Here is a 484049-nt window from a genome sequence, read left to right as displayed (position 1 = left end):
AAAAAACCACCACCACACACCACCACGCCCCCCCTCTCATCTCCACTCCCACCTGTCAGGCTTCTTTGGGTCAGGCCTCTTTAGCTGACCTTGGAACGGAAACTCACTTTGTAGAACAGACTGACCTTGAACCCACAGAGAGCCTTTGGCCTCTGCCTCCAGAGTGCTACATAGGGCAAAGGAAAATGCCAGCTTTTCATCTTGACAGAAGGTATCACATAACCCAGTTTCACCTTTTCAAGCCTGCTTCCCACCTCTCCCAAAGTTTCAGGCTCTTAAATTGTCCTGTGTTATCAGAAAATCAAGCCTTGAGATCTGCAATCCAGTTAGTTAGAAAATGAATCCTTGAGATCTGCAATCCAGTTAGTTCCTCACATCCGGAGGTCAATTTTTACTGTTTTTGGAGGGAAGGACACGTCTTCACACTGTAGTCCAGGCTGACTTCAGATTGCCCAAGCAAGCATCTTGGTATGCAGGTATTAGACTCACCTGGTATTACAGGTATTAGACTCTAGGCCCGGTTTTCAGTTCCCATTCTTAAAACTGTCACCTCTTCAAGAAAGCCTTCCCGCTGATGCTCCTTTTACTAGATGGCTCTAACTAGTTGCATAGAACTTTATTACGAATATCCCGTACCATAATTATTTATTAGTTTATTTTGTGTGAATGTGCCCATGTCTATGTCTGTGCACTATGTACCTGCAGGAGCCTGCAGAAGTCAGAAAAGGGTTTTGCATCACTGGGAACTGAAATTATAGGCAGTTGTGAGCCTCCATGTAGATGCTGGGAGCTGACCTAGGGTCCCCTACAAGGGCAGCAAGTGCTTTTCACCGCTGAACACCTCTCCAGTTTCATAAATCTTGCTTCACTTACTGCATCCCTTCACCCTAGTGTTTTTTTTTTTTTTTTTTAAAGTCAAAGAGCATGTTTTGATGTTCTGTAGCAGGTGCACAGCCCACAACAGTGATTAGGTAGCAGGTTTTCCTGGGGCGTGCTAAACATATTGATGCCTCAGAGTCTTCCGGCTTTCTGTTTCCTGTGACTGGAATGCTCTCCTTCTAGGTAGTCACGAACAGGTGTGTCCCTGTTCAAATGGCATCACGTCAAAGAAGCCTTCTTTGGTCACTCAGCTTCCCAGTCACTCCCCCTAACGGTGCCTCGTTTAACATTTTCTTATGTGGATGCTATTGTCATCTGATATCATATTAAATATTCCTTTGTTTATTGACCATCTGTTCTACTATCATGGAAACTCCAGGGTGTTTTTTTTTTTCCTCATTCAGCACGGCGCCCTCAGTGTCTAAATTGTTTGCCCAAAGTAGGTATTCAATAAATACTTGTTATTCAATAAGTGATCTGCAAGTGAGTGGCTGAAAGATTCTGGACTATAGCAGTGGAAAAGAAGAGTTGAAAATACAGTAAAATAAGAAAAGCCATGCCCCATCCCCGCCCCAAGTCGCCACTGGGCCCTGACAGGAATGGTGGCAAGAACAAGCCCAGATTCAACAAAGGAGAACCTGAGAGGGGAGTGAGCTGGAGTTCTGCCTCTGTGTCCTCAGGCAGCACAGCCCTTCCGAAAAGACTCCAGGACAAGAAGAAGAAGCCAGGTAAAGGAAACGTGGGGACTCGCGGGCAACCTGTTCACTCAGAACTAAAGACATCTACCCCCAAGCCCAGGCCCCGCTTGACCAAATGGTTCCGGAGAAGCCTTAGCATCTGTCTCTCCATAAATTATCCAGTTCTCCTTCCTGCCAGTCTTCTCTGGTGACAGCCGGAACAATCGTCCAGGAATTCCATCTGCTACTCCTGCGCTGGTCCCCTCTACAGCTCATCAACATTTCATAGCACAGAGGTATCCCATTTCCCTGGCCCAAGATGGAAGGAAGCTGGGTCAGTCCCTGGGTGATGCGGTATCCAGTGCCCTCCCCCATCAGTACACACAAATAAAACCTCCCAGAGGATCCCAGGTCTCTAGAGGACAGAGCCCCACATATTTTTTTCTTTTTGTTTGCATTGTTTTATTATTTAAACAGAAACAAAACAAAACAGAGCCTCTCTACAAAGCTCTGACTGTCCTGGAACTCACTATGAACATCAGGCTGGCTTCAAACTCAGAAGTACACCAGCCTCTGCCTCCCTGGTGCTCGAATTATAAGCAAGCAGCACAACCAGCTAGAGCCCCACATTTTATCCCCCCTCCTTCTACCACATATAGTTTCAAAAACAAATAAGATTATGCTGACAAAATTGATCACATAGGGTTTTTTTTTTTATGAAACTCAAAAAAAAAAGAAAGAAAGAAAGAGAGAGAGAAGGAAAGAAAGAAAAGGGCTAGAACACAGGGGTAGCTATCATAGCAATTATAACTTGGCATAATTAAGGAGCTGTTCTAATCCTTCCCACCAAAACAGGACAAACTGACTCCTGACCATTATGCAGTTCCTCTCTGGTCCCCTTAAACTGCTCCCTCAGCACTTTTAAAATGAGCTGCTTGCTGGGAGAGGATAGCACAGGCTCAGAATAAAGATAAATTAGCTTTTAAAAAAAGAGTTTAAAAACAAAACTTTTACCCAGATGATGGTGGTGCACGCCTTTTATTCCATCCCAGCACTCAAGAGGCAGAAGTAGGTGGATCTGTGTAAATTCAAGACCACTACAAATAAAGTGCAAGGACAAGCAGGGCTGTTACTTATACAGAGACAACTTGTTCTGAAAATAAGCAAATAAACTAATAATAATAATAATACCGCAAGCTCAGAATTTGAATCCAGGAGGCTGCAGTCCCACTCTTTGTGACCTTGTGAATTAGTTCAGTGCCCTGCTACACAGAGGTATTGAAAATTGTTTCGGAGCCAGGGTTTGTTGCTGCATCCCTATAACCATACCACCTGGGTGGGGGAAAGGGTCTGGAGGGCATAGACATGGGACAAAATGTTCAAGATCGCTCTAGGTTACACAGTTGAAGGCAAGCCTGAGCTACATGAGCCCCCATCTCAAAACCCAAAACACAACAAAAAAGACCATTTCAAAACTTCAAAAGGTGATGATCAGTTAATTTCTTAAAGTTTCAATTATCCCCATCTCCTTCCTAACTTCCTTCTAATGAAATCTAAGGCCACCATTCTGGTTCATTAAGTTTTGCTACATACACTGTCTTTCTTCCAGTCTAAGAATATTGAGTAATATGGAAGGCTAGGAAATATAACTGTAGCTGGGTGTGGAGGTATTGCAGCACCTCAGGATGTAGAGACAAGAAGATCATAAGTTCAAGGTCAGGTCAGGCTATAGAAAGACCCTCTATCTCAAAAGAAAGCAAAACACAAAACAGGAGAAGGGGCGTGGCTAGAGAGATGGGCTCAGCGGTTAAGAGCACTGACTGCTCTTCGGAAGGTTCTGAATTCAAGTCCCAGCAACCACATGGTGGTTCACAACCATCCATAATGAGATCTGACGCCCTCTTCTGGTGTGTCTGAAGACAGCTACAGTGTACATACATATAATAATAAATAAATATTTGGGTCGGAACTAGAGGGACGGGAGCAAGCAGAGGTCCTGAGTTCAATTCCTAGCAACCACATGATGGCTCACAACCACGTGTACAGCTACAGTGTACTCATTTACATAAAATAAATAAATCTTTAAAAAAAACAAACAAAGCAGGAGCAAGGAAGAAAGGCCACAGTGCCTCAGGAGCCCAAGTGACTTTCTTAGAGAAGACTAAAGATGTTTTCAGGTGTGTTGTTTTGTAATCTCAACATTCAAGAGATGGAAGCAGAAAGACCGCCGAGATTTCAAGGACAGCCTGGTTTCCATAGACAGCTTCGGCCTGTGCTATGCTGTGAGGCCCTGATGTGTGTGCAGCATACACAGACTTTGAGGACATTATGACAAGTAAAACTAGCTAGTCAAGGACAGCAGGAGCCCACTCTGGTGGCGCTGGCCTGTAATCCCAGCTACCCGGGATCCTTAAGAATGGAGATCAGATCATAAGGTCAACGGCGGCTTGGTGACTCAGTGAGACGCGGCCTACAGCAGAGGACCAAGCCTTAGCTCAGTGATGGGAGGCTCCCAGCACTACAAAAAAATAAAAAAGCATAAAAAAATACATGCTGGCTATTATCTTAGTGACCTAGTAGCGACGTTTCCGGAGATAGAAATGAGTCCCCTGCAGCCAGCAGTTGGGCTGGATGAGTCTACAGTCCTGTCTTTTCCAAATCAGCAGGCTGTCCCCCAGCCATTCCAGGTTAGTGTGTAGGATTTGGCTCTGGGCGTTCTGCTGGCTTGCAAACTAAGCAACTCTTTCTATAGGAAAGGCAGAAAAAGGAGCTCCGGGGTCCAGAAGCATCCAGAAATGAACCCTGGGACAGCTCCTAGGGAGACTGAGCCAGGCCCACCTGGGGCCTGCCTGGGTTACCCCCTCATCCACCCGAGGCAGTGCAGGTGAGAACGACTCACAGCATGTGAACACTTGGTCTGGCTGTCCCTGACACTCACTGTCTGGAGGAGTGACTTCTCGTCCTGCCGGTCTGTGTGCATGTGTCTCAGCGTGCCTAGGGTCTGAATAGACCCTTCTTTCTCTTGCCATTTTAGAAAAGAGCATTTTCGGCGGTCATCGGGCATGATTCTACTCCCCTATCACTCCTCAGCACCCACACAGAGCATCCACCCCAGCTTCCCCCCTGCCCCGGGCAGGAAGTTCCCATATCCCAGGCATGGCGTCCAGGGCCTGAGACTTGGCACAACAGGTACAACAGTCCTTGAGGCACACAATGGGTTCCAGCAAAATCTCTCTCTCTCTCTCCCTCTCTCTCTCTCTCTCTCTCTCTCTGTCTCTAGCTAGCTAGCCAAAGTAGAGAACAATGGCTGGACTTGGATTTCAGCTCTTGAACAGCTGGCTCTGACACAGCTAAGGTAGGATGGGGGTGGGCGGAAAACAGGAAGCAGCCAAAGGGAGGCTGCTTATATTTGTTCTAAGACCCAAGGGCCCCTCTGCTGGCACACTGCCCTCTGAAAGATGTACTCCCTGGGTAAGCCTGCCTCCCTCCCAGCACCAGCTCAGCACCCCCACTCGAAGGTCCTCACTGCACTGGGTAGAACTGGCTTAGAGAAAAACAGGGCAGCACAAGTAGATAAACTGTCCTAACTTGGTGAGAACAAAGGCCTGATCTACAAGCCCTCAGGACTCCTCCAGGTCCGGAGCCCACAGCAGCGTCTATCCCTGTTTATTGGGAATATGTGGGCAAGTGAGAGGGTGTGTCTCCTCTTTTAGACTGTAAGAAGCTTGGGAGTCAGGGCTCATTGCTTTTCCCTATTTGTATTAATTCCTTCCCTCACTAAGTTATCATTTATCACCAGGAGTGACAGCTCAGGCCTGTAATCGCTTGGGAGATGCAGGCAGGACGACCAGGAGTTCGAAGTCATCCACAGTTTGAGACCAGTTTGAGCTATGTGAGACTTTGTCTCAAATGTGTGTGTGTGTGTGTGTGCCTGTGTGCGTGTCTGTGTCTGTGTGTGTTGGGTGTGTAAACAAGGGCTAGAGGCACAGTTCATTTGGTACAGTGCTTGCCTAGCAGCCACAAGGCACTGGGTTCAACCCCCAGACTGTATAAGCAAACCAGATGTGGGGTCAATGCCTATAATCTCAGCACTCAGAAAGCAGAGGTAGGAGGATCAGAAGCTCAATTCTCCTCAACTACATTGCCAGTTGGAGGTCAGCCTGGGTTGAATAGGATTTAGCCTCAGAAACAAAATATATAAGTCATACTCATTGGGCATCTGGCACTGAGTGGGGGTGGGGGAGTGGGAGGGTGGGGGTGAGGGTGGGGGTGGGGTTTCCCTCTCTGGTCCTACCTACAGAATCTACCATCATGTAAGACTCTGGCAGCTAAAGAGAAAAAAATCTTCCATGGGTAGGTCAATGCAAACAAGAATGAATGAATAACAGGTTCTTACTGTATCTGTAGCTCATTTGATAACTAATATACAAGACTTTTCCTGTGAAAGGGATCCTAAGAAGAGAGACAGCAAACTCAAGACCCCTCCTCTCAGTTGGGAGTTTGAGAGACCTAGAAGGATGAAGCTATATTTCTGAGGGCCAGGAAAGACAGATACTCAGAAAAGATATTGGCTCAGGGGCTGTGGAGGTATCTTGACTGTTCTAGAGAACTATAGCTATCATCCAGGCCTGGGAGCAAAGCCAGAAATGAGCCAGCTTTGACTAGTGATCACCACTATGTCCCAAAGTCATCTGGTTGCCAGCAAAATCCGTTCCCAGGTCCACCAAAGAACAACTACTGAGTTACAAATTCGGGTTTCATTCTCGCTCAGAGACCAGCTAATCTCTGTATCGTTTAAATTTTACTATATGTGCTGCTAAAGTGAACACATTAAGTCATACAGCAGAAATTCAAGCCAAGAGTTTAATGGGCATCAACCAGGAAGCTCCCTTACCAGCTGAACCTGTCACTTTCCCCTAGCATAGGTCAGTGGTAAGACAGTCCTAAACAGAGTGCCTGGGGTCAACTGCAGCTGTGGCCACCACCTAGCCTGACCAGAGCTAAATGTCTGAAGCTCTATGTCCAGTCCCCATCTATAAAAGCAGACTAAAAATAGCATCTAGGTCAGAGTTGTGGGTCAAATGAATTCATGAACTGTCCCAATATTTTTCCTGTTCCTGTGATGATTTATCCTGACAGAGACAAGTTAAAGGAGAAAAGGGCTTATTCTGGCTCCCAGTTACAGGTTAGAGTTCATCATGGCTGGAAAATCACAACAGTGGGAGTTTGAGTGAGTTGATGACATTGTATCCACACTCAGGAGGCACAGAGCATGTGTTCCTCTAGCTTTCTCCCTTTGTACAGTCCACAGCTGAGGAATGGTGCCAACCACTTCCACTGTGGACCTTCCCAAGGAACCTAACCAACATAATCCTTCACCCGCATGGCCAGAAGCTAATGTCTTGAAGTGTGTTTGGAGACTTGTCCCTAGACCACCGCAGAGCCTAGCAAGTAACAATTAATACTAATCATCACACACACACACACACACACACACACAGTGCTCAGACTAGTGCCTGGTACATGGGATGATCTCTGACCAACAAAGACTCTAAGGCTCTGAAAGGTCACTGTATCGCCTTCCTGCTGCTGGGACAGAATACTTGTGAGAAAAGCAAGTTAAGAAAGGAGGAGTTGATTTTTTTTACTCGAAGTGTGAGGGGGATACAGTCCATAATGGAGGAGAAAGCACAGCGGTGAGAGATTGAGGCAGCTGGTCACACTGAATGTGTGGTCAGTGTGTGAGTTAGAGTTCTCTAGAGTAACAGAACTTACGGGACGAATATATATGTGCATGTTTGTATTTGTGTGTGTATATGTATAAATACACATATACATATATACATATACACACATATATACACATATATACATATACACACACATATACACATATATACATATATACACATATATACATATACATACATATATATACATATATATGTATATATATATATATATGGGAGATTTATTAGAATAACTTGAAGTCTGTGGTCCTGCTAATCCAACAATGGCTGCCTATGAATTTAAGGTCCAAGAATCCAGTAGTTATTCGGTCCACGAGGCTGGATGTCTTAGCTGGTATCTGCTGGCAACCGAAAGAAGTCCCCTGCAGTGCCAGTGAGGTAAAGGGCTTGCTAGTAGGGGAGAGCAAGCAGGCAAGAGAGCTCCAAGTTCTTTCTACGGGCTTCCGGCCGCTGTGGTCCAGAGTAGAGGATTGTCTTCCTACCTCAGAGATCTAGATTAGAAGTGGAGCTTCCCACTTCCAATGATTAAGCAAAAGCCCCTCACAGGTATATTCATGCATTTAGGGTTTAGTCGGTTCCAGGTGGAGTCAAATTGACAACCAAGAGTAGCCATCCCAAGGTGGCCTCCTGCCAACTTGACACAACAAGGTCATCATTATACCTAACATGATATGACTATCTGCCAAACAATTGCATTAGAAGTTTAGAACAGCCAGGCAGTGGTGGCACATGCCTTTAATCCCAGAACTTGGGGAGGCAGAGGCAGGCAGATTTCTGAGTTCAAGGCCAGCCTGGTGTCTACAGAGTGAGTTCTAGGACAGCCAGAGCTATACAGAGAAACCCTGTTTCAAAAAACAAAAAACAAAAAAAAAACAAAAAAAACAAAAAAAAAAGTTTAGAATAGAAAGCAATGTCCCTTAAGGGACATTTTTCTTTTAGTATTTCAAGCATAAATATGTTAACCATTGATATTCTCTTAGTTGCTGTTACATCGCGTATGATAAAAAAAAATTAAAGGCTGGAGAGATGGCTCAGCAGGTAAAAGCACTGATTGCTCTTCCGAAGGTCCTGAGTTCAAATCCCAGCACCCACATGGTGGCTCACAACCATCCATAAAGAGATCTGACACCCTCTTCTGGTGTCTGAAGACAGCTACAGTGTACTTACATATAATAAATAAATAAATAAATAAATAAATAAATATTTTTTAAAAATTTAACCACAAATATCTGTATAAACATTTTAAATATTTAATAATGTATTTAATTTTATTTTATGTGCATTTGAGTGAGTGTGTCAGATCCCCTGGAACTGGAGTTACAGACAGTTGTCAGCTGCCATGTGTGTGCTGGGAACTGAACCTAAGTCCTCTGGAAGGGCAGCCAGTGCTCTTAAGTGCTGAGCCATCTCTTTAGCCCCCCACACGCATTCTTAACAAAATACAACAGGGGCAGTGGTGGCACACGCCTTTAATCCCAGCACTTGGGAGGCAGAGGCAGGCAGATTTCTGAGTTCGAGGCCAGCCTGGTCTACAGAGTGAGTTCCAGGACAGCCATGGCTACACAGAGAAACCCTGTCTCGAAAAAACAAAACAAAACAAAAATACAACAGAATGGTCGGAGCAGGTCTTGGCTCTTTTCCTGGAGGAGTGACACATACTTGAAGGGCCTGTGCCCTTTCTTATCCTGTCTGGATTAGGCTGTTGTAGTTTCACATTGACTTTAATCACAGGACACGCAATCCAATTCTCCACAGTAATCTGATCTGTCACCCCTCCTAATACCATTCTTCCTTCCTTAGCCTGTTGGTTTGAGGGCATTCGGAGCCCAAAGGGGGAAGACTGAGTTCAATAGAATGTTTGTCGTGGCTCCTGGCAGTAGCAAACCCCTTTCTAGTGGAACCAAAATGTTTAGGCCAGATGAACTTAAGATCGTGGGAACAGGAAGCAAAAATTCCCTAGTGGGTCACTAGGAGTGATAGAGTGGAATTATTCCCTGTCCCACACATTGATTGATTCCTGGCTATGGGAGAAACCATACCATATGTTGGATACTGATTCAAAGCATATACTGCCTTTTGGAGAAGTGTGCCCCAGCCCTCCAGGCTGCTGCCACCCAATTGACACTGTATACATCTTCAATAGGTGGTTCTTCCCCCCTGTATGCCTCACTGCCTGCAGCAGGCGGGAGAGGACCCTGAGGTCATGAGGACTGGAAAGCCATCTCTGCCCCTTACTGGCTGTAGCACTAGGGAGAGAGGGCCCTGCACCTTGCCTGGTAGCAACAGCACGGGTGAGCCAGCCCTTAGGGATGAGAGCAGGAGAGCAGGCCCTGCCCCTCAGCAACTGTAGCACTTGGGTGAGCTAGCCTGGGCTGTGCTGGAGAACTCACTGTAGCAGGCTGACCAACTCAGCCATCACTGAGACCAGATTCAGGCCTTTGAGTTGGCTCACCCCAACATCTACCTCATCTGTGAACTCCTGACATGCATGAAGGAGCAGGTCCTGCAGAGCCAAAGGCACAGGATCTCCATGACACAAGGCAACAACTGGATATCCTAGAGGAGTGTTGTTGAGGATTCGATATTCATGGTATAACAGAAGCCAGAGGCCTCAAACCAGAGCAATGACTCACTGCAGTGAACATTGGCGAGGAGAGCTGTTTGGGCGAAAGTGTGGACTGTGGGACACATGGTGATTCAATGCAGCCTCCACAACAAGAGTTTGTTTTGTTTTGCCAGAGAGACAGCAAGGGCAGACGGCAGACATAAAGGGATGGGGAGACAGATGGAATTGGAGTCCATGACATGAAATTCACAAAGAATCAATAAAAAAAAAATTTAAAGACCATTCCATATTTCTATTAGGGCAGCTGCTTCAGGAATGTGGGGAACATGGTAAGACCAGTGGATTCCATGATCTTGGGACCACTGTCACACTTCCTGGCTGTGAAGTAATTTCCTTGGTCAGAAGAATACTGTGTGGCAAACCATGACAGTGGTTAAGATATCAGGGATGGTGGTTCTGGCAGAAGCATTCCAGAGGAAAGACAAAGCCATAACCAGAATAGGTATCTTCTGTATCTTCAGTAATGGCAAAGCGTTGTCCTTTCCATGGAGGAAGTGGTCCAGTGTAGTCAACCTGCAACCAGGTCACTGGCTGATCATAAAGATCACAACTAGAAAGTTGGTGAGAGCTGGGCGGTGGTGGCGCACTCCCATAATCCCAGCACTTGGGAGGCCGAGGCAGGTAGATTTCTGAGCTCGAGGCTAGCCTGGTCTACAGAGTGAGTTCCAGGACAGCTGGAGCTACACAGAGAAACCCTGTCTCAGGAAAATAAAAAGAAAGAAAGAAAGAAAGAAAGAAAGAAAGAAAGAAAGAAAGAAAGAAAGAAAGAAAGAAAGAAAGAAAGAAAGAAAGAAAGAAAGAAAGAAAAAAAGTTGGTGAGAAAGATGCCGGAGGAAGAAGAAGCAGCGTGTGTACGATCTCTCCGAATGGGTGAAGGATGTAAGGATGCCTGTGTGCCCTGCAAATGCTCATCCAAAGGTGACTTCAGCTGAGGAGGAGTTCAATAACCAAGGAGACAGGATGATCCCTCTGTGGACAGTCAGCCTCTCTCCCCAGCCATCCCTGTCACTGCCTAATGGGCCCAGGAACAAAGTGGCCGTGGTGGCAGAGATGGGGGTTCTGCACGGGCTCAGCCACATGGGCTGCCACTCACCTAGGCTAACCTGGCGACAGCTGCCCACAGCGGTCACTGCAGTAGTCACTCAGCCAGGAAACAGAGGGGGTCAGTGCCGACTCCACAGTCCTCTTCTTTCCCCTTTTTATTTAGGCCAGGACTCCAGCTTGTGAAAATGGTGCTGCTCACTTTAGAGGTGGGATTTTTGCTCCTTAGTTAAACCTCTCTGCAAATGCATACGTAGAAATGACTAGCACTGCTCCTAGGTGATTCTAAATCAGCAAAGCTGACAAGGAAGATCTGCTACCACAGGCACCCAGCAACAGGGAATAGAGCTATGAGGTAAAGGAGGTTTTAGTACTCTTTGATTTTTAAATTACTTTATTTGTGTGAGCGTGCATATATACAGGCGTGCATGTGAAGGTCAGAGGACTTTTTTTTATTATGCATTTATTTTGTTGTTCTCTACAATGGTGATTTGACTGCGTGTATGTCGTGTGAGGGTGTCCGATCCTCTGGAACAGGAGTTACAGACAGTTGTGAGCTGCCATGTGGGTGCTGGGAATTGAACCCTGGTCTTCTGGAAGAGACCAGGCTCTGGGTGTTAAGAGCACCCAGCCAGTGCTCTCAATAGCTAAGCCATCTCTCCAGACCCTCCATTGATTGTTTTGATGGGATTTATTTGTTTATTATTTAATGTATTCATTTATTATTGCACTTATTTATCTACTTGTTTATTTCATGCATATATGTGTGTGGGGGGGTCCACATGTCCCACCTGCATGTGAAGGTCAGAATATAACTTGCAGGAGTCGGTTCTCTCCTTTCACCACGTGGATCTCCAGGATTGAACTTATGTAGTCAGCCTTCATGGCCAGTGCTTTGATCTGCTGAGCCGTCTCACTGACTCACTACAATCAGGATTTAGTTTTAGATACTGAGTCACATTTGCTGCACTTACTTTTATCAGCATTACCATGCCTGATACATGATCATAGAGGACTGTTCTGGGAGGTTGCAAAATCTCAATGAAAGGCAATGGTAGTGGGCCCATGAGAAGGCTCAGCAGGTATAGGTGTCTGTGGCCAAGTAGGACAATCTGAGTTCAATCCCTACAACCTACATAGCAGAAGGAGAGAACTGACCCTGGAAAATTCTCCTCTGACCTCCACATGTAGGTTGTCGCACATGCCCATCCATAAACATACACAATAAATTATAAATAAATAAAATTAGGGGAAAAAGTCAAAAGTAACAGTGGCCTGAACCAGGTGTTATAGTCAATTTGTGAAAAGCAGCAAAGCAGCAAATGCTTTTTTGTGATTGTTGTTTTGGTTTTTTGAGACAGGATTTGCTGCCTTGGAATCCACTTTTTAGAGCAGGCTGGCCTCAAACTCAGATAGCCTCCTGCCTCTGTCCTTGGACTTCTGGCTTTAAAGGCATGTGCTACCATGTTTGGCTAAATTCTTGATAGATTCAAAGGCAGAATCTGCAGGATATGGATTGTAAAATAAAGAAGGGGGTCTGGGGCGACAGCCCGGCGGGTACAGGGTTTGCTGAACACCTAAGTGGGGATCCCCAGACCTACACAGAGCCAGACATCCTGCACCTATGCCATCCAGTGTTTCCATGGCGATGCCTCTCTCTGGAAGCTAAGGATCAGTTTGTCTGCCATACTAAGTGTACTAGCAAGCAACAAGGATATCCTTCCTCTAACAAGGTCTCCTCTGACCTCCATATGCAGCAGGTATGTGCCCCCACACATGCATGCACATGTCATAGATATGCACACATACACACATATCACAGATACACATTCATGCACATATATGTTATATACACACATGCATATATACACATCTTATGTACATTTGCATGCACATACTATACAAACATCACACATCCATCATACATACATTTGTATGCACATACTATACATACATCATACATACATATGTAATACACACATATCACACACTATACATATACATGCACACACATCATACATACACATATATGTACCATATGAATATATATCATACATTCATTTGTATGTACACACTACATAAACATGCATTATGGATACATGTGTATATACACATACCATATATACACATGCATAGCTACATCATGCATACACACACCATGCAATCATATATCATACATACATGTGTATGTACATACATCATATATACACATGCCTTTATACACACCATGCATGCATGCACACCAAACAAACATATAACATACATGCATGTGTGTGTACATATATTATACATGCACATGCCTGCATACACACACCATACATACATACATACACAGTATACATACTCATGCATATATAAATCATACATACACATGCACACATATATCCTACATACACATACATCACACACACACACACACACACACACACACACACACACACGCACAAAGATAAAAGAGAAAGAAAGAAGAAGGCCGGAGAGATGGCTTAGTCAGCCAAGTGCTGTCTATGCAAGCATGAAGTTCTGAATGAAGTTCTGAGTTTAATCCCAGAACTCATGTAAGGAAGTCCCATGTGGTAGCAGGTGTTTGGATTCCCTGGGCTCACTGGCCAGCAGGCAGCTCAGTAAACTCTAGGCCAGTGAGTAACCCTGTCTAAACAACCAAGGTGGATGGATAGCTTCTGAGGAGCTAAAGGGTTGGTCCACTGAACTCCACACATGTCCAAACAGGAAAGACAGACAGGCAGACAGACAGACACAGACAGACAGACAGACAGAGAGATCAAACATGACATGATTGTGATGACTGTGGCCTAACATTCGACAGGTGGAGGATCCACTGAGACAGGTAAAACTGACAAAGGAAAGCTGTTTGGAGTGTAGTGGAAATCTGGACTTTGCATTTGTGAAAGTGAAGTCCATTAACCCATGGGGAGGGCCTAGGCAGACAGACGGTCTGGGAGTTGAGAGCGACTGTCTTGACAAAGCTAGATCTTCAGAGTCACTGGGCAGAATGGCATCAGGAAGAAGGAAGGAATAAAGACAGAAAAGAGCCTGGGCATGGAATCCCAGGAACGCAAAGACGTTTCCTTCTTCCCTTTCTTTCTCTCTCTCTCTCTCTCTTTTCCACGTCCTATTGTGTAGCCAAGGTTGGCCTGAAACTTACCATGTAGCCTGTGCAGACTAAGGTACGCAGCAGTGAACTTACCTCGGCCTCCTGAGTGCTTGGATCACAGAGTCGAGACACCATAGCTAGCTTAAACAAATATTTTTGAAGCATTTGTAATAAAGGAGATCGTTGTGGTAAACAGTATTCCGGGGGAATTTCTACTCCACTTAGATCATTTAGTTCCCAAAGAAAAGACACAAGGCTTTTATGTTTATAATAAGCCTTAAAGCACTAGGGCTGGGCAGATATCAGCTCTTTGTGCTCTTTTGTCTCATTCCCTGTCAATAACCCTGAGACATCACTTGCTGCTTCAGCCTGGGCTTCTCCTGCTCTGGCAGGCCAGCCCTTGTGACCATGTGTTCACGTACCCACCTACCCCAACGTGGCTCTCTTCTTCCTCCTCTCCTTTCTTCTTCTTGTGTCCCTGCCTGAGACCCCAAATCTGAGCACCTGTGGTTTTCCCCCTCTCTTCTACCCAGCCAGGCTATAGACATCTCTATTAAACAATCAGGGATAAATTGGGGGACAAGGTTCATACAACAAAAACTAGTACACATGCGGTCTTGCAGCAACCGGGGCTTTGGGATACAGTATTTAGCATTTGAGCACACAGCAGCATCAGACCAGGCCACTACAAGGGAGTAGTAAAACATGTAGCTGGTATCTGTAGAGAAACAGAAGGTATCTATTTTTTTTCCCCTAATAAAATTAAAAGACAGAATCTCACTGTGTAGCCCTAGCTGGTCCTAATCCCCTGCCTAGGGAGGTAGACCAGGCTGGCCTCTAACTCATAGAGATCTGCCTGCCTTTGCTTCCCAAGTGCTGGGATTAAAGGTTTCTGCCACCGGGCCTGGTTCTGAACACGGACTTCTTTAACTGATGTTGGAAGGATTCTAGGAGGACCAAGGTCAGCTCCCTCTGGAGACCTAGATGACAGGGACTCCCATGGCTCATCGCCATTACATTCTGTTAGTCAGAATCATAGAGGACAGCCTACGTGTAAGGGACTCACCTGCTGTGAGGGGCAGCCAGGCTACTGGAGTGGGACAGGAGGTGATGTAGTGGCCATCCTTACAAGCAATCTACCAGCCATGCTAGGGAGTTGTTTCTGTCGCACTGAGTTACCAGGAGCCAGGAACAAAAAGGCAAAAAATCATTGAGAGTTGGAGGCATGGGTAGAGAGTGACAATGAGCCAGCTGCCGAAATCTTCAAAGAACAAGGGGGAGGCAGGTGATGTATCAACTGCAGAAGCTGCGCACGCTTCACAGTTGTACCAGATGATTTTAATACATTCCATCAATGAGCTGGGGGTGCTCCTTCCTTCCATCTTCAGTCAGTCACTCGTCAGCAAGAAGGATGCTTTTCCCCTGGCAGTGTTAGCTTCTCCCTGTGAGGACCTGGGGTCCGCCTCCAGGATTGGGGGTGTGGGGGAGTGGGGGATGGAGGCACTGTTTCTCAGGAATCTCAGTTCCTGGTGCCTGGAATGACATCTGCCACCTGGCACTAGCATGTATGTGCTCAATACCTATTTGCTGAATGAATTTATAATGACACAAAAGAGTAATATATATGAAAAAATTCAGAATCTTTGCTTGCTTTGATTGATTGATTTCTTCCTTCCCTTTATTTCAAAAAGTATGAATATATTATAAATATAAGTATTAGCTATATATAATATATATTATATACTTCACAAAGAACATTATACATGTGCATTGTGAGGAAAATAGAGATGATACACAGTATCTTAGCCAGGTGTGGTAAATGCACACCTGTAATTTTGACACTAAGGAGGGTCAGGAATTCAAAGTTATCCTTAGCTACATGGTAAGTTCCAAACCAGCCTGGGCTACTTGAGACCTTGTTGAGAGAAAGGGAAGGAAAGAATCAATCAATCAAGAAGGCAGGCAAAGATTCAATCCATCTTATCCACGGAGAGAACTATCTTATCACACACACAGAGCTACTGCTAACATTGGAGTCCACTGTTTCTTTCCTCACCTCCCCACTCTGGGTTTCTCTCAGAGAGAGGAGGAGGGAGAGAGGGGGGGAGGGGAGGAAGAAGGGGGAGTGAAGAAGGGAGAGGGAGAGGGAGGAAAGGGGGGGGGTCTTCTTATGTAGTCCAGGCTGCTTTCATCTTGAAATCCTCATATTTTGGAATCCTTTAGACTTCAAAAAGGTGATTTACTAGTCGCATTATGTTAGCATGCCAGGCTTACGTTTTCTACACTATTGTTGATGCTTTGGGTTTGCATTTTTGCTAAAAGAAAACAGCAACACAACTTAGAACACAGGAAATGAATGCTAGAAACCCACTCGTGACTCAAATCCAGAGAGCCCCCAGGCAAGAGGAAGTCAGCTAGCTAGCGAGCTGGGACTGGGCGTGGGTGTTGCCCTGTGCCTCTCTTCTCCGCAGTAGGAAAGCCACTTTGTGCATTTAGGGAAGTTACCTTCCAACGTTTTCATCTTAAAGACAGGAAAGTTCCATAGGATGACCTAGAGACCGTGGGCGGTCTTCCCCTCTGCACGGTTATCTAACCAAGCAACAACAAATACACGTTTTGGGTTTTTTTGTCTTCCTCAGATTTTGGAGTCATAGTCTCTGAGGGGTAAGGAGGCCTACAAGGGCAATGCTCCCCACCCTTTCTCAATATAAAACTCTCTCAGTCCGACATGTGCAGCTGTGAACACACGCGGGGGCTGTTCAGTGGCAGGGACTTGTGGGGCAAGTGTCTGATAGATAGGCGGTGTCTGATCCAGGCAGACTTCCCAAGGGTGGGCTTGGAAAGGAATGGGCTGTGAAAACTGGGAGCCGAAGGGAGGAAAGAACGAAGTGTACACTGGGATGACATTTATGTAGATATGCTCCATCCTGAAAGAGATAACGAAGAAAGAAAGAAAGCCACAGAGAGCAGGCGCTGACCTACGAAGCCATGATGAAGGCTCTGCAAGCCGGGGAGGCGTGGGCTGGTGACAGGAGGAAGGTGGCAGCAAGCAAGGCTTCAGTGTGCTCGGGCTAAAACATGAGGACCGTGAAAGGCTGATGAAAATCATGATGCGCACTAGACTGGGGCGTGCAGAGGGGGGCGTGGGTGAGGGGCAAAGTGAGGGGGGGCGGGCGCGGTGGGGTGGGGTCGGGGAGAAGATGGGAAAACAGCAGGGCCCGCACCTTCGGCCCGCGCTTTACTGCGTGTGCCCAGTTCAGTTCCTTTGATTTTCTAATTTCGGAGGAAGAAAGCGAAGCTTGGGGGCTGGGGGCCGCGAAGGGAGGGGCTGAGAGGGCTGGGGGTGCCAGGGCCGAGTGGCAGCGCGAGGTGTGGCCGTGCGCAGCGGGGGTGGGCGCGGGGCGCAGTCGTGCGGGGCGGGCCGCGGCGGCGGGAGGGGAGAGGCGGGCTCCGCCGGCACACGCCGCCCCTGGCAGGGGGCCGAGCGCGCGCGAGGAGCCGCTGCCGCCGCTCGGGGTCGCCTGCAGCCCCAGATTCCCGAGTGCTCTGCTGGCATGGCAGCCACCTCGGTGCCGAGCCCCGCGGCCAGTTAGGGGCGGCCCCCCTGGCCCAGTCCGTCGGATCCCCCTTGACTCTGCGCCCTGGGGACGCGTCGCCTCCCAGCCGGAGGTGAGAAGCTAGGAGGACGCGGTCCCCCGGTGGGGACCTCAGGCCGAAACGAGGCGAAACGAGCCGGGGGGTGGGGGGGGGTTGTGAGAGGCAGGCCTGGGTGGGCGGATGTCGGAGGACCCGGGCCGAGATATCTTGCAGCCAGGAGCTGGGAGCCGTTCCTCCCCACGCTTCAGCCCCCACGTCCCCATCCCTATGGACCCCTCCACCTGGATCGCGATCGCAGCCCTGGCTGTTCCCGCGCGGTGGCCACGCTCCCTACTGCCATCCTTTGGCCTCTTTCCCGTAGACCTGGCTAGTGGGTTCCTGCCTCCAGTCCCTTCGCCTGCTCGTCCCTTCCTCGCACTCGCCCTTCCACTCCCCACCCGGGGAGTCCCTCTCCTCTGGCTCCTGTCACTTGGAACCCGTATCAGTGCCGCTATCTCCGTGTCAAGCCGCTTCCCAGCTAGTGCCATCCCACAGGTGTCTACACGTCTGGCCGTTCATCCGTCCGTCCCTCCAGAGGCCGGAACTGACCATGCCCAGCGGCTGCCGCTGCCTAAATCTCGTGTGCCTGCTGTGCATCCTGGGGGCAATCAACCAGCCTGCCAGAGGTGAGCCTGCCCGAGGGATTGGGTCCCGGCTCTCCTCAGCCGTCCTCGCTGGCACGTTGACCTCTGCCGGCTAGAGACGGCACTGCAGCCACCCCGTTCCATCCGGCTGGTGAGATCTAGGCGCCCTCATTGGAATGGGACGCCCATGAGTTGAGTCCTTCTGACTACTGAAACCTCTGCCAAGTCCTGCGCCTGGGAAGCCAGACTCGGACCCAGACTCACTCCCACTACACCAATCTCTTTCAGCGGATGACTGCAGCTCCTACTGTGACCTGGCCCACGGCTGCTGCGCTCCTGACGGCTCCTGCAGGTACTTCGGCTGCACACGTGCCTCAGATCCTTTAGTCCCCACTTTCCTGTCCTCCACATCCAAGAGCAGGTCAAAAGCCCGCAACAGTGTCTAGGTGCTTAAGACCCTATTGTTTGTTTTTACGCAACAGATGACCAGTTCCCTCCACTCCCTTCCCCTCCCCGTTTCTCATTTTGCCGCTTACTTAAGAGCTTTTCTATCCAACTCTTTATTCTCTTGAGGGCTTCTGTCCCTCAAGATGCACTAGAGACATCTGAAGCTAGAGAGATTAGGGACTGAGAGCCGCAGGAAAGAGGAAACAGAAGAGAAGAGTTGCTTGAGAAGGACTGCAGGGGAAGGGGGCTGCTGGGGGAGGGCGCAGCAGGGGGAGGGGCTGTTTCTTGGAGAATTCCACCATTAACTCGCCTTGGCAGACTAGGCAAATTCTGTGGCACAGAAGGGGTTGGAGATGACAAGGGAGCCGGCAAGGGCAGATACTGGGCACGGAGCTGGGGTATTGGAGACTAGACATCCTCGGTGGGCTTATAAAGAATAAGTCACTGGGCAGTGGCACCTTTAATCCCAGCTCTCCGGAGGCAAAGGCAAAGCAATCTCTGAGTTCAAGACCAGCCTGGTCTACAGAGCAAGAGTCCTAGGACAGCCGGGGCTACATAGAGGAACCCTGTGTTGAAAAACAAAACAGCAAAAAGTCATAGATCTGGTGTGGTGACACATACCTGTGACTTTAGCGATTGTGAAGTGAGGCTAGGGAGGTCAGGATTCCAGGTTAGCCACTAGAGAAAAAAACAATCAAACAAACAAAAAACCACTATCCCCCAAACAAAGCAACCTGGCCACTTGTTCCTGAGTCTGAAGGGAAGAAGGTCCTGGTGACCTTAGAAGGTCACTCACTCTTTCAAATGTGCCTAACCAGACACTCCAGGGATGGCACCAGAAGCTTTACAGACATTGTTTTATTTAAGAATACTCTTCAAGGGAGGCATTTTTTTCTGTTCGGGTGAGAAAACAGACTATGAAAGGCTAGACAAAATGCAGATGTTAAACTTGAAGGCTGTGGTCTGTCTGATTGCTTAAGTGTCCGTCTGCCCAGCCCTGCACCTACCTGAGGTAGATCTGCTTTTCCTTGAGGGCTGTTGTATATCCTACCAGTTTCTAGAAGCTCTGATTCATTCTCTCTCTCTCTCTCTCTCTCTCTCTCTCTCTCTCTCTCTCTCTCTCTCTCACACACACACACACACACACACACACACACCGATCCTGTGCTTTCTCCACCAGGTGTGACCCAGGCTGGGAGGGACTACACTGTGAACGCTGTGTGAGAATGCCTGGCTGCCAGCACGGGACCTGCCACCAGCCCTGGCAGTGCATCTGCCACAGTGGCTGGGCAGGGAAGTTCTGTGACAAAGGTAGGATGGATGTACTATTGGCCAGAGAGCCCATGCGTTCTAGAACGTCTATCAACACTTTCTATTTACAGAGCACCTGCTGTGCATGCTCAAATCCTCACATATCTTTCTTATCTGACCCTTCCTTGGTGTCTGAACGGAGATGTCAGAAAGGTGGCTACTAAAAATTGTATGCATTTTTTCAGATTTATTTATTTTTTATGTATATAGGTGCTTTGTCTGCATGTAGGCCTGCAGACCAGAAGAGGGTATCAGATTGTGAGCTGCCATGTGGGTACTGGGAATTGAACTTAGGAAAAGTAGCTAGTGCTCTTAACTGCTGTGACATCTCTTCAACCCCAAATTGTACCCATTTTAAACATGACAGAACTATGGTCCACAGAAGAGCCATAACTTGTTAAGAGTCAGCTCGGCCCAGACTACCAGAGCCAAGAGCAGGGGTTCCAGAACCCTGTGTCAGCATACTCGCCCCAGCCCCTGGCCAGGGGTAGGCCTGGTGGATGAGCCACCTTCACAGAGCTTTGGAGCTGGACCACACAGGTCCTGGGGACCAAGCACGAGGGCATCTTCTTACCCCCTTTCCAGATGAGCACATCTGTACCTCACAGTCACCCTGCCAGAATGGGGGCCAGTGTGTGTATGACGGGGGCGGTGAGTACCACTGTGTGTGCCCGCCAGGCTTCCACGGACGCGGCTGTGAGCGCAAGGCTGGACCTTGTGAGCAAGCAGGGTAAGTGCTGGGCCCTGGGGAGGCTAGACCAGAATCTGGTGCCAAGGAAAGAGGCAGGACTGTCAGTAGAGTGGAGGACTGAGAGCAGACCCACACAGGGACACCTCAGGATAAAAACCTCCGTGGCAGTGTGCCCGAGCTATTTCTTCTCTGCAAATGGTGTTTTGGTGGAGGAGGGTGACGTGGGAGGGCAGGCACCAAGGACTCCCTTGCTTTCATACAAAAGCAGACATGCAGCCTTAAGAGCTAGTTGCTCTTCCTGTGCGGATTATGAAACGGCCGCAGGGCTGGACTTGCCCCACTTCCGCTAGAAGCCCGAGAGTGTGTGGGGATGACGGGCAGCTCTGCTCTGAGCCCTGAGTTGGGCCCAGGCCGCGTGCACACTGCTTGACATCGGGTTCTCTCATTGAACCCACACGATTTGGCTATTTTTATTCTCATTTTTAAAATAAGGTTATTTGAAACTCAGAGAGAGAGAGAGACAGAAACAGAGAGACAGAGACACAGAGACAGAGAGAGAGAGAGACAAAGACAGAGAGTCAGTGAGTGGCCAGGACACCGGTCAGCACATTGATACCAACGCCCTCTCCCATTCCCGCCCCAGCTCCCCGTGCCGGAATGGAGGGCAGTGCCAGGACAACCAGGGCTTTGCCCTCAACTTCACATGCCGCTGCTTGGCAGGATTCATGGGTGCCCACTGTGAGGTCAATGTGGATGACTGCCTGATGCGGCCTTGCGCCAACGGCGCCACGTGTATTGACGGCATAAACCGCTTTTCCTGCCTCTGTCCTGAGGGCTTCACTGGACGCTTCTGCACCATCAACCTGGATGACTGTGCCAGCCGCCCGTGCCAGAGAGGAGCCCGCTGCAGGGACCGTGTCCATGACTTTGACTGCCTGTGCCCCAGTGGCTACGGTGGCAAGACTTGTGAGCTTGTCCTACCTGCTCCAGACCCTGCCACAGTGGGCGCCCCACAAACGCCCACCTCAGCTGTGCTTGTGCCTGCTACGGGGCCAGCCCCTCACAGTGCAGGGGCCGGCCTGCTAAGGATCTCAGTGAAGGAGGTGGTGAGGCGGCAAGAGGCTGGGCTTGGTGAGTCCAGCCTGGTCGCCCTGGTGGTGTTTGGGTCCCTCACTGCCGCTCTGGTCCTGGCCACTGTGATGTTGACCCTGAGGGCGTGGCGCCGAGGCATATGCCCCGCTGGACCCTGTGGGTACCCAGCTCCACACTATGCCCCGGCTAGGCAGGACCAGGAGTGTCAGGTCAGCATGCTGCCAGCAGGACTCCCCCTGTCACCAGACCTGCCCCCTGAGCCTGGTAAGACCACAGCGCTGTGATGGAGGGGGCTCTTTAGCAGCTGCCCTCACCTTCCCACCTCAGACTGTCACCAACCCTCAGCTTTGGTGTCCTCATCCAGGGGATTTCAGTCTCATACCAGAAATATTATTTTTTTAAAACACAGAATGTAAAATAGGAATTTTATCAAATAAATTTATGAAAATGCAAGTGGGCTTCTATGGAAGGAAAACTGGCCCAGAATTCTAGGCAAAAAGGCCCACATGGGCTGGTTCTGAGGAAGCCTCAGCCTTCGACCCAGCGAGGAGTGGTTTTCATGAGGAAGCCAGGGTGCTGTGTCCCCTCTGAGGAGGTGGAGGAAAGGTAGAGCGCACAGAGGAGGAGACCGTAAACCAGCAGCCCGGTGGGGAGCAGCATACGTCCCAGTGGGAGGCTCAGCATCCTGCAGGAAGGGACTGGGCTCCCAGCTGGCTGCTCTGCAGGAGCTGCTGGAACACTGAGTGGGGCTGGCTGCGCAGGGCTGAGGGGGAGTCCAGCTCCACCACCCTCCCGGCCTGGAGCACCAGCACCCGGTCAGAGTTTAGGATCGTGTTGAGCCTGTGTGGGAGAGGGCTGTCGGTGAGGATGGAGTACAAAGCCCTAAAAAAGAAAGCTGACCTCATCTGCTTCCAGATCCTCCCTCCAGATCCCTCCAGACTGCACAGGTCTGCCCCGCACAGGTTTGACTCCCTGGGTCTGTGCTATGAGAAGAACCACGGTGTCCCTCCATATGAGGGCTGTAATCCCCTGCCTAGCCGAGCCTGTCTCTGGGGGTCTGATCTCCCTCTGGGGGCCCTTACAAGGGTCAGAGGTCTATGTCTCTACTGTCCCTGAAGATTCTCACACCTGTGGGCGATGGTCAGCACTGTCTTGTTGGCAAAGCGTTTACAGATGGTTTGCTGGAGCAGCTGGTCTGTCTTCTGGTCCACACTTGCCGTGGCCTCGTCAATGCACAAGATCTGGACAGTATGCAGCAGGGAGGGGAAGCGAGAGTGGAGACTGTAACCTCCCGACCCTCCCCACCCTCCGCTCTGCCCCCTCCTCCCTCCACACATTCCTGCCTCCTGCAGGTCTATTCCTCCCATCTTACTTTAGCATCTGTAAGGAGAGCCCTTGCCAGACACAGCAGCTGTCTCTGTCCTAGGGACAGGTTCCGGCCTCTTTCACCCAGCTCTCCATCCAGGCCACCTGTAAGCAGAGCACCTGCTTTGCCAGTGGCCATTCTTTGCTTCCTGCCTGCTCTTCCTGCGTGTCAGGACTTACCCATGGCGACGGCCACTTCACTCAGGTGACACTGTTCTAAGGCTTGCCACAGGGCCCTGTCCTCGTGTACGCCCTGAGGGTCCAGGTTTTCCCGAACAGTCCCACTGAACAAGAAAGGGTCCTGGGGGATGACGGCCAGCTGGGATCTGGGGAGCAAGGACATTTGGGTCAGGCTGGAGATGCATCCATCTTCCTGTGGTCCAAGTTTACCTACTCGGCCTGGCCGAGATCCAGGGATGAGAATCTTCTGCTTCTAAATCTACTAAATCCTCAGTGAGTCAGCCCCATACCTAGGACAGCAAGGTACAGTGGGGAGCACCAGAGAGATGAAAGGCCTAGACCCTGGCCGGAAGGGGCGTTCAAAGCCAGAGAACAAATGGCTGAACTATGGTACTGACCCCAGAGACAGCAGTGTCGAGGCAGGGAATGAGGAGTGTGGGAATGGGGTAGAGGAGCAGCTGGAGGAGTATTCCTGTGACATCCCCAGGAGCCCCATGGCCAGCCACTGCAGCTGGGCCAGGGTGGAGGAGGCCAAGGAGCTGTGAGGTCAGACCATGGCAGCCTTGGACGGAGGGTGGAAAAGGCAGGGCGGGGCAGCCAAGTGGGACTGAGAAAGTGATAGTAAGGTAAACTGCAATGGGTGGGGAGATCGCTCAGATGAGATTCCTCTTGGCCAAGTACAACTGACCCATGTGCTGCCTGCTGAGCCTGGGGCCTGGGGCTCATGGCATCTGGGGATACAGTTCCCAGGAGGCTCTGATTCAGTAGGCAATGGCTAGTATCTGAGCAGGAAAGGGTCTAACCTGGGGCATGGAAGATCCAGTGAGCATCAGCTGGGACGGTGGCCACAGTTTACCTGTCCTCACCTGTCTGCCTCCTCCTCCTTGTCTGCCATTGGCCCTGGCTGCCTCACCTTGTCCTAGACGACTGCCCTCCTCCCTCCTCCCAAGTCTCTGAGCCCCAGACCTGAGCTCAGCCAGCTCCAGCTGACTGGTGTCCACACCGTCCAGGAGCACTCGCCCTGCACTGGGCTCCAGCAGCCGGAAGAGCACCAGAAACAGGGAAGACTTGCCGGAGCCTGTGCGGCCCACAATGCCCAGCTTCTCCCCGGGCTCCACACGGAAGGTCACCCCGTCTAGGGCATTTGGCAGCCCTGGCCGGTACACCAACACCACGTCCTGGAACTCCACACTTCCCCGGGTCAGCCAGCTGACGGGCTGGTGGGGCGACTATGGGAAAGGGGTGACGGAGAAACGGTGGTGAGAACGGGGTTGGACTGATGGAAGGAGAGAAGTGGGGAATGGCTGGCGTGAGGGCAAAGGCGGGGCGTGGGGGGTGGGGTGATGGTAAAGGACACGGTGTGGGGGGGGGCACAGTGAAGAATAGCAGCAGTCAAATGAAGAAGCTCAGGGATGTGGAAAAGACGGTCGGGGCCAAAGGGAAAGGACTGGGAGGGTTGAAGGACGCCATGGCTGGCAGCCCTGGCCCAGGGCGGCAGAACAGACGCACCTGCAGTGGCTGGCCCTGGGGCTCCTGGGGAATGTCGCAGGAATACTCCTCCAGTCGCTCAACGCTCACCATCATAGCTTCCGTCTGTGTGAAGCTGCTCACCATGCCCGAGAGCAGGCTCGTCAAAGACAAGGCATAAGAAAGCACGAGGCCCACCAGCTCTGCGGAGAGGAGTACCAGCTGCTAGGGGACCCTGGATCCTGAGAAGCGTGTTGGGGAGAATCCCAGCTTTGGCCTGTGCGTGTTCAAGGGCGGAGGAGCGGGCCTACGATGGGAGCCGGGCCAGGGCTGGGGCAGGCCAGCTGGAGTAGGCCTGGAGAGGGAGGTCATGAGGGCTGGCAGGCAGATGGCTAAGGTGGGATGGTGGCCGAGTAGAAGGGCTATGGACAGGAGCAAGGGAAGGATGACGTCACAGGTCTGGGTCTAGTCCCAGATCCACTGCCTGTGGCTTTCTTAGCACTAAAATGAGGGTGATGATGGTACTGATGATGCATCCTCACAGGGACCCCTGGGTAGGAGGTCATGGCGGGGTGGGGACGGGGTTAGGAGACATGCAAGGGGGTCTGGAACAAGGATATGGGATGACTTGCTCCTAAAGTAAGGGTGATGGGTCCCAGGTCGGCACCTGGGTTGGCCAGGCCCTGCTGGTGCTGCACCAGGGCAATGCCCGCAATGGCGCTGACCACCGCCGCCCCCATGAGCTGCAGTCGGATGTCCAACCACTGCATTGTGGCGTAGGAGGCAAACTGACACCTCTGGTTCAGCTCCAAGAGTCGTTGGTTCTCCTCCTCAAACCTGGAGGCCAGGAAGGAAGGCAGGCCAGTGCACCGTGGAGTGGGTCTCACCCCTCCCTGTGACACACATCCTTCCGGGAAGCTGACCCACACACCCGCCTGACCCACCTGACCCACCTTCCTTCCTTCCGGTTTGCACATCTCCTGAGTGTCCTCCTCGTCTCCCCAAGGAGACTGGACTCCTTTACTTGTAACCCCCATTTTGTACGCTCCCCATCCCCTCGCCCCCATCCCGCCCCAGACTCTGGCTGGGGATGTACCTGTGAGTGGCCCCCGCAGCCCGGAGCACAGGCAGGCCTGCCAGGGTGTCGGCCAGGTGGGAGTAGAGCGGAGACAGGGTGAGGCTGCCCAGGCGCCGCAGCTCCCGGAAGGAAGCTCTGTAGAGGCTCTGCACGCTGTAGTAGATGAAGCTCAGAGGCGGCAGCAGGAGCAGCAGCCAGGGCAGACCAGACCCGAGGACAGCGAGGAGGCCCAGCAGGCCCATGGAATTGGACAGCAGGATGTTGAGGAGGAAAGGCAGGCTGTCATCTACACAGGCTACGTCTGAGGAGAAGCGGTTCAGGACCCGGCCAGAAGGTGTGGAGTCATAGAAAGTCACCGGTGCCTGGAGAAGGGAGGTGGTTGGGCAGGGGGGCAGGGTCACGGGCTGAAGTAAGAGCTGGCAGACAGGTGGGGGTGGGGCAAGGTCCGAAAGATGGCCTGCAGTAGGAAAAGGAATAATGTATCCCAAAGCTGGGCGACCAAGGAATTGGTAGAACTTGGAGACAACTATCTCAAGGTGGAAAAAACCCGAGTTCCTCAGGCCAGGGGCAACCCTACAAGACCTGCTAAACTTTCACTACCCTCTGGGTAGGCATGCTTGCTGCTTCTTTAAGAGCAGAGAGCTAATCTTTCTCCACAAGATGGACAATTCAGGCAGCAAGTGAGACTTAGATGTCTGGAGGGAAACTATCTGCAGCTGGAGTTCAGCTCTGCCCTGTCAAAGGACTCAGATTCTGGCCCTGGCGGTGTAGGCACAGGTGCAGAATCCCAGCATGGGGGGCGGGGGGAGGTGGGAAAATTAGTTCAAGGTCATTGTCATGGCAACAAGAAACCCAACCTCAAGACCACAGATCAAACCAAAACCAAGAGGAAGCTCAGGTGGAGTCAGGTCTTGAACCCCGGGCCTGCGTCTTGGGAAGTGTGAGCTGCAGGCAAGGCGCTTGCTTCTCTCGCCAAGATCCCTGATCCTTGTCATAGAGCAGAAAGACAGGATCTTTCTACTCCGGGGAGTGCTTACTTTTCTGTAAGAAATCCATGCTCACTCCACTTAGAGAAGTGTGGGGACAGTTGGGCTTGGTGGTGGCACCTGCCTTTTTTTTTTTTTTTAAAGATTTATTATTTATTATATGTACGTACACTGTAGCTGTCTTCAGATACCAGAAGAGGGCATCAGATCTCTTTACAGACGGCTGTGAGCCACCATGTGGGTGCTGGGATTTGAACTCAGGACCTTCGGAAGAGCAGTAGGTGCTTTTACCCACTAAGCCATCTCTCCAGCCCGGTGGCACCTGCCTTTAATCCCAGCATTTGGGAGGCAGAGGCAAGGAGATTTCTGGGAGTTCAAGGCCAGCCTGGTCTATATAGCAAGTTCCTGGACAGCCAGAGTTACATGGTGAGGCCTTGTCTTAAAAAATAAGCAGCAGTGGTGGCGCACGCCTGTAATCCCAGCACTCTGGGAGGCAGAGGCAGGCGGATTTCTGAGTTTGAGGCCATCCTGGTCTACAGAGTGAGTTCCAGGACAGCCAGGACTATACAGAGAAACCCTGTCTCAAAAAACCAAATCCAAAAAACAAAAAACAAAAAACAAAACAAAACAAAAAAGCAGAAAGTAAGGACAACAGTAGGACTCGGCCTCACCGGGCTGTGAAGTGGGCTGTGCTGTGCTGTGCTGTGCTGTGCTGTGCTGTGCTGTGCTGTGCTGGGCTGTGCTGTGCTGGGCTGGGCTGTGCTGGGCTGGGCTGGGCTGTGCTGTGCTGTGCTGTGCTGTGCTGTGCTGTGCTGTGCTGGGCTAGGCTGTGCTGTGCTGGGCTAGGCTGGGCTGTGCGACCAAGGGCTTGCTGCTCGGACTACTGTTGGAGTAGAGCCTCAAATACAGCAGCATGTTCTCCATCTTCCCTGTCCATGCCTTCATCTGCATTTACTGTGGAAACAGTCCTAGGTGAGGCAGTGGACTAAGTCGAGTGACTCGGAAGGCACACTTAGGTGAACTTAGTTCCCTCACAGCCCAGGGTCTCCTCTGTGGCTCATGGCGGAGAGGAGAAGAATAGTGGGTGACCATTCCCTGGCGGCAGCAGGGAGATCCAAACAGGGATGGGTCTTTCACAGATCTAGACTTGGCAAGGCCATCTCGATGCTCAGAGCGTCAGTTCCCTTGCCTGTAAAATGGGGTGAGGGTACCTTGCAGGGTTAGTGTGAGATTATCACGGACTAATAAAGAGCGTGGGAGTAATAATTGCTAAAGGAGCCTGAGTGTGGTGATACACACCTATATTCCCACTACTCAGGAGGCAGAGGCAGGAGGACTGAGTGTTGGAGATAGAGCCAGCTGCTAATGAATAAATTAAATAACAATTAACTGAGTGCTTAGCAGGTGCGGGCATTACCCTAAACACTTTCCATGTATCAACCAACTCTGCATCAGTCAACTCAACATACATATGAGAAAGCAAAGGATAGAATATACAACAGCAGTGCATCTTAAGTTTACCTTTTTTTAAGGCAAGGTCTTACAAGCTGTCTTTGAGCTCACTATGTAGCCCAGGCTAGCCTCAAACATAAGAGATTCCTGCCTCAGCCTTCCAAGGGCTAGGCTTATAGGTGTGCACCACCATGCCTGCCAAGAGTGGATCTTTGAAATAGTTCTAAATAAAAATTGTCAACAATTAGGATTAAAAATACATGCACAAAGTCAGGTGTAGCAGCACTCAGAGGCAGAGGCAGGCAGGTGGATCTCTGTGAGTTCAAGGCCAGCTTGGTCTACACAGTGAGTACCAGGATATCCAGAGCTGCATAATGATATCCTGCCTCAAAAACAATAATATGGGGCTAGAGAGATGACTCAGCAGTTAAGAGCACTGACTGCTCTTCCAGAGGTCCTGAGTTCAAATCCCAGCAACCACATGGTGGCTCACAACCACCATCTGTAATGGGATCTGTAATGTGATCTGATGGCCTCTTCTGGTGTGTCTAAAGATAGCTACAGTGTACTTACATATAATAAATAAATCTTTAAAAAACAATAATGCATGCACAAGAAAAAAATTTAAAACATTTAAGCACATAAAACAGGCATTCTGCAAAAAACAAAAAGATAACAGAACCCTTAGTATTAATTGACAGATTAAATACCCATAGTAAGGTTGCTTATCAAGGAAGGAAAGGGAGATGGGAACGGTAAGACATGAAAGGAAATAGAGAACACTAGGAGAAAACAGTTCTTACAAAGTCGAGCCTTAGTACCTCAAGTTCAAGATGGAACTCTAAGGAATTTTCTCTTACTTGCCCTGTTTCTAGATGACAAGCTACAGGCTTAAACCATTAGATGCAAACCCAGGCACTCTTGGCTCCGGAGCTCCAGGTCTGAGAGTACTCCACGCAGCCTCGTCTGTGAGGACCTAGTGTGCTGCCTGGGACCGTGGAATGCAGGCAATACTCCGGAGGCAGACAAGCTGGGCTATCCTGCACCCACCCACCCTCACCGTGAGGAGTCGATGCAGCAGGCGGTGGTGTAGGCTGGCAGCTGCTTGCAGGGCACCGGCTGCAAAGAGCACAGACCGGAGGAGAGTGCAGAGGGAGTTGAGCCCAGCAATGGTTGTGTACACGGTGAGGTAGAAGTGAACGTCTGAGGAGCCGTTGGGAGCAGCTTTGTACAGTGGGATGCTGAGCAGTGGGGAGGAGACTGCAGGTAGCCCAAGGAAGGGCCTCTGGGGCGCCCCTCTGTTCTCTAGGCCCACCTTTTCCCACCCTCTAATATGCACACATCCCACCGCTGTGCGCCCACCACCCCGCCCCCAGAAGCTACTGGAGAGCACCAGGCCTGCTCCCAGCCTCCTCAGTCACTCACTAGGAGCTTCCAGGGGAGAAGAGGAGCAGCCGTGGGGAGAAGAGTCCTGTGGAGCCTGGGCTGGAGGAAGCTGGATCCTCCTTGGAGCCATTTCTGCCTGCCTTCAGCTGGGACAGCCAGTGAGCGAGCCACCAATCAGCACCATTGCGTGTGGCTGGATGGAGATGGAAATGGACAGGATGCAGAGACTCATCTGCTTGGCTCTACCCATATCCCCACATTCTCAGCCCTCTGCTGAGCCTTCCCTCCTCTGCACTCTGCCCTGCGCCTCGGCATCATACCACAAACCTCCGTCCTTCCTACTACACATGTCCCCAGACCTATCACTCCTCAGCTCTGTGGACCATGTGATCAGTCTTGTAGAATGGAACTTGCCTGGTTGACAGATGAAAAAGGTAACCATGGAAACCAATTTGTGGTGGTGCACACCTATAATTTCCACATTCAGAAACTGAGGCTGGGGGACTTCAAATTCGGTCTAATGAAACCAGCCTAAGATGTACAGTAAAACCTTGTCTCAAAACAAAAACAAACCCATAACAATATATTTTATAAAAAGATGATTGTGCTGGAGAGATGGCTTAGCAGACAGGGCATATGCTGCTCTTGCAGAGGTCCCAGGTTCAATTCTCAATACCCACATGACTGTTCGCGACCATCTGTAACTCCAGTCCCAAAGAACCCGATGTCTTCTTTGAACTATGTGCACCAAGCACACACATAGCACACAGACATACATGCAGGCATACACAGTACACACATAGTACACACATAGTGCACAGACATACATGCAGGCATACATAGTACACACATAGTACACACATAGTGCACAGACATACATGCAGGCATACATAGTACACACATAGTACACACATAGTGCACAGACATACATGTAGGCATACATAGTACACACATAGTACACACATAGCACACAGACATACATGCAGGCATACATAGTACACACATAGTACACACATAGTATACACATAGTGCACAGACATACATGCAGGCATATGCAGTACACACATAGTGCACAGACATACATGCAGGCATACATAGTACACACATAGTACACACATAGTATACACATAGTGCACAGACATACATGCAGGCATATGTAGTACACACATAGTGCACAAACATACATGCAGGCATATATAGTATACACATAGTACACACATAGTACACAGACATACATGCAGGCATACATAGTACACACATAGTGCACAGACATACATACAGGCATAATAGTATACACATAGTACATAATAGTACACATACATGCAGGCATACATAGTACACACATAGTGCACAGACATACATATAGGCATACATAGTACACACATAGTACATAATAGTACATAGACATACATGCAGGCATACATAGTACACACATAGTACACACAGTATACAGACATACATGCAGGCATACATAGTACACACATAGTGCACAGACATACATGCAGGCATACATAGTACACACATAGTATACACATAGTGCACAGACATACATGCAGGCATATGTGGTACACACATAGTGCACAGACATACATGCAGGCATATACAGTATACACATAGTACACACATAGTACACAGACATACATGCAAGCATACATAGTACACACATAGTGCACAGGCATACATACAGGCATACATAGTACACACATAGTACATAATAGTACACAGACATACATGCAGGCATACATAGTACACACATAGTACATAATAGTACACAGACATACATGCAGGCATACATAGTACACACATAATGCACAGACATACATGCAGGCATACATAATACACACATAGTGCACAGACATACATGCAGGCATACATAGTACACACATAGCATACACATAGTACACAGACATACATGCAGGCATACATAGTACACACATAATACACACATAGTGCACAGACATACATGCAGGCATACATAGTACACACATAGTATATACATAGTACACAGACATACATGCAGGCATACATAGTACACACATAGCACACACATAGTACACAGATATACATGCAGGCATACATAGCACACACATAGTACACAGACATACATGCAGGTATACAGAGTACACACATAGCACACAAATAGTACACAGACACACATGCAGGCAAAACACACAAAAAACGAGTGATTTTTTAAAATTAAAATCAGGACTGTGGTAGACTATGATATCTAATTGACCCCCCCCCCCGGAATCCTCAAACTTGGGGTATCCTTTTGTCCCAGCTGTTGTCTCTGCTTGGGAAGGTTCGGAGTTTTGTGGGGATCCCACAGGGTGACTGTGGTCATGAGCACCTGGACGCCGTGGCGTGGCTGCGGACTCGCTGCGGGTGGGTAGGAAGGACTTCCGGGGACACCTCACCTTGCATGAGAAGCAGGGAGATGAGGATGGCGGCGGCCAGGCCATGGCCCATGGCCCTCCAGTATGCTCGGTAGACATGCAGGGCCACGGCGCCCTCCCTTTTGCTTTCCTCCTGCACGAGGCGGCCGGATGTGTTCTGCTCCACCTCCAGCTCCTTGGTGGTTCTCTCTAGCTCGAGTACAGACAGGGACTGGCCTGGGAGAGTCAGGAAGGCCTCAGAGGGATTACATGTGAAATATGAGTGCTTTACAGGAGCAGGCAGGCTTTAAAACTCATTTCCATTGTGTGCCAGAGAAAAGCAAGACTGGTTGGTGTGGGCCCCACAGCGCAGCCTTTGATGTGCACCCGCAAGGCCCTGGCTTTGACTCCTAGGACTTTGAGGGAAACTAAACCCAAAGAAACAACAAACTTTCCGTGTGTGGTGGCACACCTGTCAGTGCTTAGTAAGACTCTGTGTTTGAGGCCAGCCTGGGCTACTGAGTAAGTTCAAGGCAGCCTGGGATGTATAATAAGACCCTGTCTCCCACCTTTGGGCCATACCTGAGTCAGTTACTTGTTCCTTCTCAGCCCGGGGTGTGGGGACAGCTTGTACCAACGGCAGGATCTCAGAGGGAGGCCCTGGACAGTAACAGAGGAGGAGGTGTTAAGGGTCTACATCATGCCTTTGTAAACGTGTGTGTAATCCCACCTTCCCCTCTCTGGCCGTCCTCCCTGGCCAGCCGAGTGGACTCGTTAGGCCCATAGCTATGAGTCTAACCAGCAGAAGTTCTGAGGAGAGCCACAGCGGAGACCCACCACCACCTGCACGGTATCATCTGTCACTACTACAGGAGCCTGTTCTCAAGTTCTAACTCAATTCCTGACCTTCTGACTGGGCCTCATGGTTTCCTGTAGCTCCGTTGAGAGCTCTGTAGGTGGCCACGCCCCTCTGGATAATAATCCATCAGGGCTTTGTGGCTCTTTTCTTTACCAGAAGATTGTTCCTGCAGGCCACTGCTCACTTCTGGGAGGCCACATGCCTGCTCTTGAGGTTCTACGAGCTCAGGCTCACTGCCACACACTCCCTTGTCCCGGCACCTCCCGCTTCCTCATGCTGACCCTGCAGGGGCAGGAAGAGCTGAGAGCGGCACTCAGACCACGAGGAGGGGTGGCAGGAGCTGCTAGCACTGCACGTGACACTCTGTCCTTCTATCGCACCAGGGCAAGTGTTTTCCCCACTGCATTACCTGTCCTGACCAGGTGCCCGGCCTCCATCAACAGTACCACGTCAGCCCTCTCCAGGTACTCAGTGCGGTGGGTGCACAGCAGCCGGGTGGTGTGGCTCAGCACTCCCAGGATGCACCTGTGTAACAGGTGGTTGGCCACATCTGCGTCCACAGCAGCCAGAGGGTCATCAAGGAGGTAGAGTGTTTTCTCCTAGACAGAAGGGACAGCAGGCACCCTGACCCCAGTCCTCTGGCTCTGCTCGTAGGCTCTCCTAGACCCAGGTGTCAGGGCAACCAGAAAAAGACAGGTGCAAACAGCTCTACAGTGGCAGGAGGAAGATGAGATGTGAAGGTGGACTTCCTACCCACGAGTGTGAAGTCAGACCTGGGTCTGATGCTTTGCTGGGCCCCAGTGCCCCAGACCTTTATTTTAGCCTTGAACCTGAAAATGGGGTGGGGTGGCCAATAACTGGGAACGTGGTGGAGGGAGCAACTAAACCCGAGGGAAATATTCCTAGCCCTTACTCAGCAAGCCCCCCAGCCCTGGAGCACTTCCCCGACCTACCAGCCTACCAACACCTGCCCCCTTGCCCCTTTAACTCACCTGGTAGACAGCGCGGGCAAGTGCAATCCGGGCCCTCTGTCCCCCACTGAGGGTCACACCCTTCTCTCCAACCTCTGTCTGGTCTCCAGCAGGCAGAATCTGAAGGAACAGACACCCAGTGGTTAGCAAACTCCCCACATCCTGTCTCCTGTTCGTTTGTAGGAAAAGATAATGTGGAGCTCAAAAGGCTTCATAAGCTTGAGACTGTATTTCAGTCTGGGACAGGTGATTCAGAGGCTCTCAGCCCGGATTCCAATCCCCGGCAGCTACTGAACAATCAATGCCTTCTAGGCTGTGGCAGTTTAAACTAGAATGGCCCATGGTCTTGTTAGTCTGAATATGTGGTCCTCAGTTAGTAGAACTGTTTAGGAAGGTTAGGAGGTGTGGCCTGGTGGAGGAGGTGTGTCACTGCAGTCTTTGTTCTTCTCTGTCAGCTCTCTTTGCTTTGTGACTATTGCCTCAAGATGCGAGCTTCCAGCTACTGCTCCACCATATGCCTGTCTGCTTGCTGCCGTGCTTCCTGCCACAATGGCTACAGACAACCCCCAATAAACTCTTCTTCCATAAGCTGCCTTGGCCATGGTGTTTATCACAGCAGTAGGAAAGCAACTAAGGCACAGGAATCATCTCATTTGAAGCCAGGAGGATCTCATAAATTTGCATTATTTGCTCTTAACAGATGGGACCAGAGCATAGGTAGGTGAACTACCTTGTCTATGGGATGTGAAGTAAATGATAAAGGGACACAAGATGCCCCTTGATCAAAATCAAATGCCCTTCTGCCCCAGCAAGCTTCATATTTACCTGGGTAGGTCAATGGTAACCATAGTCCTAGAGTAAACATGGGGTCCTAGAGTAGACATGGGATCTTAGAGTAGACATGGGTTCCTAGTGTAGACATGGGGTCCTAGAGTAGACATGGGTTCCTAGCGTAAACATGAGGTCCTAGTGTAGACATGGGATCCTAGAGTAGACATGGGTTCCTAGTGTAGACATGGGGTCCTAGAGTAGACATGGGTTCCTAGCGTAAACATGGGGTCCTAGTGTAGACATGGGATCCTAGAGTAGACATGGGTTCCTAGTGTAGACATGGGGTCCTAGAGTAGACATGGGTTCCTAGCGTAAACATGGGGTCCTAGTGTAGACATGGGATCCTAAAGTAAACATGGGGTCCTAGTGTAGACATGGGATCCTAAATAAACATGGGGTCCTAGTGTAGACATGGGATCCTAAAGTAAACATGGGGTCCTAGCGTAGACATGGGGTCCTAGCGCAGACATGGGGTCCTAGCATAGACATGGGTTCCTAGCGTAAACATGGGGTCCTAGTGTAGACATGGGATCCTAGAGTAGACATGGGTTCCTAGTGTAGACATGGGATCCTAAAGTAAACATGGGGTCCTAGTGTAGACATGGGGTCCTAGCGTAGACATGGGGTCCTAGCGCAGACATGGGGTCCTAGCGTAGACATGGGGTCCTAGCGTAAACATGAGGTCCTAGCGCAGACATGGGGTCCTAGTGCAGACATGGGGTCCTAGTGTAGAAATGGGATCTTAGTATAGACATGGGGTCCTAGCGCAGACATGGGGTCCTAGCACAGACATGGGGTCCTAGCATAGACATGGGATCCTAGCACAGACATGGGGTCCTAGTGTAGACATGGGGTCCTAGCATAGACATGGGGTCCTAGCGTAGACATGGGGTCCTAGCATAGACATGGGGTCCTAGTGCAGACATGGGGTCCTAGCGTAAACATGGGGTCCTAGTGTAGACATGGGATCCTAGAGTAGACATGGGTTCCTAGTGTAGACATGGGATCCTAAAGTAAACATGGGGTCCTAGCGTAGACATGGGGTCCTAGCGTAGACATGGGGTCCTAGCGCAGACATGGGGTCCTAGCGTAGACATGGGGTCCTAGCGTAAACATGAGGTCCTAGCGCAGACATGGGGTCCTAGTGCAGACATGGGGTCCTAGTGTAGAAATGGGATCCTAGTATAGACATGGGGTCCTAGCGCAGACATGGGGTCCTAGCACAGACATGGGGTCCTAGCATAGACATGGGATCCTAGCACAGACATGGGGTCCTAGTGTAGACATGGGGTCCTAGCATAGACATGGGGTCCTAGCGTAGACATGGGGTCCTAGCATAGACATGGGGTCCTAGTGCAGACATGGGGTCCTAGCGTAGACATGGGGTCCTAGTGTAGACATGGGGTCCTAGCGTAAACATGGGGTCCTAGCGCAGACATGGGGTCCTAGTGTAGAAATGGGATCCTAGTGTAGACATGGGATCCTAGTATAGACATGGGGTCCTAGCGCAGACATGGGGTCCTAGCGTAGACATGGGGTCCTAGTGTAGACATGGGGTCCTAGCGCAGACATGGGGTCCTAGCCTAGACATGGGGTCCTAGCGCAGACATGGGGTCCTAGCGTAGACATGGGGTCCTAGCGCAGACATGGGGTCCTAGTGCAGACATGGGGTCCTAGCGCAGACATGGGGTCCTAGTGCAGACATGGGGTCCTAGTGCAGACATGGGGTCCTAGCCTAGACATGGGGTCCTAGCGCAGACATGGGGTCCTAGCGTAGACATGGGGTCCTAGCGCAGACATGGGGTCCTAGTGCAGACATGGGGTCCTAGCGCAGACATGGGGTCCTAGTGCAGACATGGGGTCCTAGCGTAGACATAGGGTCCTAGCATAGACATGGGGGTTGACTGAGAATCCACAGGACAAAGCTGGTTTGTCTCCCATGCTTTCAGTACCTGGCTTGTGTGTATGGGGCAATTTAATGGGCCTGACAGCTTTCTCAAGGATTCTAAACAAGACCTTGACTCTTCTGAATCTTCCTAGTTAGGCAGGGTTAGAGGCCTCAGGGCTCTTCTAGCTGCTGTGAGTAACACCTCCCCATCCTCCTGTGAGCCTTAGAGGGAAGTGGGACCAAGCACCTGAACACTCTAGGAGGCCCAAGGGCTGACTGCTTGCCCTAGGTGAGTGACACCTGTGTAGAAGCCCTTTCTGGAGAAGCAAGTGGAGTCTGGAGCGTTAGGGACATACAGGGAAGCGGGCGGTGAGGGCGCCACGCCAGGTACTCACGCTGAGATCATCATTGAGGGCGCAGGCCTCCAGCACCTCCCTGTACAGCTGGGCATCAAATGTCTTCCCAAAGAGGATGTTGTCTCGGATGGTGGCACACTGGATCCAGGGCTCCTGGGTGGCCAGTCCGAAGCCTTTGGACAGGTCTGACACTGCCACCCACCCACAGAGCCTGCAGAGTCAAGGCAGCATGGGGACTAGCTCCTGGCTGGGCCCTTCCATGTCCAGGCTCGGTCTCTCAGAAGCATCCTCAGATGTGGCTGACGGCCTCTAAGGTGAGGGGATCCTAGCTGCTCACTATGGCTGGAGGAAGCAGCTCTTTGGTTCCAGCCCAGCAGCTGTCCCATAGACACATTGTAGAACTCAGGGGTGGCTTATCCTCACCTGAGAACATGGCCTCCCTAATTCTTCACTGTCTCTGGGCCTCTTCCCTAGGTAGCCACACTTCCAGGAAGGACAGCTGACAGCAGACTTGAGTTTTCTTCTTGTTCTAACTCTATGACCCTACCAGTGTATTGGTTCTCAACCTGTGGGTCGCAACCCTTTTGGAGTCAAACATCTTTCACAGCGGTTGCCTAAGACCGTCAGAAACCACAGATATTTACATTACGATGCACAACAAAATTACAGGAATGAAGGAGCAATAAGAATGATTTTATAAATGGGGTCAGCACGCACGAGGACCTGTATTAAAGGGCCGCAGCACTGGGAAGGCTGAGAACCGCTGCTCTCGAACAGCGCTGATCTCCCCCGCTCCGTTTATTTAGCTAGCTTCATCTTCTCTGACACAGTATCTCATGTATCCCAGGCTGGCGTTGAATTCGCTGTGCTGGCATGGATGGCTTCTCTGCTTATGCTCTCCCTTCCTCTGTCTCCGAGTGCCAAGGGGACAGACTTACAGCACTGAGGCCAGTTTTACACTAAGGACCGAACCCAAGGCTGGGGCTCACGTCGGGCAAGTGCTCTACTAATCAAGCTCCACCCTAGTCAGATTTACTTCGTCTCTCTCCCCATCTCCAGACTGAAAGCTCCCTAGAAAGGGCTGAATTTCACCCTTTTCGGTACATGTGTTGCCCCCCTCCCCCGGCCACTTACCCAGTGCATTCTCACACCCAGCAGGAACCCATTAATGGCTACTAAGGGGTGAAACCAGAGTCTGGGGCACATTGAACATTCATTACCTGTGGAGCTCCCCGGTGATGGCGGCCAGCAGCGAACTCTTCCCACAGCCCACCTTCCCCACAATGCCCACCAGCATACCCTGCAAGGAAGCCACACAGTTAGCACCGCCTGATTGGAGAGGAAGGGCAGCCCCAACCGATGCTTCTCTGAGCCTCAGTTAGGTCTTCAGAGAAAGATGTCTCCCCACCCCAGTGCCTGCCTGTATCTACTCCAGGACAGCTGTGAGCTTTATTCTCAACTGCACACGGCCTGTGAGGAAGACAGACCTGCCAGAGAGAAGAAGAGTGTCTAGGAACTCCTGAGGTGCATTGAGGCAGGATTGGGAAGAGGGATTCCTGTGTCTGGGGGCACTGGGCTGGGTGACATTTCCCAGCACAGTGGGTAAAAGGCAGCACTCTGCAGAACGCCCTTTCCTGAGATCTGCAATGCAAAGCATTCTGTTCTTCCTTTATTCTTAGTTGCTATGGACATCCACAGAGCGATTCCCTGCCTCGAGAAGAAAACTTAATGCTCAGGGATCTTGCTAGCTTTGTCCATGATGCCAGCACTGTGCCAGGGCTGACCTGCCCGCAAGTAAGCAACAGGCAGGTCTATGATCTCCCTGGCACTAAGGGATCAGATCTCGGGCAGCTTCGTCCTTGGTGGCTAAAGCCTGCAAGCTGGAAGACCGATGCAACCTCACTCCTGCTCCGTGCAGAGCCCGCAGACAGCACGAGGCAAGCACTCAGAGAGGAAGGCCGAGGGTGCCACAAGTTGAGGCCTGGCTCAGACCTGTGTTCTTGCTCTGGACTCTGATTCATCTATGTATTCTTACTGCACGGTCTTGTTTGCTTAGGCTAGCTCCAGTGGGTTTCTATGACTCCTATCTATCTATTTATATAAAACCCCCAACACATTAGTAAAATTCCTTTGAAGAATTCTAGCCTTGTCTTGCCCAAACTAAGAATAAAGACAAAACGTCCAACAAAAGCCAGAAACATGAGCCAAATGTGGTAGAGGCGATTCAGCCATCGCTGGAGAGCTGTGGGTTGAGATGCGGGGCAAAGGGTTGGACAGAGGTCAGGAGAGTCAAGATTTAAAACCAGGGCGAAGAAAGGTCACCAGCCTGGTCGGCATGTTCCCACTGAGTTCTCTGACTACATATGCCATGTCAGAAGCCACATGACTAAACGGGGGACCACCTACGCTGCTAGTGAAAGCCGGGAGGGGCTGCTGCCCCGGTCTCCCAGTTTCCCAGCCTCAAAAGATGGTGGACAAGCCCTGGGCTCTGTTCTGACCCTTCAGCTGGAAAGGGACATTGCAGGGGGAATCAGACGGCACCTGTGGGACAGGTGGGTGTGAGCGCCTAGAGAGGTGTGAACAGTGGAAGGCGGTGAGGAGGAGCAGCAAGCACACATAAGGGGTCATCTCTTCTCAGACGGGAACCCGCACACCGAGCCCCACCCCCACCCGGCAGAGCTGCATCCTTGTGTATGGATCTGGGCACCCTGCTTATCTGGGAACTCTCCCAGGGTGTCTGTCCCACAGACCTTCTTCACATGGAGGTGACTGATGAAGGTCTTCTGGCTTGCTCCAATTGGGTCCCAGGAGAAGAGGGCTTCGTGCAGCTGCAGTGCTGTGGAGGGCTCTGTGGGGGGATCTGAGCAGGGAAGGCGCCACTCACCCTTTGCCCCTCACCTACCACTCATCTGCTGGGATCCCAAGGGCCTAGCAGTAGCATGTCACCAAGTCACCTGTCCCTTATCTACCCGCCCAGAGCTGATTCAGCCCGAGTCTGTTATGTCAACTTTGTCCCTGACTTCTCTGGAAACATCCATGCATAGTGTCCAGCAGGCTAGGCTGGAGTGATGATCCGTGGCTATGAGCGCTCTTCCAGAGGTCCCCAGATTTGCTCCCAGACTCCACATCATAAGGCTCACCCTTTTTTTTTTTTTTTTTTTTTTGGACTTTGGTTTTTTCGAGACAGGGTTTCTCTGTATAGCCCTGGCTGTCCTGGAACTCATTCTGTAGACCAGGCTTGCCTCGAACTCAGAAATCTGCCTGCCTCTGCCTCCCAGCATGCTGGGATTACAGGTTTGCTCATACTTTTTAACTTTAATTCTAAGGGATCCAATGCCCTCTCTGGCCTCCATGAGCATCTGCACACACGTGGTGCACATACACACACTCAGGTGCACACACATATACATAAAACAAGTCTTAAAACAACAAAAAAGATTACATTCCCATCCTTACTGCATTCTTCCCTCCAGCCTTCCTTACCGGGGCTGTAGTAGGCCTCAGGGCTGTAGCTTGGAAGATCAAGGAAACGCTGGATCCGGTCCAGGGATACTTTGGATTCCAAGAGCCCATTGATCACCCAGGGGAAGTTGTTGAGAGGAAGAATGAGCATGCGTACAAGTGCCAGTGCTGTAAACACCTAAGTGGGGTGAAGGAGGGGCATAACCCCGAGTCTTGCTCTGGGGTTACCCCTGTGATGGGTCTATAGAGGCAAAAACAGGCAGGCAGCCAACCTGAGGGGCTGGCTGGGGTGCCCTGTGTTAGAAATGGTAGAGGCGGCCACTCTACGAGTCCTAGCAATTGTAAGTGCCCCTTAGGGAATGCTGGCTGCTGGTCTTAATGCTGGAGACAGACCCAGCACTTCATACTTGGTAAACACTGGTTCTGATGCGGAGCTACATAGAAACTCCCAAGCGTCTCTTGTTAAGCACACAGCTAGGCCGCTCTGAGACTTCCTAATAATCTCTGAGTGAGAACAAAGGTCACTAGCCCTAGCCAGACGCAATAGTAGATAGTGGATCCCCCACCCTAAAGACCTCTTTATCAGCCCAACCCCAGTTAGACTGGCAGCCAGGGTTACTCAGGGAGACCTTGTCTTAAAAAAGAAAGAAAAAGCACTTTTCCATAAAAGGACTTAATCCCAAGTCTGGGCCTGAATGGAAGTTGAAGATAAAGGGAGAGGAAGAAAGAAATTCCTTTACAAACATACAAAGCTATATATCCAAGATAATTAAAGAAATCCTTCAGAGAACACTCTCTTAGCTGGGAAAAGACAAGGTAGCCAGAGGTCCTCTTTCTTTCCCCTACCCCCAGCTAACACTAAAGTCCTGAGCCCACACTTCTACCCCATAACAGTCCTGGCCCATTCTCTCCCGCTGTGCTGGCTGGTTTTATGTCAATTTGACACAAGCTAGAGTCTTCGAGAAGAGAAAGCTGAACTGAGAAAATGTCTCCATAAGATCAGGTTGTAGGCAAGACCATAGGGTATTTTCTCATTACTGATTCATGGAAGAGGGCCCAGCCCACTGTGGGTGGGGCCACCCCGGGAATGTAGTCCTGGGTTCTATAAGAAAGCAGGACATGAGTACGTCAATAAGCAGCAGCCCTCCAAACCTCTGCATCAGCTCCTGCCTCCAGGTTCCTGCCCTGACTGAGTTTCTGCTCTCATCGCTTTGGATGATGAATGTTATATAGAACAGTGAGTGAAACCAACCCTTTCCCTCCCGCTTGCTTTGGGTATGGTGTTTCATCACAGCTCTCACCTTGGTGGCAGTGAGCTGGTGGCCCATGAGGACATAGGTGATGAAGATGGCGACAAAGATGACCACCGGCAGCGCAGCCCAGAGGTACACACAGACTGCATCCAGGTATTTGACGACGCGGAGTCGTCCCAGCTCCTGAGTCCGGTGAGCCTTCACGCGGTCCCCCAGAGCCTGCTCCCACCTGAAGAACTTGATGACTCGAATGCCACTCAGCAGCTCTGTCATGAGCTGGAGACGGGGACAGAAGAGTGGCGTGGAGCTGAGGCATGGCTCACACTCCTCTGCCTGCTGCTGGCCGGGACCCCCATCCGGCTGAAGGACCCCAAAAGCCCCTCACCTTCACCCGAGCATCCTTGTGCCGGAGCATCTCCTGGTTGCTGGTCATGATTCGGGTGGCAATCACTTTGTTGACAGGTACCAGCAGCAGTGCCAGGACCAGCCCGGCCAGGAAGGCCGTGCCCACTTGCTGGTAGAGCAGGTAGAGGGTGATGGCCAGCTGCAGAGGCAGGCCCCAGGCCTCATGGAAGCTGCCCGCAAAGTTAAGCAGCCTCTCAGAGTCTGTGCCTAGTAGGTTCAGGACCTCCCCAGTTGGAGGGCGGCTGGGCCCAAGCCTCAAGGCCTTGCGATAGAGGAGGCTCAGGACAGCCACCCGTGCCTGAAGCGTCACTTTGCGTATCTCATACCCATACTGATTCTGTAGCACAGCACTCATCACAGTCCCACTGGCCAATCCCAGGACATAGAGCAGGCCGTGGCTTAGGGGCTCTTGCCCTTCCTCCAGGAAGCCCACCAGGAGGGAGAGCAGCAGAGGCCCAGAGAATCCCAGCATGGTCCCCACCAACTTCAATAGTCCAAGGGCCAGGTAGCGACATCCAAAGGCCCCATACAGGGCCCTCCACAGCTGGGCCCCCTCCTTCCAGTGTGCTTGGAAGGCTCGGGCCAGATAGGCAGGATGCAGCCTGCGGGGGAGGCGGCAAGTGTCCCGGGGCTGCCGCAGCTCTCCTCGGAGTCCACGAGTGAGCAAGGGCGCCAGCCAGGCATAGGAAAAGCGTGACAGCCAACTCTCTCCATCTTCGGCTACCTCTGTTTCTTGACTCTCAGAGGACAGGAAGAGGTCATGAGTGCAGGGCTCTCGTGGTCCCCCAGGGGCTGCCCAGCCCAACCCATAGGCCAAGACTGCCGCTAGCTGCAGAATGAGAAGACATGCGCGGCCCAGGGGTCCTGGGAGGAGTGGGGGCAGAAAAGTACCTCGCTGGCAATGCCACAGCAGAGTCAGTACCAGGGCTGGGGTTGGTAAAAAGGCCGCCAGAGCCAAGGCCAAGGGGCCACGGGAACGGCTGCGAGGGGAATGAACCAATGCCCACAGGGCCAGGCTGTGGGTGAACCAGGCCACAGTTGTCACACACCCAGCCAGCACCTCTAGCCATATGGGCCCTGGGCGTGACCCTGGAGGCAAAACAACTGGAAGGAGGTCTAGCAGCGGGAAGATGGAGAGAAGGAAGGAAGCTGTGAGGCGGAGGCGCCAGCCAGGATTGAGAGGTGGAGTGTTATTGGCGGTCCTGGGGAAGAGAGAAGAAAAGAAGACATTGTGGCTGACACAGGACTCAGACACGCCCATTGCCTCAACAAGCTAGAGGAGGTAAATTCGCTTTCTGGTCTGCACATGGCACTCCAGCCCTACTTTACCCTGGACCCCAAAGCCTCTCCTTCCAGGAAGTCTTCCTAGATTGCCCAATCCATTTTCTAACTTGCCCACAGATTTTGTGACCCATTCTTTTGCCACAGGTACAAACAAGTCTGAGTTAAGGTTGTATGTACCATGAAGATCCCAATTAAGAAAAACCTACGCATTTTACACAAAGATAAATACTTTTTATAAAAAGGGTCCACAAGAAAGTATTTGAAAGTCATCTGAAGCCTCCTGGGGGCTTATCTGCTTATCTGCAGTTCTTGTCCTCTAACAGGAGAGCCTATGTTTACAAGGTCTCAGAATATTCTACTCCTGTCTTTTCCCTAACTGTAAGAAGCAGTGTGCATCATTGTGTGACCACCCAGCTCAAGAGAAACTTCTTTCAGTTCTGCCTATATCCTCTTAACATCAAAAATGTTTTTCATAAACAACTACAACAACACAAAAAGGTTTACATTAAGAATAAAAAACAAAGCCAGGCAGTGGTGGCACATGCCTTTAATCCCAGCACTTGGGAGGCAGAGGCAGGCAGATTTCTGAGTTTGAGGCCAGCCTGGTCTGCAGAGTGAGTTCCAGGACAGCCAGGGTTATACAGAGAAACCCTGTCTGGAAAAAACAATCAAATACAGGGGTTGGAGACGTCTCAGTAGTCAAGAACACCTGTTGCTCCTCTCAAGAACCTGAGATCGGTTCCTGGCAGCTCACAACTGCCTACAACTTCAGCTCCAGAAGATCCTTTATCCTCTTCTGGACTCCATAGGCATTTGTGTGTGCACGGGAGCACACATGTGTGTGCTCACTCAGAAACACACATACACACAAAACACACAAAACGTACCACACAATACACTTGAACAATGGAAACAGCTAGGAGGTGCACACCTTTAATCATAGCACTAGGGAGGCAGAAGCAGGTGGTCAGTTTGAACTCTGGGAGTTCAAGGTCAGCCTGGTGTACTTAGCAAGTTCTAGGCCAGCCAGGGCTACATAGTAAGATCCTGGGGAGGGGGGACCTCGAATATTTCAAATGTAGGCTGGGTATGGTGGAGTACACCTGTAACATCAGCACTTGGGAGGTGGGTCAGGAGGACCATAAGCTTAAGCCAAAATTGGGCTATTTAATACCTCATCTCAACACCCTTCTCCCCTCAAAGAGAATCACAGGGTCAGCCATGATGGTACATGCTTGTAATCCCAGGGCCAGGTAGGGTGGAGATGAAAAGATCTTTATGGGTTGGGGGTCAGCCTGGTCTACATAAAGAGTTTCAGGCCAGCCAAGGCTATATAGCAAAGCTTTGTCTTTAAAAAAAAAAATCAAAGTGAAAACAGTTATAGCAGTGAACATCAGAATGCATCTCCATATAAAAGAAAACTGGGCAGGTAGACATGCTTTGCAGAGGATCTGAGTTCCATTCCGAGCACCCACATGACAGCTCACAACCCTCTGTGACACTAGTTCCAGGGCACCCAATGCCATCTTTTAGCAGACATGTATGTGGCCCATGTGAATCCGTGCAGGTGAACATTCTTATGCATAAAACTCTTACAGCACTTTTTAAAAAGAATGAAATTGGGGCTAGAGAGACAGCTGAGCAGTTAAGAGCACTGGCTGCTCTCACAGAGGACCAAGGGTACAGTTTCCAGCAACCATAGGTGGCTCATGGCTGTCTGAAACTCCAGTTCCAGGAGATCTGATGCCCTCCCTTCTAGCCTCCTCAGGCACTGCACCCAAGTGGTGCACAGTCAAACATTCAGGCAAAATCAATCAACCAATCCATCAAAAGAGCAAAGGGTGAGGCTGGAGGCCAACTCCTTTAATCCCAGTACTCAGAAGGCAGAAGCAGGCATACAGAATGACACCCCATCTCAACAACACAAAACAACCCATCTGAGTCTGTTATGATTTTTGCCATGCTAACAATGTTTAATTGTAAACTAAATACTTTAGTTCCTTTTGTTCTCACTCGTGTGTGGTTCAAGCTGAGATCCTTCTGTCTCAGCCTCCAGAACAGCTTAGACTATATGCACTGCCACTTTGCCTAGTTTTTTTGTTTGTTTGTTTTGAGACGGGCACTCTTTAAATAGCCCTGCCTGACCTGGAACTCACTATGTAGACGAGGCTGGCCTTGGACTCAGTCTACAAGGCAGACTCACAGATATCCACCTGCCTCTGCCTCCCAAGAGCTGGGATTAAAGGAGTGCTTCACATGCCTGGCCTGAGCAGACTTGCTGTAAGTATGTGTGCTAACCTCTTCTATGCTTTGCTTCATTCTGCAAAAGAGACAGGATTAACTTGGCCATCCAAGAACTAGATATGAAATCAAGGCGAGTGCAGCACCAACACCTTACAGCACAAAACCAAGTTAGTTCTAAGGTTTTGACTTATTTTCCTCTTCTCCTTACAGCGTCCCTTCAGCAAAGATTGTCTGCTTCGGCTTTTAGCCTAGGGATAAGAGGGCTTGGTGGATGGAAGTGGTGAGCCACTGGCCCTAATCAAACATCTTTTTTTTTTGTTTTTTTTTTTTTTTTAAGCTTAAACTGAGTTAACTCAGAAACTTTAAAAGGGTCAGGGGCTGGGTTGCATTCCTCAGACCATAAGAGGGAGGAAGAGACTGACCTAGGGGTGAGGACACATTCCAAAGGATTGACCCGACTGTTGGCCACTTACCTCAATTCCCTAGCGACCAATCTGTTTAGAAGTATCACTGTTCTGCCAATCACATTGTGCCTAATGGTGTCTGCCCTGGAGACTGTATTAAAGGTCCGCTACGGGGACCGCTCGCTCTTTATATGCAGAGCGTCCCGCGTCCCTAGCATGCTAGATTTTTAATAAAAATTTCCTCATGCGTTTTGCATTGATTTTCCGTCTCCGCGTGGTCCCCACAGGGGGTCCGGTATGGTAAGACTGGTCGAGTCTTTTTAAATGTTTATCTAAGTTTGCCTCCAATTCATGGCAGTTCTGTTCGACATTTAAAACTCTGCAAGAGAGATGCGTTGGCGACTTTAAGGATGTGCCAGGTGCTGCCCTATATATTTAAACGCCTTGGGTCATTAAACACTCTCAAAACTGCGGTGGCTTGCTCAACTAAGTGCGAACAGTCAGCTTTTATTCTGCCCTACTACAGAGACCTCGCAATCCCAGTGACATCCGGGAGAGATGTGAGAGAGGTGTCTCGTTGCAGTCTCACCTTGGGGTGCCCAAGTGGCAAGCACTGAGGACAGCGAGGAGCACGTGGGGAAGGACGCTGAGCACCAGTTGGGTGAAGCAGTGTCCCGTGGTGTCCCCTTCCCACAGCGGGAGCGGCCGCGCCGCGTCCGTGCCACACAGCTGGGCCAAGAGCCCCTCCATAGACGCCTCACCTAGGCGGAAGCCAAGGGTGACAGGGCTCGGGACCAAGTCCCCCAGTTAAACCCCGCCCCTTATCCCGGCCCGCCCTTCACTTCCGCCTCGAGCTAGAGCCCGCCCATTCTGGAGGTACTTCCGGGGCTGGAGAGGAAGTCTTAGTACTCGGCGCTGGCCAGTTTCTAGATCCTGGTGCTTACGCTGACGCTTCTGTCTCCTGCGCCTGGAAACCTGAACACCTTTGCGCTCGGTTTTAATATCTCAAGTGTTTGTGGGTGAGAAAGAACGCGCTGGCAGGTCAGGGCGCTGCGCCACGACGCTAGGGCCCTCTAGAGGCAGGAAGACCTGCCAGCGGGTGCTGCTCGCCGGTTTTGGTTTTTTTTTTTTTTAAACCGAGGGGCTAAAAACCTCTGCGCGTGCGTACTGCTCTCAGCTGCCCAGCGCCTCGGGGAGCTGTGGCCGGAGCTGATGGCTGTCTTTTTGCTTGCGCAGTGACCCAGCCCTGTTCTTGTGCAAATTCATTTTTAAGACCCGGTCGTGTGGAGCGCTCGCTCTCACTTACCTATTGCATACTAGGTGACACATGCACAACATCTCTAATGTTTAAAGAACTGGAAAGCCAAACATTCCTGCCGCGCTGAGGAACAAAAGGCCATTCCTGTATCCTAAGGCTACACTATTTTGAAAGTATCCAATTTATTTGAACCTCGTTTTTTGGCTTTTTTTTTTTTTTTTAGACTTTTTTGTTTTTGTTTTTGTTTTTTTCGAGACAGGATTTCTCTGTATAGCCCTAGCTGTCCTGGAACTCACTCTGTAGACCAGGCTGGCCTTGAACTCAGAAATCCGCCTGCCTCTGCCTCCCAGAGTGCTGGGATTATAGGCGTGCGCCACCAGCGCCCAGCAGGGCTTTTTTTTTTTTTTTTTTTTTTTAAAGATTGGGATAATTATACCTACCCAAGCATCGTGAAGTTTGTGAAGTTTGTATAAGTAATTAAATGCTTACGTGGCGGTGGCTCAGAGATTAAGAAGAGTGCTTCCCACTCTTGCAGAGGACCTGGGTTTGATTTCTAGCATTCATGTTAGAAGGCTTCGGCTCCAGGGATCCAAGGCCTTCTTGGCCTCTGTAAGCACCCGCACACACATACATATAAACTTTAAAAAAGAATGTTCAGGACCGGGCAGTGGTGGCACACGCCTGTAATCCCAGCAGAGGTGTACAGGGTGAATTCCAGGACAGCCAGGGTTACACAGAGAAACACTGAATCAGAGAAAAAAAATTGGGATAAAGCTTTTATCATTATCAATTGGCTCTTAAATTACTGAATTGATATCTTGTAAATTGTAATATTCTTTATATAAATCTGATCGGTTAATTAAGCTTTAAGAGTTTTACTTTACTTGGTTACTGTAGTGTAGGTCTGCCGATGGCAGAAAGGGAACACAGCTGAGTTGCTGTGGGAGTAGCTGGGAGAGAACAGCTCGGCAGTGGGGAGAACACGCAGAACGCGACCCCACTGGGACATGGTATTGTGGCTGGCAGGGCGGGAGAGATGGTGGCATTATTTTTAATATTTCCTGCAGCAGATCTCCCTGAAAAAAAATAGCTCAACAGATAGATACTTGTGATGGTTCCCTTTAGGTCTCAATAAGAAGCTCTACTTTTTTTTTTCTTTTTAAAAATATATTTGTTTTTAGCCAGTCAGTGGTGGCGCATAACTTTGATCCTAGCACATGGGAGGCAGAGGCAGGTGGATCTTTAAATTCGAGACCAGCCTGGTATAGAGTGAGTTCTAGAACACCCAGAGCTACAAGAGAAACCGTGTCTTAAAAATTTACTTGTTTTTGTTTTTTGCATATGTGTGTGTTGCTTGCGTGTATAACACATACAATCTGTACAACACCTTGATGCATTTCCTGTAAAGGCCAGAAGAGGGAACTGGATCCTCTGGTACTGTACTTATAGATAGTGGTGAGCTGCCATGTGGGTGCTGGGAACTAAACCCAGGTCTTCCTCAAGAGCAAACTTCTCAACCACTAAGCCATCTCTCTAGCCCAAGCCAGGATTGTCGTCTTCCTCCTCTTCCTCCTCCACTTCCTCTGCTTCCTCATTGTACTGGCTAGTTTTCTGTGTCAACTTGACACAGACTGGAGTTTTCACAAAGAAAAGAGCTTCAGTTGGGGAAGTGCCTCCATGAGATCCAGCTGTGGGGCATTTTCTCAATTAGTGATCAAGTGGGGAGGGCCCCTTGTGGGTGGTACCACCTTTGGGCTGGTGCTCTTGGGTTCTATAAGAGAGCAGGCTGAGCAAACCAGGGGAAGCAAGCCAGTAAGAAACATCCCTCCATGGCCTCTGCATCAGCTCCTGCTTCCTGACCTGCTTGAGTTCCAGTCCTGACTTCCTTTAGTGATGAACTGCAACGTGGAAGTGTAAACTGAATAAACCCTTTCCTCCCCAACTTGCTTCTTGGTCATGATGTTTGTGCAGGAATAGAAACCCTGACTAAGACACTCCTCTTTCTCTTCTTCCCCTCTTCCTTCTTTTCCTCCTCCTTCTCTTCTTCTGATAATGTTACAGAAATTTAGAAAATTTAGCCAGACGGTTTAGTGGATGAAGTCACCTACCTTCAAGCCCGAGGACCTGAGCTTAATCCCCAGGCCTGCCTTGGATGAAAGAGAGAAGCAGCTCTGACAGTTGTTCTCTAACCTGTACACATGCAGAATCACATGTGCCCTTGCGTGTGTGTGTGTGTGTGTGTGTGTGCGTGCGCTCACACGTACACACACACATGTACACACACACACGTACACAAACATACAAAATACATTAAGAAAATAGAGTGAGGCTAGACAGACAGCTCACCAGTTAAGAGCATCAGCTGCTCTTCCAGAGGTCCTGAGTTCAATTCCCAGCAACCACATGATGGCTCATGACCATCTGTAATGAGTTCTGATGCCTTCTTATGGCATGTAGGTGTACATGCAGATAGAATACTCATACATAAAATAAACAAATTTTTAATAAAAAGAAAAGAAGCCTAAATGAGCCATAATATTAAGACTCCTGAAGGTCTTCTCTTTTCTACCTCTTTAGCATTCAGCACTCAATACTGACTGGACCAGGGTCCTGCTCCCCTCCCCAACTTCCCTGTTCTCCCCTCCCAGGGTCTGTAGAACACAATACCACAGGGAACTAGGCTGAATGTTTCCAAGTTCTTAGATTCTTATTCACAGGACTGAAAATAGGAGGTCACACAGACTCACAGCAGTAGGAAGGTAACTTTATTCAAAGGGAAGCAATAATACATGTAGGAGAGGTGTACCACATCCACATCGATTTACCACGGGTGGAGGTACACAAGAGTCCTGCGTATGCATTGACATTTTTAAAAGGAAGCTATTTTCCTTGGCTACCCATCACAAAATCTCGCCTCAGTGTTATCAGTGCATTCTACACATCCCATGGCAAATTTAGGAGTGGTTCTACCCACACAAGGAAGAAAAAGAAGAAAGTTGCCAAGCAGGACTTAAGAAGCAATGGGTTGAGCTGGAGAGATGGCTCAGCGGTTAAGAGCACTGACTGCTCTTCCAGAGGTCCTGAGTTCAGTTCTCAGCAACCACATGGGATTCTCACAATCATTCATAATGGGATCTGATGCCCTCTTCTGGAGTTTTATGAAGACAGCTACAGTGTACTCATATATATATATATATATATATATATAATAAAAAAAAGCAATGGGTGGTTTTCTTGAAAATTATTAAATTTGATCCTTCAAAATTATAAGAGAAAGATACATTTTCCTGGGCTCACTGAACATACAGCTTATCATTTGGCTAAATTGTCTGGCTAGAGAGCTTCTGGGATTTCCCTGTCTCTATATGTCCCTCAGTGCCAGGGCCCAGCCACACCCAGCTTCTGTGTGGGTCCAAACTCAGGTCCTTATGCTCATGTGACAAGCACTTCAGTAACTGAGCCATCACCCTAGCCCCCCAGACCCAGACACAAGCTTTTCAGTCAGAATGTAGCAGTCCCACAGCTAACACACATTTCCCTCCAGTATTTCTGGCTCAACACCTAAATCTGTATTTTATCTTTGCTGCCCTGTTACCTTTTGAGCAGCTCCCCCACCCCCAATAGGGCCGCTTTTCCTTTCCACCTACATTGCTGGATGATTTTTCTCTGGCAGCTCTTAAATCTCATCCCCCTGCCTCTGAGTCACGGACACTCTCCTCCTCCTTTCCTCTCTCCAGTCCCTTGCCCACACAATCTTAAAGTCCTGCCTCAATCCTTTTGCTCAACCATTGGCTGTACTGCAATTCTTTATTATCAGTTGAAGCCATTTGGGTGCAGGGACCCTCAGGTCTGGAGGCGTGGCACTGGGAGCCAATTCCCAGCACTTGGGTAAAATTCCAAATTGGATGCAGGAAAGGCTTGGTTGGAACATTCTTTTCCCTTGGCTGTAGGAACTAGCTCAACGTGTCGAAGATGTATTACAGAAGAAGCAGTGTGGGACCACAGAGATGACTCAGAGGTCGTCTCACTGCTTTTGCACAGAATCCAGTCCCCAGCACCCACATGGCCGCTCATTACTCCTATAACTCCAGTTTCAAGGGCACCCATCACCCTCTGAACCCCTTGGCTCCTGCATGCTCATGGTGCCCATCCTTCCACTCAGGCACATACATCCATGTGAACATCCACACGCACTAACCAGACCAAGGTTAGCTGTTATGACTGGTCAAGGAATTAAGCCAGGCTCAGTTACTGAGAGCAATCAGACTTTTTGTACCCTTATCAGAAAGAAACTATGGTGGTGATTGCCAGCAAGAATCCAGGTGTAGCTGCCAGGATGTAATGACATTCACAAACTGTACAGAATACACAGATTAATGTCTAAGACAATTGTCCTGTCAATGCTTCCATGTTGCCTTGACTTTTAAGGGAACATCCAGAGAAGCACAAAGCAGTCTGAATGCTTCTCGGCCTGAGGGAGTGCCTTAGTTTCTCAGGGACTGAAAGGGGCATAGTGCCCAGGAGCCATAGAATCTAACTGGAAAAACCTGTAAGGTATACTGCTCAAGGCAGTTAGGTGATAGAGCCCCGAGACCTTAGCACAACTGACTCCATGACAAGTTCCATTCAGGCTGTAAAACTCGGCAGGCAGACAGCACCACCTACCTGCCAAAACTAAGACGAAGGCCTAATCTACCAATGTGTATACAGTTTTGCCAAAGTCTCTAAATGTACTAACCTTGCTTTTTAGCTTCTGTAGTTCTGCTTCTGGCAATCTGTTCTTGTTAACTGAAGTATGTCAATCCAGAACATGGTTTTTGTGCTTAAAATCTCATCCCAGGAAAGCCTCAGGGCTACACTGGGATCCCAAACACCCAGTGTAGTTGCTGGCCAGCTAATAAAGACTTTCTATTGGCTTAAACCCATGTGAACAGTCTTCTCTGGAGAGTACACCACAACAGCTGGGCCAGGCCAGACTCATGACTCCCCACAGGTATACATAAACTACATGATCATTTTTAAATGGGAGAGGGAGTGCCATCTCTCTGGGAGAGAAGCAGCAACTCTTTGCTGAATTTGAACCTCGGACTTTGTGGCCTTGTTGGAAGAAGTGTGTTACTGTGGGCGTGGCCTTTAAGACCCTCATCCTAGCTGCCTGGAACTCAATTTTCTCCTGTCTGTCTTTAGATGAAGATGTAGAACTCTCAACTTCTCCTGCACCATGCCTGTCTGGAAGCTGCCATGCTCTCTGCCTTAACAGTAATGGACCTGTAAGCCGAACCCAATTAAATGTTCTTTATAAGAGTTGCCTTGGTCATGGTGTCTATTCACAGCAGCAAAACACTAATTAAGATACCCAGTAACCTCCTTAATGACCTTTTTCCAGGCTTATCAACATTTGGAAATATATTTATTTTTAACCAAAGAATGTTCATATCACTTACATTTTTTTCATTTACTATTCTGTGTAGTAAAAGTATTTTAAAAATTCCAGTGTGGGGTTTCTTCCTGCCTTTGACCATGTATGTTCCCAGATGAAACACACACACACACACAGCCTTTATATTTTAATGTGCCTGAAGCAGCACAATAGCTGGGCAGCTGCCTGCTCTCCATGCTGTTAGAATCTCCTTTCTATCCATAACCCCATTATTACTTTCTATATTTCATCTGAGCTGCTCCTAGCTCCAGCTGAACAGCCCACATGGCCAGGTGTTACAGCTGTGGCTAACCCACGGTGGCTCTCCTTTCTCCTGCACGTTCTTCTATCTTTTATTTTATTTATTTTTTTTTTTATTTTTTTTTTTTTTGGTTTTTTGGATTTGGCTTTTTCGAGACAGGGTTTCTCTGTATAGCCCTGGCTGTCCTGGAACTCACTCTGTAGACCAGGCTGGCCTTGAACTCAGAGATCTGCCTGCCTCTGCCTCCCAGAGTGCTGGGATTATAGGCATGCGCCACCACTGCCCAGCATATTCTTCTTCTATCTGATGGTGGCTTCTCTTCCTTTCTCTCCTCAAAACCTAAACAATTCTGCTGTAATCATTTTAAGCCTACAGATTTAAACTTAATAACTTTTTTTTGAGACAGGGTTTCTCTGTGTAGTCCTGGTTGTCCTGGAACTCACTCTGTAGACCAGGCTGGCCTCGAACTCAGAAATCTACCTGCCTCTGCCTCCCCACTGCTAGGATTAAAGGAGTGCGCCACCACTGCCCAGCTCTAAACTTAACTTGATTTAGCAGCTGCATTAGAATCTTAGAACAGTTGCTGTTAATTATAATTTTATAAGGTGTTCTCCCCTCTCTGATGTCACATGCTAATCTTTCCCAATGTCACTTCTCCATCTCTGGGTCTTCCATAGTAACCGGGTACCCAGCAAGTCAATTCACATCACTCCAGCCTGGGAAGCCTGTGGGTGAGGGGCCTTCTCCTGACTGCTCCTACTTCAGATGGTTGATACAAGTATTTAGATACTTACATTTGACTTGATTACAGTGTTGAGGAGGTCCCATGAGTCCCCATGCCAGCCCTGCCTTAGGTCCTAAAAATTACTAGAAGATACAATAACAGATATAAGGGGTGTGTTTGTACGTGTGTGTGTGTGTGTGTGTGTGTGTGTGGTATAGTTTTCATACTTTCTCTTAGGACATCATCTTCCCTGAACATTAGCACCTGGGCACATAGCTAAGCTAGTAGGAGGGCTTGCCTAGAATTCATGACTTTACACCAGCACCTCATAACTGAATGTGGTGGCGCAGACCTAACTCTCAGGTGGGGAGACAGAACTATCAAAAGTTCAAGGTCATCCTTAACTACAAGGTATATTTAAGGCTCTGCATGGATATCTGCAGCTTTGACACAGGCAGAGGAAGGAAGGAAAGAAGGGAGGGAGGGAAGGTAGAGAGGGAAAGGAGGGAGGGAAGGAAGGGAGGGAGGGAGAAAAAAAGGAGGATTGGAAGGAGAGAGTTATTGTAAGTTATTGTAGAGCCAGGCAGATGTGGGTAGCATAGGTCTGTAATACAGCACTTTAGAATCTGAGGCAGAAGGATTCAGTTTGTTTCCAGCCTGGGCTGCATAAGACCCTTCTTTAAAATGAAAATAGCTCACCAGATAAAGCACATATACAAACCTGAGTTTGATTTCCAGAACCCACATAAAAGCAGAAGGAGAGACCGAGCTCCACAGTCACCTGCTGACCTCTGAGTGAACACACGTTGCATACACACAGTGATTTCACTGAAATCAAAAATTTCAGTGAAAATGAAAAATTTAGAAAGAAAGAAAATAAGCTACAGAATTCAATCTCCAGCACATTCCCCCCCCCTTTTTTTTTAAAGAAGGCATTGCTGTATAGCCCAAGCTGGTCTCAAATTCATAATCCTCCTGCCTCAGTTTTCTGAGTATGAGCACTGGTTGGTGTGTAAGGCTAAAAGTTCTAACACTCTAAGCACATATTTAGTCTCTGGATGGAACTCAGTGTTTGGGATTTTAATCACAGCATCAAACAAACTTACAAAGTAGCAACCACATGCTGGTCAATGCTTGTTACTACCTTTTAAAAATTTTGGCCACCATAGAAGTAGAAGTATCTTTTGAAGTTAATTTGTATTCCCTTAATGTCTAATAATACTGACCATTTAAAAATATATATATACATTTATTATGTATTCAGCATTTTACCTGCAGGTATGCCTACAGGCCAGAAGAGGGCACCAGATTTCTTTATAGATGGTTGTGAGAACGCATGTAGTTGCTGGGAATTGAACTCAGGATTTCTGAAAGAGCAGACAGTACTCTTAACCGCTGGGCCATCTCTCCAGCCTCATACTGACCATTTTTAATACTTGCTTTCCATTTGTACATTTTCCTTGGTGAAATGGCTCTTCAAATCCCTAGGATAGATTTATTTTTAAAAATATTTTATTTTAGAGGTCAGAAGAGACCACGTATCAATTGGAACTGGAACTACATGCAGCTGTGGTAAGAAGCAAACCTAAACCATCTGCATGCACACAGGGCTTGTGACCACTGAGCCTTCTCTCCAGCCCCAGGATAGACTTATTTCTAGTTAACTCATATTCCATGATTGCAGTCCTTTAGGACTTTACTGGGACTGTCTAAACTTTATTGGGAGTGACTTTTGAATTTCTACTGCTTTGGGCCAAAAGATTGTGTGTGGTGTGTGTGTGTGTGTGTGTGTGTAGGTATGTGCACATGAATGTGTTTACCCAGGATGCCCCTGCAATTGGAGTTTCAGGCAGCTATAAGCAGCCAAATGTGCGTTCTGGGAACACAACTTGGGTCCTGTGCAAGAGCAGTTTGTATACCCAATCACAGAGCTTTCTCTTAAACCCCCAATGTCTATGTTTGAAAGATCCTGTATTCTGTATGGTCTAGAGGGTAATCTATAATGGCCAAACTTTTGTTTTGAGTTAGTGACTTTATTTACTATACACCAAGCCAAAGAAAGATAATAAATAGTGTAATTGAACAAATTTTAATTCATCCAAATATAGATTACAAATAAATGAGACTTGGACTATGGTTATTTTATTTAACTTTGACAATTACTGGTGGGTAACCCCTAATTTACTTTTCTAACTACTGGAATGGTTACTGTACCAGCTGTGTACCCCAAATACTTGCTGTTTCTCCTGGCTGTGTACCATGGTCCATCTCCTATCATGGTGGCTTCCTCCTCCCTCAACCACCCTCCCTTTCTTTCCTCCCTCCCTCCCTCCCTCTGACCCCCAACCAGGTCACTGAAAACCTGTCTACCTCTATTCTCTCTAGTAATTGGCTGTAGTCATTTTTTTTTATCCAACCAATAGTTTTAAATTAAGGAGCAAGGTTTGCACAACAAAATTTTGTGTACATGAGAATTCACTCATCTTGAGACAGCTAGACCTTGTTTTCTCTGTTTATGATGCTTGAGAGTTTTGCTGGATATAGTAGCCTGGGCTGTCATGTGCATTCTCTTAGGGTCTGTATGACATCTGTCCAGGATCTTCTAGCTTTCATAGTCTCTGGTGAGAAGTCCTGGTGTAGTTCTGATAGGCCTGCCTTTGTATATTCATTGACTTTTTTCCCTTATTGTTTTTAAAATTTTTTTTGTTTAGTGCATTTGGTGTTTTGATTATTATGTGATGGGAGGAATTTCTTTTCTGATCCAATCTATTTGGAGTTATGTAGGCTTCTTGTATGTTCATGGGCATCTCTTTCTTTAGGTTAGGGAAGTTTTCTTCTATAATTTTGTTGAAGATATTTACTGGCCCTTTAAGTTGGGAATCTTCACCCTCTTCTATACCTATAATCCTTAGATTTGGTCTTCTCACTGTGTCCTGGATTTCCTGGATGTTTTGGGTTACAAGCTTTTTGCATTTTGCATTTTCTTTAACTGTTGAGTCTATGGTTCCTATGGTACCTTCAGCATCTGAGATTCTCTCTTCTATCCTTGTATTCTGTTGGTGATGCTTGCATCTATAACTTCTGATCTCTTTCCTAGGTTCTCTACCTCTAGGATTGTCTCTATTTGTGATTTCTTTATTGTTTCTAGTTTCATTTTTAGATCCTGGATGGTTTTGTTCATTTCCTTTGCCTGTTTGTTTGTGTTTTCCTGTAATTCTTTAAGGGATTTTTGTGTTTCCTCTTTAAGGGCTTCTACCTGTTTACCTTTGTTCTCCTGTATTTCTTTAAGGGAGTTATTTATGTCTTTTTTTTTTTTTTTTGGTATTTTTTTGGATTTGTTTTTTTTGAGACAGGGTTTCTCTGTATAGCCCTGGCTGTCCTAGAACTCACTCTGTAGACCAGGCTGGCCTTGAACTCAGAAATCCACCTGCCTCTGCCTCCCAGAGTGCTGGGATTACAGGTGTGCGCCACCACTGCCCGGCTCTTTTTTTTTTTTTTTTTTTTTAAAAGATTTATATATATATATATATGAGTATACTGCCACTGTCTTCAGACACACCAGAAGAGGGCATCTGATCCTATTACAGATGGTTGTGAGCCACCATGTGGTTGATGGGAATTGAAGTCAGGACCTCTGGAAGAGCAGTCAGTGCTCTTAACCTCTGAGCCATCTCTCCAGCCCTATTTATGTCCTTCTTAAAGTCCTCTATTATCATCATGAGAAGTGATTTTAGATCCGAATCTTGCTTTTCCGGCGTGATGCTGTATCCAGGACTTGCTATGGTGGAAGAATTGGGATCTGATGACGCCTATATTGTTGCACTGAGCCTTTCCAGGACCAGGGCCCTCTCCTTCCTTCTTTTTGGGAATCATTTGATATGTTAATTGTGTCTTGGGTATTCAGAGCTTCTGGGCTAATATCCATGATGATATTTTTCCAGTTCCAATCATTTGCCTAAGAATTTCATGAATTCATTGTTTTTAATTGCTGAGTAGTACTCCATTGTGTAAATATACCACATTTTCTGTATTCATTCCTCCATTGAGGGATATCTGGGTTCTTTCCAGCTTCTGGCTATTATAAATAAGGCTGCTATGAACACAGTGGAGCATGTATCCTTATTAAATGCGGGGGAATCCTCTGGGTATATGCCCAGGAGTGGTATAGCAGGGTCCTCTGGAAGTGTCATGCCCAGTTTTCTGAGGAACCGCCAGACTGATTTCCAGAGTGGTTGCACCAGCTTCATCCACCTCAATATAAGGGTGATGGTCTTTTTCTAACTATTTCCTGCTGAATTGAAGGGAGAAATTTCGTTTTAGGGGCCCAACGGTAATTGGGACAGTGGTCAAGTCAAAAGAAAGCTAGCTGGCTTTTATTGTCCAGTCTCTGAGGGCTATGAAGGTTCAGGCTGAAGTGAAGTCCTGACCATGTCACTCACAAGGCTGAAGTTTTTCTAGGAAACAACACTGAGGCATCTTGGTGTGGGACCGGGTGGCTCAGCCTCTCTGCAGGTGGATCTTGTCAGGACTCTTTTCGGGTCTGGTTGCCCCATTCTCTATTATGAAACCCTTTACAAGCAATATATAGTTCTGTAAAAACATCTGCATGGAATGTTCAAGGTACATAGATAGACCAGTTAAGGATGATTTTTCCACTCTCTGTCTGAGCAGGTGGAAGACATATATCTGTCTTTCTTTTTGAGCTAGCATGATTATATAACCCAACAGCAATATAAGTCTCCATTTGTGCCATCTGGAAAGACGGCATGTAATAATAAGTCATAAGAATTCTGTAGCCAACAAGATTTATTGGCTACACACAGCTGAAGTTTTGGCTGGAGAGATTCTTATGTCCCAGTCATAAGAATTAGACTTGTTAAGTCATTAAGTCATTAGAATTGTTCCCAAATAGAGAGAACAGCAATACATCACCTGTTTGTTTGGTTCTTCTGATTTTCTCCTTCCTCTCTTGTAGCCAGGATCTTCAGGGTGCCTTCCCCAGTCAAATCTGATTTTTATCAGTTCGGATGGAATCCATAGTTTTCCTTCTCCTGTGTGAACATATGCATCACCCCTTCCCCAGGGTAACACGTTTCCTGCCTTCCATTCTGAGATCAGGACATCTTTAATATAAACAGGAAAAGAAACTGAGTTCACTACAACTCTTTTTTTAAATCTCCTCTCTTCTGTTTTTAAATAATTAAATTTATTGAGGTGTAATCTATATACCAATATTTGCCAATTAACTGTATGCATCAATGTAACTCTTGCTGCCACCAACAGTAGATGATTTCCACACTCCAAAAGTCATATACCTTGTGGTCATTCTGTCTCCTTACTCAGGTTCAGGCATCTGGTGCCCTGCTATTGTTATGTATGTATATAACAATATATATATTGTTATATGCACATGCTATATATTTGACCTTCCCAAGAGTCTATGTATTTTGCCTGCATGCCCATACCACTTGCATGACTGGTGTCTGCATAGGCCAGAAGAGGACACTGAATGTCTTAGATCTAGAGTTAAAGAAGTTTGCAGACTACCATTGTGTCCCACCATACTGGGAATCCAGCTGGGGTCCTCTGGAAGAGCAGCCAGTAACTGCTGAGCCATCTCTCCAGCCCTGTGGTGGTTTGTATATGCTTAGTCCAAGGAGTGGCACTATTAGAAGGTGTGGCCTTGTTTGAGTAGGTGTGTTACTGTGCTATAAGATCCTCATCCTGGCTGCCTGGAAGCCAGTATACTGCTAGCAGCCTTCAGATGAAGATGTAGAACTCTCAGCTCCTCCTGCCCCACCCCTGCCTGGATGCTGCCATGTTCCTGCCTTGGTGATAATAGACTGAACCTCTGAACCTGTAAGCCAACCCCAACTAAATGTTGTCCTTATCAGAGTTGCCTTGGTCATGGTGTCTGTTCACAGCAGTAAAACCCTAAGACAAGCCCCATATAGGTAATTTTTGTTTTGCTTTGTATTTTTAAGACAGTGTCTCACTTCTTAACCCTGGCTGGCTGAGTTCCAGGCTGGTCTAGAATTCACAGAGATTTGTCTGAAGAGTGCTGGAATTGATTAATTACCAGACAATGCAAGGATTAAAAAAAAAAAAAAGAAAGAAACTGCGTATGTCAGAGCAGAGAAAAAGTAATCAGTAATTAGGAGGGGGAGTTGATGATGTGGAAGTTTGATCTGGAAAGTTCTTGCTATGTATTCTGTGTCAAATAAATATTCTCCATCTTTTTTAAAAAATCAAATCTAAAGGCCTAAATTTTCTATTTTAATATGGACCAATAAAATTTCATAGCCTGAGCTGGGTGGTGGTGGCACACGCCACCTGTAATCCCAGCACTTGGGAGGCAGAGGCAGGCGGATTTCTGAGTTCGAGGCCAGCCTGGTCTACAGAGTGAGTTCCAGGACAGCCAGGGCTACACAAAAAACCCTGTCTCGAAAAAAACAAATCCACCCCCCCCAAAATTTCAGAGCCTAGCCCCCTTTCATTGAAGCCACACAATGAAAAATATTGTCCCCCATTATAAAACTAGTTCAGGGCTGGTGGAGCAGGTCTGTCGCTAGAGTCCTTATCCCAGGACATTCAAGACTGAATTTGATTCCAGCATCACAAGGGAAAACAAAATGAAGAAGAGTTCAAGGAATCAGATTTGGCTGAGGATGTAACTCAGTTGTAACAGCGCTGGGTTACAAAGCCCTGAGTTTGATCCGCAGCACCACATAAACCAGGTGTGACAGTGCAAGCCAGTTAAGTCCTGGCACTCAGAAGGAGGAGCAGAACAATCGGAAGTCCAGGGTCATCCTCAGGTCGATTACAAGTTTTCCACCAGCTGGTAAGACACAAGAGCTTGCCTGGAAAAAAAAAAAAAAAAGCAAGGCCTGGAGGAATGTCTCAGCAGTTAAGAACGCTGGCTACTCTGTTACAGAGGACCCAGGTTCAGCTGTCAGTACCTGCATGGTGTGGACTAAGAAAGCCGCTGCCGTGCTGCTGGGGAAGCCAGTCCAAGGCAGGAGAGCCATCGAGACTCATCCAAACCCAACATCCTGAGGCAGGCAGGGCTAGGACTGCTTCCTCCTTGCTCAGGGCCTGCTCATCTCAGCCTGCATAAGCCCTATGACCCCCACCTCCACCACCCTTGAGGTAGTCACTTAGCCTGGTGACCAGGTTAAAGTTCTTCTCTCCATATAAGGACTTGTCCAGCTAGCACATGGACTCCTCTTCATGCAAGTGAAGCATTCGCAGCATCTCAGTCCCAGTCAATGACATACACTCGCCCTGGAAACCTCTACCTGCTACCCAGGGTTCATATAACCCTTGTGAACCCCCTTTAAAGAGAGCTGTTTCACTGAAAACTGTCTCCGGAGAAGGCTTTTTCTCCTGCACTTGGGTGGACCAAGGTCCTGCTGATTTACCCATACTTCCATCCAGCCGGGTGCACAATGGTGCCTGGGTACTTTTCTGAGGGGAAAAGCAGACCCAGGCCAGCAACACATGGCTCACAACCACCTGTAGCTCCAGTTCCAGGATACTCATTGTCCCCTTCTGCAGGGACCAGGCATGCACAGGGTGTACATGTACACGTGCAGGCAAAACCCACATGAAACAAGATAAATAAACCTTAAACCAAAGACCGCCCAGAGAGCACAAACAACTGTGGCAGGCGGCTCCCTAGAAGTGAGAAAGTGTGACAGTCATTGACATCTGTAACAACGGCACCCATACTCAAGTTTTACAAACGTGATGCCAGGAATAGCTGTTGTCCTCCGTCACCCTGCCACCAGGCCTGCTTGCTACCTTACCTTGATAACTAAGAGCCTTTCCAGTGTTTTGGTCCAGACTGTTTCTCACAGAACTATTCCTTGACCACTCTCTGGTCGATAGACCGCTCTCTCATCTTTCTTTCTCTCTTGTTTTTCTCCCAGGACTGCATATGACAGGGTTATACAGGGGCTCACTGTGTAGCCCTGCCAGACTGGAACTCCATATGTAAACTAGGCTGTTTCTGAACTTCTATTTATTCATTTTTTTAAAAAAAAATCTTTCGGGTGGTGGTGGCGCACGCCTGTAATTTCAGCACTCTGGGAGGCAGAGGCAGGCAGATTTCTGAGTTCGAGGCCAGCCTGGTCTACCAAGTGAGTTCCAGGACAGCCAGGGCTATACAGAGAAACCCTGGCTCAAAAAAAAATCTTTAACTTACTCTTTGACAGTTTTGTACAAGTATTCAATTATCTTGACGCTATGCACTCCTGACTCCTCTGAAGTGGAAACTTAGGGGTTCTTTGGAAAGCAGGTTGGATTGTGTTTTGCTGGGACACACAGGGGAAGGAGTGTTTTTCCTGAAGTGGACACAGGTGAAAGACTAAGGCAGACTCATGAAGGAATGTTTTTGTGAAGCAGACACAGGAGAAAGGATGTTCTGCTAAAGCAAGCACATGGAAGGACACGTGATGGAGGATTCTTTGCTAATGACAGGTATGTCTGCCTTTCATTGTGTAGTTGCGCTGCATTTGTCGGGACTCCAGAGAGAGAAATGCACCAGAAAACTTCTGGTGGTGTGCTGCAGTTTCTTGCCGCTTCCACAGAACTGGGCTGATTGGCAGAGTGGTGTCAGCTGAGACAGGTGCGTGTGCACGACCCATGGAGGACGCATGATGGTGTGACGTATAACTAGGAACCGCAGAGCTCGGCTTGCTTCCTGAGCTAGCTGTGCAATGCTCGAGGGTCTCCTGTCTTTGCTAATCCAGGATCCTCCTGTTGACTCAAACCGAGGCTGAGGCCCAGCTGATAGAGCCATCGCTGCTGATTCATGTTTGCTGTCCCGACTCTACTGTACTGCACTGTTGGTGAATCCACGAAGTGTTTGTGAGTGGATGGAGCTGCCGTGGCTGACCTGTGAACTGAACTGCTGATTTCCAGACAACACAGATCGGAGTTGCTGTGAAGAACCCTTCTAAACAGCTTCACTTCCTCTTGTCCTTTCTTTCTTTCTTTCTTTCTTTCTTTCTTTCTTTCTTTCTTTCTTTCTTTCTTTCTTTCTTTCTTTTTTTCTTTCTTTCTTTCTTTATTTATTTTTTTTATTTTTTATTTTTATTTTTTATTTTTTGGTTTTTTGAGACAGGGTTTCTCTGTGTAGCCCTGGCTGTCCTGGAACTTACTCTGTAGACCAGGCTGGCCTCGAACTCAGAAATCCGCCTGCCTCTGCCTCCCAAGTGCTGGGATTACAGGTGTGCACCACCACCGCCCGCTCCTCCTGTCCTTTCTTTCCCACTACCTCTGCTGAGTGATGGGCTAAAAGGGGGGTTACAGTGTTTAAGAACCATCATTAAATGCAGGATTTGAGAAAATTAAAGTCACACTCCTAACCATCCCCACTTTCCCTGAACGCCCTCTAACTCAGCATCCCTCTCTCAGCCTCCTGTCTTTTTTTTTTTGGTCTGCTTTTGTTGCTGTTCCCTCATTGAGTTCAGTCAGTGTTACCTACTGAACGCTGGCTAACTTTGTTGGCTTGACCTTGTGTGGTAGCCCTAGCTGCAGGTAGTCCTGACTGGAATGGCTGAGTCATGTGAAGACAGCCCTTCCCAGCACTCCTCCTTTCCCCACCCTCCCAGCACTCCTCCTTCCCCACCCTCCCAGCACTCCTCCTTCCCCATCCTCCCAGCACTCCTCCTTCCCCATCCTCCCAGCACTCCTCCATTCTCCCAGCACTCCTTCTACTCCATCTTCCCAGTAGTCCTCCTTCCTCATCCTCCCAGCAGTCCTCCTTCCTCATCCTCCCAGCACTCCTACTTCCCCATCCTCCCAGCACTCCTACTTCCCCATCCTCCCAGCACTCCTCCTTCCCCATCCTCCCAGTAGTCCTCCTTCCCCATCCTCCCAGCAGTCCTCCTTCCTCATCCTCCCAGCAGTCCTCCTTCCTCATCCTCCCAGCACTCCTCCTTCCCCATCCTCCCAGCACTCCTACTTCCCCATCCTCCCAGCACTCCTCCTTCCCCATCCTCCCAGAACTCCTCCATTCTCCCAGGACTCCTTCTACTCCATCCTCCCAGCAGTCCTCCTTCCTCATCCTCCCAGCACTCCTACTTCCCCATCCTCCCAGCACTCCTCCTTCCTCATCCTCCCAGCACTCCTACTTCCCCATCCTCCCAGCACTCCTCCTTCCTCATCCTCCCAGCACTCCTCCTTCCCCACCCCCCCCAGTTCCAACATTCTTTCCACCCACTCTCTGACATGCCCCCAGAGCCTTTGGCAGATCTGTGTGTGCGTGTTTGTGTGTGTGTGTGTGTGTGCGCGCGCGCGTGGCATAGCTGTTATACTTAAGTCTCTGAGCACTCAGGATCACTCAGACTCAGCACTTTGGAGTCTTTCTGCATTTACCGCTGCCCACTCCAGAAGATGCTTCTCTCACCAAGGCTGATGGCAACCCTAAGCTACTTATGTAAAAGTGAATGCTTAGAAGGCCAGTGGACAATAATATGTCCACTTGGCAGGACAAAGGAGCGGGTTCCTCCCTCGAGCCTGTGACCTCCTGGAGTGCACGGCCTTTCCGCCAGGCCCACAGTTTATCAAGGAGCGATGGGAAAGCACGACCCACGCCTTTCCTGGGTTTCAACTGAAGAAAATGCAGTGTGGACAGTAAATAGCTGAGGATTGGCTATTGTGCATTACGCTGGGACTCTGGAACATAGGAGTAGTGTGCAGTGCTGGGTGCCTGGCCCTGCCCTAAGACAGAGGAGACGTCAGTGTGGAGTGTGACAGTAGATATGGAAACTCACGTTATGGGCGCAGGCTTGATGTGGGGATTTGTTTTGTTTTTTTCTTTTCTGCCAGCAAAAGCAGGATCCAGGGATGAGTTGTACATCATTTGGCGCTGTGATTAGAGCATGCCAGAGTGCGCGTGGATACAGAACAGCCCCTCACAGACAGACTGGGATAAGGAAAGGGACCATAACAACTTGTGGCTGGGACACGGGGCGACTGTGAATCCTGACGATGCAGGGAGATAACAGTCAAGAGCAGGGGAAACACGGATTTCAGAGCCAAGGGTTGAAGCAAGGGTTGCAATCCCAGTACTCGGGTGTGTGTGTGTGTGTGTGTGTAGGCAGGAGAATCACAGCAACTTCCCCACCAGCTTGGTCTCCACAGTGAGTTCCAGGCCAGCCAGGGCTGCGCAGTGAGAGCCTGTTTCAGGCTTGGTGGCTGTCAGGTCACCCTTGCCTCCTAAGCCATCTTGCCTGCCCCTTGTTTATAAAATCTGTGCATCGGGCACATTTGTGTATGCTGGCATTACCTCCTATGCAGTTGGCATCCCGTTTGGAAAGTGTTGGAGTGTGTTTCCAACTTTTTCTTCCAGCAGTTTCAAGTTTTACATCCAGGCATTTGATCCATTTAGAATCAACGATATTGATTGATTAATATCAATCAATGTAGATTGATATTTCTATCAATCTACAAGCATCGAGGTCCTTCGGCCTTCTTCAATTTCCTTTTTATGAGAGATGGGGGTGTGACTTCATCCTTGGTCATGTCAGGGTCTGGGTTTCCCAACTCCATCTGTTGGAGATGCTATCTCTCCTCCAGTGATGATTTTGGCATCAAAATGCATTAAAATTAAGTGGCTGTTATTGTGTGGACTTAAATCTGAATGTTTACCTCTGTTCCATTGATCTACTGTGGATTGTTGTCTATGTGCAGGTGAGGACAAGCCCAAGGTAAGGCTGGAGCCTGTGATTGGGCAGTGGAAAAGGAAGGCGGGCTGAGAGTTTTAGAGACGGGATGGATAGGAACAGAGAGAAAGGAAGGACAGAGAAAGATGGATAGAAAGATGGATGAAGAGGAAGAAGCAGACCCACGTGGCTTTAAAGAGCCATCGGTAGCCATATCAAAGAAGGGATGGATTAATACAGGACAATTCTTCCAGTCTAGATGGGCAGCTTGTGTCAATATCAACTGAGTTCGTTGCGTGGGTGTTGTGTGGATTGAGAATTTACTGATATAAATCTGACTGATAAATTACAAGCCTCTAGAGTTTAGATATTACTGGGTTGTGGGGATTTGTGTCAGCTAGCCACAGGGGCAGATGGCTGGGGAGATGTGAGCAGAACGGAGGCAAGTGAGCCTCAGGAAGTTGGGCGGACACCACGTGGGGACCCCAGGGGCGGGGAGACTGAGTAACTAGAGCATAGCCAACTATAGCATAAATCATTTTTTAATATTACACCCAACAATCTACATGTCTCTGTGCCAGGATCATGCTGGTTTTATTACCATAGCTCTGTAGTATTGACATCAGATACGACAATGCTCTAGCATTATAATTGGCTCCAAATTGCTTTGGTTATCTGGAGGTCTTTGTGCTTCTATAACACTTTTAAAATTTTTTCACCTATTTCTTTGAAGACTATCATGGATATTTTGATTGGCACTGCATTCAATCTGTAGATTGCTTTTGGTAGGCCAGTCATTTTCACATTATTTCTATCAATCTACAAGCATTGGAGGTCCTTCGACCTTCTTCAATTTCCTTTTTATTTGGGGAGAATTAAAAGTCTTTACTAGCAGCTGGAGAGATGGCTCGGTGGTTAAGAGCACTGACTGCTCTTCCAGAGGTCCTGAGTTCAATTCTCAGCAACCACATGGTGGCTCACAACCATCTGTAATGGAATCAGATGCCCTCTTCTGGTGTGTCTGAAGACAGTTACAATGTACTCACATACATTAAATAAATAAATATTTTAAAAAAGTTTTTCCTGCAGAAGTCTTTCATCTTCTTGGTTAAGTAAGAATTTTTATTTGTTTTGTTTTCTGTTTTAGTTGTTACTGTTTCCACCTTCATTTTGGGAGTGGGGTGAAGCAGGGTTTCTCTGTGTAGCCCTGGCTGTCCTGGAACTCACTCGGTAGACCAGGCTGGCCTCTAACTCAGAGATCCCCCTGCTTCCACTTCCCGAGTGCTGTGATAAAAAGTGTGAGCCACCGCTGCCTGGCCTCTCATTTTCTTTTTGAAAAACAAATTCATATAATATGTTTGGATCATGGTTTCCCGTCCCTCAGCTCCCCCAGATCTTTCCGACCTCCCCAACTTCAACTCGTGCCTTTTCTTTCTCCCACTCTTTTATTTTTCCCTATTAAAAAATAGTATTTATTTCTCTTAAGGCCTATCAGCCCGGACTTTCGTTTGCTTTTGTTTTTGTTTCTCTGATTTCCCTGTGTAGCTCTGTGTGGCCCTGGTGTCCTGGAACTCATTCTGTAGACCAGGCTGGCTCAGATTCACAGAGATTCGCCTGTTTCTACCTCCCAAGTAGAAAGGCATGAGCCACCACTGTCCGGATCAGCTCTGAACTTTTAATTTGCTTAATAGAAAATGATTGTCAGAAGCCAATAAAGCTTCATCTTTGATCAGTATTTTAGGATTTACAAATTGCTTTCACCAATGACAGCTTGCCTTCACCTTTTAAATATCTACAATTTAGTAATGATGGTGATGATGAGAAAGCAAGGAAGAACAGCAAAGAGAGTGCCTGTGCCTGACTCGGAGCTGGGCCACACCCCTCTTACATCAGAGCATCTGCAAGAAAGCCAAGAATGCTGACAATTGCATTTCCAGCAGAGTATGTTTTTTATTGATCATTTGCATTTCCCACAATGCTTGCTTCCCATTCCTCCCCGCCCTCTCACTCTTGTGCCCCTCCCCTGAAAATAATTAAGAGGAGAAAAGAAGAAAATACACCAAGCCCAATTTGTGCTGCCCATATACTCATTGCAGCGTGGTCAGACCCCCAGTGGTCAGTCCCTTAAAGATGGCCGAGTCCTCCCCAGCTTTCTCCTCACCTATCCCACCTACACCGCTGAGCAGCCCTCAGCTGTGAATAGCTACACTTCAGGAACTTTAACACAGTTTTAAAGGACTCTCTTCAATGGCTTTCTGTCTAGACTGTTTCTGTTTTGGAAGGTGGGGGTGGGAGTGGAGTGGGAGGTTGGTGCAGACGCCTTCAATGTCTCTCATTCTCAACTGTGAGTCTGGAGTCCCCGGTGTTACTGCAACAGGCACCTCCCTACCCATACCAGCCTGCAACAGCATGGATCGCAGACTTCCACATTGCTTTCCCATGGCTGCATGGACCACAGACCACGGATGTCCATACAGTCTCTGACGGTGTCATGGACCTCGGACATCAACACAGTTGCTGTGGCAGCACGGACCACAGACAGCAGCGTGGTTCCTGTGCCCGCAGGGACCACAGACAGCAGCGTAGCTCCTGTGCCCGAGGGGACCACAGACAGCATGCTTTCTCTCACTCTTTAGAAAGCTAACAAGCAGGCAAACCAAAATAAATTAAAAAAATAAATAAATAAAAAACCAAGAATAAACAAAAAAACAAATCAAAAAAATTAGGCAAGACACAAGGAACAGACACACATAAACACACACACACTTGAGCCTGCACACACATGCACATGAACACATTCGTGCAGGCATGCACATGCACACATGCATGCATACACACTTGAGTGTACACAATCCATAAAAAACACAAAATCGGGAAGTATAAGACACAAGCAAAAAACCAGTATGACCAAAAAAGAAAAAAAATGCCCAAAGTAACATGAGACAAAATGTCTTCAAAACCACCATTGAGCCGGGCAGTGGTGGCACACGCCTTTAGTCCCAGCACTTGGGAGGCAGAGGCAGGCAGATTTCTGAGTTCGAGGCCAACCTGGTCTACAGAGTGAGTTCCAGGACAGCCAGGGCTACACAGAGAAACCCTGTCTCGAAAAAACAAAAAACAAAAAAACAAAAACAAAAAACAAACAGAAAAACCCACCACTGAGTTCACTTCATGTTGACCACCTACTGCTGGGTACGGGGCCTGCCCTTGAGTACGATTAATATACCCAATATTCTCCACCGGAGAAAACTACTGTTTGCTTTGCAAGTAGAGTCAATAGCAGGGAGCTTCTTGATTGGGAATGGGAGCCCATGCCCACCGCTGTCTCTCAGCACTGGGTCTGACTTAAACCTGAACAGGCCCTGAGTGTGGCCACAGTCTCTGTGACTTCATATGTTCATCTGTCCTGTCATGTCTGGAAGATCCTGGTTTTTTTGGAGTCAACCATCCGCTTTGGCTTTGGCTGTTCCGTTTTGCTTTGTTGTTTTGAGACAGGATCTTTCTATGTAGCATTAACTGTCTTGGAACTTGTTCTATAGACCAGGCTGGCCTTATATTCAAAGATCTGCCCGCCTCTGCCTCCCAAAGGCTAGAATTAAAGGCTCCCCGGCTCTTGGTCTGTCTTCCTCCTCTTCTGGGCAGCTCCCTGAACCCTGAGGACGGGTGTATGAGGACTTCCCATGGAGGACTTAGTCTAAGGGCACCCACCCTCTGCACATTGTCCAGTGGCGGATCTCTGTGTGAACTCCCATCTGCCTGGACAGAAGCTCCTCAGAGCACCGATCTGAGTCCTATCCCCTGTGGCCACCGAGGGTCCCAGCTAGAAAATGCTACATATCTAAGGCTGACCCATAGGAATGCGGGGTTGGAAAGGCAGGCTGGGAGGGCCTACAGGAAATGCTAAGCTGGGTCCCCATTGAGAGGTAGAGTGGGAGAAGGGCCACCTGCAAGCCCTTTACAGGACTGTAAGGGAGACTGGAGAGATCAGAATGGAGGATAGGGAGGAGAGTGACACGTGCCTGCCAGAGCCCCAGCTCAGTGTGGTCACTGGGATCTGGTTTCCAGTCGAATGGGGTGGGGTGACATTTCTGGGAGTAGCCAGAGACCTGGGACAGCAGAAGCTACAAAGAGTCTATGGGGGCGGTGATCCTAGCTGAGATTTCTAGCAGTTGGGAATATGAACACTGAATAGCCATCTCCTACAGTGAGGCAGGACACCAACCCACCAACAAAACCTTCTACCCAAGATTTATCCTGCCTACAAGATGTACAGGAATAAAGATGGAGCAGAGACTAAGGGAATGGCCAACCAATGATTGCCCAACCAGAGACCCATGCCATGGACAGGACGCAATCCTGACACTATTAATGAAACTCTGCTATGCTTACAGACTGGAGCTTAACATATGTCTTCTGAGAGGCTTCATCCAGTAGCTGATGGAAACAGATGCAGAGACCTATAGCGGGCATAGAATTGAGGGAGCCAGAGGGGTCAAGGACACCACACAGACCTACAGTGTCGACTAACCTGGACCCATGGGGGCTCACAGAGACTGACCCAGCCAAAGAGCGAGCATGGGCTGGACCTAGGCCCCTTACACATTTGTAGCAGATGTGCAGCTTGCTCTTCCTGTGGGTTCCCTGACAACTGGACCAAGGGTGCTGTCTCCGACTCCATTGCTGATCCCTAGCTGGGCTGCCTTAATCCTGTTGCAGCTTGATGTGCCAGGGTAGGTCCATACTCCTCAAGGTCTTTCCCTTCCCTAAGGAAAAGGGGAGGAGTAGTGGGAGGATGGGCTTGGGAGGGTGGGGCTGGGAGGGGAGGAGGGAGGGGCACTGTGATTAGATGTAAAGTAAATACATACATAGATAAATAATAAGTAAAAGCTTCTGCTCTTTCAGAGGGCCTGGGTTTAGTTCCCAGCATCTGTATGGAAATAACAGTAATTCCTTTCCCAAGGATCCAATACCCTCTCTGGCCTCAGTGAATATATATAATATGTGTGTGTGTATATATGTATATGTATGTGTGCAAATAAAAACATTCATACATACACATAAGCTAAAAATAAAAACATCTTTTTTTTTATTCGATATAATTTATTTACATTTCAAATGATTTCCCCTTTTCTAGCCCCAAAAACATCTTTTAAAGCCGGACAGTGGTGGCACAGGCCTTTAACCCCAGCACTTGGGAGGCAGAGGCAGGCAGATTTCTGAGTTCAAGTCCAGCCTCGTCTACAGAGTGAGTTCCAGGACAGCCACAACTGCTCAGGCAGTTAGGAATTGTTCTTCTGCCTGTGGTGGTGGTGGTGGTGGTGGTGGTGGTGGTGGTGGTGGTGGCACATGCTTTTAATCCCAGTACTTGGGAGGCAGAGGCAGAGATAAGTTCGAGGCCAGCCTGACTTTTAACTATCAAAGGAATTGAGTCTTAACAAACTCAAAGTGTGTTCATCTGCATCTTTCTTTCTTTCTTTCTTTCTTTCTTTCTTTCTTTCTTTCTTTCTTTCTTTCTTTCTTTCTTTCTTTCTTTCTTTCTTTTTTTTTGGATTTGGTTTTTTCGAGACAGGGTTTCTCTGTGTAGTCCTGGCTGTCCTGGAACTCACTCTGTAGACCAGGCTGACCTCAAACTCAGAAATCCTGGGATCTCTAAATACTATGAGCACATCTCTAAAGGCATGTGCCACCAGGCCCAATTGCTGTTAAGAAAAAGATCAGAAAATGAAGCTTGTTCCATAGACTGATAATAGATTTTCCTATTTTCCAATTCTTGGCAAAACAACTCTAGCTGTAAAGTAGTGTCAAAATTTATTTTTAATTAAAATATTTATTTTATCTTATGTGTATATATGTTTTGTTTGCATGTCTGCCTGTGCTTCGTGTTCATGAAGGCCAGAAGAAGACACTAAATCCCTGAAACTGGAACATAGAAGACTGTGAGCCACCATTTGAGTGCTGGGAACTGAATCCAATTCCTCTGCAAGAGCAGCAAATACTCTTAACTGATAAAGCATCTCTAGCCCATAGCACTTAGAGAGCCACTTAATGGCTGTCCCCATCCATTCCTTCAGAACGCAACACAGACAGCACCCAAACTGGATTCCAGTCATACATTATTTTCTCCATGTTCAAAGGGTTACAAGCACAATCAGACCAGTGTTCCAGGATGCTCCAGCATGGCTTATCAAAACTATTAATAATTCCAACAGAGCTCTGTCAGACATCAGAGACAACAGCAAGCATTCTTAAATGGGAAAGGAAAGCAGAAGCTACAGTGCTCTGGTTTTTTTAGGGCAAGCTGATGGGGAGTTCAGACTTGGGAAAGAGGAAGTCCTCAAGAGAAATCATGTGACAACCACTATTAAGTCCCTGTGCAGTGTAGGCTGACGTTATGTCAACTTGACACAAAGCAGAGTCATTTGGGAAGAGGAACCACAGTGAGGAAACGCTGCCACCAGACTGGCCTTTGTCATTTTCTCGATAGCTGATTGATGTCGGAGGGCTCAGTTCATTGTGGGCAGTGCCACCTCTCTACCCTGCTGGAGGTCCTGGGTGCTATAAGAAAGCAGACTGAGCGGGGTGGTGGTGGTGCATGCCTTTTTAATTCCAGCCCTCGGGAGACAGAGGCAAGTAGATCTCTGAGTCCAAGGCTAAAAGGGGAACTCTTGGGAGATGGTTTCATTCAGTGTGTATTAAGATGCTGATTATTGAGCCTAGTTATCTGGTGCGGTCCCGATGTTGGCATTGTCATGATATTTGGAGCATGTTCTGCCTCAAATATTGTGTAAAAATTCTTTTCTATCACTTCTGATTGGTTAATAAAGAGATGAGTCAGCCTATAGCTGGGCAGAAGACAATAGGGCAAAACTTCCAGTCCAAATCAGGGGGTCCCAAGCAAAAGGAGAGAGGAGGGAAGGACCTGGACGATTCTTGATGAGAGGTCCCAGGGGAGCCATCATGAGAACACGTATGGGACAGAGTGACCAGGACAAGACTCAGAATGCAGGTAAAGAACTACGTGGCTGGGAAGGCAGCAGCCAGAGAGGGTGAGAATAGATTGCAGTTTGTTACTAAGTTTATTAGGTATCCGTGCCATTTATTCAGGAGCCAAAACAGAGCTGACATAGAAACACCCTGCTGTTATTTGGGAACAGAGTAGGATGGTGTAGAAGTCCCCTAGGCCCCAGAATTACATCTATACTCTGTGAGTTCGAGGTCAGCCTGGTCTAAGGAGTGAGTTTCAGGACAGCCAGGGCTATACAGAGAAACCCTGTCTGGAAAAAAACCAAACCAAACCAAACCAAACCAAAAACAGAAATCCACCTACCCTTACCTCTGAAGTGCTGGGATCAAAGGCAGGCATCACCATGCCTGGCACTGATGTGGTTTTGCCTGTGTAGCATTGTTGTGATAGACTGTCCTTCAAGCTAAGCCATGGCCATCTTGGGAAGTTTAGCTGTGCCTATTGTAATGTGACTATCTCAACTGGGCTTGACTGTTTATATGCCCACACAAGAGGAGGATGAGAGTGGGAGGGAGGAGTCCTAATGCCTGTCTAGACAGGAAACTTAAAGACCCCAGACTAGAAGACTATGAAAGTTGTGATTCTTGTCGCTGTGATTAAACTCCATGACCAAAAGCCACTTACAGAGGAAAGTGCATGTTTCAGTTCCACATTAATCCATCACTTAGGAAAATGGACAGGAACTCAAATGGGGCAGGGGCCTGAAGGAGGGAACTGATGTGAAGGCAATAGAGGAACACGGGTCTTTGAGGCTTGCCCAGTGGCTCCCCCTGGAACTCACTCCTTAGACCAGGCTGACCTTGAACTCACAGAGTACAGATGTAATTCTGGGGCTAGAGGGCTTCTACACCACCCCACTCTGTTCCCAAATAACAGCAGGGTGTTTCTATGTTGTGAGATCCTCAACAGACCTGCCAGGTCTCCCTATCTGTTGTATGTAACTCTACTTGAAATGCTGGTGTCCTGGAGAAGACACTAGTAAACATGGAGGAAAGACTGGAGTAGGAGGCTTCATCTATGCTGTTGTGGGGACCCTCATCTCTACTAGGTGAAGGCTTTCAGTGTGCTGAGTGTCTTAGGAGGAGCACCCACACCCAAGTAAGAGAGTCCTCACCTATGCTCTATAAGGAAGCCCCAATAAAGTCATTGGTTTCCCAGAGTGAATTTAAGCAGAATTGTGTCTTTGTCACGAGAACCCAGATAGGAGGGTAGCCATTGCTTCTGTCTCCTGGAGAGCAAGTTTAGTAATAAGCGTATAATTCACTTGAGCTCCTTCTACTTCAGTCTCCTGAGTGTGGGCATTATAGGCATGACCTCCCATGCCCTACTCCAGCCCTCTTTCCTTCCTTCCTTCCTTCCTTCCTTCCTTCCTTCCTTCCTTCCTTCCTTCCTTTTTGACACTGTCTTTCATCTAGAATTCATGAATTTTCCTAGACTGGCTGGATAGCTAGTCCCAGTAATCTCATTTCTAACTGTCCAGCCAGCACTGGGATTACAGGTATATACTGTCTTGCTCAGTGTGTGTGTGTGTGTGTAGCAGGTACTGGGGAATCACAGGTCTTCGTGCCTTCATAGAAAGCACTTTAGAAGCTAAGCTATCTCCCCAGTCCCCACCACATTTCCTGACAAGCAGAGGTTAATTTGAATGAAGTGAAGTATATGAATATGTTCTTATTAGTGTACTACCCTAGATGCCCCAGTCATTAGAGCCTGATTTGTATAGGGGCTCCAAGGCACAGGTGGTGGTGGGGAACAGGGGGACAGGGATGGGGAGAAGGACACCAACAGAGAGGCAGGGAAAGGGTAAGGGGCATGATGATGCTTTGACATTGACTCACGGCAGTTAAACTTGCTCAATCTGAGGACTATGATGTCACTAAACAAACTGCATCTTAAGGCTTTCCTGGGGACATGAGCTAGGGGAGGAACTAACTCCTGCTCTGATGTCAATCAAAATTTCATCCTGAGGAAGTGTTATCAGTCTCACACTACCCAGTTGGATATGTTCCTTTATACCGGTGTGAGTGTGTGGTCTAAAGTAGACTTTGTAACTGCCTTTTGTTAATATGTATGCCTTTTGTTAATATGTATGCCTTTTGTTAATATGTATGCCTTTTGTTAATATGTATGGCAAGAATTACTTTCCTTACTCCCAGTCCCAGGTACAATCTCAATCGCAGTCAGGCTGTCGGTGAGGGGTTAGGGTGAATGCAGGCCCGTGGCTTCTTCAGGGCAGGTGGCTTAGACTCTGATTGTATCTGCACTGCTTCAGGGCCTCACTGAAGCCCATAGGGCTGGGTCATTCTGAGTGGCCCCATCTCGTGTGGGTGAGCAGCAGGACCAGCAGGGGCCTGCTGGAAGGCAGGCTGGGCAAACTGTGAGCTTTCCCCCACTGAAGCCACAGTCAGGGTGCTACCCAGGACATGCCCTACTGCTGAGCCCATGCCCATGCTTGTGATCAGTGGACACGATCTGACCCAGAAGGCCTGGCTGGCCCCAAGCAGTAGGAGCCACGGCAGCCGGCAACCACGGAGGGTGGTGAGTGTGCCAAGAGGGTGGGCTGTGCAGCTGAACTGAGACGCGACAGCGGTGGGACCAACGAGGAGCAGAATAAGAATCAGGGACTGTAGCAGCTGCTCAGTGCAGAGAACTCGTGTTTACACTTTTAAAAACAGATAAATAAGGGCCGGTGAGGTGGCACTGTGCATAATGTGCCTTCTGTGAAAGGCTGAGTTTGATCCCAGAGTCCACACAACAGTAGAAGAGCGACCTAACTCCATAAAGTTGTCCTCTGACCTCTACAAGTGTGCTTTGGCATTTATGCAACCTTTCACATGCCACACACACACACACACACACACACACACACGCACACACTATTAATTAATAATTTAGATTTATAGAAGTCTGAAAACAGCTCCCATAAAAACAAACAAACAAACGAGTGAACGCCAGCTCTTTCTGGGCGGGAGCTAGGGCCTTACTGGACTGAGCCACCGAGTTTAACAGGAAGACACGCTCTTGGCTTGTTTTGTTGGTGGCACCCAGAGCCCATGGTGTCGCTGTGCTCATCACTGGGCAGGGCGTGCGAGACTTCTCATTGCTGTGAAAACTTGTCAGGGAAACCCGCGAGGGTGACTTACGTTTTCAGTCAGCTGTTTACTGGCTCCATTGTTCTGCTGACCTGTGATGAGGTAGGATATCAGGGCAGCAAGAGTGGGTGGCAGAGCAGAGTGGCTTCCACTGTGACAACCACCACAGGAGAGAGGAGGGACAAGGAGAGGAAAGGAGAGCCCACACAGGCAGCCAAGAGAAAGATACGCCCTTCCAGGCGACCTCCCCAGCGAGACTTCCTTCTTCCAGGTGGGCCCTGCCTCCCCAAAGTGCCATCCTGTTAGGAACCTAACAAAGTATTAACCCCCTGGTCAGGTTGTAGTGCCAGGGAAATGTCAGTGATCTCCCCAGACCAGACAGGAGCTGATCCGATGCGACCACAGTAGGCCCTTTTTATTTTATTTAAGCTAGCCTAGGTCCCTCAGTGCTCTGCTGTCATAAAGGACAGTTTTAGTGATGGGGAGCTCTGAATGTTTATGGGGCAAGACTTTATAGTAAGCAGCAAGTGGGGATTTAGTGTGTAAGCATCTAATTGGGAAGTTGCTATGGCCTTTAACATAATTGACTGGTGCTGGGAGTCATATCATAAACCTAATTTCTGCTTCCTTCTGCATTGGTGGTCGTTAGGCAACAGGCCGGCTTATAGCCTGGGGGTGTGTGCAGGTTTGTTGGGGGAATAATCTGGAGATGCTGGTCTTGTTGGGGGTTAGCCTAGAGTCCAGAGCTAAGCTTTGGTTTTTGTTGGGAGGTAACTTGGAAACTAACGTTAGGTAGCGTCCTGTTAGTTTGCCTGAATTCAAACTTTGATCAGGTCCTCTAAAATGGAGTCTGAACTTAAAAGGTTTGGCCTCTCAAGGTCAGAGACAGGATCCAATCATGTCTCCAAAACTCATCAGCTAGCGACCACATTTTAAATACATGAGCCTTTTGGAGGCTCTTTTTTTTGTTTTTTGTTTTTTGGAGACAGGGTTTCTCTGTATAGCCTTGGCTGTCCTGGAGCTCACTTTGTAGACCAGGCTGTCCTCGAACTCAGAAATCCGTCTGCCTCTGCCTCCCAGAGTGCTGGGATTACAGGCGTGCGCCACCAGCGCCCAGCCACTTCTAAGCTAAGCCATCACACAAGAATCTCCTAGGCTCAGCTCTCTAGAGACCGCCAATGTTCTCATCCTCCCTCTCACGTGGCACGTGGCTCTCGATAAAGGTTCAGCCCCAAGCAGAAGGTTGGCAACTGTCTCGTTCATCCTGCAAGTAGAGGTGCCCTTGATTGTAAACTGGAACTCTGGCTCAAGTCCTATTTCTAGGGCTGGCTTACATCTACACTTCCCCCTGGGGAGCCACAACCCTGAGTTCTTAGTCAAGCAACCCCTACTTCTAGGCTCACCCTAGAGCCCAGGCAGGCTGTAGCTTCTGTGTGTTGGTTGTGCAGGGGAAGGGGGTCTCCTTTCAGAATGTGTCCACCTGCTCAGGCTGTGTCTTAGTTTGACCTTCTGTTGCCTGAATAGCAGCTCTAGAGAGGAAGATTTATTTAGGTTTAAGTGTCAGTCTCTAGTCCTTTGTTTTTAACAAAATCTCAAAAATCCAACTTTACCAATAAAGACTCAGGAGCCAGATGCTAAGGTGACTGTCTGCCCAGGGACACAGAGAATGCACCCGGCTCATAGTCCTCTCAGCTGTCCTAAAAGGAAAAGGAAGCTCTCCTCGCTGTCTCAAACACTCTTCAAACCGAGTGTTTTCCCCTTTGGCTTCTTCTTGCTGTCCTCCTGACTTCCTCTCTCTATGGCTTTTAACCTATGTTCACTCCCTGTCAGCTGGCCTCTGGCTTGCTTGGCCTTTTGACCTATGGTAGACTCTATTTAATGCTGTTTACAGTAAAGAGAGAGCTTCAAGGTGTGTGCTAGGGGTTGAGCCTTACCACAACTAGAAACAGGGTTTTCCAGTAAATGGCACAAGCTCTGGGTTCACAGTGTGATCAAATATCCTGCAACATCTCTCCTTTCTTTTCTTTCTTTCTTTTTTTTTTTTTTGTCTGAATAAAAAAAGAAAGATTTTAACTCTAATACAGTAAAACTATTTACAGCGATGAAGCTATTTCCGCCAAGTTCTCCACAATGTCCAGCTTGGTTGTACTTGCCAGTTTCAGGGTTAAGTATTTTTTAGTTCAAAGTTCTGTGGAATGTTCGTGTCAGTCTCCTCTATACTAAGCAATTTGAATGTCCTGAGCAGTTTGTAGTCGGAAGCTGATCTTTTTAGACAGTGTTTGTCAGCTTAGTGGCAGTCCTGGCTAGGTAGATCACCGCAGTCAACTGAAAGGTGTCTACTTTGCAGCAGATGAGGCACGGGGCAGTTTTCCCCAGTGGTTAGTGTTACCACAATCCAGGTGGATTCATCGCTGCAGGGCCCCATCATCTTCTCAGAGACCTCAAGGTTACTGTTAGGAATGATAGAAGCCTTAAGCACGTTAAATGCCAGGCATAGCAGATCTCAGAAAGCTTTGAGGACCACCATCTACTAAGTACATCCAAGGTACTCAAACTTTGTTCCCAGTTACCTGCTTCAGACTCAAACCTGGAAATGCTTAGAGGAAACTAGATGAATCTTATTTCTGGAATTTGTTAGTATTCTGTAGTATCACTACCAAAAATTTATATATACATAATAATCTTAGAGGTTTTGATATTATTTTTAAAGAGTCAAATGAAAACCGAAAGAGAGAGAGAGAGAGAGAGAGAGAGAGAGAGAGAGAGAGAGAGAGAGATTAGTGGCAATAGAATATTCCCTTACTTTTTGTTTTGTTTTCTTCTGTCCCATCCAGGTGGCTCTTCTGACATGAGAGAGAAGTTTTGGATTTTCCTTTAACAAGTATATGTGGGTTTAGACAAGGAAATAGTCACGCTCCAACCAAAGCCAGCTTTAATTTTTGGTTGAACTGGGACCACATAAAGACCATTTGCCACTTATGTCTGTAGAGGGCAGCAGAGAAGAGCTGGGGGCAGGTGATACCCCTTGGCCAATTTACTCTGCTTCTTGGGACATATTGTCTTGATGGTTCGTGCTTTCTTTCTTTCTTTCTTTCTTTCTTTCTTTCTTTCTTTCTTTCTTTCTTTCTTTCTTTCTTTCTTTCTTTCTCTCTCTCTCTCTCTCTCTCTCTTTCTTTTCTTTTCTTTTTTCTTTTTTTTTGGTTTGGTTTTTTTTGAGACAGGATTTCTCTGTGTAGTCCTGGCTTTCTTGGAACTTACTCTGTAGACCAGGCTAGCCTCGAACTCAGAAATCTGCCTGCCTCTGCCTCCCAAGTGCTGGGATTAAAGGTGTGCACCACCACCGCTTGGCGTGTATTTTTTTTTTTATCACAAAGGACATTCACTTTGAATTTCACCTTGCCTTTTGCAAGTGGCTTTTAAACTTAAATCACTGTAATCTGATTTGCCTGCCTCCCAAGTGTTGGGATTAAAGATATGAACCACTGCTTGACTATAGATTCCATGTAATAGTCTCAGAGTTGTTGTCCTCATGACTTGATTTGGTTCTTCAAGTTCTCTTGTTTTTTAGTGTTAGTGGTAAACTTTCACATTTTTCAAATGGGTAATCTACCACTCTTCCTGATGCATTCTGAATTTGTTCCCTGGCAAGTCTTAATATTCTAGTCTTAATCAAACATGATGTCAATGTGTCCACTATTTCATTTTCAGACAGTTTTGTCTCTCTTGTCTGTGTGAGCCACATAAAATTTGATGTCTTTGCTAAGTTTCCCTAGGTTTTGCCATTTCCATTCACGCCTCCCAGGACCAAGTAAGTATCTTTGCCATTTATCTGCCAGTTAGTGGTTTTCCATTTTGATGACCACGTAGCTACACCATGCACATACACCATGAATTAGAGATGATAGAGATTTTCCTTTTGCTCTCCTTTTTTGCATGCCCTTCGGACCATGACCACATTAGCCTCCCTGAGCATTTGAGCACAGTGACGTGTGTCCTAGAAAGGCAACTTCTCAGCATGTGAGCAAGGTGCCCTGGAGATGACCTTTTCCCCAAGGAATAGGCTTTCAATGACCTTCCTCTTTCTTACTCTTGAGTTGGTAATGGGTGAAGTCTGGAAATTTCTTGAGATTCCTTGGACATGTTTCCTAAGTTCTGATGCAAAATATTTTGTTTCTTTTTTTAAAAAAATACTTTTATGTGCATGAGCATTTTGCCTTCACCTATGCATGTGCACCACGAGTATATCTGATTACTGTGGAGGCCAGAGAAGGGCCTTGATTCCCTGGGCCTGGACAGCTGTAGACTGTTGTGAACTGCCCCTTAGGTGCTGGGAATCGAATCTGGATCCTCTAGAAGAGAAGCTAGTGAGTGCTCTTAACCCCTGAACCACCTGTCCACAGGTGCTTGCAGTGTGTTGTTGACTTTTTTGAAAAAAAAATCAAGCTGTAAACTTTATTACGAATTAAAAATGAAGTTCTTAAAAATCTCAACTTGACCAGATATGAAACAATTTAAAAACCATTAAAGGTGTATTGAGAAAAACCAGGCCTTTTTTTTTTTCTTAAAAAACACGTTTGTCATTACCAAAAAGAAACATCTTTAGGTAAAAATAATAAAACCCCATGCTGCATAGATGATGCAGAGTTTTCAAATGTTATCTGACCAATGGGCAAAAAGCAAGCACTTAAGGCCTTCAGCTCCAATCTTTGTCCATTTCTTATTGCTGGGATTTCATATTCATTTCTTCTTGTTGGATAACCAAACCTGATGACGGTAGATAAGGTAGGGAGGATTTACTCAGCCCCGCCCTGCTCAGCCTTGGGAGCGGAGGAATTCTCAGTTGGTGGATCAGCTGCTTTTGTCTCTGCCATTTTTTGGTTTAGGGTTCTCTGGGCGTCTGCCTGGTAATTGAAGTTGCGGCAACACCAACTGACCTTGGGTCTCATCTCCTTGATCTCGTCTGTCCTCTCCATGGCCATCCTCTCTAGGCTGTCTTTGGCAAGGAGGGCCCCTGTGGAATCGTGCTCTGTAACCCCATACATACTCTGTCTCACTGGTCTACCCTGCTCTCCTGCGCCCTGGTTGTCAGCACCCTCCATCACTTCTTGCACAGGGGGGTTGGAATACTGTGCTCTACCTGCCTAGGGTCTCTGCTTGTAGTAAGGTGGGAACCTTCGCCTTCGATGGGGCCTGGCCTTCAGGAGAGCTTTCTGATCCATTGTTCTTTTCCCCACTCTCACTTCCTTTTGACATAAGGCCCCACTACATAGCTCTGGCTGTCCTTGAATTCACTCTGTAGACCAGACTGGCCCTGAAATCATGGAGCTCCACCTGCCTTTGCTTCCCAAGGGCTGCTGGGACTAAAGGCCTGTCCTAACTACCGTGCCCAGTCCTCTTTTGAATAATGCTGAGCTCTTCTCGTTTTAATGAAAGTACAAGTGTCTCACATTCCTCTTTATTTGCTTTCTGCTCTGGATTCTAATTGTAAGTCTGACTAAAAGTAGACAGAAGCAACCACGTCACATTCTGAGCACGCAGACTGCTTTAAAATGTCCTCTACCAGATGAATTTGTCACACTTTGACTCAGCCTCCTATGAAGTCTCAGGATGTAGATAGAATTTAGACATGTTTCTTTCCAGGATGTAACATGAGTGGCTTCTAGACACTGGTTCACAACAAAGTGCTCATTTCGACCTGGAATCTCATGAACACAGCCTTTTCTGTTCATGGTCATGCTAGGATTCTGGTCTCCTGAGCTCACACAAAAACCACTCACTAAGTGAAACAGTCTAGGGTTTATTTAGTCTGAATTTTCAAATTCCTCCAGAAAAATCAGTTCCAAGGTTTAAGACCCACAGGATGAAGGTGACCAACCCCATTATTGACTCCACTTGTCAGGTACCCATTTTCTGAGTTGGTCGGCCTCTCATTGCTGGGACAGATACCTGAGCAGAGACGCCTTAGGTAGGAATTTTTTGTTTTGGCTCAGTTTTAGAAAATTTAGTCTATCGTGGCCTAAGGAATGTGGCACAGCAAAGAGATCAGTAGCACAGTGCAGGAGAATGGAATGCAGGAGGGATGAGGCAAGCTACAGTCTTCAAGGCCATGCTGTGGGAGGCAGCTTCATAGCAGAACCAATAACAGAACGCTACGGCAATGTACCTTGTCCGAGCGGCTTAAATAATAGGTATTTAGGCCGCTGTGGCAACTTACACCTGAAATCCCAGTATTTGGTATACTGAAGCAGGAGAGTTGCTGTGATGAGCTCAAGGTCAGTTTGGGCTCTACAGTAATTTCCAGACCTACCCAGGCTACAGAATGACACTCTCTCAAAAAGACAAACGGCCTTGTGTGCTACACATGCCTATAACCCCAAGCACTTGGGAGGCAGGAAGATCAGGAATCCAAGGTCATCTTCAGCTACATAGTAAGTTTGAAGTCAACCAGAGCTAAGTGAGACCCTGTCTCAAAATTCTAACAGACAGTTACTGTTAATTCTCATACTTGCAGAGTCTGAGGGGCTCAATGTCAGGGTGTCGGCAGCAGCCCAGGCTCCTTTTCTCATTTCTGCGTGGCTGTCTTTTCTGTGACCGCACACAGCAGAGAAACAGACTTCCATGGCTCTTTCTCTTTCTATAAGGCACAATCACATTGAGAGCCTTACCTCCTTCTCTAACCGTGCATGTCTTCTCCAATTCATCACATCAAGGACAGGAGCTTCATCAAGTGACTTGGGTTCCACAGTACAGACCATGATGTGTGAAAGCTCTTAGCCATTTTCATCAAAAGTCCATTAAGAATGCATCGAACTGGTGACAGACAGCAGTTGGGAGATGTACTGGCTGGTTTTGTGTATCAACTTGGAGTTATCACAGAGAAAGGAGTTTCAGTTGAGGGAATGCCTTCTTGAGACCCAGCTGTGGGGCATTTTCTCAATTAGTGATCAAGGGGGAAGGGCCCCTTGTGAGTGGTGCCATCCCTGGGCTGGTGGTCTTGGGTTCTATAAGAAAGCAAGCTGAGCAAGCCAGGGGAAGCAAGCCAGTAAGAAACATCCCTCCATGGCCTCTGCATCAGCTCCTGCTTCCTGACCTGCTTGAGTTCCAGTCCTGATGATGAACAACAATGCGGAAGTAGAAGCTGAATAAACCCTTTCCTCCCCAACTTGCTTCTTGGTCATGATCTTTTGTGTAGGACTAGAAACTCTGACTAAGACAGGAGGTATTTTTAATTAGATTCTTCCTGTTGTTTTCGGCCTTTCAGCAATGGCCTCAAGGGCAGAAAGCAGCCTAGTAGGTGCCAGGTACTCCGTTTCTTCACCTCAGAGAGACTGGTGAGAAACAGGGCCCCAGCCGCTCGCTAGCACTCCTGGTACAGCCTGTAGAGGAGAGGTGAGGGCTGCGTTGGAGAATTACCTTTGGACTCTGTGTTCTCTCCCCACCATTCCACTCAGGGAAGAAGGAGTTTCCACAGAAGTCTAGCCCACTCCCTAATCTTACCAGGTGTCAAGTGTGGAGCTGTTGTGTGAAAGGAAGTTTAAAGGTTTGTTTGGTTTTGAGCCTGGGACTCTGGCAGGCTATGAGGATCACTTCGTGTGCTTGGTCACCCAGGTGTGTGCCTAGGAAAGGCTTTGTGACCCTGGACCGGATATTTGCATGCTGCAATGATTCTGCTCATGATACCGAAGAGTGCTTGAAAGCAAAGGGCTCTGCAAAGACGTTCATTCAGGCACAGAAACAATCTGCACAGGGCAGGCGTGGAGGGCAAGGAGTTTTTTTGATTATATATTGTAGAGACTTGCCCCTTCGTTTTGTTTAAAAAAAAATACTTATTACTGGAGAAAGACAGAGGAGACAATGTTAATACTAGAATAGCAAACCCCGATTTAAATTGTATTGATTCTGGTCAGTCAGTGGTGACATAAACCTTTAATCCAAGCACTCGGGAGGCAGATGCAGGTGAATCTCTGAGTTTGGGGCCAGTCCTGTCTACAGTGCAAGTTCCAGGACAGCCAAGGAAACTCTCTCAAAAATTTTATATATATATATAAATTTTGATTCTAAGTAACAGCATATCTGTGCTCCCAGCATTTACGAAGTAGACTCAGAGGAATCAGGGGTTCAAAGTCATCCTCTGATACATATTGAATTTGAGACAAGACTCAGGTAACTGAGAGCATAGAATGCACAATAAGCATTGACTTCAAGGAAATATACATAGTGATTTATCTTTCCTCATCTACTTAGATTCCATGGGAGTGTGGATAACTAAATACATAGTATGATAAAGACAGGGCACATACCTCTGGTAGATTAACTTTTTCATCAAAATAACTTGTATATTTAAAAATTATATCAATAACATAGGATAAAATAAGCAAGTGTTAGGGAATATTGCTAGTAAAATTTTTATACTGGTGCCAGGTGGGAGGCTACATGATTTCAAGGCTAGCCTGATCTACATAGGAAATTCCAGACCAGCTAAGGCCTCATAGTGAGATTTAAAAAAAGAAAAGGAGGGAAGGAAGCAAGATTTTATACTGAAATATGAAGCATATGATATTCATAGATATGTATATTGGCTTATACTTTAAACCTAATTCAAAAACAAATCAACAAAGAGTAACTTTTTTTCTATTCAGAAATCTGATTTTTGGTGTCTCCCCCCCTCCCCCCCGCAGGGTTTCTTAGTATAGCCTCTGTAGACCAGGTTGACCTCGAACTCAGCATTTCACCTGAGTACTAGGATTAGAAAGCTAGTGCCACCACTGCCTGGCTCAGAAATGTGATTTTTACACAAATTCCAGATTTGTGTTTAGCTGGTGAAAAATATGAAGCTATTGTTTAGGGTCAACATATCTCCTTATTTTTTTTTTTTTCTTGGTGTGAGATCCTCTGGAACTGGAGCCCCAGATGGTTGTGAGTTACCACGAAGGTGCAAGAGACATCCCGAACCATCTCTATCCAGGCCCTATTTTCCTGTGTTTTGATTGACCCTTATCTTGTTTTTTTCTTTTTAAGGATTTATTTCTATTTTCTGTGTATGAGTTTTTGCCTCCATGTGTGTCTGTGTACCCTTGATATCTCAAAACGCTTGCCGGGCCTGTCACAGTATGGGATGCTCCGATGGTGGCCTCCCACCACTATTTACTGTAACACTTGGCCAAAACGTCTGGAAATTCTACTGATGTCTGTTAATGTTTGACTTTCACCTGCACTTTCTCATTTCTCGATTTAAACCTCTATAAACTATTGAACTGGAAAGTCAACTGACACCATCAAGCTTCCTCTGTGGTGAAAGGATTTCGGTGGGCACTCGTTGAGGTTCGTAGCTTCTGACAGGGCTTAGGTGTGAGTGTAGGGGTCATTTGCATTCTCACCATAATCATTTGTATAGATCAGATAGGTTGTGGTGGACACGAAAAGCACACATGCTCCAGTGGCCTGGGAACCAACCCACTGAGGCCTCTGGGACACACCTGGCCCCGCCCACTCACCCGGCTCTTCTGCCCCGCCCACCGTGCCGGGGTTGATGGGGGGGGTCTTTGAGTCACGTGGTCGCCGGGGGAGGGGAAGTGGGCGGCTCGCCGGTCGCCATCTTGCTGGCCGAGAGGCGGGGCCTGCGCACCTCAGGGCGCGCGTCCCTGGTGCTCGCGCGGGTTCCGCGCTCCTCCCCGCTGCTCCCCGCTCGCGCGGCCGCTCTCTGCGTCCAGCCGCGGGAGCCTGGGAGGGCGGGGGGGGGGGGGGGTGTGTCGGCGCGTGCCCGCGCCCTCCCAACCGCTGGCCGGTGGGGCGCTCTCGGCCGGGCCTTGGGGGCGGGGCGGGGCCGCGGGAGGGGGCTGCTCCGTCCGCGAGGGCGGCGCGCTGCGGTCTTGGCGGCTGTGCCTGCAGCTGTGGCGGCACGCTCCGGGGCCGCGTCCGCGGCGCTCCCGGTAGCCATGTACCGCAGTGGCTCCCGCTCCTCTGTCTCTTCGCACCGGACGAAAGACGGCGGCGCGAGCGGCCCGCCGCCGGGCCGTCCCGTGGGCGCCTCGTCAGGCTCGGCACGCCGCCCCTCGTCGCCGCCGCCCTCTTGCTCCTCGCTGCGGCTCTCCGCCCGCCGCCACCGCTCGCCCTCAGGCCACCGCGGCCGCTGGGCCTCGCCGTCCCCGCCTCGGGGTGGTCGTCGCGGCTCCCCGTCCCCGCCCCGCGGCCGCCGGGCCTCGCCGTCACCGCCCCGCGGCCGCCGGGCCTCGCCATCCCCTCCGCGGGGTCGTCGTGTCTCCCCGTCCCCGCCGCGCACCCGTCGCGGCTCTCCGTCGCCACCGCGGAGCCGGCGACACTACCCACCTGGCCTGGGTGGCTTCCGAGGCAGCATTCGAGGCGAGTCCCGCGCCGACTTCGCCCGGGACGGCCGCGGAGACCATCCAGGCGACGGCGGCAGTCGGGTAATCCCACCCTTCGCCCATGTTGCCCCCATCTCCCCAGCCCCCGGGCCTCACGCCAGAGCCCGAATGTCCGAGTCCACCCCGCCACTGACAGTCCCGGGCGCCTCGTTTACACAATAACGGACTCGGGACCCGTTTGGTTGGAACAGAACGCCCGGTTTCTTGGAAAGAGGCTTTCACTCTTGCTATGTGGAAAAGTTCACCAAGGCGAGGGGAATTTCATCCACACTGATTGATTGGGGCTGTGGTGCTTCCTTTAGGTTTGGTCAAATTCATCCCCTTAAGGCCCGTGTTGAGCAAAGCATCTGAAATGCCTGGTGGCCAGTGAGAAAAGCTTGAACCGAAGCAGCCTAGATGCTTTAGCTGTCATGGAGTCTCAGTTGGAGCTATTGCTCCGACGAGAGGTGTGCATAGTCAATCGTTGTGATTGCTGCCACCAGCTAGCGACGGCAGCCTTTGGGGGTTCACGGTCCGTTGGGGTAAAGCATTAGCAATAAGTGTTACTCACCACAGCCAAGGAACCAGCTCAGAGGGGTTTAAGTAACGATCAAGGTGACACACAAGTGATGGAGCTGAGGTTCAGTTCACATCTTTGATTCTCACAGCCCGCGATTTTACATGTTAAAATGTGCTGCAAGAGGAACAGAGCGTGGGGTTAATTTATGATTGTGGTGGGTGTAACTCAGTAGTCGTACTCTGTGGGGCTTACAAAAATGTAAAACACAACTTGGATCCTTAGCATCCTAATTTTTAAAAAAGGTGGAGGTGTGATATTGACCTCTTAGATGACACTATAGTATCCTAGTGTTCTGGCCATAAACTGATTTGTCACATTGTGAAGTCCTCACAACAGAAGAATAGAATACTACAGCCTCCCCCTTCTTCTGGGCACGGTATTGACTCCAGTTCTTTGTCGCTTAGGAAAATGTTTTTCTGGTATCATCCAAAGATTTACCTCATCTAACCTGTTGGGTGTAGCTTCAAGGGAAACCCCAGGCTATCCTATCATCTCCCAGCACTCTGATGACCCTGTTACCTCTTCCTTGGATTGTTACATTGCCTTCTTCATAATTTAGCCTTGCTACTCACCGTTTATTTATTTTGTGTGTGTGTGTGGGGTGTATGTGTGTATTCAGCCATCAAATTGATTTTTTAAAATATTTTTAATAGTGTGTATTCAGGTATACCTGGGAACGAGGTATATATGTGGGAGTCCAGATGCTGGTAGAGACTTTGGATTCCTTGGAGATAGTTAGCTGCTGTTGACAGAGTTCTGTGATCCAAAGTCTGGTCCTTTGAAGGAATAGTACTTTTAACTGGAGCCTCCAAACTCATTTTAAGCCTTCATTTTATACATTTAATAAGCATATATTGAGCATCTTCCATGAATTAGATAGTTATAAATAGGTGAAGTTAGAAATTCTGTGGTGTGTTAAATGTGATTAAGGGCTAAAAACAGAATTGAGTTACAATTACAAGGAAAAGAGCCTCATGAGAAGTGAGTCTTGAATTAAGACCATAAGAGAATGAGAGATCAAGTAGTCCAAGCATCTGGAAGAAAATTGTGGATGGATCACGTGACTTTAATGCTTAAAACCCTCCTGTGGCGCTTATCACATTATCAAATCCAAATTACCTAATTTTGTCTCTCTGTCACATTGCTGCAAATGTCCTGGCCTCTTTTATGCCTCTTACCCAAAGCATACTGATTCATTCCTGAGATGTGTCCTTTGGCCTGAAACATCTGATTTTCTTTGAAAAACCTATGTGGTCCCATTTTGTGGCAGCATCCCAGAAGTGCTACCTTTAACCATCCTATCTCAAGTGATTCCTCCTTTTCCTTGTCTTTTAAAGTTCATTTTTTTTAGTGACTGTGCAATTTATTAATACCTTCTGAAGTACTTAAAACGTAATTGGTTTTGCCTCTCCTTCTTTACTTGTGTGTGTGTGTGTGTGTGTGTGTGTGTGTGTCCTGAGAACAGGGATTTTTATTTGGCTATTCCTGTGTTTCATAAGAATAAGAGGTCTTGGTTTTTGAGACAGAATCTTTCTGTGTAGCCTCTGTTACACAGTGGACAATTTTAGAAACAAGTGGAGCATAGAAACTCTCATCTCTCTGGGTGGTGGTGGCGGCGGCGTACGCCTTTAATCCCAGCACTCAGGAAGCAGAATGACAGATGGATCTGAGTTTGAGGCTAGCCTGGTCTACAGAATGAATTCTAGGACAGCCAGGCCTACACAGAGAAACTCTGTCTCAAAAGAATTATTTCCTCTAAGGAAACTTCTAAAATTCATTTTTAATTGTAGAATGCTTCCTTACCCTGATAGACAACAATTTTATAAATAGGGAGAACATTTGGGGCATAGAAATGCATTCATGTTGACTACCATATGGTTTTTTTGTTTTGTTTTTGTTTTAACCTTGTGTAGAGACGTTCTCCTGGCCTGTGTTCTGATTCTTCTTTGGAGCAGAGTTTAAGGATCACAGTTGGCAATGACCACTTCTGTGTTAGCACACCAGAGCGGCGGCGGCTCAGTGAGCGGCTGGGATCTCCAGTGGATGGTCTGGAGGACATGGACAGGTAGGCTTCAGCTGAGGCAGGCACACCATGCTAGTTCTGGAAGACAGAATGATGTCTTTGAAAGTTGAAGTCAAATGGTGTCTGTGTCCAGTGGAAGATACAACACTTGGAAAAGGCTTTCTGAGTGGGAAGAGTATGTTGATATAGATTCGGTTTCTGAATGAAATGTGTGCCAGAAAAAGAACATCATAGTACAAGTGGAAAGAGAAGCTTTGACATAATCAAATATTAGATTAAAATCTAAGAAGATCCCCTTATACAATGAAGGTTTTGGACAAAATGGGAAGTCTTTTTTCCCCGCTCCTCTTCTTCCTCTTCTTCCTTTTCCTCCTTCTCCTCCTTTTCCTCCTTCTCCTCCTTTTTCTCCTCTTTTTCTTCTTTTTTTTTTTTTTAAGAGAAGGTTTCTCTGTGTGTCCCTGTCTATCTTGGAACTCAGTCTGTAGACCAGACTGGCCTTATACTCAGAAATTCTCTTGCTTCTGCTTTCCAAGTGCTGGGATTAAAGGCATGGGCCACCATATACGATGTTTGAAGTTTCTTACTGATGGAGGATTTTTTATTTGAGATAATTTTACTTTATAGCTCTAAATGAGTTTGAACCTAGAGTTCTGTCTCTGCTTTCCAGTGCTGGGATTAAAGGCTTGTGGTAGTCTACTTGACTTTTTTGAGGGGTGTGGGCCAGTGTATATAGCCCTGACTGGCTGATCTGGAACTCAATAAAAATCTTCTTGCCTCTGCTTCCTGAGTGCTGAGATTACAAGCATGACCCCAACATCCTACTACAAAATTAGCTTTTAATGATTCTTTTTTTAGCACAATAAGGCCAGAATATAGATACTGAAAGCATTTAAGTAAATAATGCATGTGTGTATATTAAATGTATGAAGCAGTAATAGAAAGCTAGAGATCTTTAAATTTTTTGTGTGATTAATGCTCACAGTTCTTGAGTGCTAAGGAAAAGTAAATAAACTATACATTGTTTTTTGTTTGTTTATTTTTCACCCCCGAGACAGGGTTTCTCTGTGTAGCCTTGGCTGTCCTGGAACTCACTCTGTAGACCAGGCTGGCCTCGAACTCAGAAATCCACCTGCCTCTGTCTCCCAAGTGCTGGGATTAAAGGCGTGCACCACCACATCTGGCAACTATACACTGTTGAATGTAGACCTTAGTTACTGAAAGTTACATATGAGGATTAAATAACTTTATTACCTCACAAAAGGAAAAAGGTATGGATGGGAGTGCAGGACAGCCTGTTCTCCATCCTCGAGCATGTCTGCCATAGGCTCTGTCTAACACACTGGGGTTTTCATAAGTGACTCATAGTAATTAATCAAGGAAGTACCGTTTATCACAGGTAGTGTTGAGTATTGTATAGTGTATAGGCAGGTAGAGTGGGACAGCTGGGCTGGAAGTCTGAGGACTGGTATTTACTTTAAGCTCCAATGGCTATGGATGCAGTGAAGCAAGGGAGGGCAGTCTTATATAGCACCTTAGCTTCAGAAGGTTGTGCTTCGAGGTATATGACTGGATTGCTAATTGAGTCAACAGTTCTTGCCCTTCCGTCTGTTTCTATTTTGGGAGATGATTGAGTAGGTGGATTGGGGTGGTGGTACAGGGTGTGAGTCTCTTCCTTCCTTGCTGGGTTTTGCGGTGCTTTGACTGACATTTCCTCTTTGTTATGCATATATGCTCTGATAACAACTCTCTTTTTAAGTTATAAAAAGTTAATTTTCCTCTTAAAGTGTTTAGAACTGTACTGTTCCTAGAATCTAGTGTTTTAGAGAAAATGAGATAAGGGTCTCCACAGGAGCTGTGAGGCTGTTTTTTGTATTTTTATTACCTGCATATTTGTGGTTACTTTTTTTTGACTTTTTTTTTTTCCAGGACAGGATTTTTCTGTGTAGCCTTAGCTATCCTGGAACTCTGGACCAGGCTGACCTCAAACTCAGAGATCACAGTGCAACATACTGCCAGGCTGTGATTACTTTTGTATGGATTGTTGTCCAGTAAAATCAGGTTGTAGATCCATCAGAATATTCAATATGTTTCCTGATGGTGGGTCTAATCTTCAGCTAATTGAACAGACCATTTTTAGGGCTAGAGAAATGACTTGATGGTTAAAACCACTTGGCTGCCCTTGCAGAGGACAGGAGTTCAGTTACAGGAACCCATGTCGAGCAACTCACAACCAGCTACAGATCCATAAGTCCAGTTCCAAGAATCCAGTGTCCACTCTGGCCTTCAATGTCACTTGTACTCATGTGCACATAGCTATGCATAGACACAGAAACACAAACACAGACACATATGCTTTTTAAAATCTTTCTTTTTTTTTTTTTTAGTTTTTGTTTTTTTTTTTTTTTTTTTAGTTTTTTCGAGACAGGGTTTCTCTGTGTAGCCCTGGCTGTCCTGGAACTCACTCTGTAGACCAGGCTGGCCTTGAACTCAGAAACCTACCTGCCTCTGCCTCCCAAATGCTGGGATTAAAGTGTGTGCCACCACCACCCGGCAAAATCTTTATTTCCAACAGACCATGTTAAATTTTTTTCTCGAGACCCCCCAAATTTTTCCTCTTTTAGTGAATCTGTCACTAAATAACAAGTCTTGTTATTAGGCTTTTAGGTAACAGCCAAGTTACCTAAAACTTAGTTTTAGTAGTTTAGTTAATCTACTTAGTTAGATTTCTATCATTATGATAAAACATCATGACCAAAAGCAAAATTGGAAAGGAAAGGATTTTGCCTACCTTTCCACATTGTAGTACATCACTGAAGGAAGTCAGGATAGGAACTCAGAGCAGGAAACTGGAGGCAGGACCTGATGCAGAGGCCATGGAAGGGCATTACTTTCTGGCTTGCTCTTTATGACTTGCCTAGTCTGCTTAGCCAGGACCACCACCAGCACCACACACAATGGACTGGACCCTTCCCCATCAATTACTAATTAAGAAAATGCTCCACATGCTTGTCTATAGCCCAATATTATGGAAACATTTTCTTAATTGAGGCTCCCTCTTCTCATGACTCTAACTTGTGTCAAGTTGACATAAGAGTAGCCAGCACACCAAGTTATCAAGATTGTGGTCTTACCAGTCTTCTAGAGGACTGATTCTAAAAAGGGAGTGAAAACAAGTTGAGTGAAAAATTCAAAGACACTTGGACACTAAGACACATATTTACAGAGTTGTGTATCTATCACTACGGTACACTATAGAACATTTTCTATAAGGAGGAATCCTTAGACACTTAACCTTACCCTTATGTCAGTTCTAGGCAATCTTTAAGTTTTCTGCTTTATTAATTTGACTATTCATATAATATATGATTCTTTGTGACTGGCTTTCACATATTTTAAGTTCATCATGTTTGTGGTGTTTTTTTAATTGCCATTAATATTTCATTGGATGCATATACCAAATTCTGTTTATTCATTTTGAATAAATGGGTGACTATCATTGGGTTGTCTTTTCCTTTAGCTGTTATACATAATTCTACTATGAATGTCATTATACAAGCTTCTTTGTGGTTCTCACCCTTCCTAATGCTATGACCCTTTAATGCAGTTCCTCAGGTGACCCCCAACCCTACAGTTATTTTTGTTGCTACTTCATAACTGTAATTTTGCTACTGCTATAAATTTTAATGTAAATATCTGATATGCAAGATACTAATTTTTCGACCCTTGTGAAAGGGTCATTCAACTCCCAAAGGGATTTCAGTTAGGATCTGGATCCCATTACAGATGGATATTTTATTTTGTTTTACTTTTGTGGTATCCTCTTGATACTGCAAAACTAACCCTAATGTCTGTGTATGCTTGGCAAATACTCTGTCATTGAGCTATACTTCTAGCCTTTCATTTTAAGTTTCTTTAATGAAAATTTGTAAACAGACACAAAAAATAGAATAGTATTTGGTACTAAGAAAGGATCAGTAGGAAAGGTGAAATGGATAAAAAGGGGCAACGGGGGAAATATAATCAAAATACATAAAGCATATAGGAAATGTCATAATGTGTTAATTTATACAACTAATGTATGCTAATAAAAATAATTTTTAAAAATAGAGAATGAAGTACAGTGAGCCCTCCTATTTCTATTACCCACATGTAATTTTTTTCCAAGTAGCCCTGACTGTCTTGCAACTTGATCTGTAGACCAGGCTGGCCTCAACTTACAGCTATCTGCCTTCTAAGTCATCCTGAGTGGAATAAGGTGTGTGACACCACTGACCAGCAAAAACTTCTTGCTTTTGCATAAACTTCTATTAGCCTATACTTCTGAACAACTTTATGCGCACATAAGAGTCAGCTGGGTGGTGGTGACTCACACTTTAATCATGGCACTTGGGAGGCAGAGGTAGGAGACTTCTGAGTTCAAGGCCAGCCTGGTCTACAGAGTGAGTTCCAGGACAGCTAGAGCTACACACAGGGAAACCCTGTTTCAAAAAACTAAAACCAACATAAAACAAAACCAATAGGTCTTAGCCAAGGCGGCTGCTGCTGCTGTTTTGAAACAATCTCATTGTCTAGTCCTGGCTGTGTTGGAACTGTGTAGTCTAGGCTGGCCTAGAACTCACTTAGATCCCCCTACTCTGCCTCCCAATTGTTGGAATTAAAGTTGTGTGCCACCATGCCCAGCTTAGCCAAAGCTTTTAGAGTGTCTGTCACTATGTCGGTCTAGGCTAAAGGCGATTGTGATTTTTTTGTTCGCTTGTTTTTGTTTTTTCATGACAGGGTTTCTTGTGTAATCCTGGATGTCTTAGACTAGCTCTGTAGACCAGGCTGGCCTCAAATTTACAGATCTGCCTGCCTCTGCCTCTGTAGTGCTGGAATTAAAGCTGTGTGCCACAACTAACTGTCAATTGTAATTCTTTTTAGTCCTTTTTTTTTTTTTTTAGTTTAAAATTCTGTGTGTCTTGAATGTCTACTTGTATGTCTACTATATACATATGTACTACTTGCATGTCCAGTGTCCATTTTGGATGTCCTAGAACTGGAGTTTCAGATGGTGTGAGCTTCTCTATAGGTGCTGGAGACTAAACCCAATCCTTTGGAAAAATAACAAGAGTTCATTGCACCATCTCGTTAGCTCTGGAGCTATCTCTTATGACAGCTTTAATTCCCTGGGAGTCCTTAAGAAAAAGGATTGAAATTTTGAAAAGCAGTCTTGACTGTGGACTATATTTACAGGATAACTTCTGGTTTTGTTTTTTTCCTAACTTTTCTGTCATATCCCCTTTTGCTGGACTTTCTGAGTCTGTACTGAGGCTTTTATGAGGGCCATCTTATCTGTAGCTTCTTGATAAGTAGTATCATATTAGATCTTGGTTTATGCTTCTTTTGGTGGTGATATGTCTTAGTTCTAGTGAGAAGTAGAACATAGGTGACCTTGCTACTCTACATATACTTTATGGGGTCTTTCTCCTGTACTAGTATGAGACTTGTTGGTTGATGGTTTGGGGATAGTCAACTTGTAAACATATCTCCCTGGAAATATGTATCTTTATAGTTGATAGAGTAAAATTTTTATTTCAGTGGTATTTGATTTCAGAGGTCATTCTTAGTTTATTTTGTTTCATAATACATTAAGACCTCAAAATTATCCATATTTCTTTTTAAAAGTAATTTCTGTGGGCCTAAAGAGATGGATCATTGGTTAAGAGCACTGGCTTGGGGCCTGGAGAGATGGCTCAGTGTTTAAAAACACTGACTGCTCTCCCAGAGGTCCTCAGTTCAATTCTTAGCAACCACATGGTGGCTCATAACCATCTGTAATGGGATCCAATGCCCTCTTCTGGTGTCTCTGAAAACAGCTACAGTGTACTCATATACATAAAATAAATCTTTGAGAGAGAGAGTGTACTGGCTTTTCTTCTAGAGAACCTAGGTTTGATTCCCAGCACCTACATGGCAACTCACCACTATCTGTAACTCTAGTTCCAGGGCAATTGATGCCCTCTTCTGGCCTCCAGTGGTACCACGCTTAGATTTGGTGCATAGACATACTTGAAGACAAAACACCTATGCACATAAAAATCACATTTTTTTAAAAGGTCATTTTTAGAAACACAAAAGTTATTAGAAACAATAATACAGGGCAACTGGAGAGAAGACATTGTGGTTAAGAACCTACACTGATTTTTTTAGAGGACCTAAGTTAAGTTTCTAGCTCTCAACTGCCTATTGCTCTAGCTGCAGAGGGTCCAAAATTCTGGCTTCCTGGGGGTAATAGAACACATGAACCCACATAAAAAACAATATAAATATTTTTTAAACTTAAAAAACAAACAGTTACTAATTATTTTCTCTGGATGGTAATTCATTCTGGATTTTTTATAATATTTCTATGATTATTTTTATTTTATGTGCATTGATGTTTTTCCTTCATCTATGTCTGTGTGAGGGTGTCAGGTCCCCTGAAATTGGTGTTACAGGTAGTTGTGAGCTGCTACGTGGTTGCTGGGAATTGAACCCATGTCCTCTAGAAAAGCAGTCAGTGTTCTTAACCACTGAGCCATCTCTCCAGTCTCAGATTTTATTTTATTTTATCTTATTTTATTGAGACTGGATTCCACCTTAAAACCCAGCCTGGCCTGGAACTCATTCTATCCAGTCTGGTTTCAAACTTATGGTGATAATTTTGCCCCAGCTTCCTAACTTCTGAGATGACCTGGTTTCTTTTTCCCTTCCTGCCTGCCTGTCTTCTTTCCTTTCTTCCTTTCTAGATAAAATTAGATTTCTAAAATTCTAGAAGATCCCCTGGCAAGGAAGACAGCTAAACAGGTAAAAGCACTTGCCAATAAGCTTGAAGACCTGAGATCCTTAGAACACATATAGTAGAAGGAGAGAACCAACTTCCACACATGGTCCTCTGACCTCCACATATGTGCCACAGAACACATGTGCCCAAATACATACAGACATGTACACATATAAAAAAAATTTAATGCAATTAAAAAAAATCCTAGAGGAGCCTGGCAGTGGTGGTACACATATTTAATCCTAGCACTTGGGAGGAAGAGGCAGGCAGATTCTTATGAGTTTAAGGCTAGCCTGGTCTACAAAGCTAGTGCTTTGACAGCAAGGGCTACACAGAGAAGCCCTGTCTTGGAAAACAAAACAAAAAGTCCTAGAGGACCTTTATTTCCATCTACAATTTATATCAGAATCCTTGTGGTTTGGATCTTAGAAGCTCTGTGGTCATAGTGCTGCCAAGTGGCTAATTTTTTTATCTGCCTCTGGGCTAGAAGTAAAACTACTTCATCCTGAATTTTGACTTTTATGTTGCAAAGGTCTCAAACCTTTGTATTTCTGAACAATAAAAATACACAGTGAGCCAGAACATCACTTATTTCTAAGTCCTGTAGTTATCCAGGCAAGGCAGGAAGAAACATGATCAAACAGTTCTTAGTTATTCTGATAATGAAACTTTTCCCCCAGGAGAAATAGGTCAGGCTTGAGTGTGTAGACATGAAGTTGGGACTGGTCCACTTAGATGAGTGGGGAATCCAGGACCTTTGCTTTCCTAGCATCTTCCTTTAGGAAGCTCCTAAGTGCTTTGTAAAATCTCTGTGGGCTGGAAATACATATGCTCAAGTGATAGGTACTTACCTGTTAGATGTGGAGGCTCAGATTCTATCCCCTGCACAGCTAAGAAAAGCAAAACAGATTAAGAAACAAACCTAGGGCTGGAGAGATGGCTCAGAGGTTAAGAGCACTGGCTACTGCTCTTCCAGAGGTCCTGAGTTCAATTCTCAGCATCCACATGGTGGCTCACAACTATCTGTAATGGGATCTGATGCCCTCTTCTGCTGTGACCAAAGACAGTGACTCATGTACATAAATAAATAAATCTTTGAAAAAAGAGAAGTAAAAAAGAAATAACCCTAAACCATGGAACAAAGCTTGAAAGCCATTGTTCTTGAATGTTGTTTCTCAAACTTTGTGGCATATACAAATCACTTAGAAATCTCATTAAAATTCAAACTCTAGTCCAATAGGCCTGGGATAGAGCCTAAGAATCTGTATTTCTTGTTTTTGAGTAGAGTCCTCTAGCCAATCTGTCGTCAAAAGACAGATGGGCCGGGGGTGGTAGTGCATGCCTGTAATCCCAGCACTTGGGAGGCAGAGGCAGGTGGATTTCTGAGTTTGAGGCCAGCCTGGTCTACAGAGTGAGTTCCAGGAGAGCCAGGGCTGTCAGAGAAACCCTGTCTCGGGGGTGGGGTGGGGGTGGGGGGGGACACAGAGACAGATGGACTCTGTTGCTAGAGTCCAGGTTGGCTCTGAACTCAGTATCCTCAGTTGTATTACAGATACTCACCGTCATGTCTGCTTAAAATTATTAGTGTTTAATAAATTTCCAGGTAATACCAGGGCTGCTAGTCCTGACAAAGAGCTTGAATTTATTAGCTAGTCAGCTAATTTTTTGTTATTATTTTGTCTTTAAATTTGATATTTATGTATATGGGTATATGTCTGTGTACTACAGGCATGCATGGTATCTGAGGAGGAAGCCCGAAGAAGGCATTGGATCCCCTGAAATTGAAGTTATAAATGGTTGTGATCCGCCATATAGGTGCTATGAATTAAACCCATGTCTCTATGTGCTCTAGAAGAACATCCAGTGCTTTTAACCAATGAGCCATCTTTCCAATCCTTTTATTTTTTTGTTTTTTCAAGACAAGTGTTTGAGTTTGTAGCGAAGGAATTCAGAAAAGTCCACCTGCCTCCCTGGTGTTGGGATTAAAGGTATAGGCTCCTGTACCTGGTCTAGCTAGTCAAGTATCAATTAAGACTCTTTGTGGATTTTAAGGTTTATTTTTATTTTTCAGTTATGTGTGTGTGTTTCTGTGTGAGTGTGTTCATGTGAATGCGGGCATCCTCATAATCTGAAGACGCTGCCCAATCCCTAAGATTGGAGGAAGCCACTGAACATGAGTACTGGAACTAAACTTGGATTTTGTAGAAGATACTATGCACTCTTAACTGCTAAATCATTTCTTTAGCCTCTTTGTGATCATTTTATATCTCCTGAGTTCTAGTGTGTGTGATACTGTGTCCTCAGACTAATTTAAAAGTAATTAGCCTAAGAATTCTGTTAGATGTATTAGTAGTAGCACCTCTTGATGCGAGTCTAAAGCTGCTTGTGACATTTCCTGACCCTGAGAAAGGGAAAGGAAATGTTCCATGTGTAATCTGCCTTTGGATTTCATAATTGTTTACTATTGCTTTAAGAATTCTATGGGGCAGATCTCAGAGTTCTAGGCCAACCTGGTCTACAGAGTGAGTTCCAGGACAGCTAGAGCTACACAGAGAAACCCTGTCTCAAAAACAAACAAAAAAGAATTCTATGTCCACTTCCTAATTTATATTATCTCAGCATTGTCTAGCCTTTCTCTCTCCAAGGCCAACATATTCATTGATGCTTGTTTCTTTTCTCAGGGATGACCTGACTGATGATTCTGTCTTCACTCGAAGCTCCCAGTGCTCTCGGGGACTTGAACGATACATTTCTCGGGAGGAGGGGCCCCTTAGTCCCTTCTTGGGACAACTTGATGAGGACTACCGAACAAGAGAAACTTTTCTGCATCGATCTGAGTATAGTCCCCAGAGCAGTTGTCATGACGAACTGTTAAGGGGAACAGAACGGAATAGAGACAAACTTAAAAGCTCCTCCTATTCCATACGATCTGAGGAAAGAAGCCGGGAGGCCAAAAGGCCCCGTTACGATGACACAGAGAAGGTACACAGTACAGGAGGGGATCACTCCAGCTTTACATCTGGGACTCGGAACTATCGACAGCGAAGAAGCAGCCCAAGCCCTAGGTTTCTAGACCCTGAGTTTCGAGAACTGGACCTTGCCAGGCGAAAGCGAGAGGAAGAAGAGGAACAAAGTAGGGGCTTGAGTCAGGAGCTGGTGGGCGTTGATGATATTCAGACTGGCTGTTCCATTCCTGGCTTGTCAGGTGTCCTAACGACATCAGAGCCTGGATATTCTTTGCAGCAGCCTGAGGAAGTACCCGTGATGCCCAAGAAGTCCATTCTGAAGAAACGAATTGAAGTGGAAATGAAGTCTTCCTTGCAGGTCTGTTGAATTTCTGTTGTAGCCTGTGTACCATTGCTGTATAACACTGGTAGGCCTAACAGCACCCCCTTTTAAGATTCTCAAATTGAACTGTAGGCTCATAGCACATAAACAAGGGCTTCTGTTGCCAGATTACTTTCTAAATATATTTTGCAGAGTATCTGCCTTGATTTTTTTTCTCTCTTTAAATTGAATAGCCCTATAGTAATCTTTGAATGTGAATTTCTTGAAAATGAAGCTTGAGGGCAAAAGGAGAAATAATCCTGATTTCTTTTTCCATCTCTTTAGAAGAAGACAACTTCTGAGTTATAGAACATTAGACTAGAAATGAAATTATTCTGTTCTGGAATCATCAACCTCCTGTGTAATTTTTAGAGAAATCCTAACTTTCCTGGCCTGTTTTTCCTTTCCTGACTAGATGGCCAGGCAAGAGTACTAGTTTGATTAAAGGTTTCTGAGCAAGTACTGAAAGCACTGAGAGAAACAAAAGGAGGCCAATTAGTTAGAGTTCTAAAGTTTCCTGTCTTCACAGTAGTCTGACTTGTGTGTGTTTTCTTTTGGTCATCAGTAGATATGAAAGCAAGTTGAGTGGGATGGTACACACCTATAATCCCAGCAGCTAAGACTCTAGTATATTAGGATTCAAGTCCTGTTAGAGCACAGTGAGAGTTAAGGCCAGCCTGAGCTACATAGTTAGACCCCTAGCAAGGCTGGGGTCAAACCTGATGACCTAAGTTTGATTCCCAGAACCTGACTCCTGAAAATTCACACATATACAGTGCTCATGTTTGCCAGTACATTCACCCACCTCTTCCCTCCCCTGCTCTCCCTTCCCTTCTTCTCTCCTGCCCTCCCTTCCCCTCCTCTCTCACACACACATTGGTCATATGTGTGCATATATTCACACACCTCCCCTCTCCCCCAACACCATGCTTCTGCGTGCCCATATGTTCACATTCTTCTCCAGCACACACTGCTCATGTGTGCCCATATAGTTGACACCTCTCACTCCCACAACTGCCACAACAACAATAATAAATGTAGTTCTTAAAACAAGAAGGAAAAGGAAAACAAGCTAGGGAAAATATCTAAAATCCTTTTGAATTCAAATTCCTTGATAAGGAAAAAAAAAAAAAAAGCACACCAGTAAAAGGTCCAGACCACGTAGTTACTGAGTTCCTCTTTCTCCTTCTCTGACAGAGACCATTGGAGAGAGGACTTGTTTCTTGAACTTAGCTAATATCACTTTTCGTTTTGTCTATACATATCTCCCCTATTCAAGAAATGTTTATCTGAGTTGCTAGTGCTTTGCAATTTCTCATAGATGCTAAATCAGCATGTCTGTGTTTGCAGCTTGAGAGCTTTTCCAGCAGTACCAGTTCCGGTGAGGACCGCTCTCTTTATTCTGAACATTCACCTCTTCCACTAAGTGGTGCTATTGCTGCTTTTACTTCAGAGATTGAAAACAAGGGGACTACAGTGGAGGCTGACATGAAGGATCCTCAGAGTAACCTATACCAGTGGGGTCCCCTCCATGAGATATCTAAAGACAACAGTGAGAAATTTGACAGTTTTCTGTGCTTTAAGGAAAAATTAGATTTGAAGGCTGAGGGACTTGAGCAACAGACAGACTTCTTACTGCCCCATGAGAGAGCTAGCCAGGATGGCAGTGGCTTTTCTCGAATTCTGAGCATGTTGGCTGATCCTACCAATACACAGGAAAAAAGAAGACGTAGCTTCCCTGATATTGAGGATGAGGAGAAATTTCTCTATGGGGATGAAGAGGAGGATATAAAATCAGAATCTCCACCTAAGTCCTTGGAGGACCCCGAGAGTACAGGTACAAGACAGAAGGCAAGCTCTCTGCCCTCAACTCCAGCTGTAAAGCTAGAATCACTAGAAGAAAGCAATCCAGAATATGCCAAGATTCATGACTTGCTTAAGACCATAGGGCTGGATATTGGAGTAGCAGAAATTGGTAAATTGGCTGCACGCACCCAGGAGAGACTTCATGGCAAGAAGCCATCATCACGCCCCTTAGCTGACCGACGTTCGTCAGCTGACCGACACTTGTCTGCTGACCGACACTTTTCAGCTGACCGCTGTTCCTCAGTTGACCACAGTTACACAACTGATTGGCGCTCATCAGACCCTCACAGACTGGAGAGTAGGGAGGTACATCATAGCAATACCCAGTCCCCAGAAGTATCTCATCCACACCCTTCTTCCCCAGTGGATCCTTACTTGTGCACAAAAAATAGTCCTCCATTCCTAAAGTCTGACCATTCAGTGGGTCATGTTTCAGGACCAGAGGTAGTTGGCAGTGGGTTTCAGTCATCTGTTGCTGTTCGGTGCATGTTGCCATCAGCCCCATCTACCCCAATTAGACTTCCTCACTCTGCTACATTATCTCAGTTTCATATACCAAGAGCCTCTCAGTTTGCTGCAGCTCGGATACCTCCTAATTACCAGGGATCTGTCATTCCCTCCTTTGATGCTTATAGGCACTACATGGCATATGCAGCCTCAAGGTGGCCCATGTATCCTGCCTCTCAACCACCAAGCCACCCTTTATCTGACCCACACCGGCTAATACCAGTAACCAAACAAGCTACTCGGAGTCGTCCCAATCTCCGGGTAATCCCCACTGTGACTCCTGCAAAGCCCAAACAAGAAATACCAGTACTAGGCTCAATTTCTGTGAAACGAATTCCTGTTCGGGTGTCCATTCCATCACTCATAAAATACAATCCAAAGAAGATCTCTGATGAGAAGAACCGTGCCTCCCAGAAGCAGAAGGTGAATATGAGCTCTGGGTATCGCATGCCTTGGTTTGCTATTTTAACATGGTAATGTATTTGTACCTTTTTTTTTTTTTTTTGAGGTGGGTGAAAATTTGTAAGGTATTTGTTTTTTGGAGGTTTACATCATTATCCAAGTAATGTATGTAATAGCCCCTCTGAGCTCCTCATCTTTGTCAGCCAAACAAAAAGTCTGACTGACTGTAAGGTTTGTTTATTTCTGTCATGAATGATCTGAAAATACTGCTGGTAGAAGCTTCAAACCTTAAAGTATCTTAGAGTCTCTTTTATCCATTTTAAAGATAATTTAATTCTTGAAGGACCAAAAATTTTAATTTTCAATGGTATTCAAATATTTTGGACTCCAGCCTTAAGTTTCATTGACAATCTTAACTTTCAATGAAAACAAAACTTAAACTTTAAGGAAAAAAATGTTTAGAGACTGAGTGTCCCCCCTGCCCCCAACACACACTCATAGGATTTCTGTGTAGTCCTAGTCCTAGAACTTAATCTGTAGACCAGGCTGGCCTTGGACTCACAGAGATCTGTCTGCCTCTGCTTCCGGAGTGCTGGGATTAAAGGTGGGCTTGAAAAATCAGTATGAGAGTAACACTCAAAAGTCTTTTCTTGAAGATTCTATTCCATTAAAAAAAGAAAGAAAAAGAAAAAATCTTTCTTTGGATTTATTTATGTATGCATAGATGCATATTTCTGTCTGCATGGGTGCTTATGTCCCAGAAGAGGGCATCAGATCCCATTGTAGATGGTTGTGAGCCACCAGGTGGGTACTGAGAATTGAATTCAGGACCTCTAGAAAAGCAGCCAGTGCATTTAAATATTGAGCCATTTTTCCAACAGTGAGCACTTTCTCTTTAAGAGCCTTAAACTAAATCAGGGCGGATAATACATGTCTTTTTTCATTTGCTTATTAAAGACAAGCCATATTTGCTTTTTTTTCTGTTAGCTGGTAGTAACATGGTTAAAAGATATTTAGGATAGCTATATCTGTTTTTTGTTTATTTATTTTGAGACCAGGATTTTGCTATATATTCCTGGCTGGCCTAGAACTCTTTATGTAGACTAGATTAGCCTCTGACTCAAAAGATCTACCTGGCTCTGTCTCCAAGTTCTGGGAAATGCATATGCCACCATATACAATCTGTATCTGTATTTTAAATTTACTCTGACTTGTGTGACCTTGGGTAACATCTTTTTAAAAGATTCTTTATATTTTGTTTTGTTTTTCTTTTTTCTTTTTTCTTTTCTTTTTTCTTTTTTTTTTTCTTTTTTTTTTTTTTTGAGACAGGGTTTCTCTGTGTAGCCCTGACTGCCCTGGAACTCACTCTGTAGACCAGGCTGGCCTTGAACTCAGAAATCCACCTGCCTCTGCCTACCAAACGCTGGGATTAAAGGCATGCACCACCACCGCCTGGTTTATAGTTTTAATTTAAGAATTTATTTATTTTATGTGTTTGTTTTGTCTGTATATATGTGTTGCACTATATTCATGCCTGGTATTTTAGAGACCAGAAGAGAGAGAGCTTCAGATCCTCTGAAGTGTAGAATTAGAAGCATAGTGACCCACTATGTAGGTGCTATCAATAGACAGAACACAGGTTTTCTAGAAGAGCAGTCAGTGCTTTAACCACTGAGTCACCTCTCCAGCTCCAAGACTTATAATTGTGTATGTATGTTCCTGCCTGTATGTGGACTTGTGCACATGTGGATAGGTGCCCAACAAGTCCAGAAGAGGATGTGGGACGCTCTGGAACTATAGTTACAGACAGCTGTGAGCCACCTGATGTGGGTGCTAGGAACTGAGCTTAGGTCCTTTACTAGAGCTATACCTGCTCATAACTGCTGGGCATCTCTAGTCTGCCCCAAGAGAGTTGATCACTTTTTCTACTGTAAAATAGAGAAAATGTTGTGAAGTTTAAATAACATGAAATATATAATACAGCTAATACAAGTCACTCAGATCCACATTTTAGTCCTTTTCTTTATGTTTCTGCTTAGGTTCAGAGTCTCTATCCAATGGTGCTGTCAGTGGCAGTAGGTACTTTGTGCTTGAAACCTTCTTGGTAGTATAGTTCTAAAGAAGAGGATAAAATTCTGGTTTTGAACTTGTATTTGAATAAAATGTCACTTTGACTACAAAGCTTCCGTGTGCAGGCATTTGAACTTTGGGTGAAGGTAAACTTGTTTTGAGGCTCCTACCTTTCCTAGAGTTTTTTATGTAGACCAGGCTGACCTTGAACTTACAACAGTCCTTTTGCAAAAGCCTCCTGAGTGCTAAAATTTAGAGGTGTGTGCTCCTACACTGGGCTTTAAGGTTCAAGCATAAGTGCTAGATAGGTAGAAAAGAAGGATGTTGGAAGCTGAGAGACTCCTGTCAACACAGAAACACAGTTTTCAAAAGGAATCATTTGCTTTATAACCAGAGTGAGTACCATGGCCCAGGAACACAAGTACCAGGTTCCACTGTGGATATAGATACATCAGATGTGTGTTTTTATTTTTATTTTTGTTTTTGTTTTGTAACAGCCCTGCCTATCCTAGAACTTGCTGTATGGACAAGGCTGGCCTTGAACTCACAGAGATCCACCTGCCTCTTCTTCCTAAGTACTGGAATTAAAGGTGTGTGCCACCACTGGTTGGCTTCAATGATGTTCTTAGCATTTGAACTGATGAAAACTTCTGGTCTGCTAAGAATACATTGTATGGTTTTAGGAGTTCCAGGATGTTAGAACAGATGGTCCCATAGGTGTAAGCTCTAGTTGACTTTATTTATTTATTTATTTATTTATTTATTTATTTATTTATTTATTTTCTCTAGTTGACTTTCAAAGGAAGTGAAACTGGCTCACAGTGGTAGAGTTCTGGTCTTAATGGTTTAACTCTGTGGTCTTGACGTTTAGTCATGTGATCTTATAGAATCTTTAACACAGGTATAGCTTACATATCTCTCTCTCCCCTACTCCCCACCCTCTTTTGGGAACTTCAGATCACACTCTTTCCATTTTGTACTCTGTAGGTTATTGAAGAGAGAGAAAAACTGAAAACTGAACAGGAAGCCCGGCAAAAGAAAATGTTTTATCTCAGGACTGAGTTGGAACGGCTCCATAAACAACAAGGTATCAGACAACTCCTTTGTATGGCTGCATTGTTGAGCAGTAAAGTCAAGTAGAGAGGTATTAGTACTTAGAATCAGTGAAAACAATTTGGGCATAAACCTAGAGAAAAGTTGTAACAGTCATGCAAAGAATCCTCAGGCAGTCCTCTCACTATTATGTTTTGCCATATTTTCTGTTCTTATTCTCTCTCTCTTCCCCTCTCTTCCTCTCTCTGTATCTGACTGTGTAATTTGTTGTTGTTGCTTTTGTTTATTGAGACAGAGTTTCTCTGTGTAGCCCTGGCTGTCCTCGAACTCACTTTGTAGACCAGACTGTCATTGAACTTAAAGAGAGTCTCCTGCTTCTGCCTCCCAAGTGCTGGGGTTAAAAGTGTGTATGCCACTGTGCCAGGCACTAAGTGTGCAATTTTTCCTGAACTCTTTTTAGAATAAGTTGTAGATATGATACCTTTGAGAATTTTAGTATGTATTTCCAAATAAGAGTTCAAGTATGCAATATACTAATCAAAACTAGAAAATTAGGGCTAAGATGATGGCTCAGGGCCAAAGCAAGTGTAAGGATCTGAGTTTAGGTTCTCAGAACCCACAGAAATTAGATACAGTAGCATACAGCTATAATCTCAGCATTTCTATATCGAGATGGGAGGCAGAAACAAGAGAATCCCCAGAAGCCTGGTGCATGTGGCAGCAGATGAGGTCCTGCCTCAAGCAAAACGGAAGATGAGGGCTAACACCCAAGGTTGCCCTTGGACCTCCACTCCAGTAAGATGTGTGTGCCTGTGCTCACACATGTGAAGATAAACACACGCACATACCCACGTGTAAAAAGTTTGTGTGGTGGTTTTTTTGTTTTGGTTTGTTGAGACAGGATTTGTTTGTGTAATAGCCCTAGTTGTCTTGGAACTCTCTTTGTAGACCAGGATGACCTCAAACTCACAGAGATCTATCTGCCTCTGCGTCCCAAGTGCTGGAATTCAACATGTGTGCTACCATACCCAGCTGCAAAAAGATTTTTTAAATTAGGAAATTAATTGTATTGTCTAGTCTACTAATCTTATTTATATTTTACTAATTGTTTTATAACTGTCCTTTATAGAAGAAGAAATTGAAAGGTTATTTATCACATTCAGTCATTATTCTTTTAGTCTTTTACCTTTTGATAGTAATAGTTTCTGAGCCTTTCTAGTCATAATTTGATATTTTAGAAAAGGTTATATATTTTATACAGTATCTCTTCATTTTAATTTATCTGATGTTTATGATTGACTTTAGCTTATTCAGTTTTGGTAAGACTATGTCAAAAGAATTTCAAGTTCATGATAGGAGTATCTCTCAGGAAATCTTTGAGACTGTGGTAAAAGTCACTCGTGAAGCTTCTTCCCACCACTTTAATTAAAGTTTCTAGCCTTAGAAACTTGCTTTTGCCGGGAGGTGGTGGTGCACACCTTTAATCCCAGCACTTGGGAGGCAAGTGGATTTCTGAGTTTGAGGCCTGCCTGGTCTACAGAATGAGTTCCAGGACAGCCGGAGCTAAAAAAAAAAAAAAAAGAAAGAAAGAAAGAAAAGAAAAGAGAAACTTGCTTTCATGGTTGTTGAGTGATTTTTTTTTCATTTTTGTTATTCCTTCTATGTAGTGGGGTTTCTGTTTCAGTGAGGAACTTCTAACCCCTGCCACAATTTGTTTAGTCATTTGTATGAGTGGATATTCATTCAGTGACAGTAGGTTATCATTTGTCATTGTCATTATTTATTTCTATACTCCGATTTTTTCAAATGCAGCTGGTAGGAGCCATGTTGAGTTGGCTGTAGTGTCTTCTCTATTCCCTTGTCACTTTTGAGAGTTTTCTCTTTATCACACAGTGTTCTAGGATACCTTACTTTTTTATGCTGTTACCCTCTCCCCTCTCCTCCTTTTAGCCTTAGAAACTTGCTTTTGCCGGGAGGTGGTGGTGCACACCTTTAATCCCAGCACTTGGGAGGCAAGTGGATTTCTGAGTTTGAGGCCTGCCTGGTCTACAGAATGAGTTCCAGGACAGCCGGAGCTAAAAAAAAAAAAAAAGAAAGAAAGAAAGAAAAGAAAAGAGAAACTTGCTTTCATGGTTGTTGAGTGATTTTTTTTTCATTTTTGTTATTCCTTCTATGTAGTGGGGTTTCTGTTTCAGTGAGGAACTTCTAACCCCTGCCACAATTTGTTTAGTCATTTGTATGAGTGGATATTCATTCAGTGACAGTAGGTTATCATTTGTCATTGTCATTATTTATTTCTATACTCCGATTTTTTCAAATGCAGCTGGTAGGAGCCATGTTGAGTTGGCTGTAGTGTCTTCTCTATTCCCTTGTCACTTTTGAGAGTTTTCTCTTTATCACACAGTGTTCTAGGATACCTTACTTTTTTATGCTGTTACCCTCTCCCCTCTCCTCCTTTTATTTTTGTTGTCTGTCTGTCTGTCTGTCTGTCTGAGACAAGGTCTCTCTGTGTAGCAGCCCTGGCTGTCCTGGAACTCCATTTGTAGACCAGACTGGCATTGTTTTCTATTTTTTTTAATCTGGAAACAAGGTCATGTAACCCACACTAGCCTCACATTCACTGTGTAGCTTAGGAGGATTTTGAAATCCTGGTACTCCCGTCTCCATCTTCAAAGTAGTGGGACTCCAGATATGTGCTGCTATTTCTTTTGTTTCTTCATTTGTGCTTTTAAGAATTCACATAATGCAGTGAAAGAAATAAACAATGTTTCTAAATACTGCAGTTGGATAATAGTGTGAAAGAGTAGAGAACAGAAAAGGTCATTGTTTCTGTCTGAACCTGTATCACTTAAGAAGAGAAGCTTACTTATTTTGTTCCATAAGGTTGAAAATAAGGACATTAGGCATAAACTCATTGCAGAAACTGGTAAAATGTTCTTAAGTTAGATAAAGTCAGACAATCTATTTAGGTGACCTTCTTTTGTCACCTGGGAGAGTTTACAGAGCCCCTGAGGTTCTACCTGTAGAGTCCTACCTGATTATCATTATACAGAAGAGAATATGGGGCTGGAGAGATGGCTGGCTCAGTGGTTAAGAGCACTGACTGCTCTTCTGAAGGTCCTAAGTTCAAATCCCAGCAACCACATCCGTAATAAGATCTGATGCTCTTTGCTGGAGTGTCTGAATACAGCTACAGTGTACTTATATATAATAAATAAATAAATAAATATCTAGATAGATAGATAGATAGATAGATAGATAGATAGATAGATAGATAGATAGAAGAGAATATGATCTTTTGCCTTTCACCTTTACTTCTCCCAAGCTAACCACATATGGAAAGAGACTGTTACTTGCTTTTAAGGTTTTTTTTGGTGGAAAATGATTTTGTAACCATATAGCTCTATAGATTGCTACTTATAAATATAAAAAATGAAGTCTCCTAGTTTGTCATTCCTTAGATTTCTTTTGGTAAACATTTGACCATTCAGGGGAGATGTTGCGCAAGAAGCGAAGGGAGAAGGATGGTCACAAAGATCCACTTCTGATGGAGGTGAGTCGACTTCAGGATAGTATTATGAAGGACATTGCCGAGCTGCATAAAGAAACAGAAGAAGCAGAAAAGAAGCAGTCTGAACTGGACAAAGTAGCTCAGATCTTGGGAATTGACATCTTTGATAAATCCCTGAAGTCTTCAAATGACAGTAAAGAGTCTACAGAGAAGCCTGAAAAAGAAAAATCTAAGAGCCCAGAAAAAGAGTTGTTACCTTCAAACTCTTCCTCTAACAACAAGGTAATGACTAACTTTTGGTTATTTTTTCCCCCATATGGACTGCTGTAGAGGGTTTTTTTTTTTTTTTTTTTGAGGTTTTCACATATGTTTTTGAAAGAGGATCTCACTAAATAGCTCTGGCTGGCCTGGAACTCACTATGTAGAGCATGCTAGCCCTGAACTCACAGACATCCCCTTGGCTCTGGGGTGCTGGGATTAAAGCATGAACCACCACACTCACTGCTACAGCATTCTCAGTCCTCTCTTCACACACAGCTAGTTATTGTGATATTTACCCCCCTACTTAGGCCTCACTGCATTCCTCTCTGCTCTCTTGTTCACTATACTCCATCTAACCAAAATTCTCATTTCCTAAATGCCTTTTCCCCAACCCAGTGACTAAGTCACATAAATAGAAGCATTTATTATTGATACCTTACTATTTGGGAGTTACATTTTAAGAGAATTCAGGCTGGTGAGATGGCTCAGCAAGTAGAAGAACTTTTATAGAAGCTGGGTAACTTTAGCTCAATTCTCAGAGCCTATAAAAAGTAGGATTCAGTAGCATGAGTCTATAAATCTAGCACTTGTAAGATGAGATGGGCAGAAACAGAAGAATGAGCCAGAAGCTAGAGGGCCACCCAGCCTGTATATACATCCTAACAGCAGAAACAAAAGAGTTGCCTTAATAAGGTAGAAGGCAAGAACTGACTCCAAGAAGTTGTCCTCAGATCTCCAAACACATGCCCTGGTACACATGAACCTACCTGCTCACACACACACTAAAAAATTAGAATTGGTAACTCTGAGGTGTTAACTTCTATTTGTGACTTTTAGGCAGTTTAGGAATATGTGATCTTACTCCTTTCGATCACTCAATGGAAATTACTGTCTGCTGTATCCATGTGCAGCACTGGCTTTCCAGGACACATAAGAAAAGTGATTTGATTTATTCCTTATTTATTCTTATTTCTTATTTATTAACTTGCTGACTATCTTTTGTTTCTCCTTCTAGTCATCATTTGATTTTTAAATTTAATGTATTTGTTTGCGTAGGTAATATATTCAGCATCTACTAAAGGGTATAGTGAAATGACTCCTCCCTATGGTTGTTCGTTCTCCAGTTCCTTTCCACATTGTTCTCCAGCTTCTTTTCTCCAAAGCAGTCAGATCTTTCTACAATCTTGAATACCCTCTCTAAAAGCATTTTATACATGTGTGTATAATATATATAATATATATGTATGTACATATATAATTACATTTGTTTCAATGTGTATATACATATATTATGTGTATGTACATATATACACATATAATTAGGTATGTATATGTAGTGTATACGTGAATATTACATACATAGTTATATTTATTTAAGTATGTGTGGGTGTGATAGCACATGTGAGGTGGCAAGAGGACAACTTTTAGGAGTCCCTTCTACCACTTTGTATTTTAAGTAGGGCCTCTTTTGATGTTTCTGCTGTGCTTGGATTTACAGGCTACCTGGTGCCCATGAGCATGGCATGTCTCCTCTCTACCTCCCCTCTCACCTTGTGAGGGCTGGGATTACATGTGTATGACACAAAACCTAGCTCTTTACATGGATTCTGGAACTCAAAGTCAGGTGATCAGCTTAAGCTTAATCAGATCATCTCACTGTCCTCATATGATCTTGATATTCTTTTAGAGAAAATTTTTAAAATATCTCTAAAAATCTCTAACATATATATATATATATATAAAGAATATATATAAGTAGCTATGTATTTTTTTATTTAATGTTCTTTTTTAAATGTCTATGGGTATTTTTGCCTACATGTATGTATGTACACCACATGCATACAGTGTCCACAGAGGCCAGAAGAGGAGTTACAAGCAGTTGTAAGCCACCGTGTAGCTACTGGAATTGATCCCTGGTCCTGTACAAGAGCAGCTAATGCTCTTAAAAGCCATTTCTCCAGCCCAGTCGTTATATTCTTTTTTGTTTTTGTTTTTTTTTGGATTTGGTTTTTTCGAGACAGGGTTTCTCTGTATAGCCCTGGCTGTCCTGGGACACACTCTGTAGACCAAGCTGGCCTTGAACTCAGAAAACCGCCTGCCTCTGCCTCCCAAAGTGCTGGGATTACAGGCGTATGCCACCCATCACTGCCTGGCTTTATATAGCTTTTTATATTACACACTAGACATGGTCATAATTCCTATGGTTGAGATTCCTGTGGCCATGATTGCTATGATTGTGTGACCACCAGCTTTTTGGGGAGTAGATAAATCTAGACTGCCTTGAATTTTTTTATAAATGTAGTTTTTCTCTCTAGGAATCAAAAGTAAATGAAAAGTCCTGTATTACGAGCCCTAGTTCTACTGAAAGCCTCCAGCCAACTGCTAAGCCGTCTGATCAGCCTGTTGCTGCTTATGAGTATTATGATGCTGGCAGTCACTGGTGCAAAGACTGCAATACCATCTGTGGGACCATGTTTGACTTCTTCACCCATATGCACAATAAGAAGCACACACAGGTAGGTATCCTGACCACTGTTATTTCTATCACCTCATTCCCCTCCAACCTCTGTGCTGCATTACAAAGCTGGAAAATGAAACATTCTCAAAAGGGCAGGAGCCCATTCTGAAGAGCCAAGAGTTACCAACAAAGGAGATACTATCCCTGGGGCTCAGTTCAGGGGACCTACTGTAACTAAACACCATACAAGTGTAAGTGAGGCTTCTCTCTCTTGATTCCTTGAGTACCTGAATTTTTATTTATCCATTTCTAGTACTTGAGCTAACATGTTTTTACCTTCTCCACAGGTGATTCCGTTTAAACAGTTGGCAGAGTTGGTGGGTGGGGGTGGATAGCTAAGAACTGCTGGTTCCCTGGTCTGATATTTAGGGGAAGAAAAAGAGAGAAAAGTGGGTCATTGAGATTTTAGTGCTGTTGTGTGAGCGCCTCTGCCTCTTGCAAATAGACACTGGATCCCTACAACAGACCTTGGGCTTCAAAGACCCAGAGTGAGGCTAAGCAAGACACTGTAAAGCGAACTGACAAGATAACTGTTCCTGCAAAAGGTAGGTTCCCTCCCTCCCTGCTTTTCCAACTAAATTTTTATTAAGGAGTAAATTGAGAAGTTGAATATCTTTAAAATTTTATTTATAAGTCGTCAGTGCTGCATGTAGCAATGATCTCTAAGTACTTACTTAGTACCTACATGAGAACTCTCATGCAGATACGTGAATTTACCATTGAGGACTATGGTTTCTAAATCTCTTCTAACATGCTTGGTGCATGATAGGCCTTAAGGAATGGATCTGGCACAAGGTACTGCTGGATTAACCAGTGAGGCAGTGTTCCCAAGTGGTAAAAGAATAGCTGCATAGAAGTAAGAGGTTAGAAAGGTTAGAAAGAGTATGTCCTTGGGATTCATCTAAATGCCACTTCTGACTCCAAAGTGTGTATGGTCATCTTATTGCAAAATAGTGATAGCATTTGCCTCTGGTTTCTGGCATCCTTGATGGAAAAGGCTTGCTTCCTCTTTTCTATTTCTTTTAGGCTCTGAGTTTCTGATTCCTATCACTGGGTTTTACTGCCAACTTTGTGAGGAATTTTTGGGGGATCCAATTTCTGGAGAGCAGCATGTCAAGGGTCACCAGCACAATGAAAACTACAAGGTTGGTCTTTGAAGTCCCTGTAGAGCTCCTTACTTTCTGTACTAATTCCTTTGGTCATGCCAAATATCAGAGTTAGCGGCCAACATTTTTCACATTCCATCTAACATTAGGAAGTTCTCGGTCCTTATTCTTGAAAAGATTGTTCCAGTGATATGTTCTTAAATGAGTTGTAGCTGTGGCAAGGGCCAAGATTTTTCTCTTATATATCAATTTGACAACTTATTAAGCCTTTATATGTTCTCTTTCCAGAAATATGTGGAAGAAAACCCATTGTATGAAGAACGAAGAAATCTGGACCGCCAAGCTGGCTTGGCTGTTGTCCTAGAGACAGAGCGGCGACGGCAAAATGAGCTCAAACGCAAACTTAATGAGAAGCCAAAGGAGGAGAAGATAGAAAAAAAGGCAAAAATTGTAAAAGAAGCAAAGGAAGATGACAAAGCCTCTGGAGAGCTAGAGGACCAACTCTCTGAGGGTGGGAATTCCCCTGAGAAAGGTGAAATTAAAAGGAATGCTAGCCTCAAACCCCAAGTAAAAGAAGAGGTAAAGAAGGATTCATCAATAGCATCTTCTTTTGGAAAGTTCAGTTGGAAGAAGCCAGAAAAAGAAGAAGAAAAAAGTTCAGTGATAACCCCAGGTGCCCCTAAGGAAGACACCATGGAAACCAGTAAGGACAGAGATGAAGGCAAAGCTGAGGTTGGAAAGGCAAAGCCCATCAAAATCAAGCTTTCTGGAAAAACTGTCGTTGCACAGACCAGTCCCTGGACACCTGTCGTTACAACTTCAACACAGACTAAGATCCGACCCAACTTGCCTATCCCATCCACAGTACTCCGCAAGTCAGGTTCAGCCGCAGTGAGCAAGCCTGCTCCTCTTAACACCTTTCTGTCTATCAAGTCCTCTGGGACCTCCACCAAGCCTTTGCCAGTGGTTAAAGAGTCTTCATCAGATCTTCTCTTGCCTCCAGATATCATCTCCAAAGCTTTTGGAGGAGAAGAGGTGGTTCTAAAAGGGTCTCCAGAGGAAAAAGTGGAACTGGCTGAAAAGAATGAACCATCCCAAGTACCTGAGCAAATGCTGGCTCTACTTCCACCGCCACCACCTCCACCCCCACCACCTCCACCCCCACCTCCACCACCCCTGGTTGTACCTCAGCTATCTGCCCCATCTCCTGCTCAAGCAAATGTTGTCTTAACTCCAGGAAAATCTAATTCGGTGGTATCTCAGACTTTCAATCATGGGTTCCAAGGTCCTAATATTTTGAACCCAGGGTTGCCTGTGGCCTTCATGGCCTCAGAACAACCAGCTGCAATTCCTTCTGATGAGACAGCTCCTGGGGTGAGTGAGAGTGACCAGGACCAGACCCTAATGTCTATGTTAGTACGGCCTCCACCACCCCTTTCAAGTGTATTCAGTGAACAGGCCAAAAAATTAGAAAAGCGAAATTCGTGTTTAGCCACAGCCAATGCTAAAGACCTATATGACATATTCTATAGTAGTGGTGGAAAGGGGGCCCATGAGACTAAGCTGAGTAGTAGTCCATTAGCCAATGGGGAAAGCAACAGCCTTTCTAGAACAGAAAGTTCAGATATCTCCTCCACTTCTGCTTTGAACAGTAGTTTATCCTCAGAGGACCTGCCTCAAGGTAGTGCTTTGGTCACTGCTACTGAAGTCAGCAATCTTGAAAATCCTATTTCAAAAGATATGGAGTCCATAGGGAAATGGTCTGTTGTAGATCAAATAGATCCCAAAAGCAAAGACAGCACCTATAGCTTCCTACAGCCTCTGACAAGATTATACCAAAATAAGCCTTATGAGATAGTTTCCCCAAAGACAGACACTTTGGTCATGTGGACTTCTGGTTCTTTCCATAATGACACTGATAAGGATAGACCTCCAGAGGGGAAAATCAAATTTGACCTGGGAGAGCCAGGGCCACCTGGTACAGACTCAACTTCTCATCTGTCAGATAAACACTGTCAAACCAATGGATCTCAGAAGTTGATAGAAATTAACTTCATAGATAATCAAAACAAGAACCAAGAGGTGTACCAGTCAGAGGATTGCAGAGAAAGTGAAGTGAAGAGAAACACTGAACTAAAAGGAAAGGCAGCAACTGAAGAAGAAGGTGCCAATAGCTTAGAAGATTCTAATTCAAACCATGTCAACAGAAATACATGGGAAGGAGAAATAGGACAACCCAAGTTGTCAACAGTTGACAAAGAGGCAGAACAGTCTAGCAAATTGATGACAGGACGTGAAAATACAAGTAAAGTAGTAATTGAATTGAGTCAGTCTCTCCCTTCCAAAAGGACAAAAATAGATTCATTTCCATCATTGCTCCAGAATCCAAAAGGCATGCCTGAACTACTACTGCTGTCTCCAGCTGGATCAGGTATGTGTTTAAAGAGACAAGAGACGTGGGAGAGGCCAGAGAAACCAGGAGTGGAAGATGTGGAGCTACAAGGTACCTGTCCAGAACTAACTGTAACAATAGAAAGCAAAGTTTTGGAAAACTTTGATGCTACACATTTAGAGGTAGAGGGATTTGCAGCTCTGAGGAATCTGGGGGATATGCATGCTGATTTCAGCAATAGTCAGATAGAACAAACACAGAGATCACCAACTGCCCTGTCACAGAAAGCATGTGAAGAAAATTCTGTGTCATCTGTAATGTGTAATCCTTCCAGTCTCAGTGACATTGAACCTACAATACCATCTTTTTCTGGATTTCCATTAGAATCTCCCAAAACTTTGGTGCTTAATTTTGAAACAGAGGGTGCACATAGCTCATCTAATTCCAGAAATGGGAGAATCACCTCTAGCTCTTTGGAAACTGGACACCCTATGGAAAATGTTGACCATGACTTAGGAGGTGAGAGAACACACCAGGCCCTTGACCTCTTGGCTGGAGGAATGTTGTCTGAGGAAGTAAAAGAAACTTCACCACTACAGAAAGATTTACTCAGAATGGAATCCACAACAGTCAGTCCTTCAAGCCTTGGACCATCTCCTTGCCTTCCAGACCTTGTTGATTTTGTCACACGGACACCTGGAGTTCCAAAAGAGAAACCATGTTCTCCACTTTCTGAGCCAGATGACTTTCTCAAGTGTAGTTCCTTGGAGATAGGATCACCACCTCCAGAAATTCTGAATGTGTCTGTCTCAGAGGTAGCAGTTCCTCAAGTAAGTGAAGACAATGACAATGCTTTGAATTTGGTAAAAATTCCAACCTCAGGCTCCCCTTCAAGGGATCAGGTAGTTGGAGGCAACTCGAGCCCTCAGGAAATGCCTGAACAAGAAGCTGCAGTTGATGTCATCCCAGACCACACAAGGTCCAGTGTTTATGACTCTTAACAGTCAGGACTACTTAAATGGATGAATCATTGGGTTTTAGAAATTGGATCCCAGGACTAGTTGGCAATCTCATCTGGAAACCGTCACAGTAAATGTTCATTGGAGCTAAAACAATACCGTCTCCTCCCTTTCTCTTTAAAATATTAGATAAAATAAGTTTTAACAACTTCTCTACATATCTGTAAAAGAAAAAAAAGTATTTTCTGTTAATTTTTTAAATTTTTGGCCAAATTATTTTTTCTTTGTCATTAAAGTCAAATGTCTATCTGGCTCACCACAAAGTGTTCTTTGATTTTGACTTTGAGGCTGCCATTTCTAAAATGTGAGGGGGTGTGGGAAACAGCTGACTTCAATTACTGCTTGTATACCTACCTTTCTGGGCAACTGACAGATCTCTGGAAGAAACACCAGAAAGCTTGCTGAAATGGAAAGCTTTTGAAGAAAGAATTGTACCTCCCTTAGGTTCCGTTCATTCGGATGGGCCTGCCTTAACATTGTTAGGATTGCAGCGTGAGTAGCCCTGCTTGCTGTTTTAACTTTCCTCACCTGGCACATTAGCTCCTTATTTTGTTGCCTTTGCTTTAAATGGTTCTAGTCACCTACAGACTTGTTTGGAAGTGGCCTCAGTAAATGACAGAAAAACTGGCAGGCTCAGTTTTGGAAGACAACAAACTGGTAAGGCTTATTCCTGGCTCAGTGCCAGGAACATTTGTGTTTTGGAGTTCACTTTTAGTTTTGAAATGGCCTTTGCCCATTATATTGTACATTTTATGTTAAATTGTTTATCAGCCATTTCTGTTGTAAACTCTAGAAGATCTAAAATGGGATTGGACTCACTCTCTGTTCCACAAACATAGATGTAACCCTCTACCTCTCCTTACCCAACTTATTGCCACCATAGTGTGATGTTTTGGGTTGTACATTTTGTTTAATAAAAGTTTTAAAGAATTTATGAATTGGCTTGGATAAGTTTAAATCCATTTTTAATGTGTTAATTTTTTTGGAATAAATGTATTCATCTCCTACTTCTTTCTGTATGTTTGTCTTGACACCACACAAATTTGAGCTTCAAAAGAAACTAGAGTAATGAGTGGCAGCCTGCTGTCCACCCCAGCCTGCAGCTCTCCTTCTCCAAAGCCACTTCCTTCAGAATCAGAGATTGTACTGTCTAACCTGTGCTGCCTGGGTGTAAAAAAGAAGTTGGCTCCCCCTAGGTGCTTTGGGAAATGGAGCTCTGAATGGATATTCAGGTGCTTGGTGGGGTGCATTCAGGAGTCAGGGAGCTCAGCACTCAGGGTTTCTAAACTGTTCCAGTTTCCTTCTGATGTTCCTCCTTTGTTAGACGTGTGTAACCTGGTTCAGCAGAGCCAGCCTCCACCTGCTCCTCAGCATTCCTTCAAGTCCTTTCTGCAGGATTCCTGCCCCGTTTCCTTATCTACAGACCCCTAGATTGAGTTGATGAGAATATCTAGTTTTTCTAGAGTCTTAATCAATTCCAACTTATTAGTCCTGGTCTCCGTTGTGAAAAGGAATGGATGGATATGAGAGACCAAGATCCTTGACTATGTCTCGGCCATTTGCTTTCCCATGGTTTTGGATGAGTTTCTTAAATCATTGTGTTCTAGTTGGCGTGTTGTCTTTATTCCTTTAAAGATGAGGGTTTTTACTTCATCTCTGAATCAAATATATATAGAATCCTGAGTAGCCTTGGTAGGAATGGGAGAGAGTGAGTGTGAGAACGCATGCTCATGGGTGTCAGAAGACAGCTTTGAGGAGTTGATTCTGGGGACTGGACATGGGTCATCAGTCTTAAGTGGGAAGCACGTCTACATACAGATCCTCAGGTGGTCTTAAAGTTTGAGTTGAGTATACTCTTGGCCTGAAACCCATAGAGTGACTCAAAAAAATTGCTCTTAGAAAAGCTTAATCTCCAGTGGGTTTCAAAAGAGATCACTTCTTCCAAAAATGGCTCCCTTGTTATAGGAGGTTATCTATGGGAATTTAGGGAAAAATAAATTTAAATGCCAGTTTGTACTGACTTTCAGGCTTATGTTCCACTTCTTTCTTGGAGAGAGGGATTAAGCCTAGATTTAACTTCACTCCCTAGGTTAGGAGCCCCTCCTTCAGTCTCTCGGTTAGGAGGGGCTACTTGAGAAGAGTAGGAAGGGACAAGGAACTATCTAAGGAAGGCAGACCTACCATAGGCAGCTGGAGCCTAAAGCTCTGCGGAGAACATTGAGCCTTAACTTTCCCTTATAATTTCAGAACGACTTCAGGGCTTATTCCAAAGTTGTCTGTAATCTAGGATTTCTTCTGTATAGTCCCTTCCGAGAGTTAAAGGAAAGGCATTCTTCAGCTCTACCCTAAACCAGCAGAGGGAACAGCTTCTAGGATACTAGTTGTAAGAAGTGCTGCCATCACCCTTTGATAAATGGCATCTAGCCTTGGAGCCCATCCAGAGAAGCCACATGAATGTTCAGAACTCTGGTCCAGTAGTTGGTACTTAGACATTTTAAAGGCTTATCACGGTACTAAAATTTTGGTCATAGGACTGGAGAGATGGTTCAGGGGTCAAGAGCACAGACTGCTCCTCCAGAGGTCCCAAGTTCAGTCAGGACCCAGCACACCTGCATGGCGACTCACAACCATCTGTAATGGGATCTGACGCCCTCTTCTGGTGGGTCTGAAGACAGCTACAGTGTACTCATATAAATCTTTTTTTTTTTTTTTTAATTTTTGACCTTGGAGGTGAGGAATGGGCTCTGGCTTTGTTGCAGTAGAATTATGTTTAAGTCAAGAACAATACTTTTCTTAATCTATCTTTGTTCATTGGTGTTTTACCTGCATATATGTCTGTGTGACCATGTCAGAAGCTCCAGACCTGGGATTACAGGCAGGTGTGAGCTGCCATGTGGGTGCTGGGGACTGAACCCAGATACTCTAGGATAGCAACTAGTGCTCTTAACCGCTTAGCTATCTCTTTAGTTTCCCCTTTCCTCCTAAACAATTTTTACTGAATGACATCAGCAGTAGGAAATTAAACAGTAGTGTTTAAATATGGACAAATGCCTACTTTCACCCAGTTCCTTTAAATTATTCCCTGAAAGTGCCCTATGCTTTGTGAATGCTTTTTTTTTCTGCCATATATGGCATCTTTTCCCTATTTACTACTGGTCGCACAGAGCCTATAATACTCTAGTGTCTTTCTGCTAACACTACTGAGCAATATAGCAAAGTACTCTTCACCTAACTACTCTACTTTGTCTCTCAAAAGGGGGGGGGGTAGGTTTGGCAGTAAAGCATACAAAAATATGTCTTATCCAATTGTCAGCTTCTGGGACTGAAGAAAACAGACATCCAAGATATAATTAATTATAACCAGTCTATATAATTATACTTGTATGTCTGTTTTCAGGGCTTTATTTATATTAATCAATTGATGTGCTCTTCTCTGGAGAAGACTGTCCGCATACCTTGGCTTCCTATAGTTCCTTGTGTAGGTTGAAGCTTCATATGTGGGTCTGTTGGTATCTTCTTTGGTCAGCTGATGTTTAGGCAGTCAAGATGGCGAGACTGTATAGGTGTACCTCCTGGTATTACTAGGAGACACAATCTCACAGCAAATTCTCTGGTCCTTTAGCTTTTACAATGCTTTCTCCTCCCTCTCCACATGTTCCACTTAGGTGCAGGAGTATTTTGTAGCTATATCCATTGGGACTAGGTAGAGTTTGATTTTTCAATTATGTTTATTTAATTTCATTTTGGTCTTGTATGATGTGTTTTATCACTAGCCCAGGCTGGCCTAGAATTAACTGTGCAGAAAAGGCTAGACCTAAATTTGCAACAGTCTTCTTGTCTTTATCTCCCAAGTGCCAGGATTGATTACAGACATATTCCAGCATATCTGGCTTGCTTATATAATTTTAATTCTGTATATAATAATAGTCTCATGGATAATACAATTTTTTTAGAGTTTATAATCTTAAAAAAATAACCAGTATCCAGATATCCTGGCCCATATATACTTCAAAGAAAATATCCATAAATGTGTGCACTTATGTAGAAGCATTTAACATGGTTATAATCTATTTCTATATGTCTATTGGCTAATACACGCCCACTAACTGCACTATAAGAGAAGTCATTTTTTTGCTTACTGTGCTTTTCCCCCTTTGTATTCATAGTGCACAACTGCCTAGCAAATAGAAAATCTCAATAAAAATGTTGTTGGAAAAAATCAGTGTGGTAATAGCTATTTTCCTTAACTGATTGTTAATACTTAGCAATTTGTATATGGATTAAAACTCAATTGCTGCCTGTGTCTGCTGAGTACTTAGCATTCTAGAAGCCAACTGTCTTTTTGTTCTCCTGCCCTGGTTCTTTGTGTACAAAGCTCTGTGGCAGTTAATGATCAAGTTCACAGGTGGTCCTCCCTTTCAGTAACCTTCTGGAGCGGTGGTCCCAGGTTGGGTGGGGGCCACTGCCTTAACACCTCCTGGAAAAGAAACTGAGATGTAAAGAGGTAAACTAAGAGCTGCTAAGGAAAGGCTGGAGGCATTTTGAGAACTCTGATTTTTCAAGTGGCCTCTTCTTTCCTTCCAGCCAAATAAGCACGCTGATGTCAGCTGGTCAGACTCCAGAATTCCTGTGATCTAGCTGAAGGAGTATTCAATGTTTTATGGCCTAACATCTTCTTGACATTTCAGCAAAACTAAAACTAACTGTTTCATTTATGGGTAGAAACAAAAACATAAAAGATCTTTCAGGAGGAAAAATAATTTTATTTGTATTGTCTGTTGTATTTCAACCTTCTGACATTGAAAATGCATTTTATATAAAAATACTTTATATATGTATGTATTCATACAAGACAAGATTATGTTGGAGTTGTCTGGTACTAAAAAAAAATTATAGGTCCGGGTTTGTTTGTTTGTTTTTTAATCCTTCTATGCACTAAAAACCATTTTTTTTCCAAAGCAGTGTCTTTCCTACATAGTATATCCCTGAGTTTAACCTCTGTCATTTATTTTCTTTCCATCAGTACAAATAGATCCTGATTGTTTTTCTCCTCAACACTTAATAAATTACTGCCACTGTTCTCAGGGCAATATACCTTCTTTAAGAATCTCCAACCATTTTTTTTATTCTACTTATGTACAAACACTTGGACATTAAATGTTAAAAATCAAGACATTTGTCTTCACAAAGCTTACTTTAATGCAGTTCCACAACAGATATCAAAGTTGTTGCTATAGACAATAGAACGGAGGATAATGCATATCTAGATGTGACAACTTAGAGCTTTACAGGCTTTTGTTATTTCCATGAATGAGCCAGCCCAATAAATACAGAAAGGTTGGGGTTGGTGAGATGGTCAGCAGGTAAAGGTACCTGCTGCCAAGTGTGATGATTCAAGTTCAATCCCACCCATATGGTAGAAGAAAATAACCGACTCCTATAAGTTGTCCTCTGGTTTCCACATGTTTGTACCTGCATACATACCCCCCATACACACACACAAGGAGTTTTGCATAAAATAAGTATGTTTAAGGTAAGTGAATGAATGAGTAGGAAGACATAGAAACAATTATACAAGGAAAGAACAAAATATAATGAATGTAAGGAAGGGTTGGAGATGTTTAGAGGATAGGAATGTGTACTGGTTAGTTCCCAGCATGCACATCAGGTGTCTCATGACCACCTGTAACTCCAGCTTCTGGAGATTTGATGCTGCCTTGTGGCTTCTCTGGGCACCCTCACTCATGTGCACCCCACCCCTACACACACACACACACACACACACACACACACACACACACACACACCATTTAAAAATCCTTTAATGGGCTGGAGAAATGGTTCAACAGTTAATAGCACTTACTGTTCTTCCAGAGGTGAGTTCAATACCTAGTAACCACATGGTGGGGTTCGCAACCTCTGTAATAGGATCTGATGCCCTCTTCTGGTATGTCTGAAGACAGTGACAGTATACTCATATATATATAAAATAAATCTAAAAAATAATGTGAAATATTTATTTATTAAATATCGAGAAAGCAAAAACATAAAAACAATGTTGAAGAATTATTGCTTTTTTCCTCTAATTCTCTGTTTAGATTTTATTCAGCTTTCCTGTACCTACCCTCATAATAATTACGATCACACTGTTACTGCCTCTCACTGATCTATCTCCTTTTCTTTTCAGGGGCAGTCCCGGAAGTCTTCACATTTTCAAAAGGAAGGACTGAAGCAGACATTTCTGCTCCGGGAATGCGGGGATAGAAATCACAGAGATTATGGAAATAATGTGCGTCCTTGTGGCCAGTAGACAGTCCCCCTTAGGTCTGATTTACAGAAGGTGGGTCTGGCTGTTTACAACTGTATGGAGAAAGTCTTTTCATTTTAGCTGCTAGGAGCCAGTAATTGGGTAAGTAAATACATGTGTTGTATCCTTATATCTAGAGTAAGAGCAAGCTAAAAAGAGACATCTTATCTAGCATTGAATACATTACTAAACTCCACTTCTGATATTAAAATTGTAGGAACTGGTAAGATGCTCTAGTAAAGATATTTCCTGCCAAGCCTGATGCCTTGAGTTTGATCCCTGGAAAGATTGATTGATTCCACATCATGGAAAGACAGAACCAATCCCTACAGGTTGTCTTCTGACTTTACATATACCATGGCATGTGCATTAATAAATAAATGTAGTTATAAGAAAACTGGACTTCAGGCTTTCCTATTCTTTCTGAGTCCCAGCATCTTCAGGTGGAATCCACCTTGATTCTAGCCTCCCCTTACTGTAGTTCATGTGAGAATACAAGTAAAGTGGGTGTGGTCTGAGGTAGATGGGATACAGTGGGCAGAGACCGCTCAGGGAGGAGGACAGTTGCAAAGGGGATGTTTAAAGTGCTAAGCTGGGTATGTGGGATATTCCTGTAACCCCAGCACTCAAGAGCAGAGGCCACCCTGGGCTATATAGTGAGTTCGAGGCCAGCCAGGGCTACATAGTGAGACCCTCTTTCAAACAAAGGGGTGGGGAATTAACCTCATGCACACAGGCCTGTGGAGACCAGAAGAAGTTATAAGGCCCTCTGAAACTGGAGTTACATACAATTGTGAGCCACTGTGTGGGTGCTGGGAATTAAACCCAGGTCCTCTGGAAAAGCAGCCAGTGCTACTAACTGCTGAGCCATCACTACAGCCCCCCTAGTCTTATTACCTCTCTAGACACTGAAACCCTGGTTGGCGCACAGGGACCCAAGTGTTCTTATTGTTACTATACAAAGTATGGGAACTGTTACTCTGCTCATCTAAAATGCTGCTTAAATGGAGTTTTTATACGCTTGCCTTAGGTATTGTGGGCTGAGTACCACAGTGGGAAGGACAACCAGAACTCAATGAAATTTAGCTTAACTTACCCCTTTAAACACCTGTGATCATTGAAGTTTCATCTATAACAGGTACAGACTATCCAGAAAACTGTTAGCCTAATTTTGCTGCTGATTTGTACATCCTTTTAGAGTCCTGAACATGTAGTTTACTGCCCAAGTCTATGTAGTTGTTAGCTTTCAGAAATACAACACTATAAACATTAACCTAAAAAGAACATGTATATCTGAAGCCATAAGATAAGAAGTCAAGTATCTTGGGGCCTTTTGCTATAGAGAGGTTTCTAAAGCATGACCTGCTTGTAGCCCGTGGAATACGACCTGGAGCCAAGATGGCCGCCACTTTGTCATCACTTTCTCTGCCACCTGTTACATTCTACTTCCCAGGGACAGTCAAGTGTTTTGGTCCCTAGCCCTCATTTTAGATTGTGATTCTTGTTACATGCCAGCTCATTGGCTGTTACACCCCAGTTCTCCACTGGTGTCCAGACTCCATGGCTGTGCTAGGCCAAGGGAGTGAGAGCATTTCTGAATAATGCTTTCCCATTAGGTTCTTATTTAATATGCTGGAATCCACATATATGAAAGTGATAAACGGCATCTGGGCAGTGGTAGTACATGCCTTAATCCCAGTACTCGGGAGGGAAAGGCAGGTGGATCTCTGAGTTTGAGGCCAACCTGTATACAGACTGAGTTCCAGGACAGCCAGATGGACACAAAACCAAAACGAAACCAAAACAAAACAAAAGTTTGTGAGGGTGAGATGGTGCTGGAAAACAAGAGAAAGATGATATGGGATCAACCATGCACTCAAACCCTCTCCAAGTTAGGGATCACTGTTTGTAAGGAAGCAAAGTCAGTCAGTCAGTCAGTCAGTCTTTCTCAGTCTGTCTCTTCCCCTTTTTCCTCCCTCTCTGTTGTATGTGTGTGTGTGTGTGTGTGGTGGGGTAGGGTCTGTGTCTGATGTGTGTGTGTGTCTGGTGTGGGGGGAGGGGTGTCTGTGGGGCAGGGAGGGTAATGGGGGTAGGGGGTTGGGGGGTGTCTTTGTGTGTGGTGAATATATATCTTTGTGTGTTATGTCTGTGGGGTGTTTGTGTGTCTGTGCATATATGTCTGTATGTGTAAAGTGTGTGTGTGTGTGTGTGTGTGTGTGTGTGATGGATATAGGAATGCTGAGGATTGAGCCCAGTACTTTGTGCACATTAGGCATGAATCCTCTTACTAAGTGACATTCTCTACTCCTCTTTATTTTTTTTTTATTAAGGAATATAAACTACAAAAAAATAGAGCTTTCTAGTTTAAGAGCTAATACAGTAAGAAAACACAAGTAATATTGACAATAAGAGTTTTTAAAAACAGGTAACTTTTCAGTAGCTTACTAGAACTGAGTTATTTTCCTTTCAAAAGTTTTTTAGTCAATTGTTTTTTGATTTATTGAATATTCATGAGTATGAGTGTTTTACTTGCATGTATGTCTGTGTACTGCATGTGTGCCTGCAGAAGGCAAAAGCGGGCATTCAGTACCCTAAAACCAGAGTTGTGGGTGGTTGTGGGCTGCCATGTGGAGGCTGGAAATTGAACCCCTGGAGTCTACTAAAACAAGTGACCTTAACCACTGAGTCATCTCTCCAGACCTCTAGTCAATTAAAGTTTTAGAAAGTTACCTAGAACAAAGATTAGTGGCTGTTTGTTTTGGTTTTGCCTAGGGGCCATGCTGTTGCTGTGCTGTTGATACACAGGATGTCTTATGTAGCCCAGACAGACCTTAATTCACCATTCTTCTGCCTGATAAGCCTTTTGAATGAAGGGTTTATAGGTGCTTGCCACATGTCTAGTTCAAAGTTTGGCATTGCCTTAAAAGTCACAAGCATGTGGTCATATGTGAGCAAGTAGAGAGACATAAAATTAGTAGGTTATAATTGTAATCAGACTGCCTGCAGAGCTAGCAAGATGGTAAGAACGGCAGTGTGCGCACAGCTTTGTACTTCTTATACTTTGCACCACACTTCCCCACATTCTCCAATTTGCCACATAGTTAATGAGACACATAATTTGTGCTACACTGCTAATTAAGTTTAATTAGTTGGTCTTGTGAATGACTGTAAATAGTAGGAATGGTTTGCTGCCAAAGCAATTCTCAGGGTTTTTTTTTAATTAGTTACCTGATTATTTTGTTTGTTTGGGGGTTTTTGTTTTGTTTTATTTTGTTTTTCAAGACATGGTTCCTTTGTGTAGCCCTGGCTGTCCTGGAGCTTGCTCTGTAGACCAGGCTGGCCTCCAACTCAGAGATCTGCCTTCCAAGTGTGCTGAGATTAAAATTGTGATGTGGCACATGCCAGCACTCAGGACACAGAGGCAGGCAGATCTCTGTGAGTTCAAGGCCAGCCTGCTGTACAGAAAAAAGTCCAGGACAGCCAGGGCTCTGATATACAGAGAAACCCTATCTCCAAAAAAACAAAACAAAACAAAACAAAAACAAAAACAAAAACAAAGGTGTGTGCCGCCACAGCCCGGTGTAGTTACTTGGTATTTGTAATCTGGCTTAGTTTATTCATATTATCTTGCATGTTGATAGCCATCATGTAAGAAATTAGCTGCATAGTTGGGAATATAAATCAGTGGGAGAGCACTTACCTAGCATGTTCAGTCCCTGAATTTACTCCCAAGTGTAGCCATAAAGAAAAAAGGAAAAGAAACAGAAAAAACCTTGCACCTAGGCAGCTGACCTTCCCTCGCTCTGTGGCCTTTCTTGTCTTGAGTCCTCTTGGTCCCCTTTCCTCCAGATCTCTTCCAGTAGTCCCAGCATTCACACCCAGGGAACTTGCGTGTAGTGTTCCACCTTCATTCACCAGCGGACATTATTCATTGAGCATTAGGTGCGAGGCATTGAGCAGGACTGGAAATGCTGCTCTGGTCCTGACACTAACGAAGCCCTCTGACCAGGGGATGGACAGCTTACATTTGTTTGTGTGCAGGGGTGTGAATAGGAAGTTGGCGGGCCTATTTTACTTCTAGAATATAATGTAACTTTTGATAAAGATGATACATGAGGCTCCATTTGCCTTTTTATTTTTTAAGCATTCAGGTTTAGGGGGTAGGGCTCTGTCTCCCCTCCAGTAGAGGATGGTGCTATAGGAGAGTCCCTAGTTTCATAGCCTGGCATCGGCTACATGGAGGGGGAGCTGAGGTCAGGCAGGGCTGGTGAGGAGGTATAACTAGAGGCACGCGGCACGCTGCTTCTTGGTGTTTGCATGCTTCATCATGCTGCAGCACGCCTTAGCGCTGCATTCCTTGTTACCACTGACTGATGTTCTGTGCTATGGCCACTGCTCTAGCTTGCGTTCTATTGCTGTGATAAACATCAGGACCAAAAATACCAGGACGAGGAAAGGGTTTATTTCATCCTAGAGCTTTTATAGTCCTTCATGGAAGCAAATCATGGCAGGAACTCAGGCAGGAGCCTGGAGGCAGGAACTGACGTAGAACCACAGAAGAATACTTCTTAGTGGCTTGTTCTTCATGGCTTCTTGGCCTGCTTTCTTACTCCTCAGGACACCTGCCCAAGGATGCCAGCACCCAAGGTGGGCTAGCCCTTTGTGTAAATCAGCAATGAAGAAAGCATCCCAGTGGCATGACTACAAAATACTCTAATGGAGGCAGTTCTTCAGCTGAAGCTCCATCTGCCCAGGTGGTCCTAGTTTTGTGTCTCTAAGAGGGTTTCAGGTGTGTGCCGTGGCATCTAGGTTCTAGAGATCCAAATTCAGGTTCTCAGATTGCAAAGTAGGGCTGCGCTACAACCCTTAGCTGTCTGCATTTTTAGTTACACTGCTTTTATGAATCTTTTTTTTTTTTCAATCTGAATGGGGCTGGAGAGAGGCTCAGCACTTAAGAGATGATGTCACAAACACTTGCAGCTCCATTTCCCCGGGATCCCACACCCCCTTCTGGTCTCAGTGGGCACTGCATGCACACAGTGCACCAATATACATGCAAGGAAAACACATTTTAAGACATCTTTTTTAAAAAAAAAATCTCATCTGAATAACTACATAACTGGTAAAAAATAATATCTATAATAAAGTCTGCTTTAAAAGTTAAAGTGCATTCTACAACTTAAATTTATTCTATCAGTGATTTGGGGGCAGTGGTTTCTAAGGGGGTTTTCAGTTTTAAATGAATTTTGTTAATTGTCAGTTTCATACATGTAGTCTATAATGCAGTCTGATTTCTGCCAGCCTACACACCATCTCCGGTCTCTTTCACCACCACCACCTGGGTCCCTACTAGTTAGTCCCTTGCCAGGTTCATCATTTTCAGGTTTGGGTTTTGTTCTGTGACCCATTTAGTTTAACCCGAGCCATCTGTGTAACCATTGGGTTGGAACTGTCCATTGCATTCTGGTGTGGTCATCGGTGACTCCACATTTTAAACTCTTAAACTGAATTAGAAATATGTGGCTGTTGTTTAACTTACACCTTAAAATTTAACAAATGTGATGATCTTTGAGCACGCCGTAGACTGACTGCATGTTTGCAGAGGCACATTTTAGGACTTAGAGACTGGGTTATGAGCTCATGTATGGGAGTCTTCATACGGCTTGCATAGCAGTGGAAGAAGCAGCTGTGCCAGGTGCTGTTGAGATTAACTTGTCAATTCTCATTACAACCCTGTGCCGTGGAGGCTGTTACCATGTTACTACTTCAGTACAAACAAAAAATACAGTTTAGCAGGGATGGGCTCTGCATTCCCTTGCTCTGGGCCCTGCTCCACTAAGAAGGAACTAAACCACTTAAAGAATGCCTGCTTGTGCCTTTCTTGCTTCTCACTGACCAGAACCGCCATTGAACTCAGGGCTCCTTCTCTCCCAAGTCTGTATCCTACTTTAAAGTAAGTTGCTAAGTCTCCTCCGTCCCTCAGGTCTAAGTTTTTTGTGCCCAATGAGCAGCCACAACTCGAAGGGCTCAAAGCTGAATAGTGGGCGGGGCTGGTGGAGGGGCGGGACATACCTGCGGGCGCCTCTAGTTGCCGCTTGGACTAAGCTGTCTCGTGAAGAACCATGAGCTGGACTTGTCCGCGTTGCCAGCAACCTGTTTACTTTGGTGAGGCTGGGACCTAGGAGGAGTAAAGACAAGCGTGAGCCCCCGGGGCCCCTATACATTTAGTGTGTGTGTGTGTGTGTGTGTGTGTGTGCGCGCGCGCGCGCTTGAATACACACTGCCTGCCACACCTCCAAGAGCACTAGGCAAGAGGCACCAGGGCGGGCTGGGTGGAGCTTCTTCCTGGAGAGAGCAAGGCTGGCTGGGCGGGTTTTCCCAGAAGGTTGGAAGGGCAAAAGGAGGGTGTCTGGCGCTGGGTCGGACTCCTTGCAGCCCGGATCCACCTTGTTCCCCACAGCTGAGAAAGTGAGCTCCTTAGGCAAGAACTGGCATCGCTTCTGCCTGAAATGTGAGCGCTGTCACAGCATCTTGTCCCCTGGCGGGCATGCAGAGGTGAGGCCTGACCAGGGTGACAGCCCTCTGTCACACCCCTACCCCCATTAACCCCAATGGAAACCTGCCTTGGAAGCCTGCCAAAGGCAACCTCAGCAGATAAGCTTGGGGGATCCACCCATTGAGCCTCCTATGAGGCAGAGTTTGGCAGGCTCAGTGCTGCTGCTGCCCCCATGGTTTTGAGGGAGGGGTACACAGCTGCTCTGTCTCCCCCTGTACCTTCATTGAGTGTTATAGATCACAATGGCAATTCTGACATGCTAGCCTATCGCCCACCCTACCAGATCCATCAGACTAGTTGCAGTGCACATGTGCACCTGACAGCCTGTATTGAGAAGGCCGATACAGGCATGCCCCTTTGGCCCTGAGTGACCCTTCCCTCTGCCTGTGCTTGTGCCCAGCACAACGGGAGGCCATACTGCCACAAGCCTTGCTATGGGGCTCTCTTTGGACCTAGAGGTAAGTTCCAGCCTAGAAGGGGCCAGGGGCCACAAACTCCCTGTGCTAGCAACTAGAGCTTGCCCTCCATCATGGTCTTCTTTCTGCAGGGGTCAACATTGGCGGCGTGGGCTGCTATCTCTACAATCCCCCACCGCCCCCTCCTGCCAGCAGTGTTTCCCTCAGCCCCAGCAGCTTTAGCCCCCCCAGGCCAAGGACTGGCCTCCCCTGGGCCAAGAAAAGTAAGTGAAGGCAGGCGTTAGTTGTTCTTCTGCCCCTTCCTCAGGCTGTAGCGCCCACTGTGCCTGCATTTGGCAGCTGTTGCTGGCCCTGTTTTTCTGCTCTCGTGTGAACTGAGTTTTAAAGGTAAATTGGACAGATAGAATGATCACCCTCATTTTACAAGAGATGCCCAGAGAAGACATGAGCACAAAAGCAAGACTGGCCTGGAAACTGGGCCCCTTCCTCCAGCCAGGGCCTAGAAGGAAAGACCTAAAGCGCTGGCTCCTTAGGATGGGGCTAAGTCCTCGGATCCTTCTCTAGTGCCTGTCCCTTCCCCATACTCCTGTAGTGGACAGTGACACCATGCTCCTCAACACCTGACACCGCTGCCCTGGCCGGCTCCTATGTCAGCTCAGGTTCCCTAATGCTTGAGTTACTACCAGCACTGAGCCTTTGAACTGGTGGGCTCCTGAGGCCCTGGGAGGAAGACAAGGAGGCAGGCGATCCCTAGTGAAGCTGATGAATGGGGTGGAATGAGTCAGAAAGGACTATGTGCAGAGCTCATGGTTGCCTGGGGTGGGGGATGGGGTAGGGGTGAGTACAGTGCTATATACAGGCTGGGGTAGAGGGCCCTGCTCAGGGTCTGGCCCCACCACAGCCCTGTCTGGAGCCTCTTCCCATTAAAGGGCCTCCCTACTTGAAGATATTCACTGGTGAGACTTCATTGTGCCCTGGATGTGGGGATCCTGTCTATTTTGGTAAGTGACGACAGAAAGCTCGGAGGGGAACGGTTTAGGCAGAGGGTAGGGAGGTGACTCAAGGCAGGTAATAGTCCCTGCCCTGCCCCTAAATGGAAGGACCACCACTGTTCTCCACCAACAGCTGAGACGGTGATGTCTTTGGGCAGAAATTGGCACCGACCCTGCCTGAGGTGCCAGCGTTGCAGGAAGACCCTGACTGCTGGGAGTCACGCGGAGGTGGGCAGGGCAGGAAGGGGTCATGCAGGGAGGAGGACGTCTAGAAGTAGAGGAGAGGCTGAGGGGATCTTTCTCTGTGTTCCAGCATGATGGCCTGCCTTACTGCCACATCCCCTGCTATGGATACCTGTTTGGCCCCAAAGGTGGGCAACCTGACCCCAGACACTGGGCCTATGAAAACCTGTGGACAGCTTTCCTTATGGTCGGACAGCTAGGACCCTCCTGTCCCCCCTCAGTCTTCAACCCAGCTCCCTTTCCACCAAAGGCCTTGGTGACCTGGCTTTCTCCTTTAGGTGTGAACATTGGTGATGTGGGCTGCTACATCTATGACTTAAGATCCAAATGAGGATCACGGGAGTGATTATCTTAACTCAGGCCTCCCACCATCTCCTCCACGGCTCCTGGAAGCTCTGGAACTCCCTAGTCCTTTGGGAAGGAAGAAGGTGAAATCCTGGGGACCTGGGTCTAGACTCCGTGGTAGATCTGAGTCCACACCGTCTCTGCCAATTCTTTGTCCCCCATTCCTAGGGTTGCCTGGGCCCCAGTTCCGTCTCCAGCAGGGCTTGAGCTTCAGAGATTCCATAAAGGTCATTGAGTTCTCTGGCTCCTCTAAAAAATGTTGACTGATTCCCATACCTTCAATTCTTTTTTGTTTTGCTTTGTGACCGTTTTGTTTTTCTAGACAGGTTTTTGTGTGTGTGTGTAGTCCTGACTGTCCCGGAACTAGTTTTGTAGACAGGGCTGGTCTCAAACTCACAGATCCACCTGCCTCTGCTTCCCAAGTGCTGGAATTAAAGGTGTGTGCCACCACCCACTAGCTCACCTTCTTTAGGTATGAAGCCTAGACAGTGATTGGGGGAGGGGTACAAGTGCTGCTGCAAAGATTGTCCTGGCAATGAGAATATCTATTGGTCCCCTGGCCCTGGAATTGGACAGATCCTAGCCTTGCACTGTAGACAGCACACCCACCGGCCTCGTGGGTACTAGAAATAACCATAGGACTGTCTTCAGCAGCCTTATAGGATGGCCTTGTTCAGTTTGAGCATGACAGTAAGCCCTGTCTACTCGGACGCCTCACTATCCTCTTGGGAGATGAACAGTGGTAAAGCTGGCATCAGAACTGAGGATCAAGTCATGCTTCCCGTCGGAGGCTCTCCCCCAATCTCACTGCTGCCCCAGCCCATGAGCGTCTATCTTTATTTACAGAAGGCTCCCCCACCTCCCCGCCATGAGAAGGGTGCCCAGAATCCACAGCCACCCAGTGCTGCGGGAGGTTGTCCTGTTGTTGGAGGCTGGATGAACACAGGCAGACGGTACCGGTAGCAGCTCCATCCTTAGGCAGAAGAATTTGATGTCCCAGTCACAAGAGCCTGCCTTCTGTGTCCAGCTCCTTGGAGAGCTGTCTCTAGTCCAACTCAGTCCTGGACCTGTGTATCTTCATCCTGAATACTAGACAGGACAATAAGGAAGGTGTCAGGAACCGGGTGAGGGGTTAGTCCTGGAGCCTAGGACTGGCTCAGGGCTGTCCCAGCTCCTCAAATATAAGCACACATACTCCCACAAGTCACTTGTCTAGACAATTTCTTGATGTATAGGCACAGCTCAGTGTGCACATGCACATCTCATTTTTGAGCATTTGTGACTACATAAAGGTATGGGCACACTCAGATATGATTTTCTATAAACTATACATACCAGGGTATTCACCCGAATACTCACCTGTGTACATATGAACATATGTAGTTCTGCAACTGTCTTCCTAGGCGTAGGCATCTGAATTTACAAATACTGCCCCCCCCACACACACACCTTTTTCGTTCCACATCGTGGATGGTCTCTGGCAGCTGGGCCATCTTCGTCTCAGGCAGCAGGAGGGCAGTGCAGGCGGCCAGCAGGGCAATCCCCCCGTAAGCAAGTTTGGGCAGCAGCAGCCACACTCCATCCAGCAAGGCCGCCAGTGGGGCCAGAGAGGCCCCTAGCCGGCCCATGAGCGAAGTGGCTCCCAATCCTGTCTGTCTGTCCAGGAAAGGATGAATGAGCCCTGCGTCACGAGGCTCCCCTCCTATGCGGGCAACCCCAGAAGATAAAATTCCCTACACTCTTCTAGATTTGGGCAAGCAACCATGACGTATCTGGCTGTAGCTAAAGAATGGCTGGGCAGTGTGTGAATGCAGACACCTAGGTTAAGGCAGGCCAGTCACCTGGGGCCCGACTTACCTGAGCACAGTGGGGTACAACTCGGACGTGAACAGGTAAGCTGTGGTAAAGGCAGCTTCAGAAAAGGCTTTCCCCATCACCACCAGAGCGGTAATCCAGGACTTGGTCTCTGGAGGGAAAGGGGTTCCTTAGTGAGGGGATGGAGCCAGGAACCCCCTGGATGCGAGGCAGAGTCCTGATAGAGGGCAGAGTCAGACCCCCACAGAGGGCACAGCCAAGCTGCCAGACCTGGCCTACCTGAGAATACCAGCAGGCTGATGCCAAAGGTCAGAGCAGTGCCCAGCAGCGTCCCAGCCTGCGTGAGCCGGCGTCCCACATGATGCACAAGGAAATAGACCAAAAGTTTGGAGGGCAGCTCCACAGCCCCGAACAGCAGCTGTGTCTGGTACACGTTCAGCCCCAGCTCTGACACGTCCAGAGTCAGGCCATAGTAGGAAAAGTTCACTCCAAACCTGAACAGAGTCGCAGAGCCCTTCATGAGCCCTCTCCTGACCTGCCTCTCCTGCCACTTTGCTGTTCAGAGACTGCAGCCTAGGACCACCCCCTCCACACACACCCCCAGCCACCCATAATCCCCAAGGAGATACCAGTGGCCAAAGTGCCTTTATCCCGATCTCAGTAGCAACTCTGACATGGGAACTAATGGCAACTCGCTCATTTCAGAAAAACAGGTATTAAGGATCAGAGTGGTTAGACAGTTGTCCAGGGTCACACGGTAAGGAATTCATAGAGCCTAAAGTTGAGCCATTGTGTTTCTGCCCCATTGGACGTGTGGTAGTCAGATCCCCTCCACCCCAGGGTGATCTTCCCACCCTCCCCAGTCACACTCTTGGCCCCTCACCTATCTCGCACTCAGCCCCTCTGTCCCACACCCTCCCTCCACCAGACACACTTCTTACCCCCTCTTACCACATCACCATGCAGCACAGTGAGATACGTCGGAGCTGCGATGTCCGGAACAGGTCTAAGTATGAGGGTCTTTTCGACACCCTTTCCATGGTGACCACTTTGTTCAGGGCCTGGTTAGGAGAGAAAGCAAGATTTCATCCGTAGAGCTTGTCGCGGGAGCCGGTGTGTTCTCTCTGCTTCTCTGGGTTGGAAGTACACATGGAGGGCAGGGGGTAAGGGATATGGGCCACCAGAGCTGGGCGGGGTATTCTGAAGCTCAGAGCTCTCCACTGGAGAGCTGGCCTTACATGGCAGGGCCCAGGAGGAGGGGCACTCAGACACGCCCTCCACCCGTCCCTGTGTACTCTCTTGCACTCCTGGCTCAGGCTGTCCTCACCCACGGGCCGCCCATTGAGCTTGGCACAGCTGGACAGGTACTTTCTTGCCTCCTCCACACGACCCTGGGTTAGAAGCCATCGTGCAGACTCAGGTACCCACCTGGGTGAGAAGCCAGAGGACCTTCAACCAGAAGTCAGCCTTGCAGGCCACCTCTGCCTCCGGAGATCATAGGCTCTCAGTCGTGCGGTCCCCTCAGCCTGAAAAGACATCTCTCCCCCAAGTCTCCTACCGTCCAGCCCTGTGACCTCTGCCTGGTTCAGGCCTCGCTTTCCCCAGTCCTCCACGGGTCTTATCCTTGAAACCTTAGTTCCCAGCGCCAGCCAACACTTCCGGCAGGAGGATGCAGGATGGAGGCTGGGCACACACACTGACACACCACAGTTCACCTTTAGGAGCTCATGGGGAACCCGCCTTGCCAGGCCCTCCCTTCTCCACCTTAGTTCCCACCGCCATGCTGACTGGGTGCAGCCTGGTTCCTCTAAGGCAAACCCTAGCCTCCTCCGTCTGACGATGTCTGGTTCTCTCACCGTCTATCACTGCAACACAGAGCTTGCCTTTTGGTTTCCATCTCTGTCACTGCCTCTCTCTGGTCAGTCTCTGTCTCTTCACATCTGTTTCCTGCTTCCCTGTCCTGCGCTGTCTTCATTCTATTGGTTTCTGTTTTCTGACTTGTTATCGTTTTTTGATTCTTTGTCCCTGATTCTGCTTCTGCGGCTCTTAGACTGCTCTGTCTCTGTCTCTATCTGTCTGTCTCTGTCTGTCTCTGTCACTGTCTCTGTCTGTCTCTCTCTGTCTCTGTTTCTCTGTCTCTCTCTGTCTGTCTCTGTCTCTGTCTGTCTCTGTCTGTCTCTCTCGGTCTCTCTCTGTCTCTGGTATGAATGTATGCATGTTTGTATATGTGCACACATGTACATAGAGGACCAGGTGACATCATGTGTCTCCCTTAGCCACTCCCCACCTTACAGTGTTGGGGCAGGGTCTCCCACTGGGCCCAGAGCTTGCCTCTCCAGCAAGCCAGGCTGGCCAGCAAGCCCCAGGTCTTCCCATCTCACCCTCCCAAGGGATTATACGCGCATGTCCCTGTGCCATGCTTAAATATAGGTGCTGGGGCTCTGAACTGGGGTCCTAATGCCTGCTTGCCAGGTCTTTACCAACTGAGATACCTTCCAAGGCGTCCACATTTTTTTCTTTCCTCTTTTTTTTTTTTTTCCAGACAGGAACTTATGTAACTCAGACTGCCTTTAAATTCCCTTTGTAGCTGGGCATGACCTAGAACTGCTGATCCTCATGCCTGTACCTCCTAAGTGTTGTGAATAGAGACGTTCACCATCCCCACTGCCTGTTCAGTACTGGAGATAAGCCAGGGCTTTGCGTGCAGCAGGCAAGCACTTTACCAACTGAACCAATCCCCAGCCTGTCGCTCAGTCTTCTTGTTCTTTGTTTGTTTCTATTATTTTTATTTGGGGGGTGGTGGATGTATGTATCTGTGTTTGGGTGTATCTGTGTGTATCTGTATATGCCTGTGTGTGTCTCTGTGTGTTTAGATATATATATCTACATTTGGGTGTGTCTGTGTCTATGTCTGTGTCTGTGCCTAGGTGTGTATCTGTGTCTGTGCATGTATGTCTGTGTGTCTTGGAGTATGTTTGGATGAGTGTGTATGTGTCTGTGAGTCTTTGTGTGTGTTTGAATGTATGTATCTGTCTTTGGGTGTGTCTATGTGTGTGTCTTTCTTTATGTTATGTGTATAGCTGTGCCTGTGTCTGTGTGTCTTTGAGTGTGTGTGTGTCCCACAGGGGCCAGAGGTGTCTGATTTCTTGGAACTGGACTCCCGTTCCTCCTGACACGGTCCTCCAGAAGAGCAGGGTGTGCTAGCAGCTGAGTGATCTCTCCAGCCCCGGGGTTCTGAATCTTAGACTCTAATTGTGCCTTGGCTGTATATATCTCCCACTCCCAGCTGCTCCTCATTCTTACCAGATGCTGATGATGCCTGGGACACAGGGCAGGGTGGCAGCCAGCAGGAGCCACCGCCAGCTCCGTATCAGGTACCCAACCAGGGCCAGCAGTAGCACCCCTCCTGTCCAGAAGATGGTGCTAATGACCCCAGCCACAGTGCGGTGTTCCACATCCAGCCACTCTAACTCTGGAGACAGGGAGACAGTTAGCAGGGACCTGATGGGCCCATCTCGCCCTGGCAGCCTCCCTCCGGGTCTTGCCTGTGTCTGTCTGCCTCACCCAGAGGTAGCACGATGATGGTGAAACCAGCCAGGGCTAAGCCGGTGAGCGTGCGGGTGATGACAAACATGACGTAGCTGACCGAGGCTGCAGACGCCAGACCCAGAGCCAGTGAGCTCACGTAGGCCACCAGCAGAAGCCGGCGCCGGCCAAACCTGCCAAAGGCCAGGTCAGGTCCCCATGGGGCTTCCTGAATACAGATGATGAGGCCTGTCCCCACACTGAGTCCCTTATTTCACCTGTCAGACAAGTATCCATACACCACAGCCCCGACCAGCACACCGATGAAGAAGCAGGTGGATGTCATTTTGTTCAGGCCTCTCTGCTGACACACCAGATCCCACTGCAAAGACAGGCAGGGAAGGCGTCCTGCGGGGATGAGCCCCTCTCCAGCCAGTACTGGTTCCTCCTCTCCAGGTTCCCAGGCAACTCTGACGTTCCAAAAGATACCCCATCCCTAGCTATCAACCTCAGCACTAGAAAGGGAAGACTTTGCCTCTCCCCTAGTCCCAAAGCTCAGCTTTTTCCCATGGAGGTCCATCACCACAACCACCAAGGAATCCTGTTTTCTCTCCTCTGGGGAATTCCTCCCACCCTTCCTCTCTGGATGAAAGAGGTAAATCTCAGACCTGGGGCAGAAGCGAGGAACAAACAGGGGAGGAATGGAGGCTTCTGCAGTTTCTCTATCTCTTGCCACAGAGATGCCCTTCTCAGCCTCCGTTCCAAGCCCCTGGAGCTGCCTTAACCCTCAGGTGAATTTTAGCAAAGGAACTAAATCCAGCTTTAAAGCCACAGGCTCTCTCCACACAGGAAACAAGAGCTCTCAGAGCACAGGAAGGTTATCTCAGGGCCCACACCACCCCCAAGGTAAATGGCAGGCCCGACCCGCTCACCCTCTGGGCTCAGGTACCTCAGTTGCAATGGTGGAGGAGAATTCTGAGTGGTCGTACTCCCAGCCCTGAGAGCAGGGCACTGTGAGGGGTTCCCCCTCAGGCTCCCCAGAGTCGTACACCTCTGTCCCCAAGGTGACGTTGGGGAGAGCCTGGGGATAGGCAAAGCGGAGGCAGGAGCTAAAGCTGCCGTCATTCTCCAGGGGTAGATGGGCTTTCAGCCACAAGTCCTGCTGACTGAGGTTGGCTGGGGCATCAGGCAGGGCACAATGGTGGGTAGGCACGGCAGCCATGAAGATGGGCAGGAGAAAGTGCATGGGGATCAGCACTCGGGGCAGGGCCAGCAGGACCAGATTCCGCAGTTGGAAGGGCCCAAAGCCACCCACCTGACACAGCAGCTCTTCGAAGCCCATGCTACCCACCCACCAGGTGTGCCTCTATAGCACCTGGGACTGTTCAACCTGCTTGCCACATGGACCCTTGGACTCTGGAGGTGGAAATGGTTGTACTGATGAGTGGAGAGTCTGTAGCCAGAATCCAGCCCCTCAGGGGCTGGCCCAGGCCTGGGCCCTCCCACACCACCCACAACTTCTATGGATCCTACTTAAGGGGGAGGGCCGCCATCCATCAGGGATCATGGTGTCTACAGCTCTGGCCTTTACACATTGGAGCTCAGAGAACAGCTAGGGGAGCCACGGGCTAGCATAGGAGGGCAGCTGGGTGTGGAGAAAGCAGTGAAGCTGGAGCTACTTATTAGACTGTCAAGGCTGTGTAAGGGGACCAGGTCCCCTGGGCATAGTGCCTGCTGTCCTGGATGGCCTTTGTCCTGTGAAGCTTCAGGTCAACCTTGTCTATTTGCAGGCACAGCACGGTTTGGCCTGCAGCCCAGGACTCAGGATGAGGGCTGGACTCTCCTTGGGTAAGGGAGCCTTCTGATAAACCCCAAGCTTTCCTCACAGCCCTTGCCTGTGTCTGGAATGGATGTCCTGACCTAAGTCACCTCTGGGACTGTGTTCATTATTCATAATTGCCCTGTGCCTAGTTACCACCAGAGTGTTGGGATTCCCAATGACTACACGGGAACTCATGCATCGAGGATCTGTCTTGTTGGTAACATTGGCTAGCCATCTTCTTTGATGATGGGGCTTCTCACAAAGCTAAAAATGTAACTGAAGATCAAAAAAAAATTTCACAAGAGGAAGGAGAGGAGACTGCCTCTCCTACTGCGGGTCTACGCTGAGATACCGGAGCTACAACAGCAAGGAACCACACCACCGTTCACTCTCCATCTCCTCCCAAAAGCCATTCTGCCTCTTTAAGAGCGCCCGGATGGCCCTTGGAGTAGCGGCTTCCCAGGGTTGCCAAGAAGTACCTGGAAGGATTTGTTCCTTCTGATGCTCTGTTGACTCTCAGTCACTGTACCAGTTAGTTTTATATCAACTTGACACAAGTTAGAGTCAATTGAGAAAATGTCTCATGATTAATTAGCTATGGGCAGGAAAGTCTGTAGAGCATTTTTTCTTAATGATCAATGTGGGGAGGGCCCAGCCACAGTCACCGCTGGGCTGGTGCTCCTGGGTTCTATCAGAAATCCATGAAGAACCAGCCAGTAGGAGCACCCTCCATGGCCTCTGTATCAGCTCCTACTCCCAGGTTTCTGCCTGATTTGAGTTTCTGTCCTGATATCCTTCAATGATGAACAGTGACGTGGAAGTGTCCAGGAAATACATCCTTCCCTTCCCAAGTTACTTTTGGTCACGGCGTTTCATCGCAGCAATAGATACCCAAGGCACTTACCGTGTAGTAAAACTCTCACAGAAGCCACGAGTGCTAACATTCTCTAAGCTGATTTCCCAAATGCCAAAGCTCCATTAGGTGTTCTTTGAGAAAAGCCTACAATAGTTTTTAAAACATTGAAAAGCGCTGATTTGATCTGTCTCCCACTTTGAATAGATAAAGCGGGCAAGATCATGGTGGGCACCTACCGAGGCTGGATACTGATTAGGCTTCAGAGCCAAGAAAGCACCAGGAACCAGGACACACACAGGCACAAGTTGCTGGCCAGATGTGTCGCAGTCAACCCCAACTGCTCCAGACTCTTCCAGAGAAGGCTCAGAGGAAAGGCTCTGTCTGCAGTGCTCGGTGTATTGAAGGAGGGCACGTGGCCAGGGCCAGGTGGTTTGGTGTGTGCTGGCAAGCATGTGGTGACGGGAAAGAGGAAGTGCTGCAGGTGCAGGGAGTACTTATTCCAAAGCAGCTGGGCACTCCACACTCACTGAGATGCCTCGGACCCGGCTCCTACCCCGGGCAGCCCACGGCAAGGTCCAAAGAGGTTGTACAAACCCGTGTGTGTGTGTGTGTGTGTGTGTGTGTGTGTGTGTGTGTGTGTGTTGAAGGGGAGTTACAAGTGTGCTGGGAGAGGAGCTGGTCTTGGGAGGCCTAAGAGACTCTGTTAAGGACCAGGATTCCCCTCCCCCATGGTCCTCCCTACCCCCCACCCCCTAACCACCCCACCACCACCACCACCACCCCCAGCCCCACAATGGAAGGTAGCAGAAGGGTTTTAAGCAGGAATGTTTTATTATTTTTAGTGTTTTGGTTTGGTTTTGAGACAGGGTCTCATGTAACCCAGGTTGGCCTTAAACTCACTGTGTTCCTGAAGATAACCTTGAATCCATAATGCGTGAATGTGTGTAGGTATGTGTGAGGCTGTGTAGTTGTGTGAGTGTGCATGTTTGTAGGTTTGAATGAGTATGTGTAGGTGTGTGAATGCATAGATGAATGTGTGAGGGTGTGTAGGTGTGTGTGAATGTGTGTGAGTATATGAGTGTGCATAGGTGTGTTTTCTTGTGTGTTTATGTGCATGTGGAGGCCAAAGGTCAACTTAGGAGCTACCCAGCTTGGTTTCTGAGACCAGGTCTCTCACTAGGACCTGAGACTCTCAGGTTGGCTATGCTGTCTGGCCAGCAAGCCTTAGGTACCTGTCTGTCTCCCTAGCACTGGGGCTGCAAATACGCATGACATCTAGCTTTTTTTTTAAGATTTATTTATTATTATATGTCAGTACACTGTAGCTGTCTTCAGACACTCCAGAACAGGGCGTCAGATCTCATTACGGATGGTTGTGAGCCACCATGTGGTTGCTGGGATTTGAACTCAGGACCTCTAGAAGAACAGTCAGTGCTCTTAACTGCTGAGCCGTCTCTCCAGTCCCGACATCTTTGGTTTTTTTGAGACAGGGTTTCTCTGTGTGGTTCTTGCTGTCCTGGAACTCACTCTGTAGACCAGGCTGGCCTCGAACTCAGAAATCCACCTGCCTCTGCCTCCCACGTGCTGCATGCGCCACCACGCCTGGCGACATCTAGCTTTTTAAAAAATAATTTTAAAGCCAGGCAGTGGTGGTGCACATCTTTAATCCCAGCACTTGGGAGGCAGAAGCAGGTGGATTTCTGAATTCGAGGCCAGCCTGGTCTGCAGAGTGAGTTCCAGGACAGCCAGGGCTACACAGAGAAACCCTGTCTCGAAACAAAACAAAACAAAAGAAAGCAAAACAAAAACATGGTGTGGGGGTGGGGGTGGGGGAGTGGTGTGGGGATGGGGGAGTGGTGTGGGGGTGGGGGAGGGGGAGTGGGGATGGGGAAGTGGGGGGACTGGGAGGTGGGAGAGTAGGGGGGAGTAGTGTGGGGGTGGGGGAGGGGTGGATGTGGGGGAGTGGGGTGATTGGGGGGATTGAGAGATAGGAGAGTGGGGAGGAGTGGTGTGGATGTGGGGCAGTGGTGTGGGGGTGGGGGAGTGGTGTGGGGGTGGGGCAGTGGTGTGGGGGTGGGGCAGTGGTGTGGGGGTTGCAGGAGATGCCAGCTGGAGCTGCTGAAAATGCACTAGGATCCTATTTCCCTCTCAGCCAAGGCTGAGGTCTTAGAGCCTTGAACACTCTTCTGATCACTTTGTGTAATGTCTGGCCTCAGGGCCTCTGAGACATTAAACAGGCGCCCTGACTCTCCTTTAGCCAAGGGTTGGTTGGTCTCGGCTGCCCTTCCTTCCTCCCTCCCTCCCTCCCTCCCTCCCTCCCTTCCTTCCTTCCTTCCTTCCTTTGATCCTTATTTTGAGAGAGCACTTCACTCTGTAGCCCAGGCTACCCCTGAACCCAGGCCAATTCTCCCCTCAGCTGCCAAGTACTGACTGGGGTTATAGGTGTGAGAATCCTGGGTTTCAGGCCTGGCTCTTGTTCTGGCCTTGATCGTGAGAAGCCAATGGAAAATTCTCAGCAGTCTCTGCATTGGATGATCAGAGACATCAGTTTCTTCTCTGTGGTGTCCCCTCCACTTGACAGGCGCTCCTTCTGGGGCTGGAGAGATGCTTAGTACCTAAGAGCACGTGCTGCTTTTGCAGAGGACCCGGGTTCGGTTCCCACTACACACAGGGTGGCTCACAAACACCTGTGACTCCCGTTCTAGGGGATCCAACGCCCTCTTCTGACCTTTCCAGGCATTGCATGTACATTGTGCACATATTCAGATCCAGGTATTAATATTCACACATGCAAAATACAATTCTTTTTTAAAACCCCACATATTGTTCTTTGTCTCTAACCCCCCATTTAGACTAACCCTCCCAACTAAATGACCTTACTTCATTAAGCCTCTTCCTTCTCTCGGTCTCTGTCTCAGTCTTGTCTTTGACCACAGAACAGAAAAAAGAAAGTTTTCTTGTAAAGAGAAGTGAGGAGATAAGCCAAGGGGACGGTCAAATTCTTTCTTTTTTCTTTAGTAGTAGTCGTTTGGTTTTTGAGACAGGGTTTCTCTGTATAGCTGTGATTGTCCTAAAACTCACACTGTAGACCAGGCCACAATGAACAGTTATCTATCTATCTATCTATCTATCTATCTATCTATCTATCTATCCACCCATGTATCTATGGGTCTGTCTGTCCGTCCATCTATTTATGTATTTATCCACTCATCTACCTATCCATCCATCCAACCATCCACCCATCATCCATTCTTCCATCTATCTATCTATCTATCTATCTATCTATCTATCTATCTATCTACCTCAAGACAGGGTTTTTCTGTGTATATGTAGCTCAGGCTATCCTGGAACTCACTCCGTAGATCAGGCTGATCCTGAGCTCACAGAGATCCACCTGTGTCTGCCTCCTGAGTGTTGGGATTTAACGGTGTGCACAACTGACTGGCTTTGATGAGCAGATTGTTATCCATGGACATCAGGTAATTCCTACAACCAAGCTGGACCTCAGCAAGCGAGTTTGGCATGTCTTGAGCTCCTAGGGAAGAGGCTGGGCGGAGGGTCTCTGCAATCCCGTAGCTGTCTTACATGGCATACAGAACTCTCCCTTCCAGGGCCTGGCCTGCTCCACTCTCTGCTCCCCATTTTGTCCTCCCTGGATTTTGCCTGTGACCAATGAGCCACACTCCCTTGTACATCTGAACACTGCCCGCGGCTCTTTCAGCTGGCAATGCCCTGGCCGCCTCAGCTGCCCACACTCGCCTTCCTGGAATGGGGAAAGAACACACAGTGTGCTCGCAGGACGAGGGGCAAGGGGGACAATCTGTGACCTCATAGACCGATCAGGCAGAGCCAGCCTGCCTCAGGAGGAAGGAGCCTGTGTGTGGGACATTATATAGTCGTAAAAAGAAGACAGGGGTCATTGCCAACTTGGGGACAAATGGGGGGAAATGGATGTCTGGTGATTCATCAAAACGTTAACCATGGCGTTGTGTGTGAGTTCAGGCACATACGTGGAATTCAGAGAACCGCCGCCTGAGACATTGCTCCTCACAGCCCGTCCTGATGGAGAGGAGGTGCTCTTGTGTGTGCTGGGCTAGCTGGCCCAATATCCGTGCAGGGAGCTGAGATTGCAGGTGCTCAGCAGGGTTCTGAGGACCTGACTCAGACCCTCAAGCTTTAGTGGAGACCCCTCTACCTGTCTCCACAGTAGCATACACACACATACACATATACACACATACATTCACACACACACATACACACATACACACACAAACACATACACACACATACACACATACACAAATACACACATACACACACAAACACATACACACACATACACAAATATACACATACACACACAAACACACACATACACACATATACACACATATACAAACCCATATACACACATACACACACATACATAAACATATACACACATATACACACATACACATATACACACAGAGAAGTAATGAAACACGTAAGAAACGTGTTCTAGTAATATTTGTAATATTTGCAATAATAAAAAATAGCTCATCAGTTTATGGGTGGATAAGTAAGTTGGTGAGTGTCCAAAAGGTAGACTATTGTTTGTTAATTATAAAGGGAGAGAAACTGTGTTAATCAACTAGTCACAAGGCCATCCTACATATGTATATATAAAATGTATATAAAATGTCTAAAGTAGGCTGTTGTGGTTTTGTTGTTGCTTTGAGATAGTTTCCTGTATCCAGTCCAGCCTGGCACTCACTGTCTGGGAATAACTCCGAATCCTCCAGCCTCTACCCACTGAGCCCTAGGATTGCAGGCTGTGCCAACATAGGCAGTTTATGCAGTGTCAGGATTCAAACCCACGGCCTGGAGTTACAGCTCTTCCCAGAGTTACATTCTCAGGACCCCAGATAGGTGGCTCTGTCCGTGGAGAGTAGACAGGGACGGCTGTGGGGCTCCGTGCCAAATGGGTGAATGGGGGAGGAGTGTCACTGGGACGACGGGAATGTTTGTTCTACAACTGATTGTGGTGACCGTGCCGTCATGTCACACTGAGTTGTGTAAGATGAGTTGGAAATTATGTAAGTTATATGACAATTGCATAGATTATAGAACAACAAAATTAAAAGGTGGAGGAGGGGCGGGGAAGATGGCTGGGATGGAACAGGCGCTTCCTGCGGAGAATAACCTGAGGTTATAAATGCTCAGGACCCACATGGTAGAAGGAGAGAACTGGCGTCTGAAAGTTACACGTGACATATGTTCATAAACCGAATAATTAATGTATAAATTAATACATGAGCATGCATATATTTTATAGCTTAATATGAACAGTTTTGAAACGGAGGGGATCTGGCGACTGTTCAGGGGGCGCTTACATGCTTGGCATGCACACGACTCGGGATTTGATCCCCGGCACTCGGGGTGGGGCAGATCTGTATTTCAGTGCATAAAGCCGCATTTCTGAGCTGGGCAGTGGTGGCACACGTCTTTAATCCTAGCACTAGGGAGGCAGGGGCAGGCGGATCTCTGTGAGTTCCAGGACAATCACAGCACAGCTACACAAAGATTCCCCGTCTCGAAAAGCTGGGAAAAAAAAAACCAAAAAAACAAAAGCCACATATCTGAACAGTGGGTATAATACGCTCCTCTTTTATTTATACGAAATATATATGGACAGAGAGAGAGAGAGGCATTATTATAAACATAAAAAAAGGTCTGTGATGGTGCATACCAAGCCATTCACAAGTCACCTCCCGACGGTCGGAGTCATGCACAGGGGTTTGTCTTTTATTTGATATGCTTTTAGCATTTACTACAAGTATGTCCTGCTCAGGACATGTTAAATGGGGTGGAAGGGATGGGACACCGGGCCCCACAGAAGGCCCCGAGCCCACTGGTGGTCAAGTTAGAGGAAAGGGATCCCAGGAGGCTGAGGCTCTGGATATCCAAGGGCAGCACCCCAGGAGGGGGTGGGCTTTCAAATCCAGGTGGTCTCACTTCCCACCCCAGGTGTGGCCCAGGGCCAGGCCTGGGGGAGAAAACTGGTTTTGGGTCCGCCAAGTGAAAAGATTCACTTCTAGTGAGTTTAGGATTCAAAATACAAAGATACTTCCTGTTCCTCTCCACAGCGGCTCCTTTCATCCAGTCACCCCCTGTGGGCCACAGACACTCTGGTCCACCTGCCTCGCTGTACCCTTCACGCACGGCTTCTTAGTTGTGGAGACTGGCCCATAAGAACACAAAAGGGCCACTTCCTCCATTTTGGGTCCCCATGGTGGAGTCCCCGTCATAGGTATGAACCTCGCTCTGCTGACCAGCCCCAACCAACGGCCATTAAGACTGCTCTTGGGCCATTTCTTTTTCCAGTCCACAACCTCTTACTAAAACCATTCACATCACAGAAGATAGAGAGATGAAATACTTTTTTTTTCTTAAGAAAGGAAAGTAATTCCATGCATAGTCCATATATTATAAATAGGGGTCAAGAGCAGTGTCTCATAATCCAAGATATTAATATCTCCATCTATCTAAGCATACTGGTACACTCCTGTTATCCCAGCACTTGGGAGTTTGAGGCAGGAAGATGGCACATTTGTGGCCAGCCTGGGCTACCTGGAAAGACCTTGTCTCAAGTTTTTTTTCATTCCACTGAAAACGTGTAAGTGAAATTAGTGAGTATAAACAGCTTCCCACGCCTTTTAGTTTTCTTTTTTTTTTTTTTGAGATGGTCTAACATTTAGCCTAGGCTGGTCTTGAACTTACTATGTAGTCCAGGCTGGCCTTGAGATCTCCAAAATCCCTCTGTTCTAGGTCCTGTGGCTGCTAGGATTACAGGTAGGAGGCCACCCAGCCTCGCTTTCCCTTTGGGCTTTGGTACCACATGACCATGTACCGGTCTCAAGAATGCGGACCCGGCTAAGGGAGACGCTCGCTGTCTTCAGAACTTCTTGTGGTTCAGGTTTGTACACAAGGCTCTGGTGCTTTTCACAAGGGCATCCACAGGATACACATGTACAAGCGAGCACAGAGACTGTGCCACAGGGTGTGGGCAGGCCGGGCTTCACTCCGCCATCACCATCGCTGCCTGTGACCTGCTGCTATGCTTTCTGCTTCTCCGGAAACACTCTGACTCTATAGGCTCCCTTCCGGGAAATGCCGATTTTGCTTCTTTCTCTCTGTGCCGAGCCAGATGGAGATGATGCTACAGCCCTCAGCAAGAGCAACCGAGGAGCTCAGTAGGGGCTTGGCCAGGACGGAAACCTGCTGAGCGAGACCCTGACCAGATCACCTGTACCCGTACCGGAGGTGAACTTCCTTCTCCTCCTCTGTGGGGAAGATGCCTCTGCCCACCTGACACCATCCTGAATCTTCTCTCCCACCCACCCCGCCCTCAGGGGCTGGGTTTTGCCCTGCCCTCCCTAAAGGGAAAAAGAGTCCAGGCCAACAGAAAGGTCCACAGGCTTTTTAATGGTGTGATGGCTACTTCCCTTCTGAGATCCGATCTAGTTGTGACAGCGACTTGCAAGGTGTTGGTGTCCGGGGCGTGGGCAGGCACAGGGTGGGCAGAGGCCATGCAGTGACTGGGAGAGCTGGGCAAGGGCTGTTACATTCTGTATGGCATGTAAACATTCTTCTGTTGCTTCCCAGGGAGGGGGAGGGCAACTCCCTGCCCCTCAACACCTGCCCAAGGGACTCAGAAGACTGAGCAAGCCAGGCCCCTGGGGAGGAGCTGAGAAGCGGTGGAGCCGTGTGCCCGGGGCAGGGCCCTTCTCCTGCACCCTCTGCACATGGCACGGCTGGGGAGGGAAGGCGCATTAAGGTGAGCATACCCCACATCTGAGCCAGTGACAGGCAGTCAGACAGGGTCGTAAGAGATGGTGGTGGTGGTACTGTGCCACTCTCAGAGAGGAGGGGAAGGAGCCTGAAGGGCCTAGTGCAGGGGACGGATGATCCTCAAGGAAAGGGCAGCAGCTTGGGCGTGGGGCATCGGGAGATGTGGATTCCTCTGCCCTGGTTCCTTCCTGGGGAGAGGAACCACATAGCCCTGTCACCCACCTCTGCTGGTCCTCTGTCCTCCTTCCTCCCGGCCCAATGACATAACTGACTCGGAGGCCTGAGGTCAGTTGGAGCCCTCTGTAGGTCTGGAACCCAAGGGTGGGCCACTGCATCCGCTCTGTGCCAGCTCCAGCATGGGCTGTAACTGGGGGTGGCATGAGCCCGGGGCTTTCCTAGGCCTCCCCTTCTTCCAATCTCCAGACCTAGGTGTTATTGGTCCTACGGAAGAAGTGAGACTGAGGGGGGGACCTACATTCACAGTTCGGTTGGTGGCAAGGGGCAGGCCCAGGGCCTGGGCACTGGGGTCATGCCCTGGTCCCCACCTGTCATGAGCTGATTGTCATTCATGAAAGCTCTGGGTGAGAGGAAGTGAACCCTCTGCCCCTTCGCTGGGCTAGGGGGCAATTAGAGAGCTTTGGGGTGACAAAGATAACTGTATCCAGAGAGGTTTCCTGAGTGTTCTGGGAGCTTCTGTGTCAGCGTGGGATACATTGCAGACTGCCCTCCCTGGTGTCACCCCCAGCTGGTCTGAAGAGCTGCCTTCTTGGCATGGAAGCCGTTGCCCAAACCTGCCGACCCTATGCGAGGAGTTCAGCTGGCCTGAGCTGCTCCCAGCCAGTCACCAAGGGTGTAGACATGGCCAGGCTGTGGCACACTAAGGCCTTCCTTCACCAGAATATGGTTTGCTCTCTGTGGCTCAGGGAAGGAAGGACACAGGGGCCAGAACAGGAGGTATAGGCTGGGAGTGCTTTCTAGGAGGTCTGTGGGGAGTCCCTGTCCCAGACAGGAGGGGTTGCCTGTCCCATCAGCAGCCAGGATGCTGTCTGCTCCAGATGTCAGCAGCTGCAGCTCCTGATGAGGTGGGCGAGCTTTGCAGAAGCCAAAATGCAGAAGGAGGCCCTGTGTCAGGTACCAAGCAGCTCAGCTGTGGGGGCTGGCTCAGAGCAAGAAGGGCCCAGGGTGAACTGGGTGGGGGTGGGGTGGGCACCAGCTTTATCTCACACACACTCTAAAGTTAGAAGGGCCTTCTGCCTCCCGGAGGAGCCGATCTACCTCACCCTACCTCCTCTGCCCACTTAGGAGGATTGATGCCAGCCTATTCCCACAGCAGAGAAAAAGTCAGGAAAAAGGACAAGAGCCAAGCCCCCAAATGACCAACACACAGAAGGTGCGAGCCAGCCACTCTACTCCTGTGTGGGACTTGAGAGAGGGGAGTTTGCTGAAACTGCAGCATGCAGAAGTGAGGCTGGACAGCAGGAAGGAATTCCTGATGGTAAGGGGTCCTGAGTACCAGACCAGAGGGCCAGAGAAGTGAGTGACCTTCTTAAAGCCCCATTCCAAATTCCTTCTGGGAAACACCTGCCCAGGAGGGCAGGCGCTTTCTTCCAGAAACTCCATTCATTCCTATCCAGGAGAGGGGTATCTGCTCCCCCAGAGACTCGAGGGAATCACACACCCTGTGCCTTTCATAGAGCAAGGCCGGAGGTGTCCCCTTAAGTCTAAATAGACCAATCACCCCTGGGTCCCACTTCCCAGATCCCAGCTTGGCCCTCTATGGTCACCATGGCTCCTAGGAGACTGGGCGGGCCAGAGCCTGCACACTTTGGGAATTTGAGGCTGTGTCTCCGGTTGGGTAGGTTTGGGGGATGGCTACAAGAAGGTGGGGATGGATGAAGAGGACCAGGTGGATGGCAGGAGGTGTAAGCAGGTGTAAGCCTCCTTGGTTGGGGGCCCAAGAGATCAGCCAAGACCTGGTGGGCGAAGGGGACGGGCTCCAGAGGCGGAGTCCGGAGGCGGTGAGTGGCTGAGCCTTCCCGGGGCAGAGGATCTGTTGTGAGCCTGTCCCTGCAAGAGGGGGCGGCAGGAGGGAGGCTGGACGCAGAGACAGACAGACAGGCAGACGCACCCTCCTGGGTCAGTGGGCTGGCTGGGCTGCTGGGCACATGTGCTCACGTGCGTCCTGATGGGTGCAGGCGGGAAGCTGGGGCCGCGGTGGCGCGCGGGCGCGTAAGGCTGTGCTGGAACTGCTCCAGTGTGGCCGGCTGCGGGTGGGGACGGGGTGAGGGTAGGGGGCGACGCAGAGAGCCGCGGGTGGGTGTCATTATCTGGTCCCGGACCGACCCTCTGAAACCGCCGCCCGGCCTTTGGTTGCTGCGCGCTGAGTCTGCAGTTGTTTCCCCCTGGGTCCTTTCTTGGGGGCCCCCGGGGAGGCCTCCGGCTGAGATCTAACTTGGAGGACCCCCCGGGATGGAGGGACGCCAGGCCGGGCTTGATGCGAGGGGGAGGAGCTCTCTTTGCGGGACAGGGACTGGCTCCGCGGGGAACCGCTGGGGTGGCGCGCGGTGGAGGCGGGGAGGCCGGGACTGCGGGGTGCTGCGGGCTTGGAGACTTGGGCGCGACCTGGGCCGGGACCCCGGCTTGCGGACTGTTTGGGACGGAGGTCAGCAGCAGGGGCCAACCCTGAGGGCTTCTGCAGCTGGAGCCTGCGGAGGGGCAGAGGGCAAGAGAAAAGGTTCAGGGGAAGGGGAGGGGGGTTGGGAGGACAGGGAGGACTTTTTTTTTTTTCCAGAATGCCTTTGAGCACTGAGCCCTAGAGATCTGCGTTCTCAGATGATGGAAGAGGCCAAGGGCTGAGGAGTAAACAGAGGCCTGGCGTTCCATCCTGCATTGCAGGGCCTTTTGATAGGAGTCTGCTACAGATTTTCCTTAAGGGTCATATCTTTAAAATTCCCATGAGTTTTGCATTCTAATCTAGAACGCACCTGTGTTAATATTAATACTATTACTGAATGCTTGACCTTTTGGCTTCAAATGTCCCATGGCCTACCATCAGCTTTTCCGGGGGGGGGGCACCTCACCATGTCCCCTCTAACCATGCTGTTCTTGTTCCCTCGAGCCCAGCGACAGAGGTGGCAGTTGAACCACAAGTGACACAGTGCCCGACTGGGCGATGATAGACCAGAGAGGTATCTGAGTGTGTCACAGCCCCTAACATTGGCTCTGAGAAGTCCCTAGAGGCCCTGTGGCCACTCTGCCCACAACCAGTGCTGCCAAAGGGTCTCTCACCTGCTGGTGATGGCCGAGTCGGTCGCCGAGGCCGCACCGTGGGATCTGCCAGGAAGCTGCTGGCCTTCTGCAGGCATGGACACACTGATGGGACGGGGAATCCGGCTCCTGGTGGTCGCTGCCCGCCCAGCCTTCCTAGGCAAGGCTGTTGTGGGCTCCGAGGCAGGTGTGTCCTCCTCAGAGCCGGTGCCTGAGAGCGTCTCAGAGGCTCGCCGCTGCTCCTCGCTAGAGGAGGAGGAGGCTCCTGAGGCCAGCCGCAGCAGCAGCCGGCCCTGCCTCTTCTCCATCACCAGCCGTGCCAGGTCCTGCTGTGGCCGAGTCCTCTTGCTCCACCGCTCTTTGGCCGACAGCGAGCCTGAAGGCTCTGAGCCTGTATCCTCTTCAGACAACAAGACAGGAATGCGACTCCTGGGGCGAGATCCCGGCATTGCATGGTGGCTGGGGAAGATGGTGGTCCCTTTCTTGGTTACTGGCTCTTGTGGAGATGCTGGAGCAGGTCCATCGGCAAGGGCCGGGCCATTGGGCAATGAGTCTGTGACTACTTCTGAGGGTGTTTCCCCGGGTGGGCCAGACAGGGCACAACTTTCCATCTCAGTCCCATGCAGCCCTGCCAACGCCATGCCATTCTCCAGAGGCGCGGGGGCCCCCTCCTCTGCAGTGCCCCCCTCAGAGAGCATCTCCAGGCCCAGCTCGCCCCCAGCGCTCAATTCCTCTGGCCTGGAGGCCTGACATCCAGAAGACATGACGTTGAGGTGGGATTTCTCTGCAATGTGAACAAAGGTCCTTTCGACTTTGGTGAAGGGGGAGGTCACTGCTGTGACCCCAGCCCCAGGGGCCACCAGCCCAACCCCAATCCCTGCTCCGGGTCCCAAGGGCTTAGGTTCAGACTTGAGGATGGAGGACAGGGTGCCCGGCTCGGACACATCCAGCTGGCTTCCAGTGGGCTGAGGCCGCTCGTGCTGAGGGGTGAGTGCAGCCAAGGTGCCCAGATCGGGGTCAGGGGCCAGTTCGGCAGTGACCGGTGACTTCTTCATGTCACCAGGGGAGACGAGCACCAGCGTTTTGGAGCCCTCCTCAGGCTCCAGGTCCCCATCAGCCATGGAGGCCCGGCCCCTGGCCTCTTTCTGGTCGTCAGCCAGCAGTGTGGATGGCGCGCCCTCCTGGCTCCGCTCACTACCGTCACTGCTAGAGCCACTTCGAGGCCCCAGCACCTCCCCAAGAGCTCCTGCCTCCTCCTCATCTTCATCTTCCTCTTCCTCCTCTTCCTCCTCGTCGTCGTCATCATCTTCTTCTTCTTCCTCCTCTTCCCCTTCCTCCTCCTCTTCCTCTTCTCCCTCTTTCCCATTGGCCTGAGGCTGAAGGGGAGCCAATGGGACCTGTGGGGCAGCGAGCAGCATGTGCGAGAAGCCCGCCCTCCGGACCCTGTTGAGCAGTCGCGCCCGTTCTCGATAATCAGAGAGGTCTCTCTTGAAGTCCTGGTAGGGCAAGCCCAGAGGCACAGCTCGTGGAAGGCCATTCACCTCAAACGGGGGCGCCACAGAGAACACCTGTAAGGGGCACACACAGGGACCGCTGAGGTCACCCACCTTCCTGGACCCCAGGAGGCCCCACCTTCACCCTAAGCTAGGAGACTCCCACCTCCCCAGGGGCGTCTGTCAGAAGGTAAACCACGGGTCTCTTTCGGTGGTATCACGTCCCTCTCAGGTCCTAGAACGTTCCCTGGTACCTAGGAAGGCTCAGGGAATCCTTGAGGTCCTAAGGACAGACCTAGGTCCTAGGTTCTGCTGTCTCCCTGCCCTCTCTCCTCCCCTCACCAGACAGAGTCAACCTCAGAGAATGACTGGTAACAACAAAGAACCAGACAGCAGTAGAATTTCAAAAACCCTTCTTTTGTAGGTGATCAGGCAGGAGGGGTACGCACACAGTTGCTAGCCTGCTTTAATCCCTCTAGCTGGGTGCAGGGCCTCTGTAGCTGCTGCCCAGAACCACAGGAGCCTGTTAGGGGTGTCCTCGTACCCTAGAGCACTAGCTGAGCCAGGGGAGCACCAGCCTTCTTCTCTCCTGTCCTCACCTGGCCTGTCAGTGACACCAAGGTTATCCAGCCCTCGCTCTCTGAGGAACTCCATTAAGTTTTCCCCTTTGAAGCTGTGTGTGGTACCCTTGGCTGTCGCATCATGGGCTGAACCTGTTCCTGCTGTGAGACTCTGCTCCAGCCTCTCTGTCTCCACTCTTCTAGACTAGAAAGGCCTGAGGCAGAACCAGCTGTCTTCTACACATCTTGGTCCATTCTCTGTGCCTCAATCCACTCTACAGACATCCTCAACACTCCATCAGGCCGATGGGTTTGTCCCATGGTGAGGGGCGGGGCTCAGTGTCTGGCACTTTCTTAGGCTTTGGGCCTCTGCCTTTCTAAATCAACATGATATAGTCCATCCAGATCAGAAGCCCAACGTGGAAATAATTGTGTCACCTCCAGCAGCACAGTCCTATGTCACCATCACAGTGTCTGCTCTCCCGCGGCTCCGTGACTTTACTCTACCAGCCCCCAGCCTGCTGTCTCAGTCCTGGCCCTGCGAGCCATCCTGCTTATACTGCCTGACTAAACTTCCAGAAGTTCAGATGCCATCCTGTCTCTCTGCAGTGGTCGTCACAGTGAACACGACATAGAGCCCATCCTTGGCTTGACACTTCAACAATCTCTTACCCCTACCGCTTCCCGCCCTCTCCCTCCCTACCTCACCTCACCAGAGTGTGTCATGCACCTCACACCTGGACCATTACCCTCTCTATTTGCATGAAACATCCCTGTTGGCTTTCAACATTTCTTCTGCGAAGCCTTCCTGTACACTTACTAGGCAGACTTCACCATCTTCCCTTTCTACCTGTTTACCAGATCCTTCTACTTCTATATGTTTATCTGGAGCGCGCTCTCTCTCTCTCTCTCTCTCTTTCCCTCCCTCCCTCCTTCTTTTGTAAAAGAAGTGGATAGAGGGTTGTTTTCATCCATCCATCCATTCATCTATTCATTCATTCAAGAGGTCCTTGACTACCTGTGGTAACACATACTGGTAACACTAGTTCTTGGGAAACAGTTACAAAGGTCAGGAATTCAATGTCAGCCTTGGCTACAGAGTAAATCTGAGGCCAGCCTGGGTTATATAAGACTGTTTTTTAAAAAGAGCAGGTCATGGGGATAGACCCCTAAACAAAGAACTACAAACAACTAAGAACTGCTAAGAGAGGGAGACTTAGTCTTTCGGGGTATCAGTCCCCAATTGCCTATCTAATACAAAGCAGTCAGCTCTGAAATCATAAACATACAATGTTAAATGAACTCAGCAGGCTGTGTTTATATATTTGTGTGTATATGTGTATTTGTGTGTATAAAATAATAATAATCAAAGAATATAGGCCATCAACTTCAGTGAAGGTGGGTAGGAGAAACTGATGGGAGGGAAAAGAAGGGGGAAATAATGTAATTATATTTCAATTGTTCTTTTTCATGAGCAGGGACTTGGGGGGTGGCTTAGTTGGGAGGGTGTTCGTCACCTGAGTTCCAGCCTGATGTGTGACATGTGCTTGTAATCCCCCACACTGGAGAGGTAGAGACAGGCAGGTTTCTGGAGCTAACTGGTCAACCAGCCTAGCCTGACCTGCAAGCCCCAGGTCCCAGTGAGAAACTCTGTTTAAAGGAACAGAACAGAGCCTGGCGCTCTGCTTTAATCCCAGCACTCGGGAGGCAGAGGCAGGCAGAGCTATGTGAGTTCAAGGCCAGCCTGGTCTACAGAGTGAGTTCCAGGACAGACAGGGCTACACAGAGAAACCCTGTCATGCAAAACAAACAAACCACCACCACAACAAAACCAAAGTTCAGTAATGATGACTGAGGTTGCTCTCCGGACTGCCTATACACAAATCTACGTGTCAGGAATTTAATAAGGCAGACATGCATTTATTTGAGTGGAGCGAGGTATCTCTACATTAGAACAACTGGACCTAATGCCCACTCCATGAAGGTCCTAATCATAAAAGGAGATCACATAAGCAATGGGTCTGGAGAGGGCTCAGAGTATTCCTGCCCCCTCTGCTCTGCTCACTGCTTTGGAGATCACTGCCTCTTCCAACCTCAGCGGAGCCTGGATACCTTTTGGAATAAGCAAAGGAGGTAAGCGCCCAGCCAGGAGCTTTAGTGCGCACGGCTCTGAGGCTGGTAGAGAGTGAGACCGGAATCTCCAAGGCTGAGCATCTGTCAAACTGGTGACTTCAGGTCTGCAACATCTCCCATCTCCCACTGAGAGAGACTCAGTGTGGGAAGGGGAGTAATGGCAGGTAGGAGAGCCTAAAGCCGAGGTGCTGGTAGGAGCCTGTAACCCTGCCAGCAAGGAGACAAAGGCAGGAACATGGCTGCGGCTGTTCCATCAGTCTGGGCTAAACTGAATTCAAGGACGGCCAGGGCTCTATAGTAAGACTGTCTCAGGAAGACAGAAGAAAGGCAGCGGTAGAAGGGCATGGCCGCTGATTTCAGTGGGAATGAATGTTCTGGAAAAGGACCTTGGGGTCCAGCTCACTAGCACCCAAATAAAAAGACAGCAGGTAGCGGGGCACGCATCTGGGGGGCTGACACAGGGAAATTTCCCTGGCTTGCTGGCCAACCGGTCAAACCAGTTGATGAACTCTAGACCCTGTCTCAAAAATAAGGTGGAGGGTGTGGCGGTGTGGCGAGCTGGTTCAGCAGAGGACCCAGGTTTGTCTCAGCTCTCATGGGTGGCTCCCAACCATTAGCCACCCATAACTCACATCCCAGGGAACTCTGATGCTCGCTTCTGACCACACGTGTGAAACACAGACACATATATACAGGCAAACACACTCAAAAACAAACCAATCAGTTTTTTCTTTATTTGAAAAGTAAGGTGGATGTGAAACTCAAGAAGAAGGAAGACCAAAGTGTGGGTACTCTGGTCCTTATTGGAAAGTGGATCAAAACACAGCCAACCAATGGACTGAGCAGAGGGTCCCCAATGGAGGCGCTAGAGAAAGGACCCAAGGAGCTGAAGAGGTTTGCAGCCCCATAGGAGGAACAACAATATGAACCAACCAGTACCCGCAGAGCTCCCAGGGACTAAACCACCAACCAAAGGGTACACATGGAGGGCTCTAGCTACATATGTAGCAGAGGATGGCCTTTTCAGACATTAGTGAGAGGAGAGGCCATTGGTCCTGTGAAGGCTCAATTCCCCAGAATAGGGGAACGAAAGTCAGGAAACTTGGGGTGGAGGGGGAGAGCAGGAGGAGGGGGGAAGGGACAGGGTATTTTCGGAGGGGTGACTCGGAAAGAGGATGCCATTTGAAATATAAATAAAGCAAATATCTAATAAAAAGAAAAAAAGAAGGTGGAGAGTAACAGAAGATGCTGGGCTGACCTCTGGTCCCCACTACTCTACATCTGATGTCCCTGGTAGCCATTTCTTTTCTTTTCTTTCTTTCTTTTTTTTTTTTTTGATTCTGTGTTTTTGCTCTTTCCTCAACCATTCATTCAGCAAACATTAAGTTACTGACTGTGTGCTGGACCACCTTGGTGTGCCTTGCCTGTGTTACAGCCACAGAAAACAGCTGGCCAAGTGGGAAAGGTGGCTTTGAGTGGCAATGGGGACGATTTTGGGGCGACTGCACCAAAGACAGGCGGACACTTGAGGGCTTTGCCCATGCTCCACATGCAGCCCCAGAAATGCCCACTCAGCACGGCCCCTGGACCCACCTCAGCCCCGCTCAACTGGCTTCTCCTTTGCCCACACCCACCAAGTCCTGGATCTCTGCCTAGAAGCCCATGCAGAGGCTGAGACCAACCCTTCCACCAGCTGGGAACCACAAACAAAACCTTCCATCTGGAGATGGTGTCTCCAGTCTCCAGTCTGATGGTGTCTCCAGGACACAGTCTGTGTGCTTGGTCCTGGAAGCCCGAGGGACACTGGGAGACACAGCAGAGTGACCAGCCCCCATCCCAGCTGTACGAAGTGCTAGTGAACCGTGGCTGACCTGGAGGAGGGCACACCTTTCCCCAGGGCAGTGACCTCGGTGAGTTTCACTTGTTGGTTCAGGCTCCCGAGCCTGCCTTGGCACGACTCACCGGAATGTTTTATAAAAGTCCAGCTCGAGTTCCTGCCCCTCAGTTCCTGCCCCTCAGTCTGCGGGTGACGCAGCTGAGAAAGCCCACTTAGTTTGAAGTTCCCTGGTTGCTGTAACCGCAGCACTCAGGAGCCAGAGGCCAAGGGGCTCTGTTAGGGAAAGGCCAGCCTGGTCTACACAGTAACTTTCAGAGCGAAACTGTTTCAAAAAATAACAAAGCAAACAAAACCCCACCTCCTTTATTTGGAAGCTCAGCAGACAGATGCTGGTCTGAGCCGCTTTATGACCTGAGGGGACAAGGCAGGCCAAGCTGAGGCGCTCAGAGAGAGCAAAAGCCCACGGACCCGAGAGGCCTGAGTCCCTCTGAGCTTCAAACCCTCAGCACCCTACCCACCTGCTGCAGAGGGAGACGACCGGCCCAGCCCGGGGGCTCCCCTTGCTGCTCACAGGGGAGTCCTCTCAGGGAGTACTTGTGACAATGATGCTGGCCATCTACCTCACCCCAGTGCCCACACAGGGAGCAGGAGGTGACACTCTGGCCTGGTCCTCCGCCAAACCTAGCACCTGGAACCGCACCCCAGCTCAAAGTCCCAAGGTTATGGGGAATGGGATGGCATGGGTGACAAGAGTGAACGGTTAGCTGGCACTGCCCACACTGACCAGGGGAGGAATCTGTGCCTATCAGGACGGCCTAGTGCCCTCCCAGTCCTTCCTCTGTTCTCAGCCTGCTCCTCACCGTGGCCCCCAGCCCTGCAGCCATGCTAGGCCTGAGAGGAGAGGTCTTGGGGACCAAGGGGCCCCTGGTAGTTTGTCCTCCTCATCTGCCTTATTCCCCTGTCAGTCTCCCGGCTCTCCCTCAGAGGGTTTCTGTCCAACCAAGAGACCACCCCCATCCCCCGTTACACCACCACTGTCACCCGAAGGAGAAATCCCCGGCCCCTGCCTACAAAGTGGATACTCTCTCGAGGAAAGAGGAAGGTCGGAACATGCTGCCAAGCAGTCTACCCAGACCTCACACATTGGATTCATTTCCCGGACTGCAATGTCTCCCTCCCCACACATGCCCCCTTCATCTGTCCTAGGCCGCACCCCCACCCCCACCCCCGCAGAGCTAACAAGTATGTTGGGGAGGGGCTCCCCCACCCCACCCCCAGGGAACTAGCAACTATGTCTGTCTATTGGTCTTGGCCCTATGGAAAAAATGGCTTCCTCTTCAGCAGCTGGAGGGACTTCGTCCACTAACAAGGACCTGCCCCAAGTCCATTCCTGAGTCGCCCGTATTGTAGCTCCTGCCTTTTGCCCAGCCAGGGTGAGGGACTGACTAAAGAGGGTCATGATACAGAGGGGCAGTCTCCAGCCTGCTCAGCCTGCTTCTGTCGGTGTCACCTTAAGGTCCCAGCCCTTTCAGGGCCTTCATACCCTGAGCTCAGTCTGCTCTGGCTATCCCTTCACGGGCCACCTGCTTCCTCCCTCAGGCAGTGGAGCAGCAAGGCCAGTGGCAGCGCAGGTCCCACGCGGGGCCTTCCGACCTCACACCACAGCCTAACCTCTACTTTACTGCATTCCTCTCTGTCCACTCGCAACGGAGTTGGATCTCAGAGATCAGAGTCCACACATCAATCACCTTCCCCCATGAAAGAAGACCCAACAGCGGGAGGGAGGAGAGTTCCAGTCCAGCTGGTCAGCGCTCCAGCTCCTCAGTCAGCTGCAGTCCCAGCCCCTTGCCCTCTGCCCAGCACCCCCCATGCCCCCACCCCCACCCCCGGGAGCTGAGGTCATCCGGGACCAGGGTAGGGCGGTGAAGAAAGCAGGCCAAGGCACAGATTCCTGGAAGGCGTCTTTAATCAGGATTTGGTAGTGCACAAGCGCTCCGGATTGTCTGCATGAACACACAGGGACTTTAAAAAGGCACAAGATCCCTTGCACAGCGACGCCTGACGGCGGGGCGCCCCCACCCCCGCCAATGCACGGCCGTGTGCGTGTGGGTGCGTGTCCGTGTCCCACCCCTGTGGCGGCGCCGCGCGTGTGCGTGTCGGTTTCAAGTGTTGGATTTGTACAGTACTCGCAGTCTGGGGTGGGGTGGGGCTCAGTGCGTGCTTCTCTCCCCGGGTCCGGTCCGGGGCCCTGACGCCACTATGTACACTAAGGAGGACGCAGCCCGGAGAGAAATAGGAAGAAAACGGGGTGGGGTGGGGATGAAACAAAACAAAACAAAACAAACAAACAAACAAATAATAAAAGAGAAAAAGGGGAAAAAAGGAAAGAAAAAGAAGGAAAAGAAAAGAAAAGCGTCCCGTCTTCATGTGTGTGTGGTTTTGAGTTTCTCGTGCATGCGTAAGCTGGCCGGGGTAAGGAAATAGTGCAAGCGTATTATACAGTATTATTGCAATACAAAAGGGGGTTGAGGAAAGACTTGGGATTGGGGGGAGGGACACTCAGGAATAAGCTGGCTGGGACTGGAGACCTCCGGGAGGGTCTTCTTGCCAACCACCCTCCCATTCCACCGTCCCATGGGGTGGGGTGGGGGGGAGTTTCTGTAGGGAGGGGGCTCAATTCGGTCCTGGGGCTGAGTTTCCCCACACCACCAGTCCCACCTTTTAGGGGGCAGGGGCCAGCCCCTCTCTGCGGCAATACTGTCAACTCAAGGGGCCCTGGAACCCGCCCCTTCCCCCACGGAAGCCCCTCCACCTGGGGGGAGGGGTCGACGGAGCAAGAGCAAAGGAAGCAGATGTTGGTCCCTGAGTTTTATTTTCGGGGATGGGGGTAGGGAAGAGTCGGAAGTGGGGGCATGTTTGAGGAGCCCCCCAGGGCCCTTAGTGGCGGATGGGATGGGACAAGGGACGCGGATCGGAGCACGGGCAAAAGGGAGTGGGGTTGGGTAGCTCTGAGAGACCTAGGCTCAAAGTTTGGCTCTCCCTCAACTCTGGGCTCTTTGGCATCCAACTGCAAGGCCAAGGGTGGGGGCAGCCCTATGGGCGGTGAGGTAACCGGGATGGGGGGGGGGGGTCGGGCTCTTGGAGCCAGCTCCTCCCACGTCCCCCCGCCCCTGGTCTGCACCCTAACCCTGGAAGCACTGAGGGGCGAGTCCCCCTCTGGTCCCCACCTTGCCTCCAGGTCAGGCACCCAGCGGCCGCGAGCCGGCAGAAGGGAAAAACAAACTCAACCGAGCGCGAAGGCGGGCGGCGGGGGCTCTAACCCAAAAGAACAACTTTAGCAGCAGGCAGCTTGGCGGGGCGGGGACCAGGGCTGGGGTCTCGGCTCAGCGGGCGCGGGGTGGGGCGGGGCGGGGCGGGGCCAGGACTCCGAGGCCGGCGGTACCAGGGGCACGCCAAGTAGCAGCCGGTTAAAAAGACCGAACGTACATTCGTGGTGTGATGGCTGCAGGGGTGGGGTAGTGGGAGGACGGGCCCTGGGGCGGGGACAGGGCTGGAGTGGGCAACAGGGGTCCCTAACAGTTAGAAACCTGCGACAGGATCTCGAGCGCGCTCTGGGTTTGGGCTGCTAAGTTTGGGTTTGCGGTCCGGAGAGTGGATGAAATGTGCGCGAGGCTGCGGGGTGTGCGCGTGCGTGTGCGTGGGTAGTCAGTGCCCCAACCCACAGCCTGTGCAGGATCCGAGGGCAAGTGGTTAGTGATGGGAAACCCCAGGGGAAGGAGAGAGCTAAGGAAGGGTTCACAGTTCCTTCCCCACCTCTTTTTGCGTGGGCTCAGGGGCCTCCCAGGCTGGGAAGTCCACGGAGGATGTGTGGGGTTATCTGAGGGAGATGCTCCTCAGCGTGGGGGCCTCTCCCTTAGGGAGAAGGAGTCCTTAAAAGTCAGACGCTATGGGGTGGGCACGGCTTCTGCCTCTCTGGTTAAGAGTGTCCGTATCTAAGTGGAGACTGGGGTACAGCAAATGTTACAGACCCTTAGATGTCTAGACTTCCCCTAATTGTCACATCAACTCAAGGACAGCAGCGAACACATCATCTGTGTCCCCAGCCGAAGAGGGCACCCCGACCTCCAGTGGGAACCACATCCTCCTCAAGCACGGTGCCTTCCCCAAACCACCCATTACAACACCAACACAGCTCCTGCCAGCCTCCACAGTGGCCCAGGCTCCCCCAACCACTGCCTGAACAGACAGCACCGCCCTGCCCCAGAAAAGGAGACCAGGGCAGGGCAGAAGACAGAGGTAGGAAGGCGGGAGCCAGGACCTGCCTGGCCCAGAGGTGCCGCCCACAATCCACTGGGAAGGGCTGTTTTCCCTCAAACTAGAAATTCAGAGAGAGATTACTTGGCTCAGGGTTAGTGGTTGGGATGAATTCTGAGCAGTTATTGCTATGACCCAAGCTGCCTTGAGTATATGGGATGCATATTAATTATGAAGAATTTAAAACAGCATTTTCCACCGATCTAGAATCCTCAGGACACATCCCTCTCCGTCTAAGAAAATACTGGCCCTATTAGGCAGCCCTAGTCCACACACAAGGAAAAACTCCAATAGCTCCACATACTCACCACAGCAACATGCATACTAACACACATTCACACAAACACACATACACACACCACCACCACCATCATCACCATCATCAACACCACCACCACCACCATCATCACCACCACCATCACCACCACCACCATCATCACCACCACCATCATCACCATCACCATCACCACCATCACCATCACCACCACCACCACCATCACCACCACCACCATCACCACCACCACCATCACCATCACCACCACCACCATGCCTCACTAACAGCTGGCATCCTAAGTTGCTGCCTGGTGGCGTGCCTGCTGAAGAATGGCCTTGCTTTGAGCCTGGACAGGTGATGTAGTGAGCCTCAGGGTTAGGTCACCAGCTCTTCCCAGAAACTGCCATGTGTGTATGTATGTGTGTGTGACCAACAATTAACAATTTGGAGAGCTCACAAAAAAAAAAAAAGAAAGAAAGAAAGAAAGAAAGAAAGAAAGAAAGAAAGAAAGAAAGAAAGAAAGAAAGAAAGAAAGAAAGAAAGAAAAAGAAAGAAAGAAAAAGAAAGAAAGAAAAAGAAAGAAAGATTGTAGCAAGGACTGGTTTTAGAGAGTGATTGGAGTGGGGTTTCCCTAACAGGAAATTTACTATCTCTGTTTGGTCTCTTTGTGTGAGTTGGTGACACCCTCACAAAGTCCCCCATCGGTGCTCAGCAAGTGATCTCTGCTATCTGTGAGCCTGACCCCTAGGAGCCTCCAGAGGGGCCGAGGTCAGGATTCCAAGCACCTGCCATCTGAGGTGTCCTGGTGAGGCCTCTCCAGCTCCAGTGCTGCCATACTCTACTCAGGCCATGTGAGACCAAGGGGTGGTCACAGTCCAGCCCATCTAGCAGACCCAGGTCTCCAGGTGCTGATTATCTGGCTGCAGTCCCTGACAAGGAGGGACTGAGAAGGAGGAAAATGAGGGTCCAGAGACTGCCCTCCTCTTCCAAAAGGGGACTAGCAGAAAAACCACGCCCAGACAGAAACATTTAACAACTCCTGTGGGAGGAGACCACAGTTACTCAGCACCGGCAGCTTTTCCACCAACTCATGTTCTTGTAAAGGAATATCTGATTCATCCATCAAACGCAGTAGCATTGGGATCTCTCACAGGTTAGTCAGTGTGGGGGTCAAGTGAGTTAATTCTGTCAAGTGGCCTGCCTCACAGGTAGAAGTGTTGTTTGCCAATGGGGAGATTACAGGATACCTGAAGACACCCTTGTGTGCAGCGCAAGTGTGTGCCAAGTTTGAAGGTACCGTGCTTCAGGCCTGGCCAGGAGCACTGCCTACCGGCAAAGCTGTCTCTGAAGAAGCCATGTGCTTCTCCCCCCAGACAGAGACACTCACTTCTCCACACACTTCAGTCTGCTCTCTAGGAAACTACAAAGAAAACGGGTCTGCGGGCAGGGCATGCTCTTGGACAGCCCAGCCGCACCAGGGAATCAGAGACTCCGCCCTGAGCCGTGCAGAGCCCCACCCAGTTCCACATGATTGTGATGGCAACTGGAGCAGTTTGCAAAAGTTATCATGGCCCCTCCCCAAAGACAAGTCGGTCAAGATGACCACCCACTGCCCTTAATGGCTTACAAACTCCTAGACCACAGAGGCCAATCCAAAGGGATGCCTTCTGGAGAGCCAGCCATTTTGAATGTTTTAAAAGAAGTCCTATCTTCCCACGGGGGTCGGGGAGGGGGAGGTTGTCCTTTGTGACTGAGAGGTGGGGTGCAGTTCCCCCATTCCTAACAGCTTGAGAGACAGCAATATGTATAAAATGCTAAAACTGAGGCTCAAGCCAGTGCCATTATCTTTGATAAGTCATAAGGCACTTGGGGATCTCAGAATAGCTCGGGGACAACGTTAGCCACTCAGGTGGGACTCTGCTCAGGTCAGGTGGTGGAACTTTCCAGAAAGGAAAGCCAGATAGCAGAGTGCTTGGTTCCATGGAATCCCAGTGCTGCCGACTTATGGAATAGATGAAGAAGCCTTGTTTTCGCACAGCAGAGGAGGGCAGAGGGTGGGGCGGGGCAGTGCTGAAGCAGGGAGGGGCTGCTGAGTGTCCCCACCCCTCGCCTTTGTGCTTTGTGTTTCTGTTTTTTCTCAAGGAACTCGGTGGACAACCCCCACCCCCACCTCCAGCCTGTGCAGAGCCATCCACAACAGCCCAGAGGTCAAGAGAGACCTGGGACTGAGGGCCTTCGGAACAGAGAAGCCGGGCTTAAGAAGGGCATACGGTTAGAACACAGGTCTGGCTTTGGTTGCTACATGGGGAAGATGCTCTTAGCCCAGGCATTGGTGTTAAAAAAGGACAAAAAGTTTTAGAGAAGTAAGCGGTGAGTGTAGGAACTGACTTGCAGAACTGCTGGGCCACATCCCAATGCTGGCCCTGTGCAGAGCTTGGCTCCTGGGCACAGCCCACTAGGTGTAAGCATCCCCATGCTGGTCCAGGGCCCTAAGATCTCCACTGAAATCAGGGATGTTTGGGGCAGTTGATGAGCCAACAAAGGTCAGAGGGGGAAATGAATAAGAGGGAGAGCACAGCAAGACCAGGAAACTCCCAAGGACAGCTCAGACACACATGTACCTGCACACGCATGCACACACACACACACACACAAACGCACGCACGCACTCACACACATGCACACGCACTTGCACATGCACACGCAAGTGTTCACACTAACACACACACACACACACACAGAGATACAGCACCGTTTAACTTCAGGAGGTGCTGGTCATACCAGGGTCGGGTCTATGTAAATGGTGTTCTCTGGAATTGGGTACAACAGAGTCTGAGCCTCCATCCCTGACAGCCCTGTTGTGTGCACGGCCATGGGTACACACACTTAATATTCACATGGATGCCAGCAAGCTCGCCAAAACACACGCAAGCTCTAGTTCCTCCGCTCTGCAGGTGGGCACGACCGTTTCTGGTAACCTCCTCCCACCACTCCCCAAGCCTTGCTGGTTGGCATGGGCAGGAATGAAGAGAGAAAAAAGTGGAGTCCCTGCAGTGACAGGTTGGGAAACTGAGGTGGTCAGAAGAGAGGGAGCAGTCAGGTATCTGCCCACTAATCTCTGGATCCTCTCTTGACCTGCCTACCTTGTGTTCTGTCTACACCACACCCTGCCACACCCAGGGTAAGTCCTCCCCTGAGAGTGGCAGATCTGAGCAGTCTCTCTGGTACTTGTTATGAAAACGTCACTGTGCCCAGGGTATGATAGGTCCCGCTTCCTTTATCATTCTCCATATTGCCTGCAGGCTAGGTCCTGAGAACACCGCTATCTATGCCCAGCTCCTGAAGGCCTTCAGGACACTCAAGCCTCTTGGTGAGTGACACACGGGGACTGCGGGGGGGGGGGGGTCTTGGGGACGCTGTGAGTGACCGTGACAGCGCATGCGCTTGTAAGATGTGGCAGGAAAGGGGCTCTGACCGCGGTGGTGGTGGCATGGGAAATGTTCACTAGGTCACAGGGCTGCCCACTCCCCGTCACTGAGTACAGACACCCTCAAATCACACCCAAGCCGAGTTTGACCAGCCGCCATCACATTCCTACCCAGGCCGACTAGACAGACACAGACGCACACCTGCCACCAACCCAAGCCTTCAGGGGTGGACCAGACCAACTCACCAAGACATCGCAGAGTAAACAGAGCCTGACCCCAAGCCACACTGCCCCAGAACACCTCAGCTCTCCTACACCTGGTTTCCCCTGGATTCTGGAGCCCCTGGTAGCTACACCCCAGGGCCCCTGGTCTATCCAACTGCGCCAGCGCACCACCCCTGCCTGCACCAGTTTGGTTGGCCCCTAGCAAAGGAGCCCACCGGAGACCGAGAGCCTCTGAGGACAGAGCCTCCGGTGGGGTGGGAGTTTTACAGTATCACCGCGGGCCAACCTTCTAGGGGGGCGTATTGCACGTGGGTGGGATGGGCTGTGTGGCCTGTGATTATTGCGTCCTGGGAAGGAACCTCGGTCTCTGTCTGCTCCCCAGCCCCCCCCCACCTGCCCCCTCCAGGAGGGGGGGGAGCCCAGCCTAGGTCTTGTGGGTGAACCGTGCCCACACCTGCTGCAGCTGGGACCGCGAGATGCGGAGCACCGAGGGCACGAGTCTGTGGTTGCCGGCGGCCAGGGGCGCGTGGCGCCGGTGGGGCGCACGCACGGGGCTGCTCTCAGCCGAGCGGCTGCGCTGAATGAGGGAACCGGAGGAGCCGGAGGAGGAGCCGCCGCCGCCGGGGTGAGGGTAGTGCTCCGTCTCCAGCGTGGAGGAGGAGAACACGGAGGACGCCAGTCGTCGCAGGGGGCTGTACCGCGGGAGGGAGTGCCCCGAGAGTCTGTCCTCCTCCAACTGAAAGAGACCAAGAGAGTGGAGGAAAAAGAGGCGTCAGGCACAGACTGGACAGCTCTTCTCGGGGGCCACCCACCGCTCACAGCCCCTGCGGCACCGGCGTCCCTGGCAGGAGGCGGATGGCGCAGGAGGAAGGGGCTACAGGCTGCCCACCCAAGGTCCAGCCTCGGAACCTCCAGCGCCCTGCCTGCCTCCTCCTCTCACAGCACGGTCTCTGGGCGAGAGACCTTGGTCACTCACCTCGTCCGGGAAGCCTTCCGGGCTTCGTTCCATCTAGCACGGGGCTCCCTCTGGGCTGGTGCCTTCCTGTCAGGAAGGCCCCTCTGTCGCTGCTCCTAGCCAAGTGCGGCCCCTTACTAACCCAGACACACTTCCACGCTCTACCAGATCATTTTTTAAAATATATTTGCTGTGCTGGAGCTCAAAAATCCGGGATCTCCTGCTGATTAATCAAGTGTTTTGCAGATGACCTGGGAAACCCCCCCTCCCCCATGAGATCTAAAGCAGCTGTGCTCCTCCCTCCTTAGCGCCCTCTGCCTCCTTCTTGGGGGCATCAGGGACAGTGGTTGGACTCTGAAGTCCAAGTACTCACGTTTTATTTGCAAGAAGTCAAGAGAACCATGTTTAATCATTTGCCTTGCTGTTCTGGGGTTGCGATGTTCCCCACCAGGAGAGCTGTTTTTGTTTGGTTTTGTTGAGCTAGCTCACATTGTCCTAAAACTTACTATGTAGCCCAAGCTAGCCTCTAACTCTTAGCATTCCTGCCTGCCTTCCAAGCCCTTCATTACATGCATGGGGCCTCCCTCCTAATGCCAGCCCAAAGATGCTTCTGTCCCTTACCTCAGGGGTGACCCCTGACCTCAGTTCTTGGCACCTCAAGTTCTTCCCCTGTAAAGTGGGTAAAGGTGGCTCCTACCTCCTAGGGTTGGAGGACTGGATATGCAGAGCTCTTCCAGCACTGAGGGGCTCTGTGCTCAGGAGAATGAAGATGGGCCCAGACGGGCTGGGGTGGGGATGGGGCAGCTACAAAGCTAGTGGTAGCCACAGGAATCCTGTCTTTGTGCCCTCCTGTCCCCAAAGGGACAGGGAACACTTGCAGAGCACATGGGGATGGCATGGTACGGTGCCTGGGGCCCACAGACGCCTGTCCTTGTCTCTCGCTCTCCCTGGGACGGGGCCACCTTAGCTCATAGTGTGGCCCTGAAGACTGGCTGGACCAACTCTAGGGTATTCAAAAAGGGACTGGAGCCACCGAGCACCAGCTGGGGAGGTGGTCACAAGAGACCTCCTTCCGGGAGGGAGCAGGGAGAATGTCTTCACACCTTCATGTCCCCCAACCTATGACAGTTTTTCTGTCAGCTTCTCTTGAGGCAGGGTTGGGACTCCTTATTCCTTAGCTGATTCTGTTTGCAAGAGGGGTGGGGACTAAGACACACCCAGAAGGACCAAAGGCCCCTCTCACAGCACAGGGGGGCTTGAATTCAACACTTTGCTTTGCTCTCCATCAAAGAGATCTTAGAGGCTGAATTTGGATTTCGACATGTCCCCCACCCCACCCCCGCTAGGCCAGGCAGCACTTGTGAGTGACCTGCTTGTCCCCAATACCCAGTATGAAGTCACCTTTGTACAGACATCCCAGTCTCCCCCATAAGTCCCTAGAACAGATATAAGTGCTTCTGTTCTCCTGCTGGCCTATTTTGGTAAGTGCCCATTGTCCAGACCCTGTGCCTCCCAGCCCACTCTAATCCTGTGAGCTCTGAGCTGGGACAGAATGAAGCTTCCATCATCTTTGCCCCCCCCCCAGCCCCCAGGCCTAGCCCACTGTCCAGCTTGTAATGAGGCAGTGTTTGGTGGTTTTCTAGCAAACCTCTGTGTGTTTAAGGAATGCTCGCCTGCCCGTTGTCCTATTGGCTGCAGACAGCCTATAAAGACTGCAGCCACCACTAAGATCACACAGTCTGCCTGTATTCCCTCTGCCCAAGCTGAGCTGGCTCCTGGGCTCCTGCTAATTTGCACCTGAAGCACCCCCTGAGAAGAGCCAGGTATTCGCATATGCACACCATTGCACACCAGGGAGCAGCCCAATGCCTAGCCCCACACCTGCTCCCAAGCTGTTCACACATCAGACTTAGCTTGTAGCACCAGGTCGAGGAGGGATTCCTCAAAGAAAGGTGGTGAAGAGTGCAGGGGGGGGGGAGGGGAGGGTCCTTTCTACTCATCCAGGAGTGGAGAAGAGTTTCACTGGTGCAAGGTGCCTCAAAGCATGCAGCCCCTCCCCCCCACCTAACCCAAGGCCACCCTCAACAATGCCGGGAACACAAGCCAAGTTTGCTCCCTCTGCCTCAGAGAACAAAGGTCTTGCCTCATCCTGTACATAGACTATGTCCTAGCCCATCTGTTTTGTCCATGGGCACCCAAAGGCCACTACGTACACTGACATGCCATCAGGCACATCTGGCCGCGAGGGCCAGCCAGCTGGTGTGGCAGACTATGCACGGGCACACGCACGGGCACACGCACGGGCACACGCACACATTTGAATGCTCTAGGCTCTCTGACCCTGCGCAGACTGTCCTCTCCTCTGATCTGCATTTGCTACTCTGTCTTCAACACACACGCTTTAGATCTGGTGACTCCCAGCAGAGACCCTGATCCAGCTGCCTGGTTTCAAGTCCAGCTCTACCAATTGGCAGCTGCAGCCAGAAAGCTTGCTTATTAATTTTTGAAGCTGTTCCTCCACCTTGTAAGTCAAGGTTGCTTGCGTATAGTGTTGCCACTTAGGCCCGGCTGGTCACATCCATCTGTCTGCAAGCGTATCTTCCAGTGTCCCCTGTCGGTAGCCATCACTGATGGCTTCCCCATTAGTCATTGTTCTCCCTGGTCTAGCCCCTGCACAAGCTCCCAGACATGATCCACACCCCACACAGATGCAATGGCGTGTGCACGGATCTCCCTGTTCACACACTCATGCACACTCAAGATCAGTGGGCTCAGAAAAGCACACACAAAATTTAGAACAACCCCAGTGTGGGGAAACTGAGGCTGGCACACACACACACACACACACACACACACACACTTTACCCCACAGACAAAAAACTCCCTTCTTGTCCATGTCACATGCCACTACTGCACAACAGGCCTGCCCCTGGTCCAGAAAGAGTCCCCAGTGTTAGCATGACACTTAGGATACACACACGAATTGGCAAGGCAGAACAGCCTCACAGGGAGCCTGGCTCTCTTGTTCTTAGACCCAGCAAGGACAGTGGCTGGCTCACAGTGACCAGGAAGGAAACCAGAACAGAGAAGCAGTGTTTCTCTCCACTCCAGCACCACAGTCTGTGCTCCCCACGCCCAATTCTGCATTTCCTGGGGTCCCACCCCTTGCGCCTGTCCCTCTGGTTTCTGTTACTGGGGCAGATAACAAATGCTCTGGCACTGATGAAGAAGAAAAGGAAAATAAGTCCCGAGAACATCTTGCTTGCCTCTCAACTTCCCCAGAGCCATTTGTGGAAACAAGGACTGACTGGGTCACAGCCTAAGCATATCACCGGCCAGAAAGACGCCTCCACACCAGGCCAGCCAGGGTCTCTCTGGGTGGGGACTTGTGGTCCCCAGTTTTTCATTACTATTTTCAGTGTAGAAGGTAAGGCCAAATACATAGTCTCCAGGACTGTGGGTCACAGTGCCACCTCTAGAAAGCATGAACAAAGCCACCGCACCCTCACCCACAGCTGCCCCTACACCCATAGGTGGGCACCACACAGAGCCCCAACGTAAGATCGTCAAGCGGAACAAGCTGCAGACCCCCCCCACCCCCGAGTCCCTTTCAGATTCAGTTCAGCACACAGTGGAAGAACTGATGCTCACTGCCCAGTCAGAGGTCAGCGGGTATCCCATGTAGACAAGCCCGGCCAGAGTAATGGCTCACAGATCTATTCTGACAGAGTCGTCCTTAACAGGAAACAAGCGCTCATACACACACGCTCACTCACATACACATTCATGCTTTCCCCCTCTCTTCCTCTCCCTCCTCCTCCCCCTCTGTCTCTCTCCCCCCTCCCTCTCCCTCCCTCTCTCTCTCTCTCTCTCTCTCTCTCTCTCTCTCTCACACACACACACACACACACACACACACACACACACCACCCCTCCTCCTCTTGTTCCTCCTCCTCTTCCGTGAGACACACTTCAGATCCTCAGACCAGCATTTTCACTCCATCCTTCTTCTCCCTCTGCCTTTGCAGACTGTTCCTAGATCTTCATACAAATGTCCATTCTTCTAACTAGGTAGAAGGCGCAGACCTAGTAATCTCACATGCGCTGAGGGCCGAGACAAAGGGGTTAGAAACTATCCTAAGCTACAGAGGGGGACCCTGCCTCAGAAAACCAAGGAAGAAGGAGGAGGAAAGGAAGGGGAAAAGTAGGAGGAGGAAGAGGAAGAAGACACCACTGAAGCCAGACAGGGCCCCCCAACATGCCTATTGTGAACCCACTATGCGGTTGAAGGTGGCTTTAAACTTCCCATCTTCCTGCCCCACCTCCTAAGTATTGGGATCGCAGGTGTGTGCACCAACCTGTCTAGTTTTATGAGGCACTGGGAATGGAACCCAGGGCTTTGTGAATACTTTCCTCCCCAGAGCCTTCCCTGACTGGGATGGTGGGCTGACCATCAGCCCTGTCCCTCTCTGAGTTTGTCTGCCTCTCTAGACCCTCTCCCATGTTCTGATCTCTCCTGGGTCAGGATTAAGGACCCCCCTTTCCTCTCAGCAGTCTATGTGTAAGCATTTCCTAGCTTCTGCCTTGACTCTTGAGTCTCCCGACCCCGCACGGTTCTCCTCAGTGGCATCACCCACTCCCACGGCTCCGACGGATTCAGGTGAGATCTCTCTCCAGAGCAGTGGATAAAAACAACGTGCTCATCCTCAGCTATCAAGAGGTCACCATGTCCAACCTGAGTCCATGCACAAAGCTGCGAAGCCACTCAGCTATGGTGTCGCTGCCATCTAGAGCCCCAGGCATAGGATCCTGGCCACCCCGGGCCACCCCACCACAGGTCACAGCCTGCTGCCTGGCCCAGGTCACCAGGGCGCTCCTGCTGCTGCCTCATATGAGGCCTTCCTGCTTCTACCCTCTCAATACATTTCCTACCAAGCAGTCCAAGGAACGACCCAAGGGTCTCAGAGCCACCACAGCGCCATACTCCTACTTAAAAATCATAGGTGGGGTACCAAGTCATTAGGATCCAGTCCTAACCCTTCAGTGTACGGTCAAGGCTTCTGTGACAGCCCTAGGAGCTGCTTCACAGCCTTATCTTCTTAAATCAATACTGTACTGAAGACTGTCACCACTGGGCTCTGTACACATTGTCCCCAGGGCACCAAAGGCCTTTCTCCCGCCTTGTCACCTAGTTGAATTACTCACAATACAAGACCACGGCTTGGGTCTCATCAATCCCCACATGTGGCATGGGGCCTTTACACCTGTCTGTCTCCACCATGGCCTGTCACTGTTGGGTTCCCAGACCTGAGGAGTCTGCCTCAAGATGGAACACACCAGGCCTGCTTGCAGAACTCTAGGGATCTCTGGATAGGGGAGTAATGCATAAGCCCAGTCTTACCTGTCTCTGAGGGCCCGTGGGATCCGACTCTCTCCGTCGAGGGCGGGGTCCCGAGTGCAGGGGTGAGTGGGAGGGGCTGCCAGGCGTGGGTGGCTGTGATGTCTCTGACCGGCCATCAGCCTGGCTCAACTGAGGTGGTGCAGGCTGGGGCAGCATTTGCCGTGGGTCCTCCTCTGCCAGAGTCTGCATCCCACGTCCACGTGGCCTGACAGTGGGCTCTGTCCCCAGACGCCTCCTTTCCTCGCCCTCCTCAGGCAAAGGCCGAAGCTCCTCAGGTTCCTCATCGGTGGTGCCTGATGTGCTAGGCTCAGCCCCAGGAGGGAAGTCCTTGAGCTCTGTCTCCTTGTCAATAATGACCCACTCCTTGCTGTCAAAGTCTTCCTCCTCAGCCAGCGGCACTGAGCGGAAGGCGTTGCTCAGGGCCTCTTGCTCCACAGAGGCTGACACGTCCATGCGGCCACTGGCTTGCCTGTCAGCGTGGCCTGTGTCCACTGACAGCATCTGAGCTGGTTGTGAGGAGCAGGCCTGGCGGGAGGGTGATCCAGGCAGATCCATCCGTGACCTGTAAGAGCCACCCACATGGAGTTTAGTGCGGGCCTCTGAAGCCCCCGGGACGGGACGTCAAGCCAGTGGCAGGGTAGAGCGGGAGGCCTTCAGCATCACCTACTAGAAAGACTTCACTTTATCTCTCCGCTTATCATGCATTCATTCTACAAATGTCCAGGAATAAGAGGGAGCAGGAAATGAGCTCGCCCTCTCCTCTAGTCTTGCTAACCATTGGGCACTCACACTGCATCTGTGGGGGACCTGCTGCATCCGGGGCGCAGGCGCCAGCTGGTTCTTGAGTTTACAGATGGCTTCTAGCTCCACCATTGACACCCTCCAGCTGTGCCCAGCTGGCACTCTTTAACCCCAGACAGGCAGGGCTTTGTCAGTCCCCGGGTAGAAGCCGAAGGCTGCACTCCTGAGCCTGAGCCCAGGGCCTCTCAACCCTTTCCCTAAGCAGGGCTCTTTCAGAACTTCTTCTCGAACTGTCCACCCTCACCCCCACAGCCTGGACCTCCACCCTTTGCTCCCTGAACTCTACTCTGACGTGCTTCCTGTAGTGAGCCCTCCCCTTCCTGCGTGGACATTTACTTGTCCCCACAAGGCACCGGGAGCCCCCAGCAGACTGTGGACCTCAGATCTGTGGGTGCATCTGTCTCGTGGACCTACAGACTGTGTGATCTCTGCTGGGCAGGGCCTGCCCTCCTCTAACCTTTGACCTCAGGGCACAGATCCTGCCTGGGACATCTGTTACTCCCCTGAACTGTGCCTGTGACTCTCACACGACACTCAAATCTCTGTTTGCCATGGCTCCAGCCCCAGAGTGGACATGCTTCTTGTACAATGTGGCTGGGCTGTGTGTGTGTGTGTGTGTGTGTGTGTGTGTGAAGGAAGATGCTACAATGGGGAAAGTGTTGGTTCCTGAACCAACCTCCAGGTCTAACTCATCTGGAACCTGGAACCCATCTCCGGTTTGGCTACGGACAGGGGGCTGACTGGTGCTGGATGGGTGACTCAGCTGCAGAGGGGAGATCTGCAGAGAGGAACTTCCGGTCAGTCTTTCTCAAAAGACCCCGCCCAGCCCGCCCAGCCTGCATGGTGACTGTCTAATCGAGGTCTACACCATATCTGTATTGATTTGTTAGTAAGGCTTGAAATAAAACACCGTCGACAGGGTCGCCCTGGGACTCCCGGTAAATGTCTGCTCACGTTTCTTTTCCTAAGGGCACACCTTGTTCTGAGGGACACAAAGGACAGAGGGTAACAAAACAGGAGCTGAACTGTGCACACGCACATCCCCGTGTGTGTGGATGGCAGAGACCTGGGCCACCCCAGCCTTGTCTGCTCCATACTTTTGTGCCCCATGTGCCACCAAGTGCCACCCTACCCTGCTTCCCTGTCTGCAGCACCCAGAGCCTGCTGTAGCAGACACTCTTTGGCCTGCCTCTTTCTGCCATTGCTGAAGTGGTGCTGCCTGCGAGACAAACCGACCTGCTCAGAGGTCCTTCTGAGTGGGCAGCTCTTCCGAACTGTCCTGCTCAGAGCACTTGTCCCTCTGGTCTCCAATCATCCCTTCCTTCCTTCTCCGTGTCCGGAACCCTTTGTACCGAGGGACTCCATGCTGCATGGGTGAAGACGCGGCCCCTGGTGCCTGGCAGGACAGCCCAGGTGAGTGTGAGCTGACACACTCAGGGACTCAGACCTGTCTTAAGTTTGTCTACACACACACACACACACACACACACACAGCCCCAGCAAACTGGCATTGTGTTCACCCTAGGACTAAGACAGTTTAGGGTAGAGTCTGGGGCAGGGGCCATGGCTAATGTAGGTCATTACAAAAGACACTGAGAGGATATCAAGAAGATTGCCCTCTTCCTGCAGGACCGAGAGAGAGCCTCTTCTATATTTCCTAGTTCAGACAAAGCCCTCGTCTACTATGGAGCAAAGATCTTTGGAGGCTAAGGGAAATCAGGGACATGTCATTTTCCAGGTGACCTCCTACCTGGTGTCCCATCCACCCAAGTGTGACTTGATCTATCCCTGCCCGCTCCACCTACCCCGTGTCCAACTGTACCCTCCTCCTACCTCCTAAAGGCCAAGTCCCCGAGTCCCCCCCTCAGCCTGCCTCTCTCCAGCCAGGTTGCTTCAGGGTCCCTCGGGCTCTCAGTTCATATCATGTCCCTTAGACCCCCAAAACTTTGCCCACCAGCGGTTCCTTAAACCCCTCTCTCAGCTCTCTGCCTGCGGGCCAAAGCAAGCCTACCTCTGCCGCTCTCCGGGCATCGGTGAATTGCTATCTAGGATCATGTCCTGGGTCCAGAAACCGACCTGTCCCATTCTTTCCTCTCTGGATGCCCCACCATAGGCCAGTACCTGACTCCAATCTATGGGGCCAGACCCTCGCCATACTTTCTAGGTCCCCTCTACGCCTCACAGATGCCCTTTCACAGAGCAGCCCTGCTGAGGAAGGCAGGCTTCATCAGGAGGCCTTTGACACGACACCCTGAACCCCTGTATCCAAACTTACCTCCTCTCCTGCAGCTCTACCCGACCATCAGCAGCTGTAGACAGCCTCTCCGACTCTGGGCTGTTGACCCTCCGGTAGCGTAGAGACCGCACTGGGGTTGTTGGGGAGTCTGGGGGGGCACGCACTGGGGAACTGGGGACCCCTACTCCTCGACTCTGCTCTTCCTCCACACAGGGGGTCTGCCGAAGAGAGGACGCTGTGAGCTGGGGTGGACAAGCTGGCTGTGGGTGAGAGGCTTTCTCAAGGTGAGAGACATGGGGCAGGGGGTGGGAGTCAGGGTGGGCGGGGCCTGGGCGGGGCCCACGCCTGGGAACCCCGGGTGGGGAAGGCAGCCCACACCCTTCCCTTCCACAGGATGCTCTTACCTTGCCAATGTTGATGCGCAGCTTGTTGCGGTTGACATCTGTCTCCTCCCACAGGTCAGCCTCAGGACCTCCAGGGTGGGGGACGAGGTGGGGACCAGGGCCCAAGCCCTCTGGAGGCCTTCCAGGCAGGATTGGGGGTGCGTTCTCCTGGTCACTCAGGTGCTCTCCCTGCAGTACATCCTCAGTGTTCTCACGAAGCAGGTCCCCGGGCACCGGTGTCACATTGACCACTCTGGGGAGGCCAGGGAGAATCATGGGTAAGGCTTGCAGGGGTCAGGGTTAGGGGACCCACCCGAGAGGCTTGCAGGGGTCAGGGTTAGGGGACCCACCTCGGAGGCTTCCTTTCTCCCTAGCTCCTTTACTGTCTGCTAGCACAAACCCTGGGGCCATCTTCAGAGTGGGCACAGAAGAGGCCCACTGCCATCCCTGGCCCACAAGGCTTCTGAGACCAGACCATCCTCAAGGTGGCAGGGGCTATGAGGAGATGTGGCCAGCAGGGACTGGCACATGCCCACTGAGCCCCGCTTTTTCAGATCTGTGGGTTTCTAAGTCCTTGCTACAGTCCACTGTCCGGGTCGATCTTCCTTTAGAACCCAGAACAAGTCTAAAAAGACTCCTTTGAACTGTTTCTGTAAACCTCTTAAAAAGAGATTTATTTATGTTTTATGTATATGAGTGCTTTCCCTGTATGTGTGTGTACATGTGTATGTGTGTGAGAGTGAGTGTGTGTGGTGTCTGAAAAAAAACCAGAAGAGAGCAATCAGATCCCTTAGGACTGGAGTTACAGACAACTGTGGATAGCAGTGTGGCGCTGGGACTTGAACCCTGATCCTCTGCAGGAGCAGCCCGTGTTCTTACCTGCTGAGCCACACTCCAGCCCATCTTTTAACTCTTTAGATAATTCCTTTCCTTTCTGGGTTTTTTGTTTTGTTTGTTTATCTTTGTGTACATATACACAAGTGTACAGGGCACAGTACGCCCATGGAGATCAGATGACAACCTCAGCTGTTGATTCTTCCCATATCAAGGCTTAGTTCTGCAGTGTGTGTGTGTGTGTGTGTGTGTGTGTGTACACACACACACGTGTGGAGGCTTGGGGTTGATGTGGGTGTCTTCTACAGCTCTTCACCTTGCTTTTGCTTCTGTTCATTTGTTTGCTTTGTGTTTTGAGGCAGGATCTCACTATGGTGCCCTGGCTGGTCTGGAACTTGCTCAGCAGACCAGGCTGGCCTCAAACTCCTAGAGATCTGCTGCCCCTGCCTCCTGAGTGCAGGGCCCAGAGGGGTACCCCAGGATGCACTAAGCTAAGGTTCCCTCATGCACCAGGCAAGCTGACCTGCAAGCTTCCAGGGGTCTCTCTGCTTGTGCTTCCCATGTCACCCAGAAACACAAAGATTACAGAGACCTACTACTGTGAACCCCTTATGCAGGCTCTGGGGACCTGAACTCAGGACCTTGTGCTTAGATAGCAAATGCTCTTTCCATGGAGCCTTATCTCAAGCCCCTTCCTGTTTTTAAAACCAGGTCTTCCTATGTAGCTCAGGCTAGTAACAAACGAATGCTCCTCCTGCCTTATCCCTCTACTGCTGGAATGACAGACAGAAACACCATCACGCCAGGCTTCCCTCTGCAGCCTCATCACAAAACTGGGCCACCGCAGTATGCCCGCAATTTCTGTGGCATCTCCTTCCTAAAGATGGCCCTGGATTGGGTGTGGTGTGATGCCTAATCTTGGCCATCAGCATCTGGAATCTTGGTTGACTACATCTGGAATTAACTAAAACCCAAATGGCTAAAGGCACGTTGTGAGGGATATTTTTTTTCTCAGTTAAATCATTTAAAGGGGGAAAGAGCCACTTCTAATCTTGATATCTGAGAGGGAAGATACACCTTTGATCCAGATCTTTTGAAGTCAAAAAATCCACACCTTCCGCCGGCAGCCTATGTAAAGGGGCAGGGATGAAGGAAGCTTTCTCTCTTCGCCTGCTTCTTCTCCCTAGCAGATCCATTCCTCCTCTGGCATGACAGCCTACTTCAACTCTCTGGTGTATCTCAAAGAGCAGTTGAGGCATCCAGCCTCATGGACTGAACAACTACTAATTCTTGGATCTTTCACTGATAGGCAGCCATTGTTGGACTAGATGGACCACAGTCTGTAAGCCAGTCTAATAAATCTCCTTCTACATAGATATAAATTGATTCTGTAAGTTCTGTCCTCTGGAGAACCCTGACTAATACAGGTGGGAGCCCTTCTGAGGCAGGATCCTCCCCAGGTCCTCCTCTATGCACCTCACGTGGTTTAGAAACTCCTGGCTACATTGTTGCAAACACCATGAGGTCCTCTGAGGACAGGGGTTAACGTTTCCCTGAGCCCCCGTGGTGTTTAGATGGTATGAGACATGTTCATTATTTACAATGAGAGACCGTGGAGATCAAGTCATTTCACCCAGGGTTTCTTCCTTAATGAAAAGCTCTAAGTGAAGAGGATATCTACTCCATTCTCAGATTCCAGGTAGGGCTGGGGTGGATTATCTCAAAAATCCAGGACTCTGCTGTCCAGCATGAGGAGTAGGAGACACCCCAGTGGGAGGAGAGGGCTGGCTTCTCAGGGTCCCTGGCCACCCCACCCACCATAATGCCCTCGCTCAGACTCACCCAAACATGGCTGCAGTCTGCCGTGTGTTCTGCTGGGGCGGGGTGGAGGTGCTCGTGGACAGGAGAGCATCAGTGCCCGCCTTCTCCCAGTCAAAGGCCTCGTTCTCGGCAATGCCTCGTTCCTTCATGCTGTTCTCAAACACCGACATGATCAGCTGCAGGGGATGGGGAGGGCAGGGGGACAGAGAGGTGACCCCAGGGCTAGAGGTGGAAGAGACAATATCTGAAGATGCAGGGGGAGGGGGAGGGGAGGCTTCCAGGTCAGGGACGGCCCTAGAGGGGACACTGGAAGGAGAGGCGCACACTGATTTTAAATGAAAACATAACACAAAGCAGTATGCAAATTATCGTCTTGGATTAAGTCCTGCCAGATGGATCCTAGTCCTCTGAGACCTGCCCCTCCCTCGATGACAGTCTCCAGAGCCTTTAGCCATTTCTGTCATCTTGACAGGCACATCAGTAGCTTGGAACCACTGGGGTTTCCTCACACTATCTCCTCTCCTCGGGCAACTGGCTCTGGTGGGCTCCTCTCCCACGGTCTTCCCCTGCCCCCATGGTCCTCCCCTGCTCCCACGGTCCTCCCCTGCCCCCATGGTCCTCCCCTGCCCCCATGGTCCTCCCCTGCCCCCATGGTCCTCCCCTGCTCCCACGGTCCTCCCCTGACCCCACGGCCCTCCCCTGCTCCCACGGCCCTCCCCTGCCCCCACGGTCCTCCCCTGCCCCCACGGCCCTCCCCTGCTCCCACGGTCCTCCCCTGCCCCGGACTGCTCTCCCATGTGGCTTCTGGCTCATCGCTGGGCACAGAGCATCCTTCTTGCAACACTTCCATGGCTCTCTTCCAACTCTACACCTCTAGCAGTCACTGCAGGACTGGGCATGGAGGTATCATAGCTGTGTGGACCAGGACTCCACAAGGCTGAGCCAGGACAAGGAGTGGGGTGTCAGCCCGACCAGCAGCTGGGATGCTGCGTTCAACAGGTATTAGGTGGCTACCAGATCTCCGAGGAGCCTGGGCTAGCCAGTGTTGGAGCCCGGGGCAGGCACTCCACTGACAGGACCCGCTTGTTTTGGTGTCTGCTGTGTGATGGACATGGCCCGATTCCCTACTGTCTCCTCAGAGTGGCTTCCTGGCTAACACTGACAGCATGTCTCTCCGTGCTCCACTGTCAGTAGGTCCCGTGGGTGCTGTGATGAAGCCAATGGAGAGCAGTAGATCTAGAGTCAGTTCAGTGGTCCCTCTCCAGAGTGGCGGATGTGAGGGCGGTACCGTGAGATGGTTGAGAAGTGGAAAATTCCTGTCACCTGGCCATGTACAACTTCAGTGTGTGGTGACGCTGGCCTGGCCATAGACAATTATGTGCGATACATAATACTGTGTTTGAATTAGGTGTGTGTGTGTGTGTGTGTGTGTGCACGTGTGTGAGTATGTGTGTGAGTGCAGGTGCCTGTGGGTTCCAGAAGATGGTGTCAGGTCTTCTGGAGATGGAGCTGCATATTTGGTTGTGAAATTCCTGGCATGGGTGCTGGGAACTGAACTTGGGTGCAGGTCAGCACTTGCTGTTGATCACAGAAGCATTTCTCTAGCCTTAATTTTGTTGTTGTTGAGACAGGGTCTCTCTATGTAGCCCAGGTTGCGCTCACACTCACGGCCCTCCTGCCTCTGCCTTCTGAGCTCTGGCACTGTAGCTGTGCACCACCACACGGGTGGGGCAACAGTATTTTTTCCAATCACTATTTCAGAGCATGCAACCTCTACTGCAACAACAACAAAAAAATTAGTTTCTTGAGGTTGGCTCCATTAGTAGAATGTTTGTTTGCCTAGCACATAGAATGTTCTGGGTCCAGTCTCAGGCCCAGTGGAACACCAGTGGCACATGGCTATAATCTCTGCTCTTAGGATGTAGAGGCAGGAGGATGAGAAGTTCAAGGTTATCTTCAGCTACATAGTCAGTTTGAGGACAGCTGGTCTACATAAGACCCTGTCTCATAAAAACCAACAGAAAGTGTAATTTGCTAAGCATGCTGTGTTAGGCCAGGGGAGTCTTCTGTTTACTCTGTCTCCTGTCTGAGCCATTATCTCTTGAGTTTGATCTAATCTCTTCTAGTCCGGCCACACTGAAGGACAGGGTGTGAAGGGGAGGGCCCGTCCTGGCTCAGGAAGTGAACTCTACAATGGTCAGACAGTGACATGTTAAGGACAGATTTCTTAGTCTGTAACCTGTCACTAAGTGACACGTGGCTGTCTCTGAGCACAGCCACAATGTCTAACCTCAGTGTTCCCATCTATGAACCAAGAACAAACACCCGAGTGAGCCTCCTGCAGAACTCTGCTGTCTAATCTAGTATTGTGAGCCTTAGAGGCTCCTTTGCTTTGTTTGTTTGGTTGGTTGGTTTTTGAAGACATTTTCTCTGGCAGTCCTGGAACTCACTCACTCTGTAGACCAACTGGCTTGGAACTCACAGAGATCCACCTATCTCTGCCTCCTGAGTACTGGGGTTAAAGACAAGAGCCTCCCAGGCCACGCCTACTCCAGCTACATCATAGTCCTCAAAAGCTCCTTTATTTTTTCTTTTACTTTTACTTTAGGTTTTTTTTTTTTAAAACAGGGTCTCCCTAAATCCCAGATGCCCTGGAACACTATGCAGAACAGAGACTAGGCTGTCCTCAAACTCACAGAGACATCTGCTTGCCCCTGCCCTCAAGTCCAAAATTAAAGGTGTGCTGTGACCATGCCCTGCCTCAGATCCTTATTTTGAAGCTTGAATTCCCTAACACAGCACTGATACTAGGAAGGGCAGCTTTTGTGAAATCAGCACAGTGACTACGGTTTGCAAGGGCAAGAACAGGTTGGTACAGTTAGAAGACCAAGGGGGCAGACTCAGGGGCTATCTTGAAGTATGCCAGGCTGTGGGGGGAGGGGGGAAGCCACAGCTGGAGGGTCAGCCACTCCCAGGGGTGCCCAGGCTGGGGGGTCACACCTGGTAATCGGGCTTGGTGAAGTAGTCCAGGCTGGCGATGTGGTCCAGGAAGAGATGGAACTCGGACGGCATGTGCTTCAGCAGCAGCCGGTGCTCGTACTTCTCCTTGATCATCCCCACCTGCTCCTGCGGGGCAAGGGGACAGGGGATAGGGGACAGGGCACGGGGCACAGGACACAGGGACAGGGCACAGGGACAGGGTATAGGGGACAGAGCACAGGCACAGGGCACGGGGACAGGGCACAGGGTACAGGGCCAGGGGATAGGGGACAGGGCACAGGGACAGGGGATAGGGGACAGGCACAGGGGACAGGGGACAGGGATAGGGGATAGGGGACAGGGCACAGGGACAGGGGACAGGGCACAGGGACAGGGGATAGGGGACAGGCACAGGGGACAGGGGACAGGGATAGGGGATATGGGGACAGGGCACAGGGACAGGGGACAGGGCACAGGGACAGGGGATAGGGGACAGGCACAGGGGACAGAGGACAGGGATAGGGGATAGGGGACAGGGCACAGGGACAGGGGACATGGCACAGGGACAGGGGACAGGGCACAGGGACAGGGGATAGGGGACAGGGCACGGGCACAGGGGACAGGGCATGGGGACAGGGGATAGGGGACAGGGCACAGGGCACAGGGGACAGGGCATGGGGACAGGGGACAGGGCACAGGGACAGGGGATAGGGGACAGGGCACAGGCACAGGGGACAGGGGACAGGGCACGGGGACAGGGGATAGGGGACAGGGCACAGGGCACAGGGGCACAGGTCACGGGGACAGGGGATAGGGGACAGGGCACAGGGGCACAGGGCACGGGGACAGGGGATAGGGGACAGGGCACAGGGGACAGGGCACAGGGGCTAGAGCCGGGCTGCTCTACTCTCTGCCTTCTCCACCCAGCTATGGGGACCTCACCTTGTCCTTGATCTTCCTCCAGGGCAGCTGGCCCACAGCAAACTCCACCAGCATGTAGAAGAGGGACCACAGGTCGTCATGGCGGCCCATCTCCTGGGAGGGAAGGGGGGAGTCACCGGGAGCTCTCGAGTCCTCCCCTGGGGATAGATGGTGGACCCTTTTCTGGGAGGCTTCTGTCAGAGAGTCCTGATCACTGGACCCGTATAGACAACACTGGGGTCTCTCTGAAGCTGTGGCCCATCCTATACCTTAGCATACACAGAACACCACAGTAAAAAGTTCTGATTAGGGACCTGGAGAGATGACTCAGCGGTTAAGAGCACTGGCTGCTCTTCCAGAGGTCCTGAGTTCAATTCCCAGCAGCCACATGGTGGCTCACAACCATCTGTAATGAGATCTGATGCCCTCTTCTGGCATGCATGCATGCATGAAGGAAGAACACTGTATACTAAATAAATAAATAAATCTTTAAAAAAAAAAGTTCTGACAATGTTTTGTCCGTTTCCCAGGGATTTTCAGTGGAAGGAGAGATGACAGAGGCCCAGGGCTGCAGCTGAAGCCCTGTTCTTTTCCCCACCTCAGCACCCACAGCCTGCTCATTGGCCGACTTTTTCTTTCTGCCCTCAGCCCTTAGCTCGGGCTGTGTTGCTCGCTTACCCTGTTCTTGTGAGCATTGACCGAGGCGTAGCGGACTGTCCCCCGGAAGCCGGCCACATTCCGAGGCTGCAGAGAAGAGACCACACCTCAGCCACACTGTCGACCACCACCACCCGGCCTAACTGGCTACCTCACCCTGATACCCAGGAGCCCAGGCAGGAGAGCTGGCCAGGCTGTCACCCCAGGGCTGGATGCACTGACACTGAAGGACAGACAGGCCTGCTGAGGTGGCTACAAAGAATGAGGTACCCCATACCAGAGCGTGGGGAGAGGCCGGCCACCCTAGTGCCCAGTGGTACTCACAGGCCGGACATCCCCAGTGGTGTTGGTGTACTGCCGGGCCAGCCCAAAGTCCAACATGTAGCATTTTCTGTAGGTGGAGGGCAGCCGGCCCATGGCGAAGTTGGACTGTGGGAAGACAGCGGCCGTGAGCCGGGGTCCAGCACCTCAAGCGTCACTACGGAACTGCTTTGCCTGTGCTGAAGGGCGCCCCGCTCGTGAACTCTCACGTGTACCCAGTCACACGAGCATGGCCGACTGTGGCATCTCGACAACAGAGCACGTGTGACTATCCTCAAGCTAGAGATACAGAATTTGGGTGGCGTCCAAGGCTGACGGGGCCTCTCTGAATCTCAGAACTGGACAGGACCAGCTTTGAGCTCTGCCCCGTCCTGCTCTAAAGTCCTCAGCTCCCCAGCGGGCAGTGGGGTCAGAGTGGCCCTGCTAGAAATGAGCTGCCCTGTACCCTTCTTGCTGTGTGTCGTTGGGGCCATTTACCCTGCCCCTCCCCCCACCCCGTTCCTCTTCTTACCCTTTTATTCCTTTATTATCTTTCTTTACTTTTATTTATTTGTTTTGATTTTTTCAAGACAGGATTTCTCTGTGTAGCCCTGGCTGTCCTTAAACTCACTCTGTAGACCAGGTTGGCCTCCAACTTATAGAGATCCACCTGCTTCCTGCCTGAGTGCTGGGATTAAAAGTGTGCGCCACCCCAACTCCGCCCACGCCCCAGGCCTTTTCTTTCTTCTTCTTCTTTTTTTTTTTTTAAGGATTTTACTTTGTCTAGCACCAAGATACCACAGAAAGTTAGGTGTCCTCTCCTGACCTCATCACCTCTGGACTGAAGAACCTCACAGGGTCACAGCTGAGAGAGTGACAGACGGAGAGCTGTCACTCAGCCTGGGGTGGCCAAGAGTGAGAAAGAGGGGCTGTGGCTCGGTGCAGATCAAGTGGTGTTCTCAGGCTCAACCACGGCAGGGGAGAAGCGAGGACCTAGAGACCACTGGAGCACTCAGGGAGCACTCGGGGAGCACTCAGGCGCACTGCTCACCGGCTTGATGTCACGATGCAAGAAGCCCACGGAGTGAATGGCTTCAATGGACTCCAGGATCTGCTTGCCCAGCCGCAGTGTGGTGCTCAGTGTGAAAGTGCCCCTCGGCTGGCTGCGGCGCAGGTCGGCCAGGTTCCGGCCCTGCGGGGTGAGCGGGATGGGTGGGAAGGGGAAGACGCATCTCAGCCACACTGACCACCCAGCCTTGCCCCACAGTGTACCCATCCCACCAGGGACGGATTCCCCACCACCACATGCCCCACCCACACTGCGCTCCAGCTCTTGGGCAGAGGCAAGGGGGTGGAGCCCAAGGACGCACCTGGAGCTGCATCACCACATAGTTAAACTTCTCGTTCCTGCCACAGCCAATGAACCTGCACACATGGTCCTTCCCTGGAGGACACAAACACAGGGGCCTCCCCAGTCCCACTCGTTCCTCCTCAGCAGCCAGCCAGGCTCTGGTGCGCTCTCTCTCTCTCTCTCTCTCTCTGTCTCTGTCTCTCTGTGTCTGTCCACCTGTCTGTCTGTCTCTGTCTCTCTGTCTCTCAGTGTCTGTCTGTCTCTGTCTCTGTTGAGCTCTCTGTGAATGTGTGTCTCTGTATGTCTGTGTTTCTGTCTGTCTCTGTATGTGTATCTCTGTCTCATCTGTCTGACTGTCTCTATCTCTGTGTCTGTCTCTGTTTCTCTCTGTGTGTCTGTCTCTCTGTCTGTTTCTCTCTGCACATATATCTGTCTGTCTATATGTGTGTGTCTGTCTCTGTTTCTCTGTGTCTGTTTGTCTCTCTGTGTGTGTGTGTCTGTTTCTCTCTGCATGTCTGTCTGTCTATATGTGTGTGTGTGTCTGTCTGTCTGTCTGTCTCTCTCTCTCTCACACACACACACACACACAGACACACACACACACTTGCTGTCTGTGGCATGGCATGTATGTACACCATACCCAGTCCACCTAGCTCTTCCATGGGTTCTAAGAATCTGAACTTCAGAACTCCTCCTGCTTGCAAGGCAAGGGCTTCAGTCTTGGAGCCACCGGCCACCCCTCTGGCACACTTGAGCCACGCCCCCAGCTCTGGCTCCAGGAATGTCTGTTATAGCCCCCCAGCTCCCTGCCCGGAGCCCCACCTCCTTCCCGACACTCTGGCTCAACTGCCCATGATCCACTTCACCCTGCCTCCACTAGCCCAGGGCCTCCCCGCTCTCCAGCGTGCTGGTCCCATCTTTTACATCTTTGCTCCACCCTCCTCCTTCCCACGCCCAGACCCAGGGTGGTACCTTGAAGCTTTTTGAGCACAGCCACCTCCATCTTGAGGACCTGCTTAGGCTGTTGGGCTGACTCCACCTTGAGAGCCACGTTCTCCCTGGTCAGCAGGTCCATAGCCTCGTAGATCTCACCGAAGCCCCCGCCCCCGATCTTTTTCAGCTGTGGGTGGGGGGAGAGTGGTGCTCAGGAATCAAACAGGACAGCTCCTCAACCCACCTCCACCGACTGTGTCCTCCACTGCTGGGCGGTGCGCCAGTGCCCACTCCTCTCCTCTGAAACAGACAGCTCAGCCCAGAAGCACAGATCCCTTCCAACACACAGCTCCAGACAGATATCTGAATAGGAGCAGAAGATAAAAGACACCTGGCTTCGATCAGACATGGAGACAGCCCGAATGACACAGGGTTCTAAAGAGCCTGCCATCTTTTCTTTTCTGAAAGGAGAGCATGGCCAAGGATGTCACTTGGTGACTAGAGTGCTTGCTTAGCACACACAAAGCCCAGGTTCAATCCCCAGAGCCACCCCCACCAGGCATGGTGGTACACACCTATCATCCTCAGCGCTGGGGAAGAAGGCAGAGGCCAAAAGATAGAAGTTCAATACCAGCCTGGGCTTCATAGCAAGCACTAGCCTTGGGTATTTGAGACCCTGCCTCCAGAGAAAGGATGGGAGGGAAGAAGAAAGGGGACGCATGGGTAAGACCTTAGCAGGGGAAGGCACTTGCTGCCAAGCCTGACATCCAGAGTTCGATTCCCCAAGGCCCACATGATAGGAGAGACCTGGCTTTCCAAGTTATCCTCTGACATCCACACACATGCTGTGACACACAAAGCCATGTCACACATCAATAAATGTCAGAAATAATAACAATAAAGGACAGGAGAGAAGCCAGAGCTTCCTGAGCCCAGAGTTTCTTGAGCCAAGGAGTGAAGGAAGGAAAGAGAAACTGGGAACCTTCCTCCTCTGGATGGAAGCTAGTCGGGCAACCTTAGAACCAGGCGGGAGCAGACCCAGACTCCAGCCTGTTGTCCTGGGATAGCTCTAACCATGGAGACAGTAACCTCCTCCACATCCTTTTACAGCTTGCTGTGTGTGAGCACAGAAGACAGGGTAGGCGAGTGAGGGACTCACAGATACCGCCAGTTTCCCAGGCTTCACCGCACAGGTGAGGAAACTCACCTTCCTCCCTACAGTGCACCGAGGGAAAGTCACACGGCACAGGGCCTGAAACCCCTGGCTGGGTCCCAGCTAGAAAATAACTGGGGGCAGAACCTTCTGGTGTAGAACCCATGAGGTTGCAGGACATTGCTGATGCACAAGCCATCAGAAAGAATCCCTGCAGGCGGGGTCTTCCCCAGCATCTACCCTCCCAACTTCCAGCAGCCCAGCCTCTCCACAGGCCTCCCCCACGCCCCCCAGAACGGAGTCTACTTCTTTTGCTACTTGTCCTATACCCCCAGAGCAGGGGTCTAGTCACCTGCTCGCATCTAGCATTCATCTTCTCCTTCTGCCCGCCCTGTGATGAAGGGCATACTTTCCACTGGCCACAGTGACCCTCACATTTTGGGGGATTCCCTGAAAGCATTTTAACTTGTTTTCAGATCAGAAGATAGTTATCAGCTTTTAGATAAAAGAGAAAAAAGCCTCAGTCTAGAATATGAATATATGACTCTCTCCATACCAATGCAGTCATAAAATGCAATTGTTAATGCCCTGTTATAGGAGATATCATCCTAGCAGAAGTGTCCAGGGCTTGTGAATGTCACAAGGCCGATCTGCTCGGAGCTCCCTTGACAGAACACCCTTCAAAGGCTTTGCAGGCCTCATTTCTCCTCTCCTTCTGTATGTTTTAGTAATCCCAGCCCCTAAACCAGAGAAGCTACACCACCGGAGAGTCACAGTTTATTTGGAATGGACACCCTGTTGGCCCCACTCTGGACAGCCTAGAGTAATCTAAGTCTCTTAAACTTTTGTTTTGTTTTGTTTTTGTTTTTGTTTTTGTTTTTGTTTTTTTGGGGGAGTTGGTTTTTTTGAGACAGGGTTTCTCTGTATAGCCCTGGCTGTCCTGAACTCACTCTGTAGACCAGGCTGGCCTCGAACTCAGAAATCTGCCTGCCTCTACCTCCCAGAGTCCTGGGATTACAGGCATGTGTCACCACCGCCCGGCTTTTTGTTTTTTGTTTTGTTTGGTTGTTTTTTGTTTTGTTTGGCTTGGTTTTTTTTTTTTTTTTTTAGCCTTTGGGTTTTTTTGTTTTGTTTTGTTTTCTATTCAATAACAGAAAATCAGTTTGGAATGAGTCCTCAGGACCTGTCAGCCCTAAGGCCCCAAGTCTCCGATGGGCTGATCTTGCTGACGGTGTTGGTGCCACAGACAGACCAGACCCTGTCTTCTGATCCTGGGAACTTAGCAGGTTAGCTAATCACACCTGTGAAGCCGGGCTGTGCTGGAAATTGCCGTAGGTGCTCCATCAGTTCCTGACCTAACCCACCGGAGGCATTTTTACATACTCAGACCAAGAAAGGCACAGAAGAAACACTGATAAACACTATTACTACTGTTGTTTGCTATGCTGGTTGCAAGGACCCACCCCCCCCACCCCCGTGAACAACTTACTATTTTTACTTTTCTAAGGACAAAGACATTTTCATCCTAGTATGCTGGCCCTTGTTTCTCCTGGCTGCAGCCCATCTCTGGTCCAGGATTCCTGGTTCCGTCAACCCTACCCCTCCCTGAAAATGGCTGCATAGGCTACCTAGTCTCCCAAGGCCTTCAGGGAACAGACAGGAGACAGTCCTAAGGAAAGTCCAGGCCTGACATACATGCGCCCCTCCCCTCCAGCTCCCTCGCCATTTCCTTCACAAAGCACAACAAGGTCTTAGTCTAAACGCAGTGTGGGTCAACAGTCCTTTTCTTGCCTCTCAGTACAAATGTTATTCAGCCTCCCATCTGCCAGACTTGAAGCTCATGTGCCAGGGACCAGGGGGTCTTAAAGGAGCGGTTCTCACTTTGCCAAGCACCCCTTCCTTCTATGGCTGCCCCGGATCCTCTTGTCTTTCTGTTCAGCTATTCTCTCTCTCCCTCTCTCTCTCTCTCTGAGGATGCCCCCCTTTCAGGGGCCCTAAGAGTCTCTTCTTTAACACCCTCACTCCCAATTCTTGAAAATGCTACCACTTTGCCTCTCTCCCTGGACCTCTAAGGGACCTAGCAGCCAGCCGGAGGACTGTTGCCATGGAGATCTGCCTGCACCCAGGCCCCACCCTCCCTCTCCAATCCAGCACCCTTAGTGAGCTGAGCTCCCCACACCAAAGGACACAGACACGCACACGCGAACACCACGACTGCACACGGTCTGTGGTTCTCTCTTCCTGTCCGCATGCCCTTTTCCGTGAGACCCACAGTCGCACACACTTTTCCCACACTACACTAGCCCGCATTATCCCACCCTACAATAAAGAGGACACTAGGGTGCTCTGAAGCAACGAGGGGAAAGCTTTAGACGGAGGCTGACGGACAGTAAACCGGGTTCCCTAGACACAACCACCACTCCAATCCTAAGAGGGGCCCCTCTCATCCATACTCCCCAAAGGAAGAGACTGGGACTACAACTCCCAACAGGCCAAGGAGCCTGAAGTCCCGAGTTAGAGAAACAAGGCACGCTGGGAGATGGAGTCTCAGTGTGTTGCACCTGCCGCAGGAACCCGGGAAGGGAGGAGGGTGGATGGAGAAGATGGAGTGCGGATGCGGTGGGAGCATCCTGCAGGGCATCTTTCCCCAGACCCAAGCTTTTCCGTCCTCTGCGGAAGCCGAGGAACACATGCTCACTCAGTGTCCTTCCCCAAGGTGCGGCAAAGAAGGAGCCCCTCCCCCAACGCCCTCCTCCGCACCCGGGGCTCTGCAGGAGTTGCTCCGGCTGGACTGGACCAGCACGACCTAGCCCGGGAAGGGTTGAGAGGGAGCTGGTTTGGAAAGGGGTAATGGGAGAATGTGCGGGCAAAAATAGCCTTTAAGCAAGCATACAAATAAGCTCGGGGACACCTTGCACTTATGGTAAGGGCTCCAAGGGCACCAGTCTTAGAGTCTCCAGATCTCTTCTTCTCCCTTCCCAGACCTCCCCTCCTCTGCCCGCTAGGTCACTCACCACCTTCCAGCGATCTTTGACCACGTAGTTGGCCGGCAGGATGTCGGCCTGCTCCCCTCCCCCACTCATGTTGGTTTCGTCCTTAAGAGCAGCCGCTAGGCACTGCATCCGCCAGCCGGAGGGAGGGGTGCCCGCAGGGCCTGCCCTTGGGGGGCCATCTACCTGGGGGAGTGAGGAGGGGCAGTGAATGCCTGGATGCCACCCTAGACCACCCGACAGCTCGAAAGGGAACCCCATCCTGCTGGCAGGCACCCTTCCTGAGCCCACTGGGCAGATGCTCCAGAAGTTATTGGGGAAAATATGCTTGGTGATGGGGGTCAGTAGAAGAGAGAGTTATAAACCACAAACAGGAGGTGTGAAAACAAAATCAGCAGCAGGACACACACGATGAAAACAGGAGAGGGCAGTGATAAGTGAGTAAGTCAATGGGGGAACCGCTTACCATAGAGATATTCCAAACTAATGAGGGAAGGTGTGTTAGCCAGCCGGCATCCTAGCCTGAGACCCAAGAATGACTAGCCTGAGTCACTCTACCTGCTGAGTAGGGTAAGCCATGGGAAACCCCACATCAGAGTGGCCAGCCAGCCAAGCAGAGAGATGTGAGTGTCAAGAAAAAATGATGACACTCACGGTAGCCCCTAGAGGGTGGTGTGTAGGCAGGTGGCCTGTTGAGAGGCACACACTACACTCAGTGGGAGCTGACCCCGCTGGCTGCCATAGGACCGGGGAAGCCAGGGTGTGTGCCAACCGTGAACACAAGCTGTGGATTTCGGAGGGATGGAATCCCAGTGGTTACTCCACAGTGGCCAAGGTAGACTGAACTGAGGAAGAGGAGAGTGGTGGGTGCTGTCTGAGGGAATGTAGACTCTTCCTTTACCATAGGTCTGGGTAGGCGGGATGAGGAAAGCTCTGAGCAGCCCTCTCTAGGTCTGTCAGGATTCCGCCAGAAGGAGTGCAGCTTCTATTGGGCTTAGGTGGCTACTGGAGACAGTATCCCAACCACAAGACCCACTAAAACACACGTTATCTAAAGAAATGTGTATGTGTGTACATCTGTGTGTCTGGGCCTCTGTTTGTGTGCCCCTCTGTGTGAGTGTATGTTCGTGTGCACGTGTGTATGGAAAGGACCAGAAGAGATGAATTTGTGCTGAGCCCACACAGGATTTGGAACCAGCATCCTTTCTTTTCATCTTTCCTCTAGAGATACCTTATGTTCTCTCTGCCCCGCTCCAACCATGATCCTGGAGACCCACACACAGGATTGGAGGAAGCCAGGCCAGGGACTGGGTGTAAGAGAGAAGGAAAGAAGGTGGGAAGGCATGAGCCTGACTCTCCTTGGGATGGCTAACTTCTTAAGACTTGTATCTAGATATCCTGATAAGGGCAAGGTGGTTTGCGAGGGCACTGAGACAGCCTTCACCAGGTCACTGGGGTACCGCAGGGCATAGGATGAGAAAACATTTCCACAAGGAAAGACACTGTAACTCTTTATAGCTTTGTTGTGAAATGACTGAACTGAGTCTTCCCCTCCGATCCTTACAGAGCCAGGCTCTGGGGTAGCAGGAGTTTGGAAGGCGCTAGGGGCATGAGGAAGATGGAAAGAGATGGAGTGTAGCTCTGGACTCTAGGTCAGGGACAAGACTGAGGCAGCTGGCCACGGTGCCACACACCTGGGATCCCAGCACTCTGGAGGTAGAGGCGGAATGATGAGGGACTCAGAACTAGCCTTGGCTACACACCAAGTTCAAAGACAGCCTGGTCTACAAGATACCCTGACTATAAACAAGAAAAACAATTTAAACAAAAAAAGACTGGAGAAGCAATGGAATTTATGTGCAGGAGACCTTAAATGGAACCAATTGTAGCTTCATCTGTAGTGTGCAAGAGGCCATGGGTCCCAGCCCCAGCACAGCGGGGAGGGGAGTTAGGTTCCGGCTGGGGAGGAAGCTCACTGGTTGATATATACCTAGCATGTTCAAGGCTCCAGTTTCAACTCCCAACATAATTTTTTAAAAAATTAATAAAAGGGGGGCTGGAGGTCTCCCAAGCCCATGGTGCACCATGGTATGCGTATACCCTCTACCCACAAGATAAATAAAATGTGATCAAAAGTGGGGGTGGGGGATGAGAAATAGCTCAGTGGTAGAGCCCTTGTTAACAAGAAGTACAAGAGTACAAGGCCCTACCTTTGGTACCCAGTACTGAAAAGAAGAAGAAAGAAGAAAGAAGAAAGAAGAAAGAAGAAAGAAGAAAGAAGAAGAAGAAGAAGAAGAAGAAGAAGAAGAAGAAGAAGAAGAAGAAGAAGACACATTTACAGCTCTGCAGGTGGATGAGAAGCAATGTGTGCTGTTCACACTTTGTACGTGGGGAAATCTTAAAGGAATGGGTGAGGAGAGAAAAGTAGGACCCGGTCATCCTGTCTACCTCCCTTCCCAGGGGATGCTTCAGAGAAGCCCACTTAGCCCAGACTCGTGTGTGTGTGTGTGTGTGTGTGTGTGTGTGTGTGTGTGTATAGGCATGGCTGTGTGCATGCATGAGAATGTGGGCCAAGTGTGGAGAGCAAGCTAAGTGCTTCGGAGCTCCTCGTGGTGCATCTAGCAGAAGAGTTGATGTGCAAGCTATTCAAGGCGTGAGGCCGGTAAGTGTGGGAATCTCAGAGGCCAGGTAAGGAGAGGTGAAACCACGGGGAACAGGAGAACCGAGGTCTGGAGGAGAGTGCAGCGTGCAGGGCAAGTCGGAGTGCCAGGATGAGGGGAGGAGGGCGTAGGTAAGTAAGACAAGAGACCGGAGGAGATCATGGTGGCAGGGACAGTGACAGGACCACGGGAGGGGCTTTCTGGGCACAGCTGGGAAGTAAAAGAGGAGGCTGGTGGGATGAAGGGAGGACTGAGGGCGGAAGAGGGGGTCTGGAGACATCTGAACGACCTGTCATAGGTGACAGGAGGGAAATCATAGAGATGAGGGACGCGGGTCCGGGGAGGGTGGGTCCGTGCGGGGGCTGGGAGCAGCTCCAGGCCTCAGGCTGTGGCCCAGGCAGTGTAGGCCAGCGTCCGGGCTCCTAGCGGCGGTGGCGGCGCCCGCTGCGGGACCGGAGCTGAGCCCTGGGAGGTGAGCCCGGCGGGAGGCCCGATGTACCCCGGGAAGGACCCCCGGTCCACCCTCCCGGCCCCGCCCCGCCTCACCTGCTCGGTGTCCGCTGCGGCTGCGGCTGCGGCTGCGGCGGCGGTGAAGGCAGCGGCGCGGGGCGGCGCATCCCCCCGGGGCCGGGGCGGGGCGGGGGCGGCTCAGTGCGGCGCTGGGCGGCCCACTCCCTCCGGCGGCGGCGGTGGCGGCGGCCTCCCGACCCCGACCATCCCGGCCCGGCCCGGCCCGGCCCCGATCCTCCTCGGGCGACGGCGGCGGCGACGGCGGCAGCAGCAGCGGAGTGGGGAGCTGCCCACAATGCACTGCGCCGCCAGCATCAGCACCAGCCCTGACATCACTGCCCCACCGCCCTGGCCCTTACATCACTGCCGTTTTTTTTTTTTTTCCTGACATCATGTTCCACTCTGCCCCCCTGGACCCTGCCTGGGAACTCTCCTATAATCCCGTTACAGCTACAAGGTTCTCTTAACTGATCTATGCTGCACAGGCTTACCTTCCATACCTGTTCCCAGAAAGCTCTCTTGTCTCCATCACTTTTTATCGCCGCCGCCCCCCCCTGCAGAATATCCCCTCTACTCCTCGCCTGACCCCACTCACCTCACCTGATCTCCGGTTCCATTCTCCTCATAGCCACCGCGCTTCCCTCTTCAACCTGTACCCGCCCTTCCCAGACGGCTCAATCACAGTGTCCCCTAACCCATCCCACATCTGGACATCCCACATCTGTAACCCTCCTTGCCGTCTCTCCTGGTTTACCTTCTCTTTATTTGGCCCTTTCTTCCAACTGTTGACAGACTCAGTCACTGTTTCTTATTGCTTACCAAATAAGATACACACTCTTTACTGTGACATTAAAAACTCTCTCCAACATGTGCCCATAAGGCCTTTACTCTCCTGACAGATGGGGATTACTCAATATTCTCTGAATATACTCTGTGCTTTGCCTCTCTCGGTTCCTTCCCTGTTGCTTATACCCTCAACAAATGCACAGGGAGCATCTTCAGTAACAACAGTAGCAGCAGCAGGTACACCTGACAGACACATTAACTTACAGAGTCTCTGAGTACCCTAGGAAGAAAGATCACTTACTGTGCAAACTTAAAGACCCACATTTGGGACCTAGCACCAGAGTCAAAGGCCAGGAGCTGTGGTGGGTGTCTCTAGAGCCAGCATGGGGAAGACAGTCAAGTCCTCAGAGCTTGTTGTTGGTCAATCTAGCTCTGGGATCAGTGAAAGAAGAGACCCTATCACAAAGCAATAAAGAGGAGAACACACACACACACACACAGAGAGAGAGAGAGAGAGAGAGAGAGAGAGAGAGAGAGAGAGAGAGAGAGAGAGAGCTGGTGAGATAACTTGATGGGATAAAAGTTCTATTCATAGAACGCACGGACACAGCCTGCCATGCACAGGTCCACACTCATATGTACAAATCATGCACACACATGACATAGCAGTAATAACACATTTTAAAGGGAAAACGAAACATTTTCAGGAAAGCAGATGCCACTGAGATCACTGTGTTTTTTCTTTTTTTAAGATTTTATTTATTATTATATCTAAGTACACTATAGCTGTCTTCAGACACACCAGAAGAGGGCATCAGATCTCATTATGGATGGTTGTGAGCCACCATGTGGGTGCTAGGATTTGAACGCATGACCTTCGGAAGAGCAGTCAATGCTCTTAACTGCTGAGCCATCTCTCCTGCCCCCAGAGATCACTGTGTTAATCGAGTAAGCGGACTCAAAAAGGCAAACAAATACTTCACGTTCTCTGTCAAATGAGGCAGGACCCGGTCTGGCAGTGTAGGAGGGAGCCTGAGGCCAAACCAGGGACTAAGGTGGAAGAAGAGAAGCAAGTCCCAAAGGTTGCCCTCTGACCTCCATACATGTTCCATGGCGTGGAAGCACATGTGCATGCTCACACGCACATGTGAAAATATTTCTAAAATTGTGTATGTCGTGGAGCTAGAAAGCAGTCCATGACAGAGGTGGAAGAGATTCTAAGGGATCCGGGGAGCAGAGAGGGTGATGGAGTGGGTGTATGTGATAAGGAAAGAGAGGGAATTGGAGGGAGCCAGGCAGTGGGAGACGGTGAGGGCAGTGGGGCAGATACCAAGCAAGAACAAAATATTGTCACACATACATGCACAAAAGCGACGTCATGCGATCTCTCCCTTCATATGCTAACCTTTAATAAGAAACGGCGCGGCAGAGACACAGCTGGCCAGATGCTCGCTACCCAAGCAAGAGAACTAGAGATTCATCACATTCAACCCCCACATGAAAGGCAAAACAAAGCTAGATCTACAGTGTGGGCTGGAATGCCAGAGCTGCTGCAGTGACAGGAGGGCCCCTGGGGTTTACGGACTAGCGGACTAGCTAGTCTAACCAAAGGAGACGCTCTCTTAAATAAGATGGAGAGCCGTTGAGGAAGACGCCTGATCATATCAACCTCTGGCCTCTACAAGAGAGCATACACACACACACACACAGAGAGAGAGAGAGAGAGAGAGAGAGAGGGAGAGAGAGAGAGACAGACAGACAGACAGACACAGAGACACAGAGAGAGGGAGACAGAGACAGACACACAGACAGGTACACAGATACACAGACAGAATGAGAAATAAAAGAAAAAAAGTCTAGGCCAGTAGGCTTTACTCCCAGCACCCAAAAGGCAGAGGCAGGTGGATCTCTCTGAGTTGGAGGTCGGCTGGTCTACAGAGTGAGTTCCAGGACATCCACGGCTACACAGAGAAACCCTGTCCTGAAAACCCACAACAAAAAAGTCTTCTATATCTTGTGGGGTGGGGCCGGGATGCAGCTCAGGTGGTGGGGAGCCTGCTTCGCAAGCGCCAGGCTATGGTTCTACTTAATATGTTCAATTTTTCTTGTAACTTTCAAAATATGAAATAGTTACAGTAACTTCTTTAATGTACTTGTTTGTTAACTTCATTGTCTGAGTGATTTCTGGGTAATTTAATTTTAACTAATCTTCTGAGCCTGGGTCATGTTTTTCTGTTTATTTCCATACTTAGCATTTTATCAACATTAAAAAAAAATTTTTAAATACAAAAGAAAACAAATCTCCCAAATTTTGTGCCAACTTATTGGGTGTCGAATGCGGTGAGCCAGCCTCGCGGACGTCTCAGTTCATCTTCGCCACTCCCGGGTCCTGCCAGGCACAGCCTGAGCAGTTCCTCTGCAGGCAACGAGCCGGGTCAGTGTCAAGCCCACTGCGTTGGCATCGTCTTCCCCCGCACCTGGCCCTATGCTGACCAACACCTGTTATTCGAGCATATTCAGTCCGGCTCTTCTACCTGGATACCTCCTGAATGAGATCACATCTGGTCTGAGTGTCGCATGGCAACAAATGTGGAGGTAAACGGGAAGGAACCTTCCAGGGGCTTTACCTCTCGGGAGCGTCCGTGTTCGACACGTCCCTGAACAGTGATGAACCCGTTCTTTCCCGGTGCTGGACCTCCGACTCACTCTTTCCAAAGCTAACCAGAGCCTAAAGGCTCATAGTCCTCACTGTTCCACTGTTCCTCCAGAGCCCACAGAGTATCCTACACAAAGTAAACACACGGAAAATGTGCCCCAACTTGTAGATTAAAGGAGACTTAAAAGACATGAGGTTCCATGAGATGGCCCAGCAGGGCAAGCCCAACAACCTGAATTGGAACCCCAGGACTTACACGGGAGGAGGAGAAAATGTAAAGTCCCACAAGTTGTCCTCTAAACTACACACACACACACATGCGCACAAGCACACACAGGAATGCACGCACGCGCACTGGGAGGGACTGGCGGGAACCATGCTGCTCCTCCTCGGGGAATCTGGCTCAGCTATATCAGCGCTCACATCCCGCTGTTGACAGCTGCCTGTAATTCCAGTTCCAGGGGACCCACTGCTGGTTTCTGGTCTCTCCAGGCACCTCGTGTATGTGATGCATATATGCACATTCCAGCAAAACACTCACACACATAAAACAGAAAGAAATCTTAAAACAAAAACACGATAGGATCTTACTCTGTAGCCATGGCTGGCCTGAAACTCAGAGATTTGCCTGCCTGTGTTTCCTGCATGCTGAGACTAAAGGTGTGCGGCCATCATGCCTGGCAAGAAATCAATCTTAAAAACAAACAGGGAGAAGGGGGTTAGGGAGGGGATGATGATGAGGGTGGTGGTGGTGGTGGTGGTGATGAAGGTGGAGCTAGAGATGGCTCAGCAGTTAGGAGCACTGGCTACCGTTGCACAATACCTGGGTTTGTACCCTGCATGGTATCTCACAAGTGTCTCTGAGTCCAGGTGCACAGGACCCAGCGTTTTCTTGTGGCCTCCTTGGGCACCCACGTGGTGCACAGACCCAGCCAGATCCAGGTCAAACACCCATACACATAACATTGGAAAAATAAATGTTTTTTTCAAAGATAACCTTTAAAGAAAGATACAACCTGAGTGAGTAACGCTTGGAGTGTAGCGTGCTGTGCTAAAACCTTTAGTTCCGCGGAGTTTGGGTCCTTACTACGGAAATAAAGGCAGTGCTTATTTTTGGAGGGATTGGATGGTGTGAGGGGTTGGGGGTTGGATGAGGGTACAAACTGTGGGGAGCTGGAGCTCCCTTTTGTGTAAGGGGTTGGAGGAAGTGGGGGTTGGGGGTGTGCAACCCAGAGCCTCCAGCACCTCTTCTTGGTATAAGCAGCAGCACCGAGAGTGTTTGTACTAAAATCCTTATTTATTTCAGGTAATTTTTTTTGTAGGCGGGTTATTAGTATAGTTAAAGCAAAAACTTGGGACAGGGTCCGGGCCTGGGGTTCTTGCCTGGAATGTATCAAGCCCCATGATTCTGTGCAGCTGCAAACACATTCTTTTTGTTTTGTTTTGTTTTGTTTTGTTTTGTTTTGTTTTGTTTTTTTGAGACAGGGTTTCTCTGTGTAGCCCTGGCTGTCCTGGAACTCACTCTGTAGACCAGGCTGGCCTCGAACTCAGAAATCCACCTGCCTCTGCCTCCCAAGTGCTGGCATTCTAAAGGATTTTATCAGGCAGGCACAAGGATGTCAGACCAGACCCAGAAGTGGGCAGGGCAAGGCCAGGAAGGGAACTGAAGATAGCCAGAGGCACTGTGGCTGCCAACTTGCACAATTCCAACTCTCTGAAGTCCTCCTCAATCATCCTTGGAGAAACTTTAACACACTATGGCTTTTTCTGCAGAATTTTACTTCACACACCTTAACAAAGTTTTCCTCTTAATTCAGTTCTTTGGCAGTTTCACACCTGTATGTACTGCATTCTGGTGATTCTCTTCCCCTAGTCTCTCTCATCTCCCCCTCTCCCCTCCCAGTTGGTAGGTTTTGTGACCCATTTAGTTTAACCAGGGCCATCTATGTGACCCTTAGTTTAGTACTGAGTGGGGATTGGTGCGGTCCCCAGTGGGTAACAACCTGTTTTTGTAACCTTTTAGTAAGATATAGTTCAGCAGTGAGGGTAGGGGTGGAGCGGTCCCTTCCCTCCTTCTGTCCCTCCAGGCTTGGCTGTTGATAGTTTCTTCTCTAGACCGAGGGCATCTGTCTATGTCCTGGGTAGAATATGGCATCTCACAGCATTTCTGTAACGTTTTTCTTTTCCCTTCTGGGTTTTTTTTATTTTTGTTTTTTGTTTTGTTTTTTGTTTTTTGTTTTTTCAAGACAGGGTTTTTCTGTATAGCCCTGGCTGTCCTGGAACTCACTCTGTAGACCAGGCTGACCTCGAACTCAGAAATCTGCCTGCCTCTGCCTCCCAGAGTGCTGGGATTACAGGTGTGCAGTGGTTTTATCCCAACTAATATGGGGTCACTGAGGGGGTTCCCATCTCCTCAGAGCATCTAGCAGACTGTGGTAGGAAGACCTGAGTTCAGGAGATCTGGAGAGGGGCGGGGCCAGAGCGGTGGCCTTGGAACTGGCTGGAAGTCAGAGTCCAGAAAGTGTCTTGCCCAGTTTCGTAGCTCTGTACCCATAAGTTAGAGCACCCCTTAGCCCTCTCAGAGTGCTTCTTTTTGCAGATTAGTAGAGTCCCACACCTGGTCCTGAGACTGTAGAGCGGTTTGACTGTCAATGGGTCATCTCCACGCCCCATGCCCCTCCCTCCACTCTTCATGGTTTGTCCTGGAAGAGGGTTGGAAGACTGAGGGACTTCGGTGAAGCAGTATTCCTGGATGCGACAGCGGGGTTACACACGTGAACTCACAGCAGCTGTGACCATCTGTGCAAGATCAAGCTGGTGCAAACCCTAGCCAGCGTGGGGAAGAGCCCCGCAACAACTGACAACCGCGGTAGCTGAGGAGATGCCGACGGTGAATGGCTGCCGGGGCAGACAAGGCCCCTTTTTCTTCAGGGATGCAGGCTCTGAGAGGCTGCCTGTACTTGCCCCAGTGGATGGCTCCACACGGTGGGAGCTGAAGAGATGGCTCGGAGGTTAACAGCTTAACAGCCCTGGTCGGCTCCCCCAGAGGACCCAGGCCCAGCACGGTGGCTCATTGTGTTTGTAACTCCAGTTCCAGGAGAGCGCACTGTGCTCTTTTGGCCTCTTGGGGCGTCAGGCATGCACATGGTGCATAGACATACACTCAGGCAAAACACCTATACACATAAAATAATAAAATAATAAAAATGATTATTTTAAATACTAAATAAAAATAAAGTTGGTGTGAGGAATAGAAGAGGGATTGGAGGGGAGAGATTGGAGTAGATTTGATTAAAACACTACATACATGTGTGAATAATAAAATATTTTAAAAATAAATTAATTTTTTAAAAAATTTGGAGAGATTAATGAGAACCAATCACAGTTGCCCGAAGATCCGTACAGAGCTTGAAAGCACGGAGGTCAGTACTGAACTACTTGCATAGCTTGGAGCCTGGGAGGCGCAGGTCACGGGGAGGAGTCACGGCTAGTGAGCGGGTTGGCTCAGGAAGAGCCTATCCAGGAAGAGCGAGCTTGCAAAAGGTCCCCTTTCCTCCGGGAGCCGCTTTCCCGGATCACGTGGTGGTGGCAGCTCCCCCTGGCGGCGGCAGTTGCGCGCACGCGCATGGCGATGGCGGCATCCGGGGAGCCGGCTCTCCGCTCTGTGTACTTCTGCGGGAGCATCCGCGGCGGGCGCGAGGACCAAGCACTGTACGCGCGGATCGTATCGCGGCTGCGGCGCTATGGGAAGGTGCTCACTGAGCACGTGGCTGATGCTGAGCTGGAGCCGCGTGGTGAGGCGGCGCGGGCTGGAGACCTGTAGGATGAGGGGACTGGCTGACTGGGGACTCGCGGGCTAGGGGACCCACTGGCTAGGGGACCTGCTGGCTAGTAGACATGCAACCTAGGGAACCTGCGGCTCAGGGGGCTTGCAAACTAGAGGAACCGCAGTCTAGGGGACCCACAGGCTAGGGGACCTGCAGATAGGACCTGTAGGTTAGCGGACCGGCTGGCCGAGGAAGGTCCTGGATTATATATGCACGCCCCGTGTGCGGGTCATATGTCCCGATCCAGCGCACTGAAAGCAAGTGAGAACCCAGACCCAGCATCGGGCTAGCAAGGCTTACATGAGCTCGTCTGGATTTAGCACTCCTCCAGTAGGAAAGTTGTACCTAGGACTCTTGTATTTCTGCTCCAAAAACTTTCAAGTAGTTCTCCCTTGCCCCATGCAAAAACAATCTCCTAAGCTGTGGGCTCTAATGCAGTCCTGGGAGAATCTTTAAAAGACAAAGAATCATAGGCAAAAAATGCCAGGGGATTGGAAAGAAACTGTCTGTGCTTACGGATGGCTAGCTCGTGGTGTGTTTGGTTGATAGCATTCTGGAAGCTGAGGTAGGATGGGTTCCTGGCTAACCTGGGCTACAGAGTTAGACCCTGATGTCTCAAAGAAAAATGAGACAAAACACAGACTACCAAGTGCAATAGCCTGGGGAAAACCTTTGACTCTGGTTTTTCTCCCCTAGTTACTTTCTTTTTGAAATGGGCTGTCATGTAACCCACAGTGACTTCAGACTTGCTGTGTAGCAGGGAATGACCTTGACCTCCCCATCCTCCTGCCTCCACCTCCCAAGTGCTAGAATTACAGGCATCCTCCGCTACACTCAACTTGTTTGTGTTTTGAGATAGGGTCTCTCTACACCTACATATCCATGGCTATCATGGTACTTACAGTGTAGACTAGACTGTATTGGAACTCGGAGATCCCCCAGCCTCTGCTTCTGGGGCAGGGCGGGGCTGGGATTAGAGGTATGCGCCACCATCCTCAGGCTCACAAAAGAACTTTTACGCAGTGTGGCTCTGCTCCGCCACATGCAGAGCCGTACCATCCTGAACAGCAGAGTTTATTCACACTGTGATCCTGGCTCTCTGACCCCAGGCATGTCGCTTGGATTCAGAGTGAGTCAGACCTTCCCCCACACACACACACTCACCCAGCCCCACCCGCGCGTGCCACCTTCAACACGATTGCATTTTTCTTGTGGCTGTTTGGTTCCTCACCCCTTTGACAGATGCTTCTCCTGGGCTGTCCTTTGTAGGTGCCGGAGCACGGGTTTCCTCTCTTTGCCCCTCCCTGGGCAGGGTAGATATGAAAAGCAGTGAGAACATAGAAGTTACTGGGTCCTGAACTGGGGTGGGGAATATCTTTGACCAGCTTGCCCTCCGCCACAGGGGAAGAGGCCACTGGGGGCGACCGGCTTATCCATGAGCGGGACCTGGCCTGGCTGCGGCAGGCAGATGGTAAGTAGTCCTCCCTCCTGCATGTGGGCTCCTCTGTGATGTCAAAACGGGGATATCCCTGGACTTAATATCACACACACGCACACACACACACACACACACACACCACCTTCCTGTCCTTACAAGTCCCAGGTATTGAGTCTTATTTTTTTTTTTTTCCGTCCAGTGGTCGTGGCTGAAGTTACACAGCCATCCTTGGGCGTTGGCTATGAATTGGGCCGGGCAGTAGCTCTTAGTAAGCCAGTTCTATGCCTGTTCCGACCGCAGTCTGGCCGAGGTGAGTATTCCAGCCCCGGGGTAGCATTACTCCTCCAAAGCATTGCCTGACTTTCCGGCAACCCCATACCCATTTCTTCCTTTCCGGGTGGGCTGGAGCAGGGAGCGGAGTGGGGAGCACGGAAGAAAGTCAGTTTCACGTTTCTCCCCACCCCAGTGCTTTCCGCCATGATCCGGGGAGCAGCTGATGGCTCGAGGTTCCAGGTGTGGGACTACGCAGAGGGAGAGGTAGAGACCTTGGTCGATCGGTACTTTGAGGCTTGTCTTCCTCAGGAGATGGATTCCTCCAGTAACCCAAGTGCCTGACTTTAACCCTACTGTATTAAAAAAAATTTAAGATTTATTTTTTACATCTGTTTTAACTGCATGGATGTGTGTAACCACATTCATACCTTGTGCCCAGAGGTCATAAGAGGGTACCATATTCTCTGGAACTGGCATTAGAGATGGCTGTGGGTCTCCATATGGGTGCTGGGAACTGAACCCAGGTCCTTGGCAAGAGCAACAAGTGCTTTTGGCTGCTGAACCTTCTCTTTGGCCCTGGCCCAACTTTATTAAATGCTGACCCCTGATGTTTCTCTGGATTCATTCCTGCTTCAGCCTCAGTGGTAAGAAAAGGTCCGTTTAGCTGGCTATGGTGACACTACCCCAGGAGGCACAGTGGTTTGAATATGCTTGACCTGGGGAGTCACACTATTAGTAGGTGTGGCCTTGGTGGAAGTGTGTCACTGTGGGGTGGGCTTTGAGACACTCCACCTCGCTGCTTGAAAATAGTCTGCTGGTTTCCTTTTGATGAAGATGTAGACCTCTCAGCTACTGCACCATACCTGTCTGGATGCTGCCATGCTCCCACCTTGATGATGATGGACTGACCCTCTGAACCTGTAAGCCAGCCCAACTAAATGTTGTCCTTATAAGAGTTGCTTTGGTCATGGTGTCTGTTCATAGCAGTCAAACTCTAACTAAGACAGAAGTTGGTACCAAGGACTGGGGTATTGTTTCTGTTTGGAGGGATGTAGATTTTGGGACTTTGGAAAGCAGTAGAATGCTTTAAGTGGGGTTAATTAGCCATCCTAGTAGGAATATGGAAGATTTTGTTGCTGAGAGTTCTACATCTTCATGGAAAGGAAGGCAGGAGTAGACTGTTCTCAGGCAGCTAGGAGGAGGGTCTCAAAGCCGACCCCCACAGTGACACACCCACTCCAACAAGTTCACACCTCCTAATAGTGCCACTCCCAGGGCCAAGCATATTCAAACCACCACACACAGGCAGGTGGATTTCTGAGTTCAAGACCACTGTGGTCTATATATATAGTGAGTTCGAGGACAGTCAGACCTATGTAGAGAGACCCCATCTCTAAAACAAAAACAAAAAACTCTTGTCTATACTGGCAGTGGTAGAACAGGCCCTGGCTTTTCCATTCCACTTCCCTGTAGAAAATAGAAGGACCTGGACTAAAGTAGGTCACTGGGGACACTCACGCACGGAAGGGGCCAGGTATTGCTGGGTTGCATTCTTTCCATCTCTGAACCTAGACCTGTGCTTCTGGTTATGACTTTAAGTCAAGTGAGTCTTCTTTGGCTTTCTCAGAGGACAGGAAAGTCTGGATGCCCAAAGAACACAGTAAAGATAGAGGAGGGCTGGTGAGCTGGCTCAGCAGGTCAAGGTGCTTCACATTGAGCCTGAAGACCCGGGTTTGATCCCAAGCACCCACATGGAAGAGAGAACCGACTCCTGGATCTTCTCTGACCTCCATACATGCACACACACCATGGCATGTGCGCAGATGCACAGGCTCATGTGATCTTTGAGGAATGTGCGTTGTGAGGAAATACGGGGGGGGGGGGAGGGGGGAGTCGGAATGAGGGGTGCTCCGCCTGAGAAGTGTGTGAAAAAAGACGTTTATTCAGTAAACAGAAGGTGCTTCAGACACTGGGAATCCCCTTCACATGACACCCTGTGGCCCTGCGGCTCCAGGTGTTTCCTGCCCCTCCCCCCTCAGTCATAGGACTCATCATCGTCATCTTCATCACCAAAGAAGAAGGTCTCTCGGTCCAGGTTCTCCGACTCCTCGTCGTAGGAGAAGCTGTCGTTGTCTAGCTCCTCATCAAACTCGTGCTGCCACTCTGGCACATCCCCCTCCTCCTCCTCCTCTTCCTCCTCGTCTTCCACCTCCAGCCCTGAGGAGCCCTGGGGCCTAGGAAAGCGACCACACTCAGCCCGAGAGCCTGCACCCCTGCCGCCCTTCCCCGGCTCCGCCCAGCCTACTCACTGGTCGCTGGGCACATTGGACGCCTTCACTTCCCGGGTCTCTACTGAGGGACTCTGCAGTCCAACCCGGAAGTCCTGACAAGGAGACAGGAGGGTCTGAGGAGCAGAAGGGCAGAGGCTACCGGGCCTGGGGCCCATCCTTTCCCTGAGGAGTCCTGAGAGCCAGACTCCAGGAGCACTCCATCCGACCTTCGGAAGGCTTCAGTGGCCTGCACTGCACAGCAGGCACCTTCCCAGTCACTGAGCCCTCAGCAAGGAGCCCAAGAACAAGGCTCATGGTTTGGGCCCCACACCCGTGCTCCAGAGCTGGCAGGAGCCCTGCAGTTCCCTTACTGCCAAGACTCCACCCAGCCCTGACCCGCACCCACGCGCTGGAGTACGGCCTGAGAAGGTACTGCCACCCCTGAGCACCTGGCCCCATACCCCTGACCAAGCGGGAAACCCGCTCCTTTGTAAGAACCCCTCGGGGGGTTAAGTGTCACAGACTGGCTCAGGCCTCCGGACTCCACCACATCCCTTGCTTTTTATTTTTCTTTCGAGAGACAGAGCTTCTCTGTGTAGCCCTGGCTGTCCTATGTAGACCAGGCTGGCCTCAGACTCAGATCCACCTGCCTCTGGCTTCGAGTGGTCTGATAAAGGCGTACTTTAGTTAGTTAGTAGGTGGGTCATGGCAGTACCTGTGTCGAGTGCTGCAGGATGGCCAGCAGCCTCTCCTGGATCCTCCGGAGCAGCTCCGTGCCCGTGCTGAGACAATCCGCCCGCAGGAGGCGCAGGGAGGAGGCCAGGTCCTGACAGCGCAGCAGGGTCTCCTCTGCAGGAGCAGCGAGCCCTGGACTTGCTCTCTTCTCCCGTCCCCTCCCCCCTCAACCGTCTACGGAGCATCCACCAAGTACCGGGCAGAGCTGTCAGAGCTCATGCTGCTCCCCCACCAGGTGCACATGTGTGAGCCAGGCCCTTAGGGGAAGGCTTAGCAGAATGAAGGGGAGAAAGGAACGGGGCGAAAGCAGGGGCCCTGGACAAGCTGTCTGAAGGGCACTGGCGCAGGGCTCACCGAGGAGGATCTGCAGGGCGTTCGTGTGCAGCTCCAGGTTCTCCGTCTGCTGCTCTACCACATCCATGTACTCCGTGTCCTGACTGTAGAAGCTGTAGACACAGGCATAGGCCAGCACCTAGGAGAGCCCCGGTCAGCACAGCCAGCCTGAGTCCAGGCATCTGCACCTCGCTTCCCCTCTTCTGGGTTCCTCCATCCAAGCCCACTCAGCCACGCCCCCGCCATGCCCCCCCCTATACCCGCCACACCCCTCCCCCCTTGCCTCCCCCACTGCGACAACCTTTCGAGCCTGCTCAAGGGCCCGGCAAGCATCTTGCAGGAACGTGAAGGATTTGGGCGGAGGCACCTCATGGATGGCAGAGGCCTGGTTCCGCAGGTTGACTGCGAACTCCTGTATGAGGCAAGAGCCGCCACAGGCCGTGAGGTCTGCACTCCAGACAGCTCCCCCTGGGCCGCCCTCTGGTGACCCGCCCTCTGGTGACCCGCCCACTGACCGCGGCTCACCCGGGCCTGGTGGTGGAAGGTACACCTCTCGTTATAGTCCTGAAACCGCTTCTCCTGGCGAGCTGCCTTGCTCACCTGGTGAGGACATGGAGGGATGGCTGGGCGCTCGCTCTGACAGGCTGGGTTCTTACCCATGATGCCTCTCTACACTTCTCCCAGAACGTTCATGTGAGCCTGGCTGAGTCTGCGCCTTTACATGGAGATGCTTATGCTTGTCCCCAGCCACAGTGTTGGGCGGGCCCGCTCCATACTCCTTTCCCTGCTCTGGTGCCTGCCCACCCTGCCTATCCCCGCTGAACCTTTGTCCTGACTGCCCCACCATTGTTCTGGGGACAGGACTCCACCTGTCTTGGCTGGCTGGGCCTCAGACACGCCCAGCCCCTTACCATGGCAGAGCAGTTGTAGTAGTCCTTGTGGCTCGGCTTCCAGGACTTGAGACAGCGCCAGCAGAACCCGTGGTTACATCTTGCACAGGTCATGCTATGGAGGGTTTGAGCTGATCAGAGGGCGTCTGCCTCTGGATAAGGGGGGCCAGGGTAGCCGAGGCTAGACACCCCAGTGACAGGGTGGCTTTTCCAGCTGCCCCCAGTCTCCATCTTCCCAAGTCCTGCTAAGTATACCCTTGCTTTGTGCTTCCCAACACAGCCGACCTAAAACCTGGGTGGAGGAATCCAGGAGGTGACCCTTGGTGGACGCTGAGTGAGGGCAGTGGACGTGTTGAGCTTGCACAGGAAGCTTACATTCCTTCCTTGCTGCCCGGCCTCCCCCACACTGTGCTCCCAGAGCCCCCTGCACCCCTTCTTACTGCAGACACCCCTCGTTCTTCTCAATAGGTGCCTGACAGCTGGGGCAGCGCTTGGAGATGAGCTTGGCCAGGTGCTTGCTCTGGGCCTCCACGCTCATGCCGTCATAGTAGCCGCCATCATCAACCCACTGGGACATGTGGCCACAGCTGGCAGGATAGTGTGCCTAAGTGGAGAAGCAAGAGGCACAGGCGGCTTAGCCACCTCACAACTGTGTGTGAGAGGACAGACGCTGGGCAGGGAGGGAGTGCGGCCCCTGCAGGGGCCAGGGTGCGCACCCACCTCAGGAAAGCTACAGCTGAAGCACGAGGCCCAGCCGCACTTGGAGCAGGTGGTCCCACTGCCCAGGCCCTGGCGGCACAGGATGCGGTCACAGCCCTGAGGGTTGGTACACCACGTCAGGTTGGAGCAGCTCTCCACATAACCTCGCAGAAGGGCCTTCTCATACTGTGGGCAGAGGCAAGTGCGGCTGCTATGAATGATGGGAAAACCAGACTCTCCAGGAGGCGCTGAAGTCTCTGAGTGCCAGAAAGCCAGCCTGCCCTCTGGGTCTGTGGGGACAGGGTGTACCTTGGAGATGACCTCTGGGGAGGAGACAATGTTACGGATGAAGGCTCCAGTGGGCTGGGCAGGACAGTCGGCGATGGGGCAGGTACAATTCAGCACAAAGTTCTGCTCTATGCGAGTCGTCAGGTATTCATTCCAGCAAGACTGGCAGGACAAAACGGGGGCGAGGGGGGGGGGGGCTGATCAGAGACAGACAGCCTGATCACCATCTAGACACTCACCCTTCCACGGCTTCCAGGAAAGTCAGAGACGGAGGGTTCCAGGGCCTACCTCACTGCTGACCCTGCCTTGCAGACATCTTGGATTTCTGGGATGAGGCCAGATTGTAGTTGTCTCTGAGGATGCATGGGGCTCAGGCACTGGCCTAAATACAGTCACTACCAAGGAAGTAACAGTCAACCGAAAGGATCTGAGCTATGGAAGCAGCAGTGTGTGTCGCCTTAGATAAGGGTCCAACAGAAGGCTGGAGTATGGCAGGTGTGGTCCCCAGTGGAAGCAGTGTTTGGTGTGGGGCTTTCGTGGAGTGGTTGGATCATCCGGGCTCTGCCTGGACCAATGACTTATTCCACTACTGGAAGATGGTGGACAAAGATCACTGGGAATGGGGCTCTGAGGCTACCTTGACCACCTAGAGGTAAGCAGCTGTCCTCTGGCCTTCCGCCATGATGTTCTGCCTTGTTACAGGCCTAGAGATGATGAAGACAACATGGAGACAACCGGCTGCAGACAGATGAGCCAGACAGATCCTTCCTCCCTTAAGCATCTCTCAGGCGTTCATCACAGCAATGCATGGTCAGCACCAGTGAGCTGAGAGTGGAGCTGGGGCGTGGCTAAGAGCACCCGTTGCTCCTCTAAAGAACCCAGGTTCGATTCCCAGCACCCACGTGGTGGCTCATAACTGTGATTCCACTTCCGGGGATCTGATCCTCTTCCGGCCTTGGCAGGACCAGGCATGTGTGCAATGCAGGCAAAACACACGCACAAATTAAAGGTAATAACGTTTTCTTAAAGGTGAGAAGGAAGGGAGCCTGGGGACACCGCCTTTCCTCCTGGACTCGGGGCTCCTGCATGCCAGCACCGGTGCGGATGCCAGCGCCTCTAATTTCCGCTAGTCCCCCCCCCCCAGCTTCCTCAGCCTGAGGCTCTAAGGCCTCCACCTTCCAACAGACTCGGTCTCTTCCCCACAAAGCAGACTAACCTGAGGTGTCCCCATGTCCTCCCCACAGCACAGCCATCTCCACCCCACCCTCGTCACCCCTGCCAGACTTTTCCAAACGCCTCTGCTGTTCCTACCACCTCACCCTAAAGCAGGTCATTATGTCTTCTCCCTAATACCCAGGAGCCTCCTGATCAATGGCCCTTTCTCCCCTCCCCTCTCAAAACAAAGTCCATGAGTCTGTTCCACTAAGCACCCCTGGTCCTCAGGCTATGATCAAGCTCCGAAATGATCAATCAAAGCACCAGGGACACCAGGTGACAGTACTCAGGTGAAGAACCTGGACCATCCCTGTTAGGGTTCTGTCTAAGCTCCACCCACCATTACCTGGCAACAGCTAGGTAGGCCTGCCCACTATAAAAGGGGATGCTCAGCCCCTCCCCGCCTCTCTCCTCTCTGCCCTCTTGGGCTCTCCTCCCCTCCACTTCTCTCCACATGGTCATGGCCGGCCTCCATGGTCTCCACTTCTCTACTCTCTCCGCCTTTCTCTCCCTCCACTACCCCATTAACGCCCATCCTCTGCCCTGAATAAACTCTTTTCTATACCATGTCTGTGTGTATCTGGTCCCTTGGGGGAAGGGATGCCTCGGCATGGGCCCGCGGAGGCACCCCCTTCACCACACCACCGTATACCATAGTCTCTAAAACTTCTTTCTCTTTTTATGATCACAACAATCCGTCACCGAATCAAACACTTTACATCTTGAAACAAATCAAGACAAAATGGGAAGCAGACTAAAACAAAATCTTGCATTATTTTAGGTAAAGCAAGGGGCAACTTTGGCAAATGTAGACTCTGAGCTTGCAGGCATGCGGTACCTCAGGATTCCCCACAGTCCTGAAGGACAGAATCCTGGAATTTGAGTCTGGCTGCCCCTGGCCTCTTGGCTTTTGCCAAAGCCACTGCCCAGCCCTAGGGGAACAGGGCCAGTTCCCGCCCTTTGCTCGCCCTGCGTGCCAACAGGCTCAGGCTGGTGGCCGGCCTCCCACTGCTCCAGGCCTGGGGCTGTGCTGTGGCTTCGCCATTTCTGCCTTATTCACAGGCTGTTACTCCCCTGCTGTCCTCTTTGAAGGCTGAACCTGGAGCTCACAGATTCTGACTGGTTTGGCTAGTAGGTCTGCCGCGGGGATCCTGGATCCTGTCTCTGCCACTGGAGTCCTGATAACAGGCGGCCACCATACCTACACTCGCTTTACCTATACTGGCTTCTACGAGGGTTTTGTCATCTGAACTCTGTCAGGCGCTCATGTTGCACGGTCAACACTTTTAGGTACTGAGCTCTCTCCCAGCTCCCAACGAAGTTCTCACAAGTGTAAACCAGACCGCATCACCTTGCTTGAAATCCACAGTGGTTTCCCACAGACGCCATCTATCTCGACCTCCTCCTCCTTCCCTAACGGACAGCCTCAGTCGCCACACTCTACTAAGCCTCTGCTAACACTCCCTCCCAGGATGCCACGTGGGCAGGCCTCTCTTGACCTCCCCAGTATAAAGGGGAAGCCCTAATCCCTATGCAGTCACTTCCTGTGACATCACCCAAGTGCATCTTCTCCCCAGAATTTATCATCAAAGTTTGGAGAGAGGTTATGTTTGCAGTAAGGCTGCCAAAATTCAAATTGTAATTCAGATAAATGCTATCAGCTCCGGGTGTCTCCATCTCTCATCCGTAAACTGGAGCTAGCAAGGCTGGAGAGGCAGCTAGGTGGTGAAGAGCAACTGCTACTCTTCCAGAGGACCTGGGTTCAGTTCCCAGCTCCCAGATGGTGGCTCGAGACCATCTGTAACCCCAGTTCCAGAAAAATCTGATACCCTCTTCTGGCCTCCATGGACACCAGGCACACACGTAACACATACCCATATGTGCAGGCAAAGTACTGATATGCATAAGGTTTACATAAATAAATAACCCTTTTTTAAAAGCAGACAGTGAAGCGAACTATTCGCCAGACCCTCAGCAAGCAGTCAGAGTAACTAGGAAATGCAAGCAGACTGCATGGTGCTGGCCCTGGGCCCTCGAGCAGGGCCCTGAGGTGTGAGCCACCATTGTTAGCAGCTCTCAGATCCCACCCCACCCCCTGCCCCCTCGCAGGCCTAATTCACACAGGGTCTCCACACTATACATACTGAGTCCCTGCCTCTTTCCATTGAATGAATATATAAAAGTAAAACCTAAAACAGTGGGGAGAAGGGAGCCCAAGCAACTGTATCAGAAGTGTCTAGGAGCAGAGAAAGAGGGAGAGAGATGGGGCTCCGCAGAGCCACGCGCGCGCGCGCGCGGCACCCACTCCTGGGAGACACTTGTGGAAGAGGCCTCTGGCGTTCCTGTCAGCATGCAGTGCCCCTCATGCTCGGGCGCTGTGTTAGCTTGGCCTGGGGCCTGCAGATCTGGGTCCCAGCACCTCAGCCCCAGCCCTGTCCTCTGATTCCACGCTGATGACACACACACACACACACACCCGCACTCCTCAGGACCAGTGGCCGCCTTACTTGCTCCTCCTCACGCCCGCTCCTGGCCTGTATATTTCTGTCTGGGAGTGTATCAAGTGAGAATTCATGACAAAAGATTTGCTCTTCTGAAATGAGCGAACTTAAATGTTGATAAGAAAACCATGAATTATGGCTAACAGTAATGGCAAGTCCTCCTATTCTGTCTTTGTGAGGAGTGTGGCAGGTGGTCCCACTTACAGAGAGACATACCTGGGCTTGGGGTCTAGCTCAGCAGTGATTCTGGGCTAGGCTCCGCCCTCAGGAGGGAGGAAGAGAGACCCCCACTCACCCAGGTTAGGAAATGGTTTCCAAGGCTGTAATCAGGTGGAAAGGCCAGGTGAGGAGAGGCTCACCTTACAGCAGCCGTGCAGGCAGCAGAGGGAGGGCGAGTCGTCGTGGGGCCCTAGGGGGCTGACACACACAGGGCATTGGTCAGGGCGAGTGGGGACCGCCTGGGCCTGGGGTACTCGCAGCCCCGCCGCAAGGAGCAGTGGTTCGGGGTCATCGCTGTAGCTCTGCAGCAGCTGCTCGGTGCCCCAGTGGGAGTGGGCCAGAAGGTGCTGAGCCACATCTGGCTCCAAGTTCAGCGTCTCCTGCACCTGCCGCACCGTCTGCTCCATCAATCCTTCTACCTCCTGGGGACTCATGGTACGGCCTGCGGGCAGCTGGAGAGATGCCAGGGCCACCACAGCTTCTGGGCTTAGGGAGAGAGAAGAGACACCGTTTACCCATCGGTAAGCTCCCAACGGCCCCCCAGCTCCCCAAGTATGACCGCGTGTGCCAGCTTGCCACAGTAGCCTGTGTATAACTACCTGGATCGACCGTGGGGACAGAGATAGGCTAGACACGTGAGTAAATGTGGGTGGAGGCTGGGTGGGACACTAACTGGGGCACTGGAGGCCAGTGGGTAGGTCATGGTGCTATGTGACTTATAACGCACGGGCCTTGTTCAAATGGTCGCAGCATGTCTAAAGCCGTCCTATGCAAAGTGTAACCTGTGGGCCAGCAGCATGGGAGGAACAGAGTCGGCTCTGCCCTCGGATACCACATACACACAGATGATGTGCGTGCACACTGAGGCCTGAGCCTCCAGCAGATTGACTAGTAGAACCAACTTCCTGGAGCGCGGCATATTCCCAAGGTAAGTGCACAGCGAGCACTCCAGATGGATCTACAGCGCAGACCGAAGTCACTCAGAAAGAGCACTGTCTGTGCATCTGGGTCTCCTGCCTAAGGACTGGCTCTAGGAGCATGGGGACATCAGGACCCTTGATTAGTAAGGCATGAGGTAGAAGAGGGTGGGGAAGAAGAGGGTGAAGATTAGCAAGGAGCAGAAACAATCGAAATCAGGGAAGTTGGCAGAGCAGACAGGAAGTGGGATTTTGTTTGGTTAGTTTTGGGTCTTCGGAGACAAGTTCTCTCTGTGTATCCCTGGCTGACCTCAGACTCACAGAGATCAGCCTGCGTCTGCCTCTCTAGTGCTGAGACTAGCAGGAAATGTTTTTATATACGTGAGTTTTGGGCTCAGTGGTTAAGAGCACTGACTGCTCTTCCAGAGGTCCTGAGTTCAATTTCCAGCAACTACATGGCGGCTCACAGCCATCTGTAATAGGATCTGATGGTGTCAAGACATAGTACTCATATATATAAAAGTTAAATAAATATTTAAAAAAATAAATGAGTTTTGCAGAGCATTGGTCCCACAATCCCTCTCATCCACAGAAAAGGGTGGCTACCTAGGTTTGGAGGTCTCAGTGCTCTGGGTGCCACAAAAGGGGACATCTGCCTGGCCCCGGCAGGGCCCCATGGGCTCTGGGGTGGCATACATCAGGACCTGGGGCCGGTCGTCACGCCGTTCCACATAGCCCTGGCCCAGGAGATGCAGGATGCACGAGAGGACATCAGTGCTGGAACAGGCCACACCCACTGCAGCGGCGCTGCCCAGGCGCCCCGGTGGGTTTGGACCCTTCTGCCAGGCCTCCAGCACCTGGAGGGAAAGAGAGAGAGCAGCAGGCTACTTAGCCACAGGAGCCAGGCTGCAGGGCTCAACGCTGCCTCAGCCACACCTGCCAGCCACGAGACCAGGTGGCTACCTCCTCAAACCTCATTGTTCTCATCTGTCCAATGTTTAAAGTTAGTATTTATTAATATCATTAATATATTACTTTTATTTGTATCATTGTTGATTACTCAATCGCACACGTGGTGAGCGCTCAGGTCACCAACAGAGAACCCAGACTAGGGGTGAGGAGGTGGCTGCAGAGATGGCTAAATAAAGTGACCACTCACGGGTGTGACCCACCCGCGTTTGAATCCCTAGATTCCGTACAAAGTCAGGCAAGAGGAGTAGCGTGTGTCTGAAACCCAGCTGCTCTGATGGAGAGAAGGGAGGCGCAGACAGGAGAATTTCCACAAGTTCAGAAGTCAGCAAGCCTCTCACATGCAGCACAAACAAAAGACCTCATGTCAAGAAAGGTTGGGAGGGAGAGGACAGGCACCCAAAGTTGTCCTCTGACCTGTATACACACACACACACACACACACACACACACGTCAGATACACATAACAAGAAAAAAAAAACAGGTGGAAATGTGACCCAGAGAATGTTTCACATGGAAAGAGGCTAAATTTTCTTGAGATGAGCCAAGCAGGACTCCTTCTCCCTAGGGGCATGGTCCCTTCTGCTTACCAGACAAACCAGCTGATCAATGTGCAGGCCTTTGTCCCCGTGCGCTTTGAGTATCCGGACAAGAAGGCAGCTCAAGAGGTTCCTCTTCTGCTCCAAGGTCCGGCCCTCATCCTTTTCCACACTGAGGTACGTCTGAGGAGGTATCAGCCACAGGACCTCTTCACGGGTCTGGGACCTAGGCTCGCGAAGCCGCAGCACCCCTGGAATCCAGTCCCGATTAGGTACCCGAGGACAGGGAGGGGACACGTGAATGAGGATTCTACTATGCTCTCATCCCTGGGACAGTCTCCCCCACCCCCTGGGCCTCCCGCCATGCCACACCACGGGAGGCTCAGCACAGACCCTGCTAACTTACCCCCCTGTGGGAAGTTCTGAGCCTCCACCAGGGTTAAAGGGCCATTGCCAGAGATGAGAGGCAGAAGGGCCTGGTGCAGGAGCTCTGGGGAGAGGTCAGAATCCCTCAACAAGGCCTCTACTGACACCTCCTGGTGAGGAGAAACAGTGCCCATCAGACAGGAAGAGAGAAAGGGAGGGAGCAGAGAGGCAGGTAGAGAAGGAGGCTGGAGGGCCAAGGGGGCGGCAGAGGCACCTCTGTCTGGTTGAGATTCAGCAGCAGCCACATCTGCACAGTGGACACGTGCAGGGTCTGGTCCCCAAACTGCAGCTCAGCCCGGCCCAGCCATGTCCACTGAAGTCGCCGATGTGGTCCCATGTCCAAGACCGGGTAGTTCTGACCTAGGGAAGTGTCAAGGAGACAGGCACAGTCAAAGAGGAGGGGAGTAAAGGGTGGCAGTGTAAGGAAAATATAAACTATAAACGGTATGTTTATGTTTGTGAGTTGTAATGATGCTGGTATATATTTTTAAAATGTCACCAATCATCTCTAGAATATTCTAAGGAATCAATTCAGACTTTTAAAAGCAAGCAAGCAAGCAAACAAACAAACAAAAATAGCTGTCAGCTGTGGTGGTAAATGCCTTTAATCCCAGCCCTTAGGAGGCAGATGCAGTAGGATCTCTGTGAGTTCAAAGCCAGCCTGGTCTACATAGAGCAACTCTGCAAGCCAAGGCTACATAGTAAAAAAAAAGCAAAACAAAACAACAAAAAAAAAAAAATAGAAATCCAAAACAAAAATGTATCTAGAGGGGAGAAGGCAGATTCAGCCTTTCCTGTAAAAATTACTTCAAGAGAGCCAAGCAGCTGGTGGAAGCCTCTCTCTATAGACAAAGCATCCTGCTAACACACGAAGTCACAGTGACACATTAGTTTCATTATTTCCTAAGTGCTAATGAAGTGACAGGCATGAGGAGATCAGGACGGTGCTTGGTAGGTAGAGTGCTGGCCCTGGTATACAGAGGGCCCCAGGTCCCATCCCTATACCACATTCATCAAACACCTGCAACCCCAACTCGAAGGGATCAGAGTTGAAGGTCAGCCTTGGTAACCTTGGTAACAGTGAGTTCATGCTCAGCCTAAACTACAAGTGCCCCAGGCTCAAGGAACCAAAATCCCCAACATCAAATAAAAACGGATTGTGCAGAAGAGCCTGGTGATCCACAGGTCTCTCCTAACAGCACAAAGGACAAACCAGAACTGAAGGAAACCTGCAGCCCCATTTCCTCCCCAAACAACTGAGAAAGGGACCTCGGGACTGATGGAGTGTTAGAGCTACCGCCAGATGCACCCTGTGGGTCTCGGTTGGATGCCCATTAAGCAAAGCGAGCAAGAATAAGACAGCCGGTCAGGACAACCAGGGAAATAGGACAAGTGTCTAGCGGGTGACCCTGGGAAGGTCTGTAACTTCTAAAGTATCTGATTGTAGCAATGCCGTGATCTTCAAAAAACCCACTTCTTTTAGATATGGGGTAGGGGAATGTGGGGCTGAGCCATATGCTGGTATTCTGGAGTTTGTATATATTTGAAGTATCTTTGTAAAAATTACTTTAGAAGTTATGATTTTATGTGCAGGAGTATTTTGTTGCATGTATGTCTGTGCACCACTTTGTGTGCACGGCGTCCTCACGAGGCTGGGAGGAGCATCATATCCTGGGGAACTGGGGTAACAGATGGTTCTGAGCAGCTGTGTGGGGGCTGGGAATTGAACCCAGGTCCTCTGTAAGAGCAGCCAGTATTCTTAACTGCTGAGCCATCTCTTCAACTTCATTAGCAAAACTAACTTTAAATAAGTCAAGCTAGGGACCTAGTTTAGCTGGTAAAATGCTTACCTACCATGCACAGAGCCCAGGGCTCAATCCCCAACACATCATAAAATGAGCATGGTAATGTATGCCTATAATCCCAGCAAACAGCAGGTAGAGGTGAATGGTGAAAAGTTCAAGGTGATTCTCAGCCACACGTAAAGCCTGAGGCCAGCCTGGGATACACAGAACCTCATCAATACAATAAAAGGCAGTGGGGGTGCACACCTTTGATCCCAACATTCAGAAGCAGAGGTAAGCTAATCTCTGAGTTCCAGGCCAATCTAGATTATAGAGCAAGTTCCAGGACAGCCGTGGTTACACAGGGAAACACTGTCTCAAAAATAAATGAAATGAAGTAAAATAAAACAAAATGCTTTGAGAATTGCTAGCCTCATTTTGACATATCACCTCTACTCCTTATTAATAGTGTCGAGGGAAAAATAACAACTGTACTTGACCAGGTTGTCAGAATTAACATCACAAGTGATGGGATATGTAGTTTAGTGATTGAGGACATACTTAGCAACTAAAAGTCCCCAGTTTAAATCCCAGAACTGGGACAGTGGGGTTGTGGAGAAAGGCAGGGGGTGGATAGATGGACAAAAAGAAAAATGTTCTGACAGTTACTACTTAGTGACCTGTGAACACAGAACACGACCAATGCTAAGGAAATACCAAAGCGAGCAACCATTTCAGGATTTTAAAAGACTGCATTCTCCAAAAACTGTCAATGTTCAAAGATAATGATGACCATTGAATGGTTAGAATGAAGACACTGGACACTTAAACCAACAGGTGACACATGGTTGGATCCTCTCCCAGACAGAAAGCAATGTCACAGAAGCCAGTATGGGTCAGCAGACAAAACCGCAATATGGAAGGTAAACTAAGGTAGTATTAGAATACCTCTATGTAGTAGAGTATTAGGAGACCTCTTCACCTAGGAAGCATGAACTAAAGTATTTAGGAACAAAGAAATAGGGTATAGATGATTTCCTCTCAATAGTTCTGAAACTGTGTGTGTGTGTGTGTGTGTGTGTGTGTGTTTGCACAGACACACACACTCTTATGTACATATGTGCATATGGAGAACAAATGAGTTAAAAATGCTGCAACACACCTGCAATCCCAGTACTCAAGAGGTAAAGGCAAAATGTCTGGGAGTTGCAGCCCAGCCTCGGCGATAGAGGGAAACCTTGTTTTAAAAGAAAAAATATGCCAGGCTGTGGTGGCACATGCATGGAATCCTAGCAGAGACAGGTGAATCTCTGTGAGTTTGAGGCCAGTCTGCCCTAAAGAGAGAGTTCTAGGACAGCCAGAGCTACACAGAGAAACCCTGTCTCAAATCAAACAAACGAACACTAATGCTAACAATACAATGCCACAGCCCAGCACAATAGCCTATGCCTGTCAAAGAAGCAGGTGCCAAACCGCCTGCCCCATACAGCCAGTGCCTGGCCAGCTCTACACTGAGACCTTTTTTCAAATTAAAAAAAAAAAAAAAAGCAAACTGTTCACAAAAGGTAAACATGGATAAAGGTTGTATGAGTGGTTATTGTTACAATTTTTTCTGATAACTTTATTTCTAAATTAAAATCAATTAAAGAAGGGTGAATGAACTGTATACATTACAGCTGTTAAACCATCAAATGTTATATTAGACATATTTCATCACAAGAGGGAGAGAGACAGACAGACAGACTCAGGAGGCCTGGAGAGATGGCTCAGTAAGGACAGTGTATGTTTTACAAGCACAGTGATCTGAGTTTGGGTCCCTGGCACCCATGTGAGATCCAGGAGAAGGAAGTGCCTGTGATCCCAGCATTCGGGAGGCGCCGAGACGGAAGGGATGGCTAGGGCTTTCCTGCCAGCCAGGCGAGATGAACTGAACTCTGGGTTCAGTGAAAGACCCTGTCTCAAAAAATAACGTGGAGAGTGACCTCTGCTTTTCACATGCACCTGCACACACACCAACATGTATACACACACACACACACACACACACACAACATATAGGGGAGGTAACAAAGGAAAGAAACGAAAAAGAAACCTAAGGACTGTCAATACAGCCCACTTAGAATGGATATGGCCTGTGTGAAGTCCTAGGTTTGAGCCCAAAGGCACGTAAGCCAGGCCCTGTGGTACCAGTGATTAATCCCTGATCACAAAAGATGAGAAGATAAAGGTTCAAGGCCCTCCTCTGCCACCTAGCAAGTTTGAGGCCAGCCTGGACTACATGAGACCTGTCTCAAAAACAAAGAAACCCAAACAATTAAGGACTTCTCTCAGTGTGAAATCAAGAGGAAGAGGATAAAGAACTATTAAGTGAAACACACAGGCACGTGACTTCCATCAGGGAAAAGACACAAACGACAAAACAAAACAGAAACACGTGATGGAAACAAAGTCAGGTCATAATAAAAACAAAGTTTAATTACCACAAAACTCTATAAACCTATGTAGTCCTTGATGGTAGACACTAGCTACATGTATTCCAGTTTTACATTTAAAATGATTAAAATTAAATATTCACTCCATCCGTAAATCAGTCATAAGCTCAAGTGTTTAAAATGGCAGAAACAGTTATCATATTGAAAAGTGAAGGAAAAACTTTTTTGTTTGGTTTTGTCCAGACAGGGTTTCTCTGTGTAGGCCTGGCTGTCCTGGAACTCACTCTGTAGACCAGGCTGGCCTCGAACTCAAGAGATCTTTGTCCCTCTGCCTCCTGAGTGCTGGGATTAAAGGGGGTGACAATTTTCTTGTCTTTACAAAAGTTCCATCGGATGGTGCTTCTGAATGACTGTAAATGTGCATCTACGGGTGGAGCCATGGCAGCAGGAAGCAATAGAGACATGCTACAAAAATTTTTTTTTTAAGCACAGCAGAATCTGGGAGCTGGCTCAGTGGTTAAGAGCGCTCGTTGCTCATACAGAGAACTCAGGTTCGATTCCTAGCACCCACATGGTAGCTCACCACCACCCACAGTCCCAGTCCCAGCAGATCCGATGCCCTCTTCTGGCTTTGTGCTTGCAGCGTGTGGTGCACAGTCATATATACTATACACACACATAATAATAAAACATGAAAAATCACAGCCATAAGGGTAAATTGGAGCCACATCTCTCAGCAGCAGGTGAGGCAGACAGGGTTAGTAAGGCATAGAATATGGAGAAATGGAAGGGATTCACGAAATATGAATCCAACGACCAAACAACACATCTTCTCCTGATCACCGCTTGTAAAATCCTATCATCCACTGGGTCATAAATGAAGGATCAATAAATTAAAGAATCAGAATAAAGCTAGCAGAAACGATCTTCTTTGATCACAATGGAATGAAGGCAGAAATCTAAAATTAAATAAAATGAAAAACTTATTTGAGCTAGCTGGGTTGATTTTCAGACATGGCCTCTAGCACAGGCTGGCTCCAACTCCCTATGTAGCGAAGTATGTCCTTGAACTCCTCATCCTACTGTCTACACCTCCTGAGGGCTGGCATTGCTGGCATGGTCCACTAAGCATGGTTTGTGTGATGCTGGGTTTGCATCCTGGGTCTTTTGTGAGCTAGGCAAGACCGTACTGACTGACCTACATCCCCAACAATTTTTTGGAGGTTTAAAAAAATATACTTTTTGTAAACTAATAAAGCCAAGAAGTGGCCAAACAGCACACACCTTTAGTCTCGGCTCTCAGGCTGAGGCAGGAGGATGCCTGATTTCTAGACCAGCCTGTACACAGGGTAAGTGCCATGTGAGTCGGGGCTACACAGAAAGACCCTATCTAAAAGAAACAGTAATAAAAATTAGAAAATTATTAGAAGTGAACAATAAGAAGCTAATAATATACAAAATCCTATAGAAATGCTGGAGAGATGGCTCAGCAATTAAGAGTATTATGGATGCCCCAGATTCAGTTCCCAGCATCTACTCGGTGACTTGACCATTCCATAACTCTAGTCCTAAGGGACCTAAAACCCTCTTGTGGCCTTCACAAGCACCAGCCATACACGTGGTACACATCCATACATACAGTAAAATGCTCACATAAAATAAATATTTAAAAATTACACATAGTGCTGGAGAGATGGCTCTGTGGTTAAGACCAATGGCCTCTCTTCCAGAGGACCCAGGTTCTGGGTCAGCCACAAGGTGGTTCGAATTGTCTGCTCCAGTTCCAGAGGGTACCAGGCATACATGTGGTACACATGTGTGTGTATATATATATATATATATATATATATATATATATATACATATATATATATGCAAAACACCCATATGCATAGTAAAACAATAAAAATAAAAATTACATACAAGAATCCTATATATGGCTTGTCCTCAGTGCCCCATAAGAACAGGAAAGAACACTCATTCACACAATGAAATAAGACTCAGCAAACCAAAGAACAAAAACTAATGCTTCAGAGGCCATCCTCACAGACACCAGGCTATGTGCAAGAAAGCAGACGCGCGCAGCATATACGCCATGGTCCCATCTAGATAAAGCACAGGTACAGGCAAAAGTTGCCGGTGACAGGAGAGACAAGGACATACTGACTGGAAAGGATAAATGCGGGACAAGCCTGCTGGGTGCTAAAATGCTCTGCCTCTTGATCTGGGGACCACCTTGATTATGGCTGCTTTGAGGTATCTAAAGCCTTCTACTGAGTACTATATACTGAACACTTCTAATGAATACTGCTTATATACTGACAAAAATGTAGGAGAACAAAAACCAAAACAACAACAACAATAAAGCCATGGGATGTAGTAAAATGATGGGGATAAATAGCCTTCAATATTTTTATTTGGAAAGATGTTCCCATGACTGAACGTGAAGCGAGCAGACAACGTGAAGACAGAAAACGCGAGCAGAGCTGGTTCCCAGGGCGCTGCGGAAGAGCGCAAGCATCAGCGTGGCTCTCCTCACACTTCTGCACCCTCCCACAAGACACTGCCCGGCCTAGGAAGCCTCTCATCCTATGTGCACACTCCTGCCTGGCAGCCTCTCCTTCTCCTCTGCTGCCACCCGGAGCGCATCCCAAGCTCCAGCTTCCTGTCCCCAGCTCCTCACTGTGGCTGTAGAAGCTGGAGAAGCGGTCGAGGGCATCGCAGAACTCCGGGGGAAGCAGCTTTCTGGTGTGGTGCAGGTAGCACAGTGGGGAGACCGGCCAGCAGCGCGGCGACAGAACCAGGACAGAAACGGCTGGCCCCGGCTCTGTAAAGGGTTCCCTTCCAGTCTCCTGTCCCTCATCTTCCTCCTAGGGGACCAGAGGGACCCATGAAGCTCTCTTAGCGGCTCCGTGCCCTCCTTCTGCCCTTCTCTCCTCCCTAGTCCTCACCTCCACCTTCTCCGGCTGCCACTCCTCCTGGTCGCCCTGCTCCAAGAGCTGCCTGTCGAGCTGCTGCAGCTGGAAGAGGTGGAAGCGCCGCTGCAGCTCCTCTGAGATGCTCAGGCTCTGCAGCATCAGCTGGGGGAGGCGGCTGGGGAAGCAGGGCCCGATCTGCTCCAGCACGGCCCCCTCCAGCCAGCTCGAGCCCAGGTTCAGGAGCCGGTCCGCCATGTAGTGCCTGCAGCACACACAGCCAGCCCAGGGCTCAGGGTGGGCACCAGCGTGGATCAGGCCCAGCCTTCTCCTCCAGAAGGTGAGTCTGTTACAGCTCACATGAGTCACAGGACCCCCTCATTCCTACCAAGGACACGGCTACTACCCTGGTCTACTCCCCACGACAACTGCCTCATCTCCCCTTAACGCTCAAATCCTCCCTTCTCTGGCCTCTAAGCCTCCTGCTGCTGACCACTCCAGAATGTGACTCACTGATAGAAGTGTTCAAACGTGGTGGCCAGCTCAAGGCCAGACAGGACCATGATGGGCTCCAGATGCCGCTGGAGTCGCGCTAGCATTTCCACTCCAGCCGCTCCGCCGAGCAAACCGCCCTGGATTTGCTGGTCAATGTGCCTAGCAAATTGCTCGCTTATCTGGGGACAATAGAACGGACATCAGACAGGATGTGGGGAACAGTGGGAGATGGCAAAGGGCGGCAGCCAGGGCCTGGCACTTGGCAGGACTCACATGAGCAGCGGTGAGGAAGGACTGCTGCAGCAGCGCTCCCGAGAAACCACTGCGCAGAGCCAGGGTGAAGGCCGCACGGGGCCCGAACAGCTCTGAGCCCGCTCTCTGCAGGCGCTCGTAGAGATCACAGTAACGAGGCACAAAGTCTGAGGCCCTCCAGGCTGCGGCCAGGAATCTGCTGACCTGAAACGACGGAGTGAGAGGCGACATAAGGGATAACTGTGTGTGCCGTCCTGCCCGCCAGGCTTCTGTCAGCCTACCTGTCCCTGCACCACGCTCAGCCAGCACTGGGTGATATTCCGAAGACTGGTGCTGGGACGGACCGGGGCCGGGCTTCCATCGTGACCCTTACTGTTCTTGCTGACTGTGGAAACAAGAGGGCAAAGAAGTGACTTTCACTCGGTCGGAGTGGGCCCCGGGTCTTCAGTGTTCATCTCCTGGAAAGGTCACAAAGCTCCAGAGGCCTAGAGAAGCAGAGGAGGAAGGAGCCAGACAGCCCCACAGCACAGACTCTCAGCCCAACAGGCTGCACTGGACTCACAGGGCTGCGAGGACGGCTCAGGAGAAGGCCCGGGAGGGGCTTCCACGTGGACCAACAAGCGGCACAGGCGCCGAACTTGAGAAGCAAAGTCCGCTGCCTGCCGCTGGCAGCCCCTGTGCTCCAGGTACTGATCCAGGAGCCATCCCAGGGAACTCACGCCCCCTGCGTCTGAAAAAAGAGAGGTCACAAATGAGTGTCTGTGAAGCGGGGTGACAGAAAATCAAGGTGCAGGCCCCGTTAGACAAAAGATTTGAGGGAGGCCGAGCCCTAGTCCTCCATCGCCACAGCTGGCTTCAGCCAGAGCCCAGGGACATGGCAACAGGCAGGGCTGGTGTGGAAGGGAAGACTCGAATCCCAGTGTCATGGAGCAGTGGGGTAGGAAGGAGAGAGGAACATTGAGGAGACAGGCTGTGAGGGACAAATCCAGGAGACAAGAGAACCAAGAATACCAACACGAGTGACCCCTGAGATTTGTGAGAAGCTGGGTGTGGGTCAGGGTGAGGGTGGTTACCCGGAGAGGTGATGTTCTGCACCAGGGGGCTGACCAGCGCCTCCCAGCAGGTCTTGCCCAGGGCTTGGGCGGCCTCGTCATCAGGGAGGAAGCGATCGGCAAAATTCTGTTCATGGCGCAAAACTCTGTTCAGTCTGGAAATAAAAAGCATGTGGCCAGATTAAAGGCAGACTCCCTCTCCTCTCACGGCTCAGGCTCTAAGGCCCCTGCTTCTCAGTGTCCGCCCCTGACTGCCTTTCTTCCTGAGCCGCACCCACCTAGGATAGAGCTGCAGGAGGCGCTGGCGGTCCTCTGCTATGTCCCGGCTCCATGCTTGTGCCCGAATTGTGTAGAAGAGACAAGTACGTCGGCAGAGTTGCTCCCGGAACAATGGCCAGAATGTGGGCTTGGGGCCCAGCACCTCCACACCCCGAACTCGAGTGTCGATGCCACCCTGCAGCATACACAGTTGTGTTACCTACGCCACCTCGCCAGAGCCAAGCACCACACCTCGAATTCCTCAGAGTTTTCTGGGACCCCCTAGGTCCCCGGGCAGCTCCAGGCTACCCAAGAAGGAACTCTGGCTAACGGCCTGGCTTGAAGCTGTTGCTAAGGAGACTCTAGGCTTCCTGGTCCTACCTGCTGGCATCGCTTTATGCGGATCTGGATGATGGGCCAGAAGCGGGTCAGGTTCTCCAGGAGGATTACCCGGCTGGCAGAGGGCATCACGTTCACCTGACAGGGTAGGCCAGAGGAAGCAGAGATCACTGAAGAAGTGAGACAGGATGGAGAGGGTCTCGGCAATTACAAAAGCATACTGCTCTCGAGTTTGGTTCCCAGCACCCATGGCGGGTGGCTACCAGCACCTGTGATTTTAGCTCTCGGGATCTTTTGGTCTTTACGATCACCTGTACTCACACACACCCAGACTACACTTAGACATATAAAACTAAAGTGGGATAGAGTGAGCAGGGCTGGGGGGACCGCTGACAGCCATTAGGACCAGCATGGCCTGTACGCTTGCCCAGGCACACTCCAGGGGAGGTGAGACCTTCCCAGAAGGAACTGAGAGCCATTCCCCAGAGATGGGTCTTCCCCACAGGTCTTGAGAAAAGTGGGGTGGGGGGATGGGAGTGCACAGTAATGGGGAGGTACTGTAAAGGGTCCCCACCGTGTTAAGTTCGGTGCTGATGGAGCCAACATTGTCACCTCCAAACACCACCACCCGGGCTGGCATATAACTGGAATCCTCACTGGCCACAAGCAGGGTCAGCTGCCTGAGGGAAGAGAAAGAAGGCAGTAAGAACCAGGCTGCCTCCTCCTCCCCCTTCTCTTTCTCCTCCTCCCCCTCCTCCTCGTCCTCCTCCTCCTCGTCCTCCCCCTGCTCCTGTCCTGCCCATCTTCCCCAGACCCCCAGATTTCCCCTTTATATTTTTTAAAGTTGTTTTATTTAAACCCCTAGATTCTGGGCTGTAGAGATGGCTCAGCAGTTAAAAGCACACTGACTGCTCTTCCAAAGGTCCTGAGTTCAATTCCCAACAACCACATGGTGGCTCACAACCATCTATAACAAGATCTGATGCCCCCTTCTAGAGTATCTGAAGACAGCTACAGTGTACTTACATATAATAAATAAATCTTTAAAAAAAACTAAATTCAATAACAAATTAATACCATCCTGTACACGTAATAGACTTTCCCATGTCATGACCAGCAGATTTCTCAAGGCCAGCATGACAACATGGGACAATCATCTGTCCATAGGACCTCACCCCCTTCCTATTTCTGTCCCCCATGGAAGAAACAGGCCACCTACCTGGTCACTGCTTCCCTCACCAACCAACATCAAGTCCTGTAGACTCTCTCTCTCTTAGCATCTCACAGTCCACTCTGTTCCCTCAGCCCCTTCACTGGACACACTGCACACTTCCTGACTAGACCACACACGCCTTCCAACCCCCATAGTCTGGCCTCCAGCCCTAATCTTCTACCCAAGTACCAACTAAAAAATGAAACTAGTTTCTTAAAGTCCTTGGAAGAATCCCCAAGTTTCAGAACTTGTTCAAAGTTCCTCCCAACTCTACGGTCTGAACGTGCCCGCTCTCCTGGCTGCTCCCTGCCGCTGTGGCGCACCCCTCATGCCACCTAGGCAGCATTTTAAGACCTGCAGCGCAGCATCCTGTGTCTCCCATTCTGCATGCTGCCTCTCCGCCTGAAACAAACAGCTCCTGGAAGGAAGCCTTCTCTGAGCCCCGCTGGCCCCAGCATCCTTTCTCCTGGCCCTCTACCCCCCAGTAGGCTCTTCTCTTCACATTGACCTGACCGGCTTAGACTGGTTCTACTGAGCCTCCTGCCCAGGGAGAAAGGCGACAGCAGGCCACTGTGCCTGGACTGTGACACTTTCTTGTTACGCTGTTTTATCTCTGTCTCCTCTTTTATTCCCCACCTTGACGCAGGCATCAATATGGAGCCTGGGCTTGAACTCATCATCCTCCTGCCTCAGCTCCTGACGATAATACGCATGCACCATCAAGCCTGATTCTCTTGACTGACGCGAGCCTGGCTCCCCTTGTCTCTTACTGCCCCTGTACCCTCGGAGCCTCGTACAGTGCTTGGCATACTTGGTCTTGAACTAACACGCACTAGGTAAGCGGACTGTTGGTCTCTAAGCACGAGATGGTGGTGCGTGTGTCTGTTAGGATCTAGTGAGTGGGTTCAGACAGTAAGATGTCCACACAGCAGAGCACAAATAGGCTGATGTGTCAGCCGGGCTTTTGCTGCACAAAATGAGTTTGAAATGTCCCACGAGGACAGAGTTTACTAAGGGCATTGTGGGACAGTGCTCTGTGGGAGATACACTGGTGCACAGTAGGATGGCTTGTGTGTGCATGTGTGCAAACGAATGGGCTCACACCTGATAAGAACACCACGGTGCATGTGCAAGGTGATGGCGTGGGAGCCGGTGCTGCCGTTGGACTCCCAGTAAGTCTTGGGATTGCGGTCCGTCAGCTTGCTGGCCCGGTGTGGGTTCGAGGACACCTCCACCTTCTCCCAGCACCTGTCTTCCTTCACTTCCACACTGGAGCCTGGGGGAGGGGGGAAGGGGAAAGGGATGGAGGATCACAGCGGGGTCAGGGAGAAGGGAAGGTCCTGGAGAGTGGGAGGGGGAGAGCAGAGGCAGGGTGGGAGCCAGGGGCGTGGCTGAGGGTACTAACCCTGGCAGAGATGCCTGAGGAAGACATCAAAGAAGGGGATACTGATGGGCTTGTAGGTTCGCCTGTGGTCTTCAATCTGGCCCAGCACCATCTGCAGCCAGGACACGGGGCAGAGAAGGAATGCGGAAGCACAGTCAGAAGCATGCACGGAGGAAAGAAGGCCCAGAGGGACCAGACGGGACCAGAGCGCTCAACCCTTCTCACCAAATTCTGATGGGACCGCGTAGGGGGAAAGCTTGGGGACGAGTGTCGAGATCTGCCACTGCTGCACTTGGGATCTCAGAGATGGACACATGAAGGCCCCGCCCCTTGCTACTTTTCTTCTCTCAGCTCTGCACCGCTGCCCCTCCTCACCTGGATGCAGCCGGCCAGGATGCTGGAGGTGAGGTTGCTGTAGAGCTGGGCGTACTTCTCGCACTCCGTCACCAGGTGGCGGAGCTCTGAGGCCAGCAGGAGCTGAGCGGAGTGCTTGTCCAGGACTTTGGAGAGGGCGTCCTTGGCTCCCAGGCAGCAGAGCACGACTGCATAGTCTTTGTGCATCAGAGCCAGGCGGTGCAGGAAACACGTCAGCTCCTGGACGACCTGAGCCCAGGGCCACGCGGATGAGTTTCCAGGAAAGCAAGGATAGAGAATGTAAGGGCGAGGACTGGGCCCACTGAGGGAAGAGTGACTGGGACTGAGGAGTCTGCAGGGCCAGGAGAGGACCAAGGAGAGTGGAACAGTGTAACTCAAGTGCTGGGACTGAGTCAGCGGCAGTACTGAGTCAGTTCCCGAGAGCTAGCTAGCGTTTGTCTGACATCGCTCCACGATGTACAAACCCTGGCTCGGAGATAGTGAGGCCTGTCTGGCTTGCTGAGTGGCACCAGCCTTCCTGTCCTTCCTCCAGAGGCCACCATGCCCCGAGACCCTCAGATCTACAAGGATCTGCTGAACCTCTAGAAGGTCACTAGGCAGGTAGCACCCCAACTTCTGCTTTCCCTCCCCAACCCCTGCCGGGGATCCGGTACCTCAGAGTCACTGCTTGGCCCATTCAGGCAGTTGAGGCAGGGCTCCAAGACCTCATGCCAGGGGAGGACCGTTGTCTCAGAATAATCCAGCAGTCGCGTCATGACCCTGGGGAGGGGAAGGGAACAAATCAAGCTCCAGCAGTGGTTCAGTCCCTGTGCACGGAGCTGGACGGACCCTTTACCTGAGTACCGTGAGCAGCAGAGTTCTGTTGGGCCCAGGGGCATCCAGAGTCCGCAGCAGCAGGAGGAAGGGCTGCGTTTCCTGCTGGAGGCGCTTGAGGAGGGGCCTCATGGCACTCTGGGGGCTTCCTTCATGGCACAGCACGCGCTCCAAGTCCAGGAAGAGCTCTGCCGACGGGTCCCCCACCAGGGACCGGATGAGTGACTCGGGGGACCCATCCTGACCCTGTGTGCTGGGAGTCTCCAGTGCTGCAGGGCAGACACACCAGAGGGAAATGTGCATGAGAGGCATGTTGTAAGTCAGTCAAACCAACAAACGGTGCAATCCGGAAAGCCCCCCCCCCCACATCCCACCCCGCAAACTTTCTTTCCACCTCGTGGATGTCTATATCATAGTTTATCAGAGTATAAGAAATTTTCTTTTCTGGTCCCCAGTGTAGACCTAACTATACTTGAAAAGCAATACAGTGTAAGGGACATTGCTGTGTTGACCCCCTCAGTCGCCTTCCACTATTAAATGCTAGCGATATATAAACAGTACTGCAGTGATGGGATCGTCTCCAAACTGCTGAGTGTGGGGCTTCAGACTCACAGACTCACGGACGCATGCCGCTTATTGCAGTCCGTGTCCATATGTCTGCGTTATTACCTAATTTTTAAAACATAAAAGATGTCTTATGACATCCACAGTCCTCCTTTTGGTCAACAAGTTCTGCTTAAGATCAGACATGCCATGGAGATGCACACGGGTCCTGCTGACACCTGGGAGACCGAGGCAAGAAGATCTAGAGTTTGCGATTTGCCTGGGCTCCATGGCCTCGGACTTATTACACTTCCTCCCATCCCCGCAAAAAACTCTCTGGCTTGAGCCCTAAAGATTCCCCTCATTTCCTGACGATTCCTGCACCTTCACTAAGTGACCAGAATGTACAGTTTGACTCCTGGCTGCAGCGGGGCTCCGGCGCTCCTCAGCAGAGCATCCGTCCACCATGGTACCTGCTCGCTCCGGACTCGCCCAGGGCTCTGAGTAGCGACTGAGAAGCATCATGAGGATGGTGCGCGTGGTGGGCATTGGCTCTGTCCCCGGCGCTATCCCCGAGTGCCTGAACAAGGTGTCCCTCAGCTCCTGGGTGATGATCTGGTCTCCCAGCGTGTGGTGATTACACAGAAGCAGGTTGAGTAGAAGCAGGCCGTTCCTCACCGCAGAGGAGCACCTGGCAGGAAGGGATGACCCGAGAAGTTGACAGTGAGTGCAACACAGGCGAGAGGCAGGGGCAGCTGGGCGGTCCCTCTGAGGAAGGACTCCTGGCCATCGGACCTTGAGCCACTACCTTAACCCCATGACAGAGAGTCAGTTTTTCTGCCTCCCCTGGGAACCACCTACATCCACTTGGTCTCTCTTCTAGTGACATTCTGACAGGGCCACAGTGTTTATCCAGAGGGGACAACATAGGTACAATTTCTGTGAAGCACATGAACCCGGAGGAGTGGAGTTTTAGGGTACAGCAAGGATTTAAGAGTCTGGAGGGTGACGTCTGACCCCTCAGTGTTCAGCATCAGGATCACAGCTGCAGGAACACTGAGGAGCAAGCTCTCAGAGCCGGGACGTGTGGCGGAGTCGATGCTGGCGAAGATCTCTCTGGTCATCTGGGTATCAAACAGAGGCTGGATGGGATCTCGGCTGGTGACGAAAGCAGGGGCCTCAGAGGAATTAGCAATGGCTAGCATCTTGAGCGCCTGAAAGAAAGATGCAGGGGTAGTTAGGGTGTGGGCAGAGCTATCACTAGGAATACAGCCTAGTGGGAGAGTGCTCACCCAGCACAGAAGGCCCTAGGTTCAGCCCCCAGCCCCACCCCAAAGGGAAAGAGGACACTACTGTCATCACTCTAGACCCCAAACCCTGGAGCAGCAGGACTGTTGGCAGACAGGTCACACAAGAAATGGAAATGGAACAGAAGGTGAAGGGACATGAGGGGAGGGGAAAGGAGGGGAGGAAAGGAGAGAGGAGAAGAGGGGAGGGGAGGGGAAAGGAGGGGAGGAGGGGGAAAAGGAGGGGGGAGGGGGAGGGAAAGGGAGAAGAAGGGAGGGGAGGGGAGGGGAAGGGAAGGAAAGGAGCAAAGGCAGGGATGTAAGGGCACATTCTAAGTCTACAGTTGCTGCTCTCTACTCCTAGGCTCCCCAAACCAAGGCTTCTGAAGGGGGCACACCACCCTTTCTGAATCACAATGGCCTGCAGCTATCTTCTGAGGCTTTCCTTGAAGCTGCACCCCCACCTGTCGACCACCCCTACCTTTCCCGAGTCCTGCCTCTGAGCAGCACCCTGGCATCCCTCCTATCTTTCTATATTTCTCTGCCTGGTCCTCAACTACAGTCCTCTGTCTCCTTCTCCCCTCCATCGCTAGGCAATCTCTTCTACTCCTGTGGAAAAGTGTTTATAATGTGAAGTTTTACCTTCTGGTATTACAGAGGCAATGAAATGAGAAGCAAACATGATACTTCCAAGGGAAAGGTATCTCTACCGTAAAGCTGTCTCTCTGAAAAAAATACCCGGGGAATGGACTGGCCTCAAGGTAAGATTCAGGATGACTCAGGTGAGGCTCAGACACACCAAGAGAAGCATTTTCCTGTGATCACCAGAGTGTACCCTGGGTAGCTAGGCTCTATAGACTTCAAGCTAGAAACAAGAGGCTGTTAAGTCTGTCCGGGGCAAGGATATGAATTTCAGAGTAAATGTTATGTTTTTTGGTCATGCAATTTGAGAGGATCAGAAAATAGTTTTGCATACTGATGGCTTACATAATGTCTGGCTACTCTTGGAAGGCACAGACCCCAAGCAACGCTATAAAGGAACTAAATCTGGACCTCCCAGGTCAGTCTGCTCTGAGCAGACATGTGGGCATGTCTGCTGAGAGAGAGAGAGAGAGAGAGAGAGAGAGAGAGAGAGAGAGAGAGAGAGAGAGAGAAGAAGAAGAAGAAGAAGAAGAAGAAGAAGAAGAAGAAGAAGAAGAAGAAGAAGAAGAAGAAGGAGGAGAGGGAGGGAGAGAGAGAATGTGAATAAATCCATTTTCAGAACTGCTCTGGATGAGGCTTCTTTCCTTCAGGGACACTGGGCTACACACAGCCAAATGCCCATTCCATACAGCACGGACCTCTATCAGGAGTGGTCGGGAGCTGACTTCCTGTGAGCGAGCTCTCTGGGCATCGCCTTCCTTCCCTGCTGTGTGGCTGAGGTGGCAGGGCAATGGCAGAACAGTCTGCTTTACTCAAACCCAGAGGGGCTATGTCTATACACTAGCACACACTGTCATATCTGTGATGGTAGTCTTTGGCCTCCACCTACCTGGAATTTAAGTGAGGGACAATGAACACGCTGAAAGACTAAACTCCTGCCCTTCTCCTCAAGCTGCTCTTCCTGTCACATGCTCCCAGTTAGCAGCGCTCTCGCGACCCAGCCGCTTAATTCTAAACCTAAGCATCTGTGGTGGAACAGGAACGGCCCCATAGACCCATGTGTGTGAAGGCTTGGCCCAGAGGGAGTGGCACTATGAGGAGGTGTGGCCTTGTAAGAAGCGTGTCCCTGTGAAGGCAGGCTTTGAGGTCTCCTATGCTCAAGCTATGCCCAGTGTGGCACGGTCTCTCGCCTCCTGTGGATCAAGATGCAGAAGGCTCAGCTCCAGCACCAGGCCTGTCTGGACAATGCCATGCTCCTGCCATGCTGAGAGTGGACTTGTTTCCTTCTGAAACTGTGAGCCAGCCCCAATTAAATATTTTCCTTTATAAGAGTTTCTGTGGTCATAGTGTCTCCTCACAGCAATAAGACCCTAAGACAGTACCTGTCAGTCTGTCTATCTATCAAGTATCTATCTATCCATCTGTCTGTCTGTCTGTCTTTCTTTTTTCAAGTTGTCGGCTCTTTCCTTTCACCATGTGGGCTCCAGGGACGGAGCTCAGGTTGTCAGACTTAGAAGCAAGCACCTTTGCCCAGAGCTGCTCACCAGCTCTTGATTTCTTAAACACTCCGTCCTACCTCCCTGCAGCCATGCGCCCAGCTCCATGTCCACCCAGCTACAGTCCATCCAGCTCCCAAAGCAAGCACATTCTTTTTTTCTTTTTTCTTTTTTTCTTTTTCTTTCTTTCTTTCTTTCTTTCTTTCTTTCTTTCTTTCTTTCTTTCTTTCTTTCTTTCTTTCTTTCTTTCTTTTTTGTTTTTTTGGGTTTTGTTTTTTTTTTTGTTTTTTTGGATTTGTTTTTTTCAAGACAGGGTTTCTCTGTGTAGCCCTGGCTGTCCTGGAACTCACTCTGTAGACCAGGCTGGCCTCGAGCTCAGAAATCTACCTGCCTCTGCCTCCCAGAGTGCTGGGTGATGCATGCGCCACCACCGTCCGGCCAGATCACATTCTCTTTTAAACAAGAATTATTTGTGTTATGTGAGTATCTTCAGATACACCAGAAGAGGGCATCAAATCCCAATACAGATGGTTGTGAGCTACCACATGGTTGCTGGGAACTGAACTCAGGACCTCAGGAAGAGCAGCCAGTGCTCTTAACCACTGAGCCATCTCTCCACCCCCCAGATCGCATACTTAAAGTTCTCTATGTCTTCCTACTTCACTACCCAAGACCTGGTCTGAATCAGTACAGGAGGAGCCCTTCAGGGTCTGTAGCCACCCCCCTACCTGTCACTCACTAATTCTCTGCCAGGCCCCACCCAGTGTACTCACTGCCAGTCCTGCCTGCTGCACCAAGACAGATGTCTTGTATTCTCGCATGCAGATCAGCACAGCGTAGATGCCACCCTCCCTGGCGAAGAGCGGGCGCCATTCGTGCTTGGTCATGAGCAGGTAGAGGAGGCGCAGGGCTAGCGCCACCACCATCTTCTCCCCCACCTGGTTGGTCAGCAAATCCACCAGCGTCTTTACGAGCTTCTCTCTGAGAAGAGAAAAGACACTGGGACTCCCCACACCAAGGAGCCTTGCGTACCCCTCCCCCTCCTGCTCCCCAGCCTCAGTCTCACTCCTGACCCTTCCTTTCTGTATCCTAACTGCCCCTGCTTCCTCTTTCCAAATAAAGCTATAGATTTAAAGTCATTCTAATCAAATGGCTTAAAAGTTTAAAATAAAATAGCAGGCAGATCCAGGAAGGGGAGGGGGAATACATAAATATCTGGAAAATATAATGCTTCTAGTTAACCAAAAATAACCAAAAGCATGTAAGAGATAAGGAGGTAACAAAAGAAGTAAGGGTAGATCTCAGCCAGGGAGCAAGAATGGGCCACTGGGAAACAGATGGCGGCTCTGGGCATGGTGGCTCATGTTGTGAGGCCAGCATTTGGGAGGGAGACAGAAGAACTGCCAAGAACTGCCTTAAACACAGTGTGACACCCTTTCTCCAAAAGTTAAAAAGCCTAAACACAAAATAACACAAAAACCCTGCAAGCAAACAACAAGCCCAGAGTGCTCTTGGGCTGGGGTCCGATGTAGTTCAGAGTCGGCACACCGGTGGCACACCATGTTGGGTGAAGCCTTGGGTTCAGTCCCTAGCACCAAAGAGAGATGGGCAAATGTGACGCCATCTTGCCTGCCTGAAGAACAGAGAGATTTGAAATAGATGTTAAAAAACAAAACAAAACAACAACAACAAAAATCAGAAGTAGTAAGTATTGTTAGAAAACAAGAAAATATTTTTCCGGAAGCTGGATGGCTCAGTCAGTGAAGTACTTGCTTTACAAACATCAAGACTTGACTCTAAATCTCTAGAATCCACATGAGAAAGCCTGTGGCTGAGGAGGCAGACAGGAAGACCCTCGGGCTGAGACCCTCGGGCTGGCGGCTGGTCAGCCCACCTCACCACATTGGTGAGCTTGTGGCTGGCCAGCAGGCCTCGCCAGATCCATGAGCTCTGGCTTCAGTGAGAGACACTATCTCAAAAGCTCAGATGAAGAGAGATTGACGAAGACCCCCAACATCTGACCTCCTTGTAAACATCCCCCCCCCACAAGTGTACAAACATACACCAAAAAGCGATATATTTTTCTAACCCTAAAATAGATGGACTTTTTTAATTAAGATTTTATTTTTATTTTAAATTGTGTGTGTGTGTGTGTGTGTGGTCACATATGCAAAAGCCTGGAGGGGGCACTGATTCCCTGGAAGCTGGAGTTTACAGGAGTCTGTGAGCCTCCTGGTGTGGGTACTTGGAGGTAAACTGAGTCCTCTAAAACAGATGCCTGAGGCATCTCTTCAGCCAAGAATCTTCCTTCTGATAGGGCAGAAGCTTTTAGAAGCTATAAAACGTTGAAAACTATAGCAACCTAAAAACCTTGGCACATTGAAAGTCACTACAAACACAAGAGGCAAACAGCAGGAGCTGGAGAAAACTGGCAGGAAAAAAACACTGTCAGGGGGTGGGGGTGGGTGAGATTGCTGAGGGTAAGCCTTGCTGTGGCCCTGAGGACCACACATCCTGAGGACCACGCCCACACGCCCTGATGACCACGCCCACAAGTCCTGAGGACTTCACACTGTTACAGAGGTCTGCTCCACTTGCTGCCCTCAGTCCCTCTTGATCAAGAATTAGATGAAAATGCTTGCTAAGGGTCTTCCAGCCCCTCCCTGGGAAGCATCTCTGCCCCTCCCTGGGCAGTATCCTTGGCACTCACAGTAACAGTGCTTGATCTGTCTGGCACTGCTGCTGGAGCAGAGTAATGATCCTAGCACCACCCTAGAGAAGGACTTAGAGACACAGATGGTCAACAATGACCACCACCCTTAGAAAACATTTGGTAACATCATATTGTTAGTGAAGGTAGGCTGAGATGTTTTTGCTACTGGCTCTGAGGTAGTCAATCTTAGGGAACAAGCTGAAGTTGAGAAAGGCGCGCTCTCACCAGTTAAGCTGGGAGCTTTATGGTCAGGGAGCAAGAACAACGCAGCCCTGGCTGACAGGATTGTCACTGAGGCGGGACTGTGACCACTGACTTCCTATACGCATTTTGCCCTCAGCTTCCTGATGTGATTTCTTAAGAATGGATGATGAGTAGATACACAGTCTGAGCATTTAAGGTAGATAAGGCTGATTTTTATATAAAAGTTAAGACTTGTAACTCTTTTATAATTCTTACAAGATTACTTTTAAAGATAAATAATTACTCCTTTCTTTGTAACCACAAATTGCCTCCTGCCTGCAAGAGAAGCTGGCTGAGAGAACTGCCCTGCTTGCTTACACTGTGGTAATCTATAACAAGTCGCTTAGTTACCAATGTACATGGATTTGGGGGAATAATCTGTTTTCTTTACCTGTACTATGTAATGTTATTTCTTGTAAACACATTGAAGAATACATTGTTTTTTTCATAATCATTCACTAGAAAAAAACCAAAATGTTACCATACTGTAATTTTATACTGCTTGAAAGATTTTGCTGGGATATATAAGCTATGGAAGAAAGAATAAAGTGTGGAGGGCTGGACCATGGCTCCTTCCATCCATTAACTGTGTGCATGCATGTATATGTGTAGGGTTTGTATGAATGGGGTTGGCATGTTGTTCCTTCCACCCATTAACCATGACTATGTGTGTGTGTGTGTGTGTGTATGTATGTATGTATGTATGTATAGATATGTGTAAAGCTTGTCCAGGCACGTGTTGGAGCTTGCTCCATGCATCAATTGTATATATATGTATGTATATATGTATGCATGTATGTATATATGTATATGTGTATGTATGCATGCATGTATGTACGTATGCATGTATGTATACATGTATGTATGTATATGTATGTATGCATATATGTATGCATGCATGTATGTATGTATGTATGTATGTATGAATGAAATGCTTGGAGCCTGCGTGCTGGAGCTTTGCTCTAACTATTCCATGTGTGAATGTGTATATGTCTGTCTGTACTTCTGTATTATGTATATATGTATACATGTATGTATATATGCACATCTGTCTGTACTTCTGTATTATGCATGCATGCATGTATGTATGCAAATAGGACATATTTGTGTGTATGAAGTTATTGAACTCTACCTTTTGTTTCAGCCATTCAGTGTGTGTGTGTGTGTGTGTGTGTGTGTGTATTTTTTCCTTTTCCTTCTTTCTCCCTGGCCCCAAGGAGTTAAAAGTTCATAGTTTTCCTTTTCTACCAGCCACAGGGAGTGCTAGCCCCAGCAAACTAAGCTTTGTTCCCTCAGAGAAAAGTCTGCTGAGTAGCTTCTCTACTCTCTGGCTGCCTTTGACAGCAGTCCCTGTAGGTATCTGGATCCATACCAGTCAGTGGCTCTAAGCACTGACCCCCAAAGGCTGCCTGCCTCAGTTTACCCACCACATGGATACCAAGGCCAATAACTGGCATGGGAGGATCACAAGTCAAAGTCAGCCAGGCAATACAGTGTGAGACTCCATCTCACAATAGAACCTTCCCCTTCACAAAAAAGTGCTGGTTGTGAGTGAGGGTGAGAGCAGGCACTGACACTTTGTCATTGTCGCCTAGGGAGGTGGCTGGCATCCACTCAGAGAAAGAACATAGCAGAGGCTGACCCTCTGGGGAAGAGCTCAGAGGCAGAGTTCTATTCTGATCTATTGCCTCAGAGCCTATGACAAGTGGGATTAAACAGAATAAACGCTCAGCTGGGTTTGCAGTACGAGCTCACTGCTTTTATTTGATATCACATTCTCCTGCCTCTGCTTCCCAAGTGCTAAGATCAGAGGCGGGCTTCGCCACACACCGCTGCAAACCAGGACTGGGTGTGAACTACTTACTCTAATAGGGATAGTGGCTATGACCAAGGTAAAGTGCAAGTTGAAATGTTCACCAAAACATTAGCACTGAATATCTGCAGGGAAGCACTTTTGGATCGTTTTTTATCTCTTTCTAGCTTTCCTTTTCCTTCCTTCCTTCCTTCCTTCCTTCTGCTCTTCCTTCTTTTTGTAGACAATGTCTCTCTATGTAGTCTTGTCTAGCCTGAAACTTATTAGCCATGACCTTATAGAGACATGCCTGGCTTTGCCCGGAGTGCTGAGATTAAAGACACCACCTTTACATCTATGCTCTTTTTTTTTTTTTTCTGAGACAGGGTTTCTCTGTGTAGCCCTGGCTGTCCTGGAACTCACTCTGTAGACCAGGCTGGCCTCAAAATCAGAAATCCGCCTGCCTCTGCTTCCCAGAGTGCTGGATTACAGGCGTGCGCCACCACTGCCCGGCTCACATCTATATTCTAACTCTTTACACGAACTATTCTCTTGTGATCACAAAAATAAAGTGAACACAATTTTTTAAAATATGTAAACAAAATGTTTTAAACACAGATAAAAAAATAATGTAAGAATGCCTTTAAATCTATATGAAAAAGGCAACAGCTCGACAAAAGTAGAAAAAAGATATTTATGGAAATACAACAAAGTTAACACAGACAAGCACTGTGGGTAAAGACCCTGTTGCCAAGGCTGATGTCCTGCATTTGATCCGCAGAAGCCACACAGTGCATCGAGAACCAACTTGCTCGAGTTGTCCTCTGTTCTCCACAAACATGCCACAGTATATGCTGGCACACGTGCACATGCACACACACACACACACACAATGTGCCCGTCTGATCCATTAAGAAGGAATACTATGGGCTGGAGAAATGGCTCAGCAGTTAAGAGCACTGACTGTTCTCCCAGAGGTCCTGAGTTTAAATCCCAGCAACCAGACTGTAGTTTACAATGATCTGTAACGAGATCTGACACCCTCTTCAGGTGTGTCCGAAGATAGCTCCAGTGTACTCACATACATGAAATAAATAAATTAATCTTTTAAAGAAAAGCAGCAGTAGTGTGCTGGCCATGGTAGAGGAATGGAGACAGGAGAGTCGTGTACTTGAACTGGGCAGAAACCACATCACAGTTTTACACATCGATGAAAACAATAAATGGCTCTGTGAAGACCGACACTGAGAAATTGCTCTAACAGACACAGAGTGGGCACAAAGAAATTCCACAGACGCTAAAACACACATTAAATGCTATTTCCACTTACATAATATACACAGTTTTAATGCTTTTATGCATTAGGGTTTTAAAAAGACGTAATTTACACTTTTTAAAATACTATAGTGCGCGTGTCTGTCTGTAGATATGTACCTGTGCAGCTGACTGTGGAGGCCAGAAGAGGAATCAGGTCACCTGGAGATGGAGTAACAGGTGTTTGTGAGTAGTAGCTGCCTAACGTGGGTGCTGGGAATCGAACTCAGGCTCTTTGGACCAACAGCAAGTACTCCTAACCACTGAGCTGTCTCTATCCCCAGACAGCAATTACAAACTAAACCTGTTGGCGGTCTGCTTGGTCCGTCCGACAACAGCCATAGAAAGATAGGAAGCCCCCCCCCCCACTTCTTTTTTCTAAGCTTTGATGCAGGATCAGAGCCCTAAGACAGCACAGAGCTGACTCCTGCTTCTCTCTCCTCTTGTTTCTTACTAACCCACTCTAATTTTTTTCCTTTCTTTCCAGACTGACCTCAAATTTGCTTCCAACTTGTGAGTTCTGTAATTATAGATAGGTATGACACACCGCCACACCCCGCAGGGCTTTTCAGTCAGTAATTTTATGTGAACTGTTTTAAGAATGAAAGTGCACTTGTGTAATAAAGAAATCAGATTTTTAAAAAAAAGTTTAAAATACAAAGAAAGTAGGGACAGAAGAAAAAGGAGAGAGAAAAAGTTTAGGCGAGCTAGCTTCGAGCTCAGAATCCTCCCAAGGGTTAGTATTAGGCATGTGCCACCATACCTGGCTTGAAAAAAATTAAAAAAAAAAAACAAAAAAAAAAAACTAGAGCTCAAAGGACCTAGTTTTGGAACCTGGCTCTGGCTCTGTAGAACTCTGAGCAAGTAACTAAAATTCTCAGTTTTCTCTGAAAACTATAATAATGATATTAATAATACTGGACTAATGGCTTCATGTCTGTGCTGGGAGACAGACTTAATGGGTGCACACATGTGAATTCTCGGGAGTCCTTCACCCTTTGAGCCCGCCCACCGTTTGAGCCCACCCACTCTTTGAGCCCGCCCACCCTTTGAGCCCGCCCACCGCCAGTCCTCGCCTGCCCTTCCTCCATCCTCCATCCCCTGCCTTTCTACCTCTTGATTTCACGGCTCTCCCCTCCCCCCATGGCCCTGAATGGCTCAGCTGTGACCCAAGCCCTTCCCAAGCAACACCGCCAACCTCAGTGATCTGTCAGGACGGACCAGGGGGTGGTCCCGCTCAGTGACCTCCTCCACAGCCTGGGACAGGGCACCGAGCCCCGAAAGCTGCAGGTTTGTATCCAGGCTGGAGATCTGCACAGTGGCCAAGACCGCTGCCACATGCTGATCCAGGGAGCTGCGTGGACCTGGACCCCGCAAGGCTCGGGCCATCTCTGCAATTAGTGAGGGAAAGGCAGTGGCTAAAACAGTTGTCATTCCTCTAGGCTGCAAGTTCTTACAAATCAAGTCCAGTATGGTATCAACAGTATTCACTACTGTAGCTCAGCGTTCATAGCTTTTCCAATGGTACATGAAGGATCTAGTTACACATTCAAGATGGAGATGCCTGTGAAACAGACTCTCCTCTCCCAAAGAGAGACACGTGGGTGTCCACAGGCTTTTCCCCAGGAAGGACCCTTCCTCCCTGGCTTGCCCTCCCTCTACCCACGAACACTGGAGCAATCCAAGTCTTCTAACGTCCTTGCCTTCCTTCCCAGAACCGAACTCACCAGTAGCTGCCTCCTGTGTTTCAGGGGACAGGGCCATCCCCTCAGCCACCAGAAGCTGATTAAACAGCTGGGAGTCGCTCTGAGCTTTGGGGGACTCCATCTTTGCACCGATGGGCTCCATCTCTGCCTTTAGGGGCACAGCTTTCACATTGCAGGGCTCCTCCTCTGAGAAACTGGCGGCAGACTGTGACCCCTCCTCTGGCTCTGGGGTGCAGGAGCGACTCTGTGAGGAAGGCACGCTCCCCAGTTCTGTGGGCGGTAGCCCATACTTGGCGTAGACATGGGAGTTGAGCAGGTCGCAGCGGTTGCCACCCTCTAAGCGGTTACTGAGAACCTGCAGCATGCCCTCAGCCATCTCCACAGGCACGGAGAGCTCTCCCAGAGCCTTTTCTCCCAGGGCCTGCCAATACAAAAGTCCCGTTCAGGGACAAAGAGGCACAAGTTCCTAGGAACAGCCAGGGAAGAGTCACCCCTGCAGTTGCTCACACCCCAGCATACTAGAGCCTCAGAGCATGCTGCCCACCAGCAGGACCTCCACAGGCTTCAACCGTTAGCTCCTCCTCCTCCTGAGTGACTCATTCCACAGTCAGAATTCCCCCTGGAGTGCCTAGCTCTAGCCCCACCTCTCAGATGTCTGGTACCTCATCCAGTTTCTCGTGCAGATTCTGGAGAATTGTTTGCTGCTCACACAAGTCCAGCTTCTTGATGAAGAAAAGTAGCTCCCACCACTCTGCCTGGCTCAGGCACCCTGGCTCCTCATTCTGCTGTGGTTCAGGCTGGAGATACGGCAGTGAGTACAGGCCATGTGCTGGCTTCCAGTCCCAGGAGGGACACGCTGAGGAGAGGGGAACCGTCAGTTTCTGAGCCTCTGGAGCAGCCTCTGCTCGGCAGTGGTTTAGCTCCTCTGTTTCAAACGGTCTATCCATCCATCCGCACCCTCTCCTGGGCTCACCTGGGCCCAGTACAGTTGCCCCTCCTCCCTTCTCCACAGCTGCTGGTGCTGAATCCCCAGTAGCTTCCTCGGGCCCCAGGATCTCTAGCATGTGCCAGTGTACCCAGTAGGTACGGCCAGTTGACTGCCAGAAGACCTGGAGGAAAATGAAGGGTAGGAAGGCTCTGAGCTCTGGGCCCGACCACAGCTGGCGAGGCCTAGACTGCTCTCCACACAGCTCAAGGCTTCCTGCCGCTGTGGGAGTCAGTGGGCCCTGCCTTCCTTCCTAACCTTCACGGCACACTTGCACACCCTCACATCTTGCCCTGTTGACCGCACTGGAGGCATCTCAGGCTCTCACTTTGGCCTCCTGGGTATGAGTTCCTGTGACCTCACAGCCCACCTACCGCCACCAAATTTTCTCTGCCCATTAAAATTGAACCCTCAGGCCGGGCATGGTGGTGCATGCCTGTAATCCCAGCACTTGGGAAGCAGAGGAAGGCGGATTTCTGAGTTCGAGGCCAGCCTGCTCTACAGAATGAGTTCCAGGACAGCCAGGGCTACACAGAGAAACCCTGTCTCGAAACCCCCCCCCAAAAAACCCAAACAAATAAAATTGAACCCTCTCTTGTACTGATTCTTTTTTATAACAACTCCACAACTGGAGGTTTTCTTTCCTCTTCTTTATAGCATCATCATCATCGTTTAGATAGGTTCTATGTAGCCCTGGCTGTCCTGGGGTTTGTCATGTAGCCCAGGTTGACCTCAAAACTACAGAGATCTGCCTGCTTCCCCCTTGTAAGTGCTGGGCTTAGAGCCATGCCACCACGCCTGGCTCTCCTTTCTTTCTGTCATTGAAACAGCTACCCTCAAGCTGGCTATCTAGCCAAAGATGACCGTGAGCTGTAATTCCTCTCCAGTTCTGAGATTTCAAGCCTGTGACAGCAGGCCCTGTTTTATGTGGTGCTGGGCTCAAACCCAGGGCCTCCTGTATGCTGGGCAAGCATTCTATTGACCGAGTTACATCCTCGGGCCACGCCTGAGGGTTTTCTCCTTGGGTGGCACATCGGAACCTCCGAGCTCCCCAGCCGCCCACAGACTGGATCCCTCGGAGCCCAGCAGCATCCAAGCCCACCTGCACAGGGGGCACCCCATTGTTGCTTTGCTGGAACTCGCCCTCGTCCCCAGCACTGATCTCCTCATAGTCATCCAGGATGCGAACACGCATGCCGGGCTGCACCGTCTGCTGGACATATTCTCCATAACCACTGCGGCTGGAAAACTCAGAACGACTGCGGAAGGTCCGCCCTTGCTTCCTGGGTGTAGTGACCACGGTGGGCAGCAGCAGCGGAGGGCCCGAGAGGCACGGCTGGAAGATGGACCGGGATGGCCGGGGCGGCGAAGCGCCCTGCTCACTGAGGTTCCGTGCCCAGCCCATGCTCCGCACCAGCTCTGAAATGAGGCTGCCCACTGCCATACTGAACTCCAGCTCCCGCTGACCCCGGGTCTTCTCCTTTGTGAGACATGGGGAGCTCTGGTCCCCAGCTCCTGACTCCGGGCTGTTATTCAGCTGATCCAGCAGGGAGGTGACACAGAGGTAGCGCTTCACCAGGGAGAAGAGCAGCTTTCCGGGGATCTGCAGGAGAGATCCAACCCTTGGTTTAGGTCCACCTCCCCCTGCCTTCCACCCCCCAGCCCCTCAGCATCTTCCTCTATAGACCAATGTGAAGGCCTCATTGCTAGGCCTATGATGCTCAGATGTGTCTAGGAAACGCAATGGAATCTCTTTTAAAAAATTATGAGCGCAGGTGTTTTACCTGTGTGTATGTCTGTGTACCACATATGTGTCTGGGGCCTGTGGAGGCTAGAAAGGGCAATTAGATCTTTTGGAACTAGAGTTACAGATGGTTGTGAGCTGCCATGTGGGTGCTGGGAATTGAACCTGGATCCTCTGGTAGAACAGCCATTGTTCTAAGCTGCTGAACCATTTCTCCATCTCTAGCCCATAAAGGAATTATCTTAAACCACAGATTCTTATGTTTGCTTTTGTGTATACTTTTGTGTGTGGTATATGTACGTGGTACATGTGTCTGAGGGTACAAGCGCACATGTGTGCACACAGGTATGGTGGCCCAAGGTTGGTAGCGGCTGTCTTCCTTCATCTCTTTCCACCTTACATACCAAGACAGACTCTGTCGCTGAACACAGAGCTTACCATGTTAGCTGATGTGGCTGCCTGCCTTGCCTGGAAGATCCCTTCTCTCTCTCTCTCTCTTGCCTGCTAGGACTGTAGGCAGAATAAGCCACCCAGTTTAGTGTGGGTTCTGAGGATCCAAAATCTGGTTAGCTACTTCTATGGCAAGAGCTTTAACCTGCTGAGCCATCTTCCCAGATCCTATTCTTGGGTTTTGGTACTAGACGTTCTAAACCGAAGAGGTTGAAAAGGGGTCATGAGCCTTTTTTTTTGGTTAGCTCTCCGGGCTATTCAGAGGCTAACCTGCAGTCCTGAATCACAGTGGTTTGAGAAATGGTACTAATAGAATATCCAGCATCCCTGGGTACACAGCTGGCAGAGTACCTGAGGAAGGGGGACGCCTTCCAAGGCCATGCAGTGTTCCTCCGTGGACGTGGTCTCTGCAAACAGCTCCAATAAAGTGTAGCGGCTGTCAAAATCCATGTGCTGCTCGATGCCCTCGTGCTGGCTCAGCGACAGCAGGACGTGAGCCCGGCTCCCTGCAAGCCAGACCGGGTCCAGATCTCCTCCTCGTTGCTTAACACCGTCCCCTGCCTAGCCTAGGCCTTCTCCTTCCCTGGAGGCTTTAAACTTCTCTGGGGCCAAGAACCAAAGCAAGAAATATACTTTACACGTAATCTAGCACAAGCACATACACCCAGAGAACTGAAACATAACGCCATGCTACTAAGCTTTGGAGGGAGAATTCTGGAATTTTGGTTTCTTTAAAAATCACAGAAATATCCTATGTTTCCTTTTTAATCTCAGCTGTGGGATCTGGGACTGCTTTGCAGCATCTATGATTTGCCTCGTGATCTAGCAGAATCATGGTTTTGTCAGCTCCTTTCTCTGACTGTGATATTTGGAATTCTGGGAACTTTTCAGAGGCTGTATAAATGCTTGACCCCCAGTAGGTAGGGTGAGTGGTTGTTGGTCATACTGGGGGGTTAGCTGCAGTTTGTTAGTAGTTGTGCTCAAAGAAAAAACAATAAATTAGATTTGGGGGTCTCTCCCTGTTGCCCCCATCCTTCTTTCTTATCTAGTGATAGAGGGTAAAACGGGGAGGGGGCGTAAAAGGTAAGGAAAAAGAACCCACAAATAGAAAAAGTCTGGCTACAAGATTTACAATTACTATATCTGTGTACTGATTGCTTTCTCAAGACAGGTTCTCACTATGTAGACTATGCTGGCTTTGAACTGGCAGAGCGCTACCTGGCTCTGGCTCCCAAGTGCTAGGATTAAAGGCATGCAACTGTGAGGATATTTTAATTTGTTTTTAAAGTTGGCTATAACACTCCCCATACTAATTTCACAACCAAAAAACACATCTCAGACATTCAACTGATGCAAATCTGCGTGCTTTATTCTCTACCATACACGCCAGTGGCAGATAAACCCTGAGCTTTTAGTCCCGTGTGTACCAGGAATAACCCGTTCATCTATGTTTCTTTTACCTTGAGTTGCTACTTACTAAGTAACGGTTGGGAACTCTCCGCTATCTCTTTTCTTACTCCGTGTGCCCCACCCCCACCTCTCCACTGCTCCCCTCCCCCCTCCTCTTACCAGCATCATGGGCTGCCAGAGCCTGCAGCATCTTGCCCGCACTCCGACGGATCTGAGGCTCGGGATTGCACAGCATGTGCATGAGCAGATCCAGGGCTCCTGTCTCCCTGAAGACTCCAGTGAGAGGCCCGATGCTGGCATAGGCACTGAGCACGTGGATGGTGTGAAGCACTGCCGCCGTCAGGCTCGAGGCCCCGCCCTCCGCCAGCTGCCTGGCAGCCCTGCGCACCAGCGAGCGCACATCGGCCTCCATCTCGGCCATTGCCAACTCATCCAGGCCTCCAGGGTCCCGGGGGAAGCCTCCCACCTCTCCGGCGGGTTCGTACTGCGGGCCTTTAGATAGCGACCGCTCCCGCAGAAGCATGGGGCAGTTGGCGTAGACCTCTGGGGCTGACAGCCACATGAGGAGATGCTCTGTCTTCTCCTCCTCTAAGCTGGCTTTGCCCTCTTCACTACACTTGAGGACACTCCAGCGGATCAGGTACTCAGGATGGCCGTCATGGCCAGGCCTCTGTCGAATGAGTTCTTCAGGGTATGCCTGCAGCCGAGGCCCCAAGGGTACCATAAGGTCCCCTGCTCGCCGTTCCCCTACCATCCTGATCGCCTGGGATACACAAGGAGACAGATAGGCAGTATGTGAGACGACTACATGGAGTGTGGTAGTGTCTTGAGGCATAAGTGAGGTGGGTGGGAATGGGCGGGTTGCATGGTGGAATTTAGAGCACAATAAAAGAGAATAGGATGGAGTAAACAAGTATTATATTTATATAACATACATATTATATAAAAGAAGAACGGCATGAACAGAGCTAGGAGATGCAATGAAAGCATTTCAGGAAAGGTAGGGGGCTGGGCGGGCAGTAGTGGGGCACGCCTTTAATCCCAGGAGGCAGAGGCAGGCGGATTTCTGAGTTCCAGGCCAGCCTGGTCTACAGAGTGAGTTTCAGGACAGCCAGGGCTACACAGAGAAACCCTGTCGTGAAAAAATCCAAACCCCCCCCCAAAAGAAAGCCAAGCACCTTGTGAGAGAGTATGTGAGAGAGGCCCTGAGTGTAATCCCTAGCACTGTGGGGGGTGGGGGTAGGAGGTGGGGTGGGGGTGGGGAGGTGTAAGCTGGTCTTTGCTACTTTGTGGGTTCTCCTTTTTCCTATGCTTTATCCGGAGTGCCCACCCCCCACCCCCACCCCCCGCCTCCATTTCATCTCCTAACACTAACTAGATAGAAGAGAAACGAGGATAGACAGGAAAGAGATCCCTGAGTCGAAATTCTTTCCTTTTGTTTCTTCTTTGACCTCTGGCTACTAACAAACCACAGCCAACCTCCTTAATGGCCAACAAGCACTCCAGGGGCCGTTGGGAGACCCTAGCACTTATGTACTTTGCACACAATCACAGAACTTGTCTGTAGCTGGCAAAACCACCCTTCTGCTGGGGCACAAGGCAAATCACAGTCAGTGGGTGCAGACAGTCTGAAGCAGCCCCCACCCCCCACCCCACCCCACCCCACCCCACCCCACCCTGGCAGCTCTACACCTGGGATTAAAACAAAAACACAGGTTTTTTTTTTTTGTTTTTTAGTTTTTAGTTTTTAGTTTTTAGTTTTTCGAGACAGGGTTTCTCTGTGTAACCCTGACTGTCCTGGAACTCACTCTGTAGACCAGACTGGCCTTGAACTCGGAAATCCACCTGCCTCTGCCTCCCAAATGCTGGGATTAAAGGTGCATGCCACCACGGCCCCTGCTATAAAAGCACATTCTTTTTTTGTTTTTTTGGATTTGGTTTTTTCGAGACAGGGTTTCTCTGTGTAGCCCTGACTGTCCTGGAACTCACTCTGTAGACCAGGCTGGCCTTGAACTCAGAAATCTGCCTGCCTCTGCCTCCCAAAGTGCTGGGATTATAGGCGTGCGCCACCACCGCCCGGCTACAAAAGCACATTCTTATATTTCTGTCTTTTAAAGAAACCCAAATTCCAGAATTCTCACTACAGGGGAGGGGGCACTAAAGAGATGATTAGGGGCCAACAAGATAACCAAGGGCCAATCCTAGCACCAACATGGCAGCACCAACATGGAAGCTCTAGACCATCTCTAACTCCAATCCCAAGGGTCTGACACGCTCTTCTGACCTCCAAGGGCACTGCACATACATACAGACAAAACACTCGTGCACATAAAATAAATAGTTTTTAAATTTACTTTAAAATAAAATATATGTATGTATTTTGTTTGTGCATTTGTCTGTGCAGCATCTGCATGCTGCTCTTGGAGGCCAGAAGAGGGCATCAGATCCCCTGGAGTGAGAGATGGTTTTAGCACTCTATGGGTGCTGGGGATTGAACCCAGGGCTTCTTGGGTGCTAGGCAACACTCTACCAACTGAGCTACATCCCCGGTCTCATAAATATCCTTTATAAAGGCTATGAATTTAAGCCCGGTGTGCTAGCACACGCCTATAATCTTGATATTCAGGAGACTGAGGCAAAAGAATGATCACAAATCTCGAAGGTCCAGCTAAGCCACACACAGAAAATTCCCGGCTAAGCCCAAACTACACAGTAAGGCTGTCTTTAAGGGCTGGAGAGATGGCTCAGCAGTTAAGAACCTGACTGCAATTCTAGAGGTCCTGAGTTCAATTCCCAGCAACCACATACCATGTTGGCTCACAACCATCTGTAACTCGATCTGATGCCTTCTTCTGGAGTATCTGAAGACAGTTACTCATATAGATAAAATACATAAATCTTTAAAACAGTAACAAAACCGAACATCGTCAGCACAGAAATGCTCAGTAAAGTATTACAACATAATCTGGGGACAGTAGGTTGCAGGCATCAGATAAGAGAGATTATTAAAGCAGAATATTAATGAAAATAAAATGATCAGGGGAAGGTATGTGTGATTTGAAACAGTGCAATGGAGAGAGTAAAATAGAAGGTGTACCTAGATAAAAGAACCCCGGTGATCAGAAAGATCGGGGCAGGAGACACGTCAGGGCGCATGGATAGGAGGTAAGCAGAAGAAAGGAGGAGGAGTCAAATAAGGTGTGAACCTCTGTGCGGTTGGGATTCACTTAGCATGGAAGGAAGGCTAGCAGATAACCATTGATGCTCTTATAGCTGTTGACAAACATGCCGCCAAGCCAAACCATCCCCTAGGCCTGGGGGGCGGGGACGGCATAGGGAGAGCCTAGACCAGAAGCTGTAGAGTCGTGAAGGAGACGCCTGGCTGCGGGGACTGAACAGAAAGCAGCAGCATCGCGTCCAAGCTAGACTCCAGAGAAACAGCGGAGGCGGCCCAACACCACGCGGGGAATGGCCGGGGCGGGGTGGGGGGTGCGGGGATGGCGGGGCGCGGTCGCGAGCTGACAGGACCTGCTTCCCAGACTTACCCCTCCAATCCGGGAGGAAGGGATAAGGGACTTGGAGGGGGTTGGGAAAGGAAAAGAGGAGAAGGGATGGCTAGGCGCAGAGCTCTCTTCTCACCTCTCACCGCCCGGCTGGACCCTCGCTGTCACCCAGCAGCGGGTCCCGCAGCTCGGCCCGCCTCCTCCACGGCTCCTTTCCGGGTCACACGCCGGGCGCACGCACGGCCCGGGCGACTACGGGTCCTACCGTGGCCCATTGCGAGCGTGGCAAAGCGACGCGTGAGTGGAGCATGCGTATTAGCCGCGGGTGTCCGCAGCCGGTGTCCTTCCCAGGGAGCCCGGTATCCTGTGCTTCACCGGGTCCACCTTCCTCTTCCGCTCACCCCAGCACCCATTCCTGCATTACTTAACCCATACTCCCATCACCTCATAACGTGTGTGTGTGTGTGTGTGTGTGTGTGTGCTATTTCCCAGCACGCCCCAAACCCTGAAGTATTTTAGGTCATTGGACCATTTTGACTTTTAAGTAAAATCTTTCCTGAGCTGCTGGCAAAACCACGCATGGCGAGAAAGTCCCCAGCCCAGATCTCTTCAATCACGTAGGATTGAACAGTCTTGGGGCAGACTTTAAGGGATTGTGTTCCCTCCTCCCTCCCGATGCTGAAAAGATCCCAAAGACACAGCCAAAGACCCCAGTCTGTGCACAAAAATGATACATTTATTGAAAGAGTATTTTTTTTTTAATACAAAAGAAAGCTCTGTACAGAGGATGTGGCCACGTCCACTATTCCTGGGTCAACATCCCAGGAGAAGCAGAAACCACGGCTATAACCACGCGCACTCCACATTCACACAGACACACCCAGGCACAGGCACACACCCCCCCAGAGCCACTTAGGAAGGGAAACACCAAGGGTCACTGCACATAGAAATGCCACCTCAGTCCTGACAAATAGGTTCTCCCAAGGCCACAATCACACAGCACACATCGTGGTAAGCACTTTGCCTGATTCACTCGCCCAGGCTCTATCTTTTGTGAGGAGGAATCAACACCACCTCCGTGTTGGGGGAGGGGCTGAATGGGCGGCAGTGGAGTGAAATGAGCAGAGAAGGGGGCTGGGCAGTTACAGACCTGAGTCCCAAGCCCCCAACTCTGGCCCCTGGTTTACCATGCCCCAGTCTTGAAAGCCACCCAAACGCCCCAGCAATTTCCAGGAGAAAGGCCAGAAAGGTGGCATCCCAGGTGGGGAAGGCAGCAATGGGGATTAGAGGTTGAGAGGGCTCTCAAACGTGTCAGCAGATCCTCCCCAGGATACATAGCCTGTGCAAAAACCTTCCCTACCCCTTACCTAACCACAGAAGCAGGCTGTTCCTACGGAAGGCAGGAGCGAGGGGTCGTAGCTGCTGCCCGCCTCAAAGCTCCTTAACGGATACAGGTGGTTTAGGCTGGCTCTATCACAGGGTAACACACCCTCCCTACGCTAGCCCACCCTCAACGTCCCCAATGGGATCTTAAGGGATGGGACATGGCCCTGTACAAATTACATAAATACTGAGGTTACACTTAGAAAAATAAAGTCATTTTCTTCAAGGCTTTTTGTCTTAATTTAAAAAAGTTACAGTAGCTGCTCACTCCCTGGGAGAGCTGCCCGCTCTGGCTCCCCATTGCTGCGCTCAGCCCAAGAGCTGCTCCAACCTCTGACCCCCATTCCTGTGTCTCCCTACCTCCTGAACCCCATCCTGCTCACTGCACCTTGGGCCCCAGGTGCCCAAGCCCAGGGGAGCACAAGGCTGCAATGATCATGCTGTGGCACAAAGGAAATCAATCTCCTCTACCTGACCCCCCCCCGCCCCACCCCCACATTTGGTCTCCCTTGTCCCTCTTCCTAGCAACAACCCTAGAGGGCAAAAGAGGCCTAGAACTGTGGGTCACCCTCCCACCCCCCTTTTGTGGCATGGCCTGAGGGCCCCTCCCCCAGCTTTCTCCTGGAGAGAACCCAGGATGTGGAGCAATCCCAGAATCTTCCACACAGACACTGGTGGTCCCGAGCTCATGGGGTGGCTGTCCCCAGGGGCTCAGACAGTTCTGGGGAGCCCAAGAGCTTCCCCAGGAACGGGGAGTGTGGGCAGAGAGGGGGATGAGAAAAACGCCATTAAAAAAAAGTTAAATATTTTAAAAATATATATTTATAGATTTGTTTTCACTTCATCTCCTCAAATAAAAAGTTCAAAATCAACTTTTAAGTAAAGCAGCTGGGAGAAGGGGAAGCCCAAGGGCAGGGAGGGAACGCTAATGGTGGTCCCTCCAACCCAGGGCCCCTGGAGGTCCATGGCGACAGAGGCAGGGCAGGCCGGCCGGCGGGCGGCCCAGCAGCCTGCCCAGCACAGGCCCGGCTGTTTCAGGAGCTGGAAGGGGCAGAGGGTGAGGGCGATGTGTGAGGAAGAAGCCCATCTCTCCCAGCTGGCTCCCTGAGGGGCAGGGGCAGGGCTCTTTTGACCCAGACCTTGGCAGACACAGAGCTAACCAGAGGTCGCCAAAGGGGCTGGAGAGAGGGCCCCAGATGCTTCCTCTGAGAGGACCACTGTGCCCAGTCCCACAGAAGGCCTGTGAGTGGGAAGGCGGGCACAGTCCCGCTGGGTAAGCTAATACTCAGCAAACATTGAGCCAAGCTGGCAGGGGTCTGAGGAGGGAGAAACTCCACCATCAACAGCATGACAGGTAGAGCAGGAAGGAGGGGCTGGGAGGGCAGGCAGGCCCGTTTCTTTGGCTGGAGTGAGAGGGCATAGTCCTGTGGCTGCCCACTCCTTCTCCCCGCCTCCCTCCTTCGGCCAGTCAATGTGTGTGTAAAGAAACCGTGAAAAGGCAACAATAAATAAGTGGTGCCGTCCCGTGGGCCGTCTGTCCAGGGTGGCGGGCGGATCATTCACTCTTGGTGCTGTGGGGGGCGTCCAAGTTCACCACCTGTAGCTCGGTAAGGTTGCTGCTGCTCCCAGCTTGCTGCCCTATCACAGCCATCTGTAAGGAGGAGGAGTGTGAGGACAGGAGGAGAGAGACAAGCAGGCTTGGGCGCCCCCTGCTGGCCGGCTGTTCCGGCACTGCGTAAGCAGAAACAGCCGGCCCTTTGCTAGGGGAGACTGGCTGAGCTGGGCGGGACAGGTAGGAGTCCACCATACCTGGTGAAGCTGAACTGCAGAGACAGGGATCTGCACGGTCCCAGACGGTGCTGTCAGGAACACCTGAGGGACACCACCTGCATCGGAAAGCACGGGAGACACTCACTCACTTGCTCAGGAGGAGCTCGAGATCTCAGAGGAGCATGATATGCACAAGTGTCTGGGAAGCCTCCGACACGAGCCCAAGGGTGTGTGCCCCATAGTGTCTCACGCACACACAGCATGGGGGTGCCTGTGGTGTGAGGGTTTACATGCGTATGAGTATCCAAACGAATAAGGGCCCTTGTCCATTGACTGTGAGAATGCCCAGATCCGTGCGTTTGTGCAGGAATTCGTGTGGGCATCGGGGAGAGGGAAATGGGGGCGAGGGTGCGTGTCAGTGGAGCTGGGCGCACAGTGCCTGTGAAAGGGAGAGATACATGGTCCTTCTTTCTTCAGCCCTTCCCTCACCTGGCTCCTGGACCTGGCTGTGGGACACCTGCATGGTGGATGGTGCCTGAGAGAAGGCATTGAGCACGGTGAGGCTGCCATCAGCCAGGCCCGAGGTGGGGGCATACATCACTGCATGGGGACTAGGGTACATCATGTGGCCACCCACAGTTGTGGGAACAGACGACGTCATGATGGTGGCGGGCAACGTCACTGGAAAACACAGACACACATCAGGGAGCTGATCTCTCCCGGCACCTCTCGTTCTGCCCCCGGATGCCGAGCTCAGGATCTTTGTACCATGTCCTATGGCACAAGGTTTTCAAAAGCTTGTTTCTTTGCTCCTTGTCAACAACGACAATAAAGCCTAACTTTTTCTTCTGAGCACAACAGCCCACTGTTCTAGTGTGGACTGGGCATCCATCAAAGTGTCTGTGCCCAGACCCTAGGATCCCTACAATGGCCTCCTCTCAGGAAAGCCAGGGCAGTCTCTTCAGAAACTCCATCGCTCATATCCTCCTCACTCTTCCTAAACTTACACCTAACAAGTTCATCCTTGAGTCAAGCACATCTCAAATGTTAACATGGGAACTGACTCACTGGAGACTCCTGCTTGTCCCCCAATTCCCAGGTACTCCAGTCCCTAGACCAGAAGGGATTCAGCTAATGTGTAATAGCCAAGATCGGAATGGCAGTAACTTAAATGTGAGGGTTCACTACAATTCCTGGAAAGACCAGCAGCAACTGAGAGGAGCTGGAACTGTGTGAGACTCAGTGTCTCGGATGGTGAGAACTGCTCTTGGTCCTCCCTGGTTACTGAGCAGATAATTTTTAAATGGTCCCTTATTTCTTCCTCGATTCCCCACTACAGAGCAGGGTTCAAACCTCAGCCACGCTCACCTAGCTTTCCTCAAAGGATGAGGCCAGAAGCCCCAGTTTCTACCTAGTCAATTTCCTGGGGTCCTTGGACCAAGAGAGACATGCTGCTAAGTATCTACTTTTAGGCTTCCTGTGGGAAGGCAGGACATTGGGGTGGGGGAGGAGAGTGGCAAAGTCATACCTGTCCCACTGGAGGAGGTCTGCGTGAGGTCTGTGCTGCTGTCACGAGAGGGAGACGCTTGCTGTGAGGCCTGGTGCACATGAATGGCCTGCACAGGGACCTGCTGGGCCACTGCCCCACCTACAAGACACAGTGTTTTACTTTGGTTCCATCCTATGCAGCTGTCACCTTCAAACATGTTGGAGAACTATATTCCCAAGGTCCCATACACTGGCTCTCAATTCCTGTCACTTTCCCCTGGGACCTGAAGAAGTTCTGCATGCTCTGAATGAAGTGATTTCCCTCTTCCTCCTGCCCCGAGCTTTGCTCCATCTTCAGCTGACAGGGAGCTAGCCTTAATCCACCGAAGCCATAATCGGCCCCCAGTCACAGCAGATAAGGAGGAGAGACATCCCCACAGCAATGGAGGTACAAGGGCGAGCTGGGCACACAAGACCAGTGTGGAGACGAAACTTATACACCAACAACAGGGATCTATCCCACTGGGCAGAGCATGCCTTCCAAAGGGAGATGAGATGATTCTCTTTGGCTCCGACCCATGGTTACCCTCCTTCTTGCCAAAGAAAGAGGTCCTTCTGGTACTAGCCCTAAAATCACTCAACACCCTCAATTTGTCCCAGAGAGCAGACCTCTCCCTGCCTGTTGTGACTCACCAGGCATGAGGGTGAAGCTGGTGGGCAGCTGCATAAGGCCCCCGGAGGACACAGGCCCGCTGCCTGTGCTCTTGAGCACAGTCCCGTTGGCACTGCTGACAGCGCTGGGGCTGACACTAGCAGACACTGGTGCCAGGTAGTTGGTGATGGGGAAGGAGGGGCCGCTGCTGACTTGCATGGTGGTAGAGGTGCTGGGTGCTGTTTGGATGGTGGAGGTGGTACCCGGCAGGTTGGTGACTGTGAATGCTGGCTTCAGTGTGTCCTACACCCAGAGTAAAGATGGAGCAGTGAGCTTCTTTTTTTTTTTTTTCGAGACAAGGTTTCTCTGTGTAGCCCTGGCTGTCCTGGAACTCACTCTGTAGAAGAGGCTGGCCTCGAACTCAGAAATCCACCTGCCTCTGCCTCCTAAGTGCTGGCTGGGATTACAGGCGTGCGCCACCACCGCCCGGCTGAGCAGTGAGCTTCTAACAGGGACCTTATCCCTGTAGTAGCTTTGTGTGAATTGAGAATTCAAGCTCAAATCCATATTTCAGTTAAAACCCTAGTTATAACTGCACCATGCAAGACATGAAACTGTTCCTGGGCACAGTGGCAAGGCCTGGAATCCTAGCACTTGGGAGGCTGAGGCAGGAGGCTTGCCATGCGCTCAAGGCTAGCTTAGTCTATACTATACAGTTCTTACTGTATAGTCTCAAAACTTAAAAATTAAAAACATAAAGGCAGGTGTGATGGCAAATGCCTACAATCCTAGCACTCAGAAGACAGAGGCAGGAGGATCTCAGTAAATGGGAAGTCAGGTTGGCCTACATAGTAAGTTTCAGGATAGCCAGGCCTACATAGAAAGACCATGTCTCAAAATAATAAATGAACGCTACAGAACAAACAAAAAATACAACTACTTAACTCAGAGGCTGTTAAAAGATTAAGCAGGCTAGCATTCTTAAAACCACTTAGAGAAAGCAAGACAAAAACAGACATGCGCAGCTCTCTGAAGGAAACCTCCAGCACATTCTTTGCCCCAGTGAATGGTACAAATCTCATTCAGTGTGTCTCTAGCTCTGGGTGACCCCAAGACAGTCACTCCCCTTTTATTCCCCTTAATCTCCTCTTCACCAAACAAGAGTGTTAGGTTTATGTTCTCTTTAAAAGGATTCTCATGGCTCGGAACTGCTGGGCTCTAAAGCAAGGACTGGCACTTTCAAAGAACATAAAGTTCAAGAGGGTTCATGAAGGCCTGACAGGGAAGCACTTTAGCCAAAGATCAACGACCAAGGAAGGAGCTTACCCACGTGTATAGTAATGAGGCCTACACATGCTGGAAATGGCGGCAGGTAACAGGTAACAGGTAAAGGGGGTCCTGGGGTACGGACTCTTAGAGAGCCTATGTTCTTAAGGGCAGTGAGCAAGAAGTCAGGACTTGAGAACCAAGCAGCCACCAGGCCTAGATCCTGACTTCAGGCAGAAGATTCAAAAGGCAAGGGTGGGTCTGAGTGGGATGTTTGCTAAGCAACGGTCCCCAAGACCTTTGATTGGTAAAGGCGTTGCTAAGGCAAACAGTGCCGCTTCCTCCCATTGGCCAGTTGTTAAGCACCCGGAAGGCGGAGCTCCACAAACAGCAAGCAGGAAGACCCGCCCCTTTCTCCTTACTGGGAATAAGGGGGAGGCATAACTAGAGCTGGCATCCTTAGTAGCAAGCCAATACTCTTCCTACACAGCCCAGGCCTGGGTATCCTGAACACCCGGTGTAAGGCTCACTACTAAGGTAGTCCCTCACCCAATCTGACTGCTCTCTTGGCAACAGTAGTGGGTTCTCAGGGCCCTGGACCCGGGAGAGTGCCCTTCCTATTCCCAGCCTGCCAGGAGGGCAGGGCCAAACTACACCCCCGCCCCCAGCGGGGAGACAGCTGGCGGGAGGAATGCGAAAGCCTTGCCAGGCAGGCGGGCTACGGGCGGGAGGCCGGCGTGGAGCCCGAACCGGCCTTATATGGGCACGGAGGCCGCCCGCTTATCTAGGGGACGGCCTCCTGTCAGGAATGGAGGATGGACACCTGTCTCCTAGGATAAGGAACACTAACCTGTCCCCACTCCTCATCACTAAGAGCGGCTATGTACCTATGCTAGTCCAAGAGAGGAAAGGGATTCCTGCCCCCCAACCCAGCCTCCCACATAGGTGACCCAAAAACACACCTTTGTTTCCCCACTGCTGTCAGACTCCGACACCTGGTAGGTGAGATCTGGCTCTTCAAAGCCAGTGGCACTCATTCTCTGGTCTGTGGTGGGGTCTGAGCGGGGTGGAGAGTCTGGCGAGTTGAGGCAGGTCTGAATCAGTGCCTTGCCGGTCTCACTGGTGATCATGGGCTGCAGTTTGCGGGTGGCAAAGGTATACACATGGCCTGTCTCACTGGCCACCAGCAACAGCACCTGTGTCCCTGTCAGCGTGGACAGCTCATAGGCCTGGGGAGTTGGGAGGAGATGGGCAGGTCAGCAACACTTTTCCTCACTAGTTCCCTGGGGAAAAATTCGAAGGTGATCTCCAGCACTGACTCCAGGATGACCTTCATCTCTAGTGACTGCAGCGGGGTCCTATCTAGACAGCTCAAGGTGAGCTGGAAGCAGAGGAACTACTAATGTCCTTTAAGAAGCAGGCCCATCGCCTGCAGGTACCCCAAGCAAACAGGAATAGCTTCCAGCAGGGATTGAGTTTATAACCTCAAGGTGGACACACAGAGCCACAATTAGCTATCCCCTAACACTGCTTGGCATCCGCTTCTTCCCCACTGTCACAGGGACAGTGAGGTCCCTACCACACTAGAACTCACATCGTATTTGTGTTAACAGCCACCAAACTGCCAAACTGCCCATGTTCCCTGCCAGAACACTGCACAGGCTCTAACCTGTTGCCGTAGCCTCACTTCTTTTGCCCTCTAATACTACACTTCTCTTTCGACTTGGGATGGAAGGAGGAAAGGTACTTTCTACCTTTTCCCAAAACCTTCTCCATGATGATCAAGGGTTATTGATAAAAGCACCCAAAACTATGAGAGCTACATTTGCAGTAGATATTCTGCTATGAGAACCCAGCTAAAATGTACAACCCACCTTGGAAGCAGCTGCAGCCTCTACAAGAATAGATAACAACCCCGGTTCCCACCCAGGTTTTAGGTGCTTTCCCAGTCTCTCTGCTTCCATCCCTTCCCGTATCTTCTAGATTCCAAGACGACTCCTATCCTTTCCACTTTTGATAGGATATCGTCTGGCAAATGATACTTCTACAAATCTTCCTGACTTCCCCCAACTTTCCATGCACTGATTTGCTCTAGAGCTGGAAACCCTACCTGTCCCCAAAGGCCAGCGATTCTGCAGCCAGCCCCGGGGCAGCGTGAGATTTCCACAGACAGCAACGGAAGACACATGGCCAGGGCGGGACTTGGTCCCAGCTTGCTGTTCCTCAAGGCAGCAGCTGCAGTTCTCCCGCGTAGCTTCCTCACCTGGTCCCTAACCCTGCCTGCCTGTCCTTCAAGCCTCTAGCGATGCCCACCTTGCCTCCCACTCAAGCTCGCTCACTGCTGTCATCCAACTCCTGCCTCCTCATCTCCGAACCGTCTGCTCCCTTTTCCACCGCCCTTCCCGCACACCGGGACACAGTGGATCTGCGGATCCCCGCGTCCTGTTCTCCACCTTCCTGCCGGCCTCCTGCACTCCTGCAGGACCCTCGTTCTCCCTCCCGCGCGCTGGTCACTCCCACCTCGGCGCCTTTGCCCTGGATTCCGGACGTTCGCAGCATCTCCCCTCTCCCCACATTTCCCCTGCGGCCCCTCCCCTCTCGCCCGGCCAGGGTACAACCATCCCCTCCCACACACCTCCTGCGGACTAGCCCGCCTATCACCTCCGCCTCAGTTCTGCCTCGCTCCCGGGCTACCTTAGAGCGCATCCCACCCTCCGGGTCCCCCCGGGGCGCGCCAACCTCCGGCTCCGGTACCTTCTTCATGATGCCCGTCTTCCTCTTGCTGAAGGTCGTGTAGCGCCGCAGCTTGTTGTCGATGAACTCCATCTTGATCTTCACGCGGCCCCGGGTCTTCTTCCCCGGCTTGGCCCCGCTCACCGCGCCGCTCACCGGCCCGTAGCCCCCGGCGGCCGCCGCCGCCGCCTCAGGCCCACCGACTACCACGCCGAGCTCCATCTCGCTCAGACTCCGCTTGAGGCCGCGCCGCTCGGCGCCCAGCTCCTCCTCCTCGCCGGACTCAGAGTCGCCCTCGCTGCCGCTGTAGAGGGCCCCGGCGGTGGGCGCCGCTGCCGCTGCAGCCTCCCGCTCTAGGCGACTCTGGCCGAGCCCCGCGCCGTTCCCGGGGACCCGGCCCCCGTTCGCCCCACGAGTCCCACCGCCGCCGCCCGGCCGCCCCGACGGGGTCCGGTTCAGGCTGCCCCCCAGGGCCGAGCCCCGGCCCAGAGCCGCCGCGGCCCCAGCTTGGCTCGGTAACATGGCGCTCAGTGCAGGAGGGCGGACGGGCAAGTCAGCGAGGAATCGGGGCCGCTGCCGCCATCGGCTTCCCGGTTCCACACGGCACTCCCGCTGCTGCTAAAGCCGCTCTTGCTGCCGCGGCCGCCGCTGCGAACCCGGGGCCCCTGCACGCCCGGGCCGACCTGGGCCCTCACTTTCCTGTCCCTATGGCCGGGGTTGCCCCAGGCCGCGCGCAGCGCCCCCTGTCCGTGTGCCGGGGAGGCGCGCCCTGCGGCCGTCAGCGTCCCCCGCGGGGCAGGGGCTGCTGGCCGCGGCCGAGACCGCGGGTGGAGGGGGCCGGGACCACGCGCTGGCTGCGGAGGTATCCCCCAACCCTTCCCCCCCCATATAAAGAGATACAATGTTTCCTTTTATGGCGAGGCCGCTCCTTATATGGCGAGCCCCAGCGCCCCCGCCCCATTGGTCCGCGCTTCCGGCACCTCCGCTTCCCATTGGCCCGAAGGGGATACTTATTTGCATAGACATACCGAACTCGCTGCTGTCATCCCGCGTCAGACAGCGATTCCGTAGGGGGAGGAGCCAACTCCTTAAAGGAACAGTGGAGCCGAGCCAGTTCCACCCCCCTGCGTTGGAGAGTAGTGGAGTATTGAAACTATCATAGAGTTAGCCTGAGAGAGGACTGGAAGGCAGAAGAGGGAACCCTTGAATGGATTGGGATTTGAAATAAATGAGGAAAAAGACTTCCTAATTCCAAGGAGGGCAGGAATAGATTGGAGCGCCTCTCCTACCACTTCCTGAGTGTTCCGACTTGCTAGCCCAGTGACTCCCCTACAGCACACACTTGCCTTTCCCTCTCTTTTCAAAGGATCAACACTTTCCCACTAGTCTGGCTGCGAGGTCACGTCGTTCATCATCCTCTACACTGGGGGTGGAGGGGTATCTTTGGCAGACACACATCTGGAGGAGGCACAGAGACATCCTCCTATCCATGATGGGGGCAGGGCGGAGAGGGAGAGGTCAGTGAAGACTTCCAGCTGCCGGCTGTGCTGAAAGAGAGAGGGGGGGTGGTCTCCAGGATAAAGCAAAGGCCTAAAAGTACAGTGGGATAGAAAATTTAAGCAAGGGATTGATCAACATTACACGTCCATAGGAGGATTTTTTAAAAAAAAAAAAAGATATAAAGGTTAAAACGTGGTGTTACAAAGCCCAAGTTAAGGGTCTGAGAGTCTGACTCTTTGCTCCAAGATAGAGAAAATATCTTGGATTTCTAAGTTACTGAAAGTATATCTGACCAGACAGCGTAGTAGTGCACACATTTAATTCTAGCTGTTCCTGAGGCTGAGGCAGGAGAATTGCCTGGAGTTCAAAGCCAACCTGGCCTACATAGTGAATGCTAAGCCAGCCAGGACTACTAGCAAAACCAGTCAAAAAGAAAATTATTCAAACATAGGGAGTTGAAGAGATGGCTCAGCAGTTAAGAGTACCAGCTGCAGCCGGGCGGTGGTGGCGCACGACTGTAATCCCAGCACTTGGGAGGCAGAGGCAGGCGGATTTCTGGTTCGAGGCCAGCCTGGTCTACAAAGTGAGTTCCAGGACAGCCAGGGCTACACAGAGAAACCCTGTCTCGAAAAACCAAAAAAAAAAAAAAAAAAAGAGTACCAGCTGCTCTCCCAGAGGACCTGGGTTCAATCCCCAGCACCCACATGGTAAATCACAGCTGTCTGTAACTCCTGTTCCAGGTGATCTGACATCCTCACACAGACATACACATAGGCAAAACACCAATGCACATAAAAATAAATCTAAAAAAAATATTCAAATAAAATGTCTGCCTCTGCAGGCCTGTGCCTGCAAACAAGTGACCTGGTCCATTCTCTGGTGTTGGTACCTGTACTGGCTAGTTTGGTGGTTTGGTGTCGACTTGACACAAGCTAGAGTCATCAGAGAGGAAGGAGACTCTGTTGAGGAAATACCTCCATGAGATTTAACTGTAGGACAGTTCCTCCATTAGTGATCAATGGGGGAGGGCCCAGCCCATTGTGGGTGGGGCCATCCCTGGGCTGGTGGTCCTGGGTTCTATAAGAAAGCAGATTGCTGGGCAGTGGTGGAACAGCCTTTAAGCCCAGCACTGGGAGGCAGAGGCAGGGGGATTTCTGAGTTCAAGGCCAGCCTGATCTACATAGTGAGTTCCAGGACAGCCAGGGCTACACAAAGAAACCCTGTCTCAAAAAAAAAAAAAAAAAAAGAAAGAAAGAAAGGAAGGAAGCAGGCTGAGCAAGCCATTAGCATTTCAGTAAGCAGCATCCCTCACCCCTCCATAGCCTCTGCATCAGCTCAGCTCCTGCCTTCAGGTTGCTGTCCTGTTTGAGTTCCTATCCTGATTTCCTTTGATGATGAACAGCAATGTGGAAGTGTAAGCTGAATAAATCCTTTCCGCTCCAACTAGCTTTTTGGCCATGGTGTTTCATCACAGCAATAAAAACCCTACGACAGACTCCATCCCTCAGCATCTGAATACAGATTTAAAGAGGACAAAGAGTAAAGGAAGCCACAGCAGGGGTCTGGGGCTAGGCAAGAGGGGCTACACGTGGCAAGTCACCCCAGTCTGTGCATGAACATCCTGGTGTATTTAATGAAATGGGTTTCCTTTAAGTGTTGTGAAGATAAAGCGATCGGTTCATTGAACTGGTAGCAACAAATAAGCCAGCTAGATGGGGTGGCTTCATCCTTGCAACACCCAGGAAGATCACTAGAAGGATGACCATGGGTCTAAGGGCTAGCCTTAGTAATGTAAGTAATGTGTGCACGCACACACAGGCACACGCACAGGCACACAATTAAGTACTGAGCCAAAAACTTAAAAGATTTGAGTTCAAAACCCAGAGCTCATGTCAAAAAAATAAGCCAGCTTTGGTGGCTCATGCTCGTATCTACTTCGGTGCCAGGGGGAAACAGACAGCTGGGGCCCCTGTCACTCAGGGGACCTCTATGTGGCAGTCTCCATTTGAGTGACAAACCGATCATGTCATAACCATCTAGGCCTGGGCTAGTGACATGACTCAGTAGGTAAAGACACTTCCATGTCTGATTACTGAGTTCAACCTGAAACCAAACTGGTGAAAGCAAAGGCCCAGCTCTCAAAAGCTGTCCTCTACACACACACACACACACATACATACACACACACACACACACATACATACACACACACACATACATACACACACACATACACATACACACACACATACACATACACACACACACATACACACACACATACACACACACACACACACTGTAGTGCATGTGCTCCCATACACAGGCACAAAGTAGAATAAAAGCAGACAGACCTCTGAGTTCGAGGCCAGCCTGGTCTCCAGAGTGAGTTCCAGGACAGCCAGGGCTACACAGAGAAACCCTGTCTCAAAAAGCAAACAAACAAATAAATTCAGTGGACAGACTCTGAGGAAGGACAATCAAGGCTATCCTACATCTGCTATACTCAGTCATACAGCCAAAAACAAAACACAAAGTTAAGTATCAGGTATCAAAGTCTCACTGATCACAGGCTGGTACTGACTTCACTATGTAGCTGAGGAAGACTTTGAACATGTACTCCGATGGACTGGAGCCACCACACCCAGTTTTAGTATTGTCACATAGAAGTCCCATTTGAACCATGTGGGGGTAGACTGTACCTGTAATCTCAGCACTCTGGTGGAGGCATACCAATGTCTGTGAGTTCCAGGCCAGCCAGGACTACATAGTGAGACCCTTTCTCAAAACACCACACACACACACACAGATACACACACACTCAACAAAAGCTAAAAACCACCAACCACTTTTGTTTGCATTATCTATAGGCTGAGCTATATATAAGTACCATTTTATAGGTCAAGAGGGTGGAAAATTGATTTCATCTGCTTTATGTCTGTGCTGGGTGACAACGTCCATTGTACTATTTACTATGAATCACGGTCCAGAAGATGTGAGAACTACCAAGAGACTTGTAATCTAGCATGAACATGCATGTACCAACACATATAATATAGGTATAGTCACTAAGTCTCTGAAAATAGGAGCTCCCCACCACTTCCATTTCCCAAGAGTTTCTTCCCCACTAATCTGCACCACAGGTATTTAAACATATGGAATGCATTAGCGTAAGAGGCAGAACAGGTCTGATAACACAAGCTGGCTCTGGGAGGGTTCAAGGAACACAGATAGAGCAGGGATGGGGTAGGGTGGGGGTTGACTAATCAGCCCAATCTGGATCTGAAATCCACAGCCCTGAGGTTTCATCCCACCCGGCTTCCCAAGAATTTGGAGTCCTGTACTGTGAGGAAATTCTCCATCTCATCCACCATGGGAGGAGTCTGGGGGGAACACTACCCTGTCCTCAGCTTTCCATCCAAGGTGCTGCTCTTTCTGTGGGCTTACTGGATTGTGTCACTGCCTCCTTGAAGACTTTGTTCACACCAACTCCTGTCACCACAGGAAAGGAGTGGGAGACTCGGGTCTGCACAATGCTGGGCAACTGCAGGTTCAGGAGCCAAAGCCATTGCTGATATAGAATTAAAACTGGAATCACAGGTTGGAGAGATGGCGCAGCGGTCAAGAGCACCAGCTGCTCTTGGAAAGGACCTGGGTTTGGGTCCAGGCAGCCATATGCCAGCTCAAAGCCACCTGCCGGGCTATACTTATGGGGTATACACTCTTCTGGTCTCTGTAGGCATCAGGCACACATGTGACATCAACATACATGCAGGACTAATACCCATGCACATACAAAAAAAATCTTTTAAAAAAATGGATTCTGGCCTGGCGGTGGTGGCACATGCCTGTAATCCCAGCACTCTGGGAGGCATAGGCAGGCGGATTTCTGAGTTTGCGGCCAGCCTGGTCTACAGAGTGAGTTCCAGGACAGCCAGGGCTATACAGAGAAACCCTGTCTCCAAAAAACCAAATAAAAAAAAAAATGGATTCTGGTAGCTGGAGAGATGGTTCGGAGGTTAAAGGTACTGACTGCTCTTCCCGAGATCCTGAGTTCAATTCTCAGCAACCACATGGTGGCTCACAGCTATCTGTAATGGGATCTGAAGCCCTTTTCTGTTGGGTCTGAAGACCCATGTACATGTATATGACCCAGTGTACTCATATACATAAAATAAATACATTAATTTAAAAAAAGACACTTTAAAAAATGGATTCATCGGTGTGGGGCTGTAGCAAAGTTTATAGAGTACTTGCCTAGCCAGCCCCACAAACACCAGGCCTGGTGTACATACCTGCAACTTCAGGGCTCTGGAGGTGGAAGCAAGAGTATTGGGGGGGAAAGTTTAAGGTTATCCTTGAATGAATTAAAGGCCAGCCTGGAGTATGAGGCCCTGAACTAACAATCAAAATTCATAGATGCGTTATATTTGGATAATATAACATTTGTGTTTAAAACATCACATTATTACATTTATTTGTGTGTGTGTGTGTGTGTGTATTCACCTGTGAATGTATGCATATCATAGTATGCAGGAGCTGCCTCCACATGGTGGCTCACAGTTCCAAGGGAGAGCCAATGGTTGCTTCTGGCCTCCTTGGGCACCAGGAACATATGGTACACAGACAGGTAAAACACCCAGATGCAAAATATAAATTAAAAAAAAATGTAAATGCCAATCATGGACAGGAAGGGGCTCAGTGGTTAAAAGTGCACACTGCCTCTCTAGAGGTTTAGGTTCCCAGAATCCATGTTGGGTGGCTTACTAGCTACAAGGAATTTAGCACCCTCTTAAGGAGTCTGCATTCACAGGCGCGCGCACGCGCACACACACACACACAAATAATGCAAGTAAATCTTGACTCTTCCTTTTCTTTCATGCACACTGCTAACAGTGCTTAGCCGTACACTAGGTCTGGGACAATAAGGACCTGATACACTATGTAGGTGCCTACCATCGCATGTTTTTAACATCCAGAATTACACTTTGATATATTTTTTTCTCTCTTATGTTTAAGCAAAATCGAAGAAACTGGGCAGAACTGAGTTAAGTAGATCTCGATGCTGGCTGCACAGAAAACTAACGTGAGTTAAGATTTTGAACTGCACAGTTGCACAGTTGCACATGCTTGCTGTCCTAGCACTCGGGAGATAGAGGCACGGCAGTCAGGAGCTCAAAACTAACCCCAGTGGCTTGAAGACTGTTCTCAGACCACGCTTGAGCTACTGGCATGTACAAACTAAAAATAGTAAATATTTTTGGTTTTTGAATACAGTTGACTCTCCTAACACTGGTACCCTTCAGAGATAGGAAAGTTAGTGAGGAGAAGCAGTCTCCAATTCAGTCCAAACACACAAAGGGTGACGATCGGGGAAGACGATCCAGTAGGCGACCTTTTTTTATGTAGCTGAAAATGGCCTTGAACTTCTTTGTTCTTTTTTATTGTTAATTAAATGACTTTTATTATTTTTATTATTTTATTTTTGGGTGTTTTTCATGTTTTATGTCTGTGTTCTATGTGTGTGCCTGGTACCCATGTAGGTAGATACCCTAGAATCAGAGTTACAGATGGCTGTGAGAGCTAAGTGGGCACTTGAGAATTAACTCTGTGTGCTCCGGAAGGGTGACCAGTGCATACCATCTGTCCAGCCCCTGGCCTTGATCCCTGCCTCTACCTCCCAGATTCTGGGATAAGGAATATACCTCCATTCCTGATTCATGTTTGGGGATCAAAATTAATGTCTCATGCATGCCAGGAAAGTACTCTTATTAACTGAGTGGGTTTTTTTGTTGTTGTTGTTGTCTTCATTTTTTTTTTTGACAGATTTTGAGCTCAGGCAGGCCTAAAGCTCATAGTCTTCCACCCTCTGCCCCTCCTAAGGTACTTTCCGAATACGCGCGCGCGCGCGCGCGCGCGCGCGCGCGCGTGTGTGTGTGTGTGTGTGTGTGTGTGTGTGTGTATACCTATACCTAATGTATACATATTAGGGAATATATGTTAAAAAACACATATAATATAAACATACGTTTTATATAAGTATATATTTTCTAATATATGCATGTATTTTATGCAGCCATCATCAAAAAATATATGTATGTATTTAATTATAATAAAGATTTATTTTATGTATATTGGTGTTTGGCCTGAATGTATACATATATGTGTCATGTACATGCCTGATACCTGGACACAGAAGAGGGCAAGGTCCGATATGCTGGAACTGGAGTTAGGGACAATTGTGAGCTGGCATGTGGGTGCTAAGCTGAACCCCGTCCTCTGCAAGATCAACAAAGAAGGGATCTTAACCAGTGACCCACTTCCCAGCTCATTTTGGGTCGGTGGGTGGTTCAAGACAAGGTTTCTTAGTGTAACGCGCATGGCTGTCCAAAACAGCTTTGTAGGCCAGACCTGCCTCTGCCTCTGGGATTAAAAGTGTGTGTCACCACCATTCAGTTCCCAACTCATTTTTTGTAGTTTTCTTTTTTTCAAGATTTTTATCTCATGTGTGAGTGTGTGTATGTGTGTGCCTGTGGCCCGCTTTTGGCCCACTGGTGCCAAGAGAGAGTGTTAGATTCTCTGAACTGGAGTTACAGTCAGTTGTAATCCTCTGCTTGTGTGGGTCCTGAAACTGAAACCCAGGACCTCTGCAAGAGCAGCCAGTGCTCTTAGCAACCATTTCTCCTGCTCCGGGCCTTCCTAGTTTCACAGTCATGGACTCAGAGTCTGACTATGCCATTGGCCCCCTTTCTGGTTCTCCATGTCCGTCATACTACTACACTCCTGGCCTGCGTGGCAAAGAACAAGCAAGCGGCTGTCACCCGGGGAAAAGCGGCCTATGAGACATCTGTGAGCAGAACGAGCATCTATGGGACCATCCCATCCAAGTCCTACTAGATGTCAACAAGTCTCATTGTCCCTTCTGACCAGCAAAGAGAAGGAAACAAAGAACACTGTTCACGGACAAAGTCGGTGAAGGGTCTAACAAACAGGCTGTAAAAAAAAAAAGGCTTCTTTATTGAGAGCAGCGAGTGTAAAAAATGAAAACAAAATCATAAAACAAACAATAACAACAACAACAACAACAATAAAGTATGCGGCAGGATGGCCCTCTCTCCCTACTTCCTCTAGGGCTCACCCTGACCTCCCCAGCCCACCCACCCCACGCTGCAAGTACATACAAAGGCTGCCCATGGTGCATACAAAAGGGGCGGGGCATATAAGTGTCAAAAGCTCCGGAACATTTCTTCATCTGCCAGGCACTTAGGGTGAGGAGAGGAGACTGAGGCTTAGTGTGCACAAGCCCATGGTGGGGAGGACTCCACTGCTGTGTCCTTCGAGACCTGCTAGACCCCCCCTCGGTGGGACCCATGGGCCAAGAGGCCGGTTGGTCCTGTGTGCCCAGAGTTATCCTGGAATTTTGAGTATAGTTGTGTATTAAAGAAGTCCCCCAAACCTAGCTCAGCCCCAGCCCAGACCTTCCCAGGCAGCATTGGCAGATTAGTGGCAGAGCTGGACCTGGCCAAAAGACGTCTTGGGCCAGAAGTTGGGGTTACCTGAGGTACCCATACTGTCCCTGATAAGGGAAGAGGTGGCAAAGAAAGATGCCCAGTTGGAGGTTTAGTCACCCAGCCTGGGTTTGAATCAGCCTCCCCAGTGGCTGAGGCGAAGAGAAACACCTGAGCACTGTCAGACTTCAGCAATGCCTGCTGTGCTTGGGCAGGGACCCCAGGGCCAAGGGCAGGGTTATCTTGCCCATCATGCTGCAGGCTCCCCTCAAGAGGGGGTCTCCCCTGCCCACGCCGTCCTGAGGTTCAGCCTATGGGGTTCCTCACTGCTTGCTGTCTGCAGGGCTGTCTCCCAGGGCGCTGGCGATCTCACTGAAGGAGGGCCGGTCCTTGGGGTTCGGAGCCCAGCAGCGCTGCATCAGCCGGTACAGCTTAGACGGGCAGCCTTCCGGCTGCGGGAGTCGAGCCTTCCCCGCCTGCAAGTCTGTGGAACACACAGAGGGCAGCATTAGCCCAGATGTTTAATGGCTTGTTGATACCTGCTGGGGCATGCGGTTCCGATGGCGTCCCCTCGGGGACTGGTCTGCTTTGGGGAGTACTGGTCAGTGATGGGGGGCCGTCACCACATTTTAAAAGTATGGCAAGGATCTTAGAGGACAATGGGAGAACTCTGGTCCTCGGTTCTCTCTGGCTGGTAAACAGGGTCCCTGCTGGAGCTCACGCAACTGACAGCTGAAAGAAATACTGGGGATAAGCCGTACAATCCAGTATGAAAGTTCTCATATAGGGCTGGAGAGATGGCGCAGCGGTTAAGAGCACTGACTGCTCTTCCAGAGGTCCTGAGTTCAAATTCCCAGCATCCACAAGGTGGCTCACAACCATCCGTAATGGGATCTGATGCCCTCTTCTGGTGTGTCTGAAGGCAGCTACAGTGTACATTTATACATAAAATAAATAAAAAAATAAATCTTAGGGGAAAAATGAAAGTTCTCATATGGCAGCCAAAGGCTCTATCACTTCCTACACAACCTGAGCCTGCTTCCAGTATTTTAAAAAATGACTTATTTATTGGTTGTGGGGGCGGGGGGAGGCGGGTTGCGCGAGCGGGCATGCACATGTATGTAGAAACTACAACCTGTGAGAGCTGATTCTCTCCTTCCACTATGTGGGTCCTGGGGTTTGAACTCAGGTCATCAGGTTGATGGCAAGCACATCAACCTGCTGTGCCACCTTACTGACCCGTCTTTACTACATATTTTTAATACCCGGAGAGGTTCTATCATCATAATTCCTGAGTATCGGCTGAGGTAGGTCTGACAGCCCTGGAGTCCGAGTGAGCAGAGGTGGGGTGGGGAAGGGTGAAGGTGAGGGTGGTATCAGGAACACACACCTGCCAGCACCTCGTCGTCTGCCTGTCCACCATGAGGCATCTCTCCGTGAGTGAACACTTCCCACATGAGCACACCGAAGGCCCAGACGTCAGACTTGGTGGAGAAGTCACCCTCCAGGACAGCCTCTGGGGACATCCAACGCAGAGGAACCCAGGCCTGGCGGAAGTGGTAGTACTCACTGCAACGGAGAAGCAACACAGGCTAGGTCAGAGAGGGTCAAGGCCTAGGAGCCCAGCCTCATCTCACACAGGACTCCCCCTGGCTGGGCCCGCCTTTCCCAAAGAAGACCTCAAAGCACTCGGGAATGTGTATGCAGAGTGCAGGGGTGTGCTGGATTAACGCTGGGTGTGGATCCATTTGAGTGAGGTTTGATGGTGTAAAAATTCCAGTAAGAGGTGGCTGGGGCCATAGCTTATGGGTTAAGAGCACTGGCTGCTCTTCTAGAGGTCTTGGGTTAGACCTGTGGCAGTTAACAACCTTTATAACTCTATTTCCAAGGTGTCTGAATCGCTCTTCTGGCCTCTGTGGACACTAGGTACCACACTGGCACACAGACATACATGCAGACAAAATACCTGTTCACATAAAATAATAAATAAATTATAAATTTCCCATTTAGAGGGGCTGGAGAGATGGCTCAGAGGTTAAGAGCCCTGGCTAATCTTCCAGAGGTCCTGAGTTCAATTCCCAGCACCCACATGGCAACTCCCAACCACCTGTACCTCCAGTTCCGGGGGATCTGATAACCTCCCTAACCCCCCCTCAGGCGCCAGGCACAAGATGCATATATACAAGCCGGGCGGTGGTGGCGCACGCCTGTAATCCCAGCACAATTTGAAGGCAGAGGCAGGCGGATTTCTGAGGTGGAGGCCAGCCTGGTCTACAGAGTGAGTTCCAGGACAGCCAGGGCTACACAGAGAAACCCTGTCTCAAAAAAACTGAAAAAAAAAATGCATATATACACCTGTTGGCAGACACTCATAAAGTAGGAACAAGTACATATAACAACAACAAACAACCCAGGCCTGGTGAGACAAGGCTATAATCCAAGATGCTTGGAAGGCTGAGGCAGGGGGATCATGAGTTTAAGGCTTTCTTAGACTATAGAGTGAATTCAATGCCAGCCAGAGAAATTTAGCAAGATCCTGTTTCAAATTCTTAAAAATTGATAGGGCTATATATGAGACCTTGGGTTTGATCCCAAAATGGCAAAAATAAATAATAAAAAATATGAACAGGAATTAGAAAGTAGAAAAGGCTTCACTTATTAAAAAATAAAGTATGACTGAAGCAAGAGTTGGGCAAATAAGGGTAAGCTGAAACTGGGGTGATTGGGACCTCCCTCAAGGTGGCACGGGTAGGTAATCTAGAACATTCCCTGACCACAGTGGATAAGCCTTAAGGCTCAAGCTTCAGAGTTAACAGTTCCTGAGTTACAAAAACTCACAGAGGGAGTGACATGCCACACGCAGTTAATGGCATATAAACTAGCTATAAATATTCTTTTTCACTGACCTCTAAACATAAACCACTCTAGTACTTTGTCCACAGGGTTTGTCTATTGGATTGTTTTCTGTTCTGGTTTTTTGTTTGGTTGGTTGTTTGGGTTTGGTTTTTTTTGTTTTTTTTTTTTTCCAGTTTTTCAAGGCAGGGTCTCTCTGTGTAGCCCTGGCTGTCCTGGAACTCACTCTGTAGACCAGGTTGGCCTTAAGCTCAGAGATCCACCTGCCTCTGCCTCCCAAGTGCTGGGATTAAAGGCATGTGCACCACCTGGCTTATAATAATTGTTTGTTTTTTAAAATCACTACAGGGAATCCATAGACAACAGCAACTTGAGGCCACTTCTGGGAACCTGCTGTGCCTTTAGAAAGGGGATGGTTAGGCTCTGGCCAACCCTCCCACCCCATCCCACCCCACCTCACCCCACCTTTCTGCTAAGCAGCCATGAAGCCCTTAGCTATCTCCTTCAGAAACATCTGCCCTGTCTCCCCCCAGACGCCCTTGGGAAGGAAGGAAAGCCACACTCCAAGCCCCTCTACCTGTTGTATACATCCTTGCTGAGTCCCAGCGCTGACACCTTCACCTGCCTCTGGGCACTGATCAGGCAGTTGCGAGCAGCTAAGTCCTTGTGCACGAAGCGGTTGTTGGACAAGTGCTCCATACCCAGGGCCACCTGGGAGCACAGGGCCACCTGGGGAGAGAGGACAGCCTGTGAGAACAGCCCAGTACGAGGGACCAGCCCTTGTCTCCAGGTACCCCTGCAGTGCCCCTTAGGAAACTTCAAACACCGCAGTCGCAGCTACCTTCTCCAGAATAGTAGCTGCTTCACGAGGCTGTCAGAAAGCTTAATTACATGAGATTAAGGGTTGTGAAGACGGCTCAGCAGGCGAAGTTGTCTGTTGTGCAAGCAGAACTTATATAAAGGGCTATTTGGCCAGCTGGGCTAGCCAATCAGTGAGGTCAGTGAGAGGCCCTCAATCAAAAAATACGGGTGGATGGATCAGGCCTTGAACCCCAGTCCTCAGGACACTGAGGCAGAGCAAGCACCACATCGCCTGGGACTGGGCTCCCAGGGTTCGGATGTGACCCACTCAGTGTCCTCAGTGGGAGAGCCAGACTCAAGTCCTCTAGAGCAGCAACTGCTCTTACAGGCTCCAGGCCCGCATTAACGCTTTCTTTGGATTTGGTGTTTTTGAGACAGGATTTCTCTATATAGCCCTGGCTGTCCTGGAACTCACTCTGTAGACCAGGCTGGCCTCGAACTCAGAAATCCACCTGCCTCTGCCTCCCAGAGTGCTGGGATTACAGGCGTGCGCCACCACCGCCTGGCTCATTAACGCTTTCAAAGCACACCATGGTCAATGAACTGGACAAGCACCCGGCCTGCAGTAAATGTTACCCCCACAGCTCCTGGTAGAATATACTAAGACAGGATTCCTGGCAAGACACCAGACTCCAGGGGCAGGAAGAGCTCTAGGCCTTCCTGGAGAGTTGAAGGCCAGCCTGGTCTACAGAACAAGTTCCAGGACAGCCAAGGCTAAACAGAGGTTTCTCTGCCTTGTTAAAAGAAAACAAAACAAAACAAAACAAACAAAACAAAACAACAAAAAACAAAACAAAAAAAAAAAAACCCCAACAAAAAAGACTAAGTCCAGGCTGGAGAGATGGATCAGTGGTTAAGAGCACTGACTGCTCCTCCAAAGGTCCTGAGTTCGGATCCCAGCAACCACAGGGTGGCTCACAACCATCTGTAATGAGATCTGATGCCCTCTTCTGGAGTATCTGAAGACAGCTACAGTGTACTTACATATAATAAATAAATCTTAAAAAAAAAAAAAAAAAAGCAGGCGGTGGTGGTGCACGCCTGTAATCCCAGCACTCTGGGATGCAGAGGCAGGTGGATTTCTGAGTTCGAGGCCAGCCTGGTCTACAGAGTAAGTTCCAGGACAGCCAGGGCTACACAGAGAAACCCTGTCTTGAAAAAACCAAATCCAAAAAACAAAAAATCCAAAACAAACCACAGCATCCAAGAGAGCTAAAACCTGTAAAAACTGTTCTTGAAGAAGGGGTCACCACAACAGGCGTGCTTCATGGCAGAAAAAAAGTCACAGAATTCTTGTATGCTTGAGAACACTGATGCCTGATGCTGGACTGACAATAGCTCAGCAGACGAATGCACTTGCCACCAAGCCTAGCGACCTGAGCTTGTCATCTGGAAAACACACTGTGCAAGGGGCCAGCTTCTTCAAGCTGTCCTCTGACCGCTGTAAGCAATATGTGTGCAGACACATACACAAATACCAATAAATATTTTTTTATTTTTTGTTTTGTTTAATATTTATTTATATATTTTATGTAAGTACACCATCGCTGTCTTCAGACACACCAGAAGAGGGCATCAGATCTCATTATGGAGGATTGTGAGTCACCATGTGGTTGCTGGGATTTGAACTCAGGACCTTTGGAAGAATAGTCAAATGCTCTTAACCACGAAGCCATCTCTCCAGCCCTATTTTGTTTTTTTTTTTAAAGAAGACATGAAGAGGGGTGGTGGCTACTGGAAAGATGGCTCAGTGGTTAAGAGGTACAATCTTGCAGAGGACCTGGGTTCGGTTCCCAGTACCCAGCACCCGTGTGGTAGCTCACAACTGTTTATAACTCCAGTTCTAGAGGACCCGACACCCTCTTCTGTCCTCCCACAGACACTATGCACGCATGTGGTACGCACAAATACATGCAGACAAAACATCCACACACATAAAAGATCACAAAGTTTAAAGGAAAAAGTTTGCTCTTGACCTCCATCCCCTCATGTAAATGCTAAAAGACACGGGCCCAGCAGCAACAAGAAAAGGCTGTGGGGGTGGCTCGGCAGGAGAGTGTCTGCCTACTGCCATGAGGGTCAGTCTCAAGTACTAAAAGGAAAGCACCTTCCTCTAGCCATCAAGATGTGTTAGAAGGCAGAAACACAGCCACAAGGGCCCGAGACCTGAATGAGATCCTAGAGCCTATGGTGGAGGAGAGACTGGCGTGTGTGAGCCACAGTCACAAACACATACAGACCTAACACAAACAAACGCACGCAAATATAATAACAATAACAACAACAATAATAATAACAACAACAAACTTTAAAAAATTATAACTAAACGCACACAAGTAACAGAAAAGCAAAGAGGACCCTTCAACCTCTGGACAAGTAACTGACTCATGACTGCTTCATCTACCGTAGAGATCCACTCAGGACCCGTAAGGGAGAAGTCATCCACCACAGAATACAGTCACAGAGGAATGAAAATAAGATGGCGGCTGGCGAGGTGACTGCTGGGTAAAGGCAAGCCTGAGAATGTGCAGCCCACACAAAGATGGAAGGAGAGAACCAATTCCAGAAAGCTGTCCTCTGACCGACATACACATACAAATGATAATAGTTCATTCGTTTTTTTTTTCCCCTCAGACTGGTGTGAGCGTCACGATACAGTCTACTACATCTTCAAAGTCTGGCAATGTTTATGCTGTTGTCTCAGAGTGCTATGACCATAGTGGCTAAATTGGTATTTTGTTTTTAAATTTTTTTAAGATTTATTTTTAATAGTATGTGTGTGTATCTGTCTGTGTGTGTGTCCGTGTGTGGGTCCGTCTATGCATGTGTCTCTGTGTGTGTGTCTGCATGTGGGTCTCTTTATGTGTCCGTGCATGCAACTCTTGGTGTGTTTGTGTATGTGTGTGTCTGTGTATATGTCTGCCTATGCTCTGTGTCTGTGTGTGGGTCTCTGTGTCTGTCTGTGCCTGGGTTTGGGCATTTGCGTGCAGGAACCTATGGAAGTCTGAGGCCTCTGATTCCCCCTGGAGTTGGAGTTACAGGAGGTCGTGAGGTTGTGAGTCACCTGACTGGGGTGCTGGGAACTGAGCCCAGGCCCTCAGAAGAGCAGTAAGCACTCTCAACCTTTGAGCCATGTCTCTCAGCCCCCAGTCTGGAGCTTTAAAGCGGTTCTGTCTAATCTGAGTGTCATCCTACGAGGGCATGGAACCCAGTCTCTGAAAACCTCCTCATTGAACTGAAGACTAAATGCAAGAACACGCAGGACAGTTGTGTGACCAAGTGCTGATGGCTGTCAAGCACCTGGGGATGACAGAGGTAACCGACCCCCTTCCTGTCTTGTTTTGCATTTGTGTTTTGGAGTTAGGATCTCACTACATAGCTCAGGCTAGCCTCAGACTCAGGCGGTTCTTCACCCCATCTAACCGAGTGCTAGATTTTAGACGCCACACCACGCTCAGCTGTCACACTGCCTCTGTCCCTGTCCCAGCCACTTACCTTGAGCCTTTCTCCAGAAGCCATCCCCTTCCTGCCATTGAGCTATTTCCTGTCCTTGAGAACTGAACTCAAAGGCTTTCTCCATCAGGAAGCCTTCTTTGTTAACCACAGCTGTCTGGCTACCTAAAGGCCTGGATGTCTTCCACATCTCGCACCGAGGCCTCCCACTCGCTTCCCGTGTGTGTCATGTTTTGAGTCCTTCAGTCTGTAAGGTCAGAGTCTCCACACACAAGTTAAAGAAACCTGCCCAAGGCCACGCCCAGCCTAGCAGCCCGCAGACTTGGGGTGCTCGCTGCTGCTTTTGCTGCGAGCAGTGGGCATGTGGGTGACTGCTCTCACGGAAGCTTCAACAGTGAAGACAAGGGCTGGAGCAGCTGCCTCCTCTGTGAAGCCAGCGTGACTTACAGAGCTGGGACAAGCCACTTAATCTCTCGAAGCCTCAGTCTCTTGGTCCATGAAACGGGGACAGAAACGCACTTCAGGGGACTGCTGTGCCAGCAAACGCAGGTGACATACTTACATAAGGCCTGGCTCTCGAGTAGTACTGAGTAATAATAGAAGCTTGAGTGGGCCTTTGCTTGCGGCCTACTCTGGGGGATCCCACCCACCCACCTCCATCCTACCCACCCACCTCCACCGCCGCCTTGATCCTACCTTCTGTTTGGTGCTGAGTGGCTGTGACTTCAATTTTTCATCCTTGTTCTTGGAAATCCTCAGGAACTGTTTGAGATCTCCCTGAGGGAAGGGCCGAGCAGCTCCATTAGTGAATAGCCCAGCTATGGGCTCTGAAGCATAAGGCCAAGCCCGTGCTTGCAGAGTCCCTGCTAGGAGACAGTGACAAGCCCGGACCCGAATGTGTACCCAAACACACACACACACACACACACCCTACTAGCAGACAAGCACACAATGCTCAGAAGAAGACGGAGAGCATCCCCTTCCCTGGTTGTCCACAGCGCAGTGTTAAAGACCAAGTAGACCAGGGACCTAGCAATGCTGGGGAAGGCAGAAACAGGGCTGACCGCAGGAAGGATAACTCGGTGGACAGGCTGGAGATCAGGCTGACACCTGAGCTAGGAGAGAAACCAGATGAGGAGAGGAGAGAGGGAAGGAGAGGAGAGGAGAGAAAAGAAGGAAGGGAGAGGAGGGAGGGTTGCGAGGAGGGAAGGAGGAAGGAAGGAAAGAGAAAGGGCGGAGGGGACAGGAAGGGAAGAGAGAAGGCCAGCGGGGTTCAGACAAGCTCGTGGCGAGCGGTGGCAAGTTCTGCGGGCATCCGGGCGGGGCACAAAGAAGCCCCAGAACTTAAGACTGACCTCCAGAAAGACAGGAGGAGCTCAGCTGAGGTACAGGCAAGGCGGTACAGGAGAGCTGGGAGGGCAGGTTGCTCACACAGTGGGAGGCAAGCTTTGTCTGTGACCAGAGAAGAAGCCAAGACCTCCGTGGTACCCCAGCCCCGGAACCCCTGCCACCGGCACGCCACAACGTACCAGGTCCACATACTCCAGCACCATGTAGTGGGGCTCCGCCTCCCGGCACAGCCCCAGAAGCCGCACCACGTTGGCGTGGTTTAGTTTCCCGAACATCTCGAATTCCCGCCGGAAGTCCAGCTGCTGCTGCTCGTCCTTGCTCTGCAGGCTCTTCACGAGCACCAGGGTCTCGGCAGCGCCTTCCTCTACGCCCTGTGCCTTCGCAAGGAACACCTCCCCGAACTCGCTCTTCCCTGTGGGTGAAAGCGGCCACCGAGTGAGAGAGACACAACCGTGGCCTTTCTCTCAGCACAAGCTTCCGCTGCGCCCAAGCCATTGGGGTGCGAGCCACGTCTCCACCCCAAAAGTTGTGATATTCTTAAAAACAAAACCACCTCAGAACAAATCTGTAATTTCTCAAATGTTTTTTCCCTAGAAAAAAAAAGCTAATTTAGTTCTCTCTCTCTTTTTTTTAAAGAACTATTTTCAGGAGTATCAAGGAAATAAAACTTGGGGACTGGAGAGAGGGCTCAGAGGTTAAGAGCACTGGCTGCCCTTCCAGAGGTCCTGAGTTCAACTCCCAGCACCCACATGGTGGCTCACAACCATCTGTGATGGGATCCGATGCCCTCTTCTGGTGTATAAACAAGCATGCAGACAGAGTACTCAAATGCATAAATAAGTAAATTTAGTAAGAACCACCTCAGCCCCATTACCCAGACTCAAAACCAGTGTCCTGCAGCAAAGTGGGGACGGCTGTAGGCAAGGCCACATACCCAGAGTGGTGATGGGCTGCAGGCTGGCCCGTGGGAAATGCATCTTATCACCGGTGCTGTGGCGCTTGCTGGTGGCTGCGGGGCCAGAGCCCAAGTTGGTCAATGCCACTTCTTCCTGGATCTCTGCTGATGGTTGTCCATTCTGCAAAGGCCCACCTGGGAACGAACAAGGGGTCGGGGGATAACCTAAGACCAATCCCCTGCACACCGCAAAGAGCTCGGTCCCCGTGTCCTGCAGTGTGTTGTCTTGTGTCCCCTCTTATCTGTCCCCGCCACCACCACCTTGCTTCCTGCCAACCTGAGTCTAAATCACACACAAAAGAGCTATTCCCACAGATAAGCTGATGGGGCTTAGGGGCTGGCTGCAGACCCTGTGTGTGACCATTTACTGATGTAGACGATTGGGAGGTATGACATATGGCGTGGGGTTCTAATCTCAATCACTGGACCTGAATGCCACAGCCACACAAGCTGTTTGGGTTTCACCTGACCCCTTGCATGCAAAGGGGAAACCACCAGGTAGAGCCACACACTGTTCCTGACCACTGAGTGGGGGGCCCAGCAACACCCTCAGGAAGCATCTAGTGATGGGAGGAATTAGGGAAAAGCTGGACAGACAGATTGTCCCTGGAGGCTGACAACTGAAAAGACGTGTTATAGACACATGTATATGCAAACCAAATTTATCTGTTCTTTACTGGTGGGAGACAAGGCTGGCCCAAGAGGCTTCATTGAAGGATTCCTAAGCCAAGCAGTTGAGAATCCAAGGCCCCCCGAGAACGGGCCAACTCTAGGTTTGCAGCCAGAGGAGAGGCAGCCTCAGCTCCAGTCCCCAGCTCCAGCACCACTGGCTCTCCTCCCCCACAGCTGCCACAGGAGGGTGCTCTGTACCAGGCTGGCCCACCTCCCTACAGGGGAACCCACCGTTGAGGCACTCCATCTCGGGCTCCTCCCCTTCAGGCTGTTTCTGCAGTCTCTTGGCTTTACATCGCTTCTTGCAGTAGAACATGAGGCCCAGTACAGCGATGATGTAGGCTACAGCTGCTCCCACTGACAGCCCGATGGTCTGGATCATCTTGTACGGGGGAGGGCTGCCTGGGCCCTCTGAGTCCTCCATCACTGGCTTGTCTGAGGGGCACATGGAGGGGTCAGGCCAGGGGGTACCAAGCCAACCAGGCCCCGAGGCTCTACTAAGTTTCCCTGCCCCAGATACATGGCAACTTCTAGACATTTGAAGGCCTCCGTATGCCACGAAGCCCTGAGAGCCGCCCTTCCTGCTCTGGCTGGCTCGAGGCTGCGAGCTACCTGGGGAGGACACTGGGAGGCTTCTGGCTTAGCATCCCAGTTTTCTCTCAGCTCAGAGCAGGTTCCTGCATTGCTAGTCTACTGGCTTTCAGTGGCTCAGAAGACAGAGGTCCCGTGGGTCACTGGGTGAGCGTCAACGGCTTCAAGCAAGAGATCCCACACTCCATTTTCTACGAGATACGCCACTAGGAAGACAATTCTGCTGAATGGAGATGTTTGTGGGAAAGTTTGTGAACTTTCTTCCCCTTTAAACTCTCTCTTCTGTAGCCACAGTGACAACTTCTCAAAGGGACAGGGTGCGGCTTGTGGCTGCTAACCTGTCACCATCTCTGGGCCTCCTGCATCCTGGTCCTCTCTCCACTTGCATTAGTTCAAAGTTTTTGTTTCTTTTCTTTTGTTTGAGACAATGTCTCACTCCACAGCCCAGGCTATCCTGGAATTCACTAGCTAACCCCCGACTAGCCTTGACGTCATGACAATCCTCTCTCCATCTCAGAGCTTGAACTCATGATAATCTTCCTGTCTCAGCACCCATAATCCAGGATTACAAGAATAAACTGCCATGCCTGGTTTATAAATTTGAACCTTTTTTAAAAAGTTACTTAAATTTCTGTGTATGTTCGTGTGCCTATATGTGGGTACGTGCCTGTGTATTTATTTATGTGTGTCTATGCATGGGTGTGTACCTGTATAATGTATGTGTGTTTATGTTGTGGGCATGTGCCTGCGATGTTTGTGTGTCTACGTGTGTGGATATGCCTGTGAGTGCAACTGCTGTCCGAGGCTAGAGGCCTTGAGTCACCTGGAGCTGCAGGCACAGGCAGCTGTGCACCACCTGACGTTAGCTACTACGACCAGAACTTGAGTCCTCTACCAGTACAGGAAGTGCTCTCAGCCTCTAAGCCACGCATCCGTTAGCTTGGATCTTGTAGGCTTCCCTCCCAAGGGTCCATGTATTGAATGAAGGCTTCGTCCCCAGCCTATGATGCTCCTGGCGAGCAGTGGGACCTTCAGAAGGTGGGACCACGTGGAAGAGAGCTAGTCATGGGGAGGCGCCCTTCAAGGGGAAACTGAGGCATAGCCCACTCCTCCCTTTGGCCTCCCATTCAACACATGAGAAACAAGATGTCTTCTGCCACCTGCTCTTTGCCACCATGTCCTATGTTGCCACAGAGGCAAAGCAACAGGGCCTAAGCACCTGTTCTCTTTATACGTGAACAAGAGAATGAGGCTTTGGAGAGAGCTGGATGTTCTTCAGAAGCCCAAACCACACACGGCTCAGCTGGGGAATGCAGATAAATGAGAGTTCAGCAAGCAGTCCTGTTTAAATGTCTTCCCTCTCCAGGATGCCTCTACCCATAAGATGAGAAAGGAGTCAACCCCTTCCCCACAGGGCGCCCTTTCCAGACCCATACCCACGACCAAGAGCGGGGCCTCTGTGTGCCTGATGTTACAGCTGTTGCCAGCGATGCAGGTGTAGGAGCCCGAGTCCTCAGGGGCCACGTCATGGATCACCAGGGAACCATTCTGGAAGATGTGCATCCTGTCGCAAGAGAAGTCACAGCCACGGTCACCTAGCCAGCCCCCCTCCACCCCCGGGAGGAGCTGCCTACCATCCCAGGAAAGGTGAGGCCAGTGTGGAAGGGAGGCAGACCCACCTGGGTCCCAGCTTGGTAGGGTCCAGGATCCGGTCTTTGCCTTTCCACTGAATCAGAGGCTTGGGGTCCCCCTGCGCCTCACACCGCAGCAATGCCGTGTGGCCCTGGTACACAGTTGTACGCTCTGGTTCCACCTTGAAGGTGATGAAAACTGCACAAAAGGCAGAGAGGATGGAGAAGGAGTCGGCGATGGAGCTGTCGGAATGCAAGCTGTCACCCCCAGGCTCTGCCCCCGACGGCTTCCACCACAGTCACACCTGCCACCGTCAGCTGGACATGGGCACGGATCTGTCCCTGTGGCCCGTTGGACGCAATGCAAGTGTAGTTGCCAGCGTCGTCTCGGGTCACCCGGGCAAAGTGTAGGGTTCCAGCGTTGTCTGTCACCCATTCAGGGAGGCTGCTTCCGTCTGCAGATAGGAGAAATCACAGTCACGCCATGGGCTAGAGTGACATGGATGGCTGACAAGGCCCTCGGCTCCTCATCCCTACTCCAGACAAGCCACTGTCCCTGCCTACTCGCAGGCCGGCCCAGAGCCCCCGGTGAGTTACTGCTTCCCCACTCTTACAGCTCAACAACATTCCGGCCTCGCCCTCACCTCACGGCCTGTTCCTCCTCCCTCCTGGGGCCCCATCCTAGATCCACCAGGACCCCACATCTTCCAGAAAGATCGCAGGCCTGAGCGAGGGAGCCCTCTGCTGATAACACAACCACCCTCTCATTCCCACAGCTGGTGCAAATGTGAAACTGGTCCAGCCTGGTAAGAACAATTGGCGGCTCATATACATGGTTATAAAAATGTTCATACCATTTTATAGATACATTATATATTTATTTTATATTGTTTATAGATTTTTATATTTTTATTTTATATTATTTATATTATATATTTAGTTAAATATATTTAATAAGTATTATATTATATACTATATAATTATATAGTATGTGTTAATGTTTATATTATATATATAAATATAATGTAAATATATAGTATAAAATAATATATCACACACAAATACATATCTACTTCTGGGGTTCTTTCCCAAAGGAAATAAACCTAAATCCAGAAAAATAAATCCCACTATCATTGTGATTAGAGACCCACTAGAGCAATAAAAAGGAGGGGCAACAATTTAAGGCTCTAACTTAGAGAATATTCAAGTAAATGACAATGAATCCATTTATGAGATTGTTACTATTATAGTTAAGACTGATATGTATAATAAAGACAAAGGAGAGACGCTTAATAATGTTAAATTTAAAATCATGTTAAGAGCTGGGTGTGGCAGCACACTTTAATCTCAGAACTCAGGAGGCAGAGGCAGTCTGGTCTATGCTTGAGAAGAGCCTGGTCTACAAGGATAGCCTGGTCTACAAGGACAGAATGTTCCACATCTCAGTCAGGGCTAAGCAGTGAGATCTTGCTTCAAAAAGAAAAAAGGTGGGGGAGGGGAGCAGGAGAGCTGGCGGAGTAGTTATGGGCGCAGGCTGTTCTTCCGGGTCTCCCGTCTGAGCCTTAGCATCCACAGCACCCCTAATGTGGCTCACAACCTTCCCTAGCTCCGGCACCTTCCATCCCAATTGATCTGACACCACCTACTGGCCTCTGCAGACACTACGCTCGCACCACGCATACACAGACAAACCTTCAAGCACAATGCCCATACACATAAGGAAAAAAGTCAAACAGCCGGGCAGTGGTGGTGCACGCCTTTAATCGCAGCACTCTGGAGGCAGAGGCAGGTGGATTTCTGAGTTCTAGGCCAGCCTGGTCTATAAAGTGAGTTCAAGGACAGTCAGGGCTACACAGAGAAACCCTGTCTCAAAGAAAAGAAAGAAAGGAAGGAAGGAAGGAAGGAAGGAAGGAAGGAAGGAAGGAAGGAAGGAAGGAAGGAAGGAAGGAAGGAAGGAAGGAAGGAAGGAAGAAAGAAAGAAAGAAAGAAAGAAAGAAAGAAAGAAAGAAAGAAAGAAAGAAAGAAAGAAAGAAAGAAAGAAAGAAAGAGAAAAGAAAAAAAGTAAAACAACAAAAACCACACGTACACTCTGAGCTTGGTGGTACATGCCTTAATCCCAGCATCCAGGAAAGCAAAGGCAGGAGGATCCCTGGGAGTTTGAGGGCAGCCTGCTCTGCATTATGAGGCTGCCTCGAAAACAAACACGAGAAAGGTCAGGTGTACGGGTGCGGGTGCACGCCTATAATCAAAGAACTTGGAAAACTGAGGCAGAAAGAGCTGCCGAGTGAGTTCCAGGCCAGCTAAAACTATATAATAATAAAACCTTACCTATGACAAGTAACAAACTAAACTAATTTATCAAATAATAAAAAGAAAGTTAAAAAAAAAATGGCCAGGGATATAGCTCAGTGAAGGCAGCTTGCCTGGCGCACTGAAGGTCACAGGTTCAAACCCCGACTACTCTACTCAAATACATAAAACCAGCATGTCTGTGCTCAGGAAGAAGAAGTAAACACTGTATATATAATAAAATTATTATGCAAGAGTAAAAGATTCATAGAAGGGGACAGGCATAAAGACAGTGATGTGTACACCCCCCAACCAATGTTTATCAGACTGCATGCCACTATAATGCTGGTGATGAGGAGGGTTAACACCACTTCTGGCTTCTCCCAACAATCCCAGGTGCAGGCTGGGCAGTCTCCTGTCCCTCTTCGTCCGCTCTAGCCTGTGTCGCACGGTACCCACCTGCCCGTACCCACTTAACCGTGGGCTTCTCCCGGCCGGTGGCTGAGCAGGGCACCGTAGCCTCCTTGTCAAACTCCATGCATTGCTGTGGCTGCGGCGGTGGCGTGAACTTGAGTTTTTCTGGTTCAGCCAGGAAAGAGAGAAGAATTGAGACAAGGAGAGAGGCCAGGGCCATGCCTGTCACTACCCTGCCTACACAAACTGGGTATTCTCCAACATGATACACATGCCAACTCACCCAGCACCTGGACCCGGGCCTGGGCCTCGATGCTGCCAGCCGGGGTGCTGCTGACACAACGGTACAGTGTCCCGTCATACACCTCCACGTTGTTGATGCGCAAGGTCCCATTCTTCGAAACTTCGAACCGTGAGTCCTGGGGGACAGACTTGAGTAGTCGAGGGCTAGTCCATCTCCCCGAGGGCAGCCGCCTCAGGGTGAGAGACGTCTGGGGGTACGCACTGATAACGGCTGTCGGGAGCTCTCCCATTCACCAAAGAGGCATCCTTTCTCACCTCCGAGATCAGCATCTGGTTCCTGTACCAGATCACAGTGGGCTTGGGTGTGGCCTGCGTCAGACAGTGCAGGTAGCCGGGCTTGCCCTCTTCCAGCTGGCTGTCTTGGGGCTTCCTGAGCCATGTGGGTACAGCTAGAGAACGAGGACAAACAGCTAATCAGTTTCCAAAACCAAACGTCTCAAATCACAGTGCGGTCTAAGTCACTGGCGCTCCTGAGTTCAGAGCCCCCAGGCTGCTCAGGCGACTGCAAAGGCCCGGCTGCCCGTACTTTCTGACACTTTACTCCATCCACACCCAAGGTGCATTCCTCCACCCGGCTAGGAAAACAGAGCTTCAAGGAAGGAATGGCCACTGCCACCACCATGAGAGGACAAGGACCTGCAGCTGGGCCTGTGACACTCCACCACCAGGGGCTAGAGATGGCTCTGAATTCAGAGCAATGGCTGCTCTTCCAAGGGATTTGATTCCCAGCACCCATAGGTGGCCCACGACTACCCAAAACTCCAGTCCTAGGAGATACGAGACCCTCTTCTGGCCTTCACAGACCCCAGGCATCCAAGTAGTGATTTTCACATTACATCATACTGGGCCATGGTTAGTGTTAAGTTTGAATAGGAAATGTCCCCCAGAGAGCTGGGCAGTGGTGGCGTACACCTTTAACCTCAGCACTCAGGAGGCAGAGGAAGGCAGATCTCTGAGGACGAAGCTAGCCTGGTCTACAGAGTCAGTTCCAGGACAGCCAGGGCTACACAGGAAATTCTGGACGGGGTGTCCCTCACAGGCTCAAGTGTCACAAGCTTGGTCCCCAGTTCGTGGCACTATTTGGGAAGACAACAGAAACATCAGAAAGAAGCTGAGGCCCAGTGAGGAAGTGGTCACTAAGGGTCTTCAAAGTCACATGTCTTTGAAGATCGTGACTTGTTCCCCAACAGCCCTTCATCCTTGTACCCTCTCTGCTTCCCGGCCACCATGAGGTCAGTCATCTCCGTCGCAGGCTCCTGACACCAAAATATTCTGTCTCCCCTTAGACCTGACAGACTTTGGAGCAAAACCTCTGAAACTGAGTCAGGCACAAATGCTTCCATTTTTGCATCACTCCGACATCTGTCACAGTGAGGCTGATGCACTCGGTTGTCAGAACTGTTCCATTTGCGCTGCATTAGCTCCCTACATAATCTCCTGTCTGATGAACAGACAGCCCCTACCATGTATCTCCTGACTCATGGCACCTCCCCACAGCAAGAACTGTCTCCTGGCACTTCCAAACAGATAGCTAGAGGCGTCCAGACGTTGTGTACATAGGAAACTATACTCACTTCCCTCCAAAACCTGCTTCTCCTGCCTCACGCGATGCTAGCTCACTCGTTCTATGCTATCCTATCCTATCTCAGGAGTCTTCCAGCCAACTGCAGAAGCCACGGGTCCAGTCTTGACTTACTTGTCCCCTGAGGCCAGGCTGGGGGACAGTTTTGAGCACTGTGTATCCAGATGCTGATTCCTGTACCCAGAGCTCTGGTTGTAGTCAGACTCGGCACTGCTAAGAATCTCGTCTCAGTGCTGTGTAAAAATTGCTTTCCATCATTTGTGATCGGTTAATAAAAAGCTGATCAGCCAATAGCTGAAGGGGGAATAGGGGAAGGGGGCGGGACTTCTGATCTCCGTGAGTGAGCGCGTCCCAGGTGGAAAGAGGGAGGAAGGAGGGTGGCCAGGACAGAGTGGCCACGCGGAGACAGACAGAGCAGGAGCAACCGGGGTAAGGCTAAGATGGCAGGTAACAGGCCCGTGGCGAGTCAGAAGAGATGAGAGCCCGTCAAGCTATAGTGCAAGAAGCTTTCAAATAAACACATCAGGGCTCCGTGTGATTATTTCAGAGCAAGGGTAAACACAGAAAAGCCCATACATTAAAGGCCACCACTCTTACTACTTACTATTTAAGCTCTGAAACTGGACTGGGCTTTAGCCAACTCTCACGTCTACTGACCTCTGCTCGGGTTCATTCAGTGTCCCCTGGGTATCTCCTAATCGTCCTCCCTCTTAGACTCTTATTTGTTTGGAGCCAGGTGTCCCTATGCATCCCTGGCAGCTCTGAACTCTCCGTGTAGACTAAGATGATTTTGAACTCACACACATCCACCTGCTGTTTCTGCTTCTAAGTGCCAGAATTATAGGAGTGCATCACTATGCCTGGCTCGTATTTGTGTGTGTGTGTGTGTGTGTGTGTGTGTGTGTGTGTGTGTGTAGTTTTTTATTCCTAGCACCTGGGAAGGAGAAGCAGCTGGATCTCTGAGTTTACGGCCAGTCTGACCTCCATAGTGAGTTCCGGGCTGGCCAGGGCCACACAGTGCATGCGGGCCGATCAAACCCAACCTGCTGGAGCTCCTCTCCAGTCTCAGGGATTGAACTCAGGCTGTCAGACTTGGTGGCAAGTATCTACCCAGTCCTCTGGCCAGTCCTGTGTAAGCATTCTGGTCTCCTCGGCACAGCTGGAACGATCTGAAAAGCCGGCCTTCCACTTACAAGTGAGACAGAGTATGTGCGGCGACAGGCAGCCCCCCACCCCCACCCCCAGCCTTTTCATCTCTCTTTAATGTGACAGCCACACATGCTCCATCCAGAGGCAGCCTATCTCTGTTTCCTGGATGCTGGGTGGCCCGAGACTGGCTTTGCTGTCTACAGTTCTCATTGGCTCTCTTGGAATCCAGGTCCTATGTGAGCAACCCTGACCTAGCCAGGCACATGAAGAAGACTGTGAGAGAGACCGGCCGGCCACTGGACGTGAGCTGACCGACTGGCCCTCCAGCAGCACTGTGGAGCTGCGGAGCCTGTGAAGGGAAATCCCACCCACAAAAACCAAAGCACATCCAAGGTGGGTCCAAGCCACTGGGGCCAAGAACCACGTGGTCTGAGGTGCTGGGTAAGTGACAAACTTCAATGAGACCTGAAGTCCTCACAGGTTCTTTTTTTTTTTCCGTTGTTTTTTTCTCTGTGTTTTGTGTGTCTGGGTTTCTCTGTGTAGCCCTGGCTGTCCTGGAACTCATTCTGTAGACCAGGCTGGCCTCAAACTCAGAAATCCGCCTACCTCTGCCTCCCAAGTGCTGGGATTAAAGGCGTGCGCCGCCACTGCCCAGTGAGTTCTTTCTAGTGGCCACAGGAAATGCCAGCCCCAGTAAATTAAGCTTCGTTCCCTCAGAAAAAATCTGCCGAGTAACTTCCCTCATCACTGGCTGCCACTGGCAGCAGCTCCTATAGGTATCGGGCTCCATCCCTGTCAGGAGCTCTAAGCACTGAACGCCAACGGCTGCCTGCCTCAGTTTACCCACCACATGGATGCCAAAGCTGGTCATTGGTACTCAACAAAGCAGAAGACCCCCAGATCCCGATCAGGGCTGGCTCTGCAGCTCTCGTCTGTTTATATGTTGCTATGTAAGCATGTCCCGCACCTTCTGTGTGAGCTGAGGCTTCTCCTCTAAACCAGATGCCCAAGTGCAAAGCACGAGGCCTTCTGAGATGTAAGCATTCTGAAGCGGGGTGTCCCATAGCTGAGACTGTCCTTGAACATCTGATCTCGACTCCTCCTCTTGAGCACTCAGGTTATAAGCGTCATTCCCAGCATCCACGGTACCGACGAGCACGCCAGTGCTCTGTGCACAGCAGACAAGCATTCGGTCTACCAGCTATGAGCTACATCCCTGGCCCGATTTCATTATCTTTATGGGAAGAATGTCACCAAAATGGCTTGTTTTAAAAAAAGTTTTAAGATGCCTTTTTATTTTACATCTAAGAGTGTTTTGCCTTCAGGTGTGTACACGGACCACGCTCGTGGTGCCTGTGGAGGGCAAAGTCAGGTCCCCCAGAACTAGGAGTTACAGACAGGTGTGAGCCACCACGCGAGGACCACGAACTCAAGCGAGGTCCTCTGCAAGAGTGAAAAGTGCTCCTACCTACCCCTCCCGCCAGAGTAAGGTTGCTTTAAAAAGTCTACAAAGAGCCAGGCTGTGGTGGCGCACGCCTGTAATCCCAGCACTCTGGGAGGCAGAGGCAGGTAGATTTCTGAGTTCGAGGCCACTCTGGTCTACAGAGTGAGTTCCAGGACAGCCAGGGCTATACAGAGAAACCCTGTCTTGAAAAAACCAAATAAAAAGAGAGAGAGAGAGGACGGTGGAGGGCTCAATGGGTGCTGCAGCATAAGCATGAGGGCCTAGTTTGGGGTTCCGGGACCCATGTGAGATCCAGACCAGGGGCACACATCTTGGACCCAGCACCGAGGAGCGGAGACAGAAGAGTGGGTCCCTGCAGCCTGATGGCCAGTCGGTTTGGTGGAAACAGCAAGCTCTGGGCTCATGGAGACCATGTCTAACGGAGGACACTTAGAGGGGGCACCTAACAGGGAACTCTGGCTTCCACATGCACAAGTGAACACGCCTCTTACACAGGAGAGCGAGACAGAGAGAGACCTTTCTCAGGTGTATCATTTGATCTTTCCCACCTATCTCCCTTTAGCCTTTGTATGGATGAGGAGACAGAGCCACCACAGTTTAGGGGAGCCATGATCCCAGGCGTTACGTCTGTGTACCATGGGGCAGCATGGGACCCAGGGCTGCAGACTCCCGCACAGTGTTCTCCCACTGTCGCCAGGGATCTATTGCTGTGGGAGGCTGTGTTTACTTCCTCTGCTTACACCACCTCGCTGCACGGTGAGCTCACCACTATCACATGACTACCATTCCCACGGCTACAGAGCCCAGAACCTGGAGAGAGTCACGGGTGTGCACCCGGGAAGCCTCTATCCATTGTGCCATGTCCCGAAACCTCCCAGGCTCACCCATGGAAGGGTGAAAGGGGAAGGGAACAGGTACTCACTGGCCACTGTGATGTTGACATCCTGTCGCCGCTGACCAGCCAGGTTGGCTGCATGGCAGGTGTAGACACCCGCGTCACTCTCAGCAATAGCGGTGAACACGAGCTCAAGGCCCTTCTGGTGGACTCTGCCGTGGGCAGGAAGACGGACTCCAGCATGCTCCCACCAAACACTGGGTGTGGGCAGACCCTGGGGGGCTGGGCAAGCAACACGCTCCTCCCCACCAGCTATGAACACCCGAGGTTCGAACGGCAGCATGTCCTCAATCTCTGCAAAGACGCGAGGAGAAGGGAAGTTGCTTGGTTGCCCTGAGCATCTGAATATGTCATATTTTACAGGAAGCTGAGCCACGATTCCTTCTCTCTGATGATGTCTAGCCCAGCATCCTCCTCTTCCTCTCTCAGCCCTCCAAGCTGCTAGCTAATTCAAACAAGAGTCCTAACTCCCCAGGAGCAACCATCATTGGATGCAGTGCCTACCTCAGCACCAGAGACCCACCTGCTAGGTGAAGAGTGGCTTCCAGGGCAATGGGTGGGCCCCTCTGTCCCTGACCAATGCAACGGTAGACTCCTGCATTCCGAGGCCGGACCTGGGTCAGCAGCAGGGAGCCATTGGCAAACACCACAGCTCTGCGGAGGTGAGGGGGACTGCGGAGGGAAGAGAGTACTGTCTGGAAGAGGGCCCAGGCCCCCTTCACAAATGGACGCAGTGAATTTCACGCTGCAAGGGTCTGTGTTGTGAGAAGGATGTGTTATGTGCACCTGTCCTTTTGTGTGTGTGTGTGTGTGTACGTATATTTTCTTTTCTCGTTTGCAAATTTTCTGTTATTTTATAAGTGTTTGCATGCATGCATGTATATAGTTGTAGCATGTGCACTCTTAGGGTTAGCAGAGACCACAGAAAGTGTCAGATGCTCTGGAACTGGAATTACAGACAGTTTGGCCTGCCATACAGGTGCTTAGAACCAAATCCAGGTGCTCTGCAGGAGCAGCACGTGATCGTTAATAACGACCCATCCCTGGCTGGCCTGTAATTCTCTGTGTAAAGCTGGCTGACCTAGAACTCACAGAATGTCCTGCCTCGGCCTCCTGAATTCTGGGATAAAGGGTATGCACTATGACCTTTGGCAGTCCCCTCTTTCCTTCTTTTTCTTTCCTTTCTAATTTTTCAAGGCAGTTCCTGGCTGTTCTGGAACTCACTCTGCAGAATAAGCTGGCCTTGAACTCAGAGATCTGCCTGCCTCCTGAGTGCTGGGATTAAAGCTGTGCCCCACCATGGCCGGCTGTTTTTTTTTTTTTTTCCTTTTAATTTTATGTGTACCAGTATTTTGCTTACACTTATGTCTGTGCATTACATGCATGCCTGGTTCTTGTAGCGCCCAGAAGAGGGCCTCAGATCCCCTGAAACTGGAGTTACAGGTGGCTGTCAGCTGAAAACCAAACCTGGTTCTCCTGGAAGAATAGCCGATGTTCTTAACCACTGGGCTATCTCTCCAGGATGGCTTCAAACTTACTACTATATCACCCAAGCTAGACTTGACCTAAAGAGTGGCCTCAATGTGGTGTGTGTGTGTGTGTGTGTGTGTACACATGTGAGAGTATAGGGTGTTGTATGTGCGCACACATGCAGCATGTATGTGTATGTATGTGTGTGCAGGTGTGCTCACCCATGTATGCACATGTCTAGGTCAAAGGTTAATGTCAAATATCACTTCACCCTACTTTATGAGACAGGGTCCCTCACTCTACCTGGGACTTACCATTTTAGCCTGAATGGCTGGCCAGTAAGCCCCAGATGCCCGTCTATGCCCTCAGCATCGGGTTACAACGCACACTGCCACACCTAGTGTTCTTACACAGGCACTGGGGATCTGAACACAGGTCTTCATGCTTGCTCACAGTGGTGGCTTGAATAGATTTGGCCCCCATAAACTCATTCGTGTGAATGCTTGCCCCTTAAAGAATGGCATTATTAGGAGGTGTGGCCTAGTTGGAGTAGGTGTGGCCTAGTTGGAGTAGGTGTGGCCTAGTTGGAGGTGGTGTGCACTGTGGGGGCAGGCTGCGAGGTCTCCTATGCTCAAGTGTGGCACACAGTCCCCTTCTGTTGCTGGTGAAGCAAGATGTACAACTCTTCTGTCCTTCAATACCGTGTCTGCCTGCAGGCCGCTACTAAACCTCGAAAACTGTAAGCCAGCCTCAAATAAACAGTTTTCTATATAAGCGTTGCCATAGGTCATGGTCTCTTCACAGCAGTAAAACCCAAACTAAGACACCCCACAATCACACTACCCACCAAGCCCCTGACCTCAAACTTTACATCCTCCTGCCTCATCTTTTTTTGGGATTATGGGCACGCTCAGTTTGCAGGCATGTTTTCCAACTGCAAAGAAACTCAATTTTGGGTTGGGGGGGGTGAGGCAAAGTGCAGTGTAAATGAGAGAAAGGAAGACGCACAACTGTCAGGATAGCGGGACCACCTTTCTCTAGGGTCCCCAGCGTCGGGGACAAGAACTCTCAGCCAAATTAGATGGCTTGATCATGTCCTTAGGACTAAGGCCCCTAACCTAGGGAACCACACCCCCAGTGACCACAGTCATGCCTGGTACCACAAAAGTGTCCTTGCCTCTCCTAGAGTCTGGGCAAGCATCCAAATACAAGGGCAAACCTCCTGAACCTCTCAGAGACATTTGCTTCCTCCGAAAATGTGGGTGTTGTTGCAGGGTATTTAATCACACTGTGAACCCTGAGATTGTGTTATTTACTAAAAAACAAACAAACAAACAAACAAAAAACCTGTTTCTAGATGTGGAGTGGCTCAGTCCTTAGCACACACCTTTAATCCCAAACAATGAAGGTAAAGTTAGTTTGTAGAAGGAAGAGCCCATGTTTAAAAGTGAGGTCTGATTGAGTGGCAGACAAAATAACCAATCAGAGAAAGATTTGACAGAATAGGCTATGCCCAGCTCTCATGAGAGGAAAGGGAAGCTTCTTAGGAGAGCAGTGCAGAGAGACAAGAGAAGCAAAGGAGGCAGGTTTACTGAGACAAGATGAAGAGAAAACAAGATAAAGACAGAATGAGCCAGAGAATGAGAAGGAGCCGGAAGATTAGAGCAGATTGCCAGAGTTTGTCTGAGGCCACGCAGAGCATTTCAGGAGAAGCCCAGAAGGCAGACTGAATCAGATAGCTTGGACAGGAGCTGGGTTCAATGAGCCAGCTCAAAGCTCAGAAAGAACTAGAAAGAGTGGGTTTATTCAGCAGTAAGTCTCAGAGGCTGAAAACATCCTGGGCCAAGATTATATTATATGAAGGCCAGAAGTTCCCAAGACTAGGCCTAGGTTTACTGACTAAGGCAAGGAGCCTCGGACAACTACATCAGGCGAATAAAAGAAACATTACAGGTGTGCCGAGGGTCAGTGCTGTCTTGTATCTTTCTATGCAGACGATGACCACATGGCCCCTAGCCCCCAGCCCCCGCCTTCTCTCTGATGTTCTGACCTTCCTCAGTTAGCTATTTATACAATTCCGCGACTAACTTTATTTCCAATTTCCTCTAAAACATCCCGCTGGATGATTACATGGCTTTTAGCCGGTCAATAGTCGCCAGCAAATCGTTGAATCCCACGGGGTGTCAAGAAGGGCTGTGAGAATTGGGGAGGCTAAAGTCCCTGGCCATCAGGGAGGCTGCAGACAGAGTACAGGCTCGGAATCTACTGACTCTGCCTCTTTGGCAACCCTTGGGTACCACTCAACCCTAGTCTCTGATTCCCCCGTCCCTGATGACCCATGTGGGCAACAAGACAAGGGAATCAAAGTCCAACCATGGCGAAGATTCTTTCGGTGACATTAGGACATCTTGCTGCCATCTACTGAAAACCTGAAGAAATACAAGTTCACGAAGGAGGAGTCTAATGTCTGGACTTGGACTGACTCATACCCACAGACGTCTTACCGGCTTCGGTTAGTGATGGGCGTCTCATCCTCAAAGACCCACTGCAGGCTCGGGGGTGGCTGGGCTGAGAACTGGCAGTGGAACATGGCCTCCTCATTCCTTGCTACAACAACGTCTTGAGGCGCCAGCACCACCCTGGCAAAGCTCTCATCTGTGGCAAGGGAAAGCGTGGAGGGGGTGAGCAGGCAGGGAGGTGAGCCCCCCACTAGCTCTGCCTCCCCTCTCCTACCCTCACAACAGGCTCACCTGCAATACTCAAGGTGAAGTTCTGGCTGCTGCAGGCCTGCCCAAAGGCATTGTGGGCACAGCAGGAGTAGAGGCCGCTATGTTCGGGACCGGCTGGCCGTAGGGTCAGGTTCCTCTCCCTGCTGCTGACTGTGTGGGTGCTCTGATCATCAGAGAGGGGGGTCCCATCTCGGAACCACTGGTAGGTAGGCCTGTAGGGCATGGGGGGTCATAAGCAGGGAAAGGGGGGGTACAGAATGAGACATCTAACTGGGTACTCCAGTTTACAAGTGGAGGGATGGGGCCTGGGAAGGGGAAACAGTCTCCACAAGGGCAAACATTAGTTCAGGGGTAAAAGGAAAGAGATCCAGATCGCTCGGTTCCCAGAGTCTAGGGTCATCCGGAGCAGTAGTCGTCCTTCTCCAGCTACTAGAGGCCGGTGGGAGTTGTTCCAGCATGAAGCAAAGTCCAGCTGCACAGATTCTAGGACTTGGGGTGACATCCCTACAGGTCTCGATCCCCACCCTCCAAGGCTCCTTACCGAGGGTGCCCGTCGATGTGACAACGAAGCGTGACCTGGGTCTGCGGCTGGATCTCAGCTTCTGAGGCTGGGTGCTTCAGGACCACGGGGCCTGCTTCGATCCCTGGAGCAGAGGCCACAGTTGCAGTGAGCGGAGCAAAAGTGGGAAAGTGGAGGGGAAGGAGGGCACCACGGAGCCCTCAGGTGTGCACCTGCCCTACACACACAGGCGAGCGCTGGAAAGCTGCAGCTGAGGCTGTGGGTGCAGATACAGAGCACACGCCCCGTCCCTGGCGGGTCAAATTTAATACATGCCAAGGACTTCAGTGAAAGCCTCCAGCGGATAAAAGGGACAGAGACTTGAAGTGGTATGGAAGGGTGGGAAAAATGAACGGTACTTTGTCTGTGGTAATACAATGTGCTCAGCATGAATGGGACCCTAGGTCCGATCTACAGCATAGTAAAGGGAAGGGAGGGTTTGAAAGGATGGATGGGAGGGAAGGGGAGAGGACAGGGTGAGGAAGAAGATACAAAGACGGTAGAAAGTGAGGAGGGAGAAGGAGGCAGTTCAAGCCTGCTCCCTCCTCTTAGCCACACAAGCAGTACCACCAGGCTCTATCTGGCCCATCCAACTGGCAGCAGGAGAAACCGAGGCAGAGGCTCCGCTCCCAGGGCTCAGCTGCTGAGGCTGATGGATGCCCCAGGCACAGCACCCTCCCTCCACAGGCTCTCACATTTGATGTTGAAGGAGGCATTGGTACTGCGGGCCTCCTCTCCGGTGACGTTATCGCGGGCCACACACTGGAAGGCCCCAGAATCCTGAAGCCGGTCCACAGCTGCGAAGCTCAGGCTGCTGCCCTGGGCAAACCGTCGCTCGGTGTCCTGGACGGGCGCCCCATTGAGCAGCCAGTACACGTGCACCGGGCCTGGCGCCTCCACTTCACACCGGAGCAGCGCCCGGCGCCCTTCGAGTGCATCCTGGGAGGACGGCTCCTTGATAAATACAATGGCAGCGTGGGCACCTGCAGGAGCAGACGTGGGAGAGGCAGGGTCAGGAGGAGCTGGCGCCTCTGTCCTAACACAGAGGGGAAGTGGGGCCACGAACACGGCTGATCAATAAACACAGGGACAAATAACAATGTCACAGAGGTCCTGGGAGGAGCTCCAGCCCTGCTGTGCAGAATCCAAAGACAAAAATGTCCGCGGGTCAAGGAGCCTTGAGTTCTGAGGCTAGGAAGGACAAACACACAAGATGTGTCTGTGGCCATGGAAATGCCAAGTGGCTGGCGTGGAAAGCTGGTGTCTGTAAATTAGGAAGGGTGCCCTGAGGGCTGGGTGGGGGCTGATCACATCTGGCTTCCCAAAGAGAGGGGATCCTACAAGACCGCACCCCAAGTCCTGACGCTAGGTGGGGACCCGGGGACCTGAAAAGGAACCCATCCCTCCCTTCCTACCCCATAGTGAAGACACAGAACAAAGTTTAATCTTGACTTGAACATCACGGCAAAATGGCAGCTTAGCCAGACAACCCTAGAGTACCAGCGAGCAGAGCAGCCGCGGCTCACAAGCCCACCCACAGAGGCTCTGCAGCCAAGACGTCACCCTTTCACTGGAGAAGCCAAAATTCTCTAGACACAAAAGCTTTGGCCAAGATGTACCGAGGTCGCCCTGACGTCTGGTCTCTCTCTCTGAAAATCCAGCTGCAGTCAAAGCCTGTTGACCTTCCTGCACACAGTCACTCCGCTTTGGTGCTAACTAGGGGAACAACTATGACCCAGCTGCCTCCACCCCTGGCAACCAAAGGCAGAACCGGGGCCAGGGGCAACAGGGAAGATCAAATACCTGTGCTGAGCAGATGGGCGGGGCAGGCGGAGGGCAGGGCCGGACTTGCGGGAGGCATGGTTACAGCAGGGTCAGAAGTAACACACTGGGCTTTGTTCCTGCCAGGTGGGTGCCTGGCAGAGTCCCGGAACCACCAGGCTTCAACATGGAAGAGGTGTTCCCAGCCGCCAGGAAGAAGCAGGCTCAGGGCCATATAAGGACAGGGAGACACTAAGAAGGTCTTCTTCCCCGCCATTACTTTCCGAGTAACTGGGGAGCAACCACAGCCCAGCCAGCGCTCTGTAAGGGCCCTGGAGATGAGGTTTGCTTCTTCAGGTTCGAGATTCTGTCTTCTCAGAGTTGATGTCAGTACAAGTCCTAGGATCTAACAGGGCTGGATCCAGATGAGGGGCTGTTCTGAAACCCGTCTATCTCCCAACCTTCCCAAAGGTCCACAACCCCTCAGATCAAACATTCGGGGAGCTGGAAGCATCCCAAAGCACCCTTCTTCCTTCTCTTAGGGGTCCTGCTGGTTCCCTGTGCAAGACAATTCTCTAGCAAGCAGGGTGATCCCACCCACTGTGCCAGTTAACAAACATGCCTCCAGGCACCCCAGTTACTGTGCCAACGCCAACACACCCCTATCCATCTCTAAATACTCCACAGGGGTGTGGTCCTGTCCCCGCTAGGCATCATGGTACAAACCCTCTGTGGTATGGAACTGTAAACTCAGGCCCAGAAATATGAAGGAATAACTAAAGGTCGGACAGCTCACATGTGACAATACCATGCTCATAACCTAAAGAAGCCAACCCCTCTCCCACTCTTCCTAGCCTGGCTCTGGAAACATCCGATCCTACGAGGGCGGGTTGGTTCCCTCACAGTCAGGCAGTATGGCAGACTGCCTCGTACAGACAATGCCAGGCTCACAGAGACACTCAGAGAACACTGGGTGACCTGAAGAAGACTCAAGTCTAGGGCAGGCCTGGCATGAGGAACTTGCCAGCCTCCTCCTGTGACAGGCAGAATCGGTCCTACTCCATGGTGGTCCTCTGTAAATGCAATTCACTGAAATCTTGGGACCCTCAACCCATAACTCCAGGAAGTTCACCAAAGAGCAGAGACATCACCTGTCTGCCTTGGGTGTCAGCCAGGGTGTCCGACTTGTTGCTCAGAATAGCATGAACACAGTCGAACATAAGATCGTAAACTTGCTTAAAACACACGTCTTAAAAAAAAAGTGTGTGTGTGTGTGTGTGTGTGTGTGTGTGTGTATGCACACACATGTGTACATGTATGAAGAGGCCAGAGGTCAACCTCAGGTACCACTCCTCAGCAACTTTCCATCCTGTTTACCTGCTGAGACAGGGTCTCTCAGTGATCTGAGAAACTAGTAGGCCGGGTGTCTGGGCAGTGAGCCCCTGTGGAGTCGGTGGTCTTAGGCCCCTCTGGTACGAGGGTCCAAGCACACGCCACACCACCACAGTCGATTCTTATGTGGGCTCTGGGGTGAGGTCTTCATGCTGGTGTGGCAAGCGCTACACTGACTGAGCCATCAGTTCTAGGTGCTTCTATTTATATATTTGTGTGTATGTGTGCACAAGTGCGCGTGCACACGTATGTTTATTTGTCTAGGCAGATTGCTTATCTGAGGATAATTTGTTAGAGCTGGTTTCTCTCCTTCCACGATTTGGGTTCCAGGAATTGAACTTGGGTTATTCGCTAGGCTGGAAGGCAAGGGCTGGCTGTTTAAACCATCTTACTGGCTAAAAGGATGAGATGTGTGTGTGTGTGTGTGTGTGTGTGTGTGTGTGTGTGTGTGTGTTGGGGATGGGGGAGAGGCAACTTGATTGCATGTGTGGGTTTTTTCCTTAAAGGCTTATTTTATTTTTAAGGATGTACTGGAGGGTGTTCAGCTTCAGACAGACCCAAGTCTGATCCTGTCACACGCCATGTTCTTCCCACAGGAAGATCTTGTGAGGCAGCCATAACGCAACCATGTGTGTGAAATGCCCCAACCAGAGTTCATCTTTGGTAAGAGGCAACTATTGTTAAGCCCACGAACTCTCTTCCTGAGCAAGGATTCAAATCCTCAGAACACCAGACAGCTCTCCTCATGCCAAGGCTCAGGGATATGCCCGATGCCTAGACATGAGAAATCACCCCCAGAGAGCAGAGGACAACCAGATGGTGGGACGGAGGCCCTGGGGGCACAGGAACCCCAGACCACCTGCTGCAGAAATCTGAGAAGAGCCTGTGTAACTCTGAGGGACACAGCTCAGCCCCCCTCCGGCCCCACTCCTGGCCCCCCTCAGCCTTCCACATCCCCTCCTGGGGCCAGGGCTATGGCTCTCTAGAGCTATGACCAGAGAGGCTGCATTCCCAGACTGCCACTCAGAGCCCCCGCCAGCCCGCACCACTGTGACACAGCCTGGGAAACATCAAAGCCAGGCCTCCCAGGGGCCTCTGTCCTGACGTCAGCTCACAGCAGGTCCTGGTTAGTGCCTGGCTGGGGTAGACTTAGATGTTTCCAAAGCCAGCGGAAAGGAGCCTCCGGGTTCTCCGAGCCCCTGCACAGCGGCCCCCACATTTGCTCAGAAGGCAGTGGGAATGTGCCCGGCTGCCAACCTGCATGGCTGGTTGTAAACATTGCTCCATTGATGTTTCGGGGAACCGGAGAGTCCCTGGCAGCGATGGCAGACTCCAGGAGCTCTTAGCTTAGTGTAAGGTAGCTTTTGGGGACTAAGATGGTACCTATCTCAAGGTGGTGCATTTCCTGTCGTTACCTCTAACTAGAGGGATGGCCTCTGGTTTGCCGTCTAAGAAAGGTCTCCTCTGGTCTCACTGGTCCCGGGTCTCCTAACGCTGCACTGTCTCTCTTCCCTGGGCCTTGTGGAACTGCAGCACCGAGCCCTACGTGATGATGGCAGCTTGCCTGCCACCAAGCAGCCCTGCCCAGGTGTAGTCTGGGGTGCTGAGACAGCAGGCTACCATCCAGGCTGGTCAAGGGCTAAGTGGATTCACACATGCGAGGTCCACACCCACTATGGGGCGTCCTGAAAGGGAGGAGGTAGGTGGGCGCCTTGCCTGTGGGCACCAGCAGTCCAAGAAGCTCCTTGGCAACAAGATGCAGGCAGAGGCATCTCTCCACCAGGCAGAATCCCAGCATCGCTCCAGCTTCAAACACCTCAGAAGGGCACTTTCTGAGTCGTACCTCTGGCTCGTCAACAGTCCGCTACACAGACACTAACCTCTAGCCCTAGCCTCTTAAGAAAAAAAACAAAAAACAAAGAACAAAAAAAGCCAGGGCTGGAGAGATGATGGCTCAGTGGTTAAGAGCACCTCCTGCTCTTCCAGAGGATATGAGGTCAATTCCCAGCAACCACATGATGGCTCACAACAACGGGGTCCCATGCCCTCTTCTGGTGTCTGAAGAAAGTGACATTGTGCTCACATAAAATAAATAAATAAATCTTAAAAAAAAAAAAAAAAAGAGTCTCATCTTAAAGAAAAAAAAAAAAAAAGGCCAATTTCCATGCCTGCTCTATGCCCGGCACCCACCACCCCTGATACATAGCCCTGATGTAACACCCAACTCCTGGTTGTTCTCTGGACTCCAGACCTACCCAGTCTGTGTGCAGACACATACGTGTCAACACAGTCGCTATGTGGAAGGTACAGCAAAAAGCTTGGTTTTGGGGATTTTGTTTTGTGGTACTGGGGTTCAAACTCAAGGCCTTGCGCAAGCAGAAGCAAAGCACTCGCCCATGGACTAACACACCCAACCCTTGGCGTGTGCACAGGACACACTTTAGGGCTCACTACGTGGCCATGGCGGGCCTGGAGCTTCTATGTAGACCAGGCTGACCGCTAGCTCGAGGAGATCCCTCTGCCTCGGCGCCATGAGCGCTCCTAAGACCTGGCGTTAAGTCCTTGCTCTTTACAAGCAGGGTCTTATACTACAGTTTGGGATCCTCCCGCCTCTGCCCTCCAAGTGCCAAGATTACACATCCATGCCCTCGCCTGCCAATCAACAGCAAGCTTTCACTCGCACTCCGGTTCTGAGTGATTCGGGCTAATTCACTGCACAACACATCCAGTTTGGCTGCCCATCTCTCAAGGGCCAACCCTCTGACCTATGCGGGGAAAGGCCTCCAGGACCCGTACAGGGCTCAGAGCCTACATAATGTAACTAAATAATCCTAACTCCTTCTTCCCCTCCTGTAAAATCCCATTCTTTGGACCGAGCCCCTACAACCCTAGTTACTGAGCTGTACCTCGCCAGCCCAAGCCTCGCAGGTACAGGCTCTGCGACACCACAAGGGCATTTTACATGGTAGTGAATGTTCAAGAGAGGGGCTGTTACCTCCTCTCTACCCAAGGGCCACCACTCACACATACCTGGCTAAGTCTTGCACACCAGAGCTCAAGACTACCAGTCCCAGGGTCCAGGTCCCTATGAGGAAAATCCTCAACTTCAGGTGAACCCTGGGACCGAGACCAGAGTGGCTCTTGTTGGAGCGGTGTCAACAGAGCGACCGTGTCGACCGTGTGTCAGGTTTCCATGCATTTTCGGGAGCAACCCTAAGGCACAGGCCAGGACAAGTCGCTTTCACCTCATGAAGCCCGAATGTTCCAGGTAAGAGAGCGGCCAGGCTCCTGTCCCACTGAAACACAGTCCCCAACACCAGGCTCTCCATGTGGAAACTTCTACTTCTTTTCTTTAAATTTATTTATGTGATGGTGTCTGAAGTTATGCAGCATGTGTGTAGGTGACCTTGGGGACCAGAAGAGGGCATCGGGTCCCCTGGACTTGGAGTTATACACGGCCAAGAACAATGTGGGTCCTGGGCACCAAACCCAGGTCCCTGCAAGAGCAGTGAGCAGTCCTGACGGTTCAACTAGCGCTCCAGGCCTCTTTGTCATTCTTCCTTGAGGCTGGGTTTCATGCAGCCCATGGTGGCCTGCTATATAGTGGAGGATGGCCTTGAACTTGCAACTCTCTTGCCTGTTAGGACTATAAGCAAATTGATCAGGGTGCTGGGATCCAACCCTGGTCCTTTGGAAAAGCAACCAGCGGTTTTAACTGCTGAGCCACCTTTCCAGGGTTAACGTCCGAGGAATACATCTCTACCACCACGGGAATAAACCACAGGGATACACGGCAAACCCAATCACCTCCCAGCTCACCAGACTGTTCATTGTGCCTGTGAGTTGAGATAACTCTGAAGGCACATGGGGTCAGCACCGACGGGTCTAAGGGTAAGCACGTGTGTCCAGCACCACGTGTGTCCAAGCACAGAGTTGAGGCTTAAATGCTCCACAGCCACTGGACACACCACAGGTACGGCACCTCCCCATCTTCGACGGGCAGGGTAGAACCCGCCAGATGTGCTTCATCCGTGGAGACTCCCAAACATCTGTGCGTGTCTCCAAGAAGCAGCAGTGGGTGTCAGTTCAGAGTAAGGTGGTGGTCAGGAAGAAACACAACCCCTGCCCGGGCTCCAGGGACGCTGGGATGCGTTGGAGCCTCAGAGGCTCCGCTCTCTAGGCTGTGTCCCCACCCCAGCCTTCAGCTGCACACTTGGCCTTAGAGGGATTACTTGTGACTCTCTCCAAGGCAGGTGCACTGGGCTGGAAGCAGCTGGGGGCACAGTGGAGATGAAATTCCCTTCTGCGTGTCTGTGCCACTGAGGCCACGTGCCACGCCCACAAGGAGGGTTGACACTCGTCTGCATGGTGATGCTTCTGTGCCTCTCCTGGTGAATGGGGGATACTAGGAAGAGCACACCAGGAGCATGGGTGGCAGCGGTTCTCAACCCCCCTGCTGCTACGACCCTTTACTGCAGTTCCTCACATTGTGGTGAACCACCCCCCTCCCAACCACGAAACTGTTTTTGTTGCTATGTCATATCTGTAAATTTTCCACTGTCATGAATTATGATGTGTTTCCCAATGGTCTTAGGACACACACACACACACACACACACCGGTCATGGGACCTCCCCCCCCCCCCCCGCCGGGCTGAGAACTGTCACGTGACTGCCCCTCTCAGCTCAAATGGGGTTCTAGATTTACTTTCATCTAACACAGCCAATTTGATTTTCCCCCAGGGGCCTGACTTTCTGGTTTGGAAGATGGGAGCCTTGAACAGATTTCTGCACCACCCCCAGCTTACACGAGGCTATTTAAATTTAACTTAATGTGAAATGACATCCAAGTGAGTTGGAGAGACAGCTCAGCAGTTAAGTGCTAGCTGCTCTTCTAGAGGACCCAGCGCCCACCTCAGGTGGCTCACAACCATCTTTTGCAGGATCTGAAGCTCTCTGAACCCTTTGGGCACCTACATGATATACATTAAACCATCACACACACACACACACACACACACCCCACACCATACCACATCAATTTTTAAAATGATAAAAAGTATGAGAAATAAAGTTAAAAATTCTTTTCCTCAGACTCTGAAGTACACAGGAGTCACATGTAGCCGTCAGTCACCATACCAAATGGAAGAGAGAAAACAGCCCCACCCTGGAAGAGTCCCACTCAGTGGCAATGCCTGTCCGCCTCTTGCCAGGTTCTGTAAGATGCTGTGCTATTTTTGAGCCCTGGAATTCTCAACACTGGTCAGCAGTATTTATTTTTGCATCTATACGTGTGTGATATGATGTGTGTGTAGTGTCTAGTGTATGGTATGTGTGTATGTGTGTGTGGTGTCTCTGTGATCTGTAATGCATGGTGTGTATATGTGGTATGTCTGATGTGTGCGTGTCTTTCCCAATCACTCTCTACCTTATATACTGAGGTGGACTCTCTCACTTGAACAAACAACTCCTGCTTTGGCTTGTCCAGTCAGTCAGCTTGCCTCCCGTGCACTGAGACCAGAGGCATGGCCACACCTACCTCCCAGTTAAGTAGATTCTGGAGATCGGAAGTCTGGTTCTCAGGCTCATGATGCAGGGTTTTGCCCACTGAGCCAACTCCCCAGCCCCTCAGCACACCTTTATAGACGCCCTGGAGTTAGGGTGTTCTCATCAACGCCAGAATGAGTACCTGCCCCTGGGCTCTCAGGTCCTCTCTGTCTTCCCATGTCACCAGGGAAAGCAAGAGCTTTCTTTGTTTTTCTTTTTGTCCACTAATTCCCTGTGCATACACCTCCCCACAACCATTCTGTTGGATTTAATGTAAATCCTTTTGTTTGGATGTAGCATTCTAAAATAAGATAGTTGATCTACAAGTAAGTATTTTTGAAAGATACTTGTTTTATTTTTAGCTATGTTTATGTGTGCGGGTTTGTGTTATGAGTGCAGATACTTACAGAGACCAGAAGAGGGCGTCAGAGAGCCTTGAAGCTGGAGTTAGAGGTGACAGGCATCTAACACAGGAGCTAGGAACTGAACTCAGGTCCTCCGTAAAGGCGGTCAGCGCTCCTAAAAGCTGCACCAACTTCTCACCCACTAAACAAGCTTGTTTGTTTGTTTAGATTTACATAGGTGTTTTGCGTGAGAGCATTGTATTCCCGGTACCTGGAATTACAGACAGCTGTGAACTGTCATGCAGATGCTGAGATTTGAACCCGGGGCCTTTGGAAGAGCAGTCACTGCTCCTAACTGCTGCGCCATCTCTGCAGCCCCTAAGCGGGAAGTTTTAACTTCTGCAGACTGTCTTACATTGTGTCTTCTGTACTGCAGCTCTCACTTCTCCTGTTTGTGGTGCTTTGAGTCTCCCTTCCTGCAGCCTACACTCACCCCGTTCCCTCCTCAGATGAAGGAACAGACTGCTGGGTTTGGGCAGGAGAAGCAAAACAAAGTGCTCATTTTGAGAGAGATGAAGAGATGCCTCTGTAGTTAAAGAGGGCTTGCTGCGCTTCCCGAGGACCCGAGTTCAGTTCCCAGCACCCACTTCAAGCTGCTCCAGGAAATCCGATGCCTCTTCTGCCTCTGTGGGCACCTATACACACTCGCCCACACATCATCACACATCACACACACATCACACATACATCACACACACACACACAAATAAATCTTAAAATGGTAATAATTATCAGTAGCATGTGGTAGTACACGCCTTTAACTCCAGCACTCGGGAGGCAGAAACAGGTAGAGTTTGAGGCCAGCCTGGTCTACAGAGTGAGTTCCAGGATAGCCAGGGTTATACAGAGAAACCCTGTCTAGAAAACAAACAAAAAAATTTATTTTTAAAATAGTAGGTAGCTGGGCATAGCTGTCCAGCTTGAAGTACGATCTTCACAACATACCTTCCTCCTTCTGTACAGAGGGACTCCTGTTTCCCTCAAGTGTCTGGGTATCCTTGGGACCTCAATGCCCTGCCCCCACACACCCCCTGTCCCCACACGCCCCACCCTCTCCTGTTCTCCACCCTCCTTGTTCTGAAAGTCGTCTGTGAGGCTGGACCTCAGCTGGTTTCAAAGGGGCACGAGCATCATTAGTCTCCTATTTTTATACTTAGAAATGCTCTGCAAACCACTTCCCGAGCAGCCGAGGCGGAGGAATGTGAGGAAATCGCTTTGCTATGTCACGACGTGGAAGGCCTGTGGCAAGCAGCATCTGCCACGTGGCCGGGACGTGCAGTGATGTCGAACATATGTGCGGGAGGCTGAGGCGCCCCTCAGCAGCTGGGCTGTCCTCTAGAGGTAGGACCCGGACCCGAGTCAGAGCCCCACTCAGCCTCTTCCCTGCCTTCCTTCTCAGAGAAGAGTCATCCACCTGTCTTTACCAACAGCTGCTTCTGGGCCAGCGCTTTTCTGCAGGCAGTAGTGGTCTTTGGGGCACTTCCCCCAAGATCTAAAGGTCAGGGGTCAGGACAACCTGGGACAAAGGAAAGAATCCAGACTGAAGGGGGAAAAAAAACAACAACAACAACAAAGGCCACTTGGCAGTGCTGACGGTTTGAGGCAAGGTTATATATATTCCTGGCCCTCAGGAGTGTGGGTGGGGATCCAGGGGGTTGGGGGGCAGGATGTCGCATGGAGCCCCTGCCCGTGCCACCAAACACTGTCTTCTCTGCCACTGCTGCTTCCACAGGCCTAGAAAATGCTGACTAATGTACAAGAGAGGTGGGCAAAGCCTTGTCACATGTCACAAATGCAGCCGCGCCTGCCACTGAAGGGGCAGGTCCCGTCCTCCCATACAGGACTGACAGGGCATCCGAGGCCTGGCTGGGCCAGCTGCATGACTACAGCCGAGCCACTGGACTTCTTCAACCACTCTGTGGCTCCTCATAAATGTCACCATACTGCTGACATTACAAACTCTTAACCACATTACAAATGACTTGGGGTTTTTTTGTTGTTGCTGTTGCTGTTTTAGGGTTTTTTTGTTTTGGGGTTTTGATGGTTTGTTTCTTTTGTTCTCTTTGCAATGCTAGGGATTAATAAACCTTAAGAGTCTTGAGCATGCCAGGCAAACACTTTATCACTAGGCCAGAGCACCGGCGTGGCAGGGAGACGCTGGCTGCTCTTCCAGAGGACCCAGGTTCCTTTCTCAGCACCCACAGGAAGGTTCACAACCATCCTTAAACCGATTCCAGTTCCAGGGGAGCCAGTGCGCTCTTGTCTTTTAATTTGTATTTAGGTGTCTGTGTGTTTGTATGCAGTGTGATTGCAGGTGCCCACAGAGGCCAGAAGAGGGCGTCAGACTCCTGGAGGTGGAGGAACTGTCAGCTGTGAGCCACTGACGTGGGAGCTGGGAACAACTCTGTTCCCCAGGTGGATTTCTGAGTTCGAGGCCAGCCTGGTCTACAAAGTGAGTTCCAGGACAGTCAGGGCTACACAGAGAAACCCTGTCTCAAAAAAAAAAAACCGAAAAAACAAACAAACAAAAAAACAAAAAAAACCAACAGCAGTGCCCTCAACCACTGGGCCATCTCTGGGGCATCTCACTACTTTATTTCAAACAAACAAAAGTTCTGGATTTGATCCCCAGCTTCTTACACACAGACACAGCTACACAGACACACTGAGACACATTTCCCTCTCAAAATCAGCACTTTAAAAATATCTCATTTAGGCCTAGAAAGATGGCTCAGAGGTTAAGAGCACTGACTGCTCTTCCAGAGGTCCTGAGTTCAATCCCCAGCAACCACATGGTGGCTCACAACCATCTGTCTGTAAGGGGATCCATGCCCTCTTCTGGTGTGTCTGAAGACAGTAATGGTATACCCACATTCATAAAATAAATAAAATCTTTAAAAATATTTATATTACCAAGCCTGATGATCTGCGTTCAATGCCTGGAATCCACACAGTTATCTCCCCTGCCTGTGTGTGTGTGTGTGTGTGTGTGTGTGTGTGTGTCATTTAGAAAATGCATTCTGGGTAATGATGGCAGAATAAGGATTTCAATTTCCAAATCAGTAACAACTGATGAAAAAAAAAAAAAAAACCAACAGATGAGGAAGGAATAGAAACAACTCCTTAAAATTATTCTTAAAAGTACCCAAAACACCCAGCTCACGGCCAGATGCTTTTGATCTAGGACAGCTTACCCTGGCCACAAACACCATAAAACAGAACATGCATGCACACACGTGCACATGCATAAATTTGCATGTACACATGCACTCACGTGTGTACACGCAGCCCGGGAAAAAAAAAAAAAGAGCCCTTCAGAGGCTGAGAGACCTAAGGTTTATCCTGCGCCTGCTCTGCCAGCCTGGAAGCTGGGGTCTGGAAGGCTCGGAGACCTGGCTTACATCAGTGTCTCTCGGTTCTTAGAGGGTGGCCTTACAGACCTGCAAAGCCAGGAATGAGGGGCAGAGACAGAGGAAGAGACAGGAGGTGGGGGCGGCGGGGGAGGTTGCTGAGAGGAGCTTGCAGACCACAGAGCTGAGAGAGGGGACAGAAAAATTGAGAGACTGGGAGGGGAAAGGGCAACGAAAGAGTGGGACTAGAAGAGGGAGAACAGGGGACCGATAGGCAGGAAGGTACGGACAGGGGAGAACTGAAAAACAAACACGATGATGATAACAGATGAGAGACACAAGGCCCAGAGAGACAAGGCCTGCACACATAAGGTTCCCTGTGTCTGGAGCACTGGCCCCAGACCCCCAACTAACCTACTAACTGCCCGGGCAGATCTGACTTAGGTCTCCAGGAAGGGAACTGCAGAGTGACTGAGGGGACATCAGACCCAAACACTGGCTGGCCCCAGGCCCCAGGGTCTCCTCAGAGCAAAGGGAGATAAGGAAGGTGATGGCTTTGTGCAGAGGGGAAACAGAGGAGGGGAGGGAGGGGCTACACACCTGTGCAAGATTCAGGACGTTTATAATGGAGAGCCCTCAATTTAGAGGCTCCTGGTAAATAATTCATCAGGAAGAGTACAGTGCCTTCCCTGGCCTCATCCATTATTCAGCTAAGAAATGCGCCATGTTGTAATGTTGTAACGCTTCCTGACATCTAAAAATGGCCTGAGCCATTAGGCCAGAGCGAGATGACAGCAGGCCAATTTCTACCCAACTCTTCCGGAACCCCTGACCCAGCAGTCCAGCGTCTTTGGGACCTTACTGACTGCTCCTCTAAGTCACAGCGGCTGCTCAGAGTGGTGCAAGGCCTGTAGTCCCAGTGACTGGGAAGGTGGACAGGAGGATCACATTCGAGGCCAGCTAGGGCCAAATGACAAGTTTAAGACCAGCTTAGGCCACTGAGCAAGACTCTGGCTCAACCTGCAATTTAGAAAGATCTGGGCACTGGGGACGGAGAGAAAGCTTACAGTAAGAGCATGGAATGCTCTTCCAGAGGACCTGCTTCCGATTCCCAGCACCCACAGAACGGCTGCTCACAACTGTCTCTAACTCCAGTTCCAGGGGATCAGAGCCTCCTCAGGTATTAGCTATATACATGCTGCATCGAGCATACATGCAGGCAAAATTGCCCCGCACACAGAAAATTAAGTAAGCAAATAGCCTGGGAATGTAGCTCAGGGGTTGAGCCAGTGGCCTAGCATGCCCAAGGTCCTGGGGTCAGTCCCCAGCATGGAGGCAAGGAGTGGTACGAGCTTAGCTTCCCAGAAGGGCCCCACCATGAGATCCCAAGGGTGGCCCAGGGTCAGACCCCAGAGCACACAATTGTGATCTGAATGACCCAGGAGTTTCCTGTCTCTCACTAGAAGGAAGTTGCCTTAATTGAAACTTGGGGTACCACAGTCCCCGAAAAGTCTTATGGAGCAAGTGAGCGCCCTACCAAGCACACAGTGCCGTGCCCTATGTGCCTGCCTCTGTCTCTCACACGGCAAACGAACTGATGTCACCTGTACTCTACCCTGCAAGCCCACCACCAGGAGAAAGGGATTACAGGAAATCCAAAGGAATAAACAGCTTCAGGGTCCTAGCCCGGAGGGCTGTGTGGAGGAAGAACATTTAGGGGCAAGACATCAGAGACCGATGAGCTGGAAAATGGTTCGGTGGATCCAGTCCCCATGACCCTCGTGGCGGAAGGGACAAGTGACTCTCACAAGTTGTCCTCGACCTTCTCTTGTGAACCATAGCATGCCTGCACCCCCAACCCTAACATAAATAAACAAGATGTAAACAAAACCAACAAGAACCCTGGAGCTCTGGGAACAGCCTGCATTCAAGTTCCACGCTCTTGCCAAGAAGATAACCCGGGACAACCTGTTTATTGTCCTGGAACTCACTTCGTAGACCAGACTGGCCTCGAACTCACAGACACACAGGCATGTGGGCACGTGTGACATGGCAAGAATGTGGCATCTGTGGGCACATGTGACATGGCAAGAATGTGGGGACACCCTGCGGCAGTCAGCTCTCTCCTTCCAGCAGGTGGGTTCCAAAGGTCAGACCCAGGGCAGCAGGCTTCACGACAGCGCCTTCACCTGGCGACAGCGCCTTCACCTGCTGAGCCGCCGGTTTCCTTCTCACCACTCAATAGAAGTGACTCTAGCTCAGAGCACGCCCTAACACAAGCCCTTTTCTGTCCTCCTGCTTTTTTTTTTCTTTTAGTGTTGTAATTAAACTGATGTTGAAAAATCCACCCTGGATGTGGGCGGCCCCATCCCATAGACTGGGGTCCCGGACCAAATAGAAAGGAAACGGGGACTGAGTACCAGCACTCATCTCTGTCTGCACGATTGTGGATGTGGTGTGACAGCTGTCACCCACGCTGTCAGCGTAGACCCTCAGACTGTGAGCCACACCAAAACATTTCTTCTTCAAGTTGCTTTTGTCAAGGAAAAATGGTAATGTATGGAGACTACTTCAAAGCCAAGGCAGTTCTTGGGGTACATCCTGATCAAGGATACCGTCGACGGCTGAAAGATCGGGCTTTAGTCCAGCCCGAGCACCGTGGTAAGACTCTGTCTCAAAAAAAAAAAAAAAAAAACAAAAACAAACCAAAAACAAAAACAAAACAAAAACCCCAAGACAAACCAACAAACAAAATTTATACAGTCGCCAGCAGTGGTGGCGCACGCCCGTAATCCCAGCACTCTGGGAGGCAGAGGCAGGCGGATTTCTGAGTTCAAGGCCAGCCTGGTCTACAGAGTGAGTTCCAGGACTGCCAGGGCTATACAGAGAAACCCTGTCTCGGGAAAAAAAAATTATACAGTCACAATAATGGTTTCTTTTTGTTTGTTTGTTTGTTTGTCTTAAATGCCCAAAAGTGTCTGTCTCGCTGGTCTCCTCTGAAGGATGCCAGGAAAAATATACTTCATTATTGTGAAAAATGACAATTAACTAATTATTAGTAAAGTGCTTATTTTTCCTTTTTTATATTTTTGAGACAGACTCTCACAGTGTAGACCAGACTGGCCTCGAACTCACAGAGATCCGCAGGCCTCTGCCTCCAGAGTGCTGAGACTAGAGGTGTGTGCCACCACGGCCAGCTATTTTTCCCTTTTAAAGAACAGCTATATCTCAGAGCAGTGAAACAAATGGGAGGTTTGTCTTCATAGGAATTTCCAGCTAATGAATAGAGTGTCCTGATTTTATAGTCTCCTAATGAAATAATGGCTCTAGCAGTGATTGCTGAGGCCTGCTGATCTCAGAAGGACAAGCAGATGTGATGTGTCTACTGAGGGAAAAGATCAAATCCAGACCCAACAGAGCCTGGAGACCCAGGCTTCATTACCCACAGGCTCTGGAATCTCGCTAAACTAATTTGGGATTTAAACAGAGATGGCTCAGTGGTTAAGCACCTGCAGCAAACCTGCTGACCAGAGCAGGGTTCCCTAAGGCCACAGAATGTAAGGTCAGAACCAACTGCACAACACGCCCACTAACCTCTTTTTTGTTTGTTTTGTTGTTTTGTGTTTAGATTCAGGGTTTCTCTGTGTAGCCCTGGCTGTCCTGGAACTCACTCTGTAGACCAGGCTGGCCTCGAACTTGGAGATCTGCCTGCCTCTGCCTCCCAAGCGCTGGGATTGAAGGTGTGCACCACTATGCTACAATTTATTTTTGTTAAAACGTCACAAAAGTCAAAATTGGGCGTCAGCAGGCCACCAACTGGGACAGTCACTGAACACAGGGTGTCCACACCTACCTTACAAATTCACCATCTCCTGATGACCACACATTGTGTGCCTTCGAGGCGTCCCAAGTGGTTGCTCAAACCTAACACCAGACCAGAGCTTCACACACCACCGCCATGGAAAGCCCACAGACGGTAAGAGCTGAGCTCACACTGAGCTAACTTCATCCGGGTGGCTCCACGGGAGGTGGGCACACAGGAAGGAAGCACCAGCTGGTCTGTGGTGGTTTAACTGCTCCAGATAAGCTGATCGAGTTCTCCCTACCCCTGTGTGGCATCCGCTGAGGGTCAGACCCTAATATGGGTTCCTGGTAGGCAATTACATTAATTATCATCATTAATTCAACAAACATTTATTTAGAGCCTACCATGTGCCAAGTACTCTGTAAGTCACTGGAGATGCAAAGAGAAAAACACACAATTACTGTCTTTAAGTGTCTCAGCTCAGTGGGGGAGTCAGGCGAGCAAACATATAATTACAGTAATAGCTAACTCACTGACCCGCACGACGCACCAGGCGCCGTTCCCAGCATGTTAACCATACTGTCTTGTTAAGGCTCATGCCCGCCCAAGATGGGGAATGTGTGCCGCAATCCCCATCTTGCAGATGTGGTAACTGAGGCACAGAAGCAAGGCACACTGAAGCGTACGGAAGCTGGTAAGAGACAAAATGCCGAAGTCAAACGTCAGGTCACATCTGGCTCCAGGTTAAGGCTTAACTGCGATCACTAGCCTTGCGTGCTCTGTTGCTCATGGCGAGACAGTACAGAGATTTAAGAGACGCCTCTAAGTCGGAGGGAAGGGTTATACAGATGGAGTGGGAGGGCCTAGAAGGTATCTTCAACACAAGGTTTTATGGATTTATGGAAGAAGGATGCCTGGAAAATAGAAAGTCAGAAGCCAGAGGGCTAGAGGCAGAATTCACACGCCAAGTCCTGCTAAGGTGCAACCCCCAGCACAGAACAACATAAAATAAAAACCAGAGATCGCTGGGCAACACTGGTGCACACCTTTAACCCTAGCACCTGGATCTCTGTGAGTTCGAGGCCAGCCTGGTCTACAGTGTGAGTTCCAGGACAGCCAGAGCTACACGGAGAAACCCTGTCTCAAAAAAACAAAAATGAGGGGGCTGGAGCGATGGCCCAGAGGTTAGGAATAGTGACTGCTCTTCCAGAGGTCCCTTGAGTTCAATTCCCAACAACCACATGGTGGCTCACAACCATCTGTAATGAGATCTGATGCCCTCTTCTGGTGTGTCTGAAGACAGCTACAGTGTACTTATATATAATAAATAAATCTTTAAAAAGAAAAAAATGAATGAATGAATGAATGAATGAATGAATGCCAGTGACCAGGTGAGAGCAGAAAGCTCTGAGAGGCCGTGGCCATATTGTTATATGGTTACCTTGTTCTGGGTGTCCCCAGTTAAAAAAACAATCACCACCACAGAAAGTCTGCCTTTCCAAGCCGGCAGCTGCCACAAGAACAGCTAAGCTCTCCGTCACCGGGTGTGTGGGGGGGGGGCGGGGGGGGGGCGAGGGGGGGTGCAGCAAGCCCCACCATAGAAGTGCTGTGTACCGACTGCCCAGCACCACACCTCTTCTACAGTCTCCAAGGCTGTCTTGAATCCACCACGGAGGATCAGCCGCCCGGCTCAGCAAAAGCCAGATGAATTCTAAACCAAATCCCATTCACAGGTACCAGGGTTAGGACAAAATACTGTATTGGGTGCTGGAAGTGTAGCTCAGAAATAAAGCAAAAGAAAGTGGGCTGGGTCCAGCTGTGGCCGCTCCGCCTCAGCTTCCTGTCCTGGGCTCGAGGCATGTGTCAACACACTCAGGCTCCGATGGGGCACGGGCCGCCAGGAGCAGGGCACTCTTCCCACATTGCCGGGATACACAATGGTGAACAGGACAGAAGGCTGGCTAGCCTCATGCTTTACGTAGCTGGCTAGCCTCATGCTTTACGTAGCTTCTCTGAAGACAGAGTAAAAGCAGAGGGTCTAGCCTGGACAACGAGACTCTGCCTAGCCTGGACAACGACACTCTGCTTCAGTCCTTGGCACAAAGCTGCCAACTATATTCACACGGGATCCCGCTTTGATCCCTTTGTGAGACTGCTGTGGAACTCCGGAAGGCTCTACTGGAGGAACAGAGATGCCGGCCTGCTGCGCTGTGCCCGCCCCTACCCCCACCCCACCCAAGGTGTCTGGGAACCAACAGAGGTCAAAACCTTCTCAGCTCCCTCATTCCAAGTAGGAAGAATTACCAAAGACCCACGCGGCCTCCTCCGCAAGCCCCTGGGACGAGCCGGAACAGGTCTGACTTTCTTCCCCCAACTTGGGGAGTGGCCGGGTCCTGCCTGGCTGTAGTCAGTGCATATTTAAGAAGTTTTATTTTTAGATGTATTTATTCTATTTTATGTAGATTAGTGTCTCTGTGCACCAATGCACACAGTGTCCTTGAAGGTCAGAAGCGTAAGCTGGATCCCTTAGGATGGAGCTCTGTCGTGAGCTGGGAAACAGATCCGTGTCCTCTGCCAAAGCCAAGAGCGTTCTTAACCGCCGAGCCGGCTCTTCAGTGCCCAGCACATATTTTTACAAGTGACTTGCACACGTTCTCACACAGGCAAACGCTGTGGAGCCACCACAGCTCTGACAAGGGGTAAATTTATCTAATTCAAGGATGGCTGGGAGAGACCTGTCTTCTTCATGTTAAGCCTTAGCTCAGCCTTGCCCTGACCAGCACAGAACCACGTTCTCAGATCTCTGTCTGTCTAGTTCCGTGTCCGCCCCGAGCCCCACCTCCCGCCCTCTCGGAAGGTTTCAAACACCGGAGGAAGGGGATGAGACTGACTTCCACGGACTCTCATCACGTGGCCCTACTTCCCAGCACAGCCATGGTGGATACGCAGGGATTCGTGGCTAGTTGTTTCCAGTGTGCTGGGCTGAGGGAGCACAGCCCTGAGCTTCTGCCGGTCTCTGCTGCATTTTCTAGGCCCATCTTATCTTTTGATGGCTGGTTAGGAGTTGGGGGGGGGTGTGTGCATGTGCGTGTGTTTGTGTGTGTGTGTGTGTGCTGTTTCCCAGCACGCCCCAAACCCTGCAGTATTTTAGGTTATTGGACCACTTTTGACTTTTAAGTAAAACCACTGACCTTTCCTGAGCTGCTTGCAAAACCACGCACAGCGAGAAAGTCCCCAGCCCAGATCTGGGCGCTGGGTGGGGAGAGCAGGTCCTGGGTGGGATTTGATGCTTGGAACTGAACTTGGGCCCCTGGAAGAGCAGCGTGTGCTCTACTGAGCCGTCTTTTCAGCTCTCTGTTCTAATTGTTAACGAGTGTCGTGGCACATGTGTGGAAGCCAGAAGACAACTTGCAGGAGTTAGTGCTCGCCCTCCACCCTGCAGGTCGAGAGGATCAAACCCACCCAGGTCATCAGCCTTGGCGGCAAGCCCCTTTGTCCACTGAGCCATCTCATCAGCCCTGCTTTTCAAATACTCACTTCCTTTCTCCCACAGAATTCCAAACAAACAAAAAAAGGGGGGGCAGGAGCTGTCTGAGTTAGGGTTTCATTGCTGTGAAGAGACACCACAACCCAGGCAACTCTTATCAAGGAAACCATTTAATGGAGGCTGGCTTACAGTTTCAGAGGTTTAGTCCATTATCACTACAGCAGGAAACATGGCGGCATGCAGGCAGCCGCGGCCCTGGAGGAGACAAGAATTCTCCATACTGATCAGAAGACAGCAAGGAGGATGCTCTCTCCTGCATTGGGCGGGGCCTGAGCACTAGGGGCCCTCAGAGCCCGCCCACACAGTGACACACTCCCTCCAACAAGGTCACACCCCTAAGAGTGCCAGTCCCCATGGGCCAAGCACATTCAAAACCAGGGCAAGAAACAAGCCACGTGCAGGAAATAGGACTTTAGAGGACGAACGCTCTAGGAGACAATCAACAGGACAGTCATAGCAAGTGGCCCCAGCTGGGCTGTGGGGTCTCCCAAGACACACCGCCGAGGACTGGGTACTCCCGGGTCTCGTGTAACTCATCCTGTAGCACACATGAAGAGCCTCCCTGAAAACCACCTGGCTGGGCTGAGTGTGAGGACAGACAAGGGAAACTGTCATGTTCACGTGACACAAGAAGACATGGAATTCATTCCACAAAGCCAAAGCTTTCTCTGGTGGGAATTCTGGTCTTGGGAATCCAACGTGAGCAACCACGGGGACCTCCGGGGACTTATGGGGGAATCAAAGACAACACTGCCGCAGAACATTGGGTTGGCTTATCTGCTTGAGTACAACAGAACCCACCCCTGACAGGATGGGAGCGGCACAGCTGCAGGTGACTATCCAGCTAACTGATGCCAAAGAGAGAAAAAACGTGACCTCAGAGATGAGAGCCGGGCCAGGCACCCGCACTCCACACCACCGGCCCCCTGGGACAAGCTGGGCTCATGATGGCTGCTGTGTCTGGATTATTAGGTACCAGAGGTGGGAGTGTTTGGAAGTGATAAATCACCTGAGCCCCCTGGCAATGACCCGCTCTTCTCTCTCTCTCTCTCTCTCTCTCTCTCTCTCTCTCTCTCTCTCTCTCTCTCTCTCTCCCCCCCCCCCCAGTTTGCATACACAGAGCTTGTGTGATAGGCACAGTACTGATTCAGAATCCAGTAAATACATGAGACTACACACACCTAACAGGTGTACTCACACACACACACACTTTACACACAAAAGCCTTGTGCACTATTGGGATAAGTTCATAGCCTCTGACAAATTCTGGGATCAGGAATCATCAGAGAGATAAGATAGGCCCCAAAGGCAAAGGCAGCAAGACAGTTGGTAATGGTGGCGGTGACAAGTGGGGGTGGGGCCGGAGAGTGAACTCTGCAGGTAGTGCACTGGGAACTGTGTTTCCATTCCCAGCACCCATACTGCGCCTCATAACCGACTCTAACTCCAGTTCCAGGGGATCTGATGCCCTCTCCTGGCCTCTGGGGGGGGGGGGGGCAACCAGGCACATAGCACAGATATGCATGCGGGCAAAGCATCCATACACATTAAAAAAACAAAATAGCACCCGAAAGTCCACCAGCAGGGAACCCAAAAAGTAAACTGGAGTCAAGAAATAAAAGAAGTCAAGAAAGAGGGGTGCAGGCAGTGCTCCTGTAGACTGAACTTCCCTCCAGAGTGTGCAGGAACCTTCCCGCCTTCTCCCCAAGCTACGCCCCCCAATTCAGGAAGGTCCCAGGGGAGGAAGGACGTCCAGCAATCGCACAGGAGGAGGCTAAATAATGAATTGTAAGGGTATGTTTTCTTTGGCCAGGGCAGTCTGGCCACACTCTGGAGGCTGCTGGGCAAACATTTTTCATATTTTAGTAGCTGGCCTATGCCCAAGGCAGTCAGAAGTTAAGTAAGCTTGAAGGAACTGCTCCCACCCTCTCTAAGGCCCCGAATTCTTAACGAGGCAGTAACTTCCACGATATCCACAGCTCCAACAAACCTGTCCTGCTGCCTTAAATATCACTCACCCCTCGCTATTTTTAATGAATGCAAATGATACAAGAACCAAAACACTTAGTGACACCCGGCTTTGTGGGCCTGCCCTGGCAGCTAACAGCCCAGGCAGATGGTCCTCAGAACCTCTGTGCCCAGGGCTACCACCGCACAAGCAGGACAGAGGGAACAGAAGGCAGGAAAGGCCCTCCCACCGTCCCACCTTCCCACCCTCCCACCCTCCCGGGACCAGGTGCAGACCCTCACTTCAGTCTCTTTATGACCCTGCTGCAGGGGAGAGGGAAGTGTAAAGAGGTGGGGGATGGGGGGACAAAAGGTATTTCTTTGATCTGAGAAAGGGGCTGGTCCCAGGCACCTCACAGACCTGTATGGCCTACACACACCCTGTATTCAAGGGCACTTCCCCAGGGACATGCCCACCCCGGCTGGAGTCCAGCAGATGCTGGGAACCTGAGGAGCCCAGCAACAGGGATCCCGAAAAGCCCACTCGGATCTTTCGTGGAAACAACAGCAAAAGGCAGTGTAAATAACTCAATTTACACCTTGTTTCCAAAAGTCTCTTTTGGCAGCAGAAACTAAAAGCAATTTGTCAGGAGTCTTAAGAACGACTCTGAAGCAATTTACTTCCAACTTGGGCTCAGAGGGATTTCTTGTCCCGTCAGCCTGATCAACACCTCTCTCTAGGGCTGAGGTATTGGCTGGCCCAGAGCAGCTACCGTGAATCCAGTGCCCCTGTCTTCACCCGTGGTGCCAGCAGCTGTCAGGAGACCCACAGGGGTCCACCCAAGTTCTCCAGGCCTTTCCTAGTCACTGTGCACAGGAGGCATCAGGACCACTAGACCCAGAACAGACAACTAGGAGGCTTAGGACAACTAAAGACCCACAGCCTGGTGTGGTCAGACACAAAAAGAACTTCAGGGCTGAAGATGGAGATCAGGGAGGTAGAGGGCAACCACCTAGCATGCGTGAAGCTCTGAATTCCATCTCCAGCACTGTATAAACAAGGTATGGTGGTGCAAGAAATGTAATCCCAGAATTAGGGAGTTCGAAGCAAGAAGATCAGGGTTCAAGGCCATCCTTGGCTACACTGCGACCTCCAGCCAGGCCAGCCTGAAACAACTGTGGCCTTGTCTTTAAAACAAAAAACAAAACAAAACAAAAAAGAAACAATTTTTTTAAGTGGATGGATGGTAGCTGGAGAGATTGTTCGGTAGTTAGGAGCATTTGCTGCTCTTACAAAAGACCCAGGTTCAATTCCAAACCCCTACGTGGCAGCTCACAATTGCCTGTAACTTCAGTTCTAGGGGACCTCACACCCCAGCAGGCCTGCATGTTGTACACAGACACACATCCAAGCAAAGTGTTCAAACACACAAAATAAAGTTAGGTAAATCTTTGGAATAAGAGTATGGGGCCTTCGGTGTTAGTTTCTGCACCTGCTGATTCAATCCACCTCACAGGGATCTTATTTTATTAGATTTATTTGTTTTACTATTTTGTACTAATAAGTGTTTTTGTGGGTATGTGTGCACCAATGCACATGCCTGGCACACACTGAAGTCAGCAGAGGGTGTCAGACCTCCTGGGATGGTGGTAAACTCCCTGTGGATGCTGGGAACAGAACCTAGGTCTTCTGCAGGAACAACCAATGCTCTTAACTGCTGAGCCACCTCTTTAGCCACAGATGAAGTTCTTTTTTTTTTTTTTAAATGCTACTTTATTGACAGAGAGACAGACAGAAAGAAAGACAGAGACAGAAAAAGCCATGTGTAGTGACACATGTTTTAAATGCCAGCACTGGGGAGACAAGAGATAGGCAGATATCTGTGAGGTCAGGCCAGTCTGGTCTACATAAAAAGTCCAGGACAGCCATGGCTACATAAAACATTTCTCGGGGGGGGGGGGGGGGGGGGCTAGAAAAGGGGAAATCATTTGAAATGTAAATAAATTATATCAAATAAAAAAAAAGACAAAAAAAAAGAAATTTAAAAAAAAAAAACATTTCTCAATTAAACAAACAAACAAACAAACAAACCTTGATAATACTCTCTGAATAATGCAGTAATACAGAATAAAGTCTACCCTGTATTATAGAATAGAAGTAATCTAGGCAGGATTTTAAAAACACGGGAGACTACACAAGTCCTATGCAAAACGTGTGGCATTTATTTTTAGCTTTTTTGCTCTGATCTGGCTGGTCGATTTAGCTCTGCAGTGCTAGTGACTGACCCCAAGGCCTTGTTTACACACACTGGGAAGTACTCTAATGCACTATACCTCCATGCCAACCACTGTAATAGACCTGACCGTGCACAGAAGGGTTACACACATGCCCGTGCAGCTGAGGGCCCACCATGCGCCGATGACCTTGGTCCAGTTTTGGTTTCCTGTATGGGAAGCTAAACCCAAATCTCATAGGTTTGTGCTGGCACTCACCTGTGGTCTCAGCATGCCTTCCATTTGAAACCATCTTATTAAGATACCCAAGAACTTATCTGTAGTCCAAGCAGGCCTCAAATCTGCAGACCTTCTGCCTCAGGCGACAGTGGAGCTGGGGTTACAAGCCAGTGCCACCAACGGCAGCTTGCAGACTTCCCACACTTGAGAAGCTTCAGCGTTGCAAAAATACCCTGTTTGTCATCCAGGTGCACCACAGGCCTTCTAGAAAGAGCTCCGAGAGCATCACACCTCTCTGTCCCTACCCATGATCGAAGGGAACCATGTACAACACAAGACCCTTCAAACCGTTCCTAAGCGGCTGGAGGAGAAGAGCCCTGGGCAGGGTTAATTAATGTGAGCCGGGGTTCTAATCCCCAGACCTATGGGCTGGTCTGCTTGTTTTAGATTTTCAGGACAAAGTTTCTCTATGTGACTGACCTTGCTGTCCTGGAAATCACTTTGTAGATCAGGCTGGGCTCAAATTCACAGAGATCCGCCTGCCTCTGCCAGGATTAAAGGCGTGTGCACCACATGCCAGCCACTATGATTTTTTTTTTTAAAGCTGGGCATCCCTGTAACCCTAGCTAGCTCTGGATGAGATGGGAGAAGAATCACTAGAACTTGCTGACAAGCCTACCTCCATAAAAAAGGGAAAAACAAAACCAAAAAGCAGTAAAAGCTAGATTGAGGGACAAACCTGTCTCAAGGGAGTAAGGCCAAGGGAGGGAGGGAGCAGGATATTCAAGTGTCTCTGCCTTCATGTACCTGAACATTCCCCATCTACTGGGCCCTGGAACACAAGTTGCATGCATGCCTTCCAGACGATCCACTAACTACCCCCCCCTTCCTATTAAGGTGTACCTTCCCAGAATTAGAATTCTGTGACTAAACAGGAAGACCATCCTGGAGCCCCTGCATGGCCTTCCAGAAGTGAGCCCACAAGCTCTGGTCTTGACAAAGGGAGCATTGCGTCTCATCTTCCATAGCACATACGTCCCTTCATCACACAAACCAGAACTCAGCCAAGGTAAGAATTTCAATAGGAAACAGGCCCTGGTGGCACAGGTCTGTGACCCTAGATACTCGGGAGACTGAGGCAGGAGAATCACACACATTAAGGCTTTCCTGGACAAAGAGTGAATTCAAGGTCAACCCAGGTAACTTTGAGGTCTAGCTCAAAAAGTTTAAAAAGAAAAGAGAGAGAGAGAAGAGAGAAGCAATACCTAGCTCGGTGGAAAAGCATAAACAGCTCTCGACTAGACTCCCAGTGTAACCAAGAAAATGACCACCCCATGAGTGTCCAGGAGGGCTGAGGGTGGCACAGAGACAGAGTGTTTCAGTCACACAATAAATACCCTGCTTTGACACCCCTGCCCACCCCAGTATACAGACTTCCAGGGCTTCTGGGCTACTTGGGTCTCCTAGAGTAGGAAAGACACAAATCCAAAAGATCTAAGCAGCACAAAACAGAATGAACGGCCCCAGCCCGGATCAAGCCCGCACTAGTGTGTCGCCAAAGGAAAGGCTGTGGCCTCCCTCCGGCCTGTCCCACTCAGGTCAGGTCTCCGGGCCCTGAACTTCCCGCATCTAGTCCCGGACCTTCCCTGAGCCCTTCTCTGAAAGCCCGGCGGCCTGGAAATTACTCAGTCTTGCCCTGTCCTAATTCACCCACAAGACATCCATTCCTGGAATGAGTCTCCGATCTCCCAGCTTTTAACATGAAGAAGACTAACCACAGGCTCATTCTTTCCTTAATGAGCAGTTTTGCCGGCTTAGGAAACAGCCCATCCCCCTCGCTTTCCCAAGGCTTCAAAAGTATCCCATCAGCTCGCACACACAGAGCTTAGATAGTGGCCTCACTTGATACTTACCTGTCAGATTAGAGGAAACAGCTTCTATTGAAAGTCACTAGAAGGTGGGAACATAAACAGCCCATAAATTCATCACCCTCATCAGCGACAACCCTTTTATGGCCCTCGACAGATCACACACTAAGTCCTTCCTACCTTTCAAAAGTGCCATTGATTTTAATGCGGACCATTATTTAATGGACTAAAGGAAACCGTGAACCAAATGCTACCTAACCGACTGTGTTATAGCCTCACTTAAAGACTGGTAACGGGAGAGGTGCACCTAGAGACAGCCGGGGAGCCTGTACTCGCTCCCCCAACTCTGCCGGCACTGGGAAGGCCATCTCTATCACACAGAGGAGGAAACAGTCAGCTGTCAGCTCTATTAGTAAAGAAATCATGGAGCAAAGGCCAGCCAAATGGCTTCCCCTGCAAAGATGCCGTGAAGGCCATGAATTCAATCCCATGGACCCTTGGCACAAGAGAAAACTAGCTCCTTAGAGTTACTGTCTGACCTGCATGCATGTCGGGGCAAGCGCGAGCTCCCCTCTGCTTCTCCCTCCTCACAGATATATAAAAAGAGTATATATATATATATTAAAAGAAATCATGGAGCCAAAGCTCAGTTTCTAAACAGATTTGTGAAATTTCCTTGGCGCTAGAGGGTGGGCGGGCACTCCCACAGACCCTCCTGGTTGAGGTGCCCATCAAAGGCCAACAGCACTAGTTTGGCCCATTAAAAAAAAAAAAAAATACCACCACCACCACCACCAACAACAACAACAACGAGGTCTTTTCCCAGTTGCACCTTCGTGGATGCCACTTCTAGCAACAACAAAAGAGAAACAGGTTTTGCTAGCGCCTGCCTTCCGGCAGGGCTGGCTGGAAGCAAGGGGGGACTTCTCAGCCAACTTACTATATATAAAGCACATTTAACGATCCTTTCAAGTCCTAGGAGTGAGAGGAGGAAAGGCTTCGTTGGAAACCTGATACTCTGGCAGCTAAGGGAGAGGGACTGGGGCCCTGAGAGTCAGTCCCTGGGGATAAACACCCTCCCAACCCCCTTTGTCTGCCAGACAGACACTTCCTGGAGGGGCAGGGGACTTTTTATGGCAAGCCCACCTAAAGACACCCCACCACCAGAGACCTGGACCGGGGATCTTTGGCCAACCCACCTAACCATAAACCTTCTATCTCCCCGCCAGACCTGCTGGGGTCCCTCTCTCCACAAATACCTGTGACCGCCATAAACAGCCTGAAACAGCCCCGTTTACTGCACAGCCTGCCTGCTGCTAAATGAGGGCATTTGTTTCAAATTTGCAAATACCGACAGCAGTGGAAACCTAAGTCCAGCCCTAAAATGCAATGTTCTGCATTCCTCGGGGCCTGAAGCACCTCGCTTCAAAAGCTTCGAGAGGCCCCGGCTGTTTACACACTGGTGGGGGCTATTGGGTGAGGTACTTCCCTGCTCCCTGAGGAGGCTCCTTTGATCCGGGCAGAGTGGGAATGGCAGAAAGGGGTGCCACCCTTGCCCAGGCGGACTGGGCCCACGCTCCCCTGCCCCTTGGGTCACCCACAGCAGAGCCTGGAAAAGGGAAATCTCGTGGGAAGGCCCAAGTAGAGACTCGCCTCAAATTGCCGACTGGAGGCAGGAGCAGCCCATCTTCAAAGGGCCCTGGAGACAAAGAAGGTTAGAGAAGGCAGGCAGGGGAGGCCACAGCACCTCAGCCTCTCCCACAGCCACAGAGGGGCCGATCCTCCGATCCTCCAACACCAAAAGCAAAACAAAACAACGAAAAACGAAGCATACCAGGTCACTGTCAAGAGCGGACTGAGTGCTTACTAAATCAAAGCCTCTTGTTTGGAAAAAGTGGGGGAGAGACGGATCCTCGGGCCCTCTGTGACTCCCGGAGTGGTGGTGGGATTCACATCACGGCCTTCGGAAGCTGTTTTTCATAGCAAGCATTTTCTTTAAATCGATGTGTTTAACGATCGGTTTAATCTCCTAAATTAACCAAACTGGGAAAATGAAGGGCTCCTTAGGGCTGGAATGAGGCCCCAGCGCTTCCTTTCTTGTTCCGCCCCCTAAAACCGCAAGACAAGGTGTTCTTTGTTCCCAATGGGCTTTGTTTTCAGGTGGCAGGGAACAGACTGTGACTCTCAAATGTCACCCTAGCCTATCATCTCCCCTGAGGACCCTTGGTCTGAAGGAACCTTCCCTGTCTTCCCTGGACTGGGAGACAGCTTGGCTTTGTTTTTCTAAGAGATGACAGAGATAAGTAAGTGGCTGGGACCCCCAGGGTCGCTGCTCGACGACACAGACACAGAATGTCCAGGCTTCATGGCAAAACAGAAGAATTTCAGATGCCAGAGGCAAACCTCGGCAGAGTCCTCACAAAGGACTCAGAAGCTCGGCTGAGGAGGGGGCTTCTCGGCACACAGCCTGCATCTCCCAGAATGCCGGAAGGCTTCGTCCAACCTCCACTCCACTCGCAGGAAGGCCGTCAGGCCCAGAGCACTGTAATCACCGAATGAGTGCCGGTCTAGGCCAGCCTAGCTCAAGGTGTGATCCTAACAAGTAGCCACGGTCTGGAATGATGGCAGCACCCTAGGCGCCAAGACCTGCAACCTTGATCTTCCAAAAGCAATGGGCAGAGAAAAGGACTCACGGGCAAAGCTGAACTGTGGGAATGCGGGCATGAGTTCTAGATCTGGACACTACATAGTGAGTCTGGCTGGAAGCTCTTAAAACATTTAAGACCGGGATGGGATAGGAGGTTCCCAAAGGGGAGACCTGGGAGGCGGAAAACATTTGAAATGTAAATAAAGAAAATATCCAATTAAAAATAAACAAACAAACATTTAAGACCTACACAGACCTCTGAATGGGTCACCTAAAATCTTAATCTCACCATTTAATATACAAAACAGAGGAGAGGTGGCAATCTCAAAAGATCTCTCCAGGGAGGGGTCTTTCCACCCTCTATTTGTCCAGAAAAAGCAAAGTGTAGTCCACTCTCTGACTGCAGCAGAGTCTTCTTACATTGCCTGCAAAGTCCTCTGCCCAGACATCCCCCGTGACGATGACCGGACCCAGGGACTGAAGTGGAGACCTCCGCAGAGGCCCCAGATCTGGCTCAGGCTCTGTCACCGGCTTTCCGGTGCTGAGCACAGATAATTCTCGTGTACCTCGGTTTCCCTGTCAGGTGCACACTCACTGACCCCTCCAAAAGCCCCTCGTCCGACCCACCTACCACTGAGCCTTGTGGACCCAGAGTCAGTAAGGGGGAACAAGTTCTGTAAAACAGGGTGTCGTTTGAGAGCTACTGCAGCCAACGCCCTTTCCTGGCTTCAAGACCTGCTTTGGATAAAGAAGGGACCGGCCAGGTCTAAACCTGGGCCTTTTCTTAGTCAAAGAAAGGCTTTGAATTTTCTCCCCACTTGGGCATGGTAACAGGCAATGCCAGCACTGGGGAGGAGGGGGCAGGAGGGTCAAAAGTTCAAGGTTACCCTCAGCGCCAGAGTGAGCTCAAGCCAGAGCCTGAGGGACAAGCAACTCTGTCTCAAACAACAGCCAGGCTGGTGAGATGTCTCAGTAGGTAGAGACTGGCAATGACAACCTGGATCCCATCCCTGGGACCAACATCACAGAAGGAGAAAACGGAGCCCTGCCAGTCGCCCTGTCCCTCACACCACAGCACAGGCGTGTGCTCACTGACTGTGCATACAAATACTGTACTTTAAAAAAACTAGTAACTCCCTCTGGTCGAAAATCTCCTCAAACTCCTGTCTCCCCAGCTCAGGAGGCATGGGTACTTCAGAGATCCCCTGACCTGGAATCTTCAAAGCCCAAGGGTTTAAGACTGAGGCGCAGGCCTTCTCGAGGGTCCCTCTGCTTCAGGAAGTTCGCTGCCTGTCCCCAGGGAAAGCAAGGGAAGCCGGAAGCCAAAGAATGGAATGTGAGGTAATCTTCAAGCTGCTGCTTCTCCAGACTCAGTCAACCTTCTGTGCTGTTATCACAGGAAGCTAGAAGCCTGCGTCTGCCAGGCAGCACAATCTTCTGGGAGGAGAGGAGCCAATAATTCAAGACCTCAGCAGCTCCAGACAGACGCGGCATGGTATAGTACCAGCTGGGTGGTGGTACTCCACTTCACCACTGAATGTGTCAGGCCAACTGTCATGAAGAGGGCTGCTTTGAAACATCTGCACAGGGTCACTAAAATCATCTCATTCATCAGATGGAAGACCAAGGCCTGCTGATTCCAAACTAGCTCCAACTGGACAGCCATGAGTAATTCTGGATTGTACACAGCCGGAGTCCAGAGATCCTACAATGTTACCGTCACTTGGAAGAAAGGATTCCAATTTCTTTTATTAAAAAAAAAAAGACTTATTATTTTATGTGTGTTGGTCTCTTGCCTACATGTATGTCTGTGAGGTGTCATATCCCCTGGAACTAGGGTTACAGACAGTTTTGAGCTGCCAGACAGTTTGTGGTTGCTGGGAATTGAACCCAGGTCCTTTGGGAGGACATACAGTGCTCTAAAACCAATGAGCACTCTCTCCAGCCCCCGATCTCTCTCTCTCTCTCTCTCTCTCTCTCTCTCTCTCTCTCTCTCTCTATACCTACCTATCTATCTATCTATCTATCTATCTATCTATCTATCTATCTATCTATCTATCTTCTTTGTAGTGCTGGGAATCGAACCCAGGGCCCTGTGTATGACAGGCGAGTGCCCTTCCACTGAGCTACTGCTCCAGCCATAGATCCCCATTCCTAATGTACACAGAGCACTATTGAAGCTGGCTGCTGGGACACCTCAGCAGTCCCCAAAGTAGACCAGCATCCTCCTCTCTGCTTCACCTCCACCCCTACTCCCAAGAAGGGGGACACAAAAGAGCCAGTATGTCTCCTGAAGGAGAGGCCATGCAAACTAGTTTCGCTCCTACTTGAGGGCCTTCATCCCTGGCCACAAAGCGCCGCCCACCTCCTTGTGGTGGTGACAGAGGTTCCCACTTGTTACACAGAGCCACTGACTGGAGAAAGCCTCGCAGCACGCGTGATGATAGAAGCCCTTCCTCTGGGTACTCTAAGCATCTGCCTGAGCTGCGAGAAGCCAGAAAGCCAACTCCGAAACCCCGTGTGAACGTCCACATGCAGACAGCCATGGTGGCCCTGGACCAGTAACAGACCTTCTAGGTGGTACCCCTTCTAGGTTGGAGGGCTCAGAGAGGAGTTTCCCACCAGGAATGTTTAGTGGCTGTACCACATTTTCTACACTGTAGTTGCAATGTTGAAACCTGTTTAGAAAAATCCATGCTTTGGGGCTGAGGTGCAGCCCAGTGGAGGCCCCTCTAAGCATCTGCTAGCACCCACCCGAGGTCCAGCCCCACCACCTCAAACAAACAAGGAAACGAACCCCTATGGTCAGGAAAGCCCAAGGGTCGCTGGGAAAAAAATCCTCAGGACTAGCTACAAGCTGCTTCCAGACACTAGCGTGTGCTCGCTCTCGTGCTCTCTCTCTCTCTCTCCCTCTCTCTCTCCCTCCCTCTCTCTCTCTCTCTCTCTCTCTCTCTCCTCTCTCTCTCCACAGGGATGGGTGGATTAACAGGGACTGAGGAACTCTCATCAAGCAGATAAGAAACTGTGGCTTAGAGCAGTTAATGTGACCAGCTCATGGCCATTGTGTCCGTGGCAACGGTGGAGGACTGGAAATGGAAAACACGCTCCGGTCAGCAGGTAACTCCGCACACTTTACCACACGTGGGTGCCGGGAAAGAGTGGCAAAGAACCACCCAAGTCTTCAGAGCCTACTGAAAGTCAGTCTAAGCTGGGGACTGCTTCCTCAGATCCTCCCTCTCTCTCAGGTCCTCCCTCTCTCTCAGGTCCTCCCTCTCTCAGCTCCTCCCTCTCTCAGCTCCTCCCTCTCTCAGGTCCTCCATCTCTCAGGTCCTCCCTCTTTCCTTTCCAAGGCCCTGCTGCCTGAAAGAGTGCAGTGGACAAAACCAGATACCTTGAGTCAAATGACTTAGCTAAATAATGTCATGGATATCCATTCCAGAGAGAGAGAGAGAGAGAGAGAGAGAGAGAGAGAGTAGAGAAGTGGAGTGGAGGCCGGCCATGACAACGTGGAGGAGGGGGAGAGCCCAAGGGGCAGAGAGATGAGAAAATGTGGGACAGCGGAGAGCAAAAAAGAGAGAGGAGGGGCAAGTAGCCCCTCTTATAGTGGGCCAGATCTCTGGGGCGGGGCATACCTGGCTACTGCCAAGTAGGTGTGGGGTGGAGCTTAGACAGAACACTAACACCTCCCACCCCCCACCCCATCTGCTCCTGCTACTACCTCTTGGTCTTACTATCCCATACTTTCCGGAATGTTCTTCTATTCTGGATAGCACTTAACCAAATGACGTCCTTCTTTATGCTCCATGAAATAGGCATCTCTCCATCCTGTCTCCTCCCCAGCGCTGGTCCTAAGACACCTCCACTCTTAGAAGACACTGTGGACAGGCTCCTCCCAGGCCCCTCAGTGCTGACAAGCACCCTCTTTCTTGCCACTACACCTCCATTTCAGACTGGCAAATCTTCCTTCCCAGCCAGGCATCATGGTACACGCCTCTAATCGCAACATTCGGGAGACTGAGGCAGGAAAGACTGCGGCCAGCCTGAGCTACTCAGCAACCTTGAGGCCGGCCTGGCCTATTAGCAATCCCCTGTCTCTGAAGTCAAATAAAACACACAAAACATTCATTCCCTCCTGCTACTCAATATAAGAGTTTTCCACCAAGCGCTTTATAAATGCAATTTCCCTTTGGAATCTGGATAGGCTATTCAAAAATTACAATATAATTTAATAAAGGGGGCGGGAGGGAGCCTTTCCTGTCCCTCCCCCATGATTCTGATTGACAGGTCTGTGCTAAGGCCCAGGAAACACAAATTTAAATGAACGACCACGAGTTACCTGCTTCCTCCTTACTTGTTTTACTCTCCACCCGATGTTCTAGAGAGCTGTCCCGCCTCTGTCTTCCTCACAATTTGGGACCCAGTTCTCAGAAGTCCCTTGCACACTTAATGAGCAAGGTCACGTACACTCTCCTAGCCTAAGTGTGCAAGAGGATGAGCAGCGGCTCTCTCTGTGGGACACTCACCTGTGCGCTCTGCTCACCCGAGGCATGCCTCAGTTAAGGCAGGCAGAGAGACAGGAGTGTGGCCAGCCAAAGGGAAGGGGCCAGCGTGCTGCCCAGCAGAGGGCCCTTCCCACCCCGGTGCTGTTTGTACGGCATTCCTGGGAGGGAAATGGCCTCAGCACAGAGAAGAAGAGAGAATGGAAAAAGTGACATGTTCAGAGGGCTTCCTCAAACCACTGATTAGCTGTGGCAGCGGCAGCGCCAGCTCTACCGAAGCGCCAGGGGGCTCGGCAGGGGCGACAGCCCACTTGGCAGTGAACTTAAGAGAACCCCAGGGTGGAAGGCTAACCCAGCAGGCCATAATGGTAAGGCTTCCCTGCTAAGCAGACGGTGCCAGAGAAGAACGGAGGAGCAGGGTGGGCAGCACCTCCAGGGCAAGTGAGGGCCTGAACCAGCAACCGCAGCCCGGCCTAGGAGCCAGCCACATGGCTCCAGCCGGAGGCAGTGTGCCTGGGCACAGCGGCGGCGGGGCGGCTACTGAGGTTAGGGAAAATAGAGGGAGTTGAGGGACACAGGCCAAGGACACCCAACCCGGCTTAACCCCTTTCTCCCATCAGGAAAACACCAAAGCCTGAGTCCCTGGCCCTAAACTGCTCTTAGCTCTAACAAGCCAGCCTCCATGGCAGGCACGCGAGGATCACAGGCTCACGGAAGCTGTGCCGGCTCAGACACACACTCTACAATCCCCCAAGTCCCAACATGAAAGCCAAGCAACACCGCGGCCCGTGGAAGCTGGAGGAGGAGCCTCCCTCTATGGACCAAGTGGGCCCTGAAAAGCTGCCCTTCGACAACTTTTCTTGATTTAAAAAAAAAAAAAAAAATCAGTTCCTTCAGGAAAAGCAATAACTTTAAAAAGTGCTAAAACTCACATTATGTAATGTCACACACCTCCCGGAGTTTGCATACATCAACAGGCAAGTTTCTTAACAAAATCAAATTCAAATCAAACCCAAAATACCATAACCTTTAAATTTACGTATCAGGGGCATCGAAGATGACCGACCCAGTGGGTAAAGACACCTACCACGGATCCAGATGACCCGAGGTCTGTGACCCGGGGGCCACACGGAAGAGAACCAACACCTGAAAACTACCCTCTAACCTCCACCAACTCATCCATACATACAATAAGTAAATAGTAAAGTAAGAAATGTATGAATCATTCCAGGAGATATTCACAGGAACAAAGTCACTTAGTGCACATCTAAGTACTAAGACCCAAAGTCTCAGCCCGCTGACACCGTCACAACAGCAAGGACTGTTTTGAAGTTTCTATTATGTAAGCAGAATGTCTACACAGGACCTGTAGAGATCCGGGCTCTCACCACAGCAGAGCATGCTCTCCCTGCACTTGAGAGGTTTAGAAAGGAAAGGAGGAGGGTGACTTTGAAGTCAATCCAGACTCCAAAAAGACCAGTTTGTGATTCTAACTTATTCGCTCGGAGATTACTCAGTGTTACTCGTATAGATAGGACTCTGGGTGGTAAAGTTACAGATGTCTAGGTCCACACACATTCTCAGCATTAGTTCTTCATCCATAGCTTCTTGGGGCAAGACAGCTTCGGCAGGCTGAAGCGGCTGTCCATGCCAAGATCCCTTCCAGGCCAGGAACACCACATCAAAAATCAGAAAAGCCCACCAGAGGACAGGAAGAGTGTCTGTCCCCTTGATTCCACCATGATGGTGCAGGTCACCAGAGAGATGACAAGCAATGCAACCCTAGAGAGGTTGGACACACAGACCCAACCCCACGCCCATCTCACCGCATCACACAATGCCTAGGATGAAAAGGAGAGGCTTAACTGTGCTACCTGAGTTATCTTTTCCTTCCCTTTTCTAATTGTCCTGGGTAAGGACCCACTCTAAATAAGGTTCCATGCTAAAGGAATTCCACAGAGGAAATCCAACTGGGACAAAAATACGGAAGGTGAATTCAGAATGATAGAGTCCATGGTAGCTCAGTTAGACTGCTTGCTGAATATGCTGGGAGACTTGGATTTGAACCCCAGTAATGCATAAAACTGGCACACCTGTAATTGTGGCACTAGGGAAGTACAGGCAGGAGGATCAGACGTTCAAGACCATCCTTAACTACATAGCAAGGTCAAGGCTAGGGTAGGCTACTTTGAGAACATGGATGCATGGATGAATAGAGATGGATGGATGGATAGATGGAATCTCGGGCAGATAGACAGACAGACAGACAGATAGACAGACAGACAGACTGATAGATAGAAGGCAGACAGGAAGGAAGGAAGGAAGGAAGGAAGGAAGGAAGGAAGGAAGGAAGGAAGGAAGGAAGGAAGGAATTTACCTAGATCACAGGTCCAGAGCCTGAGCTGTCAATCTCTGCTGCTCTGATCACACCCTCTGTGAAGGTGTTCTCCCCCTGTTAAAGCCACCACTGATAAAAGCAAGTACCAGGCCTGAATTACAGGCTGCAGGGTGCTGGGGAATCCAGCCCTCACTACAGCATATCCCGAAAGTGAGGATTCAGTTTCCACAGAGATGCCAAAGCCTGGAGACCCAAGGAGCAGGACCGGAAACAGGAGGAACAGGCGGAAACTACATATTACCAAAGAGCTGGCTCTCAGACGGCTCAGCAGGTAATGGCACCTGCCACCAAGCATGACAACCTGATTGACATCCCTGGGAGCAACACAATGAAAGGAGAGAAGGGATCCCAGCCAGTCAGTCAGTCAGTCAGTCATCTTCTGACCTCCACAAGTGCACTGCAGCACACCCACGTATTCGAACACTCGAACTTGAGCACACACAGAGATAAATGTAAAAAAAATAACCGAAGGACAACAAGAACCCAGGTTTTGGTCAGGTGTGGTCCTACTATCTTCTAATCCCAGTTCTCTGGAGGCTGAGGCAGGAGGATCATGAGTTCTAGGCCAAGAAGGGCCGCACAATGAGCACAGGGCAAGCATGGCACATGTAGTAAGACCCTGTCTGAAAGGGGGGTGGGGTAGAGGGTCTGGGTTCCCGACTTTAAGCCTTCTCTTCCTCCTCCACCTTATTTATCTCACCAGGGATCTCAAGGTTTGGAAAGTAACTTGGGAATTTACAGCATAATTACCCAAACTTCAAAAATGGTTGAATCCACAAACCTGGGCAGGCTAGGTCGCTAGCCCAGCCTCTTCCCTACAGCTTCCGTTAATGACACAGTTAAACAGGATGGGGAAATGTGCTTCGATCTATTAAAACCTCCTTGTCCCCTGAAGACATGCATCTGGGGTGGGTAGAGTCCCTGGATCTCACCAGAAGAGCAGGCGCCTCAGCTGAAATTGTTTACAGCACACGGATAGGTTTCACACCAAGGCACATTTGGTGGAACCGATTTAAGACTCTCATTAAAATGTTTCTTTGTGGAGATACCCCCCCAACTCCCTCCTATCCAACCCCCAGGTCACACGCACCCTCCCCAGGACACCCACCACGAGAGTTCACATACTGAACATCAGAGTCCTCATAGAAGAAATTGGCAATTTAGTGGTGTTGAGCAAGGGCCATCTCCACCAGAACTTGCCTTTGACTTCAGAAAGCTAAACCGCAGCAGCAAATACAGCTACACACACCAAAACCCACCAGCCGGCCCAGGAGGCCTGTGAGCTGCAGCCGCTTGCCCATATGGTTGGGCCTTCATCCCGACTGTTAAAAAAAAAAAAAAAAAAAAAAAAAACTTACATCCTTCCTCTGGGAGCAGATGTGGGACTTTGCCATGAGCAATCACTACCCCACACATAAGGAACATGGGACAAGTCCAGAAACACCAGCTTAGGAATTCCCAGGACCGGTTCTTTTAGGCTATGCCTATCTCTTTTTTTATAACTAGAGGTGGGAGACACTTTCATTCTCTGGCCCCTAAACCCTCAACAACTGGTCAGGAAGATGACAGCGGGCAATTCCCTGCCCCTGACCTCCTGGCTAGAACTCTTTAAAGGAACGGTTAAGTAAGTTCTTTTTAGGTTAAGATCTAAGACAGTCCCCTGGGCAGAATGTGTCCCCAAAGAGGGCTGTTTCCGCAGACCACCACTGGTAGTTTTGTCTTGGAAGGTAAAGGGGGAGTCATTTGGTTCTTGCTGTTCGGGGACAAGCAGACTGGGCATTTGGGTAACTTGGTGATTTCCAGTTAAGTCACTTACAACACCTTAGTTGTGACTGACTCTCAGGTATGATCAGCCAGGAAATAAGTCTACGGGACAGGGTGCCCCTTGTTTGCCCTGGAGATGGGGGGGGGGGGAGGCACACCCTCACCAAAGTAGAGAGGCCCTCCATGAAAAGCCAGATTGAGCTCTTCTCCCCCCCAGTTTCTGCCCTTAGAAAGAGAGACAATCCTTTCCTCCGAGAACACAGACAGGATGGAAATCCAGGAAACAGCAGAGCAAAGCCCGTCCACACCTTGGCAAGCCGGCCATGCCCGATTTTGGCAGAGGCCTTCACTTATTAGTCACCACTACAGTCTGGGACCCTCCACTCCCGGGATACGACCCTGGCACCGAGTAGGCTCAAGGCTGGGGCCTAGTTGGAGGAGGAGATGATGCACTTCTCAAGCCAACCTGCCCTCACTCGCAGGGCCATCTGGGGTTCCAACTTGCCCCGGAACTTGCAAGGAGGGACCCGGGCGCAGCGGGCCGGCATAGGTAACAAAGCTCCGCGCCAGGCGTGCCCCATGTCAGCTCGGTCGCGATCGGGAGCCAGGCCGGTCCCCCTCATCTGGGCTCCAATGCCCGGGGCATTCCCGGGTGTCCGCACCCTCTCACGGGCCGGGGGGGGGGGGGCGCTGCTCTTCCAAAAAGGAGCTCTCAGCAGAGCTCGGGAGCCAGCGACTCCGGGCAACGCTCGAGCAAACTCTCGGATCGGGCGGGGAGAACTCGCTGCAAACGCGTCCCCGCGCCCCAGTGCACCGTGTCGCCACCGCGTAGGGGGCGTCGCCAACCCCGGGTCCTCGAGCCCCCCCCCCCCAGCGAGCCTCTCCACCTCCCCAACCACCCAGCCCACCTCTCCAGGGCCCTTCCAGCCCCCGGGACTCCCGCGCTTCTCAAAGCCCAGCTCGGATCCTCCCGGTTCTCAGGGGACTCACCAGCCAGCAGAGGCAGAAGCAGGACTCTGAGCAGAGGCAGCGGGCGGGCTCCCATCGTGGCGGGCTGCAGACGAGCAGCGAGGTACAAGGACCACGGCGAGCCGGCGCGCACGGACCGGAGCGCGGGGGCCGCCTCAGCAGCTACAGCCCGAGCCCGAGGCGTCCGGAGCTGGAGCCGCGCGCGCCCCGTACATCCAAGCCTCGAGCGCGCCGCCGCAGCCGCCGCCAAGCCACGCCCCCAACGCCCCCTCCCCTCCGCCTGCACGGCGCCCCGCCCCCTGACGCCCCCTTCCCTGCCGTCGAGGGGAGGAGCTGGCAGAAGAGGGAAGGATCTGGAGAGGGATGGGGTGGGGTAGGGGGTGTGCCAGTGGCAGTCTGTCTCAGGGGAGTGCCGCAGACCTGGGACGCAGGAAAACCAAAGTGATTCTCAGGACTCCGTGGGCCCCTCTGAACCTACCTGGAGGTCTGGAGCAATAGTTTGCCCAGTATTCTCCAGGTTGGTGGAGTTGAGCAACCCGAAGTGCTGCAAGAGACAAACCAGCAGGGTGTCTCAGAAGACAGGGAGGGCATAGCCAGGATGTCTCTGAAGAAGACGAGGAGGGCACAGCTGTGGTGCCCTGTGGAACAGATGTAGCCGGGGAGGGGGAGGGGCGTGCGTGACTGAAGTCAGCTTTGACACTGCACAAATCTGAACCCAAGGTAGAAACCCTGGGCTCTGAACGCCAGCAAAAGCTATTAAACAGACATTCACCCCAAGTCCATCTCCAAGCAGTCTGGGCTGTGTCAGGGCATGGCCAAAGCTCCAGCTGTGGGGAGGCCCAGCGCAGCCCTTGTTCCAGGCCCCCTCCACCCCCAGCGCCACCACCCCCACATTCTTTCTTTGTTGTGAAAGCAGCAAGGGGTGTGGGAGGCGGGTCAAAAGAAGTCAAGCTTTAGAAGATGGGCCCCAGCTGCTGACAGGCCTCCAGGATATGCAAGAGAGGATGGATAGCGCCTTGTCCCCCCTTCTGGCTCCGGAGGGCCCCCCAGGCCTGCTTAGACCTCCCTTCCCCCAAGCAGCTGGGAGGAGGGAAGGAAGCCACAGAGGGCCTCACAGGCAGAAGTGGCGCCAGGACTCCAGGGTCCTGCCACATGGCCACCACATGTCCCTGACAACCCAGGCCACAGCACCTTCTTCTTGTGCGCCTCTTTCCCCATCCCCCAGATGCCTTCCTCCCGGCCCTGCTGAAGAGGGTACAAACGCGGCCGGAACCAAGAAAGCCAAGAATTCAACAGTCCTGCACTCCCACCACTGCCCTCGTCCTTCTGGGAAGGGCCCTAACAGTCTTCAGTCAAGACTCAAAACACAAAATGTTACCTGGTTCATTTATTAAAGAAACAGTGAAATACGTGGACCTGAAGTGAGGAAGGAGGCCAGGACAAGGCAGCTCAGCTGGCCAGCCCCAAACTGACAGAAAAGGCAGCAGCAGGCGCATCCCTGAGGTGCAGACCCACCATTCCCCACCTTGGGAGCCTCAGTCAGCTACTTTAGAGGACTCCAAAGCAGAGAGCACATTATCCTGAGGGCCCTTCCGAAGGGCGGTTCCCGGGAAGGAGCCTAGACCCTAGAAGCAGCAATCTTCCACACAAACCGCCTCTTCTTCACCATCCTATTGAGTTGGGGAAGAGACTGGAGCCATGGGGAATGCTGTGAGGGCTGTGGGGACCCAGCAGACTGGAAGAGGGAGTTGAATGTCAGCTGCTTGAAGAAAGGTCCACGGTGCTGGCACTGAGGCCCCGGGAGACCTGAAAGAGACCACCAGTCACGCATCACTGCCAACTCCTGGAGTCTGCCTGTCCCACAGAGATGGCACTCTCTGTGGACCAAAGATGGACTCTCTAACCCCAACCTAAGCTCTAGGACTTTGCTTAGACACAGGCTGCTGGGGGAGCTCCGGGGAAGAAACCCAGGAATGCTGGCTTGTTCTGAGTGGACTGATCCGATCCGAGAGGCCACTGCGTCGGAACAGCATTGCTGCTTTCTCTAGGGAGACCTCATACTGTTCTCCTTTCCTCCCTGCGACCTCAAGGTAAGGAGTACGACCATATGTGAAGGGCCAGCAGCTCTGCGTCATTGTCATTCGAGCACCAGTGGCCACTCATTAATTCTGACTGAACTGTCTGACTAGAAACTCTGTGTCTGTCTCTCTGTCTCTCTCCCCTCTTTCAAGTCAGGGTTTCTCTGCGTCGCCCTGGCCATGCTGGAACTCTGTACACCTGGCTGGCTTTAAACGCAGAGATCCACCTGCCTCTGCTTCCCCAGCTCTGGGATTAGCGCCTACCACTGCCACTGTCTCTTGGTGCCGAGCACCTCTGACACCACGCTGTCAGGCGGACTCCCGAAGAGCTCCAGTCTTCCAGGCACCTGAGTTATGGTAAGTCTTCCACCTTCCCAGCTGCCCCTGGGGCTGCCTGGAGAGTCCTCCCTCGCTCCCTGGGCACCAGGGTGACCCTCAGCACTCTCACCTGGAGAGGGGCTGCATTGGGTTGGTTCAGGTAGTTCAGCGAGGCTGCCCGCTTCATGTTGCTGCTACAAGGGAGAAGGAGAGAAGTGAGGCCAGCCCTCTGTTCCTCTGTGGGTCATCTCTCCAGTACCAAGAGGAGCTGCAGGCCAGGACGCATGGCTCAGCCTGGTGGTGTACCTGGAAGGCCGCGGCTCCGTCCCTTGGAGCTTCCTCACCAGGAGCTCACTGCTCCTACGAAGCACGTCCCGGATCTTGCCCAGAGAGCCACTCCTCTGGAGGGTGCCACTACCGTCCTATCGGGAAGAGATGGGCATTGAGAGCTCAAGGTTCCATGTCACCCAGCTTCTATGTCCATTCCTGCCATTTATGCTGCACACGTCCCCATCTCTGAAGCCCAGTGATGGAAAATAATGGCCTTGTCAAGAGCAGATTCCCAGGGATAGGCCTGAACAGATGCTGACTGGTAGAGACTGCCTGACTAATACCCTAGGCAAACTCAGAGAAGGAGAGCCTCAGACATTCTCAGTGCCCAGCAAGAGGGGACAGGACGGTGGCAGTGAGCAGACTTACCCCTGACCACTCCACAGCCACGGAGGCATCTTCGCCTCCCTCGAACTTCACACTGTCTCCGGAGCCCTCCTGGATGCTCTTCCTACCATCCCCTTCCCCAAGCAGCTCCGCCACCTTGGTCTGACTGATGGGGTCAGTTCCCTGGAAGAAAGAGGAGGAGATGCTAGGAACATGGCCCAGTCCTAACAGCACTGGCTGCTCTTCCAGAGGATACAGATTCAGTTCCCAGCACTACATGGCAGCTCACAAGTTACAAGGCCTGTAACTGCATAGCTGGGGAGCCAGTGCCCTCTTCTGACCTCAGTGGGCACTGCACGCATGTGAGGCAAAATAACACACATACATACATATACACATGTGAAATAATAAAATCTTTTTTTTTGTTTTGTTTTGTTTTTTGAGACAGGGTTTCTCTGTGTAGCCCTGGCTGTCCTGGAACTCACTCTGTAGACCAGGCTGGCCTCGAACTCAGAAATTCACCTGCCTCTGCCTCCCAAGTGCTGGGATTAAAGGCATGCGCCACCACCGCCTGGCTGAAATAATAAAATCTTTAAAAGAATGAGTACTGAGAGAGAAGACTGGACTTGAGGATCATTTCCGGGGTGACCTAGAAACCCTGTACAATGGAAACTCTCTGGAATCTGGCTAAGATTCCTCGTGCTGGGAGACACCGAGCCTGAACCACCTTCTATAACTGGAACATGCAGGGACTGGAACACCAACCCGGCCACAAATCTTCAACCTAGTTTGTCCTGCCTACAAGACGTGCTGGGGAAGAAGTGGTGCAGAACTTGTGGGAGTGGCCAACCAATGACTGGTCCAGCTTGAGACCCATGCCCTGAGTGGGCACCCACACCTGACACTGCCTGGAGGGCCAGGAACCAGAGGCTGGATGTTCAGAGACCTAGGATAGAATCAAACAAGACTGGGAAAAAACGCAATGAGATGATGAATGCTGTATGTTCTGCTTGTAGACCGGAGCCTAGCATCATCATCACCAGAGGCTTCACCCAGCGACTGATGGGAGCAGATGCAGAGACCCACAGCCAGACATCAGGCAGAGCTCATGAGTCCCTCAGAAGAGGGGCAGGAAGGACTGTAGAAACCAGCGGGGTCCAGGACATGAGGAGAACATGGCCCACAGAATCAATTACCCAGGGCTCATAGAGGCTCACGGAGACTGAAGCGACAGTCAGGGAGCCTGCGTGGGTCTTCCCGAGGTCCTCTGCAGACATGCTAGGGTCGTGTAGCTTGGTGTTCTTGTGGGGCTCCTAACACTGGGAGCAGAGGCCGGCCATCTCTGACTCTTTTCCTCATACTGCCTTGTCTTGTCCAACCTTGATCTGAGGGTCTGTGCCCTGTGTTTGGTTGGTATCCCTGGGAGGCCTGCTCTTTTCTGAAGGGAAATGAAGGTGGGGGAGGGAGGGGATGGGAGGAGAGGAAGGACGGGACACTGCAGTTGGGGTGTAATATAGAGAGGAGAATAAATTAAGAAAAAAGTGAGAGGAAGGAGCCGGGCTCTCCCGCTGCCTAAGCCCCGGATGCAGCTCGCTCTATTCCCTGTGAGCAGCCACTGCAGGGACAGTATTTCCCCTCCTTACTATGCACCTCACCCACGACTGCACTGCACAGACTGGCCTTGTGTGGCTACGGTGCATCCTTACAGACTTAGATGTAGTAGCTACGGCCCAGAGTGAACGGCCACTTTTAAGTCAGCTCAGAACTACGCTAGTTTGTTTTCTTTTTTTGAGACAAGGCCTTACTTCATAGCTTAAGCTACATGCAGTCCAGGTTTGCCCTAAACTCACAGTAATTGCTCTGCCTCGGCCCCCTGAGTACTGGAATTACATGCACAAGCCACCACACCAGCTATGAAGGAAATCTTACATCTTACCCCGACACAAAGGGCAAGTTTGGAGTGAGAGCATTCCTTTTTTTTTTTCTTTCTTTTTTTTTTAGATTTATTTGTTTTATGTATGTAAGTACACTGTAGCTGTCTCCAGACACTCCAGAAGAGGGCATCAGATCTCCTTACTGATGGTTGTGAGCCACCATGTGGCTGCTAGGAATTGAACCCAGGACATCTGGAAGAGCAGTCCGTGCTCTTAACCGCAGAGCCATCTCTCCAGCCCGAGTGAGTGATAAACATTCTTAAAAAACCACCACAGCCATAAGACTTGGTCCCCTCTCCACACATGCACAAGAAGCCCGAGTGGTCCCTTGAGTCCTTGTCCCCAGGCCCTTCCCCCTTATGGCCCTCCCATCTGGACTTCTGTTTTTCTTTGGGACAGGGTCTTTTTTTAAAGATGTATTTATTGGCTGGGCCGTGGTGATGCACACCTTTTATCCTAGCACTTGGAAAGCAGGCTGGCGGGCAGGTCTCTGAGTTTTAAGCTGGTCTACAGATGGAGGAAAAGCGTGCCTGGGTGATATGTGCGCACCACATGCATGCAGTCCCATGGGGGCTGGGGACCATTGGATCCTCCGGAACTTGAGTTCCAGGCAGTCCTGAGCTGCTCCATGTGGGTGCTGAGAACTGAACCTGAGCTCAGGGCAACCACAGCAAGTGCTCTTAATTGCTAAGCTAGCCATCCCTGATACAGGATCTTGGTAAAGACCATGGCTAGCCTGGAACCCCTCCTACCTCAGCCTCCCAAGCACCAGGATTACAGCGATGCACCACTGCCCTGTAGGGGCTTCTGACCTGCTTCCGGGAGCGCAGAGCACATTCCTCCAAGGTATCTGCCGCCTCCAGCTTTCCCTGGCGCCGGTACAGAGCGCCTAGGTTTCTCAGAGTAGTGTTCACTGTGGGGCTGCAGGAGAAGGATACAGCAATGGAGCACACAGCCCAGCAGCAGAGCACTTGCCAAGCACACACAGGCCGTGCATACATTTAAGTGCTATAGAACAAAAGGACGGAAAAGGACAGGAGAGGGGCAGAGAAAGGGCTGAGGAGGTGGGAGGGAAGAAGGCTGGCCATAGGAGCCGCAGAGACTCCACCTCTGACCCCTGGCAGCGCACCTGCTCACTCTGCAGGCCTTGTACCACCCTCCATACTCTGCATAGGGCGTGCCGCTCTCACGGGGCCGGCTCTGGGGACGAGAACAGAAAGATGCTAGGAGTCGGGTGGGCACGGGCTAAGGTGCAGGCTGGGTCAGGAAAGGCACTGTGCACTGAGGGCCAGGCAAGGGAGTGAACTGCTGAGACAGGCTGAGGCCCTGGGAGGCCAGGCGGCAGGCGGCAGGCGGCAGGCGGGGAGGTATCTCTCACCCTGCTCATCTCCTCCCGCTCCTCAGCATGCATCCAGATCGGCTTGTGGTCATCTGAGGGTGAGATAGTGCATGAGGATGTTGTAAGAGAACAGACCTGGGCACTATGTGGGGATCCAGAAACCACAGACCAACCAAGCTGGCCTGAAGGGGTGTGGCTGTCCCTGGCCTGAAGGGTGTGTGGTCCCCGATCTAGCCCCGCTCCCAGACCTTACCACTCACCATCCACAGATCCAAACTCCTGCACATGGGCACGGGTCAGGATCTCTTTGTATAGCGTCTCAGCCTCAGAGTACTTGCCCTGCTTTAGGTAACAGGAAGCCTAGGAGACAACAACAGAAACCCAGGATCAAGAGATGGAAGGACACAGGCCTCAGCCAGACTCAGGCAGCTCCACTTCTTGGTGTGTGTCATCAGAGACCCTACTCATTCAAGCTGTTCTCGCTGCAGGGTTAAAGTTATTCTTGCCCAACTCCCAGTGCGACTGGGAACCTCTGACAGCAGAATGAAGCAGACCCTCCATCCTCAGAGGCAGCCTACAGACAGGCACCAAGGTGGCCAAGGAGTGTGCTCCATTCTTATGCTTTCTGAGTCCAGGACCCACGTGGGAGGCCTTCCTCTCCCCGACTCCCACCCTCCGGTCTTCTCCTTCCTTACCAGGTTATTCTTGGTCCGAGCCACGTTAGGGTTGTCCGGCCCGAGCCGGCTCTCATAGATGGCTAGTGCCCGCTGATAGTAGCGCTCCACTGCCTCGTACTTGCCCTGGTTCTGACAGAGGAGGGCCAAGTTGTTCAGCTGCTTTGCCACGTCTGGATGGTCGGCGCCCAGGACCTGAGGATGCGCGAAGGAGCCGATGGATGATGGTTATGTGTGTGCGTGCGCATGACAAGGAGAAGGAAAAGTGGGAAGAAGGGAAGAAGCCTGTCAAGGGGAGGGTGGAGAGGGCTGGGAGGAGGAGGAAGGAGGTGGGCACCTTCTCTCGGATCTCCAGTGCCCGCTGGCACAGTGGCTCTGCCTCCTTGTATTTACCCCGTTTGCCATACAGTACAGCCAGATTGTTGAGTGTGGCAGCCACCTGCAAAGGAAGGCCAACCCCATCACACACCAGTTCTGCAAAGGCTGAGCCTCCAGATGGCACAGCAGGGAGAACACTCGTTGCCAAGGCCAAGGACCCAAATTCACAGGGTCCGGAGAGAACCGACCCCAGCAAACTGGTTATCCTCTGACCTCTGGATAACCCCACCACCACCACGTCCCCTCTAGTAACCTCAAGAAGGACACAGACAGACCAAGACATTGTACCACCCACCAGAGCCAAAGTCTGGAAAGAGAATCGATGCACAGAATGGCTGAAGCTCTATGGGGTGAGGGTATCGCCCTCTAGAGGGACTTTGAAACATTTTCTGATGGTTTTCTGGCTGCACTCCAGGGCTTTTAGCAAAGGAAAACAGGAAAGCCATGGGTACTGTGCGTGTGTTATAGGACTCTGGAGACTTTGGAACCCCCTGCTGGACCTGTGAGCAAGAGGCAAAAGCCCTGGCTTCACTGGGAGGAGGTGAAGAGCCCGGTGCTGTGAAGATGCAGCATCCCTGCCTAGCTAGCGGGACATCACAGGGAAATGTTCTCACAAGGTCACCTCGTTCCTAAGAACTAAAGCTCATTGTCTCAACTTGGGAAACCTTCGAATACTTGGCACTGTCCCTACTCAAAGCTGTTTTCTAGAACTTTATCTTTTAAAAGAGTTCTTAATGACATGTGTGTGTGTGTGTATGTGTGATGTATCATGGGAGACCAGAGGTGCCAGATGTTTTGAGTCACCTGATGTGGGTTCTGGGAACCGAAGCCAGGTCCTTTGTCAGAGCAGTACACTCTCTTGTTGAGCCACATCTCAGGCTACCAACTTTTTATTTTCCAAACTTTTAAATATGTATGTATATACATGTGTGTGTGTGTGTGTGTGTGTGTGTGTGTGTCCTTCCTTCCACCATGTAAGTTTGAGGATTGAACTCAAGTCATCAGGCCTGGCAGTGTGCCTTTTTATTGCCTAAGCCATCTTGCCAGCCCAAATTTCTCGACTCTTCCTCTTTTATACAAATAAAAATAACCTGTGAGTACTTATAATAATATTGCATTTCAGGCCAGCATGCTGCACATGCTTTTAATCCCAGCACTTAGAAGGCAGAAGCAGGCAGATTTTTGTGAGTTCAAGGTCAGCCTGGTCTACATAGCAAGTTCCAAAACAGCCAGGGCTATATGGGAAAAAGCTGTTATGTTAGCAGTCAAATGCTATCCATATGACTTCTGCCTTTTGTCTTAGCATGGCTATAAAGCCAACATCATGTTCTTTTTTTTTTTTTTCGAGACAGTGTTTCTCTGTTCAACATCAGATCATTTTGTTATATTTTCTAGGAAATTGTACTCAGCTATTTTTTACACTGTATTGTGTGAATTATGTAATCAAAAATTAAAATCTCGTATTCATTATATTCTCTATTATATTCATTAGAGTGCTGTCTCATTACATTTCAGGGGGTTATAAGTATAGGGAGGATATAATAATTGTAAGTTAAGTTCCAAGAAAAACACTTGTCATATAAAAAGAGTCGAAGGTCCAGGTGTATTGCCTCGCGGAGTGCGAGCTCGGTGGGAGACTGCTGCTCTAACACTGCAAGGCCCTGGGTTCCAAAAAAACCATGAGGGAAAGTGCCTCAAGAAAGGGGACTCAGGAAGGACAGATGTGACCAGAGAACTGTATGCACATGCTGGGGAGAGGCTCTTCCCGGCAGCCATATGTGATGCTCTCCTCTGGCCTCTAGAGGCGCTGTCCACACATGGTGTACAGATAGACTGCAGGCAAACTACCCAGACACATAAAATAAACGGAAAAGGACTTTTTGAAAGAAAATGTCTCAGTTAAACCTGTTATTTTGTACAATTACTAAACACTAATATAAAATGCAAGCAACATAAAAAGGAGTCACTGGGCCTCAGAGAACGGAGAACCACTGAGTTCACTAGATGGAGCCTGAAAGCTCTCGAGTGTCCGTCCTAAGCATGTGGTGAGTGGGCTAAGGGCAGCACGCAGAGGACTAAGAGGCCAAGGCAGCAGGGTGGGGGGTGATACTGACGGCTGGGTGGTCCCGGCCCAGGGTGCTCTCCCGGATGCTGAGGGCGTCGTTCAGCAGGTGAGCCGCCTCCTTGTACTTGTTCTGGTCCCTGGAAAGCAGCAGAAGGGACTGTGTGAGCACGGATCTGTCCCCAGCCATCGCCTTCCTCCCTTCCTTCCAGAGGACTGAGGCACACTCAGAGCCTGGGAAGGCAGGAAGAGAACTTCACGACAAGCCAGGCTGCAGACACTGCCATCTCAAGAGGAAGCCACAAGCCCGCAGAAACAGGAGGCACAATCAGAATGAGACACACACTCTGTCCAGAGAGGCCAGGGAAACAGAGAGCCTGAGAGATGAGTATTCTCTGAGGTGGGGGTTCAGGATTGGAGGAGGTGAGGATGTGCCCCCCCCACCCCCGCAGACAAAGGAGCGGAAGGTGGGACAGAGGCTGCTGTAGACCACGGAGGACCGAGGAGGTGCTCACCGGTACACCAAGGCCAGGATGTTGAGCATGGTGGCCACGTCAGGGTGGCCTCGGCCAGATGTGCGCTCCAGGTCCTCTAGCGCTTGCTTGCAGAGTGGCACAGCCACCTCATAGCGACCCTGGGCTGCATACTGGATCACCAGGTTGTGCAGGGTCCGCAACCTTGCCGGGATCTCATATCCACCCTGCTGGGCTGCTGCAGTACCCTGACCACGGGACACTAACTCATCCCAAAAAAGACAGGGCATTTCCTCAGAGGACTCCTCCTTTCCCCTTGCTGCCTGCCCTCTCCTCTGCCCACCCTCTGTCTCTTGGCTGCTCCCCACCAGGCTCTCAAAGCAGACTCTACACCACTGCTGTTCCCTTAACCACACCCTTGCACCTGTGCCCATCGCAATCCTATTTATTCGCTCAGTAAGTCACTCAACTAACATCTGCTAGAAGTATCCAGCAAAGCAAAACCATGAAAGGCTTGAGGAATCCATGTGGCTCCAGCCCAGGGTTATTCTCTGCTAGACTTCAAATTCACTTTCATCTTGGTAATCCCAGTGCCCAGCACACGCATTAAATGCTGGCGGTACCAGGGAGGGAGGGACTCGAGTCCTAGTCTGGAATCTGCCTAGTCTCCAAAGCGGAGAACCTATGTCTAGACGTGGAGATCCTACTCAGACTGGACCACAGCTTGAAGCAGCTTCCTGCTGCCCTCCCCTGCAGCCCTGCGGGCAGACTCACAGTCGTTGCTGGAGTCCTCCTCTTCTTCATTGGGGAAGAGGTCATCCAGGGAATCTTTGGTAGCATCTCCCTCCTTCTCCTCCTGGAAGAAAAGGGACAGAATGCCAGACCCCAATGACCTCTTCAGGGGTTTTCCTAAGCCACAAAACCACCAACCCATTGGCCTGGAAGCTTCTGTCCCTGGCAAAGACCAGCAGCTGACCAGTCATGCCCAGGCCTCCTAGGTCCCTAAAGGCCAGGGATTTCATAGACAGACTCGAGTAACTCCATTTCTCATCCAGAAAGTTCTCTCTCACACCTATTCTCCCTCTCTCTAATACTCACCTCTTGTAATTATAGCCATGCGATCCCTGTGCACTTACACTGATTATATGTCTCTCCTGTCTCTCCTGAGGGGAAGGAGCCTGTCTGCTCTTACTGACACGTACCCAAAGTGTCTAGCTCTGCCTTGGACTTACCATCTCCCTTTGGTCAGTGTGGGCTTAGGGGCCCAGCCCTTACTGTCTAATACATTTCCACAATGGAAAATGTACTTTTCTTCTTCAGGGATGGCAGCCTTAGACAGAGACTCCAAACCCTCCAATCAGACTCATCTGTTCACCGTCCCTGGACAGAACAGCACGCTAGCCCTGGAGTCTTAGCTATAATACCTCCTCCGGGCCCGAAAGCTCCTCTTTCCCCACCTAATCCTTGAAAATCCAGCACAACTTCTACCCTACTTAAATAAACACGCTGTTACTGGGAACAAGAATTTTCGCCCCACTCTCCAGGCAAGTACACATGGAATGTAGGTTGATGGAACAAGTTAAGATTGTTTCCCCTGCTGCTATCTGGAGTTGGTATCAAGGCTGAAAATAAAATCTTCCAAATGGGAACACATTAAGCATTGATGTTTCCTATGGGATGGTGGGACGGTGGGACGGTCCCAGCAAAGCCTGGCTCACACGCTCACCATGCTCTGTCCATCCTCGTCATACTGCCGCAGCTGCCTCAAGAACTCCAGGTGCTTCTTTTCTTCCTCCAACTGAGCCACGGCCTGCTCGCTGCGCTGCAGCCGCTGCTGAGTCCCGGCCAGCTCATCCCGGAGCCACTGGTTCTCCTGGCAAAGCCGCCGTACCTGGGCCCGTAGCTTCTGCTTCTCAGACTCCACAGTGCTCAGGTGGCTAGCCAGAGCCAGCATCACCTAGGTGGGAACATCACATGAGCTCCAGGCTTTTGGATAAGAGCATCCAGGGGACAGGTGGCCTCCCAGGAAATGACGGAGAGGGAGCAACTAGCAGGAGTGGCAAGAGATCTACCATAAACAGATACTCTGAGGGGCTGGAGCGGTGGCTCTCAGCCTTCCTAATGCTGTGACTCTTTAATGCAATTCCTCGAGTTCTGGCTAATTCCCAACCATAAAATTATTTCATTGTTATTTCATAACTAATATTGCTATGTTATGAATTAGAATGTAAATGTCTGATATGCAAGATGCCTGATATGTGACCCTTGTAAAAGAATCATTTGACCTTCAAAGGGTTACAACCCACAGGTCCAGAAATACTGGGCTGCAGAGATGTCTCAGTGATTAAGAGCACTGGTTGCTCTTCCTGAGGGTCTGGATTCAATTCCTAGCACCAACACGTTGGCCCACAACCACCTGTAACTGCAGTCCCAGGGGATCCAATGGCCTCTTCTGGCCCCTCCATACAAGGATTACAAGAAATTTATAGATACAGATGCAGACAAAACACCTATACACATAAAATAAGTGAAAGGCATTAGAAAAGAGAGATACTTGGGCTGGAGAGATGGCTCAGGGGTTCAGAGCACAGACTGTTCTTCCAGAGTTCAATTCCCAGCAACCACATGGTGGCTCACAACCATCTGTAATGGGATCTGATGCCCTCTTCTGGTGTGTCTGAGGACAGTGACAGTGTGCTCATATATATAAAGTAAGTGAATACGTTCATAAATGAATGAATGAAATTAAATAGATACTCTTACCCCAGCTATCACCATGCCCATTAGACACCAAGCTGCCAGTTCCCACACAGACAACAGCAGCCCGCCCCAGGCCTCCCTGGTCTCTGCCCGCAGTCTCTAGTTCTGCTCTCACCCAAAGAGCCGATCATCCCAGACCGAATCCCATCACTCCTCAGACATCCAACAGCTCTTGTCTCTCTCAACCCTAGGACGACCTGTCGGCTCCACACTATCTGTATCTCCTGTGGCACCCCCCCCCCTCCTCCTGAGCTATCTACTCTGTGCCCGCACTCACTGTGCACCCTGCAGAAAGCCACAGCAGCCCTGCGGATCACTAAATCCAGGAGCCAGGCTCCAAGCAAGGCCTGTGCACCTGTCCTGCCTGTTTGAGGTCATTTATCCCACGGCTTCCTTCCTCACCCTCTTTGCTCAAATGTCACCTTTTAAGTGAGGTATTTCAGGACAGCTCTGTATCCCCTTCCTCCTTCCCTCCTTTCTTAAAGATTTATAGATTTACTTGATGCACATGAGTACACTATAGCTGTCTTCAGACACACCAGAAGAGGGCATCAGATCTCATCGCAGATGGTTATGAGCCACCATGTGGTTTCTGGGAATTGAACTCAGGACCTCTGGAAGAGCAGACAGTGCTCTTAACCCCTGAGCCATCTCTCCAGCCCCTTCCCTCCTTTCTTTGTCTTTGTTCTGTCCTTAGCAATGATCACTCTGGCACAGTCAATCATTTACTTACTTACCGTGCCCTGCTACCTCTCCCAGCTACAATATCAGCTCCAGAGGAACTGTCCTGTGGCATGTAGAAGAGTTGACACACGGTAGTCACTTAATGAATTAACAAATCCAAGTTTCTAGGACGAGGTGACCCCAAACTTGCATCAGGTAACTGAAGCACCTGGGATCACCCCTGACTCTTACCTGAGCCTCGCTCAGCCCCAGCTCAATGTTCTCCATAGACCGTCGCAGCTGCCGGGCCTTCTCATGCACCAGTCCCTCCTCATGGCCTCCCTGCTGCAGACACTCAATGGTGTGGGACAGGCTCTGCAGCACAGCCTGGTGCTCACTGTGTAGGGCCTCCAGCCCTTGGCTCACCAACCGGGTACTGCCCAAGATCTCCTCTTGACTGAGCCGGTGCCCCGCCGGCTCATCCCGCTGCCCCAACACCAGGCCTGACATCCTAGGCTAAAGAGAAACACCACAGAGTTCAGGTGGGGAAGATGAAAGACACACACACACTACTAGAGATTGGCAGACATCCACCCGAAAGGAAAAAAGTATGGGAGACCCAGTGGCTAAGCTGACGAAAGAGACGCGGTACAGAGGAGAAATTCCGCGGCCGCGGCACTCACCGGAAAACGAAGGTGAGGCAGAGGAATTAACTTGGATAAAGATCTGTAGAACAATCAGGAGGGCTTGGAGCTAGAGGAATTTAGGACTTGGCAGTTGGAGAGAGAGCATGGCTTTGCAAAAGGAAGCAGGGGACCTGAAGCATTGTAAGCATCAGTGAGGGTGTGTGGAAGCGCTGTGCAGAAAGCAGTGTCCCAATAAAGGGGAAGGACCCAGGTTTGGGGGTAGGGAGAGGAAACAGTCATTAAAGGGCTCTGGAAGGCTGAAGGTCTTCAGGCTGCATCAGCAACAGGACTAAGGCCAGCACCTCCCAACCTACCCAGCTCCTTTCCAGCCTCATTGCCAACTCCCCCCCCCCCCCCGAATTCAGACTGTCTTCCTACTTCCTCAAAAGCATATCCATGAAGTCTCCTTACCTGCGTACAGAGCAGAAGCCCTTGGCTTCGGGTGCCTCCCAGGCCAGAGCCCGGAAGAAACTCTGACCTGCAACTAAGGATTCAGAAGGATTTGTACTGCCCAAAGTCCAGAAGTCCAGCAGTCCCACCCCTTCTCTGTCACCACCTCACAGCCTCTCAGAGGACCTGGCACAGAGCCCCACCCAGGACAAACACCCTCCCTCCTTCAGCCTACGGGTTCTTCAGTAATGTCCCTTCTTCCTTAACTCAATCTCCTCAGTCCAGCTCCGAGGAGTTACTTTCTCCCAATAAGGGAAAGAAAGACCGATTTAATCTGAGACCTGCAGCAAGGGGTGTGGTGTGCCTGTGAAGGGCTTTGAAGGGAGACCTGGTTAGGATTCCCAACAGGATTACTGCAATAGCCTCTTTCATGGCTTTGTCTGACATAATCACCTAACAGGCACCTTAAGGTGCCTCTCAAGTGCCGGATGGTTCAGGGAAGCATAGCAGATCTGCTAAGCACAGTGGGGTCACAGAGAAAGGCGCTGAAAGCAAGCTACCCAAGCCTGGGGGCCTACAATTTAGAAGTATCTAAGGTTCCTAACTTGCCCTGAGGGTGGAGGGTGAGGACAGAGTAAGATCGTCAAGGGGCTGAGGAGAGGAAGGGCTGAGTGAGTGAGGGCAGAGTTCGCGGGCCAAGACCCGTCAGCAGACAAGCTCGAGGTCACAGAGTCAGGGGCTCCCACAGGGGGCGGGGCAGGTTGTCCTACAGTCTGTCTGGACGCCGAGGGGCGGGGAAGAATCGCGGAGGGTGGGGGAAGGCGGAGTTTTTGAGTCAGTCTAAAGTTTTGTGAGCTTAGTAGGAAGCGACTTATTCATTTGTCCCGGAATGTGGGAATAAGAGTTTAGTGTAATTCTTAGCCCCAGGGGTACCACTCCCAAAGACTCACCTGCAGTCTGCTGGTCCGGCTGCCGCCTTGGTGGGTACTGCCCCTTTAAATTTATCATGGCTGCCGCTCGAGGCAATTGTTTTGACGGCTCTGAGGGGCGGAGACTGTCTTTCAGTCACGTGGCATCAGTAACCTCCGATGATTGGTTAAGAACTTGTTCTTTAGGGAGGAAAGAAAGCGTGTATCCTGCGGCGCTGCAGTTCTGTGCCCGCCTCTTTTGCGTCATTGAAAAGCGACGGTACCGTAGAGGAAACGTCATCCACGAGCACCAGGCTCTGGATAATGGTAAAAGCGAGTACTGTACGGAGGAGTCTGACCGCCCCATGGCCCTGTGCGCACTGACTAGTGCTCTGCGCTCTTTGAGCCTGGCATCCGTAGCCAGTACCGCTCGGGTTTCGACTCTGCTCCCTGCTGCCCAGGTAATCCTCTTACCTGGGGAATAGGATTGTTTCCGCCCCGGCTGTCAGTGATCACGCAAGGGTAGTCATGATCACGTGACCTTGGGTAAACTTGCCTTCATCCTTTCTTTGTAAATGCTGCTCTCTCGGAGCTGCATTCGTCAGACAAGATACTGGCTTCCAAGTGCTTTTGCAGATCTTTGCTAAAAAGGTTGGAGTAGTAACAATAATGTGCCAACCGTCAACCAGGCAGAATAGAGGACTGAATTAAACGAACTCCTGAAAGTTATTATGCACATTTTGCAAATGAAAAAAACTGGTCAGCAGTTTTACACCTTCTGGGGCTAGACAGTCTGGCTTCAGAGCTTACTTTTGCTTTTGCTCTGGTACTGCAAATTAAACCTAGAGCCTCGCTCATTAAGTGCACTTCTTCCTCCTCCGACCTACATGCCTTACTAACCAAGAACCAGTGCTCTTAACCATTTTAATGTACGGATGGGTTGTTGCTGATATTAGGCAATGTCGAACAGCAGGTCTGTAGAGGGCAATGGTGAATCACAGACAAAAGAAAGTATTGATCTTGCTTCTCTGCATTTCTTGGGCTGAGCAAACTAAATCAAACACTAGGTCTACAGTAAGTGGAAAAACAATGTAATCATTTCCATTCATATTCGAAAATTCCTGAAAATGTGCAGAGGGGGAAAAGGCACCATTGCTGATGGTAGTATATAGGTATGTGGAATTTACTAGCTCTACAGAAGAGATTTCTTTTGTTTGTTTGTTTTTTGTTTTGTTTTTCGAGACAGGGTTTCTCTGTGTAGCCCTGGCTGTCCTGGAACTCACTCTGTAGACCAGGCTAGCCTCGAACTCAGAAATCCACCTGCCTCTGCCTCCCAAGTGCTGGGATTACAGGTGTGTATCACCACTGCCCAGCTGAGAATTTATTTTTAAATCACCAGATACAGAGCAATGTTCTCCGTCAGCTGCCCCCTGCCTTGGTGTTGCCCTCTCACCGCCCAGTGCATATGTCTGCAGATCGCAGTGCCAAGTTTGTGTCCTGGAAGAGTCGTACCAAGTATACAGTTAAACCAGTGAAGATGAGGAAGTCTGGGGGTCGAGACCATACAGGTGGGAAAAAGGGCCTGGAGCGTTCAGGAGGAGACTGCAGTAGTATCCTGGATGTCTGCAGCTTGTGAGATGTCATTGCAGTGCATCTTGCTGTGTGGGTCACTGAAGCTGAAGAATAGACCACACAGAAACAGATAACTTGCTTATTAACACAAGGACCCAAAATTCATAGTGGTTTAAGTGTGAGACCGGTTTATATCCCTCCCAGTAAGCTTACTGAATTCAATAATTTGAAAACTTTTATGTTTCATTCAATTTTAGCAATCATATTTTTATTGAGCCATGTGTTGCCCCACTGCTTATGCCAGAACACCCTAGCCTCCATACACCCACATACTGCGCTCAAACCCGAGACCTTAGCACTTACAAGGCAAACGCTCTGCTGCTGAGTTACACCACTAACCCTTTGTGGTTTTCCTGTTTGCGATATAATATTAATAGAGTACTACTATCTAGTCTAGGCTGAGAACTCTTCTAACTTGAATCACATCCCTCAACTGTCTTGACTCTAGGCCGCATCCGAGTACATGGTATTGGTGGAGGCCACAAGCAGAATTACCGAATGATTGACTTTCTACGGTTCCGGCCAGAAAAGGACACCTCACCAGGACCCTTTGAGGAGAAGGTTGTGGTAGTCCGCTATGATCCTTGTAGGTCGGCAGACATAGCTCTGGTCGCTGGGGGCAGCCGGAAACGCTGGATCATTGCCACAGAAAACATGAAGGCCGGAGACATAATCCTGAACTCTAACAACATAGGCAGAATGGCTGGTGAGGCGCGGCTGCTGGATGTGTGGGGTGAGGTTGCAGAGGTCGAGTGCTAATGAAATCCTGTCTTCTAGTGGCTGCTCAGGAGGGGGATGCACATCCGCTTGGGGCACTGCCTGTGGGGACCCTCGTCAACAATGTAGAAAGCGAGCCTGGCCGGGGAGCCCAGTATATCCGAGCTGCAGGTATGGCACGGACGCCACCCGCCTCCCACAACTGCGGAGGCCAAGGGGTCTGCTATCACTGTCCTGTGATCCCTGTAGGCCCGCGTCTGTTCCAAGGATAGGAAGAAACAATGAGAGGACGAATATGTGCTTTGTTTTAACCTAAATCATAATGTATGGTCTTCTGTGTTTCCTGTGCCCTGAAGGGCAAAGTAAGAATAGCATGTGTCCCAGGAGCCCCACGGAAACCCCCTCTGATTTGTGAGGGTGGCAAAGCTGTTTTCCCCTTCTCCAGGGACTTGCGGTGTGCTGCTTCGGAAGGTGAATGGAACAGCCATTATCCAGCTGCCTTCTAAGAGGCAAATGCAGGTATGTGTGGGCACACGTGGGAGGGGTCAGTAAAGGGATTTTTGGAATGTACCTCACTATCCCCCAAGTATTCATGACGCCAGGTACTGCTTCCATCTAGGTCTGCTCCGTTCTTGCTACCTGACTAAGCATGCCTTATCAGGTTGGTGCCATGATAGTCAAAAGGCCTTGGCCCAACTGGGCATGGCAGTACATGTCTGTAATCCCAGCATTCCAGATACTGAGGCAAAAGAAGCAAACCACCTAGGCTTTTTCAGAAAACCAGGAAAAGACAGGCTCGGGTTGAACCATCAAGTTGGAATTGGCTTTTAATCCCATCTCTCAAGAGCCAGAGGCAGGGGGTCTTGGTGCGGTTCTAGAACAGCCAGACTACATGCCTTCCCAGACTCCAAAAGAAAACCACAGAAACAGATATAGATGTGGGGAGTCTTTTTCCCTAATTTTTAATTCATTCTATGGGACCTACACTTACATTCTAATGTTTTGCATTTCTCCCTTCTCCTGTCGTCCCTCATTGAGTATAAGAAGCCACCCAGAGTAGTGTTCCCAACACTGCCAGGCTCTTGTCCACACCGGTGGGCTCTTGTCTGCTTCTCTTGTCAGGTGCTGGAGACGTGCATTGCAACTGTAGGCCGGGTTTCCAACGTTAATCATAACCAGCGGGTCATCGGCAAGGCAGGACGGAACCGCTGGCTGGGCAAGAGGCCTAACAGTGGGCTGTGGCAACGCAAGGGAGGCTGGGCTGGCCGAAAGATTCGGCCGCTGCCACCCATGAAGAGTTACGTGAAGCTGCCCTCCGCTGCTGCCCAATGCTGATTCCCCCGGACTCTAATAAAATGTCCCTTGTTTTTATCTGTTACTACCTTTTCGATTTTGGAGGGCGCGGTACCGACTGGACGAGAAGTAAACAAGGATCGAGGGAAGAGAATAGAAAAGACGGATGGGGAGGGGGCAGAGATGACCTCCAAGGTCTTCTCCAGTTCTGGCTTTGGGAAATGGGAAGGCACTTCCGGCAGCAGGAAGGAGGACTAAGAGGAAGAGGAAAGGGCGGTGCGGAACTGGAGGGCTGCGTCGTCCAGGTGGCACTTGCTACTCCGCCCGCTGATAGCCCCCGGCCCCCAGCTTTCCGCTAAGTCAGGCGGAAACGAGCGCTGGCAGGGGCAGGCGGCGGAGCCTCGGAGCGCCAGGACTAGGCTCCGCCCTGCAGCAGGCAGTGCGCCGGCGCGCACGGTGAAGTCCTCTGCTGGCCACGCCCTCTGCCCGCCTGTCTCTGAAGAGGCACGCCCCCTCCTCTGCGCCTAGACCCCCTAAGGGGGCCCAGGCGGGGCCCAAACACTCGCCAGCGCTGCAGCCGCCATCGTGTTCCGCGCGTCCCTAGCTCTGCAAAGGACAGGCCTCGCGCCAGGATCCCGGCGGACTTCTGAGGTGGCCGGAGCCCCGCCGCGGCCCCTACCCCTATCCTGGGCTTCCGATCGCCCGCGGAGCCTCGCGTCCCCTTCCCCAACCATGCTTCAGGCCTCTCCTTTATTGGGCCTACCTCCTCATCCTATCCTACCACGCCCGTCCCCGACCTTCTCGGGTCTTGATTCCCATCCATCAGGCCTCGCGCCGCTTATCCATCGGACCACTGACGTACCTTTTCTCGGCCTCGCGGGTCTGGTCATGGGTGTGGTGTCTCCATCCCTTCCCTTCTCCCAGCCGGCATGCTTTGCTGATGGCCATTTCTGTGCCCTTTCCTTTGGGCCTTACAACCCAGTGCTTCAATTTGGAGATTGCATCCCCCTCTGACACAGTCCTGTGCCTTCACACACCGGTTTTCCTAAGTTTACCTTTATCTATCCCGGGATCTTGGGCTTCATTTGTAAATACAACACTGCTCTATACCACTGCCATAACTGTTCTGAATCAAACCCACTCGAGACTGCAAGCCTTGGAGACCTCTTAGCTCCAGTATTTTGCTCTTGAATAGCAATCTCCGCAGTGTTCTGCCCAGGCCAGGTCTCACTCGGCTGAAGCAGGCCCAACTTGACCCCACCCAGCATAACAGTTGTCGCTGCTTCTGCTCCTCCAACTCCTGGATGCCCTTGTTTGTTGACCTCCCCTCTCACTCTTGCTTGCCTTTTCTCTCTTCCTTGTGTGTCTCAGGTGCCACGATGGTAGGGGAGCTCCGCTACAGGGAGTTCAGGGTGCCCCTGGGGCCTGGCTTGCATGCCTATCCGGATGAATTGATCCGCCAACGGGTTGGCCAGAATGGGCACCCTGAGTATCAGATCCGCTGGCTCATCCTCAGGCGAGGAGATGATGGGAACGGGGACTCTAGCCAAGTGGACTGCAAGGCCGAGCATATCCTGCTGTGGATGTCTGACGATGAGATCTATGCCAACTGCCACAGGATGCTGAGGGAGAATGGTCAAGTCGCCGGACCTTCCCAGGAGTCTGCAGAGACGGGGACCCTCGACAAGTCTGTGCTGGGGGAGATGGAAACGGATGTGAAGTCCTTGATTCAGAGGGCCCTTCGGCAGCTGGAGGAATGTGTGGGCACTGTCCCTCCCGCCCCTCTCCTTCACACGGTCCACGTACTCAGTGCCTATGCCAGCATCGAGCCCCTCACTGGCGTCTTCAAAGACCGCAGAGTTCTGGACTTGCTCATGCACATGTTGAGCAGTCCGGATTATCAGATCCGCTGGAGCGCAGGCCGGATGATACAAGCTCTGTCCTCCCACGATGCTGGTGAGAGACAGTTTGGGGAGGAAGGGAGAACAGGAGAGGGTCTGGGTCGCCTCAGGGATTCTGAGGACACTGTGACAGGACCTTCTGACCTCATCAGTACGTAATGGTTCTGTTGTCATTCACTTTAATTTGGAAGAAAAAAGGGGGTGGGGTGGGGGGAATGTTTGTGCAGGGGGGCTTGGGGGTGTCTCAGTGGAGGGAGAGACTGAAGAGAAAAGAATGTATTAATCAATTAGCTATTTATGCAAAAGAAGAGCTTAGAGTGTTCCAGAATGTGTGTGTGTGTGTGTGTGTGTGTGTGTGTGTGTGTGATAGTAAACTTTGGCTCTTAAAGCAAATCAACAAAATATGTCATTCCCAACGAGTGCTGGCAAAGGGTTGAAAATAAGTAGAAAGCTAGGAGAGATGCCTGAGAGACTGCGCTTAGGGAGCTGTTTCTGATTGGAGGTGTGGGTTTCAGGGACCCGGACCCAGATCCTTCTGTCATTGAGCCAACAAGAGGCCATTGAAAAACACCTGGATTTTGACAGCCGCTGCGCTCTGCTGGCACTGTTCGCCCAGGCGACTCTCACAGAACACCCAATGTCTTTCGAGGGCATTCAGCTGCCACAGGTATCTTGTGAGGGTGTGAAGTGGTGGGAGCTGTGGGCTTGCCACAGAGGATACTGTGGAAAGAGGGCAGAAGATGAGGGTCAGAGGTGTATCCTACAGGTCCCGGGACGGCTGCTCTTTTCCCTGGTGAAACGCTACCTGCATGTCACCTTCCTCCTGGATCGGCTGAACAGCAATTCAGAGGATCAAGGAGCCCAGAACAACTTTATTCCTGAGGAGCTGAATGTAGGAAGGGACCGGCTAGAACTGGAATTCAATATGGCCATGGGCACTCTGATCTCTGAGCTGGTGCAGGTCATGCGCTGGGACGGGGCCTCCAGCAGAGCAGGGAGCTTGTCCTCTTCCATCTTACAGCCTCAGCCAGCAGAGTTCTTCCACCCCCGCTCCCAGCTTATCAGGAGGTCAAGGCGGTATCGCCCCCGCACCGCATTTGCAAGTTACAATACCTATGCCTTGTATGTGCGGGACACGCTAAGGCCTGGGATGCGGGTACGGATGCTGGAGAATTACGAGGAGATCGCTGTTGGGGACGAGGGCCAGTTCCGACAGAGCAACGATGGCGTGCCCCCTGTGCAGGTGAGAGCTGAACAGTGGTGCTGAACACTAGAATTTTATTCTGGGTAAGGCATACATACCTGGGCGTTCTATACTGGGGGCGCGGTTAAGATCCAAAGAGCAAAGGCATCAACAGCTGAAAGGACACGGAGCCCTTGGGGTAAAGAACCGATAGATCAGGATTTGGAAGATGAGCTGTTTGAGGCCAGAAGGAAGCACTGAGTCGTGGTATCAAAGATAGAGAGGATCCAGGCATGGTAGCAATGTACTTGGAAGGTAGAGAGAGGCAGAAAGGCAGGCCATGGCCACATAGCAAGGTTGAGGTCAGTTTGGAACCCCCTCATTCTGAAAGAAAATAAAAACAAAATTAAAGGGAGTAAGGAAGTAGAGGCCATTGCTGAAGAGGAGGTGAGGCTGTCTGTATACGGTGTACATTGTTGTATATAGAGTCTGTATATTCTATAGATCGTGTTATGATATTTGAGGTGGCCGCCTTATGAACTATGAGCCCCAGCGTTGGGCCTCAGCTGAGTCAGTAACAGGTCCTCTTCCCCCCTCACCCCTGCTCTGATTCTCCAGGTGTTGTGGGATTCAACAGGCCACACCTATTGGGTACACTGGCACATGCTTGAGATCTTGGGCTTCGAGGAAGACATTGAGGATGTGGTTGACAGTGATGACCCCCAGGGGCAAGCAGCGCTGAGTATAGGTGAGCTCTGGGAGGGTTGACCCTGAGCAGAGAGGCAGAGGCCTTTCTGGGCAGCCAGTGATTTGGCTGTTACCCACCCTGTTCACACAGTCCCGCCATCGCAGCGCTGGAAGCCCATCGCTCAGCTCTTTGCCGAGCCTTACGTGGTGCCTGAGGAGGAAGACAGGGACGAGAGAGAGCACTTGACCCAGGCTGAGTGGTGGGAGCTCCTCTTTTTCATCAGGAAGTTAAGTGCAGAAGAGCGCCAGCACGTTGTGGAACTCCTGCAGGAGCACCTGGAAGAGGAGGTAAGCCCTCTTCACAAGAGTCCCCAGCAGCTCAGGACTGGAACATTTGCAAGGCTCCGGAGGGGAGGTGGAGGTCAGACCAGCTTCAGGGTCCTACACTGGAGGAGTCTGGAATGTTCAAAGATGCAAGGGTTGGTGGGCCGCCAGCTACAAGAGGTTCGGAATGGTGGATGTGTGTGTAGAGAGATCCCTATTCCCACAGACAGAGGAGCTCTCTCTCTCTCACCATCTGCTCGTTCAGCTGCTACAGGCTGACTTTCTTCCCATAGAACGTTCTGGACTACGAGATCCTGCCTGAGCTGACCGTACCCATCGAATTGGCCCAGGACCTGCTGCTGTCCCTGCCTGAACAACTTGAGAACAGTGCTCTGAGGGACCTGTTCAGCTCCTGTGTCTACAGGAAGTATGGGCCCCAAATCCTGATAGGAAACCGAGACTACCCATATGTGCCAGATATCCATCGTAATTTAGTATTCAGAGACCAGCCCGAGCCTCAAGAGTCCGGAGGTGAGTGCCCTGCAGACAGCAGCAGAGAGACCTGCCTTTGAGAAAGTGTCCTCAAAGGGGTGTTTCCTCGAACAGTGTGCCATCTTGTCTGAAAGAGATATGCTATTCACAATCCCAGAAACTTAAGGTGTGTGTGTGTGTGTGTGTGTGTGTGTGTGTGTGTGTGTAGACCCAAGGACAATTACAGATGTCATTCCTTGGCTGTCATTTATCTTTCTTTTATTTAAATTAATTTTATTTTAGCTGAGTGTGGTGGCCCACACAAATATCTGAGTTTGAGGTCAGCCTGCTCTACAGAGCAAATTCCAGGACAGCCAGGGCTACACAGAAACCCTGTCTCAAAACTACCAAGCCAAAAATAAAATTATTTTATCCATATGGGTGTTGTGTGTCTGTGTACTATGGGTATGCAATGCCCACAGCGGCCAGAAGAGGGCGTTGGCTCTCCTGGTATTGAAGTTTAGATAGTTGTGAGCTGCCATGTGGATGCTGGGAATTGAACCTGGATCCTCTGAAAGAACAAGTGTTCTCAACCGTTGACCCATCTCTCTAGGCCCATCCCCCACACTTTTTCTTTTCCTTCCTTCCTTCTTTCCTCTCTTCTCTTCTCTTCTCTTCTCTTCTCTTCTCTTCTCTTCTCTTCTCTTCTCTTCTCTTCTCTTCTCTTCTCTTCTCATTTAGGCAAGGTCTCTTGCTGCTCTGGTCCTTGCTAGCTGACTCTACCATATGTAGTCTTGGGATTACAAGTATGAACCACCATGTTCAGTTACTGTTTCTGTAGAGTTTTATTTTTTATTTTTTTCCTAGTGGACCCAGTGAGGCTGTCAGATTTACAGGTGACCATAAGCTGCTGACACAGGCTCTGCCAGTTCTTACCACACTCTTGTTCTTCCAGCCAAAGATCCCCCACCTCAGAGTGCCAACCCCAGCCTGCAGCGTCTGGTGAAGGGCTTGGGCCCAGACGGGAAACTCCTTGTGGATCTGGAGCAAGCCCTCAGCTCCGAGGCTCCCCGGGAAAATGAGGTCAAGGCGTGCTTGCTGGAGCTCCAGGAACAGCCCCAGCCCTTCCTCGCGCTGATGTGGAGCCTGGATACCTCAGCCGACAACAAGGCCCTGCACCTGACTGTGCTGAGGTGGGGGCTTAGTGAGGGGCAGGGGCGGGCACCAGAGGGTCTCACGCCAACCTGATATCTGTCTGCCTTCCCATTTCTGTCTGTCCCCCTAGAATCTTGATGCAGCTGGTGAATTTCCCTGAAGCGTTGTTGCTACCCTGGCACGAGGCCATGGAGGCCTGCATGACCTGCCTTCGGTCCCCCAATACTGACCGAGAGGTAACCCTGGCCCACTCTGGGGAGAAGCTGGGAGATGGGAAGGAGGTAGACACCACCATCCCCCGCCCCCGCCCCCCATCCGGGCCCCGGGCGAGGATTGGAGGACGCAACGGAATCTTTGTGTTCTTGCTTTTAAAATGAAATTTTATTTTTTTTAAATAGGTAATACATTCACAAAGTTCACAAGTCAAAATGGCACAAGGTAGTCCTTGAGAATTCTGGCTCTTACCTGATTCCTATTGTCTTAGTGTCTGTGCTGGTAACCCACTGTGCTAATTAGTAGTCCATCCCTTGCTTCCTTATGCAAAGAGAATCGAGCTCCCTGGCCTTCAGGAGGAAGGGGAGGGGCTCCCTGCTCTTGCAGAGGACCCAGATTTAGTTCCCAGCACCCATAGGGCAGTTCACAACCATCTGTAACTCCAGGTCCAGGGACTCGGATCCCTCCTTCTAGCCACATGCACATGGTTTGATACATACGTGCAAGGCAAATACTTGTACACATAACATTAAAATAAAATTGTAAAAGTCTTTTACGAGAGGGAGTGAGGGAGTAGACTTTTCTATCAGAGGTCTGGGTACAGGAGACCTCAGAAGGGTCAAAGGTCAGGATGTCAATGAGCACCCCAAATTGATGCCTTTGGTTCCTAAGCTGTTCTTACTGAGGGTCACTAAGGAAGGTCAGGCCTTCTCTGTTCCCTGCCAGCCCCCCCAAGTGTCTGGGTTGGGGGCCTACACATCTCAACACCAGCCCTGCAACTGGTTCCTGGGAGCCACAGCTGAATCAGATAACTAAGGGTTCCCTACCTGCTCCCCAGGCACTCAGTGGCTAAGAGCTCCAGGGGCAGGAAGGCTCTTCCCACGGCTTTGAACTTGTGTCTCTAACTGCACCTGGTTTTTATATTACTTCCACACACTGCCTTCCTCAGCTCCCAGCACAGAGTGGGCATGAATCACCACCGCTATCCATGTAGCGCAGGCTTGCCCCTTTCTTCACTGCCCCCTTGACCTCCCCTCTCAGGTGCTCCAGGAACTAATCTTTTTCCTACACCGCCTGACCTCCACGAGCCGGGACTATGCGGTGATACTAAACCAGCTAGGAGCCCGGGACGCCATCTCCAAGGTCCTGGAAAAGCACCGAGGGAAATTGGAGTTGGCTCAGGAGCTGCGGGACATGGTGTTCAAGTGTGAGAAGCACGCCCACCTCTACCGGAAACTCACCACCAACATCCTGGGCGGCTGCATCCAGGTCGGGCAGGACCGGAGGGAGTGGGGCTTCTGAGCTGCCTAAGAGTGTGAATCCTGAGCAGTGTGAATCCTGAGCAGTGGTGGGGGTGGGGAGCTGGCTGGAGAGAGCCTGGAGATGTTCGCTCCCTTGCTATTTGACCTTTCCCCCATCTGTGTTTGCCTTGTGTCCCTCCTCCCTCTGATGTCCCGGCTCCAGATGGTCCTGGGCCAGATCGAAGACCACAGACGGACCCACCGGCCCATCCAGATCCCTTTCTTTGACGTGTTTCTCAGATATCTGTGCCAGGGTTAGTGTCTGTCCCGGACCTGTGTAATTTACCATCTCCCATTTTCCCCTTTGTACGTACCTGGCTGTGACCTTCCTACCCATTCCCCTCTCCCCCAGGCTCTAGTGAGGAGATGAAGAAAAACAAGTACTGGGAGAAAATGGAGGTGTCCTCCAACCGCCAGCGGGCCAGCAGGCTGACGGACCGCAACCCCAAGACCTACTGGGAGTCGAACGGCAGCGCCGGCTCCCACACCATCACCGTTCACATGCGCCCGGGAGTCCTCATCAGGTACTGAGCTCACACACGCACACACGCACACATGGGTGGCCCTGTGTTGGTCCTTCCAGAGTCACCTGCGCTCTTGGGTGTGGCCACAACGTGAAGGGTCCCAGTTTCCCATTGGCTCTTCCTCCCACTCCCAGGCAGCTAACCCTCCTGGTGGCTGCAGAGGACTCGAGCTACATGCCTGCCTGGGTGGTGGTCTGCGGGGGCAACAGCGCCAAGTCTGTTAATAAAGAACTCAACGCGGTAGGGACCCCTGTGCCTGGGCCCGCTCCTTGTAGACCCTCTCTTCCCTTCTAAGTCTAAGCTCCTAAGCCCTACACAGTGAGCCCCCCCCCCACACACACACACACTAGTCTAGTACCCTTGCACCTATGCGAGGGCATTGAGCATGAAGAGGCACTAAAGCCCCTTTGTAGGCGCCCCCGGTGTGTCCCGGGGTGGAGGATGGAGAGAGCTGCAGCAGGGCTGGAGCTGACGTGACTATTAGGAGTAGCTCTGTCTACGCCTCAGGAGGTGACAGCCCTCTCTGCCCCTCCCCAGGTGAACGTGATGCCCTCTGCCAGCCGAGTGGTCCTCCTGGAGAACCTGACCCGCTTCTGGCCCGTCATCCAGATCCGCATAAAGCGATGCCAGCAGGTGGGGTGTGAGGACTGACTGGTGCAGGTCTTCGGGCCCCCAGCAAGAGGACAAACTCAAACGTCTGTCACCAAACTAGCCCATGGCGGCAGCCCTGAGCCTGATGATGCCTTTAGATTTTGAGCCGGGGTCTGGGGTGGTTCAAGGGGTGAAGCCTGTGCCAAGGAGGGTGTGGGGCCAGCTATGGGTCTCCTGTGTAACAGGGCGGCATTAACACGCGCATCCGGGGCCTGGAGGTGCTGGGCCCCAAGCCCACCTTCTGGCCGGTGTTCCGAGAACAACTGTGCCGGCACACACGTCTCTTCTACATGGTTCGTGCACAAGCCTGGAGCCAGGACATAGCCGAGGACCGCCGCAGCCTCCTGCACCTGAGTTCCAGGTGAGAGCGTCCCTGTGTCTGTGTGTTAGGTGGTCAGGTTCGGGAAGTGAACTCTGAGTGGGGCTGTTCCAGGGCTTGGGGAAGGTCGAAGGTGAGTGGGTTCTGAGGTGAGTGGATGACGGAAAGAAGAGATAAGAGATTTCTCTGAGCGCAGAATGAAGCGTCCTGCTGGCCTGGGGCTCTTCTGAAATATTGCCCTGGGTCTGGCTGCATGCTGAGTAATGTCAGCCTTAGGGCCCGAGCGCTTCCTTCTTCTCCCCAGACTAAATGGGGCTCTGCGCCAGGAGCAGAACTTTGCAGAACGCTTCCTTCCTGATATCGAGGCTGCCCAAGCACTGAATAAAACCTGCTGGGAGGCGCTGGTCAGCCCCCTGGTACAGAACATCACCTCTCCGGGTAAGCACCCCACCCGACTCTGCTCCTCCGCATTCTGTGAACTAGGAGCCCTTGAGCTCTGCCCTCTGCCTCTTACTACGTGTGTTTGTCATCTCCATCCCCACGTCTTCTGGGCAGGACTGCTCGTCTCCCTGTGTCATTTTGTGTGGTTGGTCTTTCGCTGCCCCTTGGTGAGCTCAGCCTCTCTGCTTCACAACCTCCAGATGAGGACAGCACCAGCTCCTTGGGCTGGCTGCTGGATCAGTACCTGGAGTGCAGGGAGGCCGCCTACAATCCCCAGAGCAGAGCCGCAGCCTTCTCCTCGCGGGTTCGCCGCCTCACCCACCTCCTGGTCCATGTGGAGCCCCGGGAGGCACCTCCAGTGGTGGTCATCCCTCAGTCCAGTGAGTACTGGGGACCCCAGCAGGAACTCTACCCCGCTCATGAGTTCCCAAGAATTGGGAACACACCACATGGCCAGTGTTCTGTTTGCTGCCCATCCAGGCACCTCACAGCATGCTGGGAAGGGTCTTCAGGGCTGTCGGTCCTTGCCGCTGACACTTTTCTCTCCACAGAGGGCAGAAATAGAAGCCATGACTGGAGCTCCCTAACCACCCGGGGCCTTCCAAGTAGCATCATGAGGAACCTGACCCGCTGCTGGCGATCTGTGGTAGAGGAGCAGGTGAGCACAGCGGCTGTGGGGGTGGGGTGGGGCTCACACCAGCTGCCTCTTCATGCCCCCTCACCTTCCTCTCAGGTGCACAAGTTTCTGACCTCAGCCTGGAAAGACGATGATTTTGTGCCCCGCTACTGCGAGCGTTATTACATCCTGCAGAAGTCGAGCTCTGAGCTGTTTGGGCCACGAGCGGCCTTCTTGCTGGCCATGCGGAATGGCTGTGCCGATGCTATGCTGAGGCTCCCTTTCCTCAGGGCCGCCCATGTAAGTTCCTTCCCGATCTCCCCTGGCCCCCTCCCTGTAAACTCTCCCCCTCCCCCTCTGCCTTCCCCAAGTGGACCACCTCAGTCTCTCTTCTGTGATGAGTTTTGGATATGACCATATATTGAAAACTAGGGAAAAAAATCATTACAGATTATCATACTCAGTATGTATCTATCTCTGTTTGGCCTCTTGGCCTTGAACGCAGAGGTCCACCTGTTTGTGCTTCACAAGTGCTGGAATTAAAGGCATTGACCTACCATGCCCAGCTTCTTTCAAAGGTGGGGTCTCACGTACCCCAGGCTGGTCTTAAACTCACTATGTAGCGCAAGAACGACTTTGCACTTCGGACCCTGCCTGTTTCCTGAGCACTGTCATTTCAGGCATGTACCATCCATTATCCCTGTTTATGTGGTGGTAGGGCTTGAACTCAGGGCCTTAGCAAACACTCTTAGCTATGGTCCCTGCCCCTCTCTAATTCCTAATCCTTCTGCCCCCATCTCTCAAGGGCTAGGATCATAGAAGTGTGCCACCGTGCCTAGCTGATTTTGCTTCTGAGTTATTTGATTTGGAGACATGACTTGGTGGGGTTTGGGGGGGGCACGGACTGTATTTTTTTTTTTTTTTTTTGGATTTGGTTTTTTCAAGACAGGGTTTCTCTGTGTAGCCCTGGCTGCCCTGGAACTCACTCTGTAGACCAGGCTAGCCTCGGAACTCAGAAGTCGACCTGCCCCTGCCTCCCAGAGTGCTGGGATTACAGGCGTGCGCCACCACTGTCTGGCCGGATTTTTCAGTTGTTAATCAGTTGTTAATGCTGCTGATCTGTACAAGTGTTAATGTGTCTGTCAGGCTGCAGCGGCGGCTGTAGCTCTGTGGTACTGTGTGTGCTGCTCAGTGTGACTCCTTCCCCAGTACCTCCTGAAGAGGGTGGAGGCGGAGGCTGACGGTGGATGGCGTGGTTGGCCATCCATACCCGTTCTCCCTTCTCCATTCTGTTCACTGGCTCACTCACCCATGCTTTTCTTATGCTCCCCACTCAGGTGAGCGAGCAGTTTGCTCGGCACATTGACCAGAGAATCCAAGGCAGTCGGATGGGCGGAGCCCGGGGGATGGAGATGCTGGCACAGTTGCAGCGATGCCTTGAGTCTGTCCTGATTTTATCTCCTCTGGAGATAGCCACCACCTTTGAGCATTACTACCAGTGAGTTTAGAGCTGATCTTCCTGTTTCTATTGGGTAGAGCACGGGGAAGGCAGGCTGGCGGCTTTGGGGCAGGGCCAGCTCACATGGCCTGAGTCTGATACACAGGCAGGCCAGAGTGAGAACCTGGGCCACGCTGGCGCCCACCCTGAGCCCCGGGCTGGCTGTGTGTGCTGCAGGCACTACATGGCGGAGCGACTCCTGAGCGTAGGCTCGAGCTGGCTGGAGGGGGCCGTGCTGGAGCAGATCGGGCCCTGCTTCCCCAGCCGCCTCCCCCAGCTGATGCTGCAGAGCCTGAGCATCTCAGAGGAGCTGCAGCGGCAGTTCCACGTTTACCAGCTGCAGCAGCTCGACCAGGAGCTCCTGAAGCTGGAAGACACAGAAAAGAAGATACAGGTGGGTTCCAGGGACGGCACGAGCAGGGAGCCAGTGGGGGGCCTTCGGTGTCTGTGAGCTTGGTTCCCTTCCAGGTGGCCCATGAAGACAGTGGCAGAGAGGACAAGAGCAAGAACGACGAAGCTGCTGCAGAGACAGCGGCTGTGGCTATGGCAGAGGAGGAGGAGGAAGGGAAGAAGGAGGACGGAGAGGAGGAGGGAGAGGAGGAGGGAGAGGAGGAAGAGCGCTATTATGAAGGGACAATGCCAGAAGTATGTGTCCTTGTCCTGTCTCCACGCTTCTGGCCTGTCGCCTCCGTCTGCCAAATGCTCAATCCTGCAACATGCCTGCCCTCGTACCTGAGGGGCACCGTCAACCATTATACCAACTTCTACAGCAAGAGTAAGCATCTGGGAAGAGGGCCTGGTCTTGGGTTTAGGGACAGGGTAGGCTGCTAGGAAAGGGACCTAAAGTGGGGGAGATGCTAAGGTTACAAACCTGGATGGCTACAAACATGGCCTCTCAGCCTGCCCTTTTTCAGGAGTTGCAGGGTACAAGAGGTAAGATTCCTTTCTGGGTATAGAATGGCTGTGTGGGAAAGTGGAGAAGCTTTACGTTTTAGCTGGGGTCCAGACCAAAGGAATCTCTTAGGAACTAGGAGGAGTAGAGGCCGACTTCTAAGAGAGGCCATAAGAAAGAGCTTAGGGGTGTGGCCAGGCATGGTCGGAGTACACCACTGATCTCCGAACTCCAGAGGCAGGCGTTGGATCTTCGAGTTTTGAGTCTTGTGCCAGGCAGTGGTGGCACATGTCTTTAATCCCAGCACTTGGGAGGCAGAAGCAGGCAGATTTCTGAGTTTGAGGCCAGCCTGGTCTACAGGACAGCCATGGTTACACAGAGAAACCCTGTCTTGACAAAAAAACAAGAAAAAAAACAAAAAACAAGAAAAGATTTTTGGTTTTGAATCTGGCATGATCTGTGTAGTGAATTGTAGGTCAGCCAGAACTACACGTGAGACTCTCTCAGAAAACAGAGAGCAGGTGTGAGATGCCTTCCTGATGAGTCACATTTAGTCTCAAAAGTATTCCCCTGACATCCGATTCTAGCCTGAGCAACAAGAACAGGAGAAGAGCGGAGCCCTCAGGATACAGACACAGGCAGGCAAGCCTTCCTCACGCAGGGATTCTGTCTCTGCTTAACTCAGGGCATGGCTGCGGCCTGCTTGCCACAGGCTGACTCCTTGGTAGCCAAGGCTTTTTAGGGAAGCTGAGATCAGAAGCCACTGAGCCTGGAAGTCCTGCCTTGGGCTGTACACTGCAGAGAGCAGCCAGGCGAAGCTTGCCTGACGGAGCGTGCCCGGCCCCCGCCCCCATCGTCTCTCCCCTCACCTGGCTTTTCTCCAGGTCAGAGCCATGCCAGCTTAGAGAAGGAGCCACAGAGGCGACTGCAATGGACGTGGCAGGGCCGGGCAGAAGTGCAGTTTGGCGATCAGATTCTGCACGTGTCCACAGTACAGATGTGGCTGCTGCTGCACCTCAACAACCAGAAGGTGGCCTGTCCCTCTGCCTGCCCCTCTTATTCACATTGCCACTGTCTTCTGTTCTTGCCGCCGGGGAGGACCTAAACACTTCCTCTCTCTCCTAAGGCCGTGTCTGTTGAGAGCCTGCATGCTCTCTCAGAGCTCCCTCCAGATGTGCTGGACAGGGCAATCCGGCCTCTCACCTCATCCAGGGGTCCCTTGGACCTTCAGGAGCAGAAGAGCATTCCGGGAGGTATGTATGCACTCATGGGGCCAGGGACCAGCTCCTCAGGGTCCTCCCCAGGCAAGTGACCAGTGCTCCTTGCAGGAGTGCTCAAGATTCGAGATGACAGTGAGGAGCCCAGGCCAAGGCGGGGCAACGTGTGGCTGATCCCACCTCAGACATACCTGAGAGCCGAGGACCAGGAGGGCCGGAACATGGAGAAGAGAAGGAACCTTCTCAACTGCCTTGTCCTCCGAATCCTCAAGGCTCATGGGGATGAAGGCCTGCACATTGACCAGCTTGTCCATCTGGTAGGCGGTGGTGGGCGTGGCCAGGGGTGACATCCACAGGGGGTGGTGGACTTAAAGTGTCTCGCTTACTGGGACGCGTATGGTTGGGCCGCACTTGCTGTGCCAGGGACTTCCAGTCCCAGCGTGTGTGACTGATGCAGAAGACCGTGGTAAGGGCTGTGGCTGTTGACCCGCCATTTCCTTCATCTTGGTATCAGGTGCTAGAAGCATGGGAGAAAGGCCCCTGTCCTCCTAGGGGTCTGGTTGGCAGTCTCGGCAGGGGAGCGGCGTGCAGGAGCTCTGATGTCCTGTCCTGTATCCTGCACCTCCTGGGCAAGGGCACACTGAGGCGCCATGATGACCGGCCACAGGTGCTGTTCTATGCGGTCCCTGTGACTGTGATGGAGCCCCACATGGAGTCCCTGAACCCTGGCTCGTCAGGCCCCAATCCACCACTCACCTTCCATACCCTGCAGATTCGATCCCGGGGTGTGCCCTACGCTTCCTGCGCTGGCACCCAGACCTTCTCCACATTCCGGTAGCCCTGGGTCTGGGGTCTGGGGTAGGTGAGGCTGGGACTTTCTACAGAGAATAAAAACACTGCAACTTGAAGCCATGATTTGTATGAGATTGCTAGAGATTGGTGAATGAGGTGCGGGGGTTGATGGGAAAGGAGAACTCTGCTATGGAAACAGTCTCCTGACACATCAGGAGTCTTGTCCAGGTCTGGGAAGGTGGATTAGAGTAAAGGGAATATCAGGTGTCCAGGCAGTGGATTCCACAGCCAGGACCTCAGTCCCTCCTGGAGGGTGTGGTTAGGACTCTGACCGTGCAGCCTCAACACACAAGTCCACTTGGCCATATTCTTTGCAGTTTGGGCAGGTTATCAAACACAGCATCTTTCCCCTCATTTGTAGACCTGGAGAGGGGTGACTAAGAAGTGACTAGTCAGACCCTGTCTGTTTTAGCCGCCACTCCCAGTGCTAACTGCCCTCCCTGGGGCCTACCCTGAGTCAAGGTGACAAGGGAAGAGACCTCTGCAAGCACCCCAAGTGTGACCATCTTCCACTGATGACTTAGGACCTGGTCTGCGAACATCCTAGGACTGTGGCTTCCCTCTGCCTCCCACAAGCTGCCCCGTTGCTGTCTTCAGCCTCCCCCTTCAGTCAAGTAGAGCTGCAGCGGACGTCCTTGGGCTCCTTCCTGCCTCCTGCCAGCCCCAGGCAAGCCTGCTGCTTGGTGAGGCTGTGCTGGCAGCATTGGCTGCCCTGCACCCCACACATGAGCCAGGGTACAACAGTCCAGGAGCACTCGTTTCAGCAGGGTGTGTATAGGAGGAAGAGCCGGCCCTAAAGCTCATCAGTAACGAGAAAACAACCCAGCAGATGGGGAAGAGGGCAAACAGGAGTCCCGTGGTGAGGGAGGGCACAAAGGCCAAACTGGAGAGCTGGCTGCCACCACGCACGGATCTGGATAGAGGAAGGGCAGAGGCGGCCAGGATTTGGGGGTGTGACGGTGTTCACAAGGAAGCAACCAGAAAGCACAGGAGTGCCGTGCGGCTCTGCAGAGCCACGGGGCCGTCGTGCTGTGCTGTGCTGGTCCCTTGATACCTTCAGTCTTAGGTTAGCCCATGACTGCCTAGAAAGGCCAGACCCAGGCAGGTCAGAACATACATGTGTAAGTTCAGGGAACATGGAGGTTTCCTGTCATTGTAACACAGACGTCCCCCACGTCACAGCAGAGACCGCAGCTTTCCATTAGCCCAAGCCATACTGTTGGTTTTTTTGGACACGACCTTGAAATGTTAGCTGAGGCTGTCCTAGAACTTATGGATTCTGAGCTGACCTCAAACTCACTTCATCCCCTCAAGTACTAGAATTACAGGAGTTTGTCACATGCCCACTCCAGCCAGTGGCAAGCATGTGGCAGCTCACAGTCACCCATAACTCCAGTTCCAGGGGGTCTGATGCTATCTCTGGCCTCCGAGCTCCCAGGTACACAAACATGCGTACAGGCCAAATACCCATGCCTATAAAAGAACATTTATTTTATGTGTATGAGTACACTGTCACTCTCTTCAGACACACCAGAAGAGACCATCAGATCCCATTACAGAAGATTGTGAGCCACCATGTGGTTGCTGGGATTTGAACTCAGGACCTCTGAAAGAGCAGTTGGTGCTCTTGACCACTGAGCCATCTCTCCAGTCCTGATTCACCCTTTAGACATCTTTTCAGGGCCTAGATTTAAGATGGAGGACCCTGTGATCTGACTTCTCTCTCACACTATAGTCCCCACATGCGGCCTACTGGAACAATAGTTCTAGGTTTCTCATTAAAAACAAAAACGGGCTGGAGAGATGGCTATGTGTGCTCTGTTTTGACGAGGACTCAAGCTTGGTCCCTAGCACCAGCACTGGACAGCTCCGCCGGGAAGGCGAGGCTTCCCTGAAGCCCCCTGCACTCATGGCACATACCCACAGAGACACATAAACTGAAAACCAACAAACAAAACGATGACAAAATAGGCTGGACAAAATAGGAGGCAGAGGAAGGCGGGTCCCTTGGAGTTTGAGGCCAGCCTGATCTACAGAGGGAGGACAGCCCAGCCCAGCCCCCCCCCCCCCCCCCCCCCCCCCCCGCCGCCTTGAGAAACCAAACAACAACAATAGAACAGAATAAAACAAGGCAAAACAAGCATGTTTCCAGAGTGGCTCTTGGTGGAGGCCCTGCTCTGGAAGTTCCCGTGACCACAGCCACACGCCCTTTTCATCTGCGTCACTGGCTTAAGGCAAGGCTGGGATGAGAACATGAGACCATGACACCAGATGTCCACAGACCCGATTCCAGAAAGGTGGTGTGACATGGACGGCTGAGGTCTTGCTGTTGTGCAGCCCTAGCACCGGCCAGGAGCACACCGTCTTCTGAGTCAGCCTCCATCAGTCCTAGTTCTTACTCTGGAGGACAGAACCAGGACTGGCCAACCGCACACTCGTCCCACAGATCCAGGCCTCCTGGGACAGACGTCCCTTGCTACTCCTTGCTCAGAGGCAGGTGCCTCCTGTCCTTGCCTGCATTTCGCCGCCTCTTCCGACTCAGGAAGCTCTCCAGCTTCTTGCTGCGTTTCAGCTCCTTGAACTTCTCGGCGAGGGCCAGCTGGCGCTGCTCAGCTAGACAAGGAGAAAGCAAGCAGCTGAGCAGAGGAAGCCAGTCCTCAGCTCTCATCAGGAAGCATCATTCTGGGCCCCGCTGGTGGGAGCTCACTGGTGTATGAGGGACAGACACACCATTGTGTGTGCTTGTGCTGCTGACCACAACTCTGCGGATGCTAGGCAAGAGCTCTTCCAAGGAGACAGCACCAGTCCAGTAAGTCGGCCTTGTTTTTCCCAGTGGTAGGAACCAAATCTGGGCCCCTGCTCATCCCAGGCCAGCGTGCTACACTGAGCGTGCCCCTGCCTAAGCTAACTGTCCTTCCTTTGAGGTAGGTCTTACTTTGTGGCCTTGCCTGACCTGCACTCACTCTGTAGACCAGGCTGGCCTCAAACTCAGAAATCTGCCTGCCTCTGCCTCCCAAGTGATGGGACTAAAGGGGAGTGCGGCCAACAGCCCTAAGCTAACTTTATATGAGTACACTGTAACTATCTTCAGACACTCCAGAAGAGGGCATTACAGATGGTTGTGAGTCACCTTGTGGTTGCTGGGAATTGAACTCGGGTCCTCTGGAAAAGCAGTCAGTGCTGTTAACTGTCAAGCCATCTCTCCAGCTAACTTTTTTTGTTTGGTTGGTTGTTTTGTTTTGTTTTTGTCGAGACAGGGTTTCTCTGTGTAGCCCTGGCTGTCCTGGAACTCACTCTGCAGACCAGGCTGGCCTCGAACTCAGAAATCCGCCTGCCTCTGCCTCCCATACAGCTAACTTTTTATGACTGAAGTCTTACTTACTCAACTAAACCAAGTGTGGGCTCCTTTGTGCCTGGACAAGCAGGTGGGTGGAGACAACCATGACAGTCATACACACACACACACACACACACACACACTCTCTCTCTCTCCCCCTCCCCCAAATCTGAGGCCCACCTTCACCTTTCCATTCTCCTATCTTCGCTCTTCTGCAAGCATATTCCACTCTTCTTGTTTTCTATGATGCTGGGATCGAACTGAAAGCTTCCTGCGTGCTAGCTAAGCAAGCCCTCTACCGACCAAGCCACACCCCAGCCTCCCTGACAGACAGTATCTCACTAGAGCTACAGGATGGTCACAAGCACCTCCAGAGCTCTGCCCCACTCACATTTCTTCAGGAAGTATGGCCGATGGCCCTGCTGGGCTAGAGCCCTCCGCTCCTGCTTCAGGGCCAAGCGCAGCTCCTGCTGCTGCTTGCGCTCCTGCTGTGCCATTTCTTGCTGCTCCTGAGGACAGAGGTGAGGTGGGGAGGGTGAGTGACTGACCTGCAGGGTCTCTGACCGCTCGCTCTCACCACACCTGCAGCCAGCGCCCACGCACTCACCATCCGCTGAAGCAGCTGCTGCAGTCTCTCATGCTCCTCCCCTGAGCGGTGCTTCTTCAGCTGCTTCTTCACAAGCTGCATGTTGGAAAATGAATAACTGCTTAACATTCTGTGGTGAGCAGTAAAAGGTTCACATAAACTAACAGGAAAACAATAAACAAGATGCCCAGTGTTGGTGTCTGAGGATCTAGCACAGCACCAAACACACATGCTAGCACTGAGCTACAGTTCCCAGCCTCACCTTGTTAGGGGCCACTTGTTTCTCTCTCTCTCCCCCCCTCCCTCCCTTCCCTCAAATAATTCCTTCCTTGGTCTCTCCCGGGGGCACCACCACCACCTGACTCCTTTTTATCCTCACTCCCACTCCCCCAAGACAGGGTTTCTCTGTGTAGCCCTGGCTATCCTGGAGCTCACTCTGTAGACCAGGCTGCCTCTTGCCTCTGGAGTGCTGGAATTGAAGGTGTGTGCCACCACTGCCCAGACCTTTTTATCCTTCCCATAGTTAGAAAACTCAAGCAGCCAAGCATAGTTCTAGGATAGCCAGAGCTACAGAGACACTATTAAAAAAAAAAAAAGAAAGAAAAAGAAATAAACCAGGCGCACGCCTGTAATCCCAGCACTCTGGGAAGCAGAGGCGGATTTCTGAGTTCAAGGCCAGCCTGTCTACAGAGTGAGTTCCAGGACAGCCAGAGCTACACAGAGAAACCCTGTCTTGAAAAAAAAAAAAAAGGAAGGAAGGAAGGAAGGAAGGAAGGAAGGAAGGAAGGAAGGAAGGAAGAAAAGCGAAGCCAAGCTGGTAAAACAATTCAGGGAGTGAGGGAGGCACTTGGCCCACAGGCCCGATGGCGGCCTCGAACCTGAACCCAGAGATGAGGGAGAGCAGCCACTCCCTAAGTTATCCTGCCTGCCAACCCTCAGGGAGGTGACACACACACTTCTACACACACTTCTCAATGACTGAAAGCAACACTGTGCTAAGTGCAATCAGCCAGGAACAGGCAGACAATTATCATATGCTTTTTGGTTTTTGTTTGTTTGTTTGTTTTTTCGAGACAGGGCTTCTCTGTGTAGACCTGGCTGTCCTGAAACTCACTCTGTAGGCCAGGCTGGCCTCAAATTCACCAGTCTCTGCCTCCCAAGTGCTGGGATTAAAGACGTGCGCCACCACCCGGCTATCATATGGAAAAGCCATAGTTGGTTTCAAATAGAGAACAGAGGCTATGGGAGCCTGCAAAGGGTGTAGGAAGGGCTGGATAGGGCGAGTCAGTTGACAGGCAGGGGTGCAGCTGCACAGGAAGGATTCCCAAGGTTTAACAGGACACAGGTAACTATGACAGACAAGTAACTGAATCTCTTATTTTGTTTTATCTATCTATATAGCTATTTGTTTGTTCATTTGTTTTGAGGTAGGGAGATGAGGTTTCATGGCCCAGGGTAGCTTCAAATTCTCTACCTTTGTGCCTCGTTTCCCAAAGTAGCTGGGTCATAGATTATAGATATGTGCCACTAAGGCTAGCTTAACTGAGTTCTTCAAAATAGCCAATGAGAGGATATTGATGGTTCCAACATGACGCAATGACTACGTGAGACTATGAAGCTATAACCCATACCTTAATCATTATAAAGACATACCGACATGTCATTCTACCCCACGTTAGTATTCACTACTATCAACTTAAAAAGTGTGTGTGTATATATATATATATATATATATATATATTCATTTTAAACACAACTGAAGCAAAGGGTGCGAAGCAATCTGACCACAGCCACTAAACTGATGCGCCAACTAAGAGCCAGAGACCTGCGCCCGCCCACCGCGCTTCCTCCTCCTCTTCCAGACTGGCCATCATGCCTGGTTCCCACCCTCCAAGTGTAAGTAGACCAGCCTCAAACTACAGACCTGTTTCTCTTTGGCTCGGATATCATTCAGGAACTGGTAAGTTTTGTCAAACACTTCAGGGTTATACTCTCCTGACAGATCGTCAAAGCGGGGGTCTCGGGCGACCTTTGCAAAACACAGAGAGACTATCAACCGCTTGTTCAGTCTCCTGTCTCCAAGGAAGTTCCTGTTCCCTATCCTTTCCTCACCTTTTTACTGACGGGAACCACTTGACGTAAGAATGGCACCCGGGCTTTGGCTGACATTTCCAGAGGCCTAAGGAGAAATGAAAGGTCAGGGCAAGTGTACTATGGCCTTAGAGAAAGACTGGCGCTGTGCCACGCATGGAGACAGAGATCTAGTCAAGGTCCCGGGTAAGTCTTAGCTCCAAGGCTGTGTGTGCTTTGTCCTCACCGGTGCTTATCGGCGACACATGCCGGTTGGGTGGGGCTTCGAGTTTTAGCGCTCTTTCCAGCTCCCAATTGTTTGTATGCCTTGGGTCTGGTGTGTCTCTGTAATCTCAGAAGCTCCTCAAATGACATGTCAGATGTGTCTGCTGGAGGGAAAGGTCACACAACTCCAGTCAGCACCTCCCTGCTGCAGGAAAGACTTCATTGGGCTAGACTCAGCAGATGAAAACACAAGCTGCCAGGCTGGACCACCTAGGTTAGAGCCGGGACTCACATGGTTTAGGGAGGGGACAGACACAAAAGCTGTCCTCTGAGTTCCATGTCCTCATTCTAACATACACACATCAGCAACACAGCAAACACCATCCTTTCCAACTTTCTCCATCACAGTAACCAACATTACTTGCTAGGTAGCACAGGTTGGTTCTCTGTAATGGTGCTAGACAGGATTGGTGTAGTCCCGGAAGTCCTGGGATTTTCTCTGTGGACCAGGCTGGCCTCAAACCTAAGGTATCTGCCTGCCTCTGCCTCTAGAGCTCTGGGATTAAAAAGGTGTATGCCACCACCGCCTGGCCGGAGCCTACTTATTTTTGCATACTAAAAAGGAATCTGACTTACCAGTCCCTGAGCAAATTGTCATGGTATCATGAACTCGATGCTCTCCAGTGGCTTCCATTTTGCTCAGCTAGCTTGGGATTCACTATGTCAAGGGTTCTCAACCTTTGATTGGGGAAGGTATCCAAAGATCCTTTCACAGGGGTTGCATAAGACCATCAGAAGCACAGATATTTACATTACTATTCGTAACAGTAGCAAAATGCAGAGTTATGAAGTAGCAAGAAAATAACTTTATGGTTGGGGGGGGGTCACCGGTGTCACAGCATTAGGAAAGTTGAGAACCACTGGAATATGTAGACCAGGCTGGTTCGGCGTGCACAGGAATCTGGATGCCTCTGCCTCCTGAGTGCTGGACAGGCGTGTGCTAACCCGCCTGGCTAAACACCTTTTCTGAGAGGGTAAGTGGAACGACGACCTTTTTGCTTTGCTGTTTGATTATTCTTTATTTCCAAGTGCATGCACCAAGTGGCTGCACCCCGCCCTACTAAACTCAGAAGAACCCGAATCCTACCTTTGTGAATATGCCCACAGCCGGGCAGTGGTGGCACACGCCTTCAATCCCAGCACCTGGGAGGCAGAGGCGGGCGGATTTCTGAGATCGAGGCCAGCCTGGTCTACAGAGTGAGTTCCAGGACAGCCAGGGCTACACAACCCTGTCTCAAAGAAAACCAAAGGAAAAACAAACACAAGAATATGCCCAGGCCCGGAGTCTTATACCTACATAATCCCAGTACTTTGGGCTGAGACAGGGCGGCCAAGAGTTCGAAATTGACCTGGGCCACAACTCTAAGACATCCTCCCCTGCCCCGTCCTAAACAAAACCAAACCACGAAAGTTGTCCCAAAGTCGTAATGCCGGAAGCGCCCTCCTTCACCCTCCACTGAATTGCGGCGCTCAGGGCGGCTTCCGTTCCCGCAGCCAAACGCCTCGCGCTCGCCCCGACCTTAAGCCCTCACCCTTCGTCTGGCCGCCGGTCACATCCCCGCCCTTCATGGCGCGGCGGGGAGCTCCGGCCCCGGCCTGAGCACTAGCACCAGCTTTCGGCATGTTCCGCGTAGTCCCGTTGATAAAACGCACCACTTCCGCTCACGGAGAGCTCCCAAGTCCCACCCCTTCCGGAAGCCTGAGCCAATGTGCTGAGGGCTCTGCCCGGCACCGCCCTGCAGTGGTCGGACTTCAGTTTCGGGCCGGATGAGGCCCCAGAGCAGCTGCCCGGCTCATGGCTTTGGATTTCCTCAGACGCTTGGCCGCGTAGCCAGAACCTCAAGGGTTCTTTGCCTCCGCCCCTCTATCGTAGTCGCCAGAAATATGACACGTTTGGAAGTTTTATGTTTTATAAAGTCAGAGCTGCCTGAGCTGCAGGGTACAGCAACAGCTCAAGGAAGGGTGACGCTGTCTGTTGGTCCCCACCACCGCGGGCTGGGGAGGGGGTTTCATGCCAACAGCTGAGGCTCCTCTCAGCTCCCGGGCGATGCTCAAGCAGGGAGAGGGTGGTCGCGGGAGGGAAGCTCCGGAGGCTCCAACACTGCTGGCTTCTTCTCCCCACTCCTGTCCCTTTCCAGCACAGCCTGGCTGCCCGGCTGGCCTTGGGCAGAGCGAAGGCCCAGGAGCCGTGGAGGAGGCGGATGGGACAGCACCAAGGGAAGGGGCCCTCGGCCCAAGGGAGGAGGGAAAGGCCCTCCCCCCAACACTCCCCACTTATTCACAGCACAGAAAAACACCTCTAGTCCATCAACTCCACGTGGAGGTATACTGAGTCCAGGGTCCAAAGGGGCAGGCAGGTGAGTTGGGCAGGGGCGACGACGAGCAGGCTCAGGAGGGGAGGCAGCAGGACGGACCTCCTCCTACCCGTGGGAGGAGACAATGGGCCGGCTGATATTGCTGTTGGTGGTCATGGCGTTGAGCTCCCACCTGCAAAGGCCAACAATGGGCAGAGAAAACGAGAGCTGGTCTCCATGACAGCCCAGAATTCTTTGAACAAAGCTCAACACAGCAGCCTTCCAATCTCCCACAGCCAGGCCCCACCCACCCCGACATCTCACACCACCTACTCAGCCACCTCCAAGCTCCGTGGGATTTCCTGTTTATGTTTGCGCAGACTAGGAATCTAAGCGCCAGGTTTATCTGTACCCATTTCAGTGAACACCCCAGGGTATCTGCTGCTCTGCAGACTGCCAGGCAGCACTCCCCACATCCCTACCAGAGACCATCCCCTGCTGCCTAGTGCCCTTATTTTAAGGCCGATCCAGACCTCCTGTCTCCCTAAACTCCGGGGCCTAAGGACTTTCTCATCCACCCCATCAAATTAAATTACACTTTCCACAATACTTTCATTTTACAAAGTCTTAAGTCTTCCTTATTCCAAGACACTAAGCCTAAACGTGTCCTCAGCATTAAGGTACGTGCACCTGTGTTAAAGTGGGGCCGGCCTGGGATTCATCACCAAAGGACACCGAGACCTTACAAGCAGGACTTACAACAACCTGGCTCGTGGAGGAGGGAATGTCTCAGAATGACTGAGAGGAGGAAACAATTCAATACTTGAATTAACTGGCAAACCTCTCTCCATTTCTGACCTAAGGCAGTCTGAAACTCTTCAATTTCTACTTTGTAGTCAATCCTGAAATTTAGTCAGTCGCTCTCAAAATACATCACCAAAACAAAATGAAACAAGCAAAACCGCACAAGGAAGCAGAGCTTCTGAGCACGGCTCCAACAAGTTCACATTGTTTTCTTACAGAGCTGACAGTTGTCATGTGATGGCAACATAACCTTTACCTTCTTGTTCCTCACAAAGTCTCATCTCCGGCAGACACAAGTGTTGCGTGCTGAGGCCTAGCTAATCAGGTCACACCTGTGCTGGCCACTCACCCTTCACCAATCCCTCCTCTGCAACCACCTGCTTTACCTGATGTCATGGGGCAAACAGGACTGGTCCAGGTTATACTGAATCACTGCCAGTTTGCAGAGAGTCTTCAGACTAGGACCTTTTAAAGGAGGAGTTGGAGAACAGTCAGAGCAGGGAAAGGTCCCATTCTGGTCACCACCCAGAGAAAGAGAACCTGACAGTAGAAGCACTTCAGAAATAAGTACTTACTGAAGTCCAAGATGTGTAAGTCAGAATGATCTATGAGGTCAAATTCATCCCCCAGGCCTTCCTCGGGAGAGGGGCTGTGCCAATGAAAGAGAGGAAAGAGTAGGTACTGGAACTGCACCCAGACCCTCACCCAGATCCCACCCGCATATGTGACATGCAGGCCCTTTCCCAAGTCCCCCCCTCCTAACCTGGTACCACCAAAGAGGACAATCTTATCACCAACAATACAGCAGCACTGGCGGCGGCGGGGACAGGGCCCTTTCCCCTTCGGTTCAATCTTCTTCCATGTAAAGGACCCTAAGAGAGATCCTAGAGGTTCAATTCCTGGCCAACCTAGACATCTACACACACCACTCCAACCCACCGCTTACTCAGGGTTATTTATGCTACTCTGCCTCAATGTTCCTGCCCCTCCCCTAAAGGTAATGTCCCTTACCAGGATTAAACTTCCAGAGGTCATGGAAATGCCGATTCAGCCTTGCATTATAGCCACCAAAGATGTACAGCTCTCCATTGTAGCCAACTGCAAGGGCAGAGACATGTCAGGAGAGAACAGGGTTGCACAGAGGCATTCACCAAAACATATCAGACACTCACAGGCTGAATGGCTCCTGCGCCCCTCAGGCAGCACTGGCGTGTGAGGACAGTCGAGCCAGGCCTCGGTTCTGGTATCAAAGACCCGAATTCGATTACAGTAGATCTCATTGTTGGAATGAAATGGCCCAAAGCGGTCAGCACGGCCCCCGAAGACATACATGTGACTGCCCAGCATCGTGGCCGAGTGGAAGTCCCTCCAACGTGCAGGATTGCCCTAGCCAAGAGCAGAGAGCGGGGAAGGGAGTCAGCCTGGGCTCGGCGAGGGGAACTACCTGAGCTTCCCAGGATTTCAGCCGAGGGTGGGGATCTGACAGACAAAGTGCAGACCTTTGTACACACAAGGGTCCAGGTCATGGTGCTGGTATCCAACTTGTGGATGTCGTTGGAAAAGCAGTCAGCCTGAGCAACGGAAGGTAGACCATCATGTCAATGGTTACTCTGTGACCCTCTACCTGCCCCTTAAAAGCCTCCTGTCCCACCATGCTAAATTTCTTTTCTTCCTGTTGATATAAAACTAGTTTTTTTACCACACTTACCAGCTGTTCATATCCCCCAAAAATGTACATGATCTTGCCCAGGACACAAGCTGAATGTCCGTCCCGGGCCCCAGGAACTGTTCCTGACACTCGGGGTGTAGACCACTTGTGAGTATCTGAGAGAGGTGAGAGAACGGCACAGGTCAGCTGACACACTGGCCTCAATTCTGGCCTTCCCTTCTCCAGCACTCTCTCCCCACCACCCCTTTCCCAGGCCCCAGGCGTCATTTGAGACCCATACTCACTGACATCAAAGGCATAGAGTACATTGCAGGCCCCTTCGGTGTCATTGCGCCCACCCCAAAGGAAGACGGTGTCATCAATGAGGACGGTTGAGTGTCCATACCGCATGTAGGGCACAACAGGAGCCTGCCCTCGGACGGCAGGCCTCACTGGGGGCAGCTTTGTCCAACGCAGGGACACTGTGAATACAGCTCTTTTCAGCCCTGGGAACCTTGCAGGCTGCCACCTTGTCCCAAACGAACCATTCTTACCCAACCTCCTTGCCACAGAGACCACCGCTGAACTTCAATTAGGTGCCCACTACCTCCCCTGATGTAGGGACTCCATAAAGGTACCAGGAATGGCTTACCAGCATTGAAAATGTGCACATCTATCTGCCGTAGTGTTTCATAGTCTTCACCAGAGCAGTAACCCCCGAAGGAGTAGACTCGGTGCCCGACAGCCACCGCAGCATGGTTCACCCTGCGTGGCCCGCCCTCCAGATGCACTGTCCACCGTAACATCCCCTGGGCCGCAAGTTACAGAAACATGTCTCCCCGGCACGGCCTGTTGCCTCTGCTACCTGCACACAAGTCAGGGCCACAGGTTCCTCAGATGAGGCTTCTGCCCACTTCAACGTGGCTGCCCAGGACCAGTCTTTGCCTCCAAGTGCCACCCCAGTGGCCCTCCCACACAACCCCTCTACAGGGACACTAGTCACAGCTCAGGTGGCTGGCTGTGCCCCAGGAGAGCTGCAGAGGTCAAGGAGCTAGCCCTGGCCCTGTGTTCTCCCACAGTGAAGGGTGGGGCCACCTTAACCTGACTGCCAGCTCAGAATCTGGTGATCATGACTGCCCCCCTGCTCCTGTCAACTCTACCCCATCCCTGGCCTGGAGCAAGCTGCAAGCGCCCCCCCCTCCTCCAAGCCCCTTTCCCACACTGGGTGTGTTCTTGCTTCTGGCTCTGCTTACTGCCACCTCTCTAAGAATTTCCCTCCATCTCTTAAAGGTAGGGATCTCAAAATACTCACAGCTATTAATAGCCCAGACAGCCCCAGACACTGAGAGCTGGCATCAGTGCTTTAAAGTAAAAAGAAGCTCTTAGGCTTCTAGAGTGGAACAGTGTCCCTACCTAGGACAGGGAACTCCATGTGACCATGGTTGATTAGCCCTTCAGAGATTCTTGTCAAGCTGATCCGTTGTCCCCGGGGTCACCCAGGGTGTCTACAGGCAGGAGGAGTTCCTTTGACAGCTGTGGCTCGTAGTAAGCTGCCAGGACTAGAAACTTAAGCCAGAAAGGTATGTGTCTACTGAGAGTTGGGGGCAGGGAAGAGTTCTTTCAACTTTCCCAACCCTGCAATTGGAGAACAAGCCATTTCCAGCAGCCCTTGCCCTGTCTGGATCTCTAAAGGAGGGATGGGGTGAGAGTGTAGATTGGAAAGAGGGAAGAAAGCAAAGATGCCTTTGGGCAGAACAAGAGAAAGCCCCAAGCATGAGAACAGTCTTGTCCTCTTAAAGACAGCCTGTCAACCTAGTGAGACTAGGGGCATTTGAGAGCTCTTTCTGGTAAATCTTTTTTGCAACTAGGGATACCTATGCCAGGAGACATCTGATGGGTTTGGGTGATCATCTGCTTCCTGTTCAAAAAGCCTTGGAAGGGAGGACAGAGGGGAGGTAATCTCAAGCAAAGGAGGTCTCCTTTTTTTGTTTGTTTGTTTGTTTTTCTCTGTGTAGCCCTGGCTGTCCAGGAACTCACTCTGTAGACCAGACTGGCCTCAAACACAGAAATCCGCCTGCCTCTGCCTCCCAAGTGCTGGGATTACAGGCATGTGCCACCACGCCCGGCTAAAGGAGGTCTCCTTAAAGGGGACAGATATGGCTTTCACCAACTGCCCACCCAATCTCCCCAGTCTTTCACTGTATACTGTAAATAGCCATCTCTCTCAACCTGAAATAGCAGCAGCCTAAAGTTAAACTGTCACTACACTGCTCCTACTCTCCAGTCTGTGCTTACGATCGAAGGGGGACCGAAAGCGTTAAGAATCCAAGTCCAAGGCAGTTGTGGTGGGGCGTGGAGGCAGGGGGATGTCTGTGTAATTAAGGCCAGCCTCATGGGTCTACAGAGTAAATTCCACATCAGCCAGAGCTACAAGTCCCCGTCTCAAAACAAACAAAACCAAAATAAGATAGAAAAAGAATGTGGTGGAGGAGAGCCGGATATCTCCCTTCAAGTCCAGATAAAATGAAAATGCACAAAAATGAGACCACATGCAATCCCAGTGGTAGACGGGTGAAGAATCCCATCGTCTTCATAAGGATAACTCAAAGGCAGGGGTTATATGCTATCTCTGGGTCTCCAGAATTTTCCACCACTAGGCCATTTTCAACCTCCCAGCCCCTTGATGTAGGCTTCCCCTCCCTGCCACATATTTTCTCTTTTTTTTTTCTTGGTTTTTCGAGACAGGGTTTCTCTGTGTAGCCCTGGCTGTCCTGGAACTCACTCTGTAGACCAGGCTGGCCTCGAACTCAGAAATCCGCCTGTCTCTGCCTCCCAAGTGCTGGGACTAAAGGCGTGCGCCACCACCGCCAGGCTCCTCCCTGCCACTTTCAGTCCCCGCATGCGACCCTTCCCGTCTTAATCTCCCGAGGGCCTTGCAGTTCCGTCTCCCACCACTCCAAGGCCCACACTAGAACGCTCTAACTCGTCTACGTCCACGAAGAGAAGAACACCTTCCTTCTCCCCTTCCAACCATAACCGTGCTCTCCGACTGCCGGGACGCCGGCTGCAGTCCACCTCTCCCAGCCGCCCCTCCCCCACGACGCCAGACACTGCCCCCTCCCCCTGCCATTATGCTCAGCTTCCTGATTCTCTTCAGAACCCACTCGTCCAGTTCTTTCAGCGCTTCCTCCAGCCACCAGGTCTCTCCCACCCGTCTTCAAGCCATTTTCCCCCCCAAACCTGTCTCGGCCCATTAACACTCCGCTTTCCCAGCATCCCCCGAGCTCCCTCCCCACCCCCATCTCAACCTTCTCGGCCCCTCCCCCGCGACCCCAGCGGCAGGCAATGGGCGTCGCTAGCCCCTCCAACCTTCCTCATCCCTCAACCTATCCCAGGCTACCTGCCAGGCCGGGCCGGGGTGGGGCCGCGGGTCCTCGCGCTGCCTGCAGCCTAGAACCCGTTGCCCGCCAACCGATTCCTCGGTCCCCAACGAGATAAACACTGCCAGACTTCGTCCTTCCGGCGGGCAGCGGGACGCGCACGTGCAGTGAGAACTCAGGGCCCGACAGCTTCAGGGACTTGTAGTCCACAAATTACCTCAGGGCCGCGCCGAGAGACGGAGGGTGGGTGGGGCGTGGTCGGTTTGTGCGCATGCGCAGAACACCAGCCACGTCGCGCGCCTGAGGGCCACTGGGTAATGTAGTTCTTTGTGGTCCGGGCAGGGGATGGCGGAGGCGGGGCAAGAGGCGGACTTCTCGTCCTCGCTTGCGTCAGTCTCGGGCACGGGGCGGGGCTGGAGGACTAAGAGCCCCAGCACGTCCTGCCCCGCCGGAAGTGAAGGTGCGGGTCCGGCTGTGGGCTCTGAGAGGGTGAGGCGCGAGGAAATACCAACGCCGAGAGTCAGTGGGGGCGGGTAGGGGACGCTGTAGCTGGGACCATTGAAGGGGTGCCCCTGGGCCTGAAGGTTTTTTTGTTAGGCGGTACTACACTCCCCTGGAATAGAGGGGATGAGAGGCGGGGATGCGCGATCGTGGGTAGTCTGGCGACCAGCAGTTACTTCCAGACGAGGGGCGTGGCGAGAGGGGGCGAGGTTCTCGGAAGGCTCTTAAGAGGTGAAACCCTCCGATTGTCTGTTTATATAGGAATCGTGCGAGTTAAAGACTAGTGCGATAGGTATGAGAGGCAGAAGGAAGATGCAAGACCCTTGAGAGAGGGAAGTGGGTGCGCTGAACGTGAAAGGAGCCCTGGTTTCATCCAGTCCCTACCCTGCCTTTCTGTCCTTACAGCCCCTGCCCGGATGGCAGCAGTAGTTCTAGGGGGAGACACCATGGGCCCTGAGCGTATCTTCCCCAATCAGACTGAGGACTTAGGGCCACATCAGGGTCCTACAGAAGGAACTGGGGATTGGAGCAGTGAAGAACCCGAGGAAGAGCAGGAGGAAACAGGAGCAGGCCCAGCAGGCTACTCATACCAGCCCCTCAATCAAGACCCTGAACAAGAAGAGGTGGAACTGGCACCAGTGGGTGAAGGCGAAGATGGAGCTGCTGACATCCAAGATCGGATCCAGGTATGGTGGAGGAAATTGTTACTAAGCAGATGAAACGGAATGTACCAAAAGCTGGCCGCAAATGATGTCTCTGTGGTTCTGCAGGCCCTGGGGCTTCATTTGCCAGACCCTCCACTGGAGAGCGAGGATGAAGAGGAGGAGGGAGCTGCCGCGTTGAGCAGTCACAGCTCTATCCCCATGGACCCAGGTACAAAACCCAAAGCCTTATTCCTTCGTTTAGAAATCGTTACCAAGAAAATGGAGTGGCTTAAAGCCAGTAAGATCTGGGCATGGTGGTGCACACCTTTGATCTCAGCGCTCATGAGGCAGAGGCAGGCTGGTCTCTTGAGTTTTAGCAAATTCCAGGACAGCCAGGGCCAAATACAACCCCCACCCCGATCGCTCCCCCAAACTTTATCTGAAGTTGTATGGATTTCACGTTAGGGGTCCCGGGTGAATCCTGTAACTAGGGAGAGAGGAGTGGTCCATCCTTTACCCCTAACCAGCCTGCGGCCTTGCTTTCAGAACACGTAGAGCTGGTGAAAAGGACGATGGCTGGAGTAAGCCTGCCTGCGCCAGGGGTTCCCGCCTGGGCCCGGGAGATATCGGATGCTCAGTGGGAAGATGTGGTACAGAAAGCCCTCCAGGCCCGGCAGGCGTCCCCTGCCTGGAAGTGACCAGAGAGCGCTGCCTTATCTCCCTGCGTTCGATCCAGGACCAGCACAGGACTAACCCCTCTGGTTTAACAGCCTCCTTCTCCCCTGTCCCTTCATACCAGGCGAATCCAACCTCAGACCCACTTTATTCAGTTCTGTACATATGGGGACACCGGCCCAAGCCCAGCCCACCTTAGCATGTGTCACTGTGGAGAATAAAGCACCCTATGTACACAGCCAAAAGCCACACTGTCTGTGCCTGAATCCCGGTCTAGCCCTCCCCAGGCTTTAGTTTCTGAGTGCCCAGAGTACAGGTGAGGGCCCGCCCTGCGTCTGTCTGCAGACATAAGGAAATAAACAGGCACTGCAGGGAGCCATGCTGGGAGCACAGCTCCTGCCTCTGTCCTCTGTCATTATAGCTCTGGGAACCAAGAGCACAAGGGAAAGCAGTCAGCCACAGGGTGGTCCCTAGCAAATGTGTGATCCCAGGACTGCTGCTTGCCGGAGAGGGCAATGCAGACGGTTCATTCTCCCCACTGGCCCGCAGGGCCCTAGAGTCATCTAGTGTCCGTAAAGTACTTGTTCATCCTATGTTGTCTTGGTTAGGTATAGGATAAAAAGGAACACACTTCCGACCCCTGCCTGCACAGAGCTAGGTCTAGGGGCCTGTTTGTGCTGCTGGGGAATTGGATCCCCTCCAGCTCTTCACTCCAGGGGCCAACGGAGCTTAGCATGACTTTGGTGACAGTCTCCTGCTGTACCCTGCAGGGAGAGGAGAGACACCTCAACTTCACATGAGGATCAAGGGGAGAGGAGAGGAACATGTGACTCCTGTATTTCTCAGAACAGTTTCAGGTAGCTGTGGGGTTAGGAGCAGGGGGACAGGCACCCCCAGGTTGTCTAAGCACTGAGCACTCAGTGCTCAGCCTGTCTGTACTAGCCACGGGGAGGCATGAACACATTTAGGGGAGAAGAGGGAGCACTCTGGGCACCCCGCTTCCAGTGCCTGCATCCGCTAGAGTAACCAGAGAGGTGCTGCTTTGCCCCAGGTCAGCCAATAAGGAGCAGAGGGTGGAGGGCTGGGCTGCATCCCAGGGCTGATGGGCTCTAACCCTGTGGGACGGTGGGGGGTCAGAGAGCCTCCTGGCTGGCAGTTAGAAATTCTTCTGCCCGTTTGTGCGCCTCCAGGGCCTTGATGGTGTACACATCCTGTGGCAGCTCTGACTTTCTCCGGAGCAGGACCTTCTCCTTCTTGATGTCCTTCAGCATCTGTGTACAGACAGGGAGGCCAGGGATGGTGACCACAGTTCCCAGGAGCTTTCATTTTCCTGTTTCTGCTGGCTCTCTCTAGACCTATCACTGCCACCCCAGCCCGACCCTTGCCCCTGGTGTCCTCACCTGCACGGCCTCTGTCTCCACTGTCCTCTTTAGAAGCTGGATGTCCTCTGCTGTGGGGGTCTCTGTCTCCATGGAGTACACAGGGGGCAGTGGCGGAGGAGCTCGAAACATAGGGTACTGAGGGGGCGAGGGATGGACAAATGGTGAGAAGCACTTCTGAGCCTCTCGTGGGCCTGTTTGCCTCACTCTTCTCCAAAGCCTCTCCCACCTGAGCTCAGAGCAGGGGCCTAAAAGCCTCCCTTACCTGGGGATTGAGCCGGGCCAGCTCCTCAATCTTCTGCCACATCTCCTCTCTTTCCTTCATTCGGAACCGGCCCCTAGGGGAAGGACAGAGAATCGGGGTTAGGGACAGTGAGCTGGAGGTAGAAGGTGACAATCCTCTCAGGAGAGAGACTCACTTCTGCTTCTCTGCCTTGTACTGTTGTGTACAATCGTCAAACAGCTTCTGGTTCATTTCCATGAAGAGCTTCAGGGCATTGTAGATCAGTCCATGGATTGTCCTGCCACCCAGAGAAAGATGGCATTGAGGAGGCCGGAGCCTGCTGGCGGCGGCACACCCCAGTCTGCTTGGTCCCAGGTGTCTCCACTGTCGTTTCCAGTTACTGTTCCTGATCACTAACCTCTGCACTGTAGAAGCAGCTAACTCCTGACTAACTCATGCACTGGAGGGCATCTGATGGTGCACATACTGGCCCACAGGCCTAACCCTTCCTTGGCTCACGTTCCGTGGCCTCCCAATAACATGGAAGACTGCCAGCAACACACCAAGTCTCCTTTCAGCAGGAAAGCCTTTTTACAAGTCGGACTCTGTTTTTTAAGCATATCACGTAGGTCCCTGCAGCCTGGGACGTCGCCAGAGCTGGGTGATGTGATACAGGTCAGCTAACTGGTACTTCGAGGATGTCTCATTAGCACCTTCTCTTGCCAGTCAAGCCCTCAGGGCCCTACACTTAGTAGTATTTGGTGGGCATCAGCTCTGTGCCCTGTGTTCTATGCCCTCCCAGTGTGGAATACCCAGGCCCACCGTCAGCACGAGCTCAGTGCCCTACTTGTTCCAGTGGCTTTTGGAGTTCCTGTAGAGTGCAGGAAACATGATGGGGAGGACGCGGGCAGCATTGTCACTGATCAGGCTCATGATGTACTCGTTGTTCCAGTAGTAGAGGGCGCGCTCTGCCACCTGGCAAGGACAGGGGAGTTCAGTGGGCACTCCATGCCGTTCTCAAGACCTACCTGCTCTACCAAATCTGGGAGTCAGTGAGCCTGGTCTGACCTGGAAATGGGGGCTGGAGACACACTTGGCGAGCTGGCGGAAGAGCGGCTCCATGACCTTGCTGAACTCCGAGGGCTCAATGACGTCCAGGATCTCCTCCAGCTCATTCAGAAACATCACCTCTTTAGGGCTGTGGGTCTTAGGCCAAAACTTGAGAAGTCCTACAATCACCTGCGAAATGACATGAGGATAAAATCCCTAACTGCTCAGCTCTCTGGGAAGCCCTTCTGTTGCCTTTCCCCCGCCTACCCTCAGCTACTGCATGGCTCCTCTGCCTGGACCTGTCTCCTGAGAATATAGGTTGTGTTTCCCTTCAGAGAAAGCCACATAGCTCAGGCCTTCCGAGCACCCACTGCATTACTCGTAGTTACCAACCAGAGCGAGGGGCGCTGCTGGAGCTGGGGTGCTCTTGGGGCTAAAGCCCTTGCCTGAGATGCCCAAGGGCCTAGGTTTATACGTGGCCACAGTAAACAGAAACAAAGCCAATGGGTAGAGATGGGCACGCATTGCTGGCGACTGGAGTCCCAGAAGGGAAATTACCGGCTCGGTGAGACTGCTCTCCTTCTCCAGGAACTGGACCACACAGTACGCCAACTGCAAAAGGTGGGGGTAGAAGGGACATTCAGCTCTCCATGACAAGCAAGGTCCCCAGATAGAAGGGCAGGGATAGAGGATTTACCACAGCCACTCTTATGCTGACAGGACTCCCTGACTCCCTCCCTCCCTCCCTCCCTCCCTCCCTCCCTCCGGAGGCTCAGCTGAGGGCAGCTCTGAGGAAGGCAGCTCACCTGAGGGTGGTATACACTCAGAGACTTGACTTTGTGAAGTGGAAGCAGGACACGGATGAGAAACATCTTGTGCTCTTCCTTAAGGGGCAAGGCAAAGCCATTGATGATGCTAGAAGTCAAGGGGCGTCTTTATGACCAAGGGCTTCCTCAGTGGGCCCAGCCCGTCTCCCGCCCGCTGCATCCGCACTCCCCACTCACCTGCCGAGGATCTCTAGGAGCTCAGCAATCCCATTGTGATGCTCAGTCTCATAAATGAACCTAATAGAAGAAGGCCATCTTGACGCCACCCCTCCAGCATGCTGCAGTCTTCCCTGCCTTCCTCTTCCCATCCCTCCTCCTCAGAGGTGTGCTGTGCTCCCAGTCTGGGCTCATGGCCTCACCTGTAGAAGATGTGGTTGATCTGCCTACGAATATAAGCCCGGAGCCCCAAAAACTTGCCATAGATGCGATGCAAAATGGTCTTGAGAAAATCCCGCTCTCTAGGGTCTTCACTATCGAATAGGTCCAGGAGCTAAGAGCAGAGGTTAATAAGAAAGGCAGTGATTGAGGCAGCAGCCAGGGAAGGCATGGGCAGGGGTCACAAGGTTGTCTGGGAGATGGCGTCAGGTGTCAGAGAAGCAGAGTGAGTTTATCATCGGGCCCTCCAGCGTGCTCTCTGGGTGCTCTCTGCGTGTTCTCTGGGTGCTCTCTGGGTGTGCGTGTTTATACCCACTGATCAAAGAGACGCACCTGCTTGCTTTTCCCTCCAGGTACACTAGGAGGGAGACACATGAACTCCCAGTATAATCAGACTAAGGGGAAGAAGCGGGCAGGGCACGGGTGAAGGAAGGTGGGGGGTAACAGTTCACGGGAAGGGCAGGAGCCTCAGACTCACAGCAAGTACAAACTTCTGGTCAATGTACTTCTTGGCTATATTTGGCTGGAAATCTGGAGACTCCAGGAAACGTAAGAAAAACTCATACACAAGCTGCGGAGGAAAAGAAACTTCACTGAGGTGTGACCCAAGGACTGGAAGTTGCCCCCTGCTACAGTACAGGCCTGAGTGACCCTGTTTCCTATTGCCAGACTGTCCCTTCTGTCCCTTCGCCCCGCACCTGGAGGTGCGGCCAGGCAGCTTCCAAGGTAGGCTCATCTTCCTCAGGGTCGAACTCGGCTCCTGTGGGATTCGATGAAGGAGGCAGCGTCCGGAAGAGATTCACTGAAAACTGAGGCGTGAGCCTGACTTAGAACACTGTCGAGGCTTCCCCAGGGGCTCCCCCCCGCCCCTCTGTCCTCTCCCTGTGCCCACCATGGTGACAGCCTCAGGGTAGATGGCCTCGGTGACAACATCACGGCTATGGGTGATATACTCCACCATCTCATTGAGTCCTGCCCGCTTCACCTCTTTAAATTTGAGGTCACTGAGTGGGTCTGACACGAAGTCAAAGAGGACACAGCACTGGCGTAGTTTCTGGATGAACAGCTCCTCACGTTCCTGGGTTGGTGAGTCTGTGGAGGTCTCGGCAGTCAGGTGCATGTCCTCACTGTTCTTGTGGACCCCCCTTCCCACCCTGGCCCCGTTCTTCCCCCTGGCACCTCACTCACAATTGCACCTCTCATGTCTATAGTAACCCCTTTCCCCACACCCACTCACAAACCAAAGCTCACAGCCCCGAGGCCCAGCTCACCAGCCCGGACTGGTTTTGAGTACCTTTCAAGGCAGGAAGTTTCTGTAGCTCCCGGTTCTTGCTGAGGTTGAAGCGGGAGGAGCTTTGGCGTCGTTCTTTCTTGACAATCTGGGGTCCCCCTGAGTACTTGATTTTGCTGAGTTGTGTTGGGGGTGGTGTGCTGTTGCTGGGTCGCTTATTGGATGACGGTGGCTGAGACTGGGGCTGGGGCTGGGCCTGGGCATAAAAGCAATTAAATTTATTGAAGCCAGCTCTTCACAAGATGCCCTCTACCCAGCCTTGACCATCTACCAGCCCTAGTCTAGTCATGCTTGTAGAAAGATAGTGAGCTGTCCCTGCCCAGGAGACAGGCCAGGGACAGAGATAACTGTCAGAAAGATCCAGAAGGCAATGTAGGAAGAGTCCTATCCATGTGTCAACAGTGTTGAGTGTTCACATGTTAAGAAGGCAAAAGTAACGGGATGGATGGTGACAGAGATCAGCAAAGTAGTTAACAGGGTGGAAGGTCTAGCTTAGTGGTAGAGCACTTGTCTTGCAAGGCTGAATTCAGTCCTCAGGATGGGAGAGTGTAAGAGCTGACGGAGAAGACACGAGGCACCTTCTCAATAGTGGAAACACTGTCATGAGGGCATTTGGGATGAAGCACAGAGTGTGGTCTACCTAACACTACACTGGACACACCTCACACTACTGAGTGTTCTACATCCTTTAGTTTAAAACTTAGTAAAAGAAATTTGTTCTTGAGTCTTACCACCTTGCCAGAAATTTAGTTTAATAAAAATTCTGTCAAAAAAAAGCAGCCCTGGGACCAGATAAATGTCTTAGTGGTTCAGAGCATGCACCACTCTCACAGAAGACCTGGGTGTGTTCCCTACACCCACACTGAACGGCACACAACTACCTACAACTCCAGTTCAAAGGACCTGATGTTGCCCTCTTCTGTCTGGCATGCATGGGCATCTCCATACTTCTGTCAGTAGACAGCCAGCTACATGTATATGCGCACACACACATATATACATACATATATATATACATACATATATATACATACATACATATATACACACACACACATATGTATATATACTCACACATCATACATACATATGCATACATATATACACAGTAATAAAGGACTTAACTAAGTCAGGCATGCCTTTAATCCTAGCACTTGGGTTCAAGGCAGAAGCATGAGTTCAAGGCAAGCCTGGCCTTCATAGCAAGTTCCAGGCCAGCCGGAATTAAACCAGGTAAGACCGTGGGAAGGCGAGGGAAGGAAGGCTGGGAAGTCGGTAGGTTTGAGGGTTTAGACTCTTGCTTATCCCTGAATCTCACTTCCTGCCTTAGCACAACCAAACTCTCACCTGTGGAGATTAATATTCAAGAATATACTAAAGGCCGGCCGTGTGGAGATTAATGTTCAAGAACATACTAAAGGCCGGCCGTGTGGAGATTAATGTTCAAGAACATACTAAAGGCCGGCCGTGGTGGGGCAAGCTTTCCATCCAGCACTCGGGAGGCAGAGGCAGGTGGATTTCTAAGTTTGAGGCCAGCCTGATCTACAGAGTGAGTTCCAGGACAGCCAGGGCTACACAGAGAAACCCTGTCTTGAAAACAAAAGATACACTAAGCCTAGAAGGCTTGCTGATACCTGCAGTCCATAGCCCTAGTATTTAGGAGGCTGCGGGAGGAGGATGACCATAGTTCTAGGTCAGCCTGGGCTAACAGTAAGACCCTGTTTTTTAAAAACAAACAAAAAAACCAAAAAAAAAAAAAAAAAAACCTAACAGAGATGGCTCAGTGGTTAAGAGTACTTACTGCTTTTTTAATATTTAATTTTATGTGCATTTGTGCTGTATGTATGACTGGGTGAGGGCGTTGGATGCCCTGGATCAGGAGTTGCAGACAGGTAAGCTACCATGTATGCTCTGGGAATTGAACTGGGGTCTCTGGAAGAACAGGCAATGCTCTTAACCACTGAGCCATCTCTCCGGACCCCAAGAGTACTTACTGCTAACCTCCAGTGCAGAGCACTGGACTCAGCACCACTCATGCAGCTCACACATGCCTCTATCTTGGAACGCTATCGGTTCCAAGTCATCTGAAACCCTTCTAGCCTCCTTGGGACCCTGTACATAACTGTGTAACCCTCACGCATATATGTGCACACACAGGCACATACAGACTGTTGGAGTCAGCCCCCAGTCTGGGACTTACGAGCAGAGCTTATTTCCTCACCATAAGATGCGGCTGAGCACAGTGCCTATCTTACAGGCTACAGAAGAACAGAAGCAACAGCACCTGGCTCTCAGCGGCTGCTTTGTAGGGATCTGCTGCTCCTGCTGCTGCTACACCTGATAGCTCTATACCTGGGTCCTACGAATGTACCCTAGAAACGCCACCCCAAGCCAGCCCACTTAAATGCGCCTTTGAGTCCACTATCCCCTTTGCCTGAAAAGCCAGAGACCAGGAAGTCACTGGGTCTGGTAATCACGCCTCTCTAAAAAGCTGACTCAGCTCACCGAGGCCCTGCCGGCTCACTTCCACTTCCGGTATGTTCTACTGTTGCTGTAACCACTCACTCCCAGTGATACCTCTTGCTTAGTCTATTTTTTTTTTGTTTGTTTGTTTTTTTTTTGTTTTTCGAGACAGGGTTTCTCTGTGTAGCCCTGGCTGTCCTGGAACTCACTTTGTAGACCAGGCTGGCCTCGAACTCAGAAATCCGCCTGCCTCTGCCTCCCAGAGTGCTGGGATTACAGGCGTGCGCCACCACACCCGGCTTAGTCTATTTTTTTGTGCCCCTCCCCATCGATAGGGTTTCTCTGTGTAGCTTTAACTGTCCTAGAACTCACTTTGTAGACGAGGCTGGCCTTGAACTTAAGAGATCTGCCTGCCTCTGCCTTCTGAGTGCTAGGACTAAAGGTATATGCCACCAGTGCTGGACGTACAGGGATTTTCAATTGATCACTTTGCCTTGGCTTCCAGAGCGGCGGCGGCGGCACTGTAGGTGTGTTAAGTCTATTTGTGCATCATCCCCTTCAACTAGAGCAGGGGTTCTCAACCCTCCTGATGCTGTGACCCTTTAACACAGTTCCTCATGCTGTGCTGACCCCAAACATAATTTCACTCTGACTTCATAACTGTAGTTTTGCTACTGTTATGAGTCATAATGTAAATATTGGTGTTAATGATAGTCTTAGGTGAGCCCTATGAAGGGGTTTTCCACCCCAAAGCAGTCATGACCCACAGGCTGAAAACCACTGACGAGCTGGAGAGATGGCTCAGCAGTTAAGAACACCGACAGCTCTTCCAGGGGTCCTGAGTTCAATTCCCATCTGTAAATGAACCTGATGCCCTCTTCTGGAGTATCTGAAGAGAGCAATGATGTACTCAGTATACATTCAATAAATAAATAAATAAATAAATCTTAAAAAAAAAAAAGATAATGGAAAAAAGAAGACCACTGAGCTATAATGAAGTTCGTGATAGCCAGGCCCTGGTTTGTAACCCTCTGGGTACCCTAGAAGTGGCATCTAACAAGCACTCATGTATCAATAGGACCCAAGCCTCTCCTCCCTCCAGGCGTTCTCGCTCTATCTCCATCGACAACCTTAGAGCAGCAGTTCTCATCTGTGAATCTTGACCCCCCCCCCCAGGGTTAGATGACCCTTTCACAGGGGTCACATTAGATATGTGCATATCGGATATTTACATTATGATTCACTACAGTGGCAAAATTAGTTATGAAGCAGCAATGAAAATGCTATGGTCGGGGTCCCCACACCACGAAGAACTGTGTTAGAAGGCGGCACCGTTAGGAAGGTTGAGAAAGAATGATGTAGAGCAGCAGAGCAGGGGAAAGAACCCAGAAGACACAAGGCGCCCGGTGGCACCCTGACAGACGTCATACTGGGGACCTGACAGACGTCATACTGGGGACCGTTCTGAGAAAGAAGGCTCTCTTCCCAGAGAGGGAAAGCACGAGCTCAAGAAGGGCCATTAGCTAGATCCACTAGTTGTGGGGCACACCTTGGGCCGGGTGGATCTCTGTTTGAGGCCAGCCAGTCACAGCTACCCAGAGACACTGCCCCTAAAAAGGGGCAGAGGGGCCCTGACTACTTCCAGAAGACCCAAGTTCAATTCCCAGCACCCACATGGCAGCTCACAGCTGTAATTCCTGTTCCAGGGGATCCAATACCCTTACACAGACATCCTTGCAGCCAAAACACCAATGTACATAAAATAAAAATAAATTATTTTTAAAAAGTTAGCTAGAGGGCTGGAGAGATGGCTCAGCAACCACACTAACTGCTCTTCCAGAGGTCCTGAGTTCAATTCCTAGCAACCACGTAGTGGCTCACGACCATCAGTGATGGGATCCAAGGCCCTCTTCTGGTGTGTCTGAAGAGAGCTACAGTGTACTCATATAAATAAAAATTAATAAATCTTTAAAAAAAAAGTTAGCTAGATCAGTAATTTTCTAACCACTGTCCATGTAAGGTTTCAAGAGAACACGGGTACATGGATAAAGAATAAAATGTCCAAACCCAGCCAACAACATGATGCCTAAGGGACCTGCTATCCTAGGTCCGCACTGTGGCGAGCTGCCGTGATTTCTACTCTAGGTCCGCACTGCGGCGAGCTGCTGTGATTTCTACTCTAGGTCCGCACTGCAGCGAGCTGCCGTGATTGCTACTCTAGGTCTGCACTGCAGTGAGCTGCCGTGATTGCTACTCTAGGTCCACACTGCAGCGAGCTGCCGTGATTTCTACTCTAGGTCTGCACTGCGGCGAGCTGCTGCGATTTCTACTCTAGGTCTGCACTGCGGCGAGCTGCTGCGATTTCTACTCTAGGTCTGCACTGCGGCGAGCTGCTGTGATTTCTACTCTAGGTCCGCACTGCAGCGGGCTGCTGTGATTGCTACTCTAGGTCCGCACTGCGGCGAGCTGCCGTGATTTCTACTCTAGGTCTGCACTGTGGCAAGCTGCCATGATTTCTACTCTAGGTCTGCACTGCAGCGAGCTGCTGTGATTGCTACTCTAGGTCCGCACTGCGGTGAGCTGCCGTGATTGCTACTCTAGGTCCACACTGCAGCGAGCTGCCGTGATTTCTACTCTAGGTCTGCACTGCGGCGAGCTGCTGTGATTTCTACTCTAGGTCTGCACTGCGGCGAGCTGCCGTGATTGCTACTCTAGGTCTGCACTGCGGTGAGCTGCTGCAGTGGCAAAGCAGCCAAGTGGGCTGTCTGCTTCATCTCACTGGGTTGCTCAGTTTTTTGTTTTGCTTTGTGTGTGTATGTGCTATGTGTATATGCATGCCCATGTATATGAACACAGATGACATTGTGTGTGCAGAGCAGCGCCATCAGATGTCAGAGGAGAACATGACAAGCTTCTTGCCATCCACCTTGTCTGAGGCAGGGGCTCCTGGTCACTCTGCGAGGGCCAGGCTAGACCACCTGTGAGCTTCTGAGAAGTCTCCTGTCTCAACCTGCCGTTTTGCTGAGGCTCACTAGCCTGCGGGAGTACTCCCCCTCCTCAGTCTTTCTATGGCTAAGGATGGAACCTGCCCCCTCCCACCTGTGCTTATCTACTGAGCCCCTGGCCTGGCCCAGCCTGACTTCATAAGGATCCAATATGGGAAGCAGCTGAGAGACGCCAGCCCAGAGCAAAGGCCCTGACTGCCAAGGGCCAGTGAGGTACCTCCTGTCTGTCTCCCCTTTCCATGCTTGTCAGAAAGCAAATGTGGCTGTGTCAGCCACTCACTTCACATTTATTCTAAATCCTCCAGCGTCTTCTAATGACTCTCCACTGTCCTGGGGTGGGTAGGAGACACATGAGCCCCCTGACAACTGCAGCCCCCACAAGGATTCCTGACCTAAGGCAACCCAGCAATTCTGCCTTCCAACTGGACTTTGTCCTGTCTAGGCCTTCTGAGCCTCTGTAGAGGCCTTTTTTTTTTTAAAGATTTATTTATCATATGTAAGTACACTGTAGCTGTCTTCAGACACTCCAGAAGAGGGAGTCAGAGCTTGTTAAGGATGGTTGTGAGCCACCATGTGGTTGCTGAGATTTGAACTCAGGACCTTCAGAAGAGCAGTCAGAACTCTTAACCACTAAGCCATTTCTCCAGCCCTGCAGAGGTCTGAAGTACCTTCCACTGCAAACTCTACACGCACCCAGGAGGCCTTCATGTACCCAGATCTCCTGCCTCTACTTCCCTAGTGTGTTCCACATGAGGCACTGTGTATAAAACCCAGGGCTTGGTGCATGCCAGGCAAGGGCTCTACTAACTGAGCTACCCCCACCCCCAACTAGAAGAAATATTCTAACAGGAAGATGGAACACAAGATTAGTAGAAAAAGAAGCCGGGCAAAGCGGTACATGCCTCTGCTCCTCGCTATACAGGAGACCAAGGCAGATGGATCGAGTTTTCAGCCTAGGCTACACAGCAAGACCATACCTCAAAATTAATTACAAAGTGCACAGACAGAACCAAACCTGGTGGTTTATACAATATTGAAAATGTCACTGTGGGCTGAAACCAACCTGGGCTACATAGCAAAACTCTGGTGCAAAACAATTAACAAGAACTAGCGAAGTGGCTCAGCAGATAAAACCACTTGTCCCCAAGACTGACAATCTAAGGTCAGTCCCCAGGACCCAAATGGTAGAAGGACAGAATCAACTCCTACGAAGCTACCCTGTGACCTCTATGGAAACACACAATACATACATAAGTTAATAGAAGTTTTTAAAAAAGCCCAGATTCCATGCTGAATCTACTGCATCATGAATTAACTGGTTTAATAAATGGAGGCCGCTTTAGTTTAAACCTTGAGATCTACAGAGGCATCCTCTCCCACTGTGACATCCGGAGCTCCAGCTAGCTGAGTTTAGTTCTTCCCATCCTCCCTTTCTTCTCCAAACATCTCACTCAGCATCAAAGAGGAAAGGTGACTAGGACATGGCCCTGTCTTCAAAGAGCTCAGAGACTGGTGGGTGGGCGGGGCAGCCACTGAAGCCGCTGATGGAAAAGCCAGCGCAAAGAACACAAAGGCTGTGGAAAAGGGATGGTTACCAACTGACTGGAAGGATTAGGGAGGACATCTCTAGAGGTGACTTTAAACAAGATTTATTTGGGGGTGGGGGGAATGCGCCTGTGTGTGTGCACACACGTGTGCGTGTGTGAGAGTGTGTGTGTGTGTGTGCACGCGCACGTGCAGTGTGTCTTAACTACAGCCTGTCTCTCCCATCCCTGATGGTTAATTTAGCTCTCAGAGGGCAAAGCTGAGTTAAGTAGCTAACCTGAGAAGACAACAGAGCAGGTTGAGAGCAGTGAACTCATGAGTCACAGGCAGAAGCTCACTGGCTCAGGAGTCTGGACTTACAAGGGGAGAATAACCAAGGCAGATGCTAGAAAAACAAAATGGAGCAAGAAAGGCTCTGGACTTTGGCTTTTAACTATGGGAAATGCCAAAATTTGTTTTATTTTTAAATAGGGTCACACACTATAGCCTGGGTTAGAACTTAAGAAGTACAGGCCAGCCAGGCAGTGGTGGCGAACGCCTTTAATCCCAGCACTTGGGAGGCAGAGTCAGGCAGATTTCTGAGTTTGAGACCAGCCTGGTCTACAAAGTGAGTTCCAGGACAGGACAGCCAGGGCTACACAGAGAAACCCTGTCTTGAAAAACCAAAAAAAAAAAAAATTACAGACCAGGTTGGCCTTGAACTCACAGCAGTCATCCCATAGCCCGCCACAGCCTCCATACTGTAGGACTACGGGTGCGCATGAGCACACCTGGCTCCATTAGACTTCGGTGGGTTTGGTTTGTTTTTGAGATAGCATCTCTCTGCAGCCCTCAAATGCACAGAGCTCCGCCCGCCTCTTCATCTGGGTGGTGAGTCTATGCTGCAGGCCACAGGCCCAGCTCAAGGTGGTCCTCAGAGAGCTTGGCTGAGGGCACAGCTTAGGGGAAGAACCAGCTGTGCTTGAGACACACTGGTCCAACCCCAGTACTGGGAAGGAAAAGGGCAGGACTATAAAGCCCAAAGGTCTGAGGATAACAACTGTGGCCTTGGAGCTGAGGTGCAGAGGCTGGACCATCCTTCCCTCCTCCCTGTACCCGGAACTCAGTATGCTAATAAGTCCATTTCTCCAGAGCCAGACCAGAGAAGATCTTAACTGCAGAGGCAGGCCACAGTCTCACCTGACATCTCAAAGCCACTTTCCATCCTAGGAGCCTCCTTCGAATCTCAGAGCATCATTTAGCCCGCCAACCCCAGCTCTGCCGCTCACCCGCAGAGCGACGCTGTTCCCTCTGTGCCTCCACATCTTCTATAAAATGGGGATGATAAGAGAAAGATCCTGGGGGAATGCAGTGACAGTTACGTGTGCATGCAGAGCCAGGTAGAGTGCAGCCCAACGTCCGCAGAGCTGAGCAGTGCCCCACCCAGCTGTGTCTGCCCAGAATCTTTGACCTTACTTGGAATCGGGTCTTTACAGATAGACATAATCAAGTGGAAATGACCTTCTGTTGGACTGGACAGGACTGTCCCTGACTGGCATCCTTTTAAAGAGAGAGACTCAGACCAAGACGCAGGGAAAGTGCTGTGTGAGGAGGAAGTGACGTGGTGCATCTGAGAACAAAGAGCCCCAGCCTGCGGAAAGCCAGCAGAGAACAGAACAAACCTGTCCTGAAACCTCAGGACAGGACTAGCCGACGGCCCACAGAGGAAGGGCTTGCCATGTCATCACAGCAAACAGTTTTGGATGCCCAGGACCCACCTAAGTCAGGTGGGCATGGAAACGGCCTGTAATCTCCAGGAGCCACATGCGAAGGGGAGCAGAGGCCAGGGTCTCTCCCCTTCCTCATGCTGCTACCCTTTAACACAGTCCTCGGGCTATGCTGACCCTCAACCATAATATTATTTTGTTGCTATTTCCCAACTGTAATTCTGCTGCCCTTATGAGCTGTAATGTAATGTCTGCTATGCAGGACAGCTGATATGTGACCCTGTAAAAGCTGGAGATCCTGAGGCTCAGAACACTGCTCTGGGGCAAACCTGCTAGTCTGGCTAGTTCAAAGAGAACACAGAGATTGAAGGAGACAGCAAAAAATGTCAAGAAGATGGCAGCAGCTGAGGAGGGCATCTGATGTCAGCCTCGGGCTTCTACACACATGTGCACACAACACTCATGCACCTCCACACATGTGAACACATGTACATACATGCACACACCACACACACATGCATACATAAAAATTAAAACATTCAAATAAAAGACAATGAGACAGCTCAGTATTTGTAAAGGGCCGGGGCCCGGGTGACCTGAGTTTAATCCGAGACCTACATGGTGGAAAGATCCTGCTTCCAAAGTTGTCCCCTGACCTCCACCAGTGTATCATGGCGCACTCGCACATACACTACGTAAACAAATAAACAAATGTAGGGAGTCAAAAAAAAATTGAGATGCAGTCTCAAAAATGACTAGGCCATTCCAGGACAGCCAGGGCTACACAGAGAAACCCTGTCTCAGAAAAAACAAAAAAGAAAAAAAGAAAACGACTAGGCCAGCCTCTGCCTCCCCAAGTACAAGGATTAACGTGAGCACAACCATATTCCATCCAAGTGTATGTTCGTTTTGGTTTTGCTTTTCAAGACAAGGTTTCTCTGTGTAGCCCTGCCTGTCCTGGAACTCACTCTGTAGACCAGGCTGGATTTACAGAGATCTGCCTGCCCTCTGCCTCCCAAGTGCTAGGATTAAAGGCGTGCCCACTACCCCTTGGCCCTATCCAAATGTTTTAATTCTAAATAAAAGGACCTCAGATGCTGGAATCTTGCAGAGGAACCTGAACTCAGTTCCCATAACCCATATCAAGTGGCACACAATAGCTTGTGACTCCTCCTGCAGAGGATAGAGCACCTTCTGGACTCTGCAGGTAATCTGCACACACGTGTACATATCCAAATAGACATAGACACACACACACACACACACACAAAGACCTCAAGGCATGTTTTTTATGCTACTCTTGACTTCAGATTTCTAGCCTTCATAACTTAAGACAATTAATTTCTCCTGTCCCAGGCCACTGGTCTATGGTAATCTGTTTTGGCTACCTTGGAAAACTAAGACAAAATAACTGCTCAATAAAAGTAAATGTTTCCTGCTCTAATTATTAGGATTCATTGAATAACACTTATGGCAAATGCTTGACATAGTGAGTTTGGCCTGAGGAGCCCAGAATTCTACACCAGAAAAAAGGGCGAGAGGGAGCCATGATAGATCCCTTGGCCTCAGGGATGAAGAGACAGACAGCTCAGCAGTTAAGAGCACTGGCTGACCCAGGTTTGGTTCCCAGCACCCACATGACTTCTCACAACCACCTGTAACTCCTTCTAGGGGATTTAATGCCCTCTCTCTGACCTCACAGATACCAGGCATGCCCGTGGTACACAGGCATACATGTAAGCAAAACATCCATACATACACATAAAAATAATAAAATAAAAATTTAAAAGGACCACAGTCTCATAACCTAGCCCCGATTTTGTCAGCATCTCTGTATCCATCCATGAGCACCTTCCTGCAAACTCAGGAAGTAAAGCTCCTGTAGCCGCCTCAGAGTTAAGTCCTGGAAAGCTTTCCATGAAACAGGACCCGCAGTGGGCTTTGGCCCTCTCCTTTTCTAGAGCAACTAAGACCATGGCCACTTACCTGAGCAGAGCCTCAGGAAGACCTGGAGAAACCCAGTGGTCAGGCACTGCCTGCCTCTCCAGCTCACAGCGCGCACTGGCCTTCATTCCCCACTTACTAAGTGCAGGCCTGAGATCTCATCCATTCCCTCCCTCCCTAGCTCAGTCAGATGTGGCACCCCACTGTGCCAGGAACGTAAGAGTCTCCTGAAGCTACAACACCAAGAAGCAGGGAGTTCACCAGCAGCTATAACAGTATAACAGTATAACCAGTATAACACAGTTGTGAAGTGTAGCCAAGGAACCTGGAGAGAGAACAGCAGCTCACCGCCCCGACCATGCCCTGGGGCTTCCCGGTCACAGCAGGATACTCTCAGAGAAGATAACCAGTGTGCTGAGTAACAAGACTGGTAGGCAGTATGTGGGGAAGGCCTGTTAAATCCTGACTCTCAGTCTCTGGCTGGGTTTTGTTGTTAAGTTTGTTCTAGTTTTGGTTTTCAAGACAGAGTTTCTCTTCCTAAGAGTGCTGACTGTCTGGGAACTCCCCAGGCTGGCCTTGAACTCACAGAGATCCCTCTGCCTCCTAAATGCTCAAGGTAAGGGCACGCCCCACCCCTCTACCCTCCCCCTTGCTGTTTAATATTGGTCACTAACTCTCAACTACTTTCTCAGTGAGTCACCTCTGAAAGGGAGAGTGAGCCCAGAGGGCGTGTATCAGACACCTTTGCTATGACCCACAGAGAGTGCACGGGTGTGAGGCAGAAGCCACACACCACCACCCATCTGGGACCACAAGGTTACAGCGACTGGGGACAAGGACCAGTAGAGACTGCTGATCACCAGGAGAGCAGACCCTTCCCACCAGAGTCTTCACTAATCGGGTGTGGTTTTTAACTGCAGGGGTCTGGAAATCCAGCAAGAAACCTAGCCTGTTCCTTCTTCTGATAACTCTTCAAGTCCGAAAACAGTGGTCACCAATGTAAATGTTAGTTGGATCTCTTTAGAGGGGACAAATAGCCTGGAAAAAAATCTAAACCCATAGTTATTCCCAAACACTGGTCAATCTCCTTTCTCAAAGAAGGCACAGGTGCGCCCTGAACAGTTTGGAGCAGGAGAGCAGAGGAGGTATGGCAGCCCCCCGGCCCCCCCCACCCCCCACCCCCCCCCACCCCCACCCCACAGGGCAGTCCAGCAGCACAGCATCCCAGTGACCGCGCCCCAGATGCTCGGCCACATCCCCGAACTTCCCTAAGCCCCTCCACTCTCCAGAGTCTTGTTTGCCTGTTTATTGCTTTATAGCTCTAGACTGCTGAGCTGTGCTGACCTCTGTTCACAACTGTCCTTTGGTCACCCGGAGACCAGAAGTAGTGGCCCCAGCCCTGCCCAACTCAGGGACACCAGCCACTCCCAAGCCCCTGCCCCACCCAGATCCATATCAAGTGACTTGATATCCCACGAGGCACTCGAGACTTTTCCCCTTTTGGCCAGGCCCACAACCTCCCAGCGCCACCCTCCATCCCCCACCCCCGCCAACCACCACCTTATTGAGTTGGGGTCCCGCTGTATAACACAAGCTGACCCAAACTCATGATCCTCAGCTTCTCAAATGACGAGTTCACAGGCATGCATATAAACAGACCCCACATTGAGAAAGAGTGTATGGATCACACACATGCACACACTGGAAACTAAGCCCAAGGCCTTAAGTATATTAAGCACGGCTCCACTACTGGCCATACCCTTAGCCACTGAAAAAGGCGCCATCAACATTGAAAGTGGTAGACAGAAAACAACCTCCGGAGAAATCTAAAGAATTTGAGACAATTAGAATATGTACGTATTTGTTCTACACCAGCCAAATCCTGCTCAGGAGCAGTTGAGATCTGCTGTCCCTCTAGGCTGTAGGAGCATCCCTCCCTTCTGCCCGTGTGACTTGTCCCCCTCAGACCCTTCCCCACAGCCACCAGGGAGCTGCAGCTGCGTCGGTGTGAACAACAGGGCCACTGGTCATTTTTACCTCATCGGGGTTCTCCCCTCCACCATCCTTGCTTGAGCTGCTGGGCTTGGCTGTGCCTTTGGCAATCTTGGGGGGCTCCTGCTGGAGGAAGATGGAGTTAGGGTTAGCAGAGATCGAGAGAGAGGCCAGGACAGGCCTGAACTGCTTAAACCTTTCTGTTATTGTTGTTGGGTTTTTCTTGTTGTTTTTGTTTTTCTCTGTTTGTTTTGAACTGGACCTTCCTAGGTCTGTGTTTTAACTCTGCACCATCCAACTGAATCAGTTAAAACCTACTGAGTCGGCTGGGCATGGTGGCACACAACTTCCATCCCTGCACTTGGGAGGCAAAGGCAGACAGTTTGAGCCCAGCCTGGTCTACAGGGCTCAACCAGGGCTACACAGAAAAACTCTGTCTCCAAAGAACAAAAATAAGTAAAATCTCTACTGTATCAAGCCTGGGACACACAAGGAGATTTTTAGATTCATAATCAGGCACGACACTGTCCTTTCCTCCGTCTCCTCACCAGGCTGGAGGATGGCTCAGGATGGTTAGGAAGCCCTCAGTCGGGAAAGAGCTGAGGTGAGATAGCCTAAGGAGACAAGCTGGTCAGTCCAGCTTCTGGGCAGCTTAGTCAGAGGTGCCCAAGGCTTTCTCGCTAGAGCAGAGCATCTCTGTCCCCTCAGGGTCACCCAAGGCTCCAAGACTCGGGGGCATTTATTTAGGCGACATAAACAGTACCCAGACAAGCGGGTGCTGTTGCATGTAACAGGATGCTAACATCCAGAAGCCTCCCACCCAAAAAATCGCTCAGTGCCTCAGGCAACAAGCCTGGGACAGAGATGGAGGTGAAGTCCTGAATTGTTAACAAACTGTGAGCACCAATCGAAAGGTTCCCTTGGGAACCTGGCAACTGGCTCAGAGCCCTGGCTTGTCCAGCATCTCTTCCCAAGCTCTGGGCCAAAACAAAAGCAACCACACAGGGACAGGATGGGGAGAATTCGAAAGAGACTTGAGGATGTAGCTGTGACTGCAAGTGCAACACCAATCAATGCTGTGGCCCAGGCTGCAGGTCGTAGGACCGTCCAGCTGGGTGACAGACCTTTGTGGCTTGATAGTACCAAGCTAGAGCTTGGTCTAGTTATGAGCACGTGTCTGTAAAAGGGGCAAGAAGAAATTCTAGCGTTTCTTAAAGGGAAAGGCAGCCTATTCTATCAGTGTAAAAGCTCGGCCTGAGATGCAACAGCTGCAGGATCCGGGATGTTAACAATAGAAGGGAAGGGGGGGGGGGCAAGATGATGCCAGAGGGGCTGCGTGCATGGCAAAGCCACAACTCGGAGGCACGGGAGAAACGGGCTGATGTCCACAGGACAGACTGAGGCCAACAAGGATGGAGTTTCTCACGGTGTGGTTGCGTGGAAACAGGCTGCCCAGGGAGGCTGAAAGCTCCCAGCCCTGAGCATCTGAGCAGCCAGCGGCTGGCTGACCTCCCCTAAGGCGTGCTACAAAAGGATTCAAGCCTTAGATGAGAGCTGGGCTGGAGGACCTTGGAAATCACTTGCAGCTCTGAGAGTCTGCAATTCGACAGCAGCCAAGCCCCTTCAGTAAGAAGTGTTAAATCAAATGGTTTGACTATGGATGCAAGCTGATCCCAGGGAGAAGAGTTCTGTGTGGGCTGGAGCAGGGGGGAGGCTTTCTGGGGGTGGAGAGGGAAAACCATTCCCGGATGGGGAGCAGCTCGAAGCTCTGCCTAAGAAGGAAGGGGCGCCTGTGAGCTGAGCACTCACTCTCCCTGCCTGTTGACCAGGCTGGCCACACTGACTCCTGTCAGATGCTCTCAGCAAGTGATGGAGAGGGGAAAAAAATGGAGCCAGGACCCAGCACCAAAGTGACTGAGAGCACACCACAGCCACCGGCCTTCCCACAAAGCTGACCCAGCGCCACCCAGGGCTGGTGTCTCCTGGCTCACAAGCCACCTAAGCTTCTTGTACCCCACCCACCTTATGGCACTCAGCACGACGCCTGGGACACATCTCTCAGGGATGCGCCTGAGAGATTCAGCTGCCTTGGTGTGTGGGTGTGAGTGGGCGTAGGGGGACCGGGCCCACGAGCCTTGCTCCCTGTCTTCTGAAGAACAGGTGAAACACACGCTGTGGCCCGGCCCAGCTGTCGCATGACAGGAGGCACCGGCAGCTTGTGAGCCAGAGCTGGGTTCTGAGCTCAGCTCTTACCGCTTATGCGCAGTGGGGTGGTAAATTAGCCTCTCTCGGCTTTTTCCTCACCTAGTAAACAAACAAACAAACAAACAAAAATGGTAGGAGCCACTTCTCTTGGCCCAGTGTCTGGCACAGAAAATCCAAATGCCGTTAATACTGTTACTGTGAACAAGAAAGTGCGAGGGAGCAGGGATACTTCATGCAGGAAAATTAAAAAAAAAAAAAAAAAAAGACCTAAATCTAATCTCAAAAGAGAAGGACTCTCATCTCACCAAAGACTGACTCGGCACCAACCTACTAAGCACACAGTTTTGGTACTACCTCAAGGAAACAAGATATGTCCGCAATTCATTCCCACCCAAGGCCGAACATCAAGTCTGTAAGTAGGCCCAGGAAAGACTTCCCGAGGAAGCAGCAAAGGAAAGCGAGGAGAAAGGAGAAAGGGAACAGGTGACAGATGAGCAAGGAGCCTCCCCCCAGCTGTCTTTGTGCCTCATCCTGGTACACCTCAGTCACACTGTCAGCTCTCCCCCTCAGAACCTGAAGGAGGCCAGATGCAGCCCGAAAGCCAGTGCAGGAGATCAGCTCTCATAAAGGCCTCCACGGCTGCCCCCACGCATCCCAGCCCTTCCTGTACCCTTTCCCAACCCAATCACTCACAGCCTGAGGAAGTCTAAGAATTCCCCCTCTAATTCTCCACCAGCCGCTAGGCAGCTGGGACAGGATCTGGTGCAGACTAGAAACTACAGATTCTTAAGGAGACCACTTCTTCCCCTAACCTCCACAGCCCTTAGCCCCCAGTTTAGCTGTCTCGGGTGCGCGGTTTCTGGAGCTAGATGGCGCACATCGGCAAGCCCCCTCCCCAAGGACAGGACCCGGGAAGGGCACACAACTCTGCCCGGGTCACCACCTAGGACACCATCACCCATCCTATGCTCTAACTCTCAGACCGAGACGCTATAGTGACAGCCCACAAGCAGAGGCACCTGGCAAACACAGCAGCCCCGGGATGAGGAGTTTGATTGATAAGGTTAGAGATGGGAGCCCAGCATCCCTAGGGGGCAGGGGGGGGGAACATGAATGCAATGCACCTCTGGGGTCCTCAGGAGAGTGGACCACTATACCAGGCCAGAGCCAGCCCCACACAAGGGGCCAGCCCCAAAGCTGGTATTCCAGCCTCCCCAACCAAGTCTGCTTCTCTGAAGAACCACAGATCTCAGCAAGAGCAGCAAACAGAGGGAAAGGCAGGGACAGGTGAGGGCATTTTGGATGTAAAACAAGATAACGCCAAGAAACGGTCTGTGGGGCTGGGAGCGTAGCCCAATGGTACTCACATGCTTAGCATGTGCAAGACCCTGCGTTAGATCTCTGTCACTGCAAATAATAAGGAAATGGCCCGTGTAAGGACATTGCAACCAAGTGTATTGGACTGCAGGATGAGAAGAGAACTAAACAGAGCAGGCCAGATTTCTGCTTTAATATGTCCCAAGAAAGAGAAACCCTGTCCTGGTGCAAGAAAGGAAATGCAAAGGTTATCCTAAGGAATACTGGGAGGAGTCTCTTCAGATTAGAAACCGCGTCCTGTCTAGGGCGACCATGGAAGCCAGCTGATGCCAGTTAGGCACTTGCACAGAAGAGCCCTCCAAGTCAGGAGACCTGAGATTGCAACTGGGCCTCCAGCAGGATGTGTGACCTTGGACAAGTCCCTTCCTCTGGCACGGCCTCAGTCTCCTCATCTGTACCACTAGGATACTACAATGCATGTGCTCCAAAGCTCCCTTCCAGCACCGACGTTCTGGGGTTCCATCAACAGAAGGAAGGGCTCGGTCCTGGCTTACAAGTTTGTGTGTAAAGGAAGACTCGAGGGAGGGGCCTAGTCCAGATTTGGGCGGAGGATAGAAAAAGCAGAGTGGTTCTAGGTCAGGGGCTTGTCGTGGAGGGAGAAGGGACTCTGTACTGAACTGTGGAAAGGCCGTCTTTAAGCTGGTGAGAAGAGGGAAGGGGGTGCACAGGGCGGGGGTGGGGGGAGTACTGGAGGGAGATGCGGTCTTAGATGAGGACTGTCCCAAACCGTGGGGGATCAGGGACAGAGAAAGGCGGGGAGAAAAAGGAAGGGAGTGAGCTGGGAGTGGAGCCGATCTGGAGGGGGCCGGGGGGTAGGAGCAAAGAGGAAGGGAAGAGGGATAGGTTGGGGGAAATCTGTCCGGGCAAAGACGAAGAGCTGTCCCAGCTGCTGCACGTGCCGGGGGTGCTGCCAGCCGCGCGGCCCTGGGGCTGGCCGCGGGAGTGCTGCGGGGGGCCGGACCAGAGGGTCAGTCTCAGGCTGTCCCGGGCCTGCCTCGGGCCGCTCCCAGAGCTGTGCGCAGGCCCGGCGGCGGAGGCGCGAGGGGAAAGGCCACGCTCACCTTATCCTTCTTCAGTTTATAGGGCATCTCGGCCGGTCCACACCCGGCCCGGCTCCTGCGGCCCCGCTCCGGCTCCGGCTCTGCTCGGCCGCACTCGGCCCGCTCGGCGTCTCTTCGCCGCCGCCTGCGCGCTGCGCCCGGGCCGAGCCGTGGCTGCGCTTCCAATTGGCCCGAACTCTTACAAACCTGCCTGACAACCAGGCGCCGCCTCCTCGGATTGGTCATTGGCGCCAAGCAGCTTCCCTTTTTTCTCATTGGAAAGAAAGAGTACAAACCGCCAGGGTTCGGCTCCCAGAATTGGCTGGAGTGGGAGGTCCCGCCCTAGAAAGGGTTGGGCTTCGTGGAGGAGGCGGGGCCATAGGGAAACCCGAGCTTGGGTGGCAGATCTATCTGTTCTACAGCGTCGCCTTGTGCTTCGTCCTCTGCTATTCTTCAGTCCTTTGAGTTCTGCTCCTTCCCTCCAGAAGTGGCTCTCACGTTTTCCCCTGCTCTTCTACCTGTCCTGCTTCGTTCGGACTGGAAGGAAAAGGCCCTAACACGAAAAGGGCACCTTTCTTCACAGTAACTTAAAGTAGCTCAAATTGCACACGTGAAATTGATAGAGAAGACTCCCAAGGGTACTCCCGGGTATTCATCAAGTCTGTCCTAGATCACAGTTGCAGAGGAGCAGAGGGGGAAACCTATCAGCGGTGGAACCGGACTGAAATAAAATAAGAAATCCTGGCTTGCTGCAGCTTCAAGACGTGGGTCCCTGTAGCTACTGCAAGGGTGCTGGGATCAGTAAACCAGCTGCGTTTTGAGCCACGGAGAATGAAGTGGAAAAGCAGCTTCATCGGCCCCTACCTGAGCTGCCGCCGCCGCTGCCGCACCCAAGCTAGTGTTCTAGTTGGTAAGACTGAGTTCTTGCCCTCAGGTAGTTCCCACTCTAATGAGGTTCACAGACTCGTATTAAGAGATGATTAAAATACAATCACATAAATTACACAAACCTCAGAGTGACATGGAAGAATATAGTTTAGTTATCCTAGTAGGCAATAGGCTACATTAAAAAACTGGAAGTGTGATGGTTTGCCCCTGTAATTCCAGCTCTTGGAAGGAAGAGAGGCAGGACATCAGGAGTTACAGATCAGCCTTAGCTATAGCCAGCTGTAGACCAGTTTGGACTACAGTAAGAACCTCTTAAAACAAAACAAAACAACAACAACAAAAGACTAAAAACCCACCGGCCACCACAAACAACAACAAAAAACAACTCTCAGAACTAAAAAGTTACAAATAAGCCTGTAACTGTTTGTTCCACAGGTAAGAGACCTTGGCATGAATAACTAAACAAATAGTCAATAATCCTTACACAAAGAGCAGTAGCCACAGTAATGGGATAGATGGGGGCTGGGAAGATGGTGTTCTTCCAAAAGACCTGAATTCAGCTCCCAGCACCCACATTAGCTGCTTCACAATTGCCTGTAACTCCAGCCCCAAGGGATCTGATACACACATACACACACACACACACACAAGCATATACATACATACATACATACATACACACATACATACCTCCTTACACATAATTTTAAAACTTCAGCAACAGAATGGGAACGAGAAGACAAGGCTCAGTGGTTAAGAGTACTTGCTGTTCTTCCAGAGAACCTAAACCAGACTCCCAGCACCCACACCAGCAGGCCTGTAAGTCCAGCTGGGGCCTGACGCCCTCCTCTGGCCTCCATGGGCACCTGCACACACTCAGACACATGCACATGAATGATTTTTAAAAAACTGGAATGAATAGCCAGGCGGTGGTAGCGCACGCCTTTAATCCCAGCACTTGGGAGGCAGAGGCAGGTGGATTTCTGAGTTCAAGGCCAGCCTGGTCTACAGAGTGAGTTCCAGGACAGCCAGGGCTACACAGAGAAACCCTGTCTCCAAAACAAAACAAAAAACAAAAACAAACAAAAAAACGGAATAAAGAAGAGAGGATGGGCTCCGGAGAGGAGTACAGTCAACAGGATTTGGTGAGTCACTGGACTGGGCAGACAGTATCAGGGAAAGGATGAGTTGAAGGTGACTCAAGTGATGAAAGACAGTTAGAAGGAACTGGCGTCACAATGGCCAGAGGCAGGTAGAGTGTGCTAAGCCCGGAATATAACACCTTGATTTTGCAACTAGGAGGTGTCCAGTGATCTTTGCCAGGGAAGCCTCAGACAAGCAGGAGCTTATAGTGCCTTCAGGAATGAGCGTGGGGTGGCTCTCCTACAGAAATAGCATTTTACTTTATGACTAATCATGAGTTGAGGGCAACACCGCAGTGGGCTGCATTTCTACTATTGTTTGCAGGGGGAGGAGCCTGGGGAGAAAAGGTGTTTGTTCGCTGGTGGATATTCGTATCTGTATGAGTGTAACTGAGGCAGTTGTCCTCAGATGGAACTGAGCAGCAGATGTCCTTGCCCACACCCAAAGCCTCCAGACGCACTATAATCCTGAGGCATAGACTTGCCTCTGACTATGTAGACTCTTTAGACCTGCAATCCTTGCTTCCTCTACAGAGAGTTAGGCTGCAAGTGGATTTTTTTTTTTTTTTTTTTTGGTTTTGGGGGTTTTTGTTTTTTTGTTTTTCCTGCATGAATCCAAGTCCCCAGCACCCTTTGTTGTTGTTCTTCTTCTTCTTCTTCTTGCTACAGGGTCTTGCTATGTACCTCAGGCTGTCCTTGAACTTGAAATCCATCTTTTCTCGGCCTCTAAAGTGCTGGGATTACAATACCATCATGTGCATGCTGTTTTGCAATGTAAAACGAGGGACTGGGATTGGAGCTCAGTGCCCGCCAGGTATGTGTGAGGCCCTAGGTTAAATCCAAAAAAAAAAAAAAATGTGTATGTAAGCACCAGTGTAGACAGGCCTGATGGTGCACACCTCTAATTCTCAAACTCAAGAGGCTGAGGTGGGACTGCCATGAGTTCAAAGCCATCCAGGCAACCCTGTCTCAAAAAAAAAAAAAAAAAAAAAAAAAAATCCAGTACTTGAGAGTTGGAAGCAGAAGGATCAGGCTCCACAGTGAATTCAAGAGCAGCCCTCAAGCCACTGAGAAGGAAGGGGCTGTCTGTGAAAATACCATGACCATCCTCGTCATCAGTAATTGCTTCAGGAGCACGAGTGCCTGGGCTGGATACTCAGCCCACCTCCAGCATTCTAGGACCTGGGTGTGGCCACAGACCTGGGCATAGCCACACATCCACAATCCATGTGCCTGAGGAGGGCAGGCACAAAAGGATTCCTCTGCGTTGGTGGCCAGCCAGTCTAGCCAAATCAGTTAACTCTAGGTTATATAGTCAGAAGCCCTACCTCAATAATAATAAATAATAATAATAATGTGGAGAGCAATTTCAAAGGAAACCTTTGTTTTTTTTTTTTTTTTTTTTTTTTTTTTTTGAGACAGAGTTTCTCTGTGTAACAAGCCCTGGCTGTCCTGGACTCGATTTGTACACCAGGTTGGCCTTGGACTCACAGAGATCTGCTGCCTTTGAGTGCTGGGATAAAAGGCTTATGCCACCGTGCCTGAAGAAACCTGTATTTTCTAACGTTTTCCTCCCAAATTAAAACATTCCATCCTGCAGGAACCTTATTAAGCAGGAAGGCAAGCAACTCAAAGTAGCTTCAGGAAGTCCCTGAAACTGACTAGATTCACCAGGTCCCTTCCTGTCAAAGCAAGCAATAAAACCTGAGAAGTCGCGCTTAGAGAAGTGAAGCCAAACTGCAAAGAAGACTCCCAGAGCAGATCAGCCGCCTGGTGGAGGTTTACAGACCAGAGGAGGTACCCAGAAACGACACTGGCCAACCGCTAAGCTGCCTGCAGACTGTGCAGTGTGCTCCGGCTCCCACAGTGCTGGAGTGGGCTGTGCTCATGCAGCTGTCTTTGAGTCACTTCTGCTCCTGTGAGTAACCCCTCTCCCACATTCCTATAATTAGCCCCAATAAAGCCCATTGGTTCATCAAGTTGGACTTAGCCGGTATTTATGTTTTGGTCTGTTGTGAGATCCCTATCTGGGGTGAAAAAACTTGTGTTGAAATTCCCCAGGAAATTTATCACATATGTGCATAAGTACGATTACACATGTGCATATACATGAACACATACACATACAAAAAGAAGAAAGAAACGCAATAAAAAGAGAAAACCTACAATTCCACTGAGCAAGTTCTCATGTATCCTAGACTGGCTCCAAATTCACCATGTAGCTGTTACTTCTACCTTCCTTGGTTCTAGGAAGACAGGAATCTATAAACCCATCCACACTTGATTGTATAAAATGCTTGCGAGCAAACCCAGGGCAATACCCATACCAGACAAGCACCCTACCAACCAAATTACATCTCCAGGACAATTTCAGGTTTATGACCTAAGGTATTTCCAGGAACTATAATCAGAAATCTAAATATTTTCCCATCTTCTGGGGATAAAGATACCTTCACACATATAGTCAATATTCAACTTTCTGATATTTGACGTTCAGATTGTTCCAGAATGTATACTATACAAAATAGATGACTATCTCTAGAGGTTCGACGGTTTAAAAAAAAAAAAAAAAAGGAGACAGGCAGGCAGTAACTGGAAGACAATAAAAATACAAGGTCCAGAAAAGGGGACTAGCCACAATCCAATATTGATTAAATGTATTTGACAAAAACTCTGGAGCTGTTAATTAGAAAGGAGACCTTTTGGGGCCCGGAGAGATGGCTCAGCTGTTAAGAGCACTAACTGCTCTACCAGCAGTCCTGGGTTCAATTCCCAGCATCTACCTGTCACAATTGTCTGTAACTCCAGTTGCAGGGGACCTGACACACTGACATAGACATACATGCAGGCAAAACACCAATGCAGGTACAATAAAATAAATAAGTCATTAAAAAAAGAAATGTGACTTATCATTGAATGCAATGGAGCAGTAAAGACACAGATGAAATCTGAGCAACAGGAAGGCTACAGAAACCTCCAACCCTTTCCCTCTCTGTCGCCTTCTCTCCTGTAGCTCTCCGAGGATTATTAGGGTAGAGCAGCGGGTTTAGAGAATAGGTAAACTGTTCAATCTTAAAGTTTGGTCGGATTAGAAGGACAGAGAATTCTAAGGTCCCAAGGAGCAGGAACATGGGCTTTAAGTAGGGTGTGTTAGGAGAGAGAGGCGTAGCCGTACCAAGATAGACTCCTTCCACTTTTCACACCAATTATTCTTGATCAGTTAAATACTGAGCTCATGTTACGGGGCATGATGATCGTGACGACGCTACTTGTCCTACGGAATTGTAAAGGTAAATGCTCCTACATTCAAATCCAAGGGGCGCGTGCGTCGACCACAACCCAGGCAGCGGTCTAACCAGCCGCACCGCCCATCACCCACCCCCACTCCCTCACTGTACGTCTTCTCACGGGCCGACTCCGACGCCGACACCCCGCCCACCTTCCTGCCGGAAGCGGAAACGCCGCTCGCGCCTGAGACTTTTTCCGCTCCCTACTTCCGGAAGTGGAGCCGCTCCGTGCTTCCTCGCTATGGCGCTAGCTGTATTGCGCGTCCTAGAACCCTTCCCGACTGAGACACCACCGTTGGCGGTGCTGTTGCCACCCGGGGGCCCATGGCCAGCGACGGGGCTGGGCCTGGTGCTAGCGCTGCGGCCGGCGAGCGAAAGTCCTGCGGGGCCCGCGCTGCTCGTGGCAGCCGTGGAAGGGTCCGGTGCCCAGTGCGAGCAGCGAGGGCCCGGGCCTCCGCCTCTGCTGGTGAGCCGCGCGCTGCTGCAGGTCCTGGCGCTGGGCCCCGGGGCGAGAGTGCGAGCGCGGCTTGTGCGGCGGCCTCCGGCCCTGGGCTGGGCGCTGCTTGGCACGTCTCCGGGGCCTGGGCTTGGGCCTCGAGTCGGGCCACTGCTGGTGCGCCGCGGGGAGACCCTTCCCGTACCCGGTTCGCGAGTATTGGAGACGCGACCGGCCTTGCAAGGATTGCTGGGCCCGGGGACACGGCTAGCTGTAACCGAGCTCCGCGGGCGGGCCAAGCTGGGCCCGGAGAGTAGGGACCACAGGCATCCCCCACCCCCGCCCGTAGTATCTTCCTTTGCAGTTTCCCACTCAGTCCGGCAACTCCAAGGAGTTCTGGGAGGGACCGGAGATACACTAGGTGTGAGCCGGAGCTGTCTGCGGAGTCTCGGGCTCTTCCAGGGCGAATGGGTATGGGTGGCCCGAGTCGGAGAGTCACCAAACACCTCCCAGCCTCACTTGGCTCAAGTACACGTTATAGAGCCTCGCTGGGACCTGTCCGAGAGACTGGGACCCAACTCTGGGCAGCTGCGAGAGCCACTCGAGGACGGACTGGTGTTTGTGCCTGCCACTCTGGCCTTTAATCTCGGCTGTGACCCCCTGGAAGTGGGAGAGCTCAGAATTCAGGTCAGGAATGCTTCCTTTTCCCTTTGCCCTCTTTCCTGGCTTTACTGAGTTGAAAGGCTTAAAGCTGGAGAATTTAGGTCCCCTGTGCCTTGCAATGGGACTTTGCACTTAAGGTCTCAGTCTTGTTTACTTATTTTCTATTGTCAAACTGCCTTGCTGCATTAGAATGGTATCTGGGTACCTTTGACTTTGCTTTTCTTTGACTTCATGTTCTAACTTTATCTGATAAAGTTACCAGTTTTCCTTAGAGGCCTACCTAAACACGACACCTACATAAATCCTTTCATGATTTTATAACCACAACTTCAACATCATTTCTTCCTCCTCTAGCCTTTTCAATCTTTGGTAGGATACATATCTCACTTTTATAATTGATTAACACATACTGTCTTGTCCTCAGTCATATATTGTACATAACTTGAAAGGGCTCTGTGTTATCTTTGGTACTCCTGTTTAACATGTCTTATTAAATACATTTAAGAGAAGTTCTTGAAGTGTTTGGTTTCTGCCGTTTAAAAATACAGTTTGTGCTCGTGGGAGGACGGCTACAGTTAAGTTTCTAAGCAGATAAATGTATGGTTTAGGCTGATGCTGGTTCCAAAGGACGCCTGTAGCCACTTGAAATTAATTAACTAGTTAACACCAGATCTGGAGTTGATTTAACTTCCCTTAGGTGCCCAATGGCCATATGTAGAAACAAACCCATCAGTGTTAGGTGAGTGACTGGTTAATACTGTGAGGTGGACCTAGGGTGTGGCTCAGTGAAAGCCCTCTCCTGGCACCCAAACCAGGCAGACCAAACGCGTCCACTAAGATGCCCACACTGTCTGAAGAAGACTGGTACAGTGGAGGTCAGTCAGCTAGCCAGCCCTTCAGTGATGTCAAGACATATCTGAAGCTGGCTGTGGTGGCCCCTGTCTAGTTCTTGAGAAGCTGATGCAGGAGAATGACTGGGTGAAGGAGAAGCTGAGCTGTGGCTATCGCCTTTTCCCACAGCCAGAGGCCTGTCTCAGCAAAGAACACTTCCACCAACCCAGTGGCTGCCTGCTGTCATTCGGAGGGTTTGTAGAGGCAGGCCAGGGTGGTGCATGTCTGTAATCCTAACACTTGGCTGGTGGAGGCCATAGGATTAGGGTCTCAAGAGCACTCCCACAAACATAGCTACCAATCTGGGCCACGTGAAACTATCTCAACAACAAACAGGAAAATGGGACTTACGGAAATACATTTCCTCGCATCTCACTGGCTTTGGGGTGACAAGTTTCAAAAGCCCAGAAGGCTTGTCTTTACAGGCAGCTTTTTGGAACCAGCCAAGAGTTGACACACATTAGGAGAGCTTTTGGTTTTCGGAGGGTCACAGGTCTGCAGTTTGGCTGTCTCGGGTCACTAGCCTTGATAAGAGAAAAGACAAAAACGGCAGATGTAGCTACTGGCTGCTCAGAGTGTAAAACCTGACTCTTGGAGGTTGTTGTAAGGTGGCGATTGTTTCTCCATTAGAGGTATTTGGAAGGCTCCATCGCCCCTGAGGACAAAGGAAGCTGTTCACCACTGCCTGGGCCTCCGTTTGCTCGAGAGTTACACATTGAAATTCTGTCCTCGCCTCACTACAGTGCCAGTGGAGATTATGACCATGTTCTGTACCGGCACTTCCAGACACCCAGGTCAGCCGAGTGGAAAAGAACACCTCACCTGGTCCCCCTTCTCCATCCCATGTCTCAGATCCAGGTACCCCGAGCTACTAGCTTAAGAGGAGTTACATTATAGGCAGTACCGTGGCAGGGAGCCCTGGAGTGAGCATGAGGTGATTTGGGACATTCTAAGAAAGAAAGAAAAATAAAGGACCGTTTGGTAAAGGGAACTCCAAGAGAGCCAGGAGCCCTCTCTAGCTCTGGTCTCTGGTCTGGTTTCTAGTCCCACTCTCTCCAGTGTGGTCTTAAGTCTTAATTGTCCCCTAGAACATGGCCTGGGAAACTGGGCTGTGGGTCTTATGGGAAGGAAGCCCAGATGTGTCAGGAACACACTCCTGACTCCTGCCTGAGTGACGGAGGCCACTGTGTGTTGCAGGGTGGTCCAGGAAGGGGATGTCCTGTGTGTGTCAACGGCTGGGCAAGTTGAGATCCTGGAAGGAAGCCTGGAGAGACTGCCCAGGTATGCCGCTGCCTCCTCCTCCTGCAGTCCTGACTAGACCTGAGTGCACTTCCACAGTCTGCTCTCCACAAGTTGTGTATAACAATGTTGTGGCAAAGGATATTTTGTTATTGCTGGAGAGAGAAAAAAAGCACTTTCTGGTTCCCAAATGATCATAATCAAAGACAGGTTAAGAATCACTACCTATGCCTGGGTTATGAATGGTGGTGGAGTATTGCCTGACGTGGAGGATGGGGCAGCAGCTATATTTGATTCCTAATATACACAGACACACACAATATTAAGTAACATTTCAATGAAGCTGGAGATAACAGCTAAGTGTGGAGCACTTGGCCCGCTTGACAGGAGGCCCTGGGTTCAATCCCAACACACAAGCTGGGCAAGGTGGTGGACAACCTGGACGGCAGAGATAGAAAAATCATGAGTTCAAGGACAACTTTGGCTTCTTGGTGAGTTCAAGGCCAACCAGAGCTTGGGGGAAAACTTAAAAGACTTTGGCAGTCTGTGAAAGGAAGAAAATGTAACTCTACTCTGGGCTGTGGTCCTGTTTTCTCTAGACTGGTTTCCCATTTCCTGTAGTGTTTTTTTGTTTTTCTTTTGTGTTTATCTTGTTCCTGTGTATTCCAGAGTTCATGTTTGTGCTACTCACACTCACTTGTGGAGGTCAAGATTACTCTCAGGAGAAGGATCTCCCTTCTGGCCTATGGGTCTTGGGAATAGAACGTAGGTTCTGGGCCTTGGCAGTAGGGACCTTTACCTGCAGAGCAGTCTCCCTGCCCTTCTCTACTTTTCTCCGAGACAGGGTTTCTCTGTGTAGCCCTGGCTGTCCTGGAACTCACTCTGCAGACCAGGCTGGCCTCGAACTCAGAAATCCACCTGCCTCTGCCTCCCAGAGTGCTGGGATTATAGGCGTGCGCCACCACACCCGGCTCACTTTTAGTTTTTAACCACAGCCACTGCCAACGGAATAACTCAGAGGAAATTCATTTTGGGTTTGTGAGCATGAGTGCATGGGTGTGCTCCTGTTGCTCTCTGTCTGTTTTGAGCCAGGGTGTCTCTGTGTAGGCAGCTTGCCCTGGTCGGTCCTGTCTCCTGTGCTTGCTGGGATTATGGGCAGCTGTCTATAGGCATCTTTTATGTGGGTCTAGGGCTCTGAACTCTGGTCTTCATACTTGTCTGGGTAGTACTTCACAGGCTGAGCCATCTCCCCTGCCCCACTTACAAGAATTTTGTAGTAAAAACCATCTATTTTGAAGCCACCTTAGCTGCCAGTGGGCAGCTTGACCACTTGTAAAATATTTTAAGTAAAGGAGTTTGCATCTCAGTGGTCTTAGAGAGGCCTAGAGTATACTCTGTTCCAAGGTATCTTGCTGCCCAGGAATTAAAGGATGAATATTTAGTGAAGTCTCTAGGAGACTGGGTTACCAGCTGAAGTCTGCACTTACCCTCTTCCCAGTTAACAGCTTAACTATCTCTGGTTCTCTGTGCTGCCGACTAGTGACTGCTCAGCCTTGGATTGCATAAAGTGCAGTCACATCCCACGCCCATCAGATAGAACCAGGACGAACCTAGGGTCTGAGTGGTCTTTTTCTTTCAAAGGATGAAGCAATATTTAATAATATAATTTATATTTTATTTTTATTTGGGGACAGGGTTTGTCTGTGTAGCCCTGGCTGTTCTGGAACTCACTTTGTAGACCAAACTAGCCTTGAACTCAGAGATTCACCTGCCTCTGCCTCCTGAGTACTGTGATTAAAGGTGTGTGCCACCAAGTGACTTGATGGACCTGGATGGATTGGTCCCCAAGTGGGGCCTCCCCCTTCTCAGAGAAGGGGGAGGGGAATTGGGTAGAGGAGCTGTGGGGGAGGGGCCTGGGAGGAGAAGGGGCCTGCAATCAGAATGTAAAGTGAATAAGAAAACTCACGTGGGGGAAGAGATGTGTGCCACTATTGTCCAGATTATTTTGTTAAAAAGTGCATTTAATTTATAAAATGTGTGTTGGGCCAGGCATGGTGGCACACACCTTTAATTCCAACACTCTAGAGGAAGAGGCAGGTGGATCTCTGAGTTTGAAGTCAGCCTGGTCTACAAAGTAAGTTCTAGGATAGCCAGGGCTACACAGAGATATGCCTATCTTGAATTAAAAAAAAAAATGTGTGTCAGGAGCTCATGGAAATCAGAAGACAACTTGATTTTTAAAAGACTTTACTTATTTTATGTATATGAGTACACTGTCACTGTCTTCTGACACACCAGAAGAGGGCATCATATCCCATTACAGATGGTCGTGCGCCACCCAATGTGGTTGCTGGGATTTGAACTCAGGACCTTGGGAAGAGCAGTCAGTGCTCTTAACAGCTGAGCCATCCCTCCAGGCCCCCAGAAGACAGCTTGTTAGAGTCAGTTCACTCCAGCCCTGTGAGTTCCCAGGATTGCTCAGGTAGTCAGGCTTGCTGCCAGTGCCTTTACCTTCTGACAGGCTGGGTGGTCCCAGCACTGATTTATGTTTTTTTGGTTTTTTGAGACAGGGTTTCTCTGTATAGCCCTAGCTGTCCTGGAGCTCACTCTGTCGACCAGGCTGGCCTCGAATTCAGTAATCCACCTGCCTCTGCCTCCTAAGTGCTGGGATTACAGGCGTGCACCACCACGCCCGGCTCCCAGCACTGATTTTTTAATTTACTGTGTGTGTTGTGATCCAGCTTCTTACGCCTTTTTGGGGTGGGAGAACTTGAGACAGGGTCTTTCTGTGTAGTTCCCGCTGTCCTGGAACATGATATGTAAACCTGGCTGGCCCCCTGACTCACGGATATCCTCCTGCCTCTACCCCAGAGTGCTGAGCTTCAGGGTTTGCACCACTTGAGCCTCAATTACACTCTGAGGTTATGGATTCTAGTCCATTCTAGGAGACACAGACCTCTTTTATTATTTTTTTTTAAGATCTATTTATTACATATAAGTACACTGTCACTGTCTTCAGACACACCAGAAGAGGGCGTCAGATCCCCTTACGGATGATTGTGAGCCACCATGTGGTTGTTGGGATTTGAACTCAGGACCTTAACCACTGAGCCATCTCTCCAGCCCCATAGACCTCTTTCAAAATAAACAAGTGTACAACACAGTGGATTCTGCCGTAGTTACAAAAGTGCAAACGGCCCTGATTCTTGAACTGTCCTAACCACACAGAGAGACCATAGGCACGAACAACCATTCCCTCGTCCCCTGCTCCTGGCAGTCACCAGCCTGTTGAATGGACTCACAGAATGCATGAAAAATACTCATTTTTAAAGCTTCACAGGGGAGCTGGAGAGATGGCTCAGCCGTTAAGAGCACTGACTGCGCCGGACGGTGGTCGTGCACACCTGGAATCCCAGCACTCTGGGAGGCAGAGGCAGGCGGATTTCTGAGTTCGAGGTCAGCCAGGGCTATACAGAGAAACCCTGTCTCGGAAAAAAAACCAAATCCAAAAAAAAACCAAAAAACAAACAAACAAAAAAGAGCACCGACTGCTCTTCCAGAGGTCCTGAGTTCAAATCTCAGTGACCACATGGTGGCTCACAACCATCTGTAGAATAGGCATCTGCTGCCCTCTTCTGGTGCGTCTGAAGACAGCTACAGTGTACTCATAAACATAAAATAAGTAAATAAATGATAAAAGTCAATTGATCAATCACTAAAGCTTCACAGTAATTCACAGAGGATTACCCTCTCCGTCCCAGTCCGTAGCCCAGCCTGGTGTGTCTTACAACCTTCCTGCCTCAGCTTCCCCAGGACTAGATGCCATGATTCACGAATGTAACTTTAGTCTAACTTTAGTTAGAGTTAGGTGAATTATTGAATGAAAATCAAGGGATGCTTGCGTCAGAGATCTGGGACCCCAGTGCAGATCTGTGGGAGGGAGAGACTCTTCTGAAGCTGAGGGAAGCAGCCGTAGGTTGCTGTGTGTAATGATGGCGGATTCACCTTTCTGAGTAGGCGGCTAAGCCATGTCCCGGAGAGATGCCCTCCGGGGTTATCTGATGGTTGTAATGAGGGGGTTGCCCTTCTGCACCCTCATTTCCTTCCTACCCAGCCCCCTGCCCTGCCTCATCAGTCTCAGGGCACTGACCTGTGCTGCTCCTAGTTGGTCCTCTGTGAGAAAGCCACCCGCTCTTGGAGAGGTGCAGTGTACTCAGATACATAAAAAATGTGGAGTCTTGGTCTTGGGTCGCTGACCCTCCTTTCTTACAGGTGGCGGGAGGTATTTTTCAAAGTGAAGAAAACGGTTGGAGAGGCTCCAGATGGGCCCGCCAGTGCCTTCCTGGCCGATACCACCCATACCTCTTTATACATGGTAAGGCCTTGGGAGGGAGGAGAGCTTCAAAGGGGTAGGGGCCCTCTCTGTAGAGCCTCAGCCTCAGCGGGGTTCTTCCTGCTTTCACAGGCTGGTACCACTCTGAGTCTTGTCCCACCACTACCTTCAGGAAGGTCCCCACCATGGGACAGCTTGTCTCCCCCAGGCCTGGAGGACTTGGTCAATGAGCTGTGTGCTATCCTGAAGCCTCACCTGCAGCCTGGGTGAGTGAGGCCACAGCAGGAGGTGTGACTCCATCCAGGCCATGAGAAGGACTCAGAGTATCCTGTAGAGCAGCATCCAGGGAAAGTTCCATTAGTCCACCCAGAGTCGGGGTCCACAGCCAGGCACCCGGTCAGGCCACAAGCAGACTCCTGGGCAGCTGTCTCTGAAGCTGCTTTTCTGCTTGGGGGGCCCCTGGTCCATCCTGGCCTTTACCACCACATCCCCCAAAGGACATAGTACCACCCTCTAGTGGCCCAAGTCCACATCCAGACCCCTCCAGGTGCTCTTCAGACCTATCAAGCTAGGTTTCACTGAAGGCTTGCTGGTCTGTGGCTGCAAAATGTTCTCCGTGCTTCTGCCAGAGCACCAGAGACAACATGAGACAAGGCCTCAGACTGTGGAGACGGCCTGGATGGGGATCAGGGGGGCACAAGGAGAGACAGGGTGCTTGTGAGATGCAGGGGTCCCTGTGTTACTGGGGTCTTAACATTTGGGCAGAAAATGGGGGACAGTGTCTGTTCTCTAATTGCAGAGGAACATTGCTCACAGGAGCCAGCTGTGTGCTTCTGCGGGGTCCCCCAGGCAGCGGGAAGACCACAGCAGTCACGGTCACATGCAGCCGCCTCGGGCTCCATTTGCTGAAGGTGAAGGCCTCTGAAGAGAGCAGAGCTCAGATCCTGCCCTTCTCTCTTCCCGTGTTCCCTCGTTACCATTTGGCAGCCCTGACACCTCAGCCCCATGATGCTCAGCTGCTCAGAGGTCCCTTCAGGACGGAGGGGTTTCAGGGCTGCACATTCCAAGCCTTGGATCGGTGAACAGAGGCTCGCACAGGGCCAGTGCACCTCCCCCACCCATCCCTGCTCACAAAGATGGCCTGTGCCTTCTGACTCCTCCCTCCTCTCGGCTCTAGTCAGACTTCTCCCTTTACAGACACATTGGTCTCTTCCGCAGGTGCCGTGCTCCAGCCTCTGCGCAGATAGCAGTAGGGCTGTGGAGACGAAACTACAGGCCGTCTTCTCCCGGGCCCGCCGCTGCAGGCCTGCAGTCCTCCTGCTGACAGCTATAGACCTTCTGGGCCGGGACAGAGATGGGCTGGGTGAGGATGCCCGCGTTGTGGCCACACTGCGTCACCTCCTCCTCGATGACGACCCTCTCAGCAGGTATGGCTAGAGCGGGCAGGTTATGAAGGGGAAGGCCCCCGTTCCTCAGTTCCTCACACCCTGCTAGCTTCTCAGAAATCTCTCCTACCTGTCCTTGGGGCCAGTTCTTAGGAGCGTCCAGAGGCAGGAGAATGCGGTCTAGCATTCTGAAGGAAACACTAGGTTGAAGCCTTTGTTCTCAGTGAGCTCCCCGAATGAAGCAGAGTCTCTGAACAGTTTGTCCTCCATCAGGGGATAATAGTGGGACTCATCCCTCCCCGGTCCTGCACACCAAGCTCAGGAGCGAGCAGCCGTGCTCCTACCCCGCCACTCCCCTGTCTGCAGGAGCCCTCCTCTGATGGTGGTGGCCACCACAAGCCGTGCCCAGGACCTGCCCACCGATGTGCAGACGGCATTTCATCATGAGCTGGAGGTGCCAGTGCTTTCTGAGGGTCAGCGGCTCAGAGTCCTGCAGGCCCTCACTGCCCATCTTCCCTTGGGCCAGGAGGTTAACCTGTCACAGCTGGCACGGCGCTGTGCGGTGAGCATCTGCCCAGGCGCCCTCACAGGTTCCCTGTCACACATAGGTCCCCAAAGCCTCTGCTCCAGCGGGAGGCCAGACCTGGGGCTCTGCCTCCTGTGCCCTACCCACATGTCCTTTGTGCAACTCCCCAGGGCTTCGTGGTAGGGGACCTCTATGCCCTTCTGACCCACACCTGCCGGGCAGCCTGCACCAGAATCAAAGCCTCAGGGTAAGACAGACTCCTCCCCGGTGGCTGGGAGAGTGGGGTGAAGGCAGTGGCGTCCTGGCAGAGAGGGGGTCCCTCTGTTGTTTGTGGCCTGGTCCTTTTTTATCCTTGGGGCAGGGACTCACTGTGTAGCCTTGGCTCGCCTGGACTCACTGTGCGGACCAAGCCAGTCTTGAACTCATAGGTTACCTGCCTCTGCCACATGAATGCTGGGATCAAAGGCATGGCCTAGACCTCTTCAAAACTCTCCAGCCTCAGCCGCCCTGATGCTGGGGTTCCGGCTGTCAGCCTAGCCCCCGTGGTGTCCTTTGTAGTTTGGCAGGTGCTTTGAGTGAGGAGGATGAGGGGGAGCTGTGTGCGGCTGGCTTCCCCCTGCTGGCCGAGGACTTCGGGCAGGCACTAGATCAGCTGCAGACAGCTCATTCCCAAGCTGTGGGAGCACCCAAGGTGGGGATCCCGGTCCTTGGAGGTGGGGCAGGAGTGCTCTCTCCGTGCACGTTGCTAACCACTGGTCTGCCTTCTAGATCCCTTCCGTGTCCTGGCACGATGTGGGTGGGCTGCAGGATGTGAAGAAGGAGATCCTGGAGACCATCCAGCTGCCTCTGGAACACCCTGAGCTGCTAAGCCTGGGCCTGAGACGGTCAGGCCTCCTGCTCCATGGGCCCCCAGGCACTGGCAAGACCCTGCTGGCCAAGGCAGTGGCCACCGAGTGCAGCCTCACCTTCCTCAGGTAGGCAGGGCTCTGAAAGAATGTGGGGGGCTGGGAGCTGTCGCAGGTGGGTGGGGGGAGGGGAGGACAGCAGGAGTTATGCGTGTCTATGGGTCTCGTTCTACTGCTCAGCGTAAAGGGACCAGAGCTCATCAACATGTACGTGGGCCAAAGTGAGGAGAATGTTCGGGAAGGTGAGTGAGCAGGGGGAGGCCCACCTGGGCCCTCACCCCCTCCAGCGGCCTTGTGCACTATCTTCCCCAGCTGCTGCCTAAGGTCAGGCCCATCTGCCACCCTCCCCGCAGACTCCTTGACACCGCCCTCCTGGGGCCTCTTTCTCAGTGTTTGCCAGGGCCAGGGCGGCTGCCCCGTGCATCATCTTCTTTGATGAGCTGGACTCCTTAGCGCCAAGGCGAGGACGGAGTGGAGATTCTGGAGGTGTGATGGACAGGTCAGGGGCTCTGCGAGGGGCGGGCCCGAGTCTGGGGTCCCCCAGGTGGGAGGGACATGAGGTATATCACACACACACACTGCGAGAGGTGGGCCGGAGTCTGGGGTCCCCCAGGTGGAAGAGACATGAGGTATATCACACACACATACACACACACACACATATACACACAGACACACACACACACACCTTGAGTCCTATCAGTCTCCAGATCAGGCCTCTAAGACAGAAGAAGTTCCTGCCCTTCTGGTTCAGAGCTAGAAGGGACATTAAAAAGGAACTCTGAGGAGGCCACCTGTGTGGCGAGGACACGGGCAGAGCTCAGCAAGGGACCTTGCTGAAGCAGCCTTCAGAGAGAAGTGCCAGCCACTGGTCTGAGGGCTCCCACAGCAAGGACTCTCTGGCCTCTGCCTCCCTCCCTCCCTCCGTCCCTCCAGGGTTGTGTCTCAGCTCTTGGCTGAGCTGGACGGGCTGCACAGCACTCAGGATGTGTTTGTGATTGGAGCCACCAACAGGCCAGACCTCCTGGATCCTGCCCTTCTGCGGCCCGGCAGGTGGGGACCCCAGACCTCCCTCCCCCACGAGGCTCCTGTGTTCCTTCACCTCTCATGGGTGACAGCCCTGACACTTCTGTCTGTCTCTGCAGATTTGACAAGCTGGTGTTTGTAGGAGCAAGTGAGGACCGGGCCTCCCAGCTGCGTGTCCTGAGTGCCATCACACGAAAGTACACAATGTCGGAGAGCTGGGTGGGGGCTGAGGGTGGCTGGGGGGTTGGGAGTGCCAGTCAGCGTGGCTTCTGAGGGTGGAGGTGAGGCCAGCTTTTTTGTTTGTTTATTTGGATTTTTTCGAGACAGGGTTTCTCTGTGTAGCCCTGGCTGTCCTGGAACTCACTCTGTAGACCAGGCTGGCCTCGAACTCAGAAATCCACCTGCCTCTGCCTCCCAGAGTGCTGGGATTACAGGCGTACGCCACCACCGCCCGGCTTGAGGCCAGCTTTAACACCCCTGTACGGGTGTGTGATAGGTTCAAGCTGGAGGCCTCTGTGAGCCTGATGAACGTGCTGGATTGCTGCCCGCCCCAGCTGACCGGCGCAGACCTCTATTCCCTCTGCTCTGATGCCATGATGACCGCCCTCAAACGCAGGGTTCGAGAGCTGGAGGAAGGTGAGCCCACCGGGCAGCCCTGGATGGGAAGCAGAAAGCTACGGGAGACAGTCCCAGCCCGGGTTTCCAGAGGACCGTCTGAGCAGGAGGTGCCTCCCCAGGCTCCGGCCTAGGCATAGACCACAGCCTCTGTCCTTCAGCTAGGGTCGGGGCTCTGGCCTTATTCTTCTCACCACCCCTCAGGGCTAGAGCTGCGGACCTCGGCGCTGTTGCTCACCATGGAGGACCTGCTGCAGGCTGCAGCCCGGCTGCAGCCCTCGGTCAGTGAGCAGGAGCTGCTGCGATACAAGCGCATCCAACGCAAGTTTGCCGCCTGCTAGGTGCTGCCTGCTGCCTGCTTCTGCCCACCTGGCTGAAGGTACCTACTGCCTGTCACCTGACGGCTGCCTCCTCCCAGAGATCCCTTGGGAGCCAGTGGAGGCCCTCCTGTTCAGGAGGAGAGGCAGGGCTTGGCAGCCTGGGATCTGTGTTGAGGTACCATTTCTGGGACAGAAAATAAAGTGTATACTGCCCCCTACTGGTCTTGTGAGAGACTGTGGTGCAAAAGGAAAGGTTTTGGGAGGAGTAAGGTCTTGGGGAGGGGTGGATGGACACCACAAGAACATGTTACTTCTGAAAGAAACACCAGGCACGGGGATTGGGAAGGCAGACTGTATTGTTGACTCCCTGTTTGCTGACCCCCATGTCTCTTCACCCAGTGCAATATCTCCGTTAGGGGTTGGTCTTAGGGTAGGGGCTATTGGCTGGGCAGGGGACTTCTAAAAGCCAAAGCCAAAACTCAGCCTGTCTTCTTGAGCACGTGGATGAAGTAGCAAGGAATGTAGGCCTGGCCAGGCTTGTAAGGCTTGAAGTCACCCAGGACGCTGTGCTGGCACCTGCCCTCAAAGGCCGCCTGGAGCAACTCCGTGAAAGATGCCAAACAGTGTGGGTAGTAAGAGAGCCGGAACTTACTGCAACAGGGCCCAGCCAGAGATGAGGGCTGCTGGCCTCAGGTCTCCCCACCACCACCTCCTCTCCTGCCAGACCACGCCATACCTGAAGCCAGGAGAGCCGTCCCTGCCAGCGCCTGGCACCTGCACCGTGTAGTCCAGGGTCACCATGTGGGCCTTGTTGTTCACTGCCAGCACTGACGTCGTAATGTCCTTAGTGAGGTCACTCTGAGGGCACCAGCTGTATTAGCTTCCATAAGCCACACACACACACACACACACACACACACACACACACACACACACACACGCACACCCCGGGGAGCAGCCCAACCTTGTAGTAGATGTTCTTCCCAGGGGGCGCACAGCCTGTGCTGAGGATGTGGTCGTAGTTGCGGTGGTCGATAACCAGCAGGCCCCCGGGCCGCACCATGCTTGCAATGTTCTTCAGCGCCAGCCGGTGCTCGCTCTGGTCACCTGGGGCGCCGGGCAGGGCACAGACACCATCTGCTTGGGTCTCAGCACCACTCTCCCTCCCTCCCGTCTCCCTCCCAAGTGCCAGCACTGAAGAAGACAAAGCGCAGGTCTGCCTTATCAACGCAGCCGGCTGTCCAGCTGTCTGCAGAAGTGGGGGAGCCCAAGGCCAGGGCGGCAGCCAAGGCCACCTGCTCACCTTTGCAGTCTGGCAAGTGAGCAAAACTGTTCCCAAGGCAGATGACAGCATCAAAGCCATCTCCCGATACCACATCTTTGTCCAGAGTCAACCAGTTGGCTTCTTCGATGACTGGAGACCGGGGAGGAGTTGAGAATTCCAGTACAGCACAGAAGCAACCGCCTCCTCCCAGAGATGCGTGGGGGCCCATTAGGGATGGAGGGTGAAATGGGAGAGGGCCATTGTCAGAAAGGCCAGCTCTCTCCACTTAGGGGCTTTTGTAGGGAGGAGGGACAGGATATGGTAGACAGGTAAAAGTAGCTCTGCAGGGCCCAGTGTATTGGTGTACACCTCTAGGCCCTGCTGGATGGGAAGCTGAGACAGGAGAATCACTTGAATCTAGCTTAGCCAGAGCAGGCAACATGGGTGAAAAACATAAAAACAATGCTGGCAGTGTAGCTCAGTGTTCAATGTCTCCTTGGCACGCCCCAGCACTGAAATACAACAGACCTGCTCTCACCACCTGGAATCCTACTCTGATGCCAAAGCCTTCCTTTTTAGGAAGATGACAGGAACTACACCGTGCCCTGAGAAAATCAGTCAGCCCACCATGCAAAAGAGCCAGGGCAGAGAGAAGAGGACCCTGGAGATGCAGGCCAGATACAGGAGACCACTGGGCCTACGCACCCCACTTGTCAAAGGCTGGCTCCTTCCTCCGGTTCCAGCGCTCCTTAAGCGCATATTTCAGCATCTTGTCGCTGGCGTCCACACTTGTCACACTGAAGCCCTCTTCCACCAGCATAATTGAGTCCACTCTGGATGAGGTCAGAGATGAGGGGCTAGAGGACCAGTCAGAGGGGACTGGGAGGCCAAGTGTGCATAACGTTTCCCCAAACACAACATTCCAGGGTCCGTTCCTCTGCTTCCTGCCCCAGGCCATCTCTACCGCCCTCAGATGACCCCTTAAGAATATTCCTTATGGGGCTGGAGAGGTGGCTCAGTAGTTAAGAGCACTGACTGCTCTTCCAGAGGTCCTGAGTTCAATTCCCAGCAACCACATGGTGGCTCACAACCATCTGTAATGGGATCTGATGCCCTCTTTTGGTGTGTCTGAATAGAGTGGCAGTGTGCTCACATAAATACATCTTTTAAAAAAAAAATATTCCTTATCAGGTAGCAAAAAAAAATTTTTTTTTGGAAGGTTTTTAGCCTGGTTTAAATAGTTCTAGGACAGCTGGGGCTACAAACAGACTCTGTGTCAAAAAAAAAAAAAAAAAAATTCAAAGCCAGGCAGTGGTGGCGCACGCCTATAATCCCAGCATTCTAGAAGGCAGAGGCAGGTGGATTTCTGAGTTCGAGGCCAGCCTGGTCTACAAAGTGAGCTCCAGGACAGCCAGGGCTACACAGAGAAACCCTGTCTCGAAAAAAAACAAATCCAAACCAAAAAAATAATAAAAACTTAAATTTTGTGTCTTGCCTGAATATGTGCATCATGTGCATGCCTTGTGTCTGCAGAACTGGGGGACGGTGTTGGCCACCAGACTTGGGTCCTCTGTAAGAACATAAGCCTCTCCCCAGCTGCATTATTAGAGACGGGGTCTCATAATGTAGCCCTGGGTGGCTCGGAACTCAGAGACCCAACTATTCAGGGCTCCCTGAGTGCTGGGATTAAGACACGTGCCACTACACCTAGCGGCAACACTAAATGTTGCTTTTTAATTATGTCTGTGTGTGTACAGTGGCCCTCCACGGCCAGAAGGGGACGCTAACCTCCCCTGGAACGGAATTACTGGCGATTATGAACCACCTGACGCAGATGCTAGGAACCAAAAACCTGTCTTTTGCCATAGCCGAAAGAGGCTCCTAGTAGTTGGACCATCTCACCAGCTCAATGGTTTTTTGTTTTGTTTTGTTTTTTAAAAACTGAGAACCAGGCATTCTACAGATGTGCATTTGAGGAGAAGCTGGCGCGCTTGCTGGCGCTCCTGGAAATGAACTCAGTCGGAGGTGCCGGTGTGTCCTGTACTGAGTGTGGGCCAGACACCATCCTCCGCTGTATCCTCTCCACCACACCGGGGCCTTTTACCTCTTGAAAATGAGTTTCTTTTGTACTGGTTGGAGAAAACCACTGCTTACCTCATGGAATTTTGTTACAATTTGCAACACGTGTACGCAAACTCCTGGCACAGCACTTGGCTATGCAAACGAGCCACAAATGTTTGGTTCACACTGCCAGAGGCCATCGCAGAGGAACAACACTGGAGCCAAGCATCCAGCTTGACCCAAGCTCGGCTTTTGCTCTGCCCATGAGCCCTTCTCTGCTCACACCGCGGCCCTGAGTTTCTCTGGTCCCCTCCCCGCACTGGTTCCGCAGATGCTCTCCCCATGCCCATGCTACCCCGAGGAGCAAGAACTCTTGAAGCCCTGGCACTGCCTGCCGGGCTCCAGCCCGCAAAGGCTGCCCCGACTGGCCTTGCTGAGGCGCAGGGGTCCTAGGCGGGCCGGCTCATTTGGACTCACCCTGTGCCACATGCCACGTCCAGCACCCGCTGGCAACCGTGCTGGCGCAGCAGCCCTAGCAACCACGCCTTGTACTCTGCAGTACGGCTTCGGGTGTCCCCGATGTACAGCTGCCACACACGTGCGGCCTCCCCATCCGCATACTGGTCCGGGAGCCCTTCGGCCGCCACCCCCAGGGAGCGGGTACGGTACACGCTGTCCACCATCCTGGCTGGCGCCTGGCCCTCAGGCCAGGAGCTCGGCACTTATAGTCCTCTGGCAGGGCGGGCCCACCTGGCCAATGGCAGGTGAGCGCAGGGACACGCCCCTGCTGGGCCTGGGCCCCGAGCCAGGGAAGCTGCTGCTGCAGTGATGGCTCAGCGCAGCAATCCTGGACCTGGCTTTCCAGTAGTAAGATAGGTCAGATAGGGAACCAGGAGGAACAAAGAAAGTAAAGCAATGAGAGACCACTCCACCCCTAACCAAGTAGAAAAGGGAGGAAGACTTTGAAATTCACCCAAAGCAGAATTATACCATGCCCAGCACAGTAAGGTGTCTACACATCATATCACTACATATTATTTAGTGAACATGCCACCGAGAGGCACTGTGTCGGAACATTATGAACAGTCTTTTCGAAAGATGCCGGAGGTGGGTGTGCAGGTGATAGCATCATCAGGCCCATCCCCTCCGCCTGCCTCACCAGGCCTTAAGGTAGCCTGGGCCTTCCAACCCATGGGCTGTATACTCTGTACTCTCTAAAACACTGGGTGTGGCAAAGTTGAGACAGGATTATTTGTGTTCAATAATGGGGAACAACCTGGGAAACCTAAACGCCTTCTGTTTTCCATGGGGGCGCCTTCAGGGTCAGGAGTGAGGGTGCTCAGGGGCTCTGGCTAGGTCACCCATGACCCCAGGGTCAGGGTGGTTCATCCCTCCACCCTTCCCCTCCCCACCCACCAAGGACAAGATCCCCGCAGGGCTAAAGTAGGTCCTGGAAGATGTGTGCGAGCACAGACTCAGAAGTGGAGAAAAGCCTTCCCACCTGCCCTGCCCACACACTTCCAACTCTGCAAAGGTTACAGAGAGGAAAGGGGCGTCCTTCCCTCAGCCTTTCCTTTATTATTCTATGTAAGCACACTGTAGCTGTCTTCAGACACACCAGAAGAGGGCATCAGATCTCATTACGGATGGTTGTGAGCCATCATGTGGTTGCTGGGAATTGAACTCAGGATCTTCGGAAGAGCAGTCAGTGCTCTTAACCATTGAGCCATCTCTCCAGCCCCCCCCCCCCCCTCAGCCTTTCTAATGCAGGGAGAAACCTTAAAATGGAAGGACACCCACAGTGGTGTGACTTAACTTCTTTATAATAGTGTGTATGGTTGACTTCGTAGATGTCAATATGTGTTTGGTGCCCATGGAGACCAGAATAGAGCATCAGACACCCTGAAACTGGAGTTATAGACAATTGTAAGCCACTGCGTAGGTGCTGGGGACATTGAACCCTACAGAGGCGCAAGTGATGGAGCAAGTGACTTGTTTTGTTTTTTGTTTTGTTTTGTTTTGTTTTTGTGAGACAGGGTTTCTCTGTGTAGCCCTGGCTGTCCTGGAATTCACTCTGTAGACCAGGCTGGCCTTGAACTCAGAGATCTGCCTGCCTCTGCCTCCCAAGTGCTAGGACTAAAGGTGTGTGCCACCACCTTAGCTGCAGACAGGGCTCCTAATGGCCGACCTAGCTCTCCAGCCCACGTTTTTTACCTTTGTTAGCACAGAGCCAATCTCAAATGGTTCTGTCCAGGCTCAGCCTTGGGGACTCAGTGTCCCTACACTCAGGTCTCTGACGCGAGGTTCAGAAAGACTCTCGAGGCTGAGTGTGACAGCGCATGCCTGTAAGAGTACTTGGGAGCGAGGGACAGAAAAGCTGGAGTTCAAGATTATTCTCGGCTGCACAGAGCTCGAGGCAAGTCTGGGCTGCATCAGTCCCTGGGGAGGGAAAGAGCAGAGAGGAGAAAATGTATTTGGGAATTTCAAGTAAAACCAGAGTCGTGTATCAAAACATTTTGGAGGTAAACCTATTAATCCTAGACTTTATTCAAATCTCATCTAAACATCTTAAGTGGTATCTTTTCATTTATTTATTTAGGTTTTAAAAATTGAGGAACCAAAAATAAATAAATAAATAAATAAATAAATAAATAGATAAAATTGAGGAACCAGGTGTAGTGGTGCATACGTTTTTGTCTTCTGAGACAAGGCTCCTCTGTATAGTCCTGGCTAGCCTTGAACTCACAGACACCAGCCTGCTTCTGTCTCCTGAGCGCTGGGATTAAAGTCAAAGCATTCCCCACCCCCGGCTAAATGTCCATCTTAATCCCAGCACTCAGGAGGCAAAGGCAGTTGGATCTCTGTGAGTTCCTGGACAGCCAGGGCAATGTAGAAACCTTGATTCAAAAAGCAACAACAACAACAACAACAAAAACCCAAAACTGTGTGTGTTCAGAAAAAAGCATGTGCGACTCAGGTCTCTCCTTCTGCTGTGTTGCTTCCAGAATTTCACACTCGGGTCACAGGCTCAGCAGCAAGCACCTTTGCCTTTTGAACCATCTTGCTGGCCCGTTTGTTGTTTTAGACCAGTGGTTCCTAACCTTTCTAATGCTGTGATACCTTATAATCCGGTTGGAGTGATCCCCAACTATAAAACTATTCCATTGCTGCTTCAACCCTGTAACTTTGCTACTGTTATGAATCATACTGTAAAATGATATGCAGGATTCTGACACATGACCCCAAGGGGATTGTGACACACGGACTGAGAGCCAGCGTTTAGGCACTCTTATTATGGCTCTGGTCATCCTGGCACTACAAGATCTAGTTTTAAAGCAAGCCTTTTGCCAAAGCTTCCAGTAGGCTGGGGTTATAGGTGTGAGCATCCCAGATTAAATGTCTGTGATGGACTCCTGGCTGTACACCTACAGTCTCAACCACGGAGGAAGCTGAGGCAGGAAATCACATGAGCACAGGAGTTCAAAGGTCAGCCTGTGCAACAGAGTGAGGACCACCCAAAAATCAAGAAATGAAAGGAAGAGCACTTAATCTAGGCATGGCGAGTATGTTGGCAGGCCAGGGCAGGAGGAATTCCACAAATTTTGAAAGCATTGTTAGCTTCAGGGAAAGTTCCAGGCTAGCTTTGATGACTGAGTGCCCCAAAGCTACCAAGAATCATCTTCTTAAATGGAAGCAGCACCCTGCAGACTCACTTTCCAAGAAAGCAAAAGCGACCACCTCTCTGAGGTTGGGCTCTCTCTTCCCCCCAGTAAGATGTGTTTGCAAGAGTAGGAAGGTTATTTAGCCATGTTGGGGATGGAGATGTTGCTGGACCCAGTGTCTCAGTCTTTTTTTGTTTGTTTTTGTTTATCAAGACAGGGTCTCTCTGTGTAGCCCTGGCTGTTCTGGAACTCACTCTGTAGACCAGGCTGGCCTGGGACTCAGAAATCCGCCTGCCTCTGCCTCCCCAGTGCTGGGATTAAAGTATGGATACTCTGGTCGTTCTTAGAAGGGGGAACCAAACACCCACAGGAGGAGATACAGAGACAAAGTGTGGAGCAGAGTCTGAGGGAAAGACCATGCAGAGGCTGCCCCACCTAGGGATCCATCCCATATACAGTTACCAAACCCAGACACTATTATCGATGCCCACAAGTACTTGCTGACTGGAGCCGAATATAGCTGTCACTTGGGAGGCTCTGCTAGTGCATGACAAATACAGAGGGGAACACTCTCAGCCAGCCATTGAACTGAGCACAGGGTCCCCAATGGGAGGAGCTAGAGAAAAGGACCTAAAGAGCTGAAGGGGTTTGCAGCGCCATGGGAAGAACAATATGAGCCACCCAGGACTCCCAGAGCTCCCATGGTCTAAACCATCAACCAGAGTACACATGGAGGGACCCATGGCTCCAGACACATAGGCAGCAGAGGATGGCCTTGTTGGACATCAAAGGGAGGAGAGGCCCCTGGTTTGGGAAAGGCTCAATGCAGTAGTGTAGGGGAATACCAGGATAGAAACAGGAGGTGGTTGATTGGGAAACAGGGGGAGAGGAGATGCCTTATGGGACTTTGGGGGGGGGCAGGAAGGGAGAAATCATTTGAAATGTAAATGAAGAATATATCTTAAGAAAAAAAAGAAGGCATGAGCCACCACTGCCTGGCCAATGTCTTAGTCTTAACATGAGTGTTGAGTGCTGTACCACTGAGCTGTCCCGCCACAGGCTGGACTTTCTGCTGTTTTTTAATTCTCTTCTTTAGACAGGGTCTGGGTCTGGAACTCCAGGCAACCCTGCTTCAGCCTCATAAACACGGGGACTGCAGGTGTTAACTGTAAAACAAGTACTTGTAGATGCACGGTTTCCTTTTTTGAGGAGGGCAAGGTCTTTCTGTAGCTGGCTGGCCTAGAACTTGTATGGAGGCCAGGCTGATGTTGAACTTGCAGCAATCCTCCTGCCTCTGCCTAAATGCTGAGATGATGCACAGCCACACCCAACTAACAGATACAATCTTTTTTTTTTTGTTTTTTTTTTTGTTGTTGTTGTTTTTTTTTTGTTTTTCGAGACAGGGTTTCTCTGTATAGCCCTGGCTGTCCTGGAACTCACTCTGTAGACCAGGCTGGCCTCGAACTCAGAAATCCACCTGCCTCTGCCTCCCAAGTGCTGGGATTAAAGGTGTGCGCCACCACCGCCCGGCAACAGATGCAATCTTATTATTTACCTTAAGCTAAAAGAAAACAATTATCTGGCTGGTCGATGCCCTGAGAGCAAATCTGTTTACCAACAACTGGAGAGGCAGACATAGAACCCTGAGGCAGGTGTGGTGGTGTATGCCCGTGAGGGTGAGAAAGATGCAGTAATAATTCAATGGCAGGGAAATGACCCACTGAGCCATCTTACTGGCCAATTTTGTCTTGAAACACGATCTCACTATGTAGCCCAGGCTGGTCTGTGCTTTCTGAGGATTACAGGTGTAATCCATCAGGCCAGACCTACTTTGGGGTTTGTTTGTTTTTTGAAACAGGGTTTCTCTGTATAGCCCTGGCTGTCCTGAAACCCACTCTGTAGACCAGGCTGGCCTTGAACTCAGAAATCTGCCTGCCTCTGCTTCCCAGAGTGCTGGGATTACAGGCGTGTGCCACCACCGCCCGGCTTGTTTTTTTAAAGATTTATTTATGTATGTGGCGAGTACACTGTAGCTGTCTTCAGACACACCAGAAGAGGGCGTCAGATCTCATTACAGATGGCTGTGAGCCACCATGTGGTTGCTGGGAATTGAACTCAGGACCTCTGGAAGAGCAGCCAGTGCTCTTAACCACTGAGCCATCTCTCCAGCTCTGGGGTTTTTGAAATGGAAGTCTTGCTACGCAGCCATGGCTTGCCCTTGCCTGGGCATACAAAAGGATTAGGTGGATAATCTGAAAAGCTAGACAGCTTGGGACATGCTTTCATTTTCTGTCATCACACACACACACGGCGAGGACTGATGGACTGATGGGTCTCAGGGATTTAAAGCATCTTTAGCTATTGCCTCCAGTGGGGCTGGGGGTGTAGCTCTGGGGTAAAGCCGCTCACCCTGCATGGCAAGACACTGAAGCTTCTCAGTAAACCGATGGCACCACACTGCAGCATGGCAGTCTTAGGGTCTAGCACGTCACTTCTGAGGACAAGCCCCAGACACAGAGTGACTTTACCAGAGTCCTGCTCCTTTGTGGTGTGGGCTCCACTTGGTTTCAGCTTCAGGTTCACAAGAGTAGGGCATGGCACATGATTATCACACAGCTGATTTACAAGTTCAGGGCCAGCCTTGGGTAGTAAATTCTATGTCAGGCTCTGCCAGAGAAACCTGTCAACTAAAAATGCACACACGTGCCTAAAATGTCAATGGAACCCGCTAGCTCCCAGTCTAGTTGGTTTTTATGGGACTCACCTAAGTAAGGCCTTCAGGCCATTTTACCAAAGGTTTCTGCTAAGAGGAACTCAGCTTAACTCCAGTTCCAACTAATGCTTCTGGGGGTGGCAAGGTATGGAAGTGTAGGCAACACACAAATTAAAAGGTTTCTATACTGGAAAGACCAGCCTGTGCAGCTAAATCCTGCCTTTGACTATCTATACTGGGCCAGGTCTGCTTGCTGGGACAGGCTGGTGGCAGGGGAACTAGCAAGAGTGCAACACCAGGTCCTCTGGAAGGAGGTAACAGTCCCTACAAGAGCTTAGGTCAAAGTACAACAACCCCTGTTAACACTGCTCTCTGACCTGGACCAGGCCAGGATTGGGTCACTGGGCCAACACCCCTAGACCCTGATAGGGCTTTGCTTCATCTACTTAGTATTAATGATGCTCTGTGGACAGATTAAGATGTGCCCTGGGTTAACAACAGGGATAGAGATTGTCACCACACTAGATGGTCAGAGACTGAGTCCCTGACTCCTCACCCTGGGGTCAGCCTCCTCTATACCCAATCCCCTACCAGAACAAAGTCCAGGACAGGTTCTGCTTCTAGACTGGAATCTCCCTGGCCCCTTAGGACAGGGATCATCAGCCTTGGAGATGGAGAGACAGCTAGACCAAACCAGTACAACCCCAAAGGCCCATTCTAGGCCCAAAGAAGGAACTTTGTTTCACTCTCCATACTTGTGTCCTGTCCCGGGGTATGGGGGCTGGGGGAGGGGTGCTTCAGCACTAGACCCAAGGGGTCCTATTCAGAATCAGATCAACAAAGTATTTGTCGTGGTGGTGGCTGAGTTCTGCAGGTACTTTCCAAGAAACACCAGCTGCTTCCTGGCTTCCTCATGTAGGTGCCGGGGGCTGAACTCAGGCCTCCTATGCTCTGCCCCTGATCCACTGGACACAGGGTTCCTCCCACGCCTCACCTAACAACATGCTGTCTCTCCAGCCCTTCTGTGACGCTGGCCGTGAGCTAGCTCTGTAACATAGGTGAGACCTGAAATTGCAACCTTCTTGCCTCCGCACCCCCAAGTTTCTGGGACCAACTGTCTTGGTGTTTTCAAGAGTCTGAATGGTGGTGGATCAAGGCCAAGACATCACATCAGTTTGATATGGATTTCTAAGTGTCAGGTACAGAAGGAAGGGCCTGGGTGGCTGTGGACAGCAGGAAGGCAATGCGTGTGGAATCTGAGCCCCAGCTCTCCTCTCTGCTGACAGGAGGGCTCTGCGCCCATCCGCTGAGCCATCTTCTCAGAACCACACTGCAGGTCTCTCAGGCCGTAGCTGCCAAGCTTGCCCTGATCCTGGCTCTATCCCAGTTCTCAGGACAGAGTGACGTGTGTCTGTCCCTGGGGGGCGGGGTGGCCCTGCCCTAGCGAGCAGGCCTCCTGCTCGCCCTTGCCTGGCTTACCCAGGGCTAGTTAGGAGACAGTGTCCGGGCACAGTCACCAGGAAGAGCAGAGGGATCAATTCAGGAGCAAGGTCCACGGTCAGGCAAGGGCCGAGGACAGCAGGCAGGGCCGGAGCTGCTGCTGACCTGTAAACACTCTGCCCAGGGACAGCAAGGCCTTGGGGTAGAGAGGGAGGGAAGGAGGGCCGCCAGGTGCCAGGACTCAGTGCTCGAGTGCAGAGGGAGCAGCGAGGGAAGGACCTTGGGAACCATGGGCAGCTGCTGTGAGGGTCAGCTGGGGGACAAGGTCAGTCACTCGACCCACACCTCCTTCCCTGAACCCAGCAGTTCTCAACCTGTAGGTCAAAACCCCTTGGGCAAACCTCTATCTCCAAAAATATTTACATTACAATTCATAACAGCAGCAGAATTACAGTTATGAAACAGCAACGAAAATAATTTTATGGTGGGGGTGGGGGTTCACCACAACGGGAATATTAAGGGCTGCAGTATTAGAAGGTTGAGAACCAGTGAGTGATTGACCCCAATCCGACCCGGGGCGCCCCCAGCACTTGCCCCTCCTAGTAACTGGCAGGTTCAGCCTCCAATGACAGAGACAGCCTTCCAGCCCCCAGGCAGAAAAGATCGATGAGGGGGCGCTCTGGAGGCTGAAGAGGACCCAGGAACCAACCCGAAAGGCCAAAAGGTGTTTGCCCTGGTAGCCTGGGAGAAGGGCCGGGCAGAGCACGCGTCCCCAGGAGCGGGTGGGCACGGGGGCTGCAGTTCTGCTGCCCAGTGGGGTCAGGTCAGCTGCCCACTCCGCAGCCTCTGGCGTGGCTCTAGCTCTCGTGCCCAGCCCCTTTGTGCCACACCTCCTGAGTTCATCCTGGAAGTTCTGAAACTCATGGCAGACAAGGACCAGCAGAAGAGAACGCGTGGTTGAGGGAAGGGGCAGGCCGGGCAGCTGAGGCTGCACGCAGTCCTCCCGGGGGAAGGGGGCGCTGGCGAGCATCGTATGTGCCCCAAGCTCTTCAGCTTCAAGGTCAGGAGTCTCAGCTTGGGGATGCAGGGTAGGACCCAGAGCTGGTGAGGGGACTGTATAGAAAGAGAGCTGCCTTCTGCTGCTGCTCCTCCTCCCTTTGGGGTGGGGTCTCCCAGCAGCCCAGATCCTTCCACGTCTTGCTGTGGTTCAAGGGAAGGAAGAGGGCCCAGCCAAGGGAGACCTGACGCTGGATGGCAGCGCCCCTGCTGGAGCTGCGGGCGTCCCAAGGCCTCCAGCTCTGCTATCAGAGGTCTTGATTCAAGGAGACTAAGTGGGGCTCACAGCTCGTCAGGGGGGCTGTGGGGGAGGGGGGACGCCTTCTGCACACCCTCGTCCTCCTCAGGGCTGGCATCCTCCTCCAGGCTCCCCAGTTCCTTCCTCTGCTTGCTGCCGCCGCCTCCGCCGCCCTTGACCCTGCTGCGCTTCTTTTTGGATTTCTTCCCTCCCAGAGAGGCTATGTCCCCCTTCTTGCCAGACCACCGCTCTGCCAGGCAACCTGAGGGAAAGTGCAGAAAGGCCTCAGGACCAGCTCGGGAGCAGTCCTGTAAGGGGGGTGGGGAAGCAGTTACAGAGGGGCCTCCCACCCTTCTCCCTGTCGCTCACTTCACTGGGGCCAGCAGGCTCCTGTGGGTTCCTGGGCCTGGGGTGACCTCACCTCATCTCAAGCCCCCTGAGATAAATGCCCAGCACTTTCTAGCCCCATGCTTCCTGAGGGACAACAGATGATAAACACGGCCCCGCCCCGCCCCAGCCCCGCCCCAGCTCACTGGTGTCCTTGCCCTTCAGCACGTGGTTGGCACAGAGGAATTCAGTCAGGTCTTCCTCCTGGTGGTTCCTGTACCAGTCCTCAATCACCTCTTCAAACTCTTCCACCAGCACGTCACACTGAGAAGACAGCACCAGGGACTGACTGGTGGGGCCGGGCACCCAGCTCTCTCAAGGGCGCTTGGCTACAACACCACGGTCCACAAAAGTACAAAGGTGTTCGAGGCCAGCCTCTCTGTGTGTGTGTGTGTGTTTCTGTGAGTTTGAGGCGAGCCTGGTGTATATGTGTGCTGTGTTGTGTGTGTGTGTTGTGTGTGTGTGTGTGTGTGTACTGAGTTCCAGGGAAGCCAGGGCTATAGTGAGAACCTCTCTAATAAACAAAGGACTGGCTCCAAGCGCCCCTCCTCAGTGGCAGCCAGTCCTGCCCACCCTGCTGAGTGCCCTTACCTGCTTCTTGAGGTCAGCCACCTCGGCCGAGGTCTCGTTCCACAGCTCATAGGGGATATCCATCACCACCTTGACGCCTTTGTGGACTAGGTTGTGCAGCGTCTCAAAGGTCTCTGACATACCCTGGAGAGGCGACCAGACACAGATGCAGCACCATCTCAGCCTCCACCTCCCTCTTCCTGGAGGCTGACCTCTGTGTGCATGCCTCTAGGGCTGCTCTCCTCAGCAGTCCTCCCCTCAGGCTGGCTGTCCACCACCCAACTAACTACGCACACACCCCAAGCTGTCCTTTTCCCCTGTATGAAGTTGCTCTCTGGTCTTGTGAACCTAGATTTCTTTCCCAGAATATCAGATGTCCTCGGCTCCTTTCCTAGTGGCTACACAGTCCCATCAAATACCACGGTTTAATCATGGAAAACGAAGGCTTCAGATATTTTTCTATCAGCATTCTTTATCTTCTAAATACCAAAAAAGTATTTTTGTTTGTTTGTTTTCAGTGCAGTTTGAGACTGGGAGTAGCAGCTCAGACCTTTAATCACAGGATTCCAGAAACTGACAGAGGCAGATGGATCTCTTGAGAGTTCAAAGACGACCTGTTCTAAATATTGAGTTCTAGGCCAACCAGGAGTATATAATGAGATCCTGTCTCAAAATTAAAAAATAAAAACAAAAATAAAAATAAGGTGGGCATGGTGACGAATTCCCAGAACTTGGGAGACAGAAGCAGATGGATCTCTGGGAGTTTAAGTTTATGGTTGACCTGATCTACATAGTGGGTTTCGGGGCAGACAGAGCTATGTCACAGAGAGACTCTGCCTCAAAATAAATAAACAAGTAAGTAAATAAAATTTAAAAACTGCTGTTTCAGCCAGGGCTAGACAGAGAAACCCTGTCTCTAAAAACCAAAAAACCAAACCAAGCAAACAAACCCTCTGCAGTCTGCATTTTATAGAAACCTGACCTGGGTTTTCTAGAAAGTGTTCGGGAAAGGCTGACTTGGCTTCAGGACAGAGTTTCAGTGTTCCGAGCTGGGTCTACACCAACCCCTGCCACACCGGATATGTACGTAGGGAGAGTAGAGGCTCTCAGGGCCCATGACCTGAGTCGAAATACAAATTAACTCCAAAAAACCCTGAAGATGGGGCGTTCTCAGTACCAAACATTCGGCCACTATCTCCTCCTTTGTTTTTAATATCTGTGTGTGTTGTATGTTTTATGTTTGTGGATGTGCATGTAGAGACAGAGGGAGCCTTGGGTGCTGGGGCTGCCCTCCTTCTCAGCCCTGTTTGGGACTCATTTGCTGATGTATGGCAGATTCACTGGCTCCAGAGCTTCTGGGGGTCTCCTGTGCCCACCCGCTCCTTGCTCCAGGATGCCTGGGGTAACAGGCACATCCGCCTGCATCCGGCTCCATGGGTGTCCGAATTCAGGACCTTCGACTTCTCGCACTGACCCATCTCCCTGGCCAGAGCTACCTGATGGCTGCGCTTACTCGTTGTTCCTGTGTACCCAGGGGGTAAAACTGTCTCGGATAAAAGGGGCTGCAAGTGCCTCTTCCTTCCTTCCTTCCTTCCTTCCTTCCTTCCTTCCTTCCTTCCTTCCTTCCTTCCTTCCTTCCTTCCTTCCTTCCTCCTTCCTTCCTTCCTCCTTCCTTCCTTCCTCCTTCCTTCCTTCCTCCCTCCCTCCCTCTCTCCCTCTCTCTCTCTCTCCCCCCCCCACCCCCCCTTTCAATCAGACTCATTAGCTCCATGTGTGTCTTGTCTGCCCTAGGTGCATGCCTGGACCCTGTGAACCACTACTTGGGTGCTGGGAATCCATCTGTCTCTTCCACAAGAGCAGTGCGAGCTCCTTACTGCTGGGCCACCTCTCCATCTAAGGAGCCCTCCTCCACACCCAGGCCCTCCTGGCTCCAGGTTCTCCTTAGCTTGTGTCTTTCCTCGGTAAACCCAGAGCTCAGCTGGGAAGCAAAGGATTCTTTACGCTGTGAGAAACCGCAACAGCCTTCCTAGGTAGCCCTTGTTCCCAGAGGTCATAAGGCACTACCCACGTTCCCCTTTCCTGGAGAGAAATTCACTCACTCACACACACACACACACACACACACACACACACACACACACACACACACACAGGCTCACACACATACACAGGGGTTGGGCATAGCTCAGTGAGAAGAGCATTGGCCCAGCTTATGCAGAGCTGTGGCTTCCACCCCCATACCATAAAATCAAACTAGGAAAACCCAATGCACCCCCCCCCCCCCCGGCTTTCCGACCTAAGCAGTAGTATGTCACAGGTTTCGCACCTCGTGGTTCCCCCACCGTTCTGGAGACAATCCCACTATGTGGCCCCATCTGGCCTAGAGCTTGTGCTACACAGACTATGCTGGATTAAACTCATAGATCCGGAGCTGGAGAGAGGGCTCAGCAGTTAAGAGCACTGACTGCTCTTCCAGAGGTCTTGAATTCAATTCCCAGCAACCACATGGTGGCTCACAACCATCTGTAATGGGATCCCATGCTCCCTTCTGGTGTACCTGAGGACAGCTACAGTGTACTCATATACATAAAACAAATAAGTTGCAAAAACAAAAACCACCCTCAGAGATGCAGCTGCTTGCCGTGTGTCCTGAGCGCTGCCCTCCCCTCCCACGGCCCCTTCATTCTTTGCTTTATACTGTACAACATCATGAGCACAACCTAGCAAACCCAGCCCTACGGATTTTCTAATAGTCTGCTACCATTTTGTTGTTTTATTCTTTGTCTCCTCTATAGCCCAGGCTGGCCTCAAAGTTCAAGGTCATCCTGCCTCCTAAATCCTGGAATGAACAGGTAAGTCCCACTGCGCTTGAGCAGGAGAAAATACTCTGAAACACGTCCTACGGAAGCAAACAGGGATCAACTAACTAAATCCACTAAGCTTTAAAGACAAGTCCAAAACTTGCCTGAAAAGCCCAGGGGCCTCCGCGGGCTATGGTGGTCATCCTCAGACAGAAGGGAATTCCGAGGACAAGTGTGGATGGTAGGCACAGAAGACACGGAGACAGACTGGAGTCTGCTGTCACCAGCTCCGTCTCCAGAGAGAGCCACTACACACACAGGCACTCAGCAGGAGTCTGAGGAGGTGGCTCTGGGTAGCTCACGGAAGGAACTGATAATCACTGTCTCCTATCTATTTTTTTAAGACAGGGTTTCATGTACCCCAGGCTAGCCTTAAACTGGCTATGTAACAGGCTAGCTTTGAATTCCTGACTCCTTATCCTCCTGTTCCACTACTGGGAGGCAAGTACCTCAAGTAGTACCCTCAAGTCTGTCTTCTAGTATCTCCCCTCACACTGCTGTGAGAATCTTCCGGACCCCTAGTGATTTTGATACCCACGTGAGCTGCCAGCTTGGGGCATTTCTGCCTGTACCTGACATGGAGAAATATACCTCATGCCACTGAGGAGTCAGTGCTCAGCAAGGAATATCAGTCGCTATCCAAGAACCTGAGGGAGGAAAAGGAGGAGGGTCCCAGGCATGACCTGCCCATCACACACACACCCACAGACACACTTAGATTCATGAGGGCCTAGCCCCAAAGGGAATGAGGCACAAGCACAAAGCCAACCTTGGCAAACCGGTTGCTGCCCGTCCTCTCCTTGTGCAGGCTGTAGTCCAGAAGCCTCTTGCAAATGGTCTCAGTGACTTCAATTAACCGTAAGTCCCTGCCGAGACAGCAGCAGGAGAGGCACTAAGTTCCCCTCCCCTCCTCCTGGAGCAGCGGTCCGTCCCTGTCCCTCCAGCCCTGCGCCCAACACCTGCACATCTCACCAACGGGAAGGCAAAGCTGGGAGGAAGATAGGTCATCTGGCCTGGGGACTCTGAAATGCTGGAACACAGACCAGAGAGACAATATTTTAACAGATCTAAGGGAAGGGTCTGTGTGTGCAGGTGTCTATGGGATCAAACCCAGCACCTTGGTTTGTCTAAGGCAAAAGCCTATCACTGAATCTAACCTTAAATCAATTTTTTTTTTTAAAAAAATCTATTTGTGTGTGTGTGTGTGTGTGTGTACATACGCCACATGTGTGCAGTGCTGGTGGAGGCAGTAGGAGGTCTTAGATCTCCTGGTGTCAGGGTATCAGGTGGTCTCAGGCTGTCTGACACGCACTGAAGCCGGCCGCTCTAGAGCAGCTGGGGGTACTCTGAGCTGCTGAGCCAGCCCTCCCTCCAGCTCCTACTTTTTAGAAAATCTGCGGTCCTAGGAATCGAAGTCAGGACATGAGGCATGACAGACAAGTCCTTGGCTATGTCTACTTTTTCCCTATAAAGTAAAATGCACCAGTCTTTTTAAAAACAGACTTTTAAGTTGTCACTATTAGTAAAGACATCAAGAACAAGTCTTTCCCAGTGCTCCCTAGAAACAACTTATTACCACTTATTTTTTTCCTTCCTGAGACAGGGTTTCTCTGTGCAGACCAGGCTGGCCTCAAACTCTTGAGATCTTTTTTTTTCTTTTTTTGGTTTTTTGGATTTGGTTTTTTTGAGACAGGGTTTCTCTGTATAGCTCTGGCTGTCCTGGAACTCACTCTGTAGACCAGGCTGGCCTGAACTCAGAAATCCGCCCGCCTCTGCCTCCCAAGTGCTGGGATTACAGGTGTGCGCCACCACCACCAAGCTCCACCAGGTCTATCTATTAATCATGTGTGTGTACAAATTCCCGTGTGTGTGCACCTATGTGCAGATACACACACATGCGCACACATACATGTGGAGATCACCATCGGGCTGATGTCTCTTTGATCACTCTGCGTCTTTTGAGGCAGGGTTTCTCTGAATCTGCAGCTCACCTTCTGGACTAGACTGAGGTAGGACAAGTCTTAGGGTCCCCTCCAGCCCAGCCCTGCCATCACCAGGATCAGAGGTGAGTGCCACTCTTCATGCAGGTGCTGAGGACAGAGTCAAAGCCTCGCACTTGCACGCCAAGCACTCTGCCAACAGCCATCCCCCAGCCGTTAACCACTGGTCTCCTGCTATGTGGAGACCGGGCTGGCAGTAAACTCAAGAGATCCCCTGCCTCTGCCCGCTCCGTGCTGGGACTAGAGGTGAACACATGGCGCCTAGCCCACCACTTCTCTAAAGTCATTTGTCACACCTCTTGGGTCATGACCTCATCTTCTCCACTGGGTTCTGGCAGACCTATCTATGCTGAAGAGGCTGAGCTTCCCTGTCAGGCTCCTTTTCTGGTTGGAAGGCTTACCTATGTGGTTGCTGCACTGTGTTAGTAGAATCACATGGAAGCAAACAATAGTAGTCCAGACACCACGGTGAGCACCAATCACAGTGTAATGTACACCACACTCGCAAACTGCCAGGTTTGAGCTCACTGAGATGCTAACCCTGAAAGCAGCCTTGTCCCTCCCACCACACACTCCTGTCAGTGTTTCTCAATGTGTCCTCAAGGTGCCCTGTTTGGGGATGGGCTGTGGCAGGGAGGAGAAAACAATAACGTGGGCATGCCTGGAGACTCACCTCGGGGATTCTGCGCTCTGTGCTCTGAGCACAGAGATGAACTATTTCCAACAGATGCTATTACTGCTTGTCTCATGAAATAAAAATGTCTGCAGTGGGAAAGAGAAGCCGGGAATTCAGCCACGGCCAGCTCAGCCACGGCCAGAGCGCTCAGCTGGGAACTCCAGCTGGCTGCCTCAACCTCCCTACTCCCTGCTGGACGCTGGTGGGACTTGATTTGACTGTTGTATTTGTTCTTTTACTTGGAAGCCTAGCATGGCGGGACGGACGCCCATCTGTGGGGACTTCGGACCGAGATCTCCAGCTGGCCACCTTCAGGGCTTCCCCAGTCTATTCTGGAGGCTTCAACGCCTGACTGAGTATTGTGCTGGCTGCCTCCCTTCCTCTTTCTGTGATTTATTTCCTTACTTTAGCTTACTGCATACTTAATAGCTCATCTCCCCCAATCCTGAAAATACAGCCAGATGAGTTGGTCTGCACTTTTGATCCCAGCACTTGGGAGGCAGAGGCTAGCAGATCCATTATGAGCTGAAAGCCAGCCTGGTCTACAGAGCAAGTTCCAGGACAGTCAGGGCTACACAGAGAAACCCTGTCTTGTAAATCCAGAAAAAAGAAGAGAGAGAGAGAGAGAGAGAGAGAGAGAGAGAGAGAGAGTCTTGCCACATAATAATTAGTGGTTTGTAATCGTAAGTCTCCGCTGACATTCTCAGAGGCTAACCTTACTCTAGATATTCCCTCACAGACATGGCCAAAGGCCCTCCCCTAGGGGATTCCTGACAAATCGGTCACTAACACTGTCACTATGCCCAAGCAGGGCATGAGCACTAATTTGTCAGGGTCCTGCCTTGTCTCCCAGCTAGGGCTGCAGGTCTGCGATACTGTCCCCAGCACAGACCCTTCTGTCCCACTGCCCTCCTGTCCTACTATGTGATCTGGGAGATCCAAGACTCATTGGGCCAACCATGGAGGCCTCAAACCTCTGGGGAGCTCCCGCCTCTGCCTTTTTCCAAGTGAAGGACTATGGGTAGGCACACGGTGCCTAGGCATGAATCATTCTGAGGGCAAAACATGTCCTTTGCTTTTTTTTTTGTTGTTAAGAAAATGTTTTTAATATAGGTGTTGTATGTGTCTGTCTGTGTGTGTGTGTATGTCACAAGTATGGGTGTCCCAAGGTGTCCAGAAAAGGGCATCAAAATCCCCTGGCACTAGAGTTACAGGTGGTTGTGAGTCACCCAACATGGATGCCAGGAGCTGAACTTCCATCTACTGGGGAAGCAGCAAGTATTCTCAAGGCCCAAGTTCTCGACCCATGGGTCTCGAGCCCTTTGCAGGTGTTTAACGACCTTCTCACAGGGGTCTCGTATCAGATATCCTGCATATCAGATATTTACATTATGATTCATAACAGTAGCAAAACTACAGTTATGAAGTAGTAATGAAAATAATGTTATGGTTAGGATCACGATGCCGTGAGGAACTGTGTTAAAGGGCTGCAGTGTCAGGAAGGGGAGGGAACCACTGTCCTGTTGCTTATTTTTCAAGACAGGGTTTCTTTTGCTTTTTTTGTTTTTTTCCGAGACAGGGTTTCTCTGTATAGCCCTGGCTGTCCTGGAGCTCACTCTGTAGACCAGGCTGGCCTCGAACTCAGAAATCCGCCTGCCTCTGCCTCCCAGAGTGCTGGGATTACAGGCGTGTGCCGCCACCACCCGGCGAGACAGGGTTTCTTTGTATAGCCTTGCCTGTCCTAGAATTAGACCTGGCCAGCTTCTAACTCACAGGGATCTGCTTGCCTCTGTCTCCTGAGTGCTGGGATTAAAGATGCACACTACTATTGCCCGGCTGAGAACCACTGTCATACGGGCTCGGCTCTCTCTCCAGGATGCTCATGTTGCTTTTCTTGTGTGTGTGTGTGTCTGTGTCTATGTGAGTGTAAGGTTTGCTGCCACGCGTCTAGACCTGCAGAACCCCCAGCTGGCCCTTGCCTCATTTCAACTTTTCTAACTTTTTATTTTATGTGTCTAGGGTTCTGCTTGCACGTTTGTCTGTGCACCCCATGCATGCAGTGCCTGACAGGCCTGCCTGAGGAAGAGGAGGTAACTACCCTGGGCATGGAGTTACCGATGGTTGTGTGGAGCTGGGAATTGAACCAGGACTTGTCAAAGAGCAAACAGTTCTTTGAAGGGCTGAGCCATCTCTCCAGCACACTGAGTGTCATTTTGAAAGGATGATCTTAACTGATATAAAGTGTTTTTGTTTTTTATGTTTGTATCTGGCAAAATAAAAATCTGGTAATCCAGCTGACACACACCTTTAATCCCAGTACTCAGGAGGCAGAAGCAGGTGGATGTCTGAGTTCAAGGCCAGCCTGATCGACACAGTGAGTTACAGGACAGCCAGAGTCACACAGAAAGACCCTGTCTCACTTAAGTATGTAAAAAACAAAACTCTGGTAATCCCATTTTTCTAAAAGATCTTTGTATGTATGTTATGTATGTACATATGCATGTGTGTATGTATGTATGTATATATGTATGTACATATATGAGCACATTGTCCCTGACATATCAGAAGAAGGCATCGGATCCCATTACAGATGGTTGTGAGACACCATGTGGTTGCTGGGAATTGAACTCATGACCTCTGGAAAGCACAACCAGTGCTCTTAACCACTGAGGATCTCCAGCCCTCCATGTTAGCAATTTTTAAATAAATCACACTGGATCGTGAGATCCAAGTGGCTGGGATCCACCAGGTTTCCTGTCGGTCTCACTTTTCTAGATGAGAAACTTAAGGCACAGAGAAAGGATTGATGAAGATCCCCTAACCTGTTAGTGGCAGAATCAGGGAACAAACTGAGTCAGTTATTGTGACCCAAGACTTTGTTGTGGGCTTGCCTAGATGGGAGAGGACAGGAACCACGACCCTGCTTCCCAAGTCCCCCCTCCCCCACACGCAGCAGGCCAGGCCGCTAAGTCGCCTGCACTCACGATTTGGTGTACTTGACTCCAGAGGCTTTCCGGTCCAGGATGCCGTAGCCTGTGCCAATCACTTCCTTGGTCTTTCCCGTTTCCTCAAAAGCCGACTTCAGCTCCACAGCAACATACTTGCACACTGGAGAAGGAAGACACAGGGCTCACTGAGCGCACAGGGCTCCTTCTGGGAGGCCAGCAGGCAGCCAGACAAACCAGGCGGGTGGGTGTCCCTTCCTAGCCTGGGTCAAACCAGTATTTTGTTTGCTAATTAGTTCCCAGCCACAAGTAGAGTACACTATCCTATGTCCGTTTCCAGCCTAGATCCCTGAACTCCCATCACTACCAAAAGAGCTATCAAGGAAGCTGAGGCAAGGGGGCTGTGAATTCAAGGCCAGCCTGGGCAACACAGGAGACAGGGAGAAATGTCAAAATGTAGGCAGGTGTGGTGGTATGCCCCTGTAATCTCAGCACTCAGGAAACAGAGGCAGGTATGTCTGTGAGTTCAAGGCCAGCCTCCGTACATAACAAAATCCAGGATGTCAGAGCTACATGATGAGACTTTCTCCCAAAAAAATAATTAGACCTAGAGGCTGGAGACATGGCTAAGAGCACTGACTAATCTTCCGGAGGTCCTGAGTTCAAATCCCAGCAACCACATGCTGGCTCATAACCACCTGTAACGAGATCTGATGCCCTCTTCTAGAGTGTCTGAAGATAGCTATGCTATAGTGTACTCATATATAATAAATAAATCTTGTTTTTTTCCGTTTCTTTGTTTGTTTTTTGGGACAGGGTTTTTCTGGAACTTACTCTGTAGACCAGGCTGGCCTTGAACTCAGAAATCCACCTGCCTCTGCCTCCCAAGTGCTGGGATTAAAGGCATGCGCCACCACCGCCCGACCAATAAATACATCTTAAAAAAAATTAGACCTAAACAATTACTAGGGCTGCATATAAGGACTAGGTGGCTAAGAGCACTTGCTCTTGCAAAAGACCTGGCTTCTGTTCCCAGCCTCCACATGGCAGCTCACAGTCATCACTTAACTCTAGCTGCAGGGGACCCAATGCCTTTTCTGGCCTCTGCAAACACTGCACTGAATGAGGTACACGCACACACATACACACACACACATACACACACACATGCACGCGCACGCGTGCCTGTAGATACATACTTACACACCGAATACATCTTTAAAAATAATAATAAAAATAATGGGCTGGAGAGGTGGCTCAGCAGGTAATGGGGTCACTCCCAAACCTAGTGACCAGAGTTCTGTCCCCAGGATCCACAGGGTGGGAGAAGAGATTGATGGACCCCCACAGACACACTGTGGTACATGCCCGTCTGCCCTTCCAGCTGCCCAACAAATACAAGTAAATGCAAACAAATTCTAGAATAAACCTAATAAAATACCCATGCACTTTAAGCTGACAGGATAGAATGAAAAATGCTGCCCTACTCACAGTGAACAACCATTAATGATTTCCTGCAGTATCTAATATTTAGTACTCAATCTCAACAATTATACATTATAAACAATTACATATCATGATGAGCTTCCTGTGAACACGAACTTCTGTGTAACCATAAAACAATATGGTACTCAGGAAATTAATGGGACTTGTCCAATACTTCATATTAAATTTCTCTACTTGTGTTTTATGGCTGTCTTATTCCTTGACTTCATGTGCTTTCTATCAATTACCTCTGGCTGCCGAGTTAATCTGTTGGGGGGAGGAAAGGCGGCACTGTTTGTGTGTGTTCTCTTTCTCCCCCTCCCCTCCACAGCAGTTATTAAGGAGCTGCCCTTGCTGAGCACTGGGGACATGGGGACAGGGAGATGGTGACTAAGGCCCCAGATGCTCAGTGTGAAAGAGAAAGTCCTGTCAGCAACCACTGAGGAGCCTGCCTCCCTCAGGGCGAGATGTGCCCACACGGCCTGGGGGAAGTGTTTAATGCCCTCTAGAGGCTTCTCAGACCCAGTCTCCTGACATACATTAAATAGCCTCAAGAAAGTTCTGAAGTACTCACACATGCTCCTGCCTTCACTGGCCTCTCAGGGAACCACGATTCCCGGAAGATCCAGTTTAGACATAAACCAGACTTGTGGGAGACTCATGGCCTAGACTCCAGAACCCCATGGATTACCACCCACTTTCTCTGGGCAGCTTCTCCTTCCTCTGCGCAGAGGCCTCTTCCACTTACACTCTTAAGCCTAAAGGCAGGCCCTGTGAGCCAGAAACAGTCAGCAATTAACAAGAAAAATGCAATACTAATAAACATAACTAAATACAGTATTAAGAGGTGCCTAACTAAGAGCCAAAGTTTGCCAAATCACTCCATGACTGAAAATAATCTCTACTGATTGCAAAATGAGTTTAGGCTTCGATGGGCTATAAGATCCTTGCCAGCTCTATGATTCTGCATTTATGGATGTCTCTTAAGGAAAAGAAATGAGCTTCCTGGGGAGAAAGCTGGGGGCTGGGGAGATAGCTCAGTTTTAAGAGCCCTGGCTGCTTTTCCAGAGGTCCTGAGTTCAATTCCCAACACCAACTTGTTGGCTCACAACCATCAATAATGGGATCCTGTCTGAGGGTCTTCCACCATGCAGCATACATACAAATATAGCACTCATATACATAAAATACATACATAAAAAAAAACTTAAAATACTTAAGATCCTTTAAAAAAGAAAGAAAAGGAGGCAGGCCAGGCAGTGGTGGTGCACACCTTTACTCCCAGCACTCTGAAGGCTGAGGCAGGAGGATCTCTGAGTTTGGGGCCAGCCTGGTTTATACAGCAAGATGCAAGATAACCAGGACTACACAGAGAAACCCTATCTTGAAGAAAGAAAAGAAAAGACAGGACAAAACCCCCAGGACTGGTGGGGAGTGTACGGGAAGCATCCTAGAGCAGGTGAGACCTTTTATCAGGTATCTTCAGTGAGTTCACATTAACCCTAGGGAGTCTTCCTTAAAAACAAACAAATCCTATGTAGTTACAGTGTGTGTGTGCACATCCTTGTGTGGGCATGCACACGGAGGCCAGAGTTCCTTTCCGATACTGTTCATCTTTTTTTTCAGACAAGGTTTCGCACTTGAACCTGGAGCGAGGGAGAGGACTTGGTTAACTGGCCGGTCTCCCGGGCATGTCTTCAGGTGCGGGGCTCACAGGTCATGAACACTGCAGCATCTGGCTTTTTATGTCTGTATTGGGGATCTGAACTCAGACTTTCAGGCCCGGCCACTGAACCATGTCCCCTGCCCCCATTCTCACGTTTAACAGCTCTAATGGGAGGATTAATGTGTCTCAAACCACCAGGCCCACTTCCGAGTGATTAGGGAGCATCTGGGCTGTGTAGATCTGCTTGGTGCATAAAATGGATTTCCTGAATACTTGGGGGAGGGGGACTTCGAGGCTGAAGAGGAGTGATGGCTGCAAAGGTCTGAGAGGAAACTGAAAAATGAAGACCGGGACAAAAAGAAGGTCTCGGTTCCTTGTCCTCTCGATTTTAAAAATCTACCTCCATCACCTCAGTCTCCTCTGCGCTCTATGCTTTGGCAAAGTGACCTCTTGATCCTCTGAGTGTGAGCCTCCTCTCTCCGCATACACTCACTGCCTCTACATATAATCCTATGTAAACCAAAGCCCCCCCCCTTTTTTTTTTGGTTTGCCAATAAACATTTGCAGCCCAGTCCCTGTTCTCAAGAAGCAAAAAACCATACACAAATTAGGCTGTAGTGAAAGCACAACGGGTAAATTTTCAGGTTCCCTTTTCTGTGTCATATGGACCTTTTCAGTTCCTCAAACTCGCCCTTTGGCTTCCAGGCCGGCAGGGCCCTCCTCATCTGCCTCTGTTTCTGTGGTTTGTACGAAGTGGGTTTCTCTGCTCGTTCCTTTTCCTGGCCAACTCTGAATTTCGCAGCAGTTTTCCCATATGAAGCCTTCCCTCCACCCCCACCTCTAGGCATGATGAGCAGCAACCTCCGGCCAGCCCCAAAGCAGGGACCTGTAGGTTACCCGAGAGTCTCTGCACCCAGCAGCGCCGAGCACGCGACAGGGCCAAGGAGACCCCAGCCCCGGACCTGCCCGGCCAGGACCCTTCCCAAGGCCCCGCCCCCGCCCGCCCCTCGGGCTGGCTACGCCCCGCGGCCCCGCCCCCTCACCTTCGCATTTGCTGGGCAATCGCACCCAGTCGGTCTCCTCCGCCCCGGCGGGGCTCGGGCCCAGCTTCGGGGCAGGAAGGAGCAGCAGCGGCAGCAGCAGCAAGGGAAGCAGGAGGCAGCGGGGCGCGAGCTCAGACATGGACTCCATGGCCCAGCCGGACCCGGAGCGGAGCGGACCGGACCCGGAGGCGCTTCCTCCGGCTGCGCGCGCGGAGCAGCTTCCCCCGGCTGCTTCCGGGACTGTGCACGTGCCTCCGTGTAACCACGGCAACGGCGAGCCCAGGCCCGCCCCCTCGCCCCGTAGCCTCTAGCTGCTTTCGAAACGGACCAAGGCCCGCGGGCGACGCAACCAATGGGTTCGCTCGGCGTCTGCTTTCTAGCCAATGGGGGAAAAAAGATCTTTTTTTTCCCATAGCGATCTCACCGCCATCTGACAGAGGCTCAGTGAGAAGCTGGAGCATCAGATCCTAGGGGCTAGACCCACCATCATACCTTTGATGAACCAGCCTTGGGCGCTCTAGCCCCGATAACGGACTGTCTTTCATTGTTTGGTTTCTCGTTTTCTGTCTTTTGATCTTCGAGACAGGGTTTCTTGGTGTATCCCTGGCTCTCCTGGAATTCACTGCGTGGGCCAGGCTGGCCTCGAATTCAGCGATCCAGCTGCGCCTCCACACCGGGCCTCGTGGTTTCTTTTCCTCGTTAAGGTGTTAATAAAAAGTCTTTATATATTTATTTTGTGTTGGAGGACGACTGAAATCAGTTGCCTCCTTCCACCATGTTGGTTCTGGGCTTCCAACTTGGCTCCTAAACCCTTAATGGTGCTCCCCTTTACCCACTAAGCCAGCTCATCAACCCTATCCATGGCTTTCTTCCTAAAGTTGCAAACCCTCACTAGACACCGGCTTCTAAATTTTATTGTGGCAGCCACACACTCTTAATAAATACTTAGGGACTCACAACAACCCTTAGGCCCAGTAACTTTGCATTTCTCCTTATGGAAACTAGAATTGATGAATAAACAGATAAGAGGGATCCTCCTACATCTCTCAGGCTTGCCTTGTTGGGAAGCTCAAATCAATTCATGAATTAATGGGATTGAAAAAGAAAAACTAGGGCTGCCACTCACTGGTAGATCTTTACCTAGCACTTGACTACACAAGCCTGGTGTTCCAAATCCAGGCGGCCATAAACCTGGAGGTGTGCGTTGGTCCAAGCCTAGTTAGTGTCTTAGGTTTCTATTCCTGTACAAACATCATGACCAAGAAGCAAGTTGGGGAGGAAAGGGTTTATTTAGCTTACACTTCCACATTGCTGTTGATTGCCAAAGGAAGTCAGGACTGGAACTCTAGCAGGTCAGGAAGCAGGAACTGATACAGAGGCCATGGAGGGATGTTCCTTACTGGCTTGCTTCCCCTGCCTTGCTCAGCCTGCTCTCTTACAGAACCCAAGACCACCAGCCCAGAGATAGTACCACCCACAAGGGGCTCTCCCCCCCTTGATCACTAATTGAGAAAATGCCCCACAGCTGGATCTCATGGAGGCACTTCCCCAACTGAAGCTCCTTTCTTTGTGATAGCTCCAGCCTGTGTCAAGTTGACACACAAAACCAGCCAGTATACCTATCTAACCCCGTGTTCTGGAGGCCAGAGCAGGATTAGAACTTCAGGATTATTCTTGGCTATATAGTCAGGGGGTCCTATCTCTAAAACAAAAAACACCTTGAAGTGTGTAGAACCAATGGATAAACATCCCAGCATTTTTTTTTTTTTGGTATGGTATCTTAGTCTCTTCTATTATTTGGCTTCTGAGCTCTTAAAAGGCAGGAACTGGGCATTGAACATTTACATTTTCCTTCTGCCTCTGCAGCATCAGGGTACCTGCACTAGGAGAGCCTTGTTGAGAACTCCTTAGCTGAACACAGACCTGTTAGCTGTAGAATAGTTACCTTGTATGTGAGGTCCTGGTGCTCAGTCTGGCACCAAATACAAAGTGGGCAATGTCGGTTAGGTGGGACAACGCAGCTCTATGGCACCAAGACTCGGAGGGTGAAGGCAGAGAGACCATAGCTTTCGGAAGAAACACGAGGATCAAGAGTCCGAGGCCGGCCACAGACCTACGGGAACTCTGACTTCTCAGCATTGCTCTAAACTGCCTTGCGCTCCACTCTGGGAAGCTGTGCAAGTGCAGTTCTAGCCTTAAAGCTCTGTTTCCACTGAGTTTCCTTCTAAGTCTGGGTGGATTTGCTGCCCTTACGAAGACCTGTCCTTTGTAGCCAGTAGTGTCTAGTTTAAAGTAGTGTCTGTAAGTCCCATCCCTCAGCCATAACACCCATTCCCAGCCTTCTGAGGCAAGAGAGTGGCCAGGCCACAGGGTAGGGGTGGGAGTAGGGATGGGGCAAGAGTGGGTGGGGTGGGTCCCCCCCTCGTGTGTGGGGGGTGGGGGTGGTACCAAGATCAGGCCACAAAAATCCCTCCAATCCCTGAGTTTGCTCCAAAATCAGGCCATATAATTTCTCCAATCCCAGGCTACCCTAGAAAGCTACACACACACACACACACACACACACACACACACAGTAAGCTCCGTTAAAGCCTGCCTCCTGCCCTGTTCTCTGCTGCTGCTCTCCTGAGCAGAGGTAGCCACCCTCCTGTGTGTTTTCTAATAAGTTCTTGTGTGAGGTTTGTTGTGCCCTGTGATTTTAAGGTATTTCTTGACTCCCAACACCTACAGTATTGGTATCAGGACACTTTGGCTGGGGCTACGGTATGTGGAGCTTCACAATGCACAGGATTGGAACAGCCTCCAGGATGTCTTTCTGCACTCACCCTGGGCTCTGTGAGACTTGGGGAGGCTCAGAAGCTGGCTAGCACCCTTGACTCACGAGACTCCAAACCCCTCCTGGAGATAAATTATTCCACCACAGAGGTGATTTAAGCAACTGGAGCAGAACAAAGTTGAGGAGCAAAGAAAGTTGAAGCTGGGGCTGGAGAGATGGCTCGGCAGTTAAGAGCACTGGCTGCTCTTCCGAAGGTCCTGAGTTCAAATCCCAGCAACCACATGGTGTCTCACAGCCATCCGTAAAGAAATCTGACGCCCTCTTCTGTGCATCTGAAGACAGCTACAGTGCACTTAGATATAATAATATATAGCAAGCGGGGCCGACCAGAGCGAGCAGAGGTCCTGAATTCAAATTCCCAGCAACCGTGGCTCACAACCATCAGTACAGCTACAGTGTACTCATACACATAAAATAAGAAATAATTTTTTTTTTAAAGTTGAAGCTGAAAACCAGGTTGGACCAAGGGGCTGCTGAAGGGACCTTTAAAGAAGTCAAAATTAAAGCCTGTGCTCAGCACCTGGGCTGAGGGCTGGAAAGGGACAATGTCTAAAGAGACTGAGGCTACAGATGGATCTCTCACTGAACCAGGCCACAGCGGAAGGATCAATTCCTGTAGGGATGGGGACAGCTTTATTTCCAGAAGCTGTGCCCCTGCTCCCTAAAGGACCCACAGAAAGAGGCAGGAGATGAGGCTGGGAAAATGACTCAGTGGTTAAAGTCTTTATCCCACAACCATGAAGACCAGAATTGAGATTCTTTAGAACCCATGTAAATACGATGTGTGAACAGCATTTCACCAGTCACCCCAGTGTTCTGCGGAGATAGGATTCTTGGAGAAAGCTGACCAGCTAGACTAGTCACTAGACTAGTCTGTGAGCTCTAGATTTAGTTAAGAGTTCAAAGTTCAACAGAAGAAGCCCTGCCTCTCTACTACGTATGTGAATATTCAGCAGTCAGGAGGCAGAGCCAAGAGGCTCTCTGGGAATTTGAGGTCGGCCAGATCTATGTAGCGAGACTCAGTCTTGAAGAAGCAGAAGCAGAATAAAATGCAGAAGAGGAGGAGGAAGGGGAGGAGAGGGAAGAAGGACAGAGAAGGGAGAGGAAGAAGGAAGGAAAGAAAGGAGGAAGAAAGAAAGGAAGACTGATTAAGGAAATGGTGATATTCTTGCAGCATCAGCGGGAGCCAGGTGCTGCAGAGGTCTGGTGTCCTAGTTAGGGTTTTACTGCTGTGAACAGACACCATGACCAAGGCTACTCTGATGTTGGGTGAATATCTGTCAAATGAATAATGACCTTTAATTAATAGTGTGTAGGTCTGCAATTACTGTCTTCTGCTGGTAGTATTGGAGGTGATCCTCGTGCCGCGGGAATTCTGGCCCTGCTCTCCTCTGTCAAGTCTGTGCAAGTGAGCAGCTGATCACCACCCCCTGACTCCCTGGCTCCACTCTGCCCTCTCACAAAGGTTGTGCCAGGTCAGGCAACAGAAAGGACCCTTGTCCAGTGACTGACAGTAGCGGAAGGAGAGAGTCCTTGCAGCCCCTCCCGAACCCCAGACTCTGCAGTTTCCAGGTTCCCACTCTTTCTCCAGACAGCTTACCCGGATGGCTGCTTCCTCTATGTCTGGTACCACACTGTGTCCTTCAGACACACAAATGAAAAGCTTTGTGATGTGCCTGTGTTGTATAAGCCTTTTGTATTGTGCCCAGTTACCGTTACCAGGCGCATCCTCCTGCCCTGTCTGACAGAGAGACAGTCCTTTTCCTCCCAAAGTCTCAGTCTGATAGGAGAGGCAAGAGTCCAGTCTCCAATAGCTCCATTTACAAGAAGGGGCAGACTGGGGCAGGGGGGAAAAAAGAGGCAGACCACACACAGAAAAAAGCAAAAAGAACCCCTCCCCAGTTTGAAGAGGACCACTGTGGAGGGATGGTGAGCTGCATCCTCAGCTGGTCTCCTCACAGCCTGGGCTCTGGGTTTTCCGCCCCAGCCTCAGGGAGCAGTGGTGTCCAGCATCCCCACCCTGGGCTCAGAAGGGTGGGTAAGATGGAAGCTCAAAGACTCGTTCCTGTGTCCAAACTCAGTGGGTGGGAGGCAGGGATTCAGGTGAGGGTGGTGGGTGCAGGTGCTTATACGCTGGCGCCCAGAGGCGGCTGCAGGTCAGGAGCACATTCAGCAGAAGCAGTTTGAAGAGGAGCAGGCGCAGTAGGCTCAGCCGCAGTACCTGACGCTGTGTTCCTGCAGAAGAAGGAGCCATGAGGAGTCTCCCAGAAGCCCAGGACAGGGAGCTCTGTCCTCTGTGCTGGCCACTCTCTCCGCCTCCTTCCCCAAGGAAATTCCTTCCCCATTTAACCTTAGTTCTCACTGGTAATAAAATGAGTGCCTTCTTCCTGCTTAGCCCTCATTTTACTTGGCAGGGGGAGGCAGGCTGGCAGGCATGAGCATCTGCTGCAAAGAGAGAATAGCGCAGTGTCTCTGGGCAGGAAATGGACGTGGAGATTACCAGCCAGTGCTCTTCTAGCACCTCAGGTAATTAACTAACACAGATGCTTTCAAGCCGAGGCCGCCCCTCACCCTACCCAAGGAGCCATAAGGCGTGTTTTAGCAATCATCTGCGCTGCTCCACTAGGGTCCAAGAATAAACCCCCACCTTATCCCAGGGAAGGCTGAAACCCAGGCTAGCCCCCAGCAAAGCAGTCCCTTTACTGGAAACTTCTCAGTCTCCTAATAGTAACCTTATGGGACCCATGGCTGAATTAGAGCTGAGTGCCAGCTGCCGGGGACCAGTACTGCGACTCTTGTTCCCACCGCCTATCCCTCCCCCACCCGCTGACAACTTACCCATGAGAGGCTCCGGAAAGCAAGTCCTGGCTGTGGAAGCTTCCACTGTGAGTCAAGAAGAAGGGAATGAGTACTATGGGATGGGCAGGCAGCTCGCAGTCCCAGACCTGTGCCTAACCCTGGTCAGTTTGCAGGGCATATGGACGTATGTGGGGACCCTGAGGCCACAAGTCCTGAGGAGCCAGCCCCAACTCTGCCTGGCAGCCCTAAGAGGCATGGCAGTCCCTTCCCACAAGGACCCTACTCTTTTACAGCTTCTGCTGTAGGCAGGGCTGAGGTGTCTCAAATGCTCAGCCATGACAGTGCTTGGTATGCAGGCACAGGGCCTGAGCTCTATCCCCAGGTCCCCTGTTTAAAAAAAGAAACATGACAGCCAGGGCGACACAGATCAAAACCTGTCTCAAACAGCAAACAAACAAACAAAACAGGTAGCTGCGGCCCACATTTATAGTCCAGCCCTGGGGGAAGTGCAGACAGGCAGACCCTCGGGCTCCGCTGGTCTGCCTGTCTGGAGAAGGCTTAGCTGGGAAAGAGCTTTCCTCAGTTGGATTCCCCAGCGTCCTCATTGAAAAGCTGGGAGCAGGGCGTGGTGGTGTGCACTTTTAATCCCAGCACTCAGGAGGCAGAGGCGGGAAGGAGGATCCCTGTGAGTTCAAGGCCAGCCTGGTTTTCATAGTAAATTCTAGGACAGCCTGGGCTACATAGAAAAACCTGTCTCAAAAAAAAAAAAATGTAAAAACCAAACAAACAACACACATACTTCAAAATAGTAATAGATCTTTTTAAAACTTAAAATAATCAGGCCGATCTCTGGGAGTTTGAGGCTAGTCTGGTCTACAGAGAAAGTTCTAGGACAGCTAGGGCTATACAGAGAAAGCTTATGAAAAACGCTGTCTTGGAAAACTAAATAAATAAATAAATAAATAAATAAACAAACAAATAAAAATGAAATGAAACATTTAGAACAGTGCTTGGCACAGAGTAAAGTCAGTAGTTAGGGGCTTATTCTTTAATTCTTGTTTGGTTTTACAGGCCAAACAATAACTACCTGGTTACCTGTTTACCAGTATATGAACTGTTTCTATAGATAACATATATAAAACATATGTATATATGTACCTATGAATGACTATTGAAAGCTATTAATATCTCTTAGCAATCACAGAGCAGAGCCTAGATTTGCTCTGGTTTTTGAGCAGGGTCTCAGTGTAGTCCAAGCAGGCCTTGACCTCACTATGCAGCTGAGGATGGCTTTGAACTTCTGGTCCTTCGCTCCTGCCTCCATTTCCCAAGCACTGGCATTGCAGGCTCAAGAGAGAACCTGAACATATATCACAGCTGCAAAACCCAGGAATCATGGCCTCAGGAGCCCCTCCACAGGAGCCGGGGTCTACCCTTATGCCCTTCGTGCCCCATGCCCAGCACTGACCTCCCCTCCCCAACACTTCCTGGCCCCAGGGTATGGGAAAGGACCCCAGGCTCCATCCTTACCTGACAGCTGGAGGGGGTGTGTGCTCTGGTCCTGGCCGCCAGCCCCAGGCCTGGTGTGACAGACCAAGGGTTCCCAGGTCTCCAGCTCTTCAGAGGGCAAGGAAAGCTGGGCCAAGCTAGTCCAGGTGCCGTCCGATGCCAGAGAGGGCCCGTAGGTGAAGGCGTCTAGTGCACTGCCATTGCCAGCTGAGAACCAGACAGGGCTGTCAAGACCAGGGGGTGCTGCATTGAGCACCAGGCAAACCACCAGCACATGCGGCCTTCCGTCCACCAGCAGTGTGATGGGCGGAGCCAGAGAAGGAAAGGGGGTGCCGGCGATGCCTGCAAGAGTGAAAATTTTGATTTCTTTAGAAATTCAGAAATAGGAATGTGCTTTTGTTTTAATGCCAGGTATGGTGTGGGGACGGGGGCTGCTTCCGACTGTCCGCAGCAGCTGACTGCGATTTGCCTCGTGCCCCAGCAGGCGTGTAGCTTCGCCAGCTGCAGACAGTGTCTGCGGTTGTGTGACATTTAGAATCCCGGGGACTTTTTAGAGAACGTGTGAATGCTAGGGCTCTGAGAGATGGGGCGGGTTCTGGGGGGGGGTGCGGTCGGTAGTTGCTAGTTAGTTGCTGCCGGTCTAGGTTTGCTAGGTAGTCTCGTGCAAAGAAGAAAGCAAACAAAGAGATAAGATATCCTGATGGTGGAGATCAAATTTGACCCAACTTGATGTCCCCAGGCAGCAGAATCAGGAGTAGTCTAACAGTGACGTCCACTCCTCTCCCTCCTATTCGTTTTTGTCTCTCCTATGTAGTGTTAGGGGTTGAAAGGGTGGAGAAGACAGAAAAGGAAAGAACCCACAGGGTCTCGGAGTCCAGCCGTGACCTCCCTTCCGCCTTTCATCAAACTTTCCTTTCTTCTCTCTTTCTTTTTGGTGACGTGTAACTTTAATTTTTTCAAAGCCTTTTTTTAATGATGGTTCTTCAATGCTTCAACGTCCCTTCTAGCCCACAACCCACCACGGGAAGTGGAAAAGAAAGGATCTGGGTGGAAGTGGACCTATTTAGAAAGGTTCTTTGGAACAAATCCCATCTGAGTTATCAGGAAATCAGCAGTACAGTTCATAGGCTAGCAGTGGCAGCTTGATCTACTCGCAAATGCTTCACAGATGGATACACCAGCAGGCCAGTTCAGTAGGGTCAGGTTACCAGCTTCAGTGGCAAGACCTAGCAGGTCTCAGCCTGGGCACTTGTCAGCATGAGGGACCAGCAGGGACGCCAGGAGAAGGTCTCAGCTGTGCCTCTCTTAGGGAAGTGAAGACCAGCGAAGACAGCTGCCTCTATAAGCAAGCCTAGCTCTGCCCCCATCACTGTCACTGTCTGTCACTGAGTCCTTTTATACCCTCCAAACATGGCATGTCCTTCGCAGGATTTGCCTCAGCACGTGCGTCTGCTTCAGCTGACGTCACTCTGCCAATCAGCTCGAGTTGGAGGAAGCGGTAAAAGAGCGCAGCACACACCAGAAGTTTCTTAATGCGTTGCTCTCTATAGAGACCCGACAAATGGAGCCCAACTGTGCGAGGTAAGGCGGACCAATACCTGCGTGGCCGTTAGTGAAGAATCCTTCATCATGTGTTCTTTCATGTGCTTGCTTTAGCAGAACACCAACCAACACAATTGACTTTTCCAAGAATCCTTAAGTTTCTAATTGGTGCGTGTGGGGGGGGGGGAGGTGTACATGTGCTGTATCTGTGGTTTGTGTGTTTGTATACGTACAGGTGTATGGATATGAATGGAATGCCTATTTGTGTGTTCTATCATCTGTGTCTTTGTTCCCTTAGAGCACAGACTCTCTGTGCACCTGGAGCTAGGCCTGCATTCCAGCAAGCCCCCAGACTCAGGTCTCAGCTGATCCTCCTGTCTCAGCTCAGCCCGGTGCTGGGATTAGAGCAATGCATAGTTTTTCACAAGGGTGCTGAGGATTTGAACTCAGGTCCTCATGATTGTGTGCAGCCAGAGTTCAGCCTCACTGAGCCATCTCCACCTTTCTCCTATAATTCATCCATCCTCCATCCTCTGTTGGTCTTCCTGCTAGCTATCCATCTATTCTTTCTGAGCCGGAGCCCCACCCCTTTTGAGACAGGGTTTCTCCCTGTGGCCCTGGCTTCGCGGACCAGGCTGACCTCGGACTTAGAAATCTGCTTGCCTGCATCTCCTGTGAGCTAGAATTAAAGCTGTGCACCACTAAGGCCCAGCAACTCCTTCCTCTGCCAGCTGGGTATAGAAAATCGAGGAAGACATTCCCTGGGCCTTCGAGGAACTTTGTCCTGTGGGAAAGGCAGTAGCTTCATAAACAAGTGGTCATAATACCATGTTGTGCTGCCTGAGCAGAGCTGCTGCCCTGGGGGGAAGGGAGGAGGATGGCCTGGGGTGAGAGCAGATAGACCTGGGATTTCCCTTCTTGGGAAAATACCCAAGCCTGGTGAGGATATCCACTTCTGTGATCCCGGAACGTGGGAGGCTGAAGCAGAGTTGTATGGCATGAGGCAGCGCTGTTCTCAAGGAAGAAAAGAAGAGTACAAACAGATCTAACCTAGCCACAGAGGTTTAGGTCTCAAAAAGGGAGCGTGCCAGGACCCCTGGAGTCAAGCCTAGGGTGCAAGATGTGAGGGCCATAAGATAGGACTGGTCAAAAGCTCGTGCAAAAGGAAATGAGCTGCACAAATGGTGTGTGTGTGTGTGTGTGTGTGTGTGTTGGCTGGTTGGTTTTGTTGGCTTTTGTTGGTTTTTTGAGACAGGGTATATTGCTGACCTGGACCTTGATAGATAGACCAGGCAGTATGGACATCTCTCAAGCCACTGCTGCAAACCTAGTAGTCTCTGTCGTCGGCCACCTCTTCCATGACCATAGAACCCATAAAACTTGCAAGTCAGCCGGGCGGTGGTGGCGCACGCCTGTAATCCCAGCACTCTGGGAGGCAGAGGCAGGCGGATTTCTGAGTTTGAGGCCAGCCTGGTCTACAGAGTGAGTTCCAGGACAGCCAGGGCTACACGGAGAAATCATGTCTCAAAAAACCAAAAATCCAAAAAACAAACAAGCAAACAAACAAACAAAAAACAAACAACAACAACAAAAAACCCTCACAAGTCTTGGCCACTCCTTTAATCCCAGCACTCAGGAGGCAGAGACAGGCAGATCTCTGAGTTCGAGGCCAGCCTGGCCTACAGAGAATTCCAGGACAGTCAGAGCTACACAGAGAAACCCTGTCTCAAAAAACCCTGACTTGCAAGTCAAATCAGCCATTCTGGACCATGAGAGGGTAGGAATGAGGGCTTCAAACCCAGCAAAAGCCACAAGTCAGAAACTCGGGGTGGTGGTACATTTCCATAATTCCCAGCACTCAGCAGAGTCACAAAGATTGTGAGTTCAAAGTCAACCTAGGCTACATAGTGAGGTTAAGGCCAGCCTGCTCTACACAGCAAAACTCTTGTCTCAGAAAGCCAGAAACCTGGGAAGCTTGTGGAGTTAGCCCGGAGCAAGCCATTCAGACAACAGAAGACAGACCTGGGCATGGAGACATGGCCCAGAGGTTAGGAACACTGCCTGCTCTTCCAGAGGTCCTGAGTTCAATTCCCAGCAACCACATGGTGACTCACAACCATCTGTAATAGGATCTGATGCCCTTTTCTGGGGTGTCTGAAGACAGCTATAGTGTACATAAAATAAATAAATAAATCTAAAAAAGAGTGAGAGTTTATAAAAAACAAACTAGCAACAAAAAATTTACTTTGTGTGTGTGTGTGTGTGTATGAGAGAGAGAGAGAGAGAGAGAGAGAGCACCTGTAGCGATCAGAGTACAACGTATAGAGTTAGAGCTGTGCCTCTGAAATGTAAGTAAAATGTGGAAGATGTGGAAGATGAGTTGAAGGTTTTAGGTCTAGGAAGTCGGAGCACACTTCCAGTGAGCAAATGAACTGGAGTCTCTGTGACCACAAATCTGTCTTCTCTGCCTTGGAGAATGTCCAAGCTTTTGCTATGTGACACAGTGGGCCACGAGTAGGACAAAGCCTCAGACAGAGTATAGATGATGCAATGCTGTGGTAAGTAAGCTTTAGAAATCCTTTTTTTAAAAAGATTTATTTTATGTATAGGAGTGCTCTATGTATATGTACACCTTCACACCAGAAGAGGGCATCAGATCCCATCACAGATGGCTGTGAGCCACCATGTGGTTGCTGGGAGTTGAACTCAGGACCTTTGGAAGAGCAGTTGGTGCTCTTAACCGCTGAGCCATCTCTCCAGCCCAAGCTTTGGGAATCCTATTTGCATTAATATTACTAAGGCCTTGCAAACAAAGGGACTAGAGAAGGCTGGAGTGAGCCCCAGGGCCCTCAGCCTCCTGACACGATTTGGTTTCTCTGGAAAGCCCCCCAGACTGTTTCTCCTCACCCTGAGCACTTCTGTCCCAAAGCCCCCCTCACTGGCCTCTACCTCCCTTCCAATCCCCAACACTGGGTAGAACAGAGAGAAGGTTGGAGTGGAAAGCGGACGAGTCCTCTGTGGAGTACTTACAGCTAACTAGCTAGATGAGTCCCTTCAGGCAAGCCCCATCTTCATGTCAGCAGTCACCCCAGTCCTCTAGTGGCTCTCCCATTTATACACTCTCCAGTGTCTCCAGAATTAAAGATCTGCAGTTGACAAAAATCCCGCCCCCCTCCAACTCCCCAACAGGAGACTATCACAGTCAACAGCCCTGGACAAACTGAGGCAGCCCCATATCCCACACCTGGGCTTCAAACAGAAACATATTCATATAACATCACTGGGTTTTTAAAAGAAACCAGCACTCTCACTACACAGGCCTCTGGCTGAGCCATCTCCTGATCAAGGACATTTCCATGACACACTAGGGGTGACCTTAGAGCGAGTAGATTGTCTGACTCAAAAGCCCACCCCCCACCCCCACCATACATGCCCAAGCTTCAGATGGGCTGGAATCCTTGGCTAACTGGAGCTAAAGGCTTGCCCACCTTCCATGAGTTGGAGGTGAACCTGAAACACCCTGGTTGGTCCCTGTTGGAAGAGGGTACACAGGGCCGGAAGAACAGACAGCCCAGGACCTCACAATGTTTCCCACAGTGCCTCACCCTGTACACAACACAGCCCTGGCTCCATGAACCTCCAACTTCTGTGGGTTCCCATCCAGCTGGCTCTTTTTCTCTTTTGTGAGTCCATTCTGCAGTTGAAGCTAGACCTCAACTGCAGAGATAATCAAGGCAAAGGCACGACCACTGGGCTCCACCCCGCCCTCTTTTAGTTGGCCAGCCCTCATTAAGTTCTATCGAGACAAGCCCTCATTAAGTTGCCCAGACTGGCCTTGAACTTTGTACCCTCCTGTCTCAGTCCCCTGACTAACTGGGGCTACAGGCCTACACCACCAGCAGAAGATGCTTTTCCATGCCTATGTTTCCAAGAGAGAGAGCAGACCCTACTGACCCTCCCTCTGGAGAAGGACATGAGACCTCAGCACCAGAGGGCCATGGCTCCCATCCGTCACTGTAGAGACTCAGCTGGTGCCGGAAAATGGACTCAGTGACAGCCAAACATGGAGGCAAGAGAGACTTACCAGCAGGTAGAGCCTGACACCTGAGGCCCAGGAGAAGCAGCAGCCATTTCCTAGCCATGGCCCGCTCGTGAAGAGGCATGACCTAGTTGTAGCTGTGAGCTACCTGCTGCAGGAGGAGGCTCCCTCAGCCTAGTCTGCCTCTTAGGCCACAGGCCCAGCTGCAGCTCTGAGGTGTGGGCTAGGGATGGCGGCTCCCCTAGTCTGCCTCCCAGGCCACAAGCCCAGCTGTACCTCAGATGCTCTGCCCCACCCTCTAGTTCCCAATGCTTTCTGGGGAGGAGGGGTGTCAGGGAAATCAGGCCCCACTCCCATCCCAGGAGCTGGGTGCCCACCCTCTCATACCCTCCTTCCTGTCTAAAGAGCACTTCACAGTCCTCAGAAGCTCCTCTATTTGAGACAAGGTCTTCACCTTGTGGCCCTGGCTTGCATGGAACTCACTGTGTAAACCAGGCTGGCCTCCAAATCACAGATATCCACCTGTCTCTGCCTCCAGGGTGCTGGCTTGGGTTAAAGGTGTGTGCCACCAGCCCCACCTCCTCAAAGCCTTTCCCAAGCCCAGGCCCTGACTCTACTTGAGAGCAATTGCCACCCACTGGACAGAAAGCCCCAGGGGGCTGGGGTGGCAGGACTCCACCTGCAGCTCTTCATGTCATCCTCCAGGTGCTCCAGGTCACAGATGAGCAACCGAGGCTCAGACAAAGTGGCCTGCCCAAGGTCGCGGCTGGCAGAGCCAAGGGCGAACAGCTGCTGCTGCTGCTCGTAGTAGTCATCGTCCTCCCCCTCCTCCCCCTCCTCCCCTTCCCCCCTCCTCCCCTTCTCCCCTCCCTCTCCCCCCTCCTCCATGGCTATGAGTGTTTTGCCCATCTATATACTTATGTAGCACGTAGGTGTCTGGTCCCCAAAGAAGCTAGAAGACAACACTGGATCCCGTGGAACTGGAGTTACAAACGGATGTGAGCCTCATGTAGGGACTGGGAACTGAACCCAGGTCCTTTGAAAGAGCAGTTAGTGCTCTTGACCATGGAGCCTCTGCTGCTGTTCCTGTAATTTAAAAGATGCTCAATAGCCAGGCAGTGGTGGTGCACGCCTGCAGTCCCAGTACTTGGGAGGCAGAGGCAGGCGGATTTCTGAGTTCGAGACCAGCCTGGTCTACAGAGTGAGTTCCAGGACAGCCAGGGCTACACAGAGAAACCCTGTCTTGAAAAACAAAAACAAAAACAAAAAAACACTCCAACAACAACAAAAAAGAATTTGTATTATTGCCTGGCATGGTGGCACACACCTTTAATCCCAGCACTTGGGAGACAGAGACGGATAGATCTCTGTGAATTCAAGTAGAAAGTGAGTTCCAGGATGGCCAGGGGGGCTACATAGAGAGACCCTGACTCCTCAACACACACACACACACACTCATACACACATGCATAAGCACATGTACACACACACACAATTGTTCTTAAGTATGTACATGTGTGTGTCTAAGGCATTGGCCCCCTGGAGATGGAGTTACAGAGGCTTGTGAGCCACCTGACATAGGTGCTTGGTGTTAGCATTCTGTCTAAGCTCCACCCCAGTTACCTAGCCTACTATAAAAGGGGCTAAGGGGTTGGGGGGGGGGGGGGAGAGAGGCCTCCTCTCTCTCCTGCATCTCTATTCTGTTTTTTTTTTTTTTGGATTTGGTTTTTCCGATACAGGGTTTCTCTGTGTAGCCCTGGCTGTCCTGGACCTCACTCTGTAGACCAGGCTGGCCTCGAACGCAGAAATCTGACTGCCTCTGCCTCCCAGAGTGCTGGGATTGCAGGTGTGCACCACCACCTCCAGCCTGCATCTCTATTCTTAACACTCTCCTAGCCTCTCTTGCCCTCTGGGGCTCCCCTCCCCTCCCCCCTCCACGTGGTCATGGCCGGCCTCTGCGTCTCTACTCTCTCTTTCTCTCTGCCTTTCTCTGCCTCTATTACCCCTTAACTCCCCTCCCCATGCTCTGAATGAACTCTATTCTATGCTATACTGTCATGAGTCTGGTCCCTCAGGGGGAAGGGATGCCTTGGCATGGGCCCACTGAGGCACCCCTTTCCCCCACACTGCCATAGAACATTCTCACACTTCTTTCTCTTTTTATAATCACAAGGCTTGGTACCAAACTCAGGTTCTCAGCGAGAGCAATGCGTGCTAACCACTGAGCCCTTCTTCCAGCCCCTCCCTTTGTTCTTTTGAGACCTGTGTCTCATGCAGCGCAGCTGGCCTTGCATTTTCCTAGGTCCTGAGGCCCCCAGCTCCCAAGGGTTGGGTTTTTCTTTATTTAATGTATTTATTTATCCCTTGGCAATTTCCTACATGCATCCACTTGTACATCTCCACCACTCCCCACACATCTTGCAGTTGTCTTCCTACAACCTTAATGAGGTCTCCGTTTTTTTAATAACCCAGTGAGTCTAGTTAGCAGTGCTGGCTGGAATGTTGGCTAATCTTGTCAGAATCCTATGCAGATAGCCCCGGTTGCAGTTCTGCCCATGAGGGTGTGAGGGCGGCAGCCGGCATGCCCACAGTTCGCCTCCCGGTCCTTTGGCTCTCGTGTTCTTGCCAGCCCTGCTCCCACGATGCCCATGGGCCTCGGGCGGTGTGTGGGTTGATACAGACACCTCATTTGGAGCTAAGCATGCAGCTGTTTCTCAGTCTCAGCATTCAGGCCAGCTCTGAGTCTGCATTACCCACTCCTCCTCGCAGAAGAAACTTCTCTGGACAGGGTTGAGGGCAGCACTGTACTGATTTGTTTTTGAGACAGGGTTTTCCTAGGTAACCCAGGCTGGTCTCAGACTTACAGAGATCCACCTGCCTCCGCTTGCCAAGTGCTGGGATTAAACGCATGGCCCTCTATGCCTGGCTGTACTTATTTTTTGACATGGGGACCCACTGTCTTGTGTCCTCCTTCCCCCATAGCCTCAAAGAGGCTGAGCAGGAGGCAGGGGACTTGCTTCCCTGACAGTCCTGAAGCCCTGGGTTCCACTGGGAACCTGCATGAACCAGGTGCGGGGTGTGCTTGTAGTCATGGCACTGAGGTCAAGGCAGAAATGTCAGAAATTCAAGGCCATCTTCATCAACAAAGAGAATATGAGACCAACCTGGGCTACACAAGACCCTGTCTCAAAAAAAAAAAAAAAACAACAACAAAACAAAACAAAACCCAAATTCAGTCGAGCAGTGGCGGCATATACCTTTAATCCCAGCACTCGGGAGGCAGAGGCAGGTGGATTTCTGAGTTCGAGGCCAGCTTGGTCTACAGAGAGTTCCAGGACAGCCAGGGCTATACAGAGAAACCCTGTCTTAAACAAAACAAAACAAAACAAAACAAAACCAACAATAACCAAATTCAGGTGCTTCAGAAGTAACCACTAAATGCTCTTAGTATCCACAGAGCCACCTCTCAGGGCCTTCTTCCCTTTCCTTCTTTCTTTCTTTCTTTCTTTCTTTCCTTCCTTCCTTCCTTCCTTCCTTCCTTCCTTCTTTCTTTCTTTTTCTTTTCTTCCTTGCTGTTCATTTCTTTCTTTTCTTTCTTTTCCTTCCTTCCTTCCTTCCTTCCTTCCTTCCTTCCTTCCTTCGTTCCTTTCTTTCTTTTTCTTTGAGACAGGGTTTCATGACATTGCCCAGGCTAGACCCAACTCTTCATCTTCTTGCTCTAAATCTTCCGAGTGCTATGGTTACAGGCCCTTGCCATCGATATCAGATGGTTCCTAGGGTCTAGATAGCTATTCTAAGTGGGTGGATGTGAGGGATATCGAATTATAGTTTTTGCTGCATTTCCCTAAAGGGTGGCACCATGGAAATAAGGCCTTGTTTATTTATTTATTTATTTACTGACTTTTAAAGGCTCCCATGTAGCCCAGGCTAGCCTTGAATTCTTTTTTTTTTCCCCTGAGACACGGTTTCTCTGTATAGCCCTGGCTGTCCTGGAACTCACTCTGTAGACCAGGCTGGCCTCAAACTCAGAAATCCACCTGCCTCTGCCTCCCAGAGTGCTGGGATTACAGGCGTGGGCCACCACCACCCGGCTCTAGCCTTGAATTCTTTTTTTTTTTTTTTTAGATTTATTGATTTATTTATTTTATATATGTGAATACACTGTAGCTGTACTGATGGTTGTGAGCCATCACGTGGTTGCTGGGAATTTGAATTTAGAACCTCTGCTCATTCTAGTCAGCCCTGCTCTCTCCCGTCTAAAGATTTATGTATTATTATTTCTAAGTTCACTGCAGCTGTCTTCAGACACACCAGAAGAGGGCGTCAGATCTCCTTATGGATGGTTGTGAGCCACCATGTGGTTGCTGGGATTTGAACTCAGGACCTCCAGAAGAGCAGTCAGTGCTCTTAACCGCTGAGCCATCTCTCCAGCCCCTAGCCTTGAATTCTGATCCGTGGTCCCCCACCTCCAGGCTTGCATGCCTGCTGGCTTCTTTCAAACCTGTAGTCTTTTGTCGGTGGGTGTTTATTTTACTTTTATTTCACGTGCATTGGTGTTTTGCCTGCATGTAAGTCTGTGTGAAGTTGCCAGATGCCCTAGAACTGGACTTGCAGACAGCTGTGAGCTGCCGTGTGGGTGCTGGGAACTGAGCCGTGGTCCTCTGGAAGGGCAGCCAGTGCTCTTAACCAGTGAGACATTGAATCTTCTTCATTCTGCTTTCCGCTGAAGCTGAGCTTGGGGTGCGTGCTTGTGCTTCCAGCAGCATGCAGGAGGGCGTCAGTCCAGCCGGGATTGCAGTGTGAAACCCTGCCACGAAAATGAAAGGAAAACAAAATGGTGTGTGTGTGTGTGTGTTAGTTTAATCTTATCCACTCCACCTTCTCTCCCTGACAGGAGACAAATTTTTGGTGTGAGTAAAGCACATAGGATATAATTAACCCGAGGTTACTTGCAGAACAGCCCTTCCTGACCCTTGAAGGCGCCGTACTGCACAGTGCTGTCTCTTCTATACGTGGCTTTATTTCTTCCTCTTCTTTATTCTTGTGCCAGGTTCACCCCACTGTGCCATTGTGCCGGGAGGGCAGTTTTAATGGCCACTTGCCTGCCCTCTCCTGACCCTGTGCAAGGACCCGTTTTGTTTTTTGTTTTTTGGTTTTTGTTTTTTTTTTGTTTTTTTTTTTGTTTTTTTTTTGTGGGAGGTGGCTTTGGGTGCTGCGGGCTCCAGGCTGTTCCCAGGCCCTGCTGAGCCCAGGTGCAGCATGGTGGCTTCCCGCCCTGGAGTGGGAGGAGGGGAGGCAGGTGTCCCTAACGACTCTGTCTCTGTCATTCTCCCATCTGGGGAAGTAGCAGGCGGGCAGGCTCCGTGACCACAGTGCAGATGGGAGAGGGACCTGGGGACAGGAAGGCAAGGATCCGCAGTGCTAGCAGTGCTGGCTTGGATGGCAGGGACAGTTTCCCTACCTGATCCTAGGTCTCTTCTCTCTTTCCAGAAGCCCCAGAAAGTCTCCCTGCCCCTGTGTCACCAAAGCTCTTCGCCTAGGGCAAGAGAGATCGCCTATGCCTTGGTAGGAACCAACCTGTCCCTTGCCGGCCGCCTATGAGACCCAGTTCACACAACTCCTGCCTTGGGCCTTAACTGCCTGTTTCTAGCTGAGGAAACCAAGTTATATGGCTGAGGGCATTTCTTCTAGCAAACCATGAAGGGCCTCATGTGTGCTAGGCAAACCCGCTACCACTGAGCCACACCCTCAGCCTGGATCCTGCCTTCGGAGAATCTCAGAGTTTGGCTTCCACATAACCAGGGTGACCTTCGACCTTCGCTGAGAGTCTGGTGCTGCCGACCCGTGCAGCGGCCTGAGCCAGCAAAGCACGGATGCTGGCAGCCCTCTTCCTGCCTCTTTTTCTTTCCTTCCTTCCTTCTTTTGTGTGATACATACTGGCTGGTGTGTGTACGCGTTTGTGAGTGAGGATTGCTCCACAGAACATGATGGGGTCAGAGGACAACTTCAGGTGTGCACCACAGCCTTCCACCATGTCTGAGACAGCGTCTGTCTTTCTTTCTCTCTTTCTTTCTCTCTCTCTCTCTTTCTTTCTTCCTTCCTTCCTTCCTTTTCTTCCTTTCTTTCTATTTATTTTTGTTTTATGTAAGTACATTGTCGTTGTCTTCAGACACACCAGAAGAGGGCATCAGATCCCATCACAGATGCTCATGAGCCACCATGTGGGTGCTGGGCATTGAACTCAGGACCTCTGGAAGAGCAGTCGGTGCTCTTAACCATGAGCCATCTCTCCAGGCCGGGGATGTCTCTTTTGTTGTTTGTATTGCTTGCCCCAGGCTAGCTCCACAGGCTTCCACGATTCTCCTGTTTCCACCTCCTATTTTGCCTAAGGTCATAGGAATCTAGAGCATAGCCAACTTTTAGGAGGGTGCTAGGGATTCGAACTCAGGTCCTCAGGCTTACTGGGAAGATGCTTTACCTACTGAGCCATCTCTTCAGTATTCTTCCTTGCTCCCCCGACTCCCGCCCCATGTTGCTAAGTAGCCCAGGTTGGCCTTAGATTACTCTTCCCTTGCCTCAACCTCCCATGTGCTAGGGCTACAAGCAGGAGCCACCCCGCCTGGCTCACCTGGACATTTGTCAGTGGTTTAGTTCTGGAGATGTCTTCTGGCTCCTTTAAACATGGACCTGGGCTAAATGTGGCTAGAGTTCATATGCTAAACCCAGCCCAGCATTCTCATTTCCAAAATATTCTGATTCCTTCTACAGGGTGCCAGGAAAGTCCTAGCATTTCAAGCTTATTACCTGTGGGCTGCTAATAAAACTTTACAGCTTTAATTAGCCAAAGTAACAGACTCTATTAGTGCCCCTTCCAGGTGCTGGGGCCGACATAGTAAATCCCAACTCTTGGATGAACATCCGTGGGAATGAGCTTGGATAGCTTGCATTCCAAGGGTCCTGTGTTCTCCTCCCCGCTCTGTCTTTTCCTCCCCTTCCCGTCTCTGAGACAGGGTCTCATGAAGTCCAGTCTGCCCTCTCACCATCCTGAACTTCTGACCTGCATGCCTCCATCTCCCAAGTGCTAGAGTTACAGGATCACACCGCTGTGCTTGGCTTTTTGTGGTGTTGGGGACGGAACTCACGGCTTCCTGCACACCAGAGCTCTGTCACCTCAGCTACACCTCCAGATCAGTTTCTTATTTACGTGTGTGTGTGTGTGTGTGTGTGTGTGTGTGTGTACCTTCAGCCAGAAATTGAGGACCCTTGTGTGTGTCCCTGTGGACACCAGAAGAAGCAACATGGCCACACAGAGCTAGGCACACCATCTACCCACGGTTTCCTTACACAGAACGGGATCACCAGTTACCCGCGTGTCCCCTTCCGCAGTGTGGGAGGTCCAGTCCTAATCCTCTATTCAGGTCTGCTCCTGAAGGAGCCACTTCTAGTGTTGGTGCAGAAGGGTGGGGAAAAAAATGATACAACGACCTTGGAAAATCTAAGGAAAATTTAGTCGACTCCATTGATGGAGATGCGGGCAAGGAGAAGGGCATTCCCAGGAGGCAACGCAGCACCAGAGTGGAATCCCTAAGAGCAGAGAGCGGTGTGGAGGGGCTGCTGTGTGACCCCGAAGAGGGGAAACAGAAATAGCTCTGCCGTCTCCTTCTCTCCTGCTGCTCTCTCCCACCTCCTGGCCCCGCACTGACTCTGTCAGGTCCAGGAAGCTGGATGAACTAGGAGGAAGAGACAGCTGCAGGGCCTATAGGAGAGGTCATCGAGGACCCCCAAATAATGGCCTCCAGACTGGAAAGATATTTCAGTGGTTAAGAGCACTGGCTGGCTGTCCTTCCAGAAGACCTGAGAGTTCAATCCCCCCCCATCCCCCCCCCCACATGATGGCTAAGATGGGTTCTGTTGCCCTCTTCTGGCCTTTGGGAGTACTGCATGCAGGTGGTACACAGCCGCAGATGCACATAATAAAATAAAAATAAAGGGAGGAGCTGGGCGGTGGTGGTGCACACCTGTAATCCCAGCACTCTGGGAGGCAGAGGCAGGCGGATTTCTGAGTTCGAGGCCAGCCTGGTCTGCAGAGTGAGTTCCAGGACAGCCAGAGCTATACAGATATACAGAGAAACCCTGTCTAAAAAAAAAAAAAAAAAAAAAAAAAAAAAAATTAAAAAACCCAAAAAATTAAAATTAAAATTAAAAAATAAATAAAGGGGGAAATTAAAAAGATAAACCTGGCTGTGGTGGTGCACACCTTTGATCCCAGCACTCGGGAGGCAGAGGCAGACAGATCTCTATGAGTTCGAGGCCAGTGTGGGCTGTTAAATAGAGAAATCCTGTCTGAAGAGAGGGGGAGAGGGAGAGGGAGAGGAAGAGAAATGGACAGAGAGAGAGAAATGGCCCCCCAAAGTTTCACAGTGCTGAGGTGGGAATTGGATGCATACCTGGATCAAATATACTTAAAAATCATTATAATTCAGAAAGTCCTTCTTTTATCTGACATGTAACACGGAAGCCACGGCACATCACATGCTGCATTCTACTATTTATGTAAAATTACACACAGTTAAATTATCACAAGCCCCACTCCTGTGACTTTTGTCCCCGCACTGGGCGTTGTGCGCAGCCACATGCTTTCTGTCCATGCTTGCACCGAGATGCCTTCAGGTGACAGTAATAGAAAAATCAAGCCCACGCCTGTAATCCCAGCACTCTGGGAGGCAGAGGCAGGTGGATTTCTGTGTTCGAGGCCAGCCTGGTCTACAGAGTGAGCTCCAGGACAGCCAGGGCTACACAGAGAAACCTTGTCTCAAGAAAATCAAATCCAAAAAACAAAAAACGAAAAACAAAAAAACAAAAACAAAAAAAAAAAAAAAAGAAAGAAAACTCACTCTATGGGGCTGGAGAGATGGCTCAGTGGCTAAGAGCACTGACTGCTCTTCCAGAGGTCCTGAGTTCAATTCCCAGCAACCACATGGTGGCTCTCAACCATCTGCAATGATATCTGATGCCCTCTCCTGGTGTGTCTGAAGACAGCTACAGTGTATTTATATATAATAAATAAATAAAATCTTAAAAAAAAATCACTCTCTCTTATGGTGCTATGACAGAATACAGCACACTAGGTCATTAATTTATAAGGAAGAGAAAGCGTGCTCAGGATACACCCCAATGATAGAGAAAGAAAAGAAAAAGAAATTGTCTCCCCCAGTTCTACAATATGAAAACCCTAAGAGGTCCAGCATCAAACGAGGAAGAGGGGCTGCAGACAGGGCTCAGCTGGTGGGGAGCTTGGCTAATGGACATAAACTCCTGTGTTCTAGTCCCAGCGGTGTGCTTCTGTAATCCCAGGTGGAGGTGGAGGTGGGGGTGGAGGGCCAGAAGTCCAGAGCTGGGGTTGGAAATGGTCACCTGTTAAGCCTGCGCAAAGTAGGTGTGAGGGTCAGAGTTTGAATGCCCACAAACCCAGGTAAATGCCAGGCGGAGGCGGCTGCCTGCCTACAATTCTGAGCTTCGAAAGCAGAGACAAGAATCCGCAGTCATGCACACACGTACACAAGCACGTGCACACACAGAGAAATACAGGCACACACACACACACACAGATTATATGTGAGTTCAAGGTCAGGCTTGGCTACCTTGGGGGCAGGAATGAAGTTTAAAAGCCCTACCTGCTGAGCTATCTCACCCACTTTTGGGGGCTTCATAGGGTTATTTACACATGCTGTGTGCTTTTAACATTATGCAAAGTATGTTTTACTTACCTACTGATTTCTGGGGTGTGCCAGATCAAGCTGTTTATTATATATTTACATGTTTCAGTATTACCTCAGGATAGCCAAGCATATAGTATTACAAGCATGGGCCACTGCATCTTGTCAGGCTAGCTTTGACACAGAAGCCCGAACATCAGAACTGGGAGGTGTAGCGCAGCAGACACTGGCAGATGATGAATCCTTGCCTCAAGACCAAAATAGACCACAAATCCCAAACAACAGTAAACAAACAAACAGGGATTTGATCCTTAGTACCACAATTAGCAAATATGAAGAGCTCGCGCGCTTGGGAAAAGCAGACAGAATCACAGTATGGACTTTAGCCGGAGAAAAAAAAAACTAAGACGCCACGCCTGGTTCTGCGCGAAAACTGCGCGCATCTGCGTTGTGGAATGAGAGCTGGAGGTTAACCGAGGCTGCAGCTTCTGCACGAATAGCCCGGGCTCTGAGGTCTACCCTGGGCTAAGTTCCTTTATATGGTGTTAGGCCTCCCCTCCCCTTTCCACGAAGATGGTTGCTCCCACGCCACCCGGAAGTGCTTGTGGCCTGGCCTGGTCGAGCGGTGAGCTGGTGGCAGGAAAGGGACGAGTGGCGCTGTCTGCAGCATGAGCGGAGTCCTGGCGTCTGCCGAGCCGGCTCCTGCCTCGGTAACTCTGGCGGAGCTCCTGCATCTGGTCCAGAAGGGCCAGGAGCTCCCGGACCTGGAGAAACGCCACATCACTGCAACCCATGGTGAACCCACCGCCTCTCTGCTACCACGGAGGCCCAAGCCCTGGGAAGACGCGGGCGCGGCCGCCCCAGACACGAGGACGCAGCCTCCGACGGCCGAGGAATCGTCCGGGGCACCCCAGCCGCCCAACTCGACGGAGGCCCTAGGGGTTCCTGAGGCTCGAGGTGTTTCGTAGCTGAGATTCGGACGGCGTGACGCTTGCTACCTTTACTCATCCTTCTGCATCTGCCATGACCTGTCTCACCCACACCCAGTGGCCCTCAGGGATTCAATGTTGACCAGTAATTTTGTTTTTGGACGCTGGATTTCAACTGCATACTGTATTCTAGTCCATTTGCCTAACGGAAACAAGTCTCCCTTGTCACCGTTAAGAGGGCACGGCTTCCTGGGTCAGCTTATTCTGATAAACTGATATAAAAGGCATTTCTAATTTTGCAGTCGTTTGGGTTTGATGAAAACGTTCCTTCCCAGAATGATACATAGAAATCCTGGTTCTTGCGGGGGCTGAAAGGATGGCTCTGTGGTTAAGAGCACAGGCTGCTCTTTCAGAGGTCCTGAGTTTAATTCCTAGCAACCACATGGTGGCTTACGACCATCTGTAATGGGATCTGACGCCCTCTTGCGTCTGAAGACATCTACAGTGAATGTACTCACATACATCAAATAAGTCTTAAAATCCTGAATCTTGGAAACAACAAAGTAAGGTAGTGTGAGCAGAGGCAGTTTGATAGTTGGACCCCCCGTGGGAGTTGGAGTTGCCTTTCCCCTCCCACCATGCATCTGACCTCCCAGTTAAGCTCTGGCTTGGCAGCAGGTGCCTTCCTCCTGCAAGCCTTGAGAAACCGGGTGCTAGGTGCCAGATACCCTGGAACTGTGTGAACAGCTTTTAACCACTGAGCCCACCTTGGGCGCTTAAAGTATGTTCTTGGAATCGGGGTCTTTAATAGATTTGTGTCTGCCTCCATAGTGACACCACACTTCCTAGCAAGCTTTCAAACAGGCTCAGTGGCCGTTTCTCCATATTCTATAGAACCCAAATGGCTGCAAGAATGTCTATCGATATGGTGCTAATAGACCTGGCTGATCTCCAGCAATACGGACAGCCCCACGTTTTGTTTTGGGGTTAACTCATGGTTAGCGGGCAACACTCGCTTTTTGAGAGTCCGTGTAACCCTGGCTGGCCTGAGACTTGGTAATTCAAGCTAGCCTGGAATTCATGGTTCTCTGGGCAAGCATCATGCTTACAACAATCCTTTATTTACCTGTGGGGCTGGGGGCACTAAGAGCAATTGCTTTTGCTGGGGCCTAGAACTGGTCCCAGCCTCCACATCTGTGAAGCCTTCATTTGCCAGTAACTCTGGCTCCAGGGCATGCAATACTTCTGCCTACTTTGGGAACCAACAAAGGCATATACTCACACAAATGAATCTCAGAAGTAATCTTTTACTATATAGGAAAAAACTTGATTTTAATTCTGAGCAAGCCTGAAATGGAAGCCTTAGCTCAGCTCACCCGGGAGGCAAGCACTCCAACAACATCTCCCAGAGTTAGGAAGAGGCCGGACTTAGATCCCAGAATGTCAACAGCTGCGACTGTTTGCTATGTACTATAACCACTGATCTCCGGCAGGTTCTCTCTGGAACCACTAGCCTAGTAATGAGGCACTGTTTTGAATGCAGTCCACCCGCCCCTGCCTCTTAAGTGCTGCAAGTAAAGGTGAGCTCCACTACGCCCGCGCTGGCACTGACTGATGCCCGGCAGCCTCACAGGGATGTTCTGAAGGCTCCATGGAGCCAAGGTTATAAAAAGCTCAAGGCAAACATTAGAAATGTGGACCCCTAGTGGGGGCTTTAAGGGCAGACAGGGGAATTTTGCCAATGGCAAAATTTAGTGGGCATTTCTGGGGCACATGTGGTTTAGGAAACAACAGTCTATCACTGCATTAGTTTTTGTTTATCTTTAACATTTTCTGTGTAGCCCTGGGTATCCTGAAACTCTGCAGAGCAGGCTTGCCTGGCCTTGAACTCAGATCTATCTACCTGCTTCTGCCTCCCAAGTGCTGTGATTAAAGATATAGACCCACCACCAGTTCTTAAAACAAACGGTTAAACTTCAGTCCCCTCCTGTAGCACAGAATGAGACCAGCTTAATAGACCAATGCACATAAACAAGCAGCTCCCAGGGGCTAAGGTGCTGTGTGTCACTGCCACGGAGTCCGCAGCACACTGCACGGATGTGTGCATGTATGTTTTTTTGCAGCATAGGGACCCCCATCCTAAGTCCTGAGTTACAGGAAAGGACTGCCACTGTGGGTCAGGGTACACATGCCGTTACACTGACTCAGGGACAGCAAGCCCGAGAGGTTCCAAAGCGGACAGTGCAGCTGCACCATGGCCTCACAGCACAAGGCCGAGCATGGTCATTGTCACCTTTCTTCCTTTCTGTCCAAGGAACAAGCCCTTAGGCTTGTACGCCTATAATCCCAGCACGGAGGAGGAGGAGGAGGGGAGGGGAGGGAAGGGGGAAGGGGAGGGGGAGGAAAAGGAGGAGGAGGCAGGCCTGCTGTGGAGTTTAAGGCCAGCCAGGGCTATACAGGCAGACCTTGAACAAACCACCCACCCCGACAAAATTATCACCCTGACAAAATTATAAAGTAAAATCAAGGCCCTTTTTGTTCAGATTCAAATGTGTCCTTTGGTATGCCCACTGCTTTAAGAGTCTTGGAGGGGTGGGAGGGATGTTTGGGCTGGTTGTCCAACATTAAATTCCAAAACAGAGAAGGCAGAATGCTTTCGTCCACAGCTTGCGTTGATTCCAGAGATGGTCAGCCAATGTGGAGAACACTTGGCCTTCCCGTGGACGGGCTGTATAAGTGTCTCCAATGCTCACACCCTACTGTCCTTCTCTGGACCTTCCTTCAGTTTCTGAAGGCAGAAAGAAATCTTCTCTGAAGATACTTGGTAATTTTAAACAAAAACACTTCCGGTGAGTGCTTTTGGAAAACCTAAGGAAGGAAACACAGCTGTGTCAAGAAACCAATCCCAACCTGGGACAGTGTCATTTCTTCTCCACTGCAGCATATTCAGAGCACAGGCTGCCAGTGGACCCAACATTTGACCTCGGGCCAATATTTCCACCCCGACATCCCTCCTTAGGCGTTCTCCAAGTCGAGGCTGGTCTTGGCCGACCCGAGCCCCTCACCGCAGCATGAGCCCCTCGCCTGCCTCAGCTCACCTGCTCTAGTTGAGCTGCCGGATGAGCTGATTGATCCGCTCTCCCCGGTAGCCAGGGGAGCCCATCTCCTTGACAAAGCCCACTCTATTCTTGGTAGCATGGCGGGCCACAGAAAGGAGGAAAGGGCACAGGAATGAAGAGATCTCCTGGAAATGCTTCCCGGGGAAGGCGATTTCATGGATGAGGTCTTCCAGGCAAATGACACCAAATCTCCCTGAAAAACAAGAGGGTTTAGATTCTTGTGTTCACTACGTAGCCAGGATACAGGGGGAAAAAGAGAAAATGCTGGGCCGTCAGGCATGGCTCCCATGCCCTAAGCCCGGGTGCTCACCCAGATGCTCCTCGATCACTGTGTTGTCTGTCAGAGGGACCGTCTTATTGTTAATCTTTGCTTGTCCACGTTTCAAGATGAGTTCCCGGACAGACTTCAGATTTGGAAATCTACATAAGACACAACAGGGACACTGGCCACTAAGAGCAGGCTGAGAAGAGGTACGGGATCCACCCACCTCCTCCCACAAGCAGGGAGTGGACCATTGGGAGACACAACTGAGGACAGCAGAGAAGCAGAGCGGCTCGCTGCTGCAATCCTCACCCTGAGCCAGAGGCTGGAGGGCCCTGGGCTGCGCAGGAGTCTGCAGTGAGCCAACCAGCCAGCTGAATGGAAACCCAAGCACAGGCTGGAGTATATACTTAGACATTTAAATATGTTTTGAGGCCAGGTCTTATTTTCGTAGCCTATGCTGGCCTCAAACTTACAGCAATCCTCCTGCCTCAGTCTTTGGTGCACAAGGGATTGCAGGCCCAAGGCACCATGCTCAGGCTGGCCTGGGACCCACAGCAACCTCCCTGCTGTAGCTCCAAGGGCCACACCCAGCAAAGCTCTACTACCACGGCTTCAAGCACTGATCTCCATGCTGTGCATCTGACCTAGTCTTAACCTACAACCAAGCAAGCCCCGAACGCTTGGGGCATTATCGGCATCACCTGCTGTCTCCAGGTCCCAAGGTTCTTTATTTCTGGTGACTGGCCACAGCAAAACAGGCAACACAGAGCACGACCCTTGGAAACCCATACCCTGTGTATGTGTTTTACACACTCTGAAGTACGAGAGAATCCACATGGGAAGTGGTACTCACCCCCAGGTCACATAAGGCTCCACCGTGCGCAGCATTCTTACACTCTGAGGGGTGACCTTGACAAATACGCCACTGAACAATTTCTTCAGGCCAAGATTCATGATGGTGCTCTTTACCAGTAAACTCACTCCTTCAATCCTGAAACCAACAATCAGGTGTCTGACCCCAGTCTATGCTGGTCTGTTTGCAAGCAATTCTGAATGCTAGAGTGTTACTTAGTACCCAGAATTCACCTCAGGGCTCAGAGTGGTGGGAGGCAGAGTGGAAACAGACCATGTCTCATGTTGTGGAGCAATCCCTGGGTGCTCCAGGACAGTCCTGATGGATGGATTGGTGGGGGAGTGTTGGTGGGCAGTGGGGATGATAGGCTATATGGTCAAGTAGCCTACCTATCTATGGAAGCCGACTGCTTCCCTGGGTAGTAAGAGGGTTACACATTCACAGCAGACCTGACTCTGACATCAGAGCCAGGGAAGTCCAGTCCAGGGAGCTCGCAGAGAGCAAACCTCCTAAGTTCTAAACTCAAGTTTACTACCAAGAGGCTCAAAGCTGTATCTGAGTGGGGGCAAATATGAAGCCTGCTAAGTGGGGGACACTGCCTCCTGACACTGTACCCTGTATCTTCAAACCATCATAGGCCACACACCCATGAACAATACTAAACTTCTTCATGTCTTGATTCTCTGTGCTTCAGTGCTGGGTTTCAAGGCATCTGGCCCAACGCCTAGCCTACGTTCATGTCTTGTGTCAAGCTGTAGTTCCTACTTAAGAAAGGGTATCATGCCGGGCGGGGTGGCACACGCCTTTAATCCCAGCACTTGGGAGGCAGAGGCTGGCGGATTTCTGAGTTCAAGGTCAGCCTGGTCTACAGAGTTCGTTCTAGGACAGCCAGAGGCCAGGGCTACACAGAGAAACCCTGCCTCAAAAAAAAAAAAAAAAAAAAAAAAAAGGGTATCACTAGAGGGTTGGAGAGAGAGAGCTCAGTGGTTAAAGAGCTGTCTGCTCTTCCAAAGGTCCTGAGTTCAATTCCCAGCAACCATGTGGTGGATCACAACCATCTGTAATGGGATCTGATGCCCTCTTCTGATGTGTCTGAAGACAGCTACAGTGTACGCATATACATAAAACAAATCTTTAAAAAAAAAAGGGGGGGGGGTAATCACTAAAGAGCCCCGCCTTCACCCCAGTGTCTGCGCCACTGCCTGCCTTATGGTCCTAACTCCAAATCCAAGCACACGATCTTCGGTGTAGGTTAGGCTTTATTTCCCCACAGAGACATCTAAAGTTGAACCAAAAGTTTACCTATTCCAGGGACTCTGAAAACACACTGGTACTGTACCTTTCCATGCGGATAACGAAGGCCAAGGAATGTTTGTCAGGCACCTCCAAAGCACGGGGCTTCACTTCTAGTCGCCGGACGCGCACCTTGTCTCGTTCCTGCCGCCAGGAATCGTGTACGAAAGATTCTAGTCGTCTAAACCTGAATTCTTTCCCTTTTCTCTATGGCAGAGATAACAACATTACTATCTCTTCCCTTCCACAATAAACCCAGAAGCCATTAATAAGAGAGCTCATCTCTCCCATGTTCTGCAAAGGTGGGCAGAGCATTACCTAAGGGGCATATGAAGAACTGACAAGACGGAACTGAGAAGACTTACGGCATTATGAAGAAAGGTGTGTGTTAAGTTTATATGCTAGTAACACTTAATGCAAGTGATTATGAAACCCAACACTGTATTAGGTGTCATTAAATGAGAGGATTTTCTCTTTTCATTCAAAAATCTTATATATTCTGTGTGCAGAATCCACCCACATGCACACCATTCTAAATAAACTTTAAAATTTGTTGGATACTTTCAGTTTGAGACAGGCTCTCATTATACAGCCAAACTCTCTATTCTTCTGTCTCAACCTTCCAGAATGCTGAAGTGATGAAAGTGTCCCACAGTTGACAATTTAATCCCAGCATTCTAGAGGGCGAATTAGGCTAATCTGTTAGTTCGAGGCCAGCCTGGTCACACAGTACTTCAGACCCAGTCTAAGAAACAGATTAAAAACAATAAAAACCAACAAAAAATTTAAGAATAATCTATTTTTTTCCTGCCAAACTTAAGTGTTTCACCACTTGGTTTAAATTCAGAAAATGTCTTCACTTTTCCTGTTCTAGCATTTGGGGTCACAGAAAGATGCCGTTGGGGAAACCTTTGCTAAGCAGAGAACTGGACTAGATGAGAGAAACCAGGGAGGGATCTGGTAACAAATCTAGTTCAACAAACACCCTAAAACATTCATCCACTGCCAATCCTAATATCCCCACCACCACCACCCAGAATTACCTCTCTCTTTGCCAAAAGTGCCTGCTTGGCCTGAGTGGCTTTGAGGGCTTGATAAGCCTTCCTCTTTTTCAGGAGATTTTCGGGAACCAAAGGAATCTTTTTTCTTTCCCTGATGAAGAAAAATTGACATCAACGAAAATTACTAATGCAACATTCAGTGGCTTTCCAAACAATTCGAGATCCTGGTCTTCCCCGGACCTATGGTTTCTGATCAAGACCCATAAAGCTCACTTGTCCCCGAAAGCCTTAAAAAAAAAAAAAAAAAAATCACAGGAAAACCTTTAGTCTCTGGGATCGTTTTTGGTCCGTAGAGCTTTAACAACTGTAGCCTATCACAGTCACTAGCAGCAAGGCCATTCTAGTAACATCCGAAATGGGTTGAGGCTGTTACAGAATCTCCAAGAAGAGTAATTAAAACCAAGCTAGAGCCGGGCAGTGGTGGGGCACGCCTTTAATCCCAGCACTTGGGAGGCAGAGGCTGGTCTACAGAGTGAGTTCCAGGACAGCCAGGGCTACACAGAGAAACCCTGTCTCAAACAATCAAATATATATATATATATATTTAATATATATTAAGCTAGGGCGAGATGGAGGAAGAGACTCGAAAGTAGGAGGGGACTTGTGGGGAAGGAGCTTGGTGGAAGACGGAGGGGAATAGGAGGTGATGGGGGAGAGGATACGATCAAAATACACTATACATGTGTACGAAACTGTGAAAAACATATTATGACGGCGACGCTGAGCGAACCCAACTCTGGCACGCTCCAGCCACTCTCCGCTCCGAGCCTCAGTTCCTTTCCTAGCGGTCTCAAAAGTTCCCCCAGATATCGGATCCGCAGTCGCGGAGCTCCACAGCATCTCAGTCCCCACCTTTATTGCATAATACGGAGTTTTTTATTTTCTGTCCACAGCCCACAGTATCCTTTTGTATCACCAGGTTACAAGCAGAAAGGATGGCATTGGATTCTCAAAGTCCCACTAGAGAGATTCACAGGCCAACACACTCACCCTTCCTCGGCCATCTTTCCGACGCTTCAACTACTGCTCATGCGCAGCCTCACCAGGCGGGATAGAGAGGCCCGCCTTGATGTCTCCTTGATGATAGAGACGGGACTCTCGCTCACGCTGTGGAGGACTCAGGAGGAGCCTGAGATTCCTTAGCGGCTGTGAGCTTCTGAAAAAAATGGTCTTGCTAGCCCTGATTTCGGAAAAAAACCTCCAGTTTCCTTCGCATCCCTTCTAAGTTTTCTAGAGTCCGATACCCGTCTAGATACAGCACTTATGAGTAAGGCTGTAGAGTCTCGAAACCGACCGCTTGTTAGCAATTCAGTGATTTCCCACAATGCTCCTGCAGCTTCCGCTATGGCGCCGACGCCCACTTCCGGCATGAGCTCTACGGAGGTTGACCTCCTTGATTAGATGGTGTTTTTATTCCCGGAGACCTGAAGAACCGACTTGGCGCTCACACTTGGGTGGAGGTTATTTGTGGAGGATTTGGGAAAATAAAAACGTGTCTCCGACTCTGTGAGCCTTTGAATTCCTTACATTTCTGCATCCCGGCTTCCTCAACCTTACAATGAATATATATATATATATATATATATATGCGCTCCCAGTAGCCGCTAGGGGGCTCTTTGAGATTTATAAAGTGTTAGCACAATGTGAGTAAAACAGTCGTCCAAAAACTGGAGAAGCTTCACTTTCATCGCAGAACCTCCACTTGTTTAAGTACCGCAGAATTTGCGCCCACTGCCACACTCTACCACAGCTGCTGTAGCCTGGGACAATGCCATTATGTAACAGCACTTGAAGATGTCGCCACAGCCTTTATCCTACTATACCTTTGGCTTATGGGCAGGTGACAAGGGCCTGGGGTGCATTTGGTACAGTAACCGACCTATCGAAGTGCAAAACATACAGGGAGCAAAGATAGAAAAACAAAACAAAACCAAATCCAATACCTTGTAACTTTCTGTAGATAAAAGTTAGATCCTATCTTATTGACAATCTTAAGGGAAGAGGAATTTCAATGTTACTAACAACTCCACAGTAGTTGAATGGGACTTTGAGGTCCTGTTGCAGATTTTCTCAAAGCTGAGTCACCTGTCCACTATTCTGATGCAGATCATAAAGGTTCTATCCAGTTCCCTGCATCCTCTCTCACCCCATAAATAGTTCAACTGAATTGTGTTTTCCTAGCACTGACCATATGTGGTAGTCCTAAGGAAGACTCATCATATTAATTCAAATGCTTCCTCTAAAACCTCTGTCCCATATCAGGTGAGCCACCTGACTATATGACAGAGAAAGGAGGGTTAAATAAAAATAATAGTCCCGCTGGGCCCTGGTGTAGCATGCCTTTAATCCCAGCACTTAGGAGGCAGATGCAGGCAGATTTCTGAGTTTGAGGCAAGCCTGGTCTACAGAGTGAGTTCCAGGACAGCCAGGGCTACACAGAGAAACCCTGTCTTGAAAAACAAAAACAACAAAAAAAGTCCCAGTCGGGACTATTGCTACTCATCTCATACTTTTTTGTTTGTTTTTATAGATAGATAGCTAGAGAGATAGATAGATAGATTTTACTTATATGAAAACACTGTAGCTGTCTTCAGACACATGGGGAAAAGGGCATTGAATCCCTTTACAGATGGCTGGGAACTGAACTCAGGGCCTCTAGAAGAGCAGTCAATAATCTTAATCACTGAGCCATCTTTCCAACCCTCATTTTCCTAATAGACAGGGTTTCTCTAAGTAGTCTCCAAGTCCTGGAACTCACTTTGCACACAGTCTGGTCTCAAATTCAAAAGTCCTCCTACCTCTACCGCCCAAATGCTGAGATTAAAGGTGTGAGCGGCTAGTGCCTGGTTCACCTCATATTCTTTTGATTTTAGTTTAATGCTCTAAAATTTTTGTTAAAGTATGTCGACTTAATATTTGTAAGACTGTGTAACATAGGCTGGGTGGTAGTGGCACACGCCTGTAATCCCAGCACTTGGGAGGCAGAGGCAGGCGGATTTCTGAGTTCAAGGCCAACCTGGTCTACAGAGTGAGTTCCAGGACAGCCAGGGCTACACAAAGAAACCCTGTCTCAGAAAAACAAAAAAACAAATCCAAGACTGTGTAACAGTCTTGTTCATTCAGTACCTCAAGATTCAGTTCATTCAAGATTTATAAACATATTGTGTATAATTAAAAATCTATAATAAGGGGGCTGTAGTGGCTCAGTGGATAAGAGCACTGACTGCTCTTCCAGAGGTCCTGAGTTCAAATCCCAGCAACACATGGTGACTCACAACCATCTGTAACAGGATCTGATGCCCTCTTCTGGTGTGTTTGGATAAAGTTACAGTTTACTCATAATAAATACATCTTTATTATGTACAGAAATAAATACAGAAAACCTGTAACAAAAGTTAAAACTTGTAACAACTATGTTGACAGTAAAAATCTATATACAGGTCATCTTAAAGGAAAATGTGGCTTGTCTCCATCTTAGCTGATGCTCCTACATCAGGGTGGAGGCAGACATCTACTAGGGCTGGGCAGGATGGATTTTGCCATGTGACCTCCCACCTTTTTTAGGTATTTTATTTTATTTTTTTGAGACAGGGTTTCTCTGTGTAGCCCTGGCTGTCCTGGAACTCACTCTGTAGAGCAGGCTGTCCTGGAACTCAGAAATCCGCCTGCCTCTGCCTCCCAAGAGCTGGGATTACAGGCGTGCACCACCACTGCCTGGCTAGTTTTTTTATTTTTTATTTTTTCGTTTTTGAAGGCAGGCTATCTCCCTGTGGCCCTGGCTGTCCTGGAACACATGCTGTAGACCAGGCTGGCCTCGAACTCACAGAAATCAACCTGCCTCTGCCTCCAAGTGCTGGGATTAAAGGTGTGTGCTACCACCTAGCCATTCCTATTGTGATTAAAAGGGACCACGTGGCATAAGCCAATCAAGAAACAAGTCTTTCTAGCGATGACACCCAAACTAGATGATTTCCCCACTATTTTTGATCATGCTAACAATCCTCCCCTTATCCACCTCAGCTCACAGTCCCTTTTTTCCCTCTCTGGTCTCTTCGGTTTCCTTATCTCCAGCCTCAGTGATAGGCCAGCCAAATCAACACTCTCAGGCACCTACTTTGAGCCCACTGCAGCTCCTAGTTCCCCTGCTGCTCCGCTGTGGAATCCTCTTTACTTTCCCTACCCAGAATAACCCGGCCAGGGTTCTTTCTCTGAGAGAACATCACCCAGGTGGATGGCTTGGTCAGGTACACATGCCTACTCATTAAGGAAAAACTCTCAAGTAGAAAAGGGTCCTATTGTAACAGTCCATGATTTTCCAGAGAATGATAACCCAGACTCAAATAGTATACAAAAGCAAAGAGTGTTTTATTCTGCAGAAGTCCAGCATGCCGGGGTCTACCCTTTACCAAGATGGAGACGCCCACGTGAGCTGGAAGGCCCAATATAAAGCACACAGGGGAATTCCAGGGAGGGGCAGGTGACCTTTATCTTAATTGCTCTAAGGCTCTAAATCTAGGGACATTCCAGGACTGTTGCTGGGGGTCTGGGGGGCCTGGAAACTGTTGCTGACCCATTGTCCTTGCCTCAGACCAGGTGGCAGGGCAGCTATTGATGAAAGGCCAGTTTCTGATTGGCTGCCCAAGGCCTGGGGTTTTTCTAGTTACTGACTTACCTGGACTTGCCTGGTTCTTGGAATCACAGATCTAGGCCTAGTCTCCTGAATTGTCAATTTGTATCCTGTCATGGAGTCAGCCTGGCTCAGTTCTCCCATTGTACCAATAATTCTTCTGACCTTTATTAAAGAATTCCAATACATTACCAATCTTAGAACCTTACATTTCAGAATGATTATGATTCTCACCAACAATGCTCTTCCCAGAGTCGCACTCTTTGATTGACTTTTGATGACATTCTTGTGACCTTTTCCCTGAGGACCTCAGGCACATACCAGGGATGTGCAAGTCCTTGTCTCTTGGTCTGTCTCCGTAAGCATGCCATTAAAGAGCTACTTCTCTCAGAGTTTCCCTGACATTATGGCCAAATTTAAACCTCTGGAGAGGGGCCTCTAACTCCACAGGCAGAAGTCTTAGCAGTGGCCTTCATGGTGGCACCATGGGAGAAACAAAAAAAGGAAACCTGAAAACAAAACTATCTGATTCGAGCTAAGGCCTTTCAGTCAGACAGAGCAACTTCCCAGGCTCCCTTGTCTGCCAAAAACTAAGGACCATGCCTCAAATGGCAGGACCCTAAGGGCTTTTGCCAGACTTACCCTCCACCCCCCACTGCTTCTCCCTCTTGCCTGGGATCAAGGCTGGGCCAAATTCCATTCTCCACCAACAGGAACATTGTTGAGTAAACAATTCTCAGAAAAACCGCATAATGTACTGAATGATAGTCACCTGACCCTCTGGAAAGTCCCAGATAGAGTTCAAATGCATGTCATGATTTGCCCATGCTTGCTAGACTTAAAGATCAATATGCTTAGCCAATAAGTTTGAACTGTAACCCTGCTGATGTAGCCTGTGCCCCTAAAAAGTATAAAAACTTCTTCAAATAGCCACTTGGGGTTGACTTCTCATCATTCACCTTTGAGGGACTAGTTAAAGGTCAACCCTGATGCGCTGGAAAATAAACCTCTTGCTTTTACATCGATCTGCATCTAGGTGTCTCACTCGGGGGCGTCTTGAAGTAAGTACCACTGACTGAGGGTCTTACAAGATGAGGTCAGAAGGGTCTGGGCCTGGGCTTAACAGATTCCCAATAAACCACATATACAAGGTGCCATCAAGGTGGACACTGGACTTTTAATTGCCCCCATGTTCCTCAAGGCATGAGCACACCAGGTCCAGGTCACTTTCCAGCCAACCTCTTAGGCCTTGTGATAGATGACTATGGGGGCTCAGGTTCCCTTTGCTGGACTACTGTCATCTCTGACAGGGAGTGTAGTGCCAGGGAAATCCCCCAAAATAGGCAGGAGCCAATCTGATGCAAATACAGCAGTGTCTTTATTCTATTTGAGCTAGGTAGCCCAGTCCCCCAAAGCATACGGCTGTCATGCAGGATGGTTTTGGTGTTGGGGAAGCCCTGAATTTCTATTGGGGCAAGGCTTTATAGTAAGGAGCAAGGAGGGAGTACCTGTGCAAACATCTAATTGGAAAGCTGACCAAGCCCACTCAGTTAGTCAACAGGTTCTTCGGGGCAGGATTAAAAAGAAAGAGACAATTAGACAAGACTGTAGCATGACCCCAGCAGTTCTGAGCCTAAAGGGAGATTTATTTTTTACCAATCTGCTTTTATACCATTTTTTAAAAAAAAGATTTACTTATTTATATGTAAGTACACTGTAGCTATCTTTAGACACTTTTTCTTCTCTCTCCAGCCCTGCTCTGTCCAGCCCAAAGATTTATTTATTTATTTATTTATTATATGTAAATACACTGTAGCTGTCTTCAGACACCCTAGAAGAGGGCATCAGATCTCATTTCGGATGGTTATGAGCCACCAATGTAGTTGCTGGGATTTGAACTCAGGACCTTTGGAAGAGCAGCCAGTGCTCATAACCGCTGAGCCATTGCTCTAGGACTTTTATGCCATTTTAATTACATGCAAGTAATAAGGTCAAACAGCACAATAAACACAAATAGTCAAGGAACAAGCAAGGCAATAAGCAAATTGCCTGGGATTACTCCTGCAATCACTGTTTCTAAGGGCTTGTCAGAATTACCAAGATATCTGAGCCTACTTCCCTGTCCTAGCCCAAAGTCATATTCATGCCTAAAGCCTACTTCCCTGTTCTAGTCTAAAATTATATTCCTGCCTGAGCTTACTTCTTTGTCATGGTTTCAGTATAGCTACCTGCCTGAAGCCCATTTCCTTGTCCTTGGCCAATGTCAGTTTCCTGCCAAGCAACCCCAAAAGCTCTCCACATCACCCCATTTTTATTTCATAAACAAGACTATGCCTGTCTTAGGGGTTCTGGCAAGAAATCCTTTCTTCCTATCATGGAATATGCATTATTAAAAGCTATGCATGTCTGTCTTAGGTTGGTAAGACTCTGTGCAGAATCATACCCGTCGCTGACTACCAGCCTGTTAAATTAACAACTCTGTCTAGGGATCCACTTTTAGTTTCAAGCCATGTATTTTGGCCACCAACATGTTGATGTTGTTAAAGGCAAGCTTTAACATGATGGGCCGGAATAAAAGTATTCCCAGGACAAGAAGGGCTAGTGTGATCAAGCTATACATGCCATTCTTGAAGCTTGACCAAGATGGAAATACTGAACTCAAGTCATGAATAATTTTATCAGCAAGGGCAGCAGCATCAAAGCTCATCAGAGCAGCATTCTTTAAATTCATCATCTTAGTATGCAAAGTTAAAACATCCAGAGAGGTGATGGAATTATGCTAAATATCCTGCAAGTGTCTGTGAACTTTTCCCTAACTATAGTGACTGTCAATGTAAATTTTAGATGTAACACAGATCCATTGGTATTTAGCATAGCACTAAAGATGGCTCCTTACTTTTAGACTCTGGATCTGCTGATAATTTGAATGGTATTATAAAGAGCATCAATCCATTTTTTTTTTACTAAATGAATAACCAAAGTATCTGTCTTAACTTCTGGGTCAAAGCAATTGCAGAAGCAGTGGTCCTATCTCATAATGTTATTAAAGCTGTTATACTAGTAATAATCAAACCCACTACCCTCTTGCTTCTGCTTAAAGCCTAACTCACTTCTTGCAGTACTTGCAAGCCTTTTTCAGAATACCAAGGTCCTGTAATACTCACAGGCAATAAAACAAAAGCTTATTGATAGACCACTGTAACAGACATGCTAGGTTTCAACACACCAACACAATTAGACAGTGTAAAATCAATACAACTTACATTGAATACTTAGAAAAAAATGAAAGTAATTTTAACATGACCAATTAATAAAAAACTGGGGGCCTTAACATATGTACTAACACTTGTTTGAAGTCCAGATCCCGTACCAATTTTATGTATAGCCAGTGTAACTTCATAGAGAGCTACAGCTAACTTCCAGATAGGCCATTGGAAATGGCCTGCTTCTGATTGCCAAAGGCCTATGGACATCTCCTTTTACCCAAAGTTTGATTGATTCCCTGCCAATCAACTAATAATTCACATTTTATTGAAAACAGTAAACCACATTGGGGGTTGATCAAAACATTCTTTCCATCTAATAACTTTGTTAAATACCTGTTCCACCTCCTCTGTGGGTGCAGCTCCACAAGGTCGCAGCTCATGAGGATCAGGGGCACATCCCTTATGATGTTTAGGCACACCCATCTCTACGCTTTGAGTTATGGTTTGTGAAACTTTTTTCTTCCAAGTTTGAGGAAACACTGAAATACACCCATCATTTGTACTGTTCTTCACAAAGCAAACCAGAATCCCATCACCAGATGCATTGAAAGTCACAGTCTTATTATAAATTGACTCCCCTATCCAGGGAGATCCAAGAAGTTGAGTTACTGGTTATGAGAATCTCTGGTCTGGACCACACTACAGATTGTATGAGTGGTGGGTCAGGAACATAGGCCCAGTGGACTTCACCATGTGCAGGAGCTGTCATCATCAGTAGGGGAATCATCAGGAGGGTGGGGTTGCTCCGCGGGGTGGGGTGGGACTGTTCCCTGGCAGCCATCCAGCCCTGTTTTCTTCCTGTGAAAAAACACAAATGTGACCTTGTCCCCATAAGAGTACAGGGTTGGGTCCATGCCACTGGCCTGTCATAGGATCCTTCCACTTCACTGAAGCATGCGTAGTGGAAAGGTAAGGATGCCAAAAACGCTCAGCTGCTCAGCGTCCATGTATGTCCAAATTTAAAAGATTTAGAATAAAAAGAGCATGATTCAAATAGTTTTGTGGTATATGGGGGTATAACTCTTCCTTTTTATTTTTTTTATTTATTTATTTTTTATTTTTTTAAAGATTTATTTATTTATTATATGTAAGTACACTGTAGCTGTCTTCAGACACACCAGAAGAGGGCATCAGATCTCTTACAGATGGTTGTGAGCCACCATGTGGTTGCTGGGATTTGAACTCAGGACCTTTGGAAGAGCAGTCAGTGCTCTTAACCTCTGAGCCATCTCTCCAGCCCCCTAACTCTTCCTTTTTAATTTTATGAAAATATTGTTTTAAATTTCCATGGGCCAGTTCCACAATACCTTGTCCTTGAGGATTATAAGGAATCGCAGTAATATGGGTAATATTAAATTGTCGACAGAAAGTCTCGAATGCTCGACTGCAATAGCCAGTTCCTTTATCTGGGTTTTTGTTGTTGCTGTTGCTGTTTTGTTTTTTGTCTTTTGGCTTTTTGAGACAGGGTTTCTCTGTATAGCCCTGGCTATCCTGGAACTCACTCTGTAAACCAGGCCAGCCTTGAACTCAGAAATCCACCTACTTCTGCCTCCCAAGTGCTGGGATTAAAGGCGTGTGCCACCACTGCCCAGCGTCCATTATCTGTTTTAATCTGATTGAAACACCCAGTATAGAACGAAAACACAGGCAATGACTAATTATGTTTTTAGTTGCCTCTCCTGTTAAAGCAGTTGCAACTAGAAAGCCTGAAAAAGTGTCAATAATCACATGTATATATTTTAATTTTCCAAAATTCAAAAATATGAGTAACATCCATTTGCCATAATTGATTAGGTATAAGTCCTCTCAGATTAACACCATTATGTGGTATAGGTAGAAATTGAGGACATTAGGCCGGGCGGATACTTGAAGCTGGGCGGTGGTGGTGCACCTCTGTAATCCCAGCACTCCGGGAGGCAGAGGCAGGTGGATTTCTGAGTTCGAGGCCAGCCTGGTCTACAGAGTGAGTTCTAGGACAGCCAGGACTACACAGAGAAACCCTGTCTCGACAAAAACCAAATCCAAAAAACCAAAAAAAAAAAAAAAGAAAAAAAAAAGAAATTGAGGACATTCAGGACAAGTCTTTACAATTTGACGTGCACATACTCTAGAAATACCAGACTGTTGTCTCAGGCTATTACTATTTTGATGACGTAAAGAATGAGATTGTTTGGTTAATTGTTCCTGTGTAAGGTCTATAACCTTCCTGGTATGCAAACCTGCTGTGGCATTGCCCTCACTAAGAGGTCCTGGCAATCCAGTATGAGCTCTTAAATGTTCTACAAAACAAGGAACGGTTGGTACATTCTCTCTCTCTCTCTCTCTCTTTGTTTTTTTTTTTTTTTTTTTTTTTTTTGTTTTTTGTTTTTTGTTTTTTGGATTTGGTTTTTCAAGACAGGGTTTCTCTGTATAGCCCTGGCTGTCCTGGAACTCACTCTGTAGACCAGGCTGGCCTCGAACTCAGAAATCCGCCTGCCTCTGCCTCCCAGAGTGCTGGGATTACAGAGGTGCACCACCACCGCCCAGCTTCAAGTATCTTTTGAATGTGAATAATATTAAAGCTGGCTACGGAGGTGGATTATGGATCTCCTCTAGATCCAAGCCTGTTTGTGTAAAGACTCACTTCAAAACCTCTGTCTTGTGTCAGGTGGGTCTCCAGACTGTGACAAAGGAGAACAAAACAAAAACATTCAAAGGAGCTTGCTCGGCAATGACTGCTCTCAGTAATAACTACTCATGTCTCTGCTAAATGAGTAGATGGAGAATGTAAAACCTCCGCTGGGCATAGAGGCCATGCCTTTAATCCCAGCACTTGGGAGGAAGGAGCAAGCAGACCTGAGTTCGAGGCCAGCCTGGTCTACAGAGTGCTTTCCAGGACAGCCAGTACAACAAAGCAAGACTCTGTCTCAAAACAAGCAAGCAAGCAAATGAACAGGGTGTTGGAGAAATGGCTCAGCAGTTGAAATGCACTGACTGCATTTCTAGAGGACCCAGGTTCAATTCCCAGCACTCACAGCTGCCAGTAACCCCCCAAGATCTGACACCCTCACACAGACATGCAGGCAGAACACCAATGCACGTAAAAAATAAAATTAAAATTTAAAAAGGGGGAAAAAGCCGGGCAGTGGTGGCACACGCTTGTAATCCCAGCACTCTGGGGGGGCAGAGGCTGGCGCATTTCTGAGTTCGAGGTCAGCCTGGTCTACAGAGTGAGTTCCAGGACAGCCAGGGCTGTTTTTGGATTTGTTTTTTTCGAGACAGGGTTTCTCTGTGTAGCCCTGGCTGTCCTGGAACTCACTCTGTAGACCAGGCTGGCTTTGAACTCAGAAATCCGCCTGTGGAACAGAGTTGTTCCCAGCTCCCACTTCAGTGGCTCACAGCTGACAGTTCCTCCACCTCCAGGAGTCTGACGCCCTCTTCTGCCTCCCAAGTGCTGGGATTAAAGGTGAGCGCCACCACTGCCCGGCCAGGGCAACTATTATAACGCATTTAATTGGGCTGGCTTACAGTTTCTGAGGTTTGGTCTATTATCATCGTGGTAGGAAGCATGGCAACATAGAAGCAGACATGGTGCGGGAGAAGGAGCTGAGAGCTCTACATCTTGATCCACGGACAGCAGCAGGAGACTGTGTCCACTGGGCTTAGCTTGAAAGAAAGGAGACCTCAGTCTGCCTCCACTGTGGCACTCTGCCTCCAACAAGGCCACACCTAGGACTGCTTCCTGTCACCAAGCATTCAAACACATGAGTCCTTGGGACCATACCTATTTAAACCACCACAGCACTGTACCTTTTATGAAGAATAGGAAATCTTCTACATCCTAATTAAGGGACCCATGACATCCCAGATGGGAGACAAGGGTCATTGGTAAACTTCACTATAGAATTTATCACAGCTGCCTGTCAGGCATGATCAAAATGCAGAGGGTACACACCACTCCCTCTCACCCCCAAGTGTAGCCATGTCAGTAGTGATGCCGTGCTCTTCAAAGGCTTAATATCTCTAGTATCACCCTTTAGACAATATTGATCTACCACCTGTCACACCATCTCGGTTCAAACCTTAACCTCCCAGAATCAGCTATGGAATAACACTCTCCCTGGCCACTATGGAGGACGCCGGTTGTGTGCCTCACCCATTCTCATTAGACTCTT

At 50.3% G+C, this 484049-nt stretch overlaps 23 protein-coding genes, 1 long non-coding RNA gene and 1 other non-coding gene across 46 annotated transcripts; 10 read left to right on the top strand and 15 right to left on the bottom strand.

Moving 5' to 3' along the window:
• Positions 1 to 6282: 6282 nt before the first annotated feature.
• LOC127693107 (U6 spliceosomal RNA) lies at positions 6283 to 6385 on the bottom strand. Its single transcript, XR_007979585.1, has one exon. It is a non-coding gene; the product is annotated as a U6 spliceosomal RNA (small nuclear RNA).
• An 11203-nt stretch (positions 6386 to 17588) lies between these two features.
• Dlk2 (delta like non-canonical Notch ligand 2) lies at positions 17589 to 22287 on the top strand. Its single transcript, XM_052192503.1, has 6 exons — positions 17589 to 17757; positions 18220 to 18350; positions 18597 to 18660; positions 19936 to 20066; positions 20652 to 20796; positions 21401 to 22287. The coding sequence occupies exons 2-6, from the start codon at positions 18275 to 18277 to the stop codon at positions 22131 to 22133; spliced, it is 1149 nt and encodes a 382-aa protein (XP_052048463.1). The 5' UTR covers positions 17589 to 17757; positions 18220 to 18274; the 3' UTR covers positions 22134 to 22287.
• Positions 22261 to 46902, bottom strand: Abcc10 (ATP binding cassette subfamily C member 10). Its single transcript, XM_052192502.1, has 21 exons — positions 46685 to 46902; positions 42144 to 43365; positions 41807 to 42034; positions 40527 to 40683; positions 39794 to 39903; positions 38264 to 38343; positions 37083 to 37254; positions 33990 to 34088; positions 33407 to 33596; positions 32721 to 32798; positions 32181 to 32375; positions 29803 to 29956; positions 29438 to 29618; positions 25958 to 26301; positions 25529 to 25698; positions 24904 to 25064; positions 24361 to 24623; positions 23395 to 23540; positions 23222 to 23319; positions 22978 to 23090; positions 22261 to 22689 (listed from the first exon to the last, which is right to left on the bottom strand). The coding sequence occupies exons 1-21, from the start codon at positions 46843 to 46845 to the stop codon at positions 22527 to 22529; spliced, it is 4485 nt and encodes a 1494-aa protein (XP_052048462.1). The 5' UTR covers positions 46846 to 46902; the 3' UTR covers positions 22261 to 22526.
• A 38434-nt stretch (positions 46903 to 85336) lies between these two features.
• Positions 85337 to 122053, top strand: Znf318 (zinc finger protein 318). Of its 4 annotated transcripts, XM_052192108.1 has the most exons (10): positions 85346 to 85970; positions 88401 to 88552; positions 97994 to 98636; positions 99990 to 101435; positions 104472 to 104571; positions 108029 to 108330; positions 110625 to 110825; positions 111273 to 111372; positions 111854 to 111972; positions 112222 to 116278. In XM_052192108.1, exons 1-10 carry the CDS (start codon positions 85482 to 85484, stop codon positions 115324 to 115326), a joined length of 6657 nt encoding a protein of 2218 aa, XP_052048068.1. In that variant the 5' UTR covers positions 85346 to 85481; the 3' UTR covers positions 115327 to 116278. The 4 variants fall into 4 exon arrangements, 3 of the variants coding, with proteins under 3 accessions (XP_052048070.1, XP_052048069.1, XP_052048068.1); XR_007979411.1 differs by lacking the exons at positions 111273 to 111372; positions 111854 to 111972; positions 112222 to 116278 and adding exons at positions 121532 to 121753; positions 121869 to 122053 and having other exon boundaries at positions 85337 to 85970; XM_052192110.1 differs by lacking the exons at positions 111273 to 111372; positions 111854 to 111972; positions 112222 to 116278 and adding exons at positions 121532 to 121684; positions 121869 to 122053 and having other exon boundaries at positions 85337 to 85970.
• Positions 122054 to 127773: 5720 nt separating this feature from the next.
• Crip3 (cysteine rich protein 3) lies at positions 127774 to 130342 on the top strand. 2 transcript variants are annotated; one of them, XM_052193308.1, is made up of 8 exons: positions 127774 to 127816; positions 128112 to 128206; positions 128608 to 128665; positions 128755 to 128886; positions 129553 to 129624; positions 129749 to 129843; positions 129929 to 129986; positions 130137 to 130342. In XM_052193308.1, exons 1-8 carry the CDS (start codon positions 127774 to 127776, stop codon positions 130187 to 130189), a joined length of 606 nt encoding a protein of 201 aa, XP_052049268.1. In that variant the 3' UTR covers positions 130190 to 130342. The 2 variants fall into 2 exon arrangements, with proteins under 2 accessions (XP_052049268.1, XP_052049269.1); XM_052193309.1 differs by lacking the exon at positions 128755 to 128886.
• Positions 130343 to 131258: 916 nt separating this feature from the next.
• Slc22a7 (solute carrier family 22 member 7) lies at positions 131259 to 136885 on the bottom strand. Its single transcript, XM_052191854.1, has 10 exons — positions 136493 to 136885; positions 135822 to 135925; positions 135583 to 135737; positions 135322 to 135490; positions 133314 to 133446; positions 132970 to 133079; positions 132298 to 132512; positions 132061 to 132169; positions 131653 to 131859; positions 131259 to 131292 (listed from the first exon to the last, which is right to left on the bottom strand). Exons 1-10 carry the CDS (start codon positions 136883 to 136885, stop codon positions 131259 to 131261), a joined length of 1629 nt encoding a protein of 542 aa, XP_052047814.1.
• Positions 136886 to 145623: 8738 nt separating this feature from the next.
• On the bottom strand, positions 145624 to 187434 carry Ttbk1 (tau tubulin kinase 1). The gene is made up of 14 exons (XM_052193362.1): positions 187327 to 187434; positions 183199 to 183346; positions 182246 to 182319; positions 181927 to 182067; positions 180900 to 181004; positions 180597 to 180662; positions 179940 to 180032; positions 179019 to 179144; positions 176040 to 176194; positions 173385 to 173616; positions 173020 to 173198; positions 169944 to 170505; positions 149346 to 150892; positions 145624 to 148762 (listed from the first exon to the last, which is right to left on the bottom strand). Exons 1-14 carry the CDS (start codon positions 187432 to 187434, stop codon positions 148381 to 148383), a joined length of 3918 nt encoding a protein of 1305 aa, XP_052049322.1. The 3' UTR covers positions 145624 to 148380.
• Positions 187435 to 197462: 10028 nt separating this feature from the next.
• On the top strand, positions 197463 to 200407 carry Dnph1 (2'-deoxynucleoside 5'-phosphate N-hydrolase 1). Of its 2 annotated transcripts, none has more exons than XM_052193543.1 (4): positions 197463 to 197708; positions 199144 to 199212; positions 199379 to 199489; positions 200287 to 200407. In XM_052193543.1, exons 1-4 carry the CDS (start codon positions 197540 to 197542, stop codon positions 200358 to 200360), a joined length of 423 nt encoding a protein of 140 aa, XP_052049503.1. In that variant the 5' UTR covers positions 197463 to 197539; the 3' UTR covers positions 200361 to 200407. The 2 variants fall into 2 exon arrangements, with proteins under 2 accessions (XP_052049503.1, XP_052049501.1); XM_052193541.1 differs by lacking the exon at positions 200287 to 200407 and adding an exon at positions 199646 to 199831 and having other exon boundaries at positions 197473 to 197708.
• Positions 200408 to 201371: 964 nt separating this feature from the next.
• On the bottom strand, positions 201372 to 244827 carry Cul9 (cullin 9). Of its 3 annotated transcripts, XM_052192429.1 has the most exons (41): positions 244730 to 244823; positions 241250 to 241853; positions 240032 to 240186; positions 238589 to 239089; positions 237475 to 237610; positions 237164 to 237357; positions 236523 to 236922; positions 235994 to 236186; positions 229507 to 229714; positions 226327 to 226523; positions 225783 to 226000; positions 224789 to 225035; positions 224607 to 224712; positions 223954 to 224181; positions 223600 to 223690; positions 223299 to 223470; positions 221556 to 221661; positions 221024 to 221119; positions 220663 to 220838; positions 220406 to 220539; positions 219895 to 220062; positions 219614 to 219717; positions 219354 to 219536; positions 219099 to 219259; positions 218622 to 218850; positions 218354 to 218540; positions 211669 to 211814; positions 211435 to 211564; positions 211080 to 211279; positions 210126 to 210376; positions 208743 to 209088; positions 204689 to 204829; positions 204401 to 204565; positions 204121 to 204284; positions 203702 to 203795; positions 203316 to 203390; positions 203092 to 203202; positions 202812 to 202929; positions 202438 to 202571; positions 201762 to 201835; positions 201372 to 201686 (listed from the first exon to the last, which is right to left on the bottom strand). In XM_052192429.1, exons 2-41 carry the CDS (start codon positions 241842 to 241844, stop codon positions 201488 to 201490), a joined length of 7533 nt encoding a protein of 2510 aa, XP_052048389.1. In that variant the 5' UTR covers positions 241845 to 241853; positions 244730 to 244823; the 3' UTR covers positions 201372 to 201487. The 3 variants fall into 3 exon arrangements, 2 of the variants coding, with proteins under 2 accessions (XP_052048389.1, XP_052048390.1); XM_052192430.1 differs by lacking the exon at positions 202438 to 202571 and having other exon boundaries at positions 201511 to 201686; positions 244730 to 244825; XR_007979433.1 differs by lacking the exons at positions 201372 to 201686; positions 201762 to 201835; positions 202438 to 202571 and having other exon boundaries at positions 202831 to 202929; positions 203306 to 203390; positions 244730 to 244827.
• Positions 204764 to 206451, top strand: LOC127692255 (uncharacterized). Its single transcript, XR_007979434.1, has 2 exons — positions 204764 to 205549; positions 205697 to 206451. It is a non-coding gene; the product is annotated as an uncharacterized LOC127692255 (long non-coding RNA).
• Positions 244828 to 245309: 482 nt separating the features above from the next.
• Srf (serum response factor) lies at positions 245310 to 254794 on the bottom strand. 2 transcript variants are annotated; one of them, XM_052192627.1, is made up of 7 exons: positions 253907 to 254794; positions 252115 to 252381; positions 249928 to 250189; positions 249275 to 249394; positions 248236 to 248427; positions 247786 to 247862; positions 245310 to 247627 (listed from the first exon to the last, which is right to left on the bottom strand). In XM_052192627.1, exons 1-7 carry the CDS (start codon positions 254405 to 254407, stop codon positions 247532 to 247534), a joined length of 1515 nt encoding a protein of 504 aa, XP_052048587.1. In that variant the 5' UTR covers positions 254408 to 254794; the 3' UTR covers positions 245310 to 247531. The 2 variants fall into 2 exon arrangements, with proteins under 2 accessions (XP_052048587.1, XP_052048588.1); XM_052192628.1 differs by lacking the exon at positions 248236 to 248427.
• Positions 254795 to 262383: 7589 nt separating this feature from the next.
• On the bottom strand, positions 262384 to 326709 carry Ptk7 (protein tyrosine kinase 7 (inactive)). Its single transcript, XM_052192692.1, has 20 exons — positions 326487 to 326709; positions 288810 to 289097; positions 288097 to 288199; positions 287577 to 287767; positions 287331 to 287481; positions 283880 to 284028; positions 283384 to 283650; positions 278521 to 278654; positions 278246 to 278381; positions 278008 to 278127; positions 275565 to 275714; positions 275308 to 275458; positions 275065 to 275192; positions 273269 to 273472; positions 272345 to 272500; positions 271590 to 271822; positions 270757 to 270837; positions 266324 to 266475; positions 264284 to 264462; positions 262384 to 263377 (listed from the first exon to the last, which is right to left on the bottom strand). The coding sequence occupies exons 1-20, from the start codon at positions 326539 to 326541 to the stop codon at positions 263217 to 263219; spliced, it is 3189 nt and encodes a 1062-aa protein (XP_052048652.1). The 5' UTR covers positions 326542 to 326709; the 3' UTR covers positions 262384 to 263216.
• Positions 326710 to 327837: 1128 nt separating this feature from the next.
• Positions 327838 to 341934, bottom strand: Klc4 (kinesin light chain 4). 2 transcript variants are annotated; one of them, XM_052192087.1, is made up of 17 exons: positions 341828 to 341928; positions 340899 to 340971; positions 340054 to 340317; positions 338105 to 338335; positions 337153 to 337234; positions 336421 to 336640; positions 335958 to 336045; positions 333803 to 333904; positions 333487 to 333660; positions 333052 to 333151; positions 332831 to 332883; positions 332582 to 332652; positions 332265 to 332373; positions 329561 to 329701; positions 329168 to 329283; positions 328992 to 329055; positions 327838 to 328271 (listed from the first exon to the last, which is right to left on the bottom strand). In XM_052192087.1, exons 3-17 carry the CDS (start codon positions 340309 to 340311, stop codon positions 328221 to 328223), a joined length of 1860 nt encoding a protein of 619 aa, XP_052048047.1. In that variant the 5' UTR covers positions 340312 to 340317; positions 340899 to 340971; positions 341828 to 341928; the 3' UTR covers positions 327838 to 328220. The 2 variants fall into 2 exon arrangements, with proteins under 2 accessions (XP_052048047.1, XP_052048046.1); XM_052192086.1 differs by lacking the exon at positions 340899 to 340971 and having other exon boundaries at positions 341828 to 341934.
• Positions 341935 to 342054: 120 nt separating this feature from the next.
• Positions 342055 to 345505, top strand: Mrpl2 (mitochondrial ribosomal protein L2). The gene is made up of 6 exons (XM_052192091.1): positions 342055 to 342246; positions 343185 to 343353; positions 343866 to 344123; positions 344195 to 344305; positions 344580 to 344653; positions 345257 to 345505. Exons 1-6 carry the CDS (start codon positions 342151 to 342153, stop codon positions 345467 to 345469), a joined length of 921 nt encoding a protein of 306 aa, XP_052048051.1. The 5' UTR covers positions 342055 to 342150; the 3' UTR covers positions 345470 to 345505.
• A 329-nt stretch (positions 345506 to 345834) lies between these two features.
• Positions 345835 to 359728, top strand: Cul7 (cullin 7). Its single transcript, XM_052192081.1, has 26 exons — positions 345835 to 346078; positions 346799 to 347383; positions 347844 to 347995; positions 348095 to 348571; positions 349130 to 349259; positions 349350 to 349546; positions 349816 to 350053; positions 350949 to 351186; positions 351279 to 351384; positions 352403 to 352630; positions 352826 to 352916; positions 353015 to 353186; positions 353321 to 353426; positions 353724 to 353819; positions 354023 to 354198; positions 354461 to 354594; positions 354798 to 354977; positions 355149 to 355255; positions 355331 to 355513; positions 356551 to 356711; positions 356889 to 357105; positions 357180 to 357486; positions 358488 to 358633; positions 358730 to 358856; positions 358932 to 359137; positions 359335 to 359728. The coding sequence occupies exons 2-26, from the start codon at positions 346807 to 346809 to the stop codon at positions 359656 to 359658; spliced, it is 5076 nt and encodes a 1691-aa protein (XP_052048041.1). The 5' UTR covers positions 345835 to 346078; positions 346799 to 346806; the 3' UTR covers positions 359659 to 359728.
• A 2066-nt stretch (positions 359729 to 361794) lies between these two features.
• Positions 361795 to 367745, bottom strand: Rrp36 (ribosomal RNA processing 36). Of its 4 annotated transcripts, none has more exons than XM_052192094.1 (8): positions 367483 to 367581; positions 366527 to 366628; positions 365913 to 366054; positions 365708 to 365774; positions 365520 to 365624; positions 363617 to 363691; positions 363401 to 363518; positions 361795 to 362285 (listed from the first exon to the last, which is right to left on the bottom strand). In XM_052192094.1, the coding sequence occupies exons 2-8, from the start codon at positions 366582 to 366584 to the stop codon at positions 362149 to 362151; spliced, it is 702 nt and encodes a 233-aa protein (XP_052048054.1). In that variant the 5' UTR covers positions 366585 to 366628; positions 367483 to 367581; the 3' UTR covers positions 361795 to 362148. The 4 variants fall into 4 exon arrangements, with proteins under 4 accessions (XP_052048054.1, XP_052048056.1, XP_052048052.1 ...); XM_052192096.1 differs by having other exon boundaries at positions 366527 to 366656; positions 367483 to 367580; XM_052192092.1 differs by lacking the exon at positions 366527 to 366628 and having other exon boundaries at positions 367483 to 367745.
• A 97-nt stretch (positions 367746 to 367842) lies between these two features.
• On the bottom strand, positions 367843 to 374328 carry Klhdc3 (kelch domain containing 3). Of its 3 annotated transcripts, none has more exons than XM_052192088.1 (12): positions 374097 to 374328; positions 372110 to 372262; positions 371349 to 371561; positions 371002 to 371178; positions 370757 to 370872; positions 370548 to 370619; positions 370221 to 370434; positions 370060 to 370146; positions 369812 to 369920; positions 369624 to 369697; positions 369435 to 369513; positions 367843 to 368437 (listed from the first exon to the last, which is right to left on the bottom strand). In XM_052192088.1, the coding sequence occupies exons 3-12, from the start codon at positions 371500 to 371502 to the stop codon at positions 368371 to 368373; spliced, it is 1149 nt and encodes a 382-aa protein (XP_052048048.1). In that variant the 5' UTR covers positions 371503 to 371561; positions 372110 to 372262; positions 374097 to 374328; the 3' UTR covers positions 367843 to 368370. The 3 variants fall into 3 exon arrangements, with proteins under 3 accessions (XP_052048048.1, XP_052048049.1, XP_052048050.1); XM_052192089.1 differs by lacking the exon at positions 374097 to 374328 and adding an exon at positions 373861 to 373927; XM_052192090.1 differs by lacking the exon at positions 372110 to 372262.
• A 78-nt stretch (positions 374329 to 374406) lies between these two features.
• On the top strand, positions 374407 to 376141 carry Mea1 (male-enhanced antigen 1). 3 transcript variants are annotated; one of them, XM_052192097.1, is made up of 4 exons: positions 374407 to 374536; positions 374983 to 375263; positions 375348 to 375450; positions 375768 to 376141. In XM_052192097.1, exons 1-4 carry the CDS (start codon positions 374422 to 374424, stop codon positions 375917 to 375919), a joined length of 651 nt encoding a protein of 216 aa, XP_052048057.1. In that variant the 5' UTR covers positions 374407 to 374421; the 3' UTR covers positions 375920 to 376141. The 3 variants fall into 3 exon arrangements, with proteins under 3 accessions (XP_052048057.1, XP_052048058.1, XP_052048059.1); XM_052192098.1 differs by having other exon boundaries at positions 374478 to 374565; XM_052192099.1 differs by lacking the exon at positions 374407 to 374536 and adding an exon at positions 374586 to 374609.
• Ppp2r5d (protein phosphatase 2 regulatory subunit B'delta) lies at positions 376026 to 398509 on the bottom strand. Of its 3 annotated transcripts, XM_052192083.1 has the most exons (17): positions 398340 to 398509; positions 393742 to 393822; positions 381045 to 381237; positions 380643 to 380842; positions 380449 to 380559; positions 380229 to 380321; positions 379735 to 379865; positions 379553 to 379612; positions 379355 to 379463; positions 379107 to 379160; positions 378567 to 378737; positions 378346 to 378473; positions 377695 to 377796; positions 377541 to 377613; positions 377297 to 377413; positions 377011 to 377167; positions 376026 to 376660 (listed from the first exon to the last, which is right to left on the bottom strand). In XM_052192083.1, the coding sequence occupies exons 1-16, from the start codon at positions 398364 to 398366 to the stop codon at positions 377030 to 377032; spliced, it is 1788 nt and encodes a 595-aa protein (XP_052048043.1). In that variant the 5' UTR covers positions 398367 to 398509; the 3' UTR covers positions 376026 to 376660; positions 377011 to 377029. The 3 variants fall into 3 exon arrangements, with proteins under 3 accessions (XP_052048043.1, XP_052048042.1, XP_052048044.1); XM_052192082.1 differs by having other exon boundaries at positions 376026 to 377167; XM_052192084.1 differs by having other exon boundaries at positions 376026 to 377167; positions 393742 to 393819.
• Positions 398510 to 403822: 5313 nt separating this feature from the next.
• Pex6 (peroxisomal biogenesis factor 6) lies at positions 403823 to 416192 on the top strand. Of its 2 annotated transcripts, none has more exons than XM_052192073.1 (17): positions 403823 to 404101; positions 406256 to 406419; positions 406823 to 406906; positions 411137 to 411239; positions 411330 to 411463; positions 411997 to 412108; positions 412416 to 412624; positions 412949 to 413144; positions 413279 to 413355; positions 413667 to 413799; positions 413877 to 414082; positions 414194 to 414255; positions 414404 to 414512; positions 414950 to 415066; positions 415159 to 415236; positions 415536 to 415675; positions 415859 to 416192. In XM_052192073.1, the coding sequence occupies exons 1-17, from the start codon at positions 403877 to 403879 to the stop codon at positions 415993 to 415995; spliced, it is 2286 nt and encodes a 761-aa protein (XP_052048033.1). In that variant the 5' UTR covers positions 403823 to 403876; the 3' UTR covers positions 415996 to 416192. The 2 variants fall into 2 exon arrangements, with proteins under 2 accessions (XP_052048033.1, XP_052048032.1); XM_052192072.1 differs by having other exon boundaries at positions 403823 to 404758.
• Positions 416193 to 416312: 120 nt separating this feature from the next.
• Gnmt (glycine N-methyltransferase) lies at positions 416313 to 420020 on the bottom strand. Its single transcript, XM_052192078.1, has 6 exons — positions 419777 to 420020; positions 417944 to 418071; positions 417278 to 417388; positions 416939 to 417081; positions 416711 to 416832; positions 416313 to 416625 (listed from the first exon to the last, which is right to left on the bottom strand). The coding sequence occupies exons 1-6, from the start codon at positions 419980 to 419982 to the stop codon at positions 416454 to 416456; spliced, it is 882 nt and encodes a 293-aa protein (XP_052048038.1). The 5' UTR covers positions 419983 to 420020; the 3' UTR covers positions 416313 to 416453.
• A 7542-nt stretch (positions 420021 to 427562) lies between these two features.
• Cnpy3 (canopy FGF signaling regulator 3) lies at positions 427563 to 442287 on the bottom strand. 3 transcript variants are annotated; one of them, XM_052192074.1, is made up of 6 exons: positions 442042 to 442286; positions 437887 to 438010; positions 432996 to 433092; positions 429387 to 429509; positions 428942 to 429059; positions 427563 to 428670 (listed from the first exon to the last, which is right to left on the bottom strand). In XM_052192074.1, exons 1-6 carry the CDS (start codon positions 442187 to 442189, stop codon positions 428453 to 428455), a joined length of 828 nt encoding a protein of 275 aa, XP_052048034.1. In that variant the 5' UTR covers positions 442190 to 442286; the 3' UTR covers positions 427563 to 428452. The 3 variants fall into 3 exon arrangements, with proteins under 3 accessions (XP_052048034.1, XP_052048036.1, XP_052048035.1); XM_052192075.1 differs by having other exon boundaries at positions 428644 to 428716; positions 442042 to 442287; XM_052192076.1 differs by lacking the exons at positions 432996 to 433092; positions 442042 to 442286 and having other exon boundaries at positions 437887 to 437985.
• Positions 442288 to 446574: 4287 nt separating this feature from the next.
• Positions 446575 to 454869, bottom strand: Ptcra (pre T cell antigen receptor alpha). Its single transcript, XM_052191853.1, has 4 exons — positions 454812 to 454869; positions 449207 to 449527; positions 447716 to 447760; positions 446575 to 447112 (listed from the first exon to the last, which is right to left on the bottom strand). The coding sequence occupies exons 1-4, from the start codon at positions 454867 to 454869 to the stop codon at positions 446955 to 446957; spliced, it is 582 nt and encodes a 193-aa protein (XP_052047813.1). The 3' UTR covers positions 446575 to 446954.
• A 10201-nt stretch (positions 454870 to 465070) lies between these two features.
• On the top strand, positions 465071 to 465712 carry C9H6orf226 (chromosome 9 C6orf226 homolog). The gene has a single exon (XM_052192825.1). It carries the CDS (start codon positions 465151 to 465153, stop codon positions 465448 to 465450), a length of 300 nt encoding a protein of 99 aa, XP_052048785.1. The 5' UTR covers positions 465071 to 465150; the 3' UTR covers positions 465451 to 465712.
• Positions 465713 to 466698: 986 nt separating this feature from the next.
• Positions 466699 to 473313, bottom strand: Rpl7l1 (ribosomal protein L7 like 1). Its single transcript, XM_052192824.1, has 7 exons — positions 472993 to 473313; positions 471985 to 472093; positions 470988 to 471148; positions 469649 to 469786; positions 468841 to 468950; positions 468510 to 468723; positions 466699 to 468279 (listed from the first exon to the last, which is right to left on the bottom strand). Exons 1-6 carry the CDS (start codon positions 473004 to 473006, stop codon positions 468515 to 468517), a joined length of 741 nt encoding a protein of 246 aa, XP_052048784.1. The 5' UTR covers positions 473007 to 473313; the 3' UTR covers positions 466699 to 468279; positions 468510 to 468514.
• Between the last annotated feature and the right edge of the window lie 10736 nt (positions 473314 to 484049).

This window comes from Apodemus sylvaticus, chromosome 9 (genome assembly GCF_947179515.1).
Source record: "Apodemus sylvaticus chromosome 9, mApoSyl1.1, whole genome shotgun sequence".
In the NCBI taxonomy this organism is placed as follows: Eukaryota; Metazoa; Chordata; class Mammalia; order Rodentia; family Muridae; genus Apodemus; species Apodemus sylvaticus.
This window is presented reverse-complemented; position numbering and strand designations above follow the sequence as displayed.

Bases quoted from the DNA above. Each gene is read 5' to 3' on its own strand.
- Dnph1 (XM_052193541.1), top strand. From the start codon at position 197,540: ATGGCGATGGCGGCATCCGGGGAGCCGGCTCTCCGCTCTGTGTACTTC. The intron at 197,709-199,143 runs GTGAGGCGGCGC...CCTCCGCCACAG, and splicing joins TGCTGAGCTGGAGCCGCGTG to GGGAAGAGGCCACTGGGGGC. The intron at 199,490-199,645 runs GTGAGTATTCCA...TCCCCACCCCAG, and splicing joins CCGACCGCAGTCTGGCCGAG to TGCTTTCCGCCATGATCCGG.
- Cul9 (XM_052192429.1), bottom strand. From the start codon at position 241,844: ATGGTAGGGGAACGGCGAGCAGGGGACCTTATGGTACCCTTGGGGCCT. The intron at 229,715-235,993 runs GTTGGCGGTGTT...TTCTCTTCTCAG, and splicing joins CGTCCTGACAGATCACTGAG to AGAGAAGCTCGTAAAGACGC. The intron at 201,687-201,761 runs GTGAGTAGGCTG...TCGCTTTCCTAG, and splicing joins TCCAATGTGCCCAGCGACCA to GCCCCAGGGCTCCTCAGGGC.
- Ptk7 (XM_052192692.1), bottom strand. From the start codon at position 326,541: ATGGGAGCCCGCCCGCTGCCTCTGCTCAGAGTCCTGCTTCTGCCTCTG. The intron at 278,128-278,245 runs GTGAGTTGGCAT...TGGCTGAACCAG, and splicing joins GGCCCGGGTCCAGGTGCTGG to AAAAACTCAAGTTCACGCCA. The intron at 273,473-275,064 runs GTATGGGTCTGG...TGTGCCCCTCAG, and splicing joins GGCCCCGCTCTTGGTCGTGG to ACAAGCCAGTGATGGAGGAC.
- Mrpl2 (XM_052192091.1), top strand. From the start codon at position 342,151: ATGGCCCTGTGCGCACTGACTAGTGCTCTGCGCTCTTTGAGCCTGGCA. The intron at 344,124-344,194 runs GTGAGGCGCGGC...CCTGTCTTCTAG, and splicing joins CAACATAGGCAGAATGGCTG to TGGCTGCTCAGGAGGGGGAT. The intron at 344,306-344,579 runs GTATGGCACGGA...CCCCTTCTCCAG, and splicing joins CCAGTATATCCGAGCTGCAG to GGACTTGCGGTGTGCTGCTT.
- Klhdc3 (XM_052192088.1), bottom strand. From the start codon at position 371,502: ATGTTACGGTGGACAGTGCATCTGGAGGGCGGGCCACGCAGGGTGAAC. The intron at 369,921-370,059 runs GTAAGGGACATT...GATCTCTCTTAG, and splicing joins CCTCTGGAAGTTTAATCCTG to GGTCCTTTACATGGAAGAAG. The intron at 368,438-369,434 runs GTAAAGCAGGTG...TGGCCTTTGCAG, and splicing joins TGTTTGCCCCATGACATCAG to GTGGGAGCTCAACGCCATGA.
- Dlk2 (XM_052192503.1), top strand. From the start codon at position 18,275: ATGCCCAGCGGCTGCCGCTGCCTAAATCTCGTGTGCCTGCTGTGCATC. The intron at 18,351-18,596 runs GTGAGCCTGCCC...AATCTCTTTCAG, and splicing joins AATCAACCAGCCTGCCAGAG to CGGATGACTGCAGCTCCTAC. The intron at 20,067-20,651 runs GTAGGATGGATG...CCCCCTTTCCAG, and splicing joins AGGGAAGTTCTGTGACAAAG to ATGAGCACATCTGTACCTCA.
- Klc4 (XM_052192086.1), bottom strand. From the start codon at position 340,311: ATGTCAGGCCTGGTGTTGGGGCAGCGGGATGAGCCGGCGGGGCACCGG. The intron at 333,905-335,957 runs GTCAGTATCACC...CTTCCTTTGCAG, and splicing joins TGGGCCGGGACCACCCAGCC to GTGGCTGCCACACTCAACAA. The intron at 332,653-332,830 runs GTGAGAGATACC...TCTCGTCCCCAG, and splicing joins AGCGGGAGGAGATGAGCAGG to AGCCGGCCCCGTGAGAGCGG.
- Rpl7l1 (XM_052192824.1), bottom strand. The intron at 471,149-471,984 runs GTAATTCTGGGT...TCTCTGCCATAG, and splicing joins CACTTTTGGCAAAGAGAGAG to AGAAAAGGGAAAGAATTCAG. The intron at 468,724-468,840 runs GTGAGCACCCGG...CTTGTTTTTCAG, and splicing joins AGTGATCGAGGAGCATCTGG to GGAGATTTGGTGTCATTTGC.
- Mea1 (XM_052192097.1), top strand. From the start codon at position 374,422: ATGGCGGAGGCGGGGCAAGAGGCGGACTTCTCGTCCTCGCTTGCGTCA. The intron at 375,264-375,347 runs GTATGGTGGAGG...GTGGTTCTGCAG, and splicing joins ACATCCAAGATCGGATCCAG to GCCCTGGGGCTTCATTTGCC. The intron at 375,451-375,767 runs GTACAAAACCCA...CCTTGCTTTCAG, and splicing joins CTCTATCCCCATGGACCCAG to AACACGTAGAGCTGGTGAAA.
- Cnpy3 (XM_052192074.1), bottom strand. From the start codon at position 442,189: ATGGAGTCCATGTCTGAGCTCGCGCCCCGCTGCCTCCTGCTTCCCTTG. The intron at 429,510-432,995 runs GTTGGCTTTGTG...TCGCCTCTCCAG, and splicing joins GCAGCAACCGGTTTGCCAAG to GGTATGTCAGAGACCTTTGA. The intron at 428,671-428,941 runs GTGAGCTGGGGC...ACTTTCCCTCAG, and splicing joins GCTGAAGGGCAAGGACACCA to GTTGCCTGGCAGAGCGGTGG.
- Srf (XM_052192627.1), bottom strand. From the start codon at position 254,407: ATGTTACCGAGCCAAGCTGGGGCCGCGGCGGCTCTGGGCCGGGGCTCG. The intron at 252,382-253,906 runs GTACCGGAGCCG...CCAACTCCCCAG, and splicing joins AGACGGGCATCATGAAGAAG to GCCTATGAGCTGTCCACGCT. The intron at 247,628-247,785 runs GTATGGTGGACT...TCCTCCTTACAG, and splicing joins CTGCAGTTCAGCTTCACCAG to ATGGCTGTGATAGGGCAGCA.
- Ttbk1 (XM_052193362.1), bottom strand. From the start codon at position 187,434: ATGCAGTGCCTAGCGGCTGCTCTTAAGGACGAAACCAACATGAGTGGG. The intron at 181,005-181,926 runs GTGAGCAGTGCG...GTCTTCCCACAG, and splicing joins TGCATCGTGACATCAAGCCG to TCCAACTTCGCCATGGGCCG. The intron at 170,506-173,019 runs GTAAGTTTGGAT...TGGCTCTTACAG, and splicing joins GTAGAGCTGCAGGAGAGGAG to GTCACGGATGGATCTGCCTG.
- Slc22a7 (XM_052191854.1), bottom strand. From the start codon at position 136,885: ATGGGCTTCGAAGAGCTGCTGTGTCAGGTGGGTGGCTTTGGGCCCTTC. The intron at 135,738-135,821 runs GTGAAATAAGGG...GGCCTTTGGCAG, and splicing joins TATGGATACTTGTCTGACAG to GTTTGGCCGGCGCCGGCTTC. The intron at 133,080-133,313 runs GTACACAGGGAC...TCTCCTAACCAG, and splicing joins TGAGCCAGGAGTGCAAGAGA to GCCCTGAACAAAGTGGTCAC.
- Rrp36 (XM_052192092.1), bottom strand. From the start codon at position 367,573: ATGCCGAAAGCTGGTGCTAGTGCTCAGGCCGGGGCCGGAGCTCCCCGC. The intron at 366,055-367,482 runs GTGAGGGCTTAA...CTTTCCCTCCAG, and splicing joins GACCGGCGGCCAGACGAAGG to CAGACACATCTGACATGTCA. The intron at 363,519-363,616 runs GTGAGTGCGTGG...CTCTGTCCTCAG, and splicing joins AGCAGCTGCTTCAGCGGATG to GAGCAGCAAGAAATGGCACA.
- Cul7 (XM_052192081.1), top strand. From the start codon at position 346,807: ATGGTAGGGGAGCTCCGCTACAGGGAGTTCAGGGTGCCCCTGGGGCCT. The intron at 348,572-349,129 runs GTGAGAGCTGAA...CTGATTCTCCAG, and splicing joins ATGGCGTGCCCCCTGTGCAG to GTGTTGTGGGATTCAACAGG. The intron at 349,260-349,349 runs GTGAGCTCTGGG...CTGTTCACACAG, and splicing joins GCAAGCAGCGCTGAGTATAG to TCCCGCCATCGCAGCGCTGG.
- Gnmt (XM_052192078.1), bottom strand. From the start codon at position 419,982: ATGGTGGACAGCGTGTACCGTACCCGCTCCCTGGGGGTGGCGGCCGAA. The intron at 418,072-419,776 runs GTGAGTCCAAAT...GACCTCATCCAG, and splicing joins GACGTGGCATGTGGCACAGG to AGTGGACTCAATTATGCTGG. The intron at 417,082-417,277 runs GTGAGCAGGTGG...CCGGCGCCCCAG, and splicing joins TCACTTGCCAGACTGCAAAG to GTGACCAGAGCGAGCACCGG.
- Ptcra (XM_052191853.1), bottom strand. From the start codon at position 454,869: ATGGCTAGGAAATGGCTGCTGCTTCTCCTGGGCCTCAGGTGTCAGGCT. The intron at 449,528-454,811 runs GTAAGTCTCTCT...TCACTCTTGCAG, and splicing joins GTGTCAGGCTCTACCTGCTG to GCATCGCCGGCACCCCCTTT. The intron at 447,113-447,715 runs GTAAGTTGTCAG...CTTCTTCTGCAG, and splicing joins CTTTCCGGAGCCTCTCATGG to GAACACAGCGTCAGGTACTG.
- C9H6orf226 (XM_052192825.1), top strand. From the start codon at position 465,151: ATGAGCGGAGTCCTGGCGTCTGCCGAGCCGGCTCCTGCCTCGGTAACT.
- Ppp2r5d (XM_052192082.1), bottom strand. From the start codon at position 398,366: ATGCCCTATAAACTGAAGAAGGATAAG. The intron at 379,866-380,228 runs GTGAGTCTGAGG...CTCTGCTCTTAG, and splicing joins ACCAGAAGTTTGTACTTGCT to CTCCTGGACCTATTCGATAG. The intron at 379,613-379,734 runs GTGAGGCCATGA...TTCTTCTATTAG, and splicing joins ATCAACCACATCTTCTACAG to GTTCATTTATGAGACTGAGC.
- Pex6 (XM_052192072.1), top strand. From the start codon at position 403,877: ATGGCGCTAGCTGTATTGCGCGTCCTAGAACCCTTCCCGACTGAGACA. The intron at 406,907-411,136 runs GTATGCCGCTGC...CCTTTCTTACAG, and splicing joins AGCCTGGAGAGACTGCCCAG to GTGGCGGGAGGTATTTTTCA. The intron at 412,109-412,415 runs GTGAAGGCCTCT...TCTCTTCCGCAG, and splicing joins TCGGGCTCCATTTGCTGAAG to GTGCCGTGCTCCAGCCTCTG.
- Crip3 (XM_052193308.1), top strand. From the start codon at position 127,774: ATGAGCTGGACTTGTCCGCGTTGCCAGCAACCTGTTTACTTTG. The intron at 128,666-128,754 runs GTAAGTTCCAGC...TTCTTTCTGCAG, and splicing joins GGCTCTCTTTGGACCTAGAG to GGGTCAACATTGGCGGCGTG. The intron at 129,987-130,136 runs GTGGGCAACCTG...TTTCTCCTTTAG, and splicing joins ATACCTGTTTGGCCCCAAAG to GTGTGAACATTGGTGATGTG.
- Znf318 (XM_052192108.1), top strand. From the start codon at position 85,482: ATGTACCGCAGTGGCTCCCGCTCCTCTGTCTCTTCGCACCGGACGAAA. The intron at 110,826-111,272 runs GTAGGTATCCTG...TCTTGCAAATAG, and splicing joins ACAATAAGAAGCACACACAG to ACACTGGATCCCTACAACAG. The intron at 111,973-112,221 runs GTTGGTCTTTGA...TTCTCTTTCCAG, and splicing joins AGCACAATGAAAACTACAAG to AAATATGTGGAAGAAAACCC.
- Abcc10 (XM_052192502.1), bottom strand. From the start codon at position 46,845: ATGGAGGGGCTCTTGGCCCAGCTGTGTGGCACGGACGCGGCGCGGCCG. The intron at 32,799-33,406 runs GTAATGCAGTGG...GTTACTGTCCAG, and splicing joins CGGGCACCTGGTCAGGACAG to GGCCTCCCTCTGAGATCCTG. The intron at 29,619-29,802 runs GTGAGTGACTGA...CCCACTGCTCAG, and splicing joins TTCTCCCCTGGAAGCTCCTA to CATCCCACTGTACAAAGCTG.